The 574375-nt window shown below is 45.0% G+C and overlaps 12 protein-coding genes, 1 long non-coding RNA gene and 1 gene segment (V, D, J or C); 4 read left to right on the forward strand and 10 right to left on the reverse strand.

Annotated features, from left to right (window-relative positions):
* The first annotated feature begins 108727 nt into the window (after nucleotides 1-108727).
* Nucleotides 108728-133758, forward strand: LOC119707668. The segment is given in 3 exon segments: nucleotides 108728-108990; nucleotides 131694-131732; nucleotides 133267-133758. Coding segments are annotated over 3 exon segments (606 nt in total).
* Nucleotides 133759-142508: 8750 nt separating this feature from the next.
* On the reverse strand, nucleotides 142509-149532 carry LOC119707424 (carbonic anhydrase 15-like). Its single transcript, XM_038152410.1, has 8 exons — nucleotides 149229-149532; nucleotides 147612-147647; nucleotides 145468-145638; nucleotides 145108-145268; nucleotides 144342-144434; nucleotides 143993-144059; nucleotides 143615-143781; nucleotides 142509-142961 (listed from the first exon to the last, which is right to left on the reverse strand). Exons 1-8 carry the CDS (start codon nucleotides 149293-149295, stop codon nucleotides 142743-142745), a joined length of 981 nt encoding a protein of 326 aa, XP_038008338.1. The 5' UTR covers nucleotides 149296-149532; the 3' UTR covers nucleotides 142509-142742.
* A 3486-nt stretch (nucleotides 149533-153018) lies between these two features.
* DGCR2 (DiGeorge syndrome critical region gene 2) lies at nucleotides 153019-198162 on the reverse strand. The gene is made up of 10 exons (XM_038152077.1): nucleotides 197802-198162; nucleotides 177696-177818; nucleotides 169865-169990; nucleotides 168491-168701; nucleotides 167435-167511; nucleotides 165418-165594; nucleotides 163915-164118; nucleotides 159420-159572; nucleotides 158742-158978; nucleotides 153019-157938 (listed from the first exon to the last, which is right to left on the reverse strand). The coding sequence occupies exons 1-10, from the start codon at nucleotides 197878-197880 to the stop codon at nucleotides 157697-157699; spliced, it is 1629 nt and encodes a 542-aa protein (XP_038008005.1). The 5' UTR covers nucleotides 197881-198162; the 3' UTR covers nucleotides 153019-157696.
* ESS2 (ess-2 splicing factor homolog) lies at nucleotides 177710-210639 on the reverse strand. Of its 3 annotated transcripts, XM_038152080.1 has the most exons (11): nucleotides 210437-210639; nucleotides 209940-210108; nucleotides 208925-209020; nucleotides 208442-208608; nucleotides 207144-207261; nucleotides 206589-206722; nucleotides 206342-206444; nucleotides 205214-205323; nucleotides 204206-204321; nucleotides 203334-203639; nucleotides 177710-177818 (listed from the first exon to the last, which is right to left on the reverse strand). In XM_038152080.1, the coding sequence occupies exons 1-10, from the start codon at nucleotides 210581-210583 to the stop codon at nucleotides 203354-203356; spliced, it is 1446 nt and encodes a 481-aa protein (XP_038008008.1). In that variant the 5' UTR covers nucleotides 210584-210639; the 3' UTR covers nucleotides 177710-177818; nucleotides 203334-203353. The 3 variants fall into 3 exon arrangements, with proteins under 3 accessions (XP_038008008.1, XP_038008007.1, XP_038008009.1); XM_038152079.1 differs by lacking the exon at nucleotides 177710-177818 and having other exon boundaries at nucleotides 202186-203639; XM_038152081.1 differs by lacking the exon at nucleotides 177710-177818 and having other exon boundaries at nucleotides 202186-203639; nucleotides 209940-210126; nucleotides 210437-210554.
* A 222-nt stretch (nucleotides 210640-210861) lies between these two features.
* On the reverse strand, nucleotides 210862-217520 carry GSC2 (goosecoid homeobox 2). 3 transcript variants are annotated; one of them, XM_038152493.1, is made up of 4 exons: nucleotides 217151-217520; nucleotides 213180-213502; nucleotides 212126-212373; nucleotides 210862-211574 (listed from the first exon to the last, which is right to left on the reverse strand). In XM_038152493.1, exons 2-4 carry the CDS (start codon nucleotides 213478-213480, stop codon nucleotides 211473-211475), a joined length of 651 nt encoding a protein of 216 aa, XP_038008421.1. In that variant the 5' UTR covers nucleotides 213481-213502; nucleotides 217151-217520; the 3' UTR covers nucleotides 210862-211472. The 3 variants fall into 3 exon arrangements, with proteins under 3 accessions (XP_038008421.1, XP_038008420.1, XP_038008419.1); XM_038152492.1 differs by having other exon boundaries at nucleotides 213180-213569; XM_038152491.1 differs by having other exon boundaries at nucleotides 213180-217520.
* A 96-nt stretch (nucleotides 217521-217616) lies between these two features.
* LOC119707326 (thyroid adenoma-associated protein homolog) lies at nucleotides 217617-230823 on the forward strand. Its single transcript, XM_038152089.1, is given in 31 exon segments — nucleotides 217617-217832; nucleotides 218264-218441; nucleotides 218613-218699; nucleotides 218984-219011; nucleotides 219324-219472; nucleotides 219654-219776; nucleotides 220001-220121; nucleotides 220364-220518; nucleotides 221006-221090; nucleotides 221337-221473; nucleotides 221768-221965; nucleotides 222332-223028; nucleotides 223116-223268; nucleotides 223360-223526; nucleotides 223528-223766; nucleotides 223995-224161; nucleotides 224436-224621; nucleotides 225087-225238; nucleotides 225590-225733; nucleotides 226012-226116; nucleotides 226280-226480; nucleotides 226742-226892; nucleotides 227010-227244; nucleotides 227376-227615; nucleotides 227732-227957; nucleotides 228079-228285; nucleotides 228453-228691; nucleotides 228893-229075; nucleotides 229511-229777; nucleotides 229870-230075; nucleotides 230188-230823. Coding segments are annotated over 31 exon segments (5823 nt in total). The 5' UTR covers nucleotides 217617-217728; the 3' UTR covers nucleotides 230481-230823.
* Nucleotides 230824-230958: 135 nt separating this feature from the next.
* Nucleotides 230959-233993, reverse strand: LOC119707327 (somatomedin-B and thrombospondin type-1 domain-containing protein-like). The gene is given in 5 exon segments (XM_038152090.1): nucleotides 230959-231745; nucleotides 232096-232273; nucleotides 232677-232782; nucleotides 232871-233053; nucleotides 233786-233993. Coding segments are annotated over 5 exon segments (798 nt in total). The 5' UTR covers nucleotides 233988-233993; the 3' UTR covers nucleotides 230959-231616.
* A 380-nt stretch (nucleotides 233994-234373) lies between these two features.
* SLC25A1 (solute carrier family 25 member 1) lies at nucleotides 234374-248219 on the reverse strand. Of its 2 annotated transcripts, XM_038152098.1 has the most exons (9): nucleotides 248042-248219; nucleotides 238114-238221; nucleotides 237888-237987; nucleotides 237525-237663; nucleotides 236957-237041; nucleotides 236693-236797; nucleotides 236200-236315; nucleotides 235814-235887; nucleotides 234374-235716 (listed from the first exon to the last, which is right to left on the reverse strand). In XM_038152098.1, exons 1-9 carry the CDS (start codon nucleotides 248130-248132, stop codon nucleotides 235602-235604), a joined length of 933 nt encoding a protein of 310 aa, XP_038008026.1. In that variant the 5' UTR covers nucleotides 248133-248219; the 3' UTR covers nucleotides 234374-235601. The 2 variants fall into 2 exon arrangements, with proteins under 2 accessions (XP_038008026.1, XP_038008027.1); XM_038152099.1 differs by lacking the exons at nucleotides 237888-237987; nucleotides 248042-248219.
* A 137-nt stretch (nucleotides 248220-248356) lies between these two features.
* Nucleotides 248357-249183, forward strand: LOC119707330. Of its 2 annotated transcripts, none has more exons than XR_005258748.1 (2): nucleotides 248357-248763; nucleotides 249035-249183. It is a non-coding gene; the product is annotated as an uncharacterized LOC119707330 (long non-coding RNA). The 2 variants fall into 2 exon arrangements; XR_005258747.1 differs by having other exon boundaries at nucleotides 248357-248727.
* Nucleotides 249184-254634: 5451 nt separating this feature from the next.
* CLTCL1 (clathrin heavy chain like 1) lies at nucleotides 254635-289630 on the reverse strand. Of its 6 annotated transcripts, none has more exons than XM_038152097.1 (34): nucleotides 289199-289630; nucleotides 280777-280984; nucleotides 276476-276744; nucleotides 276046-276207; nucleotides 275484-275597; nucleotides 274148-274321; nucleotides 273675-273872; nucleotides 273097-273297; nucleotides 272821-272973; nucleotides 272178-272300; nucleotides 271232-271369; nucleotides 270858-271022; nucleotides 270272-270452; nucleotides 269742-269905; nucleotides 269464-269589; nucleotides 269049-269191; nucleotides 268211-268445; nucleotides 266302-266424; nucleotides 265733-265878; nucleotides 265159-265342; nucleotides 264785-264977; nucleotides 264132-264289; nucleotides 263872-264036; nucleotides 263629-263736; nucleotides 263149-263316; nucleotides 262917-263066; nucleotides 261963-262094; nucleotides 261510-261620; nucleotides 260794-260964; nucleotides 260014-260235; nucleotides 259276-259296; nucleotides 256981-257056; nucleotides 256488-256571; nucleotides 254635-255973 (listed from the first exon to the last, which is right to left on the reverse strand). In XM_038152097.1, exons 1-34 carry the CDS (start codon nucleotides 289238-289240, stop codon nucleotides 255858-255860), a joined length of 5124 nt encoding a protein of 1707 aa, XP_038008025.1. In that variant the 5' UTR covers nucleotides 289241-289630; the 3' UTR covers nucleotides 254635-255857. The 6 variants fall into 6 exon arrangements, with proteins under 6 accessions (XP_038008025.1, XP_038008020.1, XP_038008021.1 ...); XM_038152092.1 differs by lacking the exon at nucleotides 256488-256571 and adding an exon at nucleotides 280127-280129 and having other exon boundaries at nucleotides 289199-289628; XM_038152093.1 differs by lacking the exon at nucleotides 256488-256571 and having other exon boundaries at nucleotides 289199-289627.
* A 15878-nt stretch (nucleotides 289631-305508) lies between these two features.
* On the reverse strand, nucleotides 305509-311433 carry SNAP29 (synaptosome associated protein 29). The gene is made up of 5 exons (XM_038152901.1): nucleotides 311045-311433; nucleotides 309014-309210; nucleotides 308648-308733; nucleotides 307567-307671; nucleotides 305509-306524 (listed from the first exon to the last, which is right to left on the reverse strand). The coding sequence occupies exons 1-5, from the start codon at nucleotides 311255-311257 to the stop codon at nucleotides 306367-306369; spliced, it is 759 nt and encodes a 252-aa protein (XP_038008829.1). The 5' UTR covers nucleotides 311258-311433; the 3' UTR covers nucleotides 305509-306366.
* A 249-nt stretch (nucleotides 311434-311682) lies between these two features.
* On the forward strand, nucleotides 311683-366488 carry PI4KA (phosphatidylinositol 4-kinase alpha). Of its 2 annotated transcripts, none has more exons than XM_038152231.1 (55): nucleotides 311683-311930; nucleotides 313979-314095; nucleotides 315239-315332; nucleotides 315991-316079; nucleotides 316564-316636; nucleotides 316964-317223; nucleotides 317891-317960; nucleotides 319907-320055; nucleotides 320633-320698; nucleotides 321672-321768; nucleotides 322157-322348; nucleotides 323071-323171; nucleotides 323921-324050; nucleotides 324791-324920; nucleotides 325592-325687; nucleotides 326387-326570; nucleotides 327304-327407; nucleotides 328353-328521; nucleotides 330358-330408; nucleotides 343586-343694; nucleotides 344185-344321; nucleotides 345206-345339; nucleotides 345505-345587; nucleotides 345875-345945; nucleotides 346063-346187; nucleotides 346629-346710; nucleotides 347310-347393; nucleotides 347749-347838; nucleotides 348309-348428; nucleotides 349019-349111; nucleotides 349479-349635; nucleotides 349909-350036; nucleotides 351287-351445; nucleotides 351670-351821; nucleotides 352327-352434; nucleotides 353150-353277; nucleotides 353354-353473; nucleotides 354139-354218; nucleotides 354356-354549; nucleotides 355273-355363; nucleotides 356170-356337; nucleotides 356876-356929; nucleotides 358116-358236; nucleotides 358526-358655; nucleotides 358760-358830; nucleotides 359669-359741; nucleotides 360229-360299; nucleotides 360880-360989; nucleotides 361587-361691; nucleotides 362124-362249; nucleotides 362567-362687; nucleotides 363327-363486; nucleotides 364326-364415; nucleotides 364617-364700; nucleotides 365780-366294. In XM_038152231.1, the coding sequence occupies exons 1-55, from the start codon at nucleotides 311709-311711 to the stop codon at nucleotides 365829-365831; spliced, it is 6375 nt and encodes a 2124-aa protein (XP_038008159.1). In that variant the 5' UTR covers nucleotides 311683-311708; the 3' UTR covers nucleotides 365832-366294. The 2 variants fall into 2 exon arrangements, with proteins under 2 accessions (XP_038008159.1, XP_038008157.1); XM_038152229.1 differs by having other exon boundaries at nucleotides 311709-311930; nucleotides 324788-324920; nucleotides 365780-366488.
* SERPIND1 (serpin family D member 1) lies at nucleotides 333359-342263 on the reverse strand. The gene is made up of 5 exons (XM_038152232.1): nucleotides 342109-342263; nucleotides 339216-340084; nucleotides 335309-335582; nucleotides 334245-334389; nucleotides 333359-333859 (listed from the first exon to the last, which is right to left on the reverse strand). The coding sequence occupies exons 2-5, from the start codon at nucleotides 340066-340068 to the stop codon at nucleotides 333668-333670; spliced, it is 1464 nt and encodes a 487-aa protein (XP_038008160.1). The 5' UTR covers nucleotides 340069-340084; nucleotides 342109-342263; the 3' UTR covers nucleotides 333359-333667.
* Nucleotides 366489-459587: 93099 nt separating the features above from the next.
* HIC2 (HIC ZBTB transcriptional repressor 2) lies at nucleotides 459588-516292 on the reverse strand. Its single transcript, XM_038152076.1, has 3 exons — nucleotides 498279-516292; nucleotides 474984-475127; nucleotides 459588-468725 (listed from the first exon to the last, which is right to left on the reverse strand). Exon 3 carries the CDS (start codon nucleotides 468687-468689, stop codon nucleotides 466977-466979), a length of 1713 nt encoding a protein of 570 aa, XP_038008004.1. The 5' UTR covers nucleotides 468690-468725; nucleotides 474984-475127; nucleotides 498279-516292; the 3' UTR covers nucleotides 459588-466976.
* Between the last annotated feature and the right edge of the window lie 58083 nt (nucleotides 516293-574375).

Raw genomic sequence — 574375 nt, forward strand, 5'->3', positions numbered from 1 at the left:
TGAGTTAGATTAACAAATGAAATTCATTCCCAAAATAATCATGGTCTGGAGAGGGGCCACAGATTATTCTGAGTTGCAAGGGGCCCACAAGGATCATGGAGTCCAACTCTTAAGTCAGCAGCATGCAAGAAGAAGATACTCAGTTTAAAAGAGATAATTCATCATAAATAACGTTTTTACTGTTTGTAATGACCTGTTAATTTGAACCAGTATGAGCAGATTTCGGCTCACCTGCCTGAGTTTCTCCCTGACTGGAGAGTTCCACAGGTGGTAGAAAGCAAATACGGTCCTTAACTGGTGAAGATATTGAGTATTTCAGCTTAAACATTAATACAGAAATGCAGCACATTTTGAATGATGTGATTCAGTGGAAAAAGTTCTCACTCTGTGCTCAATGGCGGTTTTCCTTATCGTGATTTTAATCTCATTTAAGCATCTTTTTTGCAGTTTACTTTTCTTGGCAATAAATTAAGATTAGCATCTCTTGCAATGGCTGACTGGAGTTTGTTTGGATTTACCTCATAGGAACAAATCTCTCCCACAAACCGGCATCACATTTACCTGAATTACGTACACAGAGTGAGAGACAGAATTTAAGCCAAAAGAAAATTTCCACCCAGCTCAGAATTCTTACTCTGTGTGTGTTTCCTCTGACAAATCCATCATCCATCCAATCCCTTCCCTGCCACACCGAGCAGGAATTCTGTCTTGCAAAAACTGAGCCTATGCTCTGAGGAAAAATGTTTTCAAATACAAATTATTCATGTTCATGTAAAATTGTAATTCCTTCAGTCCAAGTGTCACAGTCTTGAAACTGCTTGCTACACCCTGGCACCCGCAATCAGGGAAGTACTTTGGCCCATGCTACTCCCCTTCCTTTTGGCACAAGTCTTATAAACAGAAAACACAATCTGACACTTGTAAATATGTCAAGCACTGTGTATTAACCAACCCCAAACCACATCCTTCCGCATTAAAATAGTACAGCTTTTGTAACTCCACTGCAGCACCACGCACCCGTCCTATCACTACAGGAGGCCCAGGGACAACAAACCATTTGATGAAGCATCCATCCTATTTCTGGAATAAAAGAACATCCATTACCATGAAAAAAAATATTATTTTCTTGTTACAGAAAATATTTTGGAATTGCAAATTGTGTTATTACTTATCCAGATAAATACTGTGCAGGATTGGACACTGCAGAATTCCTGTTCCTTCCATATGCTGCTTAGCCTCCAAATGGTGTTTCCAGTCAGCACCATTCCTCTTATCTGCATCTTTCAAGTAGCGGTGACTTATTATGCTTTATCTTGTCAGAAAAATGTGGGGTCTAACAGACGATTCAGGTCCATTTTCATGAGGAGAAATGTTAACATACTCATACTGTGCTGCTTTGGCCACCTTCCAGTACTCTTATGAATGTTTAATACTTTATACATTAAAAATTGTAAAATCATAGAATGGCCTGGGTTGGGAGGGGCCTTAAAGCCCATCCAGTGCCACCCCCTGCCATGGGCAGGGCCACCTTCCACTATCCCAGGCTGCTCCCAGCCCCATCCAGCCTGGCATTGGACACTTCCAGGCATCCAGGGGCAGCCACAGCTTCTCTGGGCACCCTGTGCCAGGGCCTCCCCATCCTCATCATAAGCAATTTCCTTGTACCATCTAATCTAAATCTCCCCTCCTTTAGTTTTACTAAAAATCATGTAATGTAATTCAATTACCTGTTTTGTGGCAATGTTCTGAAGTAGAGTAGTTGGTTCATGCATTTTGGAATTGGGACTGGTCACACATTTTGACCACAGCCCTGAGCTGCCAAGTCCATTTTGGCTTTAAACTGAAAAAAAGGTAACATTTCTTTTCAAGTACCCTTTGCCAGGTTTGACTTTATATTGTATTCAGTTATCACAGAGAAGGGAAATCATTGCAGTCTAATCCTTCCCTTCCCAGTACCAAATTAGGGAAGTTACCTTGTTGTCTCTGACAGCAGCACCATTTCAAACAGACACTGTTCCCCTTACAGATATCACACACAAGTGACACTTCCTTGTGCATAATTACCTGAGACGGTATGTGGTGGAACGTGTTCCTCTACTCAGGGCATTCCAGTTTAATTCCCTGTTTTCTTTTGCCTCTTTCCAAAAATCAATTCCCATGAACAGTAGCATTGGGGTTTCTACTATAAAAAATAACCACTTTCTGTAGTGGGAAGATACAGTCGTAACTAATGCTGTCAATGGATTAATTTGCAATTCCAAAGTTTAGCCTCTGAAAGTTCCCAAGCTTGTCGAGATCGGTTGGGTCACACTCAGCCTTCAGCACACAGAGCTGGGAATGAGCCAGCCCTCACCTTGACAAAATTACTCCAAACAGTGATAGCCCAGCTTATTCCATTCTAGAACAACTTACCCAGAGCTCAGAGTAATGATGAAACCTGTTCTTCCAGGAGGATGGCTCAGCACTTCCATAGCCTTTGTTTTCACCAGCATGTGCTGCTTAAACTTCAAACCAGACATGGGGGAAGACACAGAGGTGTCACTGGAGGCTCCAGCAAAGATGGAATAGTGAACAGGGGCTTGGCTTTGTTTTGTCCCAAAGTCTGGCCCCTTTGCTGTACATCCAATCCATGGGAGGATTGTTTCCTGGAGGAACACAGCTGGCTGGAGCAGCAGCCTCAGACAGGGCTCTCCTGCCTCTGGGTGTAGAATTTGGCCCTTCTCACACCGGAGCAGAACTGGCCCTTCTCACACCAGAGCAGAACTGGAGTTCAGCCAAGCTTTGTCCATGTCAAAACTCAGCAGAATTGAACATTCCATGACAAAGACAACTCATCTCCAGGTGAAACACATTTTTTACATGTATTTTAGCTGAACCTTATGGTTACCCGCTAGAGCAAAGTCCAGCGGCTGCAGTGCCACTAAGGCTTGTCTTGTGTCTTATTTAATCAAGGGTTATTTTTACTGTTTTCTGTGTTTTCCTCCCCAGTAATGGAAAGAACAGGGAGAGGAGGATGATATGATACCCAAATTATGAATACTACACAAGCAAGTGATCTCCAACTGTTCTATATAGCAAAAAGCAAAAAATATAAAACAATTCTGTTTGCCCCTGCTCTTGGGTTGCCCTTAAATAAATTGTAGTCAAGTGAGCAAGTTCATTGGCAAGGATTAAAAGTCACAGAATTTTAGATTTTGACCATGATTTATGTAATCTCTTTTTGTATGTTCTCGTGAGACAGCACAGCTGAGCAGCCTCACTCCAGGTATGGTCTCAGCGGTCTCATTGTCCAGTCTTTATGGGATTGCATAAATTGCTCAAGTGTTTTTCAATTCATTCAATACTTACATATTTTTTTCAAGTGTTTATAAACAACAACACAAAATTATTTTGTTCTTAAACCAAAAAAATTACTTCCACAAATTGGAGACTTAAGAGGGAAAACATCCAAAACCAAACCAGCCAAACTAATTCACTGGCTTAATTAACAACAGCTGATTTTAACATCAAAATAATTTTAAAATTCACAAAACAAACCAATACCCAATAGTTCTTTTTTTAAACACTGATATGGATTGCCTGTAAACTCACATTTTCATTTTAATTTTATTAAGATACAGGAATAGCTGCATTAGCAAGTTTATTTAATCCTGCTAAAAATAAAAAAGTTCTCTGATTTTTGAAAGAAGATATTGATTTTCTGAAGGGATGGGTACTTCAAGAAGAAAACTAAAAACATCAGTAAAAGGTTTGTTTGTGGAGCAGTTGTCCATAGACCCATAGTTTAGGTCCTGCCAGTGATCAGACCATGGTCTGAATCAGCCAACCTTGTCAAGGGTTCCATATCCCCCTGAGAGTCATACACAGGAAAATTCCCTGAAAATTATTTTATTTGCTTGTCTTGATCCTATACTAACAGAGCCTATTACAGAGCAGTTTGAGGAAAGATTAGTGAACTGGAAAGCCAATTTGGGGAAGTTTTTCCACCTCTAAGATAACGTTGAAAGAAATCTGCAAACAGTTGTAGAGGACTTCCATTAACCGAAGGTCACATCATTAGGAAAGTGAAAAGAGAAAAAGTTCAAATTAATACTCGAGTTCTAATGACAAGAATGAGACCCCTGAGCTGACTCAGGAGCAGTGCTCCCATATTTTTATCAAAAAACAGACAAATTATCTTAGAAGCCGCTTGTTCTCTGGGTTGTAAAAGATAGAAGAGAGGCAGGAAAGGAAGCAGCGGCAGGCAAGGGGAGATAAACAATCTTGTGCTTTCTAGAAAGAGAAAAGATCATCTCTGACTGCTACGGATGGAGGAGCAGCAGGAGCTCAGTGAGAGCAGGGAGAAGTGGGATGGACAGAGAAGGAACAGTGAAAGACAGGAAGGTACCAAAGGTGCCAAACTCATTCTGAAGAGCAATGCTTGTAGCTGGGTGCCTTTACTGATGATGGAAGTGTGAGGCAGCCAGGAAAAAAGGATGGCTAAATTTGTCTGTGTGAAGTTTTAAACTGCCAGCAATGATTCCGAGAAAATCTCTAGAAATGTGGCTGTGGATGAAAGGATAAAAACAGTTCAGGAGCAGAGTAGATTGATTCCTTCCCTACATCACTGTGATATTTAGATGACATTTCAGGTATAACTGGTAGGGAGGAAGCAAGTAGTAAATGCAAACTGTTACTTTCAAGCAAGTGTAATGCTACAAAATAGAAGTTGTTGGAAATACAGATAAGATTTAAAACTCAAGCTTCAGGCAGTCCCATATATGCTGACCCATTTGACAGTCAAAATGTGTCAAAACCTGTGAGCAGGTTTTCACTTGGGTTTTTTTGGTTTTTTTTTTTAAGAAAGAATGAGAATGGCCTGTGTTTCTCAGAGGCTTTGGGAGCTTCAGGTGCAAGTGGGACAGAGAACTGGCCAGAAGACCTTGCAAGGAAGGCAGAGGAAGAAGTTTATTTTCAAGTGGAAGTGAGGAACAGTTTTGTGCTCCAGCTTGTCCTGTTGGTTTCTGTGAGACACCATTGCAACTTGACATTTAAATATTCTGTAGAACCAAAGCAAACGAGCTGCTTGGAAAAACAGAGAGAAGCAAATGACAACTGAAACTACTCAGGAGTAAAAGGGGAGTGTGATATAGGCAGAGCAAAACAGCAAATACTTTTAAATTGTAAATTATTTTTGCACTCAAAAGAGGAAAGAATGGTGATTTGGCAAGGTACCTTGCATTAGGAATAAACATACCTGAGTTTCTGAAGGATTTAATAATCTAACATGAAGCTCCCAGTAGCCCTGCAGGCAGAGGATGGGCCTGTTGGGTCATGGTTTCATACCATCAAAGAGAGAGATTTCATCTTTCAGATGTTGTTGTGCTCGCTTGGTAAGAATTCAGCTTATTAAAAGGTGTTAAATAAGATACAGGACAAAAATACTACAAGAGAAAAAAATAAAATATTTAAGTCTAAAAGGCAAAGTAAATGTGGAAATAACATTTGGCAAACACATTCTGAGAACAAAACTCGGAGTGTATTTGTTGGAATAGGTTGTGGGGTTACTCTGCATGGGTGATGCTGCTTGGTGTGCCATGACCCTGGAATCAGCCAGGCAGGCAACACCCTGTGCTGCACATGTGGAATGTGCAGCTTTTGGCATGGGAGCCCAAATATTAAAATTGGCCCATAAATCTGAGTACAGTTTTCAGGGTGTAAGAATCTTATTTTATCTGGATTAAAGTCCTCTTCCCCTCTGGCATTTGAAGGTGTTTATGACTGTAAAAACAAGAATTGAGAAGTATTGCACTGAAATATCTAAGGACTTCTCCTGACAAACTTACAAGGTTTACTTTGCAGTTTAAAATTAAAATAAACAAAAAATTAATCTGCTAGTATGGCCTTTGTGGACAAAGTGCAGGAAAAGAATGGGCAAATGAAATTCATTGCTCCAAATGTTTTTTTTTAATTCTAAAAATAATTTTCGTTTCCTGTGGTGGGAAAAGATAAGGTGAAGTTTTTCTTTTAAGTCCTAAGAAATCTTTGGGGTTTTTGAAAGTCATGCTCAAATAGTGTTACAAAAAAGATGAATAAAAACTGTGGCTCCTGTCTGTGATCAGTGACCACATAGAGCCTGGATTAATGCAGCTCTTTGCCTTCTGTTATCTTCCAAAAATTCCTCCTTCAAATATCCATAGGCAGAAACAGTTACCACAATCTGGAAAGGTATAAAAAACACTTTCTAGGCAGCAGCTCTGGAGCTTCAGGCCATTGTCAACGACTGTGCAGATTCTTTTGTTCAAATTCAGATCCTTGTAGGCACTATTTAATAGGAATTGCCAATTTCTCCTCTTCTCTTTCCTCTAGATTTATTTTTCTTGTCATTAAAACATATTTTATTGTTGTGCTCTCAAATTTTGTACATCTTGATTTCTGAGAGCACGAGGCCATGTTGTAAACTGAAAAGAGATCAAACCATTCCACACATTTGGGATCTGAAGAGGGGAGAACAGCTGTGCAGTCAGTAAGCATTTACAGGATGGAGAGCAGAGGGTTTGGAGTAGATGTCACTGCCATTGACTTCAACATTTAAAGAGAGATCGAGGTTCAGGTCATACCCCTGAAAAAAATTCATCCACAGACTAAACCAGCTGCTCGGTGCCAGGTGTGCTGACCAAAATGCAAAGGCAATGTCCCTGCATTTCACTCAGGCTCACGCATTGCAATATTTGTAATAATTTCTATATTATTCACATTTAGGTCTGTTCTTCCTTCTGTCTTTGCCTTCTCTCACCTCATTCCGAACTGGAGCCTGCACAACCCAGTGGAGGCTCATCAGTAATAATGAGATTGAATAAGAAATATTCTGTTTTACATTCTGTTACCACTGTGACCTCATTAAGGCCCTTTTGTTCTGGAACCTTGGTATCAGGACTTCCCTTCGGCCATGGAGCTGTCAAGTTCACTCACAGCTCACTTATAAGAAATGTAAATCAAAGCAAATAGTCAGCTCTGGCTAAATTCTGCCTTCAGAACATATATGAACTGTGTTTTTATGGGAAACAAAATATGTAAAAGGCGAAGCTCACTCTGGTAAAGATCCAACCATTAAAATAATTTACTGGATATCTTTGATGTTCATTTTCTTCAGCTGTAAGCATTCAGTGATCCATCAACTGCAGATAAATGTTGTGCTGAAAGCTTTCTCTGAAATTATGAGAAGGAATAAAGGAATTAGAGCCACAAGACTTCCAGAGATGCCTGTGTTGACATCCCTGTTTCCAAGCCCTATTAACTGAAACAATGCATTTTTCTGAGGTTTTAAGGTTGCACATGCCCTAATTTAAAATGGAATTACAGAACAAATCCTATTTTGCTACCACTCCTACTATCAAAAATTTTAAATATTCACCTTACAAGATAATATGCTTGTATACAATAAAATATTTCAACTGCTTTTAATTTAATCAACTGCTTTCTTGATTACTCAAGAAACTATCCATGCCTTGAAATGTTTGTGTAAAGGGAACCTATCTTTCAGCTCAGAGATATCTGTTCAGCCTTCTGTTTTCCTGCAGCCCAGTGAATATTGCTTTTTTTGATTTTTCTGACACTTGTTTCAGGAAGAAACTGAAATGTTTGTCTTTCCTTGACATACAAAGAAAGGAATTACACAGGGATATTTATTATTTTCCTGTGTGGAGCCTGCAGCCTCTTGGCCTTGTTTAAGTCATGCAACAGAACTAATACCTGCATTCCCTCTCAGCCAATAATTTTGGCTGAAAACCCTTTGAGATTTTATGCAGAAGAAAAATTAAAAATTGGAGTGGGTTTTACAAAGGAGATGGAAAGGCTAACACTGCCCCAGTCCTGGCAGGAAAGTATTCCGTGGTCCAAACCAAGGAGCTGTCTGTGCCTTCCCAAGGTTCACCTCCTGATCCAATAGGGAACAGTTCACGAGCCCCTGTATTTTCTGAAATCACAGAGGATCCTGGTCCAGTCTAATCAGAGGTGACCTTCAGTTTTCTGGCACATGGACCTAAAATGGACAAAGACCAGCTCTGCTGATTTAAACAAACCCTCCTCCTCATATTCAGAAACAAGTGCTGTTTGCACTTGCTGATCTGTGGCTTGATGGATACAAACTTATTCTGAAATGTGCTTGTTTTTGCTAAAGAGATTTTTTTAAATGATTGACAAAGCTACAAGTCACAGCTCTCGGCAGAGCCTAAATTCTATTCTACACCTTCAAGCTAATATAGTATTTTGACAAAACACAGTTGGTGTTCCAAGTCCATATTTGGAAGAAATGTGTTTGTGTAAAAATCTAAACTCACATCAGAGCTGCAGAGTTTGAGTAAAAGGAGAAACTTAAGAGTAGCAATTCTACTGAATCTCTAGGTCTCGACATTAAGCCACTAAGATGGACTGGATGAAGGCACACAAATCATTGTTTTGTTGTTGTTTACATTGTAAATACACAAAATCTTTGCTAAGATTCAGCTGGGTGCAGACCGCTGGGTTGCAGGAGGAGCACATTCCCAGTCTACATCCAGGCATTGGAATTATTTGCAGCTGAAGGTCAGACTCACCCCTTGTGCCCCTGTGGTACCTGCCAGGGAGGAGCTCCTCATCCTGTCCCTCAGTGTGAACTATTCCAATCACTTATCAGAATACTGAAAACTTGGACGATGTCGAAATAGAATGAGGGATTTGGAAGCATGAGAGCAGGGTAACAATTCCAGCACAACTCTCAGCTCACTTTGTGGTTTCAGGCAAGACTCCTGGCTGCCTGTCTGTGATACAGGTCAAATATTTTAGGTGCTACTCACAGATGTTAAATGAAGGATTACATTATTACTGTAACAAGTTACTCTAGAATACTATTTTTGAGGTAATTACACCACCTATGAGTCAAAATTCAATTCGTACCCTTAGAGCCAATTCGTCCCTTTGGAGCCAACTGCCATCAATTTTCAGCCCCTGTGTCACAGTGTCACACTTCTGTCCCAAGCTTCTTCTTGAGGTCAAATTCTCCCATCACCGGCGCTGCTTGCTCCCTGTGTGTGCTCTGGCACCATCCTGGGATTAACCAGCTATCTTTCCACCCAGGACAGTCTGAGGATCACTACTCCAGTCCTGCCTCTCAGGCAGGGAGGGTACAATCCATGGGAGTTTCTGGCCTGTGAGCCCTCAGTGTTCCTTCAGAGGTACCACACTCAATGGTGCTCCTTTAAATCCACTTTTCATGTATAGTATGAGCTGTGGTGCTTTGACCTGAACACAAAATTTACATTGTAGCAGTTGGAAAATCCCTCTGGTCCATGTACCCCTTATAATGGAATCTCCAGAAAATGCAGACATATTCCATAGGCTGGAATAAGTGAGGTGATGTTCCACCTGGCCTTAAGAGAACCCTCTTTTGATGAAGCAAAGTTTTCACATTTAATTTAAACAAAGCAGCACAGCCCAAAAGTATGTCTGTGTATCACACCCAGTGCTTGGTGAGCTGCACTCCCTCTCTGGGAGCAGTAGGCAGGGAGCTGGCCAGTGCAGAAATAGCTCCCAAACTCTGCTCTCTGGACTGCTCCTGTCTCTTGTAATTACTTCTACTTGGAGATGTCTGCCAAATTCTTCCCAGTGGACATATGGCCTCAGCAGGTAGGAACAGGCCGAAAGTGCTTTTCTTGCACTGACGTCAGTGGGAGAAGCGTGACTGAATGCAGCTCCCATGAAAATTAAATATTACCTGACTCCTGCCCTTTTATCAAGAGAGCAGCATGGCCTAGTTATTCCTACAGCTTCTTGAGAAATCTTCAGGCTTTTGCTTTCATATAGAAAGTGTCTTTGCACTTAATTAGACGATAATGCCAGTCAGCTTCTGCTAATTATTTGTATTTTTGCTTAACACTTATAAATCTACTTGTTCAGGTATTATTACAAGCTAATATTTGTCTTGTAACACACATTAGTCATTACAATTAGCAAGTAGAAATAGATTAGTCATGCGTAAACAATCTCATAAATGAAGTATTTATGCCCCCTTTGGGGATGGAAAGGAAGGTAATTTGAGTCTTTTATGATTATCAAGGGAAACCTGACTGGTATCTTCTATTCATATTGTTGTTTCAAGATTTCTTTTGTGCAAACTCACTGGCTGGGGGCTTCCTTTAAAGTCCAGTAGCACCATGAGAAGTGTTATGGCTTTAATGAAAACCATCAGGTGTTACCTTATCCTAAACTGCTGGTGTGCATTGTTCAAAACTCATCACTTTTCTTTCCAAAAACTAGTTAATATTTCAGCTTTTCCTGTGGCTGCAGGAAAGCTTCCTTTCCCATCTCTGAATTTAGATATTTTGTGCAGCGAACAAGAACATTTATCCTCAGATTTAGGGCTTCTGTCACCTCTCTCTGAGAAAGACAGACTGGAGATTACAAAACTGTCACCCTAATCCATGTGAGTGTTACCTGTGGCATGGAGAGCTCCCTGCTCAAAGCCAACCCAAGCCATTATCATGAACTTCAAGAGGTACCTTCCAAGATAAATGTTATGTGATGAGTTGATCAAAAATGTGAGTTACCAAGTTTGCTTTGAGCAATTGTAAAAGGAAAGAGTCTGCAGAATTCCATACCTTTTATTCCATTTCCCAGTGGCTTTTCTGTGTCTCTTTTACATGAAAGTTCATCCTATTTCTTTCCAGTGACTCATAGTCACTCTTTGCGTGTGTATATAAAATCTCCTAAAATGTCACTTTTAAAATAATTGGCCTAAGCCAATCCATAAAGCCATTTTAAAATGAAAATTCCAAGTCATTTCATGTAAGTGAATTTAACGGCTGTGGATTGTTTCCCCACTGGTTCCCTGAACTGCTCCAGTTGAAAGCACTGTCCCTGATTGTAACAAACCATCCTATTCCCATTCAGACCTTCCTTTCTCCCTTTGCTCTCTTGAATTTCATCTAATATTTCAATGCAAAATCAAGCAGCTCACAGCTCTTCCTCAAGGAAACATTTTCTCCAACTAAAGAAGTTGTCAAGCTTCCCGAAGGAAGGTGCGAAGAAGGGAATATTTGTTGCTATGTTTAGCACAATTACAGAAATAGGTCACATACTGTTTCTGAAGGAAATGGATCACCAGCATAGAGGCCCCCACAACTCATCCTGGTCTCCCTCCCTCCACCCCCGTACACAGTGCTTGAAGCATTCCAACCTCCTTGCCAAATTCCCTCACAAATACTTTAATTCTTTTCGTGCATGTCTCATTCCATCTGTTCCACATGCTCTTTATGCCATTTACATTCACTGGCAGGGGCTGTGAGATGACACCACACAGTGTAAATTTGCTGGGGTTTGAAGCAATTTTGGGATTGCACAAGGGAAAAGCGGAGGAGCTCCAGGTCTGGGGTTTGCTCCCAGAGCCCAGGGTTCGTCCAGCTCAGGGCAGAGTTGTGGGTGTCACCAGCAGGTTCTCACAGCAGTGTCTCCAGGATCAGGAGGAAACAAACACTCTCCTGCCGAGGATTTGTGATGGGACTGCAGGTGCAGGAGACTTTATGCCCAAATAAACAACAACAACAAGGCAAGTGTGATGTAGAGGAGGAATAAAGGAATGCAGCACTCAATGGGGAAGGTGGAATCACTTAACAAGTGCTTTCTATGTGCTCCTCCACCACAGGAGCAAACCACAGCCTGGGAGCCTTCAGGCTCTGCCTTTGGGAAGTATCCATTGGCTTTGGGGTTTGGCCGTGTGGTCACCCCGTGTCAGAGCCAGCTGTAAAGTCTGGAATGTACAGAGAGGCCACTGCAAATGTTTGTGGGACACAGATTTCAGTGCATTTTCCAGGATAAGAATAGGGAAAAACCCACAGCTCTTCAGGTTTCACTACAGGGACATTCACACCACAAACCCACAGATCAGCTGTGCGTGCTTGGCCCAGGCCTTCAGCTCCTTGAACCAATTATATGACAGCCTCAAGCCCCGAAATTTCGATTTTGCCACGAGTGCTAAACACCAAACCCGGTCACCAAACCTTTTCTTTCACCTCCATAAGAAAACCTCAGATGAAAGAAATATGCGCTTAAGGGACGTGTAGGAGTCGAACAGAGATTCCAGGAAAAAACACCAAAACTGTGAGGCATGGGCACAGCCTGCCTTGTGGAAGGCACCTGCAGCAGCCCCCCAGGACCCCCAGTGTACCCAGTACAAGGAGTTTGGCGTCCTGGCAGTGACAGCACAGCTGGAGTGCTGGAATGTGTTACAAGTATCCATTTCCCAGACTATTATGCAATACAACTACTTTACTGCTCCTATGAAGAGGTTGTGAAAGTACATGCTAGATTTAATCAGAGGTCAGTCAACAGTTCTAACCTTCCCTTTTCCCAAAGTGAGACAGCTCAGCTTGCTTACCTGGCAAAACAGATTTCTCAATCTTTACCTCTCCATTTTTCCACATTCCTTTCCTCATCTTAATTTTCCTGCTCAGCTTGTGTGCTCTACCCCATACCCTGTTATCTTCTACCCCATCTCTCTCTTTGCTCCCTGCCTGTTATTGCTACACTGTCTTTAATGTTTGCCTGCTCCCTTTTTCTGCCAAGCTCCTGTTTTCAAATGCTGTGAAAACGTTTGATTCACACAGTTCATTGTTTCTTCTTCAAAGGAATCGTCCTCCAAAATAACCTGCATATGCTGGAGCAAAGGCAGGGAAGGGAAGCCTGGCATTCCCTGCTGACTCTCAGTTTGAAGGCTTGCAGGCAACTGCCCAGCAAATGAGGAAAATAAGGAAAATAACAGCCACTGTCCTGGAGGGGAAGGGAATTGAGTCTTTGCAGCACAGCATCGGATTTTTGATCCAGACTTTCTCAGGCAAAGGAAAAAAAAAAAAACAACTAGATTCTCCATTGTCCAAACTCTCTGTCCTTTACACATGTCCCAAATTAACCTGGAATAGTACATCTTGGATTCCTGATCACTTCTTACCTGCCTGATAAATTGTAGCAAAGGGTCAAGAGTTTGAGGTGATGGCATGAACCTGACAGTTGGTTTGGTCTGAGGCTGAGAGCTCCCAGAGATGTTAATCTGTCTGGAAAAGAGCTGAGGGAGAGCTTGCAGTGGAGCCAGGCTTGTGCATCACTCTGCCCAAGGGAAGGCACAGCTCTCTCGGGATTTCCTCAGTGCACATGTTCATGGGGAAAGTTTGGTTCCTCAGCAGATGGACACAGAGAAAAAATGCCAGTGGAAACCCTGAAGGGAGGCAGGTGTTTGGAGTGTTTTCCTCCAGCAAGGTTTAAACCTTGTGGTCCTCAGGTACAAAGTGCTGACCTCCGTGGCCATCTCTGCTCACCTCCCACAGAACTGGAGCTCCATCCAAGGTAATTTCCCTCGAGTTTAGGTACCTGAAGGGATCCTTTTTGAAACATGCTCTGCAGACACTGGGGCAATGTTCCCTGTCACTCCAGTAGCAGGGACATCTCCCTAAGGAGGTTCAAGCCCACATCTCCCATGGAAATGACCTCAGTACTAAATTATAGGGTGTTTGTTCCAGGTGGAGCATTCCCCACCCTTGCTTTGATGATAGCCCAGTGTGCAGCACGGTGAGAGATACATTGGGTAAAAGAGAAGAATTATTAAAGCCTAATGAGTAAAGCATAGACTTATTTTGCCTTCTTTTGCCACTGACTGCTTTACCTAATGACAGGTAAGGCCTTGTGCAAACACATCTCTTTGAACCTCAGAACCACTGAAACCATGGGGAGTAGGCTCCATCCCATGAATTCCACTCACCAGCAAGGATATTTTCCTTCAAAGGTTGTTAGTGAACCTTTTAGATTTTTCTTCTCTTTTTAGGTGTCTGTTGTCTTTGCTAATTACTGCATTATCTTTACCTTTGGACATTTCATCCTTAGCATGTGCTGCTTGCAGAATTGTAGAGAGAAAGAAATCCCATTGTCAGCTCATTTAGTGTCCTGTTGGGGGGCAGAAAACCAGGAGGGTGGGATTCCATAAATGTTCAGTAGAACCATCCAGGTAAGTGTGTCCCACTGGCTCCATTTCACCAAATTTAAGTGATTCTACAAGTGACTTCCCTATTTTACCTCTTGTCTCCTTCCCAGACAGATTTGAAATTTTCACTTCTTCTCATCATAAAGTATCACAGCACCATGTGTTATACACAGTATATATAATTTATAGTTTCTTATACTATTTTTGTGACCTTATAGTTGGAAGCCAGCACCACTTGAGAATGACAACTATGAGAAATATTTCTTATTCTCCACCTGGGTTGCCAAGTACAAAACCAGAAAGATAGGTGAGAAAAGTTCCTGATACAAATATGTCCATAAAATCATCTGTGTCCTTAGCAAAATAATTCTCATTAAGAAATAAGTATGGAATAAAATCACCACCCAGATAATTTACAAGTGAAGTATCAGGAACAAGGACACTGGAACAGCAAGGCCACTTATTGTTTAGGGTAGAGTTCAGTGTCTCCTGTGGTTTAGGTACAAAAAAGTCTTCCGAGTGGAGGGGGGGAACTTTTCAAGTGCAGAATAAGTAGAGGAGAAACAAGAGTAACCAGTTAAGGCATGAAGAGAAGCTCCAGCCTTTGGAAAATGCAGTGTGTGTTCACACCAAGCACCAGGCACAGAGTGAATTGAATAAAATAGTTCTGAGTAGTTATCCCAGTGGGACTTGGGCCAAAGGGTGAAAGGAAGGGAACACATTGGAGTTGTGATTCAAGATGTCCTGGAATCCTTCCTGACCCGCTGGGTTGGAATTTCTGACTCGACACCCTGCCTTTACTCAGAATAGGAAACTGGATCCTAACTGCAGGTTTCTTTTTATAGAGCAAACTTTATTGCCAACTTCCTTTGGAGCACAAGTTTATCCCTCTTGGTCTTTAGGCACTACACCACTCACGAGACACAAGTGCAAGAGAACGTGAGCTCTGTTCCCCAGCATGACCCAGCCATTCACCAGAAAGCAAACAAGAGGCCCAGAGCTTGTCTTTATTCCCCATGTAGGGAATACAGAATGCACTGAAGGGTTTAAAACCAGCTGGCTCATCTTCGGCCTCCTCCTTCTCCCCCTCTAAACTTGGCCAACATGAAAGGACAGCAACGTGGGCCAAGAAATGCTTGCCAGGATTAGAGGCTAAATTGGAGATTTCTTGTGTAATGCAGTAACAGGCAGGGGATGGGAACTCATGCTATGGGAGAGACCTTGATCACGAGGATTTTCACTGAATTTCTTCCACAGGACACAGTCTGTCCTGGAGGATCAGACAAGACCTCTCTGAGTTGGTTTGGGCTTCTGCAGCTGATAAGTTTGCACACCACAGCCTGGGGTGTGTTCTAGCTCTGGTGTTGATTACAACTTAGAAACAGAAAGCTTTGAAATAATTGTGGTCCCTTTCGTATTATTCTACAATTGAAAAGGAGAACTTTATCCCTTCATTTCCACTGAATGGCAAAGATCAATACTGGGTTTAAAGTAAATGAATCATGTAAGCAAAGCAAAACCTCTCAGAACCTTTTTTGATGTTGAGACAGCACCTCCTCTTTTAAAACCATCCATGTACTTAAATCAATATTGATCATTTATTCCTATTGTATCTCACATGAAATTTTTGGAGTTAATTAACCCCAGAACACATGATATTAATTAATCTTGCAATTTCCTTCTTATTGAGGCAACTCCTCGAGTCTGTGACGAAGGCAGACTTAGCAGGCAGGTTCCAGCTCTTGGCACCCAGTTTGGGTTTGAATGAAATGCAGGTATTAAGTGACTTGCCCAAGGTTATGAAAAAAATTATAGAGGAGCAACCCAACACAGAAACCACAGAACCAAGTGAGGCACTTAAACAGAAAGGCCTCTTGTCTCATCCAAGAAATTTAAAAATAACATCTCTATAAAGAACAAAATTCCAGACAAAGGTGTATGTGATACCATATTTAACATTTTCTGTCCTATAAAGGAAATTCATTTTAAGAAGTCAGACTGAAATGTAAGTAGTAAGCCAGTAATAAGATGCAAAGAAAGTCTCCCTATTCTCCCCATAGAACCCAAACTCTATGGATTTATGTTATAATATGTTTTCCAGAGGTAAGACCTTGGTTTTGGAAAACTGGAAGGAACTGCACCAGAACCATTTTCAGCCAATTCCCTCCATGGCTTTAGCCCCTTCTGTTTGCAGTGCAGGAAGAGTTTGAATGTCAGGGATGTGTTTCATGAGCTCCCCTGGACTGACTTCAGTCCTTGCACCAGGAAAAATAACATTTCAAAACTACTAAAATAACAGTTTCTAAAACTACTAATGTGTCCAGGCCCTACTCATTTTTAGCAGGATGTCTCTGATCTCATTAAAAAAAATTTTTTTTCAAAATTTCCCCCTGTATATTCAATTATTCAAATCTGGGGCAGAAACCCGGACTAGGTGATTTTCTTCTCCCTCTTTTTCACAAATACAATGATTTAGGGAGAAGAAGAAAATGGATTCCAACATGGCTGAACAAATATTTCTGCTGGAAATTTCTACCAAAATAAATTTCCACTAGTGTCTGTGACTTTTTGGTTTTTCACACTTTCCCAGACATAGATGTTAATATACAAATTCATTTGCATGACTTTATAGCAAAAAAAAACAACTGAAAAATTCAAACTACATCTAGGTGAGATTTGGGGGGGTTATTTCAATTAATATTCACTGTTGCTATTTCATTAGATTTATTCATTCTAATTAGCAGTGTTTTAAAGAGAAAATCCTGCTTTCATTGCCTCGAGGCACACAGAGGCAGCAAGTGGGGCTGGCTTTAACACATTCTTCCTCCACAGGGGAAGGGACCTTCCCCAGTACAAATACCGAAAGGATTCAGATCCACTTCAGCCCGAGGGCTACTCCCCGTAGGACTTTTCCATGTTATCTTAGGCATGTGACAGATGGGATGTGTTGAGGGGACAGTGGTAGGATGGAAGGACACAAGGAACTTTAGGGCAGCATTGTGGGGAAATTAATTCTTCCTGTGCACAACACAGACTGCTAGGACTTGGGTTTGATGGCAAATTTTCACTCGTAGGTTTGCAGAGCTGTCACCTCGATTCAGGAAGGGAAACCACTCACAGACTTGTGCAAAGCCTCACCAAAATCCCAGCTTCTCCACCAGATCTTGCTCAGTTATTCCAAGAAAATCTGATTGCAGAAGAACCAGCTTAAAATGGCTCCTCCCAGCATGAATTCATTCTTTGTCCTGATTTGGTTCTGGACGTGGGAGGTACATCAGGGGAATATTCTCCCCTGTGGCCCATTCCATGGAGCTCCCATGGAGGTCAGGGAAGTTTTCTGCATGAGTTGAATGCAGGAAGGCACTGGGAATCTGCTCTGTGGTGACGGCATCTGCATTGCAGATTGGAGAGGGGAATTTCACCCTAAGTGCCAAATCTCATATTTTAGAGCAAAACTATCTTTGTTTTGTACAAGTGCAGAAAATTATCATCTGGGTGATACAGAACTGAGGAGTTTAGAAGTGAAAATCCAAGTAACTGCCCTGCCATTTGCTAAGTAATTAAAAATTCTTTTTTCTAAGTTTTTTTTTAATATATATTTTTGTTCCCACACATTTCTAAGACTAGCAGTGGTGACACAGGACATATATATCTATTTTGTTGCTAATTTTCAAAACTACTTGGGAAGCTTGACCTAATGTGTAGCGATAACTCTTCGCTATTGATGTGGTTAAAAGCCAGCATCATTCAGGAGCAAACTACAATCAAAAAAGTTAGCAGAGATTTTAATCTGATAGGAACAGTGTCCAGTCATATCAGCACAACATTTCCTGTCAGTTTAGAACAAGAAGAGAATACAACATAAAATTCAAATGCTGAAATTACAGCAAGAATTAAGTTGTGGGTACACACATTCTCTCTCACTCAGGGAGATAATTTTGGGATAAATTTCGGAATTAACACATTTGGTCAAGACTAGCATAAGAACCATGGAACATTCCATTCCACCTTTACAGCAACAGACAGTGTTTGAAAAATAAAACCCTTCCTTTTTCTTTATTCCTACTCCAGACAGTGCTTTGTCCTCCTCTCCCCCAGCACCTCCTTAATGAATAACCCAACATGTAATTTTCTGCCATTTCAAAGCCCAGTTTAAGTATGGGTTTAACAAACACTGACAAGGAGTAGGTACATTTACTGATACACCTGATGATCTGAAAAATAGCTACTTCTGCTTCCCCAGGAAGGGTGGTGGAAGCTTTGTGTTGTGTTTCAGCTGGAAATTAATTTCTTCAGTACAAATGTGTTTTGTAGCAATGGCTTGGAGTGAGGAGGTGATGGAGCAGTAAGAGGGGCAGCTTTGGCAGTGTCAGTGACCACAGAACTCATAAAGAATTTGCTCTGGCATACAAACTGCCTTTGAAAATTGAGTACAGTGAGTCTAGTGAGCCTCTGCAAGAGGCTTTAGCCTCAAGTGCACTATCAAACAATCTGTGGGGAGAGTGGCAAAGGACAGTCTGGACAACACTTGGAGGGGTCCTGCTCCTCCTTTTCCATTGGTTTGAAGATGGTGATTCCTTTAACCTGCACCAGTGATAAATGATATTGTTCATATATTTGTAAAACCCTGTGTGTGAGCAGCCATCTCTGACCTGCTCCCCCCTGCCTGACCTCAAGAAATCTCAACAGATTTTTATGTGGGCACTTGAGTCTGTGAATTGCAACTTATCCTGGCATCCACTGAGCAAACCAGCATGGCCAGCAAAGAGGTGAACAAGGCCACAGACCCAGATAATTCTGCTCCATATCAGGGCTCAAAGATGTGTTTCACCACTGGGTTTTTCTTTCTCTGTTGGTAGAGATGCCCTTTAGGCTGCCACTTGTCCTAACAACCCCTGTATTAATCCAGACTCTCTGTGGCTTGGATGAAGTGGATAATGACTTAATCTGAGATTTGATGTAACAGCAAATAAAATTTAGCCCTGACACCAAAAGCATCTGAGGGAAGGGATAGTCTTAATAATTGCCTGTAGACAATCCATCAGTCCCCCTGAAAAAAGGCTTTTACACTGTTTTCAGTGTCCAATTTCACAAGATGGCATTCTGTGATGTGTTCTGTATGAAGTGGCTCTTCCTCATCCCTCTTATACAGACCCTGAACTGTCAATTAATGAGCAAAGAAGTAAAACCCACCTATCCACTAGGCACTGCCTGCACTTTCCTATCAGAGAAACAATTACCTCACTCTGCCTCAGAAAATGAAAACAGGGGAAGAAGGAACTCTTCCTGACATACTTGTTTTGAACACGGTGTGCATTTCTCCCATCCTGTATCAATACAGTTAGATCATGTTCTGTTTTCATCAGGTTACAGAACATTTCACTCTGTCAGCATGAGATAATTTGCAAGCGAGGTGATAGATCTCCCTCGCTGAAATAAAGGATCTTGTCATGCTACTTAACAAAGCTCTGATTCTAATCACGTCTATCACTATTTGGTTCTGAAATTTGCTGGAGTATTTACATTAAGGAAAACAAAGTGATCTGCACAGACAATCTGAAAGGGAAAAAGAGGCTTTCAAGATTAAAAAAATGCGCTACAGACAAACTGTTCAGAAGAGAAGCCGGTAGGACTTTGAAAGTTGCCATTTAAACTCTTGTAGTAATCTCTCTTTCTAAGATTTAGCAAGGAAAAAAGGGTTTTGAAAGAGACAAATCATAATTTAATTATGCTAAAATTACTTAAGAAATACTACACACTTCTCCTTTCATTTGGTACAGGAATGATGGATGTCTTGCAAGAGCAGTGAGTCATGAGGCAGGCGATGAGTAAGATGTGGGAAACTCTTCTTTCAGCTAATACTGATCAGTTCTGAATGGGCTCACTCTGTGCCTTTCTTACTTGCAAATATTTGTATTTCAGAGCAAAGAGAATTTTGGGCATGCATCCTGGGAATCATGCACATGACCAAATTTGCAGACGTTGATGTCTCTAATTGATACCTGTATTTTGTAAGAAAATCCATTTGTGGATGAGAATGACCAAACTATGCTCAAGCCATCTGTATTCATCCCTGTGAATTAATTTATAAGCAGCCTTTGTAATGCTACAATAACAGCTTTTCTGTGTAATAGTCCTTAAATTCTTTACAAGCACCAATTATGGTGTGAGGAGTGTTGCCCTCATTTCACATGCACACAAATGGAAGAGCAAAGCCAGGCAAGGACTCTGCATCAGTGACAAAATCTGGACTAACTCATTATTTTCAGCTCAGAGAAGAGAAAATGAAGACAGAGATGTAAATCCCAAGTGCCATGGATAGAATGGATGAAATATTATTATTTGCTGTTTCTCACATTACAATGATTAAGGAGCCATGGTGAAGAAATCTGATAAATCCGTTTTAAACCACACAAAAGATGTGTTTTTCTTCATAATTGAAACTGTGGGATTCACTGATGCAGGATGTTGTGAAGGCACTAGGATCTGAAAGGACTTAAGCTATTTCATGGAGGAGTGATCCAGTGACAGTTATTAAACACGATGGTTTATGTGCATCCCTCCTGTAAGGACACACATAAACCACCACCTGTCAGGGGTGAAGAGGATTCAGCAGTAGGATCTTATGCTATGCAGAGCCCTCCCACAGCTCAAGTATTCCCATTTACTGGGTTTATGTCATTTGTGTGCCATAGACACCGAGGTCAGAGGGGAGTCCTGGTGTTCTCAGGGAGTTTTTTTCAAAGAGTTTCTGCTTTGAAAGGAGTAGAGAAGACATGGAGCTGTTGGAGTGAATCCAGATGGAGCATCTCTCCTACAAGGAACGGCTGAAACAATTGGAATTGTTCAGCCTGGGAAAGAGAAGCTTTGGAGTGACCTGATTGTGGCCTTTTAGTGCCTGAAGGGACCAACAAGCAACATGGAAACCATCTACAAGGGCTTGGAAAGGCAGGACACAGGGAATGGCTTCCCACTGCCAGTGGGCAGGGAAGAAACCCTTCTCTGTGAGGGTGGTGAGGCCCTGGCACAGGATGCCAGGGAAGCTGTGGCTGCCCCTTTCCTGTAAGTGTCCAAGGCCAGATTGGACAGGGCTTGGAGCAACCTGGGATAGTGGAAGGTGTCCCTGCCCACGGCAGGGGGTTTGGAAATAGATGATTTTTAAAGGTCATTCCAACCCAACCATTCCATGATTCTGATTCTATAATCAAGGATACAAATGCCTATATCAAAACATCAGAAAGACAGCTGGATTTGAATCAAGTCCACAGGACAGATTTGGATTCTATGTCCTGGCCCAGGGGAAGGAGCAGACAAAATATCACAGGAATATCCCACTTGAAATTTGAAGACAATTTAACCTGTAAGTAAAAAAAAAAGGAGTTAAAAACATTTACACCCACAGCTTCTAACCGCAAATTCATCTTAAACTTGACCTTCATCCAATTTTCTCCTTTTCTCCTCATCCTGTGTATAAATTCTTTAACTGGGAATGAGCAAACCATCACAGAGCTGTCCGAAGCCTAGATATATTTCCAGTATGTAGGACTTGCACATCTGAATATAGAGACCTTACAAGTTTTTTCTGCCCACTCTGCTCCAGAGAGCTTCAGAGAGGAAGGAAGACACCAAGTTCCTGGGAAGAAATGGTTCTGTAAATTTTGCATTTTTTTAATTGAACCCAGCTGATGGCTATCTCCCACTTAGGAGAAATCATCCTTCCACAGCCCCTCAGAGAGAGCACCTCATGTCCAGTACTCAGGCAGAAGAAACTCTCTGCATTCCCCATCTCCCTCTGAATTTTTGACCCCATTGTATACTGGAACCAGCAGGATTATTTCCACGACCTACTTTCTAATGTTTTCCTGCCGCAGAGTGGCATGGCCCGAGTGCTACTCTATGCTGGGGTTTTAACGTGGCAGGAGCTGCTCAAGTGCCACTGCTCAGGCTCCCCAGGGAATGGGCACGGTCCCAAGGCTGCCAGAGCTCTAGGAGCATTTGGAAGATGCTCCCAAGCACAGGATGGGATTGCCAAGGGTTGGACTCAATGATGCTTTGGATCCCTTCAAGCTCAGCATATTATGTGATTCTTTTAAAGCTGTATGGAATGGCACAGTGCTAGTGAACCCTATACACATTCACAGATGCACAACTATTATTTCCTACAAAAGGGCCATTAAAAAGCATGTTCTCTGCTGCTGGAAGGTCCCAAGACATTGCAGCAAACAGATTCTGTGTAGTCCTCTGTTCCTCAGCCTCATCAACCCTGAAGTCAGAAAAGCAAGAGAAAAGCCAGACAGAATTTTCCTCATGGCTTTATTAATTAAACAGCTGCTCCTGTGGGATTAGCATGTGCACGTCCTCCTCCAGAGGCAAATGTGTGCTCTGCCCTTGAAGCACAGCAAGGTATTGGCTGTACCACATGCAGCTGCCAGAAGAATGACTATGGTAAAGTGTCTTCTGTCCTACCTGGTTCAGGGATGAACTCTGATCCTTCCCATTGTCTATGGGTACACTTTTGCAAAGTAGGCTATCCTCAGATTGCCCTGGGCTCTGATGTTCATTGTTCCAGACACCCCAAACACTCCAAGGAGTGGTGCTATTCCCTGGGGCCCTGCCTTTGGCCATGCAGAGCAATGGGACAGGTGAGTTGGCTCCTTGGAAGGCTGAACTTTCCCAGTAAGATACACTATAGGAAAGGTGGGAGTTTAACCCTTCTGCAGTGCTTTAATTCTGCCAGCCTCGCTCTTGAATCCATTTCACACACCAGGCTGTAGGTAATAGATTGTATCAAAATTCCCAGATAAGGATTAGAGAAACCTCTTGTGATTCAGACAAGGACTAGAGACACCTCACAGCAGATGCCTTTGCCACACACGACGCAGGCAGAGAACAGAGGACCTGTGCTCCTGTACAAGTTTGGTGCTCGAGCCAAGAGCATTCCTGTTGAAATCAGGGAATTAACCAGTGGTGGGATGGAAAGATCAGCCATATACTGCTTTATCTGAGGGCTGGCTTTGGTTACCTTGTGCAATGAGTGGATTCTCCTGGTCATAGCCATGTCTTTATTGGACATTTTAATAGGTCTGTAAGTCAAGCAGGAGCTGACCCAGCATTGCTGTTTGACTGACATGTTTGAACTGACTTCTCTTCTATTTTAAGTTCCTTTTTGAGATCAGAATAGCTGAGTTTTTCCTTGTAATTGTCAGTATAGCTTTAATTACTGTCTGAACAGCTCCCAGCAGCTTCTCTACATTACTGCTGCTTGACAGGACTGTAAAAGCAGATATATACCCAAGAGCAGGAGGTCCCTGCCTTTGTGCCCATTGGCCTCAACATTTAACAGGAGGGAAAAGAGAACAAATCCCAAGCACCCAGCCAGGCTGAAGCCTTCCCTGGGCTTCAGTCACACAGTTTCCATCTTGTTTCATGTGATGCTTCTTTGTTCCCCAGACATTTCTCCAGTCTCTAATATTACACAGCCCCTGTATTTCCTGATGGAGTCCTGAGTCCTTCTGGAGTCCCCTGATCCCAGTCTGAGCCCAGCCACTGTTGTTTAGCCCATGCTCTTTCCCTGTGCTTTCTTCTGCCACAGTTCCAACAGGCACAGTTCCACTTACATTCAGTCCCTGCAATTCCCATCCCTCCACTGCCACCACTGCTCTCCATCTCTTTGTCCTCTCAGCGCCACAAAAAGTCTACACTGCTCTTCATGTGAGAAAGAAGTCATCCTAGCATCTCCAAAAATGGCAAATGTCATGTAGGGATGCCCCCAAAAATAATCAGATGTACATTTTAAAAGCTATTATAAATTATTAAAATACTTGGTTTATCCACGGGCAGTAATTTTTTTTGTTCCTTTGTGGTTTATGCTGAATAAATGCTCAAGGAACTCAAGAGTTATGTAAACCTAAAGGAATAATCTACACAACTTTTTTCAAGAGAAGCCAAAAAGCAAGGACAAGCCATACAAGAAATCCCTGCATAAGGCAAACATCTTGAGGTTATAATAAAACCAAGAATTGCCATCAAGTGAAATTCATCCCCAAGTTTACACTGAGTTTTTTGCATCATTTAAGCACAAGGAGATTCATTCCAACCCCGGAATGTACAACACAACCCCAACACTCCTACTCCAAAGAATAGGTAGGGAAGTTGTCAGGGTGAGAATTATTAAGCTTGGAAAACACCTCCGAGGTCATCACATCCAACCTTTGACCCCCACACTCACTAAAACACATCATGAAGAGCCCACAAGTCTCCACTTACTTTTTGAGTAGTTCCAGGGATGCTGACTCCACCCCTGCCCTGTAGAGTCTGTTCTAATGTTTAACCACTCTTCCAGCGAAGAAAGTTTTCCTGATATCCAGCCTGAACAACCCCTGGTGCAACTTGAGACCATTTCCCAATGCTGGGGATTTGAGGGTGGCTGTGTCCTGAAGAAAGATTTCCCAGGCTTTGTCTGAACCAGAGAATGAAATAGTTGGAACTATTCTGAAGCTTAATACTGGTTTACATTCAAAGACTTGTGTGTTTGCAGAGGCTAAAGCACTTCCAAGCCTGGCTCATCTCCACATTCAGGCCTTTTTGGAGTGAGTTAGGAGCCTCCTGTGCACCCCTGCTGGACCTCCTGGCCGAGGCTGAGGAAGAGCACCCCTTGGAAAACATGGGAATCCAGGGGGGAACAGGTGAGCTGTTTTAGCTACTTACATAATTGCAAATAGAGCAGGATAAAACTACAGCCAGAAAGTGAAACTACTCTGAAAAATCTGAGGCAACACTGTGAACAGTTCAGAGCACTTCTGTAGAGCACAAGGAAACCTGGTAGCAGGATGTGTTTGTTCTTCTCTGGTAAATTTCTCTCCTGTGGAAATCCATAACAAACACTGTTTAAAGAGTTATAGCCCTGAGTAATCTCGATGGCACCCAGCCAGTATCACTGATTCTGTAGGAGGCCTTGCTGGAGACATATTTGGAACTAGTCTTGACTGACACTTATCCTTCTCCCTCCTGCTATAAAAAGAGTGCATTTGCCTGTGTTGTTTTTAAATGAACTATTCCTGTTCATGATATGGAGGAAAACCCAACGTACACATCATTAATGAGCCACTGAAAATAAGACAGTGGGACTGGAGGACCTACATTTCAAGTTTTTCATAACCCAAAGGGAAACACTAAAGTGATTGGTTTATTGACATGTAGAAAATACCAGAATTCATCACCAACTTTTGACTTGTGTTGTTCTTTCCAAAATAGATGAGAAAAAAGAATTCACAGATGTTTTCTAGAGGCAGAGCACAGACTGAGCACAGACCCCAAACTACAGGAGAGGTTGCCTTGGCAGGGTGAAATGTGTGGGGGAGATCCGTGCCTCAGGATTAGGCAGTGAATTGCCCTTCTTCAAATTCTTACCTCTCTAACCCTGCTTTTCCAAACCTTCCATCACCAAATATCCACATAAGGTTTCTCCCTTGTTTGTGAAGTGGAAAAATCAAAACTTTCTTGGAGTATCAGCTTTGTGATTCTTTTCATACTCCGTAACAGGAGCATTTTCAGCACCCAGAAACCAGCAAATCTGGTCACAAATTAAATGTGTTTAGGCTTAAAATATTTTAAAACACTCACTCCCTATAAAGCTATTGTATAGTAGAATTTTATGGTATATAGAATTAACTTACATTGTAAGTTCATTGAATGTTTTAATAAACATGGCATTTTGCTGGGCTTTCTCCTTCTGCTCCAGCTCCAATGCAGCTCCAAAGTAGCCATTCCTACACAAAGGGATTTGAAATGTTCAGAGTCTGGGGCTGCAGGTGCATCAGAGAACACTGTGGGAATCACAGTGCAGAGAAATTGCTGTTTTGTTCAGAGATCTGTCATGGCTCCAAACCCAATGCTCGGAGGAAGAACTGCCAAGCAGGAGTGGGTAGAGAAGAACGGTGAGTAGGAACTCTGAGCTAGAGTAGAAATCCTGGAGCGACATAACCAGGGTTGTCAGTCCTTACAGTTTCAGTAAAACAGACACAAAATTTGTCTCCTTGAAACTCACTTTGTATTGCTGGGCTGTAAATAAATTATTTTTCTCACAACATGATTTTGCTTACTGAATGTGAAGGGACAGGGGATTCCCTCTGCTCCCCACTATACTGGGGCTTTCTCAGCATTACCTCTACTGGTGCTGGAGGACTCAAGAGCAGGAGATCCAAAACAAGGATGGCAGGGGATAGAGAGCCACATGCACCTCTCTTGGAGAAGAACTCGCTTACAAACCAACAGTCTCAAGGGAATTTGCTTTTCCATCTATGTTGCTACTTTCAGGCCTGAAAATCATAACTTTATAAGGAGACTGGCCTGAAAAGACTGAGAGATTTAGGACCACCTGAGTCAAATTCTTACTCAAAATTCAAACAATAAAAGTAATAAAACCCCGAAACAATCATGGTTTTGCTCTACCCTCTTCCATTACCCTAGGAATAAGAAATCCATCCCTAAGTTCCCTTCTCTAAGCTGCTGATGCCAGGTTTTTCTCCTCTTACTTGATTCTACTGGCATTTCCATCATTCAAGAGCAGTTAATTTATGGCCCTCGAGTTTCCTTTCTTTCAGAGCCAATAATTTCAGCAGGGAAGGTTCAGCACCAGGTACTGCTGCCATCATTGCCATTGGTCTGTGCTGACCTTTGGCAAGTTATTTAATCTCCCAATGTCTCCACTTGCCAGCCTGATGAATGGTGATGAAAACCACCTCACAATAATGCACTTCAAAAAAAAAAGTTTTAAAATACTTTGCAATTTCTGGATAAAGATGATTATTAGCTCTTTAACACAGCTCCATCTCCTAGTAGATATTCAAAGTAGCTTTTGTCCATGCTCGGTGCCTAGCCACTTTTGAAGTGACAAGTTAATTTTCGCAGGAGAACAACACCTTGTGCACATCTCAGTTGCCTGTCCTCCTTTCCCAGACACACAGCCTCTGCTGCACTTCTTTCTCAAGCACAGTGAAATACACACAGCCCTTGTTTTTAGGTCAGCTAACCATGACAGCTTATTTGAAATGTGAATAAAACAAAACATGGGTGGACTTAATTTTTTAATGTATCTGTGTTCCATTCATTCCTCTTTTTACTTATCATTCACCTCCAAGAATCATCTTTGACTTCACTTGCTCTTGTGTAATGCTCAAATTACCAACAGCTGGTCAAATAGCAGTTTCTAAGCAGTGACCCCAAATTCCTGGAGAACCACAGAAGACACAGAAATGTGACCTGACCTGCTTAACCCTGTCTGACCTCCCTGGCCATGCAGCCTGACCTGACCTCACTCCTTTTATTCCTCACAACATGCTTTAATAGATTCCACCAGAGGAAAGCAGTGGGGGGAGGGAGAAGGAGTCAATCTGCCTTAATGTCTTATTTCAGAGAAGTGTTTCCTTAGCTAAACATCATAACTCTCAACAGTGATTTCCAAATTGCTGGAACATTACCTCCCACCTTGCCACTGCAATCACTGCTTTGCCTGGGATATTCAGGAGTATTTCAGGGCCACAGTGCCTTTGGCAGCAGCACCTTAGAGAAAACACAACATATTCCTCATCAAGGATTTCTTGCTATCACAGAAAACTTCTTGTTCTGCAGAAAAGAGTGTTTGGGAATTTTGTCCATCAGTCTGATAGACACTGCCACTTCTGCTTGGATTTGTTGGGAGAGTTCAGGGAGGTTTCAGTTTGCTGCCAGATAATCCCCATCATAACGTAATAATAAACAATCCCAGAGAGTTGCAAGAGCAAACTGTCCTTCATAAGACAGAGCCAGGATTAGCATTGACCACACCTCTGGATTTCAGCCAGTGGCTCCTCATCACTTACTCCCTGTTTCCAGAGCATGGAGATCCTCCTGTCTTTCCAGGAGACCTGTACTTGCAGGCAGGCTTGGAAACTCAAAGACATAACAGATGTCTCCCTCCCCTTTAAATTTCTGCTTTTTCTCCACTTACATAATGCTAATTAATTTGGGCTGAAATCTCTCTGATTCCTTGCTTGCACAGCACACATTCCAGACTTGATGCTCTCATAGGCAGTCTGAGCAGCATTACACTGAATGTCCCTGCCAAATTCACTGTGCTCTTGTAACTAAACCCCAGGTCTTCTCTTGTCTCCAGAATATTAAATATCCCTGGTTTTCAGTAAGGAAGTAGTGTAGCATAGTCATTTCCACTGAGAGGTAAATGCTGTTTTCCAGAAAAATCATTCAAAAGCATTTCTTAATTACTATAAAAAAAAGTATTCTATTATCCCAAGGAGAAAGATCTTTAAAATTAGGTGCACACACAAGGGAAATAAAACCAATGAAATAGAAGGAATCCATGCCAAGGAGATCCTATGTATGGAAATTCCATCACCCAATGAAGTTCTACTGAAGGGTAGAGAGAAACTCATGGGAATGTCAAACATTTAATCTGAGAAAATGGGTTATCCCATGTCACTCTGCTGATCAGGATGATTCTATAATTTTGGCACCTCAAGATGTGTGGGAAGAGCTGGCAACATGAAGCTCTTCTGCTCTTCAGGCTCAGCTGGCAGCAGCCAGGCCATGTCTGAAGGGCAAAATGGATGCTGGAAAATCCCAGTACAAGATGACCAGAGACTTCAGCACATCCAGAGAGACAGAGTTGGGCTAAGGGAATCCAGCACCCAATGCTACTGTCAGCACTGTGGAAACTCATGTTATTTTTTAAGTGGGCCCCCAAGGGAGGTTTGGAAAACAATGCAGCCCTTCCAGCAATTAGAAGCAGACTTCTTTAAAAGAATACGAGAAAGCAAACCAGCTAGCCAAAAGATGGCTTCCAATGCCAAAGACTTTTATAAAATTTGTCCCAGTAGTCCAGTAATAGAAGGGAAAAAAGTCATGGCATTGGGTTGGATATCTGATTTTGAAATTCCCAATGCCCATAGCATCATATTTGCCTTGCAACAGTTCTAAGCCCAAGGTAATGAACAAATCCCTATGATCAGCAAGAGTCTGAACATCTGTTTGACTGCTGAACTTGTGCACTGGGCTTCCCTTTATTTTGTACATCCATTTGCTTCATGTTGGAAATCTTCCAAGACAGCTTGGTTTCTTGTTTGGAAAGCACAGCGCACAGGAATAGTGTCTTACTCCCATCAAGCCTTTTTTCTGTGAAGAAAATCAATTTTACCCCAGTCAAAACACGTATCCAGCCCTAAGGAACAAATTCCCACAGCCTCTTTTTTCCTGAAGAGCCTGTTCTTACTGATCCATGGGCTGTTGTTCACTCAGAGCCTCTAGACCTTTAGAATCTCCTCACAAGTGCCTAGTTCTTCACATTAAATAGACATAGGCTGAAATTAAAATTATACTTCCTGAATCATTTAATAATTTGATATCAAAACTGTAGAGACAACCTCCCTCCTTAAGAGTCTTTCCAAAGCTGGCAGCAGGGCACAAATGCATCTTTCTAATCACTCAATCGTTGGTGGAAAATCATTTCTTGTTTGGAACTGATATGATCCTTGCTTCAAAAGGGCAGGCTTGCCCTCAGATTCCAGGCAGAGCTAGTGTGGGAGAAGAGGAGGATATGTTTTCCTTCTCCACCACCCATTGTTTACACATGTGTACACTCAGAGAGGGCTTTACTGCTGCAGTGCATCCCTTTTTGAACAGGTGAAACAGCTGCTGTATCTCTGTTAACAATTGGATAGGGATATCCCAAGAGATCATCAGTCCAGCTCCTGGCCCTGCACAGACACCCCAACAATCCCACCCTGTCTCTGGGAGCATTGTCCAAACGCTCCTGGAGCTCTGGCACCCTCAGGGCTGTGCCCATTCCCTTGGGAGCCTGGGCAGTGCCCAGCACCCTCTAGGGGGAGAGCCTTTTCTTGATATCCAACCTAAATCTCCCTGACACAGTCTTTCCCTGTGTCCTGCTCCTGAGCAGAGATTGGAGCTGCCTTGGGAAAAAGTTACAGACTGATTTGAGATCTCCCCTCAGTCTCCCCTTCCCCAGGATAATGAGAGTTGGGAACTCTATGTCCCTGAAACTGCAGAGGGAATCTCAGCAGGCAAAATATAACTTACTGCAGGCTGGAATATGGCCAGCTACCAAATTTCTCATCCCTTGCAGAAAGTGCTAACGTACAATGGGAGGTCAGAGCTCCAGTCTTAAGTCTCATTAGGAAAAAATGGCCCTGTCAGCAGCATGGGACCCTGTAACTCAGCAGTGACCTGTCTGGTTCCATCAGATGTTTCTTTCCTTTGCTGTGGCTTTGCCACCATAACTCCCATACTGAACAGCACAGCCTGCTGGCACCAGCTGAGTTCAGATCTCCCCTTCCTGGGCTCCTATGGCTTTTCCAGCACAGAGGCAAAGGCTTAAAGAGCACTGCTGGAGCAGTCAGGCTCAGTTTGTCGGGAGGAATAGGCTGTTCCCAATCCACCCTGCGCAAATCAGATGAATAATTACAGCAAAGGGCTTCAGGCAGTTCACAAAGAACCTGGTGTGTAAGGCTTTGTTCAGAGATGAAATTTCCTCCTTACCAAAGCTCATAAATATCTTTCAAACCTTAAGCAAATAAATTTGCCATTTTTTTCATCATACAGAACCAGTTTTTCTCAGGGTGAAGTAACGGTGGCTCAGTTCATACAGAGATGTGGGGTTTGTACTGTTCCAGCTCAGGGGTTATCAATGGGGAGAGAGGAGGAGAACACACAGCATTCCATGTTGGCCTATCTGCTTCACTTGCTTTGTGCCTGTAGTTACTCTGGCACTGCAGAACAGTTTAGGTCTCTGAGACTCCTCCCCAAACACACTGAAGGGCAGTGTCCTTTTCAGGCCTGTAAGAGAGTCATGGAATGGTTTGGGTGGGATTAGTCCCTAAAGTCCATCTTGTTCCCCACCCTGCCATGGGTGGGGACATTTCCCACTAGTCCAGGTTGCTCCAAGCCCCATCAAACCTGGCCTCAGACACAATTCCAGGGATGGGTGCCACAGCTTCTCTGGGCAATCTGTGCCAGGGCTTCTCCACCCTCACAGGGAAAAATTTTTTCCTAACAGCCAACCTAACCCCACCTTCTGTCAGGAGAAAGCCATTCCCCTTTGCCCTGGCACCCCAGGCCCTTGTCCCAAGCTTCTCTTCTTTCACGGAACAATCCCTGTCCCAGCCTTTCCTCCCAGCAAAGCTGCTCCATCCCTCTGAGCATCCTGGTGCCTCCTCTAGATTTGCCCCAGCAGCTCCAGGTCCTCTCCGTGCTGGGCCCCGGGGTTGGGGCAGCTCTGCAGGTGGGGTCTCACCTGAGGGGGCTGACGGGCAGAAAGGGAGGTACCAAAGCTGCTCAGCAGTAACACCACAGCTGCTTTCACACAGGCATTGAGCAGAAACTCGGGATATTTCTAGGCACTGCCAGCCATCCAGGAAGATTGTATTGGGGCTGGACCTGTTCCTGGCTCACACTGCAGTCTCCAGCAGCAGCCAGACCATCCTTCTCCCACTTCCCACAAAACACTTACTGTATACTCACAAAATAAATTTTAAAATATGAATAATTAAAAAGCAAAATATGTCTTAGAGTTTAACAGCTATGAGGGAGAACGTTCAGCCACAAAAGGTATGGTTTTAATAATTAATTGCTGCTTTGTTTAGCACAGAAGCAAATGTCTTAGATCAGAATTAAAGCCTTGTGAGTTCCTTGAAAATGGCCATGCAAAAAGCGGGATAAAAACTTAGTCACAAAAAGCAAAAGAAGAAGGAGGAAAGAGTTCTACAAAAGCCTAAACTGAACAAAATTTCAAAAAGGCTTGTTTTAAAAAAAAACAAAAAACACATGAACATTTTCTTTTCAGTTCCAACAAATGGATGCAACCCTCATGAATTTATCCCACTTATGCTCCTGTTTCCATCGCCCTGCTGGAATGCCATTTCCTGGGCAGGCAGCACTGCAGGAACACAAAGCCTTGCCTGCCAGGACCCCCTGAGGTGAGCACAGAGCCCAGGCTGTGCCCACCCTGGTCCTCCCCAGCCCTTCCTCTCCCTCATCCAGCCATGCCTCTACCACCACCAAGTTTTGCTGGAAAAAAGGAGCTTTTGGGGCTGGAAGGAGACAAGGCAGCAGAAAGTCCCTCACCGCAGGAAGCTGCAGGGAGGAGAATGGGGCAGAGCACACAATAAATAGCACAGAAAGAGGAAGAACATTTATTTTTCTTGATTACTTTCCAGTACATTAATAAAACCTGCTTACTTCATGTACCCCTGAGAACAGTAGCATCTCAGATGTGTTTGCAACCCAGTTACCACAACACTGAGTTAATGCATGGGACTGAGAAAGAGAAAATGTGTTTAAAAACCCCTAATCCTGCTTTCTAGCTCCCTTAAACACTTCACAGGCTAAACTACACAAGTGTAGAGAAGAGAAACATCAGTAGCTACCAGCTTGTAGCTCTAATTTATTTTGTCTAACAATTTGCAGCATGGCTACAAATTTTCACTGTTTATTTCTGTGTTTTTAGTTTCTAAGACTGAGCATGGAAGCACAATAACCTTTTTGTTTCGAGGATTCCTGCAAACTAGTGGAGGAGATGCCTTTTCCACTGCAGTCTATTCATAGCTAAAATGTAAAATATGTTCTGCAAGACCCCCAAAATTAAAAGGAAAGATGAAAAATATGAATGTACTTTTAGGACTGGATTCTCCCACTTCTGAGCTTCATGTGAAAGGATGTTCAAGCAGGAACGGAGTCACAAATTGGAACCACAGTCCAGCCTAGGGACATCATTTTCAAACTGCAGTTTCACCTAAGCATTCATGGAAATAGTTTTATGGTATTTCTGTGTAACTTTATTTGCTTAAACAATCTTCAGAATTTTATTTTGAGTTGTCTTTTCTCCTACATTTTGAATTATCATGTAGTCATCACTGCACATCATTTGCTGCACTCTCAAAACCAATTCATAAGTCAATATAGACAGTAATCAAGTGGAAAAAAGTATTGGAAAAACAAAGATATTCCTTAACAGAGGAGAACTGAAGGCCTATAACAATGCTTCTGTTTATATATATATATATATATATATATATAATTACTATATTACTATATATTACTATATTACTATATATCATTACTATATATCATTACTATATGTTATAGTATATAATATATACATATAGTATATATTAATGCCTTAATGTTAAGAAAACATAGAACTGGCTGCTTCATCCCTGTTTTGCTGTTTCTCAGGAGAAGCTTTGTGGCTGATGCAAAAGGCAAGTTGCAAATCCAGCTCCAGGTGCACATGACTGAGGTGGGACTGGAATAACAGGGATATCCCAGTCTCAGGCTCAGAGAGAAAAGCAGGAGCTGTATGAGAACCACAAGATGGGATTATAAGGGATTGAAATCTCTCTGCAGAGTCGCAGGCAGCATTGCATGCAGGATTAGGACTTGGGAAGAGAGATTTCCAGACTTCAGACCAGCAAGGAGAATGAGTTGAGTTTGAATGCGCTGTCTTCCAGGAGTTCACAGTGAGCAGGAGATCCTTAAGCTTTTTCCTTGACTGGTCACCTCGTTTGTGGCAGCTGGAAAATAAGAGACAGGGACTGGTTGCAAAGGGGAGGAGTTTTCCTTATGAGATAATTCTGCTCATGAGAAATAAATTAGAAACATTTGGAAAACAGGGTGTGTAAGTTATTACTGCCTGAGGGCAGCAGGAAATTATGAGAATAATAGTGTATGCATGTCTTTGGCTATTATTTACCTTGGCATTCAGTAAGCCATGGGGAGTTGCCAGAGCAGCTTCTACACCAATGGTACAAAAGCTCCATGAACGTTATTTCTCCATCACAGAGACACCTACACCCACACACCCCAAAAAATTGAAATGACAGGGTGATTTTGAGAAGGAAACCTGGAAGAGGCAGCCTCAGGAAGATCTTCTTTTGCTGGAGTACATAAATGACTTCAAGGAATTCCTTTGGCTGAAAAAATGTTCACTTCCAACCCAATTGTGAATGCTGTAAGTGCCTTCAGCTGGAGCCTGAGAATGGCCATGGTGCCACAGAATATCTGCATTATCACACACTTTTAACAAATATTTTCCATCAGTAACTTTTCACAAGTAAATCCTAGACTGTATACTGATCCTCAGTAAATCCTATTTCAATCAGACATCTCCTCTATCCTCTGCTTTCAGCCAATGATGACTCAAATTTTTCAAAGTCCAAACCAGAAAAGATATTGAAAATCATGATCATGAAAAGGGGGAAAGCTCAGCAGCCAAGGACAGGGACAGAACTGAACTGAGCAGCCCCTGATTTACACTCCACTGCAGGCACCAAAGGGCCTGGCATCTCCACCTTAAAGGTCACACGTGGTTATTAACTTGATTTAGGAACCAAAGGGCTGAAGGGAGACTTGGAACTTGATCTATATTTCATTAATTTATTTTGAAAATTTATGGACAAGTAAAATATAAGGATTTAGACAGGACACCCTACCCAAACTTAGATCCTTGGAGATTTTGAGGGTGCTCCTGCAAACTGCTTTTGCAGGACAAAGCCACTCAGCAGAGGAACTTTGGATAAAAACAAAAAAGCAGGAAAAGGTATTAAAAATTAAGTGGGAGGCAAAAGAAGGCCAAAAGGAAAAAGAGACAACAAAAGTTGTTGCTGAAGATGGAACAGTTTTACATCTAACAATTCAGTAGGGGTTGAGGTGGTGTTAGGAAAAGTAAATGCCCTAAGCTGTGGATGGGTTTATGATTGTGGACTCAATATCCAGCAATCCCCAGCGGGTGTTTCCTGCAGTGCCAAAGGATGCTCACAACTGCAGTGCTGCAGCCCCTCCAGCATTCCCTGAGCTGTGGGTGAGCACAAAGGACAAACATGCAGACAGAGGCTTGGGACAAAGAGCCCAGCCTCAGACTCCAAACCTGAAATGCCAGGGAGATGAATTTTATTTCCAAGCCTCACTGCACTGGGCTGGGTAAAGAAGTGTGTGGTGGGGAGGGACACCAGGGCAGTCCAGCAAAGAGGAAGAGAAGAACAAATCCCATGTCTGCAGCGGCTGTGTGGTGCCAGCACCTCCCAGAAAACATGCACCAGCTGGATACAGCTGGGATGGATCTGAAATATTGCAAATTTACAACCAACGGACAAAATCATCTTCCTTTTCATTTGTTAATGATACCACACAGCAAAGATGTCCTTCAAATTATGTTACTGAGTCTAAGAAAAACATTTCGATTCTGGGCAGAAAAAGGGATGCAATGTAAAGATGAGCAAGAGTCCAGTGAAAGAGATAAATCAGTTATTACCAAATTTTCATTAATTTTTCTCATACACGGTGAAGCTCACTTTCCCCAGACTCTCCGAACTTTATTTCTCATTTTGTGTTTGACCTTAGGATCTCAATCCAGTTTGGAAAAAATACAAGTCAGAAAGCAGATGGAGGACATTAATACAAATAAATAACTTGGGGGGCTTTTTCATTTGAGGTTGGTTTGTTGTTTTTGGTTTTTTTTTTTTTTTGGTTGCACTGTGGGTTTTTTTTTAATTTTCTCCCGAGCACTCACCATGTGTGGTATTTGAGGTTTTTGTTTTTCTTGTTGCCTACCACAAGAGTTGTTCCAGGGGGGTGAGTGCTTTGTCCACTCTCAAGGTCTTGTAATGAATCTCTGTTTTATAATGTTTTCTTTAAGCTCTAGTTTCTGTGGCCACACAACTGGAACTTTCCTTTTAGAAAAATTAAAAGCAAATTTATTAGATTTTTTCCTTCTGTTCTGGATAGTGGATAGAAAAGGGGGAAAAAACCACCAAAGAATCACAGTTTCAATAATCCCATGGTGGGTTTGAATTAATTTTTTGAACATCCTTGCCATAATCCAGTTTAAAAAGTAGCACTCAGTGGGCAGATGTTTATGAAAGACTAGCACAAGATCAGTGTTCCAAACCTGAACTGACAATGAGGTCAATGTAGGCAGCCAAATGAAGTGCAATATGAAAACAAATTAATATTTCACAAAATATGCCAATGAAGGGAGAGAGATGCAATAGGAGGAATTAATTTTCTAGGGAGAGACAAAGCTCCAGGAAACAAGTCCATGAGCTGAGGAGGTTTCATCTAAGAAATACTGAGCACAAAAGACTGTCACTCACTGCTGCTCAGTGAAACCAGGACTCAAAAAAAGGACTCAAAATTCTTCCCTTGGTCTGTGAGCTGGGAAATTCAGCACCACAAAGGTGACCTCAAACATCCTTGAAGCCTTAACTTCCCTGCAAAAGAGGTAGGATGTCTTTCCTGGTGGACTGGGCTCTTCAGATATGCAACAGTTGTCAGATGGAAGAACAGAAATGAGATTGCACAGGCACCTTTGTCCCTCACCTGCGCACAGGTAAGCAGTCCCCCGGGCTGTACCAGAGTCTGTTTGCTACAGATAAACCAATCTGTGACTTTGTTTCTTCCCTCGTGAAGATGGTAAATATTGATTTCACTGGATTCCTAGCATATTCCTACATCAGTCCTGAGATCTTCTCTGTCCCAAGACTTCAGCCTCACTCTCTTACTTTCCAGAATGGATATTTTATCCCAGAGTGGGGCACGTTGAGCCTTGTTCTGAGCCCCTCATGACAAGGAGGACCTTGAGGGGCTGGAGCGTGTCCAGGGAAGGAAACAGAGCTGGGGAAGGGGCTGGAGCCCCAGTAGTGGCTGAGGGAGCTGGGAAAGGGGCTCAGCCGGGAGAAAAGGAGGCTCAGGAGGGACCTTCTGGCTCTGCACAACTCCTGACAGGAGGGGACAGCCAGGGTTGGGGGGGGGGGGGGGGGGGTGTCGGGCACTCTCAGGGAACAGGGACAGGAGGAGAGGGAACGGCCTCAGGCTGTGCTGGGCAGGGATGGGGGAAATGGTGGGTGGGTTAGGTTGGATATTCTAAAAATTTCTTCATGGAAGGATTGGTCAGGGTGGCACAGCTTCCCAGGGCAGTGCTGCAGTCCCCATCTCTGGGGGATTTACCAGCCCTGTGGACATAGCACTTGGGCACATGGGTCAGTGGTGTCCTTGGCATTGTTGGGGAATGGTTGGAGTCCAGATCTCAGAGGGTTTTCCATCCTTAATGATTCCATGACTCTGACATGCTGCTGGCTCTTCCCAGTCTGGGGGAACCCAGTATGACTTCTGTGCTCTCCGAGATAGAAATTACCCTCTTTGCACTGTGCAAAATCAATGAAAATGCTGCAGGGGACTATGGCCACCAGCTGGGAAGCACTCAGGAGTGCTATTTACTGACAGAAAAGGGACTGCCTCTACCCGGCAGCTAAGGAGACGTGCAGGGCTGCTGGCTCAGCCATGCCTGGAGGAGTGGCAGTGCAAGGGGAGGGAGCCTAAAATCAACTGCTGAGCCCTTGGAACCTCCTGGAACACAAGAGGTATGAGTTCATCTGCACAACTCCTGCTAAAAGCAAGGGAGGAAGGAACAGGTCATGTAAAAAAATGGACTTGATGCTCATCTCAAATGGCAATTGCACCTTTAAAGGCAATTGCCAAATTATTCCTGTTCAAATCAAGAGAGATCAAGACTGGGAGCTAAGTGGAGGCAGCAGCTGGAGAGCTCTGGTTGGCTGAGGGTGGAATTCAGCATCAGCCTGGCAATTATTTTTTCTCTTGCACATATTGCAAAGCTTCTGAGAAGATATCTGGAAAACACCCACAAAAGGAAGGATTCATTATTTGATGGAGACAATTTTTAGGCTGAGGCAAAAATCCAGTGTTGCCCAGTGGGTTGAACTGAATGTGATGCACCTGGTTGCAGTCAAATCCAAATTTCTAAAGCACCATGTCTGGGAAGGCATTCTCTCACTGGCTTTCCTGTTTTACCCGTGTACACACTGAGAAAGACCCATGTTTTATCTTTCAGAGCAGGATTTAGGGGTCACAGGCATTACAGAACTGTGAGGGGTACACACTGGCAAGCTGCCCACAGACTCCTGCTTTGATCCACAATCCTGTACTCTGTCCTGGAAATCCTGGCATTCACAGGATTCACTCCTCCCCTTTCACAGGAGAAGAGAAGTATAAGATAGGAGATGAAATGTCAAAACTAATATTACCCAAATTAATTCTAAGGGAAGACTCACATAGTACTGTCCTTGTGTTTTCCTCCCTAGCCCTATGTCACCCTGCTTACTCTCGGGGGAAAAAATATTATTTTGAATGTGTAAAAGCCAGACAGTGGTGAAGAATTTAATCAAGATTTACTGCAACCATGATGGTCATAACTCAAACATCACATTTTTGGGGGGAGCTGGACTTGCAGTAGTTTTTACATTTTGTATTTCTCACAAAGACACAGCTCCTGGAATTAATAAATTACTTACCAGTCTTCACTGTCAACTGCAAGATTGTAGAAAAGTGTAGAAAACTGAATCCTAAAGGCCATCCAGAAAGTAAAATCCTGAACTCTGTTTATGGAATCTGCTTTATGACTTTGGTACACTTTGAATGGTCTGTAGTCATATAAAAAAATAAGTTGGAGTTTTTCCTCTTCTTTAAAAATCTGGTTTATAAATAATACTGAAGGAATGAAACTGTAATGTTCTAGGTTTTTCCTGTAGAAGTGTTAAGCTAAAAGACTCAGCACATTCCAGAAATGATTCCTGCATGCAGACAGGGTCCCTCAAACTCCTTTCTATTTCTACGCACTCTTCTGAGTTCAGATTCTCAGCTGATAATCTAAAACCACCAAAGTTTAGTCAATAATAATGTATTTTTATTTCATCAGAGATCTAAGACAGAGATAGCCCAACTCTGACAAGTCCATCAAGTACCACTGGGAAGGGTGTGGCCAAACATCCCTGTGTTAGTGTAGAAAGGACCATAGAAATTAAAAATCATAATATTCCCACAAAAACACAGCAAGAAGCAATAGCATTAGGAGGTAATAATTTAGATGAGTTCACCATGAAATTTCCTAGGATTAAGGAGAACAAAAACAGGAATTGAAAACAATGCCAGCACTGCTTTTTTGTGAGAATTCCTTTGTTCCTCACCCCATCTGAAGCACTCCATGTGGCAGAACCCCCTGTCCTCTGACAGGATTCCTTCAGTATGGCTCCAGCCCATAAATCCATTGTGTCCCATCTCTCCCTGTGTGTCTGGCTGTAATCTCCAGGCTGTAATCTCTTATCCTTGCACCCACACTCAGAGTGGTTCTCTTCTCTGTAACCAGCAATCCAATACAGGATCCAAGGGATGCACGTTCATGGTTAAAAAAACCCAAACGCAACCTTCTCAAAAATACAAACACAACCCTTCTCAAAAGAACCAATTATGTTCGTGCTGGTCATGAAGCATCAGGAAATCAGGGCCAGCCACAGGGCCCAGAGTGCCTGAATCACCCCAGCTGTTCCCTGACTCCAAGATGAAAGTTTTAAAATCTTTCCCTTTTTAGAACAGTGGCAAAATTGATGGCTCACAGCCAGAGCAGAGAACAGCTGCCCCACCCCAGAGATGCAAAACAGGAACATTTACCTCCAGCTTCCTTCTTCATAAGATCTTTGTGGGGAATGGAGGGAATTGAAAATTCAAGTTCCTTCAGGTATCCCTGTCCTTTGAACTGCAGGGAGCCCAATCTGCAGCGAATGCATAGGCATGTGGGACATACCAGTGACTCCCACACCACACCATTTACCCTTCCCATTTCTTGAAATTAAGTTTTAGCTTTAATTCTTTTCTAAGTGAATTTTCACAAATTTTCAGCTGACCAATGTACTCCTGTTTGGAGAAAAGAGGGGCTGACTTCAGCAAAGGGATGTGGTATGGAAAGGTGACCAGAAGCTCTTGTATCTGACACTGATACAAAGCTGAGGGGCAGACACATGGCTGCTTACAATGTGAAATGCTGGGATGAACTGATGTATTCCATGGGAGTCATTCTTGTTTCTCCTGTTACTCATCTTTACATTTAATTCTGACATTTAAACTGCCACCAGTTCTGGCTACATCCTGCCAGTAATTTTGTACAATATCAGCACCTCAGTGGATCAAAGTAAGCACTAAATTCAGCCCTGGAATTCTGCTTTGGACTAGGTTTAGCCTGGCTCCAGGCACAGAGCAGCCCAGCTGTGTGTTTGGTTTAGGAGGAACTGCAAAAGCGATCCTTGGTTTGGGTCTTTACATCCCAGCTGGAGGTTGTGCTACTCCTAAAGCACGTTTTGTGTTTAAGTGCCTCCAAAATAAACTGATTCAATGCATTCTAAACCCACTCCAATGCAGAGAAAGCAGAACTGATGAGGGGACTCCCTTCAAAAGCGCACTCTTGCTCCAAATCAAAATACTAATTCAGGTAAAGCTCCTTTCAGCTGCAAAGTAATCACAGAGGCAGGGGCTTAGTAAGTGGTGTTTGATAGGGGTTCATTATCATAGCCACAGCCATTCCAGGGAATCCCAGCAGCTCTGCACCTTCTCACATGTTACCATCCTTAATTTCCTTGAGTCCCTTGCAAATCTTTCCCCAAACACAAGAAAGCCTCAGATTACACAGAATGGAAAGAGGGATGGTTTGTGGTAAGCTGATGTCTGAACACACCATATCCCTTCCCTGAACAACAGAAAGAGGAGGGACTATTTAAGGAAGTACTTGGATATGTTCCCCTTGCTATGCATGGGATATGAGGACTCCAAAATATTACAGTCTAGGCTGTGGATGAGAACCATCATATTTAGGAATCTCCACCATATCAAGTGTGGATGCAACCCCAAACTGTCACAAAAGCAGGGATTATCCACTGAAAAGATGACAAGATATGGAGGTAGAGCAGATCTGTAGTTCTTCCTCCATTAATTCTGGTGGATCAAGGAGTTTCCTCTGCTTCTACAGCACAAAAGAACAGAATTTCCCATGGGTTCCAATGCAGCAGTGGTCACAGGAATCGTCCACAGTCAATACCTTTAGTCCCAAACCTGGTATGTAACTGCCCCAGGGCAATATAAGGAGCTGAACCCCCCAACAGAGGCCCCAAAACCCAAGCCCCAACTCAGAATCCACTCAGCAAAGGTGCCACGTGCATGGCAAGGCTGGTACAACTGAGTCTTCACTGGCTTTGTTTCCTCAGCAACTCACTTGCTGGTTTTTGAACAAATGTGCATATTTGTATTGTACAAGACACTACTGGGGGAGCCCCAACACGAAACCTTTCCTTGGCAAAACCTTTGAGCTTCTAAAAAACTGTCTATGTGAAGAGCAGATTTGGTATTAACATTTTGCACCATAAGAAGACAAAGCCTTACATATTAAAATAAAAAATTATTTATCTACAATATGATCCCTGTCTCTAAAAGCACCCACTGCCAGCTGGACAGCATACCCTACACACTTCAGGCTGTCTCAGTGATCCTCGAGGATTCTGTTCTGCTGAACATTCTCCCTCCAGCAGCAGCTCTCAAACCACCGAAGGGCAATGCTCTGCTTTAGCACTGGCCTTCAGTGTCTGCGCTTGTCAGCCATCCCCCACTTGGATGGAAAGAGATAAGACCCCAGATAAGAGCCTTTCAGGACAAGGCTCTTATCCCTTCCCCTCACCCTCCTTCCCTGCCTACAGACCTGCCTTCAGCAAAGAACTTCTCAGTATTTCTCCTGTCCAACCCAATCAGACACTCCGAGTTCAATGCTCTCTTTTTATCCTTCCACATGACAGGGAAATGGGGAAAAGAGCTGAGGGGGCAAAGGAATGAGAATCCTGATGTTTTTGTGTGCAGTTAAAATGAAAGGGAAGAGAGGATGTTCTGCTACTCTATGCTATTTTTATTAAACCCCTTCATAAACCTTAGCTTGTTTTCCCAACTAATTTAAGAGCCTTTCTTTCACCCATCAGAAACTCCCAAATACTGTAACCTGTTATTTCTGGTGCATCCTAGTATTCCACACAAAATACTCCGCAGGTCTGAACTCGATTTCTTCACTGACACTACCCACTGGTGCAACAAAAAAAGATCCCTTTCTTTCAGGGCAGACATTCACTGCTTTACTGTTTTTGGTTTTTTTTTTGTTTGTTTGTTTGTTTGTTTTTCCCTAAGAAGATCCCAAATGTGCTTCTTTCATGCATCCTTCAATTGCTGATTAACAGCTAACTACTTCCACTCTGGAATATCAGCCTATGTATTCCTTGCATGTTGTACATCAGGCTGAGACTGTAAATTCCTCCAGGCAGGCATCTGCTTAACCTACGTGTTTGAAAAAAAGGGAGATTGGGTCAGACTGATTTTTCTTAGCTGACAAGGGGGAGCCAGGCAGAAATAAAGAAAGAAAATAACCATGAGGGCAAAAAGGGTAAACAGAGAATGGGGAATGAAGGTAAGGAAGGAAAAATGAAAATAAAAGGATTGCTGGAGAGTGGGAATAGAGACTGAGCTAATATATTTGATGAAAATGCAACATTAGCAAGCACAGTGTGATTTGACAAGTGTGAACAAGCCTCCACCAATGTTAAAAAGCACTACATCTGGCAATGTGTCAATGTTTAAGCAGCACTTTCCTTCTCCTTCCCATGCTGGGATTCTGCATCCTTGATATTCCCTCAGATCCATGTCTAAGCTCCTTAGGTCTACAGGAATACATTTGCAGAGGTGGATTGGACAGAGAGCAGATATAAATTTGAAGTAATTACAGTCACTATCATTCACTCTCTCCCCAGGTAACCTCGTTACAAAGGAAAGGATCAGCAAAATATTGTGAAATGCTGATATCCATCCAAAGATGGGGAATCATTTAAAACAGGAACGTTGGGGTTAACCATATGGCATTTAACCTACCTATCCTCTTGTGCATATTCCTTTTACTCCAGCAAATATATGGCAATGAGATCACTTGTCTTTCAAAATACAGCAACAGTGCTGGGGCACTGAATTCAGCAGCTGCAGAATCTTAACCAGGGCAGGATACAAATGTGAAAAGAATTTTAAAATTTCCTCCAACAACCTTCTCTCAGAACCCGAGTTGATATTTTCCTTAAGGAAAACTGGGCTGTGTGTAGATACACATTCAGAATGGATTGTAGGACTTGGCAGTACATGTTACCAGTGAGCTCATACACCACACACTTGCTATTTTTATTAATCTAAAACTACCAGATTTGCTCCATGTTAACTGTTAGTTTTTAGCAGGTTGATCCCGTGTCATTGTCACTGGGGTTTGAACATTATTCTACATTTTAACCATGCTTAATCACAGCATTTTGTTCTTTCTTACCTATGGATCCACTGGATCCATCATTCCTGCAGGTCTCAGTACAAATTATAGAGCTCTACATTTAATAACACGAACTATGATATGTGTCATGAAATTCGATTTTGGAGGTGTTATGGAAGCAAAATATGAATCCTCAATACTTCATTCTGCTCATTATACTTCATCAATTTAAAGCAACCAAGCCCACAGCAACACAAACTTCCTGTTACTTGCTCCTGCAAAGCTTATATGAGCAGCTTGCTGCTCTCCTCATATGCTATAGCATTTGGAAGTTATCAGTCTTTTGAAGGGGGAGACAAGAAAGGAAATTCCCAAGATTTTGCATGTAGGGAAAAATTCACTCCCTGATTAACAGGTGCAAGAGTTTTGTTTCTGCCAGATTTATTTTTGCTTCTAGCAGGACAGAGCTGAAAAATCATGGGTCTTATAAAGCAGATTTATCATCTAGATAAAAATAGATAAAATAGATAAAAATAGATAAAAATGCACTCTGTGTCCCGTGCTGCTAAGGAACTCTTCAAAATTCTTTTGTTTTTGACAATAAAATGGTTCCCATGGCAACACCATCTGATGTCACAGGAACAACACACGTGAAGTCATAAATCCTTCAGGAGAAAAAATAAAATCACAAAGGAGGCTCAAAATTTTACATATCTGTGATTTGAGCTTGATATTGCCTTCTTTGTTCTGTACAGCTTGGTTTCACTCTCTTGCCCTTCTTTTTTTTTTTTTTCCTAAATATTTTAGTAAAGAAAAAAAAGTGGAAAGATTTGTCCCAGGAATTTCCTGTTGGCTGTTGTTCAGAAAGCAGAGAATACCAGCAATAATGTGAACAATGCAAATTTCTCCTAGGCCTGCCTGGAGCTCAATTCCAAACCCTTCTCGAAGTTGGCTGAGATTTGACAGTGCTTTGGAGAGGCTACTGGGCTCTGTAGCCAGAGGTCTGTACAGAAACATTTCTCTCTCTCCCGCTCCTTCCCCCTTCTCCAGGCTCCAAGTTACAGGAATCCAACAGTTCATGTTGTGGAAAATAAACATCCTACTACTGCACAGTGAGGAATCCTGTAAGCAAATGGATTCACAAGGGAAAAATACAAGCTTGGATGGGGGATGTGACGAAACTCAGGCCATGGCCAGTGTAGGGGAGGGGAGTGGATGAGGTGAGACCATCAGCCAAGTATTGTGTCAGCGGTCAGTTCCAGGAGTTTAAATCCAAGAAAACCTGCAGAAAGTCAGTAGTTGGGAAATAATTTACTCACCGTTTTTTCCCTGCTCAGTGCTTCCCATGCTTCCTGAAAGCTCTGTGCTGGAACTACAGGCACACACAGACTTTTTCCTCCCTTTCCCTGCCATTTTTCTCTCTCAACTATTCCCGTTCCTCTCTGCTCCTAAGAACCAGGCAGCTCTGAAGGCGTTTGTAGAGTTAAAGTAAGAAATTAGGCAGCTCCTGAAGAATCTGCCTTCAAGAGTCAAAAGAAACATCAGCAGATTTTCAGGTCACATGATGAAGATTTTAAGGGCTGAATTTTTAATGTGCTTTATACATTAATGCATATTTAAGAGGACAGATGTGTTTTTCACAGTTTCTATCCAAAGATCTCAAAACATTTTTAAATAGGTTTCTAGTTTAATCTTCACTCTTTTATGAGGCAATGGAAAGGATGTTCTACCAGTGAGGGAGGGATATCCAAGTTCCCAAGTAGATCATGGCAGCAAAAATAAACAAACAATACCTTGTTATCAAGTGCAAACATTCAGAACTTATCAGTCATGCTTAAGTAAGAGACTTTGTTAAAAAGAATATACCTTTAAATTACATGTTTTTCCCCAGTCTTACAGTGCACTGAGTTGCTACTTCAGACTTTTCTCCAGCTGAGAAAACCAGAAGTGTGCCCTTTATGTAATGAAATAGAGTTCACATATTTGCATTGCTTCAGGAGCTGGGACTTTTTAAAAATACAGCTATCCTGAGACTCCATAAAATCACAAGAGCTGGCAGCCCTAAGATTCGGACAGAAAGTAATGAATGGCAATGCTTTCACTCAGAACTCCAGGGATAGGTAGAGCACAATTACTAAAGTATGAATTTACACCAGGCTGTGCTTAAATATGCTCCCTGAAAAAGAAATATCTCTAATTACCAGAAGAGGCCAAAGTTACCAGGTGTGTAATACATCATTATCAACAAATAGCTCATACTTCAGTGTCTCCTGGAGCTATGCAGGAGCTACAGGTCAGAACTGGCTTCAGGAATACTTTCTACTCTGCCTTTGCTTCCTGCAATGTTTGGCATTCACCTGTGAAAACACTGACTCAGAGCAGGGCAGCTAAAGAGATAACAGGATCCCAGCCCAGCCTCTGTGGCTGTTGCACTGGACGGATGGGAACACAGTCATGGAATACAGACATGGAATGTATCTCTGCTGGAGTGAGCAGTGCAGATACAACCCCGTGGCAGCCCCTGATGAATGGTGGAAGTTAAATGCAGTGTAACACAGAGTTGTGCCTACAGGTGTAATTTTCCATAACACTTTTCCATAACAACCAAACTTCCGCAGGAGGTGACAGTGGATGGTGCTGAAGTGCTTGGCTGTGGATGTCAGAGAGCTTTGTCTGAGGTGTAGAATTCCAGTTGCCATCCTTTGGATGTCAGCAGCAGAGGGTAATTACCTGTGATGACCTAAGAGTGCTATATATACTTATACCATATATGTGGTGATGGGAACCATCACAAAACTGCTATATTTTCAAACCCATGATATAGATTTCCAACTATTATATAAAGTGGCTTTCTATTTCACTGCTAGGGTGCACTAGCCTCTTTCTATATCATTCCCAGCATAGTTACTATAGTAACTAATGCATTGCAAAAGAGAGGAAGAAGCTAAAAAAAAAAAAAAAAAAAAAGAAGAGAGAGAAACTTTACAAATTATAAAAACCAAATATGAGGATTGTCTTTACAAAACCTAAAAACACACTGTGAAGATTGCAGGCACAGTTGTGTGGCCATTTGTTTGGAACTGCCAGCTCCATTTCACTCAGGATCTTGTCACTTGATTCACATAAAATGTTCAGCCCAACAGTACTGTGGCCCTGAGCACTGCAGTACCAGCCAGCCCTGGACTGTACGAAAAAAAGATTTTATTCCCTTCATCAACGTGCAGAACTGCAAAAAGAATTTCCTCCATACTCCAATTAATACTGCAAAGCTTTCAGATCCAGGAACATTTCCATAGCTTGCATCAAATGATCATCTTTAGAAGGAATGAGTGTCTGAAATCCATGAAGAGTTTAAAATTTCACATTTTCAAGTTTCATGTGCAAATGTCTTTGGCTTTAGCAGAGCAGTGTGGGAGTGACAGATCGACACACAAAGTAACAGAAACTGTTACATAATAGTACATACCACTGACAAGAAACCTCAACGGAACACAGGGCTGTCTAAAGTCAGGCATTAAAGAACTTCTAAGCATCACTTCACCTGTGTGCATGTGTATATTCATAGAGTACAGTCTGGTTTTCACTACCACATGCAAATCTTCATGTAAAATACCATTATCTCAGCCCCAGATTCACCCTGTTGCCATTCCACAGCTACAAAAAGCAAACCAGTCATGGGACAGTAAAACCAAACACAAGAATAGAAATTCAAGATCTTCAACCTCATCAACATTCTCTTGCCTAAGGATATTCCTGATAAAACCTACAGCTCACTCTCTCTGTCAGCAGTTCTCTTTCCTCAACCTTCTCTGATATTGTCTTCTTAACAGCAAAGCCATCATCTGGTTGTTTTGTTTTTGTTTGAGTTTCTGTTTGTTTATTTTTCTTTTTGTTTGGTTTGGTTTTGTGGTTGTTTTTCTGGGTTTTTTTGGTCTAAATATTATCCCGTTCTCTGGAGTCTCCGTGACGCTGTCAGGAAAAGCCACTCTCTCCATCGTGTCCTGGAGAGTCATTTCAGGGATGATTTCTTCAACTGACATTTCCCAAACACTTTTGAGAGAATGTGAAAAGCAGTAAAAATGGTTTCCACTAAATCTCTTGGGGCTGGATAGGTTGATCCATCAGCTATTCAAAGGCTCTGGCAGCTGCTCCGAAGTCGCGTGGCAGCCACACAAGTGAACCCGTTTGGCTCCAAAGCAGACAAAGAACACATGGAAAACTGCCAGCACAATCAATTCAAGAATAAAAACATAGCAAACCAGTTGGAAATTTTTTTTAAGACCTTCTTTCATTTTGCAAATATTTTACAAACCTCAAAATAACACGGGAAGCTCAAAAATAAAGGGTTTGCCACTGGTTGTTTGGGTTGGCTGCAGGAAATGTGGCAATAAAGCTCAGCTTCAGCCTGCTCTAGGTATCAAACCTCACAGAGAAGAGAAGAGAATAGAATCTTACTGAAATAATGGCTATACAAATAAACCTGGAACAACTGGGGAGGGAAGAAAGAACTACACAGAAACTTGACTCTTATCCCCTTGTCTAGAAACTCACAGGAAGATCTCAGAATTTTAGAATGCAAAACCAAAGAAATTGCATTTCCTAATCAGCCAAATTACAGCACATAAAGAGCATCTAACAAAGAGTTCTAAGCTTTTCCCAGTGAACCTGAATTGACAAGTTCACCTGTATTTCTCATTCCTTTTGATTTTCCTCTTTCCCTCAACACAGAGAAAAGATAGCACATACTCTTCAGACAGTCTAATATTTTTTTAATCAAAAGGAAATTAAAGAAGAGGCAATGATGTACATTCCTTCTGGGGAAAGTAGAAGCCTCATTCCTATCCTGTCTTAAAATAGCCTGATTGAACTACAATATTTGCATTACAATTCTGGGTCAGCTGCACCATGGGATTAGGCTGCAGATCAGAGGGTTGTTATGTTTTTATTTTCAGCCTTGTAGATTTTTCACATTATACCCATTCTCCTGCACATTCCTCCTGATATTGTATATTGATGCAGTTTGGAACAATTGGAGAGATTTACTCCCTGGATATTTGGAGGAAGAAACAAGCCTAGGGCAGTTTTATTCATTGGAAGTAGAAATCTTTGCTGCAGAGTATCAGGTGTCAAAGTAGACAAAAGAGCCTTTGATTCTTTTCAAACATTGATTCAGATTCTGATATTCTCTAGTTCTGGTCAAAATGCAGCAGTCTTCACTCCAGTACTCTGGATTTCACCTGGACTATATAAAATGAGGACCAAATAATGCTTATGAGGTGTCATCTGGGATAAAACCCCTTCTGTCAAGAACACTTGAACAAATGTCTACCACAGCTCAGCACAAATTCCCAAATAATTTCACTTTCTTCACACATTGTACGTTAAATTTTTGAACATATTTTTACCAAAACAATGAAAACTTACTCACTGGCAGGTTTTGATGGCCAGTTCACGTGCAGAGTTGAGGCTGAGGTGTTTGGTTACCCAGACCAGGTGTTTTCCCGTTTCTCTTTAGGTAGCACTGACTCAACGGTGCCCAGACCTTGGAAAGGCCCATCCCTACAGAGCTGCACTTCCCACTCCTCTCCTATCACCTGTGTGAGCAAGGAGCACAGCATTTGTTGATTACAAAGGGAATTTGAAGCATCAATTAAGGCTCTTTAAAATCATTTGCTGAAAGCAGCTGCAAGAATATGAAATAGTATCTTCTATGTAGTGAAGTAGTGAACAAATCTTTGAGATTGAAGAGTGTCTTTGGTCCCTAATCCTGAGCAGAGCAGCAATTAAAGTATTCTAGGAATGATACTCAGTCCTCGTCACTGGCTGTACTTCTATCATATTTCTTAGAAATGCGCTCCTCTGTGTGCTGACTCAGTCAAGAACAAATTTCATCATCTCTTTTTACCTCGAGAAATTATACTCTTTTGTATCATCTTTAATGGATTTTCCCCAGAGTCTTTTCCTTTGGGTTTTATGTTGCATGTTCTGGGTTTTCTTTTGCAACCTCACGGCATTTGTGACCTTATGAAACATTTTACACTATCAGACCATTTCTCTCTTACATTTCTCTACCAAGTTGTACATAAAAAAAACTCTTTTGATTTGCCTTATGAGTCAAACCTCCAGATATTTCATGCTTCAAGTTGATGCTGATTTTTCCCTGCTTTGCAAAAATCTTTTCTTAGACTAGAACTTACACACAGATTATAATGCATACATTTTTAGAGAGAAAATCACTGGACAGGATCTGACTGGAGTAAGGAACAACTTTTCCAAGGAAAAGTTAATGTTCCTCACTGTACCACAGAAAAAGATGTTTTATTTTCATCAGATAGTTTATCCTTATCACTCCACTATAACTTCAAAGTGACCTGATCGTGAATCTTCTGGTTCTGAGCAGTGAAAACACTTGGATTTATTTTGATGGCAAAAATATTTCCCTTTATTAGCATAAAGAAATGGCCTAGACAAGGCCAAGTGGTTGATGAGATGTAATTACTTTCATGATTGATTAATAATCCAAGTGCATGTCCTGTTATTTTTGTTATTCCTTTGCTATCATTCCTGATACACTGGTATCCAGGAACCTCAGTCTGATTTCTGTACCAGTGTGATCTGTCATGGAAACAGAGGAGTGAAAAAGGGCCATCCAGTTTCAATTCTGTAGAAGATGTTTGATTTTCTGGATAGGAAATTCTGATGAAAAAGCCAAAACATGACACATACCAATTTGGTTAAGAGCTGGCTGACAAGCCTGAAAATTTACCAATTTGGAAAAAAGCTCCCCTTCTCACCCTGCTTGACATGAGCCTCTGCTTTGAGTGTCTCCTAGATATGTAATATATATTCTACAAGAACAGAAAAGACTGGGTTTTTTTAACTACCTACACATGGACACAAACCAACACTCTCTCCCACTTCCCCTTCCCTTTCTCTTTGTCTCTTCCATTTTCACACACACAGCTCAGACCTGAGATGGAAAAGCCCCAGTTACCTCCTCAACAGAAAACAGGAACAGCATTTCATGTATATTAATGAAGATGCATTAAACATCTTTCGCTGTGACTGAGCAAAACCGTGATTGAAACCCAGAAGTTATTGAGAGGGGGAGAGAAAGAGAGCAACATAGAAACAAACACAACAGTCTGAACATGCCAAGGGCAAAGCACAGATTTTCACCTCCTTCCTGGGAGCATTTGTAATGGAGAGAGCACATCCCAAGTCTCATCAGGTTCTAATGCTCGCTCGGAATACGACACTCCTGAGTACTTTTTTATGGTTTAATTTTGTTTAATGTTATTGTTGCTAATATCCACTTAGAAGCACGGAACTACAATGGGTTTTGTTACTACTACCACCATATTTTTCTGTTTGGTGGGCTGATTATTTAGCCCTCCTTCCTAATGGGACCTGAAAGGAATATGATGCTTAGTACTTTTGTGCCCCAGGTTTTTTCCTGGGGGTCTCCATCCCGCATTGCCCAGGGATGTTCAGTGTTACCTCACACTGCTGGCTCTCAGGCACTGGAGCTAAGAGACTGTTTTGGTTAGATCCTACAAGCCCCAGATGTGTTTATTATTAGTTTTATATAAAAAACAATAGTAGTATTTAAAGGAAATTCTTGCTAGGACCATTCAGTCTTCCTTCCAAGAGACCCTTCAGGGGATCTCACCAGCCATGGAGACAACCCAAGTCCAGCAGCCAAACAGGGAACACTTCAACTGCCAGTCTCAAATTAGATGTCTCAGAATCCTATACAACCAGATTTTCCCAGAGAAGTACATTAGACACAGCTATCAGTCACAACTATGAAAAACTTTAGGAGAAAATCAACAAGCCATCACTTTAAAGAGATAAATATGAAAGATGGATGATAAGCAAATGGATAGCGTGCAGAAGGAGGAGCCTAATTAATCCTCAGGATAGCAAGGGGAGCTCAAATTGGAAGATTCAGCCCTGCATGCCTATAAAAATATGTTGCCAACACCAAACATGATTCCTGGTGATAATACGACCCTCTTATCTCATCACTCATAGCTCTTTTCTGTAATAATTGTGGAATTAGTGCACAAGAACCTGGAACACTCTCAACCATTTTGCAGCATTGTGCAAGAACCACCTCACTATCTGCATCTCAGGTCTTTTTCAACCTTCCAGCTGGCCCTTCTGCCCTTTCATCAGCACAGTTGACACAGCTGACAAGTTTATCTATCTTGACTGTGCCCTCCCTAGCTCAGCAATAATTGCTGACAAGTATCTCTGCTTTCAAAACAAGCTGAACACTGGGTTCGCTGCAAAATCATGTCCGGAGCAATGAAAGGGTCCTGTATTCACCTGGAATATCTTTTCCAAGAGTCTAGGTTGATTTCACCTACTCTTCATGATCCTCTCCAGAACTGCTGTCTCCAACAGTGAGACAATTCCTCCCAGGCTGAGGAGGATTCCCCCCAGTTCCTCCTCCCTGCAAAGGAGCCTGGGAATCTGCTGACAGGACTATGCAAGAAGCACCAGTCTTCCATCTCACCTTCTATTGGGACCCTCCTAATAGTCTGAAGAGACCAACAACTCACTTCTGAGTTTGTCAGACCAGTATCTCAACAGTGAAACAAAAGACTCTGGACCAAGAGATCTGAGTAGAATCCTGCTACAATATTCTCTTGTATCTACAGCAAAATGTACAGACAACCAAGTGGATATCAGAGGGGAGAGAAAGGTCAAACAGAAATACAATAAATTAACACTTTCTCATCACTTGGAACTCATACCTGCTTCTTCTAGTGGTCTGTTTCCCAATGGCAGGGTGCAGAGATGGGAAGAGTAGAAATGGTTCAGTCCCACTGGAAGAGTGGCCACCACTGGCTCAGGTATTGGCGAGAAGGAAAAAGCTGCCAGGAGCTGCAGAACCTGAGTGCCACAAAGCCATGGCCAGAGATAAAGGTCATGGGAATGACAAACAGACCTAATGCATCCTGCTCAGGGCACAGGTCTTACTGGGAAAGAAGAAGGAATTGTCACCTCTCAGGCCTGAGAAGCAAATTTACTATTATATTTTCCAAGTTTTATTTCAGCAGAGCCAAAGATGTTTCTGGTACTGTGACTTCCATCCCTGCTGTTCCAGCTGTTCCCTCAGCTGGTGCCAAAGTGTAAGGTAGCTGAAGACTTTGTGGTGTCTGGGATGGAGGCTTTGTATTCTCCAAAATTCTGTAGTTTGCTGCAAATAAATTGGACATGTGTGAACTGGCAGATCCTCTGTCTTCTCTGAGGTGGAAAAGATCAGACACCACAGTTGTGAAGATCCCGAAGGTCAGCTCAGGTCTGTGTTACTGTACAGTGCAAAGCCCACAGGGAAATAAAACATGGGCAGCCGGGAAATATCTCCTCCGTTCCAAGCTCCATTTTATTCAGTCATTCCAATCAGTGCATGTTGCATCTTTGTTCCAGCAGAAGTAACTCTAATGAAGAAACTATTTCAGTTAATGATTCTTCTTTTTCAATACTGTATTTATGCTGAAGACTCAAAAATACCACACAAATGAGAAATGAGAAACAGGACTGCAGTGACTGATGGCAGGTCTGGCACACAACTTCAGCAGAAAAGACAGGAAAACGTGTGAGGACCAAATCAGTCAATGTCTCAAGAAAAGTCCAACTGCACATTTTCAGGCTGGCCAGTCTGATCTAGTACTTTGGTTTGTGAACCAACACTCTTCATGTGAATTCTTCCAAACTCTGGAACTGGTGAACTAGACACTTAATCTTTTTAGAACCACACCAGAGAAATAAAGGGTTAACATTTAAAGGTTTAAGGTTTAACTAAGTTAAAGGCAGAACACTGGAATTCCCAGTCTGACAGAAAATTGAAGGCAGGAATTATGTCCCGCAATCTGCCCAAAATAAAACAAAAATCAGACTAATGCTGATGAACTGAGCCCAGCGCTCTGTGCCCGCGGTGATCCTTGAGCACAGAGCCTGCGAGTGCGGGGAGGGCCGGCGCTCTCCATGCAGTGCATTAGTGCTCCATCACCTCTGCCAAAGTGAGCCATTACTTACTTAAAGTGCGCTCCTGACAGGCCCCTTCTGGGGCAGACAACCTAGCGCTTTCGCTTTCGGAATGGGAGTTCGGAGGATTCTTCCATTTTTGTTGGGCAGTCCCCTGGGTTTCCAAACCTCATGCATTATGGACAGGATCTTAATGGAGCCTAAGCTCTGCCTGCTGAGCCTCTCAGATCAAGACAGTCACTGCTGCTCTGCACTTTCTGCTTCTCCTTCCATCTTATGCAAACACAGATTTTATTTCTGTTCTATGTCTGTGAACCCCATTAAAAACCAATTCTGCTTATTACCAACAGCTTTCTTTAAGCTCCTTTCCCTCTAAGGATTTTCCTGGGGTCAGGACGAATCAATCTGCCATGACCTGGCCTGTTGCCATCTCTGGCTGCTTGGACCGGTCCCCCAGTTTGCACTGGGAGAGCGCCTCCAGCTCACTGTCACCTCCATGGCACTATGCAACCGGCCACCGTGTTGTCCCTCTGTGCCCATCCTCATCAAAAATGACAGTTCTTGGACATAAATGCCCTCAAATTGCATCTCTCTCCTGTAACACAACACCACAATATTCTCTGTAGTACTTGCCCACAGGCTGTAGCTCTATTAGTGGTCTCTCATTGGCAAATGCACCAGTGATCTGACTTCAGGCAGAAGAGAACTCGCTTATGAAATATTTGTATCAATAGACAATTAATACCCAATAACATCTTAATGAAGAGTCTCTGATTATAATGCAGCTTTGTAGCTATGTCCTAATCTTCTTTAGCTAAGAAACTTGGCATGTTTTATGAAGACTGTGAAACATGGTTAGATTTAGAGGAATGTGAGTGGATTCATGTCTTCTCTTACAGAAAAGAGCAAAAGAGAAATATTTTTCTTCCACACTAAAAATCTCAATTTTCTATGAAAAGAAAAAGCTTCAAGAGGGTGCAGTGAGGCTCCTCTTCTGATTTTTCCCTATTGACGATTACAGCTGTTAAAAGCAGAAAGACGATGTTTTGAAAACTATGTCAGAGTAGCTAGATAATAGACAATAAAACTGTCCCCCCTCCACAAGCAGAGCATCTGCTGCCTTATCCTTGATGGTTACCTGTGCCTGGGCTTTCCCACAAATGCATATGAACACTCTTTTACTACAGGCAGCACAGTTTTACAAACAGTTGGAGTCAGGAGATACTCCAGATCTGGAGGAGACTCTACAATGAAAATTTTGGAAATCCGTTTGAGTAATTCTTGAACCCCTGTCCATCAATGTTGAGGCTGTTTCCAGAGACAATGAGGACTGATGCAAACATGAGCACTCCTCCACCCGAAGACCTCTGTTGGGAAAAGGCTGATTCCTTGTTGGAGCTGGAGGAACCAGGGGCTTTGTGCAATGATCTCAGCTGGAAGTGGGTTTGCTGACATACTATCTGCTGAGGAGTAGAGTTTATTCATAATATTCTTTGTCTTCCTTCTTTTAACGTGTTCTCCCCTGAAGATTTCTACATGGAGGGAATTACCTATTAATCATCCCCATGTAACAGCAGTAGAAATGTTTCAGGCTGTTAAACAGAAACAACATCCAGCCTTCCCTGAGCTGCTCTGCCTTTACTATCTGGAATCTATCCATGAAGAAAGAACGGAATCAGACTAAAGTGACCAAAAAGCCATAACAGAGATATAGGAAGTAATTAAAACTTATTTTGTAGTTAGAAATATGAGCTTATTGGAGCAAAAATATGTCTAGATATTTTAAGAACTGTAGGGGGTCCTTGTTGAGCTTTATAACTGACTAGCACATACAGACAAGAGCTGGCACTAAATATAATGGTATTTTATAAAGTGTGTATACAAAATGGTAACAAGATAAACTGTAAAAAGAGACAATAAATCATATTTTTCACTTAACCCTGACTACATCACTTGTGTTCTGTATGTAACCCTTCTCTCCAGCGATTTATTTTATTCTAGACTCCAGGAACAGTTAGAAAGACCACTGTTATTTATAATATAGAATGGGGAAAATGGCCATGGCCTGGTTTCCACTGATTTCTCTTCCTCTAGTTACACAGGCCCAGAGTGCAAGATGGATAATAGTCCTTCTTGTTTTAATGTTAAGATAAAAGGTCTATAGCTTTAATCCTCAAGAACTGGATCTGGATGCCATAACCCACTTGTCCCACTGCTGACAAGTCCAGGGAAAGGCATAATTCCTGAGAAAGGAGACATGCAGCAATCCCAAGGCTTTTCCTTTCAGCCTCGGGTTCCAGCTAACACAAACTTCCTGCTCACATAATGATGAAGACACGTGGGGCCTTTGCTTTTCCCACAGGTGAACAATAAAACTTGGGTTTGACTGTGGCTGCAGCCTCTGGGCATCAGAAGAGTTCATGTGAGTTCAAAAGAAGGTAGGAAGTTGTATTTACTTTGGGGAAATCCTGAGTAAAAATAACATGTTTTTGTGCTCCTGACACATGCACAGTAAGCTTAACAGCTATGAGGGGTGCTAGATCCTCCTTTGTATCTTGCTTGCAGCAAGCTTGTTTGCAGCTTGCTTGCTTGCAGCTCTGTTCTGACCCTGCTGCTGAACTGCTCAAACTGCAGATGAATGGGAAAAATCCTCAAATACCACCCAAAAAATATAATTTTGGAGGGGAAAAAAAGACGACCTAGTCAAGATAACACACATATATGGGTTGTCTTAAGATGAGGGGATAATACACCATTTTCTCCTTAGCTTAGGCAAGGTCAAATACAAGATTCCTTGGAGTAACAGAATTTTTCTTTCTTATTTCCCTTCACTGGCCACCAGTGTTCCTTCCTTAAAGCTTTCAGCACTTGAAGAGCTCATATCCTCAAGGATAAGCATGACACAGACTTACTGCTGTAATAATATTACTCCCCAGGTGAATGTTTTTACACAGGAATAAGCATATCCATATGGTGAGATGAGCTGGAGTGGATGGAGCATTGGAATTGCACCTCTGGTCAGTCAGTGGAAGTTTCTCTGTGGACAAGGCCAGGAAGGTCCAATCCATCATCCAGTCTAACAAAACCAGGTAACTCACTCTTCTCTGAAGATCCTGTAGCAAAGGCAGCCTTCCAGTGTTGTCTGCTTTTAAAATCATTAAGGAGCATAATTATGTAATCTTTTGTCCAGAGAAGCTGTGGCTGCCCCTGGATCCCTGGAAGTGTCCAAGGCCAAGTTGGATGGGGTTTGGAGCAACCTGGGGGAGTGGAAGGTGTCCCTGCCCATGGGAACCAGATCACCTTTAAGGTTCTTTCCAACCCAAATCATCCCATGATTCTGTTATGTCTCCCTGTTCTACACCCCATATGACCACCATCAACACAGAGTCAACCAATTTCTGATGAACTCCAAACCACTGGTTTCCAGGTCTGACCTAATTTTAAATGGCATCCTGATGATAAGACACAAAGACACTTTGGAAATCATGTAAATGAAGGTGCTTTCAAACAGTACAGTGTATTATTATTCCCTGGCACGGTAGGTGGGTGATACTGGAATGAAGAGACTGACAGAAGAGCTGGACAGTACAGTTTTCCCTGCCTTGGGAAGTTCTGTAGGCTCAAAAGGCAATCAGTAAAGTCAAGCGGATAGGTGAAAACAGGAACCAAAGCAGAAAGAGGGGAAAATGAAGTTCCTTGAGCAACACTCACACATTTCCAAGGTCTCATTGCAAACCAGGACAGTTAGTTTCTTGCAGAGGGAGATGAATTATACAACACTGAGCCGTATCACTGCACACACAAAGCTGCAGTAAATGAATCGACTGATGAGTAAATCAGACATCAAGAGCTACTGAGCACTGCCCAGGAACTCCTGCTGCTCTATCCTTCCTATGGACACACAGATGACATAACATTGTTTGGAGTAGTCAGAACCCAACCTTATCACATGTGAACACCACAGTCCCTTTATAGCAAAATGCCAGCACAGATTTCTTTTTTAGCCCAACAATGAAGAAGAGCCTCTGCTTTTGGATCAGGACAGTTCAAACTCTATCTCCAGTTGACCACAAAGCCCCAAGTGGCTCTTACATGCAGTAGTGACATCTCTACACAGCTTCAGAGGCCACAGATAGTTTCCATATTCTAATTACTCATTCCAGTGAAGGAAAATTACTTCTATTTTTGAGTCACAGATGCAAAAGGAAGATCTTGTGGTTAAAGTAAAAGGATTCACAGAATCCAGAGGCCTTAATTTTTTCTCCTTCCAACTCTATTGCAGATTCCTAATGCAATAACATTCAGTTTCTTCCACTGAGTGTTGGAAAACTTAACAAATCTGTGCTCATGAGCATTTTGAGGTGCTAATTTAAATGCCTTGCACTGTCACAAAATACATAAAATAGCTTACAAGAAGAATTTTTATTATCACAGATTAGAAAGTTTGCAAAGAAGAGACACTAAATTGATTCTGTAGGGCTGATTCTTGTGTTAACTTTATTTTTAGAACATTGAGCAATTAGCGGATACTATACAGTGTTTGAATTTCCAAAAATGTAATCCTCGATTAAATCATGGTTATTTGAAAGAAGTCTGTAGAAGGTAATGTTCAATTCATGCAGTTCTGGTAACCTCCCAGCCTCTCTAAGGCATCAAAGCAGCCTGTAAATCACAAACTTTGGTTCAGCCAGAAAAGAAATGTGACTGGTTTGATCAACCAAACCATCATGGGTTTTCAACCCAGTGCCACATTCTTCTAATTATTGATATTTAAATTTAACCCAGAAATAAACTGGGTACTTTTACTGACAGGAAACTGTGATTCTTTAACAACACTTCCAAGCTGCAGCATCTTCTTTGGAAACCTGGGTTTCATGTGAATACTTGGCCACAGCTGGCATGATAAGGCATGTATGCCTGTGTCCAAAACACTGTGGGTGTGATACCAGGAACAAGGTCAAGGGACATGTCCTTTTCAGCCTGGCTACCAGCTAGGAAGTGCTCCCAGGTGCAGGAGAGCTTACTTGGAGAGACACAGCAGAACTCTTTGGAAAGACTTTTCCATACCACATTACTCTGGAAGTCACTGATGGACTGTCAAGAAGGTAATGAGATTTACTCAGAGTTTTTAAAGCCACAAAAATCACAAAGTGTGACTCTCCCACTGAACTTCTGGAGACAGAATCCAAAGTACTGTGAGAAAACCCCGGGTGATGCTTTGTGGAACATAATCAAATTAATTTAGAGGACGCTTCATGCCCAGTCCTATCAAACGCACTCCATGTGATACAGGAGTTCTGCAGAACTGTGACCCACCAGCTGCAAACAGAGGGGTTTCCCTGTTCTGAAAATTCAGCCTCTTTCTGCTGTGGTGGGGGATCTCCACAGGGTGAGTCACCCTCAGTGAGCCACCACTTCTGGCCTAAGGAACTTAAGAACTGGCCTAACTTGTTCTTGTCAGCCACAGACACACCGCCAGCACTCCAGGGGTTCATCCCTCTTCAATCCACACTAATCCCTCCTCAAACAGAGCTCACACTGATGTTCTGTAAAGCACAGTTAACTGCAAAGAGAGGGATGTTATGGCAGTGACACCAGAGCTCTGCAACATGAACACTCCAGCAGAAACAAAAGGCAGAAACTACGCCCCTGCCTCCTGAGCTTCAGCAGCGCCTGAAAAGAGCAAAGGTAGAATTGCTTTGCTTATGGTCAAAAATGAATTCTGTGAGGAAGGGGCTGGAGGGCATTTTAGATTTCACGTTAAAGAAACAAAGCACAAATTGACTTTTTATAAAGGTCAAATGAAAAATTTGGTATCTTAAGGCTGCAGAGAGTTTCTGCTCTTGCTCAGTTATGTTTACATTTATTAAAAAAAGGAGAAAAATATTGTCATGTCCAACTTAACAGATGATCTGGCTGGGACAAAGAAAAGAAAAATAAAAAGAACTGCATTTGCAACAAAGTCTGGAATTTTAAATAATACTGTTTCTAGTAATGTTCCTCGATGGAAGCTATTATGTTGCCTGTTCACAAACCATTAAGACAGGAATAAAATCAGTTCAGTTTGTACATAACCTGAAGGTTCCAGCATTTTACCATATGCTTGAGAATTAGTGCGTTATGTGCTGAAACAGGTATTTAGGATATATAATTCATCCTCTAGGCTAAAAATACATAATGTAACAAATAATACCCATACTGAAAATTATATTTTACATTCCTTTCACATGGACTAAACTGTGTCCCATGTGAACTGACTACACAGCTTTGTAGAAATTAAAAACTATTTTTTAAATCCTGATTCTGATGTTTTCACCTGAACTAGTTTTAATCATTATGCACCAGGTGAATTTGACACACCTGTAGTGTGCTTTGTTCATGCCATTGCCAGATTCCTTGCTGGCTCAGTGCTCTGTGGTTCACCTCCTACATGGGACATGAACATTAAGCCAAAGGACACCACAGCTGGGAAGGGAAGGGAAGGGAAGGGAAGGGAAGGGAAGGGAAGGGAAGGGAAGGGAAGGGAAGGGAAGGGAAGGGAAGGGAAGGGAAGGGAAGGGAAGGGAAGGGAAGGGAAGGGAAGGGAAGGGAAGGGGGCAGACCTGGGGGAAGAGGAGCAGCACTAATGGGAACAACAAAAATTGGCATGATTGAAACACACAAACACAAAAAGCTTGGGCTGCCTCCTTCCCCTCAGTCCTTCCTCGTCCCTGCCACAGATACCGGGAATTTAGTGTGTTTGCTGGGAGGGAGGTTATTCCCTGCCCAGGGATCACAACCATATTTCACACAGGGCTGAACAAGTTCTTCAGAATAGGAGTTCATCCCCCTCCATCTGCACAAGCCCTTCCTTCCAGTCCCCTTTAAATTTCCTGCTCAGGGAGCCCAGAGTTGTTGGGTCTTTAATCTCCTCCTCACAGTTTCACATACAAACCTTGGCTTCAATATTTGGATATATTTCCTGTCTCTTTTTTTTTTTTTTTTTTAATACTTTTTTGAAGCCAAGTCGCTGAGTGAATCGTAAAGGGGGAGAATTCCAAGAGCCTTAGTTTCTCTGCTGTTCCCAGGGCCAGTCTGGGCCAAAATAAACCCCTGCTGTGCCAGCAGCAGTTACTTACAGTCAAAGCTAGGCAGCATAGCCCTGCAGCTTCCCAGTCCGGGCCATCTCCCATTTCCCTTCAGAGATAAAGCCTCCACTGAGATTTTTCACTTCTTCAACTGCATCCCTTCCCCTGTTTTTCTTAAGTCACAGAATAACCATTAGAAAAGAAAATGGTGAGAAGGTAAATATTCCGTCTTGGATTCAGGGAGTCTCTGTCCAGAACATATCCGGCTTTGCTACAAACCTTTTCCATTCTCACCCTCATTTCTCCTTCTTGGGAAAGGGTTTGTTCCCAGTTTCAGAAACCAGTGGTTTGCACTGTGCCTTCCCCTCCACCACTTCTGTTCTCATAGAAAACTTGGATGCCTCAATCAAATTCCTGCAAAATATTTCAAGGAACAAATGGCCACTGATCACAGAATTTCAGTGGGACAGGACTGATTTTTAACATCTGAGCAGAACAGTCTCAGTAGGAGATATGTTCACAGTCAGTTGTTACACAAAAAGAATGGAATTATTTTTACCCTCTGGAATGAAGCTTAATCTTGGTGTCTCAGGCACATCACGTAATCTGTTTCAACCACTATTTGATCAAATATAAGTTATTACATCTTGAAAGATTTTTATAATAATTTTAAGAATTTTCACCATGTTTACTTCATTCTTCTACCCCATTTAGAGGAATTTGCACCAGTTGTGTTCACATCCATCTTACACAAGCGTTTACATCACAAATTCTGATGACTATTATGCTTGCAGAGAATTAATTTTGAATGTTTATGGGCAAAGGTCTATAGAGAATCTGTCTGAGCAATTTGATCAAGCAGTAAATATAAACAATATTGTGGCAATTAAAGTTTGGGCGATTGTCTTAATGCCATAAAACGGTCTATAAGCAAGTCTGAGAGAAATTAAGTTTCCCAAACTTTTGGGGGAAAAAATTGTGATCATTCATACTGCAAAGGCAACATGTTACACAAATAAACCTGGATATATTAAAATGGCAAATTATTCCCATAGTTGCTTAGTCAGCTTGAGTACAGAGGGTGGATATTAGAGCGTGGGGCTTCCCCAGAGGTACGCCTGTAAATACTTCTGTCCTTCTAATCAGAGACACCTTTTCCATAACTTTTTCCTAACTTTTTTTTTTTTTTTTTTTATCACTCCTGTCCAAGAGCAATCATTTTCTCCCTGGAAAGGCCGGTCTGAGAAACAAAAGACCTGAGCTGGTCTAGGCTGCTGTCCCCCTTAGGAGAGAACCGTCATTCCAATCACTTGGATTCTGAAGCAGCACCACTGCGCATCACAGCCCTTTACATCCCTCAGGAATCAGGGCATGCCTTTTCTCCTGGTTACAGTCCCCTCTCACTTCCACTGTGGCCCTTTTTTCTATTCTCTTCCTTCTGTATTTCTCTGTGAACCCGACTTCCCATTTCCCTTGCTCATGTTCCAGATCTTTCCCTTTCTCCCTGTGTCTCGCTGTGGGGCTGGAACATGCAGCAGGAATATGATGGATGATCACCTGTCACAGCTTGTTTATTATAATTCAGACAATCAATTACACATCCCTAATGCCGCTTGTCCCGCTGGAAATTTACATGCTCAGCACAGACCAATGTGAAAATGGAATCTCATTTGCCAAATGTCTTTCTGTGGGTACAGCACGATGATTACAGCCTGGTTGTTTCAACAGTTGTGTGTGTCTGACAATGTCATCACTTACTGCTTGCCACGGGTCACATTGCTCCAAGGCATTATTTATTGTGCTGTGCAGGCTCAGGCTTTCAGAGGACAAAGATGTTGTTAAAGCCACAGGCTCAAGGCAAGGTGGATCACACAGGAGGGGCAGCCCCAGCACCTGGCACCTGCCTTTGTTCCCACTGGTGGGAATCTTTTTACCCTCTCCACCTTTTTTCTTTCAAGGGTGACTTGTACTAAAGGGCTCAGGAGCTCCTGCATAGACAGACAGGGCTGTTAAGAAGAAGTGCTGCTCCTGCAGTTAAATAATCCCAGGACAGCCAGTGATTTAATGAGAAGCAAAGAATTGTGGAAAAATGAGACAAGGGGGAAAGCAAAAAGGGCTCCTGAGCACTTGGCCAAAAGGCTGTGCAGCAGTAGGTACTGATCACAGTGAACCCACAGAAGGGTTAAGTGCATTTTACTGATAGAATAGTTCTTCCATCTAGGTAGATTGGATGTAGAAGATAGGGTCCTACAGCAAAGACGTCGTAGAGTATGGACTGAGCAGCCCATCCTGGGTTTCATTTTGAAAACTGGATTTGATCTGAAGTAGCCAGAACTTCAGGAAGAGGAGGGAGGATACATAAGATGACAAGGAATTTTCTTCTACCTCAACAGGGGAAAGGCAGGGAAAGGAAGATATATTTCCTTACTAGGAGCCAAATTTCTAACACCTTCCTGTTAATTGGAAAGAAGGAACAGGAATAGCCCCATCAAACCATGCTGCTGACTTAGGCTTGCTGTTTTCTCACACACCAGTCAGGTGCTTCCCTCCACCTCTTTCTGTACAACCCAGCCAGACTGGTTTGGGATTTGTACCTACCCTGCCTGTTCTCTCGAGCACCCACCAAACAAGTCATTCCTGGAAGACTCAGGTGGAGGATGGTGAGTAAACTTAACCAGACTGATTTTCTCATTGCCAGTCTCAGTTGTGGAGCTGGTTGAACAATATAGCCAGATTAACCACTTCACTTAGTTAAAATTATTTTAAAGCATTCAACATCTAAATGGTTAATTTAAAGGTCTGTGAGAACAAAAACATTAGCATAACCTGCAGAAAAGCCATGATATTTATTACACATAAGAGAAAAACCTAGATTAAATAGCAGGTTTCCACTCCTTCAATAAACAGGACTGACCTTGAAGAGGGATGGCTGTTTATCACAGTAGTTATCAAGGCTGAGGGAAGGCAGGGAAGTAGTGTAGTGCTGATAACACTTTTTAGGATCTTATGAGCCACCTACAAGTGTTTTGTCAGTCCTGTGTGCACATGAGGGCAGAGAAGAGGCCCTTTATTCTCCCTCACAAAACAAGGGCAAAATACGGTATTTAGTTTTCAGACGGGGGCTGTGTTCCCTGTGTGAACAGAGGCATGAGATGGAGCTGCCTGTGATGCCAGAAAACTGGACAGATGAAATGGGAAGACTCTCTGAAACCTTCCTTTGTAATGACACTATTCATATATCCATGGGGCAGGGTTCAGCAAGTCAGCCAGCCTGTACGGAGCAGATCATGTTGGTTATTTATTCATACATTAAAATCTCTGTCTCAGCAGCCCTGTGAGAACTAATATTGGTTGCAAATCCCTCTGAGGCAACCAGAATCATGACAAAGTGCTCTCACTCTCTCTGCACACACATATATGTGTCACACACACATAAGCTCACACACATGTATGGATAGACTAGGGTGGTTTCCCTTTTAAAGAACCTGTTTTTCAGCAGAGGATCAGCACAGTTAGTACTGAGGCTACATGTGCATCTAATTTCAAAAATGACACAAGGGCATGTGAAAGGGCTCAAGTCTCTCTTACATAGCAAAAGGCTTCCTGTGCTGCTGTGAGTTCTGTATGAGTTGGCATTAAAAAGTCTGTTGAGGGGGAAGGGAGGAAATGGAGCAATCAAGTGTGTAAGGAGTCACTGCTGTCCATGGAAGCAAAGTCTGAAGCTGGCTGAAGTGAGTAATATTGAAGCCTCAAACTTGTTCCTCTGGGTTTTTTTTTTCTTTTTTTTTCCTAGTACTGTCTTCAAAAAGATGCCTTTGTTACAATTTTAAAATAAGTAAACAAGTAGTAGCTCTTGTTGCTATGAAATCCTAATTGTACCATGCAGACTGTCTGAAAGAAGGAAGGCCTCCTCTGGTGCCTTGTATGGGGGGTGTGCTGCTGTGCTAAAGCTTTCTGAGGGAGGGCTGTGTCATCACCACTGCCTGACCAGGTGTAAGGCTGTGAGGAGCAAAACAGTGTGGCCTGTGTGCAGGGGTTTGTGGAGCAAGATCTCCAGATGGGCTCTGTACAACAAGGTGTGTTCTAATGAGGATACAGCACTTCCCAGACCTGGTGAAAAGTGCAGCTTGGCTTAGACAGCTGTGACTTCTGTGCCTGGTTCTGAGGCAGGATAAGGAAAGATCCTCACCAGAGTCAGTGCTTGCATTCGGACACATGACAGTCCTTTTGTGCCAAATCCATAACTCAGTCTGTTCTGTTTGGGATGAGAAGTACACCCTGCCTCTACCACAGGCACAATACCCAAAGACATACACAGCTACATGGCCCAGGGAAGGCATATATGCTCCCAGAGGAGAAAAAGAGTTTTCTTGCTCTTCTCCATCGAACTACAAACTTGAGAGCTTCCACAACACTCAATTCCAATCAGATATGCTGCCAGAAAATCATATTAGTTAAAGAACCTTTCTTCCTATACAGGAAAATGATAAAACTGTCACCCTGTGAAACAGAATAATTCCCATGCTTACAGGGAAAGTTCCTTTCCTGCTGCCCCCAACAACCTCACAGTAACTGGAATTTTACTTTTGTTGTTGGTTTTTGTTGTGTTTTTTGTTTTTTTTTTACAGTGGACTCAAATTACATCAGACATTTAATTCCTCCTCATTCTTGCTGGCATTTTGCTGTTCATGCAAGTTGCTCTGTGTTTTACTGAACAGATTGATTTTTACATTATTTTTCTTACAAATCTGTAGCATAATAGTCCCAAAAAGTTCTCCTCAAGCTGTTTTAAGCTGTTAGACACTATACAATCACATGTAGAGGGACCACATTTATATCAAAAATTACAGTCAAAAGACACAATGGAGGCGCAGGACAGAACCTGAGAGGCACACACAGTTCACTTGCCTCAACCTGGTAACACAATCTTCATATTCCTACTCCACTACTCAAACTACCAGGTAAATCTATCTTTCCAGCCTCCTCCCTCACCAGTCCTTATCTGCCCTCAAAACCCCACAAAATCCTGCAGCATGCAAGCATCCTACAAATTCAGTAACACACGTGGAGTGGTCAGATGCTGCCCCATTCCAAGTGTGTGATGAACCTTTCTGGAAAATGAGACTCAAGACACTTGTGAGACACTACATGTTGTCGTAGGACTGAAGCATGGAAATAGCTTGGAGTGTTCTGTAGGGCTGATCTGGCAAGGACCAAATCCTGGAAGAGGGTCTTATTCGTTACAGAGTACCATCCTTGTGTCAGGTTCTTTGAACATCATTGTGTACTTTTACAGACAGTAAAACACGTTTACATGCTTTACCGTTTACAGGTTACACACGTTCACAGTTTTGAAATAAAGATCAAATAAAGACCACACATTTGTCCTATCTTTGGGCACACTCTTCAGAGTGAGTGATTCCTGTCACTCCAAACACCTCTATCTGTGTGACTGAGCATGTCTATCCACTGGCTGTGAGAGGCAGAGAAGGGGACCCCCTGCTTTGCCCACAGCACTCCCAGTCCTGCTCGAGTGCGTTTGGGAAGTGCTGAGGCTGGAGATGTGCTGAGTCAGGCAGCTCTGCCAGCTGCCCACCGGAAGCACAACTGTTAGGCAAAAATAACCACGGGGGCCAGGACTCACACTTTTCTAAAGAAAAAAGAAAGATAAGCACATTGACCCACTAACTCAACAACAGCCTCTTGGAGCTACTTGATTAGAGGAAACCCCTCTTCCTGCATTCTCCACTCCTGGGCCTGAGGCTGTACTGAGTTCTGTGCTGCTCACTGTGGGCTGGACCTGGATGACAGGACAGGGGCCAGGGCCATCTCCTGTCCTGAACCCCAGAGGGAAATGTGAGCTCACTGCTGGATCAGGAAAGGCCAGGAGAGGTGTCAGGAAGGTGGACAGCTCATAAGCACAAGCCCCTACAGCAGCTTGTGGCCTGTGTCCGGCTGTGGAGCAGTATCAGTGCTGCACAAGACGCTGCTTTCTTGTGCTTATGTCCAGCCATCCCCAGTTGTGCAGTGGCACCTGTTCCTCTCCATTTGAGCACAAGCTGTTCCTAGTGCTCCAGCACAGAGGAGTCACAACTCCCAGATTCAGCAGCTACTTGGATAATGCCCCAGCTTCTTAAAGGGCTCCAACCTCATTGCTGCTGGTTCACATGGCGACACCCCACACAGAAACAAACAAAACACATCTCCAACACAAAATAACGGGAGAAGGCAAAATGCAATGTGGGGGAAGCTGAGGGCTCACAAAAAAGGAACTGCATTATTTTTTAGCAAAGAACTGCAAGGGTTTTGATGATCCTGAATGTGACCTGCATTGAGACATGGCAGCATTTATCAAGGTTCCCTAGGATGCAAAAAGGGTAGCAATTCCCAAGGAAGTGCACAGCCCACTCATCTATCAGCTGGGCAAGGGGATAGAAGGACAGTGGCTCCCAGCTTCGTTCCTTGAAAACCAGAGCAGGCAGTGCCCACAGTGTGGTTCCCACAAAGTAGATACTGGGGATGCACTAAACCCTTGGAGCATCCTGGGATCCAGGCCATCAATCTGCAGAGCCACCACTCCAGCCCTTGGCCCAGAGCTCTCCTTGGCTCTGAAATGGCCCATAAAGGTCAGTCCTGAACAACCTTAATCGCATTTCCCCTCTCCCAGCTACTGAGACATGAGCAGCTCTTTCCCTCACCATAAGGCCAGGCTGCCACCTGGGGAATTTCACTTCACAGTTCCATACCTTAATTAATTAACAGATTAATCCAGAGAGGCCCAAACTGACAGACAAACACTGAATGTCCTGTGACAAGCCCCAGAACGCATCATGTTAATGACCCCAGAAATCAAAAGGAAGAGGATAATTGAATATAGGCTCAGGAGGAGGGAGAAGACAGGAGGCAAAAAAGGAGAAAAATGTAGTGGTCAGACCCCAAAAAGGCAGAGAGCAGATATCAATTTGCATGATAGTTCTGAGAAGAACAATGAGTGCCTAGAAATTCTATTTAAAGATTGTAATATTAATTTAATGGGGAAAATATCTAATACAATTCCCAGAGAATTTTTCAATTGAATTAATATGATGGGCTTTAATGGATATCTTAAGCAGAGAGTGCGATTAACAGAAATACTGCATGAATTATACTTATATGTTTTATAAAACTGGCACACAGCCTTGTCATGCTATGAACCTTATTCTAAACTCTGGCAGCCAGTTGTAATTCTGAACAGAATTTCCCTGCTCAGACATGAATCATTTCCTCTTGGGATTTTTATCCTTCCTGTAGTCTGGACTAGTAGCAATGTGATGAACCAGAAATAAGTGAATATAGGAACCCTTGGGGTGTTTTTTTCCCTGTTTGTACAGTGTTTAGGGAAACTGTTCTGTTCCTTTTCACAGCTGAACTCTGGGGAGTCCTATAGTCACACAAAACCCAACAGTGGGGCAAGGATGAATTTTACTGCCCATGCCACTGTAGCCTCAGCACCATGAACATGAACACCAAGGAATAAGGATGGTAGAAAATTACTCCCAGCTTGTCTTGACTTCCAGACAAGCTCCCCAGGTTGCAGAGTTGCAAACAAGCCCTGAGCTGTGAGGAAATCAGCTGCTACATCAATAACCCATCTCCACTCATACCATGCATTCTCATTCTCAGTGGTAACTACCCCCCAGTACCATCCAGAGCCCATACATTTGCACCCTCATAGCGAACAGCAGCCTTGATGCCCAGCACTCTGAAGAGTTCCAAACACTGATGCTTTAATACAGCACTGCTGAGGTATTCCTAAAAATCACACTGTATTTCTTCCACCTGCTTTTCCCCCCTGGGCATAACAGGAAACAACACAGAGATGTCTAGCTGCAAATGTGACTGTGAAGTGACTTTTAATTGGGGCAAGAATTGCCCCAGCAGATGAAGTCTGCGTGCAGTGTGATGGGCACTGCACACAGGCAGTGGGACTCCTCAGAAGCCACTCTGTGGTGCGCCAGGAGAGCCATTTGCTCTTGTGATTCCAGCTGGCTCAACGCTGTATTAATTAGGGACTGCTGGCAGATAACTCTATTACAGACTTTTAAATTCAGAATGCAGTGGAGGGAAGAATTTTGGTGAAAGCTCCAAGCATTAGGTGTTGCAGTAGAGCCACTTTTAGAAGCTGGGTATGTCATACATCAGATGAGCTCAACACAGTTGTACCCTTGATCTAACGTTTTTTTAGATTATACCCACACAGCGAGCTAAATTCTATCAGAGATACCACACATACATTTCATACTTCCTCCCACAGAATCCACACAGAGAAGTATTCAACCAGCCTCATAAATATTTGAATGAGAAGAGGATCCTGCAAATAAAATAGCTCTTAGTTTTATTCTCAGCCTGACTACTATACTGTTGTCCCTTTAAGCAATTACTAGACAGATTTTCTGCAGCAACATCTTCACAGCTGGTTCTTAATTTTGGGAAACTGTTGGCCCAACTCTTCAATTTCTTCACATTTAACCCCTTCTGAAGAAAGTGGGAACCTATCTGCTCTGAACATCAGGACCCAGTTCCCTCAAATTAAGCCTTGAAAAACGCGGACATTTTGAATCAGTGGCACTTTTGAGTATTAGAGAGACAACAATCAGCTTTTCTTGTGAACCCAGGTCAATAAAATGTTACCAATTTCATAGTCATGAATCCTAATAAATATTTCTCCAAAGCAGTCTAAGATCACTGGACAGCAGGTGTTAGTGAATGCTAGATGTTATTATTTTTCTTGTGAAAATCCTATCAGCAACTCCATGCTGTGATATCCGGAAGAGCAGCTTCCAATGAAGAAAAATTGCTTGTCACTTGCTGCCACAAGATGCGAGATAGTTCAAGTTAAGCAGAAGCCATATTGTTGTGTTTTCTATTTCTTTCATAAAACACCAATAAAGTACCCTGTGGAAATATGTGAGCTGAAGTGACAGGCATCTCTTGAATGCTTTTAATTGCTGCCAAAAATAGTCTGAAGCTTTCACCAAAGTTAACACAGACAAAATTTCCATGGAAGGCATCAGTTCCATGTGAAAAAAAATTAGCTTTTGAATCAGTTAAAATAAAAATAGCAATTACCCAGTTTATCTCTTCTGAAAATTCCATTTTACCTTACAACAGAGATGCAGATAAAGCTGTGCTCACATCAGTGGAGAATACAAGAAGCTCAGAATGCCATCTTCCTTCTATTGCTGTATAGTAACATCAACCCCTGCCACTAGTAGGCAGATTCTAATCATCTTCTTTTCATTATTGTTACAATAGTGCCTAATAATGTCAGTCAAGGACTAGAATCTCATTTGCTAAACTCAGCATAAAGACAAAATGCTCCCAGCACGTTCAACAACAGACATCTCTAAAATCATACACTCAGAGCTTCTAAACTTTCTCCCATTAATAAAAATTCAAGCTGAGTTAGCAGATTTGCTCCCCAGTCACAAAAAAATTAATCTTCTCTCATTATAAGTGTAATCATTGAAGGCTCCCAGGCAGACAGGGCTCTCTCCCTGGCTGTTTGCAGTCCCGTGCAACACAGCCATGGACAAAGCTCTGGCCAAAAACCTCAGTACTGGGAGAAGATCCCAGAGAGCATCTCCTGCTGCAGCACAAAACATCGCACAAAACTTGCAATTACCTTTCTCTTCCTCTCCTCATTTATCATCAGCTCTCAAAGGATTCATTTTTTATTGCTTCCCACTCTTTCCATAACACAGAAAAGGACTAAGATATCCAGGTACTCAAAGCACTCATGTGGAAAATTGTCACTGGTTGTTTCAGACCTGCAACCTGACTGAGATCTTTACCAGCACAGGTGACTTCTCCCAGCACGAGGCTACATCATTATCAGGTAATACACTGGGACAGGTCTCTCTTGTTTAAGCAAGAACGGTCTGACCTGAGGGACTACCCTGACAGTGTTTCCTAACCACATTCTTGACAAAGACATGCCATTAACGGGTTTTTCTGAAACAAAATGTTTAAAATGTTTAAAAACCTAAGCAACATCCTGAGCAGCTGTAGCCCAAACCCTGCATTTCCTGAACACTGTCAACTTCCAGTCAAGTTGATGAATTCACAAGATGGACAAGATGCAGGATCAAGCTCCTTGTAGTTAAAATTACTTTTTTTTTTTACAGTTTTCTTTATTTAAGTTTTACTTTCCCAGTATCCAGAGAAAACATACATCAGCATGAAAAGAACCCATTAATATGTCTAATGCTTTTCCCCTGAAACTACTATGATCTCACTACTTCCAAAGCCCAAAGAAAATTAAAGCACAGCTCTAGAGCTTGACACTGAGGGATACAACTTACAACCCAAAGAAAGTTGGGAAATTTCTGTGCAAAGGCTGCAAATCTGAGCTTGGAAAGGAAAGAAGCTTACAGTGAGCTGTAATAAAATTATTCCAGTCTGTAACCTGAAAAGAGAAAGCCTGCCATTCAGCAAACAGGAAATCCCAGAATTTATAGATGACCCTGTTACAAAGCAAATGTTTTGGAACAAATGGTTCTCTCCCTGGCGCCTGTTTTCCACTGGTTTCTCTCCTGCACTTTCCCCCATAATCCCAGGGCCAGAGCAGCACCGTCTGGCTGTCGTTGGTAGCAGCACTCCCAGCTTCACCCGCAATCACGGACTGGAGGGAGTGACCTAATAAGAGGTCAGAGCCTGAAAGCACGTCTGGCTTTTTACAACAATATCAGTTAGCACACTCTCCCTACTAACCTTGCATTTTTTTATTCTATTTATGCACCATTATGACTGCAGCACAAATACTTTTCTACTAAAAAAATGAAATTTAGAAAAGCTTGTGTGTATTTAGAAAAAAAATGAAATTTAGAAAAGCTTGTGATGTGCAGAACTTCTGTCCTCAGCCAATATTAAGTTTCACATGGTCCTTGTATATACGACAAAGACACTGCACCAAGGGGGAAAAAAAGGAAAAATCCCCACAATTACAACAGCTTTTTCAGCTTCCCTACTTTTCTTGTGCTTCTTGTGTTTCAAAGACTCAAAAGCAGCAGATGTAAAAGGGGGACTCTCACCACAGTAATTGGGTGGTCAGGGAGGAGCAGCGCAGATGGGTGCCAGTGTGACCCAGACCAGGAAAGGAGCATATCTGCCCTCTTAGGTCCTACACACCCCTGCTCACTCCTTTGGGAGAGACACACCAAGTCAGGAAACGCCAGTAAGAGCCATGAAGCGCATCCCACCCAACCCTTGGTGTTCCCATCCCCACTCCAGTGAGCTCAGCATCACCCCTATGTTCCCTGGAGCGGCACTCAGGCGCTGCAAACGGCCCACAGAGCCTGCCTGGGAGCGCTCCCCTGCTCCGTGCTCCGAAGCCGGCAGCTGGCAGGGCAGACACAGCTTCCCCGCTGACTCAGCGAGCATCTGCCGGCACTTGCCCCAAGCAGCATGGTCATGCAGCGGAGCCTTGCTGCGGGAGCTCCGGGTTACAAAGGAATGGGTGTGCCAAGGAGGGCTGGGCTGAACCCCATACACCAAAGCGAGGGCTCTAAAGGACAGTGCTCGCTGCTCAGCGTGACCTAAGGATTTACATCCTCGCAATATGGAAACCATCCATCACTGAGAACCTCTTTCCTGTTCCTTTTCTTTCTCTCACCCTATCCCAGCATCATTAAAGTAACAAATATGAATTTTTAAAAAAATCCTTTTTCCTCCACAGCTATCAGATTGTCTAGATTGCTACACACACACACTTTAAAAAACAGATATTGAATATCTCTCTCCTCAGCAAATCTACTCTGTAGCATAAAGAATTCCCCACAGGAAGTCTGTGAGGCTCAATCGCTATGACACAGTCAAGGGAAATTTAGACAGTCAAGGAAAATTTAGTCTGATGTTTGAGAAGCCAGGACAAAAAGGATCAGCCCTTCTCGGGATGAAGAAAAGGTGCCTGAGCTAAGTGGGGCTGGCAGACCAGCGCTGAAATACTCTTCAGATATGCAATTACAGCTATCCCTAGGGGTTTTGCTTTTGTGTTGTTGTTTTTTAAAACCCTTCTCCAGAGTCAACAATTTGCCTGAATCGCTTCTTATTCATTTCATCTTCATGACTTCTGAAGGCATCTAATGAGGTACTTTGAAGTTTGCCTGAAAACAAAACAGAACCAAGGAAAAAAAAAAGCAACCACCCTGAGGTGACATTAAATCTTACTCCTGAAACTATAATCTTCAGGATTACAGCTCAGCTCTGTTTTGTTGTAACACTGTGCTATATTTGGATTAATGGGCTTTGTCCTTACTGTGTTAAAGTATCTTGGGAACCAAAATCCAAAATGTGGCACCTATGATACATTTTTGCAGGCTTATGCACTGTGTGTGAAGTCAGGGCAGAGTCTAAAATGTAAAATTTGAGGTAGGCATTTTGTTTTTTCAGGTTCTGTTCAGAACAATGTCTTTGCCTACTTAGTTCTCAAAACACCGCAGGTGGGATTGTGAGTAAATTTTCTGTAAAAACAGTGAGAAAAGTCTGGAGTCACTCATGGTTTTCAGCACAAAGCTTTGCATTTACAGTACTTTAAGTGTATTATCTGACCTCACATCTCTTAGCCAAGCCCACATATAAAGACTCATAAAACTACAGAAGAAAACACAATAAAAACATTATTTATCTTGATTCCCTGACGGCCTCTTGAACAGCCCTCCAGAAATATACATACTTTTGAATATTTTTTAAAGAAGAAATCAAAGAAGTAGGAGATTTGTGGAGATGTGGCCAGTCTGTGCTGAGGCTGCAATTTGCCAGATCAATCAGCTTTGTGATTGTTGCCAACAGTTGAAGGATTTCTTCCTCCTTCCTTCAAGGTAGCTGGCCTGCACAGAGGGAATCCATGAAATCCTGATGACCACATGGTATTGTGATACCAGCACCTGTGTTGTAAGAGAGCTTTGGTTTTTTCACTCTGTATTTTGCTACAGCCAAATCCTGGGAAGGAACTGAGTCTAGGCACTGACCAGGTCCATGTTGTTTCAAAATATGGGCAGGATGGTAACAACTTATCTCACTATTTGCCAACATTTTATTTTTTGCACCCACACACAGAAGATAAGTGTGTACATTTCTTTGAGAATAACAGGTTCTGCTGCGTTGACTGATTGAAGGCCAATGGAAGGAAGAGCAGCGCTGCTGCTGGTGGGACACTCTCCCATGCAGCACCTCCAAGTGTGTCCTGTCAGACATGTGGATGGGATTAAACTTGATTTAGGTTCCTACAGCTGACACTTCTACCCTTACTTCTACAAAGCCTGAGTTTCAAAGGATCCCTCTCTGGCAGCATCTTTTCTTCTTGTTGCTTTAGATCAAAATTTCTGGATTCTTGTACAGCACTTCCTAACTCAAAAAAGGAAGGTCCACTTTAGAATAGCCTTGTACACAAGATGACAGTGAGTTTGCCAGCAGCTGGGAGCTGGAGTCAGTGCTGTGTGGTTTTTGTGAGCAGCTTTGATGTAAGCAGTAACACACATAGCTCCTGAGTCACATAATGAACCTTCAGTGCTTGAAGGCAAGGAGGGCAGAGCAAGCCACACCTTTGACATTTTGCCCATACACCAGCTCCTCACAACAAAACGTCTCTGGCTGTGCAGTCGCTGCTTGGAAAGGTTTTCAAAACTTCCTGATGCAGCCACAGAGTATTTGAGACAGGCTCTACCTAGACAGCACATTCCCTTCATTCCCGATGGCAAATTCAAAGTGATTCACCTTCAAGCTTCTCTCCAAATTTTTCAACTCTGAGGAAGCTACACAGCATTAGGTAAAAATCCTACTGTAATTAAAATATGTCTCAAGATAAATAGGCCATATTACTGAGAGATGGAATAGGGACAAATAAAAAAAAAAGGAAAAAAGTAATTGTCTGAAAATGTGAACAGAAGAGAAGATGCCTTATGACAGCTCTCTCTTACCTGAAAGTAATATTTTCAGGAAACAAAAGTTCTTTCTTCAAGGCCTTGCTGTTCAAACACAGAAGTATAACTTACTGATTCATTATTCTGAGTCTGATCAGTAAGAAAGCAACTTACCAGTTTATTGATGTGCTTTAGAAAGCTAATTTTGCTCCAAAAGTCTGTTAGAGAAATAGTTATTTCATTTTCACAGCTGTTTGAGCTCACTCTAAGACATACATATGCTGAACTCTCTATTTAACCTTAGATTAGAAGGAAGGTTTTAACAAGCATTTCTGAACTAAAACCATGTGTCTGTCCTTCACATATTTAAAATACAGCAACTGATGATCAACACTCACTATGCTGAAAAGCAACTTCAGCAAAGAACAGCTGCTCCAGCACTCCTAGAAAAGAGCACAATACTAAATTCTAATTGAAGAAACCACAGAATAATATTTTCTCTCTTGGGTAAAGACTATTCTGAGTGCTATTTAGATCCCAAGTGGATGATAGGGTTTGGTGGCCAAGTTTCACAGGGCTGTTGGTAGTTCTACTTTCAAGGGGGTTAAAATGTAAAAGAAAATAGGCATGTAGCAGACATTTGTCACACTTGCAAAGTAGCAATATTTTAACCACCTACCCTAGTTAGGAACAGCTGAATAACACTATTTAGAGCCAAGGAACTAAATAATTCATAGATGAAATTCATATTCCAGTGGAGTTATTGCAATAAATTTAAAAAATGGAAACTCAAGAAGCTGGAGGCTGACTGTACTGTGAAAATCCAAGCCAGAGATAAGACACAAGCTGCTATGAGTGGATAAGGGTCAAAACCCTCCTTTGTATGTTGATTTCAGCTCTAGAAACAGCAGGTGTATTGACTTGAAGAATAAAAACAGAAGCCTGATTGAGTTCTGTTACGAAGATACACTTAACTACTTTTTCCTTTTACAGCATTTCCAGTGATGCCTCTTCAATTCAGTACCTCTGCTGCTACATTGTACATTCAATGAAGCAGCAAAAGAATCCCAGATATCAGGCTAAAAAAGAGTTGGTAACCAAAAGTATCCTCTGTCAATATAAGTAAGTCTGGATCTGCATAAAATCATGGCCTTCAAACATTTTCTCTGGTAAAAGATAAATTAAGATAGTCATACTTCCCTCAGGCCCATTTTAATCAAGCCAGAATCTGCAAGGATAATGAACAAAACTAGCTCAGTTTGGAGCTGTTTTAACTACATAGTGAACTTCACTGATAGGTGGGAGTTACACCAAGAGAGACACTTCCAGAGGGAATCCGGGCGAGGGGTGAGATCACAGGGTGGTCAGAAGAGGTTCTTGAGACCTTGAAAGAGATTCATATAGTCCTGAAGTACATTTCAAGTGAAAATCTATCCTCAAACATCACAAGATACACATGCCAGCAGAACCTGATTTTTAGATGCTACTCTATATCCCAGAAAGAAAAAGGGAGGGAGACTCCCAGATGTACAGCTGCATGGTAGCTACAATTTTCTTAGACTGAACATAGGCAAACTGTGACATATAAAGTGCTCTTCAAGGAGACTTAACATAAATACAAATGCACACAACAATGACATCCTTAATTCCATGGTATTCAAGAATCAACTCCACTTGCATCTCTGTGCCTGTAACTGAGAACTTGCAGATACATTAATCATGAAAAATGCACGATTCTTTTTTCATGCATTTTGTTGGCATGGTCTTCATGAGTAACTGAATGCATTTGGCCTTATTTTCAACCACAGCTGCACTGATTTAAGTAAAGATTGACTTCAAACCCATTTAGTCAAATGCTGGCAAAAGCCTGTAAGATATGTTTATTTTGGTTTAGCTAAAATGGACTGGGAATACACAATAAACCAAAGCTAAGCATGAGTAAGACCCTCTTACATTGAAATAAAGTTGTCTGCATTGTGAATTCTTAAGTTATTAGAATCCTGCTCCAGTTGAACCAGCCTCACTTTCCCCTCTAGATAAGGCCCCTGTTTCCAAGGTGTTTCTTTTTGCCTCCTGAGTATAAAGTTCTGTGGGTTGATAAAAATTCTGATGACCCATTCTGAGGTCATCATAGGCCATGAGATGGGGAAAAGATCTTTTAAGTACCACCCCAAAAAAAAATATATATAAAGAAACTAACCTTTGTGTTCTGTTTAAAAGAAAAACAGTTTCTAAACTGTAGATGAACCTCTTATCTGGTAAATCTCAAAATCCATTAAATGGCTTGGAAAACAGCAGTGCAGGGGAGGAAGGTGTTATAAATCATCTAGAAAAAGAAATATAGACCCCCAAGTCCATCTCGTCTAGGCTGGCCAGAGCACATACAAGTTTTTCTGTCTATTGAGAAACGCTTTTTTCCTTTTTTTAAACTTTTATACAGGCAATCATCACTGTATGCACTTTATCAGCCCAGTATCACCAGAGGGGAGTTGCAAGGGAAGAAGGGGGGCAGAGGGAGAAAGAAAGAGCTGCCAGCACTGGGCTGCAGCTCAGCCAATGCTTGATTGCAGGTATAAACATTACACGCTGCATCAGCAAAGCTGTGGAGAGTGAGCCATAAACCTCCCAGGAGGGGCTTTACAGGGAAGGCTGACAATGCAAGTTCAGAGTCACTGCATTATTTGGAGACATCCTGAGCAGCTAAAAATACATTGCAGCCTTTAGGAAGAAAGCAAAGGGGAAATATCTTTCTCCTTCCAGTGCAAAGGGGTGGGGGCAAAGGAAGGAGAGAAAAGGTTATGAAAACCCCCATGGAAGGTGTAGCTTGGGGAAATCCAACACGTGTGGAAGCAAGCAGGTAAACCACCTGTGCTGCCAGTTGTAACAGTGAGATCCTGATGCTTGAAATGCTTTTAAATGCAGGAAAGATTGTAGCCAGGGGCTTGGTCTAATCATCATTGTACTATCACCTCTAATAACTTGTCTCTGCCTGAGCAGATCCAGTGCTCACATAGCAGCTATTAAAACTGAATTGCCGTCATTAATAGAATTTCCACATTCCTTCTGTGCATGTATCCCAGTGTCCTCTATCAACAAACACTGAGCTTTACTGTTAGAGCTGACGGCAGGAAAATATCCCCATTTAATGTGGTGTGACAAATGCAAAGAACTCATGAAGTTCAGGCTCAAACAAGTCATCTAGAACTGTCCGGTCTAAGACCTCAGTCACTCTGGGAACTCAGGTCAGGACTCCGAAGAGTGGTGGGTTTTCCTGTCACCTGAATGAGAAGTACTCTCCTCGGCAGAGAGGTGCTCCGCTCAGTAAAGTCAGGGGAGATGTCACAGGTGGCATTTCATATTCAGGGTGTGTGAATACCTCAGAATATTACTGTGAGAATAGACCTTGATTATACCTATCAAGTGAGATTATGCAAATTCAGACTAAATTATTTGCATTATTTTAAACAGCTCTGTGGTGGAGGATGAAGATACTGAATAGGCTACAAACATAAGCAAGAAAATGGTGTTGGTAATTCCCCTGAGCAGACATTCTGCAATGCCACAACCGCTACAGAGGGATGAACTGGATCTTTATATAAAACATAATTCAGAATGCAGCAGCTCACGTTGGAACGTTGTCCTGGAAATAAGTTCAGAGCAGTTCCGAGTGCCAGGAGGAGTTGCTGCCTCTGCCATAGATGTTATGTGACCCTGAATAAATTAATCAGACTTCCATTTTATCAGACTTTGCCATAAGGATGACACACATTTCAAAGGTGTTTAAAGAATTAACTCCTTAATATTTGTAGAATGATTTGTGAGCCCTCTCCAGGCGGTGCTGTGAAGGGCAGACTGCAGACATCGTGGCTTTCAGATTTTAACTATGATAAGGAATGCTCCTACAGGAATGTGCTGCTAGAAAACTTAATACAGCTGTTAATCCCCAAAGGCTCTGATTTGCAGAATCAAGTCCAGAATGTGTAAACAGTTTGGTTGTGAATAAAAATGACACATACTCTCAAGCTTTCACTACTGGAAAACTATGGAGCATCACACATATTTCAAGTACACTAGGAAATCATGCTCCCACATGGCCAGCAGGCTCAAAAATGAGGCAAAAGGAATTCTAATAAAGCAAAAAGAAGGCTAACTGGCAAGCAGGACCCAGATTTTGGAGTGTAGAGGTCTCTGCGCTACAAGACTGGGATGCCTTTGCAGAAGAAGTGCAATAGCAAGCACAAGGTGAGAGGCCTCCATTTGCAGAAGCAATAAATTTAATGAAGATCCAAACTGACAATCTAAGTACACATCTAGCTTTGTCTTTTCTCCTTCCTGCCTGTATCATTTCCTTGGGGGAGATTTCAGTTCTTGTTCACCTCTGTTGTGATTCCCTTGAAGTCTCAGCTGTTCCAGGGAAAGTAAATAGGGTTTAAAATTAATTATCAATTAAAATGAGGTTAATCAGCACTGGGCTTGTCATCTATTATCCTTGTAAGTGAGACAATCCTGTCCTCCTGCAAAACCCCTACAAGGAACAAGGCCAATAAGACTCAGCAACAAAGCCTGGTCCCCTGTGACCTTTGCTATGTTTAGGAAGAACAGCTAAAATAAGCTCTAATCCTCAGCCAGGCCAAACACTGCTGAGAACAACTATCTTTAACCCTTTTGGTACCTTGTATGTGTAAAGTGTCTGGACAGCAGGACGTGTTTTTTATCCCAAACTGCTTGTTGCTATGTCAGTTATTACATATTCCCTGGACATGGCCTTCCACCATCTAAGCAGGGAAGCACTTAATTTCTCCAGAACCTTTGCTTCTCCACCAGAACATCTCATAGTCTGGGGTTTTTTGGTTGGTTGGGTTTTTTTGGTTTTGTTTTGTTTTGTTTTGTTGCTGTTCTAATGGGATGTACTGGTTTTTACAATCATTTTCTCAAGGCCTTTGTTTCAAATGCCTTCCAGGGCCTTATTGTGGTGATGTCTCCATTAATGAACACAGGACTGCATAGATAACTTGCAGGAAATCCTGGCTCTGAATACACTCACCTGTGATATTGAATTGTAAGAGAAGGAAGAAATCTCACCATTGATGCATGGAATCTAAGAAACATAACACTTCCCCAGGTACAAAATAGATACAGAGCATGCCTGAACTCTGGCCTGTGCAAATGACTTAGCTGTCTTTATATCCAAAAAATCTGCCTAGGAACCACCAAATTTTTACCTATCACTTCCCATATCCATAAAGTGGGAAAGAATGTAACAAGATAAAAAAAAAAACCTCACTAAAGAGAAAATACCTCTGAATGCAGGATACACCTACATTTCAGGTTTCACACTTACAGACATTTCTGTTAACCTGGGGATAGGCACAGATGTGTGACAGGATGTGTTGTGCCAGTGCTGCTCCAGAAGCATCTTTGTCTAATAATTGCTGAGTCCTACAAGTGTTTTCTAGAATTTTATTGCTATGACAAACATGGAGAAGGAGACTTCCAGAGGCACAAGTAAGAATAAAAAGAATTCAAATCCTACCAAGCTGAAAAGAAGACATGAGCACTTTGCTCCCCTTTGCATGTTTGAATTCTCCCAGAATCAGTTTTAGACTTCAGACCTTTAACACTGGGTTAGAAAACAACACTAATTTTTCTGAATCTGGGCATCGCCTGCTCTTCCTTGAATTCAAAATCAAACAGAAGAGAAAGAAATTTATGCCTTCTCTAGGATCTCTTTGACCTCTATTTTCATCTAGGTTTTTTCTTTTCCTATTTTAAAATAATTCAGTAGTGAGCATGTGTGTGCAGGAACTAAACTTTATGCTCAAAATATGTGTTTTTTAAAAAATTAACTAATCACAAGTACAATTGTTTCAATCTTCTTCTGCAAGTTATTAAGGGAGAAGCTCAGCTGGTGCTGCCCTAATGGGCTTTATGTTAAGAGTTTCCTGCCAAGAAGTGCCACAGAGGTCCAGCCTTTGCCTTTGCTAAGGCTTGCTGGGCCTCCAGAAATAAGTGGAGTTGAACTGTATGATCTGGAGAATTGCATAACAGAACTGCAAAAGCTTCTCTTCTAGAAGAATAAGGTGTGGAAATAGGTCCACATTGGAGCATAGTCTGCTCAATATCAGCAGACATTCATTTCCTTCAGGGCACCCAAAAGTGAGCCTTAAAATCTGCCTTCACAGGCAGAACCATATTAGCTCTTTCTAAAGATCTCAGCTGAACACCACTGCTCTGGGAAACACAAGGGCTGGGAGGCAGATGTGCACTCTTGGAATCCCACTGTGACTTGGATTTCTGTATCCAGTTACTGTCTCAACAAAGACATTTGTAAAATGAAGCTGTCTTCACCCTCCCCCTTCTCTCTTGCTGTATTAGTGATATCTATTTTTGGTTGGGCTTTTTTTAAGTGTTCTGCTTCGAACATTTCTCTGTGTTCTTTGCCACAGTGCTTGAGACCTCTGTGCTCAGGATGCAGCGCCTTGATCCTGAGCTGGAATCAGAAAGGGGTTCTCCTCAACTCACAAATTCCACTCTTTTCAGTTCTAGTAAACTGAGTAAATGCTGACCAGGCTGCTTTTATTCCATGTCATCTGTTTTAGAGACCAAATATTGTATTGCTTTATTTATTTTATTCTAATTAAAATGGTAACACTCCTGCCCTCCAACACATGTGTACATGGACATAAATCTCATTCCATTGGTATAATACTGAAAAATTATACCCACAACTGTTTCTGAAGAGAAACAGAAACAGTCTGTAACAGAACAATATTTGCAGTGCAGACTGGATATAATATGAGCAATTTATAAGGAAAATCTGCACCCTTATCAATCAGTTTTATCTATAGAAAATCTCTATGCAGACAAAGCCAGGGAGCAGAACAGAGCTGAGGGACTCCACTGGGCTGCTCCTCCACTGACCCTGGATCACTGTCTGCTGTGGCTGGGATGAGGTATGGAATGCCCTCTAGTGATGCCATGTTCCTATCTTTGGAAACACATTTTTGCTTCCAGCCTGGCTTTTGAGGTCTCTGGACAAAAGAGCAGCTTGTAGCCTCAGCAAGTCAAAGCAGTTCAAAGCAATAGGGATGACACCACCAACTCCTCAGCCTTAGGGACAAGAGGCACTGTGCCCATGTCACCTGGCTGCTGTACATCGTGCTTTGCTGACAGGGTTGCAGGCTGCAGGAGCCTCACACAGAGCACACCTCAGAAGGAATATTTCTGTGACAGGTACTTAACCGGAAGAAGGGAGGCTGAGGGAAAGATGGACTGAGTCCTCTGACCATCTCTGCCAAACAGTCTTCTCTGGGAAGGCAGATTTTAAAAATGGGACTCTAATGGGCAAGAATGGAAGCGCGGGAGAAAGAGGCATGGGTAAGAAGGCTGTGGATGATATGACAAGAAAGAAAGCAGTGACTCAGTGCTTCAGTGGTCAGTGGAGCACAGCATCTAACTCCAAGTCTGCCTTAATCTTTGGGGAATATACTCACATAATGCTGTGATTTCTACCTGTTTAGCACACCTCTAACTTCCATTAAATAAGTGAGATTTCCATGCACTGAAACCTGCCAATGTAAGGACTTGGCTCATGTACAAACCCATTTACATACTCCTCATGTACCCTGTGAGCAGAGCCTCCATCTGAGCCAGGAAAAGCAGCAGCATTTAGGACAAGGCTCTCACCATCCTGCAGCACAGAACACAAACAACATTGATATATTATGGAAAGCGAGTAGGAAGCATTTCCCAGCAGCTAGGCAGGCATACCTGCTAGGTAGGCAGGCATCCTTCAGCAGACTTGCCTAAGGATACTCAGGCACTCCAAAACTGAGCTGTGGCTGTCAGTACAAACTTTAGTAAATACTGATTTCTTCTAATTGTTAAGGCTCACAGGGCACTTGCCATAGTGGAAGTGTGGGAAACCAGGCCAAATTAGGGGCAGCCATACCTATCTTCATTCTCAGCTGAATATTTTCTTTCTAAGAGGTTTTAGAACAGCTTCGAAGAGCCAGGGCCAAAGGGGATGGAGCATGCCCTTGTCTGACTGGCCTGGCTCCATGGCAATTACTGGATTCCACAAGAGGTCAGTGACAATCTGTGCCCTGTGCCAGGATGCAGCTGTGCAGCTGCTGCCTCCACTTTGGCACCAGAAGAAGGATGGTTGTGCCAGGCACAGAGCATAAGACAACTTCCTGAAAGGCAAGCTACAGCCAAGTGTCCAGCTGCACTGCCTTCAAAATGCATGGAAAACATGGAGCACTGCAAAAGCACTGTGGAGGATCGCAATTAAAGCTCATCTACACTCTAACTAGGATGAAGTCTGTTTTAAGACACTAGGGTCAGAGAAGATATGTATGTGCAGGCTTGCATTGAAATAATTATCAGAAGAAATCAATATAGATTTTTTAAAATTTAGTTCAAAGTGCAAGTAGACAAGCCCTTGCTTTTGGAAACACAGTAGAAGAAACAGATTAAACTTGCCTGCAATGAAGACAAGAGGTAAATATTTGGATGTGCTCAGGATCCTACTAAACTAGAAGGATCTGATGGATCTGAAATCCATCAAACAGAATCTCTTACATCATACAAATAAAGGCAAAAATCTTGATGACATCCATCATTTGCCTTTGAAATGTTAAACAAGAGCCTAAGACTGATAGCCCAGCAACACTGCTGCTGCTGTCAGCAACTCTTCTAATAAATGGAGATGTTAATCCTTATAATGTCCTGGACTCTATTTAATTTTGATTACATCATTGTTTTTCCTCAGTCAAATTGTACGCTGCTCAGGTTTACAAATAAGTGCTTTCTGTTTGACATTGTCTTTCTCCACCTTGAATCTTCTTCTGCCACTTACACTTTTGCTTGGCTTGTAAATTATGTGGCTGAGATTTGAGAAGCTGAAGCCCCGTCTGCTCTGACACTGAAGATCCACTGGTACATTTAATTTTCAATAGCTGCTTGCCCCAGACGCCTGGTTAAGATTCTGCCCATGGATAATGTTCACAGCATGGCTGTTCCATCATCACCTTCTTTCCCCTAGACATTGATGCATTCCAGTGACACTATCAAATATGAAATACTACTATTCTTGACACATCTGCTATTCTAGTTCTTTTAGGTCTAAAATTTACATGGCTTCTTTACTTAAACACTAATAACCAAGCTGAACTGCAGTGCAAGTCAATACGGAAAATAGCTCTAGTCCTTGTATAGAAAGAAAAAAAATAAATTATTTGGTATCTGAGCTCTTCAGCAGCCTGTATGAAAGCAAACACAACAATGTCCCTCATTATTTGAAGCACAGCAGGCAATTCCTTTCAGAAGACAAGAAGCGAGTTCTTGCTAGTGAAATGATAACTATTCTTTAAGGGTCAGCAGCTCTTCTAGGACCCTGCCCAGCCCTCTCCACCTGCCATGAAATGGATTTTAAAATGGAAGATATAAAAATCCCTTAATTTGTCTGGCTTGTATGAGTAAATTTATCCTCCAACATAAACAAATGAGTATGCTAAATACAAGCTGAATGTGGCCAGAAGGAATGAAAAACACAGAAAAAAATAAAATAAGAGCAAATGGCAAAATGGAAAAACTAGCAAATACAACATTTAAAATAGCTCCTGTGGTGATTGCAAGTATTGAAAACCACTTGAATACAGCCAGCATGTTTATCACCTCTGAAGAAGCAATCTGCGAAAACCAGGTCTGGTACGTTTTTAATAGCAAATTGATGAGTGGTTTAAATATCAGTTCAGTAATTAAAAGTCCAGTTGTTGTACATAAGAGCAGATTAAGAGCATTTCCGTACTTGCTGCTTTGCTTCTAAAGCCAGAAGGGTGACAGCACCATCAAAACCAGGTGCTATTGCAACAACCTTCCTAGATTTCACTTGGACTTAAAAATTTATATCTGTTTATGTTAATATTATGTTAATAATTTCTTGGTTTTGCTAAAGACACATAAAATTTATATGTGATTTCCCAATACACAAGAACATGTGGAAATGGTCCCATGGCTGAAATTCTGTCTAATTGCCTTTGCGGCAGAGTTCATCCTTCTTACTCAGGTCCTATAACTAATTTATTATGTCTTATGTCTGAGCTTGTCAGCATTTTAATTGTATCCTAGAGAACCCACTCATCTGTCCTGGCAAACCACTGCTGTTCGTGCTGCTGGTATCAGGACACAGAACACTTGTAGCTTGACAGTATAAAATCAGCTAGACCAGGACAAATGAGCCTGGGATGGGCTGCAGCTTTCTGTAAGTCAGGGCTGTGCCATCCAAATGGAGCAGGAGCTCTGGTCTCTGCAACCTCCTTCAGCATTCTGGAAAAACTTGGGACCTGAGCCTTCAGCTTAGGCAATGGCTCAGCCAGCCAGGAAAAGTCACTCCTGGCCATCAACCTGAGCACTGTACTCAAAATGTTTGAAACATTCAGGCTCACCAGAATTCATGTAGTGTGGGCAGAGAGAAAGGCTCAAGAGGGACTGTGCAAGGGCAAGCAGTGCCACGACAATGGGGATTGGCTTTAAGCTGTCAGAGGGTAGTTTAGATGGGATATTGGGGAGAAATTGTTCTCTGTGAGGGTGGTGAGGCCCTGGCACAGGTCACCCAGGGAAGTTGAAACTGCCCCATCCCTGGAAGTGTCCAAGGCCAGGCTGGATGGGGCTTGGAGCAACCTGGGATAGTGGAAGGTGTCCCTGCCCATGGCAGAGGGTGGAATGAGATGAGCTTTAAGCTTTAAGCTTTAAGCTCCCTTCCATCCCAAACCATTCCACGTCAGTTTGAGTCTGGTATATTCCTTTAAGTATCTTTATATGATCTTTTAGTATCAGGCAGTTATAATTCAGCCACTCAGATTTGATCGCAGTAACTTGTATTTGCCTAAAGTTTGTAATTTAGGTTCATAACAAAGGGCAGCTTTGGGATCTGGAAAACCCATACAAGGCAATTTCATTTGAATAAAGTTAAATTTTTCAGTGGCTTCAACAGCACGGTTTAAATAATAAATGTTACTTTGAAGAATTATTCTTGTTTGGGTTTTTTTTAATTTTTCAGCAGTATTTTACTTCACTTTTGACAGTTTCATACTGTATGCAGAGATAGGGTCAATTTACAGTTTATTACAGTTCAGTTCATATTAGACAGAGTAGAGCACTCAGTCCAGGGCAGCAATACTTAAATTATTGCTAAATATATTATTTGGTATTCACCCTGTCTTTTAAGCAATTAGTAATTTAGTTTCTAACAGTGTCATGTCACTGCTGCTACGGACTTGTCTATTTTCAGAATAAACAGACTCACAGTTTGCTCAAAGAGTTGCACCCACACATTTTCTTGCCCCTCTCTTCCATGGAAGCATTGAGAGTGTAGAGAGGATCTGTATATTTGGGTTTGGATGATGTGATCTACTGGAGAAAAAGGAAGTGGGCATTCCTCCTTCGTGTGGAATTCTCTAGGCAGGCAATTGCATGCAGGAACAGACTCAAGGATGTGCTCTGTCACAGAAACTTCCATAGACACAGAAGCATGGGAGCTTTGAACAATTTGAACAGCTCTCACAGTGTGAGAGTGGCTTAGAGAAAGCAGTTCTGGAGAGCTCAATGCCTATGCCAATAAAGCCACTGGTAGAGCTGGTCTTTTTAATGCTTTGTGTGCCTTGGAACACGCTTTTACTGCATGAAGGAGTGCATCTTTGAAGGTAGCAAAGCTTTTGGATTGGCACAGTTACAGTGCTGGGTGAATTGTAACATCCTGGAAAATCCCTTTTAAATGCCAGACAAGGACTTGGATCATATCCAAGCATTTGCAGCAGGCACAGCACAACAGCTTTTGGAATTTAGCAGACACTTAAAACAGTACAGACACGTTCAGTAAAGTTTAGAGCACTTGAAGCCGAGCAGCACAAAATAAACCAGGACACTGGATTAAGTGTAGCAAGATTCCTATGGGGAAATTACGTGCTTGCTGCTGGGTGAACAGGGGAGGGGGAGACTGCTGAGGAAGCTGAGCCTCAGGTTCATGATAAACACACTTACAGCAATATCAGTTCATCCACAGTGGCTGAACAGGGATTTCTAGGAAGACTCCTTAACTAGGAGACATTCCAGCTGTTTGCAGGGAATAATGCCCCAAGTATCTCAAGTGCTAATTGATAATGAGAGCAGATCTCATGCCCTCCTTTCTGGCTGCTGTCAGATGGCTGCTCACAGAGGAGCTGCTTCAGCTTCAGGCTGCCAGCTGGTAGGAAACTTTGGGATGGGGATGATCCTCTGCCATCAGGCACGGCCTGAGAAGGATCTCCTACAGCTATGAACTCATTTGGGATCTTTCCCAAAATCAATAAGCGTGTAGCTAAACCTGCAGCTGCAGATCTGCAGATTCCTAAACCACATCTGGCTGGCTAAGCAGCTATAAAACTTCCAGCCAAGACCCTCAATTACTTTCCTGAATTTAGCCTATTTACAGAAACTGAAATTAAAATTAATCCTATTTTATATTATATTTCTGGGTTCTGCAAATCAATGGTCAAATTGTGAGCAATGCAAAGCAAGCTGGGTTTTTAGTTACATACTTTAAAGCAGTCTTTGCCTTAGAAATGCCTCACCCTTGCTGTTACATACTGTGTTAAGCCATCGTTAGCTGCCTCAGTGTTTTAAAGGGATAGTGTCTGATGCACTTGGGCAACATTGTCAGGTTTTACTGGGGTCTTGCATGCAGTTTTAGAAGTATTTCTGAAAGCGAGTGATTGAAGATGTCTTTCTAAGTGCTAAGGTATGGGTTTGTAACAAATAGTGAGTCTGAAGTTATGGGACTGTACAGCCCTGCTTATTGCAGGGCCAGTTTGGCAATAAGGATGGCTGCTCTGGTTTCAGACTCCTTCCTGACACTCTGGTGTCCCCTCTATTTAATATTGTTGCATCTTGCAAAGATAACATCCAGCAGTATCCACATCCTTTCCTTTTCTTTCCACCATTTACTCCCCAATGGATACAATAATGTCTTTAGGCACCTGCCAAACACTCCTCTCACGTTTCTTTTGTGACCTTTTGGATATTATAGATGGTTTTCAAAGTGACTATAGGAAAACTTGCATTTCTTCTCTTTTTTGATTAGACTGAAAAATGCTAGCAAGGCCTAGAAATATTTCAGAGGGTTTGCTTCTCTAGACAGCACAGATCATGGATTTTTGGTGCTCTGAGCCCTTCTCATGCTTACAACTTTAGTACAGCTACGGGGGCACTGCTGCTGCTGCTTACCTGAGATACTGCCAAAAAAGCCAGACTGCTTTAAGCCAGGGTGCACAAACTAAAGGAAATGAAGAAGCCACAAACTCTTTTTTTGTTTTGAATTTTGAGAATTTTTCTTAATACTTTTTCACAAGTAGTAGTAGATCACTAATTATGAAGCCTCAGTTATTTGTGATATTGGTACACAAACACATTTTCAAAACATATATTTCATAATCTGTGATAAAGTAATCAAAGAATAACACCACGGAAAAAATGAAAGGACACTTCTGTGTTCCCAGAAGATTTACACAAACTGTCTATGGAAGCTCTAATATGATGCTGGATTATATTTAATGAAGTGTTAACTGATTTTGGGTTGTCTTTCATGCAACTCTCACGTCCCTAAAAGGCTAAAATCCCAGCATTTCTGCAGCATGTAAGGGAAAGAGAAAAGCAAGTGTAGATGAGTAACTGATGCCAAAGTGAGCAATGCAAACCATTTTTTTACTGTTTTATAAAAAACTGAAAGCTCAGAATCATCATCTCAGCAGGAACAAATCTGGTTTTCCCCAGCTTCTGGGAAAGGTTGGTTTCCCATATAATTCCAGAATGGCCCCATGTCACTGGGACAGTGAGATGCTGTGGTCCTATAAAGGTGATGACCAGTAGCCAAGGCAGGATATAAAATGTACTGAATATGAGGAAAAGACCTCAAGCTGGGAAATCAACCTAATGAGGCAGAGCCGTGCTGTGCTGGTAGGAAAACAGTTGCTTTTTATGCACAAGGCAGGAACTAAAGGCCACAAATGCAAGTGTCAAACCTCCATTTGCTGTGATACATCCCTTTGCCCATTTACAACTTAAATTTCTGTGGCATTTACGGCTACACAGGTGCCAAAAGCTCTGGCAGTGTAAAAGAGAGGGTAGGCTGAGCAACAGTACTGTAATATATGGGTTGAATAAGAAATAAATGCCAGGCTTATGGGAAATCTTAGGTCACAGAATATTAAAATAAACATTCATTGTGGCAGTACCCCTGTTCTCTCTCCCCCCTGGCGCAGGTACAATGTTACAAGATGTCCCAGTTGTTCTGCTATGGCTTCTGCTCATTGGGAGGACATTTTTTGAATTAAATATTTACACAGACTGCTCAATATTTCCTTAGAGGATATGGAAAGCTTGAAGTCCACCAGCATGTTACCAAGAAAATGCCTTATTTTGGCCTGCACATAGCACTTGACATGTAGCCAAGTGAAAATTCATCTACTGTAATAATGATTGTCTGAGTGACTTACTTATCTTTGTACAGACATTACAAGCTCCATAGCTTTTAACCACAAATTTTGAAAGCTTATGGTCTATTTTTTCCAGGTCATTAATAAATTTAGGATGTCAGCCTCAACAGCAAACTCTGGAATACTCAATTACTGTTTTTGTTTCACTGTGAGGTACAGCCATTCTTAACAACTCTTTTCCTTAATGCTGCAATTTGCGATGAAACCACACAATTAACCTCCTCTTCTAAATGCTATCATATAGGTGTTATTTTTGTGTCAAAACAGTGGATATTCCCGACAATGTGTAAATTCATATTATAGAGGCCTCCTCAGTATTTGTTGAGTTTCTAGTTCCAAGAGGTCATCTGAAGATGTGCTCACAAAAAACATACTTTTGGTTCAACTTGGCAATCATTTAAGAAAAAGAAAACCCTGATATACTGGAAGTTTTATCTAGCAAAGGAGGATTAGCAGGAAATTTTCTGTGGAAAATAATATCTTGAGGGGTCTGCTGTAGCATTATTTCCTCAGAGTGTCTTGAGGGTTGTGGTTAGAAATAGGATGTTTGCAATTGCTAATGTGACATGAAGACTCTAAACAGCCCTCAGGTCTGCTGAACATTCCCTCCAAAACATGTGAGGGAGTCCCGAACTGAGTGTTCCAGGGGTCAGTCCACGCTGTCAAGTCAGAACTGTGTCCGTGGAAGGGACAACCTTCCTGATGGCCGTCTCTCTTGGCCTTCTGCCACTATGCAGCCAGTAGACAAAATTACTTTATGAGACTTGGGGCTCAAATTGGAAGCCTTTAGTTTTGAACTAAGATTAACAAAAGCTTCCAGAGTTTTTCCCCTTTCCCTCCTAAAGAGGATTTTTTAGGCCTTGACTAGCATATACCAACAAAAAATGATTGATGAGAATATTCATCCTCTGCTGCTTGTTTCATTTAGTAAGCACTTGGGAATCAGAGAAAAAATGTAAACCAAAACCAGTTCCTAATACTTCATGTGTGAGAGGAAAGTCTTTCTGTAAAATACTCTGATAGTCCTATAAAAATGTTATATCTGGAAAGTAACAGCATTTCTTTGGGAAGGGAATTTGTTGTTGAGCTGACTGACTTCCCAAATCCTTCCTCAGAGTTCATGATTCTTATCCGTAAACCCTCAGTCAGAACCTGGAGGTACTCTGACAACTCATTCTGTTTCTAGCACAGCACTAGCAGGGCATCACCAAGATGTGTCACCGGGCACCCTGTGGCTGCTGATGGCAGAGGTTGGCACAAGCTGACACACAGCGCTTCTCTTCAATCGCATCACTTAGGGAAGTATTCCTGCTGAGAAACTCTTGATACCATGAATATACAAGTAAAAGGTTAATTTTTATAACAAAAAAATCAATCTCTTTCCCTTAAGCTCCATTATCCTAAGCAGCCAATATTTCTCCATGTAGAGGTGCTCTATTAACACCCACTCACACAGAGGAGCAGCACCTAAGGTAGCTTTTGTGATGGACAGTGTTAACTGCCTCAGCAATGGGATGGAATTAAAACTTATTTATGCCAAGTACTGTGTCATTCTCAAAGATGCAATCCTGTTTACTTACTGCACTGGCAGCCAAGCCTTGACTGCCCCAGATGGATCAGATTAATTCTGATGCATTCCTTCTCTCTGAATGTCATCCACTGATTGTGGCTCTGTAGCCCAAAAGCTTCACTTGTAACTCCATGAAGTGTCAGAAATCACGGTATTTATTAAATCTCATTCTACATTTGAGATTGGTGGTAGCTTAAAGAATAGGGTTGTATATATCACAACGTCAGAGTGAATCATAAAACAACACACTAAGGCTGGCTGTGGTCATCTTCAATCACATATCACAGCAGGAAAGTGTCTCCCAGAAGGGAAGAGCAAAGCAAGTGCAGGGATGGCAGAGCTGGAAAGACCACTGCAAAACAAGCATATTCCATTTTCCCTTCAGAGGCCTCCCATCTGGAATAGCACAGGAAGAGGAGCAGTTCCTATTGTCTGTGGCCCATGGCTGGCAGCACTGCCATCTGCTGATCCACACAGCTGTGTTGGAGCCGTGACGGTAAGGCAGCCATCCATCTCTGCCCACAGCCTGCTCTGACTTCAGCACTGCTGCAGGAGAGTCTGAAATGCAGGGTCTGCTCAGCTCTGCTACACTCCAGCTGGAGCCAAAGCCAAAACCACGGGATACCAAAGCACAGCTGACCATTGCATTAGTTTCTTGGATCTCTGCCAAAAGCTGTTCCCCAGAATTACAGCTTGAACTGTGGCAAAGGAAAAAAAAAAAGACTGTCTGCCCTAAAGTAGCTTCCTGCAACCAACAGCAAGTGGTTCTTGATACAGTCCAGCAAATTGCTGCCTGAGGGCTGCCCAAGGAGCTCTCAGTCCAGCCCAGTTAACCCCTTCCTCCGGAGCAGGCAGCCCCTACATTTGTGCTGGGCAATTGCTCACCTCCCTCTGACAGAGCCAGCATTCTTCCAGGAATTCTGCCTGTGCTGGGTACTGGGAGACCATGTGGCAACTCCAATCGCTGCGTGTGGCCAGCTGTACAGTTCCATTATGCAAATGACAATACTGATAATTAAAAGTGTTTATCAAGTAACCACAGAGGAATGGGGCTCTCCTCCATGACCAAGCTGCACTCCTCATTGTGCTAGGACTGTTTAATGTGACTATCTGTTATCTTTGCTACAACTGCCTCAGGAGTTATCCAAGACACCAGCACACAGTCACTATTTGTCTAGGATATGACTGACCTTCATAGAATATTGACAAAATAAGGTGTCTGGCATTTGCAATTTGGCATTTAACACCTGTAAATTAGCTCTGCAAATTTAACCTGTTTTCCCCTCCTTTTCTAAAAAAAAAATTAATTAACTTTTGAAATATGAGAGTTTCAGCTAGAAAAACAGAAGAGAAAGTCTGGCCAGGTCATATGCAGAAGAGAAGCTCCTATGGGGCCTGCTGTAATGCTGGTGTTCTCTCAGATCTGTTTCAAGAGAAAACAAAGCCCAAAACCTCACAAAAATGAGAGAGTATCCACCAGCAATGCAAAGTTAAAAAGGTGGAAGAATTGCATGACGTATTAGGACAACTATGAAATGGGTTGATTTTCCCACAGGAATATATCACACCGCAGATTTTTCACTCACAGCTACTGCTATAAATGGACTTCAAGGGCAAAATTATGTGGAATTCATTTGAAAGTAACAATTGGAGGAAAAAAAGTGGAAGTGAGTTCAGAAATTTTAGAGCAAAGAAACCAAAGCTGGTCACCAAGCAGAGAAGGCCTGAGAGAGAGAGACCAACTGTGGTCACCCGGACAACTTGTATCCTGACCAGTGTCACCATTCATTCCACCAACAGAGTGACTTAATCTCACACTGGACTAACCCAGACATCTTTGGAAGGAGGTGATGTTTTACTTTACAGGACTCTGAGGAACTAATTCATTTCTCTGATTAGCCTTGAGGTTCCTAGCTGGGATTCAAACAGCTGTTTCCTGAGGAATAAGACTGTAACCTTTGAAGTGACTGTCAAGCACACCAAAAGGCTTTAAGAGCGTACAACTTATTATTTGTGACTTGGACTGCCAAAATTATTTCTGCAAAAATGTCAAAACCAATTAACAATTTGACAAAACCAAAACAAATGTAATCTTTTGATGACCTTGATAAGACTTTTCAAGACAATTTTCCAGATATCCTGTCTCCCAGTTGCTAGCTATGAAAAATAACAGTGTTCTATAATTTTTTTTTATTGTAATTAAATAATTTTACTCCTTTCTTGCCACAAATATGATCCACTATTTCCTACATTCATTCTGAATTTTTAGGGAGTAAGAACAATGACATCAGCACAACAACAAAGTTCTGCACTTCTGAAGGAAAGACAAAATGGCACAACTGTTTGTTAAATGTAAGTAAATTTATGAAGTCACTGTGCGACCTTGATACCTGATGTCTAAACCCTACAACATGGATTCATTTGGCTGCATAAAAACACCTGATGGTTATTCTAAACAGACACACCATGATTCTGAAATTTGATCCCAGGCAACTCTGAACTTTTGTATGGTTCCATGGGGATCTTGGAGAGCTTCACTGGATAATCCTGTAAGGGTTGGGATTCCTCAAGTATAAGCAGCATGGGAGGAAATCCAATTTTCATACCCGTATAAAGGTACTTCACTAGGGCTGACAGTTGTTAATTGCCACCTCTGTTATTTTTTCTCTCCCATTGGAAAACATGGTCATCAATAGAATCAAGTCAGAATTTATTGTATAAAATTTTGAGGAGAGAAAGAGAAAAAGGTGATAGAGAATATTGCATTTACTTGCAACTGTTAAAATGTGTCTTGCTGGCAGTTTCATTTGAAGAAAAAAATATAATCTCCAGTAAAAGGTGATTTATCACAATGACATCTCAACACCAGTCTCAGCAAGAGCCACTTAATACACACAAAAATGAGAATGAGAGGCAGAACACAGAAGAGAATAAAACCCTTGCATTTCTGATACCTTCAGAAATGACAGTCCTCTTCTCCTTCATTCCCCACATAAAGGTAGCTTTCTCACCAGGCTACCAATCCTACACTCTGGCACATTATCCACTAATCTGAGTTGCTTTCATTGAAAGGGACTTAATTTTATGCTTGTTTTTTATTACGTTAAAAAAAATTGTATCATACAAGAATTTTAAGAAAAAAACCCAAATATTTTCAAGATTTAGGTTTTTCATTAAAATCAATTGAATTGGTGACCACCGTGAGATAGCTCTGTTGGTTACAGCAAGGTTCTAATGACATCAGGTACAGTGGTTTGGTGCCTGTATGGGCCATTCACTTAAGAGTTGGGCTTGATGATCCTTGTGGGTCCCTTCCAACTCAGAATATTCTGTGATTCTGTCAAACATCTGGCTACCATTTTTCCCCCCCAAAGAAATTAATACTCTTAAATCAAAAGTTACTTTTTCATTTCATCAAAAAGCAATTTTTCTGAGACAAAAGGATAGAAGGCCTTTGCCAAGATATTTTTACATAAACCAAATGAATTAGTAAGTCCTTACAAACTTAAGGGGCTGGTTAATACTCCATTTGTCATGCGAGCAGTAACAGAATTTTGGTCTGTTTTGAGAACACAAGCTTTGCTCTCCTGCACAATAGCCAATTTTCCTGAGGTGTGAGCAGAGGAGAAGCAGACCCAGCTGAAGGAGTCTGACAGGGCACAGGGCTCTGCTCTCCCTGGCCACTGTCTGCAGGTCACACTGTCCCAGTCCAAAGGCAGTGAGGTAACGATGTACAGGAATTACTGACTTTGTCCCTCCTCAGTGCCTCGCACACAGAGAGTACAGCCCTTCCTTATGACACTGCCTGAGCTCACAATGCTCACAAAAGATGACATTCCTGGTTTAGAGGGCAGCACAGCAATTCTGTGACCTGTTCAGCCACAGACAGCACTCATTAGAGTGCTAAAATGAACTGCAAGTGTGAAATGAAAACACAGACACAGCTCCTTTCCCCTTTCTGAAAGAATTCATTGCAATATTTTTCAATGCAAGATGAAAACTAGCCAGATGACAACTCTGATTTAAGTCATCAGGTAGTGTCAAGGCTTCTTAAGAAGGAAAAAAAGAGAAGAAAAACCACAGGTGTAGCACTTACAAGCTCAGCATCTTGTCAGCTACAGGATTCCCTAGCATCCAAATATCTGCTCAAGAACGGCTCCATTCACTCACCTGCAGCACAGAACTTACAACAAGGCCACTTATTCAGTCTTGTGCCTCAGCACAATACTACAAAGGAAGGCAGTTTTATTTGGCGTGGGTTGCTGTGGATATCAGTGTATCTTGCTTTTAAATTAGCTTAGGTGTGGTTTAAACCGTAGAAATAAGGGACATTGAGGAATTTCAGAAAGCCTGAGGATGCAGTTCCCTGCAGTGATCATATTTAAAGATGTTATATTCAAAAGCATTTCAAAAAAAATAATTCCTCAATAGGCACAAACTCTATTACAAGTTGCATTGGGATAAAATTACAGTAATATCACTAGTTTAAAAGTTCTTCTCAATTTAAATCACCAAAAAGATAGATACTTAAGCAGCTTGGTTCCAGATTTTCACTTCTGTCAAAAAAAGACTGGGGAAAGAATAAAAATAGCAGCAAAGTTATGCAGTGAACACTGTCTTGTCTACTACTGTAGTATAAAACAACAGAACCAGCAATAAGCAATCAGAGCAGTGGAGTGGGAATAAGTAAAACAATGCACCTATGAAACAAGGGAATCAGCATAGTATCTGGAAATTATGTTATTTCTTTTAATATTGTAATACAAATTTGTTTCCTCAATTGAATCATAAGTGACCAATAGAAGAAAAAAAGATCAATGAAGACCCTAATGCTAAGCAATTGAAAATGATTGCAGCTGTATCTTTTGCAGCCTTGTATACAAAATACCCAAAGAAATGCCCAACAGATGCAAAAATAAACAAACTAACAAATGATGAAACAGCTCCCTGGCTGGTCTTTGTCTGCCAAATCTCTGCCTGGAGAGGACTTTTATGTCCATGTAATGAACCCTCAAAATTATGGACTTACAAAGGAAACAGCTGCTTAGCCATAATGGTAATTACCCTGGTCAGACTGAGAGCACCCAACCTTGAGGCTGCAGCTCAGGCTGGTGCAACACAGGACACAGAGCTGGGACTGAACCGGTGCCGCTGCCCAGAGCTCGGCGCTGACTCATCTGGGCTGTTTGTCACAGGGCAGCCTGAGGACCAGGTCAGTGCGTCTGGCTGGCTGTGACTGGTCCTCCAAGGGAGGACTAATGGCTGAGTGTGCTTGATACAGGGCATGGGGCACCACCAGGAGGTGGTGAGATATCAGAAGTGACCCATTGTGGCCTAACTTACACATCCTGTACAGCTTGTGGGAGCTTTTAGCTCACACTGAGGGGTAGTGGGGGCCAAGTCCTTCTCCACCAGCCTCTGAAGGTGACCCCCAAACCCACACTGAAGACACCATCTTGGGCTCCACAAGCAGAGAGGTACTCCCCAGTACCTGCAGTATTACAGCTGAAATTATCATTATTGCATTTTTGTCATCCAAATGGCCTATGGACCTTAAAGCACCTCTGGGTGCACAGCTGTTCATCTCACTGATGAGCCTCCTTGCTCTCCACAGAAGGTGGCCCTGGCCCATCTGCTTCCATAGCACCAGCTGTTTGAAGGGAGAAGAGAGAGTGTCCTGTCCTAAGTACAGTACGTCCTCCTCCAACAAACATTATATTTGGGGCAAACCCAGATAAAAACCAGTCAAGTGTCTTTCTCATGGTCATTTGGCAACCTGGGTGTGGTCAAGCCTAGAAAGCAGGAATCTTCACTCTCAGCTTCCTATTGCCAGAAAAAAACCACTGCTTCCCACAAGTGCTACTTCCCATATTTATCTTGATTGCCTATATAACTATAAATAGTCACAAATAACACACTCCCTAAATTCTTCTGCCCATATTATCCAGCAGATGGAATCTGAGATTCCCGTTACCACAGATGCTGTTCTAAATGGTGGAAGTACCAAACTGAAATGGACAAGTGCTCTGGCTTGTACAGAGCTTATCATTTTGGTACCTATTTACCTGAGATGAAATCATCTAGTCTTTATTCAGCAGCTGACAAAGGGGACCACTTGCTAACAACATCTGCCCTGTAATTCCATACTGGCACAACAATTTTTTGGCTCGGAATCCGCAGTGCTAACTGCACAGCATCACCTTGGAAGTGCAGAAATGTTCACACATAAACTGCTCCTTGCAGCTAAAAGGGCACTCCGGCTGTAAAAGTTGCTCCAGTACTGCCATGCGCGATAGGGTGCTTTTAAACATGTCATCTGCCAAATACATTTTCTGACAGAAAGTGATCCCTGGGATGATACTGGATCATATCTGTATGAATGGAGTTAAGCATGGTTTGTAAGGGACCAAGACAGCAATATTTCAAGAAGCAGACAACAGATTACAGACAAGTGACAAGGCTGATCTCGGCAGCTGCAATTAACTGTCTTTCCTTCAGGATCTCCTGCACAGTTGTAAGAAGGGACGCGTTTTCCTCCTGCTGATGAAGGTTGATTAGCAGTCAGGTGGGGAGAGGCTCTGGGGAAGGCATGATGCATTAATTAAATCACTTCTACCAGCTAAGTGATGACACTTTGATTTATAGCAGAGCTCATTCAACCAGACACTGGTATTTCTTGGGTACCAAGATGAGGAAAAGCCAAGCTGGGAAGCAGGTGGGAGAAGAGGAGATGTGCATATAAAGGAAAAAGAACAAATTGTGAAGTAAATACCTGCAACTGGTGGACTATTTTTGAAAAAGAATGCTGCAGGATCAGTGGGAATGACCACGAAACATGAGCTGAAAATTAGTTAATTCATGTTGCTTGTTCATTTAATCTGCATCTGTAAGAAAAGCTGCTTTAGGATAGTCTTGTAAAATCCTCTCAAACTAAACATAGTGCATACTATTATTCCATAAGGCACATTTCCACCTGACACACTCAGTTTGTGGCTCCAGACATGAGTCAGTTCTATTGTGCTTCAGGCAGAACAGCAGCAAGCTCAGAAAGAGAAGGCAGAAATCTCCAAAAGGCAGAGCAGGACAGTGATCCAGGGACCAGTTTCAGATGCGGTGCCCCAGCCCACCCCTGCTGCACCGTCTGACGAGACCGATGTCTCCTAAACACTGTGTTACAATTTCTCCTCTGCCAAAGGGCGATAATGTTATTTCATCAACCTTTGTAGAGGGCTACCTTTATCCAACTTAATCTATTTTGTTTAGGATTTTGACATTTGAAAAGGCTAACTTAAACAGCCTTCCTCTTAGACAGCTTTTCTTCTGGTGACAAGTCTAGATATTCTTCCTTGTAAACTTCATTTTCAAAATCACAAGACTTCACAAGAGAGAAAACATTTCTAAAACCCAGAATCCAAAATAGGTCAAAATGTGATTATCAGTACAGTCATATTTCACTACCTTTTCTGAGTCAATCATGCTTTGCTAATTCTTGAATTACTTTTTTCCTTGAAAGCCTAAGGAAGCATTTTAGAACACTTAGTACTTAAAATATTACACTTACTGTACTGACCAGTGGTATTTTCTAGTAAAACATAACTTTGTCTTTTTGAACACAAAGGCTTGTTTGCTCACAATATTGTATAGAGTGAACATTCTTCTTTTACATTGTCCTAAAGACATGCAAATGCTTAGCAAGAATAATATTAGCCCTGTTCCACCACACCAGGCCCAGGCTAGTTTTATATATGAAGAGGTAAAATTTAAGGAAAACATCAAACAGTTAGATTGACTCCAAAGCTGCATTCCTTTCACTCTATATCCTTCTAGGTAACCTGTATTGCTGGAGCAGGCAGTGACCTCAGACAGAACTAAAGCCACGTCACAGGAGCTGCTTGTAAGAAGATTTAATAAAAGGTGAATTCTTATTCCCTAACCTTAACTAACAAGTAAACAAAGGAAAACACAAACAAACTCTCTCTACTCATATGGCTTCCCAAGCAGTGGCTAGTGGCAAAAGGACTGCTCTTATTGTAAATCCAAATTCTGATCAGTAAAAGACCTCTTGAACGCCCTTACTTGGCACATGTAGCATGTACATTTATCTCATGAACTTTGCTTATCTAAATTACATTTCTTCTTTAGGCTTAAAGCCCTGCTGTGTTTCTATAGACAATTTCTACCTCTCAATGCTTCATCTTGTTTAAAAGTGTGATTACTGTTACCCTTGATAATATCCTGAACTTTCCTAGCGCACCCCTTAGAACCTCCAAGAATTTCATGGCTAATTTACAGTGAGAATCAGATATGAGAAAACTCTTTCCTGAAGCAGTAGGAACAAAGAAATTTGGGTCATAAAGGAGCTCTATAGCAGACCAATACATAAATCAGTGCTCAACCAATCACATTTTTCCTTGTTAATGTTGTATAATGTATTTGGCTTCTTTTGCATCATCAGCTCTTAATAACAAAAGACTTTATTAAACACTGAATTTGGTAGGTATCTAGGTGGGGGTGGGGAAAAAAGCTGGCTTGCTTTCAAATAGATCCACATGCATCTTCTTTTCATCATTAGAATAAATTTCCGGAGAGGTGAGCAGAGGTTTAGCTGCAAGACTCTCATTAATGTTAACTTTATTTCAGTAATGAGGTGAAAGTACAATCACTGGAGCTAATATAATCAGAGTGATGAGACAAAAGTCTGCTGCTGTAAATACTGCTGAGGAATATGACATTGACAATGCTGATAGGCAAGCAAAAATAGGTGTCAGGAGCAAAATGATGCAGTGAGGGTAAAGACCATGCCTTTAGGTAAAATAGTACAGCTGAAAACTGCCAGGAGCTGTTGCAGTGATGTGAACACCCTGACACTGGTCACAGGTCCATCTGCAAGGGACTGAGCACAACAATCCTCAGTCTTACTTATTCCCAGAAAAAACTGAGGAAGCAGGGGGCAAAAAGTCCCATGCCATTAAAAGTCATTTAGGAAGGATAAGGATAACTAAATAGTAGTAAAAAAAGGAATGCTGAGATAAAACAAAACAGCAGGTATGGGAAATCAAAAGCTATTGTGACAGCCCCAGAATACAATCCCAGTAATATATTGCACCAGAAAGACCTCAGACAATGAAAAGTGAGAGCACCATTGTGCCACTGCACTCCATTACTTTAGCTAATAGAATGATCTGAACTGAACAAGGCCGGGAAGATTTTTATAGTAATTAGCAAACCTGTTAGTGCCCATTTTTCTTCTGCACAACACGTGAACAAAAGAAAAGCAGATGCAGCTATTAGGTGGAAAGTAACAGGGGAAAAAAAAAGAGAAGACAGGTAATGAGTTGGGTAACTCCGCAGAAATAAAAATAGTAATTACATATTTTTATTACAAAACCAGTACACAAGAATTTTTAGCTTTGCAATAAAAAATGCACTGTAATACTCTAATAAATATACAGCACATAATCATCCACATCCAAGTCCTACTAGTAGAGCAGGAACAGAGGAAACATAATGTATACATTCACTCCAAATAATTCTTGCAACATTCATTACCTCTGTAAGCAGCTCTGTATGACTTAGCCAGATACCATAAACAAAGGATTGTTTATTTTTTTCTTTAAATCATGTGGAACTTATGCACTGCAAGCTGTTTGTACTGAATCTATGAATTTAACTTATAGCCACAAATGAAGTGCATCTATAATGATGTGAACAAGATGTGCCCTTTTCACTTGATTTCAGTGTCTTACTGACCCTCTGGAGTGGAATTACTTTGAACCTGCTGATGCCCAGCAGCAGATCTTGGTGGTATGAACTCACGCTTTTTGGGGTAAGACAAAGCATATCTGGGTTTGCCATCCTGGCTTGCTGCATTGTCCTAGTCATTGTTATTGCAGAAATCCAACCAGAGCCAAAAGAACCCTGATCAATATGTCTTTGTTGTGTAGCCCTGAATTAACTACATCTCACTTTCCTTTGACAGCGACACAGATCACAGGCAGCTGCTGCTTCCCCTATGAGAAACACGGATTCTGGAAAGCATATTCATTATCGGGCTGTTAAAAGCAATGGAGCATGCAAGCCTCACCCTGCCTGGGCTACCTGAGACATCAACAGCTCCCTTTGATTAAGTGACTGCCAGCTAGTCACCTTCTCACTCTAACCTTGATGTGGCAGCACTGTGACAAGTGCATACAGTGTAACATCACAAAATGCTCACAAATAGATAGCTTAATTTGTTTTAATAGCCTGGTCCCTTGCAGCATTTCAGCAGCAAACTCTGGGTTTGAGGACAGAATATATCAGCTCTTTATATGGAACTTACCTGCAAGCCAGCTGGCAGGAAGCCAAGGAGAATCCTGACAGGTCCAAAGCTGTCAGTCTTTACCCAGCTTACAGCACTTAATAAATTCACAAGGAATTCCACCCACCCTCAACTGCAGCATTTTTAAGTTGCAGGACTCAGGATCTGAAATACTGATTTTAAAAAATTACAGCTTCTTAATACATCCCCTGTAGCTGAGTATTACTTGTGTACCAAAAACACCCTCAAACCTGAATACATTTCCATTTCATAATCAGAAACAACTAAGACACCACAGGTTGAGGTTTGATTTTTATTTCACTTGTCTTGCAGTTGCTGTCAGTCGCCATCTCCCACAATGTTTTCATGGGTCTGAGAACATTTGTGGCTTTTTCTTTTTTTTTTTTTTGGAGCTGCTGGAGTAAGATAGTTATGTAGTTTTTACACAAGAAAGAAGAATTCAACCTCTGCAATTGTAAAGAGGAACTCAGAACTTTGAGACTTCATTGGTCCATCTTCAGATGATAAACAAGCACCTTCTCAGTTATTTTTAAATTTAGTATGAGTGGACCTGGCACACAATTGCTGAATACCTAATGTTAGAACTCTGAACATTTGGCATTGCTGTTTAAGTTCATGTATCACCTGTAAATCTTTTCACTTCCAACTGCCAAGCTTTTAAAAACAGGAATATACAAGACACAGGGAGAACCCAGCCTGAATTTGAAAAATAGCAGGACAGGATAAAAGCCTGTTGAGCACTGAGAAGTAGTCTTCCCAGATATAATTACTTTTCAGCATAGGGCTGGGTTTCCATGCATCAAGATGAAGGTTCATGAGCACAACTTACCTGGGCTCATTTAGAGATAATAGCAAAATTTTAAGTACCTACTAAGAAAAAAAAAAAAAAGCTTAACTGATGCTGATGCTATTTTGATATTATAAAAGGTTCTAAATATAAACTTATCACAGTAAAGATTCAGATCAGATAGCTTGTACACCTTTCCATAAATAATTTATCTCCTGCAAGCAAACCTCATCTGCTGCTGGCAGCAGGCTGGGATATTGGAATGAGGACAAATGCTTTCTTTAGCAACATAAGGATTTTCAGTAACTTTCAAGCAGGTTTACAGCTCCTATGGCTGAAAAAATAAATGCATGTTTATCAAAGCAAAATCCATATTTTTGAGATGGTTTTGCTCAGTGGGATCCAGGTCCAAGATCTGAGTCATTAGGGACAAATGTAACATAAATGGGAAAATTCATACTCTGTTTCACAGCCCAGTGGATGGGACAGGTGTGAAGAAAAAAGTTTTCTCTCCTGAAACTTTGGATGGGTGTGCCTTTAATACAGATTGCACCATGACAGTATGAAATTATGCAAAAATATACAAAATAAAGGTGGGCTGAGACAATGGAAAGACACAGGTAGCACCAGATCCATGTGGAGGTGAAGAGAAATTGAGGAGGGGAAAAAAAGGAGAGATGCCCTGTTTTATCAAAAACAAGGAGTGCTTTTCTTTAAAAAACAACATTATCACTAAGAGGGAGAATTCCCACTATCCTGTTTCAGCCTTCAGTAACTACAGCTGAGACAGAGCTAAGGCAAAGCAGGGGAAGAGAGAACAGACAGAGGGGCTTGAGGAAAGGAGAAAAGAAAAAGAGAAACAAAAGCATTCAATGAGCTGAGTGGATAAAAATGAAAGCAGGTTTTGGGGTGGCAGGAGGTTTAGAAGCAAATTCACATCAATGAGGGGCTGGGAAAAGTAAAGTCAAGCTGAGGGGCTGGGCCAGTCCCACAGGGCAGGGCCAGTTCTGAGTCCCACATGGAGATTAACACTTAAATACATGTTAAAATATGGCCTTTAAACAAACACGAACCTGTAGCAAGCTTGTTGGGCTGCAGGCAGTGAGGGGAAGTGTAAGCAAAGCTACAGCTGGGGCAGGGACAAGGCAGCGCTTCAACATGGCATGGCCGCCACCTCCCTCAGCCTCACCTCGGCACCTCCTGGTGGACATGGGCCGCTTCAGTCCCTGGCCACAGTCCGGGCATGGTCGTGGAATTCTGCGAACCACAGGACACCGCTCTGAGGGTGACACTCCGTCCTGTCTGACAGCCTCATCCCACGATGAGTTTGTCACAGCAGCCCCACACCAGGCGGGTCATGGGGGCTGTGGGTGCATGAGGGGAAAAAGGTGGGAAACAGACCCAGGGATAAAGGGGGGATAAAGGTGGGAAATGGGGGCCAGGAGTGCGTGAGGGAGAAAAGGCAGGAAACTAGTTTGACTGGGGATGCATGATAGGAAAAAAGATGGGAGACAGGGCTGGGGTTGCATGAGGGGAAAAAAGGCGGGAAACAGGAGCTGGGGTTGCATGAGGGGAAAAAGGCGGGAAACAGGAGCTGGGGTTGCATGAATGAAAATAAGGTGGGAAATACAACCAGGAGTGTGTGAGGAGAAAAAAGGCGGGAAGGTCTCCTAGTACCCTCAGAGTGCACTGCAGTGCCCCATCAGGTGTGGGGAGAGCTTCCATCGCAGCCCAGACAGCAGCTGCTGGGCAAATCTACCCAATTCATACCCCTACTGTGAGGGTCAGGGTTATTATAGTAATTATTATTACAACTATTCTTGTTCAACAATTAGGGAAGAGATCACCCAGTCCCCCCCTGCCCAGGCAGGGTCACTTGGAGCAGGTGACACAAGAAGGTGTCCACGTGGGATTGGAATGTCTCCAGAGAGGCAGGCTCCAGGCCCTCCCTGGGCAGCTGTTCCAGTGCTTTGCCACCTTCTGTGGAAAGAACTCCTTCTTCATGTTGAGATGGAACCTCTTGTGTTTCATTTTATGGCCATTGCTTCTTTTCCTATTACTCTGCACCACTGAAAAGAGTCTGGCACCAACCTCTGACATCCCTTGGAGACATTTATATGCATTAATGAGATCCCCTCTTAGTCTTCGGTAGACTAAACAGGCTCAGCTCCCTCAGCGTCTCCTCATAAGGAAGTTGCTTCAGACCTCTCTTCATCTTTGTGGCCTCCTCTGGACCCTCTCCAGCAGCTCCTTGTCTTTCTTGAGCTGTGGAGACCAGGATAGAACACAATACTCCAGATACAGCTTAACTTGGGCCAAGATGATGATATTTATTATTATTATTATTATTACTATTACTATTATTATTACTCAGGTATCAATGAGGCTACCTCTCTGTCATGTCTCTTTTCTCACATTAGCACACAGGATCACCCAAGAGGTTTAAAACCCAGGCAGTCCTCACAGAGAAGCTTATTTTGTAGGTTATTTTAGGTAGCCAGGCCAAAGGTGCAGGAGGAATTCCACACACTCCATGTTTTTTCCTGGAGCAATCCAATGACTCGTGTCCTGTAGTCATAGGTTTGCCTGCCTTTCACCTTAGGGAATCCAGCTCCAGGGGCCATGTGCCAGCCCAGCTCCATGGAGAGGGACCAGCCTTTCTCCAAAGGCTGTGGTAACCTCTGCTGGCAGCTCCTGGCTGCTACACCGGCTAGGATATTATTAGAGGTGAGCTTGTACTTAAGCAGAAAAAAAAGACATCAGAAGAATTTCACATTTGCTTACTCATACTTTTGTATGCATTTGCTACTACAGAGGATCAGAACTTTTTATTTGAAGGTGTATTTTTAAAGCATCGGTGATTTAAATAAATTAGGACCCTGTTCATCCAAGTATGAACATGTTCATTTCCTCAGACAGTGCAGCTTTTATTACCAAGCAGATCTGTAACTGTAGTTTGCAGCTAATCTACATTATTCTGTTTGAAGATGTGGATACACCATCAAGTGTCATCTGACATACCTGAGGGATACATTTTATGCATAGGATAATGTCAATAATGCTACTTTTTCTTCAAACAAACAGGTCACACTTGTGACTTATATCCAACCCTGTCCCACTTCTTCAAATGGTGATGTTTCATATCTGTGTAAAACAGGTACTATTCACATCAATAGGTACATTAAAGGCTCCAGGTGAGGCCATGGTCATAAGTTGTAGGAACTACAAATGTTGTCTTTTTGCTCTGAGAAGTTTAAAATCTAAACAGATTTTGGGCAGGACAGGAACAAAATGCAGGCAATGGATATAGGATTCTGATTTACTTGGATTCCTATTAGTGTGCCTTACTCTGGAGGTGCATGGAGAGAGATGGAATACATATGGGATAAAAGAGAGCTGGGTTTTACTGGAAGCTTCTATTACATTGGCAAGGAATCAAGTGGTAGTCTTCATTTCAACTATTACCAATAGAAACAGATTGTCATCTCATCCATGGAAAACCTAACACTTGTCTTCCATTCTATTTGCAACTATAGTTTGTGGTCTTCTATCGCCTTAATCGAAATACTTAAAAGAAAAGCTTCTATGAGGCAAGATTTCAGCAGAGTTAATTTCATTTTCTCTACTCTGCAGGTTTCTGTTATTTTACCACAGCTGAAACAGCAGTCCACAACAACAAACATGCTTCAATCTGAAGGCATCCTTAGAATTCCTGCTTAAGATATATACTTCTATTCTACCAAAACCATGATTTCTAAGAAAAATCTGTGGCCACATAACTGCCTCAAAATGGAAAACATCATGTAGACAATGTGCATGTTGCTACAAGTCAGACCTTAATTGACCAAAAATATTAGATAGAGCTGTCTGTTTAATTAGACACGGATCAAAAATGAAGAACTAAGTACTTTTCCATCATTCCCTTCAGGTTTTGAAGTTGGCATTTCCCCCCTCTGCATATAGTTAGTTGTTTGCCTCGGGATGCAAAGAAATGCAGAGGGCTGTTATTAAAGCACTGATAATTTGCTGAACTCCATCTTTTGTGGAACTTGCTGAGTTAGAAAATTCCTTTTCACCTCCTCCCCCACCCCTCCTTGACTAGAATTGAACTGAAGAACAAATAGCACATTTTGGTGCCAGGTAAAAGGATCAACTGTGTTTGCAGTTAAGTGACTAGCACAAGACAGAACAAATCCTACAGCTCAAACCTGTCCAGCTAAATGATGAGGGAAATAAAAAAGCATTTGCTTTTTTAAAGAATTTCAGAACAAAGACTCATGTTTAGGATTTGCTGTGCTTTAGTTCTTTATATTCAGAAATTGACTCCCAGTATAGTTTGTTAGAAAGTTTTACAAGCCTGGAGGTAATGAATTGCTGCTGCAATGAGAGAGATTCTGAGAATGCAGAAAACACAAGGCCAGCTCATCAACTGTTCAGTGGTGGGCCCAACTCAGAGGTCTGCATTTCATTACTCCAGCCCCTGACAGGAAGGATTTTTATCCAGTTCTCCATGTAGCATCCTAGTGAAGTAGTAGTGGGTTCTTTCAAGGCCAGTGGCTCAAGTTAAAATTCAGCAAAGCTGGCAGTTAGAACCTTCCACTTCTGCCACAGATAGCTGTTTCCAAATTGGTACAGATAAATTCTGTATCTGTTTCTCATTACATGTCAACTGCTGCTATTTTTCACTAGCATTAGTATTCTTGTAAACTACAGAAATCGGGCAGTATAGAACCCATCCAATTATCCCCAGCACTGACCTCAGTGTAGATAAGCAGAGCTACTTCTCCATCAGGTGCTCTCATTAAATCTGCTGCCATCAACCAGCCCAGTGTCTCAGCTGACAAATAGAAAGGAGATGTCAGCCACCCACAGAATCACCAGGCTTTTTGCAAGAGGCATGAACATCACTTAAACCACATAGGAGTATTATCAGGAAGCACAGACTTTTCTCATCTTATCTTCCCAACATGCAGCAATCATTTGCATTCTTTTCCCTGCTTGATCCACTTTTGCAAAGGGTCTGATCTTTCTGTTAATCATTGATGGAAGCATGCTCTTGTCTTATATTAAAATGAAATAGATTTTCTGTTTGTCTCTACTTGCTTGCCTTTTTTACACATATTCAAGTCCTTCTCTGCTCCATGGCATTCTTCAAATTTACTTTTTGATACAGCTGCTTTGTAGTTCAAAGAAAGACACGAGAAGATGCAATATTTTGGAACACAAATTTTCAATGATTTAACATGTACAGAGACTGGTTGAACAGCACTACCAAGGAAGGAGGATGCAGCTTCTGTCCCATTGAATGAACAAAGGTCACAATGCACTTCTGAACACATCCTGTTTTTCTATGAGAGAAAGGGCCAGGAATTCCCACAAAGTTGTCCAAATCACATTGGTTCTAATGACTTCTTACAATTACTGCTTCATGCAGTGGTATCACCTGCTAAGGAATTAATACCAAGTTGGAAAAAAAAAGCAAGAGCAAGCCATCAGCATCGTGACCTCATCAGCCATGGTGCAAACACATGAAGTGCTGGAATATGTCTCATCGGGAATGATATGATAGACCAAGCTGATGGCCCTCCCTCGGGAAAATTATTATGACGTGCTGGAAAGGGGTGAAGAATCTGTTTAACACTGAAAAGAGAAGCAACCTCTGCTACCCTCTGAAGACAGCATTTCACACTGCATCCTCACCCTGCCGCAGCAGTCTGCTGCAGCAAGTTGCCATAAGATGGCAGCAAAGGGGAGACAGATTTTCAGTTGGAGAAACTGCTAAGGCTAAAGCTCTCAAGCTTTTGGAAAAACAAGATTTCCAAGACAATCTGCTGATGGAACCATTATTTCACTTGATGACTTCTGGTAAATAACAAAGAAAATAATGCAAGAGGATTTTATCTGATGACTGGTACTACTTGTTTATATCATTTGTGATTGCAATAGGATTCTACAGATCTTTTGCAGCAGGATATTCCACAACTGTTTGTTTTTTATGGTTTTTATCTTCAACACCTCTGTGGACTGACTTTCATCTATATTTTTATTTAATTTTTATTTTATGCAGGTTAGGCAAGCATACACAAAGTCAAAACTATGGGGGAGATGAATGGGATGAAACCAAGAGAAATGAGGCTCTGCATATAGACAGGAACAGCACTGTTTAGTCTGGGGGAGCAGAAATTTAGTCAACATTTTACAAGTCCTCTACCCACTTTTTCTGTGTTGTATGGTCTTTAGAGGGAGGGAGTTGAAATTGCAGCTTTAGAGAGCTAGGAGCTACTGTGGGAGAACCAAAGCTATTGTAGTCATTCTGATCAGGCCTCAATTCCAGAGTATGTCAAGTATGACCAACAGCAAATCAAAAGCATCATGACTTTAGCTGAGTTCATGCAAGACAGCTGACCTCAAAGGAGGGCTTGCATCATGTTCTGATGTTCTAATTACTTCATGCACAAGGACATCATTAAACAGGTGTGTGGAGCTGGCCAGGCTGGGCACTTGCACTTGTGCTCCAGGGGCTTCAGGATGCAGAGCCTTTCTGTTCCCTGTGGTGCTGCTGACAAGGGGGAGAGTCACTGGTGCTGGGGCAGTGCCTGCAGTGGGGGTCTTGTGGCACCTCAGCCCTGGTGGGGGGCCGTGGGCTTGGCTGGGCCAGCTGCAGGTGCAGAGCCCTGCACAGAAGCTCCTGCATGAGAAGAGAGTGGCTGCAAAAGCTGAGCTGCCTCAGGGGATGTGCTGTGGGTGGGTGACACCAGGGTCTCAGGCTTGGTGAAGGTGGCAGCAGAGGATACATTAGCAAGGTAGGGTAGAAAATGTTCCTGCTACCCCTTAACATAGAACTTGGCTAAGGTTGAGGGGCCTTTGCCCACACACCTCAATCCAGCTGAACATAGTCCTGTGGCTCCTGAAGCACATCGGCTTCTGGTGTCCTGGCTTGGAGCAGGACCTGTTTTTCCCAGCTGAGTGCCTAAGGGAGCAGGTGGCCTAGAGTTATCTTGCTGCATTGGTGGGCAAGAAAGAGAGGAAGCAGTGGGACAGAAGCTGTCAGGAGATGTTGGGGGACACATTTCTATGGAGGGCCTGTGTCGGGTAGGCAGGCACATAAGAGGGTGCTGGGTGCCACAGCACAGCCCCATCAGTGTGAGGACATGGAGCTGGTGGGATCACACTGTGGCCTGGGCCCCTCCTCTCCTCGCAGTGCTCACCACACCACAGGTGCCATGGCCAGACTTGCTGAGCCAGAATGGGGCCTTTGGGCACAAGGACCCCATCCTGCTGCCCAGGCAGGCCTGTGCTCCTGGGACACTGACTGACCCCTGTCTTCTCCCCTCTCTTCTTTCCCTCTCCAGGTTCCCTGGTCCAGGCAGTGCTGACTCAGCAGCCATCCTCACTGTCAGCCAAGTGAGAGAGATGGGAGACACTGTCAGGATCACCTGCTCTGGGCTTAGCAGCAGCTATGCTTATGCTGGCTGGTACCAGCAGAAGGTCCCTGGCAGTGGCCCTGTCACTGTGATCTATGCTGATGACAAAAGACCCTCGGGCATCCCTTCGCGATTCTCCGGATCCTTGTCTGGCTCCACGAACACGTTAACCATCACTGGGGTCCAAGCTGAGGACGAGGCTGTCTATTTCTGTGGTAATGCTGACAGCAGCAGTGGCAGCTATAGTGTATTGCGACAATGAGTACCAGGAAGTCAGACAGATTCCAAAACCAGAGGAAAAATTTTGGTCCTTCTCCATCTTGGCTAGACAGGCAGATGAGGCATATTCCTGTCCCTTCTGCATGGCCACAGCACAGAATGTCCTCTCTTTGGTGTTGCGGAGATCAGGAAGTTACTGTGCAGCCGGGACCCATTGTCCTGTTCCCTACAAATATCATGGTGTAGCTGTGTCCCCCACAGCTTCTTGATACTGATTACCATCTCCTCCTGTGCTGCAAGAACTTCTGTGCAGCCATTCTTCAATGGGCTCCTCAAATGTGCCTGTGACCTTGTCTCTGTCTATTCTGTCCTTGACTGTTGCATTCCCTGTAGCCTTGTCCAGAAAGGCCTGTGCTCCTGGGAGACTGGCTGATCCTCCTCTACCATCTCCCTCTCCACATTCCCTCGTCCAGGCAACAGTTGTGAATCATCCTCGGTGTCAGACATCATGGGAGACACCATCAGGATCACCACCTCTTGCAGCAGCGGCAACTGGTATGGCTGGTATCAGCAGAAGGTCCCTGGCACTGCCCCGTCACTGTGATCTACAACAGCAACAGCAGACCCTCGGGCATCCCTTCGCGATTCTCCGGATCCCAGTCCGGCTCCACGGGCACGTTAACCATCACTGGGGTCCAAGCCGAGGACGAGGCTGTCTATTTCTGTGGTGGTGCTGACAGCAGCAGTGATGCTGCACAGTGACACTGAAAAATGGGGAAGTGATACAAAACCCTCCCGCCTCAGCTGTCTCTGAGGAGTCCTATGACTGTGCCCTTCTCCTGTCATTTGAGGAAGGGATGATCTCCTTGCAGCCCTGTCCCTGCATACTGTGCCAGCGCTAAGGACTCCCTGTGCTCCTCAGTTGGTGCCAAGGGTCCTGCTGGATGCCTCCCTGCCCAGCTGTGCCAGGATCCCCCCAACATCATCCAAGGGGGTGGATCCACATCCTTGTGGCCCCAGCACCGAGTGCCAGGGAGCTGGGCCAAAGCTTTACCTTCAAAGCCTAGGAAGGGATATTTCCCATGGGTGCTGGAGCTCTGGGATCATGCATGAGGCTACCAGGGCAGATCGGGGCTGGTCAGGGTTGTGTTCAAGAAGAGCTGCTGGGCTAAGGCTGCATTGGCTGTGTGTACTCAGTGCCAGCCCACTGGGCTCACTTTCAGCCTGCACAGGAGCCCCCAAGCACCTCTGGCCCTCAGGAAAGCCCCTGGCCAAGGACAACATCCCACTATGACCCCACAACAGCAAGGAGCCTGAACCCATCCCCATCCTGTGAGATCTGAGCAGCTGGCACCTGCCTGACCTTGTCCCCCTCCTCGCCACATTATTCATCCCTGGTGCAGATATCCTGGCCAGACTCAGTGTGACCAGCTGGGGACTTTGAGCACGGGGCTCCAATCATTGTCCCACTGCCTGGAGACATCTGTGCTCCCAGGTCACTGACTCATCCCCTCTCCTCCCCTTTGTCCTCTCCCTCTCCAGGTTCCCTGGTCCAGGCACCATCACTGAGTCAGCCATCCTCGGTGTCAGCCACTATGGGAGAGACCATCAACATCACCTGCTCTGGGAGTAGCTACAGCAACTATGGCTGGTTCCAGCAGAAGGTCCCTGGCACTGCCCCTGTCACTGTGATCTACCAGAATGACAAGAGACCCTCAGGCATTCCTTTGTGATTTTCTGGGTCCAAGTCCGACTCCACGGGCACGTTAACCATCACTGGGGTCCAAGCCGAGGACGAGGCTGTCTATTTCTGTGGTGGCCAGGACAGCAGTGGTGCTGGTTATAGTGACAAAGAGATTTTCAAGTGATGTACAGAAGAAGTAAGAATGGAGATTTTCTGTCATTCTCATAACCAAGCAGAGTTGTGGATGCGGGACTGGGGCAGGTTTTTGTCTCCTCTGCACTACCATAGCTCTTCATTTTGCCCATTTTGTGTCCTAAAGAGTAGAAGGTACCTTTGGGACTGGGGATCATTGTTCTGCCCCCTACAAAACTAATGTCTTTGTCTCCTACTCCACTAAGACTCACAATAATGACCATGTCATCCTACTGCTGCCTCTCTGCTGAGAGACCTGGAGCTGAGCTCTGATCCCCAGTTGTGCCTGTGGCCATTTTCCATGGCTCTTTTCCTTTGACTGTTGCATTCCCCATAACCTTATCTGGGCAAGCCTGTGCTCCTGGGACACTGACTGGCCCCCGTCCTTCTCCCCTCTCTCCTCTCCCTCTCCAGGTTCCCTGGTCCAGGCAGCAGCAGTGACTCAGCCATCCTCGGTATCAGCCAATGCGAGAGACACCATCAGGATCACCTGCTCCGGGAGTAGCGGCAGCTATGGCTGGCATCAGCAGAAGGTCCCTGGCAGTGGCCCTGTCACTGTGATCTACTGGAATGACAAGAGACCCTCAGGCATCCCTTCGCAATTCTACTGATCCCAGTCTGGTACCTCGAACACATTAACCATCACTGGGGCCCAAGCTGAGGACGAGGCTGTCTATTTCTGTGGTAACCATGACGGCAGCAGTGGTGGTCAGCTCCGTGGAGACACCAACTCCAGCATTCTCTTTCCTCTTGCTACTGCCATTTCTCCCTGCAGAACCTTCATGCCTTGTATTCTGTCAGCAGCTCTGGGCCCCTCCATTACATCTTGGGGCCTTTGGGCACAGGGGCACCACCCTGCTGCCCAGTCTGTGCTCCTTGAATGCTGACTGACTCCCCCCTTTTCCCCTCTCCAGCACTGAGGCAGCCACCTGAGATGTCAGCCAAAGTGGCAGACATGGTCAGGACCACCTGCACTGGGGTTAGCAGCATTTTAGGCTTTGGCTGGTTCCAGCAGAAGATTCTTGGCAGTGCCCCTGTCACTGTGATCTATAATGACAACAAGAGACCCTCGGGCATCCCTTCACGATTCTCTGAATCCACATCCAGCTCCAAAAACACCTTAATCATCACTGGAGTCCAAGCCAAGGACGAGACAGTCTATTTCTGTGGTAGCAATGGTGGCAGCAATGCTGGTCAGCTCGGTGGAGGCACCCTCATGCTCTGTGTTCTGTGTGTGTCTCTAGGCCATTTCATGGTATCTTTGAGGCCTTTGGGCACAGGGTCTCCATCCTGCTGCCACGCAGGTTTGTGCACCTGGGACACTCCCTGACCCCTGTCTTCTCCCCTCTCTTCTCTCCCTCTCCAGGTTCCCTGGTCCAGGCAGCAGTGACTCAGCCACCCGAGATGTCAGCCAAGGTGGGAGACACCGTCAGGATCACCTGCTCTGGTAGCAGCAACAGCTACTATGGCTGGTACCAGCAGAAAGTCCCTGGCAGTGGCCCTGTCACTGTGATCTACAACAATGACAAGAGGCCTTGGACAGCCCTTCGTGATTCTCCGGCTCTGGGGGCACGTTAACCATCACTGGGGTCCAAGCCGAGGACAAGGCTGTCTATTTCTGTGGTAGCATAGACAGCAGCTATGTTGGTGCAACGAAAATGACAGATTTTCAAAGGATGTACAGAGGAAATAAAAATGCCATTTTTCTGTTCTTCTTATTGCAAAGCAGAGTGATGAATATGAGGCTGGGGCAGGTTTTTGTCTCCTCTGCATGACCATGGCTACAAATGTCCCCCCTTTTGTGTCCTTGCGCGAACTGGAAGCAAACTTGGGGCTGGGGATCACTGTCCTGGTGCCTACAATACTCATGGTGTGGCTCTTTCCCCCATCCCACTGCCTCTTGCTACTGATGACCACATTCTCCTGCTATTGCCAGAGGTGCCTCTGTGCTGGGATGCCTTGGGGTACATTTGGCTTGGCTCTGCTCCCCAGATTCACTAGTGGCTGTGGTTGCACCCATTCTCCTTTGAGTGTGGTATTCCCCACCCCCCGCCCAGGAGATGTTCCTGGAACACTGGGTGAAACCCTACTACTCCCCTCTCTTGTCCTTCTCCACAGTCCCTGGCCCAGGCAGCATCTCTGAGTCAGCCATCCTCAGTGTCAGCCAGTCTGGGAGAAACCATCCAGACCTCCTGGTCCAGAGATAGCAGTGGCTGTGCCTGGTTCCAGCAGAAGGCCTCTGATGGTGTCCTTGTGATCTATGATGGCTCGAGGAGACCTTCAGTGGTGCTGGAGGACATTGAAATGACATGGCTCCTGGAAGTAAAGATCTGTAGTGGGGCTTCTAGTCCCTGCCCTCAAAATGTCCTGTCCTATGGTTGTTCACAAGAGCTGGGACAATCCCTGTCATGATCACTGGACATTCTGGTAACCTGCCAGTTCCTGCCAGTTCAGGGCTGATGCACACCCATCTCTGGCGACAGCAGCTGTGCCAAAGGACCCTGTGTCTGTGTGAGAGGCTCTCCCCCTGTGAGCACAGACTGCCATGGGCACGGTGCCATGGAGAAACCCTGATGGTTGTGGCCAGGGCTGGAGGAATCTCTGGACCTGGTGGAAGCCGTGGCAGGGGTGAGAGGCAGCAAGGGCAGAGTCCTGTGGCAGGCTCTGCTCTCAGTTCCTGCAGTGCTGTCCCTGAGGCCCTTCTTGTCCCCACACGGTGTCAGTGTGGCTCCACTGCACAGGCAGGAGGCTCACGGGGCAGGCAAGAGGCAAAGGGGCTGTGGCCAGCCAGATGCCAGCGAGGTTCAGAGCAGCCCCGCCGGCTCCTTTGGCGGCTGCCGTGGGCCGTGCTGTGCGCAAGAGGCAGAGGGGCTGCCCCTGGGCGCCCGTGATTCTCCTTAGTGTTGTTGAGCCTGGAAGCCCCTGGTCTTGGTGTGGTTCCCATTCCCTCTCAAAGCCCCATTTCTCTGCTCTGCACTTCTCTTGTGGCAATTCAGAGAGGCCCAGGGTAGCACCCTCAGTTGAAGCAGGATGTGGTTTTCCCAGCTGCTCTGCCCCTGCTGCTGATTAGCACCCAGGGAGCACAGTGCCCTTGGGAGCAGGAGGCACCAACCAGCCTTGGGTGCTCCAGGGCAGGTGGATGTGTCCGCATGGCCAGTTGGTGCTGTCCCCTGCTGTGTGCACAGAACTCCCAGTGCACAGAGGTCATGGTCCTACTGGGCAGGAACAGGCTCAGGGTGGTCCCCAGTGGATCTGAGAGTGCATCAGCCATACTGGGGAAGGAGCAGGCAACCCAGAGAGATCTTTGGTGCCTGCAGCCTGAGGGGGTGGCTCTAGGACAGGACCTCTAGTGGACACTGGGCATCACATATCCATGGAGAGCCTGTGCCTGGGTAGGTCAGAGCTTAAAAGCGGGTCAAGGCCCATAGCACAGCCCTATCCCTGTGAGGACATGGAGCTGGTGGGATCACACTGTGGCCTGGGCCCTTCTCCTCACAGTGCTTGCCCACAGCTCAGGTGCCATGGCCAGACTTGCTGTGCCTGAGCAGGGCCTAACCCCTGTCTTCTCTCTTCTATCCCTCTCCAGGTTCCCTAGTCCAGGCAGTGATGACTCAGCAGCCATCCTCACTGTCAGCCATCATAGGAGACACCGTCAGGATCACCTGCTCTGGGGTTAACAGCAGGAGCTATGCTGGCTGGTATCAACAGAAGGTCCCTGGCACTGCCCCTGTCACTGTGATCTACAACAGCAACAGCAGACCCTCGGGCATCCCTTCACGATTCTCCGGATCCTTGTCCGGCTCGACGGCCACGTTAACCATCACTGGGGTCCAAGCCGAGGACGAGGCTGTCTATTTCTGTGGTGGCAGGGACAGCAGCAGTGATGCTGAACTGTGACACTGAACAATGGGGAAGTGATACAAAACCCTCCCGCCTCAGCTGTCTCTGAGGAGTCTTATGACTGTGCCCTTCTCCTGTCATTTGAGGAAGGGATGATCTCCTTGCAGCCCTGTCCCTGCATACTGTGCCAGCGCTAAGGACTCCCTGTGCTCCTCAGTTGGTGCCAAGGGCCCTGCTGGATGCCTCCCTGCCCAGCTGTGCCAGGATCCCCCCAACATCATCCAAGGGGGTGGATCCACATCCTTGTGGCCCCAGCACCGAGTGCCAGGGAGCTGGGCCAAAGCTTTACCTTCAAAGCCTAGGAAGGGATATTTCCCATGGGTGCTGGAGCTCTGGGATCATGCATGAGGCTGCCAGGGCAGATCGGGGCTGGTCAGGGTTGTGTTCAAGAAGAGCTGCTGGGCTAAGGCTGCATTGGCTGTGTGTACTCAGTGCCAGCCCACTGGGCTCACTTTCAGCCTGCACAGGAGCCCCCAAGCACCTCTGGCCCTCAGGAAAGCCCCTGGCCAAGGACAACATCCCACTATGACCCCACAACAGCAAGGAGCCTGAACCCATCCCCATCCTGTGAGATCTGAGCAGCTGGCACCTGCCTGACCTTGTCCCCCTCCTCGCCACATTATTCATCCCTGGTGCAGATATCCTGGCCAGACTCAGTGTGACCAGCTGGGGACTTTGAGCACGGGGCTCCAATCATTGTCCCACTGCCTGGAGACATCTGTGCTCCCAGGTCACTGACTCATCCCCTCTCCTCCCCTTTGTCCTCTCCCTCTCCAGGTTCCCTGGTCCAGGCACCATCACTGAGTCAGCCATCCTCGGTGTCAGCCACTATGGGAGAGACCATCAACATCACCTGCTCTGGGAGTAGCTACAGCAACTATGGCTGGTTCCAGCAGAAGGTCCCTGGCACTGCCCCTGTCACTGTGATCTACCAGAATGACAAGAGACCCTCAGGCATTCCTTCGTGATTCTCTGGGTCCAAGTCCGACTCCACGGGCACGTTAACCATCACTGGGGTCCAAGCCGAGGACGAGGCTGTCTATTTCTGTGGTGGCCAGGACAGCAGTGGTGCTGGTTATAGTGACAAAGAGATTTTCAAGTGATGTACAGAAGAAGTAAGAATGGAGATTTTCTGTCATTCTCATAACCAAGCAGAGTTGTGGATGCGGGACTGGGGCAGGTTTTTGTCTCCTCTGCACTACCATAGCTCTTCATTTTGCCCATTTTGTGTCCTAAAGAGTAGAAGGTACCTTTGGGACTGGGGATCATTGTTCTGCCCCCTACAAAACTAATGTCTTTGTCTCCTACTCCACTAAGACTCACAATAATGACCATGTCATCCTACTGCTGCCTCTCTGCTGAGAGACCTGGAGCTGAGCTCTGATCCCCAGTTGTGCCTGTGGCCATTTTCCATGGCTCTTTTCCTTTGACTGTTGCATTCCCCATAACCTTATCTGGGCAAGCCTGTGCTCCTGGGACACTGACTGGCCCCCGTCCTTCTCCCCTCTCTCCTCTCCCTCTCCAGGTTCCCTGGTCCAGGCAGCAGCAGTGACTCAGCCATCCTCGGTATCAGCCATTCTTGATGTCAGCAAACATGTGAGAGACTGTCAGGATCACCTGCTCTGGGGGTAGCAGCAGCTGGTATGGCTGGTATCAACAGAAGGTCCCTGGCAGTGGCCCTGTCACTCTGATCAATGACAATGACAAGAGACCCTCGGGCATCCCTTCGCGATTCTCCGGATCCGGGTCTGGTTCCTCGAACACGTTAACCATCACTGGGGTCCAAGCCGAGGACGAGGCTGTCTATTTCTGTGGTAATTATGACGGCAGCAGTGATGCTGCTACAGTTTTACAGCGGATTGTTGATGTGACACAAAACCTGCCATGGTTCTGTGAGGATTCCCTACATTCCAGTGTCAAGCATCCGGGTAGAGCAGCCTGCATTTCTGAACCTCTCTTTTCCTGTCTCCTTCTCCAGCTCCCCAGGTCCAGGCAGTATTGCTAAGTCTGCCAGCCTTGCTTTCAGCTAATCTTAGAGAAACCACAAAGATCAGTTGCTCTGGGCTTAGAGGTAGCTAGATTTATTCTGGCTGGTCCAGGAGAGGGTCCCTGGCAGTGCCCCTGTCACTAGAGCAACACCATACCCTCGAGCATCCCTTTTCAACTTTCCTTGTCTGCCTCCACAGCCAAAGGAGCAGCATGGAAAGGCAGAGGCAGGTCTGGGAAGGGTGGTGTGGAGAGGTCTGTGCAGGTGTGTGGAGCTGGCCAGGCTGGGCACTTCCCTTGTGCTCCAGGGGCTTCAGGATGCAGAACTCTTCTGTTCCCTGTGGTGCTGCTGACAAGGGGGAGAGTCACTGGTGCTGGGGCAGTGCCTGCAGTGGGGGTCTTGTGGCACCTCAGCCCTGGTGGGGGACCATGGGCTTGGCTGGGGCAGCTGCAGGTGCAGAGCCCTGCACAGAAGCCCCTGTAAGGGAAGAGAGTAGCTGGAAGAGCTGATCTTTGCTAGGACTGAGGGGCCTTTGCCCACACACCTCAATCCAGCTGAGCATAGTCCTGTGGCTCCTGAAGCACGCCAGCTTCTAAAATACACCATCTGTGCTTGACCTGTTTTTCCCAGCTGAGTGCCTAAGGGAGCAGGTGGCCTAGAGTTATCTTGCTGCATTGGTGAGCAAGAAAGAGAGGAAACAGTGGGACAGAAGCTGTCAGGAGATGTTGGGGGACACATTTCTATGGAGGGCCTGTGCCTGGGTAGGCAGGCTCATAAGAGGGTGCTGGGTGCCACAGCACAGCCCCATCAGTGTGAGGACATGGAGCTGGTGGGATCACACTGTGGCCTGGGCCCCTCCTCTCCTCGGAGTGCTCACCACAGCTCAGGTGCCATGGCCAGACTTGCTGAGCCAGAATGGGGCCTTTGGGCACAAGGACCCCATCCTGCTGCCCAGGCAGGCCTGTGCTCCTGGGACACTGACTGACCCCTGTCTTCTCCCCTCTCTTCTTTCCCTCTCCAGGTTCCCTGGTCCAGGCAGCAGCAGTGACTCAGCCACCTGAGGTGTCAGCCAAGGTGGGAGACAGCTTGGATAACAGTCAGGATCACCTGCTCTGGGCTTAGCAGCAGCTATGCTTATGCTGGCTGGTACCAGCAGAAGGTCCCTGGCAGTGGCCCTGTCACTGTGATCTATGCTAATGACAAGAGACCCTCGGGCATCCCTTCGCGATTCTCCGGATCTGGGTCTGGTTCCTCGAACACGTTAACCATCACTGGGGTCCAAGCCGAGGACGAGGCTGTCTATTTCTGTGGTAACCAGGACAGCAGCGGTACTGGTGGGGGTGATGAATCCAGTGAGTAATGGGGAAATGAGACACAGAACCCAGTGGCAAGAGAAGACCTTTTTCAGCCATTTTTTCTCATGAACAAAGCTGCGATAGTGGAGTTGAGGCAGGTTCCTGCCTAAGGACATGAAATGTGCATGACAAGGCACAGGAGAGGACTCTTGCCCCTGTCCCCATAATAGGAATGGTCCTGCCTCATCCTCAGCCCTGTTGCCTTTTGCTTCAGGCTGCTCCCTCCTGCTGCTGCAGCTGCTGCAGCTGCTGCTGCTGAAGCTGCTTCTCCTGCATTGCCCTGGGGCAGGCTGGGCCCTGATTCCCCCATGTTTCTGTAGCCATGACCAGGTCCCTTTCCCTCAGAGGGTGATGTTCTACTGCTCTGCTGCTGCCAGCTCTCCTTCCAGGTCCATGAGTCTCTAATCCTCCTCTCTGTCTTGAGGCTGTTTGTCCCACTGTGGCACCAGAACCACTGGCCACAGGGGACTGTCACACAGCCTGGGCAGGGACTGTGCTCCTGAGGAGAAATAACTGACCCTTCTAGTATTACCCCTCCCTGGCCTTGGCAAAATCACTACGTCAGCCATACTCAGTGCAACTAAACATGGGTGCAGCCGTGAAGATCGCCTGCTCTGGTAGCAGCAACAACTATGGCTGGTTCCAGCAGAAGGTCCCCGGCACTGCCCCTGTCACTATGATCTATCTTAATGATAAGAGACCCTCGGGCATCCCTTCACAGTTCTCTGGATACATATCTGGCGCCACAGGCACATTAACCATCACTGGGGTCCAAGCCGAGGATGAGGCTGTCTATTTCTGTGGTGCCTTGGACAGCAGCAGCTCTCCTGGTCAAGGTCCATGGCACAGCCACATAAGTGTAAGGTCGTGGAACTGGTGGGATTGCACCATAGCCTGGGCCACTCCCCCTCTGCAGTGCTCACCCACAGCTCAGGTGCTATGGCCAGAGTCATTGTGCCTGGAGGGCAGAGGGGCTACATTTCCCTGCCCAGGCCTATCTGTGCTCCTGGGACACTGACTGACCCCTGTCTTCTCCCCTCTCCCCCCTCTCCAGGTTCCCCAGTCCAGGCAGCGCTGACTCAGCCATCCTCGCAGTCAGCCAAAGTGGGAGACACCGTCAGGATCACCTGCTCTGGGGGTAGCAGCAGCAGTGACTATGCCTGGTATCAGCAGAAGGTCCCTGGCAGTGGCCCTGTCACTGTGATCTATTGGGATAGCAGCAGACCCTCGGGCATCCCTTCGCGATTCTCCGGATCCAAGTCCGGCTCCACGGGCACGTTAACCATCACTGGGGTCCAAGCCGAGGACGAGGCTGTCTATTTCTGTGGGAGCTACAAAGGCAGCAGCAGCAGCAGCAACTATGGTGTGATGTAGCAGTGAGTAACAGAAAGTGACAGAGACTCAAAAAACAGGGGAAAAACTTTGGCCTTCTCCCTCCTGGCAGCTGATGGTGTAGCTGTGTCCCCCACAGCCTCTTGGTACTGATGGCCATGCCTTTCTTTGCTGCCAAAGCTGCTTCTGTGCAGCCATTCAGCAATTGGCTGGGCTCTGCTTCTCAAATGTGTCTGTGACCATGTCCATGTCTGCCTGCAGGATTCCCTGTAATCTTGTCCAGGCAGGTCTGTGTACCTGGGATGCTAACGGAGCTCTTCTTCTCCCCTCTCTTTTCTCCCTCTTCAGGTTCCCTGGTCCAGGCACCATCACTGAATCAGCCATCCTTGGTGTCAGACAAATTGGGAGATACTGTGAAGATCAACTGCTCTGAAGGCAATCCAAAAAGATACCTTGCAGAAGTAAGAATCCCAAAAGTACCAGCAGAAGGTCCCTGGCACTGCCCCTGTCACTGTGATATATCAGGATAGCAGCAGACCCTCGGGCATCCCTTCGCGATTCTCCGGTTCCGCATCCGGCTCCACGGCCACGTTAACCATCACTGGGGTCCAAGCCGAGGACGAGGCTGTCTATTTCTGTGGTGGCCAGGACAGCAGCAGCTATGTTGGTGAAGGGACAAAGACAGAGGAATTAAAAGCATTGATTTTCAGTCCTTCTCATGGCCAAGCACAGTTGTGGATGTGAGACTGGGGCAGGTTTATGTCTCCTCTGCATGACCATAGCTATGAATACCATTTTTTGTCCCAGAGAACAGAATTTTGTGACTGGGGACCATTGTCCTTGTCCCTACAAAACTCATGGTATAGCTGTGTTCCACACCTCACTGCCCCTTGCTTCTGATAACCATTTCCACCTTCATCTGCCAGAGCTGACTCTCTGCTGAGATGCCTTGGCCTGGGTTCTACTCCTCCTGCTGGTGACTCTGTCTGGGTTCATTCTCCTCTGACTGTGGCATTCCCTGTAAACCTGCTCCCCAGGCAGGTCTGTTCTCCTGGGACACTGACTGACCCCCTCTCCTCCCCTCTCTTTTCTCCTTCTCCAGGTTCCCTGGTCCAGGCAGCAGTGACTCAGCCATCCTCGATGTCAGCCAATGTGGGAGACACCGTCAGGATCACCTGCTCTGGGGTTAGCTATGGCAGCTATGGCTGGCATCAGCAGAAGGTCCCTGGCAGTGGCCCTGTCACTGTGATCTACAGCAATAACCAGAGACCCTCGGGCATCCCTTCGCGATTCTCCAGATCCCAGTCCGGCTCCACAGCCACATTAACCATCACTGGGGTCCAAGCCGAGGACGAGGCTGTCTATTTCTGTGGTAGCTGGGACAGCAGCAGTGGTAGCTGGTATGGTGATAAAGAGAGATATGGAAATGAGGTACAGAGAAGTTAAAGATGGAGTTTCTCTGCCCTCTCTCTCAGGGCTGAGCTGGGCTGTGGGCTTAATGCAGCTTCATGTCCCCCCTCCATGACCACTGGCACTGAATGGCCTCCTGCTTGCCTCATACTGTGCACGAGGAGGCCCTGGGGCTCTGCAGTGCCTGGCATTGTCCTCAGCCCCACCACCTCATTCTGCTGCCAACCACATCCTCTTGCTCTGCCAGGTCTCTTCATGGGGCCCTGGCCTTGAGCTCAGGCCCTGGGCTCTGTCTGAGACAGTGACCCCTCAGTTCCATCAGGACTTTTTGGCACAGGAGCCATGTCCTGCAGGTCAGAGAGGGCTGTCCTGGGGCATTGACTGACATCCCTCTTCTCCCCTCTCTACATTCCCTGGTCCAAGCAGCACCTCTGAGTCAGCCATCCGAGGTGTCAGCCGGCCTGGGAGAGACTTTCAAGATCAGCAGCAGTGGCTATGCCTGGTCCCAGCAGAAGTCCCTGTCACTGTGATCTATGATAGCAGCAGGAGATCGACAGTGGTGCTGGTCCCTGCCAGTTCAGGGCTGATGCACACCCATCTCTGGCGACAGCAGCTGTGCCAAAGGACCCTGTGTCTGTGTAAGAGGCTCTCCCCCTGTGAGCACAGGCTGCCATGGGCACGGTGCCATGGAGAAACCCTGATGGTTGTGGCCAGGGCTGGAGGAATCTCTGGACCTGGTGGAAGCCGTGGCAGGGGTGAGAGGCAGCAAGGGCAGAGTCCTGTGGCAGGCTCTGCTCTCAATTCCTGCAGTGCTGTCCCTGAGGCCCTTCTTGTCCCCACACGGTGTCAGTGTGGCTCCACTGCACAGGCAGGAGGCTCACGGGGCAGGCAGGAGGCAAAGGGGCTGTGGCCAGCCAGATGCCAGCGAGGTTCAGAGCAGCCCCGCCGGCTCCTTTGGCGGCTGCCGTGGGCCGTGCTGTGCGCAAGAGGCAGAGGGGCTGCCCCTGGGCGCCCGTGATTCTCCTTAGTGTTGCTGAGCCTGGAAGCTCCTGGTCTTGGTGTGGTTCCCATTCCCTCTCAAAGCCCCATTTCTCTGCTCTGCACTTCTCTTGTGGCAGTTCAGAGAGGCCCAGGGTGGCACCCTCAGCTGAAGCAGAATGTGTGCAGCAAGGCCATGGTCCTACCAGGCAGAAATAGGCTCAGGGTGGTCCCTGGCTGATCTGAGAGCTCAGCAGTCATGGTGAGGAAGGAGCAGGCAACTCAGACCAAACCCACTGCCTTTTGGTGGGCCAGAGGTGCCTGCAGTGGGTGGAGGGAGCAGTGGGACAGGAGCTCTAGGGAACATTGGGTGCTACATATCCATGGAGAGCCTGTGCCTGGGTAGGCAGGAGCTTAAAAGTGGATCAGGGCCCACAGCACAGCCCCATCACTGTGAGGACATGGAGCTGGTGAGGTTACACCGTAGCCTGGGCCCCTCCTCCTTGTGCTCACCCACAGCGCAGGTGCCATGGCCAGACTTGCTGTGCCTGCACTGGGCCTTTGGGCACAGGGACCCCATCCTGCTGCCCAGGCAGGCCTGTGCTCCTGGGACACTGACTGACCCCTGTCTTCTCCCCTCTCTTCTCTCCCTCTCCAGGTTCCCTGGTCCAGGCAGCAGTGACTCAGCAGATATCGGCCAAGGTGGGAGACACCGTCAGGATCACCTGCTCTGGTAGCAGCTACAGCTATAGCTGGCATCAGCAGAAGATCCTTGGCACTGCCCCTGTCACTGTGATCTACTACAATGACAAGAGACCCTCGGGCATCCCTTCGCGATTCTCCGGATCCAAGTCCGGCTCCACGGGCACGTTAACCATCACTGGGGTCCAAGCCGAGGACGAGGCTGTCTATTTCTGTGGTGGCTATGACAGCAGCAGTAGCAGCTATGGTGTGTGGTGACCATGAGTAACAGAAAGTGACAGAGACTCAAAATGCAGAGGAAAGATTTTGGCCCTTCTCCCTCCTGGCAGCTCATGGTGTAGCTGTGTCCCCCACAGCCTCTTGCTACAGATGGCCATGTGCTCCTATACTGCCCAAGCTGCTTCTTTTGCAGCTGTTTGCAATGGGCTGGGCTCTGCTCCTGGAATGTGCTTATGACCATGTCCCTGTCTGTTCTGTCCATGACTGTTGTATTCCCTGTAACCTTGTCCAGGTGGGTCTCTGCTCCTGGGACACTGACTGGCTCCACTGTTCTCTCCTCTCTTCTCTTCTCTTCCACATTCTCTGGTCCAGGCAGCACTGAGTCAGCAGCCATCCTTGCTGCCAGCCAGCGTGGAAGTCTGTCAGGATCTCCTGCTCTGGGGGTAGCAGCAGCTATGGCTATGGCTGGTACCAGCAGAAGGTCCCTGGCAGTGGCCCTGTCACTGTGATCTATGACAATGACAAGAGACCCTCGGGCATCCCTTCGCGATTCTCCGGCTCTGGGGGCACGTTAACCATCACTGGGGTCCAAGCCGAGGACGAGGCTGTCTATTTCTGTGGTGGCTGGGACAGCAGTGCTAGTCAAGATTGAGGTCCCCTGCAGGATGGTTGTTGTTGACCATGGATACTGGGGGATGCTCTTTCTGAGGAATGACTGTGGTTTGAGAACTGCAGTTTACAGGAGTTGTTTTGCAGATTGATAGTGCACCAGAGGCTCTTGGCTTTAGGGATCCCTAGTGGGACCAACACCCTGTTCTGCCATTTGGACATTTGGCCATCACCATGTCAGGTGTAACTCATCATAAATCTGGCAGTTTTTCTTCGCAGTTGAAATGTGGTATGGGAAGTATGCCAATGAGGGAGCTGAGGGGGAGATGGGGAAAGATGTACTGGCAGGTTCCTGCCTTGTGAATGGAGTCTTAATTTCATGGAGGAGCCATGGCCCAGACATATGGTGGCTTAAAAGCCAGACAAGGACCAGAACACAGCCCAAACCAGGGTGAGGACATGGAGGTGGTGGGATTGCGCCATGGCCTGGGCCTCTCCCCTCCTCACAGTGTTCACCTGCAGCTCAGGTACCATGGCCAAACTCACTGTGCCTGGATAGGGCTTCTGTATGCAGGGCACATCCTGCTGCTCTGGGAAAGCCGTGTTCCTGGGGCGCAGATTGATCTCCTTCTTCTGCCTTCTCTTCCCTCCCTCTCCAGGTCCTCTGGTCCAGGCAGCGCTGACTCAGCAGCCACACGAGATGTCAGCCAAGGTGGGAGACACCGTCAGGATCACCTGCTCTGGGGGTAGCAGCAGCTACTATGGCTGGTTCCAGCAGAAGGTCCCTGGCACTGCCCCTGTCACTGTGATCTATCGGGATAGCAGCAGACCCTCGGGCATCCCTTCGCGATTCTCCGGTTCTGCATCCGGCTCCACGGCCACGTTAACCATCACTGGGGTCCAAGCCGAGGACGAGGCTGTCTATTTCTGTGGTGGCCAGGACAGCAGCAGCTATGCTGGTGAAGGGACAAAGACAGAGGAATTAAAAGCATTGATTTTCAGTCCTTCTCATGGCCAAGCACAGTTGTGGATGTGAGACTGGGGCAGGTTTATGTCTCCTCTGCATGACCATAGCTATGAATACCATTTTTTGTCCCAGAGAACAGAATTTTGTGACTGGGGACCATTGTCCTTGTCCCTACAAAACTCATGGTATAGCTGTGTTCCACACCTCACTGCCCCTTGCTACTGATAACTGTGTCCACCTTCATCTGCCAGAGCTGACTCTCTGCTGAGATGCCTTGGCCTGGGTTCTACTCCTCCTGCTGGTGACTATGTCTGGGTTCATTCTCCTTGGACTGTGGCATTCCCTGTAAACCTGCTCCCCAGGCAGGTCTGTTCTCCTGGGACACTGACTGACCCCCTCTCCTCCTCTTTCTCCTCTCCTCCTGGTCCAGGCAGCATCGCTGAGTAGCCATCCTCACTGTCAGCCATCATAGGAGACACCGTCAGGATCACCTGCTCTGGGGCTAGCAGCAACTGGTATGGCTGGCATCAGCAGAAGGTCCCTGGCACTGCCCCTGTCACTGTGATCTATGAAAACAGCAAGAGACCCTCGGGCATCCCTTCGCGATTCTCCGGATCCCAGTCCGGCTCCACAGCCACGTTAACCATCACTGGGGTCCAAGCCGAGGACGAGGCTGTCTATTTCTGTGGTAGTGATGACAGCAGCAGTGGTGGCTATGGTGTATAGTGACAACAAGAAGTAGGAAGGGAGAATTCCAAGGATTTCCAGACTCCAAAACTAAAGAAAATATTTCAGCCCTCCTCCCTTTTGTCTGGCTGTGGGGTAGGTTCCTGTCCCCTCTGTACAGCAAGGGCAATGAATGTCCTTCTTTCGCTGTCCCACAGAACTGGAGGTTTTCTTGTTCTCTACCATGTTTGAAGGTCATTGTCCTTGTCCCTACAAAGATCAGTGTGGCTTTGTCCCCCAACCCATCACATCTTGCTACAGATGACAATGTCCTCCTCCTGCTGCCTCTGTGTTGGGGTGCCTTGGGCTGTGTCACTCTGATCTATGGCAGCAACAACAGACCCTCGGGCATCCCTTCATGATTCCTCAGATCCTAGTCCAGCTCCACGGGCACATTAACCATCACTGGGGTCCAAGCCGAGGATGAGGCTGTCTATTTCTGTGGTAACTGGGACAGCAGCAGTACTGGTGGGGGCGATGAATCCAGTGAGTAATGGGGAAATGAGACACAGAACCCAGTGGCAAGAGAAGACCTTTTTCAGCCATTTTTTCTCATGAACAAACAAAGCTGTGATAGTGGAGTTGAGGCAGGTTCCTGTGCCCTGCCTAAGGACATGAATGTGCATGACAAGGCACAGGAGAGGACTCTTGCCCCTGTCCCCATAATAGGAATGGTCCTGCCTCATCCTCAGCCCTGTTGCCTTTTGCTTCAGGCTGCTCCCTCCTGCTGCTGCAGCTGCTGCAGCTGCTGCTGCTGAAGCTGCTTCTCCTGCATTGCCCTGGGGCAGGCTGGGCCCTGATTCCCCCATGTTTCTGTAGCCATGACCAGGTCCCTTTCCCTCAGAGGGTGATGTTCTACTGCTCTGCTGCTGCCAGCTCTCCTTCCAGGTCCATGAGTCTCTAATCCTCCTCTCTGTCTTGAGGCTGTTTGTCCCACTGTGGCATGAGGACCATGGGCACAGGAGGTCTATCTTACTGCCTGGGCAGGGATGTGCTCCCAGGGCAATGGCTCACACCATCTTATTGCCTTTCACCTCTCCCTCTCCAGGCTTTCCTGGTCAAGTCAGTCATCCTTGGTGCCAGCCAACTTGGGACAAACTGTCTGGGCTGTATGCTCTGGGAGCAACAATGACTATGGCTGGTTCCAGCAGAAGGTCCCTGGCAGTGCCTCTGTCACTGTGATCTACTGGGATGACATAAGACCTGCGGACATTCCTTCACGATTCTCTGGTTTTGTGTCTGGCTCCAGAGGGTCACTGGTGTTCAAGCTGAGGGCAAGGCTGTCTACTACTGTGGTAGCTTTGACAGCAGCAGTGCTGATCTCATGGTGACACTGTCCCACAGGCAAGCTCTATCTTGAGTGTCAAAAAGGCTAGGTTTGGTGCCTCATTCCACTCCACCAGGCATGACCTCCTCACCAGCTTTGGGACTTTTCCATTCCCTTCCCTGTGTGTTCCAGGTCTCAGGCCTGTGACTCTGAGCATGATGTGGCACTGGAGCTGGTTTCCCAGAGAAATTGTAGATGACCCATCCCTGAAAGTGTTCAAGGCAAGGTTGGATGAGGCTTTCAGCAACCTGATCTAGTGAAAGGTGTCCCTGCCCAAGACAGGAGTGTTGATGGTATTTAATGTCCCTTCCAACTCAAACCACTCCATGATTCTATGACTATGTTCCCAATGGCTGGGCCCTGATGCTGCAGAAGCCCTGATCTGGGCTCATCCTCACTGCCCAATACTCATGTGAGGGTCAGAGGAGCCTGGGACAATGCTAGGAGCTGCAGCCAGTGGAGCTGCCCAAGAATACCTTTGCCACATACCTGCTCCACAATCTGAGTCCTGCCCAAGGCCTGGCAGCATTGCAGCCACCCTGGCAGCTCAGCGTTGGGCATGTGGGCATTTGTCAAGACATGGGATCCCTTGTTGCTCTGGCTGGGCATGGAGAGCTTCTGCCACAGCCCACAGCTCTCACATGGCTCTGGCTTAGCCATCCCCAGTGTCCATGTCTCTGCAAAATACCTTGATCTGCTGCAGGGACAGCAACAATGCTTATGGCTGGTATCAGCAGAAGGTCCCTGGCACTGCCCCTGTCACTGTGATCTATGCTGATAACAAAAGACCCTCGGGCATCCCTTCGCGATTCTCCGCATCCACATCTGGCTCCTCGAACACGTTAACCATCACTGGGGTCCAAGCCGAGGACGAGGCTGTCTATTTCTGTGGTGGTGAGGACAGCAACAATGATGCTTCCACAGTGGCGTGCAGCAATTGGGGAAGTGATGCAAGAACCTCCTGCTATTGCAGATATCAGTCGGGAGTCTCTGCTGTGCCTACATGATGGGGGGTCAGGCCCCCACCATGGCCCTGCCCTTGCTGCCCTGCACTGAATGTGACTGTGCCTGGTGTCTCAGCCTGGCACTCCCTTACAGCCCCAGGTCCCTGCCCATCCCTGGCACTTTGGGAGGGGACATGTAGCACTTGGACTCCATGGCCACATTACCCATGGCTGAGTCCAAGCAGAGGAGGAGGAGAAGCAGGAGGAGGCTCTCACTCTTCTGGCTGGGACACCAGTGGTGATCAGGGCCATGGTAACTCCCAGCAAAGGAAAAGGGAGACACAGGTCCACTGTTGCCCCAGTGGGGCACCCTCGGGTGCTGCCTGCAGCTGCCCAGGCACAACATGGAGCAGCATCTGTGCCTCTGTGGCAGTTCCTGCTGTGGAACACATGCTGTGCTCCAGCAGGTCTCCTCCGTGCTGCTCACCAGGAGATAACCCTGCAGCCCTGCCCTGCCCATGCTAGCCAGGCTCCTGGTGCCCTGGTCACCCTGGGGACAGCATATTCGGGGACAGGGAGAGTCCTGGGGGAGAGGGAATTTTCTGTGATTCAGCCACTCTTTTTCTGGGTTGGGACTGCCAAAGACAGCCATGATCCCTGTGCCCTGAGTTGGAGCAGGACTTACCAGGAGCTGCCCCAGCTCTGGCTGCTGAGCACCAGCACACTGGGCTCATGATCAGCTAATGGAGAGGCACTGCTGGACCCCGGGGCTCAGTGCAGGCCCGCTCCCATTGTTCTGAGGTGTAAATGCCTGGGAAGAGCGAACGTCTCAGTCTTGAGTGGTGGATCTCAGCTGTCAGAGGAAGAGCCAGTGCCCAAAAGCAGGAGAGCAAGGGGGTACTTTACAGGCCTGGAACACCCATGGGGGGGAAATTCCAAAAATGAGTTGTGGAATGGTGGAGTTTGGCATCGTTCCAGTCCCATCACTGGGAGCTGCAGGTACTCCTGTATGCCCTTGCCACAGTGCCCAGCTCTCCCTTCTCCTTAGGCACTGCAGCCACTCAGCCTGGTGTGGAGAGAGGGGGGTCAATGCTGGTGGGTTTCAGGCTCAGAGTCGGGGGGTGTCTCTGCTTTGTGTCTGGGGACAAGTCCTGCTGCATCTGGGGTGGTGGGGCTGGGTGTGGAGTGGGGAGGGATGTGCGGAGAGAGGCGCGGGCAGGATCTGGCCGTGACCGCAGGGTCGGATTTGCATGAAGGGGACGTGTCCTGGGCAGGCGGGGGCTTAAAAGGGAGTCAGGGTCCATGGCACAGCCCCATCATTCTGGGGACGCTGAGCTGGTGGGACTGAACCATGGCCTGGGCCCCTCTTCTCTTCGTGGTGCTCGCCCACAGCACAGGTGCCATGGCACAAGGACCCCATCCTGCTGCCCAGGCAGGCCTGTGCTCCTGGGACACTGACTGACCCCTGTCTTCTCCCCTCTCTTCTCTCCCTCTCCAGGTTCCCTGGTCCAGGCAGCGCTGACTCAGCCACCCGAGATGACGGCCAAGGTGGGCGACACGGTCAGGATCACCTGCTCTGGTAGCAGCTACAGCTATGGCTGGTATCAGCAGAAGGTCCCTGGCACTGCCCCTGTCACTGTGATCTACTACAATGACAAGAGACCCTCGGGCATCCCTTCGCGATTCTCCGGATCCAAGTCCGGCTCCACAGGCACATTAACCATCACTGGGGTCCAAGCCGAGGACGAGGCTGTCTATTTCTGTGGTAGCTATGACAGCAGCAGTACTGCTGCACAGTGACACAGAGCAATGGGGAAGTGGTACAAAAACCTCCTGCCTCAAGCTTACCCTTGGAGCCCCAAGACTCTGCCCATCCTCTGTCATTTGAGGAAGTTATGACCTCCCAGCAATGCTGCCATGGCCCAGGGTATCCCATGTGTGTGCCTGGAGGCACATTTGTCCTTTCACTGTTCCCTTGATCAGAAAGGGCCATGCTCCAGGTCACTGGCTGACCCTCATCTTCTTTTCTCCCTCCTCTCTCTCTCCATGTTCCCTGGTCCAGGCAGTGCTCTGTCAGCTCTACTCAGTGTCAGCATTGTGGGACAAACCATCAAAGTCATCTGCTCTGGGATGGCAGCAGCTGTGACCGGTACCAGCCTAAGTTTCCTGGCTGTGCCCTGTCGTTGGGATCTACTACAATGACTTGGGACCCCAGACATCCCTTTGGGATTCTTCAGATGCCAGCCCGGCTCCATGAGCACAGTAACCATCTCTGGGGTCCAAGCCCAGGACAAGGCTGTCTGTTAATGTGGTGGCTACCAAAATGGCAGTGATGGTGTTACCATGGTGAAATGGAGCAACGGCAAAGGGATACAAAGTCTTCCTGCCATGGCAGGGGCCTGTTAGGAGCCTCTGCTGTCCCTGTCTGGTGGGGCAGGTCCCTGGCACAACCCTGCCTTTTTCTGCCCTATGGTGAACGTGACTGTTCCCAGTGACACAGCTCCAGCCTTACAGCCCTTTCCTTGTCATTTGTGGATGAGAGCAGAGAGGATAGAACTGAACAGACCATTTCAGATGGAAGAGGCCTTCAATGATCACACAGTCCAACTGTGTGGCCACTTCAGGGACAACAAAAATGTAGGGCATTGTCCAAGTGCCTGTATAACACTTGCAGGCCTGGGATATCATCCCATCAGCTCTCTAGGAAACCTGCCCAGTGTTTGCCCACATTCTCAATAAGGAAATGCTGGGAAAACCTGCTGTGCCTGCCTGTGCTCCAGAGCCAATATTCTCCTAATCTCCCTGGCTGGTGCCCAGGGCCTGCTGATGCTTCCCAGCCCACCTGTGCCAGGAGCCCCTGGACCATCACAGGGAGCATAGGAAACAAAGGAGTTAAAGACAGAGTTTCTCTGCCCTCTCTCTCAGGGCTGAGCCAGGCTGTGGGCTTAATGCAGCTTCATGTCCCCCCTCCATGACCACTGGCTCTGAATGGCTTCCTGCTTGCCTCATGCTGTGCACGAGGAGGCCCTGGGGCTCTGCAGTGCCTGGCATTGTCCTCAGCCCCACCACCTCATTCAGCTGCCAACCACATCCTCTTGCTCTGCCAGGTCTCTTCATGGGGCCCTGGCCTTGAGCTCAGGCCCTGGGCTCTGTCTGAGACAGTGACCCCTCAGTTCCATCAGGACTTTTTGGCACAGGAGCCATGTCCTGTCCCCCAAGAGAGGGCTGTCCTGGGGCACTGACTGACATCCCTCTTCCCCCCTCTCTCCCTCTCTACATCCCCTGGTCCAGGCAGCATCTCTCAGTCAGTCATCCAAGGTGTCAGCCGGCCTAGGAGAGACTTTTGCGATCTCCTGCTCCGGTGGCAATGCCAAAAGCTACTTCAGCAGCACCCTGCTGCATCCAGCACAGCCTCTGTCCTCCTTCGTGCCTCTCTCCAAGGAGAGCCGGACTGAAGAGCTGAGCATTGTCCCACTCTTGTCATCCCACAAAATGAAACCAAAACCCCATGGAAGCCTGAGAAATGCTCAGAAAATGATCATTCACAATAGAGGGCAGTGGCTTCAGCTAAATCCTTTGCATAGACAATTTCAGTGATGTTTTTTCTTTTTTGGATCATGTCAGACTTTGCACAAAAGCTTAAACCTTCCCAGAGGCAAAGCAAACCTCTGAAAGTGTCTCAAACCACAAAATCTTCGAAGTTACCTGTTTTACAATGAACTATTTATAGATTTCCTGTGACTCAGGAAGTTCCCCTGTTTTACAATGAACTATTCATAGATTTCCTGTGACTCAGAAAGTTCACTGGCTCTGCCTCTTTCTATAACTACTTGGACAAACCACATAATTTGAAAATCTGTGGGTTCAATTTACATTGCTGCTGTTGGCATTCAGTGGTCCAAGCTGAGCACTAAATCTGCCGTTCTGTGGGATTGGCACCACACTGGGAAAACACTTTCCAAAGAAGCAGCTGAGCCTTATACAGGGAAATTTCAAGTTAATTTGTTTTAGCTGAAACCCTTTCTGGCTCACTCCTTTCTTGGCTATCTCAGCTCTACGTAGGCATCTCCACCTCTTGCCTTTCTATATTTTTATGGCAAATATTAATAAAAATAAGTTGCCTGCAGAGACCTTCAGCTGTTAGCTCCATTGCTGGTGGTGGGAGCTGCACTGAGAGAGCTCAGCCAGGACCAAAACTCCACAGGTACAGCTGTGCCTACATCTTCATGCTGCTGTGTCCATCAGGGCATCTCCACTCCATTTTCTTCGTTCCACTGCACCCATTGGGATACTTCCAGACCATCCTCTCCACCCTCCCACATCCACGGGGTCCAGGACTGCTCTGCCATGAAGCAGGAGGTTTTTGTGTGGCCCTGTGTCACTGTGTGGTGTATTCGGGGCCGGGACGATGTTGACCGTCGAAGGTGAGTTGCCGACTTCCCCTCGGTCTTTTCTTTCCCACCACGGAATTTTGGCATTTTGTCGATTTTTGGCAATTTGGGGTTTTTTCTCGGACTTGGCGCCAGGCTGGGGTCTGCCGCCCGTTTGGGGCCGGGCACTAAGCCCGGCCTTGGGGGCTCTGTCTCATCCCTGCAGACTCTGACGACTCTGTGTGCACCACGGAGAATTGGGGCGTATTTTCTTTATCAAAAAGTCTTAAAATATGTCCAGGAAATGTGTCTGAGGTCTCAGGGGGAAGGAAACTCAAGTTTAGGTCCCTAAAAAATGTGATATTTGTCTTTGTCAAAGAAATTTGTCACTCTAAAATCTAAGTCCTCAACTCTTAGTCCTGAGGACTAAGCCTGTCACCCCTGGTGAGGGACAGGGGCTCTTCTGCGGAGTCCTGTGGCCAGGGGTGCAGGTGCTGTGAAAGGACAGCCTGTCCTTGGCTGTGAGCAGCCACAGTCATCCTGACTTTGTGTTAAAACGTCCCTGGAATCTTAGAAAAAAGATTCCAGGGGTATCTTAGACAAAAGATTCCAGGGGTATCTGAAAGAGCCCATTGTCCAGGTAAGACATGTCAAAAATGGAGATTATTGGGCTGAAAATGCTGCCGGAAATGTCGTTTGTCTGTCTTTGTCTGTAATTTTTAAAATAATTTGGTGAAAAATCCCAATTTGAACCAAATTATGCAGGGCTAAGACCAAGAAAAATGTTCTTTGGGCATTTCTTCATCAAAAAGTATTTAATGGAGTCATCCTAGTTTTTAAATTGAGATAGAGATAGAAATAGGGGTGAAGATAGAAATAGAAACACTGCACATTGGAGGAGGAAGGAGAACCACACCAGAAAGACCAAACATCTTTTTTCCATCTTCCTTTGGGTGATCTTTAGTGGTAGTTTTTCAGAGACAAGAAAATGTCTGAAAGCAGAACTTGGCAGAAAACAGGATGGTTTGTCTGTGAAATTTTGGGTTTAAAAAAAAAATGCCTTGCAAAAGGAAAGAAATGGCTTTATGGCAAAGAAATTAAGATTTAATTATATATGTATATAATGTATATATACATTATATACATATATAAAATGGCTTATTATATATATAAAATATATATATAATAAACCATTTTAGATATATATGAGACATGGAAATGTATAAATATTCATTTTAAATGCATTTTTTAGAATTATACATCTATTCATATGATATGGACTTCATATGCATGTATATTGTACACTTTATGTATGTTATGTATATTAGCTGCATATATCTATCATATGTAAAACATATATGCACATATATGTGCATATAGTGTATATGAAACGTATATACAAGCATATATGAGATGGAAGTGTATGTGTATTGCACACACACGTATATGCAGATATACATATGAGTTTTGAGTGATAACCTGGCTGTGGGGAAAGTGGGGAGTTTCTGGGTAGTGCCAGCAGGGCAGGCCGGGGCTGTGGTGGGGGACAGGGCCCTCTCTGACCCCGTTCCACTCTCGTCCCTCACAGGCCAGCCCCAGGTCGCTCCCACCGTCCACCTCTTCGCGCCATCCTCTGAGGAGATGGAGTCACTGGGCAAAGCCACCCTGGTGTGCCTGATGGAGGACTTCTACCCAGGCCGTGTGACGGTTGAATGGGTGGCTGATGGCAACACCATCTCCACTGGCGTGGAGACCAGCCAGGCCCAGCGGCAGAGCAACGACAAATACATGGCCAGCAGTTACCTGTCGATGGATGCCACCAAGTGGCAGAGTTACAATTCTGTCTCGTGCAAGGTCAGGCACGTGGCTGGAAACGTGGAGAAGACCGTGAACAGATCCGAGTGCTTCTAACCCACCCCGCCGGCCCTTTGCTGGCTCCCTCCCTCCTCCCGACTTCTGAGAACAGCGGCTCCCCCAGCTGCAGATGTCTCTGCCCATGTCCGCCCATCCCCTGCTCCTGTGCCCCCACTGTGAGTGTCACACAAATAAACACCGACACTGAACTAGCGCTGGCTCAGCATCCCTGTCTCTGTGTCCTTCCAATGCGCCCGCTCCCCACTTGCGGCCTGGCATCAGCCCAGTGGCACCAGAGGGAGGGTGGGATGGGAACACTTATGTGCACACACACATTCATATTGCAGGGGCTCTGCGAAGCTTCTGCTCGACCCTGGGGGCCTCAATGAAACCCCCTGGCACTACCAAGACAGGGAATGAGCAGCCTGGGGCACAGCCTGCACTAAGCCACCGTGCACTCATTGAACACAGGGCCCTGGCTCTGCCACCCTCGGCCGTTGCTCCTGTGCCTCTGGGTGCCAGCTGCCTTGCAGGCACATGTGGCCTGTGGTGGAGGCACAGCCAGCCATGTCCCTTTGCTGCCAGGCCTGGCTCTGTCCCCATTTCATTGTCACCCCTGTGCTTCCCAGGGTGTCCCAGTGTAGCTGCCAGTTAAACGCAAACACCAGCGTGTCTATCACACCCTGTGCCACGACAACTGGGACTCCTGCATGCCACATGCCCTGTCCCCATCCCCAGCACAGCCCTGGGGAAGTTTCCCTGCAGCCCTGCCCATGGAAGGGCTGACAGCCATTGCTATGCTGAAAGCACCAGCACTCTGCTGTTGTCACCCCATCAGGGCAGCCAGAAGCCACTCCAGGGACAGGGGCTGGCAGCACCCGGACACATCATGTGCAGTTCTGGGGGAGGTGTCCCTCACCAGCCTCTTGGGAAAGGGGGGATGGCCCCAGCACATCCCCCTCCCCAGGCTGTGCTAGTGGAATGCCTTGCTCCAGGCTTTGGGTTGCCACATGTCCCTGCAAGTTACTTCTGGGGACGCAGAATCATAGAACTCTAGAATGGGGTTGGGTTGGAAGGGACCTTTAAAAGTCATCCAGTCCAAGCTCCCTGGAATGAACAGGGACATTAAACAGATCAAGTTCCTCAGAGCCCCTTTCAGCCTGATCTTGAATCTTTTCAGGGATGGGACATCACAGCTTCCCTCAGCTACCTGTTTCAACACCTCACCACTCTCATAGTAAAAAATTTCTCTAATTCTACCTAGCCTAAATTGACCTTTCTTTAGTTAAGAAACATTATCTCGTGTCCTATTGCATCAGGGCCTGCTAAAAGGCTGTTTTTATCTTTCCTATAAGCCCCCTTCAAGCACTGAAAGGCTGCTATAAGGTCTTGCCAGAGCCTTCTCTCCAGGCTGAACAGCCCCAAGTCTCCTATCTTTTCCTCTCAGCAGAGGTGCTCCAGTGCTCTAAGATCTTTGTGGCCTTCTCTAGACTAACCCAAACAGATCCATGTCCTTTTGATATGTGGGATCCAGAGCTGGACATGGCACTGCAGGGGCCTCACCAGAGCAGAGTACAGGGGAAGAATCCCCTGCCTCAAACCACTGCCCTCACTGGTTTTGGTGCAGCCCAAGATATGTCTGGCTTTCTGGGCTGCAGGTACACATTGCCAGGTCATTATCCGCTGATTGCCTCAAATCCTTTGTCGCAGGACTGTTGTCGATTCCCAGCCCAGCCTGTATTGATATGAGAGCACAGTGCCCCTTCTCTCCTTCTTTTTGTCAGGGAGCTGGCAGTGGGCCCTGACCCCACCTGAGCTGCCAAAAAGCACCTCATGCTCCAAAACAACTTCACTGGCTTTAATCCTGCTTTATCCTCCTCAGCTGGGCAGAGGAGGCCTTACCATGGAACAGCCCCATGCACAGGGGAAAGCCCCCTTTCCACACCCTGCTCAGGGAGTCAGTCACGATGTCCCTTCCCATGTGTGGGGTAACAAGCTCATGATTTCACAGGAAATCCCAAATCCCATGGCTACAGAGCAAACCCATGTGCAGGCCAGACCCCTGGGCTGCTGCGGGCCTCAAGGAAGGAGCCAGCAGCACGATGCTCAGCCTGCACCAGAGCCAGGGAAAAGAAGGAAAGGCAGATGATGGAGATATCTGTCTAACTGTGTTTCAAGATAAGCTTCTTTAACAGAGTTTCCTGAGCAGAGAGGGCCCATTGTGGCAGAGGTGCAGGGCCAGCTCCTGGGGGCACTGGGCTATGGCCAGTGGTGCTGAAGGTGAGGGTCCCTGCAGCACAGTCACATCTGGGCATGCATCCATCCATTCCAGCTCAGTGCTGGGGAATGTGAGCCCCGAGATGGCAGCAGCTCCTCCACACTGCCACTTGTCCCCTTCCTAGCTCAAGCAGGGTTATTCCCTGGCAATCCCCTGCCTCTGGCATCTCCTCCCCAGCCTTGTGGTGCTGCCAGGAGAGCTGGTGCCTGAGACTCTGCCAGCCAGAAATGCCCCAATGACCCAGACCTGCTGCCAGGAAGGATGTTCACTTCTTTTCTGCTGCAAAGATCAAGCCTCAATAATTACCAATTCCAGCAGTTGTTGAATTATCTTAGTAGTGGTTGAGGCTGCAGTGAATGACCGGTAACACAGGGCCCCCATCCCAGCTGTGCTGCCAGGTTTTATCCTGAGAAATGCCACATTTCTGGGCAGGGGCACTGGGGGAGGGTGGCAGGGCAATGCTTTCCCGGGGTTCTGAGATTCATCTTGGCATTTCCTGAGTAAAGCCCATTCCTTGGTCACAGGACACTAGCCCCAGCTTTTATGGGCTCAATTTGGGGCATGAGCTGGGGTCTCGCTTCAGCTCAGGTCTCTGTGGGCAGGGCACAGGCACATCTCTGGCTCAGGGGGCGGGAAACCTCACTAATTATTGATTAAAAGATTTTTCTAAATCTTTTCCATAAGCAACAACTGTCAAGAAAAAGCCTGATTAATTATAGATCAGTGGCCCTGGCCGCTCCAGGGCTCTCATCCTCCCCCGCTGCCTGCAACTTGGCAAATTCCCAGCCAGAGTTTTACCCTTAACAAACCTTCAAGAGGGCCAGAGAGCCTCAGCTGGGAATCACAGGGGGATGCAGGGCCTGATCCATCCCCTGGCAGGGAGGGAAGCAGTGCCTGGGAAGAGCAATCTGGATCCGCTCTTGCACCACCCTTGCTGGGGGTGTCTGGTGAAAAAATGTGCTGAGCAGAACTGAAACCTCCCTCCCCAGCTGCAGCTCCTGCTCTCACTCTGCCTGCTTCTGCACTGCAATTTTAACAGTCATTTATTTTCTCATTTTCCCAGCTTGCCAGTAATTTTAAAATGAGGGGGATCTAATTTAGTAAATGAGATGCTTCAGGAAGGCTTTAATTAGCTGCAAAGAGAAGCAGTAGATCCCATGAAGGGTTTAAGCATGGTGAGAACTGCTCTCTCAAGCTGAGGCTCCCAGGTGAGGGCTTAACAAGATTTTCAGGGGCCTTTTGATAAACCCTGGGGGTTTGAACATCATGGGCTTGGAGGGGTCCCACAGCTGAGAACAGAGTGAAGGATGCAGGAATGTTGGCAAAGGAATGTGGGACCATAGGAGCTCTTGCAACCCTTGTTCCTAAACCACTGCCACAAGCCTCGAGCATAAAGCTCTGCTCTGGTCCCCAAACCCTCCTTGGGTCCCCTCCATGGTGGCCACCTCTGGCCACATTTGTGCCCCAATAAACAGCCCTGACCTGCTTTTTTTTTATTGTACATCACTGGGTGATTTCCCCAGGCCAGGCAAGCCTCAACCTCTCATACTAGGAGGAGGTGGGGTCTCTTGTTGTGGGGACGTGGCAGGAGCAGAGAGAGTGCACCTGGAGCTGATGAAACACCTCGTCTGGAGAGGCACGGGCGGCGTGGCACCGCCGGAGAGGAGGGGATGGGTCCCGCCTGCCCCCAGCGCAGCTGCAGCCACACTAACAGCCGCGTTCCTGGAGGCAGCCGGGCTGAAACTCGAAAGCAAGAGCAAGGTCCCAGAATAGCCCCAGCCCAGGCCGGGGAGAGTGGGGCAGAGCCAGAGACACCGGGACAGCAGTAGGAGGATGGCACAAGTGCCCTCGCTTTGGTGCTATAGCTGTGCCAAGCCCGGGTGACACCCATGGCCTCTGCCTTGCCTGAGCCAGGGAGCTGCAGCCCCCGAGCACAGGGAGAGTGCTGCTGGCTCCTGCACCCCATCCTGGCACACCCTGCATTCACACCGCTGTCTTCTCTGAAGGGCTTGGGGAAAAGCTGTGCAGAGCCCACATTGTGCCACGCCAGCACTGGCCCTTGTTTTCCCCCAGCCAGCCCCTCCGTGCAGCTGTGCAGCAGTGGGGCATCCCCTGGCTAAATTTACTCCTCACCCACTACAGTCCCCAATCAGAAATTCAAAAGGGCTCCCCAAAAAAGGAAGTGAAACTGTCTCCAGTGGGTGCTGACGTGTGAAGGCAAGCGAGCGCCACGCGGCCGAGCCTGAGTCGGCTCAGCCCTGAGGTGGTGGCCAGCTCTGTGTCCCCAGGGCTCTCACCCTGGGGGGTCATCATCTTGTGGGGGACATCAGCCCTGAGATAGGGGAAAGGTCTTGGGGTGGTATGATGCTGCCCAAAATTGGCAGGGTGCGTGGTGCTGAACAGGGACCCACTGGGGCTGGTGCCAAGGCTGTGCCAAGACTCTGTGCCATAGCAGGGTGCGTGTCCCCCCAGGCCAGGGTCACCCTTCCTGTCCCCTGGAGGGTCCCTGACAGGGTGCCCAGTGGGGTCTTGCCTGACAGGGTGGTCCCTGCACCGGTAGGATGTCCCAGCTGCTGTCCACATGTACACACACGTGTGTGCACACACATTGCACACATGTGTGCAGGTATGTGCACACACCCCCTCTTCAGTGACCCCAGGGCATCCAGCCCCGGGCTGGGCATGACTGACCCCACACCTATGGGATTTGAGGCCAGGAGAGACCCTGACACTGACACTGTGGCCTTGTCTCTCTGTGCCACCACCACAGGGGGACCAGCCTGGACAGCTTCCTGCTGCTACCCTGCTGTCAGGTCACCCTGAATTTATTCACTTATTTATTGAATTAGACTAATCAGTCCCTGCCTGCTGCCAAGGCAGCCCCTTCTCTGGGGTCATCCCTCAGTCTGACCCGTTGCAGAGTACAGGAGCAGCCTCCAGGTTCACAAAATACGGGGCAGGTTTCCCCAAGTCTGGGAAATAAAACATAGGTTATAAATTAATAAAATACAAGATACAAATTATAAAGTACAAGTCATGAATGACAAAATACTATCAAAAACCCCTGGGCAGCCCTGGGTCAAAGCCCCAGCTGGAGACAACCAGAGAGTGCAAGACCAAGGTTTATTTCCCTGCAATTGGAAGAGAATTAAATGAAATAAATAAATGTTTCAGACTGGTGTGGTCGAAAACACAACCTGAGCATTCAAGCCCATTTGTGAAGACAAAAGCAATCATTTGCATAACTGTGTCAAAACAGCAACTGCCAGGGCACGCAGCTGGCAGGAAGGTACCCCCTAGCTGGGGGTTATTTAGATGTGTATGAAACCACACCAGAGCCTGGGGGAGAGCCCAGTAAACAGCCCCAAAGATAAGTGCCCGGGCTTGTAAGCAGATTGTAAACAAGCTGAACCGACTCAAAAATAAACACCTTTCAGCTGCTTCAAAATATTTATTATTTCAATTTTATTGTGGTAGTAGAATGTAATTCCCAGGAGAGCTTCAGCCTGGTCTGGGGACTCAGCAAACCCTTGTTTTCTCTCAGATTTGAGGTAAACAGGTGCTGATCCCCAGTCAGCTGTGCTGATAAAGATTTGATCACAGGGCTGGTTCTCCCTGTCTGGAGAAACATGGTCATTGAATTGCAGACTTTGTTATGACTCCCTGGCTGGGATTTTTTAGTGTAATGTTAAGAAATTTCTAGGTAGGGAACGTTGGTGGCATGGTGATTAAGGTGGTGGCAGTGGTGGCTGAGGGGTGTGATGGGGGTGGCTGCCAGGGTCCACACCAGGCCCTCGGGGTTAGGCTCACCCAGTTAGGGAGGACTTCTAGCCAAATTTGCCTTTTTCCCTCTCCACAGCCTGGGTGGGCAGAGCAGACAGCATGATGGGGAGTGGAGGAGAACATTGGGTGCACCCTGGGGCTGGACCCTGCACCCTGTAGATGTGGTGTTCAGGGACATGGCTGGAGCTGGCAGTATCAGTATGGTCTTAGACAGCTTTTTCATCCAGAAGGATCCTGGGTTCCTACCCCAGCCAGTGACACCCTCACCAACAGCTCCCCACCCTGTGCACATGCTGCCGGCCCCACGCCAGAGCCACAGCCCTTTCCCCTTCCTCTGCAGCCATTGCAGGGAAAAAACACCAGGTTTAAACATTTCTGCCATGTTTTGGGGCACTTTTGGCCAGACCCCCCAGGCTGGCTGTGGGCAGGGGTGCTGATGCACATCACAGCCCCCCAGCTGAGCCAGGCACCTTCACAGGCAGCTGTTTGACCGCAGCCCCGCAGCTTGGAAACAGCCCTTGCTAAAATTACAGCCCGCCAAAACCAAGAGCCTGCTTTGGCCAAACATCAGCTGGGAGCCAGGAATAGCCCAGGCGCCGCCACGCTCCGCTGCCCTGGCACAAACTTCCCTGCACGTGGCACCCGAGCACCTCTGCCTGGCCGTGCTGGGGCAGGGCAAAAGCGGGAAAAGCTGGGGTTTGGCCCCAATTCAGTAATGGCTCATGGGAGGGGGGCATTGCCATGTTCCTTCCCAGGCAGCCCAGCATTCCCAGCAGAGGCACAGCGCTCCCCCGGATTTCAGGTCCCAGCAGGGCTGACCAGTGTGTGCCAAGCCTTTGAGGCAGTTTTAGTGTCCAGCTGTACAGAGGGTCTCTGCTGCCAGACCCTGCCTGGTGCCACTGCTGTTCTCTGCTGGGGACCCCACAGCCAGCCAGGATAGGTCCCCCAGGTGATGGGGACCCTGTGGAGTGCTACTCCCAGAGCTCCCAGTGCTACTCCCAGAGCTACTGCCCAACATTTTGGTCCCCAATGCCTTTGGGAGCCACAGCCTGTGCCCTCCATGATCCCCCTGGGCAGGGCACCTGGTCCCACTGCCTGGGTGCCCCTCACACCCTGGCCTGGCGCTGGGGTGGACTGGGGGGCTGCAGCCACTCGGCGCTCACCATGGCCGACTGGGCCCCCCTTTCTCACTGCTGGGACTGAGCCCACCCTGGGCTGGACCTGGGCATATCCGTGGGGCAGCTGCCCTGTAGCCTTTGGGCACAAGGGCCTGGAGCTGGACAGTGCAGCTGGGAATGGTGGACATGGGTGGACATGAGGGAACGGGCAGAATAGAGCACATGGGAACACAGAGGGGCAGGGAACACAGGGAGGACATAATGGGACATGAGAGGAAGAGAGGGCACAGCAGGGAGGGTGGTAGGGCAGAGGGAGCAGTGAAACACTGAGGCCAGGGACATGATGACACAGGGCACAATGGCATCCAGACATGGGGGACAGGCGCAAGAGGCCATGGGAACCAGTGGCACAGGGGACACGGGGACACAGGGGCATGGAGACACAAAGAATGGTTGTATGAAGACAGAAGGAACAGCAGCAGGAGAACATGGGGCATAGGGCCATGGGGACACAGGGGACAAGAACATATGGAACAGGTGCAAAGGGGAAAAGTGAATGACACGAAGGGATAGGGGCCCAGGAGTCAGGGGACAGGGGCCAAAGGACACAAAGGAAAGGGCCCCAAGGACATGTGGAACAGGGACAGGAGGACACAGGCGGCAGTGGCAGGACACAGAGTCATAGGCACACGGACGCATGACACAGGTGGCAGAGATGGAGACACAAGAGCGAGGGACACAGGGACATGAGGCACAGCCACACGAGGCAGAGGTGGCAGTGTCGGGGCTGGGGACAGAAGCACACGGGGCACAGGTGGCGGTGTCGGGGCTGGGGACAGAAGCACACGGGGCACAGGTGGCGGTGTCGGGGCTGGGGACAGAAGCACACGGGGCACAGGTGGCGGTGTCGGGGCTGGGGACAGAAGCACACGGGACACAGGTGGCGGTGTCGGGGCCGTGCGGGTGCCCGCGGCCGTGCGGATGGCGCCCCCTGGCGGCCGCCAAGCAGCGGCGGGCGCCTCCCCGTGCGCGTGCCCGTGGCGCCCCCGCGCGTCCGGCGTGTCCCCGTGTCCCGCGGCTCCAGCCCGCAGCTCCGGGGGATCACAGAGCCACCTCCCCCCGGCGCTGGCTTCGGGTATCTGCGACGGGGCCCCTCCACCCGCGGAGAGCCTCGTGCAGCGAGGGCTTCCCCCAGGAGCCTCCCGCGGGGGAATGCTCGGGGGGATGCTCAGGACCCACGGGTGGGGCGGCCACCACTGGGGCTGGGGGCTGGAGCCCGGCACTGGCAGTGGATCCCTCCAGAAATGATGAAAAACCTCAGCCTGCCCCCTCTTCTCCCGGATAACGGCCTGTGCTCTTCACCCATAATTCAGGAGAAGATGGGAACATGCCTGGAACTCCAGCACATTAATTATGAACCACACACAGTCCTGCCCCATCAGCGCCAGCAGCTGCAGTTATTCTTGCCAGCACAAAATGAGATCCGTGGAAAGATCCCTGTGTCCTGCACAAGGGCACTGCAGGTGCTGTGTTCCCAGTGACACCCCCATCCCCCCAACAGCCAGTCCCAACCCTGGGGAGAGCGACAGGGCAGCGTCTGAGCGCAGGGACTGCATGCATGCCGAGCCAGGGCCAGGATTTGGCTCTGTCCTCCCTGCCTGCGCCACCACGCAGGGGATATCCCTGAATATCCCAGATGCCACCCCCAGCTCTCTCCCCACTGGCCTCACAGTGCCATGCCGAGCACCTGCCCCAGATGGTGAAGGGACACAGAGCCAGCAAAAACGAGGCAGCAACCCACTGACAGGACCTCGGCTTTATTCCAGTCAATACAACGTCCCCCTCCCAGCAGCTCCCGCCGCCCATCTACAGGGGCATCCCAGGGCAGATCCAGGCTCGCAGAGATTCACCTCTGCAGAAACGCAGGTTCACAAAATCTTCACCCAGCCAAGGTTTCAATGTGCTTTTTTTTCCCTTGTTTCCCATGAACAAGATGCATTGCCTCCGTCTCCACTGCAGCAGGGCCAGACCCTACAGGGCTGGTGAGAAGAGGCTGAGCAGGGCCAGGAGGAGCAGGAGTGAGAGGAGCTGGTGGTGGTCCCCGCGCAGGGACCCGCCGCTGGCTGTGGCCCCCCGGGAGGCAAAGATCTTCCGGCTGTGGAGGGGCTGCGGCGGGCGGAAGTTGTTGATCATTTTTAGGAGCATGGATCCCTCGAGTGGGAAGTGCAGGGTGCTGACAAATGCCTTCAGCTGCACAGGGAGAGAGGGAGAGTGGGCAGCTGCATTGCCAGGCACCCCAGTCCCCTGCCCACTGTCAGCCCACCTCAGACTGCCCCAATGGCAGGACCCGTGGCATGGCCCCACAGCAGTGGGTGTCCTCCCACCACCCCCCACTGCTCTGCTGAAGCCAAACCCATGGGTAAGCACAGAGGCAGGTCCTTACAAGGATCAGGTCTTGAGTTTTAAAGGAGCTAATTGTGTTTTTGTGCCAACAGTGGGCACTTAGAGAGTGGCTGACCCATGACTCCCTCAAGAAAATACATCTACTAAAATGCTTGAGCAGCAGAGGAGAACTCCTTCTTTCCTTCCATGCATCCATCCATGCATCCATCCATCGCCTTGGAGCCTCTACTGAGTTTCAATGGATTCACTCCCATTTCTCTTTCTGAATGCCAAGGCTGGGCAGGAGTGCAGTATGGATGGGATTTCTCCCCTCTGGCAGGTGGCCACATCTCCATTACTTAACCTTCATAAAACTAATTAATTGCCAACTTGCCAGGAGCATTATTATAGAGATGACTTTCCCTGTGCTCTTGCTCAAGGGTCAGGAAGGACAAGGAGAGAGGTCACCCTGGGGATCCAGCCTGTCGGATGCTGGCACGTGGGGCTGTACATGCCAGTACCTGCTCCCAGCCAATCTCCACTGGCTCCTCAAACACAGTCCAGACGACAGCCTCGCTGCAGTCGGGGGTGGTCAGGGAGCCCTGGTAGCGGTAGTAGCCGGAGAGCCGGGTGGCACGTGGCAGCAGCGTGCTCAGGCGGAACGTGGAAGCCAAATCCACAGAGTCCCCTGTGGGGCAAGACAGGGGCGCTCAGCCTGTCCCCTGCCAGGGATGTGGTAGGGACAGCAGGGCCACCCCCATCAATTTCTCCTCAGCAGATGAACCCAGATGAGCTCAGGGACTGGCAGGTTCCCCCATCCAACCCACTGGGGTGCACCCCTGCCCTCCCACAGCAGGGTCTCCCCTTTCCTGCCCTGCCCTGATGAGGAGGTGACTCACCAGCATGGGAGACATTCCTGAGCCCTGCCACGATGGTGTTGTAGTTGGTGTTAGTGGTTTCAGAGACCTGTGTCCAGGCAGAATAAGTGGTTGAAGTCAGGCAGAGCCTGAGCAGGGCAGAGCTGGGTCATCCTGTCCTGCCAAGCAATCACAGGCAGAGCCAGCCTCCCCTGTTGCAGAGCAGTGGGGAAGGTTCCCAGCCAGGTTCTCTTGCAGTCAGTGGGTTACCCAGCCTCTCCTGGCTTGGACCCAGCCTTCCTGCCCCTTCCCACTCCTTCAAGACATCCAGATAACTCTTGCCCTGCTGCACCACCAGCAGCCGGTTTCCAGGGGGCCCCTGCAGACCCACCTGGAAGAAGAAGCCGAGGACAGCCAGCCCATTGGGATGCCCCTTGGCCTCCGCCAGCGTCTGGTACTTGGCATTCATGTGGACGATGTGCATCTGAGGAAAGTACAGAGGAGGCAGGTGTGCACAGCGGCCCCCAGCCAACACCCTGGCAGCAGGACATTCTGCTACGGATCCTTCCAGCCATCTTGGGATGGCCAGACTCTGAGCCAACCTCTCCCAGTAAAGCCCTTCTGGTCCTGTTGGCACTTCTGTGGGGTGGGTGCTTGGAGAATCAAAGCACCCCAATGAAGCAAGCATCCTTTGAAGGGTGTGCAAAAGGGGGCCAGCAGTCCCAGAGTGCTCGCCAGATGCAGAACATAAATTCTGCTTTCCTCTGGCAGATAATGAATATTTTAGAGGCACAGAGCCTCTTTCATCCAGAAGGATCCCAATATGCTTAGCACAGCATGCTCCTGCTCGCTCTCACTTGCATTCACTAGCTCAGTGTGTGGTCCCAGCAGGGCACAGAGCCCCCCAAACCCCACTGAGTGCCTTGGACAAAGTAGCTTGGCCCATGCATGGTAAAGAAACACCTCAAGTCTCTCGTCAGCTGCTTTTTCACCAGCCAGGTGCCTGTGCAGGAGCACTGTTGAGGAGCTCCACCAGCGCAGTCGCAGAGCCCAGTCACCTGCTGCATGACAGCCTTGGGTTGCCCCAGCATCTCCCCTTCCCACCACACCAAGGGCTTGGGCAACCCAGGACGTGCTGGGGGCCTTTTCTCACGTACCTCCATGGGGAGCTGGCGCCCATCGAGGGTGTGCTCGGAACCATTTCCAGCCGGGCTGCCCCAGTGGAAGTGGAGCTGGACGGCGCGGTACCTGCCGGGGAGGCCCCCGCCGCTGATGGTGATGTGCTCAGAGGCCGACTCACTCGCCAGGCTCAGCATCACTGCAAGGGCAGCAGGGCAGGGTGAGGGGAGGCTCAGGGAACAGCCCTGGCACAGCTCCTTCTCCCCCGGCTTCACCCCAGCACTAACATTCATCTGCAGGGGATCCTGCAGCACCAGGAGTGGCACCAGAGCCAGGCCCCAGTCAGGATGGTGACTAGGGAACTGGGACAGGGGACGGTGCCCAGCTTCAGCACGCACCTGTGTGCCCGTTGTTTGTCAGCCTCCACTTGCCAGGGGGAGCCTGGTCGTAACCCTCGAAGAGGATGTCCCCGAGGCCACCGTCCCGCTGCAGCCGGCGCCTGTCGATGTTCACAGGGGACTGCCTGTTGCCTCCACACGTGGCTTTCAGCTCCTTCCAGTGGCTGGGCCCTGCAGAGGAGGAGCAGAAGCACCACGGGCAGCCACCAAACCACTGCTGCCCCCAGAGGGGGACACAAGGCCACGGGTGGCTGTGTCCCCAACCAGCCCTGCTGTCCCCACCAGCCTGGTCTTGCATCCCATGGGAACTGCTCTCCTGCCCGGCTAAGTTTCCTTCCTATTGATGAGCAGGGGCTTATTGCAGCCTCATCCATAATTCAGCAGGATTTCCTCGAGGGACCGGGGGCTATATTTAGGCTGGCAGCAGCCCAGATTGACACTGGTGAAGGGCAGGCTTTTCTCCCTGCCCCTTCTGCCCGTTGCCGGGTTTTACCATGTTCAACCTACTCACACTGGTTCTGTCCAGCTGTGACAGGTGACAATGCAACCTGGCCACACAACTCATCCTGGGGAAAATCCCACACAGGTTCCAGAGTGACCACACGATGCCCATCAGCAGCTCCTGGGGTGGGGGGGTCACCATGGCAGGAGCTGGGTGAGGACACAGCAGTGCTGGCAGCCAACTGCACCCACTGCAAACCCCCAGTGCTGCCAGGGGGCTGTGAGCAGGGTCCCCATGGCTGCCACCACGGCCAGACCATACAACCAACCCAATATATGTGGCTGGCCCCCATGGCCCCAGCATCATCTCTTCTTGCAGCCCTTGTGGCAGCCCACAGCTGTCGGATGTAGCCAGCCAGCCACTCGGCTGTTCACTGCTCCAGTGTGGCTGCCATGGCACGCCACTCCTCCTCCCGGTGCAGCCCAGGATAGAGGTGTCAGCCCTGGGCACCGCCACTATCTGGTCTCAGTCCCAGCTGGGGAACAGGAGCTCCCTCAGTGTTTCCAGCCCTGTCCTCCCGGGGCATCTCCATTCCCAGGGGAGCTCAGCACACCCCAGCAGGCACTGTTGGCTCTTCTCACACACATATCATGGCTTTGCCTTCAGCCAGGGTTTGGGGAACTGTTCTCCCAGCAGTGCCTCAATGTTCAGCTCTGACGTTTACCTTCCTCTTGGGCAGACAAAACCACAGATGCTTGTGGGCTGTATCCCACCTCCTGCCCCCTCTGGGCTCAGCCCTTACCCTTTATGTTCTCCTCTCATTACTTCAGGCAACTTTTTGCCTGGAAGCCCTGGGAGTTGCAGCCTGGCCATGCCACCATCCCACCAGTTCCTGGCACGGTGTAACTGGATGGCCCCACAGATCACCAGAGGCCTTCAATAAGGGGAGGGCATTCCCCAAGGCTCTGCTGCAGGCACACAGCCGGCTCCGCGTTGCTCCAGCCGCTTCCCACCGGCCCCTCTGCCCTGCCAAAACCTGCCCTCGCTGCCAGCCCAGCAACGTTGAACCGGGTAAGACCGAGCCTCGCCCCGACAGGGATGAGCGGAGCCCAGCAATCCAGGCTCACCAGCCACAGGGCATGTAAACCCAACAGCTATAAAACAGTTGGGCCGTAACAGCTGATTAAATGCTTGATGATCTTTAATTAACCTTTTACAAGCTATTTGTATTTGTGTGTTTTGAGACAAAGTGCCCCCAGCCATGCTTCCTTCCCCGTCCAGGCAGGGCTGCTGCCTGCTCAAAGGGAGCTGTCCCTCCCCAGTCAAGCCCCTGGACCCCCAGGCCCCTTGCTGCCTACACCGCATGGGGTTTCTAATAGAGTATTTCAAAACTTGGACTTAATTTGTTTCAGGTGGAAAGGGGAAAGCTGGTGCTGCCCCAGGAGCACCTGGACCTGGCTGAGGTGAGGGGTGGGACTGAGTTGCTCCAAGGGGCTCAGATGTTTGTCAAGTCTTTACAACCACACCCCTGAAAGTGAAGCTCCTCTAACCATTCCCATGGGGGGATTTACCCATTTCCATGCCACACTCCCCACTGGCCCTTGCTGATGCTGCCCAGGGTGCTCTCAGCTGGACACTGTGAGGAGACACGAGGGTCTGAGCCCTGCACAGCCCCAACACACCCACACTTGGCACCACTCACCGCATCGGGGGTCCTGTGAGTCGTAACACCACTGCCCTGTGGGAGAAATGAGAGCTCAGAGCAGGTGATGGAGACAGGCACCCTTTCCCAAACCCACCTATGGCCGTGCCCAACCCCCCGACAATGAGGACATCCCCCAGTGCGGCCCGGGGTCCCGCCAACACTTATGTTCATCACGGTTATTTTTGGTGCTAGTGTTTTCACACCCTCCCTGCCTCCCCCACACGCTTCACTGGGAAACATCCCTCAGTATCACTGCTCCAAGGCAGCCAAACCTCCCTGCTCACTGTGCTCCTTCCCCAGCTCTCGTGGGGCCACCCCCCTTTTCCATCCTGGGGAGCCAAGGCTCACCCCACAGCAGTGGCCCCCAGCAGCCGTGGGCAAGCGGGAGCCGAGAGGAGCACCCGCAGCCGTGCCCGTGTCCCCACCGTGCCCACTGTCCCCACCGTGCCCGCGTCCCCACTGTGCCCACGTCCCCACCGTGCCCGCTGTCCCCGCGGCTGCCGCGGGTGGGCTGGCAGCGGCAGCAGGCGGGCGGTGGGCAGGCCCGAGCCCACGCTGTGGGGATGGTGCTCAGCCCCGTCACTCAGGGCCACCTCAGCCAGAGCTGCCGAGCTCCCACCAGCGCTCGGGTGGCTCTGGGTACCAAGGGCTCGATGACAAGAGCTGGCGCAGCAGGTGCAGGGACACCGAGGAGATGCCGAGAAGCTCCTGCCCTGCTGGCTGCACATCCACGCGGGGCCATCGGCTCTGCAGAGCGAGCTGGGCAGTGCACCCCTTCCCTCCTCAGCTCCCCGTTCTACGCCTGGCAGGAGGCACAGAACAAGCCGGTGCAGCCCGGGCCCAGCCCACGGGAAGGGTCCCCGCTGATGGCCGAGGGGCCATGCCAGCAGGCCGGCTGCAGGCGAGCCAAGCCACGCTCTCGTGCCAGCCACAGCCTCTCGGAGCAGCAGGACAAAGGGAGCCCTGCCAGCCTCCACCTGTGATGCCTAAGGCCCCAGCCTGCAGCACTGCATCCACAGCCTCACTACAGCGGTACGGGGAGGCACCAGCCCCAGAGAACTGCGAGTGGGACAGAGCAGGCAGGATTCTGACAGTTCCCAGAGCAGGGATCTTGGGGTCCAGGGGCGAGCAGAACTCCTGGAAAATCCTCAGACCTGCAAGCACCAGCCCTCGAGCATCCCCCGGCAGGAGCCAAGGCACCGCAGGGCGCCCCCAGCCTGGCCCGGACGCAGGTGAGCACCCAGCGCCCCGGCCCGGCAGCGCCCAGCTCCGAGATTTCGTCCTCGTTGGTGCTTCCCGGTGGTGCAGGTCTGTGGGGTGGATAGGCTGAAGCCCAAAACCCCACTGTCCCAAGGGGGCCCTGGCCCCACCACCTCGAGCCCCCCGAGGCCGGCAGCACTCTGGGCCATCCAGCTGGGGCTGGTGGGAGGGCAGGAGAGGGCTCCTGGGACCGACTGGGTCCCCCAGTCTCTGTTGCCAACCCCTCAGTCCGCATCACCCCTGGACACGTGGGAAGGGAATGGAAAAAGCGGCGCCCCCCGAGCCCCCCAACCCCGCGCCCCCGTCCTCTCCGCCCGCGGGACCCCCGGCCCCGCCGCCCCGGGCGCAGCTCACCTCCCGCGGCCGCTCGCACGACGAGGGGCAGTGTCAGGAAAGTTACGCCGAGCCCGATGGGGCCCATGGCGACGCGGGGCAGCGGGGGGACCCCCGCACCTCCTCGTCCCGTCCCGTCCCTCCGCAGTGCGCCCGGTGCTAGCCTGGGGCGGGCGGCAGCGCTGGCAGCGCCCGCAGCCCGGGAGATGCTCGGCTCCAGCCTGGGCTCTGCTCTTACATATTCATCACCCGGGCTGAGTTTTTAACTCCTCGGCTGCTAGGAGGGAGCGGGGAGAGCCCGGCCCCCGGCCAGCCCCTCGCGCCCGCCGGGTCCCTGCCCGCGGTGACAGGGACAAGCGGGGAGCGGGGGCTGGCGGAGCCCACGGGTGCTGCGCTCCCCGCTCCGCTCCCCGCCCGGTACCATCCCGCTCCCCATCCCCGCAGCTGGAGGTCGGCAGCATCCCCGCTGTGCCCCGGCCCGCCCCCTCACAGTGTGTGGGACTACAGATGGATTTCGGGGGCCTGCCAGGAGGCAGGACGGGCTGGGGACAGCAGCTTTGGCCCATCCCCTCCCCATTCCTTGCAGACAGGCTGTGGGACATACCCTACCCCCAGCTTTGGGAACTCCCCAGCCCGCAGCGGGTCCTGCATCTCCAATGTCTGAGCATGGTGGTTCCCACCTGATGAGGGGCAGGCAGTGCCATGGGGACCCGCAGACCAAACCCGACTCCTGCCAGCAAGCACAGGCCCCTCTCTGGACCAGCCCAGCCAGCACCTCCTGGAAGCCCCATCCGCGGGGCCCAGGCGGCCTTGACAGCCACGCTATAGGGGACCCTGAGTCCCTGCAGTCACCAAGGAGCTGCACAGTGCCGGGGCAGGATTCAGCCCTTTCCTCTCCGGTGGGCACAAGGCTGAAGTGGCTCACGTCCTCACAGCCATGGGGCACTGGCTGGCCAGTGCAGGGGGCAGTGCTGGGGCACAAGCCTTGCACACCCATCTGAGTAGCACCGGAGCAGTGCAGGCATCCCGTGCTGGTGGAGGCAGCTGTTCAGCTCCTCAGCACAGAGTGAGCATATGCCATCCCTTGCACCTGTCCAGGCAGGTCCCACAGGAGCCAGGACCTCAGCAGGTAGGTAGGAAGGGGGTGAGAACACAAGAGTATGGTGTGATCACATTCTCCTTAAATATCCGTGCCATCCTCACGCAGCAGAGGAAAGGAGGCCGGGGGCCCAGCCCGCAGCTCCCCTCACCGGTGCTTGGCCCTGGCCGGGAGCACTGGCGAGTCACTGCCAGGATGAGCAAACCCGGCAGCAGCGCCCGGCCAGCGGGAAGCAGCCCCTGCTGCCGGCTTGGCCAGGGATGGGCTCTGGCTCAGCAAAGCTGCTTGGCTGCCAATGCTACACCGGGCTCATTCTCAGCAGGGATTCTTTGGGGCACCTTCTTCCCCTCCCCCCGAGGCAGCACCAGCCCTGAGCCACGCTTGGGCCCTGGTGCAGGGCGCAGAGGAGGGTGGCAGCACAGGTGTCCCCCGGGCTGGGCTGGATCTGTGCCGTGGCTGACACTTGGCCCCTGCTCCAGGGATGAGGTAGTCTGCAGAGGGCTGCGGTCATCCTTCCGGAGAGAGCCGCAAGGGGCGGGCAGGTGCGGCAGAGGGTCGCACCAGCTCCGCAGCCTGCTGCCGATTGTTGCCGGGAAAGAGGGGAGCTGCTCCAGCACTCATGGTATCAACACCTCCCTTGGAAACATGAGCCCACCAAGTGATCCCTCTTCCAACACGCCCACAGCAGGACAGCCCATATTGCCAGGAGTGGGGGAGAAGCCCAAAACTCCTGGGGTCAGAAGATGAAACTCATTGCCCCATGGACACTTTTTTAGGTTTTCAGACTTCTCTAGTAGTGATTTTTAGCAAGAGGGGCAAGAGCAGGGTGTGGAGCTCAGCACAGCCCCCACAAGAAGCAGGAGCAGAGTGAGGAAGCAGTGGGATCTACAAGGCATGTGAAAGGCAGTGGCAGCCCTGCAGCACTGTGCCATACCCTGCTCCCACCCATCCCCGCTGCACTGCTCCCTAGGGTGCATGGCTGGCTGCTGGCACTCATGGCAGGCAGGAGCAACTTCCAGTTTCTACAGGAACCAGATCAAGCCTTGAAACTGGTGGCCTTGCTGACGTGGTGGTGGTGGTGGTGGTGAGCTCACAACTGATCCTGAAATTTTTTGTCCTCGTCGTAGGGCAACACCACGTCCATCATCCTGCTGCCACCAAGGCAGGAGGTGGCGAGGTCCCTGCAGACACGCGTAGTCACAGCACCAAGGGTGAGAGCCGTGATAAGGGGAAAAGTACCACTGAAAGATAAAAAGTTACTTAAGCTGCAACCATCGATTGGTCGTGGGCACAGTGCCACCCTGGTGGGAACCCCCACCACGTGCACCATCAGCAAGCCGGTGCCAGCACACAGCAGGGGTGCCAGCAGCTCCTGGAGGTAAATCCTTCACTGACACCCGGGAGCCTGGCCGGGGATCTGGGCAGACAGGGACAATGACAAGACCAAGGCTTGAGCCTCCAGAGTGTGGTTCCCATCACACAGGGATGGGTGCACGAAGAGAGGCGGGCATCCAGAGAGGCAAAGTTCACAGGCAGTAAATACTCTGATCTTTGATCCCCATAATAAGCTGGTACCTGCCCGGGAAGAAAGCCGGGAGCGGGGCAGGGAGCACAGCAGGGGCCGGCTGCGGCCCCGGCACAAAGCAGGCACTGAGGCCGGCAGATGCGCTCTGTGACGCGGCTGCACAGCCCCGTCATTCATGCCACGCTCCCGCCGCCGCCGGGGTCAGCGACCTCTCCCCCGGGCCTGGCACCCCCGGCTCGCTGCCGGCCCGGCCCCGCGTCTGACACGCTCCCCGCCCTGGCGCTCTCCCAGCGCCCGACACGCCGTGTGAGCACAGCTGCTCATCGCTCGCTCAGAAAAACCCCTTTTCAGCTGCTAAGAGCTTACAGCAGGAGGCTGCCACAGCAGCCGAGGGTCAGCACAGACAGCGCCTCTGGACACGGGTACCCCCGGGGCAGGGCGGGGAGCCCCGAGAGCCGTGGCTGGGCTTCGGACAATCCATGCTGCTCCCCACAGAGCTGTCCTGTCCCCAGGCAAGGGGCAGGAGGCAAGGGCAGGGTGTACCCGACTGAGCCCCCTCCCAGAGGGGCTGATGCGGCAGCTGCTGCGGAGAGAGGCGGGTGCCCAGGAGCAGCAGCGGGGCAAGGGCTGCGCCCCATCGCCCCCAGCTGAGGCAGCAGCGCCCGGCTGGAGCCGACACGGAGCTCTTAGAGCTGTGCTGCTCAGGGCCACGGAGCGGCTGCGGTGGCAGCTGCCTTCTGCAGGCACAGGGACGGGGGAGCGGAGCCCGCCCTGGCCCCACGGCGACGGCGCCCGCTGGACGCCTTTCGGCAGCTGCAAACACTGCGAGCCCGGCGGCTCGTGGAAAAACAGGGAGCTGGGAGTCTGGACCAGCCTCGCCATTCTGCAGAACCCCCCGCCCCTGGACTCAGCAGCATCCCATGGGTTTGGGAAGGACAGCAGGAATACGCTGCACTTCATTTTCTTGGGTGTAAACTCAAGACCGTCCTAAAATTACACTAATACAGGTGAGTCCCGCTGGAATGTGTACACATAGGAACTCTGGCAGACTACGTGCTCAAAGTTAAATGCATTTATTGATGTTTTTGCAAGATCACAGCTCAGAAGAGTGGTTTAACAAAACCCTCCTTCACAACGCTGGGCAACCACATCGACGCAGAAATCAGGAGACATTGGAACACAACATCTCTCTTACAGAACACAATTTATTTGGCATTTGGATGAAATGTTTCTCACAGCATCTTGAAAAAAAAAAGATATTAGTGCCAACCCCAAAGAAGTTAAAACAAAAACCAGTGTCACAGGGACTCAATTATTATAGTATCAAATTTAAATTCTACATGGTATTTCACAGAATATCAAAATCTTTTATACACTGCCACAGTTAAGTCCAGTCACAAACCAACTACACAGGAGAAGCCTGCAAGTGCAGCGCTGGCTAAAATTATTTTCCAGAGGAAGGTACAAAGCAGTGTCTCATTCTCTCGCAGCCTCCCAGGCACCCTCAGCCCAACACACAGGGACGGTGCAGCACAGCCACCTCTGCTGGCAGCAACCCTGACCCACTCAACATTCGAGGGGCACATACTAGAAAATTAAAGCTATGTGGTACCCTAGCAGGCAGGCAATGCTGACTGTTATTAGGGGGAAGCACATCTTCATCACTGAAAGCATCTATTCCAAGGAAACACCTCTTTCACTTGAGACTGGGGAACATGAGAAGCAAACATGAACTTTGATTCACCTCCTCTACACTCAACTGCCCTAATTTTACGGTCCAGCTCCCAACTTGCAAGGGAAACTTAAAAGAAATTTCTGCATATTACACGTTCCTTAGCTAGAGAGAAAAAAGATGTTTCAGCAAGTGAAAAAAGGAGATACACATTATGGATTGTTCGAGGCAACATTAAAACATCAGTGTTTTGCCACTGAGAAGTCACATCTGAAAGATAAAAACATCTTTAAGTACCAGGTTCAAATTCATTTAACATGAGATGGGAAAAGAATGGTAATAATTACTGGTCACAAAAAACATTTTCTTCCCAAGTACTGAAACAGGCCATCACCCCATGGCACCTGTGGAGGCAGAGCACCCACCAACTGCAGGATTCAGCCTTCAGAAAAAAATGTCCACCTACTTAATTTTTCATCTAGATCAGTGTCCTGCTGTGCATGGCTAAAGGAACAGTCTGAGGCTCAAACCAAACTGGACTGAACACTACACAGACAAGCTCCTTGCACACCAGAGTGACAATGCTGATCCTGCACAACAGAACCCACCACCACTGTAACATTTTAACTCTGAACTCTCCCAGTACAGAGCCAGAGGCTGCTGTGGGACTGTGGATGGGCATCACTGACAAACCAGGGTGTCTGGGACTGCTCTGGGAACAGCAGAGGCCTCAATATGGCACCACAGTACAGGGAAGCTGAGGAGCAGCTCTGTATGAGGCCACAGTGGGACAAGACTAGCCCGGCACAGAACCAAGTGCTGGGACTTGACAACAACTGCAGTCAAGGGCATCCCAAGAAAAACACACCCTGGGCTCGCACAGGCTGCTGGAAACCATGTGGCAATGCCATCTCCCTGCTGGGGCTGCAGGGACATTCAGGATGCACCAGCTGTTAAGAACATCCAGAGATGTGAACGGCAGTAGGGAAAAAATCAATGCAGAAAGTAACTCCTAAGAGCTCATCAACTGAATGGCAATCAAAGCAGAGAGGGTTTCCTTGGGCTAGCACCAACTCTTTGTCATCAGCCCTTGGGACAAAGTGCCCACCAGTCACCTTGCCAAGGGCAAGGAAGGTTTGCTGAGGAGTCCACTGTCGTCAAAAAAACTTAACTCTTCCCCAGTTGGTCCAGCAGTCTGAGTAGTTGGGACATTTCCTGCTACAAAGGCTGTTACTCCAATAGAAAGTACTCAATGTGAAAAAGCTACAGTAAAAGAGGGGGGGAATGACAATTTTATTGCCAAATTAGAAGCTCACCGAGAGGTAAATGAGCTGTACTTAGTGGGCTGCTCCATTCAAGGCAAAATTTGCCTTGTTTACATTTAAGATGAAGAAGGATAGGGGAAAACAGAGAAAATAGCAGCCTCCTGCCAATATACAAGTGAAAAAGGCTTAGAAGCAATGGGGAAAATATCACATTGAGGCTTCTACAAAGAAGCCTCCATTTGGAATAGCTACAACCAGGAGCCACAATGAAGTTGCCAGTTGTAACAGAGCTTATTTGCAAATAAAATTCACCACAGAACCAAAAGTAAAATACAAAAATATCGAACAGATTCCCGCAGTGTTAGCAGAAGTGTGAGGTAAGGTATCTGTTCACCTCAGCCACAAAATACAGCCTCAGAGACTGAACCAAGCCAAAAGGCTTTTTGTTATTGCGCTAGGATACTACAAAGAACAAATATTCCATCTGGCTTCAAAAGAAATTGGAAATTTTCTACTTTGCACTGCTAACAAAGTATTTTTCAGGAACAGATTGTAGTAGCATAGACTTTGCATCCTACATAAGTGTACACTATCACAGCCTGTCCTACAAGAGAGTATAGCCAGCTCAAGAGAAGTATTAACCCTAGAGCCTAATTTCTATCTCAGCTTCACCTAGCTGGAGGCAGCACAAAGGTTACTGTCTACAGTATGTATAGAGATATATATATATATGTGTGTATATATATATATCACCACCCAGAAACACGCACACGCACACACGCATTCGTACCTATAAAACTAAAGAAAAATCAGTACATACAATGTATAAAACGTATGAATGTGCTCAAAAATGCACAAAACCCGCTTTATTTTCATACTTCAGAAATGCTTAATAATTTGTATGCATGGTTCTGACTACTGCTATCCATCCACTTCATTAGACCAGGACTTGGAACTCGGAGGAGGACTCGGGTCAGAGATTCCCACAGGGTGGAGAACTGCTCCTCTCGTTTCATACCACTGCTGCTGGAGCCAGGCACAGCAGAGAGCAGGATGGGGTGGTGGAACAGCTCCAGGCAGAGAGGCTTCCTCCCACTCGTGTGCCAGCAGCGCTCCCAGAACTGTGATTCACGCTCTCCGGTGGAGTCAGGGCTGTTTGCAGTGTCTGCATGTCGAGACACCAGATACGACCTCGGTAACCAAACTCACAGTTTTCTGTGCAAAACGAGTTGAACTGTCAAGACCAATCCCCAAGTACAGTATAAGCCTATGGGCAAGACAGGGAATAGAAAGTAGCAGCATATTCCATGGGGAAAGAGTCAGCTGCACTGGGAAACCACAACATTGGGTTAGGATTTGTCATACAAGTTTGATTTCTCATCATTACTAGAAAAATAGATAACATACACACCCCCATGCAGTGCTTTCTTCCTGTCCCTCTAGGCTTGTACCCTTCATAAGGTAACAGGAGACCATTCACAAGAGGCATTCTTTACAAATTCCTTAAAATTCATCTCATCTGCTGACTGTTACAGTAAGTCAAGGAGAAGCAGAGGCAATGGGAGTATGGGAGAAAAGGGTAAACTATTTGTACACTGAAATCCAAACTTAAATTTAAAATTGCCTGTAAAGATTATTTTATACTCATTATCAAAACCAACAGTGCTTGACTTTGGGTATCGTGAGGGATTGAATGAATCTTTGCCATCTGTAAATTAACTTAGCTTAAAGAGTTCAATACAAGGGGGAAATTTAAGTTGACATATCAGACTGAAGCAAACTGCTTTATTGATTTAAGTACACTAACCTCATTATAACCCCTTGTGGTACCTGGAGGGGCACAGGGGAAATCTCTAGAACAGGGTTGGCTATTTATGGGACTGAGATAAGGAACAGGTGTCCAATTAGAATTAAACATCACCTATAGTACATGTTGATCACCATTTTTAAGTGGTATTTGGAGAACTGTAAAGAAGTGAAATGAAGGGGAGGGAACACACATGCTAAATATAGCATGCAATAAGAAAAGCAAGAACAGTGGTCTTGTGTCCAGGCCAGTTTTGTGTAACTGTTCACTGTAAAGAAGTTAAACCAGAAAGAAAATACTCCAATCTTACTTATGGGATTAGAACAAACAGGGGCTTCACACAGTGAACTCAGGCTACATCAAAGTTAATTGCTCCCCATCTCTTCCCTAAAATACTTCCTAACACACGTGAGGGTTCTACTAAAGGGACATCACACAGACCCAGTTTTCTTCATGGGTCAGAAGTTTATCCAACAATATGAGGATCTGCAGCTACCCACAACAAATAACTGTAACTGCAAATCCCAGTTTTCTCAGTACCCATTTGTCACATATTGCGTAGACCATTCCTGCTCCAGCTCCTCTGGTGTTCTGATCAAGGCACTGTGTTTTACACAGTGTAACTCTTGATGGCATGTGTCCCACTCCATACAATAGGCCCCCAGCCCCTTCCCTTGCAGCTCCATCTCCTCTGCTTGAACAGTGATTGCTCCCACCCTTCTTTCCCATTGTCTGTTTCCTGGGTCCAGTGACATCCAGCCAAATCCAAGCAGGTTTTTTTTCTGATGTAGATTTTGATTCCTCTCAGGTTAAGGAAAAGAAAAAAAACCAACCCAGACTACCCATACTTCTCACCTCCTCAGAAGTCAAAGGAATTCTCTGCTCTCCTTTCCACAGCCCGTGGAAAAAAAGAGCAGTTGTGCAATCCATATTTACAGGACAAATTGATTAGTGAATGAATAACGACAGCCAAAAAACGAGAGGCATGATCCTAATCTAGAACATAAAAGCAGTGTTTGAAAAACAACGTGGAGATTCCTTCTGGAGTTCAAGCCTCGGATTAGTGTTTGTCTGTGCAAACAGTTGCTAAAACTCTGAGCGGTGCTGGGCGTTTCACTCCTTTATACAATGGTGTTGAGGGAACAGTGGCTGTGGCGGCTGCCTGTCAAAGTTTCTGCTGGGGTGTTTTCATTTATGGGTGTGTCAGGAGGGACAAGAAAGGTGCTGCTGTCAGCAGAGTCTTCCAGTTCCACTGGAGAAGGACCAACTGAGGGAGGAAGTGATCCCTCTGTCAGCTGTGGGGATACATCACAGTTTCCTAGTGATGGAGGACTGCTTTGCACAGCCTGAGAAAGAACTCCATCTGCAAAGGACAAAAAACCAAGCAGAATCAGAACGTGAAGTTTACCATTTCACGTTCCCAAACAGATTTATGATCCGTATTTCTGGGAGCTCTGAGTTTTTCCTGGTTTTGAGCTAATGCGCAACAAGATGAGACTGCAAAGGAGGAAAATTGTGTAACAAAAATAAAACTTTGACATATAAATAAGATGCTTGCACTAATCAGGCTCACTTATCTTGTGAAATATGCTGCTATGAAATCCCAAATTGGAATGATTTCTACAGTATGTGAATATCACAGCTGCAAAACTGAAGAGCACTGGGTGAATCATTAGACAGTGGTATTTTTGGTCAGTTTTTGGGGGCTGTGGGTGGGGGAAGCAGGGAGGAGAGAAGAGGCTGGATACATTTTATCCAGAATCTCTTGCATTTGACATTTGTTCTACTTCTTAATACCAAACTCTATCGACCTATCTTCAAAAGGCCAAAAATGGTAGCAGCATGGTAGAAAAAAGGTAACCAGCTAATCCATCCAAGGTTAGGCTCAGAAATAGGTAAGGTTTAAGAGGGTAAACTGTTTTGGTTTAAGAGGGTAAACAGATTGGATTCCACTGCTAATTTAGGTGATTCAAAAATCTTTGAGAAAAACCAAGCTTAATGATACATTTTAACAAAAGACTTTTCCATCACAGAAATTGCACATTTTTTGGTAAAATGTCTTTTCCCATCACAATTGCTAAAACACATGATTATAGTTTAAAAAAAAAATCCATCCTCTAGCCAAAACGAAAAAGTGGGAGAAAAGAGAAATGATTGCCTACATACCTGGAGTGGAACAAAGGATGCTGTCTGGATCGACAGAAGCCTCATAAGGAGGAGGTGGGTCATCAGGATGTTGAATATCTGGGTATTTGTAAGCAGTATAGGGTGGAGGGGGATCATGAAAATGAAATGCTCCACCTTCCCCATCGTCTGAAAGATGCAGTGGAGTAAGGCCAGTTCCAAAACCATCGGGACCATAATCAAAACCAGGCATCCTGCGGCCCAAGTTGAAATGGTGCACTATTTCAAGAGAAGGAAAAGGAGTAAGTGACTTTATCTCGTGCTGTCTTCTTCAGTTTAAGTCAGATCTCAACACTTTTTTCCACTTTTCACACCCCAAGAACTCAGGTCTCCTGAAGACCTAGAAAAGTCTACATAACCCATCCAAGTCAACTTGCTGCAATTACACAATACCCAGGCCCACCTGCTCGCAGTCTGTTTGTCCTGCATCACATCTAAATTTGACTCTAACCTCTTCAAACTGCAGACTATTGTTCACACAGAAGTTATTTCAGATTTGGAGCACACACAAACAAAATTATTCTTCCATTATCCACTACAAAAGTTCAAGTTTGAAGATCCCACCAAGACACAGGCACAGTCAAGCAAGAGGATGCCATTTCTCCCCTTTACATACCCCAGTGTGTCAACATCCAGCACAAGGAGAGAGATGATACTCACAATTAGCTCCAATCAAAGACTCGATGCGCTCTCTCCGCCTCTGGCGCAGCCGGTGCACCATGAAGAGCAGCAGAGAGAGGATGAGGAAGGAGGAGATGCAGCTCACGATCAGGCGCATTCCACTGGCCATTGAGTCAAACAGGCTGTTGCCATCTGTTCATCAAACATATAAAAACAGCTTGTTATTTTTGTTCAAGATTCATTTTTCTTGATGTTCTTCTGTCAGTAACGGAGAGATAAATGTAGAGTGGAGATTCATTAGCCTGGTTTAGCACTTCTCCGTATTTCAAATATATAAGAAAATCATGAATCATCAAGGGATTTATCTTTTTACTGCAAGAAGATCTGAAAGTTTCTAAGAATATCTTCCTCAGGAAAAGGGGCAAAACATTGAAGGCTTTGGGCCTCCGAAAATTGGAAAAAACAAAGGTTAATGGCATTTTGCACATCCACTTGTTTCCCTTGCATGGCTGATCATATTATACTAAAGAGGAAAAGGCTTGAGAACTAGCATATCTATACACTACATAACTTCTGAACATCCTAACCCTTCCATTTCCACTAAAAAAATCTCTGAACATTGTCACCCAGATGTGGCTGTCTAAATTCCACGTGTCACCAGTACACTGGTTAGCACCACTAAGAGATAGGAACATGGTAATCAGTACTCAGGACCTGAAGAGATTAAGGTGAATGGGAATTAAACCTTTTCCTAGAGTCATATCAAAAGCAAGTGGCAGAACAAGAAACAGACCCAGGAGCTCCGAACTTGGAGAGCTCTATCCCATTGTTAACCAGACCCACGCGGGGAAGGCTCGTGTGAACAAATTACCACTGCACTCCCAGCACCAGGCACAAGAGGCATCAATTTCTCACAAGTCAACTAATCCCACTTGCTCATGTCTAAGCAGCACACGCACCCACAGGTCCTCTACACAAACTAAAATGACCTGAAGATGATGTACTGTGTTCTTTGCACTAACTCCCCATTAAAGAATTCTGAACGACAAAACACACCCAGGTTAGGGGTGGGTAAGAAACAGATGAGGTGGCCACACAACGTGGTCACCTGCTGCTGCAGGACACAAACACTAGCAGGGATGGCTCCTCTTCCCAGCAACTGCAGGGTCACTTCCCAGAGGAACCAGCCAGATCCTGGCCACCTCTCCTTTCCCACACCCACTCGAGTTGCAAGAGCTCCCTCCATACTTTTCACTAACAGCAACTGAAGTGTTATCAAAGATTCCTTATAAAAGAAGGCTAAAAGCCTCACAAAAATTTTAAGTATTAGTTTGTTACACATGCTAGTAACAGAAAAATCCACCCAATTTGTATCACTCCAGTACATGGCTAACAGGCTGGCATTTATTATGTAACGCCTTCTTGGCAAGAAGAAATTCATTTAATAGTGCACTATGAATAAAGCTCGAACATTACACCCTCTCAGATCCGGCTGTGCAGCACAAAAGCCTGGGTGCTGTCAAACCCTTTAGCAACTACCACTGACAGAGCTTCAACTGCTGCAGTCACACACCTCCCAACCAGCACAGCCTCCTGAATCCCACACACCTGCCCCTGCTCCTCCTCCACCTTATGGCCATACCGACTCCATGGTCACTGCAGAATATTCAAGGCTGTCAGTAACACTGAAGTGCCTTTAGTAAAATATACACATAAGTGCGGAGGCCCAGAGAAGCTGATTTTAGTCAGGGATGGATTCTGGTGGTGCATCTCCCCTCTGCAGGCTGCACTATGATCTGAGAAATGCTCATTAGACCTCAGCCTTGATGAGCTGCACTTGGACTAAGCCCTCTTGAGCTTATCAGAAACCTTGTCTGCTCCCAGGAACTAACAGGTGTCTAAAGAACATCTGTTTTTTAATGAACAGCCTTGGAAGCTTATTTTTCTTGTCTGAATAACAATCCACTTGGAGTGGTATTTTTGTTATTGCACCTTCAAAGAAAGTTACACACTCAAACTGTAGCCAGGATGGAAAATTACTCCAACTAGAGCCCATTCTCTTGTGAAACAGGAGCCCAAAGTGGGATCCTTTTGATCTCTCAATTCCCAGATAAGGGGCTCATGTGTATGTCTCAAACCCCAACAATCAGATGGCTGTGGAGCCAGCCAAGGACTGTTAGTAATAACAGACGAGAATTGTTGTTAATAAGCAAGGACTATTGGTATGAACATGCCATGAGAAAGAACAGGATTTGTCTGGAGAAGGGGAGCCTGGTGGAGATAGGGCAGCACTTCTGTGAGGAAGAACCACACCACAGTACAGTGCAGGTGCAAGAATGTGTGGCAGGAAGTGGGCATGGACTCTGGAATGGGACTGAGATCACCAAAGACACCTGAAGCCCACATAAATACAAAACTAATTCAGAAAACTTGTTTTTACCCTCAGTATAGTAGCGCCCTACAACTGCACCAGTTCAGTCACTAGAAAAGTTTCAGCACATCAGTTCTTTCCAAGTATTTTATTTCTTCTACTACTTTTTCACAGTTGCAGGTCTGTCTAAACAAGAGCCACAACAGAAAAATTATTTTCTACCTCAACATGGAACAGCAATAGACAGACTACCTTGGTTTCAAAATCTTCCTCTGCTATTTATCTTTGGCTAAATGAGAAGCATCTTTTAAGTGACTATAGCTGTGATTGCTCAGCTTACTCCTACCACTGAAAAATCCCCCTACTACCAAGTCCTTGAGTAATATTTGTTACCACTTGTAATCATTGCTCACCCACTCACACTGCAAGAGCTGATTACCTGCCAACCCAACAGCAGGATTTATTTCCCCCAGGTCTCTCCTTGGGTGATTAATTCACTTACTGTTGATTAGTAAACTGTTTTCTTTCCTTTGCAACAGAGCTTAGGGAAGATACATGAAAGAATCGGACAAAGATAAATACATACTGATTAAAGAAAGTAATTCATTAATTTTTGTCATCTGGAATAGTCATTTATAACCACCCAGAAGGAAAACAGAAATGTTTAATTTAAAATGTTTAATTTAAAATTTTCAGCTAGTGTTTATCACTTGCTGAAGTAACTTCATGATGAAAGAAGTTGGATGACTGCTTGATAATTCCTCTCTAAAAAACTAAGTTACGAAAAAATCCACCAGAACACTTCAACCAAGAGTATAATGAAAGAATCTCATTTAGCATCAATACAGAAGAAGAGCTTAAGGATGAGAAAGGATGTGGTAAGATACACTCTTCAAATCAGTATTCATGAAATAGTGAAGACCCACAGCAATAAGCAAGGATTAAAGAACATGCCACGAGGTTATCCCAGGTCATCTTATCCTGTCTGCTGGATGATGCTTTGCTGACACTGTTCCTGCAGATAAAACAAGTGAAGCCTAAGTCTTAACTCAGCTGATAAGAATGGGAGGAAGACTCCTGCTTTTTCCCCACTCTTTCACTGCAGACCTGCCACACTAGCTGCAAACATCTGTTAAGCTTAACCCTCAGAACAAATGTGACACGAGGAGAGACAGTGGCCTTTAATGATTCATCTCTCTAGTTAGGACCAGTAAGACTGCAAATTTGGAACCAAATAAACACCCCTTTATTTGTAACATATTGAAATAGAAGCCTCTGATGGAAGAGTTGATGTTCTGTGTTTTCCACAGGAGTTTAGAAAAATAGTTTCATAATGCACTCAGATAAGATGAGGTTCTTTTAAAATACCAAAAAACCCAGCATCACAGAATGGCTGAGGTTAAAGGGAACATCCTGAGATCATCTAGGCCAACCCCTGTTCAAGCAGCATCAGCTAGAGCAGGCTGTGCAGGACAGAGTCCAATCAGGCACTGAATATCTGCACAGAAGGCAGTTCCACAATCTGCTCCAGTATCTGACCACCCTCACAGTAAACTCCAAGCAAGCTACATTTCTTTTCCATACAGAAAAATAACCTCCCCAAAATCTGAGCCCCAAAACAGTGACTGACAAACAGTTCAAAGTCAACTTCATTGACTTAATCAATCCAAAACAAAAACCTGCACTGATATGCCAAATCCAATAACCAAGGTCGTAGGTCCTGATTATTATTGAAACTCTATATAATTTAAAAACTCTGCTTCCCACATGATCCCTGCATGAAAACTTCCACACACATAAATATGCTCATGACCAGAAAAAGATGCTTAATTAGTGCTCAAGAGAAAAGTGTTTTGTTTTCATGACAACTAAACATGACAAAGGAAATGTAACAGATGCTCTACTAAAAACCCACAGCATTATCCCCCTCCAAACTGAAAATAAACTACTGCTTCTTCCTAAGTAGCATCAGGGATAATTCATTTTTACCAGCCATAGCCTGAAGTGTTTCCCATGGTTTGAGACCTTCCCCACAGGGTGGTTGTACCCAGCAATGGAGAGGCACTGCAAGATGTGTTGTTTCAAAGAAAGCTATACCCAAAGATAACCAAGTTGAGCACTCAACTAATTTCTACTGTCACAACTGCAGCCACAGAGTCTTACCTGGGTCTAAGCAGGTAAATTTGCAGCACTCCTTGGGGTCCTTGCGATACTGCTGACAGCCCTGGGGCCGCTCGCACAGGGCAGCCACGCACATCTCGGGCTCACCGTTGTGACACGTGCAGCTCAAACAGGGATCATTCCCCTTGGGAGTGAAGTAGTAGCCTTCATCCACAATGTTGTCTTTGATATCAACACAGGTCTGGCCTAGAACAGACAGGCACAGCAATATCCATGGAATCCAGCTTCGTTTGTTAAGGGATTTGTAAACATAAGCAGACCACCAGTTAAAATCCAGGTCTTCACATTAAAGGACTTTGAAAAGGGGTCTCCAGGATAATGGATGGTCTCCAGGGACACAGAGATGATTTTCAGCTCATTGACAAAGGGAGTTTTAGGTATTTAATGGAACGGACACATTTCCAAGCATCCCCTCCCAAGACAGAGGAAAGCAAGTGGTCTGAGAAGCTTAACCTTCACTGTCAAAGCCTGCCCTGCTGCAGCTCCCTTCCTCTTCCCTGGTATTAGGAAAAGCTGGATCTTTTCTAAACCAAATCTGAAGGCCTTTTAACAGGCCAGGACTTAAAAAGGGAGCCAAGCCATAGTACTTCCACTGTCCTAGCAGCATCCTAATCCCTGCCCAGCAGGGGAAGCTTGGCTGCCTTTTGCCCACTGACCAAAAAGCAGGTGCCAAAACCAGAGAGAGGAAACAGTGCTGGAGCTGGAATGACTGCTCAGGGAGGATGGCCTGTCCCCTGCACCCTATGCATCAGCTGCTGGGGTCCACTGGGAGGGACCTGAGGAGGCCTGCAGCTCAACCTCTGATCAAAGCAGGGTCAGCCATGACATCCCAATGGGTTGCTCAGGGTTTTATCTAATCTGGTCATAAAAGCCTCTGAGGACAGAGGCTGCACAGATTCCCGGGCAGTCAGTTGCACCCTGTATAACCCTCAAGTCAAACAACTCTTCTCCTTGCAAAGCACCATCTAGATCAGGTAATGTTTAAGATTACCTGATAATACTGCAAATACCTCTGCTGGTATCAAGACTTTTGAAATACAGGAATGTAAGATACAGAACAAAAGCCTTTTTTTTTTCCACTTTTAAGTCAGTGAGCTCCACTTGTCTTTCCCTTCTAGGTCTAATAATTAGCTGGAAAGAATTTAGTAGAATTTGCTATACTCTAAAATGTTTCCTCATTTTAATATGAAATTAGTAACTTAAGAGCAATGTTTACTAACAAGGCTTTTAAGAAAAAAACTTTTTTTTTGCCCAAGTTTATTTTGGGGCTGATACTGCTGCCTAATGATTTTTAATAAAACTCTGTACTGTGTGACAGCCCCACATTTTGATGCTCTTATTTATTAAAATCAAACAGAAATATAACTCCACCCTTTTTTTCCTAATTCACTGGGCAAAAATTAGAAAGGGTAATGAAACAATTTCCAGCTACTAATTATACACATATTTAAACATACAACACACACTGAACTGAACCCAACTTACTCCTTTTGCAGAGGAATGAAGATTTCTCATAGCAGTTTTCAGCAAACCAGCTGTGTAAACCGTGGTGCCGGAGGGTTGGAAAATAGAAATACTGGAGCTGGGCACAAAAAACGTTTTCCTTTTCAGACATAGCCGTCCCAAAGATAGGGTCAGGGGGTAAAAACACCTCTGAAGAGCCTGGAACAAGATACACTGGCATTAGCAGCCTGTGGGTATGTAAAGCTTTAGAGAGGCTCTGTAACATCACTCATTTCATGCACACCAACTCTAAGACAAAGAGTCCTCCAGCAGCAGCTCCCATTAGCAACAGTGCTCCGGGGGAAGCAAACAGCTGGGAGGAAAGGGGTGACTCACACAGAAAAGAGGCTGCTGTTTTCGAAGCACTGGGTAATTCTGTCACTCTGAACCAGAAGTGATACTCCAACATCTCCACAAGTGCTGCTTCACAGAGCCCCATGAGGCTTGCCTGACAATAGTTACACACCTCCTCAAACAACGCTGAGTTTGGTCACAGTTGTTACCAGCGGAGCAAGAGCCCACACAGCCATCTTGTGCCTGGCATTCCACGCACCCACCAGAGCTTCCAAAGATGTGCATCCACCCGTGCAGCCCTCGCAGAGCTGCTCCACATCTGGGGGGATGCACTAGGGCATCCACAGTTTGGTTCTTTCAACTCATGGAACAGCATCCTGATGGGCTCCAAACAGTGCAAAAGATGCTGAGGGCCTTTTCTGGAGGGCTTATGTTCCACACGTCACAACAATAAATTAAAAATTTCAAGCTTTAGAACCCTAAATCACTTTTCAAACAGGTATTAAAAATTCAGAGTCTGTGTCAATAAAAGCCTAAGAAAAGTTTTTCACAAACTACTGAATATTACTATGTACTTGTTAAATATAAAGCTTGAAAACAGAAGATTATGTTATTGAGAAAGTTTAAAATCATATCATGCATCAAATTAAATAAAACTTATGATAAAGTTATGATGATTTTTCTGTAATTCATGCCTCCCTGTTGCAACCACTCTGTCAGCAGATGGCAGTACAGTCAGCTTTCCAAAGAGCAAAGAAAGGTGCTTTTAAGGAGAATCTTTGTATTCATGTGTCAAAGGAAGTATTTTTCAAGACCAAACTGTTTGAAAATTCTGATCATTATTATGTGTCTGTACCTAAAAGAGAGTTTTCCTTCCAGATTATCCATGGATACTGGAAACTATGCATGAGAAAAACCTATTCAGATTAGTTTTCAAATGCTACACTGGAATTCACCGTGCTGATGCTTAAAAAACAACACCTTTGTTATAAATTTTCCATTACCTAAATCAGTACAGGAATTAAACAGGCAATTGTACACATAAGAGTCTGTATTATGACTTTAATCTCACTACTGAATTAGCTAATAATAAATGGTGTAGAAACATAGCTTTGTATTTTCAGCAGAGGGAGCTGCTTGTTTTGCAATTGAAAGGGTTTAGCCAGTGACATCCATCAAATTAGTGTTCAGTTTTTCATATAAAATGAGATGTATTTCTGGAATCACACAAATTCTGACATGGTTTAAGTAAACTACCTGAAATACTTTAAAAAGAAAAAAAATCTGCGTAAATTCCGCAAAACTCAAGTGTGTTGTTTTAGTATACAAAATTCTACCAAATTTTTAAAAAGCTAAAACCTCCAAACACGCTACACTAGTCAGCAAATACTAGAACCAGGAATCAGCAGTTCATCTAAGCATTCACCACAAAAAAAGAGAAATTACAGAGTAGTTTCCTTTCTCTCATTTAATCAAGGGGAAAGCCCAAATAAACTGACACATGTTCTTTCTATGCCAGTGTGAAAACCCATAAAACGTAACCTTTAAAACAAGATGTGTGTTCAGTATTAAACTCTAGCACTCCTGCCCTGTGAAGTGAAGCAGTTCACCTATACTATTTCAACACTACCAGTGAAAGAAGTCATGTTGTTCTTTCAAATCATATTCATGGGCACTGAACTAAGCAGCAATTTGAGAGACCCACCTCTGTAAGCGACTTCCCAGTGACCTTCCAGAGAGTCATTTCGGTTGGTGATCACATACTGATACCCCACCCAGAACCTGCAAAACAAATTAAGTTACTTTTTAAAGATACAGGCCAAAAACACAGTAACAAATTAAATTACACAGAACCTTCTAATGTCTTCATATGTAATAGCTAATTTTCAAAATATTCTGATGACTTTTTTCCTTATCTTTCTGGCCCATACATTGGCAATGTAGAGAGACTACAGCTGAGGAACAGAGGAAAATACTTGATAAAATACTTAGTAGTTTTCAAGGTTTACAAATTATAACTGACTGTGTCCTTTATTTCTATTCATAAGCAGCACCTTATTCTGTTGTCATGGCAGCACTTCAGTATCTCAAACCCAAAAATCACACAGCAGCATCCAGAAGTCAAGTATTTCTGAACACAAACAACTTAGGTCAGACTGTTCTGGATCAAACCATTTTCCTCTCCAGAGACAGAAGCACACCATTACTCAGCCACTCCTGGTGATCTGTCACGGCAGCCCATGAGTGACAAAAAACCCATACACAGAAAAAGAAGGGTTTGTTGTGAACTAACAGAATGAAATACCTAAAACCACCCAAACACAGTAGTTGCAACGCAAAATGCCTTTTTACTTCTTTCCTATCTCAAAGCTGCTCTTTGTTAGAGCTACAGGTACTTCATGGAAATCAAAATCTTGTTGAAAATTTTAAATAATTATTTCTATACAAGGCAGTGCAGCAGCATTCATTGTTAAATCCACCTTCCCTGATGCAGTTCAAGAATACCTGTACCTTGCTAAGACAACCTGAAGATAAGAAGACTCTGCTGATAAAAAGGCTCTGCTGAATTGAATTATCTGTTAATATTAATTAAAACATAAACTGCAGATGGGGCACTGCCAAACAGCACGTTCATACTGGCTTATTCACCTGATGTGAATTTTACTATTAGATTTTCTACACAAACTGAACCACCAGCATTTGTAGCACACAGAAACCATTCTCTGTAACATGAGATCTTTGTCCTTTTCTTCCCACTCACCTACGCTGGTCCTTCCTTACAAATGCTTTTTCTTCCAAGTCCCACTCCTGTGCCAGGATGAACCTCAGCTCCTGGTCTGCAGTGAAGGTGGCGAGGGATCCGTTCACCCGCTGACATGTCTGCACAGCGTCCCAGTAGTTCTCCCCATTTAAATACACCCTGTAACAGCTGGCTGTGCCCTCATAGTGGTGCCATCCTGTTGGGCACTTTCCTAGGAAACATGAAGAATAGAAGGGAAACCATTCCCCCCAAATTAGGATCTTTAAGATAATGCATCCTAATCAATTATCACTGGGACACGTACACACAACAGTGCGTACACTTCACCTCCACAGAAGGAGGTGCACACATTACAGATCCCTGAAGAGTTACTTTACTACAGTTTCTGACAAATGTTGATTTTTTCACGTTTTTAAAAAGATTAAGCAGACTAAGCTCCTAGTAAAGTCCCATCACATTGTCACAGCCTTTAAAATCTTTTAATTAAGACTGACCATCTACTGTGGAAGACATTTCCCTGCACATCTTTATAAAACCAATAAATTTGATCAATCCAAGCAAAAATAAGCAGCACAAAAACCCTGGAGGTGGCCAATTTAATGACTGTGCCTTTCTATTAGGTGATTAGCAATACATTCAACTTGCTGTGAAGTTTTCAGCCTGTTCTTACAGTTACAATAGTATTCATATAAACCTGCCTCCAGAGTGAATCACTGAAGATGACAGAAGTTCTGGGGAAATTCTTGGTTGCTTTGTAAAAACCACTACTGTATGGCAGATCTTTAGGAAATAAGAAGGTGATGGTGTGAACTGCTGTCTCTGCTTACTCTCAATTAACTCAGCTGAGGGAACCTGACACAAAAGCCTTGAGGCATTTCTGGACAAAACAGGTCCATGGGCTTTTGACCAACATTCTTGGAGAGAATCACAGGACAGGAGGATGACATTTAAGCCTGCATCTGCACTATTAATTTTGCATTGCCTAAGAAACTTAAAATTCAGAAACTGTTTTCTGCTCATTGCCATTCACAGTCCTGTTCTCAAGACTCTTTATTCTGTTTTGTTTCTTTTGCTTTTTTTATCCTTTTTTATTCTGTTACAACTCTGCAATGAGTTGTAACAGAAAATTGCAATTCTGGTTTCACAAAGAGAGGATTAATAGACACAGCATTCTTTGCATGTACTGGGCTGCTATATAAATGATGCAGGACATATATAAAAGAAATGCACAAACACCTGAAATAGCATTGCATGTCAAAGTTCGGTCAAAAAGCTATGAAACAGAAAAGACTATTACTTTTTAATTCAAAAATAGAATAAATTTGTAAATTAATTAGCAGAGAGATGGCCCATATTTCCCAGTCTGCAACTTACTGCTGAAGCGGACGGGCTGCGCCACGTTGACGGTGTGGAAGCGGGTGGTCTCCCCTCCTCTCCCCCGACTGTGCCTCGAGTCCACATTCTCCTTCCCATGGTAAGTTCGCTGGTCCCCTGTCAAGCCTGGGGACCAGGAGGAATAGTTAGTACTGGTGAAAGATGCACGCAAAGGCAGATTTCGTTTTATTAAAGTTTCTCTGGGTTTTAATTCAAGACATATGTGATACCTGACTCAAGTAAGCAAAGATGACAGGTCCCTGCAGTAACAGCTTGGCCATTTTACTCAGCAGGTAACTGAAATACCTTCAATTGAAAACAACCAACAAGCCGTTACATTGAGTCGTGCAGGGTAAACGAAATATTCTGGCAGATTCTCACCAGCCTGCAATTGCACACGGGACTTGCTGCTCATCATTTCAACTGCTGCACCAAATGCATCATCCCCAGCACATTGTATCTGTTCCTGTTTACAGAACTATCCACTCCCCAGCTGGTTTGTTCCTCGGCTGTGTGTTCAAGGACATAAGACAACTCCTCCAGTACATTTTCCAACACATGCTCTGAGATGTAGGATGTAATTAAAACCAGGAAAGGAGACTGATCGTCATCCAGAAGAACGAGGCTTTTTTTTTGTTCACTCTCAAGCTTCTAAAGGAAAACTTAGTTGATGACTTCTGAAATAAACCCCCATACCCCCTCATCTCGATGTCAGGGTTAACAGGTGTACATGACCACCAGATTCAGTAGCTTAGGAAGAACAGGGTGTACAATGTTATTCAAGAAAAGGGGCTGGAGGGCTCCACGTGCCTACCAGGAGTAAATAAGGAACACCCAGTTCAGCTGGAGGCAGGGTGGGCCATAGCCAGCACAACTAGCAGGTTTCTAAGCAGGAAGGCTGGCACAGTGGTAGGAAGAAACCTTAGAGAAAGATGGAGGTGGGCACCAAGAACGATTAAAGTGGCAACCAGAGATGAACCTTTAAAAGAGAGAAATTAAAAACCCAACAATATAAGCATTATAAATATCTGCTTGTACGTTACTTAATACTACTAGATGTTATTGAAGGTAATAGGGTTTAACCAGCACAGTGTTTTGTAGACATTCATTTCTATATTAAAAGATCTGCTTATTTTCCTTTCAAGCTGATTAGCTCCATTTAGCCTCGATAAACCAAACAAAGTCATGATCCCAAATAAAGAGAAGCTACACAGTCTTCTTCAACAGGTTTAACTACATCTGCTTGAAATATATATGAAACCACATCAATAAAACTTTCTCTTTTTGGACGATCTTCGAAAAGCAAGAGGTCCACAGCAATATCATGGTAATTTAAACCCAGAGCTGCAGGCTGTTCACCTGGGGGAAAGACTTCCACGAGACCTAACATCAAACAGTGCACTCCATGGAACAAATGTAGGCACTGATGAGCAAAACAAATCCCTAGCTGGAGCCCAGGAACAGCAAAGTCGCTTTGCATTCATCTGTCTCTAGCATACTGAGTTTGCCCTGGGTTAATTGGATAAGCAAGGGCTATTTAATTATCACGTTATCCTAGGAATTACATGTCTACAGAGATCACCCATTAAGGAATGGCTCTGCATAATAGACTCACACGGCTTTACAGGAATAAAGCAAAAATTCTGGTGTTCAGTATTAGAATGCACTATCTATCACAGGCAAGAAGTCAGTGCCAAGAAACTCAGACAGTGTACATTTCAAAGGACACAAAATGGGGAAATTATTTGGCAGTGAAGATTACTGATTTTTTATTACTTTAAAGGCTATTCTATTTTTAGTTTTAGAATCTGTTTTTAATCCTAATGGTTCAGTAGCACTATTTACACTATGATTTTCAGAGCGATACTGAGACACTGAAAAAGCAAATCTTCAATTATAGCAAGACTTTAAAAATAACACTAACTAATGTAGAATGCTTTGTCAAATTCTACTGAGCTCAGCATAGGGAGCTCTATTTTCCCATGGCATTAAATGGTAACAGCTAAACCCAAAGAACCAGTCAGAACCAAACATATGAAGAATCAGTTCCCTCTCAGAAGTGAGAGCAGATGCAGCACCATATGGCTGACCCTCCACAGCTAAACAGAACGCCCACGAGGACTTAACAATTTATCTCCCCCAGGAATAAAACAAAAGTTCACAGGTTTTAACATGCAAGGTTAAGGAAGGGTTACACAGGCTAACATCCTAAATTAACAGAATTTATGCCAGATGCTTTGAAATAGCTACACAGATCCCACACAGAGTTCCATCAGTCCGTACCCAGGAAGGGGAACTCATTCCTTCCTCAGCATATGCCTTTGTCAGCAGATTCACTGCTGAAACCAGGACTGAAGTGGCACAAAGCAGCCACCACAAGCCACTTCTTCAAGCCCAATGCTGTCAGCTGCTTAATAAACTGGTGCTCTTCAAATATTAAATTGCTTCTATTTGATCTGAATATCTGTCTCCCAAGAAAAGCAACGATAACAACTTTTTCCAGAGCAATAAAGAGATGCTAACAAGCCTCTAAGTCACTTGACTGCCATGAAAAGCTGTTGCAGATTCTGGTGGCAAAGGTGTAATTGGACTGGATTTCTATTCCACTTTTGCAACTGCGGAAGAATTTTACGTGCTGTTCCTACTTCCTTTTTACAAATAATTTTATCTTTAAAAATAAATTAGAGCGCCATGAACTCATCTTTAGATAACAACTTAACTCAGCAGATCAGAACCTAACCCTATTTGAGTGTTTCACAAAGGAAAAACCATCATTTTCAGTGCTTACATGCACACTTCATATCCTGAAAGCAATGAAATTCTGGAAGATCAGTTATTTTCCAAGATCTTTATTCTTCTAAATACCACAACCACAGGCAATAGCAGCAATAGTGGTATTTTTACTAGCCAAGACAGACCTAGATCTTTGACTTTATATATAATTACTCTACAAATGTCATTTGCTGGCTAGTTGATGCAGAAAATGAAAAAATGGGTTCAAGGAAAAATCCACAGGGCACTATTTCTTTTCACCCTTTGAATATTAAGAGTGGTGAACACAAGCATCCTCCAATGTGTTTCCCAATGGATCAAGTCATGATTAACATTCACCCAGCTCCTTCCAATTTACAGTTGCTATCTAATTCACCCCAGCACAATTATAGTCTAAGGCTATCCATCAAGAGATAGTTGTTCAACAGTGGTGATTCTGTGGCTATTTTCAGTTGTTTAAAACTTGAAGCTACCAATTCAGAATAGAAGTCTGCCATGCTGATGGCTCCTTCTACCTTTTGGAAAACTGTGTCAGAGATACCAAGTCACTCAAGCAAAACCCTTCATAAGGATGGATGTACTATGTCAAATGATGTCAAAATTAAACTGGCTGTGAAGCAACCAGGTTCTGCCATATCTTATTAATTCCAAGATTTGAGTTGCTCCTGTTTAAACACACAGATTCTCAAAAATTTACATAAAAGCTGCCTTGTACCCGAAGCATCAAATTTTCTGTCCAGCATATTACCTACTGAAAGCTTAGAAAGCTTCTAATTCCATCTGGTAATTTGAGAGGTGAAAGAACTTCAAGATTAAGTCCAGTTTTGTGCCTCAGTATTTGGAAATACAGTTCAGAAGCTCCTAGAGAGGAGTGATTCTTCTCAGATCAAGCAGCTCCATGCTGTGTGTTATCAACTGTATTGTGTAAGGACATCAATGCCAAGCAAGAACAGCATCCTGCTGTGCTGAGTGCTATTCAAGGTAGTGGACTGGCAGAAAACAGCTTATAAATTAAACACCAAGAGGTAGGGTAAAAAAAAATAGGAGTTCAGCAAGGGCTCAGGAAAGGTGTGGAAATGTTCAGAGGTTTTTACCATTAATACCTAGGTTTTAAAAAAGAGATGTACTAAAAAGTGCATAAATGTCAAGAGTCACTTCAACCATACAAAACAGCCTCGGTGAAACAAAACACAAAGCTGTTTTTGATCACTTCAAAACAGGTTGCTGCAGATGCTGCTTCATCAGAAGGGAAAGATGTAAAACTGATATGGATAGGATTTATGAAGGGCACTTGAATTTAAGACATCCATTTTCATTCACAGGCAACAGAAAAAAACATCAAGCCTGCAGTTTGGGAGGAAAACACAGAGCTATACTAAACCCTGCTCTGCTCAGCCTCCTGAAAATGAGTTACACCAGAAGGTCTGCAAAGAAGGCAGGATATCTGCAGAAGCTGAGCTGATATTCTGGTAGAAGAAAAGCTGGAAATCCAGTAAGCAATAAAAGGCAAACTGCAGATCCCTTCCCTCTCATGGGTTTCAATACAGAACTTCTATAAAGGTGAAAAAGTTATGTTTCTACTTTGATTGCTTGTTTAGAAACATGAGAGAAAGTGATTAGAAAGAATAAATTCCCATTTGTAAAAGTTCTTGTTTAAGACATTAATGCTTGTTTCTACCATTTCATAAAATACACCACTTTGGGATAAACTATTTTCAGGATCAATTACTGTTGACATGGAAGAGTCCACAAATTTCTTGAAGCTCCACTGCTTAAGCAGAAGTGAGTCACAGGCACATGCTACATAATAAACCCTCCCAGCAATTTTTAGTATTGCTCACAAGAGCAGGCAGACACTGGTTTTAGTCTGTCAGAGAGATGAATTGAGGGTAATCACTGCTGCAGATTCCACTGACACATGGGTGCCTAGTGGGAAGGGCAGGGGGAACAGGGGGAACTTTGCACATGAACAATTTGTGACTGAGAGGAATTCCATGTTTTAAAGGAAAATGGTCATTATGATAAGAGACAGTGACAATAAAAACAGCTATAATGACAATCTTCAGAGAAATATAGCAAAAAATAGGCATCTCACACGCTTATTCAGATTGTCAGTAAATTAAATGTCTTACTTAATTGTGTTCTGAAAAAAAATGCCAGAAGAAATTCAAACAAAAATCTTACAATTTGGAATGTTTCTTGCACTTCAGCCAATATATGATTACCAAACTAATTTATTAATTACGGATCCTCTTCTTTTAATAGGACCTTTGTTACTAACACAAATGAAATTAGGCCTAAAAAAGGTGAACCAACAGTGGCAAACAACTTACAATGGCTTTGTAATAAACCTTTCAAAACACCAACATGCATTGAAACACACTTTTTACACCACCACAAAACCCTAACTCACTGACATTGGTTGATCTGTTCTGAGTTGCTCATGTTGGAGAGTGCCATTAGTGGCTCAAAGGCTGAAGATTAACAAGTTTCACAACCAGATTCAGGGCCCTTTCTTGCATACTTTCTTTTCATGCTTCAGAGAGTTTTCATACCTTTTAATTTAAAGGTGTTACAATTCTCCAAGTTTCACAAGTCCAGGTGGCTTCACTAACTATCTCTTTTAGTCTTCAGACTGCCTTTATTGAAGGGAAGAACTTTTTAATTAAAGTATTTACATTTAGCTGAATCATCACACAACTGCTCATCTAATCCAAAGGTATTTTCTACATTTAAAGCTGCATCATTTCTTGTTAATTCAGTAGCCAAAGAAGAAAGTTGCCACTCCTGAGTATGACTATGTTACTATTATTAGTAGCATTAGCTCCCCAGCCAATGTCCCAAGACAGTCTCTCCTGTGACTCCTCACATCTGTACTGCTTTCCTCCACACAAGCATACTGTGCTCTTCCAAACTGATTCTGCCCTCAGGTTTACTTTCATTGATGTTACTCCTCTTGTGCTCCAGCACAGCATTCCCATGCACACCAACCTCTTCTATTCTTGACAGCTCTGAATAACACCTGCTCTTCAACACTCATTGCAGGTCACGCTGCAATCCCACCAAGTTTATTGTGACAGGTATAATAGTTTTTACATCCTACATGAGTAGTTCTTGTTCCTCTGGTTTGCTGGCTGCACTCCTCACATTACTGTGCAAATATCTCAGCTCTTTCACAAACACCACACCTGCTTTCTGGCTGTTTTACTGAGCACAGCCTTTTCACCAATTACTTATCTAATTATTCCTCTCATCAAGTGGAATACTTTCCCCTCTCTACTGTCCAGCATTTTCCCCTCTAGTATTTACAGATGTTATTCTTCTCTTCCTGCACACAGACACGGTGGTGAATCAAGTCTCTCCCACATTTCATTTCTTTAATCTTCAAGTTCTTCTTATCATGTCAGGCTAGACAGTCTAGTGAGACCTACAACCCAAACACAACACCAGAACCTATGTATTGAGAAATGTTACTCCCATAAAATCCTCCTCTTATCCATACACCAAACATTCTTTGGAACTCCAGTCCTTAGTCAGCACCATCCTGCTGCATACTCCAGGCAATAACTTAAGTTGCTGACTAACACATAAGGAACAGGAGAAGATAAAAATAGTTTTCTATTAATGTGGAACTTCAAATGTTCCCACAAGCAAAGTCTTCAGTGCTGTTTGAGTAAATCCAAACACTAACATGACTCTGCCCCCCCCAACCACTGATTTCTGTTATACTCCAGAATTTTATTAGGTCCATAGCTTTTTTACATTTGGCTAAAGCTAGCTAAAAAGGAAGAATAATAGCACAGCTATAAAAGCAATTTTCTTTAGGACATCCACATTGTAAAGAATATCCTTAAATAGACTATCAATGGCACAGCTTAATTTTCAGTGTCAGAAGAAACTACCAACTGTTTTTCCCCTCTACTGCACATTCACATACAAACACTAACAAAAGTTTTCTTAAAAGAGCACTGACATTCTTTCAATTGTTTGTCCATAGTACACACTGGGGAGATGGCTAACTCTAGCACAGTTTCAAAGTTTGAATGTTAGATTTATTTCTCTAATTCCTTTAGATAATATGAATATTTAAAAGAATTTGCTGCTGTAAAACATCAATGTTACTATTTTGTAGCACCTCTTGAAAATAGCTGAGAACTCAGAATGATGAATGCTGTTATGGCAATGCCACGGAGTTCACCTGATTCTCTGCCAAGAGAATGAAGTAGTTCACTGGAAAAGAACTTCTTAAAACAGTTTTTGAATGTAATTTAGTCATGCTGTAAAGACAAAAAGTTTTCTATTGTGCCACAATTGAATCTATGCTTTCAGATACCTGCCTCATTGTTCTTAACTGAAAAAAAAATTACAGGTCACTTCACTTTTAAGATACCCAGAAAGAGCTGCACTAGCCTGTTTTTCAAGAACAACTGAAAATGTTCAAAATTGTGATTGTACAGTCACAATACTTCTTTGCTTGTTTTTAAGGACAGCTCAGTATCCAGTAGCTTTAGCAGAGATCCACTGCTGGTGACAGGCTCCTCAAAGCATATAGTCAGTTATAGGAGCTTATGAAGTGCAAATACACCAGCTTGTCTGGCAGAACAAAGTTCTCCACTTCAGCACAGGAAGCATAATCAGAACAGGGAGCAATAAAACAACCTCTCTACTCGAGTCCAGCAATGTCACCCAGCACTGTCTGAAAAATATACAACCAAATCAGTAATTCCAAATTTAACCACAGGCCTATGTGTCATTTCAGTTTAACTGCAACATTTTTTCCTTGTCAGGAATGTCTCTCTTTAGACTACAAACTCTCCTCATCTTCAGAATAACTGCTCTGACCATAAGAACGGAAGGATAATTCAGACAAGTAAAAAACTGTTTGTGATATTAGCTGCTCAAAATGAAGAGAAGCCAACTCAGTCTTTGTTAATAATGGGTACAGTTCTACCAAACAATCACCAATTTCAAATAAAAAGAACCAAACAACCTGAAGGAGTCAAAGTACTGCTGCAAAGTAAGCTGGTACAGGGCTGAGCACTCTCTTAGATTTACTTACCTGGACAGTCAACTTCATCGCTCTCATCCTCACAGGTGGGCCATCCATCACACTGCCAACTTGAAGGGATGCACTGAATGGTCCCACTCCGACACGCAAACTGCCCTGGGGTGCAGCGGAGCTCTGGGAAAGAGGAAAAAAAAATGGTGCTTTGATTGAAAGGTTATTTATTCTTGCAAATTTATACATATATTAATCATCTGACATGTCATGGATCACTGAAGCGTAACGAACAAAATCTCTGGTTAAGTCAGCCTGTTAAAAACTCCTTCAGTTCAGATCACCTCGTGTCCTAAACTGCACGTTTGTGGTTTTAACAGACAGGAGGGTATGGGAAATAATTCTCTCAAGACATCCGTGGTAAAACCTTCCTGATAAAGACAGCCTGTGAGCAGCTATTACCACAGCATTATCCATTTACATCTTGTGGGGCACTGAGGAGTGCTTGTTCAATTTTCCCAGAGCTGAAGTTTAACAAAAATATGCTTCGATAGGTAAGCGCTGCATTATGCAACAGCCTCAGAATCCATTTCCATTCCAATCACCGTGTATGCCAGAACCCACTAGGCTGCACAAATGCCCAATCTGATTCAGAGACATTGCACAGAACTACTTGTAACACAATATCTATATCCATGAACTGTTTTCACTTTCTAGCTTCAGCTCTTTTGTAGAATTTCTCCACGTGAACATATCAATTACTAGAAACTGTCACTATCTGCAAACATGTTGCTCCTGCTTCTGTGAGTTCACTGTCTACTTGCCATCACTACACTGTCACATCTAATTAGCATTATAAAAAGTACAACTTTTTTAAAACATTTTTTTTCCAATTCCATCTATCAAATGCCAGAACCTAATAACTCAGCTTCATTTTATGTCCCTCAAAATATTTTGCAGGGAATAAAAAGGTCTGTCTACAAAAGTGAGCAATTCTAAGCTTGTTCACAGCCAGTCTGCCAGTGCCAACACCATCCACAGGCTCACTTTTGCACTAACCATCACTGTCCATCTTTCTTCTAGACAGCAGTTGTCAATTTTCCAACTATTGTTTTTGAGCAATTTAGCACATTTTCCTCTCACTGAGCTACACTAATCCCAGGTAATTTTATGTCTAGAGAATGAGCACCTTTTTAAACAGAAAAAAAAAAATGTATATATGTAAAACATACTGATTTTGAATGGATCCAGTAGGAACTGTCTTGCAAAAGGAAATCACTAAAAGAGAATTTAAAATACAGGTACGCATTCTCTCATCCACAGTTTACAACATAAGAGCAGACTGTAATTGCAGTTGTTACTTCTTGAAACACATGCCTAAGCTGAATCAAGACAGAGGTCACATTTAAGTGTTCAAACAACATGACTGGGCATAATAAACCCAGTCACCAGGCACTCTCAATAAATGCTGTACACATACACCTGGTAATTGGTATAACATATTGATAGCAGGCTTCTAATTCAATGTTAGACTAAAATCCAGTCCTACTACTGGTTTCTCTATAAAGAACAAACCTGCTCTTCTAGAAAAATAAAAGCAGGCACATCCTCTTAGCAACCACCTACTCAGAGCAAACATTCAGGTCACAAGATGCTAAGAACTCACACAGGCCTGCCAGACTACTGAGGGCAACAACAGACCTTACAGCACATCAAGTGCTCTCACCCATTTAGAGCTTTACTCAGCCCAAACAGAAAAAATAAAATTAACAGTCTTAATGACTTCCCCCTCAGAAAAAAAAAAAAAAATCACATAATTTATTTAGCCTGAAGAGGGAAAGACAAATTAAAGGGGGGGGGGGGGGGGGTGTGTGTGTAAAAAATAGAGGAAAAGCTTCACTTACCCAATATACCAAGAGAGAAAATTTTAAATCTATCTTTAAGCTAAATAATTTAAAATCTAATATTTATGAGTTAATTAAATCTCCTTCTAACTTAGGGGGAAAAACCCAACAACACACAAACCACCAAATCAAACAAATACAAAACCTCGAGCTGAAATTGAAAGCACTCAGATTTCAAGCCCACAGAAGAGCATCATTGGGTAAATGATTGCAGCTTCCTTGGCAACTTTTGCACAAGGTCAGGACGCAGTGGGAGGTTCCTTAGAAAGTCTTGCTACTACAGTTTCAAGCACAAAATTTACACTGGGCCTGTGGTAGATCTTTTAACACACCAAAGACTATTCTACTATTCTCAGCCCAGCTCCAGGTTTGCACTGCATCCACCAATAGTTATGGCAAAATCCAGTACTTTAAAATAAACTTGATTTTTTCTGTTACTGCTTATTTTCAATGGAATTCACACATACACCCTGTGAACAAAGTTATTCTGCAGTCTTCTGGCTTCACGGGCAGCATCCACCAGAAATGCTGGAAAAAGAGGAAAAGGGGAAAAACAGTCCAGAATACTTCTGTCTGCAATTTCATAAATGCTATTTCTATTTTACGTACAATTACGTATGACTGGCTCAGATAAAAGGATGACTCCATCTCAGCATTATGGGCATTAAAAAAATGACAGCTACATGCTGTAATATCATGACTTCCTGTGTTAGAGACACTCCTCTCTGAAGAATGTGGATACATGGAAGAGCACAAAACATTTCAAGTAAAACACCTTTCAGACCAGCTGTACCATCGTTCCCAATGGAGATCATACTGTCAGATGCACTAATTATTTCAGACCAAGGAACATGAACTGCTACACAATTCTGCTGCGCGGGGGGGAAATGTGACACAAAAATACTGTGAAATTAAAATCTCTGTCAATAAGCCCTCCTAAGCCATCCCAACCCAGAGCCATCAGCAGTAAGATACAGACATAAAAATAGATGGAAGTCTATAACCAAGCTGTAAGATACTTAGCCCAGGAATGGAGATATTTGGGAGAGGCAAGGATGCACAGGGTATGTGCTGGTCTCCAGAACCCTGTGAAACACTTCATGTCAGTAGCCTATTTTTAAGTTAAAACAGCAGATAAATGAAAACATCTCAAGCCCATCTCCACCACAGAAAAGGCAAGTCACACTGCCAGCAGCAGGACAAGAGTCAGGAAGATGTATGAGCAGTACTGAATAGTACAACATTATGTGACCATCCATCTTTCCTGGAATGCAAGTAATCACTTAACACATGGTCAGACTTTGTACTTTCCAGGAGTGTGGTAAATAAAAACTGTTTCTTCACCCATATATTTTCAGTTCTTTTGAAGAATAGCAAAGATTTCAAAAACATCAGTACATTTCTGTCCTTAAAGCTAGTTATCCCTCACAGTTCACAGCTGCTGATGGTAACTCACAGCAAGAAAGGATGAAGAATGTACCTTAAACTATCACCTCCACACAGCACTAGAACCATACTTTCTATCAACTGTTAATGCAGAAACATTTCATATTTTCAAAATCATTAGTAAATATGTAACGGCACAAGTTCAGCTACGAGCAAGCAGCTGCTGGAGCAGAAGCACAAGACAGCAATAAAGCCAAGGGCATCAACAATTGACTCAAAGTGAAAATGTGGAAATGCAACCTCCCCCAGCATTCATGTACGATATGATGAGTGACATCAGCAGTATTATGATTCACATGTGCAATTCTAACATAAAAGGTTTCTTTTTCTTTTCAGCATCAGATGCAGTCTTTGCTATGCTACAAGATGAAATTTAGTACACTGAAATCTTTTGCAGAGCAATTAAATTTATCTGGCATTTGCTGGGAAGAAAGGAGACGACTAAAACACTGAAAATAGCAGCAACTGTAGTTTTTGCACTATACAGAGTATAAACTTAAAAAACATCACAAAGTTCAGGCAGGGTGAGAACATGAAAACACTTGAAGCAGCGAGGTGCTACGATAGTGAAATGAAGAGACTATCTCAGAGCACTTCTACAACATTAACCCTCAACAATCTTACCAACCAGTGCATCCTCATGCCACAGTTACAAGGAAGTACAGAACAATTCAACAGCTTGCCAAAGGCTACAGACAAGATGAACCTACAGGAAGCCTGCTGGCTCTATGCTTTCATGATGACACTGTGTTTATTCCCTAGACCCCAAGCAACCTGCTCGTTCACCAGCACACCAGCACCTGAACAAATGTCTGTCAGAAATATCAAGTAACAACAGTGAGTTCTCTGGTAACACTTCACCTGTTTCTCTGCTATAAATTGGATACAAAAACCCAAGAAATTCCTTAATATAAAAAGAGCAGAAAAACTGAAATCAGATTCAGACCATGAATTCTATAAGCTAAATATATAACACAAGAAAAAACTTACTGTCACGTGAAGGCCAAAAAAACACTAATACCAATTTGCTTGGATATGTTATTAGATATAAGTCACAAGTCACTCATATGAATAAGAAGTCTTACCAGGGCTAGTTGTGCACTTGGAATTTGAAATTTAAAAGAAAACTTACAAAACAGTTGGAAATTTATTTCATCAAACCAGAAATGACAAGATTATAAATCAATTTAAGCACTGCCATACAAACAAGAGGCCTTCATCTGTTTTAGCTGTCACCTATTTTTCTAAGCTAGCCAACAGCAAAACCAACAAGATTTTTGACTAACAGAAAAACTGAGGTTTCATACAGGAAAAACCAAATCTTTCAAGGTGGTTGCTTACATGCTCACAGAGAGCTTTTGCTCTGAAGATTTTGCCCCACTGCATGTTGAATGCTAGGTGTTTCATAGAATTCATTGTGTATTTCAACACAGGGGTCAACCAGCTTTTTGAATTTTCTTTATAGCAGGATAGTCTCCTGATTTTCTGCGAAGTACTCAAAAAATCCCCATTTACGAGAAGCATTATCCACAGGAAGGACTTCATGATAGATGAATAAAACACACACGCACACATGCTCACTCTAATTTCCAGCTAGCTTCATGTGTTTCACAAAACAAACAGACTCTGGCCACTATAGAATGATCCAGGAAGCCCTTTCAGGTTTAACAACTTTGTGTACTGCCTCTGTGTAATTGAGAACATTTTCCTCCTGGAGCTCAAGCACTGAGAAACTGCAGTGCATCCTTCCTGGGCAGATGCACACTGGTTACTGAGCTGCCCTGAGCATTACCTTTCCTGAAACCTGAATTTTCTGCATAATTTTTAAAGACTTTTTGAAGTCCATTTGGACTAAGAGACTTCCTACTCACATCTAAACTGCAGCTAATTTTTTATTAATCTTTCCCCGTTTTATGCAAGACATAAGGGATAAATGGTTACTCAAAACAATTGTTTTATTTTAAAGAAAGGTAGGGACGATCCACATCCAGTATGTGAAACTACTTTTCCAATGCAGTACATCTCATTTTAGAGCTTCCAATACCAAAGCAAGGCTGTAACAGACACATGAGACAAAATGTTGATTCTAAACAAGTTCACCTTGCTGGTTCAGTTTCCTAAATGAATGTGATCAGTTGTCTTTGAAACAGCAAGCTTTACATCAAATTAGCTACTGTCTGTCCACATTAAGTCAGATTAGCTCTGGTTTGTCCCCTTGCAACCAGAAAGATTGCATGCTCCAGCTAATTCAGCAGAAATATGGCTGTACAAATCCAGTATCCATTAATGTGGAATTGGGGCATCGTAACCAAAGACAGAACACCTACTAACGTGTCTGTTGTTTTAAATATTTGTTCTAACAGCAAACATTTAAACAGTTGGGACCTTCACCTCCACAGCATCAGAAAAGCCTGGAGTGAGGACCAGGGTCACAGCTCTGAGGCACAAAAGGCTGGTCCCAGGTCACACACCACTGGGGTGACACAAGGAGCAGGGGTGGAAACAGCTGGTGGCAATGAGCAAAAGCCAGCAGCTGTAAACACTTCCTGTAAAGATAAGCCGCTGGGTAAATGAGAAAACTTTGATACTGTTTTTGCAGGATTATCTATCCTGGTTCAATTGAAGACAGAGATACAGAAGCAATTCAGCTGGAAGAAATGTTACATCCAATAAAGATGACGAGGCCCTATCTCAGGCACCTGTAGTAATAAACATCTACTGAAAAGCCATTAGGTGAACACATTAAAGTTCTCAAAATCTAAATTTCAACCTTATATTTTCAAGACACCAAAGATTAACACTACAGAAACCTGTGGGAAAAGGAGCAATAGATCCTAAAGTAGAAATTTATCCCTGACAAAGAGAACACTCTCCTCACCTATGTTCCTAGCCCTAAAACATAAACTCTCCAGCAGTATAAAAACCTTGGTAACACAGCAATTCACAAATTCAGAGGTACAGATGAGGACCCAGAGGCTGAAACTAAAGCCTCCAAAATATAACTCTCAATTCAGCAAAGTGCTTTGATACAGAAATGAAACTCGGTGACTACAATCACTGATTGTGAAAGTTTGGGTTCTTCTGGCTGCAACTGCTGAACTTTTCTTTATTAAAGGATTCACTAGTTAGTAAAGTGTGATACATTAAGAGAGTATTTTACTAGCTAAGACTACAGATGCACTAGGTGCTAGTGTTTACACAGCAAGTATAGATTTTAATCTATTTCAGTTTTTAACACAAATAAATGTATTTTTTTATTTGCTATACTAATTGTTCTTGTCTGCTGAGTTTAATTTGTATGGAAATTGAGATTTGCTTAAATGTACACCCAGCATTTAATATTATTTCAATTATAAGCTCTTAACTCTGAAATTCATGTACTGGAAGAGATAAGCTTGAAGTACATGGTTTGGTTTTAAACATAAGCTTTTAATGAACAATGCCAGGTTTTTGTGTACATGAAACTTACTTTGCTTATTTTGATCACATTTCTCAAGGTTGGACATGGTAGATCCTCTGGCATCATTTTTATTTACAGACCAAAAGAAAACAAAGGACAAAAATACTTCCTCCTTTCTCAGTGTAAGTCACTCATTGTCCCAGACCAGATGAACCAACCTGTAAGGGAATACTCTGTTCAAATTTCAAGAGGCAATTACAGTCATCAAAAGCTGATTAAGCATTAACAAAAACTCTTAACTACAAGTGCTTAGACCAGTAACTCTTCTTATTCAGATTTTAACTCGTCCAACAGGTCTTTCTTATGTTTTGTAATAGTCAACCACATATTGAGACCTGTACCTACATGTTGCATTATCCTTTCATATTTTAACCCATTTAGGAACAAGTTTACTAAAATTGAAAATTGTTTTTTTCTTAAATCACTGTTTCTATATAACCTGAGCCATGCTACACTGCATGAGTATGATCAGATGCCAGTCCCTGCCAGCAAAAAGCCCAGCTCCCTAAGTCCTTCACTCCTGGAGATTCTGCTGAACACCAGTGCTCACCAAATGGCTACAAACAAGCACCAGAAACAAAACAGCAGAAGAAACACCACACCCACCACCATCAAACAAACACACACCACTCTATATCTAATATTTATGCTCAAGAGGAAGTGTAACACAATCAATATTGCTCTAGACTGGTATTTACTGCAGTAACATAAACTTTAAAACACTCTTAATACTTCCAACACAACAATACAATGATGGTTATCATAATGTAGTCCTCAGCAGATATGTGAAAAACTGTCCTTAAGGCAATCATCTGTACTTAAAAAGCAGTTTCCCTAACTTGGATGTCTCCCAAGTCCACAGGTGAAGGTCACTGCAGCAGGTACAGTGTACATCTCACAAAATTCCTGAAAATCTGCCAGCCTGGAAAGAGCAGGGCCGTCCTGCCCTGCCTCTGGTCGCAGTGGCCAACGCCAGCTGCTGCTGAAAAACCCTCAGCTCTTGGGGACAGAGCAACTCAGTACAAACTGCACCTCAGGATGTTTTCATTCAGTCTCAAACAGGTTTTCTTGTTTTTAACCTGTCTTTGAGGTACCCCTATCCCATATAAGGGCTCTGCTCTAAGGGAAGAGAAGCCATACCTAAATGGTTTTTCCCTCAGCTCCAGATCTCAGAGAAGTCTCCACTAACCATTCACTTCCCAGCAGGTCTTTGTGTCACTGGTGAATCTGACGCCCATTACATATTTTTGAGTTTATCATTATATCACCCACTGCTGCATTCAGTGTAGCAGAATAAATAAATACAGCACTTTATAACAAAGTCACAGTAGGAGGAAGTAGGAGGAAAGCAAACTAAAACACTGATCTTTTCCACAGAAGAAAACTATCTGTGAAGCTCATGTGTCACCATCAGTTATCCATTTCATAGACAGTTTATCAGTTTCTCAATAAAACTGGTTCTATTTACTGTTCTTCAAATTAAAAGCCTATAGAATAATTAAAATGAAAAACCTTCAGAAGAAATAAAAGCTAGAGAAAAACAGCATTCCATTTTCATGTCCAATTACACAGAAGATAAAATGCTTGGTGGTTCACCCGTGATACTGAAAATGTGCTTAGGAAGTACCCTTAGAGCACGTAGCTTTCGTTCATCACGGCCTGAGCATGTGCAGGAGAGTATGAAAGCACAACAGCACCTAACAGCAGAGCCTGGGGGGGAAAAAGGCCATGATATGGCCTTTTTTGGCTGGTATGCTCACAGCCAAAACACAGCCCAGACTTATTCTCAAGTCTAATTCCAGCTCCTGAAAATTGAAGATTCTGAAGTTATAATCCCATCTAATAGGATTGCATCAGTTCCAAAAATAAATAAATACATATTAGTGGCATTGGCATTTTCTTCATAACCTCAGCATGCTGTTTCATGAAGTAATTAAAATTGTGACAGCATTCCAGCTGAAAACTGTAAATCCTTAATGAGTAACACTCATCAACGTTCAGTATTACTCAGTGTTCTGTCATAGTAAGTTATGCTGGGTCACCTCAACATCCATCAAAAGATTTTACAGCACAGTAAGGAACGGTAGCAGTCTCCTCCCCCTCATATTTGTTCTCCAGGTACCCACGCCCCAGAGCTGGAAGGCAGGGACAGGGAGCAGAACGAAGCCCCCATAATCGAAGGGGAGCTGTTCAGTGACCTGCTGTGGCCACTCAGACACACACAAGTCTGTGGGGCTGGACATGATCCACCCAAGGATCCTGAGGGAGGTGGTGGAAGCGCCCACTGAGCCACTTTCTATCATTTACCAGCAGTCCTGGCCAGCTCAGCTGGTCCCAGCTGACTGGAAATCAGCAAGAATGCCAGCCAGCTGCTGTAAGAAGGGTCATAAGGTGGATGTGGGGAATTTCAGGCTGCTCAGTCTGACCTCAGCGCCAGGGAAGGCTGTGGAGCAGATCATCCTCCATGAATGGCACGCACAGGACAAGCAAGTGATCGGGCCCAGCCAGCGTGGGTTTGTGAAAGGCAAGTCCTGCCTGACTAACCTGATCTCCTCCTAGGACAAGGTGACCCACTTAGTGGTCCAGGGAAAGGTTGTGGATGTCATTTACCTGGCAGATTTTAGTAAATCTTTAACACCCCTTGCTGCAGCACTCTCCTGGATGAACTGGCTGCTCATGGTTCAGAGGGTAAACTCTTCACTCGGTAAAAAACCTTCAGACAGCGGGGCCCAGAAGAGACCTCACCACCCTCTACAACCATCTGGAAGCAGGCGACAGCAAGGTGGGGGTCAGACTCTTCTCCCAAGTAACAAGCAACAGGACAAGAGGAATTGGCCTTAAATTGCATCAGAGGAGGTTTAGATAGGACATTAGGAAAAATTTATTCACCAAGAAGGTTGTCAAGCATTAGAACAGGCTGCCCAGAGAAATGGGGTCACAGTCTCTAGAGGTATGTAAAAGAGGTGTCGATGCGGCACTTTGGGACATGTTTTGCTAGTGGACTTGGCTGTGCTGGGTTAATGGTTGGACTAGATAGTCTCAAAGGTCTTTTCCAACTGAAATGATCCTAAGATTCTATATTTATTATACCTACACCCTGCACGAGCTTGGAACTGACCCAGTTTTTCCTTGCTCACAAGTGTCATTCACTGCAATTCATTGTCTGCTCTTTGTCTGGAGGGCAAACTCAAGGCCAGGAAGGAAGGAAAAGAGAAAGAGAAATCAAAATAACCACAAAAAAAAAAAAAAAAAAAAAAGCAAAGGCAGGGAACAGACACAGCATTCAGCCAAAGCATCAACATTAGAGCTTCTTGAATGGGAATCCTGGCTATAATTTTTTAAGACTTAGAAAATACAGACTTTGATCTTCATGAAAGTGGGAACTTATTCCTAAGACTGAAACAGAAAAAATTAACTTCCTAATTCTCCAGCATTGCTAAAACCAAAGAGAAAACAAAACTTGCCACTTGAACTAAGCTGAAAGAATACTGTGAATGAGGCAATGCAGCATTCCAGACTGAAAACCAGTTTATTTTCATAGTGAGAATACCAGGCTAAGCAACAGTCTTGCGCTTCTTCCCCCCAAGAAACTGTTATATTATGATAATAAGTAAAGAGGCAGAAGTGAAAAGCAAAATACAGCACAGGCACAAAGAGCAGTCAGTACAAACAAAACCAAAGCCACTGGTACTCAAGAAGCCTCTAATATGGCTCGAAATTCAAGCCTGTTGTCTCTCCACACTAACAACCTTGCTCAGGACCTCAAGTGTTTTGTATTTTGGTGTTTTAGTACAACAGTGACGAGTGACTTACACCTGTGCAGAACCAAAGTTTTAACCCTTCCCGTAAAGAAAGCTGATCAGTGAAAGTGCCAATCACACCTCACAAATTCACTAAACAATTTAAAGCAAGCTTAAGAGAAGTAAAAACCAGGAAAAGACAGCATATGTCTTTTGAAAGCTTGCACAAGGGAAGAAAATTATGACCTTCTTGAGCTTCAGAGGGCAGGAAACCCCCAGATGGCTTGCACTGCTCAGCAGGTGCCAGCCTGCCAGCACACCTGGGTGTCACACTGTCACCACCGGGGGGTGGTTTCCCAGCCAGCAGCAGCTGAGCTGGGGTAACTGAAGCTTTGCAAGAGACCCTGCAGGACCCCCAGCTTTTTCACACCAGGGAACATACTGTGGGATAGGCAGAGGGACACAGGCAAGATATGGCCTTGTTAAATCAGTGCCAAGAAAGGGTGCTATAGCAGAGGAGGTACAGGGACAGTGACAAACCCACTGGAGTGCAGGCTCCATTAAGCCCCACTGCTTCTGAAACATGCTCACAGGAAATAGTGCTAAGTAAACAACATTATTCCTCACACAGAATTTAAATACAGCCACACACACAACATACTAATTCTCCCAAGAAATTAAGCAACAAAAAAAAAGTCCATTAAGAAGAACATCAGCAGTGATATACTCAGCAAGTCATCAATTGTGTCCAGAAAAGGGTACCATCAAAAACAGTGCTTTCTCCCTCCATATACCAGGTCAGGGCAGATGGATTATCCCACACACACCACAAATCCTTCAACTACCTGGGTTCCACAGCTCAAAATACTTCTATATCTAAAGCTTTTACCTGGCAGCTGCCCACCCAGAACTACTCCCAAAAAAATCCAGGCATGTGAAATGGTACCTCTCCTCTTCCTGCATCCTCAAGATTAATACATCCCACCAAGACAGTCTGGATCAGTATTTGTTCATATACAAAACAGTTTCACTAAGAATCAGCAGAGGAAGAGGCCCTTTGACCAAATGAACTATAGGTGTACAAACAAAAAACTCCCCAAACAAATAAACAAAACCAACACAAACCCCAAGCCCACAAAAAAAAAAAAAAAAAAAAACAAAAACACCAACAACGACAAAACAAAAACCACCAAACAACTAAATAATCTACAGAAACTCATTTTCCTCAGAGGAAAAATTCAAATCCAAAATTTTACATGAACTGAATTTGTATTTTCTTTAGATCACGTTTCAACAAGAAGAGTACCCAGAAACGGGATAACAGCAATTCAAGAACTGTCAGAGCAATCAAGGCTAATTTGTAGCCACCATTTAAATTGAAAGTAGGAATTGCCAGATTTCAGCAGAATTACTTAGCAAGACAACACATGTTCCTTCTTTGCAGGAAAACAAAAGAAGTGCCTATCTTTTTTTTTTTTCTTTTTTTTAGTACACGATTCAGCAGTATTTAAGCATATTCCTTAAACTTTCACCACATGAGCAATCCTAACAAATCAAACGAAAATATACAACTTAAAGCTAAGTATGTACTTTAAAAACTTTGCTGAACTAAAACATGAGGAATTGCAGTAGTCTTCAATGCAAATAGGTGACAAAGTTCAACCTATGAAATCAGGTGTTTTTAACTACACCACTCTCCAAAAACTAACATCATTTTTTAATTTTAAAACGAAATGAACATGGAAGAAGTTCTCTACAGGGTCCTAAGAAAGTTAAAGGTCTTAAACAAGAATCTAACAATTCAGGGAGACAGGAAAGCTGTGCCTGAGCACTATTCAAATGCAGGTCACACTAAAAAAAGCTTTTGCTCCTGTTTCACTTTTGTTCACATCTTGTACAAGACTCGATGAGCAAGCACCTAGAACACTTCAGAGCAAAAATGCAATACACAGAAATATTATGACCTCAAATACAGAAATGCAGTTTTACCCTTTGCACAGGAGCTGGTGCAGTGGCTGTAGTGTACTGGAGCAAATGGCTCATGCTTTGAATAGCATTCCCCTGCTCCACTGAAGCCCAACACAGCAGGAATGTGGCCAATGTCAGCCACAGCTCTGCCTGTCCATACTGGGCGAGATCCTGTGTGTCCCTCTTCCCCAGCAAAACAAATACCTGAGGAGAAATTCCACGCATCGAACTCCTAAGTTTAATAGTTCCAGCAAAAGTGAGCAAATAGAGATCCAACCCAGCTGTAAAAAGGCACAGAACCCTCTCAGAGTAGTTTTCTCATCCCCCACACCTTCTAACAGCTCAAGTACTGCCAGGACTCTTCAACATCTATTATGCCCGTGTGTCAGGTACTATGCCACAAAACGATCTTTGCCATTTTTTAGCTGCCACCTCAACAGAAAAATTACATTCAATTCCTTTAGTGCTCAGAAGGACAAAGATGGGCACTACAGCATTCTTGAATCATCTCCTGCAACCAGCTTACTGCCAGAATTGAGGTGGCACGATGCTTCTACCTAAGTCTCTGATCTCCCTCCTGCAAGATTCGCAACATTTCATGCAGATTTTCCCAGATCTCATTAACAGGGTACTCTTATGTCACTGATTTTAACCAGGGAAGAGTAATTTAAGCGTATCAAATTTCCACAAATCCAACAGAGAGAACACACAAACGCAGTTTTAACCATCCCTAGATTAAAACGGGCTCCAATAAGTTTTAGAGGTTTAACAAAGCAAAATGCCACTTGTGCACAAACTCAAACCCAGCAGGTGTTAGAAGCAGGGTTGTTTTCTTCTAAAGCGTATAAAAGATGGTAAATTTCTTTTAAGTCAGAATAAATATTTTTATTTATGTTGCTAAAGAAATATTAACACAGACCAAACATAGAAATGCTAAGGGACAACATCAACACAATTTTGCAGCCAGCCCAGAACACTCAGCATCCTTCTACTACAAATGGCACTTAATCCCATTTTTCTATTAGCTTTGATTTTCAAGTAATTCCATTGGGCACCCCAAGTAACTGGTCCTAGAGTGGGAAAGGCATGAGGAAGCACAACAGAAGCAGTGCGTGAAAGAGAAGACAACACAAGAAAAAAGAGTTACACAAATGAAAATATGACAACGAAAAATCACTTAAAGGACAAAAGAGCAGGGAATATCCCTGCAGCCACCAAAAACTACTTCTACATTTCTAGCCCCTGAGCTGGCTGATAATTCTCAAGCACAAGAATCAATAAACAGAACAGAAGCTAAATATAATGTCAGACCAACCAATTTTAATTAAGTGGGAAGTTGAATGCTATTTAGTTTAGTTATAGATAATAAAGTAACTATCAACTGCCATTAAAACTAAAACCATATTACTAAATTCTCTGAAAGACAGGAAAACACTACTAATAACTTCCTTAGGAGATCCATTTAGCAAATACCATTAAAACACTGTTCATGAAACCCAGAATTAGCAGGCTGACCCTTTAAAACAAAGAAAATTTTAAAGTTTCACAGGAAACCGCAAGATGCCAGAGGATTTCACAGTTCAGGGAATATGGATTAAAGGTTAATCCCAAACTCATGTTTTTAAGCAACTAAATTGCTCGAGTCCTGCTGCAGCAAATCAATGACTTTGCCACCCCATCCACATTTCCTCCTAGACCCTCCACAAAACCACCTCTGAACTGCAGGGCACACATGTGAGCCTGCCATGCAAGGATCCAGCATGAAACAGAAACCCTTCCATAGAGTGGAGAGCCAGGAAGGATTGGGCACAGGCAGGCACCCACCACACTTAGTGCTGCAGAAAAACTGGCACCCAAACTGTCCTGGAAAACTGTGAATCTGTTCTTTAGAGCTGCAGCTTATGAGGGACCCGTGCATTAGACTGCATTTATACAAATAATAAAATATAACTGCAGAACAAACAGACTGGTCACTAGAGTTACCAAAAGAATCTGGTGTTTGGAGTTTATCACAGGAAATAATTGACAATATGCTTGACAAACACCTTCAGGAGTTGCCTGGGTTTGCCAGATATTCTTTTGGGACAGGAGGACAGATGACCCCGTCTCTTATACTCCTCCTAGCCATAACTTTCTATCAGTCTACACAGAATAAAAGATTAGCAAGGCTCTTTCCATCACAGGTTAGCCCTTCCGATCACACAGGCAAAGATGTGCAGAGCCTCTCATTGAGCCTGCCATTAGCTGTGCTCTGTTCCCTTTTTATCTGAGCTCTTCCTTGTCCAGACTATCACTGCAAGAACCCAATGCACATGTGCACTTCAAAATACAGAACAACCCTGAGCACACTAAGGCTTGAAGGGCAGGAGCTGTGATTCTACCCAGCTCCTTCTAGGTTCTGCTCCAGACAGAATTTTCAGGTATCAGAAGCTCCACTTGGGGTACACAGGTCTGCACTGCACAATGGGAAGTTCTGCTAATCACAAAAGAAGTTATTCATATGCACCTCATAGCATCAAACAAGAATTTATAAAAGTTGTGAGAAATCACCACGTAAAAACCCAGAGACCCAGGCATTACTCAAAGATGGACCACAGAGGCAGCTACTACTCTTACATTACAATCCAATACCAACACGAGCCCTAACAAAGGTAATGCCAGGGAACAGAATGATTCATCAAAGTCTTGACTGGTTTTCTGACATTCACCAGGGGATTTTACATCTTTCATACTTGGTATCTAAAATTCCTCTCTCTTCAGTCTAGCTCTGCCTTTCCCCTCACATACCAAGAAAGAAGCACAGCTGCATCCTCCTGCTGCAGAGAGAGGCTGCCACAGTGCTTTATCCTCCACCACTTCTGCTCTCCTGGACCAACCTTCCCCTGCCCCCAGAGCTACTACAGGGACACAGAAGTCAAGTGTGTGCAAACCCCCAAGGTGCCCCCTGTGGTTTATTACTTCTCAAAGCCAAAGCAATGCAAACAGCCCTGCCTACTGACTCCTTTTTTTCTCCTTTACTTTGTAGCCACGGCTAGTAGCAAATCCACTTGCACCTCAAAAATTTTGCTTTATAATTAACATCAGGAATTACCAGTCTTAAAGTATCAGACCTGCTAATAAGGTCTGATACCTTCAGCTTTGTCTCTCTGCTACACTGAGATCAGCCACAAAAAAAGGTTTTTTTGCATCCGTCAGCCTCGCTCTCTGCAGCTGTAAAAACAACAAACAGCGGAGCAAGGAACATCAGAACAAAACTCAGTAACAGGTAACAGCAGGAAGAAAAATAAAAATTAAAACCAGTAGATTAAGAAGCAAAAGGATGAGGGGGAAATAACCAGACTGGAAGACAGGCCAAGCCCTACTTTCAGCAAAATTAACTGAGGAGGTGTGATAAAAACCCTTCTACCCCTCACTCCCAGAACCTTCCTCTTGAGAATTCACCTGAATACACAGACTGCAGCTAGCAACGACACGAACCTGAATAAATATCACTCACCACAGCTCTCACTGAGGTGGAGACAGTGAAAATAGCAAAATAAGAGTTCATGTCTGCCTACCAACAAAGACTCTCCAGAGCAGAGAACATTGGCCAGAGCAAATTTTATGACTCATATATTTGAGTCTCCATTTGAATTAATCAATACACTTCAACTGGACAAAACCAGACCCATCCACTCACAGCACACCTGTGGATCACCTTGAAACTGCGCTGATCGTGGGTTTCTTAGACCTCTACTCTGATGAGTTCTGCCTTGCACGTACGACCAACACCTCTTGACTAAAAGACAAGGAAGAGTTAGCAATCTGAACACAGCTGTATTGTGTCAAAACACCAACACCTCACCTGTAAGAGCACAACCACAGCTGCCAGCAAGCTCCAAAGTGTATGGGAAGTTCCAGCTGGGAGCTGGATGTGGGGTTTTAACCAGACCACTTGCACTGGCAAGTCTTTCTAAGCATTGCAGATTAAGTACATTGTGCAATATTTTTTTGAAACAGAACTTGGGTAATGAAATTACTTCCTCTGGCTAGCTTTGAAGTGGAGAAAAAACGCTGGAAGAACAAGAACTCAATTGGCTTTTAGCTGCCTGGCAAATGCTCTAATAAGAAAGCCCAATGACCTACATTCACAAGGCTCTGTACTAAACCACTATTACAAAATCCAATATAAAGCCTGACCATGTTTAAGTGTTTTCCATTAGCAAGCAGCAGTATCTTGTTAGAGAAATATGAAAACATGTTATTGTCTTTAGTGATGATGATCTTAATTAATCCTCTAAATAGTATTCTGAAACATGTCAGCGTGGTCATTCCAGACTGCTTAAGCTCTCAACGCTACAGAAAGACACCAAAACCTCTGTTTCTCAGTGGGGTGTTAACAGAGAAAGAAACTTTTTAAATATTCTCAAACTGTGAAAGACCAAATTTATAAAAACTTACATCCCTGATGCTCTTCCAACAACCAACAGAAATGCACTGGTTCAGAAACTCAGGCAAAATCTAAGCTAGCACCAGAAGAGCTTACTGCAACTCAGTTAACACACCACTGAAATATTCCTCACACAAAGACATCAGCTCTCTCAGCCAGCTGGTCAGATAACCTGAGGCAGATGGGTTTGAGTTGTCCTGGAAAAGACTGTATTAAATTAAACCCTACTGTGGTAAATATCCCCAAAAAGCAACAGACAGAGTAAAATCGGCAAGTGTTTAAAGGAAATATTAAGTTAGTCCTTGACTCTACACCCATATAGTTGGAAGAGTTTGATACATTCAGCTTCAATTCACATTAGCAGATTCCAAAAACAGTGAGTAACACAACTCAAGGAGAAATGCCCTACTTTAAAAAAAAAAAAAGAACGCTTTCAAAAATGCACTGTAAAGCAGGCAACTAGTCAAATCAAGGGTATGCTCAAAACAGAATGGGAAAGATGGAAACACTGGGACAAAAAAAATTGAAGTGGCAATTCTCAGAGGCTCAAAATTACCATTACAAGTTCTGCCTTCAGGAACCCAGATCTGCACAGCTGGGGCCAATATCATGGTATGCTGAAAGTACCTTGTGCTGTTAGTGATGGCAGTAGCACAAAACAGACTCATGTAACCAAGACAGAAAAAAATGAGAAAAAAAAATTAATTAATTTCTTCCTAATTTACTAAAGCCCCCCTCACCCTAAATGCAGAAAAAAAATAGATCCATGTAAAATCACTGCCTCTCAGATTGCATGAAAAGATACTACAGTTGAGGAGGCTTAAAAGAAGGTTTTATTTGTCTGAAGAGCACAGCAAGAACATGGATACAAAGCCAGTGTCAAATTAACATGGAAATACAAAGAGATGCCTGATCTGCCGAGACTGAATCGTGAAGGGACTACACATTCATCTCCAAGTACATAAAACCTCCCAGGGCCCTGCAGCACTCATCTGATAGTTCCAAGTAGAGATTTAAGCTAAGCAAGCTGCAGGCATCCTTCCTAAACCAAAGAGACAGTTGCTACAACACACAGGTTTAAAGCAGCAAAAAGTAAAGCAAACACCACCTGGGAAATAAATTCTAAATCCAAGTTCTCTTCTCTTTCTTCTGTCTCTCCCCAGAGGAGACTAGGGAGACTTCTTCACCACTGATTCAAGTGGTACATTTGGTTCTGTGTGTCCTCTGTACTCGCATGAGCCAGGTTTTCCCTACTTGCACCTCATGTTTCAGGATCAAACCGTGTGCTCCTAATCTATCAAATGGGTGATTTGTCTGAAACAGCAAATTCAAGATACTAAATGAAGCAAAGAAGCCGAGTGACATCGGCAGAGAGCTGTGAAGCCACCCAGAAGTGCCTCCTCTGAGGAGGAGGCATCACCATGGACAGCTCAGCCACCGTGCTCAACCGGAGCCACCACGTAAACAGGATGGATGAGTGTATTCCAAATGGAACTCAGAAACTCCTCACACAGCAAGGAATTCCAGCTGCAACACTACATCCACATGCATCACCCTGGGTTCAGGAATACATATGGTTTGAGCAAAATTCATGGAATGCTTATGGAGCTGCCACAGGGGAATTCTAACACTACAAGTTTCAAAGCCAGTGGTGTAGAACCTCAGCAGATCAGTAAAGGTTTGCTCACAAGGACATTTCTGCCAGTGAGGCTACAGCACCACAAATCTCTAAAGCAGGTACATTACAGGAACAGCATCAGTGGAAAAATATAATTCATCTTAACAAAGTAAATCTAAGTGAAAAGTTGTGTTCATCCACCAAGCATCAGCTGTTGACAGAGGTACAATATCAAACTGGAGTGACAAATGTGACACAATATGAAAAAGGCCATTTTTGAATTTCTAGGAGGCTACAATGCTTAACACCAGCAGAGTTCAGGGTCAAGCCTACCCACCTATAAAAGCATAAAGACAGCTCTGAATAAGCTGAACATTTTCAGCCAGCAATCCAGCAGCCTGTAGCACTTAGTGCCAGCAAAAAGGAGCTGCTTGAAATCAGTTTTACATAGTACCTTCCCAGCCATAAAAGCCTCTAGCTGTAATAATACCAGGCTACCAACACAACGGGGCTTTTTGGCTACTTAAGTGCATATCATAAGCCCTGTACATACACTGCGCTGCCATAAAAGCAAGCTAAAACAAAACAAGGCCAACACAGAGACGTTTCAACACCCAAGTTAGTTATTTCAATAACTCTGCCTACACTGACCCAATTGTGTTTCAGCTCTGCTGGGAACTCACTTAGACGCAGTTCATTAATACTGTTACGTTTTATTAGTCTGGGTCATAAAAGTTATTTTGAAGAGAAAGAACAAGGGGGTTTCAAAGTACACCATAGTTCTTACTCTCATCTTTACTAGGAGCACGTATCACCCAGGAACAGTCTCTCGGTGCGATGGGAGGGCGATTCCCAAACCTGCAAAGCCACCCCAGGCAGCCTCACGTTTTGGCTACTGATGCTCTTTAGCAAGAGTTGCCCATGATACCCGAGGGCTCCGCCAAGGTCCAAGAGAGTTCAATACCCAAAAAGAAACTCCAGCTGAGCGATATACCTAGAAAAACCGTAGTTTTCTACCCGCAAACACCACCCATTTCTGCGAAGTTAATCATCTTAAGACTTTAAGCACTATGCCTAGCAGCTAGCACACAAACTACATCGCTGAATTATTTCCCTAAAAGAAGCACAAACAGAACCAGAAAGACGAACCAGGTGCGGCAGTTTTTTTTCTCTCTTCCTGGCAGGATTAAATGGCACTTCGAAAGCAAGCATTTTGTCTGGCCATGTAGGCACCAAGGCCCACAGCATAAAAGCAGGTAAGCAACAAGCACCCGAAAACTTCGTCACCACATTTTCTGCGCTCATTACCCTTAGGGTTACGTAGATTTCTAGCCAAGCTTTCACACTTTAACACGAACGTTTAACCCCGACTCCCAGGGTAAATGCAGGCTCTCTCGGATGCAGGCAGCCGGCAGAGGGGACCGATGCTCGGCCGCGTCCTGGCTCTGTTCAAACGCACAAAGCAGCGGCAAAGCCCGCAGCTCCCCGGCGGGGCCGGCTCCGGCCACTCCGCCCCCCGAGCGGGGCTGTCCCCGGCGACCCCGGGAGCTCACCCTGCCGGCCGCCCGGGCCCGCACCCCCGGCCCCGCCGCCGCCCCTACCTGGCCGCAGCGGCTCGGTGATGCTCAGCACCAGGAGGAAGAGGAGGAGGAAGGTGCCGCTGTCCGCCTTGGGCACCATTTATCCTCCGTTCATCCTCCCCCGGCACAGCGCCACAAACCCGCGGGGAGGGACGCGCGGAGCGGCGGGAGGAGGGGCCGCCGCCGGGCCAGCGGGGGGTCCCGGTCCGCACCGAGCTTTTCCCCTGCCCTCCCTCCGCCGTTCGCCGCCGCCCCGAGCGGAGCCGGCGGCCCTGGCTGCGGCGGGAGCGGCGCGGGTCGGGCGGCCGCGCTGGGGCGGCTCGCAGGGCTCCGCCGGCGCACAAGATGGCGGCCGCGCCTCCCCGCCGCCGTGCCCGCGCCGCCACGCCCCCTCCCGCCGCGCGCCGCCCGCCCAATCGGCACCCAGGGGGCGGGGCCGAGCGCGCGGATCAGCGCACGCCCCGCCCGCTTACGGCGGTGGGCGGGGCCGGGCGGGGCCGCCGGCAGGGGGCGGGGGCGGGGCGGCCCCGAGCGCCTCACGACCCCCGGGACTGCGGCCCGGCCCCTCGCTCCCCCCGGGATGGCCGCTACGATCCCCCCAGCCTCCATCAGCCCCCTCAGTCCTCACCGGAATGGAAGCCCCATTACCCCCAGGAAAGCCTTGCTCAGTTGGCTCTACCTCCCCAGGGCAGCCTCTATCAGTCCCCTCTTCTCAGCAGAACAGCATTTCCCCGGCCCCAGCTGGACTGTCCTTTCCAGCTCCATCACTCCCTGACAGACTTTCCCATTCCCACTGGCACAGCCCCAACCAGCTTCCTCTGTACCCCGGGACAGCCTTTCCGGGTGCCCTCCATCTCTGCTGCCATGGCCTTTCCCTGCCTCTGCAGGGACTTCCCAATGCCACCACCTTGCCTGCACCGCAGCAGAGGCACAAAGCTCTGGCCTTTCCCAGCCCCAGCATGCTCCCAGGTTGATCATCTTTTCCTTCTTCATTACTCGGGTCACCCCTGCCCATAGCAGGATGAGACAGTCCCTGTTCTTATGTCTGCAGGGTGACAAGGACAAGCAGCAACCAGGGCTGGGACATTCCCACAGCCAGCACCCCACAGTGCCAGAGCCAGGCAGCTGTTTCCATAGCTCCTGGAAACATTGCCTTCCCAGTTCCCGGGCCCACACGGAGAGGAAATGCATAAAGAGAACTAATTGTGTGGCTCAGGTCATTGCTAGTGGCCCTGTAAGTGACAGGTGCCTGTAGGAATTTGACCCTGGGTGGTGTCAGCCAGGCAGGGTGGTGGCTGTCCCTGGCTGGAGACAGTGGCCCAGCACCACAACTGGTGCTGGATGGAGGTCAGCCCAGGTGGCATTTGGGATCAAAAAGCAGTTTTAGCATAAGATCCACTTCCAAAATTCATCTGGAATTTCCACTGACAAGGGGAGGTGTTTGGGCAGCACCAGGACATAGGCTCAGCCAGGCACAATGGCTGACCCGCTAGAGCTGTCACTTTCCTCTGCAGGGAATTCCAGCTTTTTAGTACAACCTATTCAAAGTCAAAACCTGGGAAGGTGCCTTGGAAGTGCTTATATATTTTTAATTATTCACAATTAGGTGTTTTCTACTCTTTTGCTACAACTTGCTGTTCTCAAATAAAACATTGCAATTCCAGTAAGGACCATTTTGATCCTATTTTACCCACTCTCTGTTTCCCAGTTAATACAAATTACTCACTATACCCAGCCACAAACTTTTCTCAAGGGTTTTCCAAATGGATGTAGAGCTACTTCTCCTTTCATGGCTCCTGCTCCCCCTCAGTCACTGACTGCCCCATGGGTCAGCTGCCAAGCTGCAGGCAGGGAACAGGGCCTTCTGTGGGATTTCTTGAGCACTCACTGCCTCTGTCCCCCCAGGAGCTCAGGTCAGTAGCCCCATGGAGGTGCTTCTTTCAAACCTAAATGTGCAGTTTAACATGGGAAGGGAAATTGGTGCCTGGCCAGAGCTCCTCAGAGCCGGGGGAGCAGCAAGAATGAGCTTGGAGCTCTGAGCCCTGGGGCTCAGGAGCACTGTGTGCCCAGGAACGTGCGTGGGGACCCGCTGGAGTGCGTCACAAGCAGCAGGGCGCTGCCTGAAGATTTAGGCCAAAATCCACTTTCCCAGCTCTCATGTGCTGCCAAATACTGCCATGATCCAAGAGTCTGTGGGGACCTTAAGTATGACAACATCCTCCAGCACAAAGTGTGAGCATCAAACTTCCCAGCTTTGCTCCTCCCATGGGATGCTGTGGGGACATTCTGTTCTGAGCCTGGCTTCCTGCAGCACACCCTCACAGGCCTGAGCCAGGGTATCCTTATCCACCCCAGGGCCAGGGCATTACACCACACTGGGTGATGCATAAATAAATATCCTGTGATGCCTCCACCATGAGAGCAGGGTGCTGATCCCTGGCTCTTGTCCCAAGGCAAGGCAGTCCTCGTTTTCCCCATGCCACGTCCCACAGCAGCTCAGCTCTGAAGAGAGGGGGGCCCCGAGCACACCCGTGTGCCCAGCAGCCCCTCAGCACCCCTGAGCAATCAGGCCATGGACCAATGGCCCAGCAGCACCAAAGGGAAGGGTGAGAGGTGCCCAGTGCCCCAGATTGTGCCAGGACAGCTGCTGGGGTAGGGAGAGGCGGGGGAAGGGGCTCATGGTGAGGGTGGCTGAACCCATCCCTGGCCCTGGCCTGACCCTGAGCTGGGGCCTGTAACCAGCTGCTCTAAGGCCAGCAGCCGTGAGCTGGGATCTGGGATTGAGGTAACGTGCAAATATGAGGAACTGAGAATTGCTCCATTTCCCTGTCCCCTGAGTGAGTGGACCCATTTCCTTTATTTTTGCAGCGAAATAGCCCAATCCTCTGAAACAACCAAGTATCTCCAACCACAGCTTCCCTTTTGACCTAAAGAACCAGTTCCCTTACTGGAACCTGCTTTTGGAAGGGTGAAAAGCTGCAGTCCCTGCACCAGGGCAGAGCTGGTTACCCCTGGGCCAGAGAGAGCTCCTGGCCCTGAAGGTGAAGGGCTCAGAGAACCAGCTTGGGGCTCAGGGATTAGACTTACAAGAACAAGAATCTCCTGTGGTCTCCCATTTTCTTTCCTGTCTGGGGCAAGGAGCCAAGGCCCAGGCTGCACCCAGCAAGCCCCAACAACCTCTGGATGTGATGGCGTTTATGCCACACGGACACAGGTCTACCATGACTTCCAAGAATCCAGTAGCACACCACAGCCAGACTGGCCACCCAGGAGAGGCCTGGGGCCAGCACTACTCACAGCCAGCTACTTCTGGAGCATCAGGAGAGCTCCACATGCTATTATGGCTGAGGGAGCGAGTGTGCTTAGGCCTTGCACACAGGAAACCGCAGATACATCGCAACAGCAAAAGAAAAAAAATGTACTGAAAACTGAAGGAAAAGAAATCACCAGTCATCAAGAACCAAGATGTTTTTTCACACTGGATTTGGTCCTGTAAGGCACTTCATCTGCCACTGCTACAGCAGCAAAAATATCTGGCAATGAAGAATTTACTGATTTGCTAATTACAGATAGCAGGGGCTGAACTGCAGCAGGAAGCAGAAAACAGACTATCTATTACAGCAGGCATTACAGGAACTGCCAATCTGAAGAGCACTACAGCCCTTTCAACAGATCCAGTTTTACAGCATGTAACTGAAAATAAGTTCCATTTCCAACAAACATGTGAAGGTCCATCAGTGGCAGAATCAAGACTGTGATTTTAGTGTGGCTGTCTAGGTTAATTCACTTGAGGGCAAACACAAAACCAACAGCCTCCACAGAATATTTAATGGAGTCTGCTTTTAAGCATGAACTGCACAATGTGGAACTAACCACGCTCAGGTATCATTCCCCTGTTATTCCAGCTACTCCTTGGTATGAGCACAGCCAGTTTGAAATGCTGTGACAGAGAGATGCCACATCCCACTCCTGATCCATGTGTCAGGAGTCCCATGTGCAGTCCCTCGAATGCTGCTCAGCCTTCCTGTGCATCCCACACTCAGAGGAGCTTCTGCACCCACAAATGGGCAGGAATCCCACACCCCTGCTCTGCTCAGTGACCCAAACCGCAGGCCAGGGTCTGACCTCCTGCCTGTGTACCTAGCAGAGAGATCCTATGCTTCATGGAGACAAGCATTTCACTATGAAATAAATAAACAGTATTTGAAATTACCTAAGAACTTGGTTCATATTTAGTCAGTTCAGTCCTTAAAGAACAATTCTGAAAGCATGAAAACTTTAGTAAATACACTCCTTTTACATTAATTCATGAGTACCTGAGAATAATTTTTTTGCTTAAAGAAAAAAACATAGCCTTCAAGTATTTCTGGACTAAAAAGGTAAAAATTACTAATTTTGAGTCCTAGCAATGCTTGATACATTTATTTTTACAAGGTGCACTATAAAAACTGAGTCCCTCTGAAGGGTTTTTCACAGTCAGGGACACGAGTCTTGGATGTGGCAGAGGAAATAACACAAAAGGAAGCTCTCCACCAAGACAAACACAGCACCCAATGCCCCAGACCTCAGAGAACGCTGCAGACACTCCTCAGATTGCTGGGTAAGACTTTCCATGGATGTTCCCTCAGCAAAACATCACCTGACTACAGCAAATGCCAACACTGCCAAGTGATACACAGGCTGTCTCGTACTCAGGTGTGGTGCAAGAAACAAAAACATCTGGCTACACCTGCTTCCTCCTGAAGAGTGCACAGTGCTTCTCCAGGCTGGATCACACCACACAAGGGCTCATCCCACACACAAATGTCAGCTCACGTGCAGCAACCACAGCAATGAGTGCAGGTTATGTATGGTTAGAATTACTTTTCCTTTTTTACGCCAATTATAAAAACTAAAGCCAAAAGTTTCAAAGAATGGGAGAAAAACACCAAACAAAAGTCCCAGTGTGGCTATCAAAAGTAACATTTCTGTCCTTCAGAATGGCACTGTCATCCTTTTGGGTCACACAGGACTGTCTCTGGCCCCTGCCTCATGATATCAACTCTCTGGAGTCACACACAGAGCAGCTATAAAACAAATCTGATCCCTTCCCTCTGCCAGCTGCAGAACAGGACAAGCCCAAAACCTGCAGAAGTCTGAGCAAAAGCAGGAAGGCAAATCCCATACTGCAAAGTGCAAGCAGTGAAGGAGGAAATGGGGTCCTCTTAAGGAATGCTGGTTTTAACAAGATCACCAAGTCAGTCAAACTTGTGAACTGCATCAGTTTAAACTCAAGTTAAAGAGAACCTTTCTAAAATTCTGTGTCATTCCTCAGTATACACATGGTTGTGCCCCCTCTTCTGCAAACTCAAACAAGTTTGACAAGCTGGAGCCAAGTCCAGTTCAGCCTTTAAGAAAGGCTTACCGCACTTAATAAAGACATAGTTGTACAGAAATTAACTTAAATGCACAGCTCTCTTAAAAACAGAAATATATCTTTAAAAAATTATCTCCATTTCCCCAGTTTCCAGTAACCAGTCCACAGTTCACTGAGCACAGCCAGATCACTATCACCTTGGTGGTGACTGGAATGTTTAGGAGAAATCAGATGCCTTTCTTCTTTTGGGAAGCTGCAGCAAATTGTCTGTGATGGATGTAGTATCCTGAGATACTGGTGTCTGAGATACTGTCCTAGACTGCGGGGTGCTCTGGGGGGTTTGAGGTCCACTGGCCGGGGTCTTGTAACCAGGAGTTCCCGTGTGGGCTGGGGAGGGAGTGTAGCTGGCTCGCAAGGCTTTGTCGGTGTATTTACTTGCAGTCCTGTTTACAAGTCTTTGCAAAGCTGGTGACATTGCTGGGCTTAGTCCTTTTGGAGTAAGGCTGAAACAGAATAAACAGTTTTAAGAGATTTTACAGTAAAAAAATCTGCCTTTATCAGGAAAAGCAATATTGCCTCCCGACGTGAGTTCCCCCACAGAGCAGACCCGCTGCCTACAGAAGTCATTCTGCCTGCAGGTAAATGCAGCCTGTCTCTCTAGAGAAACAAGTAACAGCAAAATCTCCTACATCCCTCCCAAACCTGAGTGGCACTGCCTGACTTTTCCTTTGAGCCCATTCTGCCCTTCCTGTGACCCCCACAAGCAACTCTTATCACGCCTCCTCTTCACAATGAGGCAAGACTCTGATCCAGAGGCTTTGCTGGGTGGCTGCAGGGCAGAGTAGTAATGCTGATAAAGAGCGTCAGGGACAGCCACCAGCCACTTTCCCTCAGGAATTAAGTTTTTTAATTTCTAAATTTTCAGTTTCTAAAAACTTTCAGCTCAAATCTACCTCTTCCTGCTTCCAGTATCCTTCCTTACCATCATTCCTCCCTTCCTACATGGGCTGATTTAAATCTCATCAGATAATACCCACCCCCAGTTCTGCTGTCAAAACAGAAGTCTCACCTGGCCAGGTTTTCTGTCACTTTTCGAAGTGCCTCCTGCTTCTTTGCTCGGTTTTTAGCTGCCACTTCATTGGCCATCTTAAGTCCTAACCTTTCACGGCGTCCGGGCTCCAGGATCTATAAATGCAACACACAGCTCACTTGCCAAGGCACTCAAGAGTGCTGAAAAAATGAGTCAAAGCACCTTCAAAGCTGGATTCCAATGTACAGGGATCTAAAGCAGGGAGAAGTGGGGTCAGCCCACACCTCTTTGCTGCTGCATAAAAGCCAGAGAGGACACAGAGACCTTCAACCTGCCTTAGCAAGTAACAAAAACTGTAAAACCAGTCCAGTCAAGGAAGCAGCCATTACCTCTGGCATTTTCTCCTGCTGTTTCTCCTAGACAAACAATGTCACCTGTGTCTTGCCTGGCCCGTAGCCAGCCAGCTCTCAGGCATACACAGGCATTGTTAAACAGCAGGAGAACCAGCCTTTGGAGTCTGACAAAACATAGGTACATACAGCAAATTACACCTTTCTTAAACTAAGAGTCTCAGACATCTCGCATTCAAAGACACCAGCAGGAGACAAGTAGCATGCAGGGTTAGGTGCCATTAGCAAAGCCAGTGTCTTTTCTACTCTCAACTGATACTTCTGTCTCAGGCTGCAACAGCCAGAAGATAAAGACAGAGGGAAATGCTAAAATTTCCACCTATTCAAACATTAAAATCAGAAAAAGTGAGCATGTCTTCAGCATCCTCTGAAAGCCCCTCTGTCTGGGCCCACTACCAAATGCAGAATCTCATTCTCCTGCCAGCAGTGTGTGTTCCACCTCAGGTAGCTCCACCAAGAAGATTCCATGTGGATCCATGCTCACCTCCACCCTCCAAGCGCAAACTAGATTATTAGTTTCAAGGACTGGGAACACCACCCAGAGATGTGTCACACTCCATGTTAATCTATTACTCACTTGCCTTTCCATTCTTGGTTCTTCCCCCCCAGAAAAGAATGTCATGCTGACATGAAATACCTTGAAAGCTGGGCCAGGTGTTCTGTCCACATATGGTCTTTCTGACCCTTCCAGACGTAAAGGGGTGCTTTCAATTTCACCCCATGTCATAAAAGGTGACTCATTCACACCTAAAAACAAACCCAACAAGTGATGCCCATGCAAGACACTTGACTATTAATTCATCACAAAAAAAAAAAAAAAAAAAAAAAAAAAAAAAAAAAAAAAGAAGAGAGAGAGAGAGAGAGAAGCAAAGCAAGTCAGGAAATGCAGCAAATTCATCAACAAAGGAGCCTCTCCACTGCAGAGGAAACCACAGCCAATGTGAATAGTAAAATAGTAACATGTGGCTCCCATTAAAAGGGACTGCCTGTAGCTGTGTCACCCTCTCAGTTACAACCAAGCACCACCCTTTCCATGTCTTCATTTTTCCATTTGCTACGCTTTTGATTAGTGACACTTTCATTTTCCCCTCTGCAATACTAGCCCTCCCCTCTGCTCCTGTATGAAAACTCCTTGAACACAGGAAACTCTTTGAAAGTAAGAAAACAGGCAGAGGATTTAAGGACATGTAATAGCCAAATGTAACCCCCAATCACCTCAGAGGCAGCCTGCACCAAACAGTGACTACACCTTGTCTAACAGGTGTAGAATGGATTTTCAGAGTCCAATTAAGTCTCTGGCTGGAAAATCCCACTGTCCAGGGTCTGGAGGAGGCGTTTACGATGGAGAAAGAAGGTGCTGCAAACGCCACCTACAGGTTCCCCAGAGGGAAAGCCCCAGTATGTTCAGGGGTTGGCATAACCACAAAAAGCTCAGAGAAACAGCATGGCTGGTGCAGAACAGCTACAAAGTCAGATATCACGTTTCAACTCGAAGAAAAATAATCAGTTTGTTCTAACTGAAAGTACCCCACACCTAGATGATTCCTGAGCAATGGCACTGCAACTTCAGAGTCTCTTGGTGCAGCGTGACTTCTCTGACCAGCGTACTGGACTAGGATTTAAACCCTGCATCCACCTGACACATACAGCACAAGACTTTACCTCCTCATCTAACCCTGTAATGACACCCTAGTGTTGAACAGAGCACCCAAGAAAGTGCAATAATAGTCCTGTTAAGGCAGAAGAAATAAGAAAACCCTCTTACCCGGGGCAGGAGAGGGGGTAGCGACAAATCCATACCCATTCACTTTTGGAGACTCTTGGGGTATCAGTTCTTTCCCGTCGGGTCCCACTTTGCCCTGTTTGTACTGAAATAAAAAAAGACAATGTTGTTCATGTGGAGAACGGTGAGAGTCAGCTGCACCCAGCACACACACACACAGTTCTGGGGGATAAAGCACACCAGAGGGCAAAGCCTAACTAGATTTGAGTCAGAAGTAAAATTATCCAACCTGAGCATTGAGAGCTGCAGCCTGTTGGAGCTGTGATTTGCTCACAGCTTGGCTAAAAGGGTCCTTCACAAAACGTGTGTTTCGATGCACAACTTCCCTGGGCTTCTTAAAAACTTCACTCTCATCAGGTACACCTTGAAAAGCAAAATGCCTTTTAAAAAAGAGCTCTTTACTTCACTGGTTCACATAAATTATCAACTGCACATTTACAGCCAAAAAAGAAAAGTACATTCACAAAAATATGTCTTTTTCTATAGCAAGAAACAGACTAACAAGTCCAAGGAGGACTCCTTGAGCAGAAGCAAACAATGAATGAAGATGACAAGTGCTCATAAAGAAGACAGGACAGGAAAGAGCTTTGGCTGCTGAAAACAAGTACTTCTGTAACACAGATGAGCTTTTCAGTAGCAAATAGAACAGGATCAAACTTTGGAATCAGAGGCCAAGAAAAAAAGGAAAAACAGCCTTACAGAAGAAAAAGCACGGCATTACCTGTAAGAGCTGCTCAGCCACATACAGAAATGCTGCAAGCACTGTTTGGAGCCATTGCCTCACCTGTAGGATAATACATGAGGGTGTTTCGAGCTGTGTATTCCCAGGTATCCAGCCCAGCTTTCACATTCTCCAGAGCTTGCTGCTCAGCTGAAGGGAGTGCCAGGTTTTCATTTTGTCGCTGAAAGGGCGATGGAAAAAAATTTAAAAGGTAAAAAAATAAAAATCTAAAGCAGCCTCCTGCCATCTTTTATTCAGGCAGACACAACTTGGAGAGCTCAGTCACAAGCTCAGCCACCTGCCCTAGAACACTTTGCATAAGGTATGCAACAGACTGTAAAGGACAGTTGGGATAAAATAAATAATACTCCCTCAAAGGACAGCAGCAAACTATTACCGTGGGTCTTCAGGGCAGTTAGGACTTGCTGAAGGGAAGGAGAGATCTTGACTCCATTTCAGAAGGTTGGTTTATTATATTATGATATATATTACATTAAAAAGACTACACTATAACTATATTACAAAGAACAGTGAGAAAGATTGATCAGAAGGCGAGACAGGAATAGAAAGGAATGAATAACAAAGTTTTGTGACTCCCAGAGAGTCCGAGAGCTGCTGCCTCCTCAATTGACCACCAAGTAGAAACATCCCACACTGACCAATGGAGGAAGCACCTGCTGCATTCCACAGCAGCAGATAACAAATTGTTCACACTTGAAGCTGAGGCCTTCTCAGCTTCTCAGGAGAAGAAAATCCTAGCAAAGGGATTTTCACAAAACATCACAACTACATCAAACACCCACATGTCAGTGCCAAACTTCATGAAAAGGCATTGCATCCCACATCCATCAGTGTGCCAGTTGCTCCCTGCTGGTGGTTAAAGACTGCCAAGGCAGGCCCAGAGCTGCACTTGCACCTCCCCTGCAGGCAGCACAGGAGGGCAGCACAGCCAGCCATGCCCATGCAGTTCCGTGCTGCAGCAGCTGAGTGGGTTACTACTGACAACAGAAACTGACAACTGAAATAACACAGACAAACTGCAAATAATGAGAGGCTGATGGACAAACAGCAGGAACTGTGCTCAGCTGCTCTCCCTGGTGTTGCTGCTTACAGAAGAGACTGCCAAGGGCAGCAATACACTCTGTGCAGCACTTTGCAGTCTCAAAGCTTTCAGAAGAGACAAAGCCTCAGCAACTAAGTCAGCACTGTTCTCGTGTGACAGAAAGGGAAAAAACAGGACTGCACAAGGAAGCCAAGAGCAGTCAGAGCAGGAAACTGAGCCTCGGCAGAAGCACAGTGAAGTGGTATTTCCCTGCTGTGTCCCCCTGGAAAAGCAGAGGCAGAGCAGAGGCATTCCCTACCCGGGTGTACTCCTCCTCTGCGCTGTACAGCCAGGCGTGCTTGACCTTCTCCTTCTCTTTGGCCACTTCCATGATCTGCTCAAAGGAAGCATTATCCTCACTCGTGTGCTTTGCCAAGAACGTGTCCAGGCTGGGAAGAGCATCCTTATCATCCTTCTCTGCTTCTCCTACCAAGAGAAGGGAAGAAGCCTGAGGAAGGTCAATGCCTCCCTTTCTAGGGGAGCACTGTGTGTACCTCTTAACCATCCTGGCAGCAAGCCTCCCACAGACACGCCAATAGCTACCATCAAGCCTGGCCAAGACACAGATCCACACAGAGTGGTGCAGTAATGAATCAGGTTGGAACACATATAAGCAGCTTTCAATTAACCCTTTTATGGCATTTATAGCAATTTATTTTAAAGGTGAAATGTACAAGTGGCCAGGTGCTGGTAGACAATTTATTTTTGGAAGAATTCAGCTAGAGAAACATAATTCTCCTACCCTCCTCTGCAGTCTTGATGCCAGTTTTAGATTTATTTCCCACTGGAAGGCCACCTGGATGCACTTCTGGGGTTTCAAACGTGGCTGGGGTAACATCTGCCACCAAAAAAAAAAAAAATTCACCTGGTTACTGGAGCACACTACAGGATTTTCTGTAAGGATGATGTACCAAACAAGTCACAGAAGGCATATCAAGAGAATAAAAATTAAATTAAAAACTTGTGAAAAGAACTCCACAGTGCTCTATTCAGTTCTGTCTCAACCTCCAAACAAGATTTCGGCCTCATCTAAGACATTTTCTCCTGCTGGGAGAAATTCCCAGGAGAGTCACAGCCCAGTGTATTTGTCACCCTACACCCTGCTTTTGCCAGCAAAAGCAGCAGCAGATCAAACTGAGCCCAGGCCAGGGCCAGCACCTGCAGCAGGGCAGGAAGGGACACCATCTGGTGACACGTGCCCTTTGTCACAGGAAAGCCACCTATCCAAACCCCACTGGAAGAGCTCAGCCAGGCTGGGCTTTAAGAAACACCTGAACTGGAAGGGAAAGAAATCATAAAACAGAACACTGGATACCTGCTGCAGGAACCTCTGAAAACCACGAGCTTCCCACACCTTCTGTCCCTAACACCTGAAAATCTCAAATGTCTGTAGATGCAACAAGAAGCCTTAAAACTACAAACTAAAATAAGGATTCCAAACATAGCCTAGCATTTCTCATGGTATAGAGCACGTAACCTTCCCTAGGGAGCAGGAACTTGGCGAAAGATGCCTATAAGGAATGGTTATTAAAAGGCTGCTTTTTCCAAACCCCTTCCCTCAAGGAGTTATCAGACACCATCAAAGAGAAATTCAGCATGAGCCACCAGACACTGGCTGCTGCCCAAACTGGTACACTTAGCTCTCATGCAGCATCAACTTTGAATCTTTAAGATGAGCATTGCCTGCACAAAGTTAGATAAAGAAGAGCAGCAATATCAGATACAAGCCCCTCATGCCCCACAGAGCCAGTTCTTACAAGGTGCAGGTGTGTCCCTCGACGATTTGTTCAAGGAAGAGCCAAACTTGATAGCAATTTGTCTCATTTTCTCCAAGTCGCCGTTTTCCTCGGCCTCCAGATAGTCCTTCTGTGCTCGCAGCTTCTCCACGTCAGGAAAAAAGTCTCGCTGGATGATTTTCTCTAAGCTCTACAAAGACAGAGACAACTGCAACGCCCCGCTGGGACACCTGCATTACCGGCCCAGCTCGGGAGCAGCAGTGCAAGGCCACGGGCAGGCCGAGCGGCCCGGGGCCAGCACCGGCGGCAGGGCGCGGACAGCTGCGGCCGCAAGAGGGGCGGGAGCCCGAGGGGCGGCCCCGGCGCTACTTCCACCCGAGCCGCGGTCGCAGCGGGCAGCGGCCGCGGGCCGACCCTGCCGGGCGGACCCCAGGCGAGCCCCGCCGCGCTGGAAGCGCTCGGCCCAAGCACCGGCGGGGCGGAGGCTCCGGGGCTTGGGCCCGAGCCCGCCGCCTTACCTCGATATAGGCCTCCTCATCCAGGATCTTCTTCGGATGCCTCGCGGCCGGCGACACCACCTCCTTCCCCGTCACGGCGACGGGGCCCGCGGCGAAAGCCGGCACCAGAGCGGCGGGAGAGACCGGGGGCTCCGGCACCGCCTCCATGGCGTCGGAGCCGCTCCGCTCCTGCTCCTGCGCCACCGCGAACGCGACGGGCCCTGACGTCATATGTCCGCGACGCGGGAATCGGAGGGCGCGCCCCCGCCCCTGGAGGTGCACGCGCGCCCCCTGCCGGGCCGGAGGACCCGGGCGGTCCCGGGCCGTGGCAGCGGCGACACCGGGTCGGGATGGGAACCGGGGTGGGAACCGGGATACACACGGGATGGGCGCCGGGCGATCCCCCTAACGCCCCCACGGTCTCTTCAGAGCTCCTCAGAAACACCCCGGGCTGCGGGAGCGGGACCCCGGCTGGCTGCCCGGGCGGGGTTTCTCCTCGGCCCCCCCGGGAACTCGGACGCGGCTCCTGTGCCAGCCACTGGCCGGCAGCAGGGGTGAAGGCGAGCGCTGCCTGGGCCAGCCCCCTCACCACAGCACGTTCATCATCTCTCCCCAGGGCTGTGGGGAGAAACCCGCGTTTCTTTGTTATGAAACAAATCGCTTGTCCGGCAAGTTCCACCCCTAAAGCAACTCTAGATGCCACTGAGGTGCTGCAAACAGGAAACATTCATTTGCGGGATATTTTGCAAATCTACATCAATAAAACAAGCACAAATGCAACGTGCACAGAGCAAAGACAAGAAGGGGAGTTTCTCCTTCTCTTAAAGCACACACAACAGCGGTACAGCTCTGTCCCCTGCGCATCCTGCCTGCGCAGTCATTTGCCATGGGAACTAGGTTTGGAAGAGGCATGTGACGCTGCCATGTCTGCTTGTACCTGTCCCGCTGCTGTGTGAACCACAGAGGTTCCCTTTTGCTGCATTAGCCCCCTCGGGTTCCCCCCGAGCCGGTCAGCGACGGGCAGGGGGTGCTTGGTGCTCTCTGCAGCCTGTGGGCACTAACAGCTCTCCTCGGGGGGCTGCTTGGCCTGGGGGGTCAGTGCTGAGGCAGTCGCCCTCTTCTGATGCCGCCACTTCGCCCGACGATTTTTAAACCAAACCTAGAAAGTACAAAACAAGAAAAGGGCTTCTGCATGTCAAGTGTCACTGGGAGGGGGACAGGCAGTGGCGCTCCTGGGCTGCACTGTATGGGCTGTAAGGTGCTGTAATAGAAAGCTTGATACAAAATGTAATCAGCCCCTCTGTTGCTATCTTGCTCAGGTACACGTGAGGGGCACAAGGGAGTTGGGACCCCCCCATGACAAATTCAGAAGTCATGCAGATGACTTAGGTAAGGAACACACCCTTAGGTGCAGGGGATGAGCAGCAGAGCTGGGCATGTCTGTGTGTGACAGGTGATTCTGGGAGAGAGGCATCACGTGAGTCTGTGGGACTGGATGCCAGGACAAATTAGCCCAGCTGAAATGGTTAATATTCTTCCATTGCTCACCAAACTTAAACTCTCTATTGTCAAATGCACAAGGATGGATTTTAAAATGAGGCCATGGGTCTGCAGCTCCCCCAAAAAAAGACAGCACAATGCCCCGGTCTGCGTTCCTGGGGGACTGCAGGAACACAGGAACTCTGCCCTCAGCAAGTGGCAGGATCTCACCTCCACCCGCTCCTCCTTCAGGTGGATGCGGTTTGCCAGGTGCTCGCGGGTGACCACGTCCGGGTACTGGTTCTGGTGGAACAGTGTCTCCAGCGCCTGCAGCTGCTCCTCGGTGAAGATGGTGCGGTGCCGGCGCGTGCGGCGCTGCATCTGCTGCAGGCTCTGCAGCTCGCTGGGCTTCTCCTGGGAGCTCCTACAGACCCTGAGCGCTGGCCGGAGGAGCCGCATGGGCCAGGGGAGCCGGGCATCTGCGAGGGGACAGGGACAGTGGCACGGTTAGAGGGTGGGGCTCAAACACGTGCCGTGCTCGAGGCAGCTCAGGCACGAGTTGTATCCCTGCTACTGTCTGGAAGGAGGCAGCCAGTCACCTGAAGGTGAGTGGTCACTATGGAAGTGGGAGAAGAGTTTAGGGCATGACTCTGGGAGAAGGATGCAGGTGGTGAGCACTGGCTGGGTTTTCTTAGTTCACTTACCACTTGCACTATGGCCAGCTCCAGAAAATAACTGCAAACTCACGGCCCATGCAAAGATCTGTGTTTCAGCCCTGACACAAGGGAATTCTGAACTTTCAAGATGCTCTTGAGCTGCATTTTTAAGGGTTTGCTACTTTTTATTTTCCACAATAATTTTCCTAGACATAGCCAAAACTCTTTTCCTTAAAGGATAAGTGGGGCTCCCCAGGGCTGGTGATGTCAGGAGGCACAGCACAGCTCCGCACATGGGCAGCATGGTCGTGGGGCCCCACGCTCCATAGAGAGCCTGCACCCCTAGAAGCATCATTCTCTCAAGGGTTTCACACTAACCAGTAATATCCAATAACAGTCAGCACCCTCTGCTTTTCAAGCCCTGGCAGCATTTCAGGTGAAAGTTTCCACTCTTAGGAGGCCCTGCTGGGAGCAGCTCAGACTGCTGGGCCTCAGGCCCAAGACCACTGTGGCCAGATGCCATACTGCCACTTCACACCCAGGTTTTCCCCTGCCCACAGCACTGGCACCAGCCCCCTGTGAGCCCCACACCAGAACCATACCCAACACTCACCCAGCCCAACACTCACCCAGCCAAGCCGGCAGGTCCTGCAGAGAACGGGCACTTGAGTGAGAACAGCAGCAGCAGCTGCAGCCTGCTCCTTCCAGCTCTTCCTCCTCTTCCTCCTCCTGCAGGGAGCTGGCTGGGATGGTCTCCAGCTCACAGAGCCTCTGGGGTGTGCAGTCCAAGATGCTCCGTAGGCACAGTGGCACCAAGACCTGGGGGCTCTTCTGCGCGGGGCTGGAGAGGATGTCCTCGATGCTGAACGAACGTGGCTTCTTCAGGCCTCTCCTGCTGGCCTCGGCGCCCGGCGCCGGCTCTGCAGACATCCTGTGCCAGCAGCAGCAGCAGCTGGGGACACAGGCAGCCCAGCTGGGGGGCTTTGCTTTCCCTTCTCTGGCTCCCTAGTAGGGTTTTGCTAGGGAAAGGACAGCTCATGCGGTTTTTAAAATGGACTGGCAAAGCCATCCAGAACCATGGCTTTGTCTTGGTGTTTCAAGTGACTGTCATTCTTGCAGCTGAGTTTTTATTTTATACACACACACTCTTTTCCTCCCTCTGACCTAGCTGTGTTATGACTGAAGCCACTCTAAATACATATATATATAGAGGGAGAGAGATATAATCCCTTTGGAAAGAAAACCGTAAACCCCCCTGCAAATAAAATAAATTCTAACTAATCTTGGCAGCTTTGTGAAGGGTTAGTGTGGATCTAAGATTTAGCTAATCCCACAAAAATGACTGGAGAAGGAAATCTGATTTCTCCATCTCGGGTGTAGATTTGAGGTGGTTATGATCTCCATTGTGCTGCAGCCTCCTATCCAGAGAAGGGGGAGGATAGCTGTTCCCAGCCCGGAAATGGACCAGAGGATTAACTCCTTAAAAGAAGCAAATTATCCCTTTCTCTGGCCAAATGAAAGCTTTCCCATCAAAAGAGAGCTGTCATATCATACAATATGAGAGAAGAGAGAGTTCAGCTTAATAAAAAAAATCATTTTTAATGACAGCACAGCCTTTGGCTTTGCCAGAATTCTCTGTGAAAGTTGATTTATTTTCTGCTGAAAGCAGAGAAATTGTATTTTCCCTCCTTCCCCTTTCCTCCATCTCTGTTGCCCTAATCACTGTAATAATGCAGATGCTTTGCATGTATCCAACATACTCTTTGCAAGGATTCAAAGCCCTTAATAAATTAGATTACGAGCTGCTTGCAGCAGCTCTGCACTGCAGCTTAGTGGCATGTAGCTCAGCCTCCCATGGAGCTGAGCCGTGCTCTGTGAGAAGAAGGGAAGGGGAGGATTGTTGCTGCTGGTGCCTCTGTGTGCTCTCAGTGAGGTCCCACAGCCATTCAGGTCGGAGTGTGTCCCACAGCCAACTTTCCCAAAGGCAGTTCAATCCCCAGCTCCTGCCAAGCAAAGAAACTGGGGAGAGACCATGGCCAAGACAGGAAGGGAAGCCTGGCTCTGCCCCTCCCAAGGGCAAACAGCAAGGCCTGGCAGCTGCGATCCACAGGAGGAGAGAGAACATCTTGGATCCTGTGTTTTGAACTGACTGAGTAGCTGAGGATAGAATAGAGAAGGTGTGCTTGAGATCAGGTTGCTTAGCAAAGTTTAAACCCAAGTTCCCTTGCCCCCGGTGCAGTTTAAGCCAAGGTGAGGCCTCAGGAGCTCCCGAGAGGAGCACTCACACCTGGTGCTTCCTTGCAGTCCCACTCATGGTACACACCAAGGAGACACACAGGTGGGTGCTGTGAAAGCCCTGCACACCAAAGATCCTCGTGCTGGACAGCCCGGCAGCGCCTCCAGCATCCTCCTACAAACCTTACAGCCAGTCTCCAGGAGAGCCTCTCTTGGCTCCCCTCTTCTCCCCTCATCCCTGCTCACTGCCTGCCCTCCCTCGCTTGCAGGTCCTTCAGTGCTGGGAAGAGATGCCCCGTAGCTGTTCTACTTGTGACTCACTTCAAATCAAACTGCTGCTTTTCCTTCCATCTCTTTCTTTGCCTCTCCTTCAGCTGTTCCAGTGGTGTAACTTGGATTATAACTGAGCTCTGCAAATCTTTACCTTTTGGGAGGAAGACACCTTTGTAGCTGCTCAGTCTGCCCTGCCAAGGTGTTGGTGCTCCAGAGAGGCCCTGGGGATGCCCTAATTCCAGAGATCACTGAAATTGCTCCCAGCTTTTATGTATGTACCCAAACACTGACACAAGGGGGTGGATGTGGGGCCAGGTTCTGCTTCTCACTCTGTGCTGGTCCAGAGGGGCCATAGGACCAGTGAGCTGGGACGTGCCACGGGCAGGTGCAGGATCTGGCCAGCTCTGTTCAGATGCCTGAAGAGGATTATTAATTCTCCTTCCCCATCCTTAACAAAGGATGCCTTTCCCTGGGCATCCTGTCCCAGCCCTGCCTTCCCACCACACATGCACTTAGCCTATTAGGATCTCTGCTGATTGCTTTCTTTCATTCCTCCCATACCTTTCACTACAGAAAAATGGACTGGTAATGCTTCTTTTATCAAAGAATTATGGGATTTAGGACCCAGATTGTACAAAGAGACTTTTGATAGCTGCTGGTAATCAAATCCCAATCGGCAGACACTTCTCTGCACCCTGTTACCAGAGAGGAATAAAGGAAAGGGATTTCTGATGTACTGTTTACTGAGCCTCGGGGAGATAGGATCGCTGGGCTATTTCATATTAGAAAAGGAAAGGAAAATAAAACAAGAAAGAAAAAAAAAGCAGACAAGAGAGGACAATATAGATATAGATAAAATGAAAAGAAACAGGTTCTTATAATTTTCTTATTGGTTAAGGAGATTCCAAAGCTATTATAGAGGATTAGCAAAAAGGTTAATCTGCTTTAGTTGTTCACTTGTCAAAAGTGAATTTATAGGGTTTGAAAATCCTTCCTATGGTGAAACAAGAAAAAATCCCCCTTTCCCTCCTCTGCCCCTCCCTTCTGCAGGCAGCACAAGGGGATGGGAACAGGAACACTGGAAACCCTGCAGCATGGCAGCAGCCTCCTCTGCCTTGCCCCTGCCTTTGTGCTGGCACCTGTGGGAGCTCTCCTTTGGCAGTGCTTCTCCCCACTCCCTATCACCAGTGTGGGGTGGCTGTGATGCTGAGGAAATGAAGGATCAGATCTAAGGGATGTGACCATCCTGCTGCACTCCTCTGCCTTACTGGGACAAATCCTGGGCTCTTTCACTCATCGATATTGACAGCAGTCAGGGCAAATCGGGACCCCTGGCTGCATTTGGGCTTCCAGGCTGATTTCTAAAGCAGAACAGAGATGGAGGCTGCTGACAAATGTTGCCAAAAACTAGAGTCTGGGGACTTTCCATCCCCAAGGGAAGTGCTCAGCCCGGGATCCACATCTCAGTGCCTTCCTGGCCACCCAGTGGAGCCACTGGTGCATGCCAGCTGTGTTTTCCTGGGCTGCCCGTGCCACGACTCATCCAAGCAAAGGATGCTCATCACTCACTCCAGAGCCACTGTGAGAAAGAACCCAGGGTAAAAACAATCCTTCAAGATCAAAAACAAGAAGCATTTTCTGTGTAGCTGAAATTCAGTGGGATGTGTTAGTCAGGTGTTAAAAGTATGTTTAATAAAAATCCAGAAGCTGTAAAATCATTGGTTGGCTTGGATTGAAAGGGGCCTTCAAAGATGATCTTAAAATCGTGCCAATTAAAATCGTTCAACCCTGTGCCAACTAACATTAAGGGCTCTAATAAACTCATTTTGATTTGATGATAATTACAATAAACCTGTCTCTCTCCCCAAAGGCCATTTCACTCCACAGGAAGAATCTCTCCACTGGGTAGTAGTGCTATTAGTGACACTGGTAGTAGGGATGCTACCAATAGTGGTGCTGGCTACCAGAGATGGTGTCCGTGGTGGAGCAGAAGGACCGTGGGTACCAAACCCCCTCTTCTGCAACGAACCACGATGGAATCAGACAACTGCTTCACCCTGAAGCATTCCAATTGACTTTTCAGAGATCTTACACTGCCTCATGCTGCCCAAATCCCTCTGTGCTCGGCAGGCAGCACCCGGTTTTCGGAACTTCTGGGTTGTCTCGCTTTTCCCCGACTACGGAAACAGCTCGAGATGATGATGTTTTTTAACTCCAGCCCTGCAGCCGGCGCGGGTCCCAGTCGGGGCGAAGGAAGGAGGGACCGTGGGTGCCGGCCGGGGCTAAGGAAGGAAGGAAGGACGGAGGGAGCGCGGGTGCCGGCCGGGGCGAAGGAAGGGAGGAAGGAAGGAGCGCGGGTCCCGGCCGGGGCCAAGGGAGGAAGGAAGGAAGGAGTGCGGGTCCCGTCCGGGGCCAAGAAGGAAGGAAGAAGCGCGCGTCCCGGCCGGGGCCAAGGAAGGAAGGAAGGAAGGAGTGCGGGTCCCGGCCGGGGCCAAGGAAGGAAGGAAGGAAGGACCGCGGTCCCGGCCGGGGCCAAGGAAGGGAGGAAGGGAGGGAGGAGGGAGCGCGGGTGCCGGGCGGCGCCGCTGCGGGCGGTGCTGCGCGGGGGCAGCGCCAGGGGGCGCCGCCGAGCGCCGAGCGGGCCCGGCCCGGCCGTGTGGCGCGGCCGCCATGGGCGCCGAGCGGGAGGCGCGGGCCTGCGCCGCCTTCTACGGCACTCGGGGCCTCGCCCCCGCCGTGCTCTCCTGCCTGCGCTGCCTGCGGCGCTTCGCGGGGTAAGCGGGCGGGCCCGGGAAGGGAGCTGCCGGGTGGTGGCCGCATCGGGAAAGCCCCGGTGTGTAGCGCCGGTGCATCCCGCGGGCGCGGGTCGGGAGGGAAGAAGGGAGGGTGGGAAGGTCGATACCCAGCGAGGCGTTCGAGCTACGCTCAGGGTGCTCCCCATTCTCTTCTAGCCCGCTCAGCAGCAGCGGCAGTTTTTAGGATTTTCGTGGTTTGCAATGAGCTTTGAGGATTCCGTGTCGCTCCCCCCGCTCTCCCCGCCGCCGTCCCTCCGTTCCTCGCTCCAGTGCAATGCTGAGCGCAGCTGGGAGACAGAGCACCGCAGGCTGGGGCACCCCAAGCCCAGATCCCCCTGAGTCGGGCTATTGCCCCGCTACAAACTTCACCGAGCCAGGGTATCCTCACCCCTGTCCTTGTCCTGTTCCAGGAGCACTACCAAGAGATGCAAAGAGAAGCACCTGGAGGAGGCTCTGCAGCTGACACGAGTGCTGAGCGAGGGTCTGCAGGCGTTGGGTGAGGCAGAGGCACGACCCCTGCTCCGCTGTGTCCTGGCTTTCCAGATGGAGGCAACCAGCAGCTGCAGCTCCTTCCAGAAACTGGAACAGGTCTGTAAGGCAATCGCTGGCTTTGCCCTCTCCTGGCACAGCTCTGGAGCTTTCTGGCATCCTTACCAGCAAAGGGGCTCAGAGGTGGTGCAGGCTCCCCCAGTGGCACTTGGCAGCTGGTGTCTCCCAGGGGTCTGGGCAGAGCAGCTGACTTGGGGTGCCTCTTGGCAGATGGTGACCCAGCTGGCAGTGGGGAAGGAAGCCCTGTTGGCCCAGGAGGTGGACACACTGCTGACTGGCTTGGCACTGCAGAGAGAGGTGAGAGAACCCTGGCTGTGCAGTGTCACTGGCTTTCATGGGCACTTGTCTGGACACCATTTGTCATGGGGACCTCCTGGTTTGGGCTGCCTCCAGTCCTTCCCTTCACTTCCCATGATTCTGGGGATTTGCCCTTGCTCGCAGCTGGCAGCATGTGGCTGCCTATCACACTAGCCCTTTGCTCATCCCTGGGGCAGCTTCTGCCACTGGCAGAACCCTCCTGCCCAAGGCACTGAGCGCCAGTGTGTTGTCACACAGGACAAACTATCCTTCTGTCCCTGCAGGTGCTGTCTCCTGAGGACCTTCAGTCAGGTCAGCCTCTGTTCCTTACCTTCCGGGGTTTTCTCCCAGCTCACACCATGGGTGCACAGAACATTTCCTGCCAAGCCAAACTGGGCCCTCTGTGCTCATGGGAGGGGAGCGGGGATCAGCCAGATCCATGTGATCTCTGCAGAGGTCCCAGCAGCATCCAGCTCTGCCCACCCGCAGCTGGAAACCAGACAAGCTGAAGCATCCCCTGCATCTCAGCCCCGTTCTTACCTCACTCACCAACGTCCTTGGCTGAACTGGGAGCAGGGCTGGCTGCAGGAGGGCCGGGGGCTGATGCTGTCCCCTTGCCCACAGTGTCCATGTTCCTGGAGGAGAGCAGCCTGGGCCGGCAGCACTGGCGGCAGAACCTGGCCCCGCTGCTGCAGCGCCTGGCCAGCACCCTGTGCTGGGTGCTGCAGGGCCAGCCCACACCTGGCAGCACGTGGGGCTACCTGGTCATCAAGGTAAGAGCCACACTGGGCAGCAGGGGAAGGATCAGTACCCGCAAGGACAGGCTGGGCACCGGCAGCAGTGTCCAGAGGGATGTAACCATCGAGCTGCTTTGAATGGCCATTCCTGGGACATTGCTGCTTTTCCAGAGGTAAGGAATACTGACCATCCCTGTGGCACCTCCTGCTCCTCCAGGCCTGCCTCCAGGTCTTCCAGATGCTGCCAAAGGACGTGGCTCCCCTGGTGTGGAGCACATCAGGAAAGAGTGAGACCCTGCAGAGCCTCTTGGGACTGCTGCTGCAGGTGGCTTGGGGGAAGGTGCGTACAGCCGTGGGAGGGGTGGAGCTGCCTGTCCCAAGGAACAGAGCAGTGCTGTCCTTCCTGGGTGTTTTCCCCATTCCCCTCCTCAAGGCAAGCCTGCAGAGACAGCCCAGTGTCTTGCATGTCTGAGGGACCCCATGTAGCTGCTTGCAGGGGCAACTAAATGTGGTTGGGGTTTAAATGGTGTTTTGAGTTGTGCCTTTGCCTCCCTGTGAGTCCAGGCCCTGAACAAGGACACGAGGCTGCTGGCAGGCACAGCCCTGAGCATGTTGGTGAACACGGCCCCCCAGCCCCAGTGTGGGGCCAGTGCTGTGCTGACCCTGTTCCAGCTCCCCATCCGAGGTGCGTGCTCCATCCTGAGTTGAGGAGGGCCTCTGGCAAAGGGTGACAGGCCTGTCTGGGTGTGAGGGGACAGAGGCTGGTGCCAAGCTGGACTCTGCTGCTGTGCCTATCTCTCGGGGTCTGGGAGCTCCAGCTGTCTCCAGCCACCTCCCATGGATGTTCCGGAATGAGCCATGGCAGTTGCTCTCAGAGTAGCATTTGGGTTTGCCACCTTCCTTCCATCAAGTGCAGCCACTTTCCAGCAGGCGCTGGGGAGCTGAAGTTTGGGGAGCTGGTGGTGGAAGTGCCCCCTGTCCCGGAACCAGATGGGCTGGAGAAGCTGGTGCTTACCAGAGGTTTGCTGACGTGCTGCAAGATGGACATCCTCTGCTGCCAGCTGGAGGGCCTCCCCCACAAGGTAGGAGAGCTCAAACCTGATGGACAGGGCTTGAAGGAGCCCTTGGAGAGGACTGGCAGCCACCTGTGGTGCCTGCAGTTCCTTGGGAGATGAAGCCAGGCTGCACCCCTCCACACCAGCAGCTCCGTGCATCCGGCTGAGCACAGCTAGTTGGCCAAAGAGCTTTTTCCAAAGACATCCCAGCAGGGATTTCTCTTTCCTGGGGGGCTGGGAAACAAAGAGGTGCCAAAAGCCCCTACACAAGCAAAGCAATGTTCACCCTGTGTTCCCATGGCATGAACTTATGGCTGTTCCTGCAGAGCACAGCCTCATCTCTGCCCAGCTCTAGCCTCTCCCAAGTCCTCACGGGCTAGGGACTGCCAGGCAGGGGGCAGAGGTGTGCTCTGTAAGAGCAGGAGAACCAGGCAGCACTCTCCTTGCCTGTCTCATGGCAGGGTTTTCTCCCTGGAAATTCTGTGCCTGCCCTCTCCCTGCTGTGCCCCTGCAGGCCTGCCTGCTGCTGGACATGGTCTTTCCTGCGGTGTGTGCCCTGACCAGGGAGCAGAAGGACTGCCACTACTACTGCTTCCAAGGTAGGGGACAGTGACCCTGCCATGCAGGGCAGGCTGGAAAGATGCTTTTCTGGGTCTTGGTAGCTGGTTTGGAAACTGCTATTAATTTCTGTTCCTGCCCAATGGACACTTACCCTCTTGGGGTCTTGTGTACCTAATGGAGGAACTGCTGGCCCTGCAGACAGGGTTCTTAAGGCCACAGCCTGTGCTGGCTCCGGTGCAGGTGAGTCTGGGGGAGGGCTGCAGCAGAGCTCTCTGTTTTGGCAGCCTGTTCGCTGTGGCTGCAGCGCCTGCGGGAGAGCCTGGCTGCTCTCTGGCACCTGACAGGGACCCGCATCCTGGCCCAGGACACTGAGCTCCTCCAGGAGGTCACCCAGCTGCTGTGGAACAACGCAGAGACCCCGGTAAGGACACAGTGCCACAGGGCACCAAATGTGGCAGCCAGAAGCAGCTCTTCCTTCAGCTGGCTCAGCTGCTGTTCCCAGCCCATAACACAGCCCTGCCTGTTCAGCTCCATCAGCCAAGTAGATTCCCTTGCCTGCAGCTGCCAGGGCAGGGGCAGTCACACTGCTGAGGTTGTGGCATTTGTCACAGACAGGCTCTAAAGGGCCGTGTCCTGGTGCTTCACCTGCCACAGGACAGCAAGACCTGAGAGGGAGCCCACCCTAACCCCCCTGTTTGTTGTCCTTCTCCCGTAGGTGGAAGGTGTGTCTGAGTTCATCCATAGCTCCTTCCGACTGCTCCTGGAGATCTACCACCTGGAATGCCAGCACTTCCAGGACCAGGAGAGACCCCTCTACCAACAGATGCTGCAGAGGGTGGTCTCGATGCCATGGCAGATCAAAGCAAGATATGTGCCCCTGTGTGCCATCGTCCCCTACATGGGCAGCCAGCAGGTAGGGAAGGAAGGGGTGTGGGGAGCCAGCAGCCGCTGGCTCTGCTGCTGAAGTGGCACAGCCTCTGTCCACTGCCTGTCACCTTCTACCCAGCTTAGCTGTGTGGGCAGGGAACCTTCCCACCCAGAGGGGCTATTTTAACATCCTTGGGGTAGTGAGCTTCAGCAGTGCACCCCTGGGGAGTGCCAGTTGGAAGGGAAGCTTTGCCTGTCAGTGCCCACCAAAAGCTCGCCAAAAGCAGCTTTGAGGTGCCAGAGATGCTCAGTGCCAAGGGGTGACTGCAATGTCACCTGTACCGATCTGTCTTTCCCCCAAATGCAGCTTTCAGCCTGACAGGGAGATGAGGGTCACTTGCCTTTCTCCCAGGTGCTGGATGCCTACCCAGACCTGCCACAGCATCTCCTGAGCTGCCTCTCCACCAACCACCTGTGTCCCGCCGCTGCCGAGGTCTACAAGGTCCTGGTGCAGCAGCAGTGCAGCGAGTGGCGGGATGGGCAGCGGGGTACAGAGGTGGCCCTGGCAGAGCAGTGGGCACTGTGCTGGCTCCCCCTGCTCTCCCAGGCCCTCAGCTCTCCCCTGCCCATCCTGCAGAGCAACAGTGCCAACCACCTCCTCACCTGGACCCTGCGGCAGCTACCGGCCACCCAGGTGCTGCTGGCCACCCGATTTGGTGGCCAGGACACGATGTCACTCCGGGCTTGGGTGTCAGTGCTGAAGGCACAGAAGAGTGTGGCAGGGGCCCTGCCGCTGGGGAGCGAGGCGCTGCAGCGGCTCTCCCGCTGCCTGGCCACCCGCGAGGAGGGCGTTCGGCTGGCAGCGCTGGCTCTGCTCTGCTGCAGCCCCAACACCAACCAGCCCCTCTCGGGCACCGAGGCGCAGCTGCTGCGGGAGTTCCTGCCCCTCAACCTCAACTGCGACTCCTCCTCATTCCGGCAGCTGCTGCAGGCAGCGATGAGGAAGGCGCTGGTCCGGCTGCGGGACAGCTCTCTGGCCCAGCTGCGGGGAAAGGCGCCAAGATGCTCCAGGCCGGCGGAGGGAGCTGAGCAGCTCGCCCAGGCAGTAGGTGAGGCGGCCACTGAGCGTCTTCACCACAGCCCTGGGAGATTCACACGCATTCGGCATCCCTTGCTGCGATGCTCTCTGCCCACAGGCTTTGTGGAATGGCTGCTGCAGCTCAGCATCACCTCACTCCGCCCAGGCTCCAACTACCAGAGGAAAAAGACAGCTCTGCTCCTCCTGGCTGCTGTTTTGGAGACATGCACAGACACCTGGAGCCCCGACAGGAAGAAAGGCCAGCCCCCATGTGAGTACAGGCAAGCTACCTGGAGTATCACCTGCAGCTGTGGGGATACTCCCAGCCAATCCCACCCCGCTGCCCTGTGTCCCCATCACAGGCACCATGGCCACGCTGCTGAGCTACGCCAGGCAGAGCGGCTGCTGGGACTTTTTTTCCCAGCCCAATTTGCTGGCACTGCTGAGCTGCCTGCAGGACAGCACTAACGAGGTGAGCCTTGTAAAGCCACGGGGAGGTCGTAAAGATGCCTGCCTTGGCCTCAAGCAGGTTCAGTCAGAGGAGAAGCCCACCACGGTTCCCATTCTCCCATGTTCCACTTTTCCCCATGTCTTCTCTGTCCTGGCAGATCAGAGACTTGGCCTCGGAGCTGCTTGTCCGCTACTTCCCTACCACATTCCCTGAGCGCATTGCCCTGGCTGTCTTCCAGCTGGCCCAGGACACCCTGGGCAGCCCCCGAGTGCAGGAGGCCGAAGCTGGAGCTGTGCTGATGAAGACCATCCTGCAGAAGTATAAGCTTCTGTCATGCCCCTCCCTTTCCCTGTGGTGGCACAGGACCCTCCAAGAGTGTGTTGGCAGCACTGGTGCTTCACCCCCTCATAGATGGGGGTTTGCAATAGTCTTGCAGTGGGAAGCTGGGGAGGGGTGAGGTGCAGGAGTCTGCACTGGGGGAGGAAGGAGCTGCAGATGGGCAGAAAATTCCCTGGTACTCACAGCAGGGTCTGCCTGTTGCCACAGGTCAGACAGTGGCACCATGAAGAGCCTGTCCCTGGAGGCTGAGGCAGCCCTGACACTGCCCAGCCGAGGGCTGTGCTTTGCTCAGCACCTTCTCCGCATGCTGCAAGCCCAGTACAAGGTGGCATGCCAGGACCTGCTGCGGGCAGCAGCCACCGCACCGATGCATGGTACGGCCCCAGCAGGGCAGGGCAGGGAGCAGCTCCTGCAGCAGCTGCCTGGGACCTGGAGCGGGCCAGAATCATGGCAGGACTCTGGCCACAGCTCATTGCTGGTGTCACATCCTTGCCTTGGTTTCCCTGTTTTGGCACTGCCCCTGCCTTGCACACCCCTCACGCAGGGCCCTGTTGACTCCCCTGCCCTTGAGCCATGTCTGCTGCGGGCTCAGGGGGGAGAGCCAGGGCTGTGCTGACACCGCGGTGAGCAGGGGTGGGTGTCCTGCAGGAGCCGTCGCAGCCCTGCGCAGGTGCCTGCTCCAGGTGCCGGAGGTGGCCGTCTCCATGCAGGCAGCAGAGTTGGTGCAGAGCTGGCAGGAGCTCCTCACCTGCCTCGTGACCACAGTGAGAGACATCACCTCCCTCCTCCTGGGGGCTCTGCAGAGCCAGCAAGGCTCCGGTGCTGCTGAGCAAGGTGAGCGTGTCCCCATGGCAGCAGAACCAGCCCTGGGATCCACCCCTGAGAGCCACTGACTACACCACAGTCATTCCTGGCCCAGCAGCCCTCCTGCCCCAGGGGAATGCACTTGCTTTGGGCTCAGATCCTCTAGCAGGGGACCGTTGTGGGGCTGGGCCTGGCTTTGGGTCCCTTTCTCAACTCCACGGGAGAACAGGAGCACTAGAGGCAAAAGCCTTCCAGGAGCAGTGAGGCACCTGCCAGATGAAAACAGTTGGGAAAGAAGGAGCTGGCAGAGACCTTACGCACCTTGGAAAGTGCAGTGGGAAAAATGCAGGTGCATTCCTGAGTGGGACACATGGCAGGGCAGGAGCCATTGCCATTTGTGTGCTTTCTGACAGGACAGCAGGTCCTCCCAAACCCCAGCAGCATCCCCATCCCACTGCCCTACACCCTGCTCAGACCTGGCTTTTCCTTTTGCAGCTGCTGCCCCATCATTTGCAGAGATGGGGAATGCCATTGGCTCCCTCATCATGCTGGGGAAGGGCCAGGGACAAGAGGAAGAGGAGGGTGACTCAATCCTGCTGTCAGAGGAGCACAGCCTGATCCTGACGTGCTGCTGGGTGTCAGTGAAGGTGGGGACTCCTCCCCATGGCACTGAGAGAGGGGCAGCCCTGCATGGCTCCCGTCCTCCAGCCTACCCCCACTTCATCTCCCCCTGGGGCATTCGCTGGGGATGAACGCGGGACAATCTCTGTCCTTACTTCAGTGCTCTCACAGATGTCCTCACCCCCTTCCAGGAAGGATGCAGCTAGCAGGCTCCCCAAAAACAGCCCCCTCCCTGCCTTATGGAGCCCAGCTTCTCCCCAGACACTGATAGTCCCCTGCTGTGGCAGAGCCAGGCTACCTGGCTTGCAGCCCTCCTGCCACCCATCCCAGCTTCTCCTCCTCCCTGCCAGTCTTGCTGACTTTCCTCTTCTTCCCAGGAGATTGGGCTGCTCCTGGGGGGCCTGGCTGAGCTGCTGCTATCCCCAGCACTGCCTGCTGAAGTGGGTCCCCTCCTGCCGCTCCCCACCCTCCAGATGGCCACCAGGGTGTTCCAGGAAATCCTGCTGCGGTGCCGGCACTGGGTAAGGGCCCTTGGCCATCCCTGCAGCCCTGTCCCTGCTCTGGCATGCTGGGGTGGAGGGAGGGCGAGTGCAGTGGGACAGGGTTTCCTCTCCTGTGGGGCAGGACATGGGGATGGCTGGAAGTCCCCTGGCTGGGATCCCAGCGCCAGACCCTATCACGTCCCCACACCATCATGTCTTCTCACTTGCTCCTCCCCTTCGCAAAGAGTTGTCTGGGCCCATGGGGGGCTGGTGGGTGCAGCCTTTGGGGTGCTCGTGCTGACACTGCTCTGCCCCAGGGAGCAGTGGAGGGCTGCAGCATGGGCTTCACCAAGTTCTGTGCTGCACTGCTGAGCCACCCGGATCCGGAGCTGCAGGCCATCCCACGGGCTGTGCTGGAGCAGGTACAGTACTCATTGTGCCTCTTGTTTCCCGTGCGCCCCAGGGAGCACCAGAGGCATTTCTGCTCTCCCTGGTGCGGAGCTGGTGCCCTCCTGGCAGGGCAGCTGCAGGTTCCGGGTGACAGGTTTCCAGCCACATCTCAGGTGGATTTTGTTTCTCTGTCAGGGCTTGGAAGCACTGAGTGGGCCCCGGAGCAGCTCGATCACGCGCCGTGCTGCCGGCTTCCCCATGCTCTTCCTCTGCATCGTCAGCGGGGAGGCCCCGGCGCAGGCACGGCCGCTCCTGACCCGCTGCATCCAGACACTGCTGACCTTGGCTGCCACGGCACTGCCACAGGACTGGGACCAGACCCTCGACCTCCCGCAGGTCAGTGTGGTGTTCCTGCCTGCTGGAGCCCCTTTGGGGACAGGGTGATCTGTGCTGGGTCCCCTGACCTGTGCCAGGTACCCAGTGACTGTGAGAACTCAGAGTGAGCAAAAACCCACAGCCCTGGTCACACTGTTCAGCCTGGCAGCCTGGGAGCTGATGGCCTTCGGGCTCCCCTGTCTTTTGCCACCCTCTTCCCCTGACATGGTAGCATGAGCCCCCTCCCCACATGGTGTCACTGAGCCCCTGTGCTCTCCCCAGGTGTGTGCCCTCCATGTGCTGCAGACGCTGGTCCGCGGGGCGGGGCTGGGCGGGGCAGTGCTGTGCCATGCCACACCCATGATGGCCCTGGCGCTGCAGGGCCTGGGCTCGCCGTGCTGGGCCATGAGGAACGCAGCCATCCAGCTCTTCAGTGAGTACTGACAGAGAGAAATCCCACAGCCCCCAGGGTTCGGAGCCTGTATGGGGTGAAGTGCAGGGGGTTGGCAGGGTTGGATGGGACCTGACACTGCCTTCTCTGTCCCTGCAGGTGCCCTCACATCCCGGCTGCTGGGACAGCCGTGGAGCCACAGGGACGGCCGCCCATCAGAGGGGCTGAGCCTGCACGCCTTTCTCGGGCAGCACCCAAAGCTGGGTGCTGTGCTGCTCGGAGAGCTCAAGGCGGCCACAGCACCCACATCAGGGGGGCCCCGCCTGCACCCTGCGCTCCATGCCATCCTCACCCTGTTGGCTCAGCTGCAGCCTGCCGCTGACAGTCCTGGCAGGTATGGGGGCAGTGGGGATGCTGTGCCTTAGCCGAGGGCTCCTGCAGTCAGAAGGGCTCCTATGGCCCTGGCTCTTGTGAGACTTTACTCCAGCCAGAGCATCACCACCTGGTGCCCTCTCTGCTCCACAGTCCCTCTGCTCCCTTCCTGGGGCCGCTGCTGGGGCTGGCAGAGAGCCCCATCTACGCTGTACGAGCGATGGCTGCCAAGGCTCTGGTGCCTGTTGTCGCCCCTCCCCAGCGCTGCAGGCTCCTCCTGCAGCTGGCCCGGCAGCTCCCTGCAGCACCGGAACAGATCCGCTTGCACAACGCCGTCCACGGGCACCTGCTGCAGATGCAGGCACTGCTGGGCTCCGCCATGGGCCCCGGGGGGTGAGTGTTCCCTGCTGTCTCCCCAGCCGGGGTCACTCTGTGCCGAACGCAGCCCTTTGGCCACAGAAGGGGCCCATCTCGGCGCTTGCCCGTGGTAAGGCTGTGTCTCCACGCAGGCTGTCGGCCGAGGCGCTGCACCCCGTGGCTCTGCAGCTGGAGGCGCGGGGCTGGCTGCTCACCCCAGCCCAGCGCTGCCCCCTCGTCCGCGCCGCCTTCCTCCAGGTTCTTGCCCTCCTGCCCACATCCTTCAGCCCTGGCTTCGCCCGGTACATCCACGACACCATCAGCACCGAGCTGGGCAGCCTCGTGCAGGGGGGAAAGTCAGGCTGTGCCGAGCCACAGGTACTGCTTCCTGCCAGCAAAGTCATGGCCATGCCTGACTGGCAGTGAGCCTGGGCAGGGACAGGGGGAGCCATTGCTGCAGGCTGAGCACTGGAAGGAGAATCCTGGTTTTTTCCTGCAGGTGGGCTCAGCCGTCCTCCACCAAACCATGGCCCACTTCCTGTGCAGCGAGGCAGCCCGACTGGCAGACAGCGAGCAGATTGCTGCTGTCTGCTCGCTTCTCCAGCAGCCCAGCCCCGACATCCAGCTTGCCATCCTGAGCTGGGTGATTGCTGGGGAGGGAGGATCGTGCAAGGAGGTGGAGAACGCTCTTGGGCTGACATTGCTGGTATGACGGGGCTCAAAAGTCACCAAGTAAAGCAGGGGGGCCCCAGTGTATCCCATTGCTGAGAAGCTTGGTGCTTCCCAGGCTGAGGGTGCATAGGTGCAGGGCACTTGCCTGGTCCTAGTACTGCACTACACTAACCATGTACCTTCTTTCCCATTGTCAACTAGGAGAGCTTGCAGTCGGTGCTGCAAGAGAGAAGGGACAAAGAGTTCCTGAGATTGTACCTTGAGGCTTTGCTGCATCTTTACAGAGATCCCTCGTCATGGTCCCAGGAAGCTTCCAGTAAGCTCCAGGGCTCCTCAAGATCATGCCTGGAGATGCTGCTGCACATGGTGGAGGCTGAGTGTCCTGGGCCTGATCTCCTCTTCCAGTCACTGTGTGCTGCCAGCCTGCTGCTTGCCCACCAGTAGGTCCTTGCTGCTGCTGGAGGGCTGCCCAACTCTTCCAGCAGATCTTCCTTAGTCCTTACTAGAAACAGCCATGACTTCTCTCCCATAAATCACATCATTGCACCTGGCTCCTGCAATGTCAGGCCAGCCAGTGGCCTTTGGTCCCCTAATGGAGCAGCAAGGTGCTTGAATTCGCTCTTCTTCCCTGGCCTGGGCAGGTGTGGGGACGAGGACGTGGCGCTGGTGGAGCGCTGGTGTGCGGCGCTGGAGGAGTGCGGCCAGAGCGCCTGCTGCGAGGTGCTGCGGCTGGCAGCTGCCCGCTCCCTGCGGCTGGCGGGCCCTGACGTGGTGCGGCTGTCCCGGCATGCTGCTCGTCCCTCGCTCGTCCCCGTGGCTCTGCGGTAGGTCACTCAGCCCATCTCTGGGGGTGGCTGTGCTTGCAGCACTGCTCCCTGCAGCCCCAGCCCCAGCCTGCTACAGGTTAATGGACTCTGCAAAAGGTGCCCCCTGCAAAAACTCAAGAGGTGTTGAAGAAAACCCCACTCATTCAAGAATTGGTGGCACTCAAGAGCTCACAGCCTACAAAAAACGTGTGGGTGGCATTGTAATACAAGCAGCCAGTCCATTATGAGCAGCAGATGGCATTGCTGGGTTCCTCAATTCCCAGCACAGCCCCTACCTTCCCAGGCTCTTGGGTGGTGGCTGTGTCTTTCACAGTCCAGGAAAAAAGTCCCTCAGAGAAGCATTCTTCTGAAGTCCCATCCTCCCCTCCAAGCAGGCTGGGATGCTTTGGGGCATGCAGTATGCTTCCCTTCCCTTCTCTTCCCTTTCCTCAGACTGATAAACATGGCCATTCACCTTCTGCAAGATGAGGAACGGGAGGTCCGGCATGAGGTCTCGGGTTTTGCCAGCCTCCTGCAGCAGGGCCCAGGGGAGCTGCTCCAAGATGGCTGCATCTTTGTGCAGGACAATGTGGGGCTCCAGAGCCTCCTAGAGCTCCTTCTGGGAGAGTTCGGGGAGCACCCTGAGACCTTCAACTCACTACTTCAACATATCCCCATCTTAGATCTCAGGAGTGTTGTGGAGGAGCTGCAGGCCAACAAGTGAGTTGCTGGACCTGTGGACTGGCACGAGGGAGTGTGGGGTGCCATGGGGCCAGCCCTTGGCTTCACTCACACCTCTGCTTTCCCCCCAGAGCTGCCAGCCTGTACAAGGAGGATGAACCCAACGTTTTTGCAGAGCCAGCTGTCCTGGCACAGCAGCTGCTCCCTGTCCTGGTGCAGCTCCTGCAGAAGGCTCCCACCGGCAGCCCACTCCATGCCTCGGCTCTGCAGTGGCTGGAAGCCACAGGCCCTGGTGTGCTGAGGGACCTGCAGTACTGCAAACGCTGCTGGAGCCAAGGTATGGCGAGTGTGGAGTGCCTGGGACAAGCAAACAGTGTCCTTGTTCCCCAGGCCAGCTCTGCCCGGGGGACCCTGCCACACTCAAGGCTCCTTCCCCGCTCTCTCCACAGGGACTGCTGTCCGCTGGGGGATGAAGGCGCTGGGCTGTGCCAAACTCCACACAGCCCTGGCCGTGCTGCTGGTGAGGGCCCGGCTGGTGGCACAGGTCCTGCAGGTGCTGGGGGAAGGTGCCACCGCCACGCCAGGCCTGGGCTATGGCTCCCAAGAGTTGGAGCAGGAGCTGGAGCTGGTACAGGGGCTGCTGGCGCAGCAGGGGCTGGCCTCTGTGCCAAAGCAGGACAATGCACCAGGAGAGCTGGGACCATTGTCGGGGACTGACAGTTCCAGGCATGCAGCGGTGTGACACAAAATCCTGCAGCCATCTCCCTCCATTTCCTGGATGCTCTCTCTGACCAGCAGCCAGGCCTGCAGGTTTGGTGGTGTAACTCAGGGGAACCCCACTCACAGTGTGGGACACACTGACTTTTGTTCCCAGTTTCTAACTCTCCGGCTGAGGACTCTAGCACAGCATTGCCTTGGCCCATGTCCATGACTTCCTTGCCCTCAACTCTGGCTGGCAGGAGGGGACCTGTGCTCCAGAACTCTCACACCCCCTCAGGATCAACTCCCACCACCTGTTTTTTAACCAGCACTTTGGTCCTTGGCCGACCTGGGCTTTTATCCCAAATAAAGAAGCCAGGAACATTCCTAGTGTTGAAGATTTTTAATTCTCCTGCCCAGGAGTGTGGTGTGAGAATGAGCTGCAGGAGCCAGACATGTCCTGGGGCAGCAAACAGACAACAGCCACTGCCTGCAGTGGAGCAAGATCCAGCCCTGGCATGTCCCATGCTCCCACCACAGGCTGTGGTAGCACCACCCAAAGCTGGAGCAGGGACCCCACCAGCAAGGTCAGGCTGTGCTGGGTGAGGAGTGGGGAAGGGCAGCAGCACCACCCAGCCCAGTCCCCTTCCTGCCATTGGGGGCTGCTGAACCCCACGGCTGGAACTGGGCACTGGCACCGTCGCCTGTGTGCAGACTTTGGGTGTCTGGTAAATTCCTCTCTGCAAAGCCCAGCAGGGCTGAAGTGCCCTGCATGGCTCACCTGCTACTGCAGTGAGTGAGCTCAGACAAGGTGAGGGATGCTGCCTCCATCCTCACAGTGCTTGCCAGTTGCAGCTCATTGAAAGTATGATGTCATGGCTGAGTGTGACATCATCACACCGCCACATCATCTTCTCACCCAGACTTAACCTCATCATGCTATTCTTCTACCATTAATCACCACACTTCAGCAATTCCCTTATTTTTAGTCTTTATAAGAAGGGTTTTTTCATTCTTTAGCAAAATATTTAATGGAAAACAGGGAGCTGGCACCAAGGGTGAACAGCAAACCTGCAGGAGGGTGAAATTATGAAAGAGACCACATTTTTATTTCATTCCCCACCTCCCCAGCAAGGAGTGGTGCCATGGGGAGGCTCAGTTCACCTTCCAAGGGGGATCCTATGTGAGGATGAGAGCTGGTGGGGAGCAGACACAGCCCTCCTGCAGGCCCTCCTGCACCCACGAGCCCTGGCACCCCACCACAGAAGCAGCCACCCAAAATGTCCTGGAAGGGAAAATCAGTGAGAACTAGGGTGTGCCATTAATGAATACAATTTTTTAAAACCAAATATATTTTTATATATGAGTTTATGTTGCATATATAATAATGGCAGTCAGACTAGATGATCATTGTCTGTCCCTTCCAACAGAGATATTCTGTTCTATTTTAATACGTTTATTTTTATATTATAATCTGTTTATAGGACATATTGATTCATTTAATAATGTGATGGTATATTATAACATTGTGGCATATTTTAACATCATTACAGCTTTGTATACAAACATTATAATTAGAATATAAAAGGAGAATGCCTTAGAGACAGGGAGAGATGTTCCAGGAGAGATCCCATGGTGGGGATGGCACAGATTAGCACCTAGCTGGCTCCTTGCAGCCCACATCCAGTGCAGTGGGGATGGCGGTGGGACAGATCCCCCCAGCATTCCACACACACCTGCGTGTCCCGCTGCAGCCGGCGGCTCCAGGCGCGCTCGCGGCACAGGGGACCCACCTGCATCAGGCAGAAACAGCCGCAGTAGCTGGGGAAGGGGGAGCTGGGGAGGGGGGAACATGGGAGGAGAAAAGAGGGAAAATGGTGGTCGGAAGGTAGGGCAGAGACTGTGGTGGTTTGTTGGTGGATTGGGGTATAAAGGGGATGCAGGTTTGGGGGGTGGCAGAGGGGCCTCGGTTGGGGAGGTGAGAAGGGTAATGGCTCTGGGGAGGGTGCAGAGGGATCCTAGTTTGGAGGGCGGGAAGGATGGTGGTTCTGTGGGGCATGCATGGTTATGTATGGGGATGCAATGGGGCCGTGGTTTGGGGCAAGGAGAAGAGTAATGGCTGGGGGAAGCAAAAAGGGCCTGGGTCTAGGGCTGCAAAGAGGCCACGACTGCAGGGGGTGCAGGAGGGGTCCCGGCTTTGGGGAGGGGGGTTACAGAGGGGCCCCGACTCCACACATACCCAGAGGGTTCCTCCTGCAGTGGCAGCCCAGCTCTTCGCCAGGGATCTCCGAAGCCCTGGCTGAAGGAGTTGGGCAGTATCTTGGCTACCTCTGGCAGAAGAGCAGCTGTGAGGGGCATGGGGATGTTAAAGACACCCCGGGACGGCAGCACACGGGGACGAGCACGCAGGAGAGCAGCGGGCAGCCCAGTTACCTTTGGCGGTCCCGCAGGTCGGGCGCTGCCCCAGGCAGCCGCGGCGCTGCTTGAGGTCAGGACAGGGATCCCCGCCGTGCCGGGGCGGCACAGTGACCTGGCGGCTGCGGGCCCTGCTGCCAATCCCGCACTGGGAGCTGCACCCGCTCCACGGCCCCCAGGGCCCCACAGCACAGCCCACCGCTGCCAGGGATGGAGGACAGGGAAGAGTTTCAGAGCCATGAACAATGGAAAGAGCTGAGCAGGGGAGAAGCAGCACAGGGGACAGGGAGAGGGGAGGAAGGGCAAGGGCCAGAGTGACCCCAGCAGCCCCTCTCTCTCCCCGGACCCCTGCCAGTGCAGGGGCTTTGTGAGCTGCTTCCGCAGGATTTTATCCCCGTGTGCATTGCGCTGAGCTGGGACCCTGCTAATCTCCGCGGAGATTAGGAAGGGCTGACTGCTGCAATTGTCCAGGGGGCCGAGGCCAGCGCCTGCCTACCCGGATTTGGGTCCCCAGGGCAGGCTGGTTCTGCACTCCCCAAGCCCGTGAGCCCTCTTTGGCACCCTCAGTGCAGCCCCCGGTTGCCCTGATCCTGTGCAAGGCACTGCCTGTGACAGTAGCAGAGGTGACACCTGCCGGCTTGTCCACACTGACCGCTCAGGCTTGCAGTGACAGCACTACCATCAGCTGCAGACCAGAGGCCACCCCTTCGAGCTCTCTCATTGCACTGGGGCCAGCCAGACATTCAGCGTGGAGAAAGGGGGACAACTGGGACGATGCTACAAATCCAGCCCAGCCAGCATCCCCAGACACATCCTGTTATCGCTCAAGGCACGGGGCTAACAGGTAACAGCAAACACTCGCCACCGAGCACAGCAGCACAGGCTGGCGTACCGAGCCGCGGTCCGGCCGGTGCCATCCCCTGCGGCACTCACCGGCACGGCGGCACATGGCGAGGTAGTCCTGGCAGCAGTCTCCCGTCCGCTGGCAGTACGAGTCGCAGTAGCAGCGAGCCCGGCCCGGGGCCCAGCAGGCGTTGTTCCTGCCGGGGCAGCAGCGGTGCCGGCAGCTGCCCGTGGCTTCCAGCAGGCAGCCGGTGGCCAGCAGCCAGCCCGCCCAGAGCAGCGGGCCCCGCATGGCACCGGGAGCCGGCGAGCCCCGCGGGACGATGGCTCTGCCCCGCTCCAGCGGGCACCGGAGGAGGAGCGTGGGCTGGGCGGTGGGAGCTCCGGCCGTGCCGCACCGCCCCCGGGTCGGGCGGGGGGACAAAGCCCGATCCCTTCTGCTCCAGCGCCCCTCGGCTCCATGGCAAGGCAAGGACTTCATACAGTTAAGCAGGGTTATTAATAAAGCACCGGGCGTGAGACAACACAACCCTGCCTGGGAGCATCTGTGACTGGGTGCTGCTGGGTAGGAGCTGATGCTCCCCCAGGAGCACCATCTTGGCATGAAGGGGAGCCCCGTCCCCCACCCACAGGGCAGGAGCCACTCGCTGCCCATTCAGCACAGCCCGGACGCACGCAGCTGCTAAAGCCAGACTGATTTTATTCAAATTGCGAATGTAAAACGGAATAACAATAAAAAAAAATAATGCAACCCTCACTGGCTTCAGAGCCAAAAGCCGCAGGTAAACCGTGCCCAGGCTTTCCTCCTTCACCCTCCAGTGTTAAGGCTGAGCTCATCGCTGGCTACAAGAGGGAGGAGGGATGGGTTGAGCCCTGGCTCTTGCACCCCCAGCTCCCTCAGGGAGAAATTTGGCACAAATCCAGTGGGGCCAGCCTGGCGTGGGCAGGGCTGGGCTCCAGCCCCACGGCCATGGGTGTTAGTGAGTCAGCGTGAAGCTCTAAAGCTCCAAAAGCTACGGGATCACCTACGGCACCACAGAAACGCGGCGGGAGGGCAGATGCGGGGAATGTGGCAGAAGAAAGGGGTTTGCACCCCTGGCCGAGGGACCAAGCCTGCGGCCTGGGGCTGCACCTCCGGCCCCGGCTCGCATGCACATCTCGGCTGTAAACGGCAGGTGAGGGGGCACCCGGCTCACCCCAACCCCAGCCCACAATGAGCAGAACTAAAGGCCTGGCTGTATGTGCAATTTTGGGCAACTGCTGCTCAGCAGCCCGGGGCTGAGCAGGATCCCCGGGAATGGGATGGGATGTTGCACGCCGGTGGTCTTGGTGCTGGCAGGGAGGGAGGAGGGAGCTTGGGGTCACACCAGGGGGTCACTGCTCTCCCATCTCAGGGGGTGCAAGGCTGCTGGGCCCCCTCCAAGAGCTGCTGTGACCCTGCCATGGTATCAGGCCCATTGTCAGCTTGTGATGTACAGTTTGGCATTGCACCCACATGGCTCAAGGGGGCTCTCAGCACCCATAAAAGAGCTGCTCCCAAGGCAGTCAAGAGATCCTGGCTGCTGGGAGCCCCAAGGCCACTGTCCAAGGGACATCTCAGCCTGGTTAACCAGTACACATAGCTGACGTGGGGCTGGGGGAAAGTGTCACCAGGAGATTGGGGTGGGCATGACTGGGATGCTGGGGGTTAGGACAGTGGGATGCAGCTCCCTCCCTGCTCCTTTCAGCACTCAACTAGTAATTTAACCTGCTCCAGAGCCTGTTCCTAAAGATAAAGGGGGCCAGGTTTAGGGTGTGCAGGGCAGACCTGGCCCCAGCAGTGCCACAGGTGGGTGTGGGTTTGGTCTCTGCTCTCCAGCTGAAGCCCTGCGGGGCACAGGAGGTGGGGGCTGCCTGGCCCGGCCCCTCAGTCCGTTTTCCACACCTTGTTGAGGAATTTGACCACCTCATCGTAGATGATGAAGACAATGGCCACATCAAGACACACACGGCCCAAGCGAGGCACTGTACCCTTGTAAAACCTGCCAGGAATAGAGAGGGGGGCCGTGGGGCTGGGTCCCCTCACAGCTCCTTCCCCTGCCCATCCTCCCCCCCAGCCACCCCCACAGCAGAGCTTACGCCAGGGGCCCTTCGTGTTTCATGATCTGGTAGGCGCAGTCCCAGGTGTTCTTGTACTTGTGCGCTTCCAGCCCCTGTGGGAAGGGAAAAGCTGGATCAGAGGCCTGAGCCAGGGATGCATCTGGGGGATTTCGGGGGCAAGGCAGAGAGCTGGGGATGTGCCATGAGGAACTGATCTCTCTCCACTGCTGCAGGACAACAGATCCCACAGGGATGTCCCCGCCTCCGTGCAAACCCTCCCCATGGCTCAGGAGCAATCCCAGACATCTCACAAAGCAAACCTAGCGGGCATTGTGTGCCTGCCCCAGGGACTGCAGCTCCCAGGCAGTGGGTGCCCCCAGCCTGCTGCAGGCAGAGCAGTCCCAAACCAGGCCCTGGCACATTACCTGCATCCTGGTCTTCACCACATCCAAGGGGGTGTTGCCGAAGACACTCGCAGCTCCAGCAAGGGCTCCAAAAACCCCTGTTACAAAGGGGTTCATGACCTTGTTGGGATTGTCCCCTGGGAAAGAAGAGAGGGTCAGGGCAGAGTGGTGGTGGGATTCCCGCGTGCATTTCTGAGGGAGCCCACAAGGAAGGTCCCAGGTCTGGCGGCTTGTGGTCAGGGGGTAGTACTGAGCTGTCCAGCAGCACCTGCCCCACAGAGCCCACACCGCACTGTGGGGTTCAGGGTGGGTGTGAAAGTGATGCTCCAGCACTAGGACCCGTCAGCCCCACAAGCTAGTGCCACCCCACCCCAGTATTCATTTCCCTCCGTTCCAAGTGACTGAGCCATGAGAACTAGGGGGTGTGTGGAAGGAAAAACCATCCCAGCTCCCAAGGGTGGCTGGGGAGCCAGAGGCACAGCCAGGGTGGCCTGGGAGACCAAGGGCACCATACCTTTGTACCAGTTCCTGAGGGAGGTCATGACGAAGAAGCGGATGGCCTGGTTTGATCCTTGCTTGAGGACAGTTGCAGTTAAGCCCTGGTAGGTCCCCTTCAGTCCTGCAAGAAGAGGGTGTTGGAGGGGAAACCAGCCTCAAGTGGCAAAGAAAATTCTCCCCAGGCCACCTGTCCCAGGCTGTGCCCATCCACCACCTCTCACCCCATCCCCATAGCATGGCAGTACTCAGGGAGTCAGGGTGCCACTTTCCTGGGACTCACCCTGTTCCCGAACGATCTCCCGGACGCCATGGAAGAAACCACGGTATTTGGGGTTGGGAGAGGTCTGGTCATGGATAAACTTCACCTACAAGGAGATGATGTGCTTGTCCTGGCTGAAGTAATGCAGATGTGATGGCCCCAAAGGCTGGCAGACACCTCCTGCTTTGTTTCAGGGACAGTCCCAAGACCAGAGCCAACCCACGCAGCCAGGCAGCTCTGGGAGAGATCATGGGGGAAGCCTGTGCCCATGGCCAGCAGTGCATTTTGCAGAGGAAAACATGGGAAACTGCTGCTGCAAGCAGCCATGTGGGGCTTACACTCATAAAATTAATGACAAGACGGCTCCGGGGTGTGGGGCTCCTCCCTGGAGTGGGGAAGGGGCCAGGGCCACCTGACTTGACCTCCACAGGGCTTTCCAGCATCAGATCCACCCCTACAAAACTGTCTTGGGCAGATGCATGCAGCCCTCAGGTCCCCAAAAGTTGGGCATCCCTGGGTTTTGCCCCCTCCCAGCCCAGGCCAGCAAGGGGTGCCAAGGCAGGGGACAGTGGCAGCCACACCCACCCACCTTCACAGTCTCCATGGGGCAGACCACGGCCACAGCCTCAGCCACACCAGCCCCTAACCCGCAGATGAGGCCCCGCGTGCTGTCCAGCCGCCCTTGCTCGTCTCTCATCTGGTTGCTGAGGAACTCGAACATCCCGAACCTGCAAAGGAGCCACTGTGCCAACCCCTGGGCACCCAGACAGGGGTCTGCACCCCCCTGCTCCGGGTCCAGGAGCAGCTGCACACCCTGTGAGAGGACCCTCCCTGCCCGGGAGACCACATGGCTTTGGTAAAACACCAACGGAGACACCAAGGGCAAAGCCGACCCCTTGTTTGCTGCTGTTGGGGGTCCCCCCCACTCACCCCTTGCCATGGGGGCACGTACCTGACGGCAGCCTTGGGGATGGAGCCGTACAACAGCGAGCTGAGCCCCCGGTACAGCCCCCGGATGCCATGGTCACGGACAGTCTGCTTCACACAGTCCCCTGCGGCAGAGCACAGCAGTGCCGCTGTCACCCGCCACGCCGACGACCACCTACCACCGCCCTGCCAAAACCCCCAACACCAGCCAGGCTCCCCAGGAGCCCCAAACCCAGAGAGGGGCTGCTCACCAATGCCCTTGTAGCGGGGAGGGTTTGCCTTCTCATCCAGCTGCAGCTGCGTCTTCACATACTCGGTGGGGAACGTGATGCAGATCTCGATCCCTCCAGCCAGGCCACCTGCACGGGAGAGGAAGGGACACTGAGGCAGGAGCAGCATAGTGCCCGTTCACTGCCACATGGCTGCTCCCAGCTCCATGATAGCTGAGCCTGGGACCTCTGGCAGCCAGGTCTGGGCTGGGACACAATATCCCTGTCCCCACCTTAAACCCTGAGGACTCTACGCAGCAGCAGGGCCTTGTGCCAACCTGGTGCCTTGAATGGGCATCACTGGCCTGCCATGGCAAGAGCTGTCAAGGAGACAGGGCAAAGGGGTGGGAAAACAGGGCAAAGCACCCAACCATGGCTGCCTATTTGGTGTCCTGCCCCTCAAAGGCACCTCTCCCTCTCTGGAGCTTCACACCTCCAGGTGAGCTGTCAGCACTGGATGTACAAACCCAGAGGTGCCGCGGCAGGCCCAGCACCACTGCCCACACCAGCAGGAGCCCATCTGCAGCCCTGGCTGTGCCGGCAGGAAGCACAATTATCATCAAGCCTGTCTGGCTGCCCTGGGCTCCCGCAGCGGCGGCTGCTGGGCACTGATTACACCAGCTGCAGCCTTTCCTAATGGCCTGGGCAGCGAGGGATTCTGGCTCTCAGCTCTGTGGCTCCCCTCAGCATGGCTGGAGCCCTTGCAGCTGGACCCAAGTGTGCTGGGGGGGCTGGGCTCAGCCCATCCGGCCACGATAGACCACACAGCATCAAAGTGTGGCCAGGTCCCGCCGAGCAGCAGGAGCCCTTTGTGCCGCCGGCACCAGGAGGAAGCACAGGGCTGAGCTCCCTCAGGTCTCACAGGGCCAGCCCTGCTCCGCGCAGGACAGGGCACAGCGCGCTGCCACTGGGGGCAATGCCACCCTGAGTGCCCCAAGGATCTCCCTGCTCCTTGCCCAGGGAAGGTGAATCGTGCTCCAGCCCACAGGCTGGGGCACAGCGTGTGGTCAGGTCCCAGCTGGGGCTCCCAGTCTCCTGTACAGCCTCCAGTGGTTCCTCCAGCCTGGCCATGTCCTTGGCGTGACTCAGCAGGCCCGTGGCCCCCACTGCCAGGTTTGGAGGCCCACCATGGCCCAGGGGACACCCCAGCAGGGAACACACTGCCTCTGTAGGAGAGGCTGGGACCGGGTGCAGTGGTTGTTATCCTGCTCTGCAGTGAAGCACAGGCTGGTGCCACATGGCACAGTTCTGCTTATCAGCACCCCCCAAGGTACCCCCACGAAGGGATGCTGATAGGGGACACCACGTCCCACGGTTGCTCCCTGTGACAACAGCAGGCAGCACCAACTCCTTGGATCAGCAGACTTTCTCGCAAAGTTGTATTTCTTCTGTGTGGCCTCCACACATGCAAGAGATCTCTCTGGTGTTGCCAGCTCTCCTCTGTCGGTGCCACTGGCAACTAGCATCCTCGGGAGCACTGCTGCCTTCTCTCAGCCCAGTCCTTCTAGAGGGAAGGGAAAAGCAGCCTCCCCACATCCCTTCCAGCAGTGGAGCAGCGCCCATCTTAAAACAGCCTTATGCTGGTTTTTTTTCCCCCAGGCACAAAAAGCACCAGGCTGCACCTCTTACCCAGGGAGCCAAGAAGCCAGTCCAGCCTCAAGTGCCCCTCAGCTGGGGCACTGCAAAGCTCAGCTTCGTGCTCACAGAGCGTCGCACTCCTCCACGGGCACGGCAGGGATGGGGACACCTTATACTGAGTACCCGAGGCAGGACACGCCAGCCCAGCTGGGCAGCATCCCGGCCCCGTGGGGACGGGGCGTGAGGCCAGCCCAGCTCTGCCACAGCAAACAAAGGCTCCTTGTTTTCCACTGTGCTCCTGAGGGGACTGGAGCTGCCCAGCCCAGCCCAGCCCCGGCAGGCGCTTCTCGGAAGGCGGTGCTGGGTGACCGCTGCCAGCCCTGACGCCTCCGCGGCACCCGCTGCTCTGGGGGCATGGGAGGAAACACAGGGCCAGCTCACGGCACTGCAGCCAGCCAGCAGCTCCCCTGGAGTATCACAGGAGGACAGCCACCATCCTCAGGGTCCCTAGCACACCCCTGCTGCCCCCTCAACCCTCTCCTGCCCTTGGCGAGTCCGTCAGAGTGGCAGATGCTGCCGGTCCCATGGCAGGGGGGCTGGCTGAACACTCATTTCTCCTGCAAAGACAAACAGTTCCTGCAGGAGCAGCTGGCAGGCCCCAGAGAGCAGCTCGATAAGGAGCAATGTCCTCCAGCTGGGTGCAACAGTCCCCAAAAAGCTGAGCACCAGCTGGCACCTCTCCACACACCACCATGCCACCGGCCTTGCGCCACCACAGCCACACGAACACCCCGAGTGCTGCCAAGGCCACTTCCCTCCCTCCCACACTGCAGAATTGAAGTGCTGGATGTTTTAAGCACCATAAATATTTGTTCTCTCTTGGTCTGCCAGCACCAGCTCCTCCCCCAGCACACCCAGAAGCCAGACACCAGGGAAGCACCCAAGACAAGCAGCGGTTCAGGGGCAACCAGCACCTCAGCTCATGGCAGCCACACCAAATGCTACAGGGAGAGACGCTGCACCTCCTGCAACCTGCTCACAGCCTCAGCAGGCACACTTGCATGCAGGGGAGGCAGAGGCTCTGCTCAGCATCCCACGGGCAAAGCCAGCCACAGGAGCCCAGCAAAGGAACAGCACATTGTTCCTGGGAACTGGCAGCCTCTGGGGCAATGAGGTTGCCCTAGCCAAGGATGAAGGAACAGGGCACCTATGCTGCCAGGTCCCATCCCTGTTCCCCAGTGTTGTTCTGGCCTAAAATCCCATGGGAAAGTGCACAGAGAGCAGGGACTCTGGATGCACTCCGTGACTTGTGGCAATTTTAATCCATTTTCTTTTGCCCAAAGAGAGACAGGATGGCACAGGCCACCTGCCCTGCAGCCCCCTGGAAGCGAGACCCAACAGAGGTCCTGCTCTGCTGTCATCTCCTCTCCCCACACAGTTTTACCCCAGCAGAAAGCTCATTGTATGCAAATAAATCACCCCACTGCCCACAAGCAGCAGCTTTGTCCAATCCCCTTCCTCTCCAGAGCTGCAGGGACTTTGCAACCTGTTTACCCGGACTTTACACAGCAGCTCCAGCTCTTGCAACACCACGGAGTCAGCAGGAACAGCAGCACTTAGGAGGTGAAAGAGCAGCGGGGCAGCTGAGATGCCGGCCAAGGCTCAGGCTGCTCGCTGGATGCAGCGGAGCCAGAGGACAGGGAACGTCCTTCAGGGAAGGTCGCTCTGCCCGGCCCCAGGGAAGGTGCCCCCGGCAGGGGGACCCCACTCCCAGCACCACGAATGGCTCCCAGCCTGCAGCAAGCCTGCAAGTGCTTCAGCTGCCAGCTATCCTGACATTGCCGGCTCAGCGGGAAGGGAGAGAAGGGAAAAATACCCTGGCAGAGTTTTCCCAGAAAAAGTTTAGCTTTCCCTGGCGGAGAGGCCACAGGAGGCTGTCCTTCGAGGACACGCCTGCAGCCCTTGGGCACGGCTGGGGAGAGCTGGCAGGAGGGAAAAGAGGGTTTTCTAGGGACAGTGAGAGGGTGCTGCCCCTGCAATGCTCACACAACACGTGAGGGCATCAGCACACGCAGGTTCAGCTCCACACGCCCTCCATGAGCAGCTTCTGGGACACCACTGACCAGCCTGACCCAGGGACCCCAGCTCCAGACCCAGGGCAGCGCCGAAGGTGGAGGATGCAGCTGCGATGGGGAAGACAAGCAGAGCCCCAGGACTGACACAAACCAAGGCTGCACAGCCAGGACTGGCACTGTCACCCTCTGCAAACTCCTATCCAGAGGCAAGCCCTGTCTGGGAGCCACAGAGGGACAGGGCGTGGCACTGGCCCCTCTGCCACTCCTGCAAGTGGCTGTGCCTGCAGAAGTATCCTGCTCCTGCAGAGTGATGGAGCAGCAGGTCTCTGTGCAGCTCTGATGAGAAGTGAGCACCTGGGGAGTAATTTCAGTCTCTCCATTTTAAGAGTAATTTCACATGCTGACATACCAGCACCTGATTTCCATATAAAAAGCACCTTTTAACTTCAGATTTGTTAGGATCCTTTCAGGCCAGAGGAAATTATTCCTAAGGGTCTGGAAGCAAAGCAGCAGAGCTCTCCCAAGACCCATGTCTGGAGCTTCTCCTTCTGTTAGCTGGGTGGCTGAAGATGGTGGGAAGGCACAAACAGGCTCTCAGTGCAGGCTGAGCCCTGAGTTCCCCATTTTGGGGGCTCCCAGCCCACGTGCAGAAGATGGAGGTGGATGGGGTGAGCTGAGCAGCTGACACGGGTGACACGGACCACACGCTATGGGCACAGGGTGCAATCCTGCCCAACTCCTGGATGCTGTGCTTACAGTTTCAGCACTCTCACAAGGGGACTTGGTGCCCTTTTAATTAGCAAACATAGCTTTTGGAGCTGGGGAAATAAGGAAGAAAAAACCCCAAGAACCAAAGACCATCAGGCTACGAACCAGGAAGGCAGAAATACCCACCAGCAGCTTGTGACAGGTCTCTGCAGCCCAGACCGCCTCCTGCTCCCCTCACCCAGGGACCAACCCCCCCTGGCAGCCATCCAGGCTGCTCTTCACCCATCCATTGCCGTGGAGCAATCCTGCCCTGCCTGCCTGCAGCGGTGAAACGGGTTTAACAGCTCCACCCTCCCGGCGCTTCCCACCACAGGCCATCTTGGGAAACTGGGGGCTCAGGAGCAGGCAGGCGCCTCGCTGGGGCTGCAGCTCTCCAGGACAGCCGGCTCTCGGCAGAGCTCCAGCACTGTCGTCCTCACCCGGGCACCTCCTCCAGCCACGGACAATCCTTCACCACCCATGCACAGCCACATCCTCGCGGGAAACCACCACGGGGGCAGCTCTGCCTTCAAAAGTCTGACTCAGTGCTGAGATGGGGAAGGCTGCCTCCCCAAACCAGACTGCCAGAAGTTTACCTGTGTTTTGGTTAGAAGGGAAAAAAACACGTCCTGCAACAGGTCAGCAGGCTCAGAGGGTGTCTGTCCCCATGCTGGGGTTAGGGGCAAGGCCAGCGGGGAGCACAGGGGTTCAGCATGCCCAGCAGTAAGCAGACATTCACAGCTGTTTTGGTCATGGGAGCGTGCTACAGTCAGGCTGGCGACAATCTGAGCCCCCCAAAGAAACAGAATGGCAAACATGAGAGGTGCCCCTCTGTACCCTGCGCCACTGTGGGTAAACAGCCCCGTGCAAACAGTGCTGCAGATAATGCTACGGATGGGATGAAACCATTTGTCCTGAATCTTACTGGAACTGTCCTGTTTGAACAGGCTGTCGTTTCACAACTCACTCATTCATCACCTCTTTGCATTTACTTCTCAATAGGACAATTAATCATTACTACAATTTAAACTTCTCAGCTGTGAGTATGATGGCAGAAGCCATTTTCCTATGCTCACAGTCAAAGCATCCTCTGCCTTTGGGGCTGATTCCACATTTGAGGACTGCCAGGTTCTTTGTCCTGCTCAAGTCACCATCTCCCCATTGCCCTGCACACCTCAAGGCCTCAGGTTTGTCACCATGAGCTGCCTCCTGGCCATCCCACCGCTTCAGACATCGACTTTTCAAGTGTCAAAAACTCTCTTAAGATATGCAACAGGGAGCCGATGTCAGAGCCCTGCGCTGTTGCATGACACCCCCAGCACAGCCCCATAGCTGGATGAAGCAGCCACTGCCAGGATTGAGACTTCCCTGGGGACAGGCTCTGATCTCCCAGCCCCCAGCACAGGCGAGTGACTGCTGTACCAAGCACTGGAGCACAGAGAGGGAGAAGAGATGGCCAAAAAAAACAATCCCTGCTGTCAAGAGATGACCTGAGACCTCAGGGCACGAACAGGAGCAGGGAGGCTGCATTGGCATGCACCGCACAGCACCACCAGAGCTGAGAGATGCTGCAACATTCCCAAGCTGTCAGCTCATGGTGCTCATCGTCTCCGGAAGACGGACGACTCCTTCCGATCATTTACATCAACCCAGAGAAAATGGTTGCCTGCAGAATATCAAGCAGAACATCAGCCATGTGAAAACCTCAGAAACTCACATTTCAGAGCCCAGGGTTAACCCCAACTCCTACAGAATCCATTCACACTGAAGGGACATGCCAATATGGTTTCCTGGCCCTGGGGCTGACAGCCTTCTACCACCAGGAGCCTTGGGGCTCATAGGTTTCCACTGCAGCCCGTGAGGGCTCCCAGGCAGGCAGGGACTCACTCAAGGCTAGCATGGTCCTTGTGCCCCACTCCCCAAACAGATGATAGCCACAGGAGGCAACTGTAGGGAGAAGCCACAGCCAGAAGTGATGCACTGAGGGCCAGCAGACCTGGCAGGACTTGCTCCCTGCATGCTCCCAATCTTTCCCCCTGGCTGCGCTTGGCCTCCACCCGACTCAGCATGAAGGGAGAAATATCTTCTACTCTGCTGTGAGCCCTAGGCATCTATCTCAAAACCAGGGAGTGTGCTGGACCACAGCCATTCACAGCAACACAACTTCCCTCACACCCTCTCCTGAGAGCAACGACCCTGGAAATCCAGATGGACTTGGGACTTTTGGGAAAGGAGACCTGCTCCGCAAAAGGCAAGTCTCAGCTTTCACACCCAGTCCCTGACTCCTCTCCTCTGCAGGTACAGCATTTCTTAAGAAAGATAATATCAAGGATTAACAAAGAAGAGGAAACTGAAGCTCCAATTACTGCTTTGTTCCCTTTTGGAACCCTGCTTCATGCCCTACTCTCTCCCTGCAGTCCCCTTCCCCTGCTCATGCTCCCCCTAGGACCCTGGTGCACATCACTGTTATTCGCCAGTGGTACTCAACACCAGGGTAGCAGCCACAACCCCGTAAGCTCTTTCCAAATCCAGCACTGGTAGGACAACATCCAGGCATCCTGCCTCCCTGGCCAGGCAGGATTAGGTGTAGGTAGACACAGCAACTGTGCAACAGCCCCCGGGTGAGCAGAGATACCATGCAGAGAGCAAGGCAGCTGGGAGCTTCTCCGTGGGAGGGAGCAGACCCCAGGCTTCAAAGCTGGCTAGAATAAGAATAAGAAACAGAATAAGGCTGTACTTAACTCTGGCGAGGGCAGGCAAAGCCTTTCATCAAATGAACACTGATAACCAGGAGCAAAGTTCTCAAGAGGAGGGCAGGGGTGCGAGGCTTTGCCTGCAAATGGCAAAGACCATTTGTGCTGGGCTGGAAATAGCCCAGATTGCAGGCTGACTTGAGCTGACCCAACAGCACCAAAACGAGCAAAACCCACGTGAAGGAGCACTCTCAGGATTCCCAGAGGTGACTGATTACTCTGGCACCCGCTCTGCCACCAGCACTCCTGTCTCACCCCTTTATTTCAAGCTCCCCACTGCAGCGTGGCCCTGTGCTGCGAGCATAGCAGACCAGCAGCACCCAGCCCTTCGGGATGCTGGTGGGAGGGACAGGAGTCTGGTGGGCTGTTTGGAAACCACAGCACTAAACAGGAAGGCTGGCTGGGGGAGGCTGGAGACAGAGCTGGGCTCCTGGTCCACCTGCTAACAGGTTGTTATCCAGCAGAAGAGGCCGAGCTGCCTTCATGTGCTCAGGCCACACGTGGCCACACCAGCACCAGCAGTGTTGTCACTGCAAGGTGAAGTGCTGCCTTGGCACACAACAGCTGCTTGGACAAAGGAGGGCCCATTAGCAAATTAATTTTTAACCTTGCATTTTGTCTGTTGCGACAATTGAAGGAGAAGAGCTCTTGGCAGACAGAGCTTTACTTGCATCTCTTCAGAAAAGAGCCAACCCCAGCCTGTTGAGGTCTGGGCAGCTGAGGGAGCTGTGCCTCCCTGGCAGAGGATCCCAATTACCCACAGGGTCTGGGAGCGGATACATACTCAGGGAGGGATGATGGCTTATTTAACTCTACCAGCACAGGCTGATGAAGCACAGCAGGAATGTTCCATCTTAACGCCTCCAGCTCACCAGAACGTGGAGCACACATCCCTGTTGTGCAGACAGATGTCGGATGAGAAACTCTGAGAGCGTCAGCAAACCCCTTAAAGTCAGCAGAGACAGCCACAACCAACACTGCATCCCCCAGTGAGGGGCTGGAGGGCTGAACAGACCAGGGCACAGGGAGTTAACAGCAGCTTTCTCCCATTTCTATGGTTCTCTAATACAATTAGATGCCACAGAGGCTTGGCTGGACTTCTGCCCGTTAACCAATTACGCTGATTACAGCCTGTGAGGAGAAGACCAGCATGTCAATAGGGTCCTTCTTCTACCTCTGCAAGTCTGCTGCAAGCCCTCTCGCAGGAGGCTGATTCTGGTAAGCTGATGATCCTGATTACAGATCTACACAAGACCTATGAAAGTATCCTGGTACATAGGTCCAGGCAGTGACAACCTGATGCTTTCATGGACAGCAAGTTGGGAAAGACTGGGAAGGGTGGGCAAAATGGAAACATCCTGTCCTTCCCATCCATAATTTGATTAAATCCTATTTAAAAGACCTTTAAGTCAAGAGGTCTGAAAAAAAACCAACCCATTTTGAGATGGGGCAGCAGAGACGGGCACAGAGCTCCTGAGGAGCATGGTCTCACGGAAGGGCTCACTTGAGTGAGAAGTCACCCTCTCGTTGGAGGCTGTCTCCTCCTTGTGCCCCAGCCCTTCGGCCAGGCAGCCGAGTGATGGCAAAGTCCCTTCCCGGAGACGTGACACTGGGAGGCTTCAGCACCCTTTGCATGCTCCAGCGGCCGCATCCACCTCCGACCGTTCTACCGGCGCTGCGAGAGAGGCGCCCGGCGGGGCGGGGGCAGGGCCGGTGGGCAGAGCCGGAGCGGCCGCGGCTCCGCTCCCCGTGCGGGCACAGCCCCGCTGCTCCCCGGTCCCGCTACCGGAGGCTGTGGCTTTGCCCTTGGAGGGGAGCAGGGAGTTGGACAGACAAACAAAGACATAATCGTAGGAGGGGGAATTGGCTGGAAAACACAAAAGCTCTAAACATGCCAATCATGTCGAGGCTGCGGTGGCTCATTTCAAAACAAAGACGCTAATCTCCACTTTGGGAATTGTCCTGCGACTGGCAGGAGAAACCAGGGAGCTAATGAACAGCTACAAAGGAGTTTAACAAGCCTGCGACTGTCTTGGACTCCATTCAGCTCCAGAGCTCGAAACAGCCACAAGCACGAGGCAGAGCGTTAACTGTGCAGTTACTGCTGCCCTCGGTGCAGTTACTGTTTTGATCCCATGGAAGTGGTCTGAACCGGACGGAAAAACACGCCCTGATCCAAGAGACTGATGCTCAGGCACAAAGGAGGGACCAAGCAGCCTTTAGAGGAGCTGTATCAGCTCTATCAGCCAGTGGGACGCAGATAGGGCAGGGACAACCGACTGCTGCTGCTTCAGCCCCGTCCCTCAACACCCTCGGGGGAGCATGTGGGGCCCTTGCTGCCACCAGCCTCTCCCATCAGCTCCGCTCCCTCCTGCTGAACACCGCTGAACCCCCGAGTGCCGCTCGCCCCGCGTCATGTCCGAGCCCAGCAGCACCTTCCCGGCTGGACCAGCGGGTGCAGAAAGAGCCTGGCAAGACGCTGGGGTGTCCGCGGATAGCGGGAGCCCGCAGCCAGCGTCCAGGCTCGGGATGCAGCTGCGGGAGCTCCTTGGCTGTGGCTGAAAGGAAACCCCAGCGGGGTCCAGCGGGGTCGCCTTCGGCGGGCAGCGGGAGAGGGGCGGCAGTCCCGAGATGGAGCAGCACCTGCGGGAGCGCCACCGCCCCGGGGCGGGCCCGACAGCCTCCGCCCAGCCGGATGCCCACGCTGGCAGCGACGGGGCGAGCCCCGTCCCCAGGAGAGCCCCGGGAGCCCCTTACCTGCCAGGATGGCCTTGCCGGGGTGCGTGAGCTTGGCCTTCTCGGCGGGGGCGGCGGCCGCCAGGCTGCGGGGCGCGGCGGGGGCGGGCATGGCCGCGCTGCTCCGCGGCTCCGGCTGCCCGGCGGCGGCGGCCGAGCCCTATTTCAGAGCCGCGCCCGCGAGGGGCGGCCCCGGCGGCGTCACATCCTCGCGGGGCGGGGCGGGGGCGGCCCGTGGGGAGCGGCTCCGCGGGGTGCGGGGCAGCGGCTGAACGGCAGCGGAGCGGCGGCGTGGCCCAGCCCGACCTTCGTGCTGCGGGAATGGGGGCTGCTCAACCCGCCCCCAGGAATCCACGGGAAAAGCCTCCGTGTGGGTACGGAGAGATGCCGGCCCGGCTGGAGGGACGCGGGCAGCAGTGCTCCCTCTCCTGAACAGCATCAGCAGCGCCGGGCACGCTTAGGCCAGGACTTGCTCTGAACCGCCCCCAAAGCCCTCGGTCAGCGAGCGTATACAACAGCGTGCTCCTGCGCGGTGATGACCGTCCGAGGGAAGGGAAAGGGGGAAGTTTGCTCACTTCAGGCCCTTGGCTTGAATCCTTTCTGTTTCAGTGAGGAAAGGAGACCAGGAACTCCCGGGTAGGAAGCGCCTGTGAACGCCCAGCGCAGGCGGAAGAGAAACAAAAACATTCTCAAATTAAAAGGCTGCTGTGAGTGCAGTGACACTCCGGGCTCAGCTGTGGTTGGTTGGTGCTTTTGGGGGTGGGTTTTTTTTTATTATTTGTTTGGTTGGTTTTTGTTTTGGTTTGGTTTTTGTTTGTTTGTGTTGGGGTTTTTTTGGGGGGGTGGGTGTATTATCTATTGCTCCTCCATGACTGGGCTGTGCAAATTGCACTAGGGTATTTTTTTTTGCTTTATCTACAGACAGAGGAAGACTGTCCTGCTCTAGTTTATGTCTAAAAGCTGTATTTACAGGATGCAGGGAAAGAAACCAACACTGTTTTCATTTCCATCCAGGATTTCGCAGAAACCAGGGAACACTGGAGCTGTACTCCAGAACTGTGCTCTCCCTTACACCTGGAGCAGCCACATTACTCAAAAGAGCAAACATTTTGTGCAAGAAGTCACCTCCAGCTATGCATAAAACATGCTCCTGTCCAGACTTGCTCTCTGTGTGCTTTGTGACATGGTTTTTGCTTAACGAGACTCAGCAATCTGGCAGCTGCCAGCCTCATCCTAAGGCTCACTCTGCAGCTACACAGCCCTGGCTTCATGGCTGAACCGCCGGCAGAAAAACCCTTTGGGAAACTGAAGCATCTTTATTCTGCCAGGGTTAAAAGCAAACATACTTGCATTGCAAAACTCACCCCCAGGTGAGATCAGAACTGTGTGTGGTTTCACAACAGAGTTAAAATAGGCATAGATTGGTCTCATGCCAAGTCTAAGGCCCCCTTCTTTTAACACATGGCAGTAAAGGAGGGGGAGGAATTACCATATGAAGGGAAGGAAGAAACAGTCATAGTCCTGGTCACAAATGCAGAGCAGCTACTCATGTTCAGGTTAGTATTATTAGAATGGTAAAGATAAGATAAATTCTTTCAAACACGGGAAACAAACAAATGCATTTGGATTTCTGATTAACCTCTGCAACTCCTCATACCTTTCCATCAAATCATCATGGCTTTCACATCTGCCTGCAGACACGTACGCCCTGTGCTGTGAGGCCATGATTACCTTCACAATAAACACTGGCTCTTACAGATTCCCCAATCACCAAGACCAGTGCACAACCTCATCCTGTCCAAGAAAAAACCACACCACATGCTTAATTCACATCAGACTCAATGGGATTCTCAGCAATGCTTACCTTGCTGAACAGGGAAAGGATTATTCATATTTAATCACATGCAGATTGCAAGCCATCTCCTGCAAGGACCTGACCTCCAAGAAGCTGCTAACACCACTTGTCAGCAGAAAGCCTGAAGGAGAAACAGTGAAACAAGATAAACAATCCCTGAAATACCAGTGGCTGCAAGAGGATGTTTTAAATCCCATTAAATGTGAAAATAAATACTTGACCAGGCTCACATAGTCAAGAGCATCTCCAAAGAAATGCATAGTCCAAGCATAGAAGAGCAACATCAAACCCACCATGTTACTGCTATAGCTTCAGGAATTTTCATGGAAACAACCCTGTGACAATCTGAACTCATTTCCCCTGCTGGTGGCTGGTGCTTGTTTCTGTTGGCATACAAAGACTAGTGAAATACTTAGTCAGGTGCTACTGCAGCCTGTGTGCCTCATGGCACCTCTCCAGGCCCTAATAATCAGAATTTAAAAGAGCTACTGAAAATGAAAGCAACTTTCACAATTTATTTTTTCAAACACAAACAGCAATTGGAGACAGAGTTTTCTGGATCCTCAGAAACACATGCTTACATGACGACACTTAGTTCCAACTTATTCCTCCCTTGCCCCTCCCTAAAATTATTATTATTACTTTTATTTAATTGGCACTAGACAGCACACCATGGTTTCAGAGACCATAAGCAGTCAGTATGGGGCACTTAACTTCCTATTATATATCCTGGGATCAAAGAACCTCTTCATTTCACTGAATTAACAGATGTATTATCACAATTGTTACAACTCATCAATTACTACAAACCTTTACATGCATTATTAATCCCCATCACTTGCAGTCTTATGATAAAATAGGAAAACTCATTTTCTCTCAGGTTCCCTATCGAGACAAAACAATTCCTTTATACAAAACAGATCCCACATATAACTGCCTTCAAGAAATGAAAATACTGCAGATTTGAGTCAACATTTCCCCAGCTCTGAAGTGTGTGCTGCAGGAGCTACTGTGATTATAAGCAAGATGATGCTATTCCAAACAATGAACAAGATTCCCACTTGAGCACACATGCAGAAAGAGCTCCTGTTGCTACACAAGATTATTCACTGAGATTACCAGGACTGAGCCTCTCATAAGCACCAAAGAAGTCTCTGTTATGTTCACATCTGCGTGGGCCTGACTCATCTCAGAAGAGAGTAAGCCCATGTGCAGCATGTACCGATTATCATTCTGCTACCCTGCCATGGTCGTGAATCCCTCTCAGCAGGATGTATTACCCAACAAAGCAACTCCAGTTGACAAACTCTATTAGTAGTTGATGAGGCCATTTCCCCACCCCCTAAGTGCTTTCTTTTTTCCCTAAGTGGAAAAAAGAAAGTACCTTACAAAAGGAGAGCAATTCAGAGATTTATTAAGCAGAGTTTCCCACCCAAACTCACTCCTAGCTCCCCATCTGGATAACCAGTGCTTGGGGAATTTGTGCTCTGCATAATATTGGAGAACTTAGTGCTGTGGAAAACAACATACCAGAAGACTTTGTAATTCCTTCCTTTCATAACCACTGGGGGGAAAGGAGAAATGGAGATTTTTAGGCAAACAAATTTTACAATCTTAATTAAAAACAACAGACAAAAAAAAAAAATCTTGAGTCATTGAACCACACAGGAAATGCCTAACTGAATAAGCTCAGAACTTGACTCAGGACTTTTAAATTTTGACACATAGAAGACAGGACTTCACTGACTGTACTTCAAATTAATCTTAAGCTTAAAAGCTGTCAACTTTATATTAGCTTGGAAGAAAATAGATGGATGTTGTTACCTTTTTGAAATATTGCAAAGGCTCCAGACAAACTGAAACACACATCTAGGCTAAGAATTTTGCAGTGTTGTATTAGTAAAACATGAGTCAGGATCTGTCATTACCTTGGGAAAGGTGCCCACAGAAAATACACAATATTGAAAAATGAGAAAGCTAGACTAGTGACAAACTCTCTGGGGGCTGGACACCTGCTGAAATAGATGGTGCACAATAATGGCTCCAGATCCATTAAACTGGACTGGTGCACCTGCAGGTTGCTATAGCAAGACTCATTCACTTGGCAAACCCCAGCCTAATTACACACCAGTGTCACAAAGCACTCCGGTGTTGTCAAGCATTTTCCAGCCTTATGTCCTCATCTGGAAACAAATCAGATTGAAGCAGTCTTGGGGTACTCTGTAAAGCAAAAAAGGAAATACAGTTGGCTTGGAACCAAGTGCAAAGCCAAACCATTTACAGCAGAACAGAAGGGACCCAGAAAGACTGCAAGAAGCTTTACAGATGAGAAATAACACTGTCATAAGGTAATGCATACACTTGATAAAACTGCTTGTTATGAGAATCTGGTACATACTGTGCTACCTGTCCCAAGATTTGCAAGAGTTCTCGCCTCATTTTTTTCCAGCAGATTGAAAAACTGTCATGCTGTTTCAGTCACACTCAGAATTTCTCAGAGGCCAAGTCCTAGCCTGCCAATTAGGATATCACACACCCAAGCATAAGCAGTTGACAGTCAGCTTTGCCAAAGTATTCAAGTTACTCACACTCATTTGAGTAGGCATCTGAGGTTCGTTGATCAGTTTTAGAATTCAATAAATCAAGGAAATTTCTTGGGCTTTTGAATAACAGCTGCTGGATTTGCTAGGGAAAAAAAAAAGAAAAAAAGAAAAAAAAAAAAAGTAATTCCTGGTTTCCCACAGCCCAATTAAGGATCTGGGTAGTGCTGGAAGTGCCAGCTCTCAGCACTGCAGCTTCTAAAAGACTGTTAAATCAGAATTAGGCTTTTGACCCTACAGTTACTACTGTCTTTACTGTATCATGCCTACTATTTGCAAAAACTTCAACGGACTTCATCTGCCTAGAATTTTTATTTTTAAAGGAGCTAAGTTACTCCAGATAACTTCCTTCTGCTACGCTACCATTTAATTATAGAGTCCTAAAAAGAGGGGAAGGGAAATGAAGTCTTGTAAAATACCACACCATTACCTGAACTAAGAAACAGGACTTACCCCAGCAATGCATTCGTCCTGAATTCCCCTTGTGAATTGCTTGTCTTCTCTGATGCCAGATCTGTGTATATGCCCAAAGTTTGACACAGCAGGGAAGATTCCCCTAAGGTCTGACAAATAGCAAGAGCCATTACACAGAAGGAGATCCATACTCTGTCTCTCACAGTGAAAAAAAGAGGCAGTAAAGGCTGTATGTAGTCTCAAGCAAGTTACCCTCTGACATAAGCCTGGAAGTTGGTCTCCAGATGCTGCAGGCTGCAGCAGGTTCTGCATGAGCAGATCAATCTACAACACAGCACCAGCCCTGTGTCACTGGGGTGGGAATTAGCAAGAAGCTTAGTTTTAAAACAGATTCTCAGCCAAACGATCTTATCCAAGCTTTCAAAAACTTGGACATCACAAATTCATTACGTAAATCCTTCACCTAACCCCTAAAAGAGGAGTTATTCCCTGCTGTGAATGATTTCACCTTCAGAGAAGCAGTGAAGTACCTTGGTATAGAGTTTGTTCCAAATTTTAGGTAAAGCTGCACTGTCTTGGCAGGGAGTCTGTTTTGAATGCATGTTAGAATGCAAGACCACAAAATTTATAAAAGCCATTTTACTTAGCAAGAGCTTAAATACCAGGAGAGTAACTAAAGCAAGACTGTTGATCAGAGCTGGCAGCTTTGCTTTCCTTGAGAGCTCAGTCACTGCTGTAATTAGATTTCTAGACCGAGGCTATTAAGAATCCCCAGGCTACCTCAATTCTCTTAACATCAGGAGCTGTTCCAGTACTTGCTCTAGCACTTCACTGTGCTCCACCATTGGCTTGCACTTGCTGCTATGAAGTCAGAGCCCATTTCTAAGGTGATAGGTTGGGAAGTCCTAGTCATAGTAATCCCAGAGCTGGTCAGTTCCAGCTGACTTACTCTAATTTCAACTGACAAGGAACTGGTTACAAAATAGTAGTACTATTTTCCTGGAAAATGGCAAGCTACCTGGCCAATTCCTGCAATGAGTAAGCCGAGACAGAGTCGAGATTTTCCTAAACTCATTAGCTGCTCAGCATTTCAAGCTGAGCTATGAGTGCTGATCAGTACTAAGTTGAGGTTAGTATGTTACAGCAACACTTGGGGGATTCTGGCATCCATCATGAAGGAGGGCTGCATCCCCTTGCCAATGCTGTCATGGTGTGGTGACCAAGGAGACAATACAATCAATTAAAATTAAACACACACAATTAAAATTGTGCCAAAGCACAGTCTGCTGTTACTGATTCCACAACCCTGACAATCTCCACTGGTTTGCAGTAAAAGGTGTTTTGCCTTTTCAAAGTGGGACTCGGTATGAAGAAAGGGTGCAGCTCACCAAACCCACTGCTATGCTGATGTATCTTAGCAGAGAAGACTCTCTCTCATTGCAGCACCTCCCTCCACAGGACTGAAGCTTTCCCAGCCCCGTGAATGAAAGCATGAGAACATGTGACTGCCTCCTGCAGCACGCCCTCCCCATGTGACAGGGTATGCTGATGTGTCTGGTGAAGAGACCACAACTCCCTTTAAGTTACTTACTAGGCCATCCCCATTGCGTGCCTTGGCACAAGTCTCTCTTTTCCTGCCTGGCATCCTCAGTTGTCAGATTAAGAAACCTGATGCTATGAGTGGTAGTGTGTTACTACCAGCCAGTCCCCACACCCAAGATAGTAAGACTAGAACCACACGGTGGATACTGCAGTTTTACATTTATAATTGAACTTTTATAATATTCAAGATTAGCACAAGATTCATAACCATAAATTATACATTGTTATCTAAGTACATAAAACGTTAATGATACATGTATTTGAAGTGGCACAAAATAATAATATATCCCTGTTGGCATTCTCAAAGGAAGAGGTGGGTGATGGACACGCTGTTGATCATACTGCAGCATAGCAGAACCGAGTCAGTGCACCCCGGTCACTCAGTGGTGCTGACTCTGCCCACCAGACAGGGTCAGAACATGGTGTGGCAGGAAGCCAATGCCAGAATCAGTTAAAGGTGCAAATAAAAAGTCAGGATTATGGCCCTCCCTACTGCCTCAATATGGTAGCAGTACGACCCCGTCCCCAACCCTGACGCTGTGCTCTTGCATCTCCAGTGCTTTGGCAGCCCACGCACACTCCCATGTTCTCTTGCCACACACAGCTGAGGTTTGTTTCAGTACCATTTAACGTCAATAAGTAACATGCTCTCTTCTTGTTAAACAAAAAGGATCTGGGAAGTGTTTGCTCTCTGGCATGAGAAGATTTATTTTCTTCAAGTCTCAGATCTACTCCAGAAAATAGAGAACAAACTCCAACAGTATTGAACCCCAACAGCATTGAACTCCAACAGCATTATTGTCCAGAAAAGGAAACTTTCCCAATATTCCTCTAAACATTCAGCGCACAAATATTAGAAAAGCCCATTTTCTTTTGCACGTAAGAATGCAAATAAAATGGGGTGGTCAGATATACACAAGCTTTCAACAATTCATTATTAAGGAGATGTTTCATTGAATTGTTAACAACTCTGCTACTTCAGTAGCTTCAGCTAAAGCTTTAACAACTTGGTGCCAGGCAATTTCCCAGCTGCCTTCAATGGGCTTTTCAAAAGAAAGAAAATTATGCTCTCTTCCCCCTGGCCTCAAGTAGTTATTGCTATATGAGTTAGTGAAATAGTGCCTTAACTTCAGACAAGAGTCTCACAATGTCATTAACAAAAGCTGCCTTTCAGAGGTTGAAATGTAACCGGACAATAATCAATAAATAACAGTAACAGGCATCCTGCTGAAGTCTCCTCACTGAGCTGGGCAGCAAGTGTGTTCAGCCAACAGAAGGTCATCTGTGCCTTGTACACTTCTTGGAGAAGTTAAAAAGGGACGGGAAGAAAGAGAACAGAGACAGTGAAGGTCTGTCAGAGAGCTAGTTACATATTGAAACCATAAACAGGCGGCTGGGTGAATCCTGGTGCTGTGTATCCATATGGGAAGTTTGCCTGGGGAGGTACTGCACTGGGGCCTGCTGTTAACATCAACTGCTGGCCTAGGAAAGTATGAGACAAAAAGAAAGTTAGTTTAAGATGCCAACCTCCCCTAAAGCAAGCTGTACAGTGTGATAGGACTATTAAGCTTTAGCTAAAAATCAGCCCCTGTGCAAGCACACACCAGCAAGTCACACTATTTCCCAACACGTGCCATAGAGAAGGCACCCATACCATCTGCTCTTGCTACCAGGAAGCTACAAAAGAGCAAGGCAGGATGCAGAGGGAAGATGAACATCCACTGATCCTGAGGTCATAATAAACATGGCTTGTTTTGAAGAGACCATACTGAAAGCCAAACTGGTACTATTTAACCCATGCATGGTCAGATCTAGAGAATAAAGCAAGTCAAGCAAATAGGTCTGTTAGGTCTCACAGTCTGGAGGGTGCTGCAAAGGGTCTGAACACACCTTGACAGATTTCCTTTCATCATTAGGCCCACACATGCCTCATGCATCTGTTAAATTCAGGTTAACATTTATATCAGACAGTGAACCAGTCACATCCTTCCCTTACCAGCCACTTCTAGGTGCTTGTTAGCAGAATGCCTCTTCAGAAGGGCTTCTAAAATAACATCACACTTGAAGACAGCCACGGTGGCTGCACATGTCTTAAAATGCATGAGCTAAAAAGACAGTCTGCCTTGCTACTTGGAAGAGCAGAAAGCAGACACATTCCTCAGACAGGAATAAGAAGAGGAATTTTCATGCTCTGTAAGTTATTCCTGGGGTTGGCAACACCCTGAGATCCCCTGTCCTATTACCATACTGAAACACGATTCCTAAAGTAGAGATCTGAGCCATGTAAGAGGAGCAACACTTTAATCTGGAGAGTAGAAGTACTGTAAGAGTGAGAGTCACTCTTCAACAACTTACACAGTTCATTGAGCAGAGACAACCATTTCAATTACTATCTCGTTGAAACCAGTTTTCTTGGATACAACGTAATCATGTAAGCTGCCTCCACAAAGAGAGACCAGAGTGACAACAGGTAATCAATTAAAACCTACCAAATACTATTGGAGTGGGTTCAGCTACTTGTTCCTCTTCTTTTCTTAGGCTTTCAGAAGCATCAAGTTTATCCACCTACATTGAAGTGAACAGGAGATTTATGAAGGCCTTGTCTAGAACTGCACCATTGTGAAGTTTTTCATGCCTAGTACTCAAGTGCTCCTTTTTAGTCCAAGTTGGAGACTACTGAAGTCTGCCTATTCCCAGCAAGCTTTGTTCTAAAACTGACTTCCCAATTCTTTCAGGTGTATTGCAATAAGCAGCAGCTCTCAAATGCAGATGAGGTACTCATTGCCTTCAAAGGAAGCATTTTTGGGGCCTTATTCTAATCACTGCTAACTATGACCCAGAACTCAAACCCAACAGAACGTCCATCATCTCAAATGGGCCTAATCTACATTTACCTATTAACCTGCAATTCCTCTCCCCTTCAGTGACACCTCACAGATATTTGCAAATATTCCAGGCCCATGAAGTTTGATCTCATCTAGGACTACAGTCTAACCTGGCTGCAAGGTGCTGGTTTAACTATATTGGTATTCACAGAGACTTCTTCTAGGGAAAACTCTAGAACCATCATGGAAAGTGGCCTAGTAGTATCAGCTTTATACAGATCTCAGTGCTGTGCCACATAATCTCTGTTCATGCTAAACAAATTTGTGGAAGCACTACAGTAATGCAGGAGCCCTAAACACAACTTTAGACTGTGGGTGTGGAGGGCAATCTGAAGAGCCACAGTACTTTCCTTCTCAGGTTTAACAAGTTGTATCTTCCAGAAGAGAACCACTGAGACTGAAGACTATAAGGCGTAAAAGTCACACAGCTTCACATCCTGGTACAGGTAGTACTAACGTTGTGGGCAAACCTACATTTAGCCCAATGCTGTATTTCAGCTGTTCCTCATCCTCCTTTTCCACTGCAAGGATCACATCTGGTCTGAGAACTGCTTCAAGAGGGATCTCTGTTAAACTTCAGAGATGTTATCCAGATATGGTGTTTAACAGTTTCCTCAATGTTTTGAAGTTTGCAACTCAAATTGACAACCTGAGTGGCACCAGATCTTTTACTGGTTCATTTATAGCTGTCAGCCAAAGAGCTCTCCAGCATAACACTAAATATTGGTGTTAAAAATGCTACCCAAATTACTATGGATCAAAGCAACTGACAGCTACCCATGTTCAACAACCTGTCCTGCTCTATTTATTCCCGGCCTCGGCTCTCTTAGGTTGGCCTCTCCCTGGGGCTGTCCTACAGTGGCTCTGGCCAGCAGCACAGTCCTGCCCTCAGCTGGGCAACCAGCAGAATGCCGAGAGCAGCCGTCCCCAACTAGGGATGAGCAGCTCTGGGAAAGCCAGATCACATTGGCTCTGCTTCCTAGAATAGCTTCAAAAGGTTTCCAGGTGAGTGTCATTATACTCCGTGTGCCTGACTCCTCTGGGACAGAGGCTATTCTGTGCTTCTAACATTTTTATTACGCAGAAAAGACATAGGTTCTGGAAGATGTACACACCCCACCAAAACTAGTCTATTCTTTTGTGCTTTTGAAGTTAGTGACATGACAATTTTAGACATACCACATTTATAAAGCCCATTCTCCAATTTCATGTTTTGCAGTTAATTCAACAGACTAAATTAGTTTCACTGTAAACCACTTTCACCATGCAGATTTTCCTTTTGGCAAGTTATCCCATATTTAGTACACATGATTACTTGTAAATCCAACCAGCAGTTTAAGATAAATGATTTTAGACCTAAATCTCACATGGAAGATTTCAGGTAAACTTGTATGGCAAGTTTCTCCTGAGTGAAATATGAGTAGGAGATGTTTAAGATCTGTGCAAGTACTTTCATCCTATCAACAGGCAAGAAGTTTACAGAAGCTTCATGGCACTATACAAACTCACCATCATGCCTGAATTATTGCACACTATGGTAATTTACAGTGTAAAAAGCAATTTGCCCTTGGAACACATCCTGTTACATGGCAAGTGCTTTTCTTTGTTTATGAACAGCATCCTACCTGCCACAAAATATCTAATACAGTGAAAAGCAACCCAAAGTAAAGCCCTTCTCAAGCACTTGTTTTTATGTCCCATGAAGAGGAGAAGAGTCTGGTTGGATTTTCAAGTTGCTTGTGAATAGTTATCCTTTTAGCATTAGAAAGTGAACAGGAAATGAGTTAGAGCTAAATTACACTGCTCTTCTGGCAGAAGCTACAGCTAGATTCCTGTAAAAGAAACCTAGGATATTGAGGGACACAAATAAACACAAAGAGTTTGAAATCAGAGGGTCACCTTATAGAACAGTCCATCAACCTGTAAGAAAATTCAGAGGGGAATACTTAACATGACTTATTAGAAGCAACCTGAAGCAGTCACTTTTACATTCCTCATTTTAATAAAGTTCTTTACTGCGATGTCCTATGCAATCCTACAGCCTTCCAAGGCAGAATCTTAGCTTAGTATCTTGGAGCTGTTTGAGACAAGCATTTCAGGACCACACATGATCAGAATCTCTTTTCCCTCAGTTGAGGACCAGCTCTTAGTATCAGTATTGTGCAACCAGACTATGAATCTAAAGTTCTGTTTTCCATTAAAAAAAACCAAACACCTTCAGCAGTCTACTCCTATGGCTGATACAGGAAAAATGTGTACTATTACTTACTCAAAAGCCCTATGCTCTTTTTACTCTAGGAAATAAGGGGACTTTACTTTCATAGTTACACAAAGATAAAAGTGATATATGTGTTGTCCTCACCAAGTTTTTAGTGCATCAGCTATGAAGCTGCTGTGAGAAGCACAGTTGCTTATGTCTATTGCTAAGCAGTAGTTTAATTAAACCTCTTCAGATGCTAAGGCATCTATTCATAAACTTTGCTAGCTAGCCTGGAGTGATGAAACCTACAGAACTTCAAGAAGACTTCCTCTATGAGGAATGGTAATATTCCAAATATATGCAAAGAGCTCTGGTTTACATAATGCTAATCATACAGCAGACTAAAGTCTTAGCTTTTTAGCCTATGCAATACTCACTTTGGTAAGGTACTCTCTCATCACTTGGATGAAATAAGGCATTGCAAAGTCCATGATGTTATGTCTCCATGCCAACTCAAGGACTACATCTGGGTGCAGCAAGTCGTAGCATGTGAAAAGGCAGGCTGCAAAGCACTCCTGCTTGCCTTCTTCCAAGAACCACTGGAGCAGCTTCTCAGCCAGCTCTGCATCTTTGGACTCTGCAGCATACTGCATAGCATCCTACAGAAAAGAACTGTTAAGCTGGACCCTTGCCTGTCAACATCTTGCCCTACATCTTACATCCATGATATTGCTAGCCAGATAAGCTGAGTACTTGGCATACCATGAAGTTAGTCTTTAACAACACCAGGCATGTTCTGTAGGAGGCAAGATAGCACACACAACAACTCTGAGGTAAGCCAGATACTTCATTAACATCATCCAACAAGCTTCCTACAGACTATGCACGAATTGGCCTGTGAGAACTCACTACAGGCTAGAAGAGCATAGCAGAGTAATCACATTTCATCTGTACCCTTACAAGAGCCTGTGACTTGAGGCCCATGGAGAATGTTCCATACTGATACAGGTAACTGTACAGATGCCAATGACTGATAGAGACACAACTCCAGATACAGGACAACATTATGAAATTAGATTTAATACGTGCATTTGAAATTGCAACCAATACTGCTTTAAGAGTCTTTCCTTTAAGTGAAAGACTACTAATTAAAACTCCAGATTTGAAACTAACTAACATTCAGTATCCAAGAGATTTATGCAGTGCCATTAACTTACCTTATACAGACGGTCTTTCTTGCACAGCTCCACGCTCTGTTTCCAGCGGTTGTTACCCTTGTACAAGTACGCTGCAATACGCCTAAATTCAATTAGTTCATGCTTTTCCAGACGCTGAGCCAATGTTATATTATCAAAGTTGTCATAGGCATCAATGGAAGCTCTCAAACCCTGTTTGAGAGAGAGTTGTTACACGTGCTTCCAGGTGGCAGTAGAGAGTAGCTCTCCAGGTGAGAGCTAGAGTAGAAAAGCATCTATTCCTAGTGCACAAGCATTTCAGTTCGGCAAGCTGGATGCTGATACTATGGCTACAACTGATTTACCTGAGTGTTTAACGCACCTCTTCAAAGGATACTTTCTAACAAAGCAAGATGTTAACTTGGTCATACCGGCTACCAGACAGAAGAGCCAGTTACCACAATGCACATCTTCCAACGGCCAGAAGCAAATTTATTTACAAGAAGTGCTGTCCCACTGAGTACACACCTGATACTGACCTTTGTGAGGTCTGCTCTGAGAAAAACATCTGTGGCACCTGCTTTTTTGCAAATCATTGATGTCTCAAGACTCCTGCCTGCTAAAGACCTGACTGCACGTCCTCTCTCTGCACTGGAGAAGTGTTATCTTCTACTCAAGGACATTACTGTGTCAGCAGCTTTTTCTTTTTTGTCAGAGGACCATCCCTCAGGCTTAGCAATCTGTTTTTTGGGGCTCACCTGGAAATCTTCCTCTTCTGTTAAAAGGTTGTTTAGAGCTTCATTAACTCCTTTGTTGTTGTGGTTCTGGACTGAACGCAGGTAAGGCTTTACTAGAAATAGCTGATTAACCTGGAAAGAAGATGTTTCCAATATAAGATTAAGTATAGCAATCCTGGCAACGCATTCTCCTGAAACAGGTTCCCATTTGTTATTGCAAAAGTTTGTGCTTATCGTTAAAACCCTTCAGACAAGGTATCTTGTATTGTCAGGAGTAAAATAAAACAGTCTTCAAGGCCAGTTATGCAACTCTTCTGCATTTCCCCTGTCAAGCCAGGACTGGGCTGCTTCTTGGTCCTTTATACTGGTAACAAAGCTACTCAACAGATGTCAACTCTGCTTTCCAGCCAGAGCCTGGAGTATCTTAACTTGAACAAGTGGACTTTCTGTTGACCTATGCTCTCCCAAACTCACCTTTGAGAAAAAATTGACTGTCCTGGTGTGATCCAGTCGTGGAGATAATACAAGCAGGAGATCATTGATCAGCAGAGGTTTGTAGTCTAAGTAGAACTGCAAGGCTTTGTAGTACAGCTCCACATTGGCCACCTGCATGATCAGATACTAGTTAGTACTTTAAACAGAAGTAAGCCTAAGGTGTTTAGTTCAGACCATTTAACTCAGCACAGAGTTTACATCACTCCTACTAAACAACAGCCTAAGTTTCCTTCCAGAGGTCAGAAGTGTCACACTTACACAGAACTCTTCTTCAATCTTATGACTGCTTCTTGTACCATCTGCTTCCAGACAGTGAAATCACAGGCTACGAGGGGCATTATAAACCAATTCTAATCAATCTACTGAAGAGGTCCTGGCACTGGCAGCCACTACAGTTAACATAACCACTTTCTGAAGCCAATGAAGACTGTAGCCTTAAAAATTCTTTTAAATTGTCTCCTTGAAACCCCCAAGAGCAGTAAGAGTGTACTCAGTCTTAAATCTTGTTTAAACTACTTCTCAATTCACTATTCTTTGCTGTATTCATGGGATTGCCCACCGCACTTCTCACACAGAAACAGCTGCAAACATATGCAGAAATCTTCCAAGAACATTAACAGCCTCAGACTGAAACAGCAGTCAGCTCAAAGGTATTAAGGAGGCTTGGCCTCTTGCTTGTGACCTATGATCCTGCGCAGCCACTGAAAACATTCTGTGCTAGCTGCTGCCACTCAACAGAATGGGCTGCACAGCATAAAAGAAATAGTGTAAGACCAGATTCATTCTTTGTGTTAAATTGATTGGAAATTGTTTTAAGTACAGCAGAAAAACTGAGTAGTAGCTTAAGCAAACTGTTTTCTAAACAGCAATTCTGTTGTGCATTTTTGCCTCTGTCCTGAAGGAAGCTTTCAGCACTTTGGTTCAGTTACTTACCTTGGCAATTATGTCTTTAAACTGGCCTTCCTTCCAGGCATCAGTGGGATGATTCATCATAGTAATTATTGCATTGTCATACTCCTCATACTTGTCATACAGGAATACAAGTTCTGCCCAGAGATGAGCCTGTTCTGCAGCTCTGAGCACCTAATAAGAAAAACAAAAAAATGCACCAGGTTTGATTCACTGGCAGCTTCCCACCTTCACTTGCAGCTACCTTACTGCATACCTTTGGAATATTAACTCTGGACCAGAAAAGCTCCAGATGTTCCCTCATTTTCTGAGGCTTGAATTTGGAGTATAAGATGGCAAGTTCAGTAAACATCCCCATGTGAGCACGCTCTAGGCCCAAAGCAGCTTCCAAAAGGGCAATGAGATCTTCAAAGTAGCCACGATCCTGGGTGTTAGGAAAATAAGGATTAATAAAGCTTGCTAAAATGCGTATTTACTTAAATACAACATGCTTTGACTTTCTCTCCATTGAAAGTGCTTAGATTTTTGATTCCAGTGAGGTGAGAGAATTATAAAAGAAGACACAATGGAAACTATTACCTCTCCATTTACTACAGAAAAAATGTATGTCACCATTAAGAAATGAAGAGAGGAAAAATGAATTGAAATATTAGCTTCCAGGGTATCTTTTTTTTCTGTGACCACTTTATTAGCAGATACAAGTATGCTGTACAAGTCTTCCAGAATATTAAATTACCTGATAGTAACTGATCAGCTCCTCAAGTTCATCAGCATGGATGACTATGTGTAAGCCACAGATCTGTGCCAAGCGGAATTCTTTTCCATCCACGCAGGCAAAGCAGACCTGCCGTGACAGTCAGCAAATAATTAACAGGACAAAGCTTCATAAAATTTGAGGTTTACTAAGAGTTCCAAATAGGCATTTCCATAATACTTGTTCTAGAATTAAAATCTACTAAAACCCACAAGTTTAAGTTACCTCCTTCCAAGTCCTTGTGCTATTAGCTTTGCGGCCACTGTCCACTGCTGCCTGATACTCCCCAAGGTGAACCAAGGTAGATGCCAGGCGAGCAAAGTTGGATACGTTGTTATAGAGAAGTTTTGCTGCTTCATACATCCCCTCTTCGTAGCAGCGATCACCAACCTGAATGAGGAGTCCAAGGTAAACAAAGGTAGCAGCAAGAATGAAGAGTCAGCTAAGCAGCAAGTCACACTTGGAAACTGTGGACCAAGACATACCTGTTGTATATGGGCATTATTAGGGCCACTAATAAACTCCTCCAGTTCTGACAGACGATTAGTTTTTGCCAAAGCAAAAATAAGTTCTGTCTCTACGTAAGACTCTCTAGCCTTCTTCCTGGCCATCTGTAAGAACTTGACCAGGTCCTCCCAATTATCTGGAAGAGAGCAGAGATATGTAAGATGCTATGTTTAGTCATTCTGTATAGTTTACCTTGCCCACCTTAGGGACAATTTTCACTAGCAGGCTCAAATCTCTCCCACGATAATAAGCCATTTGCACCTGAGTTACAGAATTCCCTGTCAACACCAAGTCACCTTCAGGTAAGACTGGACTTCTTGTTACCATTCTGCAATCCAACTGGCAAGCAATTCTGCCACATACAGCTAAATAAATAAATACATTATACTTAGTAATAATTTGGACTGTTATCAAAAGTACCTCCACAGAGAGGTCTATGTTTGGTGTAGCAAGACAGACAATCTTGTTGACAAGAATCTCACTTAACATTGACTCATCCATTCCATGTACTGACTGTTCCCATTTTCTCTGAAACGGAATTCCTAAGTCTCAATAGTTTCTGATGCTCAGTGTAAATGCAGTAACCTAGCTCACATCCAAGCAATCTGAAGTTGAAGACGCTTTGCCTTACCATTTCTATTAGCTGCCTGAACGACTTCCATGTAGGCAGATGGATCATCTGCCTTTATATAGGAGTCGATGGCTTCCTTCACCAAGTCCTTCTGGAGCTGTGCTCTGGCCAGTTGGCTCCACACTGCTGGTTCATTACATCTCTCTGCAAATTCATAAGCACGGTCTAAGTTGCCAATGTGCTCAATCAGCACCTGTTTGAAATTGAAGTTCCAAGTTAAAAATCTAAGTTTTGTAACACTGTCCCTTCTAACAGAACTCTTTCTTCAAGTGTATACACTGCTCTGTGTAAGCAATATGAAGCTAACTGCTCTTAGAACAGCCATTTCTGTCCAGGGAAGCATTCTACACCACCATGCAGGAACCACACCTCACCTGAATTGCTGAAGTATTGACATCAAATTTTCTGAATATAGCAAAGGCTTCCTCATATAGCTCATTACTGATGGCAATGTTTGCAATATCTGGGGCATCATAGTTATCCAGCCGATTGATGTATTCCATCACTCGGGTGCGGTCAGCCTTAATGGCAGTCAGGATCAGCAGATTCTGCAGATTCCTGTGGTTAACAGAAGGCATAGGCTATAAGCAGTGCACAGCAGCACCTGCTTAAGTGACATGGATTGTAGACATGAAAAAATAAACCCGCTTATTGTCACTAGAAACAACATTTCATCCCCAGATTGAGAACCACTGACCTTTAGCTTCAAAAAGAATTTGCTTACCAGTATTAATGCTCTCTGGTCTCAACACATCACTGCAAATTACACAGTGAACTAGCTCTGTTCTTCAAGTACAAAAACACTCCAAATTCTAGCTTTTCACCTTATTATAAACACTGAAGAGTGTTTAGGCCTTGCAACCAAGGGGCCCATGATAACCTGAATCTTTCACAACCTAAACAAAGGCACTGAATAGGCTAAACTTGAGGACAAAGCTCTCCTCTTACCTGTGTTCACTGAATACAGAATTATCCAAGACAATTTTTTCCAGTAACTCAATCAGTTCATTTGGCAGATCAGCAGTCATGAAAGCTTTCACAGTTACAGAAACTTCCTCTGGATCCTGTGTCTCTGATAAAGCCGTTTGGACAACCTAGATTCAAAGGCAGGAAACTATTAAGTGTTTTCCCCAAATTAAGTATTTGTCCACTTCAAGTTATTTGTCCAGTGAACGACAAATTAAAGCTTCAGAATTTTGAGAGCATTTTGATAAAGACAGCAAAAAACAGCTATTAGCTGTATTTTATACAGAAGTAAAATCACATCTTACATCTGTATGGGAAACAAATAGAGGAAGGTCATTCTCCAGGACAGAAACTATATCTTACTGGTAGCTAAATCTTCTGACCATGAAGGTCAGAATTAATACCTGCCATTCCAACTCTTACGAACTTCTATATGGTGAGATGGGGCTTTAAGGGACCTTGTAAGGGAAGAATGCTACTTTAATGCTCCGTAATGTTTCTGAGACATCCTGAGGTCTTCACATACTGGAAGTTGAGTGTTTTTGCTGTACCTGGTCAATAAGCTGCCGCCTGAATGGGTTGTTTTCTTCCAGTACGTTTGCCCAGAGCTCAGGGTCCTTCCTCCGCACCAGATAGCGAGCCTCGCTCTTAAACAGGGAGTTCTCATTGCACACCTGAAGGAGAGGTTGCAATTATTGGCATTACTGTTAAGGGTCAGTACTGCAAGACAGGTTTAGCTAGCTATGAACCAGACAGTCTAGAAGACTGACTAGAACTAATTTCTGACCAATGCTAAATGCCACAGACAAGTTCTTACCCAACCTCTGATCTGGAAGGCTCATGGAGAAGGTCTCCAGCAGAATTCCTATAGCTTCTCTTGGTTTTGCCCAACACAAACACTCTGACTCTGGCTTCACAGTAACTATTTGCTTCTGGTTGAAGTGAAGACCTGCAGAAGCCTGAAGAACTTAAGTTTGAAATCTAGAAAGGGGAGCCACTTGCCTGTGCAGTGCTAAGTAGTGAACTGAGGAATGGTGCAGCTGTTTGAAGCTAAAAGTAGGTTATGTATTTGGTGCCATTAGCTTTACACGTGTTTACAAGTGTTCAGAACAGCAAGTGGCTTGGATTTTCTTGTTAAGGTGTTAAGGGTACAAAATAAATGTGAAATTCCTTACAGAAGTGCACCATGGGAGAGTTACAAGTCGTGATCCTATTCATACCACTATAGCTTCAACTTCCAGCTAGAGGAGTAGAAACCTGAAGGCCTAAGTCATTTTACAGCAACAGCTCACATTGCTAGTATCCAAACAAGCCTGTGGAATCTCAATTACTGTGCTGTAAACAAATCAGTACTAGCACAATTTCACTTTATGCTTGACATTTATCAGTTGCAGGAGATGACCCTTCTTCCAGGAGACAACAACGTCTCAAGAATAATTCTTTCAGGAAGAAGATGTTTATTCCACAACCAGAAACACCTTCTCAGAACATCAGTTCAGGGAAGAAACTGGTACAGACAGGCTTTAATGGCTCACTAGAATGGTAAAGTTTGTCCTAGCAAACAACTCAAAGCCACCTTCATACCGTGAAATAAAGGAGACAAATGTAGCCAGCCCTTTAACAGCTACAGTGGAACTATTACTTAAAAATTAAACACTTCAGGCTGGAAAGTCACCCACTTTAATCCAGTAGCAAGCCTGGATTATACTACCATTCTAATGCTCATAGCTGACATTCTCTGCATGTACCAATATGGGAGTGCAGATAGGAGAATGTTTTTCTCAGCAACCACAAGCACTATTGCCTTAATCTGACATTAAGCTCTGGTGTTTTCACACTGAGACCAGAAAGTGTTTGAGAACCCTGAGAATTTCACCTGTCCTTGAAATTCTGAGGGATGTTCTAAGAACAACAAGTTTAAAGATAGGAGAGGAATGCTATTGAGTAAGTCCTTGTAGCTAAACTGTCAACATTTATTTTCCTCATTTCTGGTTAAGTATTGGAGCAAGTCTGTGGGTCGATGACAACAAAGGAAAATTACAAGCCCTGTTTTAGTTTCAGGGAAAATTTTCTTTCACTGTAGGTTCAGGCTAGATGACAGCCTGCTCCTCCTGTTGAGCCTTCAAGGCTCAAAAAAATCAAATTAACAAAGCTTTATTGGTAGGCATATTCATTACCTGGGCCTAATAAACAAATTCATTTCAAGCAGAATCAGTGGATGAAAGACATGGATTATACTTCAAAGTTCCAGTTATACAATTCCAGTTTGGACATATAGCATAAGTCCTTCTCATCAGCATAAAAATTACTGTCTCCACATAGAAGAATCCCACCCGCCTCAACTCCTGAGTGAGACTGCAAGACAGGATTCTGCAAGTGTTAGACTAATAGCCAGACAGGCTACCACTTCAGGCAGCAAGTAGTTCTTTAAAGCATGCTTATAAATGCAGTTTTGCTAACCTTTATGAGTTCCAGATCACACTGCCCCCTCTCATAAGCAACGCAGGCCAGATGAGGGTCCCTCTTTTCACAATATTTGCCGACTACACGGCTGTCATAGTAAGGATTCTCACGAAGGAAGCGCTCTGGATTATTATTACTGTCAATGTAGATTTTGGCCAAAGCATTATGAGTTGCAGGTTCTTCACAGCCTTCATGAATCCTTGATTCAAGCCATGGCAACAGCAACTTAAGCCTTTGAAGAAGCAAACATTTTAGGTTTATAAATTAGACTGAGGTATGTTTTACAGCTACCACTCAGTACCTGGCTTTCCTTTCAAACAAGTCCACTGGTCAAACTTAAAAGCAAACACAGACCAGCCAGTTACATTTAAATTAATCTTAAATGAGTGGAAAACAGATCTGCAGCTTAATATCAGGGAAGGTTGCAGATACCCCCAGTTTTACAATCTCTCAACTCCTGTTGTATTAGCTAGCAGTTCACACTTAAAGCCACTTGTTCATTTTACAGGTAGTTAGAAACTAATTACAGAAGCTGCTGTGGGCATGCAGCTAGACTGTCAAGACAGTTTGACCCAAATTTACTCTTAAGGCACATCCCATGGCTGGCTGTATGGCAGTGTTCAAAAGCCATGTTACACATGATGCAGTGCAGTCAGGCATTCCTACATGACCCAAACAATCAAAAGACCGACCAGCAAATTTGAACTGCTTTTCTATAGAGAAACACAAAACTATATCAATACTTTATCATTTAACAAAACTGCATGCAATTCAATTTGTCTATAGCAGGGTCAGGGAAGACCAACACTAGTGCCTACAGATCCATGTTCATTACCGATTTCTTTTTTCCACTTCAGCCACCAACTCATCTGTGGAGAACTGCCCTCTCACCACCATGATCAAGTTCTTGATGACATCTTCAGAACAATCTACATCAAGAAGCCCTCCAACCACTGCTGGTATACGGCTAGGATTGACCTAGAATAAGCCAGCATCATTGAAATTATTTATCAGCATTACTAATAATGCACCCCGAGTCTTCCACATGTGGAAGTTCTAGTTAACAATTTCAATTATGCTTCAGAGCAGAGAACTCTGAGCAACTAACATTCGTATATACATTCCAGGAATAATGGTTTTGTGATAGACAAAAGGCTTAATGAAGAGCCTCTGCACTGGGAGAGTGAGCAAAAAAGAGGCAGCAGATTATGCTGTAGTTCCTTATAATGAAGTAAAGAGAAAGTCCTAACCTTCTGTACATAGATCTCGATATACTTCTGCAGATTATTGCGATATAAATAGAGCACCAGGTCATGAACAAAGTCAAACCGATCGCAGACAATGATGAGAGGAAGCTGATCTGTGAGCTTTGCCTCCTGTATTTTGTGAAAGAGAAAAGAGCATCGAAAGATTATTCACGGCCATGCCAACTAAACTATCTCATTGTTTCCCCCCATTAGAAAGCTGTAGTTCTGCTGCTAAGCAAAATATACAGAAAACCCTTCAATCCCCTGGGCAGAGTATTTACCTTCAGGAAGTTCTTCACTCGTTCTGGGTTATAGCAGTTACTTTCACGGCAGATTCTTTCCACTTCCTTTATCTGACCAGTCTTGCAAGCCGCCTGGATGTACTTGAAGTGAACATCTGGATCCTGGCTAAAGTTTACAATGGAACCCAAGAAATAGAACAGTCCTGGAAAGAGTCACATGTGTTTAACATTGTTAGAAGTGAAGCAAGTGAAGGCTGTATGGGCCTCAGCTTGTGACTTAGAGTTCAGCCTTGCTGACAGAATAGCTTTCAGTCAACTGCAGGGAGTATCAGAAAGATTCTTTTCCCTTCTTTCAGGTTTCATCTTTCTTTCTGATCCTTACTCAAGAGAGTTAAGAAACTGTCTAGAACAAAACTAGCCCTAGAACTCACTGTGATGAGCTCACTTTCATAAATGTATCCTAAGATCCAGCAATGTGAAAAGTACCTCTCCCATAAAAGCTACAATCCTTACTATTAGCTTCAATCAGTCAGCACTTCCAAGTAAGCTGCTTCCCTCTAATACTGTACCTTCATAGCTTTTGAAAGATTCAAAAAGCTCCACAAGAGACTGGGTGCCAAGCTGTTCATGGTATTTAGAAGCAACTTGCACACAGAGCTGTAGGTTTTGCCGAATGTTGGCTGACAGCATGGCACGCAAACACTCCACAGAGTCTTCAACTGAGAGAGAGCCAAAGAAGTTCACAAGCCACTGCAAAGAGACAAAAATTTTGTCAGTATGTACTTGTATGACAGTATGTCCTTGTATGACAGTAACTCATACAAGGATTTGACTGATAAGATGGGCCAACTGGACAGTTACTACCCCAGCCACTAGACAGAAGTCTTCCATGAACTAAGACTAAAGATATAAAAACAAACACTCACTGTATTTAAAAATCACAAAAGTGCAGTTTGGAAATAATATTTAAAATGCCCACCTGGGAAACTGAGGTCAGATTTAAGCCACTGAAAGTACAGATTACAATTTAATCATTAACTGGACAAATGTTCTAGAATCACAGCTACTCATGCTACTTCAGTACCTACAATCCATTTTACAGCAGCTGCAGAAGTCCTAAAGACTGTTCACATCACTTTCTTACTCTGGACTTACCTCAGGGTTCAAGAGGTGAGTATGAACAACTGCACGTTTAATATCATAGAGATCTGTGTAGTGTTCCAAAGCTCGCTGGAGCAAGCCTGCCTTTTCACACAGCTGGGCAACATGAGCACGATCATAGTGTGTAAACATTTGGTTTCCGAGAATGGCATCTGCAACCTAGGAGGTTACATTTCATATTCACTGTCAAGAAATCAAGATTGTCAAGAGAATCACAGCAGCTTAGCCTACAAGTTGTTGAGAAGTCACAGTAGTGACTTACTTAGTAGACTTTCATGTTACTAAACAACCTATAGATAACAGTATCAGACATCCTATTCTTGTGCAAGTCCAGTACTGTCTCTTTTTTTGGAGGAACTGGGTCGTACCTGCGGGGCATGAATCAAATTCATTTCCAGGAGACGGGTCTGAAGGTGGCCTTCTGCAGGGCGGTTATTTTTCAGGGCATCCAACAAAAAGGATGTACACTGCTGCAGAAGACTGTGCTCCATGAACACATCCACAATCTGTTGAGATTGGACAAGTTACAGAAGAGGGGTCTATAGACACACATGTACATTTCTCTGTGCATACAAAAAGCCTGGCTAGACAGGTGTCCTGGGGTGATAAGATACCGCATCCCCTATTGTCTGCTTTATGCCAAGATCCTAACTTGTCTCAAACTGAGAGAACAGGCTGTCACAGCACCTACCACGTTGCATTCCCTTGTTTTTATAGTATTACTATCATGGTAATAAAGAGACAAGTTTTGCATTTCCTTTTTCCCATAGAGTGGAAAAAGTACATTACTCTGAGCTATTATGCCAGACTTTACCACCCACTCTTATTTAGTTCTAACACAACATGCAAAGCTCATCCCTTCTCCTGCTGGGATAGTTGCTAGAAGAAATGCCAGGACTTTTTTCAAGTAGCCTCATTTATTTAGTAACACAAAACGTTCCCTTATTTCTCCATCCATTTAACAAGTGGCCAATGGCAGCCAGAACTGAACTTAGGTTTATTTGTTCATCTTCCTGTAAATTCTCTGCACAAGGAGATATATGCTCCATTAAAGCCAACAGTAGGATAGTAACACTTTATTGCTTAGGCTAAGATTGTGGTAGGTTTACTATCAATAAAGCAGAAAGCTTCCACAAGAACTTGAGAATACACTTGCCTCTAAAGACTCAATGATAACCAAACTTAACTAGACTATTTAGTCACTCCTCTAATCAAGATGACAAGAGACGTGAACCAGCCTTACCAGTCCCCAGAATGGTATTACACTATTCCCTCTCTCTAGAAAGAGACCAGTACTCTTGTTGTAGGCATCACCTGGTTAATGTTGGCCAGTGGCTCCTCATCCTGTACCAGCATCTGAGAGAACTGCAGGCCTTGTTCTGGACTGACTCTCATTACACTTCTCAGTAGGAAGATCCAGTCTGGGGTATAGCCAACCTAGAGATTTCAGAAACAGTTATACATATTTTTAGGAAGCTTCACACTTCTGTTAAGCATTCAGATTCTTTAGCATAGCAACTATAAACTGTAGTGAGCTTGCAGTGCCCATCTTCCAGGAATTCTCAGACAAAAGCATTTCTTGTCTGATGACACAAAAATTCAGCATTCACCTACTTAGTAACTGAACTTGTGCCAGGGCAATTCTCTGGCTATGTAAGAAAACTGCCTGGAATAAATTTTTCAACAGTCCTAAAGCCCTATTTATCGAGTCCTAAATTTAAATTAGGCAATTTTTCTTTTTTTATGGATTACAAAACTAAGTCTGAGGAATTTAAGAATTTACCTTTATTCTGCAGAATAAACTTAAGCCAGTCCATTAAATTAATACTTCATAAAATTCTGGATGTTTTGAAGTTTATTTTTTGCAGACTTTTTAGACCATAGTAATATACTATGATTTGCACAATGGACACATTAAACATAAGACAGAGCCTGCAGTTTGTAATGAATGATTTACCTTCTTAGCATACAGCACTATTTTCTGGAATTGGCCAGTTTCAGCAAAGCACTGAATCACTTTGTTTGGCACATTAGCTCGAAGGTAGACGCTGAGTGCAAGGGTTGGGTCAGCCGTCTTCACCAAGTCTCCCAGCTCCTCCGAGCACTCCAGCTGAAGTCAGAAGTGGAATTTTGTCAAGCAGAAGAATTCAGAGTTGTAGCATCAACAAAAGTGTTGCTCACATTCAACTGTTAGAAGGCAACAAAAGTAGGCTAATGTCAAGATCGAGCCTACCTTGTCTTCCTTCAGCCACTTCTCCAGAAGCTGTTTGCGGCCCTGCTGCAGGACGGGGCGACAGAGCTCCAGAGATTCAAACTTGTTCAGCTGTCCCTGGTCAAGCAATATTCCAAAGTACTGGAGCAGGGGAGAGGCCTGTCCAGGCTGAGCTGGTACACTCTGGAACTTCCTAATTGTATCACTGGTACGCAGAATTCCCTGAACAGGCACAAGATAGAGAGAAGCAGTGTTTAATTAGTGAAGACTGAATAGCATTAGTAAAAAAAAGCAGGTTGAAGGATAAATTGAAGCATCCACTGCTAAACCTTCAGGGTAGAGACCACCAAATCAACAACTTTCTAGCATGAAACCAGTGGCCACAGGAACTCCAGTCCGGTTAGAAATGGATAGCAGACGCTCCTTTATGGCATACGGGGGAATGTATTAGTCAGAACCACTCTGCAGTCTCCCACAGACTGCAGAGAACTTACACTGCATTTATGTTTTGAATGTCAAGCTCTGAAATGCAAGTGACCTAGGCAATCCACTAAGGCAAGTTTCCATGATTCCTAAGCTTTACCTTTGGAATTACTTACCTTTGGTGCAGATGCAGCTACTTTAGCAGCATCTGCATAGTTTCCTTGAGCAAACAGTGTGTTGAACTTTCTGGCAAATAACTCCTCTGCCCCCGCTAGGTTACTACGTATAGCCATTCGCAGTCCCAAGTCAGGATTCTGGAGAACATTTGTAGCATAGTTCACAATGTTGTCTTCCTCAACACATACAGAAAGCACCTGGAAAGGACAAGAGGCATATTGAAGAGTTCTGTCCTTTCCACAACTACTATGAAATACAACAAAGTGGCTATGCAGCTCATCAGTGAAGGAGTAGATTAGTAAAAAATCAAGTTCTTCTTCAAGTAGTTCTGTACTAGGAGAGATAAAAAACTGATTAATCAAACAGTCACTAGCTCTCTTCCATGACATTTGTTTCATCAAGTCACTCCTCAGGTTTGTTACATTCCATTTGAACTTGAGATGGCTCAGAAACAGAATGGTGGATTTGTTACCTGTCCTTTTTTGTTCACACCAATAATGCCTGAGGTAGGTTCATGAGGAGCTGTGACAAAGATAGTATCAGCACTAATACGGTTCATGTAGATGCACACTCCAGACTCCAAATCATACATGTGGATATATCCATACTTCGTGATCAGATAAATCACACCATGCTTAATTCCAATCTGCCAAAAGACAGGTTTTTATTAGTAAAAACTAGTAAGATTGTAACACTTAAGAGAGCTGCCTTTAGCCTAGTCACAAGAAAGTACTGCAGTGACATGCCTTTGTACTGACGCTAAGAACAAATATAGCTTCAGGCTTCTTCCTTTCAGACTCAAAAGCAATGAACAGCTTTGCTGGCCATTTGCAGGCATAGCTCCAGTGAACAGAGGTTGAAAGGAAATTAAAATTCATCTGCAGCAAAGAACATATTCCTCATCCTAATAAGCCACGCTGAGGAGAAAAGTTTGGGTGTAATTAGCATTCTAGTCTAGATATGTTCAGAAATACTAATGAGATAATCCCATTTTCTTCCAACAAAGCCTACCCAAAGCACCAGCAGAATCTAAACCAAGCTCATCTACTGAGTGCTCCAGTTTATCCAACAAGTCACTGAAACTGGGGAGGCTTTCAAGCCAAAAGGGTCTTCAGACATAGAAGTAGCCTCCCCCTGGAACAAGTTTTTGGATGTTTTGTTAATTAAGCCTTAAGCTGAAGTATAGAGCCACATGAACCCTGCCACACACACAGCTTAGTTATGGGCATCTCTTGGTCTATTTAGGAAGCTGGTCTGTTAGACTTGTCAGCAGCCTTATGCTCCAAGCTAGTCTGATTTTATGACACATTTCTGGTCCTAGAGACATGCTAAGTGAAATTTGGTCTGTGATAGCAACCAGCTCTGTTCTTTCCTAAAGAATCTCCCACTTAATGCCTTTTCTGTGCTGCCACTGCAGGAGGTATGCTAATATTCTTATCTAGAACTTGGAACCTTAGTAGGAAGCTGAATAGCCAAAGTGATGTTGGATACATTCTCCCAGAACACACTCTTGAGGCGGTTTTTTGTGGTCTGTTTCACTGGTTTGAGCTCTTTTTTGGAGAAGTTTTGCTGGGGCGTTTTGTTCATTATTTTTTAAATATATAGACTGTTCCTGTATTTTAAAGTTACTGTTTTAATGTCCATGCTACCTCCCACAAACCTATTAACACCCCTCCCAGAACCATTCAGAAAGAATGACAGCAAAGCACTATAGAAAACAATCTTTGCAACAGATGTCAGCTCCTTGCCAGGCTATAAAGCTCATTTTTTGGGGGGGAGCGGGGGGGGGGGGGGTGTCAAACATTTACCTGCATTGCCACAGGAAAGTCTGTCTGTGCCTCAGGTGGGAAAAACACATCAACAGCTTTCTTAACAAATGGCTGATTTCCAGTAGCTGGCTGACCTACTTCGATTATGTGCAGCTAGGAAGAAAAGAGCTCATGTCACAAGATTGCCTGCAAGTACAGCCACATGAAAGAAGCTCCTTTCCTCAGATATGCTACTGAAGTCATCTTCCACATTTGGCCAACACAGTCTGGGGAGCTGTGCTCCACATATTCAGAATGTTAAATTTTCTGGAACCTGATAAATTAAAACCTGGGAGAAGAATAGAAAAACCCAAAGCAACCACTCTTTGAAAGTGACTATTCCTATTCAAGACAACCCATTCAAGACGTTTTGTGTCACACTTGTCAATTAATCAGTTTTGGAGGACTAGACTAGTAAAGCCAAGGCATTTACTGTGGTGTTACCTCAGCCCAGCACAAACTGCTCAGCAGTTGTAGCATCTTCAATGCTACTGAATTCCACATTCAGGTCGATGCAAACAACCAACCCATGGCACTACAGGAACATAGCTGTAGACTTTACCTTGCCTCCTGCGGGACTCCTCACAGCAAAACAGAAGAGGGTAGAAGGTTTGGCATTTCCCTCTATTTTGAATTCTGCAAAAGCTGCTGCATGGCCTTCTATAGGTTGGGAGACTTTTCTATCAACTGAGTATAGCTGCATTGCACCAACCACACGATTTTGCTAGAAAAAAAGAAAGGCCAGCTTTTAGAAATAAGATTTCAAATGTTTGTAGCAAGACCCTTGGGACAGTAAACTAAAAAGCAGCAAATGCCTCTCATCCTCTCCTCCAACACTTGAACCAAACTAGAAGTCATGCTATTTCTAAATAAAAGATAGTTTTGAATTTTTTATTTACAGAAACCAAAGTTAAACTACAGCAGCTATTAAGTGAAGTGGGGCCAGGGCTCTTCCAATTACCTTCATAACATATTGCTGCCAGGGAACTTACCTGTGCTGAAATTCCTATCAGCAGCAGCCATTTTTGGTGTTCATCTGTCCTGTAATTGATGATTTGGCAGCCTGCAAGACTAGCATGTCTATCAAACATCTTTTGGGGTTGTGATTCTCCCTCCATGCTCCAGTGGTACACTGCTGTCTCCGTCACCAAGGCAACTGTATTCACAGATATCCATTTCCAGAAGATCACTTCCTCTGCCATTGTGTGGGCTTTCATTTTACTTTTCATCTCAATGTTAAAGATCTGAAGTGTTTTCCCGGCTAGTATGACAAAATCCAAGAAACATCACAGATCAATTACCATAATGGCCATCCTGTAGTTTGCCCATTTACAAGCACCCAGTTTAAGCCACTGTTCCAGTGGTGCTACAGACAGGGGTAGTGTCCTGTCACATCTCAGTCTCCTTTGACACTTGACTCTTAACAGAATCCCCACTCCACCCCCTACACTTGTACCATCCCAAAACCAAACAAAATCTCCTTATGGACACTCATATAGACATTCCAACAACTGACAAGCACAGACACTTCAATTTACTGTAAGCTGTAGTACAAGACAGTTTAAGCTACAGAGCTTGTGTAAACTCTTGTGCTGCCAGTTGGCAGCACTGGTATGCTAAGTTACAGATGTCTAGTAGATGTCACTCAGGATAATTAACAGAAAGAATGGCTCCACTTTATGTCAATTTAGTAACTGCTGTAGATGACCTGGACTGAGTCAAACAGCATGAGACTTGAAACAGCTTCAGACAGCCAAAGATCACAGCTCCCATTTTGTTTTCCTGTTGGATGAACTGCACACTGAACTAGATGTGCTTTATACAACAAATATCTACTGAAGAGGACAGTGAAAAGTTCAGAAAGATTATAGGAATGTTTGGAGCTTTAGGTCCAGTAATATTACTTCTTCATGATTTAGGAAACTACACTGCAGATTTAGGCTTGATTTTAGTAGTCCTTTTAAACAACCAGAAGCCCTACCCTGCTAAGTAGGCTTAAGGCCAATGCTAATTGAACCAAAGTATAAAGAATAAGGGAACCCATTCCTTTCAGGAAGTCAAAGTGATGTTTTATTTTATTACAGATGAGACAACTCAGCTCCAGGAATATTCTTTTCTGTTCACAAGACAGCCACTCAGGCCGCTGGAATACTGGCTTGTAATGCCATTATTTCTCTCCCCATTTTAGCAGTGCTAGTAACTGCCAAACTGGAAAATGTTCACTGATAGATAAAGGCTGCTGGCCATGGAGAAATCGTATTCAGGAGTTACTAATCCCAAGTTAATAGGTATCTTGAACTGCTCTATAATGTTTTAGCATAATTTATAAGTAAATTGATCATGTTAGCTTAATGCAGTGCCAAGAGACAATGCAAGACTTAAGAGCTCTCACATGCAGCATTTGCTGCCTGGTATAACAGCACTGTGAACTGCCAACCTGACCAACAGCATCCTGGGAGAGCTTGCTAGCTTCCCTGGGACCAAAGGCAGCCTGCTAACGAACACTTTGCTGTGCTCGTGCACTTACTGCGTTAGACAGATGCAGTAAGCCCAGGCCTGTAAACTGTTAGCTGGAAGCAGTGTATTTACTCACTTGGACAACAATTTGTCCAGCAATGGCCGGTGCTATCAAAAGATGGATTTTGAACTCCCACAGTGTGCAGCCTCACATGCAGCCAGGAGACAAGTAGTTCTGGAAGGGCTTTGGTCACCGTCTAAACCATAATCCCAGTATACACATACAGAAAAACTGCTCTTAAGGACAGACTTCCTGAACAGGAAACAGTAGGTCTTTCCTACATTTAAGAACAGAGGAGGAAGTGACAAACAGCCAAGAGCTCATGCTTGTCTCTTTTCTGGACTAAATTTGACTGTTATGTCACAGTTGGAAATGGCTTCTACAGGCTTCACTAGGCAGCTTAGTCCTGAATGTTGGGAGCTGCAGAAACCACTGCTTTACAACTACCTCAACTACCTTAATGTGACAACACATATTCAGACTTTTTAGTAACTGAACTTCATAGTAACTAAACTATAAAAAAATCTGTTACTTGGATTGAGAAAGCAGGACCTGCTATAAAGTCATAGTGAGGGCAAGTGTGCATTTGAGTCTTATGTCTACCTGAACACTTTATTAGGCCAAGATTCGAGACAAAAAGACTTCAGGTTTTTCTGATCAAACTACCAAACTGGTGAATCTATTTAGACTATACAGGTGTAATCAAGTAAGCAGATTAGATTTTTGAACATCAGCACAAGAACTTACATCACAGTTGACTGGAGCACGACATTTCTCCATTACACAAAGAATGGAAGCACCCTTGAATGCTGCATTCTCCACTTACACCCACTGCTGAGCACTCCCAGTACAGAGCAGTGCAAGAGGACCAAGAACACAAGGACAATGCATAAATCTTGGTACACCAGGAGAATGCCACATGCAATCCAGAAATGAAATTGTGCATACTGTACATCAGCTAAAATCAAGAACCATTTCATTTCTGCTTCTGAGGGTGGATTTCTACATTTATTGCTCAATAATCCTGGGATTAAGAGCAACTCCCCATCATGGCACACTGAATCACAATATGTAACCATTTTGACTATTGAAGCCTCCCTCAATCAGCAGGGAGAAGTCTGGAGTGACAGACTGACTTAATCCATGTCTTCAGGTTATCATGGATAACATATTGGTTAGATAGCTCTATTAACCCTATTTCCTACCCAACCTTCTGATTACTAGATTATTTATAGAAGAGATCATTAAATTTGCAACACTTGACAACACAGCTGTGCATGTCAACATAACATCATTAACTTAACCTTGTTTAGAGGACAGACTTATTCACTCTGAATGAACAGAACAATACTCCTTTTGAATAAGTCTTAACTGGAAAGAATAAAGCTATATTCTTTAAAGCTGATGATAATCCATTTAGTTAGTATATTAGTTTTCAAACCTGATTATGTAGTTTCCTTTTAAGAGATAGAAGAAGCTCTGCTAGTGTAGAGAGGGCACTTGCCAATACAGTCTGTTTAAAGGGGTCCAAGATAAAGGACAGTAAACTCATAACAGATCTGCATTTTTTTTCATTATTACCTTTACCCATACCCAGGGTAAGGCGTCCTTTGCAAGATGCGTAACTATCACTATAAGTGAAGTCAAACATTCACTTTAGTTCTCACCTGGTGTCAGTACAAGCCTGAGATCAAAGAAGAGAAGATAAAGGTTTTGCACCGGTTCTGAGGACAGTTTCTTGGACCCCCAAGTAATTTCACCATGATTTTTCACAATAAAAAACACACTTCGGCAGAAATGAATAGCACACAGGACATGCTAGCAGGTCTCTCATAAAAATATTGCCACTTCATTTTGTCTATCAACTGTACTTCCATCACATATACACACAAACATGAAAAGCACACTCTCCTCCTTCACTCGGTACAGTCAATAGTCAAAACAGCCAAATGGTTAGAAACAAGCCAATGGAGAACATGATCACTGTAACACCAGCTGAGGATTAAGATTCCCCCACCTGGCCATGAGGTGAACTGTCAAATGCTACCTTAAAGTTCAGTACTTTTTATGAGATGGGACCATTCTGTACTACCAAACATACAATGTCAGGACAAAGTTCACTCACCATCTGTTTAGATAAGATGCAGGAAGAAAAGTACATAGTCAGTAACAGTTATTGAGATTAAATACCAGATGTTGGTCACTTGAGAAAAGAGCCAGACATGAATTAAAAATTACTTCTTTGAGCTCAGAGTGCTACTTAAAGGCAGTAACAACACCCCAGGTAGCAGTAAGCAGAGGTCTTCTAGCTGCAAGACCTCATGATCATCAAACTTAACATGTTTGTTATCTTCAGACTTTTACACTTACTGGCAACCCTTATGACATCTTTGTCACTATCTAGTGAAAAATTCAGAGCTACAAGAAAGGGCCAGGACAGGGCAGAAAATATAGCTTTACACCCCTAGTCATTTATACAAATGTCCATTATGTTTACAATACCTGTTTAAAGGGAAAGTATACCAGATGCTGACCTGGTCCTCAATGAGGATAGGAGGCTGCAGTGCCAGGTCCAAGCATCTCACATCCACTTGGAGGCAAATCATCCAAAGATTACTGAAAGATCTACTACCAAAAATACAGCATGCAAGTTCAGGCAAGAATTCTTATCCTCATATACATTCTTCTTAGAAAGTTTACATAAAGTTTAAAAGCACTAATAAGTAGTACAGCTAAACAGTAGTTTTCATACTGCAATCATAGAGGGTGACTCACCTTTGAGCGCTATTACTTTAGAGGCTGGATTCATGATGGCACTTTCTGCAGAAATTGGACGTCTGATGGGTGTTGTTGGATCACTCATGTCAATTATCACTACTTGTGCCTGCTCTCCTACTTTCTCCCTTATGCAGATGAACTTGTCAGATTCCATTGTTAGGGTGCTGAATCCAATGTTTGCTGGATTAATGCCCAAATTTTGGAGCTAGAAAAACAAAAAAAGAGTACTTTATTATCCTTCCCATGCTGAAGGTCTAACTCAAGCCTCCGTGTCTAAAATCTCCTCCAGAAGGAAATGCAAGACTGACAAGTTTCTCTGACTAGAGTGTACACTATTGAACCCTGATTTATCTTCTGAGTCTTTGATCCACAGGCAAAGAACTACACAATTGTCAGTATTCAGGTCCAAAACATCCTGAAGTTGTATTATTGATGCAAACTAAAAGGAGTTTTAACTTATGCATTTATTACTTAATCTGGTTCTAGTAACGTGGTAAGACTACACCAGCAGTAACACCACTGTTCCAGTTTTAGCAAGGCTGGTAAATTTGATGTTCAAAACTTAAGTGTTGAATGTCATTCAGAAGGACAATGTCCAGCATCAGAGGGTAGTGCAGAAAGAATCAATTACCCCTAATGCAACCCACTCCTAGCAACAGTGTAGAAGGAAGTCTACACAGCAGGTCTCAACTGGCCTACAAGTGGACTTGTTCATCTTACTTCACAGAATACCTAATTCTTACCAGTGAAAGGTAAGAAAGATGTGTTAAAGTAAACAATCGTTTCATTTCTCCTTGCCCAAGATGTCATGCCATTAGGCTCAACAACAAAGGCAGGGGTTGTGATGCAGCCCCCTTCCAGCCATACGTTCAGCTCTAAAAACCTAACTTGTGCTCAACCACACAATAGTAAAAACAAAGTAGTTACTCTAAATGTAACCAGGAGTCATTCTAAGCTGCCAAACAGACTCCCCTACAAGACGGCTATGTATGTATATCATTTTCATCCTTTTGTGTTAACTTTATTTCCATTCCCTCTCAATTTCAATTAACAGGAAGAGGGGGTAATGATATCACTGTTCCATTGGTCCACAGTAAATCAGATTTACCTATGCAGCACAGCCTGGTTTGGTACATCTGTAAGCTGCATTTTATGTAACTGTAACTGTGATAAGCCTGAGCACCTGCTTTATGCCCCCCAGCGATGATTTTCAAGCACAGGAACTGCATCAGCTTCACTGAAGCTTCTCAAAGGATTAACCTACACTGCTTTTCAGTGCACTGCAAGTGAAAAATTACTGCCCTCAAGGAGACAGAAGAGAGTCTACCACCAGCATCACCGAGTCATTACTCTCCTTTGATACATACCACCAGGAGCTTCACACAATAGACTAAATCCCTTGGGCAAGAAGTCCCATGATGGCACCACAAACACTGTTTTAGTGTGTTTGAGCTGGCTGATCATGGCGTGTTACAGCTTCTGTAATGCTACTCACTAAATCGTAAATTGGGTATGCAACAGAGATACCTCTAAGTGTGATGTGTCAGGACTGTGCCCAAGAACGCCTCAGGAATTGTTTGTTTTCTGTTGAGCTGACTAATGAAGAGCTATTCAGCTCAGTAATTGCTAATCTCAACAGACTCAAGTTTCAGTAATGTAATATAAGGCAAATGTACGAATGCATAAAAAGACCTTTATTCATTCCTGTAAGTGTTTCTCAGTAGAATTGAGAGCCATTCAGCTAACATCTCACTTCAGGGGTAAATACTTAATACACAACAGTAAACTTCAGCTGGTGCCATTCATTCCAAAAGAGAATCAAAAGTTTAGGCACAAGGTCATCAGATCACACTTGCACCCAGAGTTTTGAAAACAAATCTACCAGGTAAGTGGCTGTTACAGGCTTCTGTGTCAATAAGGAAAGAAGTTTTCATACCAAGACAACTTGAGTACCTTTCATATGTAACACACAATGTTTTAGCCCCCGATAAACATGCAAGCTGTAGCTCCATCAACTTCTGTGACCTTGAACAACAGAAGAATAAATGATAGGCTCTAAATTCCACTGTTCTTACTCGCTTGCTCTACACCAGACAATGTCCACATATTGTCACTAATTACATGCTCACATATTTGACACTTAAGCACTTTGATGTTGAGCATGTCCCGAGTCCATCTGCCAACAGAGTACAGTCCATTATAAGAGACTCATTAAGAGTCACAAGAGTAGTCAAGAGATTTAACTGCAGCACAGCTAAGTTCCTAACTTGACTTAATTAATCCAAATTCAGATGTATTTCCAGAGTATTGAAGCAGAAACACAGCTTTTTCAAGGTCTCTTCTCAATTAGTGTGCTTCAGCCTGACCTACTCTTCAAGAGACAGCCCCTGGCCACTCATTTTGCAAAGTGAGAACCTTGAGGCATTTCCTTGAAGTTCAGCTTAAAACCCACCATTACTCACTTCAAAGTCTGGTCCCTGTTGAAGAAAACATTTTGGGTATCTTCACTAAGACAAGTATGATTTTGCATCAAACTCTGGTATTAAAATTTCCTGCTTTAACATATGATAAATGTAGCAAAGGCTTCAGAGAAGGTAATGCTAAATTCTGCTGAAGTGTCACTGCCATTGTTATTATTAGGGAAACCTGTCACATCTTTTAAAGGCTAAATGCCAGTACTCCCAAAAGGATGGTCACGTGAATACTGCAAGCCTCAGTCAATGACGACAACACTCCACAGTTTAGCAGCCTGAAAACACTGAAGACTGTTCCTACTATTAGAGGAGTGGTATGCATCCTCCTGAGATAGGTGAGGCACTGTAAGAGGCATATTTTTCACTGACTAAACAGAAGAATATGAGCAGGATCCCTCTACCATCAAATAAAGTACATCAGCCAGCATCATTTTTACCCTGGATGGGACAAATCTTCCATGATGATCTGAAAAATGTTGTTCTAAAGCACATTCCCTCGCTTCCTCAAGAATAAAATTAGTATAGCTTCATTATAGGAGGTAGCAAGCACTTAGCTATGGGTCTTAAAAGGCCTCAGGTCAAGATGCTACAGATCATTACTGAGGTTTAAATATATTAATTAGTGATTTTTCAGTTTATTTTCATAAAGGAGTGAACAACAGGCCTCTCAACTACTACTAAATTTTCATTTTTTATTATGTTTCTTAGGCAAGCAGTACTCTCTCTCAAACTAAGGTTGTTTTCTTCTGAAAATAAAGATTCAGCACTACACAGTCATTCCAGAGTTATTTACTATGATTTCCATTATTCCATTTACCATCATTTTCATTATTTCACCCACACTTTACTTTTGGATAATCCATTTAAGCCCTGCCAAGGACCCCCATGTAGGTTACAGCACGCCTCGCTGTAGGGGAAAGGGTGAGATTCTTTTCTAATGTCTCTCCTGCCCTAACACCCATTAGCTACACCCACAGTGTGGAACCATTCTCACTATCAGCCTGAATGAATTAACAAGGATTTTTGCTTCATAGATATCTAGTACTATGACAGAGTGGATGAGATACCGTAAGAACTTAAAGCATTTTAGGGATATTGAGAACTTACTGACATGGTACTGAAATGTATTATTTGTTTCTCAACATGAATGAAGACACAAAGATATTCAGTATGAAAGACCATTATTAATATGATATTTAGTCTCTGTTCTTTACCAGCATTGTACCGTTTGCTAAGAAATGAAGTCAAGATATCTTTTTCACAAGAGCTTTACTAAATATTGAGCTTTCTAATGCATTTCCCTTATTGTGGAGTGCAGCAATCCAGACTGAGCCAGCAGAGATAATTCAGATACTGATACCTCTAGTCTTCGAAATAAGTCTGTTCCTCTAAGGGGAAATAATTAAGCCTTACTGTCTAATACTGACACTCCAGTAATTGGGACCTACCACCAGTTAAATGCTGGAGTCAGAACTGTGAATTTAGTATCTCTCCAGAATTTGGTGTAAGTATCCCATTTCAGCTTCATGCCACATCATTCCAGTATAAATGCTTGTTAGAGGTGATCAACTATTGTTTCTAAGGCCATTAGAAAAGAGTAAGGCTTGGACAGAGGCTGTATGCACCCAAATAAAAACTGCCTGCTAAAAGCTCTGTAAGCACACATCTTTTTAAACATAATACAAAGCAAGAATGCAGTAATAGTTTCCCACAACTCTAACTCATGTAACTACATAAGGCTGTAATCATCCCCAGTAAGAATGTGCATGTAATTGTTGGACATTCCTGCTCCCCATACCTTATCTCCTGTTATAGTTCCCATTTTGACAGCTGAGGGACACCAAGGAAGTATGTAAGACCTAAAACATGCAAGACCACTGGTCTGAGCTGCAGTTGCAATTTCATCTACAGTGACAGTTACTCCCTACACAAAAATCTATTTCTGTATGTTTGTGGTGAGGATTGGATCATCTATCAGTTGAGTTATCACTACCATGTGCAAGGCACTCCTGAATCCAACAAGCAAACTTAGGCTCTTCATCACTGAATAGCTGAATCAAGTAATAATATTTAGCCCTACCTTTTGAATACAAATCTATAAAGTCACTTACAGCTTGCAAATATTCCTGAGTGCCTCTTAAGTGCACATGTCCAGCCAAAGCAAACTTAAGAACACCATCCAGCTCAGTCATGCCTATTGCACAACAGACAGTAATTCTTCATAAGACAAGTCAGACTGTCCAAATAGAAAGTGGTTTTGTCTTGAAAATGATGGCAATCAATCTACATCCTTTATGCTTAAACCAGGATATTTTAGCTTGTCAGTGCTGCACCAAGACGTGCAGCACTTACATATTGACAGCATGTCATGCACACAAGTTTTCTCACAGTAGCTAGCTGTGCTCAAGAGGCTGCATCAGTTACTGAACAGGCAGCAGAACTATGTGTCTGTGTGTCTGTGCATCGAAGAGATGACGGCTCCAGTCTTGGAACCCGAGATCTTGCTTAAGCAACAGTTTTCCCCACAGACAAGCAAAGATTTTTGCTAGTGAGGAAAAAGCTCAAAGAGGCACAAAGAGACAAAAGCAATGACTAAGTGAAGGAGAAGTTTAATTTTAGATCAGGAACACTTTGTACACTGGATTCCAGTAGCACTGCTTCCAGTCTATCTACCAGTATATTTGGTCTTTTACCGTACTTTCATTGTAAACTACAATTCCCTTGGAAGAGTTCAATCTGGTAAATAATTTATAATTCACTGCTCCAAAACAGAAACATTGGAGTTAAGAACCTGATTAAATCACATTAGCTTAAGCAGTATGCACGAGTAACTCACTGCAGCAGGACTTGGCATAGTCTGCACGACTGCAGCTGGGCAGTCACCAGACAGATAAAAACTAAGTCCTTGTCTTATTCCCCTCCCTTGCTATGGAACTTAAACTCAAATATCCTCTGGGGAAAAAAATTAACAAGATGAAAGTTCTTTATGAATTTGTGAAGACTCATAGTGATAGAGTTCATATCTAAATATAACTGTTCAATTGCATTAAATGGAGCTAAACAAACAGACAATTCCTTCCACCACATCAAGACCTGGCTATCTTTTTTTCACTGCAACTATTCTTTATCCTTCAGCTCACACAAGACTTGAACATATAATCTGTAACAACTTCAAATTTAACATGCCCTGTGACTGGCAGTCACTCCTCCTGCACAGGCTTGTAGCTATGACAGTTAGAAGGATGATCAACATAAGACAAAATGAGCTGCACAAATAATGTAAACAGTCTGCTTGATCCCTAGCACTCCTCCAATCTCCACGGACCAAGATCACTGTTTCACTTCACACTACCATTTATCCACTTCCAGCAAGAGAGAGTGGGAGAGAAGAGTTCAGTATTTAGCACTGCAACTTATGTTTAGCTTCTCCGGAGAGCACTTTCTGCACGGTTCAGTTCTTCTTTTAGTAAAGTACACACAACTATCTCGGGAAGACGCTGAACTTAAGGGAAATAATGTTTCATCAGCAACAGGCTGAACTTGGAATTAATTATAGCACTAACTGATATTCTAACCACTTACAGCCGTATTAATTAAAAAGGCTACAGATAGAAACAGTACACAGATTGAATTAAGGCACAGAAAGATTGTACAACTTGGGATCACTGAAACACACAACAATCACATGGAATTTTAACTTTTTTGGCTTTATCATAAAGCAGCACAGTAGATTTACACCATATTAATTTTAAATATTATTAATTTAACCACAGTCAAGACAATTACTTGAAAGGAATGTAAGGGGGGGGGGAGAGATTAATCTGATGAGGCTAAATATGTGTGACAGTGTCGTATTATGAAGAGAAGGCCTAATGTTTTCACCAATTCTCTACCAGACAACAAGCACCATGCAACATTAATTCATGACTTTGGATTCTAGTCTACAACTAGAGTGAGTGAGAGCTGACATAACTGTACTGCAGATATCCAGCCAGAGCAAACACTATGAGTTCCTACATTCCTTCCATTTTCCCTCCCTATTTACCCCGCCATGTAGGGACAACTGCAGAAGCAGCATGAGGAGGTTACTGCATGCCAACCCCCAGCTACTACTGATTTCAGTCTCATTTTAGCAGAGCACTGCTTCAGACCTGGGGGAGAAGCAGCAAAGAGTGAATGCTGAAGATGTTTGTTCCTACACGCTAGCAACGGATATCCCAGGGCTCCCCCTACTCCTCGATGCAACTTTCGCGCTGAGAAAAAGTAACTCAAGCACAGGTTTAGCTTTTTCAGTAAGATCAAATTGCTTAAGAACAAAAAATAGAGTATGACTTCAGTACAAAACCCTTGAAAGCAGGTGGGCAGCCCCCTCACCCAAACCTGAGGTAGCACAATGCTGATAGTGGCAGTGCTGCAAGATGCACAACACTGGTAATCACAGAAACAGTCATTTAACATGCAAAGCAGCACAGGACACCTCTTGCATATTAAGTGTGATGCCCTCTCATTGCTATTGTATAGATCAAACACAATCAGCAGGATTGGATATGCTTGCCAGTTTTCAATGGTAAGAACTATATTCTCTGTAAAAAGAGTCTGACAACAGAATCACTTTGATCCCAAGTTTCATAGACAGCTGTTCCGCAGCTCTTACGAACCTATTTGAGATTACTATAATCACTGCTATAGTGGACACTGGCAGGGTGGGGGTGGTAGAATTCTTCACCCCGTTAAACTCTCCTAACCCATGAAAACTCAGAGGACACAGGTTTGTCTCCTCCCTTGGACAGAGAGATTAGAGTGAATTCCAGAAATATCTAATTACTGGGGTTTTTTTTGGCTAGAGCTCCTTCTAGGGTCACCAGGACAGCTCTTCCAGTTAAGCAAAAAAATACATACCAAAGGGAGCTGGAAGCAGCCATAACCATTTTCCAAGCTGAAATGCCCAGAGTGGCATGCAGTCCACACTGGGGGATGATACCTAGTTTGTATTTTGAAATGGATGCCTGATTTGACAGAAAGGGGCAGCACAGCGACAGAAGGATGACTTGCCAAGTCCACTTCCTGTTCTCTCATTCATTTAGCAAATTCCTTTAATTCCTGCCTCAAACTGCACGTTCAGAGACTGCTGTTCTCTCACTCCATTTACAATCCTCCCTCACCACCAGGTCACAAGGAAACACATAAACCGGTTTGTCTGTGCTGCATCCATTAGCTATGGATCTTTTCCAATGCTGGCGTTATGGTTTTCACAGGATATTAAGAACAGAACCATGTCATTTTGGGGGAGGATTGTTTTTAATATCGTTATGTTTGGAAGGAGGGACAGCGGCTGTGCAGCTTCCAAGTCCAAATGGTTTCTTGCACCTCGTCTCACCAATTTCCTCACAGCAGCACAAAAAGAGGTTCCCAGGAACCTTCGCGATCCAGAGGTTGATGGTCGTTTAGGTGAAAGGGAAAAAAAAATCACAATCCGCCTGCAAGACTGCGGCGTCCACCCAAGCTGAGGCGGGGGAGCGCCCGCGGTGCCCGGGGCGAGCAGCACGGCTCCGGCGCGGCGCCGCCCCCTCCCCGGAGCGGGAGGTCCCTCAGGCGACGAGTGACTCTGCACAAATCGCGGCCGCTCCGCACGCCGCGGGGACGCAGCTCCGCGGATGTAAGGATGGACAGACGGACGGATGGATGAGCAGAAGCAGCAGCCCAGAGTCCGCACCGGGGGCGGGCTCGGCCCCGCACGCCTTCCCGCGGCACCCAGTGGGACGGCAGCCGCGCTCCGCACAGAAACAAGGAGGGGATGCAGAGGGTCCCCCCCGCGGCCTTGCCCCCTCTCCCCGCCCTCAGCGCTCCCCCGGCCCGCCTAGGCCGCGACCCCCCCTCTCCTAAAGACGGGGTCAGAAAAGGGGGACCCCAACCCCGTGCCTTTTCTGCTGCCCCTCTGCGCTCACCTGGAAGTGCTCCTGGAAGCGAATGGGCAGTATCTGGGCCATGGCTGGGGGTGAGCTCCCCGGGGCAGGGGCGCGGGGCAGGGGCGGGCGGTGAAACGGGGCGGCCGCCGGTGCTCTCCTCACGGCGGCGGAAGCGGCGCAGGCGCGGAGCCCTCCCTGGGATGGCGCCCGGCGCGCCCGCCGCCCTCCTCAGCCTCAGCGCGGGGCCGCTCACTTGCCGGGATCACTCCGCACCTCACCAGCCTGCCAGGGTCTCCTCAAATAGTCCCTCCCTGCCGCGCTTCTTCCTCCGCCCATCGCCGCCGCCTCTCGCCCGCCCTTCCCTCCCGCCCGACTCTACCCCGCTATCTCTCGCTCCCTCTGAGGGCACAGGCTGGGCACGGGGCTGTGGGGAGCGGGTGGGTCCCGCCGCGGCTACAGCCAGCGGAGAGGGGCGGGAGGGCTTGTCAGAGTGCAGGTATCCTTCCGCTGCTGCCACACTCGCTCACGTGACGCGGCCCCCTCCCCGGCTCCCTCCGGCGCTGCCCCCGCCGGCCGTCACCGCGGGCCGGGGCTTCTCCTCACCCATTCTCACCGTGATCCCCCGGGGCTGCTCCCTGACTCACCCGATCCCGCGAGGTTCCTCCCGACCCACCCTCACACCGGCCCTTAGGGCTTCTCCCTTGCCTTCCCCGCAGTCGCGCGGGGTACCGGGGCGATGCTCCCCTCAGCGCCCCGGGACTCCCGCTGGAGGTGAGGACTAAAACGGGGAACACCCAGGACCTGCCTAGTGGGCACTGGAAGCCGGGAGCCGCCTGCCTGGCACCTGCCGTAGTGGTTGGCCGTGCCAAAGTGCGACACTTCTCCTCCTCGGCACCCCAGAATCCCCAAAGGCACGGGGTTCTGGCTGGGTCAGATGTTTGCTCTTGGCCCACCACCCACCGACTTACCCTAGCACAATGTGGGCTTTGCTCCCTGCAGTCATGCCCAAAGGCAGATGAGGGGGTTTATGACCAGTTACCAGCTATGAAAACCATCCAGCTGTTCTGCCCTGTTGAATTTCTAAATAGAGATCGGGCTCCTTCCCCAAGAGTTGACAGTGTGAATTGGAAGCTATTCAGTAACTGAGAGGTGAAGGGTCCAACATGGAAGAGATTCATCAGCATCTTTTTTTTCTACTCTCATTCCTAGTCAGCCCATTAGCATTAGATGAGGGAGGTGAAGTTAATGTTAGTGCTATTACACTTCTCCTAAATTACAGTAATCCTTTGAGGTGGGAACAGCTGCAGTGGTGCTGGATCCAGCACTTTTATCCAGAGCATTGTATTGTTCACATTTTCCCAGAGAGCTCAGCTCTGGGAAACACAAGATTATGGGAGAATCTCTAATACAAAGCTGAACAAAGGACCCCCGAAGACTCAAAACCAGAGGCAGATTAAAACAATTCCATATACATTACAATTTAAAACCTCATTATTTTCACTTAACCTCATTCATTTTTTAATACATGGGAATTACCAAAACTGGGTTAAGTTTCCAAAGGGATAATAGACATGGCTTGCTGAGACACCTGTGTTCCTACTGGCACACAGGGTCACAGGCTGCAGCCATGGGGATCCCGTGGTGGAGAATGGTCTGCAGTGGGACTGAAGAAACACTGAACAGCCCATTGAACAGGTAGGTAGGAATGAGATGCTGCTAATGCCCCATCCCTGCAGAAATCTGGGATCTGTAGCTCTCCCCAGAGGACTCAGGATTGGGGTTATGCACCACGGGGTCTGGTCTCTCAAAAGAACAAAGGAAAACTGGAGGTAAAGTGGAGACAACTTTTCTTTATGTGGTCCGAAGGGGTTTGAGTAGCATCTGCTCTGTGGGTTGGTTAGTTGCAGTTTAATTTTGGTCTGTTGCGAGTTTCTAAATGAGGGCAAGTCAGCAGTGCTGCAGAGACAGACTACCAGTGGGACATCAGGACATATCTGTCACCAGCCCATTTTGGTACAGTGAGTGTGTCTGTCAACTTCCCTCCCTCACAATCACTTTATGGGTGCTAATTAATTACATCTAGAGCTCCTATTTTTACTAATTTATTTATTAAAAAAATAAAATAAAACCAAACCACATATTTTCATCACTTATTGTACAAATTAAGTAGTACCTCTCAAGTAGTGTACATAGTTTTAAGATACATATTTTTATATCATTAATATTTTAAAGAAAATTGTGAGAAAGAAGCAACATATTTGTCTCTGAACTATTTTTATTATTAAGAATTACAAGTGCACAAAAGTCACTGTGTACTGTGTGCAATCTTAGTAATCTGGCACTAGGCTGCTGCCGTGAGCTAGAAAGATCACTGGCTAAGGAAACCGAGGCTCTTTTAAAGTGTAATTAAAATTAAAGGTCTGTTATATTTCTTCACTCCAATTTTAATAATATTATCCTTCATGCCCACTCCCAGCTGGCCAAATCCTAATTACAACATCCCGTAATTTCTGTAGTAAAAAAAGTATCTCACTTTATGTAAAAGTGCTTTGCCACACTTCTGTCTGCTGATGTCTTTCTCATTTGTGCCTTCTTTGCACTGCTCTGTGTTCAAATATCTGTCCTTTATAAGACCTGGCTTTGCTGATCCCAAAGGCTGGATTCTTTGCCAGTGTGATTGGTCTGAAGAGCGAGTTGAACACGTTGGACATTTTGGCACAAAACAAAAAAGTAGGAAAAGTATTTTGCCATCTTTTCTCCGCTCTGCAGCCCGCTGAGCTTCCGCAGCTAGAGAAACTGACCTCTGTACTGTCAGCTGTGTGCATGGATGTTTTAACTGAGCCTTTTAACCTTGTTTTCTATATTTAGTTTGGGGTCTCTCAATGAAAAGGCGCTACTGGCCTTATTTAAGGTATTTTTCCTACAGTCTGTAGTCTGATAAAAGGGACTGTAAAAGGTCTCTAATGGTTTGCTGTGTTAGTGCCCCTGTGATTAGCTGACTGCTACTCCCCTCTTCCTTTGTACAAGGCAGAGCCACAGCACTCAGAAGCTGAGAAGGGTGTAATCCCTAGCAATCCTGTAACAATGCAGATGGAAAAGCTCCTGGTAAATGTTTCTCTATTTTTTTCAGAAGTTGCTCTTATCCAAATATTTGGGTTTCTGGCTCATCCTATGGATGGCAGCCTGATGCTCTTTTTCCAGTGTTTGAGAAGAGCTGGATTCTTGTCTTGGAGGGGCTGTTATTTACATGGAAAATTGTTGTATGTATGTTCCCAGTCTTCTTCCCACAGAATCAGCCAAGGAAGTCTCACTGAAAAAGCAATGTGCATTTCTCTTAAATGTTTCTCTCGGGTTCTTGCTCAACATCATCCCTTCAAATCACGGGTTAACTACACCAGTGTTCAATTTCCAAATGTTTGGCCACTTTCCTGTTTTGATTCAAGAAGGTAAAAAAGTCACTGGCACATCTTCTGGCCTGTATGAGAAAGCATCCACTACAGGAGACCTGGTGAGTGGGAACACCCAAACACTTGGAGTGTTCCTCAAATCGCAGCTCCAAGAAACAAGGAATCTGTGGGCTGGACTTGCACATCCTTGTGCATGATCAGTGCAAACTGCTGGAGAGCTGCTGCATGTGGCAAAGCACCGAACGCAGGATGTTGATCCACACGCATTCTCAGCTGAGTGCTGCCTGGCACTGTCAGAGCAGCAATGACAGGGTGTCACAACAACTCATAAAGTTCTGGTTTGGTCTGTCATGGAGAAAATTTGCATTTCATGCATCTCAAGGCTCTCACTGACTGCCCTGTTTGCTTGAGAATCCAGTTTGAAATTGTACTCCTTGTTTTTCAAACCACACCCTCGCTCCTTGGACTTCTTTCCAGCTTGTCTCCTGGAGACGGCGGAGTCTGCCCCTTTCCTTCCCTCTGTCTCTTCTCTCTCCTTCCAGCAAACTTCTTGCTGCTGAGTCAAGAACTGTCTTCTGTCATTGTCTCCCATCCAGAACTGACTCCTTGTACGTGTCCCACAGTCCTTCATTTTACTGCAAAGCTCCATTCAAATAATGCTCTTTTCGCCTGGAATTCAATTATCCTTTTGCATCTGTTCTTACTGAATGCATAACTCTGGGTCATACACAGCACTCTGAGGCTCTGGATGAGTTTCTTCTGTGGTTTTTGTGAGTCATTGTGCAAGCTCCTGAGAGCAAGCTGGTAAAAATTGTAATGTTTTTGAAGAAGTTGCTTGAAATACAAAGATTGTGTTGCAGAGTTGTTTAATATGTAATTATTTAATGTCTAATTCATGATTTGACAGGAGAATGGTGTCATACATGCTTAGCATTTCAAGACAGTCGTGTTATCGTGGATTTTACCTTTGACATGTTCTTGCTAAAGGTCACTTAATTAATTTACTTCAGTATGTGAAACCCCATCCTGTATTCCCTGCATGAGAAAGCTCTGCTGGAGATTATCACCTCCGTCTCTCCATCATCTCCATCAGCAGAGTCTGCTAGCATTTAATGTCAAAATGAACAGGAGTGTCTAAAGCAGTGCAGGCTGCAGGTCTTCAGGTTCCCCACAGAGATTGCCATGGTGATACACAATTTACCTGCAATGTGCAAACAATAGGCTTGTCTTGCCTTCCAGGAGCTTTTCCATTTGAAGGAGCCATTTCTGTTCGTGAACAGAGCACCAGCATCGATGTTCTCTGTGCATTTGTAGAGTTGTTTGCTCCTCCCTGGACACTGGTGTTCTTCAGGCTTTGCAACACAGGTGCTGAATTCCTTGCATGGCAATTTCTTAGCTGAAATTGCAACTCCTCCATCTCAGCCTTGTAAAATCAGGGATGTAATGGGAAGTGATGCAAAGCTGGGTAAAGGGCAGGGGAGTCAACATCTGTCTTCAAAATCCTGACAGATGCATCAGGGCTGCATCCTACATTAACATTTTTAGAAGCTGAATTCCTCCAGAGTGTTTTCTCTAGTGGCTCAATTCATCAAGCAGGTAGAGAGTGAATGTGTTTTTTGAAAGTATGAGCAATGGCCAGAGATGAGGTAGCCCATATAAATGCAGCGTGCATCTCTTGCTAATTTCACTAAATTTGGAACAGACACCAAGCTATGTTTGTATATAGACCAAGTAAAATTTTAGCCTAAAGGATCTGGTCCTTAATTACTATTTAGGAGCAGAACTAGTCAGTGTTCATAAACAGGGGATGAGAAAGGGCTGGAAAGGACCTGGAGGGGTCTTCTGGTTATCATGAGTGTCCTACAGCCAGGCCAATATTGTCCAATTGCAGATTAATAGGGTGACTTGAGAAATGCTGAATATATTGACTGTTAGGGCCTTTTAGCTACTTCCTTTGAAATAGACCCTTGAGAGGGAAAACCTCAGCGTTCATTTTCTTAACATTATTATATTATCCAGGAAAGAGAATGAAGCCAAGAAAAGCAGAAACCGAGTTACATTTGAGAATATACTGGCAAACCATAGGGATGGTATACAGACCTTTTATTTTCTAAAGGGTATTTACAATATATTTCCCATTCTCCTACTCCTGGAAAGAAGTACTCTCTAAATTCATCATCTGTGAATTTCCCCCATCCTCAGAAGGAAGAAGTCTTTATGAGTGTGCTTTTGCTATGTTTGCCTGTTTCCTTTTCCCCACCACAGTCAGTTTTGAGACCATTGGCCAAATTCAGCCATATGTGATAGAGAGGAATGATATCAAAGATACTGGATTCCAGCGAGTTTCATGAAAACAGGCAGCCAGAATGGAGAGACTTTTGTTTAGAAGGAATGGCTGAAATGGGAGTTCAGCTTTTATTGGCAAATTTATGAAGCAGTCAGTGCAAATAATGAAAAAAAAATCTTTGACCGAGGACAGTACCTTCTTGAATTAGTTTTATTGTTTGTGAAATATTTTTGTGCCCTTTCCTTATGGCCAAAATTCTGCTTTTATATGAATCTGTACCTTCACATTAGCTTTAAATACAGGTTCAAAAATCCTGTCCCAAAACCACCATTATTTTCTGAACTGTGTTCTCCCCTTCAAAAACAGGTTTTTGTTAGACTGTGTAATGCTGTTTTATGTAACACAAAGGCCCTGGGTTTTTGGTTTTTTTTTCTATCAGCTTATAGGACTTCAGGATGCTGAAGATAAAAGTCACTCTCATTTTTTTATTCACTCCTGGCTTTCTCTGTCTGGAGTTGTTTATGGAACAGGTTTTAATAGACATTCTCTGCATTTCTTGCTTCTTAATGACATATACAACCTGAATGTAACAGACTGGCTTTTCTGGAACTTCAGTCTTAACTAGAATATTCATGATACAAACACAACATAAAGATATTTCCCAGAGAGGTTGGAAAATCACACATTTTCTACCTTTTAGATTATTGACAACAAGCGAGATGCTGAGCTGCAATAAAATGTAGGCAAGCACAGGCTTACAAGCTGAAAGTCCTCATGATGAAATGTCTACCTAAAAAAAAAATCCTACTAGTGCTCAGTGCCTCCAAGGCAGAAGCAATACATAAGCACTTTGCAACCCTGTCACTAGAGTGAATTTAGATGCCAGAGCTTTCAGTGTAACTCATGCTACTTGTGTGAGGGATGTTGAAAAAAGGGAGAGAACCTGTGCCTTAACAAGCCTTAACAAGCACTAGAGGGAATTTACAATGCTGTCTTTTTAGAGTGTAATTAATCTTTTTAGAAAGATCTTCCTGAATTTAAAGAGTATTTGGTACTTTCTACTTTTCTAAAGGCCTGAGGGATGCCCTGAAACATGAAAAATTACGTCATACTTCTGGCAAACTGTGCTGTTCCAGATATGTAGCGTATCTTAAGCAAAGACAAAAAATGAAAGGGGAAGCATACAAAGTGCTAGCTAAACCATTTATTTAGCATGTTGTTGTCATGTTTCTTTGCAGATTTTTGGTCCTTATCATGGAAAAAATCTGATCTAATAAAGTAATTTAAAAAAGAATATGTGAAGGTTGTTACGGAGTTGCTTTTAGTTGCCTCCTTTCTATACCAAGCCAAACTGCATCCAGGAAGCAAAGGGATGATTTCTACCCCCAGTGCCAGAATTTCCCCTCTTTCATCTTAGCTCTGCACAAGTCATTTGCTCCAACTCAACCAGAGTCTAGTGCTTAAAACTGTGGATGGAGTAAGGCACAAGCTACAGAACACCAAAAGTGAGTCATCTTTGTGTGTTTCTACCCATTTTATGAAGACATGCTAATAATAAGCAGCTCTTCTTTTATTTCTTTGGTCACGCTGGAAGAGGCAAGCTAAAGAATTGAAATAAACAAGTTTCGTGTTAAGAACTAAGCATTTTCACAGGCCCCAAAGATCTTTAAATATGTGCATATTTCTCTTCTAGCTCAGAATGTGACTGAGACAGCACATGATATGTTGCCTGATGCAAGAACTATGTTCATTTAATGCATATTGCCAAGTCTGTGTCTGCAAACGGGAGCTTGATTTGCTATATCTGGGCTGTGACTGCCCTTACTCTTTCACAAAGACAGCAAAATAGCAGATTACACAGTAGAATACAGGGAACTCTTGAGCTTTTTGATCAATTATTCTAGAACAAGGGTCGTCAAACCTAGCCCATAGGATTAAAACACAGCCTGAATCTACTCTTGTTTGTGATATAAACATTTTGGAATGGTCTGTCCTTTCCCAGTCCACCCACTCATGTCAAAAAATGAGGTGGTTGGATGTGCTGAAGATGCCCAGGTCATGGTCAGCTGTGGGCAAGGTCTCTGGTTAGGCAGGGCTTTCTTATGTCCTGCCTAAGCAGAGACCTGTGTGTTAGACCTTTTCACTGGTGTGTTACCTCCTCAGCTGCTGAGGCAGCATCTATTACACTGCTGATCTCAGATATCACTTCCTCTGTCATCTCCATTCATAGTTACAAATGACGTGCAGAATTATTTTCAGCTCTATTTGGCTTGCATGTAATCCAGCTTTGCAGCTCCCCTCTGGGCTCTGTACATACAACAGCAGGAAAAAAACACCTTTTGTCCCTTTGGGCCAGGAGGACATGCCAAACATCCATGTGGATGAAGACCAAACTGCTTTCTGTAAGTCTGCTCAGACTTCATAATCCATCTGTTTTCTGTAAAATGCAGTTATTTACAGCAAAGTTCACTTCACAGTACAGTAGCTGCTGTTTATGTTGCTACATCTGATGAGGCTCAATATTCTCTATTTTTCATTCTATCTCAATGCTGCCTTTAATTGCCTCTTTCCAGCAGATTTATGTATTATCCCTCTTGGCTGTTCACACACAGGTTTCCCCTTACTTGGCAATCTTCCAGTCATTCCATACTACAGAGGTACTAAAACAGCAGAGCAGTTGATGAGAGTTAAAGTAAAACTACATTATGTTGTACTAGATGGCCTGCAGATGACTGAGCAATTGGGCAGCAGAGCGTCCGAGACTCATCAGAAGTTCTCTTCCTTCTCCTGATTTTAATTTTATACTTTTGGGCAGGTACACAAAAAGGTGGTAGAGGCTTAACAAATGCATCTTGAAATATCATCTAATGCCTTTATTTAACACTACTCCAGGGAAGAATATGTTGGAATTAGTGATTCTCTCAAATAACAAATGAAAATTGTTCTCACAGGAATCAGCTTCATAACCCTGACACTTGAGACACATGGGGAAGCGGAGATATTCCCTGGAGATCTACTGGGGCCATTAGCACAGCCAGGCTGACTCAGCAGTACATCTGCATGTGCCCAACTGCAAAGATACAAGGAAGCTTAATGATTTTGATGTGCTACTCAATATAAATACACACCTATTTCCTAAATAAGTCCATTTCTAGTTTAAGACTCCAGTGTCTTGCTGTTTCATGCACCCAGACCCCACTGCTCTGTCTTTGCCAGTAGCTGCTGGTGTCCAGTAACACATGGAAACCAGCAATGTGGGGCTGTGTCCCACAGGAGAGCTGCTGTGCTTGTGCTCTTCACCCTGCCTCACTTAGGCACAGATGAAGCCCTGGGGCTCCTGGCAGGCTGCCACTGTAAACCCAGCACAGCTGGCTTGAGTGGAGAGTAAGGCCTCGATATTGCATTTCAAATACTGATTAGTAAAGCAGGTGATTGGAAAAAAAAAGAAAAGGTGTTTGTTTAGCTTGTGGAGATTGGAAAAGAAAACAGCTCCAGAAATCCAAAGCTGCAAATGCTACAGCAGTCAAGTACATGGGATTCCTCTGAACAAGCTTCCCTCCCTCCACCTTTGGCTGCAAGGATGAAAGTCTTTCTCAGACAAGTGCTCAACAAGCAGCTGAAATCCAGCTCAACAGAAAGCCATTCAAAAGGGTCAAGAGCAAGGATTGATGCAGTAAAAGAAATACCTGGAGATGCAAAAATCTTTCTCCGTTTTTCCTCCCACATGTTTTGGAATTATTGTGCCAGGAAATTATTAAATCACACAAGTGTCAGTAATGAATGTATTGCTTGGATAACATGGAAAATTGGGATATGGCTTAAGGAAAATAACTTTCCAAAGTCAGTGACGAAAGATCAGATAGATGAGCGGGACTACAACTTATACGGACTTCTGAAAATAGTACTGGTATGGGAGGATGTTCTTCAAATTAATCCAAGGGAGCATTAAGAGGAGGCATGTGCATAAGAATCAGAGGGATCTTTGTTCAATATTTTCTGCTGTCATTCAGCACAAAGGCTCCCAGTGATATTTTGGTTTAACAGGTAAGACTGACACCTAATTATAAGATGGACAAATCAGAGCTGCTAAAGCACTTCTGTATCTAGAAGGCCATTTTAAACTTTTGAGAAGAAGGCTACATTTGCAGTGCCAAAAAAGCCAGTTCAGGGTATGCCAGAGTTGTTCTGTGTCTCAATAAGATTGGGGCCTTCATAGGAGGACCCTCACGAGCTTGTTTTTCTCACCTGCACTTTGCTTAATGTTGCAATTCAGTTTTAGGTCATTCAAGAAAAATTGACCCATCACTGAATTATTGCAGCTATGTCATTTAGGAAAAACCACCTTTCTCTCCATATGCAGTATGTACTGATGAGTATTTTCTACCTGTCTCAGTCACACCTGCACAGGGAGCATGTGGAGCAGAGGTGGGAGGTGGCAGTGGCAGTTTGGCTGCAGAAAAGCGGGCTCTGCATTGTCACTGACTGTGCCTGCCTTGCATTCTGAGCACGTGCAGGGAGCATCCCAAAGACACCCACAAACCCTGCTTGCTCCTATCCATGCTGTGTGACTGTGTGGAGCTTTGGGAACAAAAATAAATGACAGAAATGTCAACAGCCTATAACAATAATGTAAAATGAAGCAGATAAAATGACTCACAGGTCTTCTCTGCAGTGCTGTTAGCAGCCTATATATTTTCAGGGCAGAAAATAATCTGGAATTGTCTGCATCTCCATCAAAATCCTGCCTTTTAAGAGTTCTTGGCTTTACTTAAAAGTCAAATTATAAGTAGTAAGTCCTTGAATATGCAGTCCTGGTCATCCTACTTGCATTATTCTAGGAGAAAAAAATACAAGCTGATGTCGTTCCTCACAAAGCTGCCTCCATGGGCAGGTGCATGCAATTGTGTTTCAACCTTTGCTTTATTACATGACCTGTATATATCAAACTGCTGGATTTTTGGCTGCCTTTCTGCCCAGTCTTCACTCAAACAGTAAAGGAACATCCTGTCATCATCATCCAAGAGGATCAGTGGGCCGAGATGTAAACAGGTTGGCCAATCCAGGTGCAAGGAAATGGTGGAGATAGAGCCAAAAAGTTAAGAGTGAAGACCTGAGGTTGGGAGCACTGGTGTGCAGTAACCCACATTGACAGTACCATGGATCTTACTGGGAGCCAAGAGCACACTGCCTCACCAGCCTTTGCAGTTGCTTCACACAAGGCAATCCCTGCAGGGATTTTTCTTCAAAGGCACCCAGTCAGCAAACATTACATGCAAACAAACACCACAGGAATTCTAAGAGAAATTTGGGGCTCAAATTGTCAGGCAAGCAGGTAAGATTTTACTACCTACATAATTCAAACTCAATTAGAACTGGCAAAATCAATACACCAATGAGGGCATACTGGAGAAAAACTCCTCCCTAAGCTATGTCTTTCCCATAGGTGGAGACTGGGTGAATTTAAAGGATGAAAGAGCAAGGAAGAAATTGGGAAAGGCATTGGAAATGTTCAGTGATAACTGATTTAATAACTTGTCTAAATGTAAGGAGAGATTAGAAGTCAGGAATAAAGAAACCAGACTTTACCCAGTTTACAAAATACATAATGTCAGTCAGAAATTTTGTGAAGTAAAATCAAAGGAAGACAAACTGTAATCCTTCCCAACTGCCCTAACATGTTAGATCTGAAATTATACACTTTTTTGGGCAGCGGCTTCCACTCCAGGGCTGTCAGCACCTGATATACCCATTCCTAACTCTCATCTTTCTACACTGGAGGGTTAATGCCCACATAGAGTGGCACATGTGTATGGCCTTGGTGGCACACTCCATACATACTCTTGCTGCCCTCACTGACCCGGGCAGGCTGTGGGACACCCCAGGGCTGGCCAAAGATTTGTTGAAGTGACAGAAATTCAGCAGCTCTTCAGAGCGCTGGCCTGGGGTAGAGCTCAGCGCTGGCCAGTGACTGCTGTCATTAACAGAGAGCAGATTTACAGTTAATGTGGAGGAAAAAGGAGTCCTCTTGCATACACAGGCCAAGAAGGCTCACTGTTTTCCACAAAATAGCCACAGCTAGAGCTGGGGGCCCATTTTCTAGAAGATTCTGCCTTGCCAACAGCAAAGTCACAGTCCATCTAGACTTTTTATAGTGCAGGCAGGGCTGCACAGTCACTGTACTTAGTAAAGTGTGCCTGGCATTCAGGGATCTTCCTGATTTGGCAGCCTGTTTATTCTGGGGCACCTCCCTGCTTGCTTTCAACTAAACCTTACCAATCCTTCAGTTCTAGCCTCAGAGGGGTTGTGCTTCATATTTTCCCAGTTAGGGAACTTGTAATAAATTTATTTGGAAGCAAACAAACCAACCAACCTACCAAAATGAAACGAAAATTGTAGAAAATTCCCTCTTAAAGCCAAACCTCTTTTCAGAAGCAGGGAGAGGGGCAGGCAGAACGATGGGGTCCTTCATTCCAACAGCCCCTGCCCTGCCTGGTGTTACATACTTGGATGAGCATCCTTTACCTCCCCTTCCTCACTCGTTCCCCAGGAGGGCAGGGACTGCATTGTAAGCAAGGAAGTCTTTGAGAGAACACAAAGGGTTGAAATGCCTGACCAGCCATAAACAAACAGCTGTAAACAAACAGTGAGAAATATCCTCAAAATTCTGAAACTGATTGTCATGGCAGCAGAGCAAGCAAACTATTAATATTCCTAGCAGAGATCCAGAACCCACTGCACTGCTCCATTCTCTGTCATCTCCTACTGTGCTCTTTGTACTATCTTGATTTCTCTATATGCAACAATTAAGTGCAGAGATGGAAACACTCTGAATTCCCATTTGTGGAATAACTCTCAGGAAAGAGGCAGCAAACCAAAGTTATCTGAATTTAAAAAATCCCAAAAAACTGTCAGTCTCTCTATTAACTTTCCCTTTTTCAAAGCTTTTGTAATAAACAGCATTTCTGAATCTCTGCATTACAATATCAAACAAAAATTAAACTCTACTGCAAAAAAACCCTCAGAAGCCAAGTTCCTCCCTTCACACTGAAGTAAGAACCTACCTGAAGGTCAAGACATTTACAAGTTTTCTACCATCATCAGATTTGGGACCACACAAATACCACAAGGAATTCTTCAAAAAGGCTTTCATCTTTTTTTTGCCTTACTCCTGTTTCACCTGCCCCCTGTTCATGCATACATCCAGTTATTGGTATTCCCGACAATACCAAACACTATGGCAAGGTTACTTTTTAAGCAACATCTGGAATTATTTTATCATCACAAATAAATTCTTTTGCAAAAATAAATGCTGATTTGCATTCCTCTCTCAGGATCTAAGGGAATCTACTCAAGAGTAACACAGAAATATCATACTCTCTTTTATTCTCAGAAAACAAAACCCACTAGCTGCAAATTATGTCCATGCAAGTACAAACTTAACAGAGTAGGTACCGTGTTTTAACAGATATTATGGGGGAAGAGTATCAATGAAGTTGTAATAAAAAAATCTGGGAAATATATGCAACAACTCTTCATTAACAATCAGCACCTTTATTGACTGTCTTACCATTCAACACTCATTCCATTCAATCTCTTCAACTGCTGAACTACAATCCAGTTTAGCATTTAAATAAAAGATACTGCAATTTGACTTGTACAAAAAGTGTTACACCTGGGTGGCACAGAATTAAAATTCTATTTTAAAAAGCCACAGACACAAATAATCACTACCTGTGATTGGAAAATTAAGTCCTATGTATTTCAAAGTAAAAATTAACACATATCCTCCATATGATGTTATGCTTGTAAAAATGCCTACAAAAATGTTTGTTCAGAAGGCAGACTGGTTGGAAAGTATTTTCTATTTCACCATTTAACAAATGACATCACAAGAACTACTAGGCAGCAAAATATTTCAGGTGAATTTCACACATGAAAAGAACCCCTGACATCATCATGTCACAATGATTTCAGTATGGCCCATACAGCTCAGCACAGCAAAAAAATCTGTGTAGTACAATCTAAATTTCAGCAACAGATCATTTGTTACAAGATTTAATTCAATGCTCAGGAAATTTAAAGATCAAATACACCTAGGAGTCTAGTCTGACTCAGATACTGGTTATTAACATTCTTTTTCCTTGCTGTTTTTAGAATTTTTATGTCTGAGTTATGAAGGGCATATGCTACTTCCTAGTGTTTAAGATCTCTTCAAAATTGATTAGCAAACTTTTTTTGAGAAACTGGAAAATTGCTTTTTATAAAGAATGCTTTAAATGTTTTGGGGTTTTTTGGCCATCTTCTTCTGACCTTATTAAACTTCTACCCAAGCCAATAAAATTAACCAGAGCTATTTTGCTGCAAGAACACCAGCTTATATGTCAACATGAATATGCAGGCAAACTAATTTAGTTTATCAAAAATTAGCACACGAGTGCAAATTAAACTTCATCTGAAAGTCATGGACTCTACAGAGTTTAAATTTTTCAACAGTATCCAAGAAGAAATGAAACTCCATCTGAGGAAACAGTAAGAAAAGCCACTGAAGTAAATCCTTCACTATGCACGCAAAACCAGCATTTCCTGGAAAAGCAAAAATCATGTGGTTATTTTCCTTTAAATTTCCTTTCCCTGTAGGATGGAAAACTATTCCAAGAGATAAAAAAACATCATCACTATTATAAAATAGTGGTGTCTCCTCATGTCAGTTAGACTTAAGTTTGTTACCAGCAAAAATCAATATGAAAGCAGAGACAAGCAATTCAGTTTGTAGCAGAAAGTCTTTTATATCCATGCACCATCTTCTTCCCTCTGCAAATGAAATCCAGTGTGGGAAATGATCCTTTAAAACAAGGCCATTAAAACCAAACAAAAATAATCAACAGAGCAAGAAAACCTAAGCAAATGCAGGCACACATTACTTAGGCAGTGGATGGGATTGTCAGGAGGAGTTAGATCTCTGTATAGGTTCCACATGGCTGAGATCCTGGGTTTCTACTCTGCTTGGATCAGGGCGTTCTCAAAGCACAAATAGGGATTTATTTTTAATTTCCCTTCCCTGCCTGTGTTTTTAAAGGCATCAAAGAGATCCACGATGCATTGATTATTTCATAAGGCCAATACAACTAAACATTTGCTCAAAAACTTGAGTCAATTCTGTGAAGTAATTTAGACTAAAAATGGAATAGCTTACATCAGAAAGGCAGCACAGTTCACCCTTAAATCAAAGATTTTTGCTTGGATTCAAGCTCCAGATTTCTTACTACACATAACAAAACCAAATCTCCCAGTGACATTTTTCCTCCCTTTGCCATAACTTAGTCAAGAAAGTCTCACTCAGTGTCCACCCTTATCAGAGCAAACACCAAGCTGTGACCCAGTTGCTTACAGGTGAAGGCAGATTTCACACTAAAAGGAGTGTTATTTAAACAAAAAAGAAACTAAACCAGGTATAATCAAAATTTTGATCTTCCTTCACTGAGGTACTTAACATATGAACACTATCAACTATATAATTTACAAAATAAATGTGTCAGCTGTCTTGAGACATCAAATTATATAATTAATAAATATTCTAACAGAGTAAGATAATTAATCATGGTATAAACCCAAACAGTAAAATGATATATTAATATTAATAGGCTATTTATAATTCTTTATGTGCATAAATGATACAAACTGGAAAATTAAAAAGCAATTAAAGGTACTCAATTGCTCTTGAAATTTTATGTTGCTCCAAAATAGATGTTTTATGGGGGAGGGGACTGAAACCAATGCCATCAGTAACAAAGCAAACAGATGCTCACCTTAAATCTAACTCACAACTCAACCCTGCCTGTATGCCAGAAATAGTACTTTTTTCCATAATACTATGTCCAATAAGTGTAGCTTTTTTAGTGATTTATTTTTCTACAAGTGAACTTTCTGGAGACACAGTAAAACAAGAAAGGCTCAGTTTCTCTTATCTCCTTAACAACTGGATGCACCTTGTGGCAAGCGAGCTCAAGGTAACACATCCCTTAAAAAGGAATGAGTGGGGTGCGAATGTGACATCTGTGAAGGGGACAAGCGTGACAGCAAAGGCTTTCTTTAATTCATAAGGCAGTGTGGCACTAGTTCAAAAGAAGTAACAATCTCTTCCTAGCCACAGACTGTCACCTGTGATGTTCCAATACTGACACAGGTCCCTTGGCCTCTCCAAACAGGAGCACCTGGCTTGTTTTCAAGACAGACAGCAAGCTCTCACTGTAATGTCTTCAGGCTGGAGCAGAATTGTGATTTTGTTCTACAGTGACCCTTACAAAAGAACAAAACAAAGTGAAAGCCCAAGTTCTGTCTGGAAGACTCAAAAATGGTTTTGGGTTTTTCTTCATTTGCAGGAATTGTTCATACCTGCTAAAAAAACAAAACCAGCAAAAATCAATATGAAAGCAGAGACAAGCAATTCAGTTTGTAGCAGAAAGTCTTTTCTGCTTTCCCAACACCGCAGGTGCATGGGAACCATAGTGGAGTTTCTAAACAGTCACATTCCTTAGCAAAGCGCAGCATCTGCTCCATCTGTAATCACATCTGAAATAAATGCTAAAGAACAGTCTTCTACAATCCGTTTGTGCTATCAGATCAACTCTCCATTTCTAAAATGGAAGCTGTTTTTGCAAATAACCACCTAAATGAATAAGGTGAGAAAGAGCAGAAAATTAAAAACAGATGGTGACCATTTCTGCAAAAGAATCTTTAAGAGCACATACATTTAAGTCTTGATTTTGTTACCCAAACATTTTGGGTCACTGTCAATGAACATTTCTTGCAGACCATAACATACATTTAGAGATCTTTACTGACAAGACTGAAAAGGCAAAAGTATTTAGTTACCCAAACATAAAAACCACAATTTGTGGATGCACCATTTGGGCAAAGTCATCTTAAGAACGGGAACACACACAGGATATTACCATTACTGCATGACACCCTTGATATTTTACAACTTCCACAGAACAGTTCATTCCTAAAGCCCCAGAAATGCTGCAGAACAGTCACTTAAAATATTTTTACAGCTGGAAATCAGCATTTTTTCTGAATTTAACATTTCTGTAGGTAAACAGAATTAGCAACATTTCTTCTGAACAAAGCAGCTCATTCTGTTTCCCCTGCCCCCTCCCCAAAACAGAGGCAAAAACACAGTTCCTTTTCTCCTCACAGCTCCCAGGCCAAGGACACTGCAGCTCTGTGGAGTGCGAATTCCTCCACGTGCACAACACGGTTACACAGCTGAGCGGGGCATCCTGACCCCACGCTGCGGGATTCCACTCCACATGCACTCTTCCCGTGTGGACTAGGAGGAAATGTAAAGTATTGGGCTGACTTAAGGCCATGTAATTTTAATGACAACAGAACCAGTAACAGAGCAGAAAAAAAGAAGAAACAGATACCACCCAAGATTTTTTCTAAGAGATCGGTTGAGATGAGGCATTCAGGATGAACCAACATTGGACAAAAGAAATTCTAAAAATCCTTTAAAGCTGTCGGACTTTCCTATCAGTGTTTTTAATGTTGACATCCAGTGTCTCTACTTTCTTTGTGAGCCGATCCAACATATCATCCTGCTCTTCTATTTCAGTCTGCAGGCCAAGAGCGAGGCTTTTCAGGCGACTCAGCCCAGAAGACATCTCATCTGTCAGGGTAGAGAGGGACCATACGGAATCAAAGTGCTGTAACACAGATCATCTAAATGGACACTATCAGGATTCCTTCTTCTCCAAAAGCCCGGGTTAGAAAATGTTATATACAATTCCTCAAGTCTGAGTGTTCCTCTGAAATAGAGGAAGCACTGGTATGTTCATAGCTGTACTGTTACTACCAGAAATGGTCACTTCCTCCTTTTTTACATTTTACATTTGGTGTTAAGCATTTGCTTGACACCAAATTGGATCTTTATCAAATGACATACCCTCTAATGTAGTTTTTACCTTTTTTAAAAGTGTATCTCATAGAAAATTTGGTACATATTTTCTCTGCTCAGCATACACAGTATGCTCGCTACCTCAATTGTTTTTCTTCAAATTTCACGCAGAGATGATAGCAGTGCACTGAAGATTCAAGCAGTTATTTATCACTGATGAAATACTCCTATTTCTAGATTTTCTAACTGACCAAAAGGTGACAATTTCATTGCATGATTGATTGGTATAAATGCTTCTAGAGGTTAGTAAGTTTTCCACAGCTTGTGAACAGAGAAAATGGCTTCCACTAGCTCTTATGACTGACTATTTCTCTTTGATTTATTCCTTTCTGATTTTTTCCCAATCTCTTCTTTCTAGGTCAGCTACACAGTGACACATGTAAGCAAACAGGCACTTTGTCTATATGCTACAGAACAAAGGAAGGCAAACTCAGCTGAATGGTTTTAAGAAGTAATAAAAGAAATGCAGGAAATCCACAAATTATATATTTAGTGCCTTTCAATTCTTAGCAACTTTTAACAAAACACGTATTTCAAAAGCTGTGCATTGCTTTAAATTATTTGGGTCTAAACTGATGTACCATGTAGTTCTGAAATGCAAATACAAGCAAATGATTTTTTCAATTATCATCAAATTTTACACGTTAACTAAACAAAAAAGCATTGGCAATATATCACTTAATAATTCTATCTGGATTAGGAATCAAAAATTCCCAGTTGTATGACATCAAACAGCTTCAGTTTCCTCACTCACCTAAGTTGGTATCAATTTTCTGGTGGTAAGCTCGCAGTTGCTGGTTCTTTGGGTAGGCATCCCTTTGCACTGAAGAAACTACATCTGCTTTGTTGAAGTCATTGTCTGTTAAAAGTATAGAGTACAGAATATTATATAATGAAAAAAAGCATGTGAGAAGAGGTTTTGAAGTTTTAAAAAATTAGTTTGCACACAGCTGCCAGGTAATCCAATCAAAGTACCAGGAGTAGTCCAAGACCATTGTCTATAGGCCAGCTCTCAAGATGAACACTTAAGCTACATTTATTGTCTTTTGGGCTGCCACCTGTAGCTCTGCCAGGGAGTTGGGAGAGGAAAGCAAACCGAGCCCCCGGCGCACAGCCAGGCGGGACCGAGGGCTGGGACGGTCAGCGGGAGCCGCAGCTGAGGCGGCCGGAGCCGCTGTGCCCTCTGCTGGACTGCAGAGCTCGGCACTGCACGGAGCGGGATGGGACCGAGCCCCCAAAAGCCTTCATTCCATTACTCACACATCATCATCATCATCGATATCCTGCTGCTTTCCCACTGTGTGAAATAACCCAGGCTCACTTGATAAAGAAACAGTTATTTAGTAAGGAAAAGCCCTCACAGAAGTTAACAGATTGAGAGGAGGAGGAATGAGGCCCAACTCCATACACCACTTTCTGAGAATCAAGAAATAGCTTCTGGATGAAGGGTTAGAATCCGTGTCTGAAATAACAAGGACGATGTATCTGAAAACTATGACAAACAATGGTTAAAAGGAGAACCTCTGAGCATGCTACATTTTGGCAAACTTAGGGAAACCCTGTCTGCTCACTGTGTGCATTCTCTGCAAATATAAGCACTGGGTGCTTTTAGCCTCTAGCAGGTATAACATCTTCACTAAGGACATAAAGAGTTCAAGGGAAACAATTCCCTAAAATTCAAAGCATGAAGGCTGGGATACAAATCTCCAGATGTTAGGCAGCAAGGTAAGTCAGCAAGTGGGCAGGCTGAAGGGTCTCTGCCTCCATCACTCTGCAAGTTTACCCCACATAGATGACATGCATTCAGTGTAAAATAAAAAATAAACTTAACAAACCTGAATCATCTAGCTTCCTTAAATTTGGATGGCTTTCCTGGTATTTTGACTCTTGTTCTTTACTAGACATCATTGCTTCTTTTAACCTAGTTAAAAAAAAAAAAAAGAAAAAAGAAAAAAAAGAAAGAAAGCATTACTATTGACCTTGGCATTAAAGAAAAAAGGCAGCTAGACCACCTCAGGAAACAATGGAAACAGTTTCCTAGAATTCAAAGCATGAAGGCCGGGATACAAATCTTCAGGAGATTTGTCAGGAGTTTACCGGAGTTTGAAAGAACCAACAGATGTTTTATTTTCTGATTTTCTGGTGACATTTCAGAAATGCTGTGGGAGACAAGTCCCAAATAAAAATTTTATGTTATTTACCTGCTGTTAGCATAATATTCAGGGGCTCCATTCTGCTCTGGCTTGCTCTCTGGTGGTTTGGCTTTGAAGTAGTTTACCAAGCCCCCCCAAACACTCTTGATGCTGTTGATGTGCCTTTGACTTGTTTTCAAGTCCTGGTCCATTTTATCCACCATCTGCTCCGTGCGCTTCAGAGCCTCTCCCTGCCGGACGAGCTCCTGAGGGGATTGACAGAGAAAACAGATCAGAGGCAGGATAAACTGAGGCACCAACCAATCAACACTAAAGGCGACACTCTGAAGAAAAATCACAGAATCACAGAATTTCTAGGTTGGAAGAGACCTTTAAGATCATCGAGTCCAACCCATGTTCTCAAACCTCAACTAGATCATGGCACCAAGTGCCACATCCAGTCTTTTTTAAACACATCCAGGGATGGTGACTCCACCACCTCCCTGGGCAGATGATTCCAGTATTTGACCACTCTTTCTGTGAAAAACTTCCTCCTTAATTCCAGCCTGTATCTCCCTTGGCGCAGCTTGAGACTGTGTCCTCTTGTTCTGCCTGTTGTTGCCCGGAGAAAGAGACCGACCCCAGCTCAGCACAGCCACCCTTCAGGAACTTGAAGAGAGTGATGAGGTCACCTCTGAGTCTCCTTTTCTCCAGGCTGAACAACCCCAGCTCCCTCAGTCGTTCTTCATACGGTTTGTGTTCCAAATAACAGTGTTCCTTCATCTGTGCAGTTTGTTTCTGAGGGCAAACAGCTTTTTCCCTCACTCCCCTTCCTCCAGGACATTTCCATCAACAGTTGCTTGCCCGCCACTGCATGAAGCAACTGTAAAATCCTCATCCCTGTGACATGCTGGGCTCCTGGCACCTACCATGAACAACCCAGGAGTTTTCTGTACTAGTCTTCTGTCAAGCTGACATTTTCATCTATGGCTGACCACCAGACAGGCGATGTGGTGGAAATGCACAGGTTTATGGCAGGGGAATGAGCAAGCAGGACAATTTCTAGATATGAATGGCACATTCATTAGGAAGGGATTCTGTTTTCACCTTACTGGGATGTTTCTGATAATTTAGAAATAGAATAACCAAAGGAAATAAACACAAACAGAATTTCTTCAGACTTCAGGAATATTTTAGTTAATTTTAGCAGCGCAGGATTTAGGAATTTTTATATATAGAAGTACATTATTTTCCAATTCAGCAGTACAAGCACCATTCCAAAGTAATCCAAGGATGAATGCTGGCAGGAAAGTTGCCTGCAGCTACCCAGTACAAAACAAAGAACTTGTGTTCACATTCTTGCTAAACTCTGGAAAATTTTAGTTGAATATTCTTTTTTCCCCCCCCTCTCAATAAGCACAAACACACAGACTTGAAGTTTTACACAGGCCCTGTGTCAAGCCTGAATTCCTGATTCCTCACTTGTGATTTCCTGGACAAACAAATCACAAGTCTGGAAGTTCACAGAAGTCCCACCAAGAACCCTCCGAGGATAAGGACTGGCTGCAGCTTGGGGATGCTCTGGGGTTAATTTAGGCAACCGCATCACCCAAGGAGCATCCCATTATAGCAGGTGACACAAGGGACAAGACCTGAGCCCGAGCACAAAGCGCTGAAACACAGCCTGAAGAATGAAGGAAATGATTAATCAGGGTGAATTGAAGCACATCACAAACAACTAACAGGGAAGGCCCTTCATCTAACCAAGAGAACTGCTAAAAACGTTTTAGTCAGCTAAAAATCAGTCAGAACTGCTGAAAGCAGCTGAAAACACGGCCCAGCCCCAGCCTCAGCACCGTTCAGACACATAGGCTGTAACCGGGATTTTTCTCTCGAAACCCAAACGCCACCACCCAGAAAACACAGGGAAAGGTTGGCAGGAAAACACCGAATAAAGAGGGACTTTTTAGGAAACTGTCCGGGGGACAGGGAGAACACGACCCCCCTCCCGAGGGGTGAGCGCAGAGGCAGCGCTCGGGCCCTGCGGCCGCTCCTCCCCAGCGGCCCGGGCCCGAAGGCTCGGCTCTCGGCCCGACCCACCTCGGAGGCAGCCACGCCGATGCGCTCGGACTCGTAGAGCAGCGACAGGGAGCGGGTGGTGCTGTCGGCGGTGGCGGCGGTGCGGCGCAGCACCTCCTGCTGCAGGTACCGCTGCCGGTCCGCGCCGCCCGCCCCGCCGGGACCCGCCGGCGCCACATCCTCCTCCTCCTCGTCCTCCGCGAACGGGTTGTAGCTCCTCGGGAGCGCCGACATGGCCCGCCGACCGTGAGAATGTCCGCAGAGAGTCCTCGCCCCTCACGGAACCCCCGAACCCCCGCCTCGGGCCGCGGCCGCTCCGCTGCTTCCGCTGCCCAACAGCGCCGAGCTCCGGGCGGAACGCCGGGGCAGCCACCGACTGCCTTCCCCCCCGCGGGGCGGGGTGAGCGCGCCGCAGCGCCGCTGGTGGACAGGCTGCCGCTGGGCGGAACCACTGCGTTGGAGGGGGGGAGGGGGGGTGCAGGGGGAAATGTGTGGAGGAATGGCTGCGCAGGGAGGAGCGCGGCAGGGAGGAGCGCGGGCAGGGAGGGCGGGCCACCGGGCGGAAGTGAAGCCACACTGGGCGCTGCCATCTTTGTGGCGTGATTGGTAGCGCCGTGCACTCGCGGGAGGCGCTGATCTCGCGGGCGGGGGCGGGGCGGGCTGGCCGGTGCCGTTCCCGCACAACATGGCGGCCGCGGCGGTGGCTGCGGCGGCGGCGGCTGCGGCCACGGCGGCCACGGCGGCGGCGGCCGGGACGGCGGCCGCCACAGCTGGGGCCGCCGCGGCTCCCTCCGCGGGCCCTGCGGGTCGCGGGAGCAGCGCGGCCACCGCGCGCGGCTTCTACTTCAACACGGTGCTGTCGCTGGCGCGGTCGCTGGCGGTGCAGAACCCGGCGCCTCTGGAAAAGGTGAGGGGCGTCTGTGGGGAGCGGCCGTCACGCGTGGGGCGCTGCGTGCGTGCAGCTGCGGGGCTGTCACGCGTGGAAGCCGCGTGTGGCGGGGGGGCCGTGCGGCGGGAGGGGTGGCCCCTGTGTGTACAGGACTCGCGAGCAGCCCGCCCGGCGCCGTTCGCGGCCCCTTCTGTGCTCTGTTCGTGCCGTGTGGGGGTGTCCGGCCGCCCCCTTGGCACTGTCACTCGTGGGCAGCGGGCCAGGGGCAGCGAGCGTTCCCGCGGGCCGGGAGATGCCCGGGGGGTGCGGCTCTGCCTGGGCGGGCTGTCTGTGGGCTCTGAGGGGGTTCTGTCAGCCCAGCTTCGTCCGTCCCCGCGTTCCGGGCAGCTGGACTTCAGGGATGCTCGTGTGGGCCAGCTGGACCCAAAAATTCGGGTCAGCAGCGCTCCCTCGAGGCAAGGAACTGGATCTTGCAGCGTGTCCCCCAAATCTGTAGAACATAGTCTTCTGGGAATAATTAGTCTCAACCTAATTAGGGCTGGCTTTCCTCCACATATCTGGTTAAATCCAGGCGACGCAGTCAGTGCCGGGTGAAATAAAGTTGTGGGTGAGATAAAGCTCTGCTGAGGGGGCACCGCGGGGATCCGTGAGCGGGCAGTGCCCCGGGAGGTTGCCCCGCTCCCGGGCAGGTGCTGCTGCTGCTGCCCGCCGCAGGGATGGACAGCCTGGCGTGCTGGGTCTGGGCACCAAGTGACAGCATGTCCGAATTGTATCAGGCAGCATCGTGACTAAATAGCTGAAAAAATCACCCCTCTGTGCTGATGAAAACTACAGTGCTTGCTCTGGGCCAGCTGTTGCAGCCCTCTTTTCTTATTTCTTGTTCTGGAAATGTTCTACTGGTGTGGCAGCCGACAGTGAATAATTTTTCTGTACCCTGCTGTTGGTTCACAAATATACAGAGATTTTATTTTTTTTTCCAATTTGACAGAATACAGCTGTTCAATGACAGTAACAGCTCCTATCTAGCCAGTTGCTCACTCATGTTATTGCAAACATAACCTGATGTGGAACACATGTATCAGCAGTCATCTTCCAAAGTTCATATTTCCTTTGCTGTTATTTTATAGTGAGTAAGAGGATTATCTGTGTTGTACTACAGGTCTTGAAATTAGGAGGTCCGGCAGTTGAAGGACCAGAACCTTGAATTCCACTGAGCATCCTGTCAGTTATTCTAATCCTCTAGGGATGTTGTTTCTTGCTTTAGAAGTTTTGAGGTGGGATGTTCAGAGAGTTATCTAAATAGGAAGTGACTTGGCATTCAAACATAAGTGAGTCAAACATAGTTATTTATTATGAAGGCCTTTTCTAGATAGTGTTTATTAACATCAAGGAAATTCGTAAAAAGACAACATGCTTGTTGCATTTTCCCATTTGTTAACAATTCTGTTGAAGAACAAAGTATTTGAGAGGTTTGATGCAGTCTTTAAATGTGTGTTTGTTAAGTATGGAGTAAAGTAATAGGTGAATAGTGCGAATATATTAATTCTGAATATGTAATCTTTCAACATAACAATGTGTTATGTTGAAAGGATTTGAGCAGGAGTCATACACAGGTTGGTAACAGTTAATTGTTCAGTGCTGTATGTGTAGGAGGCATCGGTGCAGCTGTAATCAAAGCTCCATCCACCTATTTTTTGTTTGCAGGAATTGAGTAAATATAATAAAAGTGCCTGCTGCGCATTTCCTGCACATCTAAAAGTGAAGTAGTGGAACGAAGGCTTTCTCATACTTCAGCACTTTGATCAAGTATTGAAGAAAACCTTTAAATTGACCCACGTTGTAGTAAAAATGTTTGACATCTACTTGAGATTTTCCTGCCTTTTTCTGGTTTCTGTCATTCCTCACTCTTTTCTGGCCCTTGGGTGTTCTCAGTGAGATTGATGACTGAAGGAGGGTAATGTTGCCAGATGTATTCCAGAAGGTGGAGAGACCACTGTGCACTTCAAAAAAGCTTCAATTTGCTTTCCAATCTTGTTCCATTGTTCTTTCCCTCTGCTGTTTTTCAGGTACAAAAGCTGCTCTGTATGTGTCCAGTGGATTTCCATGGGATTTTCCAGTTGGATGAACGTCGCAGGGATGCTGTTATTGCTTTAGGAATCTTCCTCATTGAATCTGACCTTCAGGTATTTTTCCCACTTAGGCCGCCTATTTACCTTCAAAGATCTTGGATTAATTCAAGTTTAATTGTTCAATGAATGAAAAGTTGGTATTTGCTTTGCATAAAAGTAGATAAAAAGATCAGAGATAAGAGATGGATGCTGTCAGGAGAGGAAGGAAATACTGATAAGTATGACAGGCAGTAGCCATGGCACTGCCACAGCCAAACTGCTGCTGTGTTTTCTGGTCATCATGGCTTAAGCAGAGAAAGGAAAGAGTATTCAGCAGGATGTACTCAAACCAGGTGTGTCATTGAATGTTCTTCCCCACGTGCTCCTGCCTGACAGGGATGCTGCGATGCGCTCCTGAAGGCCAGGTTTGCAGTAGGCCCTTTCATGCCAGGATAAACAGGCAGACAGGGCACACAGGCTGCATTGTACACAAGCATCCCTTCTGTGTCTGCCAGCAGGGCCAGCACAAGCTGGTTCTCTTCCCTTTGCCTGCTGGGGCTGGTATTGTTCTGAGTAGAGGAAGGGAAGTGTAGACAGAGTCCCAGGTCCAATGCTGTTAGACCTCACTTGAAATTCTTTCATATTGCTGAGGTTTGCATCAGGCCTGAATTGCCTCCTATTTAGTACCCATGTGCTATGGTACAGCTTGCATGGCTATTATTGACCTTGTTCTTTTTGCTTTTTGTGTTTGTTTGGGTTTTTTTATAAGGCAGCTGTGCTGTGCTTTGGTTGGCAGGTGAGGGAGCTGAAGTGTTACATGGATGTGTTAAGTGGCTTGTGTATGGCCCCGGGATGCATCACATGTGCTGAATTGGCACTGGCACTCTGAATTTCTAGCTGTCTTAAATTTATTTTGGGAGCTTGCTGTCAATTAATAAAGTGTTTGGGGTTAGGGACTGTTCTGGAACTTTCTTCTCCGGCTTTTACAGAGAATGAACTGTTGCCTGGAGTGAGAGGCTTGGATTTAAGGTGCTGAATTGGGTTACTTTCATTTGCTTGTTTTGAAATCAGTTTTGCAATAGTCAAGAAGCCTGTGGAGTAATCATGAGAAGCAAGTTCTGTGTGTGCTAATGTAATTTTACCGCATCTCTAAAGTATCTTAGAATGATATGGTTCAGCTGTTTTTCTCCATTTTAAATAGAATATTTTCTTCTTTAGCACAAGGATCATGTGGTTCCTTACCTTCTGCGACTCCTGAAGGGCCTTCCCAAAGTCCAGTGGATAGAAGAAAGCAATGCACGGAAAGGCAGAGGTGATGTTTGGATGTTTTGATCTTTGTCATGGAATGCCAGCCAGGAGACAGACATAGCAAAGGTTGTTCAGGACATGGTTCAAGGGGAGGGGAGAAGTCCTGCTGTGTTCTTACTTAGCTCCTGGCTTGATAGCCTTTAATATTGATTTTCTTTAGAAGCCAAAGGAAGTGAAATAGATCCCTGTTTTCCTGCTTTGCTGCTTTTGATGAATTGCACTTTCCAAATAGTTCTGTGTTCAATATATTTTGTTACTAAACTGGAGAAGATTGTGTAGTAGCTGGAGTAGGAGAGTGAACATGAGATTTTTTTGCTCTTCTTTTAGCTTTGATGCTTAGTTGCTGTTTAAACCACTTCATTTTTTGCTCCCTTAATGTAAGAATACTTTTATACAGTTTTATATAATTAAGGTTTATTTCCAATAAGTTGAAAGCCTGGGAAGGTTTTTAATTCTGATTTTTCTTTAAACATTTATGCTGAAATTATGATGGTTAGAGTGCTTCTGAATTTTGTATGTAATACTATTTTTGTCCAGTCTGCCTTAGAACTTCATGATGTGGGAGTCACTTGTGTCTTCTTGCTTTATTATAGTTGGCTCTTTCTATGTTGGTTCTCTCTAACAAGGCTTAAGGGGCTGATTTTCTCTCCATTACTTTGCAGGTTTGCTTCCAGTGGCAGAAAACTTCAGCTTCTGCTTAGTGACCTTGTTATCTGATGTGGCTTACAGGGATGCATCTTTCCGAGAGCAGGTGGAGTTCAGTTTGTGCTGTTGTGTTACCCAGATCTCCAGTGCTGCAATCCTGACCAATGTCTGGGGAACAGCACAGCTGCTCCTTGTCGTCAAGGGGCTGATTGCTTCAGTGTGTGTGCTGATGCTTTGATTTGCCTGTGTTAATAGTCAAGTACCTACTGGATATTCATAGGTCTGCAGTTACTTTTGGGAGTCAGTTGCTGAGCCCAGAGTTTTAAAAATGCCAGTTTTGATACTGAGCTTGGGAGTGCTGCAGTTTCATTGTGTAGTACTTGCAGCTCACTGCAGACTTTACAGGAGAAGCTCTGTAACCTGAGTGAGGGCAGTACAATTACAATCTTTTAGCCGCACAACATTAGGAAATCTTCACAGAGGTGCTTGCGTTAATGTTTACAAGTTTCATTTGTTATAATGATCTGGTGTCAGATAATGCTATCTCTTGACCAAAAGATATTCTTCTATGTCTGTCTTGATGACTTTAGATCTTGGATTCAGTCCTACAAGTAATGCAGTTCCTGTTGGGAATGTGCCAGACACCGCAAATGCACGATAAAGGTAGTGATAAAATTGTTACTGGATTTGTAACTCCTGTCCTCGGAACTTCTCTTGTGTGTGTTTGCTGGTTATCAGGATCAGTCCTGAAAAGTGAATTTTGTCTTTCAGCTTCCCTTTGCACTTCTCTGTTTTGTTTGTTGCTGACTGGAAAATACAGAAGCAGAATTGTAGTAATTTGTGATGCTTTCATGGTTTTTCCTCTGCTTGTACAAAACAGTTGTTGTAAAGCACTTTAGGCTGAAACTGTTTAGTAAAATGGTAGCGAAACCGTGAAGAGGAAGTTTTAAGTTACTGTTATTTGCTGTTACATGTGTTTTTCTTTTCCAGAGTATTTATGCAAGTATGCAGTGCCCTGCCTGATAGGAATTTCTCGAGCCTTTGGTCGCTACAGCAATTCAGAGGAGGCTCTCCTTTCAAAGCTTTTTCCTAAAATTCCTCCACATTCCCTGAGAGTTCCAGAAGAGCTCGAAGGAATTCGCCGTCGATCCTTTAATGATTTCAGATCAATTCTTCCCAGCTCTCTGCTCACTGTTTGCCAGGAAGGAACACTGAAGAGAAAGGCTAGCAGTGTATCCAGCATCACACAGGTTTGTGTGACTTGCTCTGTGTTGCAGTCAGCACTGAGATGATTTCTTGGTCTCAGTGGAGTTAAGACTTCAGCCTGCATATGCAGAGAGTCTCTTAACACATTGTTTGAGCAGATACAAATGTCTTTATTGTGGTTCCACAGCTGAATTTCAAAATAGTTTTGTAGTTTCTGAATTACAGAGCCAGCAGTGACAGTTAAAGTAGCAACTGGACTAGTAAATTTTTACATGGAGCATTTGGCAAATCCCATTCCTTGTGTTATTATCATTATGTGTATCTGTAAAATCGAGAAGCTGCACTTAAAGGCTGAAGCTCTCACAAGAGGATACAGGAGCTCCTCCTTTCACCAGGAGCTGTAGATGTTCATTGTCTTGGGGGAAGACTGGATTCAGATGGTGGTTTGGAACTACAGTTTGTTACTGGCATAGTTTCATACAGTAGAGGAGTCATCACTCTGATCTCTTCCCTTTAGTCAAAAGCACTGAACTGGCATTTTTGAACTTCCCAGTTTTGGCTGGAATTGAGCTGTTAGACCCAGCAGTATGTAGTTCCTGTTAGTTTTGCTTGAAGCTGTGTTTCATTTTAAAGTGTACAATCTATTCCCTGACAGGTTTTTTAATGTTTTATAAATGTTTTCTAAAATGCAGCTTTTATGCAATGTTTCAGGTTAGTCCTGAACGTGGACTTCCCGCTCCCAGCTCTCCTGGAGGACCTGCTGCAATTAATTACTTTGAAGGTAGATTACCTTAAGGAACAGTTTGTGATTTGGGGTTTTGTTGCTATTTATAGGAAATTTAAAACGAAAAACCTTTTGACCCCTTCCTCTGCCTTTTAGAATTCTTGCAGGAATTCAGTGGCACATGCTGGCTAGGGTTTTTTTAAAATTCTGGTTTAAAGGCAGTAGGAAGTAATTATTAACAGCAGTAATTTCCAGGCTCGGTTGTTTTTTACTTGTTTCTTGATTCCCTTCCTGCTAGGCAGTGCCTAGTACTGAAGAGCTTTATTCAACTAGGCAAGAAAGATTTCAGGAGATTAGGCTGAGTAACTTTGAGGAACAAGAGTTAATATTGTGCTTCAGTAGACAACTACATTGTTGATCTAGGGTCTGGGATTTTGAGGCTTGTGTATAAACATTAGACATTGTATAAATCCAAAACAACTGCTCCATTTGGAGTGAGTGTGATGTGGGCCATTGTGGAAGACCCGGTAATTTTCTGAAGCAAGAAATACTAAAGAAGACACTGGAGTGTTCACTAATGTGCATTGGTTACTGTATCATAAAAGGCCAAAACCTGAGAAAGTTTCATGAATTAACATGCAAACTCTTAACTCCTGAGCTGTGATAGAGCTCCATCTGTGAGTTCTAAGTCAAAGGAGGGCTTAAACATAAACTCTCCTTCATGAATCTTGTGGAGCACTAGCTCTGCATCTGAGCTGTTTTGATGTCTCTGGTTTTGTCCGGCCTTTCAGTTTTTTAACAGTTTGGGCTTTCTTTGTTTCAGGGCCATTCTCCTCTCTCAAGCCCTGGCTTAAATTAATTTCTTCCACACTGCTTTTCTTTTTTCTTTACATTGCTATTTCTAGAGGCATCTCCTCCTCAATCATATGATGGGATTGCAGGGTAATTCTTAAATTGCCAAGTAGGAACAGACCTATTTATCTTCTGCCTACTGTGTTGAACCAATGTATTTTTCAATGTTGTGGTCTTCAGGGTTTGAATTTAAAAAAATAAACAAAACCCAAAGGTTGCGAGTTAGAGAGTTATTATTGTAGTAGAACAGAAATAATCTTAAATCTTTAGGTGGACAGCTTTGTAAAATCTTTTGGATTATTTTAGTTGTCTCTCTGGTAGAGTTATGATTATTCCAGTCAGGGTTTTATTTTCAGTACTAACTTCTACCAAATATTTCAGCAACAGTCAGTTCTTGTATTACTTCTGTTGATACAGTTTGTGATAGTCTTGCTTTCTGAAGAAGATGAGTAGTGACCTTTGTTTTATTCTGGCCAAGGCTAACAGCTTAAAAAAAAAGAACTAAGGATCTTTTTTTTTTGTTGTCAATAAATAGTCTTGCTTAAAAGCCTGTTAATCACAAGGACATTACTCTAGCATAGCCAGCTGAGTACTTCAGAAAGGCATGAGATGTAATTTCTCAAGAGGAAACGGAGCCAAGAGCAGTTTGCTGAGCAAGTTGTTTGCTTAATAGAGTACTTGAATCTGAAAAATAATTTGATTCTCTTTGCTTTCAAATTGCTGTGGTGAGTTGGTGCATATTCTAAGATGAACACTGTGCCATGTGTTCATTTCATCTAATACAGGGGAAAACCTTGCAAGATAGTTTTGGCTTAACCTGTTCTTTGCATCTCTGTGCTTCTGATTTAAGGGACATTCACAAATGTTTTCAATAGATGCACATTGGTAGTGTGGAAAGGTTTGTCAGAAGCATCTCTGACATGGACACAAGTTATTGTAATGAATTCTCTGTTGTGACAGTAAACTTCTAATGACAATTGTATCATAGTTTTCTGTCTTAATATACCAGTAGATGAGCTGAAATGCACCTCTGGCAAGTTAAAGACTATGTTAGAAAGAACTCTTTTGTAGTGGCTAAATGTTTCCATTAAAGAAATTTAATATCCTTTCTCTCCTCAAATTTGTATTTCCATTATTTTTTTTCTGATCAGGTTCATATCTTCCTGATGGGGGTGCACTGGATCCTGATTATTATTTCTCCACAGTCAGCTCCAGCTTTTCAGTTTCTCCTCTCTTCAATGGTATTAACAATAAAGAGTTTAACATCCCACTGGAAATGCTCCAACAGCTGTTGAACATGGTATGTGATGGCTTCTTATGAAGATTGCAGTGACACTGTTCTAGATATTTGCTAGAAATAGATGCAGTTTAAGCTTTTAGAATTGCAAGTAAAACAACAGCCTTTGTCTCTCAAGCTTTATGTAATTTTATTTTTATGGCATTTAATGTCATGCTTCAATAGCATTCCAGAATGCTCCCATAATAACCAAGCAGAATTTGGAAAATTAAGTAAGTTTCTGTCACCTGCTTCCTACTTGAGTCTTGCAGACCACTGGTTCGGGTGTAACCTGCATACTGCTAGTTGCTGAAATAGGAGATTGGGTTTTGCTTTGAGAGTGAGACTTCCTGAAGGGTTTGCTGGGGATTCACACAAGTGACAGAAGCTGCAGGCTCTGTCTGCTTCTGGCAGCAGCTGTTCTGGAACAGCAAAGAGGCTCAAATGTTCCTGTTGCAGCCCTAATTTCATCTGAGGCTTCATAGTGAAGTGACTTGTGTTTTCTGTACATAAGCAAAATTTTATTAAATGATATTCTACTCCTATCTAGAGTTACTAACAGGAAACATCCTGCTTTAGTTTGGTTTTTTTTTCTCCGTAGGTAAAGCAGATAGTTGAGGATTCTCTTCTGAAGACCTTAGATGCAGTTATAGCTGAACTTGCAGAGGTATGGTTTTGCCTTCTTCCTTTAATGACTTCAATACTTCATTGTTTGCCTTATTACTTGCAAAATTAGTATTTTAACTATGTAAGGTATTCCTTCACTTTGCAAAATGATACTAATTTCCTTTTTGAACAGTTCTTTCAGTGGTTTAAATCTAGCCTTGGACTGTGTAAAAAGGGTGAAGGGGTGTGATATTTTTCACTAACATAGGAGGAAATAGTTATTTTCCTACATTAGCTCTGTTGTCCTAATAAATTACAGCATTGGTTGCCCAAAACTGGTTTATTGTAGACAAAGGTCTTTCTTGCATATTGCAGGGACATGGTCTTTTTTCACATATATGAAATGCATTGGTTGTTTTCAGTTTGTGGCTTGGAAATCACTGCTGCTCTTTTGGATGCCATTTCTATGAGTTTGTCAGCATTGCAGCTCATGGACTTTCAGAGGTGGCAGATTTGGTTCTTTAGGACTGTGAGTCCTCGTTTCAGAACAAGGGTTTGTTTCTTCTTCTCCCCTCCCCTGGATGCAGTTCTGTCACAGTCTCCACCACATTTTATGGAGTTTGCCTCATTTCCTCAGGGCATAAAGCTGTGGTGAAAGGGGTGTATGCTGAAATGTGTGCAGAAATGACTCTGCTTTGCTCTCAGCCTCCCACTGAGCACTGCCTTGTTCAAAATGTAGGCCTGAGTGGAGACAACTTCAGCCTCTCTTTTTGCCATCTCAGTAAAGTGAGAGCTTCAAGTCCCCATTGTTAGAGAAACAGACGTGCTCTTCAAATCAAACAGTGACTGAATTTTGTTTAATGCATTGAATGGCTGTACTTTTATTAAAAGTAGAGGGGGGAAAGCTGTGAGGTTACTTCTTGTGCCTATTTTATATGCTTGTTTACTTTGTGGGGGTGGAGTGAGATTTACTTATTTGTATAATGGAAAATACTTTCTTTTGAATCTAGCAAATTGCTTCTTTTGTCTTTCAGACATGTTCTGGTACAGATCTCTATTACAAAACCTTCAGTGACCCTCTTTACCTTGCTCAGTTTAAAATGCTGAGAGACACACTGTACTATATGAAAGGTATAGTGTTTATTTATTTTTATTTATCCTTCATTATATTTAGGATCACAAGCACCATCTGCTTTGTATTGAGTGCTTGAGCATTGGGTTTGTATTTCCTGGGAACTCTACTTAAGGTGATAAATTTGTATTTTAAAATGTTTCAATTTTAAAAAGGTGCTATGAAAGTAGAAAAATATATTTTGGCCACCATTAAGACGATTAATAGATGGCATTTGAATTGTCTGTTCAGTAGTGGACTTTGTAATGATATTTATCTTTCAGACAGGACATAAACTTGATTAAATAATATAATTCATAATGTAGCAATGACTGTTATATATGCTGTTATTCTGATACACTGACTTTCATCCTTCCAGTATAATATTGTTTCCTCTTCTTTCTTTAGACCTTCCCAACTCGTTTGTTAAGGAAATCCATGATTTTGTGCTGGAGCAATTCAATAGCAGCCAGTCAGAACTTCAGAAAATCCTCCACGACGTGGATCGACTGCACAATGAACTGAGCCCTTTAAAACTGCGCTGTCAGGCCAATGCTGCCTGTGTGGATCTCATGGTGTGGGCTGTGAAAGATGAGCAAAGTAAAAAAAATGCTCTTTTGGTCTCTGCACTGTCCGTTTGTTCTGTTCTAAGTTGTAGAAATATTTACAGAGTAGGTGGTGCTCAGAGAAATATTAAATTTCAGTGGAATACTTTGTACTTTTAGAATACAAGGGTAAAGCTTTCATCAAAAGCTTGTCAGATTAGCTGGTTGGGTAGTTAGACATCTCTTTATAGAAATGGAAACAGAAACTTCTTATTACTTATCTCTGGGTGATGCCTTAAATGCTGAATTGCATGCAGCTATTTGTTTTCTAGTTTCTGTTTTATTTATTGCTCTTAATGTCATAAATATTTTTCAGTGGTTATTTTAAAGAAAATGCTTTTTCTTCATTGCTAGCAGGACTGGGAAGCTCTCTTACTTTTCCTCTATTTTCTTTCTTGCTGTGTAAATCTTTCATCTGCTGAATATGTGGAGGATTTTTTCCCTTTGGATGTTGCAATATTTAATTTCTGTTCAGTAAGAAGTATGTTCAAAATCAGTTTAAGTACTGTCATTCTTTCAGTCACAGTGTTTGAAAGCTGTTTGGTGCAGGTGCTAAGTTTGTAAAACTGTTTTTGCAGGAGCAGTGCTAAATCTTATACCACAAGATTGAAGCTTATAATTGTCTCCATTATTTTAGAAATTCCAGTAAGGATTGGGTTGTGTGTGGCCTAATAACAAATTAAAAATAATATTTTCTGTTGTATTTTTTTATTTAAGGTGCAGAAAACCTGTGCATCAAATTATCAGAGAAGTTACAGTCAAAAACCTCAAGCAAAATCATAATTGCTCACTTGCCACTGCTAATTTGCTGTTTGCAGGTCTGTCTTTACAGTATTCGTTATTAATTACTGCAGTTACTCACTGTATCAGTGAATGAGAATCTGGGGAGTTTTACAGGTTGCTAGAACATTTTATCTGCTCTTTTTCTTACTTTCCATCACTGTGTTCTATATTTGGATTTCAGAGATCTGGTGTGAAAACTCGGAACTGCTTTTAGAATTTTTTTAGCTCAGCTACTTCTTGAAGAATAATATTCATGAGGGGTTTTTAACCAGGATTTAATTTTTGAACTATTTAGCTTCTTAGTCCATTACACAAATAATTAAAATATTGGGACTGGCAGGTCACTGAGGTTTTAGATTAAACCTTGGTTATTCTAATTTTTGTCATCTTATTGGGCACTTATCCAGTCTTACAAATGTGTTGTTTTCCACCACATATGTTGTAAGTTATCAGGTTCCTCCAAATGCTGGCACTTGTACAGTACCTTTATTTTTGGAGAGTGCAGTTAATTTCATGGAACTCCTGTGAAAACACCCAGGAAGAGAGCAGCAAGGCTTGAGTGGTATATGACACACTCTAGAATAACCTAAAACAGAGGCTTAAAATATCTAGATCTTCTGCTAAAAAATGAGCCTCTCAAAACTGTGTAGGATTTGTTTTGTTTTCTCTTTGTATTGAGCTGGAGTTGCAAGCTTGCAGCTGAAATAAAAATAGTGCTGTTTTATTCTAAAGGTATGTTTTGTTGGTCTTGTCTTGTTTTTTGTTTTTTTCTTTTCCTTTTCAGGGTCTGGGTCGTTTGTGTGAGAGGTTCCCTGTTGTGGTTCATTCTGTCAATCCATCATTGAGAGACTTCCTTGTGATACCTTCCCCAGTGCTTGTGAAACTTTACAAATATCACAGCCAGTATCACACAGGTAAAGAAAAAAGCCTGTGCTCCAGAATGATTGTTTTCCAACTTCTGTGGCTTTTTCATACTTTTTGGTATTTTATGGTGATGCAGTTGTAGGTGGAAATGGAGATGGAATTGTGTAATTTGTTTTTGGAGGTGGGGAGAAGGGAAACAAATGAAATTCTGGTAGAAGTGTATCTAAGTGTAAGCAGCAGAACTGCTGTGTCTCTTCTGTTGACACTGAGCACTTCTGTCTTGAGTGAGACTCTGCAGCCAGAGCCAGTGCATAATTATCCTCACAGTGAGGGAAAAGAATCACATACCCACTTGGAACCTCCCTTGTTTCGAGTTGAGACTGTTGTGTCTAATTCTTCTACAAAGGCTGCTTGTCTGCCCTGTAGCCTACTTTGCAGCTTGGGAGGCAGCCACTGGCTCTGTCCAAAGCTGCTGCTTCTCCAGAGTGAGCGAGGTCACGTTCCTCACACTCCCTGTACCCATCCTCTGCTCCAGCCGTGTGACTGTCTTGGCATTTGGCAGGTTTTTGTTGTTGTTTTTAGATTTTAATATTGAGTGATGATTTCCAGAAGAAAAATGTTCAATTCATATCCCTTGCTGATGCAAAAGCAGTATTGTAATGCTAGAGCAAAACAGTAAAGTAGTAAGTGGCTAAATTTAGGAATAATAATTTAGGAATAGTCAAATGCAATAATGGCTTGTATAGCTCATCAAGTGGTATTGATTTCTGTACTCCTGTGTTCTTAGTAGGTGGGAATGACATTAAGATCAGTGTCACCAACGAGCATTCAGAGTCCACTCTAAATGTAATGTCTGGCAAGAAAGGTCAGCCATCCATGTATGAGCAGCTGCGTGACATTGCCATAGACAACATCTGCAGGTAAGAGGGGGCTGGTGCCATGCTGGACATGTGCTATTTCCCTGGCACCATGCTGGACGTGTGCTGTTTCTCTGGCAGAAACTGTGCCCGTTTAGAAGGTTCTGCTCAATTCTTTGTGCCTTGTTTGGCCGGGACTTTGTTTTCCTTCAGGCATCTCTTGGTTCTGTTTATGTCCTAACTGTAAAATTATTATTCAGTCTTACCGTTTTGCTTCCCATGTCTGCTGGTCACCATTTTCAGTAGATCGGTGTTTTTGTAGTTATTCAATAGGGTTTTTTTGTTTTTAGCTTAGGTTGTCACATTGACTGAGCCTTGTGTAACAGAAGGATTGTCACACACTCATGTGGGCAGTGATTATTCTTCCCTTTTAGACAGCTGCAGAGAGCTAGAGGGAAGATGTAGTTGGTGACTAGAGACAAGGAATTAAAGTTTCAAAGCAGTGGATTCTGAATTTTCCTTATTGTATATTCCCATCATTATTGTTTCTGGAGAAGGCAGAAGTAGAAACTCGGCTCATTTTTTAAAAGGTATCTACAGTGTTCCTTGGCAATCAGTTCTTATTCTTCAGTGTAAACCTGCTTCCCTTATATATAGATGGCATGAATTTACAGTAGTTAGAAGTGGTATGTTTTATTGATGCATTATGTTTCTTCTGTCCATTGTTACTGCAGGTGCTTGAAAGCTGGCTTGACTATAGATTCGGTGATTGTTGAGGCCTTTCTTGCCAGTTTATCCAACCGTCTGTATATCTCTCAGGAGAATGATAAGTAAGTTGTCAATCAGACATAAAACCATTATTTCCTTCACTCAGGGAATCTGAGACTTATTCTAAGATAAAAATACTGGCAGCCTTATTTTAGAATTAAATGTCTCTGAGATTAATAGGCTTGTGCATGGGGTCAAGATCTTCCCATGCCAAGTCTTTGCAGAGCTGAGCCTGTTTTCATATTGAGAGGTATGGATTCAGTTTTAGCTGATTGAATCACCAAATCTTTGGTGAATGGTAGCCAGTTTTGAGTCCTCAGCTGAGTGATGCTTTCTCTTCAAGCTTCAGCTGTCCTTTTTGGCTAGACGCATCTTGTCACTTGTGGCATTTTGCTCTGCTTTTAAGAGCCTCACTAACCCAGAAGTCTCATGGGGGAGGTTCTGTAGTAGCTGGTCTGACTCTGTTAGTGTTTTGCCCATTTTTGCCTCTTCTCACTGTTGTTTTAGAACAGTTTGTTCATGGGTCAATGTGGACTTCCTTAATAATGAGATTGGGAGAGGTTATTTTTTATTTTGAAAATCAGCTTGTGCAAGTATATCCTCTAATGTTGGGGATGTATAGAGTGGCAGTGTTAAAGCTGCTGGTGATGTTTAAATTTAGTATAGGAACTGTTACTTATCTGAAATGTAACTGAGTTCTTAATAACTTGTTGAACAATTACATTTATCAAATTGAGATTTTTGTTTGTTTTCCTTAACAGGGAAGCTCATTTAATTCCTGACCACACAATTCGCGCTCTAGGGCACATTGCAGTGGCCCTGAGGGACACCCCAAAAATGATGGAACCCATCCTGCAGATCTTACAGCAGAAGTTTTGCCAGCCACCTTCTCATCTTGACGTACTCATCATTGATCAGCTTGGCTGTTTGGTCATCACGGGAAATGTAAGGAAAGAATTGGCCAAGAGAATGCCAGTTCATGATTCCTTCCTTTAGTTAAATGGAAATATATTTTCGAAAGTGCCTTTGCAGACAGCTTGTAAGGCTTCTCCTTTCTGCACTACAGGTGGACACTTGTACAGTCTTTGTGATATCAGACAGCAAAAGCTGTGATAATGTGTAAAGTGCTGCTCCTGTAAAGAAGATGAATGCCCATAGAAAATAAGAGTATTTTTAAAAAAGGCTATGAAGCCCACCAAACTCAATGTTTTCAAAAGTTATTAAGTTTTTAAACTTGGCCTATCACAAATAAGTGGAGGGTATTTTCTTTTTGTATCAGTAATTGACTTTCAAAGTCTTGTAGATTCATGCATTTAAAATTATGGAAATTGTCTTCTTTAGTCATATAAAGATTAACTGACTTTTCCCAAATGTTATTTGTGCATCTGAAAAAGCAGTTAATTGCCCGAACTTGGAAGCCTGAAAAAATAGTTTCCACCAGGAAGGCAGAATTAAAGAACACAATAAATTTGCTAGAATTTGATCCATTAAAAACATTCACAAAAGCACTTGTACTGTTTGCTTCATGGAAGCTGAAACCATTGCTCAGGCTGTGGCTGCACACCTATCTGAAGAACTTGGTAATACTTGGAGTGTTTTACAGGGCTCATCTTTAATCTTTAGAGAGATTGTATTCAATAAGCTTTACTTAGGGATTTGGTTTTGTTTTTTTTTGCAGCAATACATTTATAGTGAGGTGTGGAATCTATTTCAGCAAATCAGTGTTAAAGCAAGCTCAGTTGTTTACTCTGCCACAAAAGACTATAAGGACCATGGATACAGGTAACACTTAGCTGTGTCCCTTAAATGTGTGAAAACTATATCAAATGCCCCTTGTGCTGCTTTGGAGTTTTTCACTCTTTCCCACTATCTAGTTTTATTACAAAATAGTAAATTGTACTGTTCTTTGATGTTAAAAAGAAATATGTTAATTTCGAAATAATAGCACTTCAAAATGCAGAGATTCCTGAAAATGCTTTTCACTACAGGTAGCATTGATAACTTTTGGTTCTGTAAGGAGTCAGTGTTTGTGAAAGATAATTGGCATTCATGACTTATGTTATCTGTAATGACAGTAATTAATTACTAAATTACACAAATTAATTACTAAATCTCTTAGTCCAGAAAAGCTGAGAGTGTGGTTTGTTTTATTTTTAATGTGATCCTGGTACTTGTTAGGGATTAAATGCAAACCATTAACAATTTAATTCTTTGTATGTAAGTTATGCATTGTTGTCCTCACTAAAAGTAAAGATTTTCACCGACTCTGTTGGTAATTGGGGTAGGCTGGATACCTTTCAATGCAGAATGGGAGTAGCTGAGAGGACTGGTCCTGTCAGTATATTTTAACAATGCAATCTCAACTTCAACAATTGATATGAGTTGTGATTCTTCTGCTCAAGAGCTTTCCCAAAACGGAAACACTGCTCTTGGCTGCTTTTTGTCTGCTACAGGAAAGTACTTTGAAGTATTTTCCTTGTGGCCATGACAGCATTGTAAATAGAATATCCTCCAAAGGCACAATTTAAAAATAGTTTTTCACTTAAATACCTATTGCATTTAAATTGTCAGTAAAGTGATATGCTGCTCATAAAAACAGCAAGGAAAAAACAGTGTGGAAATATGTCAGTAGCCTTTATTACAAGAGTTACTGTCAGTATTATGAAGAATACATTGACAGTATAAAACCTGAGGAATTGCTTGTTCATAGCTGTTCTTTCTCCCCAGGCACTGCTCCTTAGCAGTCATTAACGCCCTGGCCAACATCGCTGCCAACATCCAGGTGGAGCACCTTGTGGATGAGCTGCTGATGAACCTTCTGGAGCTGTTTGTTCAGCTTGGGCTCGAAGGAAAGAGAGCTAGTGAGAGAGCAAGTGAAAAAGGACCAGCACTGAAGGTCAGATATGCGCTGGTTTTTAATTGTGTGCAGCTGTGCTTTGTGTGGGTGGCACTGCTGAACACACAGGGAAAACTCTTGCTGCACTGAGAGTGCATCCTGGTGATGGAGTGTGAGTGCAGGAGCTGCAAAGAGAAACATGGCATGCTCTGGAGTCAGTGTGGGAGACAAATTGCTGCACTGACTAAAAGCTGTACAACTCTGCAACTGGAGAAATGACAGAATTCAGATGGATTGAGCTAGGAGGCAGTGTTTCTTTAAAGATTCTGAGAGCAGTTCTCACTAGAACATTCTACTCAATGCAGAGTACAAGTTATGAAAGGTATTCTGAAGACTTCATTTTCAAGAAGAGATAAAGAGGGTAAAACAATGCACATGCTGTGCTTCCCAAACAAAAGTTTTTCTTTGTTAGTTTGCCTATGTCTCTTCTTCTGAACACACTAAAATTTGCTTGATAGCCATTAAAATGTTCAGTGATTTTTTTGTTCTATTTTCAACCATTCAAAAGTGATTTCTTTGAGGAGAAGAAAAAATATCTTATTTTTCTTTTGCTGTTGCTGATAGTTGACACGGATGTTCCCTGAGTATGCTCAGGAGTAGAAGTCATTCCATCTTCTTCACCCTCAGTGCCATGTATTATCATGAAGAGGCTGATATTTCATTTTTAAACAAAAAGTGCTACTGGGTTTTCTACAGAAACTGTGTAGTTCTGTTGGGTTCTGGCTATTGCAGTTGGTTTGTGTCTCTGCTCTGACTCTGAAGCAGTGAGTCACATGCAGTGGACAGTCCTGAAGTTAACAAAAACACCATGGTGACTTTTCCCAGTTGTCCCTACCCCTTAGAGTATCTTCTGTGCTATTATTTTATTCCCTTCAAAAATATTTTAAGACCCATCTTTTGTTTGCTTTATCTTGACTCTCCAGGAAAGATAACTGAAATTTGTTTTAGTTGGGTTGTGCTATTATTGTTTCATCTAAAGACTATTTGGCTTTGTTTCTCTATTGCTCTCTTCTTTCCTTCTTTGTTTTTGCTTTTTTAAATTGCTTCCTTTTGGTTTATTCCACTTCATGCAAAGCTGTGTGCTGTTAGGACATCCTCCCCGCCTCATCTGCATGGGGCCAGCAGTCTCTCTCTTGTAAGGAGGGAATTGGAGCATTCCCTCTTTCCCAAATCTATTGTGGAGGGGTATGGGAGGTAGGAAATACTTCAGAGAGATATCTCAGTGTGGTGTTTGTGCCATCACTGTTTGCCTGATCAGAAAAGGGGAGAAATGATGTGCTGTGCTCAGTAAACGTTTTCAGTTTTTTAATACTCTACTTGGCCAAGAGCAAACACACTTGTGTAGCTGCAATTTAAAAAGTCCTAACAAGTCGAAGGAAATAAGTGTTTTCCTTATGCTTCTTATATTTCAATGGAAAAGGCTGCTCCTCCTGCTTAAATAAATTCTTGGAAATTCTGTCTTTTTACAGGCTTGTTATTTTTGGCTTCATTCTGATAATAAAATGAAACTTCTGGTAAACATTTGATACTTGTTTGTGGCCACCCATTTAATGTGATCATTTTTCTAGCAGTTATTGAATATTTGTAGACTGTGTGCTGACAGGGGAAAAAATCCCTTCAGTAGTCCATGAGGAAAACCTGAAAAGCTTTGTTTAAAAATTTCAGGGTGTATTCAGTCCTGTGGATTTCATGGGTGCTCTCCTGACCACCTTGTGCACATCTCTTTGCAAGATGCAGAGTTGTAATTGCAATGTTTGATGCTTGAAATATGTCATCTAGCAAATTCTTTAGAAATGCTTTTGTAGATGTTTTGAGCATTTCTTTTTTTCTTCTCAGGCCTCCAGTAGTGCAGGAAACCTGGGTGTGCTTATTCCTGTCATTGCTGTGGTGAGTATCCAATGGATGAGTTGTTGCAAACAATAATTTTTCTTGCATTTATCAAATACTGGTGCTATTTCAAGCAAAACAGTTTGACTGGTAGTGCAGAGGTTACCATCCAGGAGAAATGTAGTACTACTGTAAAATAGTACACCTGCCTCTAAGGGGGAGGAACATTGATTTAATAATGACAGATCTCTTGAAAATAAAGAATCTTTTGTGATTCAGGGTTAGATTGTTTCAAGCCATGAATTCAGGAGATTCTTAAACTAAATAATACTGCGGGGAATATTACTTTGATTAGTATTTGGCATGCAGTGTAATAAACAGCTCATATCTGTGGCCTGAGGAGAAGTGAAAAACAAAAGCTAGTAGAAACAGAGTGAGAAATAAATATTAGTTTGGCAGCAAAGTGAATTCTGGTTCTTAAAAGGAAAAAAAAAAACTGATAAAGAAGGGGGTAAGTGTCCCCTGTCTTCTAAAATGAGAATTGACTGTCAGGCTGAAAGCGTTTTAGGAATTGTGCAAGAACACTGATGTCCATGGCAGACTCATTTATTCTGAAGCATATCTGTGTTCACTCTTGAAATGTCATTTTTTTCTGGGGAAAAAAACATTTCTTTTAACCAAGTACAAGTGTTAATTCAGGAAAAAATTGTAGATCTAGATCTCCAATGGAAAATTTGATTCGTCCAAGGCTTGTTACCAGGTCAGTAGGTCTATTTGCCTACCTGCTGTAGCTTTTACAGTAAAAAGTCACTACTGAAAGATCCATAGACAAACTTCCTGAAGGACAAAAGGCGTCATGCTGCTTGTTTCCCTCCTGAAGCTGAATTACTCTGTGGAACTTCTGCACAGCTGCTGGGACAAAAGGGAAAAACGTATCCCATGCTTGCAGTATAGGGATGTCTGCTTGTAATTTGTTCATACTGCACATCTGTTAACAGGCAGGAAAAAAGCATTCATTTCATACTCTGCCCCCTCAAACCCCTTCACTGAAGTTTGTCAAAGCAATGAGTCTAAATTAGCACTAGTTAAAGATCAGAGCACTGTTCCTTTCCTTCCCATACCTCTTCCTCTAGTTTCGTACATCAGCCCTCCCCAAATTCAGCAGTGATCACAAGACCAGTTAGACCAAATCCTGAACTAACTTTAAAGAAATGTGTTTATAAATGTCTTGGATCACTGTTATTCAGTAGTTGCTCAGGTTTTGCATGAGCCAGCTAGTCCTGCATTGAGATGCTCTAGTGGGTGGCATTTTTCAGCTGTCAGTGATGCTGATTTGAGTGCAAGCAGGACCATTCCTTGCAGATTGAGAGAAGATTAGTGCTTATTAGAGACTTAATGTGTAAGTTATGGAGGTACTTTTCTGTTTCAAATTTTTATTGATGGTATATTTGTTCTGAATAGCTGGGGATAACTGCATTTTTCTTAACCAATGTGACCTTTAAATGCAGTCAGATAGTGCCAGAATCTGAAGCAAGAGTTAATGGTTACATTATGGTTGTTGAAGCAAATATTTGACTTTCTTGCACAATGTATGAAGATCATGAGTTTTGAGCAGTAGCTGATTTGCTTTTCTGCTTGACCTCTTTGCCTTGAATAATTGTCTTTACTTAAGTCCCCCAAAACCCATATTGCAGATGCTCTAGCTCATTCAGTCGTTGGTAGACTAATTAAACCTAGGGCATGAATATTTAAGCTTTTGCATATGCTTTTCTTTTTTGTACATGCTTTCCTTTTTGAATACAGATAAAACAATAAAATGCGTATATGAATGTTAATTTCTGTTGTGCACTTCTAGTACTGAAAATTATCTATCACCTGATGGACTTAAAAGACAGGAATAGGGGAAAACATCTGAGTTTCCTATTCAGTGTCAGCTCTTCATCATTCATCATCATCTAATACCAGTATTTCACTGGCTGGCAGGTTGAAAAGCTTTGTGTATGGAGCATCTAACTGGAGTAGATGCAAAATTACAAACAGCAGTATATAAAAGCAAAATTAAATCAACAAGTTAAACTTAATATTGGAAAAACACCTTTTTAAGAAAATTCGTAATTCTTAAAATAACGGTTGGTTTAAAGCTTACTTGTGTGTTTTTGCTAACATAAGGCAAACTTATAGTGTATATAGATAGATTAACACAGTATTTGATACTGCAGAAAGTCATAAAAATATTCTCACTGGATTATGAGGCACATTTTTTAAAAGCTGTGGCGTAAAGTAAAGTATGCAGAGGTGAGTATGTTCATTGCCTTTAATAATTTGAATGTGTGGTTCCTTGTACCAGGTAGACAGTGATATTCTACAGAGTGTGGGTAATCTTCTCATTTTCAAATGTGACACATTTGAGCAGAATTTGTGTTGTTACCAGAACAATTCAGAAAGTTTGCAGTGACTTGAAAAGTTTCATCCATTCAATCAAGCATGGAGAGTGCACTGGAATATTAACAATTGCTTTAAATGCCATTTTTTGTAGAGAAGATTAGGTGATACTGAGCCAGTGAAAAGAGCATTTTGCTGACTGCTCTCCCTCTAAAGGGTATTCTGAGGATATTTATATCATTTACCAGGCTGGCCTAATTCTGACACCTCTTGTACCAATGCAGATCAGAGGAAGTATTGAAGCAATACAAGTTAGATCAGGGAAAAGTAGTGGGTCCCTTAGTATTTCCTTCCTCCAAGACATTTCTGTCTCCTCATACTTGATATACTGGTCCATGAGGCTCATTGTGTGCATCAGTCTGAATGTTAATACACATTGTGTGTATTCACTGAACATTAAATGATGCAAGCACAAGAAAGAATGGAAGCATTTGATCTGTTTCAAGTTAGATTGTGTAAAATGCCCAGGAGAGACTTAGATGTCCATGACTGGTCAGGTATTCAGCATTTCCTTAGTCCTATTTATAAACAGACATCCTAGCACAAATTTAGAGCTAGATTTCAAAACTCCAGATAGTCTAAATACTTTATTGATTACATTTTATACACTGTTGCAAAACACAAAGTGTAAGGTACTTTGTGTTTTGTTTTTTTTTTTTGCTAGTAATACACTTGTATCAGTACATGGCACTAATTGCAGACAAATTATCTGCTGCCTTGAGTCCATTCATGAGAAACTACCTGTAGATAATATGTTTTCTTTTTATACCGGTGACTTTCGTATTGGCTAATACGACAATACATTTTCCTTTATGCTACTGGTATTTTAACATACACAGCCCGTGTGTAACAGAGTGTTGGAGGGTCTTCTCTGCTTTTAGGATGTGGCTGGGTTGGCCACTCTGCCCATGAACAGGAGGCAGCTGGTGCGGTGCTCGTAGATCAGGAACAGAAACGGGCGGTCCACGACAAAGCGGATCTGGGTGGAGAGAGGCATGAAGCCCACAGTGGTTATTGTAGCGGCCTCTGTGCCCTCTTCATTCACTGTGATTGTGCCTTGGTGATTGAACTGTTCAGACAAACAAAACAGGAAAACAAATCAGAGAAATTGAGGCTCTCCTCAGTACGTGAATGATGTGCTCACAGCCTTCCCCGCTCTGTGTCCCACACCCCTGTTGGTCACCCTACACAGCACCAAAAACCTTTGGGGTTTGTTCTGTGGAGAGGCCTTTTCCTGACTGACCACAGCAGTCTTGGTGCCTTTGCATCTGATTCAACATGTGCTTCATTATGTGAATAGACAAGGACAAACCCACAACCCTCCCTCCTATGTCCTTCAGAAAAGATGAGGAAAAAAATCTTGTTTTAGCTTACTGTGTAATATTATTACTGAGCTGCCATGTTTTTGGGTGATAAAGTTTAATCAGAGAGGAGGTGAAATGAGGAGTAAATACCCTGTCAATGGTGATCTTCTCATCTGATATACCAGAGTAGTCTCCTTTTCCATTGAACAGTTCTTCTATTCCCATGGATCTCAGATAATCAATCAAGTTATAAGTCTTCTCCAGCTTAAATTTAGGCAGAACCACTTCTCTTGTTCTAGTAAAAATAAACACAAAAAGGAAAAATCATTGAGCAGATATGTGTGTGCATGACTCCTTTGCTCTACAGACCTGTTGTGGTTTGGGTTCTTGGCTGTTTTCAGTAAGCAGGATGCAGATGTACAGGACTGTACTTTTGCTTTCAAAACTTGAGCATCATGACTTTTAAAACTGTGCTTTAACAAATTAATTCCCCTGTGAAAACTGTTTGTCAATTTGATACTTCCTTTATAATGACTTGCATTATTTATGTGTGTAAGGTATGTGACTGAGCAGTTCAGTGCATGCTTCTAACAAGTGTCGAGCTGTCAGATTTTCTGAAGTACTAAACTGGAGCTTTGTCACTTCTTGTGTACAACAGAAATAGATTGAATTCCTGGATAGCGCATCAAGTCATCTCCTTTTATCAAGTCTGAAGACAGATACACACCTAATCTGTCATCTTTCTCAAGGGAGGCTTTATTATTTTTCCTCTCCCATAATTGTGATGTCCTTTGATTATGGAATGTGTTCCTTTACAGCTCTGTTGAAAAGCTCAGTGCTGAATAGAACATAGGCTGCTGTGACCAAGATTCTTGGTTCAGAATAATGTTGTTTTCACAGTCCTGTTTTTCCTTCTCATTGTAAACTTTATCAGTAAGCACATTTTCTCTAAATCTACATCATTAAATAGGCAATAGAAAGAATTTTGAAACTTCATTTCAGTTTTCTACCTCAATCATCCTTGATTTCTTGGCGGTATTTAAATTTTGAGAGATTACCAGTCCTGATTTTTAATTCAATAAATCCATTTTTTGGAGGTTTTGTTTCGTATTTTGTATCAAAATGCATTATCCTCTGCATGCTTTACTTACCCTCATCAGTCTTACCAAGAAAATACATTAAGACTTTACCAAGATGTGCTTTTCAGCAGATACCTGTTTGTCATGCTCTTCTGCCACTTTTCTACCACTTGAGGTGTCATCTGCTTTTCGAGGGCTTTCATGCCAGCCAGTTTGTGTGGGAGCACCACGAGCATGCTGATGTTGCCCACGAAGGGCAGCTGGATGATGCTGCAGTCCAGCTCGGGGTCAGCAGCAGCCAGGAAGGTGCCCTTGGTCTGCATCATCGGCACCTTCACCGTCTGCTTCTCGTTCAGCCGGAAACTTCGCTTCGTGGTCATTTCCACTGGAAACTTGTTCTCCCAAGTTCCTGTTCATACAAGGCAGAAGATAGATAAACCCCTGGGTGGCTGTTTAATGAAATGTTCCCAGAATAGATTTACACCAAGCCTTAAGTCAGCTGGATTGGGATTTACTGTAGGAGAGTGTTGATTTCAGTGAAGCCTGAATTAGAAGACAAGTTTTAAAGTGACTTTGAAATTCCTGGCTTTCTAACTTAACATTTGTCTGATTTGAGTGTTCTGAATTACAAAAGCAGGTGAACACAAACCAGAAATAAGAATTTACTTGGTGTGTATTATTTCTTCCTGTGAGGAACCTAGAAATTTAAACAGATGCAAAATATTTTTTAGGGTTTGCCTCTAGCAGAACAGCTGACCCAGCTGTATTTTCTGAGATGTGATGCTTGAATTCAGTTCTGAAGGCACCTCTTTGGAGAATGTTAGTGGTGTATCAAGCTAAGCAAGGGCTGGATTCATTTTGTATAAAGTTGTAAAAGATGTTATGCTGAAAGCATTATGTTACCATAGACATTTTAGAATGGTTCATTTTCTGTCTTAACCTGAAGAGTTGGGGTGTTGACTGCTTACTTCTGTGGTCCAGTTTGATGGGATAACAGGCTCGTGTAGATGTGCTGAAATCTGACAAGTTTATGCCCAAAAAATGCAGTCCAACACATTTTGCAGCCCAGAAAGCTTTGCTATCAGAGTTTGAAGGTTTTTTTTTGTGGAGATACTCTGGATACCAGAAATATTTACTGACTGTTTGAAAGAGGTTTTTTAAATGCAGTGTTCTATTGGTCTTTTTATAGAACTGTGGCTCTGGAATAAACACCATTTTTCAAGGGGCAGACAAAGCTGGAAAATTATAATGGAAGTAGGGTTACTAGTATTTCCTGTAAAAACTCAGGAATTTAGATCATCACTGGCAAGCAAGTATGTGAGCAATGTGACTGTGGCTGTGTGGAGAGCCTACAATATAACCTTAATTGGCTCCTTAGTCTGATTTACTATGAATAAGAAAAGAAAAGCCTTAAGTCCAGCTTTCATTCTAACAGTTCCTGCACATGTCAGGCTGGTGGGGACCAGTTTGAGAAGTGATCAAACTGTGATTAGTAGTCTGAAAGGTATGGGGTATAAAATGGATTATGCTATTCCCAAACAAAGAGTCTCACTTCTGAGGAAAACCCAATATGTGGCTGTTTTTCAGGGAGCAGAATTCACAGATGAAGGATTCCAGCTGGCCAGTGACATGGGGCTGCTGTGGGCCAGGGAGCTTCAGCAGCTCTGCCATCCACTGAGGAGGGGTTGCAGACATAATCAGCTCTTCCTAGTGAAAGAGAGGAGCTGGGGAACATTTTTCTTGGATTCAGTTTTGCAAATGTGTTTGTCTTGGGTAGAATACTGATCCCCAGCAGGAGCTGTGTGGCCAGCTGAAACCAGCTGGCACTTTATGACTTCTGTGACTTTCTGTTTTGAATCTTCCCCCAAGATGTCTTTTGGATCCATCTGTGATGGCAGATGTTGTCTCCATTGAGTGACTCCTCTTTTGCATTTTTGACTGGAATCTCAGAAGAAATCAGGACATTTTGGACCAGTCAACATTTGTCAGTTACCAAAACTGTCATGGCTAAAATAACCAGGTCCTACTTGGTAGGAAGCTCATAAATGATTACTCAGAGCTGTGCAGAATGGGGAGTAGGCTGGACATCTATACAGGATAAAATGGAAACATAACTAGTTTCCAATAGTTTCTTGATGGTCTTTAATGTAAAAGGAGCTTGAAACCTCACAGTGTTTGTCAAGTATTCTGCTACTCAGTCTCGCTGGTACTGAGCATCTCTGTATATCTGGAAATACTTACAGGTTTCTGAGTTCTCAGGGCTTAGTTCTGAGCTTTTCTGCAGTGGTACAAACAGTGCAAATGGAAAGATATGGACAGAATTTGGCATGTTAGAAGGAGTACTGTGGAAACGAAGAAACCTAGGAGCAGAACTTGCTTTTAAAAAGTTCAATTCTACTCAAAGTAGAATTCCCAGGAGACTGTTGCTGTAAGATAGAAGAATGAGAGCAGTAGAGAATTGATCTGTATTTTGAAGGCTAGAAATTACAGTCTTCAGCAGATGGCACCAAGGTGATTTGGACTAAGAGGACTTCATGAGCAGAAGAAAAACTGTGAAGTCCTTTTGATCTTGATGACTCAAGAGTTCCAATACCATAGCTGTCTAGTTTTGGTGGTGTTTTTGTTATTTTGAGATGGCACAAGTATTTAAAAATTTCAGAATGAAACAAAAGGGTATTTCAAATTTCACCAAATTATGAAAAAATGTATCTGTTTCATTTTCTGTAGTCCTTTTCTTAGGATGGTTTAACAGGTAGTAAAGCCCTGTATTTAGTATGATATGATTATCAGGAATGTAGTCAAGGATACAAGTGAGTGCCTGTTGGATGGTACCTGAGAATAGGAGATTACTGAATTTTATACTGGTGATTGCTTCAGATTCTTTTAGGGGTAAGTGGCATTATTCAAGGAAGTAATTCATTGCAAATGGGTGGGAAAAGGTACATTTATAGGACTGTTGCTTCTATAACCTGCTGAGATGGCAGGTGTAAGAGTGGCCTTTGTTTCCTGGAAGCAGGGACATAACTGGGGAAAAATTAACTCCTTTGTGAATTGTGGAAAGGAGTGCTTTGTACTTGCAAACATTGTTACCCTTTTGGGCTAATTTGTCTTTCCTTACCTGTGTTTTAAGTCACCTGATTTTCATCTTAAAAAGTCAGTAACAGAGTTCCTTTTATCTGCAGTTCTGCCTTCCTTGGCACCTCCCACCTCTTGCTCATTTAATATAATTTTAAAGGTTGGTTGAAAAACTAACAAACTTTTAATCTGAGGCAGATAACTTATTTTGAAAATCTCACCACAGGCTCTTAGTTTAAATGTAAACACATTGAAAATAAGGGTTTATAATAAGAATATATTGTAAAGTCTTTACTTCAAGCCTCTTTAACTGTTTAGCCTTTACTAATACATGAAGGAGCCCATATCAGCGGACCATTCATGCTGCATTAACTGAGATATTCCATGTAGTGAATGTATTTAGTTTTAGTTGTAGAAGAGCAGTGTTTTGGTATCTCTTAGGTCCCCTATATGGACTTGTTGACAAGGATCACGCTCTGATCATATTAAAAAATTGCCACCTTCAAGCTGAAATTCTTTATAGTCATTTGTATGAGTCCTGAATGCTTCAGAGATGTTAAGTGCTTTAACTGAAATCAACCTATAGCATTCCAGTGACACCAAGACTGAATGTGACTAATGACTTGCATATGCATCTGTACCTTCCCATCTGATACTTCTACAAAGCTTATGCTTTTTGGGGCTATTCTGCATTCATATGTTGTTTTTCTGTTTCACTGTGAGTCACTGAGGTTTTGGAAGTAGTAAGCATTTGCTCTATGTATGCAATACCCACTAACTTCAGAGCATCATTGTGCTACAGAAACAGGCAAAAAACGGGCTAATAATACAGATCCCTAATGAGGGAGTCAGTAGGTTTTTTTGTAGTGTACATTAGACTTAAGGTCCGTGGGATTTCTAATGACATATGGCAGTGCATTGCCAACTGAGAAAATCCATCACTAAGACTGAAATAATAGAGTCTTACCTTTAAAGTAAAGACAATTAAGAATCATCATCAGTGTTGTAGGGTTTATATTCACAAGAGCTTCCTTTATTAATCCCTTGGTCAGCTTCAAGATGCGTTCGTTGGTTTTGGCTATGAAGCTGGGATCTGAGAAATCAGCTGGTTGGGCATCAGCAAAGTAGTATGTTTTCATATTGGTTTTGAAATCATTGAGAACAGAAAAGTCTTTATGGATATAAAGGTCATTGACAGACCTCAGCGTGTAGCCAAAGTTGCGCCTGAAGAGCCGATGGGTGAGTTTGCGGAACAGGTTGTGAACGGTCAGGAGCTCGTATTTGCTGCTGGCATTAATGAAGTCTTGAAAGCCAAGAACAGATAACACTTCCTGCTGGGTTTGATCCTTCAGACCCAGGGAAATCATAGCCATTGCAGTGGAAATACCAACAGGAGCCATGATAATATTGTCCGAGGAGCTGGCCTTGTCTGCCACGCTGCGGTAAAGGTTGAAGCCAAAGTTTGCATTGAGGATATTGAGGCGCTGGATTCTGGTTTTGCCTTGGAATAGTTCAAGAATATTTCCTTGTTGAATTTCAGAAACCATGTGTGGGGCAGCATCAATAACATCACTGTAGTCATCTTCACTCAGTAGCTTGTCAAGGTCCAGGTAGTCCTCTTCCTCCTCCTCTTCAGGAATCAAGTCATTAGTGATGGTGTTTTCTCTGTGGAACTCGAGTGGTAGGTTTGGCATGTAAGTCCCGTTTTCATGTGGCTGTGCACCTTTAAGGCTTTCAAAATGCTCGGTGATGTCCTTGACTCCGCAAAATGCGGAGGTTATGATGAGAGCAAGGGCAAGCAATTGAAATAAGAACTTCATTCTGCCTGGTGAAAGCCTGGAAAACAACATAACACAGTTGAGAGAGTCAGTCAAGAGTAATTGAATTTTAGTTATCTGTTCCCTGATTTTAGGCTCATGCTGATTTCTGTCGCAGCAGATCTTTAGTTACCCTATTCCACAGCACTGTATTTTAGTGGAACAGATGTCAATTAGATGGGTAAGTCTGTTTTGCTGGTAATTGGTTTTGCTTACACAATGTCTCCAGCCTGCCAAAGAATTGGTTGACCTCCTCCCATACAAATAGTCATTACTGGCATATTTCAGCAGTTACAAACTCATTACCCTGAATACGTGGGACCCTTTATTTTAAACTGTTGTACTTAAACTGTGCACCAAGTGTGTGAGCAGTGTGTGCTGAAAATACAATGTGAAGTTAAGTTTGAAGATTTGAGCTTGGTAGGAAGAGCAGGGACTCCTGATCCAATCCCCTGCAGAAACATACCAGAAGGCTGAGATGTACTGAAAAATTTGAAAAACAAACATGCTGTAGCTACAACAAAAATGGAAGTTTTGTGGGAGTATTTTGGAAAAGCAAGGCAGCAATCTGGTGAATAAGGGTGATCTAGGCATGTAGAAAGACGTGTATTTGCACTGAGTACCATTAGTGGGACTGCAGTGGGGGGAGCATAAATGTCTGTCCTGGCCTGCTCATGGCCTTACTCGGGTGCGTTACTCAATGTCTGTGCACCCTTTCTGCAGCTCTCTGTCCTCATCTGCCACTTTTGTAATGGATTGGCTTGATTGTGCTTTTGGCTTAGTTTTGTTTTGTTTCACTTTTGTGTTGCATTGCAGAACTCACAGTGCTCTCTGTTTTCTTCAGGGTGTGAAGTCTCTGTGGGCTTCCTTCAGAGCCTTGTTTCTCTAAGAGGGTTACTGTGATCCCAGTTCTAGATTTGTAACCTCACCTTTTTTGTTTGAGAATACATTTAAGTAGAACCTGCATTTTTCTAAGGGAAACTTAATCAGTCTGTTCATCTACTGAGTATTGAACTACTGCATTTTAAAATAATTTTTTAAATCAAGAATTTTCTTCAGTATATATTTGAAGAGAATCCATCAGACTTACTCAGCTGTAAAACCCTCCACCAAGAAGTAGGTCTGAGACACTTTTCACCGTAATATTGCGTGCAGTAATTAAAGTGATCTTAAAAATATATGAAAAAGTGTATTATCCTCCTGTGACAGAGATAGAAATGTAGGTGTTCAATAGATCTGTCAGCAGAAACTGAATGGGTGTCTGAATGTCTGGGGTTTTGCTCAGACTTAACTGTAAAGTTATTTCATGAATTTCTAAAGTTAATCTCAATTGATACACTTTCTTGAGTAAAATACAGTTATTTACAATATAATACAGGACAAAATACTGAATGCAGTTAAAACAAAAATCTTACTAAGGTGTTGATTAAAATGCTTTTTAAATTAGGAAAGAGAATTGTTGTGTAAAGTATAAAGGTTCACATAGCTGTACCTGTTCACTGACCTGTAAATCAGTGAATAAAACCCTGAAGGAAAATATTTTCGAACATGTTGTAACACGATTGATATAACTGAGCTGACAGATTAGTTTTTGAAACTCTCCCCCAGACTAATTTGCTTTAAATCCTAAAACCATTTAAGGTGATCCTCCCATATTTAAGAATACATTGTTTTGCAGAAAGTATCCAAGTAAGTATTCAAATAAGATGCTTATGAATTTGTTTTTCACTGTGACTGACCATCTCGAGTCAGTCTTTTTTTCTTATTGTTTCTCCATAAATTCATTTGTTTTTTCCCGCCCCCAGAAGTCAGGCCCTTAGGGCTGAGATACTCTGTCCAGTAACCATTGATAAACATTTTCTGCTCTTGGCACAGCAGAATTTGCTGTCTGTATTCCCGTCTTCATTCTTACATTCTCGTCTTCACCAAACTTCAGTTATTGCTCAGCTGCACTTAACACAGGCAAAACATCCCCCTTCTCTACAAGATATATGTCTTTGGTGAGATCTACCCAAAATCACGGAAGAGGTAAATGAAGCTTACCTTTAAGCCACTGTACGGGAAGGATGTGTTGAAAAGCTCAAGTAAAGGGAACAGCAGGGCTTAAATCTGAACTTTGACGCTGGTTTTTTGTGTATCTCCCAAAGTAAACATTCTCTAAACCAAACACTGCTAAACTTACTTCGTCAGCCAAAATCCCTCCCTTGCCTAGTGATCTCTGCTGAATTCTCTGTTGTTTGTTGAACTACTTTTATAGCTTTGCAGGTACTTGTTCCCTTTTGAGGATGGTCTTTGAGCAAAAATCAGTGTGTATGTAAAGTTTCAAAGTCAAGCATGCACATAAACTTGACTGTTAATGACAGGAAAAGCCATGAGGCTGCTGTTTTGTGCAGAAATGGGGGACAGGGGGAGCATCTTAGTGCAAATGTGTTTGAGGCCTCTGTGGCTGTGGTGGGGTTTCTTCAGCTGGCGTTATATTGGTGCAAAGATGTCCATTGCACAAACAGCTTTTTACCACAGTGCTGTTCACCCAGCTTAAACTCAGACTGATTTTATTATAGATTATGGATTTTTTCATGCTTTTCCTTTTTAAATGACTAATCTCCCTCATGATTTACAAATGCATCCGGAGTTGGCTTTATGTAAGGTTTCACTGAAGTACTGCTGGCACTCATATCTTGAGAGAATTATTGTGGTTAGAGAAAACTTCTTCAAGCTAGATTAGAATGTAACATTTTGTTAATAAAGTTTACAGTAGTAATATTGAATAAAGCTTGCGGTTTAATGGACAATTTCTTTTACTTTTTATACCCTGCCTGTGCTTTAACTCTTTTTAGGGTAACACACTATGATCTTTGTTATATAAATTTATCTAAAATTGTATATCATGTTGGCTGACAGGATCTACTGCTCCTCCGATGGTAGCAGCTGTTTGTGCAAAAAGTATCAGAGAATTTTAATAAGTGTGTTGAAAATAATGCTCTTTTACTTGCTTGTTTAGTTAGTAAATTCTTCAGAACTGATGTCATCTGTGCGTGGGTGCAAACAATGAAAGATCCCCAATTGGTGCCTCAATGTATTTCCACAAAGCTGATAAACAATGGCAACCAGAAGTGGTTTTGACTAATATTTATTTAGTTTGGAGTTCCTTTACACTGAAGCAAAGCTTCATGGCATTGTCTTCGGGACAGTTTAAAGGACCACGTGGTCTCTTCCTCCCTGCAGTGGATAGTATACTAATATTATGTATTCTCCTCAGAGGTTACTGTATCAGCATGGTGTTATTCCTGTGTAAAACAAAGGAAATTCTTACTTCTGGCATCTTAAAGTTAGCCTTTCAGCTCTCCAAAAAGAACTTAATTCCTACAATATAGCATTATAATGTTAGTTTTCATAGGTGACAAAGACTATTACCTTTGAAAATCGTAGTAAAGAAGGTACATGAATTGATTCCTTAGTGTAGAATTAATTTATTCTAACGCCCACCATTTTCTAATATTAATTTTTATTTCTTTGGTAGCTCACTAGACGCTTGCCACCCATCAAGGAGGCCAAGCCCAGGCTGCAGAAGCTGTTCCGGGATTTCTGGTTGTATTCGGTGCTGATGGGATTTGCTGTGGAAGGATCAGGTACTCTGCATTCTAAGGGGGCAGCATTGCTGCTCACATTTAAACTTGTGATGAATCTAAATACAACTCTCTGCAAACCATTCCCAGTAGCTGGAAGAAAAACTCCAGGCATAGAGAGGCTTCAAAGGAACCAGCTTATATGACAGTTGTCTGGTGGGATTTCTTTAAATCTTTGCAGTTTTGTTCTCAGATTCAGCATGGTACAACTTGTACTTAGTTTTATTCCTAGTAGCCATAGTTAAGAGTTTTGATAGCCAGGTTCCTGAAACAGAAGATAAGACACACGGGGTACAATGGTAATTAAGAAGAAACTTCACCTAAGCATATTTACTACGTTTGGAACATGGATCATGTGTGTTGAGTGTCTGTGCTTAAGAGCATGAAAAATCTGCCCTAGGAGTAGTGCAAAGCTTGGTAATGCAAGTAACTTTGTGAAATTTGATTTTTTTAAATCTCTCATTCCACCTTCCTCTTTCTACTTCTGTTCCAGGTCTTTGGCCAGAAGAATGGTATGAAGGTGTGTGTGAAATTGCCACCAAGTCTCCGTTACTCACATTTCCCAGCAAAGAGCCGCTCCGGTCTGTTCTGCAGTACAATTCTGCCATGAAGAACGACACCGTGACTTCTGTAGGAATTAATTTCTTCTATTACCTCCTTCCATAATGTCTGCCAGTGTTAAATGCCATGGTACCTGTGATATATTGAAATAGCACACCCCTCCAACCTGCCTCCTATTAGTGAAAAGCAGCTATTTTACGCTATTATTCTGACATCAGGGTGCATAAGTGACTTGGGGTCAGTTTTATGGAGTGTTAATACAAGTGTTTAGGGGGGTAGCAACACCACCTTGATTAGGTGTAGAAACCAGGTCTTTGTGGAGATGGAAGCCTCTTAGTGCTTGTTCTTCCATTTTGTACCTGACTAAACTTGCACTGATTTAAAAAAGAAAATCAACAAAGTTTGAAAGGAAACTGCACATTCAGGCTTTCAAAGAAATGTTAAGTTTGCTCTGGCTTGATACTGGTATTCTTCTCTCTCCCTAGAATTTGTAGGATAGATTTTGCAGGACAGATTTTGCCCAAGGGCTCTTTTTGGCTTATGAAATCTCTTTGTCTCCCAAATAATACAGAAATCTGCACTGTGCCTCGATACATTGTTCTGTGACACCAAAGACTGGCACAAGCCCGTGAGGTTTCAGGAGCTGGACATTGCTGATGTTGGTCCATCTTGCATGCATTTAGTGTAGGAATTGTATTTCTTCATTGGAATAACTGCATGAGAATTACAAATTATTTCTGCCAGAAGCTTGATTCCACATTTAGTTCTGTTCTGTATTTGAAGCATTGTGACTTGCTGAGTCAGGGGAGTTTGGTCTGAGTCTGTAGGCAGAAGCATCCTGACATACTGTTTGTGAAAGTTGAAATGTTAACAAATAGGTGGATGAATGTTTGAGGACACAAACTAATACAGTTAGACTCCCACTTCAGATAACTTCATGTATTCATCTCTAGGCTGAATTAAATGAATTACGCAGCACCATCATCAATCTCTTGGATCCTCCTCCAGAAGTGTCAGCGTTGATCAATAAGTTGGATTTTGCCATGTCTACCTATCTCCTTTCTGTTTACCGCCTGGAGTATATGAGGTTTGTGTTTATCTATATTTCGTTTTTTCACTTAAGAAACAGAAAAAAACCCTAAAACAAAACAATCAATAAGGTCCTGAAACAAATAAATTCTGAAATAAACAAAACCTGAAACAAATAAACAAAACCCCAAACATGCCAGCTTACAAAACTCTCCTTCCCTAGGGTGCTGCGTTCAACTGACCAAGATCGCTTCCAAGTCATGTTTTGCTATTTTGAAGATAAAGCAATTCAGAAAGACAAATCTGGTAAGATTTACCTGTCTAGGTTTCCTCTCAACTTGAGGTATGAGGAAATTATCTCCAGGCCTGCAAAGCCTGAGAAGAAAAGAAAGAAACAAATCAAGCAGCTGTATAACAAAATGAATCATGTTCACCAGATTGCTGCTGCTTTTTTCTCTCCAAGAGCACTGGTTTTGTTTTGAAACAAGTTCAATATTGGCTGAGTAAACATAAACACTTTTTACTGTTAAGCCTGGTTTATAAAACAAATGTAATTTTGACAATGACACTTGTCACTTCTCTCTGTTCCTCAGGCATGATGCAGTGTGTGATAGCTGTTGCTGATAAGGTGTTTGAAGCTTTCCTGACAATGATGGCTGATAAAGTAGGTTACCTGGAAACTAAAATTTTGAATTTGTATAAATGTTCTCATTTCAGTTTATGAAAGTGAGTTTGTCTGTTGCTTTAGGAGCTTCATACTTCTCTTTGGCATGTTTTTTAGCCTAAAACTAAGGAGAATGAAGAAGAGCTGGAGCGACATGCTCAATTCTTGCTGGTGAATTTCAACCACATTCACAAGAGGATCAGGAGAGTTGCAGACAAATACTTATCTGGACTGGTAGACAAGTGAGTACAGATTTCATGTTTCTCTTTTCACAACGACTGTTTAGTGGTTGCTTAGGCACTTGGTGGCACTGGTCAAGTGCATTTCTTGGCTGCTCCTTCCGCTGAAACATCTCCTTGAAAAATTACATTCAGTGGTATTTTTAGCCTGAGTTCAGAACCCCCTGGTTAAAACGTGTGTCTGCTTAGTATTCCCCTGGGTGGAGCAGAGCAAGGTGCCCATGACAGAAATGCAATCTCAGCTCCTGTGCAATAGCTCTCCTCAGCTTTTGGCTCTGAGTAAAGCCAGGCTCTTGTGAGCCATGGCTGACTCTGTGGCTTCTGTTGAGTGTGAGCTTACCTAGGGATGTATAAAGCTGGCTTTTTGAGCAGTTTCCTTTATAAAATAATGGCCTTCTTCAGCTCTCCATGGTTGTTGTATTTCTGAATTCTGTTTTGCTCTAGATTTCCTCACTTGCTGTGGAGTGGAACTGTGCTGAAGACTATGCTAGATATTCTGCAGACATTGTCTCTGTCTCTTAGTGCAGTAAGTGCTTTTCTTTCCTAGAACTTTTTTTTTTTTGCTTTGTTCTGCATTTATTTGATATTTAATTGAGTTTGTAATTTGGTTTTCTTTTTACTGAGATTGATAAAATCTTAATTTTAAATTCTGTGAAGCAAGAATCATCTTTGCAACCCTATTTCATAAGTAGTAAAACTAGTGCTAAATGTTGTTGTCAGATGTGGTTTACAATTGTTGAAATGTCTCATTTGAAATAAAATTTCGGTGGTGTTTTTCTGGTTTGTGGTTTGTTTGGTCTTCTATAAATTATGGTTTTTAGATTGAATTCTCTCCAGTCTGTGTGTGTGTATCCATATTTCTTGAATCTGTTGCATACTAGAATTTTTGAAGACAGAAATGCTTTATAGAATACTAAATGTTGAGGAAAGTGCTTTGGATTTTGAAATTATTTATTCTAAAAATCAAACTGGAATACAATCAGTTTCTTTTAGAGATGTTTGAATTGAGAGCAAATATCAGGAAAAAAGGTTTGGTAATCAGGCTTCTTGTTTGCTACCTGCACTGTTAATATCAGGTGATGATTAATTTTGTCTTACTGAGAGTTGATAATTGTTGCTGTTTAGGACATTCACAAGGACCAACCATACTATGACATTCCTGATGCTCCCTACAGAATAACAGTCCCTGACACACATGAAGCCAGAGAGGTGGGTGGCCCTCCTTGATTTATCAAAGAATGAAATAATGCATCGTTTCATAGCTTGGAGATAAATTAGTGAGCTACTCTGAATGGTCATTTTTTAGAAGTACTTCCCTAGGTAAGATTTTTCTAATAGGATATGACACAGTATTTATGTTTTTCTAAATTTAAATTATTTTACTTGACTTCAAGTGTGACAGTTCTTTTCTAATCAAGGCACATTCAACTGTTACAGAAAATTCTAACTGTATCATGTTGCTACAACTTTCTTGCTCACTATGTGGCTGATTACACCCTTAAGACCAGTTCCTCTTGTTAAATGTCCTGTATTTTACTGATTGTGTTGATGCTTTTTATTCTAGAGTATAGTCAAGGACTTTGCTGCACGCTGTGGGATGATTCTGCAAGAGGCAATGAAATGGGCTCCCTCTGTTACAAAATCTCATCTACAGGTAATGGGCCTGCTTCTATGAAAATTTGATTTTTGCACATCTTGGACACTGCAAACTACCTGAGGTTTATATTTCCTTCCCTAAAAAAAGAGCCTCAAGGTATTCTGTCCTTTTGTGAAAGGACAACTAATTACTTTCCCTTCTTCCCTTCCAAAACACTTCACCTCATAAGGGTTTTTTTGTCAGAAGTGATTCTTTTAAGACAAGATCACAGCCTTCAAGCATTTATCTTGGTAACTTTATTCATTTTGAATACAGAAGGAGTCTTAGTCTTTGTGTATTTAGGAGGATATTCAGAAAATCTTATTGCCAGGGGAACAATGCCCAGAAGGGATGAGTGGAGACATTCTTGTCCCAGTTGTGTGTAATTAAGTTTCCCATAGTTTGCAGTGATGAAGCACTTGCTTATGAGCTGTCTTGTTTTGAAGATAATGAAGTATTTTGGAGTTTGGTTTGGTTTTTTTTTTCAGGAGTACCTAAACAAGCACCAGAACTGGGTATCAGGGTTGTCCCAGCACACTGGACTGGCCATGGCTACAGAAAGTGTTTTGCACTTTGCAGGCTACAACAGGCAGAACACCACTCTGGGCGTGAGTATTGTTTGTTCCTTTGTGCACCTGCAGAGAGACCTTGACAAATTAGAGGGCTGAGGAGAGACCTCGTTGCTGCCTACAGCTTCCTCACGAGGGGCAGCAGAGGGGCAGGCGCTGATCTTCTCTCTGGTCACCAGTGGCAGGAGGCACTGTCATGAAGCTGTGGCAGGGGAGGTTTAGGGCTGGGTATTAGGAAAAGGTTCTTTCATTCAGAGGGTGGCTGGGCAGGGGACCCAGGGAAGCGGTCACAGCACCAAGCCTGACAGAGTTCAAGAGGTGTTTGGACAATGTTCCCAATGGTGTGGTGTGATTGTTGGGTTTGTCCTGTGCAGGGCCAGGAGTTGGGCTCGATGATCCCTGTTGGTCCCTTCCAACTCAGGATATTCTATGATCCTGTATCCATGGAAGAAATACACATAATCCTTATTTGATTTTGATCAGTTCTGGTGCTGTTGTATGGAACAGTCCTGATACTACTACGATTATAAGCATAAGGAAATCTAAAACATATGTGAAGGAATAAAAATATAAAGAGACGAATGGTTTGATATGAACAGTATAAACACCTTGTTATGGTCTGGCCATAGGCAACTCAACTAACTGAAAGACCAACTTGTGTGAAGAAGGACTACTCCAACTTCATGGCTTCTCTTAACTTGCGCAACCGTTACGCAGGAGAAGTAAGTACAGGGTTTCTCGTGAATGTGGGGTGTCCAGAAGCTCTGGCATCACTGCTCAGGGAATTATGTCCTTCCAACCTATACTGGTGTATGGTCTATGTTACATGAAACAGAGTCTATAAATCCCTTCAGGATAAAGAGTATAATTTTCCTAGCTTATTAAACAGATCGTTTTAGTGTTAGTCTTGCAGATAAAGCTAAAGATTGGATAAAGCTAAAGATTAGATCTCAGATAAAGCTAAAGATTTGGTAAAGTAGTAACAAAAGATGCCTCTGTTTGTGGAGCTCCCTAATCAGCATGTGACCAATGCTTAACTGGATTCCTAAAAATACTGCTCTTTGTTGAAAACCCCCCTGAATTTTACAGGTTTCTGGAATGATTCAGTTCTCAAATGCCACAGGACGAACATCTGACCTGAATAAACTTATGGTCAAAGACCTGAATGCTGCTCTTGAATCAAGCAATACTGAATTCTACACCCAGGCCATGTTTAAGTTGACTGCACTGCTAATAAGCAGCAAAGGTAATGAAAACCAAATGGAGTTCTGCTTTCTGATGGTGAATGCCAAGAATAATAAACTACAAAAACTATCCATTTACCAACCCAGTATGCATCAACTTGCAGCAAAACTGTGCTTTGAATTTTTCAATTAAACTTATATTGGGGAAAAGCCTCCTTAAACCAAAAGCTGTTTATTATTAGGAAGTAATTATTACCTATGGTGCACACCAATTTCATGCTGATGTGGAAAGCAGTTGTTCTGTTGGAGAAATCTGAGTGAATGTTTGTTTTCAGACTGTGATCCCCAGCTCCTTCATCATCTGTGTTGGGGACCCCTGCGAATGTTCAATGAACATGGCATGGAAACAGCAATTGCTTGCTGGGAGTGGCTGCTTGCTGCCAAGAATGGAATAGAAGTGCCGGTAGGAAGCGATTTGACTACTCATTCTCTGCCCCTGCGAGGGGGAAGAGAGAAGATTTTGGGAGATTCGCAGATATTGTGAATCTGTGTCAAGGATGTTTAAATGCACTGTTAATCACTTTAGCCTGCCAGGAAGTCTCCGTTCCTGTGTTGTTGGAAGTCTGAGCATCCCCACGAAGTGGACTGTGGGAAACAGACCTTTCTCAACGGCATAAATTTTTCAGCAAAAGAAACTTGTTAGAATCCCAGCTGTAGAATTTACTTCACTGATGAGATGCCTGAGCTGTTCATGAATTTACTCTATACTATCACAAACTATAGCATGGTGTTTTGAAACAAAGAGAAATCGGTGTCCCTGCTCATTAATCAGCCTCTGGTATCTGGTATTGCACCATTACAAAAAATATAGGCTTGCAAATGTCCTAATCCTGTAACAGGCTAAACCAGTTGTATTTTGTGTGATGAGGATCAATGAATTAGTAATAAAGCAACTCAGCATGGTGCAGTGATAGTCCATGCAGCTGAGAAAGCTGTCTCTGGTAATTGCTTTGCTTATGGAGCACCAAGCGTTTCACTTGCTGGAGATAAGCATCCATCTCAATTTACTTAGTTGAGTTTACTTGCAGCTTTCAGTGGTTAACTTCTTAAGTATCAGTTTCATTTTTTTCCATTGGGCATTTGGGGAAATGTCTTCATATCTGGTTGAGGAGAAGAGAGAAGCACCCTTGGTTGCTCAGCCACCTTACTACAGAGGATTCTGCTCCTGAGAGCAGGATCAGCAAAACTGAATTATGTGCCATCTTTATGTTGTGCTTGATCAGCCGGAGTGTGTTCGGTGTGCTGAGAGGCCAGACTGTGTCCTGCAGGTCTCGGGAACCTGGCATATGCCTGTCCCTGCTGGGCTCGTGTGGGAGGCAGCAACCTTTAGTGGAGCAGGAGGATGGATGGCGTGGGCTGATACGACAGTTCAGTCTCCTCAACAAAATACAGTGCCTGGCTGCTGCTGCCTTTAGTCTTTCTCCTACTAGCTGAGATTCTGGGGGAGTCTCTCTTCCTTTTGTAATGTAGTATGTGAAAGAAGCATTTTCTTTCAGGTGGGATGTATAGACTTGTCTCTGCCTCTCCGTCAGCACTGCAGTGAATTTTTATTGATGTAGTAGGTTCTTGTGTGTGCTGGGGGGAAATGTTGTGCTTTCCATATAAGAAGATGCTCTTGAAACAAGAAGCACTGTCTCTCCTTCCTTTTCGCAGTTCATGCGGGAAATGGCAGGAGCCTGGCAAATGACAGTGGAGCAGAAAGTTGGGCTGTTTTCTGCAGAGCAGAAAGAAGCAGATCCATTAGCAGCCTCAGAGGAGAGCCAGCCAAAGCCCTGTCCACCAGAGGTGACCCCACATTACATCTGGATAGAGGTGTGTATTTTTTCTGAATGTCCCACCTGTGGCAGTCTGTATTTCCTGTTGCTGTGGTTTGGGAAAGGACTGGAGTCATGCCCTCACAGCCAGGAGAGACACTCTGTTTAGATGAGCATAATCACTGAGGGGGAGAACGGTGTTTGAAACAGAGAAGTTTAGGGGTGGGGTTTGAAATTCAGCAAGGTCGAAGGAGGCATGGTGTGTCTGTCTCTTTTTCTCAGTTTTTGGTGCAGAGGTTTGAAATAGCCAAATACTGCAGTTCTGACCAAATCGAGATCTTCTCCAGCCTGCTGCAGCGGTCCCTGTCCCTGAACATCGGGGGGGCAAAAGGCAGCTTGAACCGGCACGTGGCAGCCATTGGGCCCCGATTTAAGTGAGTGCTCTTGGCTTTTTCCTTCTGGAATCACAGAAATAAGAAATAAGGTTATAGGGAGATGGAAGAAAACAACTAAACACTACATGTTTAACTTGGCTTCAAGTGCTGAGAATTGCTTTAAAAGCCTGCAATGATGCAGTCTAAGCTCTGTTTTCAAAGCAGAAGTTGATCACTTCAGCTTGAAAGTACTTTTGTGGTGTTTCAGGAAGTTTCATGGGATGATTTCATGTAGTGAATTTCATGTAGTGATGTAATTCTAGTAATTAATCTAGTCTTTGCTTCATCAGTTATTTTCACCTTTTGTGACTTGAAGGCTTTCACTTTCTGTGGTTCAGCAGTGACAGCTTTAAAACAGACTGGTGATAATGTGAACAGGTTGCTAAGAGCTCTGAAACAGACCCTTCTCAGTCTACACTTACAGCTGTAGTTGTGGTTTGCATGGTGGAATATTGGTCACCATTTTGGGAGAGCCAACATTTCCATTCTCTGTTTTGCTTATTAGGTTGCTGACTCTGGGTTTGTCTTTGCTGCATGCTGATGTGGTTCCAAATGCAACTATCCGAAATGTTTTGAGAGAAAAGATTTATTCAACTGCCTTCGATTATTTCAGGTACTCTTTTATTTGAAACAACTCACTGAAAATGTGTTTGTGTTTTTCCTGGACCTTCAGTGATACTTCAAAGCAGCAGCTGTTTTTATCTTCTAGCGATTTTTCTTCCTTTCCTTTTTTACCCACATTAACAGAAACTTGTCTTGTGCTTAAGTATGGTCCATAAATTATCTCAAAGAGGCTTAGATATTAGTTTCAGATTTTGTGTGATTTAAAAAGCAGCAATATTTCTGTTCTTTTCCTTTTTTTTTACTTATTTTGAAGTTTATTCAGTGCTCAAAATTGTATCTAGATTTATAAGGTTTAAAGAACTGCTGTTATAGTATACGTGGCTGAAATACAGTTTCATTGTTTTCAAAATACAGACACACTGAATCTGATGATTTCAACATTTGACACAAGCACCAAAGAAAATGTAATTGATAGGAATGTCTGAATGTGAGGAGGTCACTCAATCCTAATCATAACTTTCAAATGAATCCAGGATGCTGACAGACTGCTGCCCTAATTTTCAGTTTTAATTTGAATTTTGTGCTCTTCAGTCAGACATATTAAAGCCATGAGGATAAAATGTAGTGATGTGTGGTCTCATCCTTGTAGATTTCAGTCAGAATAAAAAGTACAATTTGATTAGGCTAGTGAGGGTTTTTGACTGCTGGGAGTTTTTTTCCCCCCAGTGCATTCAATATTGCATTGTTTGTGTGATTTCTTCAAGTTGTCCTTCAAAGTTCCCTACACAAGGAGAAAAGAGGCTCCGTGAGGATATCAGCATATTGATCAAGTTTTGGACAGCAATGTTCTCAGACAAGAAGTATCTGACTGCCAGCCAACTTGTGCCACCTGGTGAGATCCTTTAAGTGCTGTTTTAAAAGTGTCTGGTTTCTTTGGATTCTGCATCAGATCTGTGCTCTGTTCTTAGATAATCAAGACACCAGGAGCAACCTGGATATCAATGTTGGATCTCGGCAACAGGCTACACAAGGATGGATCAATACTTATCCTTTGTCCAGTGGCATGTCAACCATATCTAAAAAATCAGGTATTTTTTTGATTGTAACCAGCTCATTACAGCCAATTTTACAGCATAGTTTATGTTCAGATATTTAAAGTCAATATTTACATTAAACATCAGGCTCATATTCTGGCAGGCTATTTACCTACCAGTGCCAAACTCTGAAAAAGTCTGAAGAAGTCTCACTGGTGACAAGCAGGAAAGTTCTGATATCACCTGAGTTTTTTTGATAGAATGTTCAATTCTGTTGTGCAGGAGAAATAAGACTGGAAGAGATCAAGTTGTATTGAAATCTTGTAAGGAAATTTTTTGCTTCATGGAAACATGCCCCTAGTGCTTTTAGGGGACAGCAGAGTGACATTAGATCATGGACTGTATTTTTGTACAGTTTTAAAGCTACGTGCTCCTTCTTTTTAGAAGACTGTCATGTTCCTAAAGTGAATGCACTGCTGGCTACAATAATCTCTCTATAGCCTGTTGTACTCCATATATTCAAAGAACACCTGCACGATGAGTGGCTGCAGTGCTGTCTTCCTGCTGCCACTCTGAGCTAACTTACAGGTGTCCTGTGGTTATTCAGTTGCTCTGTGTTCATGTGTCCAACTGTGGCCAGTTTTCATGTGGCCAGTTTGAAAGTACAGTTTCACCTACTGAACAAAAGCCACTGAAAACTTTTTAATCCTTTTCTCCAGGAATGTCCAAGAAGACAAACAGAGGGACACAGCTGCACAAGTACTACATGAAGCGCAGGACATTACTGCTCTCATTGCTGGTGAGTCATCAGAAGGATGGGCAAACTGCATGAATTTCTAAGACCATCTTATTGTTGCAGGATGCATAAACTAAAGTATGAGATTGGGGGTGCTTTGCTTCTTCAAGAAAACCCTTTATTTTTCCTGTTTCCTTTAGGCTACTGAGATTGAACGCTTGATCACATGGTACAATCCACTGTCTTCCCCTGAGCTAGAGTTGGATCAAACTGGAGAGAGCAGTGTAGCAAACTGGAGGTCTAAATACATCAGTCTTAGTGAGAAGCAGTGGAAGGATAATGTGAATCTGGCTTGGAGCATTTCTCCTTATCTTGCTGTGCAGCTGCCTACCAGGTGAGATATTTCAAAAGAAACAACTGATGCAATTACTGCTGCCTTAGAAGTTGAGTATTTACAGTGAGTACTGATAGCACTTGCTGCTGGTTGCAGCCTCTTGCATACTGTCACAACTGTTTGAGACCTTTGAAAAGAGCTAGATTACTTAATAGACTCATTTGGCTCAGTCACTAATGAAGTCCACCTGCCTTTCCTGCCATCTGCTCTTTGCCAGCACTTAGACAGTGTTTGATTCAGAAGAAATCAGGTTTGGTTTTTAGTAGCATTCAGCCCATCAGCTAGATAGCATTTAAGCAGTGCTAAAAGTATCTTGGAATGCAGTGTTTTTTGCTAGATACTGGCTTGCACTTTAGTATTACAGGAGAATTAGCATAGTTGGCTCTGGAAGGGAAAGGAAATTCTTTCCCCCTTACAACAGTGATAGTTTTTGCCAAGTAGAATTCTGTGCACTGCTTGCTGTAGAATCCCAGACAGAGTACTTCAGCCAAGAATCCACTAGTGGAAGTGGGCTTAAAAACAACTGGTTTATACAAAAGCACTGGATGAGGACCAGTTGTTTCAGAATCTCCTTTCCACAGCATATTGGGGTATGTTATTTCATAGCTGGACTATGTTTATTGAGTGTATAGTTTTCTGCCTTCTGCTGTTCTCATCTTCACGTAAATAGAAGAAGCCATCAAAATTTGCTAATAATGTTATTGTGTTCCTGGTTGTACTTAGGTTTAAGAACACTGAAGCTATTGGAACAGAAGTGACCCGTCTGGTCCGCTTGGACCCAGGAGCTGTTAGTGATGTTCCTGAGGCAATAAAGGTACCTGTGAATATTTTTTCTCTTACAGGGCCCTAGGAGGCCCATTTCACTCAGATATATTGGAAAATACAGTCTTGACTTACCACAGTGTATGTTCTCGTGCTACTCGTATTTCTGGTAGGAGAGAATGACAGAACAGCTGTGGAAACAGGGTGCTGAGGGGAGAATCACAGCAGTAAGAGAAGGTAGCCAGTTAGTTAATGGTACATTTTGCTTCTGGCTATTCTCACTGTACTCAAAATGGCTCAAAACTCATCACTTGCACTATTTCTGTTCCACCATTTTTGTTCCTTTGGCATAATAAGTGAAAAGATCACTGGACCAAGCCATGATGAGTGCTGCTGCTGAAGTTATTTCAAGCATAAACTTTCCTGTGTATCCAGAGGCCAAGGCCTGGAAGTGAGAAAGGCTCATCATGCTGATCTGCAGTAGAGCACTTTAGTGGGGGGACAGTCTTCTTCCCCCTTGTTCTGTACATCACCTGTAAAATAGATGGCAGGAAAATGGAACCTTTTTAGACCCTTTGGAAATGACTCATCCTTTCTTCTTTCTCCCTGTGCAAGAACTCCTGGATTGTGCTTTTAGTAACTTCATTTGGTGTTCTGGAGGGTGAGGTGATTCCAACAGCTAGGTTTCCATGGAAAAAAATGCATTAGATAAAACAGCCATGGTTTTGTAAAAATGAATGTTCGATATTTCACTTGCCCTGCTGGAGGGAGCTAGATGACAGCATTTCTGTCTGATGTGTAGTACTCCCACATTAGTGAGTGCTACAAACCCCTAATGTGTCTGACCTGCTTTTTCAGTACCTGGTTACCTGGCACACCATCGATGCTGATGCACCTGAGCTCAGCCACGTTCTGTGCTGGGCACCCACAGATCCACCAACTGGCCTGTCCTACTTCTCCAGCATGTATCCACCCCATCCTCTGACAGCCCAGTACGGAGTTAAAGTCCTGAGATCTTTCCCTCCGGTAAGAAGAGTGCCAAGAAAGCCTCAACACTCCAGGGGAAGTTATGGCCCTGGTCTCTGTGGCCACAAGTTCATTTTAATGCCATGGAGAGGGATGTGCTAAATGGGCACAGCACACTGCAGAATGTGCACAGAGTGGGATAGAAACTTGAAGTTGATTGTTGCATGTAAACCTGGCTCATGTATTTGCAGCTTTGTTGTAAATGACACAAAGCTGAATTCTTCAGACTGTCCTTCTCAAATCATCTCTTTTGCCTCTTCTTTCAATGACAAAGTTGTTCTAAGGCAGCAGAAGGCTGGTTTTTGGCACTTGTCAGACTTCTATTAGGACTCTGAAGTACATGATTATATTTTTGAAGGGAGTAACTAAACAGAGTAATACTTAGATTTGAGAGAGTTGCGTACATAGTTTAAAATGAAGAGGCATGGGATTTTGTTTATCACCTAACTGAAAGGAGCTTTTCTCTGTGTACGTGACTCATCTTCCCTTCTGACTACTAAAACAAAACAGTAAAACCCTGCCATCCCTTCTCTTTCAGGATGCCATTTTATTCTACATTCCACAGATTGTTCAGGCACTGCGGTATGACAAGGTGAGATTATGAACCAGCTATATGTGAAGAAAACAGATTTTTAATGCAGCTTTTAGATTTAAAGCAGTGAATAAACCGAAAATTAAGCATAATCTAATGCTGCTTATTATTTTCCTATATTTAATACATAGAAGAAAAATTATTGTCTCTAGAGGCTGGCTGGTTTTGGATACACCTCTTTTATGAACACATAAACTTGAGAAAGGCTTTGTAGCTTATCTGCCAGGAAAAAGATTTTGTTATGGGGAACCCCAGGTGAGGACTGTTTAAATAGAGCATTTGGAGGACTGCATGAGACAACCAGTAATGAAGTTAAATTGTTACCCTTAATCATTTTCCTGTAGAGTTAAGACATCCAGGGGTGTCTTGTGCTCTATTACATGTATGAAATCAGATCTCAGCCTTATCTTGCAGAAGCCAAAGTAAAGCCTGACAACCAAGTTCAGAGTTCATTAATGTGAGCTCATTTTACCTGCCAGCGAGGCAGTGAACTCTGGTCAGTGCTTTATTTTCAGGTGAACATATTCCCATCTCACAGTGTAGGTGACCGACTGTAGTTATTCTTTGAGAACTCTGCAATGCAGAGCACAAACATCAGACACCTGTCTGTTATTATCAGTCAAACACTTCTAGGAACACCTATAGACTATAAAAGTATTTGCAGGTAGAGGAAAGGGAATGTGGCTGCTGGAAGGACACTTCAGCTTTTTAAGTGTCTTCTTACTTTCCAGAATTTCACTGGAACTGTGCCAGCACATGCAGTTCTTGCCACCAAACTGTACACCCTGTGACACTGTGTAGATTTCTGGTATTACAGGAGCATGTAGAGATGCCAGGCAAGACCAGTGTCCCTGTTACACTGTGCTTTGTACACATAGTAGAAGATGCTCTGAGCTCAAAGAGATTTGAAATCCAAAAAGAACAGATGGAAAATGGCCTAGGGTTGGGGAAAGGCTGATTAGAATAACAGAATAGGTCAGTAACAAAGCTGAGAACAGTTTAAGATCAGTTTGCTGCCTTTTTCAATACACTGTCATTCATGTCTTTTTAGCAAAGTGAGAGGGTGCAGAGATCTTCTTTCCATCCATTTAAACTTTCTGGGTTTGAAGAATAGCTGTTAGAAGCAGTAATAGTGAGTCTGAGAGATGTAGAACTTTGATCCTTACTGGTCTGCATGTGGTTGCAGATGGGTTACGTTAGGGAATACATCCTGTGGGCAGCTTCCAAATCTCAGCTCTTGGCTCACCAGTTCATCTGGAACATGAAAACTAATATCTACCTGGATGAAGAAGGACATCAAAAGGATCGTGAGTACTTTAAAATATAATTTGACTTGACTCCTTTCCTTTTCCCAGTCCAGTCTAAATCTTCTTCCTGCTTCTTGCTTGTCAGGAAGAATCCTTTTAGCTGGGAAATTATCTTTTACTTACAGAGGTAGGGCCCATTCTGCATCAGTGCCTGATAGAGAGAGAGGGTGCTGGTTCCCTCAGTACCTTTCTCTGAGTACTATCCAAAGGTTCTGATTTCCATCACCTATATCATTTTACTTTCTGAAATAAGCTTCTGACACAGATGCTTCCTTTTTTTCACATGCAGCTGACATTGGGGAACTTCTGGAGCAGTTAGTGGAGGAGATAACTGGCTCATTGTCTGGCCCAGCCAAGGAGTTCTACCAACGGGAGTTTGATTTCTTTAATAAAATCACCAATGTTTCAGCCATTATCAAGTAAGAAATTGTGCTCTGTTTGTGTAAGTTTGAAACAAAATTGAGGCTAGTGTGTAGAGTAATGTATAATATGCAGATAATGAAAAGATAATTCATCTTTCTAGGCCATTCCCTAAAGGAGATGAAAGAAAAAAAGCTTGCTTGAGTGCTCTGTCTGAGGTGAAAGTGCAGCCTGGTAAGATGAGATTTAGTTGTATAAAATTGTGGGCTTCTGCATTCAAGATGGTTATTTATTTTCTGCAAGTAAATCTTGAAATCCCTACAAGTCGTGGCTTGTAGGGATTTCAGTTTTGGTGCAGGTGGCTGTTCTTGTTTGTTTCTTTCTTGAAAAAAAATATTTTTGCCCATCCAATAATTTCTATATGGTGCATCAAAAGCAAGTTAGATAATGCATATAGTGGATAAAAGTAGAAGTGTGTATCTGAAGAGGAAGGATAAATAGACTCTTTTACTTTCTACCACTTTCTTTTTTAAAAAGGCGTGGTGTTTTTGAGAAGTTTTGTTATCTCAAGAATGAAGCATGTCCAGTTCCTTTAATTCTCCCCTTTCTCCCATCAGGCATTCCCTTGAAATGTCATTATCTGAGGGTCCTTTTAAATCTTGAACATACATTTCCCCAGCCTGAATCTTCTCTTTAAAATGGAGTTTGATGAAAGCTTTTCCTGACCTCTAGCAGGTCTCAGACCTTGTACCATGTGTTGGTGGCTGAGGGCACTGCCCATTGGGGTTGCTGCCACATCTAATTCAGGACTGTTGTAAGAGATGTCCTCTCTGTACCTTTCTGTGGTACAGGTTCTGCAGTATTCGCTCAAAACTGTATTCTATTAGTTTCTGGGACTCTCTAACTAATGCAAAGAATACCACATCCTTCATGGCTCACAGACTATAATCTCCATTTTCTTTCTAACATTAATTCAAAACTATGTACTGAAGTTGTAGACAGAGACATCAGTTATTGTCCAACTTTCATTGTCTCACAGTGGATTTGTTCTCAGCTGTCTGCTATTTTGCAGGCTGTTACTTGCCCAGCAATCCTGAGGCAATCGTTCTGGATATTGATTACAAATCAGGAACTCCTATGCAGAGGTACCATGCTCTTGTTATATTTATTTTTATCTATTTATCTATCTATCTATCTATATCTATATCTATCTATCTATCTATCTATATATCTCTTGTTAAGTTAATTAATGATATTCTGTCATAATATGACACGAAAAGACGACACGGACACTGCTGCTCTCCAGGTGAACAAAAAAGAGGGACCTTTATTTTCTGACTCCAACATTTATAGTTTTCCAGAAGTGACAGTGGATTGGAGGGTGACAGTGCCACCTCTCCAATGACGCTGGACAGACCAAGAGTCCATGAATTCTCTCCTCTTCCGTGAAAGAATGCAAAACATAAGTTGTTTACAGAACTGTGTGTGAGAAAGTTTGTTACAAGAATGCAAACATCAGAAGGCTTAGCAAAGTCTTAGAAAATCAGGGTGACAATATTCAAGATTATTTTTCTCTAAATTTTTGTTTGGCTAATTGCACTCATCATCATCTTTGTTTCTTCTGTAATTCAGTGCAGCAAAAGCACCCTATCTGGCCAAATTCAAAGTGAAACGATGCGGAGTCAGTGAGCTTGAAAAAGAAGGTGAGTAACTGTAACTTTATCATTGATACTACTAATTGGTAGTCAGCAATTCCTTTAAAACTGCCTGCTTTTAGTGACCTGTGCCACTGCAGAAAAATTATTTCTGTGTTGAACTTTATCTGCCATGGTTCAGCTGAGAAATTAAACTGGATCAAAGGAAGAAAGAACAAAATGCTGAAAACTTAATATTTTTTTTGAAGTCCCAAGAAGCAAGCCACATAGGGCTCTTGACATAGTTACTTTAGACTAAAATAGAAATCACTGGCCTTTTCTGGGTTTTTACACAGTAGCAAAATCCAGGTTTTGGCAGATTTTCTCTCGCAAGACATGTTGTGGGAGTCTCCAGCTGACTAGCTCAACGCAATGCAGGCATTTATCAGGTAAATCACAAACACTGGCTTGAGATGTTCTAGTTCCAGTAGACAAAAGGAACTATCTTATGACAATTACCTTATAAGGCAGAAATATCTGTGGTGCACCTGCAGTGGGATGCTGTGGGTTTGAGTGCAGAGGGCTTGTCATGACAGAAAGTTACTAATTAAAGTCCATGTCTGGGTTTTGCTTGGTTCTCTTGTGGCAGGTCTGCGTTGTCGCTCTGACTCCATCAATGAAAGTGAAGAAGAGGATGAGGACAGTCAGAAGGTCTGCTGGCAGGCAGCAATCTTTAAAGTGGGCGATGACTGCAGACAGGTACAAAGCTGTTGGGGCTTGCACTTACAGGAGACAGATTTGTAGGTGATAATGCATAAGAAGGAAATAATTTTAATATAGAAATATTTTCCTTTGGAACTTTGGTAATCTCTGCTAGGTATGGACTGAGAGGGAGAACTGTGTGGTACCCCTAGAGAAATTCTGCTTTGGAAATAAAGGCCATTCTGTCAAGACAGGTTTACCAGTTTTACTTAATTTTTTTTTTTTACAGCATTTATTTTTCAATTGAACTATTGGTAATATAGCTTTAGTTCCTATGATGGGATCTTGTATGTTTAAGTTTGATTGATTAAGAGGGAATGCTGGTTATTATCCCTGGAGTTATTAATAGTCTTTTTATCAAAGGGTGATAGGCACTTCTTAGGTCAGCAGTTAAATCATCAGTGTTGCTTGCTGCCCACTCACACAGCATTTATCAGTTCCCTTTTTGATTTCCCCGACAGTGCATGCACAAGCACACATCTGCACACCTGCTTAACTTAATGTGCACTTCAGAGTTCTTCAGAGCATGTTTATAATCCACTTTATGACCTGTAACCCCTGTAATGTTTGTGTGATTTTTTCCTTGTCTGACAGGACATGTTAGCTTTACAAATCATCGATCTCTTCAAGAACATATTTCAGCTTGTAGGCCTGGATCTTTTTGTGTTTCCATATAGAGTGGTGGCCACAGCTCCTGGGGTAAGTGGGCAGTTAACTGTAGTGCTGTAGAAAATTCAAAAATACTTTCTTCCAGGACATAAAAATTCCATTCTACAAGAAAGTACTGCCCACATCACTTATGCCAAGTATTTGGAGTACCAGCTTTCCTCTCCCGCTTCCTGCTTTTCTAAAGCTTTTGGCTCTGAAATTTTGCTGCTTGCAAATGTTTGTTGTTTGATTTCTGGGACTATGTTGTGCAAAGCAGTGGAAAGTCACAGAGTTTGTCTTAGTTGCATGGAAATCCTAAAAGAGAGGATATACTTTTTTTAAAATTAATAAACTAGAAGTTTTTATTTGGTGATCTTTAGGCTTCCCCACATTTCCCAGAGAATCTGTATGACTGCCAAGAGCCATGAACAAAATATATTTGGGAGCATGCTTTACAAACCTTTTCCTTTTCTTCCCTTCCAGTGTGGTGTTATTGAGTGCATTCCTGACTGCACATCCCGTGACCAGCTGGGCAGGCAGACAGACTTTGGGATGTATGATTATTTTACAAGGCAATATGGAGATGAGTCTACTCTTGCATTCCAGAAGGTAAAATATCAGTGGGCAAGCACAGCAAAATATCAACTGAGAAACATTCTACTTATAAGAAATAATGACAAGTAATTGCAAAATGACTATTATAATGCTGTATCTAGTTCCTGATGCTGATAATCCATTTTTAACTATTATTGAGTTAGCTAAAGAAGTAATTGCAGCTATAGATCTATGGAGAATGTCATTGGACATTGCTTCAAACTAATCATGAATGGAAGAAACAAAGCTTTGTTTGTCTGTCTCATCTCCTGATGGAGAGTTACTAAATTCTGTCAATTGTTCTGATTTGCTTTGACTTCTTGTTTGTACAGGCCCGCTATAATTTCATCCGCAGTATGGCTGCCTATAGCCTGCTCCTGTTCCTGCTCCAGATTAAAGACAGGCACAATGGCAACATCATGCTGGACAAACAGGGACACATCATTCATATTGGTCAGTCATATGCACCTCTGAATGTCAGTTATTACCTTTGTTTTCTGCTCTTAAGTATTGCTGATAACAGACAGCAAGCCATTTCCCCTTTGACATCCATCTGTATACTGGTTTCACTGTTTGTAAACATACAAGGAAGGTTTTCATGCCTTCGTGCCAAGTGTTGTGTGTTTGTGTTGGCTGCTTCTGTGTAAATTTAGCTCTGCAAAGTTTTGTCAGGTTCAAGGAAGTAAATGCATGGATGACAGATGTTTGTGTACTCATGCATGGATACCTGTGTGTATGTGTGTAATTATAGAAACGTGTCTTTGGATTCCTTTCATCACTGCAAGGGTATGAATTAAACTTGACAAGTAAATTTATATAGTTGTGTGAGGCTGTAACCTCTGCTTTAGCTTTGCTTTTCTGGAACTGCACAAATATTTCAGCAGTTTATTTGATATCACCATTCTTACATCTATTCTCATGTCATGGTGATGATGCTTTTGTTGGTATTCTTACACTTCACCAAAGCTTTTTTCCAGTTGGAGTTAAAATGTTTACATTAATACATGCAATCCACATCTCTTGCTTCTGTCAGCTTTAACGGCACACAATTAACTAACAAAGCTTATGAGGCAGTTTATGTTTTGTGCACAGATTTTGGATTCATGTTTGAAAGCTCACCTGGTGGAAACCTGGGCTGGGAGCCTGACATTAAACTGACTGATGAGATGGTGATGATAATGGGAGGGAAAATGGAGGCAACGCCATTCAAATGGTTTATGGAGATGTGTGTCAGAGGTTATCTGGCAGTCAGGTAAGGTGTTCTTAGCTGCTCAAAGTGGAAGTTCTTGCATGCCCAGAGCCAGATGGGAAGATAAATAATAACAAATGTTGATTTTTTGGGAGTCTGAGCCTGGTAGTCTTGCAAACTTTGAAACAATGTAATAATCCTGTTATTTTACTGCATATCTTTGTGGTATTTTTCTGTCCTTGTGTTATATTTTAAAATTTTATATATTCAATATATAAATGTGTTGTTTCACACATTTTCTTACACAATTTAGTGCACTGTTAATACCATAAGAAAATACTGTCTTGGAATCAAAATAATTTTGATTCTTTGGGGGAAAACAGTCTGAACAACGTTCTTGTGGCAAAGCAAATGTGTCACTCAAGGAGCAGAGTAATAGCCTTGTAGATAATAAATGTTCTGAACAAGAGGACAGGAAGGAGAAGGAAAACTGGGCTGATGTAGCAAAGAATTACCCAGAGTAATTAAGATTAAAAGATAGTATGTTCCTGTGTGGTGTTGCTGGTATCAGCCTTTTGTACTGTTTTGGTGCACTGCTTCACCATTCTGATGCCAAAGAAACGTTGTTTGCTAAAGCATTACTTTGCATAATCCTTCTTGAGACTTCATCTTGCGGCATTCTGAGTATCTGACAGTCCTGCATAAAGGAGTGACATTTAATTGAAGTGACAGATTGCAAGCAGTGGTGTAGCTTCACCAGGAAATGTAAGAGGATTATCTGTGTTGATTTAATTACAGAGGAAGGTGGGATCCAGCTCGTTGAATTCCTCAGCTTCTCTGCTTTACCTGCTAAGGCTGCAGGAGTTTGAATGCTCTGACATTTTTGTCCTCTTTTTCTCTAGGCCTTACATGGATGCTGTGGTCTCACTGGTTACACTGATGTTGGATACAGGGCTGCCCTGTTTCCGAGGGCAGACAATCAAGCTGTTGAAGTAAGTCTGCAATATGTGTGAACTGGAAAATGTTTTTTTATTAAAATTTTATGTCATTTGTACCAAGTGGTTTCACAAGAAGTAGGTACTTGCAGGAAGTGAAATCACACCTGGCTGAGCTTGTGCAAAGACACGTTTGTACCATGTTCAAAGGAAACCTCACTAATTTACTCCTATTTGATTGTGATTTTCTGCATATAGACACAGGTTCAGCCCCAACATGACTGAAAGGGAGGCTGCAACTTTCATCATCAAGATCATCCAGAATTGTTTCCTCAGCAACAGGTTTGGCTTCTTTGCATGTCTTGTCCCTATGGCTAAAGGAAGGCCATCAGGCTTTGAGCAGAGCTGAAAAGTAGAGTTTTATCAGTCAGATGCCAAAAATTTTTGAGTCATTGATAGTGCAGGATAGCAGCTTTGTTTCTGAATGTGCTGCATCTCCTCCATTTTTTGCTGGGCAGGAAGACTTAAGTCCAGGATGGTCAAATAGCAAGGCTGTTAGGCTAAAGAATAAATGTAATAGTTAAACAACTTAAGTGCATGTTTTATTATGATAGATAATACAGACTTTGTGGGATATATTGGAGAGTCTAATACAAACTCTTGTGTAGTTCCATATGGGGTCAGCTTGAGACCAGTGCCACTCGCTGGCTCAGAGAGAGCCCCACTAGAATGCGGGTTCCAGTGCTCCCTTGTGCACCTGCTCAGAATCTTAGGTTAATATTGGGGCGTGAAGACAGTGACACTGGTGTGTGAATGGCCAGAACCAGCTTAGTTCTGACAAGCCTGCGCTTTTCTACCTGTGGCATGGGTAATCTGTGACATGAATAAGCTCTACCCATGGATAATTGAGTTATCTGTAACAAGCTGAGATTTGTTTGCTCAGTCACTCATCAGAGATGCTGCTGTTAATGCTGTTATTTCCCCTGCACTTTTATTTTCATTATTAGCATTCTCCTTAATTAACATGACTTTTATTTCCACATAATCCTGTCTCCATGCAGCCCTGATGATCTTGATTCATTCATTATGCATTTCCCTCTCTTAAAACAAACTGCAAATGCCATGTGATGTGCTTATGGCTTATCCAAACACAGGATCTAAGCTGCTGATGCTGTTGCCACACTGGGAAGTGTAGAAATACTTTTTAAAACTAGTTTAAACAAGAGCAGGATGTTTTGTGCTGTCCATAACAGTAACTGGGCCTTCACAATGCCTTCAAAGAATGGAGGGCTAGTTTTGATTAGCAGCTGATTTCCTTCACCCATGTTTTGTCTCTGTGGGATCCTGATGAATGTTTCTTGACAATGGGTGCAGTGTTTTTTTAAACTTTTCCTTACCTCTGGTTTGCTTTTCTTCTCTAGGAGTAGAACATACGACATGATCCAGTACTACCAGAATGACATCCCCTACTAGACACTAGACAGCCACTGCTGAAGTGAAACGTGCAACCCCGTGCCCTCACTCCAAACTTGTGACAAACAGGAGATGCTCGTCACACCTCGCTATCTTCCACTCTCTGTGTATGTGTGTGTACATGTTGGGTACATGTTTCCTGACCATTGCAACAATCAGTTCTGATTCATTCCTTTCTCTATGCCAGGTTATATATATTAGTGTTTTTCCCTGGGTTTTTGGAGTTGGTTTGCAATCACAATAAAAATTGTATTACAGTTGCGAATGTGCGAAAGTGGTAAAGCTTGAGGAGTTCGATAATTTTTCATGCAATGCAAGGATTTTATAATATCTTTAAAAAGTAAATTAAACCCTTTCCTGCACAATCGCACAAAATGCCATGGAAGGGAAGGGTATGGATTTCTCTTTGGAAACAGAAGTGTTAACTTGTTCCAATTTTACTGCAGAAAAAGCTTGATAATCATCCAAGGTGGTGATGTCTGTGTAGCTGTGTTCATATTTTGCACTGTACATGGTCCCTGCTACATGGTCAGTATTTCATATGTACATGAAGAATGTATTTTTTTCCTTTTGTGTGTTTTAAAAAGAGACTCTACTGAAGATATATTTAATCTATAAAATATAATAAAAGACCTTAGACTTTGTGTCTGTTGCAAATGTTTTGCCCTGTGCTGTGTTTAGTGTATATACATCACTCTGCACACTTGTGAACTCTTCATTATATTATGCCCTTTCTTTCTAATAGAGAAATCTAATTTCTTCTTCAGCTGCTTGTCCCTCTCAAGTGACATTTTTTATTCGTAAAATAAATGTTTGGTGCAAGAGCTGGAATGTAGGACCAAGGTAAAGCTCCCCAGTGTTGCTGACTAAGGACCTCTATCCTGGGCTGGGACATAGGTATTTTGGGGTTTTTTTCCCCTATCTACATGCTTGTCCTTCTACATGGGCTCTTCAACACAGGGGCTGTCCCCTCTTTAGGGATTTTTTTCCCCTCTTTAGGGGGATTTTTCCCTTTTGGGTGCTTTTCCCGAGTGTCCGATGGAGCCCTCGGGGAAGGAGGGGAGTGCCCGGCCTGGGCAGGGCCCCGCGGCGCCCCCTGGCGGCCCCCGCCGCTGCGCGAGCGCGCGCACCAGCGCGAGGGGTGGGCGGGCCGGACTCAGCCCTGAGGGACACCGCCCTGAGGGGGACACAGCCCTGAGGGACACACAGCCCTGAGGGGCACACAGCCCTGAGGGGGAGACAGCCCTGAGGGACACCGCCCTGAGGGGAACACAGCCCTGAGGGGCACACCGCCCTGAGGGGGACACAGCCCTGAGGGGGACACCGCCCTGAGGGGGACACAGCCCTGAGGGGGACACCGCCCTGAGGGGCACACAGCCCTGAGGGGGACACCGCCCTGAGGGGCACACAGCCCTGAGGGGGACACCGCCCTGAGGGACACAGCCCTGAGGGACACCGCCCTGAGGGGGACACAGCCCTGAGGGGCACACAGCCCTGAGGGGGACACCGCCCTGAGGGGGACACAGCCCTGAGGGGGACACAGCCCTGAGCGGGACACAGCCCTGAGCGGGACACAGCCCTGAGGGGTACCCCGCCCTGAGGGGCGAGGGCGACACGGGGTATGGCCCCGAGGGCTGAGGGAGACACAGCCCCAGGGGTGAAGGGTGGAGGCGTCGTGAGGGAGAAAGGAGAACGAACCCTGAGGGCTGAAGGAGACGCGACACACTATTCCGAAGAACAAAGGGTGAGCGGGTCACGGGTGTGAGGAGCGCCCAGGTCCATTCACCTGAGGGTCACCTGAGGGTCACGCTTCTGGGACGTAGCTGTGACCCCGAGGGGCATGATTTGGGGCTGTAGCTGCCCAGGCAGGGGGGTTCCTCAGAAGCTGGGCTGTTCCGGCAGGTCGGGGTGGTCTCTATCTGAGGTAATGGTAGGTCGATGAAATGGCTGTGCCCACGCCTTCCCCTTGGGAGTGTGCATTCTGAGCACCTCTAAGTCAGCTTTTAGTCTCCCAGCGTGTCCCTGGGGCCCAGGCAGCAGGAGCTGCTCTGGGGAACCTCTGAAGCCAGGGTGACTGAGGAGGTCCCTGCAGAGAAGGGAGTGTCCCTGAGCTCACAGCTCAGGGATCCTGAGAGGGGGCAGCCAGGGCAACATGTTTTGGCTCTGCCTTCAGGGTGCATCTTGTGCGTGGTGCAGTGGAGGGCCTGTCCCTTTTCCATTGTGGGCTGCATTCAAAATATTCACCTGCTTTTGTCATGGGTGTTAAAGTGGGTCTTGCCTCTTGCCTGTGCAGTGGGTGACTCACAGCGAAGTGGGCTCTGAGCCCCTTTTCTCATTATGGGGAGGTGCCACTGGCTTTCTAAAAAGGTTTGGAGGCTCATCAGGGAGAAGCAGCATGCAAGAACTGCTTTAATTATTGATTTAATTCAGATTTATTATATAACCAACTGGGACATGGAGTAATTTTGGTGCTCTGGGCCTGCGGCTACTTGAACCTATTTATGCTCCATAGGAAAGGAGCTGATTGACACTACAAATGTGGTAAACTTCCTCACACCTTTCCTTTAACGAGGAGCAGGTGGAGTGAGGAGATGTGAAGGCTGCTTCTCAGGGGAGGTGGTGAGGAGTTCTAATATTTTGTTAATTCAAGTCAGTGCTTATGTGCATATACTTTCCTGTACCTCAAAATAAATGTACCGTGTTAAAAATATCTAAGGCTAGAAGTGAGTAATTAGCTGGTGAATAATATCAGAAATAATAAATGGAACTCTGGTAATCAGAAAGTCACTCCTAGTTGCAAATCTCAAACCACGTAGCAATTTGTGTGTATTCTAGCATAGAATGCCCAGAATTTGCTGGAATACAATTAAGGCCATCCAGGGTTTTGTATCAGGAAGTTAATAAGTTTGAGTGTTCTTCACAGTGCTTGCTTGCTTCAGTCAGGCTGTCTGGAGAGCTGATGTGGTCTTAGTTTCTTTCAAGTTTGTTCAGCGAAACAAAAGCGGCTGAAGACAATTGAGTGTAGTTACTGTAAGAACAAGCTCGTTTGCAGTATGGTCCTAAAAACTCAAATGTCTGCATTTGAGATATGGATGCATCATTTTGTACTGCTATGAATCTAGCAGAATGTTGAGAATGTGTTAAATCTCCACGTTAGCAGAAATTATAGGCTCCTGTGACTTGCAGTGTCAGGTGCACACCTGACATCCGCAGATTTCATTTTCTCAAGTTGACTGCACCTTCTTCCCTTCCCCTCCCCTGAGGGCTCCTCCCTGCAGCACAGACATGGGAGAACTCCCCTGTAACTGAGTGTCCACTGAGATACAGAGGGGATCCGGCTGTTTACATTCAATCACGAAAGGCAGTACCCTGAAGACTCCTCCTAAATGGCTTGTGTACTGTATCTTCCTCCAGGGAGACTGGGGACATGAGGATACTGAGACACCCCACAATACTGCAAGTTCTTCTGAGACACTGAATCAATGCAGTTGGAGACACCACAAACTTACCTCACCTTCATCCTCCCACCAGGGAAGGATATGTCCTTGACACATGAAGGCTGGCAGGACTTTCAGAAGTTACTCAGGTAATTAAAACAGATAGAATTAAGACCTACATGAAGGTACTGTGAAGGATTTTGTCTCTGAACTTTATGCCAGAATATGTCCTGATGCCTGTGCAGCCTTGAGAGAAAAGACTAAAAAAAAAAAAAAAAAAAAAAAAAAAAAAAAAAAAAAAAAAAAAAGAAGGGAGGAAACTGCTCATTAAAAAAAAAAAAATTAAAAATCTAGGGAAAGATACTCCTGTGGTTTCTCCACTCTCAGAAATTCCCAGTCGGTGAGAGACAGACTTCCTGGGCCAATACCCGCTGCAGTTCTTTCTGCATTGCTTTCTGCATTGGCCATGCATAGAAGAGCTTTCAAGAGAGGAGCAAAATTTGTAGTGATTCATTTGCATCTGATGGACCCGGGGTTCAGAGCTACTGGTAACTTGATCAGCACTATTCAAATGCTAATCTCATTATGTGTGTTAGAGACTGAAGCTCAGCAATCCACCTCCGTTAGCACAACGTGCCTGTGGGATGTTCTGACTGGTACGCGGGGTCGCGGTACCCCCTGCAGGCACCCAGCACATGCTGCGTAGCGTCAGGGCTGATGTGCGCCGGGAACGGGAGCTCGGTGGAGGAGCCAATGGAATGAGTCAACATAGGAAGAGGAGCTACAGTTCTTTTTGGAAAAATGCTGGAGAGGGGGGGAAGGGATTGTGGCCAACAGAATGGTTTGGATGAGACCTTTCTTTTTCTTTCCTTTGTATCATAAATATATGCATCCTTTCCCTTTGCTTCCACATGAATGCGATCAAAACAAAACAAAACAAAACAAACCCAAGCAAAAAAAACCCAAACAAACCCCACCAAAATAAAAAACTAACAAAAAACCACCAAAAAAACCCCAAAAACCAACCAAAAAACCACCAAAAAACCCAACAAAAAACACCAAACCAACCAAACAAAGAAACAAGGCAGCAAACAAAACAATTTGTCCTGAATGTACATGCAGCTTCAAGCATGACTAATTATTTGACTTTTTGAAAAATACTTTGCCTGTGCTGTTTGATGTTAAGACCTGGCAGTTTTGCTTGTTTCATGTAACAAGGACTAAAATCTGCTGAAATGGCAGCGTGCACAGATATCCTTTCTAGATTAAGGCTCTTTGATAGAACCTTGTTACTGACATGTGCAAAGGATGTAAAGGATCTCTGCCTCACACGGTTACTTGGAGTTTGTGGGTTAGTTTGTTTGAGTTTTTTGGTGCCTCATCTGTTTCTGTGAGGATTTTGCATTTGAGAGGACACAGGGGTTATAGTCCCAAAGAAGAATGATTGGTGAGGTAACATGGTGTAATTATTAGATAAGCTTCTTAGCTGGCAGGAGCAGATGAGCTCTGGTAACTGCAGCCCTGGCACTGGCCGGTTTAGTAACTAGCACAGCCTCCCCAGAAGAACTGGCTTTCTGCTGGGCCCTTGCCACTGCAGCAGCCCTGTGTCAAAAGCTTTGTAGTTATAGGTGATGCCTTTGTGTTTATTTCTGGTACAATATCAGTGGTCTAATAGCAGTGATAGGGTTGCTGGGAGTCATGTTACTCTAACACAGACCTCTCCAGGTCAGCAGAGCCACGGGGAGCCTCAGTGCTTACTGTGGCAGTGAGAAACCTTCCACGTGGCTCTGCTGCCTGACAGGGGAGAGCAGAACAGGAGGGTGACACAATGACACAGATAAGTAATCACAGTAATCACACGGGCGAACAGCGAAGGCTGGCAGTTCACTGAAGGGAGAGGTTACCTGCTTGACTGTATTCAGGTATCTCTTCCCAAGGAAAGCGTGGCAGCCAAAAGGGGAAGGGAATTGGAAGCTATAATAATAAGTGCCTACACAAAGACTGCTACATACCCTGATGCTCTACATACACCTTTTGGAATGAAAAACCCTTCACCTTTTGGAATTAAAAACCCTTCACCTTTTGGAATTAAAAACCCTTCATGGGTAACAGGCAGAGCTAGGATTGTGTCTTGGTCTGTTCTTAAGCAAGTAGTCCCAGTTTTGCAGTGGCAAGCCTGACAAAATAATTTGTGCTCTGCTATTAGACAGGAGAAAATGTCTGAACTGTAGCAAATCTAGGAGACAATTCTAGCTGTATGTATTGATTAGAAGTGAACATGTGGAGTGGTGACTTCTATCCAGATGTAAGAAGGGAAGAGTCATGGAATTCCATCGTTGTAGAAGTACAGGAGAAGTATCTCACAGAACAATCTGACCCTGGATAACAAATAAAGAGGTAAAATCATATATTAATCTCATGTAGTTCTCTTCCCCAGTGCAAGTTACATTTTGACTGCCACATCTCAAAATTTTTAAGATGCTTGCTGTTAGCACAGAGGTGAAGGCTGTATTTGTGCATCCTGGCATGCACACCTGCAAACCATTCCCTTGCTGAGAACTTCACAGGACGCTGGAGCACAGACCAAAGAGCTTTGCAGTACCTGACCTCACTGCACAGGGGATCCTGTACATGCTGCAAAGATATTTCTTGAGCGGGACAGTGCTGAGCCTGTGTGGTAGCTGATTGAACGTGAGTGAGTGATCTAATAAAGATACATATGGGTGTTGTGCTTAAAAGAACTTTATTCAAAGAACTGTATTAACCTAGGTAAGTAGAGAATCTCATTTTCTGGCATTGGGAGTCAGAAACTTCAGTCTTGGTGCCAGTCTGGCAGACTGAACAGAAAGGGGTAAGGGTAGGGTCAGGACTTTTGGAGTTGTGAGGATGATGGAGTGACTAAAGAATTTTGCCTGGTACTATTGGTTGTAAGTTAACAAAACCTTCTAGAATACCTGATATCTTACCACCAAGATAGAAACTCCTTCTGTGCGGTTTTCAGAGGCCTGCTGACCCCCAAAGCGATTCCTGGCTCCCCAGATATTGGACTAGTCAGCTTTCCTATTTTCTTTTGGAGACAGGAGTTACCCATCACTTAGATGAGGTGGGCTGGGTGGAAGTGAAGAGGAAAGCTGCCTCCATGGCTGCAAAGGAAGAATCCCAGCAGTGCCATGCAAGGGGCATATGCTGCTTTTCCTGCCTCAGATCCCAGATGAGAAGAACTGGGCAGGAGCTTTGTGAAGTGTGGGAGATAAGCTGAGGTAGAGCTGAACTGAAAATCAATTGCCTCTGCAGCCCCTTTGCAGTACTTTGTAAACCTTTAGAGCTCAGGCAGTCAGACCCAGATGCCGAACTCAGGGCCCGGCTCTAGCGAAGGCCTCTGATAGGCACGTGAAGCTGAATGGCGCTGACTGCTGTCCGTCCTTAGCCGAGAGCCGCTCACGGTCCCGGCCTCGTTCCCTGCAGGCTCGCAGGTCTGCGGGCTGGGCGGCAGAGGGCACTCCAAAACAAGCCACCGTGCCTGGGACGCAGGACAGAGCAACCCAGCAGGCACAAATCTGCCGCTCCTGTAAAGCGGGCAAGTCTGGCAGGAAAAACCTTGCCGTGACCTTTACTTGTGACATATCTGTCACGGCACGCACTGAGTGGTAGAGCTAGCGAGTATCTGAATATCAGATATGAAATTGCTCAAGAGTCTCGCTCTTTGTATTCCAGCGTATTCTGCTGGGGAGGTTTCTGACCTTCCAAGGGACAAAAAGGAGATGTGTTTTGCTGGCTCTGCATTGTTGTCAGGTGAAGCCTTTAAATATATGGATGTCCTCTGGTATAGCAAGTGTGCAGAAATCCATAGTGCATTTACCAAAAACCCAGAGGTTTACTGTGGTAGCTCTCCTTGTTGCTATCACACTGTATTGGATGAGCAGCAGCTGTAATCAACTCCAGAGGTGGCTGCATTTCCGTGTTGCTGTGCATGCACATTTTTGGAAAGCTCTGGGGTGAAAGGTACTCTATATGCCAGCTCTGATCTAAGTTATCTGTTTTCCTAGGATTGTGTACTTACTAAAAATTAAAACCTGCCCCACATAACAGTAGCTGAGCATTCTCTCTTACCTTTGAGAAACTTGCCTTGGGCTTCACCTTCATGGTAGACCTAGTGGGTAGATGGCACAATGAAGTCTTCAAGCTTCACAGATTAAGTGGAACACAAGTGATAGGATGGGGAAGAAAACAGATCCAAGAGAAGAAAGCACTTTGGTGCAGCTATAAAGAGTTCATGGGTTTTAGATAATTCCTGTGGTCATTCTGCGTCCAGGCAAGTAGTAGTTAAAATACTTCCCTATGCTGTCAGTGACCAAGGTGGAATGGGGTGTGTAGAATCCTCTGCCATGAAGATAGTCCTGGTCTGTGCTTTTACCAGGCTTAAAATTCAGTGTCTCAGGATAGATCCCAAAAGAAACCAGGGTTCTGAAAAAGGCTTTCTCCCTCTTACCCCACATATAAACTGCAATTTGAATGTCATTGTTTTTAGCATCAAGCCTGGCCTTTAGGCTGCAACTATAGACAATAAAGAAAGAAGCAAATCCAGCTGTAGCTATGGTTGTGCCACACATCAGAGCTCAGAGGGACACATAAATATACAGTAATTTCAAGCTCATTAGCTTGCAGACAGAAAGACTAGATCAGAGGGAAGGATTAAGCTCCAGCTAAGAAGACAAACATGCCAAGGAAACACTTGAGCTGGATCCATGATGAAACCTCAGATAGACCTCAGGAACCTGAAAATCCACTTCATTTCCAGGACAGTGCTGAAATTGGCAATTTTTTCTTGCCTCTCTGCTGACACTGTGATCCTTCTTCCAATTTGAACAGAGCTTTCTTTCCTTTGAGATGCAGCTCTTATCAGCTTGTGGGACAAGTGACTCAGTGCAGTGCCTGAGGTTATGGGAACTCAGGGGTTGATGGTGTCTCTGTTCCTACTTACCAGCTGAGCCTGGAAAACCAAGAATGTTTGTGTTCCTACTTTGTTTTAGCTGAAAGGTAAAACTCCTAAGCTTAAATTTCATTGAATTAAAACGAGACTAGGTTTAAGAGCAGGTACATCAGTTCCTAGCTTCACCGAGGAGAAGGAACTCATCTTGCCAGAATTCTCACACAGGATATATGGTGGGTCAAATCCCTCTAGAAATGCTTGAAGTGAGACCTAAGGCACTTGATCTCTTGCAAAAGATGATCTGTGACTTTGGGAGCTGCTTCAGCTGCACTGTTCTTGAGCTTGCCCCCAGTACAACATAAATTTGGAGCCCAGAAATCAGCTGCCCTTTCTTGAGACCTGGGCATGTGTGCCTATGCAAGACAGCTCTCAAAGTACAAATTGAAATTGCAGCCCTTTTTTTCTCTTGTATCTATTGCTATGATTTTTGAGCATTATTACAATGTAGGTATAAAGGGACATTTCAAGAGATGCAACTTCTATACTGAAAATTGCTTTTGAATATAAAACATATTCACAACTGAGTTTGCTGCTGACAGTTGTCCCTCAAAGTTACTGTGGCTTCACCTTTCCCCAGGAGGTTGTCTTCTAGTTGTGTAGAAGCGATGACAAGTTTGCCCTTCACCTTATTTGGGAGTCTTTGCAAAAAGCTCTCCTCGAGGTGCGAATGGCTTTTACTGAAATAATGGAGCTGTTCTGCCTTTGAAAAAGGTAGTTTACTTTGGAAGACCGGATCCGCAATTGCACTACTGTCTGTGGGGATGTTTGTGAAGTGGAGGTGGATACCGTGTGTGTGGCCATACAAGCTGTCACCACTAGATGACACCATGACTCTGGCAACAAGGTCCACATGAACCCTGAAGCCTAGGCCATTTTGCCTGTTTTGGGGGGTTTGTTACAAACCCAGAACACGGCCTGATTTGCAAACCTTGCTGTGAACTGGAGTCAACTTTTCCCTGCAAGCTGAGGTTTGAGCAGAACGGGCTCATTTCTAGACGACAGAGTGGGATTTATGATTTGGGGTGGAAACCATCTGAACATTTGACTTGCAACCAGGCTAATCTTGGCCATGGTTACGCTTGGTGGACCTGTGTGTATTTGAAAAAAAATCTCAGAGCAAGGTTTGGGCAATAGGAGCCTCCTTGAGCCAAAACCAGAAGGGGTTCGCCCAACCCTGTGCAGAACTGCTATAAGAAGGTTTCACGTGATTTCACTGCTTACCCCAAGTAGATCTGGGCATGAACTCCAGAACAGTATCCAGACCTGGTCAGCAGGAGCCCCACTTCTCTTTTAACCCATTTTCTCTGCGGCTGGTAGGTAACTAAAGAGCTGCCAAGGAGCTGGCTGGCACACATTACCATGCTGCTGCCGTACCTGGCTTAACAGTCACCACAGTGTCATGGTGGCTCGGCCACCTTTTGGGCAGCCTTCTTTCCAGGAGCATGTGGCTTTCTGATCATCTGACTGACTACTTTTACCTCCAGCAGAAGGGACCTGTTTCTCCTTGGGTCATCTTTCTGGGCTCTCACCCTAAATTTCAGAGGGTCTAGCAGGTAAATCTCTGCAGCTGGTCATTGAGCTGTGGCTCTTGCTTGCTACCTCATTCTCTATTTTGGCAGAGGAAATGCTTTTTTATTCCGCAGCCTGAAAAAATTTCATTCTGCTGTAATTACTTTCTATGTACATCTGCTCAGGTTATACTTCTGTTGCTCTTTTTTATCCCTTTCCATGAGACTCAGAGTATGTTCACATGAAGCATGTTAATAAACCAACCTGCTTGTCTTATGCCCTTGCAAAGGGCATTTCTGCATACTGAAATTTGGCAACTATCATGTAATTATGTGGCTCCAAGGATAGATTCAGGGAATTGATAATCTAAGAGATGTTTGTACAATGCTTTGTCTCCTTTGAAATTCACGTCTTTCCACTACCACTTCAGGACAATCGTCACATGCAAACTTGTTAAATACTTCATAGCAAGGAGTCAGCAAGACTTAGGGCATTTACCTAATGAGCACATTGTGTGCAAGCTACCCCTAAATCCTGATTGGCATTGTGTCTCTCACTAGTCCTGGCCTAGAGGTGTCCCAGCAGTTTGAGAAATGAGTGGTCTTGTTATAACTATGGCTCCCAATAATGCTTGCTGATTTGGATTCTGTTTTAGTAAACTTGTGGTACATAGACGTTTCCTTATTCGCTTCAAAAAATGATTTTCCCACAGAATGCTCACATGGCTAGCTCAAACAAACTAGCTGTGTTAATAAGGTTGTCTTATGCTAATTTATTATGTGTGTAGAAAACATTTTCAAAATACCATTTGTTAAAGCTTCATTATTATTGTAAGGTTAAGCATCACAGAAAATTCTACTCCAAATGTTTTGGTTTACTGTTTGTTTTTTTATAGACAGAATAGTAGAGTGTTTACCCTGAATCATCCCAAACCTTTGCTGTGATTGGGATATATTTTTTATGGTTATCAGTTTTTATGGAAGGCTGGAATTAAAATTTTTGGTGCATGATGATACTGTCTTTTGATTTATTCACTGATGCAGTCAGAGAATTCTAAAGGTTTTGCCAAGCCTTGGCATTTCTTCTGAAGGACTCTCAGGCCCCTGGCATTGCTTCTGTTTGTTGGCCTGCTGGGATGCCAGTAGGGAAGGATTTTCATCTTCCCTTCTGCAGCTGGGAAAACAGAGGCCTAAAAAGACTTGAGTCAGTGATGTAGACTCCTACATGCCCAGCTGTATCCCAAGAGCTGCTGGTCCCTGTCTTGAAGGGTTTCAAAGCTGAAGAGCATAAACAAGGTACTGAAGCTTTTCTTAAACTTTAATCAAAAGGTTGTGTGGTCATTCAGTGGGGCCCCAACCAGTGAGTAGTCAGTAGGTAATGGCAGTGTCAGTTGGACAAACTTCCCTGATTTTTTATGGGATGAGAGTGTAACCACAGAGAATGAAGTAGTAGGCACAGCTTGAAGTACTGCCTGTAGAAAAGGAGCTCCAGCAAAAGCTGTCACTCTCCCATTTGGTTTTTCTTTCTGTCTCTCATTCTTTCATCTCCCTGTCTGGCCATTTGTGCTCCATGCCTGTTTGTTTGTTGGCTGAGTGCTTGCTGAATTATTTACCAACCTGACTGAATTAAGCAGCAGCAAAAGCAGGCAAGTGAATCCCACCTGAGACTCTTTCAGCAAGAGGAGGGGTTGAGAAGTGGGCTGTGCATATGTGGGTGTTGATACGTAGTGCTTAATTAAATGTACCAGGAAAAACCTTGTGGGAGGAGAAACTCCTCTATTGCCCTGGGACAGGGCTGAGGGGAGCAGAACACATGGCTGACGCACCAGCTCAGGTGGCAGCGTGCCCCGTCTCCAAGCTGGGTGGGAGTTCTGCCTCTGGGAGTTGCCTTCAGCCCTTGCCAGTGTCATCTCATCGTGCTGGGATGTGGCAGGGCTGTCAAGCATCCATTCCCCTTCACCGCATCAGTTGTGCTGTTTGTGATGGTTGTTGTGCTGTGTGGGGTTAATTGGGTTAATGAGCGCATTGTACATTATTAGAGGCTGAATTGACAATTATGCTAATTATTGTGTCTTCGTTACTGAGTTTGTTTAAAAGTACAGGGATTCTTGTACTATACACACTAAAGCAGACCTGAGTACCTGGACTCACTTTACCAAATGGAGGTGTTCCGTGCATTGGATGTCAGGAAATGCCTCCTGGTTGGCATATCCCTTCCAGCAAGAATGTGCAAGCTTAACACACAATCCTTAGCTCATTCAATTCCTTGCCTGACTACATGTCTTGGCTGTTTAGTCTTACAGATGGGAAAATGAGACGTAGATCTTTCTGTGACATATCAGATCTGAGTACTCTCTCACGGAAGCATGCATGCTCCAGTGTGGTTGCTTGCTCCAAACCAGTGCTCCTTACCCCATAGTGGACAGAGCCATTTGACTCTGAAACGTCCTCTCATAACAGTTCTTCAGACCACAGCGGTTGGTTCAGATCCAGACATCTTTCCATGACTCTGTTCTTCCTTTCAAGTTCTGTTTGTGCTGAAAAGCAGCAATCTTCCCAGAGGTGACTATTTGATGAGGTGAAGAAGCAGATTGCAATTTGTAGATATGCTGGTTTGGGCTGCTCTCTAGGTTGCATCACTTTGTCATGCAACTGTTACTGTCATGCCACTGTGGTAATGCCATCCTGACTTTCCTACTGTGCAGTTGTCCCAGTAAAAATAACCCAAGGATGTGTTTGTACCCTAAAACCAGCTATGGAACATTATTTCTGGATACTGAGCAATTGCAAACTATAAAGCAGTATTGGGCTTGAACAGAGTTATCTTCCCTGCTTCCATGGGGCTCACACGTAATGTTCACCAGAATTACTGCTGGCTTCAGTGGGAGCAGATCTAAGGCTGAGATTGGGGGAATGCCCCAGTGTGCTCCAAGTCATCTTTAATGCTGATCCGAAAGGTGTCTATTCAAAGCAGTACAGTACCAGTATATGGGCTGCACAACCTTTCCAAAGTCTGGTTGGTATTTGGTGGCTCACCTGTGCAGGACTGCAATGCCTGTGGTTACTCTTTAGGTGTAGCCATACTTATTTGGAGTAATTATGAACTAGGAATGAATGTAGACTGAAGAATTTATGACATCTGAGGCTTAAACAAGAGCTTTTAAATCTATAGATGTCTATAGCCTTCTCTCTTTCAAGAAAGAGTTCATTTCTCCCAGTTTAGCAGGGAAGGTCATCTGTCCATGAAGTGCCTTGTGAAGCTGGGAGTACTTTTGTGCATGTAGAGCACCTTTGTCTAAAGCCAGCTGATTGAAAACTTGTCCCCATCAGCTCTTTTTTCCTCATATGAATGTACATGCCTGGGTATGTTAGGAGAGATTTAGCCCCTTCAAGTAGCCTGGTTGCACTCACATCTCCTGGACTTCTGACTTCTTAAAGTACCTCTTCCCTTCCAGAATGTGACATTTCAGCAGAGGCAACCAATGCAGACTAGTCCTTATTGTCTGTAGCACTAGTTTACCACGTGAGGTAGAATAATGTCTCCAGAAGGTGGATAAAGAGGGAGCTGAAAATGGCAATGAGAAGAGCACAGCATGATCAAAAGCACATGCCTCATGAATTTATCATGAACTAATTCTGTGGGACTTGCTACATAAATCAATTGATAACTCACCATGTAAAAGATCATCTACAACAATTCAGCACTTCCCTCCCATTTCTGCTACAACCCTCTTTCTGAAATTCACTGTGCTATTGGTGTGAGCGTGCTCACACATTCTGCTCTGTTGCAGAGATGTGTATGTGGCACATCAAGGTAATGGATTTTTCTTGAATACCCTAGCAAGTACTGTCATGTTTTGCATCAACAAAAAGCGATTTCATATAGCATAAAGCAGGGAGTTTAAAAGAGCTGATGACCCTTTTTGGCCTAGTTCCAGATGGGAGTCATGTCTGGGTTACTGCCCAACCTTTTCCAGTAAGTTAATTCCCACTCTTCAAATTGTAATGGCTACATTGAGTTGTGCTCCTCTCCATAATGATTACTTATAGAAAAGAAAAAGTGCTTTTTCACTGAGCTCCAGCATTCTTCCTCATGCCTTGCCAGAATTTTGTGTAGGTGCCCACACTTTATACTTGCTGTGAAAACTGAGGCATCATATCCAAAACTGCTGCTGGCATGAGCATACATGTTGTGTTCTAAGACTCTACAGCAACATTTGAGTCTAGCGGTTCTATACTGTTCACATGTCTACAATTGATTTAATGTATGTCTTTAATAAGAAAGCTTAACTGTCTTGATTCATCAGCAGACATCATCTAGCTAGAATTCAGCAAAGCACTTTGTAAGGTATCACATAGGAATACTGTACTTAGAAAAAACAGGGATTAGCACATGGCTTGTGCAGTAGAAGAGAGGCTAATGACAGGAGGCTGCACAGGAAAGAAAGTCTAAGAGTGGAATTCTTCCAGTAAAAGGTTGATGTATTTGCAAATGTTTGTTCTACTACTCAAGTACAGATTCACCGGACAATATTAGGATTCTGCAGAAGCATCTGTACATACAAGCATATAAGAGGAGTTGGGGGCCCCTTTTCCTTTGCCTTTATATCCACTGAACAGCACTTGCCTGCTCTAGTCTCTGCAAGAGGAAATGACCCTTTCTGCTGCTGCCATCCCCTGCTGTGTTTCAGAGAGATTTACTGCTCTCTGCTCACTGACTGTACTCAGGAGCTGGTATGAAAGCAAATACCTACGGGATGCATACGTCAGCAAAACTTGTTCTTCCTGATTACTCCAGTTAGGCCAAGGATGGCCCTTCTGTTAAAGGAAGGTTTGTAAGTCTGCATCTACTTATTCAGATGAGGTCAGAATTGTCCCCTAAGTCTACTCCTGTCTGCATGTCTGAATGTGGGAGGAGAAGGGGATAGTCCTACCCAGCATGTCAAAGGAGGGACAAAGTTCCTGACTGATGCCAAAGTGGAATGGAAAGCTTCTTTCTGTGACATGTGTGATTGCTGTATGAGAGCATCAGAGTCAGCCTTCCTCAGACTCACAATAATCGGTGCAGCTGCCACTGCTGTACAATGGTGAAGTGAGCCATTTCCCTGTTTGGCAGACTTGGCAGGGAGGTGATGGAAGAGACACACCTGGGAAGCAGGGCTGAACGACTGATGGAGTCCTCTGATGGAGCGATTCAGAGATTACAAGGAAGAAAATACTACATGGGACTGGAAGAGAGGAAGGAACGTATCCAGAATAAAATGAAAACAAAGGGTGGAATATTGTTGGAGGATAGAGAAAGGGACTTACCTTGGCAGAAATCTGGAGAGAATGAGTTTTTTCTCTTTGTCTGTCTCAACCTCTACCTCTTCTCATCCTTCCCACACAGATAACCGTCTTTCACCATGGCAAGTCAGTCCAGCGCACATTCTGTACTGCTCAGCTCACAGTGACTGGTCAATCTGTGCTGGCTGTTTTTGTTGAGATGCTCTTCTCCCTTTTCCCATTTTCCTGTGTGGGGATTTGAAACCAAGAATGAACCTTTCACATCTGTCTCAGTGACAGGAGGTGATGCGTTAACAGGGAGAAGTGAGGGGAGCCATCCATGCCGAGCATTTCGGAGCCTTTCCTGTCCCACTTACAGATGTTTGTTAAAGAGGTATTTTGGTTTAACTGTAGCTTATTGGATTATGTGATTATGGCATTTGAATTCTTTATTAGATCTTTTCTGTCTTGGTCCCTGGGGTTGAGAGGGACTTGTTTTCTGGTCTTTGATGTGTTTGAAAAAGTCAGGCTATTTGTATCACTGCTTCTTTTCTTTGATTCTTTGACTCCTTCTCTGGGGAGCGTTCTGATGTGCAGAGCTCAGCTTTGTGCATCTGCTGCATGGGATGTCTTTGTGGTTTATTTTTGTACTGGGCACAAATCACCCCTCCTGCTCCCTTCTTTGCACATTGTCATGAAAACAGGTTATTGCTGACCAGTTCATTTGGAAAACTTGTGCTTGCTGACAGCTGTACAGAAAATTCTGTATTTTAATGAGAGATGTACTACCTTTGCTTGGAGGGATGGATGGCATTGCAGCAATTGTCCATTTCCCCCTCAGGCCCTTTCTCTTGGAAAAAAAAATCTTATCATTATAATTCATATATCAAAAAAAAATTCTTCACATTCTGCTGTATCTGCTTTCTTGATGATTTTAACAGAGGTACTAGAAGAGGACTCCTCTGAACCCCATAGTGGGAAGTGAGTCGCTTATACTCTGGTTCTCTGCCACAAAGCAGCACCCTGTGAGCAGAATTTCAGAGAAGGGAAATTTGCTTAGCTGGCAAGAAAAGGTCAGGCCCAGCTGGGTAAACCCTGCCAAGAAGGGTCAGTGTGGTGAACCAACTTAGGCTTCATTTGTCACCTGTCAGTGCTGAGCACGATACACTTAATAGCACAGCAGTGGAAAGGACAAAGGGGATTTCTGAGGGGAGAAGTGAGGTAAGCCATAATTAACTTGAATACTGAAGGAAAAACTCCATCTTGGAGCTGCTGAGTTTCTCTTGTGAGCTTAGATGTTTTCACACACACTTCTGAGACACAGCACAGCCCCTCCTGTATGCTCTAACACCTGTCCATGGCCGTGTTCTCCACAGTGTGTCATGTCAGGAAATGGGACCAAATGAAAGGAAGACTGAGTCTTTGTGACAGGTCTTTTGCCCGTTGCCTGGGCACAGGCAATGAATGCAGTACTAAGATCTGCAGTACAGTGCTGAGCTCAGGCTCAGTCTGACTGTTGACCAAGGAAGCAAGCGGAGAGAACTCTCTCACACTTGTGTTAATTCTGGGATTAATGTCCCCACCCCGCATGGGTAAAAACAGAACTTACTGACCCCCAGGAGAACAGTTTTGTTAATTGTCCCTCCAGCAACAAGAAACAAGGGGTTCCCCCACACTCTTTCTTTCCCTACAGAACGAGCTATTGCCTATACCTGTAGTTCCTGGTTTATCTATCACCTCTCCTGCGTTAAATGTTACCACCATATTCTTGCTTTTCCCAACAGAAAGCAGGCATGTTTTCTTCTTTTGTTCCTGAGTAGTTTCCAGCCAGTGTTGTCTCTGTAGATGTATCCTCATGTACCCCACAGCACAGTCTGCTTCAATGTTGAAGCATAAGCTGATTGGAAACAAGCTATTTGGTGGCCTCTTTTTCTCTCCAGGCATAGCTTGGAAATATCTTTGCAAGGGCTGCCAGTGCCCAAGCAGTGATTTGGTTCCCACATCCTGCTCATCCTATGTGAGAGCTGCTCTAGTTTTGCATGGCAACAACTGGCAAAGCAGGCTTGGAACACTGAGTCTGCATTCTGCTTCACCCCCAGAGCTGCAGTGTAAGCGGACCTGGAGTATTTTTAAAGGAAACCATTCAAGTGTCATTAACAACAAAGTCATAATGGTAGCCTCTGACACAGCTGGAAAACATCTGCAAACACTTGGAACAGGTAACAGTTTGATGAGGGCAAAGACTGCACACGGCTTGTGAGGATTAAAAGCCTTAGCTAGTGGGGTCGGCATGACCTCTGGTTTGGCTTGGAAGCTCCTTTTGTTCAGGATATATTGGTAAAACATGGCATCTCCTTGCTTCTGGAGAGTGTCAGCATGTAGAATACCAAACAAAAAGATAATTTACCTGACAAATGTAGCTCTACTCCATGTAAATTTCTTGAATTTGCTCATTTTTCAAAAGTTGAATTTCTGTACCGTTTTGAAGGGTAGGGAATGAGCTTTTTGCTTTGTTGTAGGGTGTCTTTTAAACAGCTGCCTGCACTTGGTAAACTGCAGTCACTGTGGTTAAATGACTAATGTTGTACATTCCGTAAACACTGAAAATAGTTGTGGTGCAGATTTTGCTGGGATTAGTTTTGTTGTTCTTTTTGCAAGTGGCTTTTTGCTGATGTAGACAATCATGGAAAGCGTGAAGCTTCATTATTCACAGAAATTATGGCAAGAGCACAGCAATGACAAAAAGAGCCAAATAAATATTCCTGATGTTTCTTTTGCTGCATTTGCTTGGAGCAGTGTGTGTATGGCCGGGATGTCATGATTTTTGTGTTTATGCTATTTTGCCTTGAGGTCTGTATAGTGATAAATTGTGAGGACCCCACTGTGTTATGAATAGAGAAAAAAAAACAGGGTTGTGTTTTGTATCCTCTCCACCTGCCACCTTAGGATTACCTTTGTCTCAACAGCTTCTATTTTAAAACATTTTATTTGAGATGCCAGGTGAACAAGATTTGGAAATCTAGGTAGTTTTCTGATTGTTGTGGAGCCAGTAAACAGAACTGCAATTGCCCCATACATGATGCTACTATTTAGATGTCAGGAATGCCACAGATAATGCCACAGATGCCTTTTTTTGTCTTCTCAGTTTTCTCTCAGTCTTTTCACCTGAAGCAGGCACACTCTGAGCATGGAGCACCTCCTAAATACAAAAAAACCCCAAACTTACCCATTCTAGTACAAGATAATACCTCACTGACTGATGTTACTCCCTACCCTGGTCATTGCAAGAGCTCCAGGCTAAGCTGAGTGTCTCTTTAAACAGTTTCAGTTGGCAGCCACAGCAAAATTGTTGGCTTTGGAGAAAATTAGGGAGTGCTCACAAGAAGTGTTCCTTTTCCAAACTGGTGGAAACACAGCCCCAGTAAAGACAGAAGAGATGGGAGGAGTAAGTAGCAGGTGTGGGAGGTAAGTGCTGCTTCTGGGTGATGATGGCCGCTGTGCCTTCCGCAGTACCACTGCAGTGATAGCAGAAAACTGACTGCATGTAGACACATCTTTTGTTATTGCTAATAAAGAAAAGTTTCAGCAGATCTTAGATTACTTCTTTACCTCTCATAAAGAAGCAAGTTGGGTAGATACCACTTTTATAGAACTTTTTAAGGTCCTGCCCAGGGTTCTGGGAAATCAGTGACAGTGACAGACCTAGAAACAGAGCGTAGGAGTCCTGGCTCTTTAGCTGTCTTCACTAACATTAGATGATACTAATCATTAGATGATACTTCCTCCAGATGTTTCAATAAGAGGTGCTATAAAAAGTTCTTTGCATTGCTGTTGCAATTCCTTATTTCCAAAGGGCTGCCTGCCTTTGTGTTTTTAATATCATTGCTTTGAAGCACCATAGCTAGAAGTGACAGTGCCAGAAATAATAATAACAATAACAATCTGCATAGCACAACGGGCATTTAACCAGCATGCAGGAAGACAAAGGTCTCTGTGTGTTTTATATTAGCACAGTGAAAAAGTCTTATTGAGTCTATCTGGAATGCATAGGTGGGAACCTTAACCCCTCATATGCTGAGAAGAAAATTATATGCAGACCTGAGAGCTGAAGTAAATTAAAAGGGCAGAGCTTCATTCCTTTGGCAGTGGGAGGTCTTTCTGGACCATATGCCTTGACAGCTTTGTTCAACCTTATGTATTTAATATCCATGTGACACCAGTGTAGTTAATTTACAAGTATTTTTTCCCGTTTTCTTCAGTTGTATATAATTGTTCTTTAATATAGACCAGAAAAGACAGAAAAAAGGCAAAAACCCAATTTTCTTTTTCTCTGCCAATTCAATTCTTATTTCTGCCATGGCCCATGTTCAAAACCCAAACAATAAAACATACAGCTGTGACATAGGGGAATTGTCCAAAAAGGACGATGTCTGAAGGCTTATGATTAGGTTTTATATTCCCTCTGTCTACAGAGCAGCACTTCCTGAATGTTTCTGTGGTGGGAAAAGCATCCCAGCCATTTCCCCTTGTGGATGATGGTGTAATTAGAGCTGTAAAGAAAGAACCCATGACACTAAAAGGCTATAAGTGCTGCAGATTTAGGACAACAGGTTTCTATGGAAACTGAAGTGAAAATAGGACCTTAAATGGGTGAATAACAATAATACAGAGTTCCCAGTTTGGATCAATCTGTAAGTTGCAGGAAAATACAGCCTCCTTTCTGGCAGTTATTTGCATAATCTTTTCCATGGTGCTTTCAATGAAACATTGCCCCTCCAACTCTTAATTTCTATAGAGAAACATTCTTTCCTTAAAAAAGAAAGATGATGCTTTCCCAATGGATGGTATGCACCCATTTATAGATGTTATTAAAATAATTCGAGCTCAATATAGGCAAATAAGCAACATAAGTGATGGCATCTTTCTCATCACTGGTACTACTCATTGGAGTTCTTGGTAGTAGCTGAAATTTCTCCTGCACCAGATGGAATATGAAGTCTTCTTATATTCTTGTTGATGCACTGGAAAGATGAGGCAGTGCCAATGATGTACCTTTGCACATGATACATCTGTCATTCGCTGCGTGCTGTAGTTGCCAGTTCTTGATAACCAATTGTCTCTGAAATTCTGCTGGAGTGTTTTTCAGTCTAAGACTGGGTTTCATGTTTGCAGTGGGAGATCCTTTCCCTCAGCTCTTCAGTTTTTGAGGAATTCAGAACAGTCTCTTACTGGCAGGAAGTCTTTCCAGGATTTTTGGTAGAATATACTGTCTTGCATTTGCTGTGCCTTGCTTTAAGCAACATCTGAAAATGCCACATTTAGAAATGCTCCGGGAAAGAACAAAAGGGGTCTTGGCATTCTTTGCAGTGTTATTTTTTCTTGTTGAGCATTTAACCACAGTGGAAGAAATGAAACTGCAGTGAGGGAAAGATTGAACTGCTAGTGACAGAAATACCCATATGGTCCTGTTTGTTTCTGTAGAAGCAGCCATGCAAACTTTTTATAATAAATACACAAACTTGGGAATATTTGGGTTGTAGAATACAGCTTTCTCTATAATGAATCTGTATAGGCTAAATATGTGGAAATATATATGTAGCATTATTACTAAAATGAGAGGCAGCCAAACTGGGGCACATCTGTGCAATAATTGACCTAACGGCTTATCGTCCCCATGGCACTCTGAGTGGTTCATGGTGCTCTACAGCCTGAAACATGAATTAATTTTGCAAGCTGTGGCTAAAAGTCACATAAGCTGCAGTTTAACTCTTTGCAAACTGTCCCAAAAGAAAAGTCAGCCTCATAATGTGCTCGGTCTCTTCTCCTGCCCTCATTGGTACCAAAACACTATTCCAAGTGGAACCACTTCAAGCAGTCTATTGCCAGTCATTAAGCCCGAGCCAAGATCCTGGTTTGTGGGAGTGTCATCTACAGCAATACCAATGATTTCTGGTCTGAAACTGGCGTTCTACCGTTTGAGTTTTAATTAAATAATGCAGGCTTCCCTGACTCTCCAGCTTTATGTTGCCATAAATGAGGGAGAAGCTGTTTCTCTGTGATGTGTCCAGAATCTCTCTCTGGTCAAGCCAGGCAGATCTATGATTCTGGCTGCTCTGCTTGTGCAGGCTCAGGGCATCATCCAGATGCTGACACACTGGCTCCAGACAGGCTCCCACAGAATAAATCGTGTTAAATTCTTGATCTGATTGGCAGCCCTGGGAATTCAATTCAAGTCCCTGGGGAGAGGCAAGAGAGCATTTCTTTTCTCCATGGCTATTGTAATGAAAATTAATAAATCCTTCTCCCTCCCCCCCATCCTCAGGTTGTCACTGGCCTGGATTAATTTTGTGTATGTTTTTCATATTCTTTCCCTAGCTGTTTCTTGAGGAGGGGATGGCCTAATTCTCTGCTCAAGTTTAAAGCAAAACTGAGCAGCCTGGTAGGTGTTAAACCAGGAAGGGAAGATGAGCGACCCGACCAAAGCCTCTGCAGCCTGCTGGCTCTGTGGCTGCCTGGCGCCCCAGCTGTGGTGCCCCAATAAAGACAGAGGCTCATCTGGGCCGATGGGAGCAAGGCTGGTCACACACTTCCTTTAGCACATCCATTTCATCGTAATTCTCTTCTTGTTAAGATATTACTTGGTGATTTGTCCATGGATTTGCTCATCCTTTTAGGCGAATGGAAGTTATCTGCAGCTGGGCTGGGGCCTGGTGTGCCCCGTTATCCGTGTGATACCAAGCACGGGGCGCTGGCTCCAGCGCAGGCCGGTGAAGGGGCGCGGGTTAGGTCAGGCACAGATGAATTGGAGGGGAACAGCAGCTGGGACCCCGCGCAGGGGCTGCGCTGCAGCTCTCGGCAATTCCCGAGCGCCTTGGGGATGCTGTGCTGCAGACCGCGAGCCAGCCCGCAGCGCCAGAGCAGAGACCGCGGGAAGCTGCCCGAACACGCCGATCCGAGGAAACCCATCCAGCCTTTGTTTCAGCAGAGCATTTCAGCATGGTTAAGCTTCGCGTTTACTGCAGTGCTTGCAGGGGAAAAATGGAAAAAGTAGAATTTTGTGTTGTATTTTTATTAGCTGAAACTTTCTGATCTGTCTCTTCCCTTTTGAAGGCAAAAAATGAAAAAAAATTCCTTTTGGGGGAAAGAAATTTGATAGTTTTGAAAATTCTTTGTTTAAATATCTGATTTATCATCAGTGAAATAAAGTTTTTTAATGGAAATAAAAAACATCCCCAAAATTTTCTTTAGAAAAGGAACCAGTATTTCTCAATCTTATGTGTTTAAAATTACTTACACGTTAAAGTGTCTTGCTGAATCAGAACTTAAGAAGATAAATATTTTCTTATCTTAGCTACAATACCCATTTGAACTTATGTAGGATGTTTAAGTATAACAGTCTTATGCTCTCTCTTTTATCTGATAATTATAGGTCTTTAGAAACCTCTTTTAAAAGTGTGTGTAATTTTATTTTACAGAGCAGAGTTTTTTACCTTTAAATGTCATGTATTTGCATAAAATTTACATATATTAATGCTAATCAGGGACATAGGAAGAGAAACAGAATTTCGTTAAACTTTTTGCTTTGAATTAGGACACCAGTGTCAGAGATTGGGCTGGAAAATACAGATGTTGATACCAGCTGTGTTCCTCAAATCCTTGCACAATGGCAAAATTATCTAATGTCTCTGTTGATCATCATTCTGTCAGGCAGTTTGGGAGTGCTGACACCTGGGTTGCTCTTGCTGCACCGTGCTGTTAACACCTTGTTGAACTGAATGAGAAATTTGCACCTCTTTTTAAGACAATTGATTTAATGATTTATAATCCTCGGTCTGGATGCTCCCAGAGGTTCTTCTGAAAGCGCCAAAAGGAAAGTGAGCCTGATGACACTGTGCTTAGATTTGCTATAAAAAGCCTAGCAAAGCCAAGGGGAATTTTTTTGCATCTGCAACCTGGAAAAGGTTGATAACTGTTGATTTAGAGTGTCAGCAGTCTCAGCAGCCAGAGCTGCTCCTGGTTAAGATCTGGACATTTCCTCTCTAGCCTTCACATGGGGTTCTGGGTCTGTTCTCAGGCATTCTGTGTTCACAAAAGCATTATAAAAATAAAAATGTTCAGGGAGAAATTATTATTCTTAGAAACATGAGGCAGCTTACATGAAAAAAGATTATTTAAGTTGGAGAGGGGGGCAATAATGGAGAATTATTTCAATTTCAGAGAATTTTTTAAAAATTCCAGAAGCATGTGAAATGGACTAGCATGATGATGATAAGGAACCCCCCCTCTCTGCACTTTACAGTAGAAGAGGAAGGAGATAGTGGATTATAAATGTTAATTATAAACCTATGTTTGATAGTTTACATTTTTAAAACAACTAAAAAAGATATGCTAGAGTCACGTGTTGCAGAACATCTTGACTAAATGTAGCACTTGGCAAGGAATTCAGCAGGATCCAAAGAAGGAAAGAGGAGAAGTTTCTAAGGCAGGAAAAACAAGGTTGGCATGGAATCCCCTGTGTAAATCAATTGAATGTTGAAGCTGCATTTGTGGTCTTGATACCTGCTCATCACCTTCAAATGCTGAGAACATCAAGAGCTGGATACAAAAAGGATGATGTGAAATATAATGATAAAGCCACAAGAACCATGTATGTCAAGGCATAAACCTCTGACTTGTGCCTGCTAGGAAGGAGCTTCCCTCTGAGTAGACTGGTCTGTAATTTGCCCACTGTGAAGCTCTACACATCTACATCCTTGTAAGGGATTGGTTAGCAAAAAGGAAAACAAACAAACAAACAAAAATCCAGTTTATGAGGCACTGAAATCCCAGAGTGAATGAAATCCTGAGCTGCTGAACAGAATTTCACTCGTTCAGAAGGGTGGCAAAGGCACCACTCTGCACGCAGGTGGAGCTGTGCTGCACGGTCTGTGGCACTCCCACCTGGCATTCTGACTTGGATTTGGAATGGGAAGGAAAACTGAGAGTACTTGACAGGGAAATTATTTTTCTGAATTTGTTAGAATGTTGATGTTAATTTTTCATGTTTTGTGATAAACACTTGGGTATCTGGAAGCTTTTCTTCTCCAATAGATAATGAAACAGATCTGCACTGACCCAGAGCAGCCCTTCCAGTACCTAAATATCTTAGAGAAGCATTTCTTTCAAAGCACAAGCCTCTTGTATACAAGCTAAATAAACATATTCTCATTTAAGGAGTAATTTATGATGAGTAAGGGCTGAAAAGGTAACTGTTACAATGGAGGCACTGCAGCCAAGTAGTAACAGCATTTAGGTACAGCATTGGTATCTGTAGGCAAATGACAAGAGCATTGTTCGGTCCATCTGTGTGACACGAGAATGGCATATACACAGCTGACTGTAGGAAAGGAAATAGTGCTGTTTTCTTTGAGATCTGCCTTTGTGCTATTTTAAGATGGCATCAGTTTTGAATAGTGATAGTGGCAAGCTTGCTGTGGCTTATAAACCTTTAACTCAGCAGAGGTCCAGGATGAAAAAGGAACCCGCCTACTGCATAAAAGTCATCCCCCTGCATCTTGCCTGCAGTTTGAATACCAGAAAAGCAGGGCTTTTTTAGCCAAATTAATATGTAATAGCTGAGCCATATCCACTTGTGAGATATCTGAGTCAGTTTTAGCATCAGTCTTTGGAATTATGATTTACACCATGTATTCCTTTTTACTGTGGCACACAATGGCTTTAAAGTATGCTCTAGTTGAACACGTGTTGCTGCCATCTTTGTACTGCTATGGGGACAATCAGAAGCCATAGGCATCTAAAGTGGAACTTAGTGTCCTTATTAGAACGTACTTTTTTTTCTTTATGGCTTTGATTTACAATTTTTTCTCTCCTGTGTCACAGTAAAAAGACTGGAATTTTTGATAATTTGTTTTTTTTAGAAAAAGGCAAGAAAGTGTTATGTTTTATTGTGAAAAAAGAAGTTTTGGTACAGATGAAGGCTATGTACACTCAAGGAACATTTCAGAAAGTTTGGTAAATGACATTACTAGAAAGGGACACAAAAGGTGGATGAATGCATTTCACAATTTCCATTTGTGTGCATGATTCCGCAGTCGTGGGTAGCAGTGTGTTCCAGGACAGCTCTGATTGTTCAGCTGGAGAGAAGTGAGGGAATCATCGTGCCCATACCTTAGATGAGACAGGCAGAATCAGGCCCAGTGAGTGCTGAGAGGCAGAACAAAGCCGGTGGTATTGCAGGGACAGGATGTTGCTTTTGATGCTTCTGTTGATATATATGGCTGGTTTGTGCAATATACTGCAGAGGATCTGTGCATGTTGTATTGCTATAGAGAACAGTGCATGCCTTGGCTTAATTGTTGGCACTGCTCAGTGTTAGATCATAATACTAATTTGCTAGGTGCAGAGCAGTTGCTACAGATTACATTGAGGGCATCTGAACAGATTACTAGGACCTGCAGTTTGCTGCAGGGCAGCAACCCATGTGAGAGAGATTAAGTGTCAAATTCTGCTCCCCAGTATACCATTGTAAACATCAATAATCCAATTGATTTTATCAAAGTAACTCTGGATTTAAACTGGTGTAATTAAGAGCATCTGACCTCGTTGTTTTGTTATGTTTGTTAATACACATGATGCTTTACAGCAGAAGTCTTTGTAGTGGGTAGGACAGGAATCTATAAAAGAGATTCCAATACATTGTTAAGATTTTTGAAGGAGTCCAAATAGCTAATGTGAGCCTTTTCTTCACTTTACTTATCCCGTGTTTAAGTGTCTGAACATCTCAGCCATACAGTGTAAAGTGAAAATGATGTTACAATGCAGTTTTATCCAACAATTGAAAGATAATGCCTCCATTTCTGACTGAGTTGTGAACACGATGCAGGATTGCAGAGACAGAAGGATGCACAAGATACATAACGCTGATTATGCAAGATGAATAGGCTGTAGTGAATACAAGTAACATTAGTGGTTACTCACGGATTTAGTACTTGATCTTCCTACCACCAAAGCCTATAACAAATCTTCCCCCAGCTCTAGGGGGAGGAGAGCTGTTTACTGGGAGAGCTCAGCTGGCTTGTGTGTGCTGCAGAGAGAATAGTGCATCGTAATGCAGATTACATTGGTTTGCTGCAGCGTCAGGGAATCTCCCGGTCGTGGGTGCTCTGTAATAGAAATGTCACTCAGCCTGCCTGCTTTAATAAATAAGTGAGGTTATTTTAATACTACTCCTGTTAAGTTTGCAGCTGCTAAAGCAGCTCTGAGTGGCAGGGGTATGCCAGCTTCACCTGCAGCTACTCTGTACATGGCTGCAGGATTTTCATGCTTGTTCATTCAAGGAGGAATGCCAATTTTCTTCTCACACCTGACCTTGCAGTTCTCTTGCATGGCAAATGTTGCAGGGAGGCTCATGGTGAGGGTGTGGAACAGACAGATGTCTCCTTGCAAGAGGGAGCAACCTTTGCCCTGTTGTCTTCCAGCTCTGCTAAGTGCTTTGCCTCCCTGAGTGGAAGGAGCCAGGAACAAGTGCCTCTCTTGGCACTCCCTGGTAGAGTGGGTGGCAGTGTGGGAAGCTGGGGATCACAGAGGAACAAGTAAAGGCCCTGCTAAACCTGTGTCCAGGGTCTTGTCATCTGCCCAGAAGCACTCTTGCACATGGGTTTTGTACCTCTGGCTGCATCCTGCCTTGGGGCTTTTTGCACTGTGGTAGGCGAAGTTGGCCAACAGCCACTGACTAATGATTCTATAATGAATGTGTCAGAATTTAATTGGATGGCTACTGGGCCGTGTATCTGACCCTTCAGGAGACAGTCTTTCTTTGAGCCTTGTGATCTTTTGGTCTTTGGATTTCAGGATTTTATAAGTTGCTGATTCTTTCTGGGAACTTGGTCCTCCCATAGGTGACCAGCTATCGAAACAACAATCACAGACCTGATAATTGATGCTTAATGTTCCCTGGTGCTTCATACAGGAGAGGACTTGCCACCTTTTCCATTTACTAGAGGCATGCAATGCCAAAACACTGGACTGGTTGGAGAAAACAGTGCAGGCAAGCACAATATGATCTTACCCTTGGGGTGTCTTGGCAAAACCCTGAGCCAGAACACAAGAGGCTCAAGCTCTTTTCCAGACATATTTCATTTGTTCTATTGCCTTAACTCCTCAATTGTGTGCCTTGTTGCCTACCTGTCTGGTGAAATGTTAAGATTTCAGAGTCAGACAGTAACAGGATAGTGTGACATCTAATGGAGTAGGTAGGGCTTTAGTCTTTGGAGTTTTTAGGTCAGGTGCAAATGGGACCAGTGTTTGGTGCCCTCTCTGGTTTGTTTTAAAATACCATACCCTGTGAGTCCATATCTCTTGCAGTGCCAAATGTTTCAGCCAGCAGTTCTCTAACATGTCTGCAGGTGTTGTCATACAAATGATGAACAGGTCTCACAGAGGAGCACTGCAGAAAGGATGCTTTAACTCTTGAGATGTAGAGAAATGTGGTAACTGCTTAGAATGCAAAATGTTCTTATTTTATTCATCGTTTGTCTCCTTCTGTTCCACCCACCTGTTGTGCCTGTCATTAAATGAGAGTACATCACTTAGAGCAGTTGTTGTTTGAAAAGCAGACATAAATGTTCATAGAATTTCTGGCATAACAGACAGCATATTACTACTTTTTTTGACAACACTAGCTAAAAGAAGCAACAGAAGTTTTTACTTTCTCTTCTCATCTCTGCATTATCTATGAATCTGGGCTGTACTCTGCTTAAAATTGTGAGCAGATAGATTATAGGGTCTGTCCTCTCTGGCCCGAGTCCCACTGAGAGTGATGGGGTCACAGACTTGTGGTGCCTTAGACTGAAGGATCTTTTATTAATGCAGTTAGAGTCAGAGATGACCATGTGGCTGAGTTTGCCTCACTGACTTGGTCTGAAAACTAACTGTGTTTACACTCTGGTTCTGGAAGACAGCAATGTGGAGCCCAATGCTATTGATTTTAACTGAATAGAAGGAGCCCCCCAATGAAGTGTTAAGTCTTTAACATCACAGGGAGGAAAGCTGTTGTGCAATGGCAGTGATGAGGGTACCAAGGCTGACTTTGCTTGTAGGTCTGAGGAGTTTCTGTTACCAGCTCCTCCATTCATGAAAAGAAAATCCCATTCATCTTTCTCATTCTCAATTCTACACTTTGTAGGCTACAGGAATTTAACCCACAGCATTCACAGTAAGGATTTGGAAGCAGACTCATTTGTTTCCTTGACTGTCCCATTGTTTTACCCTGACTAGCAGCTGTGTACGAGGACTGCTAACCTTCAGTGCGTTAGTTTCTCCCTCGATTTTCTGCTCTCAAGAGCTAGGCTCTGTAATAGGCCAGGGAGGTTAGAATATCTGTGTGAGCATTAAATGGATTTATGCAGCTTTGACACAGCCAGAATGACTGCTGCTCAGCTCTGTCATTGTTACTATAATAACTTAATTATTAGATTTCCAGTTGCTACTGTGTTGTTGTAGACACTGTATAAACATACAGAAACTGATGATGGCCTCTGCCCTGAAGCTCTTGCAGTCTTGCGTACATGAGACAGCAGACTGTTGCAATGAATTAATATTGTTGGACAATTAAAAGTATAAAGCAAGAGTTGGGTTTTAGCCTCAGGTCCTCATAGCTCTCAGCTGCCAGTCTCATGGTTATGTTCAAGGTTGCCTTCTCCAGGATGCAGGGAGCAGAGCTGCTTGGGTATGCGTATCATTTATACAAGTGTACATATGTTGGTTTGTGTTTAAACAATGTAAAACATAGTTTTAGTGCAGAGCTCGAATCAGACAAGAAGCCCAAGATAACTGGTGGGACACTGCCCTGTGCCAGATAGAGCTTAAATTGCTGCTGACAATAGCCACTGATGGATAATTGATAGTTTTCATTGCCCTGACCCAGTTTCACTACATAATCTGAATTATCACAATATCATCCCCATGATATTGCTGGCTTCCTCTGCTGGCTTTCCCTGGTTATTCTGACAATGTCGTTTAGTTCATGGAGATGCTGGGAAAAGGAGACTCTTGCAGATGCTTCCAGGAGTTACAGACATACAGAAATATTCACACTGAACTGGTCAACAGCTACTATGAAGACTGATTTTGGTTCTGGGAGGTTACTAGCTAAGCAGGAACTCCAGAAACATGGTGTACAGATTAGTCACACTGGGCAGATAATAAATTCAACAGAAACCACTCAAAGTTGTGGCAAGTTGTTGGCAAATATTCCAGATAAGTAAGGTATTCCAGGAAATATTGCAAGTATTGTGGTGTGAATTGTGTTTGCATAAATCATCAGATAAGGCTATGTTACACTGTTAAAACAATGATTGGAAGTATCTGTTTCTGGTTATGTTTTGGAGTTTTTTAAAATGGTTTTGACTTTAAGGCCTTGGAATTTTAATGATTTGACTAATTGTGGTCAGGCAATATGACTTTTAGTTGGTATGACTGCAGTGCTAAGAAGTCATAGCACAAAGGCAGGTACAGTGATAATGGTTATTAATAGGATGTATTCCAAGCCAGGCAGAAGGAGGTGAGAATCCTGCCTGAGCTCAAGAAGAGCCAGGAAGAGCTGCCCTGCAGGGAGGCAGGATTTTGCCATCAGCTCCTTCCAACGAGCAGCTGCTCAGCTCCTGCCTCTGGGCTCTGACTTCCTGCAGCTGATGGGTGATGCTTTGCTTCTGTGTTAAACTGCAGCCCCTGTGAGGTCCTTCCAGGCATTCCACATGCAGCTGTCTGACTAAAAAGAGGGGAGGGATGGCATGGCAGTGTTGCAAAGGGGGAAAAAGAAAGGGGAACCTGCCTCTGCATATCACTGTGCTTTAGGCAGTGCTGCAAGCGGTGACTGTCCCGTGTTCCCTAAAGGAATAGGGAAATCTGCATAGAATGCCTTTAAGACCAGGTCTGCTCGGCTGGGGAGGTTTGTAGGTGTCTTGGTATAAGAAAGAAGTGCAGCTCTCCAGCACAGACTGAGCCCCAGGCAAAGTTCCAGGCAGGAGCTGTCATGTTCCTGTTTGACGTGGTGTGACTTGCTTTGAGAGATATGGGGAACCACAAGCTGCTGAGGCTCTTGCTTCCTTCATGATACCTGATGTGCTCTGCATGACACCAATGAACAGGGTTAATAATTTCCATGTAGATCAATACCTCAAGGCAACTAAACTCTGGTGAGAAGAGTTAGTACCAGTACTAAGTTCTGATGCTTGTGTTGGTACCTGCGCTGCAGTCTCACACGTCATGGCTTCATAAACTGGCCTCTCTTATTTTCATGACTTCTTGAAAAATCATTTTTTCTTCCCTTTCTTGCTTTGTTTCATTGCTGATGAAAGCACGGTCTCTTCAATTGCATCATCCTACACTGCATCCAGTGTTTTTGGATATTCTTGATTTCAACAGACTTTGCAGAAGACGTTCTTTATATCGCTGAAGTTTGCAGGATCCGACTTGTCTTCATCCATATGTAACTGATTACTCTTTGATAAATAAAGTTCTACCCAAGTAAGCATATAGAATCCCATCATGTTTGGAGTATGTGTTCCTGCTCCCTGGTTTTGAAATATCAGCAAGAAACAGGGTTTTATTGGTACTTTATTTAACAGACAAAGGAAACAAGGCATAGCACCAATCTCTGATTTAACTTAGCCATAAAAGTCAGTGTTTGTGGGTTTGTTATGTGGAGTTGGAAACAATCACAAAAGCAGTTTTCTCCAGCATTAGAGATCTTTTCTGACACACCAGCCTTTTTGTCTTAATAGACTTTTTTTTGTGATCTTGCTGCTTTCATGTTATTTTCATGAGCCCTCTTTGCTAACCCTAAACTTTTTTATATATTCAGCTCTTGAAGTACTAGCTATTATTTTCCATTTTGTTTTGTCTTCTCTGCTGTTGTTTTCTTATTGACGGTCTCGCAGACTTCTATCCACTGGCTTTTTGTGAACCTTCTCTCTTTCTGAAGCTCCTTCACGAATGATGCGTTATATATTGTGAGATTGCATTTAATGAGGAATCTTTGCCTGCCCAGAGGTTTCTATCTCCATGGGACAAATCTGTGGCTGGGGTTTGCAGGAATGTTATGGATAAGGAGATAGTCAAGAATCCTGGATGTTTGTGCTGCAGTTGCAGGCTTTGGTGGGGAAAACATGAAAGGTGAGTACATGGAAAAGGAGTGTGTGTGTGAAAGCAGGCAGGAAGCTTTTTCTTGTCCTGAGTTGCACGTAACAGTATTTTTAGTTGAAACCAGTGCAGTAGCAAGTGAATTTATACGTGGCATGGGAAAGATGGCAGAACTCGCACCATGATTTTGACAGTAATGGGCTCAAAAAAACCAGCACCGAGCCAAACAAGCCCTAATGGCCATGTCAGGTGACCCTGTGTAGGAGAGACCATGCTTCTCAGAAAAGCTAATTGGTCCAGGCAGAATGCCATCCTGACACAGCTGTATTGCTTCTAGCTCCTCACTAGTGCTGAGCAAGCTTAGCCAGAATTATCTGCCTGGCTCTATGGGGCAGAGATTCATCCTCCTCACTTCCCACTGCTTTGGTTACTTCTCCTTTCAGGAAGAGATGAAATGACTGTGGCTTTGTGCCAGCACAGGTTGCTGGGGCATCTATACTGCTCTTCATCGCTGAGCCACCCGTTTGTGAGCCTGGTGACAATGATGGTCCTTAGCAGAACCTTGGGGCTGCAGCATGTCTTTGGGAAGACTGCTGCTAATACTGAGCACATACTACATCAGCTTGCTAGGAAGGTAAGACTTGGGCTCTGAAAACTTGGATGGGGGCTCAAGAAACACCCTAGCAAATAAATGGTTAACCAATAAGGCAAAGCATAGAAATAGGATGGAGGAGTGTAATTATCATGGGATAAGCAAATGATTAGACTGTTATGATGCTCTAAGTATAGCCCTAGAGTCAGGTGCTTAATTATTAATATTATTATTCATGGATGGGTCTTTATGATGTGGGAAATGAATATTTCTGGCACTGGAAGGAGATGCAAGATACCAGTTTAGTATGCCAAGCAGAGCTTATGAGAGAGCGGTGTGCTTCATATAAATTAAATCTGCCCGTTAGCCACGTGTTTTCCACTGGGGATGGATTCTTCATCTCCTTGCCTCTTAAAGCTGCTCGTACAACGTGAAATTAAAAAAAAAAATCTCCTTTTAATATTTTTGTAAGTAAATCAAAATGTTCAAAATGGAACAAAAATATGAGAGAAGATATGGGTAGCAGCTTTGGGCTCAGGGGAGGCAGGGCTAAGAGCCTGGTCTTGGTGTCCAGGACTATTTTTCAGGTAGCACTGGTTGTATTCTCCTTTCATTTAGGTACCTGTGACCTCACAAATCTATGGCACACGTGTGGTTAGGAGCAAATGTTGGAACAGACACTAAACAACATTGATACAGCTTTTGTGCTGACATGGGCATCAGCTGCAGCATCTCAAGGCCAAGCACACTAACACTTATTTTGGGACTATTGTCAAATCAGATGTTTTGGTGTCTTTATGTTGCATTCCTGTGCTGAACTCCTTCATAGCACAGGCTTGTTTGTCTGGGACTCAGCTGTTCATGACAGTGATTTGGCTGCTGTGTCTGTGGACCACTTTGGAGGCCACTGTGTAAAGGTCTGGATTAGTACAGATGGTTATTTGTACAATGGAATAGACTGGATTCAAATGGGCATCTCAAACACATCCAGAAAAAAACAGCAAATGAGATTACTGTAGTCAAATAAAGGGAAAATGTTGCTTAGTTTGGCCTCCAGTCACTGAGGAACAGTGTCAGCCTTAGCAAACTCTAGGTTCAGGCATTATCTGTTATTAGAGCAAGGAGTTGTGTCACTGGGCAAATAGTATACAATTTAGCAGAGAGAGAAAAAGTGGTATGTAAAGTGTTGTAGGGAAGGGAGACTGTGTGCATGCTGAGCATGCTGCCACCCTTCTAAATGGCTTCTTCCCTGTCAGTATCTGCCTCTTTTTGGCAGTGTGGCTGTTGAAACTGTATTCATCTTTCACTCCAGTCCTAAAATGATGGACCCTTGCAAAGTGCCCCTGTGTGGGGTAGAGCCAAAGAAGAGTGGAAAAGATACCGTCGTCTTCTTTCCCTCCCTCTCTTTTTTTTTCTTTTTTTTTTTTTTTCTGTATTACAATCCTGCCTTCTTGATCTTGCCTCCTGCAATATTATGAGGACTGCAATGGATTGCTATGGCAACTGGCCAACCAGGCCTGCATACTAAAGGAAAACACCTCCATGAGGGCTCACAGGGGAAGGACATGAAAGTGTAAATGAAGCAAACAAACAGAAGAAACTCCAAACAACAGCAGTAGTACCATGTGGATGTGTTATACTGTGAGATGGGATGGAAGAACATAAGGAATAAAGCACAGTACTGCTGGACAGCCTCAGAGCCAGAGCATTTTGTCATGCACCAGCAGGATAGAAAACTCTCATTCTTCTCTGCCCCATCTCTGCAGCCCTCAGCACAAGCAGATAGCCAGCAGACGTGTGTCTGTAAATATGGGAGGACTGCTAATTTGCAGGGACATGGGGAGATGGCTGTGTGAAATTGGGGATGCAAATGTTCAATTATTGCAGGTTGACAGTGATAAATGGAGAAGGGAAGAGGGGCTGCATGGCTGGGTTCATCCTCTGGGTGCTTCTGTTCTGGTTGGTCTGAGCTGCATCGCTGTGCCGATGGCTCTGGGGAGTGCTGGGCAGAAGAGGGGAACATAACAGAAGAAAAATGCCTGTCTGGCATGGGGCAGGGCCAGCTGGCAATAGGATAGGTCTTTTCTGTTCAGTAAAACAGAGTAGAGATGTCGATTCCTAAATATCTGGCAGAGGAGGAAAGGAGGTGGGGAGGATATATAAATTTTCCCCAGCATACTTTCCTTTTATCTCCACCTTCATCTCTGCTATACTGAATGTCCCTCCAGTCTCCCAGCCACAAGCCCATATGGCATTTCCCCCTCCCCACAACTGGAAGGAGCAGGCCTTTTTGCCAGAGAAGGAGGAGGGGTGTGTATGGGGGAGGTTGGTGCTGCTGTTAGGGCCAGATGGCCCTGAAGGGCTCACTCTACACTACCCTCTGCCACAGACCCTTTCAGCTCCTTTATCTCTGTTTTTCTGCTCCCAGCAAATGGGCAATATCTGGTTTATCAAGGACCGCTTGAACCTGGAACTGCCATTAAAAACTCATGGGTACTTTTGTCTTGCTGGTCTGTGGGATGAACTGGGTGAGCCCAGATGTGCCATGTACAGAGGAGTCTCATGGGGGTGTGTATCTAGCTGTAGTCCCAGGCTGAGGCTTTTTGGAGCTTGGCACAGAGAACAGGACAGCCAGTGTCCTCTGAAGAGCTCCAGGAGCCTCTCCCAATTTGCCTGTCTTTCCTATCTGTGCTTCAGTGAACACAGACTCCCACAGGATTGCATTGGTGCACAAACAATGAGAATTTTGCCCTTCACTCAGAAGAGACACTACTGTGTTAAGCCAACACATTTTTATAGGCAGGACAAAGTGCTCAATCACCAGGCAGCATCTTAAAATCAGGTGCAGAGACACAAACCTGATAAAGGAGCAAGTTTCCATGGCATGGAACAGGTGACAGTGGATGCTGGAGAAGGAGGCAGACCTGCTCTGCAATGAAACACAGCTATGTTATAAATTAATGAACCCTGCTGGTCCTCCCACCATCATGTAACCAGGTACTCTTTCACATGGGTATGAGAACACTGAATATTTGCAGAAATGCAACAGAGGAGTGGCATGTGGGGACTAAAGCAGGTGATGGGGTCAGACTCCTGTCTATTCCAGAGGTGGTATTGGTAACACTGTGATAGCAGGAAACATCTCAAATACACGGATTAACAACTACATAAATTTATAACTAGAGTTTCTAACAGTTTCTAACGTGTACTGAGGAGGGCAGACCTGTAACAAGTGTTCTGAATTAACCTTACTGCTGCACACAAGTCCCTTTCAGTGTGGTAGCTGTGTAAAATACTAGATTAGTGTCTAAACCTCTGCAGAGGCTGGGGAATGCTGATCCCAAGGCTTGAGTCTGAGGAACTCTGCAGGAGTCAGTCTTTGATTGCCAACATCATGTTCCCATGAAATTCTGCATCCTCCAGAAGTGGGCTTCAACTCTGTGGCCCTTCTACAAAATATTTTCAGTTGACTTTTCTTTGCTAGTTTCAATGTGTTATTCCATTTGTGAGGCTATACCAGGCTCCCCGTGGTTGGTAATTAAACATGCTGGAAATTCTTGTGCTTTCATTTTTGACCAAAGACCCTAGGCTGGCTGGCACAAAGGGATAAGGTTTGCTGACTTTGGTGTAGGAGGCCCTGAGTTCAGTTTCTCATCCCTTTCTCAGCACTTTTCTCTTTTTAAAGAAAACAATAAAAAGGAGAGAGATGTGATCAGAAAGCACTTTACAAGTACAAAAATACTGGAAATGGGATGTTTGCTGCAAAAAATGGGAAGAAGTTAGAACAGGCTGAGCCTTGAAATGGGCCAAGTTAAATAAACAGCAAGTCCTGATAACTTGGCCCTTTTTTTCCAAGGTTCATACACCCACATATGGGATCTCAAAAGGGTGAGCCAATGTAACCCTAATTGTATCTTATTTATCTTGGCTGTTTAAACATCTCACCGTGCTGTAACTTGGCCCCTTCCACAGTGATTGCATCTTTATACAGTTGACCTTTTCTTCCCCCTCCAGTTTTCTGTATGTGCTACAAGTTTTCATGTCAGATATAATTATCTGAACCCCCGTAGGCTGTGGGGATAAGGTTTCAGCCATTTTTGGCAATGGGGTTCTTTCCCAGGGCTGCAGATGGGTTAGGTGAACCAGATGTACTCAGATAAGTTTGTTGCAATTTCTTTCTGGTTTTTGAGTTGTGCTTCAAAGGATGGCCTCTGCACTTAGGGGTTAGTTGCCTTATAAATTGTAACTTGTATTTTTGCCTTTGTGATGAAGGTACTTTTCATTTCATTGAAACCTGGCTTAAACTATTATGTTCTTGTAGATTCTTTTCTAAAACTTGGGATGTGATAGTTGCATGTGTTTGCTGGTATGTATTTGGAGTGAGGATGAAAAAGAAAATATTAAAATATTTTGGAAATCAGAGGCAGCTCTGCTGCTGTACTATATTACCTTCTGCAAGCTCTGTGTAAGGGTGTGCCCTGTAATGGGATCTAGTTTACCTGAGAGATAAAGGCACTGCCTGGGTGCCAGAGCTGTGTGTGTGTACCACTGCACAGCCAGGCTTCTGCCTTCCCCTGGGCCCCCACAGCCACCCAGCCACTCCCGCAGCTGCATCTTAGTCTGATTCTTAGAGGTTACTGGTGGGCTGGAAAGTAGGCAGATTGGTGAGCTGGTTAATTAATTCTGTTTAATATTGTTATTTATACTGAGAGACTACAAAGAGCTGTCAGAGGTCATGCTGCCCCATTCACTAGGCTCTAGAAAAGCACATGGGCCAGACTTTGATTTGGTTTCTATCTTGCCAGACCAGGGTAGGGAAGAAGGGCATATTGTGACCCTGATTTTGCAGAGAGGGAATGAGGGAGATGCAAAGTAAGCAATTTGGCCAAGGCTGTGCAGTGACGCTGGCTGAGCCAGGAAGTAATACCAGCTTTTCCCTACTCCTGTGCAGGCCATCCTTGGCTCTCATTGAAGCTTTTAATTTAAAAATTTCTCTATCTTAGTGTTTCCATACTGAATTACAACCTCTTTTCTCCACCCATGTCCCCACCTTTCCCGCTTTTTCACTCTCTCACCCCACTCCTTAGACTCAGAGTCACAATACTGGTATTTGCTAGGAACAGCATCATTTTGGAAACAGCACAAAATACATTTCAAGTGATAGCTTGTTCAGATGCACCATTTATTAGGGGTGGAAGGAAAGTGAAAAGAGCTCACTGGCTTCTTTGTGTCAGTGAGTTGGTGGGGCTGTTTCTCCTCTCTGTAGATGCCACACAGGAGCACCTCCTGACTCCTGTTAGAGCCCCGGTCCCTGACAGGGCCATGAGCCATGTGCTAAACTCAGCTGAGCCCCAGCTGCTGACTAAAGGCCGTCAGAGCCCCAGAGTGCTCATACCCCTCAGGAATTGGCTGCAATTTTTTTTTTAATTTCATGTTTTTGTCTGTTTGGGAGGTGACCAGTGGCACTTAATGTGGGTCAAGCCTGGCAAACTGATCTCCATGGCAACCCTTAATGAATGCCATTGGCTCAGTGGTTCCATCCCTGCGTCTCATTAAATTTCAATGACTTTCATGGGGCTCGGACATGTAATTAATATCAAACACATGGTATTCAGCAGGATAAGGTTTAACAGCAGGCAACTTGTGCAGGAGTGGGAGAGTGACATGGGGGGAGAATGTTTGGGCTCTGTCCCCAAACATGACAGGAATAGACAGCCCGTGAAAAAGAAGTGAAAGGCAGAGCCCGGCAGTTGCTGTTCGTGGCCCGGCAGAGGCACTGATGGGCCCTTTAGCCTGTCCGCTGTGGTGGAACTGGGAGGCAGTTCTGTGATCAGAGCTCATGCGAGCTCTCACATTCAAGAGTGGCTCTCGGTTGCTTTGTGACCAGTGGCCATCTTGCTGACAGCAACATAGAACCACTGTAGAAAACTGGGTCATATGTGCTGGCTAAAGGAAGCTCCTCAAATGCCAGGGAGATCAGAGGAAGCAGCACAAGGCAAGAAGAAAACTGCAGTTGCATTTCTTGTTTTTCTTTTCACTGTGTACTGGTACAATCTCTGTGGCACATCACTAACTCTCTCCATCCCCAGCACAGCAGCATTACAGAATAGCTTCCAAAGTCATCACAAGGAGCCGCCATGGACTGGGAAGAATCTTGTACTTATCATTAGGGTTGGGTGAATCATATGACTCTCTTCAAAAACAAACAACAAATTTGAACTGGAGATGCAGCAGTAAGAGCAGCAACCACAGTGTTTGCACAGAGAGCACCTGAGCTTTGCCCCATCCAACTGCACAGTAGGGCCAGGGGAAGCTTGTTCTCAAGTGGAAGGGACAGATGCCGAAATACAGGGGGGAGTGGTGAAGAGTGTTTTGTTGTTTGCCAAAATCAATTTGAATTTCTTAGGGTTTGCCTGCCTCTAGTGAAGATCTCAGTCATTTCAGTTGTATTAAAGTCTTCCAGCATCTTATCTCACATGGATTAATGTTTCCAGACATGAAATGAAACAAAAAGGTGGGGGGAATGGAGGAAATAACTTCTGCTAATTACTAATATGCAAAGTGAGTAACAAGATGAAGAAATAATGTGCTATCAGATATAATCCTGGGGTTTTAAAAACAAATTATTCCATCTTCAACTGCATTGCTGCTATTCCCCAAGGAATATTATACAATTCCCACAAGGATATGATGGTATAATTCAATGGCAGCTCTGGTGAAGTTATATTCAGTTTAATGAACGTTGGTGGGAAGCTAAGATTGAATTATTGCCCGAGTGCTCTGTCAGATTGCCTGCTGTTGTTATGCAAGATATAAAGAAAATTATTATTGACAATACTAAGGAGATTCATTTTGTCTGAGTGAAGGAGGCAAAGGAGGTGTATTGAATCTGTGACGTAGTGGGAGAAGGTTAATCATGACTGTAATGTGGGATGGGGAGATCGATCATGTGTGGATCACAGGGATGGAGATTTAATGTGTGTGTGACGTGGCAGTGGAAGTTTTACTGGCCAGAATGCATGGAAGGGACAGAGTCGGAGGCAGTAACTTACTGTGTGACAAATAAAAATCAGTGTGGGAAGGATGGTATTCAGAGATGCATGTGCTCACTAGAAGGTGCAGCAGCGGGGTAAAAGCGCATGGCATTTCCGGCAGTGTTTGTGTAAATTCAAGGCATCTTCCTGCGTGTGCGAAGAAAAGCCAGGAGAGCCTTTGCCAGCCTGCAAATGGCAGTCAGCGATTTAGGCGGGCGCCGCTCGCCCTCTCTGGCCGTGTGGTGGCAGCATCTTGATGTGCAAAACGAGCATCTGCGGCGCCCTCGCTCCCGGAGGCTCAAAGGCAACGGCGGCGGGCTGGGAGTTCGCACTCACCGCTCATCGCAGCAAGAACACAGCGCCCACGTTCCCGGTTACCGCGTGGTTCTGGCCTCAAGTTGTGCCAGGGGAGGTTCCGATTGGATATCAGGGTAAATTTCTTTGTTATAAGGGCTGTCAAACACTGGAACAGGCTTCCCAGGGCAGCGGTGGAATCACCGTCCCCAGAGGAACTTAAAAGATTTGAAGAAGATGTGGGACTTGAGGATATGGTTTGGTGGTGGACTTGGCAGTGCTCTGCTAATGGTTGGACTTAAAGATCTTTTACAACCTAAATGATTCTGTGCATCTGTGGTGCTGCAAGTGAAATGTAGCAGAAATGAAAACTAAACTGGATGCTCCAGTCACAAATTCTGGGGGGATTTGCTCATAGCTCACTGGCAAAACAGCTAGGGGACAGACCCATCCCTTGGTATTTTCATGGACAATCTGGTCTTGGATCAGAAAAGAGAGATGTATGAACAATGCTAAGTAGTTATGTGCAAAACCATGCAGAATTGGCAAAACCAGTTTTTGGTAAAATCAAATGTAAGTATCTTTGAGATCTCCATATCTGTGAAATTTAGTTGATATTGGCCAATGACTTGTAACTACTCAACAAAATGTCGGGTACGATATTGTAATAAACATTTATAAATCACACAATTATTAATGGGGAGACATGGACAAATATGTACTTAAACATACAGCAAGATTGTGTAACATTTGTTTTCTCAGGAAACCAGCTGATAAGTAATGGATAGTTTGGAAAGAAGGAACTGAACATTGTCAAACTTCCAAAAGATGTTTGCTTAAAGCTAGACATTAGAAATGCTTTAAAAAAAAAATAAAATCAAATATCTTTCTTATCTTGCCCTTCCTACACAGGAAATTCTTCAGGATTCCAGATCACACAATTCTAATCAAGATTTCATTATACCCACTCTGAAGACAGCAGTCATTGATTTGAAGAATTATTTGATCAATCAAACTTTCCATATTGAAAAATGTAACTTCTAACTTTGACTACCATTGGGGTAAAGGGTTGTTTGCATCTGGAGCACTGGACAAGGCCCATCTTCAGTATGGATTCACGGCAGCACCCATTAGAAGGAAATGAATGTATTGAAATCTAGTGCAAACTATTATAAGCAGAGCAGCTGGTGGTCTTGTTTCAGCAAATTCCATTAGCCTGCAAAATGGAAGGAGATCCATCCAAAAATCCCATTCACATTTTTTCTTGTTATCCACAAAAAAAACTTCAAAAGTAGATGAAATTCAGTCTCCTTGGACCTGTCCACCACATTTCACTTTCATGTTTTCTTAGAAAAAAATCCTACAACAAAATATGGAGATGATTGTTTCATTTGCTCAACCTGTCACTCACTGCATTTGATGTGCATGCTCACAGTGCAGCAATTGCAATCAGCATGTTTCCATTACAGACAGGACAAGTGCCCAGGCCACACCATCTGCAGCTTCTCCAGGGCTGGCATTCTGAGCAACATGCGATATTTGATTGGTTTCCATCTGCTGAGGTGACAGGACTGATAGACAGAGAAATACATAAATAAACAAAACCAAATTCTTTAATGGCTAAAACAAAATATATTCTCATAAATCACAGGACACTTTGAGTTAGAGGAAACCACTGAAGGTGGTTTGTCCAGTTTCCTCCTCAAATTCCTCATCAGATATATTTGAATTTTGATATCCTAGACCTCCCTGTCACATTTATAAACATTTTTTTTCCTCAACATTTACCAAAGTCCCATGGGTAGCTTTCTTCTTCTTTCTAAGTGGAGTTCTGCTTAGAGAATCTCACATTCTTGACATTTCTCTTTATTGCATATAGTAAGATATAGTCTTCAAATGCAAACTATGAATTTACATTCAGAATCATAATCACAGGACAGGTCTGTGCTAAGATGGAGCCAAAGTTCACATTGCATGTCAGTAATTTAAAACACTGCAATATACATCATCCCAGAACTGTGCACTAACGTACCAAGGGAATTCAGAATTGAGACGAAAATTTAAAGGAACATAGATAAAGTATTGGAATAAATGACCAGTATTACTGATGGGACGTGCCTTGGCTTGCCTGGCCCTGCGTCTGAACCGAACAACTGAGGTGTTTTCCCTCAGAGACACTTGGCTAGCTGGATGTTGTAGCAGGGCAAGCGAGGACCAGTCCAGGCATGCCGGAGCCCCAGGTAGCACGGGATGGAGTCTTCCTCTGGCAGAGGGTCCGCTCCTCAGGTTCTTACTGATGGAGATGCTTCAAGGTGATGGTGAAGGAAAGAGTGAATTCTGATAGAGGGTTTTAATCCAGAGATTTTATTCTGGGCCGCGTGGCCCCTGAATCTAGCAACAGCTCTAACAGAACTCCTGACCGCGTGGTCTGCTTGCCCTTTTACCGGGGGGAGGGGCGGAGAGGAAACCCAGCAACCAGGTATGGGAGAGGAGGTCTCAGGTGGAAGGGACACCTGGATGTGCCAATGGCCCCCAGGGGCGGAAGGCATCTTTTGAACTCTGCCAATCACTAGACGCCCTTCTGGAATGCCAGGACTGACAGCGCTCAGCAGGGGACACGGTGTGAGGAAAGGAGAGGTGATTGGCACCTGGGGAAGGACCGGGATAACTGAGGCAGGCTATGACATCACACTGCAACAGAAAGGAATAGAAAACCATCCAAAAATACCTAAATCTGCCTTGCAGAGAAACAGATTTGTTCCTATCACAGAGCTCTGATCCAAGCTTCCAGCAGACAGTTGGTGTAGAGCCCTGAGCTGAGTGTCTCTCTTGCCTTGGGTATGGAAGATCCCTTGTTTCCCATTCAGGGGCCCAAAGGCTTGGGAAGGGGAGGAAGCTGTGGTCATTGAAACAACTCAGGAGTTCTGCTTCCCACTTGCTGCTTGCAGCTCCCTGCCAGCGACTCCAGCTGAACTGCTGGTAGTGTGGAATGAAAAGCTGGGAGCTCAAGGTTTCCCAAGGCTCCTGCCCAGTAATTGTTCTGGCAAATGAAGCCTTGTCACAGAAATACACTTCCAGCCTTGTGTCTGGAAAGATGGTAAGGCCTTTTTGCTACATGTGGATCTTTCTCTCTCCCATACTATCCAGTCAGCGTGTTTGGAGGCTCTATATATTAAATAGATTTATGTGTTTAATAGTTACTAGTTTCAAAGATTTACAGTGCCCTGCTGCTGTTTCTGTGACTCTGTCTCCTCAGGAGGTTAAGAAAGTGAAAATCCTTCATCGAGGAAAAGGAAAAAATTAGAAAGTTTAAATTTTCCATCATTTGGAAAATAGGTTGTGGAGAAAATAAAAACACATTCTCTGGATGTTGTGGATTAGGTGAGAGCATGCATATGTCTTGGGGTTGCCCATTACACATGTGTTTAGGAAAGATGTAAGACCTGGATATTTTTATCTCCTCCCCCTTTTCTTTAAAAAAAACCTTCAGACAAGTCAGGGGGCACAACCAGAGAAAGCTTCAGAGCTGCTCTGCCACTGTTTGGTTGTGCAGTGACAATTTAATAGAAAGAAGCAGCCTTCATTTATAAAGAAAAAAAGGAGTGGGATTTACCAAAAAGAAGATACAGCTACTTCTAATACAGCCTCACATTTTTGTTATCTTCACAGCTGACTCTTGCTCTGTGCTTATGTAATTTCCAAAGCTGTCTCCAAGTCCCACTGTGTGAACTGGCCATTTTAATCTTCTTTTCATGTAGAGTGAATAATAGTCACTATAAAAGCTAAAAGGAACCCAAAGGGGAATTTAAAAACTGAAATGCTTGTATGTGAAATTTATTAACATATTCCTATCTGGGTTTGGTGCAAAACCAATGCAGTTTTATTAGACAACAATACTAGAGGCATGAGGAACTTGGAACGCAACTTACAGAAATTGGATTTGAATGACTCATTTTCAAATGAGAGATTTGGAAAGGAAAATAGAACCATTCTGTATTACATATTTATTATCGTGAAAGTCTTAATGAATTTCATGTTAATCCTGATTACCTACAAAAATTGGAGGTTCACAATAGAACTTGAGGAGAAGTAGCATGAAACTGGAAAGTGTGTGATGCTTCTGGGAAAAATGTATATTGTGAAAGTTGAGAATCATACAGCAAGGAATTATGTTTCCAGAGTTCTCTTAGTTCCTAGGCATTTCCAGGGTCCCAGAAGGATGAATAGATGTGTAGAGAACACCCAAGTTCCTACCACAAAACAAGCACTAAATTACAGGTGTAATGAGGTTCTGTGGAAAACCTGAGTAAAGTAGAAAGGCATATTCCCCCTTCTGATAAAGGGAGGTCTTCATTGTGCAGAACACAGCAAAGTGCCCTTTAATTTGAAACCAACACAAGTGTAGAGGACAGTAACTGCCTGGTGAAACAGCAGAGCTCTGAAAGGCAAGCAAGCTTCCTGACATCTGAATGTTGAACTCTGGACATCTACGCACCCCAGCTCTGCAGCTTCCATCGAATCACCAGAAGTCTCTGTCTTCTTCTGAGCCCTGAGCTGGGCTCAGTGGTTCTTTATAGGAGGACCTGAGCTATCTGACCTGGTTTGCACACTGCAGGTTTACTACCAAGCTTGTACTGACATTAAGGAGCCCATGGAAAAGAAGTTTATCTTCAAATTTGGCAGCACAGAGAGGTAGATAATATTTGAATGAAGTTGCCAAAATGCCCTCAGGGTCTTAGCAAATTGCAGCTTTTGAAGCACTAAGCTGCATTTTTTTCTTGTGATCTAATTTTAAGAATCCTTGTGGAAAAAATTCCTTTATATGTGGCCTTGCAACCTTAGGTTGCTAATTCAGATCTGATCAGCACGGTAAGGCAGGCTCCCAAATTTTGGCTCATGAACAGCTGTCTGAAGGACAGGGTAACAAACAGCCTCCAAAGCAGGCCCTTTATGTGGAGGGCTGTTCCTAAACTTGGAGTAAACTGTACTCTCAAAGTTTGCTTTCCTACTGCAGTAGTAGCAACCAGGTCTTTCACTCAGATAACCAACTCAAAGCAAGCTGATACTACTGTACTGCTAGTACCTGACCTAGTCTGCATAATTGCTGAGTGACAAGCCTAATTGCTGAGTGACAAGCCTTCCACTCCACTAGCCTCTTGTGTGTAACTGCAGAGCTATGCAGGACTGCAGAGCCCCTTTCTCCCTTCCATCACCTCATGTAAGTGTCAGTGCCCGGTTCACAAATGAGCTGGACCCCTTCTCGCATGTGTTACATTTTAGCAGCTTTAGGGAGTAAAACATCACACCGCAGAGGGGTGGTCTGGTCTGAAATGGCCATTTGCTAAGCTATGTGTGCAATTCCAAGAACAGGAGAAGGGAAGAGAGGGATTTCTGTTACTGGGAGGAGTGGTATGCATACATGAGGCAGTGAAGATGGATGTGTGCACTAACATGCTTGAAGGTCTTCATTGTTTCTGTTTGAATATTTTTATTTATTATGCTGGAGCTAAGCAGTTGCTTTCTCCTGCTGCTGTTAGCTCTATTTTTTTGCACGCTCATTTCAGTAAACATGCTTGTCCATGTAAATAGTACATAGATATGTTTATGTGCCTACAGCTTTCAGGGCACATATGAGGACAAAGGACTTTTCAGTATTCTACATAGTGCTTGCTGCAGTTGTCTTGTTTTGGGGTTTTTTCCTCTAAGTAAAAAAAAAAAAAAAAAATTGGATTATTTTTTTCCACTGTGATTAGTGCTTATTGGCCAAAGATGTCTCAGCCCTCTGTGATCTGTCTTGTTCATAGCAGATGTGTTCGGGAGAGTGGAGTGGCAGATGCACCATTGCCTTACCATCATTGCAGCCAGAGTGCTGCACTCTGTGTTCCTATCCTGGCTCCCTAATAAGTGGTGGACAGATTGATTTTGATTTCCAAAAGCACTCTGTTACTTAAAATGCTGGGCCAGAGGAGAGGAGATGCTTGCTGGCATGGCATTACTTAGGAAAAGCAGACTTTTGAGTAATCTCCTCTGTTTGTATTTTCTTACTCTCTTTGGCTTCAGTCTGGAGTGCTGTATCTGTTTCAGGTTATTGGTTCCTTGGTAAGTAAAGAGTGGCTTGGATTAGCCCTTGCAGTGACCATCTCCCAGTCGAGTGCCTATTGCCCTGTACCTTTAGAACAGAAGCAGGAGTCATGTTTCCTTAGATGTGGCTGGAAAACGACCAGGATTGTCCGTGTCTCTGGCTCAGCTGTGTGTGATGTGTACAGGACCCAATCTCAATAAGATCTGGATCAAAATTTGGCTCTGTTGAAATCAGTGGGAGTGCTTTATTTGAGTTCATTTCCTAAACTCAACTCTGCCAAATGCTGAAGATTTATAGTAGTCTTTCAGAATATTCTTAATCCATTTGCAACACACTTCTAATACAACTACTGTTTCATTACTGACTGTCTATGGTCAGTGCAATTATTCTACTTTTAAGATAACACAATGTTATGATTTAATACTTTTAAATTTTGAATACTTTTAATTGAGTCAGTTAAAATAGGAGAGTCACAATATTGGCATTATGTCTAATGCTAGGTATGCTTAAAAGCATGTGGTTGCATTTACACATTTCTACAGATGAAATGGAACTTTATTCTTTCAAATAGGGATGTGTAAGGAATATAATGAACAACAACATCCCCTTGTAAGAATGGAGCTCTGTAGTATGTTTTTCAGCAGGCTGTGCTCACTGAGAACCAAGACAGTTGCTGTTTATACAGAAAGTTCATTCACGGAAGCACACAATGAATAGCGAAGGAGAAGAACAGTGATAAACTCTCTGTACCTCTTAGGTGATGCTGAATGAGTTTCTGCATCCTCTGCTGATCTGAGCGCCTGGGATCTCTGGCACTTGCCATTTACAGCACCATCTTGTGTGGTGACCTGGTGACTCCATGATGGAAAAGAGCACTCAGAGGATTTTAAAGGTTTTCTTTCTTACCTTTCTTTGATAGCTTTGCCTAGAAAAATGTAAGTGTACCTGAGGAGTATTAGCTGCTGTGTATCTGCACGTGTTAGTCTTCTGTCACTCTGAAGGGAGAATTGCATGCCAGCAGTTAGCTGAATTTTTCTGCTGGGCAGTTGTGACAGTGTTAAAAGTAGGTCATTTGAATGCATTGCTGATAACAGTAATGGATTCACACATCAACCGGCTCTCCATACACATGTAACCCCTGCCCAATGTCACCTCCACAGTGGTTCACTCCCAGGCACTGGAATGTGCCATTTTGCTAATGCACATATGCAGAGTTTGCATTACAAACTAAGGAAAGCTGAGAGCTTAGAAAATGCCAACCATAACTGTTCTCCGAAAAAAGTGTCTCGGATCTGGGCTCTACATGGCTGGGTTCTATGAAACGGCAGCAGGGTGAAAACTTGCTTAAAAAGTTTTAAGTTGCTTGGAGGATGTTTTATTAAAAACAAACAAACAAAAAACCCATCCCACAACAAAATAACCCTCTAGCTCTTTCTGGGGTGCCCCAGTGCACGTTCAGTAATGTCTGTGAACTGCTCAGTCTCTGCAGCACCCTCTGCAGCGCCCTTTCTGCTTCCCCGCGGCTGCAGCGTGCGCCGCTGATCCGGGCCGTGCGGCTCGCACAGAGCCAGCCCCGCGCTCCGGGCGCGCACTGCCTCGGCTGCCCCGTGCCCAGCGGCTGCGGGCTCTGGAATCAACAGCTCTGCATCGCTTTGCATGCAGAGTTGCTTCTTCCTACTTTCAGGATAGATTGAAACTAAATTCTGAAGATTGAAATCTTAAATAATATATGTACATCATTCTGCTGTCTCCCAAACAACTTAAAGCGATGGCAAAAACCAAAAGCAGCCAGGAGCCATGGGTTACATTTGCGTGTCTTGCTGCAGCTGTTGGTAAGCCCCTGGAAGCAGCAGTAAAGCCTCTGCTGTCCCCAGACCAGCTCCTCAACAAGCAGCACCGAGTTAGGGAGCAGCTGCAGTCAGGCTTGCAGATCAGAACAGCAGTGGCAGGGTCTGGGCTAGAGGATAAGCATCACCATTTGAACAGAACAAGAGCTGTGAGCAGAGAGGAACGGAGACATTTCTAGCCACTGGTGAAGAGTTTTAGTTCCCATGGAGAAGGTAGTTCACTTGTGAAGCAAAATCCATAACTTCTACTTGATGTCACCTAAGACAGCCACAAGAATTTTATATTTGCTATCCAAAATGACATTACCTGTGGAGACATTGGGGAAATAGTTTGCTTTTAAACTGGAAGATGCAGAACAAAGCAAAAGCAAGTCTAATATCAGAACCCACTTGTTCATATAAAAGACCAGGGCTAGGGTGCGTGTACTTTGAAATGCAATTTAGGAAAATAAAAGAGCTAAAAACCTACCAAAATATAATAGAGGCACAAAACACCGAGTTAACTATTTGATAATTGACTGTGCCAAGAAAGGAAGAGAGGATTACTCAGACTGTAGACTGTCTCTTTCAGTAGCAGTACTGGACAGTAGAAAATCTTACTTGATAGGTAAAAGTAGCTTGGTTAAGATCACACACAGTATTTGCCTTCTCCCCTAGATCTGCTACGATCAAGAATCATGTGTCTTTTTGCTACTTAAAAATACGTATTGTTGGATTTGGTTTTCCTGTCTAAAGATTCAGGAATTGCTGATGAGACCAAAACCTGCAGCTTTAGAGAGAATGTATCTGAAGAGTCAGCAGTGATACGCTACCGCAGGCTGTTTCTGTGCATGCCTGTGGTAGGAGGTTTGCTTTTCCAGCACAGCATAATGCAGCAAGTTGATGGAAAGCTGAATGTGATGCAGGCTCGGCTAATTGGAGCACTCCTGGGAGGATGTGAATTGCAGTTTCCATAATGAGTAGACAGAAAAGATAGTTTACATCCCCTAATGTAACAGCATCAGGACAAGATTAATAGCAGAACCAGGGCAGCGGTGTCTATCAAACACTTCATTATTAAAGGAACTGGGTTTCACTAATGGTATTGTGCTGGTGATGGGTGCTGTGAGTCAGTGGGCAAAATCCCTTCCCTGTGTCTCCTCTAACTTTCTTATCACCAAAGCCTAAGATTATAATGGACACAGGGACACAGAGATTTTTCTGTTAGGCGATGCAATTAAATTGTGGTTCACCTTCCAAACTACACTGGAAATGGAGTAATCTGAATGCACAATTGTCCATAGATCTTTTAATTCTTCTGCTGCTTTATAAAAGGTCATATCTGGAATGTTAATGAAGAGTCATTAATTTGAGGTTGAGGAGGTGGACTAGATTTATGTAAACATGCAATTTTTCTTTCATATTTTGAGCACACTATATACTGGCAAGGTTCTCGGTGATATTAAACTGTACCTCAGCCTAGAAACCTGAGCAGCACAAATTTGGAAAACAGTTCCCTTTGCTGGCAATTATTGACCTGGAATGGGATGGCAGAGAGTGTTACAAATCAGCATGTACACATCAGACTTGATTGGGAGGAGAAGGCTTTTGCTCTGAGAGGTACTGAAGGGTTAGAAACCAAAAGAGGTCACTTTGCTGTCATTTCAGACATTTATTAGAATACAAGCTATGGTGTTGTTTACAACCAGAGAGGGGAAAGACCTTTAAGTCTCCACTGCTCTAGGTGAAATATATGCCTTTTGCTGCTGGTTTTGAGGAAAATCACAATCAGCAACTTTTTATGATCTGTGCTGGCAAAAAGGCTATGCATTTTTCACATGCCCTGTTTGGGGGAGGTGCCTTTTTCAGACAAATACTGTTTGGGTTAACACTAGATAAATCTCTAAAATAGATAACACTAGATAAATCTCAGAGCATGTTTGATAAAACCTAATCCTAGACTGCTGAAGTGAAGGTTTTAGTGCAACATCAGATCAGTTCTGTATGTCAATCTGAATCTCCTTCCCATTCGTATGTTAAACCTTCCCCTTTGCTGGACAGATTTGTGTGTCTGTTAGCACAGGCCCCTCAGCTCTCACAGGACATGTTGCTGACTGTCCAGACTCAAGACCCTCCATGATGCTAGAAAGATGTCTACCAATTCCAATGCTTGGTATGGTGATAGCTCCGATAAACTTGGAGGCCCCAGTTTGCTCTGTCCTATCCTGGTATAGAGGCTTGGCATGCTCCAGCCTTGGCTTGGAATGATGCAGAAGGTGAGTCTGAAGTGCAGTTATTATTTCTGAACAAATCCCTGGAGTCAATATCCTGTGTTTACCCAAAGAATGCAATGGCAGTTCAATGTTCTGTCTGGTAACTGAGAGGAGAAACTTCTAAAGTCAAAATTACAAAAAGCCCCGAGTCTGACATAAACAAATATAAGTGCAGTCATCTGAAGAACTTTTCTCTGCAGTTACCATGATTTCCCACTTGAGGAGCAAGGAAATTGAGAGTCTGGGGATACTCTGGGCATGCACACCTCCTTTCTTGTGGCATGTGTGCATCCAAAGGTGGTCACTTAATCACTTGCTTGGCCTGCTCTTCTGAGCTCATTTGCTTCTTACTGTGATTGCCTGGGTCATCTTGGAGTGCTTGTAAACAGAGCATGTTTCCTTCTCTCTCTCTCTCTCTCTCTCTCTCTCTCTATTTTTTTTTTTAATGGAGTTAACCACAGCTCAATATTTGTATCATTCAAGTCAATTAAAAGCACACACAAAAAGTTCATGAACAGTCTGCTTCTAATGGAGAGGATTACTTTCATAACAGCCGCTTTTCAAACATACTTTTAACAGCGAGACAGAAGGATTTACGATGTAAGTGTTTTAGTCATTAGAAAATTGGAATTGTTTCTTTGGAGAAAACAAACAGGCTCTGGGCTCTTCCTAAGAGCAGTACGAACTCAGCGGCTGGCAGCGAGTTAGCCCCCCTGCAGTATGAATTAATGATAAAACTGCTTTCGTTCAGAAGGGAATTTTATTGGGCAGGATGCCGGGTACCAACACAATGAGGTCTCCAGGCACCCCTCCCTCTAGGGGTCTTCAATTACACTTCGTAATGAGCACTGTGTCATTAGTGAGGAAAGCAAAAGTCTGCACTAATTAAAATTAAATTAGGACACACTCAAGTTGTGTCACACAGTGTGCTGAGTTATTAATAAAAAGGAAGCTGCTTTGAACAAGCATGGACCAAAGGGTCAAGTGATAACAATTAAAATATTGGATATGATGTCAATGCTGAATTTTAGCACTCCAGTTTTGGCTTTGTGTATGGAAAGATGATGTCTGGATTGGTTTCTGTAAGTTGGAAGATGCATTGCATCTACATCTGTCAACATAATGTCTGACAGAACATTTTCCTGAAGCTTGCATACTTGCCAGAGTATTTCACAAGAACACATGCCTATGCACATGTGCCTGCAATCTGGTGTTCATGCATGCTGTTGAGCTGACGTGTGAAAATAAGATGTACATTCCACGTGAAAAGCTGCATAGACTCCTGCTGACATGCAAAAGGTGTCTGCTTGAGCACTCGTGTAGCAAAGCAGAGCATCTGCGCTGTTACATATGTATACCATGAGATGAGCACACATTTTCTATGTATCTAGCTCACATGAAGGTGGTTTCTTCTAAGTGGAACAACTGAGCTCCAATCCCAGTCTTTGGCTCCCTTCCTGGGAGCACTAATAGTTCATTTACTTTAACGTGTGATGCTCTTGACAGGGATCCTCAGAGATCTTGTAGATGAGCTTCCCTTAGGTTTAGAGCATAGCTGAGCTTCCTTGCTTGTACACTTTTAAAAACCTGCAGTTTTTCTGCAGATTTTCTGCAGACTTCTTTTGCTGTGCTCTGCCTGGGTGCCTAGTGCTGCTGCTCCTTGTCTGCAGTGTGTGGTGTGCTGCCAGGAGTGCAGTGCAGGCACCCACACGGATCTCGCTCAGAGCCAGCGCCGGTCTGGCAGATCACAGCCACCCCAGATCCAGATCTCCAGCTGCATCTGTCTAAGCCTGTAGCTAATTGTTCAGACTAGTTGTTGTAAGCATTTTTGAGGAAAACTTACTGCCCAATTTAACTGTGTTCAATTAAGTTGGTTCCAAAGGCATTTGCCAAAATATTAAAATATATTTGACCTTCAAAATTGATTAAATAGGCATGATGTTCAGCAAGGCAAATTACAGTGAACATCTGTACATTTTGTGTTTAAATATACACACGTGGAGCTTGCTGAGCTGATGAATGGATATGGATTATTCAGCACATACAGATTCTAATCTAGAAAAGAATCATTATTCTTAGTGAATATATTCTTGTACATGAGTAAAATTGTGGCCAAGGCACCTCACACAGTGGGAATCTGTTTGCCTTGTCATAATTATTTAAGCTTGCAATGGTACAGCAATAGATTTGCATGAGACTTCTTGGGTTGAAAACTGAAGCAAGAAATAGCATCCTGGTGTTACCTAAGGTAACACCTATCCTTGGAGATTCAGGCACCTAACCACCAGCCCACACAAATGTCCATGTCTATACAGCTATTTATCAATGGAGTAGGCCTCATCACTGGAATATTTGTCTTTTTGTGCTTTAAGTCCTCTTTCCTAAGTGTTAAGAGAGTTGGTTCCTTTGAACTTGCTGCTTGCTTATGTACTTGCTGGGTGTTTCCCTTTCTGAGTGTTCCCCATTGTGGCAACTACAAAGAAAGCTCTCCATCCTGTGAGACTGTCCCTGTGCATCCAAGGTAAAACTCACAAACTATTCAAGGCCCAGCTCTGAAAGCTGACTACTTACATTTCCTTAATATGAATTTACAAGAGAGATCATGAAGCCTGTAAATATGTGTCACAATAAAAACACCCCTAATGTGTTACTGAATGCTCTGCCATAACCATTCCACATGGGCTGTTAGTCGCTGAGAGGGCAGCAACCTGTGTTGTAGTAATTTCTTAATGTCTGCCTTAATAAGGGCCCTGACTTCTCTAGGTCATTTATTTACAGTTCTACAGATGCTCTACCTTTTTAGTACAGTCAAAACATGCACTGGTGTATGTTATTGGGGTTTTCTTTCTTTTCTTGTTGTATTTGATTATAATGGCATACATTTATACTGCATTTTCCATCCGGGAGACAGAGATACAGATCAGATAAAAATGTTTATGACTTCACCACCAACACAGAAGTGGAGCAGAGCATCTGATGAATACTGCACACATACCAGTTCAAAGAGTTTTAAGAGATGTTTTAATCCCATGCCCTGCACAGAAAATCTGAGCAAACAATCCAGGGCTGTTGAAATTGAATGTTAAGTCCGCTAAGCAGAGGCTTGGTCATCTAGGAAAAGAGGCAAAGAGGAAAAGAAATCAAATCACCAAAATCCATCCATTAGCACTTCCAGCTTTCCTAGATGCCTTCCATCCTATGAGACATCATTCAGATTAGCTTTGAGGCAGGACAGTCAGTGGCTAATGGATTTGCTCAGTGCTTCAAATTATTATATAGCTTTTCTTAAAATCTGTATATGCTCAGACTCAAGTACCAGCTTCAGTGCTATTCTGCTGAGTCCTGGGATGCAGACAACATCCTGAGGGGAGAGAGCACTCTTCTGGAATACGTTTCCAGTCAGTGCTATTCCTTGTCCTTTCAATCTGCACTTGGAAAGGTGCAAGCAGGCACGCTGGGGATGAGTGAGCAGGCAGTACACCAACATGCACACGCAGCACTATTATGCTGCCATGCCTCGTGCAGGCATTTTCTTGCTAGTTGCTCTTGCTTTTCACTTAAGTTGCTGGAGATGGCAAAGGAACATGCTTCTGTGTTTGCTTACATTGAATCACTGGATGATATAGAGCTTTGTTACATAAGCCTGCCTGGTCCCATTCAGGAGCAGAGATGTTTCTTTTTGTTGTACAGAGGTACTTGCTTTTGCCTGCTGCAGTCGTTTCTTAATGGTAAATGGAGAGTGAGTGTGGGTGTGCATGTGTGTGAGCAAGCTTTACAAATCCCCTCATAGACACCCCTTTGGCAACCTCTTTTATGAAATTTTTATTAGTATGTTCAGCAATGTGCATGTCCTCAGGAATAACAAACAACACGGAGAGAATATATAGCCGCTCAGATGGTCCAGGGGCTTCAGAAGGGAGGTGAACAATGCTACTTTAAATATTGCAGGATGGTTTACAACCCTGAGGGAGGAGGTGTGGGGGAGGAGGGGGGAATAGCAGATGGGCACAGTGTCCATTTAAGGTGGTCTGGCACTGTTGGTCAGCAACAATGTGATTTATATTTGGAGGCTCATTCCAGCCCCTGTTTTTGAGTTTGCATATGTATCTGTCTTTGAAAACATTACCATGGATTTCAGGGGGTTTGGCAGTTAAGCTGTGCCAGTGAGTATGTTTAAAAGATTGACAGAACGTTTCAGTGACCATTTTCTTCAGACCAGATGGGTGTCTGACATGGCTGATGTGCCCTGTGTTAGGGGGTTGACATGGTGGATACTGCTGCCTGCCTCAGCTGCAGTAAGCCAGTCTCAAGTCACAAGAAGATATCATGAGGATCTGCTGAGCTCAAAACCTCTGTCAGGACCCGAAAAACATTCAGAAACATTACTGGCCATTATCCCAGACACCAGACTGGCTCCAGGCTGTGCAACATGGGGAATGAAAAAACTGTGTTATTTTGGGCTTTTGGCTCCAGGAACTTTGAAACTGCATGAGATCCTTCAATTGATGGAAGGTCCTGGTGTCAGAGTAATCCTTAACATAACCATACTCATTCGCCTTGTATTGCAGGGCTCTTAGTATGTGCAGTTTTCCCTCTGGGCAGTGGGAGCTGAGGGTGCTCTTTCATCAGGATTTGAGCTGGGAAGGTTATGTGGATTCTGGCAGACTTGGCTATAGAAGAAATCACCAGACTGTGCTGCTTTTATATTCCCAAATAATATTTGTGAGTTTCTTGCTCCTTTTTGAGTGCAGGAGCTCTGAGGCTTGTGAGCTGTTTCCTTGGGAGAAAAGGCACCTGGTATCTGCAGCAGTGTTGCTATCTGTCTACAATTAGGGCCTAGTTCATCTGCTAAATTTCTTTGAATTGGATTGTTTTTATGTTTGCCAATTCTCCTCCCCAAGTGACCCATTAAATCACGTTAATCCCTCCACTCCGGTCTGTTCTTCTACTAAAATCCATGTCTTCCTGTAATTTGCTTCTCATAATCAGCCCATACACCTGTGAGGTGGAAAACATTTAGGCTGGTGATCAGCAAATGGAGTTTACAGACTAGAAACAGATAGGTGTTCATGCCTCAATTTTCACTCACAATGTGATCCTCTGAGAGACATCCGGCTTTTGCCCCAGTTTCTCCATCTGAAAAATTGTTTATTGCATTGCAAGGTTTAATGCAGTAAGGCCATCAAGACAGCTGATATAGGAAGGCTAAGGAAGAACATTTATACTCACATGAACTTTGATAGTGCCAATAAAATTAGCCTCACTCCCTTGGTTTGCTACCAACAGTAGTATCAGACTCCATCATAAACTAAAACTGCCTGTCTAAGAGTCCTGGTTTATCTGTTTGCACTGGGATTATTCTGTTAATCATCATGCCAGCACGGTGCAATATATCATCTAAGAGCATTACAGGTGAAATGTTTTTTTCTCTTCGAGGTCTTCAGGCATGTGTTTTGTGTATGGAGAGACAGGCAATGATCTTTTAGTGGCATATGGAAGGAACAGGATTTGTATTTCCTTGAGTGAAAGATGGTAATACATTATCATGTATTCAGCTCATCATGATGCCACAGGAACAATATGAAAGAAACAGGGCATCATGCTGAACAGGGACTGAAGTCTTTGGGGCAGGAACCATCACTCTTTAAATGTAGACAGTGTCTCCAGCATGGTAAGTGATGTGTCCCTGAGATTATTAAGCATTCCATCAGAAAAACGTAATTATTTTCACCGAGGTCTTGTGATGAGATTTGCAAAGAAAAGCCTGATTTTTTAGAGTTATACACGCAAAATATCCAACAGTTGGCTGTCTGCTGCTTGGAAACCCATTTTGGTCCTTATGCATTGACTTGCTTCAGTTTTTCAGGGTCCTGAGGCCCATGATAATAAGGGCTTTATGGAAACTTTACTCATTTTTCTGATGTGTGGAGCACACAGACAACAATTAATCCAATGGAGGTTAGGGATACAGCCAGGCATGTACAGTATCCATCCAGTAGAGTAGTCAAAATGGGTGTGACCCAACAGGAGGCTGGAAAACCGCCTGACACACTTGGCAAGTGATGTAATTCTCCATTCTCAGAAGGAAATTCTTTATTGAATCCCTCTAGCAATGAACTTTTGGCCTGAAGCTGGAGTTAGGATTGCACAAGCTCAATAAATATGTAATTATAAATGCCAGAGACACATCGAGCCCCACACCACCCCCCTACAAGTAGAACCTGTTTTAGAAGTTGGGAAGGAGCAATCATCCAGCCCGTAAACCCCAAGCAGGAGCCAGCTGCTCTGATGGAGAGCAGCCTCTGCTCAGGGTGTGGGCCCTGCAGGAGATGGCTCCTGCCCAAGAAAGTGTCATCGGTCATCTTGGGCATTGTTGCAGACAATCAAGCCAGCAAATCCATCAAACATTTAGCCTCCTCCTCAGGTCTTGCTGCTTTGAATTGGCTGCTTGACAAATGTGTGGTAATGCTGCTTTTACCTGAAGTCGTTGCCTAATTTAGAGTTTGTTTGCAGCTTTGCCATTTAGGAGCCAGAGACGGATGGGAAGCCCACGGCTATTGGGCTTCCTCTGATGTGGGAGATGGTATCATGCAGAAAGGGAGAATCTCAGCTTTCATAAAACTTCAGTCTCCAATCATGGTTTTTTCCTTCCTCTCTTCTTAATTTAGAATGACTGCAATATAATGCAGAGATAGAGGGTCCACTTTGATGGTAGAAATATACCTGCAGCAGCTTGAAGTTCAGCACTGGTAGACCCTACGCGGCTCCTCTCACTCCAAAGGAAGGATGCAGAGCTCATGGTCCAATGACACTTCCACACCTGTAGTACAGTGCTTTGAGTGTCAGTGGAAAGCAATGGCAAGGTCACTTACAAGGTGATTTCAGGGCAAACTGTGCTTATAATATTCCAGGCTAATGTATGTGCCCACCAGGTCGAGAATGAACACGCCAATTTTCAGTCGTATGACTCGAACCATTGGTGTTTCTCATACATCTGTGCTGAATGGGGTGAGGCTGAGATAGACAAAAATTGTTTATGTCTTCATTTCAACTACAACAGTGTGGAGTGCTACAGGAAGAGTCATTGCTCTTCTTCCAAAGTTGAAGTTGTTGGTTTTGTGGGGTTACCCCAAACCATGTTAACTATAGCTCTGCCTGCATATAAGGGGTTTTTTTAAAACCTCTGCTGGTTTGCCTGATGGCTTGCTAAGTTTTTATGTGTAGGGTGGATCCAGCACTGAAATAAGCAAATGAAAAGGCTGCTGAAGGAAGGGTTAGGGGTGGAACCCAGAGATAGCATATTTAGTTCTTTCTGAAGGCCAGGAAGACCTGTCCAGCCTGCTCACTGCTGGATATTGGATAACTAGAAGAACTCAGCAGCATTTTGAGAAGTCTGATTTACATCTAACTGCAAATGTTAGAATTGACTGTCATTGAACAAAATCAGGCAGGAGCAAAGTATTGTTAATCTTAGACTGCAGAGTGGAAAAACCAATCCTTGTCCTAAAGCATTCAGGTACCCCTAAGCTGCGATGCACTGTGCAGCAAGGTTGTGTTTGGAAAGCATTAGGATAAAGGGGGGGAGGGGTTGTATGAGTGTGTTTGTACATACACAAGTGCTTTAGGATTAGCAAATGGAAATGTTTTCATTTCTACCTGAATACAAATTTATCCTCCAGCTTTAACACGCCTTCCACCTGTTTAAAAAATTATGAGGGTTATGAAGCACTGCTAGCAACAACTGTTAACCAGGGTACCTGAGTGATGATCTAGGTGTAAACAGCCTTGTCATGGTTCTGTGAGTTTTCTCACCGTTTCTTAAAGCTGCAAAGGGCATTAGAGGAGGTGTAGAATAGCCAGAATGTTCCTTTGCAGGACGCAGCAGATCATAGCATGGCTGCAAGAGTTCTTGCTCTCACAGCAGGGTCAGCAGCGTGGTTCCCTCTCAGAGGGTTATCTAGTTAGAGTGTTCTTCAGGTGTATGTGTATTAAACTAGAGTGACCAAATACCTTGTCACTGCACATGTGCAGTTTGCTGAGTTTGTTAATCCTACATAGGAAAGGCAATTCAAACATTCTTGTGACTATTTCAACCACATTGTTTTATAACACTTGTAACATTATTTTCCTTCAGATTCTGCAAGGTCATTCCCTTTGGTCATTTTTTTTTTCTCTTTCAAGACTGCTGGTTGTATAACCTGCTGGTTCCTTTTGTTTTGCCTATGGATTTCAAATTGGTTTGGCACTTTCTGCAATTGTGAAACCTGAAATTAGGTGAAGATTTTTATAAGTGCTGAATTAGTTGCATTAACTCAGCAAAATATTTGTTTTAGCTGTAATCATAGTACAGTATTATAATATAAAAGTAGGTTATCGTTTATTATGGTGTATTATTGCAGGTAGTAAACAACACTGTCTGGTGCAATTACTATATCAATACAACCGTTTCAAGGATCTACCCATGTTTGTACTAGAAATCTAGATTTCAAGGGTTTATGATTCATCCATTATATATTTCCTGAAGGTGGAACATAACCTGAAGGTGGATAGTATGTATCATTATTGGGGAAATCCCTGTTCCCTTTGTACTATCCACTGGATTGAGGCTAATCATGCTTGGAGAAAGATCTAACCTCCTGGAACTACAGCTGTGGAGGCTTATCTTTATGGGTAGGAATCCGTGCCAATCCCCACAACTGAAGGTAGATATCTACTCTCTCCAGCTCCTAATGAATGTTTCTTCTTTTTCTTTCTTGATTAACTATCCAATTGACTCATTTTACACTTTCAGAGGAAGGAAGTGATAGAGAAAGCAAGCAAGAAATGCTTTAGAGAGAAATTTGTTTCTTTGTCAGCAAAGAGATAAGAGAAAAAAATTCCTGGAGATGAAGTCTCAGTCCCAAGCTGCTAGCTGCTCCCTGACAGTCAGTGTTTATTCTTTATTTTCCAGAGGCAGAGAGATATGATGGACTAGAATTAGTCATACTTCCATTTCCCTAATCTATGGGGAATCTAGGCTGCCTTCTCTCTCCATAATCCAAGGAATCCTAAATGGGATGTCTGGAGGGGAATTTGGAGATTTCTTTACAAATATTGTCCCCCAGGATCTAGGTAGGGGCTCTTTATCTTCTCCTTCTTGCCTGTTCCCGTTTCAGTTCAGGATGACACATTGTCTATATCAACGTCAATCTTCACCTCTTCATAAGGGGCTCCAAACCCTCTGTTCATTCCTTAATCCCTATTGGCATGATAGTATCAGGTACAGGTTTAGGTATTTGCCTATGGATGCAGATATATATTTATTTATTCCTGATGAAATGCTTGCAAAGAGCCAGATGTGAATGCGAGAAGAGATGGTGAGTCACAAAGGACAGGAGCAAGCAACGAGATGCAGGGTGCTGATGTCGGAGCTGTGGATGCCCTGGTCCAAAGGCAGAGCGCTGCGCACACCGAGGAGCTCCTGCTGGAAGGTCCTGTTGGTCCAGGGAGGTGCTGTGGCCGAGTGGCTGCTAAAGGGAGCTACTGTCCATTTGTGCAGAGGCACCAGAGCTGAGGGTTGGGATCCGCTGGATCCAGTGAGTTAGCAGTGGTGTGTCCTGCAAACCTGCTAAGATAGTTGTAGTAATAATAATAATAATGATGATGGTGATACCTGGCAGAGTTCAAAGCGGGAGAATTTCAGGGAGATGTGCTATCAATCTCTTACTCTTGCTACACATTGTGTCTATGTGTTGACATGAAGGTGTGGATAAGTCTAGAGAGCAAATCCAGGCACAAACAATAGAGCCATACTTTTTCCCTACTCCAAAGTGGAACACAACAAGGATGAGGTTCCAGAACGGAAGCAAAAACAAAGGAGCTTTTTTGGCCTGCAAGTGGACTGCGATTGACTTCAACTCTTTGAGTGCAGGAGTAGTGATGGGCTGTATGAGTAGGGTGAGCTGAAACCAGCTCTTCCCAGGATGTTTCAAAGGAATCTTCTCGTGACTCTCCTTTCACCCATCCTCCCTTCCCGCAGCTTCCATGTGCTCCGCAGTCAGAACGTGTCACGGCAGTGGGAACCGGCGAGCCCAGAAACGCTCTGCAATACCGGGAGCAGGTGGCAGGGGGCGCAGGAGAGCCGCTGCTAGCGCGCCCATCCTCAGCCGGGAGGCGCTTGGCTGCCGTGCCAGGAGCAGTCCTTCAGTTTACAGACCGTACAACCAAATGCATTTTAAACAGACGGGGATGTGTTTTAGAGCTTCCTGGGTGACTGACCGTATCTCCTAGAATTCCACCTAATGAGTTGCACTTACCTTCAATTATTTGAGGCTACGTTCTTGTGTAGCGATGCTCTCTCTGTAGGAAGCCACACAGTGTAATGGGTTAACTCAGTTATTTACTCCCTAGACTAATTCAACTGCCTCGGGGATGAAATATGAAAGTTAGTTAACCACTGAGACTTCACAGCAGAGTTTGACAGGGGCACAAAATGCTGAGATTTTATATCAGTTGTCCTAGTGAAATCTGAAATAATTCTGTCAGCTGTCAATGGCATTGTTTGGTTTATACTCCTGTACAAAATCTATCCTCTAAAATGTCTCTAGCAGAGACTACACCAAAATATTAGCAACAATTTGACCAGAAAATGGAAACTAAGGCGATTTCTGCTGGGAATGCAGGTCACAGATGTATTTAAACCAGCTGCAGACTGGCTTAAATGCATCACATATCACATATACATCTCTGTGTTGCACTCACAGGATGGAGGATAGTATGCATGTAAGCTATATTACTACACTGGAAAGTATTATGGAACAGAAAACCAGAAGGACAAAGCCTTCCTATCTCATACTAACATCATGTGAGATTGGCATGTACTCACCCAAGAGGCATTTGCCTTTGCTGGTCTGTCTGGTTTTACCACAAAAGGTTATGGTACCAGCAATTTGATTATGGTGCAAGTGGGGGATTACTAAGGGTTTATGTTTCCTGTGGTAAAATTCTATGATTCCAATTGCAGAATTACTCTGCTATTACTAGAACCATCTACAGAAAATACACTGAAATATTAAAAATTTGGCAACACTTGTTTTTTCCTCTTCTGTAGGAGAAGTTCATCAGTTTGTTGCCAAGGGGCTTGCTGAAGAGCAGTAGTCAGTGTTTCAATTTCTCTGGAAGTTAATTCTTCATTCTGCCAAGTGTATTTTCTCCTTCAAACAACAGTAGTTGAGACAGCACCGTCCACCTTATTCTTCTCTTGCCTTCAGTATGCTAACATGTACCCCTTGCTTCAATAATTACCATGTTGATAGCACTTTGTAGATTTGTCTTCATGTGAATATTTATTCTGTTGCAAAGCACTCTGCATAGCAATAGAGGATTCATTGCTTCCATGAAGCTGTAAGGCACCTCTTCAGCAACTAAAAGGACAATGCTGATCTGAAAACAAAGCTGCCTCATTCAAATATTGAAGCTGGACAAATACAGACCAATGTATGGCAAAAGCAAATGTAAAACCCATTGGATTAATCTGCCCTAAATAAAACTTTAATCTGGTGAAGTGAAGGCTGAGAGAAATTCTATAAATACACAGAACAGGAGAAAAAGGAGAGGTAAATGCCAGGGAGGAAGACAACTGCTTAGACTAAAGGTAATATTGGCACATGAACAGATGGGCATCATCAAGCCACTAGTAATTTTCGCTGGTAATTAGAAGGTTCCTAACCTCAGAAGGGAGAGATTCTGGAGCAGAATTTGCTGTTGGGGCTTTTTTTCCCTACTTCTTGCTGTGAGGCAGAAGTCAGTAAGCTGGCATGAGGGGTTATATTATCTGATGTACTGGCTCTGTTTGCACATGTTCTTTCTCCTGTACCCCTATAGCTCTCAGTCAGCAGAAGGGGCAAAGGAGAGAACAGCCTGGAAGGAAACATCAGCATCTACATAGTAGGAATTAATCTGGAATGTTTTTATCCTTCCTATCCTTGGACTGTGGGAGAAGAAATAGCCCAGAGCTCTCTTTTTTTGTCACTGTGACACAGTCAGTCAGTCTCAGAACAGGGATTCCTGTTGTAAAGGCCTGAAGATCTGAGGTGGGAGGAAAATTCACCCTGGAGAGTCTGTCTCTCTACAAAGGATTGTGGAGAGGTCCTCCCTCATGCTGGAGAGGCATGGGCCAGAAAGTCAGATTGAAACAGCTCCAGGTCCTCTGAACCTGAGGTCTGTAGTATGAGCCTATCTCCAGTGACATCTCATTGAATCTGAATCATTTCTCCAGCTGCTAATGTATAACAGGCAGATGTGTATTCTCACACCTACTGCTCACCTGTGATTCTGTTTTTCTCTTCAGTAATTGTGCAAGTCACCTGATAATTCAGCTAAAAGCTCTTATGAGACATTACATAATGTCCTCCGAGAAACACTGTCTGCTGTAACATTGGAGAGATTATTATGTAAAACTTTCTCTTTTTTTCTCAGTTGTTTGGTTTTGGGTGGGGAGTCAGGCTGGATTTCCACTTGGCTGAATCTAAAAGATTTCAGGTTTACACTGGGTTGTTCCCCTGTTTTATTCATCTCTGGAGACTGTGCTGGAGCTGGCCTTAGCATCACAAGTGAAATGAGTTTGGCAGGGCTCTCTGGATCCAGGGAGCGCACCTGGCTGTGATCTGAGGTGCGATTCAGCTCAAGTGGTAACACTTACTCAAGAAAGCCCCCAGCTCTAATGTGATGATTTAATTAGCATGACTGGAGCAGATCCATTGGATAAAACCTTCCCTCGATATTCCCTCTGGACTGCAGAGCTTTCTATTTGCACAAGTATTGCTGAAGGGATCAGGCATTGCTTGCAAACGTGAACAGGAGAGCTGTGGGCAGGCTTCTGTTGAGGAGGATGAGCACAAAGAATTAGATCCCAGCTCCCACTGAAACCTCTTCCCTGTGTGGCTGTTGAAGGCTTAAGCAGAAGGACTGGCTCATTCACTCTCTCCTTTTTGCTCAAGCGCCTGTTGCCCTGCCTGCTCCAATGAATGTCTCTGGGTGATACTGAGCTCCCACAAAGGTCTGAAGAAAGGTCTGAAGAAACACCCAGAGCAGTGTGATTCACCCAGATGTCCCTCATCATCCCGCTTCTATCAGCATCTTGGAAAGTCTCCATCCCCAGCTGTAGGGTGGAGGGGAGCAAGCAGAACTCTGCTGGCAGTTTCCCCTGGCCGAAGGGTAACCGGCCATTCCCAGCACCACCTCGCTGAGCGAGCGTTGCAGAAGCTGATCTCCAGCCCTGCTGTGCACTCCTGCACCAGCCTCCCATCCTGTCTGTGTCCTGCCTGGCATCCAGCACAGTTCATCATCTGCCCAAGCACAGAGCCCAGGAGCTCCTCAGGGCTGTGGTTTAGGCAGCACTTTTTAAAAGGGGTGGGTGGGAGAGCAGGATGAGAGCCTTGAGCTGATGTCATGGGCAGAGGACGTGCAGGGGCTCTCTTCCCTGAGCACCCAGAAGCAGAAGGGGAAACTGCACCAAAGCTCAGGTCAATTGCTCTTATCAAGAACTGTTTTCCTTCCTGTCCAGAAGTTCTGAATGGAAATGCACTTTCTGAAATACTGCTTTTGGCTGCATATTTCAAAGCAGCATGAAAAATTTCATTTCAGCCAGAAGTGTTCTCTTTGAATTGAGGTTTTGAGAGAACTTTTTCTTCTTGAAAGCTGAGATTAAAGAAAGTCATCAGCTGCAGAATTTCAGCTAGGAAATCTAGACAAAAGTGCAAAATAGTAATTTTTTTAAACTGCCCTATTGAGGGATAGAAAAAACCCCAATGATTTGTAACAGCTATGTTTTTCAAAAGGAATTTTTTTCCATTCAGAAAAATATCAAACAGCTCCATCAAATTTGTGTTTCCTTCTGCTTGTTCACATCTCCCTTTCTTTTTTTGTTTTATTTTTCCCCCTTACTTGGGACACCAACAACTGAGAATACAGAAAGCCTTTTTTTCCCCAATGGTCTGCAAACCTTCTTGATGAACAAGCTTCAGGCTTGTCATGAAACCTGAACCCAAGGAAGGTTTCCTGGCTTCAGCTTTCAGTCTGATCTTGCACATGGCTCTGGCTCAGAGGATTGCTTTAGTATTGTAGCAGGGATGGGAAATCCACTTGTGCAGAGGGAAAAAAGATGGAACGTGTATGGGCTGCAATGTGGAAAATCCAGCTGCAGGGCAGCCTCTCTGCCCCTGCTCCTAAAGCCCAGGCTGGTGCTATGCTGCAGTTCTCACCAGCTTTGGCAGCTGAACTGGACTGCTGTGGACCACCTTAAATGTTTTCCATGCCAGCTGAGCACAGAAAGCTGCTGCAATGGGTCTCTGCTGTGCAGTGCACTCTCTCTTTGCAATGCCCTCATGGTGACTCAGTCCCATTCCCCGCTTCTTTTAACCCACAGCAGGTCAAGAGTTTAACAAAGTGACTGGGGCTGGGAGCCAAGTCCCCAGAGCTGCAATCTGCAGCCAGCATGCCAGCATCTGGAAAGCGTTTGTGACCAATAAAAAATGAATGTGCAGACTCCGCCAAAGCAGCAATCATTTGGCATCTCAAGCCCAGATCTTTACAAGATGATTCTTCTGAGGCTTGGAAAGGCTTGCCTTAGTGTTTTCTAATAAAAACAGTTCTGGGCTGGGCCAATAGTCGGGTGAATAGTGCTGTGTGTCACCACATGGGAGACAGCCAGCCGGGAATGGGAAGGCATTGCTGGAGTCGAGCCTCTGAGGCTGGGGCTGGCTGCCTCATGGCAGTGATGCTGGCACTCGAGCTGGGGCCAGGGCACTGCCAGTGCTCCAGCAGCTGCACTGAGAGCACACCCTGACCCTGGGCTGTTTAACCTGCTGCAGACACACGGATGAGCAGCGGGTACAGAATACCCTACTGTTAGGGCACAAAGCTCCTGGTCAGTTTGACAGGAGCTGCCTTACACCAACCCCGTGGATAAAGCAGTTTCCAGTATTCAGCAGTCACTTTTCCAGCTGGTGTAGGTTAACCCTGCCAGGCTGTCTCTGCAGGGTACATTTGCCACGTTTTTGTTAGTTCCTGACTGGAGAGATCCGCGGCTGTCAGGAGCTGCTCCCAGGCCTTCTCAAATACAGGAACAGCACAGGTCCATGGCCAACCTTGAAGAGGCTGAAGAGAAGAGGTTTAGCGTATATAAGGTCTTGGTATTTTGGAGTGGTACAAGCCTGATAGGGGCATTCAAAATGGGAAAAAGCAGCATAATGTGAATGCTGCCATCGATAGCCCTTGCCAGCAGCCAGCTCATACTGCTGTTGTTGACAGCATCCAAGAGACCTTCTCATTGCTTCCAAGCTCTGTCCCTCAGCATGTGTTGAACTCAGCACGCTGCTCCTCCTTGCAATCCTCAGTGGGATGGGTTTGACTGTATGCATGTTCCTTCCCTCAGCTGGATTCCTTCCTTTCTGTTGCCTTCTCCCTCCTCTCTGGAGTGACCATGACTGGCAGTACCTCCCATACAAGCCTCTAGGGCTGTTTGGACTCCAACCACCACATACCCTGAATTCCACTGTGAGGAAAAAAACTAAAATGAGTGGAAGTTTAGTAATTATCTTGTAAGTTGCCAGAATACTTCTGCTGGAGCTAGATGGATGTTGTTCCTCTGGTGTCATCCTTTCTACCATAGAATCAGTACAGCGCTATGGCTAAAGCAGTGCAGCTGGCATGCAAGAAACCCCACACCTAATCCCCTCTTTTAGTTCTGAAGATAGCAAAAACAAACACACATTTGGTTGTTCCCCTGATTCTGAGCATGATTTGCAGAGGCACTGCCACCACAGAAGAGGAACCTGGCATCTAAACTGCAGGATTCAAACACAGATACATTCCAGACACTCCATCATCTTGAATTTGATCTTGTCCTTGAGGGAATCAAATCTGATGATCCTGAGGAAGCTAGGAGGATGAGAAATCCTGTAAGTTGAAGGAATTTTCTTTCATTCATTTACACTTCAAACTGCAGATATTTGAAGTGGGTCCTCTGGGACTACCAGGGCTGTGCATAATACTGCCATTTTACAGAGTTTGGGTATGACTCGGCATGATCTCACCTCAGCCCTGCTTACAGTAGAAGAATGACCCAGAGTTAGCAGTGTCAGCTGCTGTATGTGCTTTTCCATATATTCACAAAGGACAGGCTAGAGTGGCTGACCCAGGGTAGGTAATAACAGAATAACTTGAAGAGATGTGACTGGTCTGGGTCAACCTAAAGTTTTGCTACAATCCTCCCTTGTTTTGCCAGTCTTGGTAGAATTAAAAAAAAAAACAACCTACCCTCCCCACACACAACACCTTTTGCTTTGCATTTGTGTCATGCATGCAAAATTCCTCCAAAGAATCTACTTTATTTCCCTTGGTTTAGAAACTTCAAATTGGTCAAAGTTGGCTTTGAAAGCTGAGTGACTCTTGGTCAAAATCATCCTGATTCAAATTTTAGACCAAAGAAAAATCCAGAGACATATTTAGTTTTGCTTTGGGACATTTCTTGGAACCCTGAAGTTATGTGCACTTACTCCTGTAATCAGGTTAAAATTAGTACTTATGAGATGGCTGATTCTGATTAGCTATGTTCTATTAGCTAGAAATGCCAATTCTTTTTCCTTTTGTTACTTTTAATGATTTTTGGGGTTGCTGTTGGGTTTTGTTTGTTTGTTTGGGGTTTTGGTGGGTGTTTGTTTGTTTTTGTGTTTGTTTGGGGGGGGGGTTGGGGGTTTTTTTTTTGTGAGAGATGCCCTATTAGCCCTAGTAAGAGGTTATTTAGAGCTTGCAAAATACTATGTAGCACTTTCTGTGCATCCCTGAATGCTGTTCATGTTTCCTCTAGATGGAGATGGCCTGGTCTCTTTGCTTCTGTCATCCATGCAGCAGTTTCTTCACAGGATTAAAAATGTTCCCCTTCCTACAGATGCTTAGATATGCAGGACAAGTGTTGTGTCCCAGCAGTCCTGCTACATCGATGGGGCCTGCTGAGCCTCTCAGTGATAAAAAGCTGCTTTGTTACTGCCCTGGGCACCCCGGGAGGTAGCAGGGTGCTACACAGGCAGATCCATAATAAAAGGGGAAGGAGTTATAGGGCCGTGGCATGTCCTGGGCAGTGCAGCTAGCATTGGCTTGGACGTTTCATCTGTGGGATGGCAGGTGGAAGGCTGGAGCAGATGGCAGTCCAGCCAGCAGTGGGATACAGGATAGCTGTATGGGAATGCTGAACATGCATCTCAGGAGGTGGGTACTGGGCACGATGGTGAGCAACAAGCAGGTACTGTGTGCACATCACAAGGTGACAATGACATGTGAATGAGGTGGCTCTTCCTGTGATGATCCTGGAGCTAGAAATATTTCACCATTTTGATTTCTGTTGGCTTATGATCATTAACCCTTTTGCACACAGCTGTCCAAGTGATCACAAAATACTTCATTAAACATGTTCCAGTAAAGGCTGCTGCATTGTATCTAAGCATTCTCCATGGTTGTTGCCCTGTTTTTCTCTGTCCTGTCTCTCTAGCAGTGAAGGGTTAAATCCCCCTTTTTTCCACGTGTCTGCTGATGATCTCTAAATATGCAGCTAGGACCTTTTCCACGCATATGTCCCTTTCCATAATCCAATCTTCTCCACTGGAGGGTCTTCTGCAGGCAGCTCTGCTGCCACGGGATAAGAAGCAGTAGGATGATTTACATAATCACATATGCAAATAAGCTAAATCGTGGTCCTTTCATTCAGCTTTGGTTTTAAGGGGACTCTTTCCATGGGTTGAGAGCAAAGAGGTTTGAAATGATGGTTTTCTTCTCTGGACCTCTTGTGATACAGAGCACCCCCTCAGAACAGTTCTGCTGTTGCCAGCCGTGTACAGCCCGGTGGGTGCAAGTGATTAATTGTGCAAACCCACCTGATAGCCCATCCCATGCAAATGCACCCCTACCCTCCAGGCCTACATCATCTGTTCCCTCTACTGGAAGTGTGGACTGCATCCTTATGCAGGAAATGAAAGAAACTCCATCTCCAAGGAACAAAGGGAATTCATCTTTTCATCTGGTGGAACACTTAAAAGATGTTAAGAGCAGCAACAGCCTCACACCTGTGGCATACCAGATGAGACACGTGGGGAGGTCATTTCAATGTGTGCCCTTAGAAAGGCTCCAGAGAATAAATCACAGCACGGCACTGTCTGTCAGCACTTGGAGCAAGGACTCCAAACGTTCGTGCTCCTACTTGGTTCAGTTTTCCTTGGTCCTGCCATGCTGGCTAGCCTGGTGTGGGCTTCTGGAAAGCTCCAGGAAGTGGTTTGAGACATCCATGACAAACTCATTGATCAGTTTAATGATCCTGTTTCCAACAGTGTCCCTTGTAGGGGTCCAAAGAGAATGAGGCAAATGAGGTACCTGGTAGGGCAGCACCTGTTCTGGACTTGTTAGGCTCAGACAGGTACCAGCAACATCACAGATTTGAGCCTGGCTGATGGAGTTCTCTAAAGATCTAACAATCAAGAGAGGAAATGTTTAATCAAACTTCTTTAATCCTTTAAAAAAACACCTAAAATTACTAAGCTAATTATCTCTCTTGCAACAGTGGGAGTAGAAGTAAATTGAATGTGTTAATTTAACATTGAATAAAAAATGACGACGTTTTGTCAGTTTTAAGTGCTTTGCCTTTGGAATTCCAATGACTTTAAGAGAATGCTGTTCTGCCCGAGTGATCAACTCCTACTTGAACATACATGGAACTTTCCAATTTGTTTTAAAGCTTGAGATGAGAAAATATGAAAATATGAATGAAAGCTTTAGATGAGAAAATATGAAAATAGGTGCTCTAGCTAAATGCCACGCTTTAAGGGAAAAGATCAAACCCAAGAGATACAGTAGCTGGGTTGAGATCCAGCTGTTGACTCTTGTCCATTACAAATTATGATGCTAGGAGGCTTAACAGTAGACATTCAGAGATAGGTAAAGTTGTGCTTTTAGCTTTAGGCAATCTCCTCAGTGCAGAAAATTATTTTTGATCTAAGTCTGTGAAGCAGCTTCATCATCCTGGAGTTCAGAGCTGCAGACTCCAGGCTGTTCTAGGGGTGCAGTGAGCCATGTCAACCCTGCTACGAAAAGTTGGCAGAGCTCTGTAAACTGCTACTGGCACATCCACTATGCCAAGGGCAGGCAGAGGGAATGAAAAAATGCTGACTTGAATCGCTTTGGTGGCATTTGGAGATTCCCTCTGACATCTAGCTAAGTCACCTCTGCAGTCTCTTTACCCCTGGAGCAACACAAAGTTGCCATAGATAGGATCAGAGCTGGCTCATTAGGGGTGTGTGAGCTGTCCCTGCCCAGCTCTGCCTGCTGTGCGCACTCTGTTGCATCCAGCGTGCCTCTCAGCTCTCCTAAACCAGTGTCTACTGCCAAGTACCAACAGCATCACCTACACTAGCAGGACATCTCAGAAGAGAAAAGATATTGTGGTTCTTCTAAGAATTAGATAGCACTGAAGAGAAATACAGCTTCTCTGCATTTTTGAGAACTGTTGACACAGATAGTGTCCATCTCTTGAAATTATAATGCTCATAGAATAGTTGTGCAGAAGCTGAACACAGTGTTTCTGGTAGGAAACAGTGCTACTGTTAGAACCTGATCTGAGTTCATCCTCTGATGCCCAAGAGGTTGGTCCTTACTGCTGAGATGAGTTGTATTTGTAGAGACTTTTGCAGTACCAGTGCACACCGGGTAGAACTAATTAAGTCAGGCAGTGCTTTGCTTGAATTGGTGCATCACAGACAAGAAACTATTACAGTTTCTTCTTGACTCCCCATTGATAAACTCAGGTGGTTTCAGGTGCCTCAGCTGACACTTGAGGCAGGAAGAGTAGCGGACTAAGGGAGGAGCCAGTGGCTTTTTTTCTTGAAAGGTGAGCTTTTGAAAGTTAAGCTGAGTTTGCACGTCAGACAGAAACTGGGTATGCCTGACACTGTGGTCTCATGGAGAGTCTGGGTCTGTAAGGCAGGGGCTGCAGCAGCTTTTGAAAGTGCTCATCCATGTAATTTGATTCCGTGTTTTGCTTCTACAGCCAGTGAGGAAGGATGTCTCTGCTATCTCTTGATCCTGATACTGACAATAGGCCTGACCTGGACTGCAGGTGTCACCCAGCATCCAGTTTCCTAGTTCTGACTGAACCTCCTTTGAGTGGATGGGAGGAACACTGACCAGCTCTGCTTTTACACACACAAGTATTTGCCATAGTAGTGGATCTTGCAAGTGTGTGTGTATTTATAGGGAGGCAGATGTAAACCACATTTGTCCCGTGTTTCTGGCAAAGAGAGAGCGTGAAATATTTGTGACCCGAGTCATTGGCTTTCCTGCCATTTGTATAAAAATTTCCAGATGTGATTGTTGATGCCTCACCTGGGACCAATTAAAGAAAGAAGGGATATCCAGAACCAACTGTGTTCATGTGGATACTTGACTTGTTTGTGTGTGCGTATGCGCATCTCTGTTGTAATGTGTGTGTTTTAAAGTCAAGCAGAATTTCAGTTCAAAGAACTTGTGTTCTCTCCTAGGACCTTCCTTTTGTCTGTTATCCTTTCCTCTTCAGATTTTCCCTGTCCCACAAACCAGCATCAATTTGTATTTCTTGGATCTTTTCTCTCCTCATATCATCCTTAGATATTTTCACACCTTTTCTGTTCTACCTCCCACTAACTGCTTGTGGCTCACCTTGGTCACTGTGCTCTTCCATTCAGGCACAGCAAGTTCCCTGGAGGAGATTCCTGAATACTGTAAGCTTCCAGGAAGCCAATGTGAACTCTCCAGTTACACAACAGCAACTAGCCAAAACAGGGTCCAGCACGGCATTTGGACCACTCACCTCCATGTGAGCTTATTCTCTGGTCTGTCTCTCTGCCCTTGCTTTTCTCACCTATTACTTCAGTCTGGCAGTCTGCTGGGTCCATATTAATTGACTGTGCCTGGAGATGCCTGAAGATTAAACTCCTGGCTCTCCTTCCTTCCAGGCTGTGTCCACAAAAACTGCCTCCCGATCACCTGTTTGGTCTCCATTTTCTTCACTCTACTAATGACTGGAAACTTCTATCAATCTTGTTTATTTTCTGTTGAGTTTCTCCATATGTTTTTGTCCCACCTCAGAGTCCTGACTGAGTGTATTTACCAAGCTACCTCCCTGCCTTAGTCATACTCTGCTGGAAAGTAAATCTGAAGCCATCCAATGTTCTTCCCTTCTTTTATTGTTGTTTCTTCAAGGTGAGTTCAAACAAACAAATACACCCTACCTCCCCCCAATATCTGGTGCCTTTCAGGAGCCTTAAATGCATGGCCTGAATGAGTACGTGGAATGAAAGGCAGGATGGTAATCCAGCTAACTTGCAAAAACTAGGCACAGACCCAAAGGAACAGACTTTTTCTAATTTGAAGTATCCAAGAACAAAGTTTGTACTTCCATGCTTACCAGTCATCCCCTTTATCTATGATCAAAAATCCATTTCTGTGCTTCCCTCCATACCTGCTGGTGTCACCCACTTTGCTATGTGGGCACAAGGCCTTCCCTGCACAAGCATTTATTCTAAAAGAGAAAGAATGCAGGGTCCTGTCTGCAGCAGGATTCATTGGACAAAAGCTCTGGAACCAGTTCTGTGTAACTTCAAACTCAGGGTGGCAAGTATCAGGTCCAAAGTGAATTTTCTTCTGTCTCAATTTTTAGCACTGACCAAGTGGATTTGGATATGTTTATGCTTCTTTTCAACACAGAGGAAAATTAAAATATAATTGTCAATGCCTAGCATATGTTTTACACAGTCATTTGTTCATTAACAAATGTTTCAGGATAGTCATGTTTTAGCTCTAGACTTTCAGCTAGGATTTTATTCCTCCAGCAACAGATTTTCATAGCTAGACTGATATTGACAGTCTTAGTAGATGACATGCTAAAACAGGACTACAACTCAAGTGTAGATTTATGTTTTCTTTGTTCGTTGGGAAGAGAGATACACACATTCTAACCAGCTGATTATAGCCTTTCTAAAAGGGTTATTTTTGTTTCCATGGACTATAGCAAAGGGAAATTATTTGGTGTATGGCTGTGCCCTGAAAAGTCTCTAACAGTTAAAACTGTTCTGCTTCATTTTTTTAAATAGAAAAGGGGCAAACACGCTCAGAAAACAAGGACATGACTAGCACTTGCTCAGTGAAGCTTTTAGATGTCTGTATGTATTTGAAGTGGCACTGCTCTGTTTCAAAGTTCTGGCTGGCTCTCAGACTTTGTCCATCAGTGTACGCTGGCACCACCAACCCTTGCCGACAACTTTCTGCACTGTGGAAAGGTGCATTTTAATTCCATTCTGATACTGTGTCAGGTGCTGCAGCTGCCTAATATTGAGTCTCTCACTATCCTTTTGTGGTGCAAGCAAGTAAGAAAATAAATGCAGTGATAGAACATTCCCCTATCTGCTCTGTCTGCTGCAGACTTTCTGGCTACCCAGGGCTTTATGCCACACTGCACCATGGAGTGAGCTACACGCAGCTAGTTCAGAGAGGAAGGGTAGAGATAAACTGAAGCAGTGAGTTTAGCAATGCATCAGCCAGGTCTTCTCGGCTTCCTGCAGGTGCCAAAATTTCCCTGAGTTGGCTCTTTGATACTTGGCCTCTTTGTCTTTAACCTAGGAAGGCCGGAGTGGTGGTTTTCACCCTTCCACGTGCTATCAGACTTTCAAAGGAGAAGGTGGGACAACAGTGCCCAAAGGGCAAGTGAGGAAGGAATGAGGCTGGGCAGCTGGGAGCCAGGGGGAGGGGACACCGGTGGCTCTGGGAGAATGCTGTGATGGCCCCAGGGCAGTGAAGGAAGACTGGGGCTATAGAGAGGCTGTGTAAAACTGATCAAATGGAAGATAGAAGTGCATGAAGAAGATTCATGACTGTATTAGAGCAGGGGAGTGGAGTGCTAATATACTGGTGGCACGATCAGGTATCTGGCAGCGTTTCTTTGCAGTCAGGCCAAGCTGAATATTCTGCTGCATAAATGATTCCTTGCTTTGTGGGGGAATTTCTGCCAAGTCCCTTCCTCTTCTGGCTCCCAGTTCTGGGTGTCTTGCTCAAGTCATGGGGCTTCCAACCAGTTTCCTAGCCACTGCAGACAAAGGTGGTGCCAGTACTTCTAAAAACAGCCTCTGCTCTCTCCTCCTCTTCACTTTGGTGAATTCCTGCCTCCTCCCTTTCACGCAATGCTTATTCAGCCTTCCTTGCTTGACTCTCGCCCACTCTGGAGCATACTGAGTCCTGACCTGGGGAATGGAGTAGATAATGCAGGAGGGACAATTTCAGGAAATTTTCGGCCTTCCTCGCTATGATGAGACAGGTGTGGCTGCTTTGAGCTGCTTTCTACCTTCAGCAGTTACTTGATTGTCCCAGCAATGTTTAAATGCATTATTATAAAGCTTTGTGTTTTGTTTTTTTTCACCTATCTGAAGGAACACTTGTGTTGTTGAGGATCTAGCCCAGCTCCTGTGTACTTTAATCAACACTCAACTGTGCTTTAAGTTAAAAGGGCGGGGAGGGGTCGGGGGGTAAGACTCCTCCAAGTACATGGGGGCAGTCATGGAGGTTCTAAGGAAAAGGCAACCTCAGTTGTGGCTGCAAGCAGGCAGTGCTCGTGCCCCACTGCAGCAGGGTCGGGGGCTGCCTTTCCCCACACATGAGCAGAGCCACTCCATCAGTGCAGCGAAGGTCCAGGCCGCTGGTGCGAGAGCGCTCACCTCACCCTCTCGGGCCGCGGGAGCTGTGGGGTGGTGCCTGCCCGACCGGAGGGGGTAAGGGTCGGCAGGGATGGGCCCGTGGGCTGGCCGGAGCTCTTCAAGCAAGGAAGCGCCCTGTGTGTCGGGGGGGAGGAGATCTGTGGGTGAGGAGCAGATGAGGGGGCTGCCTAAGGCAAGTGTCCGTCCGCGTTGTCTTGTGTGTCAGACTTGATTAGATTTGGCTGGGGCAAGGCCTCCACGCTGCGAGGGGTGGGGTCTGGCCGGAGGGGCAGAGCCAGATCTTCCTTTTATGTGCTGCTGAAAAGTGTCCTTTGTTGTGGGGTTGGCTGTCTTTGTCCCTTTAGGGAAGCAGTGGCCCTTTCTCCGGACTTCAGCCCCGGAGAGAGGTGAGCAACCCGGTCCTTTTGTGTCAAATCTGAGCTCTGCCTTGTGCCAGTGCTTGGGTGTTGCACTGACCCCCCCAGGGGTCGGGAGAAGCACTTTTCCTGCTGTTTTGGAGATGTTAATTTGAAACTGTATTCGGCAAGAATCCAGCAAGGTGTTAAGCTACTATAAATCGGGACTTCTCCCCCAAGACCCTCCCCTGTTTCCTCAGCCCTTTGTGAAAGGTTTAGAAGAACAACTGGAAACAGAAACTCAAATAAAATCTGCTCTTCTAGGCCTTTCTGCAGACATGTCCCCCACAGACTGAATGATCTACATTCAGCAATTTCCCATATGAAAATTAAGGCTTTGTTATTACAGTATTAATTTTGAGGAACATAAGAGACTGGGAATAAACAGCACTTAGTTGACTTTATGAACCCCTGATGTCAGGGTCTGGTAATTGCCCACCCCCTACAAACTGCATACTCAAATCTTCCTGTATTGGAGAGCTGCAAGATGTATACTCCACAAGGCAAAGAGCTCAGTGGGTGTGAAGGCAAAAGGTGGGTGTTCCAGAGAGCAGTTTTCAGACCATGGATCCCATGGCTTCTGTCTCTCTACCACGGGACAGACCTGGACGTAATGTGCATCTGTGTCGCAGGACAGTGCGGCTGGCAGTGCTGCATCGTTTCCCCGTCCTGAAGGCTTGACTTGTCCGGCTGTGTGTTTGCCACCCTCTTGCCCATTTCATCTGCAACATATTGATCCCTATGCCATGCTCTTCAAAGGGTTGTCATGTATTATTTTAGCTTGTCCAAGGTCAGGTGACAGGACAATGAAACAATTTTCAGGTGACAGCTAGGTTTATATTTACTGTGTATATTTATTGCTTTGATTAAAATAATTTTAAGAGTACAGTAGCTGGAGGGCTGGCTATCTTGTTCTTAATATGACCCATGCCTCCCGTGTTGCCTTTGGCAATAGGAGAACGATGACTGATCTACAGATGCCTCCTCTGCAGACTAATACTGTCATTGCCCTGGGCATGCATAAAGGTTTGGCACTGCAGGGGTTAAATAGCTCAAGAACGGTGGAAGATTCTTCAGCCAAACCCAAACTGATTGCACCTGGTTTGCTCAACCTGTGTGTAAATGACACCGTGGTCTTCCCACCCCCACCCCAGCAAATGCCACAGGGGCTGCCAAGGTCTACGTGCAGGTAGGGCTGTGTGAGCAGGTGTGGGGCCTGCAGCGCTGGGAGGCTCCCGGCCCTGCCGCGGGAGCAGCCTGGCCGTGCCAGTCACACGCACACGGCAGCCTTGGAAACTGCACTCACCCTCAGCCGCCTGAATTTGTAGCCTCCTGTTAAACATACACATCAGCTACTGAGAGACCTCAGCACGGTCTGGCCTTTTGAGCGGAGAAAGCGCAGGTTTTGGTAACCATGCGTCAGGCAGCCTGCTCAGCCCGTGGGAGCTCTGACTGCTCTGTCTTTGTGCAGTGATGTGGCTCTGAGTTCCCAAGGCTGGGCAAGGCCCGCTCCTGTCTTTGCTCAGCTGTGCTTCTGGGACAGTGCTGGCTGAATGTACAGAGAGCTGAATGTAAAGAGGTTGCTCACACATGTGAATATTGCTTAGCTGTCCTCAGGGAAGTAATGAAGGGTTTAGGTCCATAGACTTGGGACTTGGAATTTAGTCTTTGGGAATTTAAAGGAATTTAGAGTCTTAGGGAATTGCTAATGAGGCAATGAATTTCTTATAGGAAACTAGTCTGGAAGTGTGTTCAGTAAATTATGCTTCTTTAACTGTGGGTGCCTTGTGCAGCAGTGAAAATGATCACTATCATGCAGTAGAGGGGCTGAAATTATTCACATTTATTCACTCTTCCTCCACCCTGACTCCAGGTTAAGCCAGTCCTTCCTTTTCCAATTCATGGTTACAAAGACAATTGTCACTGGGTCATCCTGCTCTGTGGAGCCCGTGATTTTTATGTATTAACCAAGATATCATTCATTTCTCACTCTGTGTCCACTATTTAGACCAAGCATATATCTGTGGGTGTAAACAAGACTCTTCTGCTGAATGTAAAGTTCTGCTCAGCTCTAGTGGAGGGAGTCTGGCCCAGAGCTCCCAAAGGCTGACCTGCATATGGGTTTTCTTTGGCATTGTATAAAGACACTGAGGTGAGTGGTAAGGGCTGGGGAGATTCCATGTTGTGGCCCAGCTGGCGTGTGCAGCCACAAATAATAATTAATTGGCTCTTTAAGAAGTCTTGCAAACTCTTTTTTTTGTCTGTCTGTCTTAAGCTCCTTTTAATTAACTTCAGTCATGTCCCAACACATCATCTTGGCTGAATCATAGACCTCACTGTGCCAGTTTTTTGCATTCCTGAAATACACAGGCCGCCAGTGTTGCAAATGCAGCTTGCAGGCAGCGGCTCAGAGGAAGTCGGGCAGCTCTCCTGGAACTCTGAGATTTTCAGGAACTGTTGTGACATCGAGAGACAAAGCAGACCAGCCTCTGCTTCAAACTCCCGTGCTGCCCAATTCCCAACAGTGTTGCTGGCTTGCACTTTACCCGCTGAGTGAAGGAGCAGGCACCTGTGTACAAGCAGCTTTGTTCCTTCAGAAAGCCCCTTATTCGGGTTACAGTGCTTGGGGCATAGAGCCTTTTTTCCCCATTCAAGAGCTTGTTTCTTTGTCACACTTCTTATTGCAAAGGGTCAGCTTTCAAGATTGTGGGGCATGTTAACAAGATACTCAGGCATACTTAGTCACCAAACAAAGTCTGTGTGGCAGCAGGACAAACTTTATGTCTCTTCACTGGAAAGCTTCAGGCCTGGTCCAAGGACCGTTTCCTTCTTTCAAGAAAATTGGGGTTCAGGAATGTCTATTGTAGTGTAACCTGTCTGTGCTCTCACCAATGCTGGTAGAAATAATGCCAATGTTTCCATTGACTCAAAGCTCTGCCAGTAGCTTTTGTCCCTTGATCTAGGTGTTTGAAGCTGGGGGCTTCTGCATTTGATAACTCAGAGTCAATCTTAGCACTCCGTTTAACAATATGTTTAATTTACTGAAAATAAGGGAGGTTTTTTTGTGGTCTCTAGGTACGTGTTCAATGAGTGTAGTTTTGATCATGGAGTTGTCCAACTAGGGCAAAAAAAAGAGTGTTAACCTTCAGTGGTTAACAGCAGCTTTTAAAGAATGGGGGTACAGCATTACAGTGGTGAGGATCTTTATCCATTTGAATAACGTATGCTACTGTATTCTTCATTCCAAAGCATTTCTTGAACGGAGTTTGGAAGCAGTCTCCAAATAAAATTATCTTATTAAAAAAAGGGAATTTATTCAGGATACTTCTATGATCTGTGCTGAGGAATAAAGAATTGCAATTTACCTTCTGCCCTAATGAGATAGGAGACAAGGCATTATGATAGCAGCTTCAGGTGGTGTGCCCCAGGCTGCAGGTGAGGAACCATGAGTTGCCAGAAAACTTTTCCAGCAATTCTTCTGTTTCCATAGCAGCTCCAGGAATGACTGCTCAAAGACTGTTGCTGTGTTGCACACTGGACTGTTTTGGTGGCAGATTTTTAAATTTGTGAGGGAAAACACATATGATAGCTGAGAAAAAGCAAAGAGGGAAAAATTTTGGGAAAAGCATAGGAAAACCACAAAAGCGAATTTCCAGCAAGCGTAAGGTTGGAGCATGGGAGCAACGTGTGGATTGCTGAGGGCTGTACAGAAGCACTAAAGACACAGGCACGTTGCAAATTGATAAGAAGCAGGAGCAGCATTCAATAATGAGCAAGAAAGTAAAACAAAACTGAAAATGCTGGAAAATGCCTCATCAGTCCCGTGGAACTCAAGCCAATTCCTTCTGCATCTGGTGCATGACGTGTCACTGTGTGTACAGACTCTGACCCAGCTGCACCAGCTCTAAGGTGATGTACAAGTTGCTTCTGTTGAAAAGAAAACTTGCTAGAAGTCAAATAGCAAAATACACTGACAGCAAACATAAGAGAGCGAGAACTTAATGAACTGTTAGGGGGGGACACTCAAATCTGTTGCCTGTTCAGGAATTAAGAGTCTGCTGAGACAAAAAGGATTTGGGTCTTTTCAGTTGTAGCCTTAAGGAAAGACCAGGTATGCTGCAGTGGGTAAGTTCAGGAGTATATTTCCTCTGACATACTTTAGAACCAACGACTTGTTTTTAAGGAGCACGTTAGTCACTGCTTCCCAGGGAGAACATTGCCCTGGATCTGGATGCTACCAGACCCGAGGGAACGTTCACTCCAGGTGCACAGAAAATTGCAGCCCTAGAATGGGTTGGACCCCAGAAGAGGTGCATTTCAGATGGCTGCCATACCAAAAGCACATGACTTTAACAAGAGGGTTATAAAGAACTCCTGTCATGGATGTTATGATAGTATTTTTCCTGAAATTCTTCCTCTCATGAATAGTAAACACTGGTTTCTGAAGCACTACTGGGCACCTGTCCCACAAGTAGTGCTGGAACAGCAAAGTTGAAGTGTGCTGTCAGAGAGAGAAGGCTGGACTTGGCCTTGAGCCATTGAGAGCCTGTTTAATTCACTCAGTGAGGTGCAGGAGGAGAAAAGGAAAACTGAGTCACTGGTTGTTTGAAATGATGAAAACAAATACCAGGACTTGCTCACAAAGAGCCATTGGTAGGTAATGTGCCTTTTCTGTGTAGGGGCCAGGCGATAGATCATCAGCAAGTGTCATTAAACAAATCATACTGTGATTTGTTTGGGTTTTTGTTTGTTTGTTGGGGTTTTTTTAATATTTTCACATATTTTCAGCTATGATTTTCTTCCAACAGATCACTTAAGCCTAGGAAAACTATGAATCAAGTGTTGTTTATCCTGAGGATCTGGTGTCATACATGTGTTTATAACCAAAAATATATGCATTTTTGGAAGTGAAGGAGTTAAAAGAGCTCTCTTTCATACTAGGTGAAGAAGTGAAGAACCCGTGCCACTCACTGATCCAGGAAGATAAGAAGATCCTTGTATTGAAGTTTGGGATTGCATAATGCAAAAAGTAACCAGTGGTAGGGGAAAAAAGAAAGCAGATAGCTCTCAGAACAGCGTGTGCTGACCAGCCAGCAGCTGCCTTCAGAGAGCTGACTGGGCAGCCACAGGCTTGCTGACTTCTTCCAGCATGGCTCTTCCATAAAACAGTTACTGGCTCTGCTTCCTTGTGCTCCCCATGGCCCCCACAGGGATCCCTTGTGTGTTCATGATGTGACTCACAGTACAGAAAAGGCTGCTTCCCTGTTTTTCTGTCTGCTTGCACCTGGGAGGGGTTCTCAGATGTTCTGTATGGTTGTGTACCAGGCAGTTTCAGCCTGTTTCCATTTCCAAGGGACTTCAAAAGAGGAAGGTACTCCCATTAATGTTTTGCATGATAACAAGTTAGGCAAGCATCATTTTTGGATGCAGTTGATGGAAGACTGGTTACTGCCACTGCCAAGTGGGAGTCTAAGTTGAAACTATCAAATGATGTCTGTTGTATTAAATGCTTTTTTATATTTACGGCTTGGAAAATTATGCATGTGTCAGACAGAGTTTTCTGTGCTGGCATTAAAGCAGTCTTGGCACCCAGTGGAAACTGTTTACTTTAAAAGCTTAATTTTAAATATAGTTTTGGAACACACTTGGAAATGTCTGCAAATCAACAGTACCAGACAGGAGACTAAAGCACTGTTTCCTTAATTCCCGTGTCCTTTGAAACACCTTAATCTGCTTTGCTTTGTGTGAGCTGCTTCTGGTTTGTGCGTGATTTATTCACACATTGTTTCTTCCTGAATTGGACAGTAGCTGAAAGATAGGTAGGAGCCAACAGCACAAAAGAACATAATGCACAGAAACCATTGAAAGTGTTTTTAGTATTTTTTAACCCTTTTTTGTGATATATGACTGTGGAAGGAGAACATGTTCCACCTTGCCGAGCAGTCAACAGAGACAGCCTGTGTTGGGATCCTGAAGGGCACTCTGCAGTCTGCTGCAAAGCCAGTGGACATGCCAACATGCAGTGCCATTAATTTCCAGCTAGCAGAAAAGTTCTTTAGAATGCCAAGCATGACGGCAGAATACAAAACACTTCATTCATCAAAGCCATAAGTAAGAAATTCTGTGTTTTTGGTTTTAGAAGTAACTTTTGTACATTTATGACTTTTTCCACATTAAACATCATTTATGGTTTGGAAATTGTTCAGGCAAGAGGCATGTGGTTTCTGCTCCTGAATATCAGCAGCAGTTTTGCTAGGTTCAGTCTCTATTTTTTGTTGACATTTTTTTGGCTTTTCATTTATCTTTTGGGTGGACCTTTTTGGAGCAAACTGCATCAAGGAGAGCCCATAACCTTCTTTCTAAATGAAGACTAAGTGATCTGCATAAGGTGAAGAAGATTACTTTGGTATAGGGAATTTATGGGTTCAGAGCCATACTTTTGCAAAGTACCTGGTGAAGAAATACTTTTTCTGGGATGTTTCCTCATCAGAGCAGCTGCTGGAACAAACTGAGAAGTAGAAATTTTACACCTGCACTTTGAGACATAAGTTGATAGATTTTTCCATAGGAAATGTGAGAAGTTATGGAGTAGCTGTTAAATTTTCAGTTAATTCTATTTGTGCTGAATGAATGGTAAAGGGCTAACTCAAAATCTTGTTTTGTGATCTAGGAAATTTATAAATTACAAATTTTACAGAGATTTCAAGACCCTCCTATTTCAGGCCTTTCTATGCATAATTGCCACATTTCAAGGGGCAGTGGATGAAATTACATAAATACGTTCTCTGTGTGCATCAAAGCAGAGGTGACTGCATAGATTGGATGTGCTTTTGTTCCTGCAGCAATTCGGATTCTGGTGCTAATTCTTTCTTTAGCTGACCAGGAAGGACAGAATTTAGAAACGAATGCTTGTTTTTGCCTTTCTGTATTCAAAGCTCTGTCCAAAAGAGCAACGTGTAAATGCTCTGTGGGGGTCCAGTCCTGCTCCTTGCTGAGTCCAGTTACTCCACTGACTCATGACAAACAAATGCTGTGGGGTGTCTGGATGCAGTGACAGGTACTACAGTGCACAAACTCCCAGAGCTGCTGCAAGCTCGAAATCAATGCCTTTGTGATTCTGGGGTTTATAAGAATCTAAAAATTGCTATGCTGGGCCACACCACTGGGCTGCTTCCATTTAGCCACAGGTTTTGTCTCTAGAAAGGGCAGCAGGAGATGCTATTTAGAGGCAGCTTTCAAACCTGGCCCCTGTCTGGGCTACACTCACACTTCTCAGGTGCTGACTTGTGTCTGTCCAGAGAAGCTCCTCTTGTCCTCTTCCCAGAATCTCTGCTCTGGCGCTTTGTGTTGCAATTGCCCCTGAGGATTAGAGACCCCTTTTATGCCATCATGTGGGATAGCAGTCAGAGGGAGTCCCTGCTGTCTTTTCCTGAGGTGTACTATCAAAAAAAAAAGGGCCCTGAATAGAGGTCTTATTTTATTTCCCTGCTCCTGCCTGAATGAGGAATGAATAAAGACATACCCTATGATATATTAAAGGAGTTTTCTTTACTCTTCAGCCCTTTGCATCATGGCCCAGTGACTTCTAGTGCTGAGTGCCTCTGTCTCTGTTCTGGTGCAGTGATCTTTGAGACTGAAGTTTGTGAAAGCTCCCTCTAGCAATAGCCCATGTGAAGTTGTCTAGAGCATACAGCAAATGATGCCTAGAACCTCTGGCATCTGGGATAGAAGCCTGCTTGGAGGGAAAGAATGTTGCACTTATATTTTTAAAATTGCTTCTTCCTTAGTGTTTGCCTGTATTCTTCCATTTCCTGACCATGGGTATCCATCTGTCTGTTTTGGGCAAAGAACAGTGCTAAACTTCAAGGAGAGACAGCGTATTTTTAAAGAAATTCTTCAGATTGTTTTCCTCACTTGCCTGAACTTTTTGCATGTGCCTACTTTGTATCCCAGCTGCTTCTGCAAGTCTAATATGCCACTGTTTCCAAATCTAGCTTCTTCCTGGTGCCCTGGGCTAGGGGCTTGGAGCATTCCTCTCCGGCCTCCCATAGCAGAACAGCTGTAACAGCGGGGTTTCATTCCCGTCCTCCCAGGTCAGGACCACAAGCCTACACGTGGTGGTGCAAGCTCTCCTAGTTCAGTCTCCAGCTTGATTTTTGATGGTTTCCCAATAATGGGAAGAGATTATGAAATCAAAGAGAGGTGCACAGATGGAGAAAGATATCTCAGGGCTGCCAGGGCAGCTGTTTGAGATCTCTGAATCAGATGGAGACAGAACTCCACCACCCTCAGCTTCCCCACCCTCATCCACCCTCATCCAGGACATCTCCCTTGTGCAAAGCAAAACCAGCCCCACCCCAGCCATGCCATTTTAGCTAATGGCCTAGTTAATAAATGGCAAATTCCAAGGGTAATCCTGTCAAAGCCTTCCTGACATCCTCAATTGATAATATTAACCACAAAGTGCCCCCCTGCTCATCTGATTAATGCCAGAAGAATTCTACTTGATTAGATTATTACTGAGGGGAAGTGTAGGAAAGATAAATATTCCTGGGAAAAATGAGGCTTTAGACAAGGGGGAAGTCCAAAATGTCCATGGTTTGTAAAGATTTTCACCCTGTGGGGAGAGGTTTGTGATTATCTTCTGCTCCCCAACAACCCTTGCAAAGGACTCATGTCCCAGCCCTGCTTTGCCTGTAGCTCATTCGTATCATGTTGATGTGAGCAGTGTAAGCCAGGCCAGTGCCTGCATCTTTGAAGAGCTGCAGACTTTAAATGTAAAGGCATAATGGCAGAAACCAATGTAATTGTTCCCTTGAAAAGCCTGGCAAGGTCAGGTGCAATTAGTGCAATTTTTGGGGGCCTTGCCACAGAACTGAGAGTGGAGGGAGGGGCAGAGGGGTTTTTTTCCATCTTGTCCCTACCATAGTCCTTCCCTGGAAAAGCTGGCATAGTAGTTTGGAAGCTGGGTAAGAAATACAGTAGTTTGGGAAAGATACTGGGCTGCTGCCCTCTTACCCTTTCCCACCCTGTCCAGAATTGTGGTTCTTAGTTATCTTCTGCTGATATGTCAGCTAGTCACACTTCTCAAACCACCTGCAGATTCAGACAGGCAGCACAAGATTCCTTACACATGGCTTTTTAAATATTTATCATCCAGCAGGCTTCTAGAAATGGTGGGGGGACGGGGAGTCTTTTTAAATGGATGTCAAAATTGTGATACAGAAAATGAGTAGAGCAGTTCTTCATCCCTCTTTTCTGATGCTGCCTTTGATTGCTCTGCTGCCTGCATCCTTGCTGCTTTGTTACTGGGAAGTACAATAAGGTTTGCTCATATAGATACGACCAGAACAGGAGCAAATACTTGGACACACCTGAGTGGTTGTTTGCTGTGTGTTTCCCTGGCAGCTCTCTAAAGCTGGAATCTGCTTTGCTGATCAGAGCAGGCATTAATGGGAAAAAGACATGGGGAGGAGATAAAAAGGGTTTTGGAGTTGGATATGATTAGCTGATGTGTATAAATAGTTGATGGGAGGAATAAAGAGGACAGAGACAGACTCTTAGTGATTTCTATTGTAAGGGTGTTTCAACATAGGAACTGGTTGCCAGCGAGGCTGTGGAGTCTCCATCCTCAGAGATGATCCAAAGTCCAACTGGACTGTTCTCAACACTCTGTAGTTGAACCTGTCATGAGCAAAGTGGGGTGGACTAGATGATCTTCAGAGCTGCCTCCAGTCACAGCAATTCTGTGATCCTGTAAGCACACTTGCAAAATACATGTCAGAGGGTAGTTGGGATAAGCTGACTTGGGAGGTGAAACTAGCTTTGGAAGTTCTCACAGATCCCTGGAAATCAGCTTTCCATATTTTGGGTTTTTTTCCAGGCCATTTGAAGCATAGCCTGCAGACTAATTGATAATCTCATCTGGGGAGATGAGTGAACTGTAGTACTGCAGCAAAGTCTCTGGAGAGAGGAAAATTTTAAGCTGCCTCAGTTATTTTAGACAATTTTGAATGTAGCTACACTTCAGCCCCTGCCCCAAAAAGTATGGGGCTGTGCCTTTCTCCCTCACATAGCAAGCTTGGCATTTGCCTGGAGATATGAGAAGAGCATCTAGGAGGTTTAGAAGGGGAGAACTGAGAGAGCCCAAGGCTTTTAAACAAGAAGACAAAGGAGAAATGTGAACATCATGGAGTAGTAAAGGGCTGGAGAGACAATACAGGTAATACAAGGAGAATGGGTATAATTTATTCTCCATGTCCAGGGCATATAGGACAAAATTTTGAGATTTTTAACTACAGCAAGGCTTTTGGAAAAAAAAAAAAAAAACAACTTTATAGCAGTAAATCTATTGAAACCCTGGAATAAAGTGCAAAGATTGCTGTGAGGGTCTATGAAGGAGATATTTAAAACACAGTATAAAAATTTCAGTCAAGGATGGCAGACTGAGCTGACCTGCCTTGGGGCAAGCAGATGGATAGACCAGAAAGTCCCTCTGTCCTCAGCTTCTGTGACTCCCTAAACAGTGGGAGTTCATATGCAGCAGAGAGCTTGCCTGCAGGAAGAGGTTTCTCTTAATGTCCCCCACTCTAGTTTCTAACTCTTAAAAAGCAAGAGAAATTCATTTTACCTTGTAGTTTTCTGACCCTTGGACTGTCTCAGAAGGTAAGATGCACCATCTTTTGTGGCTTTTCACATCTGATGATGTCACCAAGTTCAGAGTTAGTCCTGGGTCCAGCCCTGCCCTTTGCAGGGAAGCTCAATAGCAGAATTGGCCTTTTTGTTGTTATTGTATTCGTGGTTGTTCTTCTCCCTTGTCAATAGCCTGTCTAGAAGACCTGTGCCCTGCAATTGTATAACTTGCTGCCAACATCAACATTTGTAAAAATGTCATTGCATTCTACAGTGGCTCCTGACATGGAGCAATTCCTTAGGAGAGAGGGTGTGGTGGAAAGGCAAGCAATCTCCCTGGAGTGAGAGAGGCAGCCCCTGCTTGTTAACTGGTCTTGTGGAAGGAAGGGAAATAAGCTGATAAAAATAATAAAAGGTCATAATGCAGAATAATTTGGGCATCAATTCCTGTCCAATAAACCTTTGTAATCCACTGAAAGACTTTAAATCCTGATCCAACACATCCATAGAGAATTCCCCACCAAATATGTCTTATTCCCTTCCTACCTGCACCCTTCCACACCCTATCCCAGACCACAGATAGCATTTTTAGGCATGCTCTGAGTAAGCAAGAGGGAATAGATCGCACTGGTAAAGCAGGCAGCTGGGGAGATGAAGTTTCTTGCGTTAAAACATCTTCTCCAGAACCTTTCTGGCTTCAAAATCAGCTTTGGGAATTCACTAGCAGCTGAGCAGGGATTTTTAGGCCTTTGCTGAGTTCTAAGATGTGAAACCAAAATCCCTGAGGAAAAGAGGTTTGCCAAGTCTTCCTCAGCCTCCAGGTCATAGCACCTTTTCAGCCCATCTCTCATTTGCTCCTTCAGAGGAAGGCACTGGCCTCAGCAGTCTCCTGCTTCCTGCAGCCTGTGCTTTAGAGGCCCCTTCTCAAGTGTGGGTGAGCCTCACACTGCCCTGGAGAGCCAAAGCCTGTAACGTGCTGAGAGAGCAGACTCTCTGCTCCTGGCATTTCTTTATATTCCAGCCCACAGCCATTCCCTTTCTGAGAAACCTAACCACTCTGTGTTCTTTGTTTCCTCCCTCCCAGCTCCCTGGACGCATCTACTGCCATGAGATGTCTCAGCCAAGGATTTGGAGCCAAGATATGAAGGAAATGCTTTAACCAGATGTGTGCCCATGCCTGTGACACTGAACTTTCAGATGCTGGTATTTAAAAAGATTGCCATCTCTCCTGCCTCCCAGCAGCAAGGTGAGTAATGGGTGGGACAGCAGCATATCCAGAAAAACACCTCTTTTTCAAATGGAAGCAGAGGAGGTTATAATTCGACTGCAAAAATTTGCTCCAGGCTGAAAACTTGGCAAACAAAAGCTTAGCTTAGGAGTGATCTAAAAGGAAACAACAAAAAAGCATAAAATAAATCAGGGCAGTCATTTTGGGTGGAGATGAGGGTCCAGAGCTTAAAGATCATTCTTTAGTGGGGGAGGAGAAGGAACAGCTCAAGAGAGAGTTGCATTTGGCTCTCAGCCCTGCTATAAGGGGCTGAGAAGCCAGGAGAATAGACTTAATATAAGTCCAGTCGCTAACCCTTTTGTCAGAGGAAAGCAAGGCCCCCTGTACTCTTTAAGGCAGAGTGGAAGCAGATATGATGGCATTAGCTGAATTCTCCCTATTTTTAAATATGGATTTCCCTGTACCTGAAATTATAAAAGCACATGAAGTTATTAAGACTCATTTTGCCCAAGAGGCAAAGAGGGGCAGCCCTTGCCTTCAGCATTATGACTCTCCTCAGGCCCTCTCTCACTCTATGCCATACCATGCCTTCTGCTCAGCATCCATGCCCTGCTTTTGCCTTCAGCTTTGCCCAAAGCCACTCCATAACCAGCTGGGGACCTGAAAAAGAGGATGATTGCTCCTTGCAGCTCTTACGTGGGGCTTGTTCACAATCCCAGGCTGACAAAGCTAAGGAAGAGGAAGAGGTGGCTAGCTGCATAGCAGCAGAGACCAGAATACTCTAGAGGGAAGGTTTGTCCAGACCATTATCTAATGTCTGAAAGGAGGAGAAAGAAGCTGATAAAAACATGCACGGCAAACATGGTTGGCAGCACACTGGACACAGGCCTTGAGAGACAAAGACAAGGCCCAGCCAGTTCCCCTGCCTTTTGTCATCTCCAGACCCCTGGGTCCCTGCAGCCTGTGTGCCCCTGCATAATTGCATTGCAGACTCCCTTTGTAGTGCTCTGACTGGGAAATTTTCCTGATGGTCTGGAGCCTCCACACATCATGTTAGGGAGAAAAGTGTAATGGTGGCATTCTAGACAAACTCCTCAACCTACAGAAAAGGACTTCACAGTGGAGTGGGTTAAACACTGGAACAGGTAGGCCAGCAAGTGTATGAAAGCTCCATCTTCGCAGATTTTCAGAACTCCATTGGATAAGGACTAGAGCTACCTGACATGGCTTTGCTACCTCTCCTCTGACATGGCTTTGCTACCTCTCCTTAGTGCTATGCACACTTCTAAAACAGCCGTCCCTTTGGCTGCCTGATGGAGTGCTTTGGCTGTAACAGGTACCAAAGAAAAATGGGCTAAATGAATGATCAAAGGCTCTCTCCCACTGCATGGTTTCTCTCCTGTGTTTGATTCCATCAGCTTAAAGTGACACAGGCAGTCAAAGTGACACAGGGAGTCATGATTTAGATGGGATGCTACTTAATTTTGCTCAGAAGAATCCTTCTTTGAAGGGCAGCACAACTTAAACCTCTCTGGTTTTGTAACAGGCTTCATAGTTTGCTCACAAATATTTTGTATGTGTTCACAGATCCTCCCTTCAAGCATCTCAAGGCTGTCTGAAGAACTTGTGCTTTCCAGCAGCTGACAGTGCCTTGTTTTGCTTCATATAAAAGAAATGCACTTTAATTCTGTCCTTTCTCCAGGCTTAATGAGGCAGGGAGAACCAGCCACTACAGAAACTTTTAGAAATAGGTCTGTTTGTTCAGAAGGCCTGGAGAAACTCTGTGCTTTGCTTTGTGCCTCTTGCAGTATTAAGAGATCTCTAACCTTTACTGCTATACTGTATGATTTTAGATCAGGTTTCCAAAGCATCACCTTTCTGAATATCTCAATAGAGTAAACTCACTGAGATGTCGAGGAAGGCTGTTCAAGATGCTGATGCTTTCATGTATTGCCATTTCTAGGGAAAACTGAAGCCAGAGAATTCCATAGAGCATGGAATCCAGCCCTTCTTCTAACTACCCAAGGGCAGTAGAAACACCTACAGCTGCTCTGGAGCACTGGAACTTCCAGTTGCATATGTTTTCAGGGCACAAGCCACCTCAGGAAAGCTGCTTTTCAAAAGGTATGTCATCTCTTGTTTAGACTAGAAAACTGAAAAGGGAAAAAAAGAAAAACATTTAGCTTTGGCATCAAAACAAAGCAAATCTTTCTTTTTCCTAAGCTTCTTTAATTGTGCTTCATGCAAAAGAAAATGACACTGTAAAAATGAATGGGGATGAAGGCAAAGGCAAGGTACTGGCATTGGAGATAAGGTTAAATCAGAGCCCAGCAGAAAGAATATGGCAGTGGAAGAAGTTTAACAAGTTCATTTTATGTGCCACTGTGTCATGCTTCCCTTTGTTGCTCAAGAATGTTGCTTCACTGGTTCCTAGAGGTGTGAAAGGGCCATGCTGCTGGGATGAGAGTGACCCACAGAGTGACCCACAGACTGTGTGAGCTACTACTGGGCTACCTTTTTGTCTGAAAATTGTTGTTTTACTTGTATGACCATTTTGCTATGGACCAGGAACCGATCTGGGCTTTGTAGTCAGAGGTCTTCTGTAGTATGCCAGCTGGTGGAGCAGTACTGTGCAGGGCAAAAGTGCAATGAGAGCAGGTGGGCACTCCAGCTGAGTCAAGGGAAGTCAGTGTGCGTCTGTAGAAAGCATTCACTGTGGTCAGCAGGTTTGAAAGGTACCCATCTTGTAAGGAGCTCAGAAGTATAAGTAAATGCTCTTTAAAATAATGGAGATCCCTCTGACCTTTGCTTTCAAAGGGAGGAAGCAGGACGATGCTCACAGGCTGTATTGTGTGCACACATATACAAAGGGCAGGAGGAACCTCACACCCCTTGTCAGGAGGGGTAGTTTGTGACAAGCCCCTCCCCACTGTGAGCAAAGCTGTGCGGCCAGGCTAGGGCAGAGCCTACGCCAAGGGCTGGCATCTCTCCCTCCAGCCAGTGTTTGTACACATCCTAAACTGCTACTGCATAGTCTACTGTGAGTCCTGAGACTGGAAGAGCCAGCTGGTAGGTCTGCAATGCACTGCTAGAGGTCTTTAGGCCTGCTTGCTTTCCTTCCCCTCCTCCAGTTCCCACTGCACCCCCAGTCCTGGGACAAAGACTCCCACTGAAAAGCAAAGAAGCAGCTCTAGTGAAAGATTCCCAGGTTGCTGCCCACGTCAGCTGCTGCTGCTCCTGCTGGCTGTGGCTCATGTGATGGCAGCAAGGATTCAATTCCACGATTTTTGAATCCTTCCTCTTATGGCACTAAATCCTTTGTGTGGACACTCTTAAACCAGTTAGAGTGGCCAGGAACTGATCAATGTATATAAAAGAAATGTATATAATGTATATAAAAGAAATGGAGGTGGAACTCTGCTTCCCTTCTATTTTTCTATGTTTCCTCTACCTAGAGGCACAGACCTAACTGGTTGTTAGCTCAACCCTACATGGAAAAAAATAAGTTTAAAAAAGTGGTCAGCCTCCTCCATAATTTTTTCTGCCCTTCATGATCACAAAGCCTGTTCTGAAGCACCTCTGTGTGAGCTCCAAGTAAATCCATTGTAACTTCTCCTTCTACCCCTTCCAGCTTAAAGGACACTTTATAGGCCTTTGCTCTACAGGACCACACTTCACATGTGAAGGACTCAGAAAAGGCAAGGTAGGACTCTCGTAACAGCTGTAACTCAGATGTTTTTGCACACATATTATTTTTAGTTAATATAGATGGTGTTAACATTAATGCCTTAACCCTTGAGGAAGCTAGCTAATTTCCAGGTCGATATGGCCAGGGAGCTGGCTAATTTCCAGTGTTTTGGGGAGAGAGCCAAGAAGTGCAATGCCAGGGTGTTTCTGGCTGTTGGTGTTCCTGAGTGGACCACATCCGGGTCTGCATTTCATCCTGGGTTTCCAGTCACTGTCTGCCACCCCACCACCCTTTGTGTCCGCCACAGGCTGAAGTGTCTTTAACAGCAGGGCTGCCATTACCAAGCTGCAGCTGCGTGTTCTGATACCGTCACCCAAAATGCCAAGGAGGGAACAAACTGGCAGCTTATTAACTGAGCTGTATGAGGCTGGCAGCTTAGGAACAACAGCCACCGTGGTCTAGGAGTTCAGTGTGAGTAAGATGTAGCAAAACAGTGACAACATCACCCATACATGTTGTTACTGAAACATGGGTCTAACCAGGAAAAGGCTGTGGCAAGCAGGCAGGAGAGGAAAAGGGAGGGGGGATTTCAAACACTACAGCCCAGAGAAAGAAAACCTTGCGTTCATGCTTACGTCAGTAGCCTGTCTGTGTGCTGACCCCAGGCTCACCTGAGCCTTGGCAAAGCTCCCCTTTGTTCTGTGTTGGCGTTCAGAATCCAGAGTTATCCACCACTTCGTGACCCATTCTGCCCAGACAGCCTGCCCATGATTGCTTCATAAAGCAAGACCAGGAATCAAAAACAGGGCATGTTTCCTGAGCAGAGATGGAAAACAGCTGTGCTGGAAAAAAGGAGGGGTTTTCTGGCTGAGCAGTGGAAAATAGAGATCAAGGCCTGGTTGTGCAATCTTCTCTGGCTGGCCTTTGGCTGCTATTGTGGTAAGGGGACCAGCTGGACTTGGCAGGAGGCTGCTGCCTGGTCATGGGGGTAGCAAGAGCCTCTGGTGACAAGGCTAGAAACCCAGAGCTTAGTTCTGCACGTTTTACAGATGCTTGGGAGGCTGAGAACTGACATCTGGTGATGCTGCTCTCGCCACTGTCCTGCAGTCAGATCTGTCTGGCCAGTCCCAAATGGTGTTTGAATGGCTAGGCCTGTTACTGCAAAGGCACAGAGCTCTGTAGGGCTACAGAACAGCAGCATCTACCCAAGTATGATGCTCAGTTCTGCCTAGTGCTCATAAAGTACTCCCTGTGCAGCCCAGAGCCAGGGGATGTGGTTGTGTCATCTGGCCAGGTTCCTGCGTCTGAATCCCCAGTGCCTGACTGGGGACTGTGAAGGGAGACTGACCAAAAGATCTTAGAGCTGGAATCTCCTGTACCACTGCTGTCCTCTGAAATCAAGGGAAAGCTATATCTTAATTTTACTAGCCTAAAATGCTGCTTGCTTCTGGATGCATGCATGGCTTCTGGAAGAGTTCTCGATTTTTATCAAATTCAAAATCTCTAATGAAAAGTAAAGGAACCAGCTGAGTAAAGAACCATTAGAGATTCAAAATCTCTAATGAAAAGTAAAGGAACCAGCTGGATCCAGAGACAAGGGGTGCGGGATTCTGTCTGGTTTTTTAAAATCGAATTACTGTGTACAAGAAGGAGAGAATGGGCAAGAACAGAGAGGGAGAATTAGGCCTTTGCTTCAGAGCCACATTATCCCAAAAAATTACCCTCTTCTGCTGAGAGCACCCTGCAACAACATCTCTCCTTACTAGAAAGAAAGGGGCAAAATGATGAGAAGGCAGAAGCAAAGGAAGTAGGCAGGACCATGAGTCACCTCCCGGGCTGATACATGCCACCTACATTGGTCTCTCTTCTCAGCACCTGGAACAGCAGAAGACAGTGTGATGGATGTTCTTTACTCTGCAGTGTTGGAGCTCTGGATGCACTGTAACTGCAGGGAGATCGTGCTTTCTTACAACTGGCTCAGCTACTGAGCTGAAACATATGGATCCAAACCTTGCTCTGCAGCAGCTTCCAACAGTGTTCATCACTAAGACAGCACAAGTGCAGGGCAAAAAAGCAAACCCAAAACTGATCACTGCTACAGAGCCATGAAGGGAAGGAAGGAAGATGTGATATGGTGACCTGTAGCAGGGAGGAAACTGCAGAATTTAGACAAGAGCAGTGCTCAGAGGAGATGCAGAGGGAAGCGATTTTGGTCCAAATACTCCAAACTTTGGAGTATTTATGGTTCTGAGTTGGGAGTTGAACATGAGCATAAACACAGCCCGTGGAAGGGGTGAGTGACTTAAGGCTCTGCTGAGAGCAGCCAACCTCTCCGGTGGGAGATCCAGTTTGATTCTTCAGGTGCAGCTTACAGGGGGCTGCAGGAGCTGCCTCCCACAGCATAAGAAAACAAGACAAAGAACAATGCATTTGGCTATGGCAGTGCACCTGCTTTAGCTATTACTGGTTTTAAACCAGGTCACACTAAACTTGGTACACAACAGGCTTTGCACAAGTGCACACAAAATCAATTTGCTGAAACCTGGACAACTTTGTAAGACATCCAGACAAACAAAACTCAAGTGCTTCAGCAGTCTTAGGCCTTTTGAAAATGTAGCATTACTTGCAGATGAAATCTCTAGTGCTTCAGTTTATCTTCAATACAAAGCAGGATGAAGGCATATTTTAGAAATAATTTGCAAAGTGAGATGCTAGTCTTTCGGCCTTCACTGACCTGAAATTATTCTTTACTAAAAAATTGTCCTTCCTTTTTAACTTCTTAATGTGGTACCAGTCATGATGATTCCTATGAAACAAACAAATATTCTCCATCTGTATCAACTCAGCAGAGTCCAAATGGGACCTTAACAGTGGCTGAAACAAAATCTCATTAAAAAAAAATTTGTTCCCATGGAAAAGTTCCAATTTTGATGAAATATTTCCTGCAAGAGAGCAAAAACCAAACCTATCGTTCAAAGGTTTGACCCAATGTCTGCTCTTCAAGAGGGAGAAGGGTAGTGGAGAGGAAGCAAGTGAGTGTGGGTTTGGGAGAAAATAAATCCTACCAATAAATGGGGGTAATGAAAGCAGAGGGAAGAAACTACAAATTCCCAGGCATTCCAGACATATCTGGTATCCTTTACATCCTGCACTCTGCACTTCAGTTGTACATATTTCAGTGTTCCACTGCAAAGGCAGCTGCATTTCAGTTGGAAGTTACTGTATGAAGAGTTTTGTATAGTTGTTACAGGATCTTATGAGATGAAAAGGAGCTGACCGCAGCAAAGAAAGTAAAATAGAACATGCAATCTTTTAACTATGCTAGGAACCACTTGTGCCACAGAGAATCGGGTGCCAGGAAGCAAAAACTTCCAGAAGAAATTAGAAATAAAAGGGAAAAACCAGAAAAAAATCACTGGTAGCTGGGAAAAGACTGCAGGCTCATTACCACATCCGAGATGCTGAAAAACAGCCTCTGGTTTTCTGTAGCTCTTCATCTGTTTTTCTGTTCATTTTTGTCCTTCTCTTTAACCTTGCTGGGTAAAACACATCTCCAAGGACAAATAAAAATTATTTTCTTGCCAGTGCTGCTGACTTTGCAGCCTGTCAGAAAACTGACTAAACTTGAAGCTCCTTCAGTCAGTCATTTTAAAATATAGTCAGCATTGTGTTTAAAGAAAAAATGAACTGTATGAACTCAACACCAGGGTTACTGTGCTGTACATTACAGCATTCTCCCGTGCTCTGGAAGAAACGGCACAACTGAGCTGATGAGTAGCGTTACAAAGGAAGCGCTGTAAAATGTTAGGCTTGGCTCTTGCAGTGCAGTGAAGATGTTTTATTTGTTTCAATTAAACAGGTATTTTATTGAAGAATTCTTAGATCCAAAAACCTGGCTTGGGAACCTGAAAAAATACCATTTAGAACCCAGGCTCAGGAAATGTGAATTAATTTTGCTTGGGTCACATTTAACCTTGCCAAGGAAAAATGACTGAATTGTAACATGGGAAGGGTTGTAATCTGCAGTGGGTGCTTCTGTCATCAATTACATTAATCTTCCCTGGAAGCATTTGCTCCTTTTACCTGCACCATGGGTGGGTGGAGAAGTATAATTTCTTTTAGGAAACTTTTCTGCCTCAGCTTCCTCACTGCTCCTCATAGTTACATTTAAGAGCCCAAATAGTCTGGAGGGATTTATGGATTTGCAGGTCCACCTACCATCTACAGTCTCTGGCAAACACTGCTTTCAGACTGTGGTTAGGACAAAACAGGGGTAACTTTTCAAAATCAGCCTTATCTTCCTCAGGGTCATAACAAAAAAAGGGCAATTATGATTGGTTCATTATCCATTGCCTGCACTGTTTCTGTGTGCCCACCTTGCCCACACAATTCATCCTTTCTTATATTCTAACAAGTGTCAGATTTTGGCTTATGACCCAAGTGAAGAGGTGCATAAAATGTGAGGTTGAGTGCCTTTTTTAGGCTGTGTATGTGGGGAGGGGGGTCTCTTTGTGAAGCAGCTGTTTCAAATCCCTGGGCAAGAATAAATGAAGAGAAAACATGGAAGAGAGTCAGCTACAGGAGCAAGGTGAACTATAGAGCAAGAGATGTAATTTTTCAATCAAGCTTTTAATGAAAAGATCATAAAATAACAGTTTCTCATCACTGTACATTAAGACTGCAAATTTCTGAATGCTGAGATCATATTATAATTTCTGTATCTTTTTATATGACACTTGAGTTGAAGCCACAACTATTGTGGCTCTGACCTGAATTCAAGCTCGTGAAGGAAATGAACAGAACATTGCAGCAGGAATGCTGGCCTTTCCCTTGACCTTCCCTCCTTTCCCCCTCCCCAGGAAACATCCAGGGCTTCCAGACTGACTGATAGTTAAGGCTTAAAATGAAAAAAAAAAACCCAAACAAACAAAAACCAAAAGGGGTGATGCAACATCCCTTTTTCAGTTGTATCGAAAATATTAAAATAAAATGGGGAAAAATATCCAGCCAGCCAGAACAAGATCCTCTCCTCATAAAAAAAGTTATCCCCAGCCAGTCAAAAGTCCTGTGGAAGGTCAGAGGAAGAGCTGTACTGAAAGTGCTTCGATTGGTAACTTGTGACAGAGGAAGTGCAAACCAGTCCCACTCCTCAGGGGAAGCAGCGCTAAGAGTGGGTCCCTAATTGCCAACAAATGCCACATCAAGTGTGGTGGTTCAGACCTGCCCCACCACATGCCACAGGGGCTGCTCTGTTCCAAAAACACTGATTCCCTGATCCCTGTGTTCAACACTGGCCTTCAAAATGTTCAGGAAAATTAGGGAAGGAAGGAAAGAAGATGGTGGCAATAGGAGACAATGGAACAAAAATGCATTTCTCTCTTTAAACTTACGTTTCAGGATCTTTGAGTTGTTAGTTAAAACAAGGAAAGCAGAATAAACAGCAGTTTTGATGTGGCAGGAAAGATGAACCAGGGCTGAAACAAAGGAGTCTCCCTGACTTGGAGGACCAGCTAGGAACCTTACAGCAGAGCTGGAACTGCCTCACAAGGGTTCCCAAATATTTTTCTTTTGCAAGGAAAGCAGCAAATTTAGTGAGTCTAATAGCAAGTAATCAAAGGTGAAATTTCTTACCCTATTCTGAAAAAATGCAAAATATGAGGAGTGGAAAGGAGCTGAGAAACAGCTTTTCTTTTTGCCTGCTTGTCTCCTGCACTAAAATCAGGATCATAAAGTACCATGGGATTTAAAACACTGCAAAAGGCTACTTTCAACTATTGAAAGCAACCCCTAAATTTTCTTTGTCAAGAATATGGCCAGTTCTGGAGTGCAAGAATAAGCTTATAAAAAGAAAGGATTTTACAGTAAATGGAGACTTTACTGATGTTGAGCAAATAATTATTTAAACAAAAACTAAGACAAAAATGCCCTAAGTCTCTTTAATTATTCCAGAATTACAGCTCTGGGTTCATTTAGATTTTAAATTCTTGCTTAAACAAATGTTTATCCAGACATGCCATCTCAATGATGAGCATTTCTGCTGTCTGGGGACAGCTCAATGTTTGCTACCTAGAGCCTCTTAAACCAAATTAAAATGTAGGGAGGTTTTGTTTCTTTGTTTTTTATTTGCTTTTCCCTTCACTTCAGTACTGCTGATTGGAAAGGTTTCAGAATTTGGCAAATATCCAGGAATCAGCAAACATCCTTTCTTCGTGCTAATTTGTAAGGCTGCAGCAGGTGCTGACTCCACCAATACTGGAACAAGAGGCTTTGGAAAGCACAGCCTCTCCCAGGGGCTCGAGCCCCCTGTGCTGTGGCGAACCTGATGCTTCAGTATCCTCTGCAAGGCCCACCATGGGATGGCACAGAGGCTGTGGGGTTTGGCACGGAGCTCCCTCTGCCCATCCCAGGCCTCGACTCCCCACTTCTGAGATCCTTATTGCTACCACAGTAAACAGTAAGTGAGGGATGAGGGATGCTTTAAAAAGGAGCTACATGCTGTCCTTCAGGCAGGACAACAGACTTGTCTCAGTCACAAGCTGCAATCAGAAGCACACAGCTATTCCTCAAGTGACTTTTACCTTCTCGGGATTTTGCCAGCAGTCACCTCAGATTTCATTTTGTTTCACTAAGTGTACTGGATGTTTCTCTGGTCAAGACCCATATTCCTGCTTTTCAGAACTGAAGCAACGTGGTAAAATACTGCTAACCCGGACTTTGAACCTGCAGTGCTTGAAAACAATGCTTTCCACACACAAGAGAGAGAGGAAAACAAAAACAAAAACCAAAACAGGAATCTTAAAAGAGTGACACTGTAAATTGAAACATTTAAATACAGCAAAACATAAATTCCTCTTCTATGCAAAGCTACAAAAGTCCAGTCTTTGTATTGTCTTCACAGGTTATGGTTTATGGCTATGCTGAGTCTCTGAGATTCCTTTTTTCTTTTTTTTTTCTTTTTTTTTTAATATATTTTTTTCTTTTTTTTTTTTTGAAATCCTGTAGAGAAGACCCTGCGGACACATCTTTGTGTTTGCAACTTTCTGAATTACATTGCAAAACTGTGCATACAGAATCTGAGAAATAAATACATTCATTACTGCACATACATATTGATACAAAAACAACACTGTCAAATAGTGTTTGCACCATCTTTGTTAGATATTAAGACCAGGCAAAATTAATATTTCATTTTCCATCAGCCCCTCCTCAAATGTTTGAGGTGGCTTTGGTGTAGAAGGTAAAAGCTACAAAGGGTCAAGACTAATGACGGGGAGCTTTCTTAAACCTTTTTGGTTTTGGCTTCAGCGTTATTTTAGCAAACCATCCTCATTGGTCATCTTCAAACTGTTCTACCGCGCAGATCGGCTTAGGTTTCCACCTAGGCAGTCTTAGGAGTTTTGGTCGGGCTCTTTGTGCAGGACTGTAAGGTCTGGAGTGAATCAATCCAGCGGTTCCATTGGGGGGCCCAGAGGTCCCGGACAGCCCAGGCCAGCTCGCACAGGACGGGGCCGCTCGGTGCCCCCGGGGGCAGGGCCGGCAGCGCCGCAAAGCCTCACAGAAGCTGCGTGTCAATAGCTCTTTGGTGTCTTCTGTGAGCTTTGTGGCTCCCGCTAACAGCCCCAAGTGCGCAGAGCTGGGCCTTTGGGGATTTTTTGCCAGGAATTTGTTTTTGGAAGTTTTGCAGTAAAGGACTGGAAAACAGCCCGGCTCCCCATGGCTAAAGTTAAGGAGATGTGCTGGGTACAGCAGCTCCCAACATCTTCTAACATCCTTTCTCATCTCTAGAGCTTCCTGCATCTCCCTTTGCTCTCTCGGTTCCCTCAGACTCCTCTGAGGAAGAGGGAGGCCGAAATGCCTCTACAATAGTGCCTGGGTCTCACTCCCAGCAACATCTCTCATGGATTGAAGAAAAAAAAATTCTACATGCCATATTTCTAATTGCCCACCCTCTCCCCACCCTCCCGGAGCAGTGCTGGAATGCAAGCTGGGACACAGATTCCCCCTGCTAAGCTGGGGAACACTGCATAGCCTTCAGAGACAAACCAATGGAAAAAGCAAAGATTAATTTTGACTGGCCCCTAGATCTGTTGAGGTCTGAAACTGTAAAAGTTTATGTAAACAATGAGATAAATATATTAGTACTTTTCTGAGCCAAGTGAGGTTCCATACTCATTCAAATGTGCTTTGGTTTAAAAAATAGTTTTGTGAATTTGGGTATGAGCTTCTTATTCTTTTATACAACTTTTGCTATTTTATCTTTTTTTTCCTGTTATTCCGAAAACATTCTGGAACTAAGTGACTAAAGCATATACTTAAGCTGCCTGGCCTCTTTTTTTTTCTTTTTTTTTTTTTGTTTCCTTTTAAATTGTTTTTTTCCTCTTGAGGCTCTTTGTGTATTTTAAAAAAATTCAAAATAAAATTTAAAAAACAAAAAACGCAGCTCCCTCCCCCCCACCCTAAAACTCTTAAGTCTTAAATATGAAACTAGTGTTCTGCTTTCTCATTAAAATACAGAAAAATGTTGATACAATACTATGTCGTACAAATGCAGTTGAGTGTTTAGGCCCCAAGCAGGCCTGAAACAGTCCCTGAAGTTTTGAGTATTATTAGTTATTCATTATTACTGTCACAATTTGGAAAACGTTGTTTATGCTCAGTCTATGGAACACAACTTTACACAGCTATTTGAAAAAAGAACGTAATTTCCTTTTGTACAATACTCTTGCTGTACACAGACTTTATGTCGTACTGTTTAAGTGCTGGGGAGGGGATTAAAAAAAAAAAGGATGCTCCAAAAATTACTTTTTAAAAAATAGCATTAGGTCCTGAAAGTTCAACGTAATTCTCAAGGCTTAAGAAACAAATGAAAGGGGGCCTGGGGCAGGGGGAGAAGCCACATCACCCACACACATGAAAAAATGGAATTAGGAGAGGGGAGCAGGGGTTTGCCGGCTGAGGAGCTCCGGGCCGCTGCTGCCTCGTGCCCGGGGCTGCTCCCGGGCTCGGCTCCCCTGTCCCAGCGACAGCCGCGGCCCCAAGGTGACTTCGGGCAGCTCCAGCCTGCCGTCCCCAGCGCCACTGCAGGGCCAGAGCCGCGTCCCGACCCCGCAGCGCGGACAGGGCCCATCCCGGCCGCATCCCTCGCTGAGGGAGCTGAGCCCCGCTCTGGAAGCGGGCCTTGGCTCCAAGGGGAGCCGCAGCGGGACCAGCTCCGCCGTGCGTGGCTGGAGGGGAGGTAAAGGCAGGCTGAAAGTGTCGGAACTCATCTTGCACAGCTGTCCCTGGGCTCTGCTCAGATTCCCTCTGAGAGCAAGGTAGATGGCACGTCCTTCCCTGTCCTTCCCAAAGTCTATTTTGGGGACTTTTTTTTTTTTTTTTGGGGGGGGGGGGCGTTGACAAAGAATCAAGGAGAAAATAATTCAATATATATTCAAAAATGTGGAAGTGCTAAAGACGCTAAAAGCCCACTTAACCCCCGAAAAGAAAACAGCGCGTCTCAGCACAATTCGACAAAATCAAAAGTCCATGCACCCCTCCCGCGCTCCAGGGCTGGCAGGCGTCCGGGAGCGAGCGGACAATGGCACTGGGAGAAGCACACGGGAGCGGCTGCAGAGGGGCGAGTGTTCCCTGTAACGTGACACCAGGCCAAGGCTCAGCGCCTTTGGGTTGTCTATTGCTTGGAGCCTGGATTCCAGTTTCCTCAGTTCAGTCAATTGACCCAAAAACTTCTCATGGACTAGTTCTACCTTAAAAAAAACCCAAATAACAAAAAATGAAACAAAACAAACAAACAAAAAAAAAGCCAAAAAACCCCCAATAGAAAATGAAGCTTATATTTCTTTGTTTTAGTCAAACATGCTCATTTTTTTCTTTTTTTTTTTTCTTTTTTGGTCAAAACTTTAAAAAATTGTTCATTTTGTTTTTTGTTTTTTGTTTTTTTTAAAAAAAGACAAAACGTGAGGTTTGGTAAAACTTACGCATAGAGACTATACTGGTTTGAGTGGGGAAAAAAAAAAAAAAAACACGAAAAACCAACAAATGAAAAAATGCAAGTGTAAACCTTAGTCATTTCAGAAGGGATGATTCTACTGGCTGTGAATTTTTACCACCACAGTCATGGGAGGCTTGAAATAAGCCATAGCTTTCCACAAGGTCACGCCAACAAAGTCAAGGGGGCCAAGAATCAGTGGGCAAAGTTCTCTGTCTTCTCTCTGAAACCAATAGCAGCTGTTGGCTGTGATGTCTTAGGCAGATGTTGCAAGAACATTTTGTTTCTTTTCCTTTTCATTTTTTCTTTTTTTTTTTTCTTTTTTTTTTTTTTTTTTTTTTGTGTGCGTGTGTTAAATTGTCTAAAAGGGAGGATATGAAACACTTTGGTTTGCTTTCTCCTCCTCTCCCCCACCTTATTGCACTCTGGATTCTAGTAAATTATAGGCTGCTATGCCCTCACCCTCTGTCCTGCCAGGTGTTTACAGACTGACCCAGATGTGCTGGGGGAGTGGAAGATGAGGGGGACATTTTCCCCTCCCCATAGTATCCAGACTCAATAAACAAAGCTGGAAAGGGCCCAAAAAGCTCAGAGAAGTTTTCTGCTTTTAGATAAAAGTGACTACAGATAGCCAAGAGACTGCAAATTGAGCCAGTCCAAGCAGCCAGCACAGCCTCTAGCTCAGTGTATTTTTTTGCTTTGTCTTTGGCCAAGCTTTGCTTTAACATTTCTCTAATTGACTTTTGATGGAAGGACGGGGTGGTAAAAATCCCTTAACTTTAATTTAGCTTCTACTTTTATACATTTAATTACTTACAATTAAAAAAAATGCCTAATCTTTCACTAACCATCTTATTGTTCTCATGAATTCAAGAGGTAGCAAAGGTAACAAGTCTGTCCACACAGACTTGCTCTTTAGTGAGGGAGGAAAGCTAAAAACATACACACACACAAAAAATAAAATAAAAAAATAATAAAAAAGTACCTATGGAACTTGTAGCAAGTCCAGCCTACATCAAACCCCCTCCCCGCCCACCCACCCTAGAATTAACCTCAGACCTTCCAGTTCAAACATTCACATAAACATTACAATGGTTTTTCCTTTAATAAAACAAGTACCTCTAAGCAAAGAATATTCATACGAAACTACTAGAAAAGTAAAGACGACCCCCTGCTCACTGAAAGAAATTCCCAGGGCATCCAGTCCCTGTTCAGTCATGGGTAAGGCAAAAGAGGTTTGCGTGTTTTATGGGAGAAGGTGGCACGTGGTTATGTGTGCCAAGGACAAAGATCAAAACCAAAATGGGGAGGGATGGTAAGGGAGGCTTCGCCATTTGTATAAATGAAGTACTGGGACTGGTGCAGCCCTGAGAGCTGCTCCCCACACCATTGCCATTCCAGGGGGACAGGGGTGGGCTCCACCACTGCTGTGGCTTTCCCACAGTCTCTGGAAGGGCTGCCAACCCTGTGAGATGGTCCACAGACACAGCTTCTGCACTTGAGAATGCTGTTATTTCACAGCTACTTAGGCCACTGAAAAGGTGTATTTTGTTTTGTTTTTTTTTAATGGCAAGAAATACCTCTACTGAGTTTGGTTTTAAGAGAGGAGGTGAGTACAGTGACAGGAACAAAGAAAGAGACAGGGAGGGGGAGCCAGCAGAGGCTGAAAGTTCCCCAAGGTCCCCCTACCTGCTCCAGATAAACAATATGGCAATGAAGCCGATGTGTGCAAAAAGAAGAGGCGTTTCTTGCCAGGTCATCAAAATTTGAAGGGAGACTGGGACTAAATGCATCAGCTTGGCTGTGGACCTTTCTTTTTATAAAAAAAGGGAAAAAATGAACTTTTTTTTTTAAAATGTTAAAGCTACATTTGTTTAGGCCTCTCATGACTGAACAGAGTATGGGGAGTTGCCCCCTTTTTTTTTTTTTTCTTCTTTTTTTTTTAAGCAGCAAGTCTACAGAAAGGTAAATCACTGCGGATGGGCTTGAAGCTCATTCTGGAGTCTTTGGCTTATGTGGGAGAGGTATGCATTCGCAGGTGGCTGATCAGATTGCGCTGCTGGGTGAATTTCCCACCACACAGTTGACATTCGTAAGGTTTTTCTCCTGAGTGGACACGCATATGCTCTGTTAGTCGGTACTGCCGGGTAAAGCGCATCCCACATTCCTCGCAAGCGAAGGGCTTGAGCCCCAAGTGGCTGCGCATGTGCCGTGTCATGGTGCCACGCTGCGTGAACATCTTGCCGCAGATGTTGCAAGGGAAGGGCCGCGTCAGCCAGTGAGTCTTCTCGTGCTGCCGCAGCGTGGCTGGATCCTTGTAGCTCTTCTCACACACTGAACACTTGAAGGGCCGGGACTCCGCAGCATAGGACTGATTTGGGTTGGACAAATCCTCAGCTTCATCCTTGCTTCCGTATGTGCCTTCCTCCTTGATGTAAAGGTCTTCCTCGGTGTGCGTTTCCACGTGGGCATTGAGCTGCTCAGAGCTCGGGAAGCCTTTGCCACAGGGGATACAGACATACAGGTTGTCACCATAGGCCACTGGCTCAAATCCCTCCTGCCGGTAGACATAGTTGGCACTGGTATGGCCGCCACTCTCACTCTCACTCTGGCCACTGTCGTCACTGTTCTCCTTACCGTTTTCTACCTCCTCCTTACATGGGTAGGGCAGGTCTGCCCCGTAGGCCCCAGCCAGACTCCTTTCCACAGACTTGGACAAGGGCCCCAGTAGGATACCATTAGGCAGCCCTTCACCCTCGTCCCTGTCTTTGCCCCCTTCCTTTCGGTCAAAAGCGTTGTCTTTCTTGATCCACTCCTTCTTGCGGGACGAGTGCCGGAGGCCCTTGCGCTGGCTGCTCTCTGTCAGTGAATGGTGGCACTCCTCGCTCAGATCCATCTCCATGGGGTCGCTGCTGTCCGCCATGCTGTGGGGGGCTCCGACACCAGATTCATCGAACGATGAGGCACTGTTGGCTGCAGGGGCTGAGGCAGATTGGGGAGAGCCATGCTGGCTTTCACTGTGCTGCGTATCATCGTGGGAGGCTGCGACAGGGAGCGAGGGGCTTTTTTTGGACAGGTCAAGGCCTAGCTCCTGGTCACCGGTGCTCCCATTCGCACTGCTGCTCCCACCGCCATTCTTGCTGGTTCCCCTGCTTAAGGAGTGACAGTTCTCTTGGTTGGAGCTGCTGATGAAGACCTCGTCATCAGAGAGCTTTCCCTTTGACAGCTCCTTTGAGTGCGAGCCCTTCAACCCCTCACTTGACCCTGAATAGCGAGCTTGGATGACTGAAGCAGTGGAAAGTCTCTGACTCCTGGCAGATCTCCCAACACCAAGGCCACCGGCCTTGCCAGCAAAGGACTTGCCGTTCCGCTTCAGCTTCTTTCTGCAGAGAGCTGCCAGGTCGTGCAGTTGGAGGTAGCTTGCTGCGGTGAGGAGAGCATTAAAGTTCTGTTCACCAGGCTGGTCAGTTGTTAAGAGCTTGCCAGTATAAATAAAGTCCAAGATCTGCCGGAACACAGTGGGGTTCACCATGTCCGTGTCTAAGTTTATCAGGTTGTCATGCAGGACAAGGGATTTGAAATACATGCTGCTGGCTGCCAGGATGTTCTTATGGGCACGAAACAGGGCATTTTCTACCACAATGATCACATCACAGAGGAAACCTTTGGCTCGTTGCTGGTTCAGCTGCAGTAGCAGTTGTTTGGCATGATTTGGCAGTTCCATCTCCACCTTCTCGTCCTGTCACCTTCACCTTACCACCTGAAAAACAGGAGGATGAGAGGTGTGAGCTTGCTGTCTCTACTAGAAAAGGTTGCATTTAATAGACTGGTTTAACACAGTGCAGGCTATGTTAGGCTTGACACTGACTAGGGAGATCTGAGTACATTGAGCCCTGCAAGCTGTGATCCTGCTGAGAATACAGAGAGAAATATTTTTCACGCTAAGACTTGATTCAAGTCTTTCAAAAATCAGATTTGTAATTATCTTTTTACAAAAGCAATCGTCCTTGGCTGGAATCACTACTCAAAAGATACCAGCATGAAAACAATAGGTACAGGGGAAAGCTCTTCTCTCCTGACACAAACTTGAAGGGAGGATGAGAAGTGAGAAAAAGAGGAAGAAAAGAGAAGCATCTACTTCACTGTCATTTGCATATCTGAGCATGTAAAATAATTAGCATAAACTGCAGCTTCCCTGCTTTAATATGTAGTTTGTTTCTTGGCTGTTACATGTTGAAATCTTATAACACCCAGCTGCTCTGGGATTGAGAAAATGACATGTAGCAACTAAATCCATTGAAGACGGAATTACCCACATTGAGGTGTGAATGGGAAGCCTCCTTAAGAGTACAAAAAGCTGCTTTAAAAACCACTCCCCTGGCTATGTCCATATTCCAGTCCATTAACACACAGGGTTAGAATCAACCCTCAACTGGCTGAAATTCAGGATGCTGAGGTAGATAAATGTCACCAAATGTCTTCATAAATCTGAAACATTTTTCTCAAGTTAATTTTGTTGTGTCTTTAATTTTGGAAGAATTTTGGTTTAAAATAATAGAGTCAAGTAGCATATCTCAAGTCACAGTTTCTCTATCCTGAAATACTGTAAAGAGAGGAAAATTGTGGTTACCTGCATATAGTTAATGCATTTCACAAAGTCATGATGTCTTTTAGTTCAGATATTTATATTGGCCTTCCCAGTAGTATGGAAACACACAGTTTGAGATATGTCAGAACTAACTGCAGTTGCACATTTGGTAGATATTACAATCCATTAAACCCAGAATTCAATCTGGGACTGCATTTGGGAATCCAAGATCAATTCTAATTTTTTCCCTTGGTTTTTTGGGGTTTTTTTGTGTGTGTGTGTATTTATTTGCTTGCTTGAAAGTGCCAACTACTACTTGCATTTATCCGTTAAAGCTGATTTTAAATTGTTCCTGAGTTTCAAAAGGAGGAATTAAATACCAAATTAACAACCACCATTTAGCCTTCTACTTCCTTTCTTCCTTTCCCAGTTCATCATACTATTGAAACATTTCTCTTATTGAAGGAGAAACAAGCCATAAATACAGAGAAATTAAGAGCTTAAGTTCTCTCTTAAAATGATCAGATAATTTTTTTATTGTTTGTGAGTTCCACTACCACACTCTGTCCCATCAGAGTTCAAATGATGAAGCACTAGACTGCATTAGGTTCCCTCTGTGCCAAGTATAGGTACACAACAAAAAGAAATGAGGAATGATGCAGTTAGTATAAAAAATTGCTTTCCTCAAACCTGATTCTTACTATGTGATGATAAATAGAAAGATTGCATTTGGCAGAAAGGGGGTAAATTTACTACATCCATTTCTGCACAACAGAGAAGTTTTGCTTTATGAAAAAAAGCTACCAAAAAGTAAACAAATTAAATACTTCCTCCAGCATTGTTGCTTGACTACCTTGGTACTTTTCCCAACAGATCTGCCAAGCAGGTGCCTCCCTTCTTCCACAGAACACAGCTCTTCACTTGTTTGCTGGTCAGCCTGGTGCTTGCTTATGCTTTTGGTGGAATTTCTTGATGGCTCTTCAGTGCAGCAGCACCTAATTTAGCATCCACACAGATCCCTCTGGCTCATCACACTGACCCACAGCTAAAAAGGCTGCTCGGCTTTCCCATTCAATTTAGTTTCAGCAATGGATGGCAACCCAAGAAGATGGTGGATTCACCGTGGTGCCTTTGTGTACATGGATGTTGTTCCCAGAGCTCGATGGTTCAAGAAAGGCTGGCAGCCAAAATGAGGAAGTACAGGCTTGCCACGGTGCTAGTTCCACCTATAATGTTTCTGTAATAGAAACTCACCCTGCAGAATCAGAAAAATGTGATAGGACAGGGGCTCCTGTCCTCCACTGAGCAGTGCTGAGCATTTAAAAACCAAGTTTTGATGTAATTAGTCACATCAGAGTTGCAGGATGGGGGTTCTAGTTGCAGCGTGTCTGGTTCTAGTGGACTGCTTCCAGAGTTGCTGATTAAGGGGAAGAAGCAGCAGCACAGAGGCACAAAATACCCACTTTTGTCTAGCCAGGCCAGTAAGAGCCCTTACTTCTGGGTCCCTGAGATACATCGATAGGGGAGGACAAAAACACAGCTTGCAACTTAACAGCATCTTGCTATATAAATGCATCCTGCATTTATAGCAAGATACAGCCTAGTACTACAGATAGCAAGAAACAGCCTAGTACTACAATTTCACTGCAAACATCATGGTGCTTTTCCATGCATGTAACACACAAAATCCCTGGGTATGATTTTTAAATGTTCCATAAAGGACAAATATGGGAAAGGAAGGGAAACAGTACAGCCAATATTTTCTGCCTAAACAAAGTAGTAGTAGTAGTAGTAGTAGTAGTAGTAGTAATAATAATTGTATGATGTTACTGAAGTTAAAGTGGGCTTATTTCCCATTGATGTAGCACTTAAAGCAGAGGTCTAGAAATCACTGTATTCAAGTTGTCTAAGCCTTAAGGCTTAAAACAGCTATTAATGCAGAATATTTTTAGTGGTTTACTTTTTTTGTTTTATTTTTTTCTTTCTGCCTTAAATGATATTGAAACCAGGTAATGAGCCAGCAGAGAAAGCCCTGGAAACAGAGTTAGAATTCTAATTCTGCTATTGACCTTCATGAGAAAGATCATGTTATTATTACTGAGTATGTTCTGCAGCATAAAAACTAGCATAGTCCAAGTTGTTTAAATTACCTCCATTTATCTCACATGTTAAATTTTACAGGACTGTTCATGTTCAGTAGGACATATGTATAAGGTAGGCTATTATTTTCAGTAGACTTCAAAAGCAGTGTTCTGGTGTAAGCAGTATAACCCTGCCTATCAAATTTGAATTTGTTAGCTGAAGTCTAACATGGATTTAACAACCCCAAAAAAATGAATATAATGAATCAAGGCAGCAAAGCCTTCAACCAAGCTTAGAGCATTGTGTTTAAAATGTTGTCAGAATTGCCCACCAAGGGCTTAGACTAGGACTGGAGTATGGCTCAGAGAACACTCCTTTAGCTGATGTCCCTTTGTTGATGAAAGCATTATAGCAACCTGCCTTGTGTATCTTATGCAGTCCTCAACAAAAATAAATCCAGTCCAGTCCAGATATTTCATAGAGGTGCCTAGTTACAAACCCTTCTTTGACTATGATGCATTTCAGAGGTGGAAGAGGAAAGGTGTGTTGGAAAAGTTGTTAGCAAAAGAGAAGCAGGCATTATTGCTTAACTTATGGCATTCCTAGAATCTCACTTCCAGCTGAAAGCATGGAACCAAGGACAACTGTGAGTTTAAATCCTGTTTAAAAGTTATCTGCCCAAACAAATGGCAGGTGCAGCCTTAGAAAGGCTGCTATCCATTAGTTTGCAGAGAGAGTCTCTTAACAAACCCTAACATTTGAATAACATCACCACAACCCCCCAAAGCCCTAAAAAATCACAGTGGGTTTATACTTCTTGTATTTCAGTATCATTTTTAATAACCCTTCCTTTTCTGTTTTCTGGAAAGAAAAAAAAAAAAACAAAACACAACAAAAAAACCCAAAAACCCAAAAACCAAAACCCACCAGAAAAAATATACTCCCAGTTCAGAGGAGCCCTGGTTCAGAAAAGGCTCAGGTGCATTTCTAGTAAAAAACCCAACTCCCCAGACCTCAAGAGTACATAAATGTCTCACTGGGGCCACAGTCTTTAAACATTGAATGTGGTGTGCAAAATTTCACCCCTTTGCCTTTAAAAGAGGATGACAGAAGGCTCTGGACAAAGAGCAGCAGAGATGGTCTTTTCCCAGATTCAGCTTGGTTTTCTCACATTCAAGACACTTTTTTCACAGCAACAAACCTGCTCAAATACTCCCACACTAGAAGGGAATAAAATAAGTCTAAGGCTCTCCACTACCTCCACCACATCCATGACACTGAGACACAGCACATGCAAAGACATGAGAAGTACAGGACACAAATCACAGAATACAGTAATGCTGCAAGCAGATGCCACACATCAAACAAAGCTTTGCAAGCTAAGAGCCGACAGCACCTTAATAGGCAATATTGCCCCAGGAGCTGGCTAACTTCGAGCTGCTGTGCCCAGCCTGGGGCACACTGTGACCCCGTGGGCAGCAAGGCTCTGCACAGCACACAGGCTGCTCCTGGAGCTGTGCTGCTCTCACTACACAGCCGGAAAAATTTTGCTCTCAATTTGCACAAAGACTCTAGACACCACAGAAAATGAAATTGCTAAACAGAGGAGAAATCCCTTCACCACTTTCAGCAGTATAAAATCTACATATTCACTACAGGCTTCATTCTCTTTAATATCACTAAATGTCTACCTAAAAGTAATTGCTGAATGAATGCTAAATGTGTTATTTTAGCAACCTCTGGCAGGAGATGCTATTTGATTTCATCTCTGAGTTATAGATTGCAGCACATGAATATTGTTTACCTTTTAAGAAGCAACACCAGTGAAGCAAAGAATCAATCATAAACAGATCTAAGGAATCACTCATTTCACGTAGAGGATTTGTGGCTGGATGAGAAGGCTAGACACCAAGCACCTGAACAGTGAGTTAACAGTACTGCAGATAAAAACCAACAAACAGATTAGATGTGATGTATCAAATTAGATGCTGTTAAAACATCAGCCTATTGTGCATGTTATAATAGACCCAGGAAAAGACAGTGGCCTGCTTACTTATATCTCCACCTTCCCAAGCAGATGAGCTGCACTGAGCAGACACTGCAGCAGTGAGCATGGAGAACAAGAAGACAAAATGAAATCTGTTTCCTACATTGCTCTCTCCCACCAATTTATGATATTAAAAATGCTGTGCCCAGCTGCTACTGGAACCGAGTGAAACAGATGACTTCTGCACCCTTCAGTTTCAGATGAACCAACCTTTTTCTCAGCACTTAATAACCCCACTGGGAAGAGAGCTTTCCTGTTCGCCACTGGCTCATCTGATCTTCCTTTCCCCACATCCCAACAGAACCAGGACCCTCAGAGGTGTCAGTGTAGTGGGTGGTTCACAGCCACTAACCTGCCCCCAGGAGTTGCACTTGGCAGGTCATTAGCCCATGACTTTTAAAGATATTCACATTCTAGAGCAGCAGGAGCATGGGAAGAAGTGCTGGAACTGTGTTAGTCCAAATGGTTCCCTATCCCCAGCCCCCTGGAGCAGTCAGACAGCAGAATTCAGAAGCTGAGGCACAAACATGCATCTTTATCACTGGCAGTGGAGCAGCAAAAGCTCTGTGAAAAAGGCTCAAGCAGAAAACAGGATGCAGCACCCTTGTTTTTCTCACACAAATATTTAGCACTTTAAAATAGCTAAGACCAAAATGTGAAGTTACTCAGGCAGAGGTCTGCAGAGCTGGGGGAGGGAGAGAAAACATGCAGGACAGATCAGGATGTGCAGCTGATTTTGCAGGTGTGGGCATGGAAAAGAGAAGGGAAATGGAGGATGGAGGATCATTTTGCAGAGGATACCACATCAGCAAACGAAGTGGCCCTTGTTTAATTTGTTACATTCCAATTAGTGCCAGGCCGAACTGCCCTCCTGGCTCCCAGAGGCAGCTCTTGCAGGAATGGCACAGCTTTGCTTACGGACATGAGCACCTGTCTAGTACCTCTGTGCGGCAACATTTGGATATTTGGGATGTGGGCAATACCTGCTCAACTGCTACCAGCTCCTGGCCCAAAAAGGAGAGAAAAAAAAGAGTGAGATGATTTCCCAGTCCCTCTCTCGTGTTCTAGAACAACAAGGAGAGCCTCTCAAGGCCCTTCTCTACTGCATGGCAAGCTTCCCAGGGAAGGGGAATCTCCGTGGGTGAAAAGGGTAGGGGCTCTGTGTGCACGAAAGCACTAAAATCAGGAGAGCAAAGTGATTTCCAGTCAGTGCAAGGCTGCAGCAAAGCAGGAACACCTTGCTATACAAGCTGAAACTGTGAGCAGTAGAATGCAGATGTAACCACTTGGTTGCCGCTTACCATGCCAGGTACATTGGGCTAAAGGCACCTCCATCCAGTGCTGCCCGACGTGCCAGGTACATCCCATGATGTTCCATTGAAATCACAACAGGCCATCAATAGAACGTGGCTGCACGGATGCAGAATGGAGAACCAGCAGGGACGCTGTTAAATGCAATTAAAATACTGCAATCAAAATTGAAACGTACATTTTAAAACAGCCACCTGCCTTAAATATGTAACTGCTAGAACAACCTCCCCTCCACCCGTCTCCCCACAGCTGTTCAACTGCGACGGAAGCAGAACAGAAGGACTCTGCAAGTTTCTTACTGATGCTCCCTGGCCACTTACATTCATGACTCCCAATAGCACTGAGCTTCATGGGGACCAGTTCACATGTATCCAAAACCAGCAGATCCCAGGATGTCTGCACCAACTTCCTTCTGCCCAGAAATTCAGGCAATGAAATATCATCACCATGTAGAAATGCCTCTATGACAAGAACAGCCAGAGCTTTATGGTCTCATTCCCGACACAGTACAGGCAGCAGAAGAAACACTTCAAACCTGATCCGCTGTGTTGGCCCCGTTTCCCTGTCCCACTTCCCAAGCCTTTGAAAATATCTTCTAGAGATGTTCTGGCATTGGACCAGGCTGGATACTTTGGTGCAAGGTGGGAGAAGACAACACTGTATACCCTCTCCTATTTATAATGATGCTTCACTGATAATTTAATCTCCATTCTTGGAGACTGGGGATCGAGTTGATTCATGGTGAACTGCAGCTTGTATGAGCGTCGCAAAACTTAAGATCTATAATTCCACTCTCCCTTGCCCAAAGGAAAAAGCAACATTGTATTTTCCACATCAGGGAAAGGCACATAGCACAGGTACCCTAGGTTTGATAAGCTGGTTGTATCCTCTGCAGTGCATATCCTTCCCACAGAGTTCCTCTAATCAGCTCCAGTGGGATTATGGGTCTCAGGGTAGATGCTAAGAACAGGTTCCTTTCTACGAGTGGTGATACTGCCCCAGTGAAAACAAACAAACAAAGCCCAAACCCACCAAAAACCAGTACAGAAATAAGCCTGCAGCCTGGCAGGGATTTAACATGGGTTTTTAGACCCTCATGGTAAAGTGAAACATGCACAGCTCTTATCACATTGATAGCTTCATGTCTCGAAGCTGTGTTTCTGGAGATAGAAATCTTACATTTAAAAAGTGAGAATACTATTGATTATCAGCCTTAAAAGATAAAAGGCCAAATTAAAAAGACCTATAATACTTAATGTTGAATGAGAGAGAACATAAAGGAGGACACAGGCCTGAGAAATGGAATGGGTTGTCATGAAAAGGGCAGAGTATAAGAAGATAGTTAATTCTTCCTCAACATCTGCTGGGCTTAGGCCCAGGACAGTGTTCCCATCATTCCCACCTGCATACTTATCCCCACAACTCTGTAACCAAACCCCTTTCACACTGAAATAATAGATCTTTTGTATTCAGATCACCCTGTTTTGACTGCTGTAGGCTGAAGATTTTTAAATCTTGTCAATACAATGAAGAAGTGAAATGTAAGCAACTGTTTGCCTACTGACCTGGGCTGTGCTCAGCCAAGAGCATTTGCTGAACTAGTCTGAACAGACCACTGCCAGCATGAACAGGCCAACCCACAGTTAACTATCATGCTTGAAGTATCCTGGGCCAGAGCCCCAGGAATTTGGAGCTCCCCTCTCTCCAGAAGATCCTGCTCTGCACAGCATTAGAGCAGCCTGAACTCTGGCTGCATCTCCCAGCATCACAACTCTGCAAAACCCTCAGCAATACCAGCAATTCTCAGTTTAACACAGGCTGAATGCTGCATAAAGGTATTTCTTGAACAGCAGCTCAAACATGAGGTTTTTTCCCCATCCAGATTACATCAATTTGCTTCTTGCCGCTGTGGAGCAAGAGCTTTTCTCCATAGTTGTATTCCCCTCTAGTGCAGAGTTTAGCAGAGAACTGCTTCAACCAAAGGTGTTTCCTAGTGTTAGAACATCTCCCTGCAGTCAGAAATGAATGTTCCTGCCAACTCCTAAAGAGAGTGCTTGTATATTATACATTTATTGTCACTGCTGACACATAGGAGACTATGACTACCCAAACTCTACTGGGAGGAGAAGGGGAGAGGCATGGACATTGCAGATCTTGTCAGCCAGAGTCTGGCATTAAAAATTCCTGCATATCTGCAGAGCACAGTTGATCTCAGGAGCAGAGGCACAAAACAAAGCTTCAGAAGCTCATGACCACTTAGTAACCAGCAGTAGACTGGGCTCTTCTTCTCATCCTACAACTGAGCAAACTCAGTTTTAGTTGTACCTGCATTGCAAGTAGTAAAGGCAGATCCAATGTCCAATGCTAATTCATTTATTTACTCCCTATTGCACAAAAATAACAACAACATATTGAATGAAGTACCTCAAAGGTCCCTTTGGTATGCAAAATTTCTGTCTGCCAGCCACCTCTGAGCCTGTACAGAACTCTCCCTTTACAGTGCAAGAATTTAGGACATGACTAAAGGATCGTTGCTACCTCCCGGTTAATGCTAGAGAGTGTCAGTCTTGGGCCCTGTCCTTAAGCAAGGTAGGCTACTTGGCAGGGGGTGCATGGGGTGGTAGCCTCATGCTGAGCATTGCTCTGAGGGCAGGAGCACACCCAGCACTGTGGAGACGGAGGAATTTCATGACCCTCTTCCAACCAAGACTGTCCTACAGGACACTCCCAGCTGCAGCACTGCTTTAGGGCTCTGAGTCACCACAGGTACAAGCTGATAGCAGGTTGTGAAATGCAGTAATACTGGAGCAAATGCGTGACCCTTTCAACTGTCCCTGAAGCTGGGGAGGGGTCTCCAGGACAGGGATGAGGCAGGCAGCTAGAACTAGTGACTGTGACTCAGACTCCTTAGTTACCCGATTTGTTAGAGCAAACAAAGCCTCACAGTACTAGGAAAAATGGGAACAGGTTTGATAAAGATCCTCCCAATCGGCCTGTTTATTTTCATTTCTTGTGTGGACTCAGCAAACGTTTCTGCAGAGAGAAGCAGTCTGGACAGGAGCATCTGCACACTCAATATGGCTGATATCAGGAGCTTGCAATAGTTAACAGCAAGTTTCCATGCTGGGGGTGTAGTAACTGTCTTGGACGAAAATGTCATCTCTCTCACCATAAGCCAGAGCAGTGCTGAGCACAGTGCACACAAAACAAGCATTGCTGTCTTGTTTATTTCCAATAAGAAAAAAATCTCATTCCCTTTACCCATATCTATAGATCCAGCAACAGTTCTTAACATGAATGATACCTTAAATGTATCACTTATATAATTTATCCACTTTTTTTTTTTTCCCTTTGCTTTTCCCCAAAAACTGACCATACACAGGCCTGTACTTAGCAAAGAAATCTTTGGTTTTAAGTTTCACTTTGGTGAAGTCTTTCAATCAAACCACTATAAGAATTGGTCCCAGTAGTATTAGGACTGTACTGCCCACCAAACATCCCTCCAAGTCAGATGCTTAACCCATCACCCTGAATCCTTTGTATTTGATTCTTTGCAGCCACCAAGAAGTCTCAGCACATCTCAGCCTGGCAAATGAGAGGAGGCCAGAAAGCCACTATTGCTTGTAAAAAGCAGGAGGCCTAAAAGACTCAAAGTTCTGCAAACTGCCTGTATTGCATCCAAATCGCTCCAAGCTGAAGATGACATAATGGGAAAGCAGAGTTTACTCACTTTCAGAATTCTTCATTTCTTTGGCTGCTTTTCCTCAACCCCTACTTCTTATTTTGACTGTTTTATTCTTCTGTCTTCTTCACTTGAGACTTGAAGTATTATTTAAACTCAGCTCACAGACTGCAGGGAGGTCACTCTATATTTCCAAAATCCACCTCTTCCCAGCAAGGGTCCCATCCTGCTGGCTTTGTCCTGCAGCCCTGCACAGCACTGGTCCAGGGCTGGAGATACCTCGGACACATTTGGCCAGCTCTCCCTGACAGACAGCTTCTCAGCCTGGGGGATTACAGCCCCAGGCACGTTATGAAAGGCAGCCCAGCAAGGTCATGGGGTGTTGAAAACTTTGCTACAGTCCAAAGCACAGGATCTTCCTCCTTTCCTTCCCTACACGCTATTCTTGTCACGGCCAAGGATTTCCTGGCAGTCCTCAAAGTACACAAATTACAGGCTTTTGTCATGAATTAAGACTTAAAACTTCTCTTCATTTTAAGAAAGTAGGAGGGGTGGAGCAAAACAGGAGGAAAGGTACTTTCGCCTAAGATTTGGTTTTCAAAAGGGGATTGACAGCCTATGTATGTGCTTTACCCTGTAATCTGAAAGCTCCTCAGGACAGGACCCTTAAAAGTATTTTCTGCTGAACCATATACAGAGCAAGAGAACCGGCAGCTCCCTGCACCCGTTCCAGTCTGCTCAGCCTCTCCTAAATCAACACTGCCAGAAGGCAAGACAGCACTATAACAAATTAGCACCGCTCACAATTTGTTGAAGTTGCTGTTGCATTGTTTGTTTATTTAAAACACACGCAAGCACACACACACACAAACCTCCGGAGCCTGCTCTCTGCTGCCATCCCCCAAACTCCAGATCTGTAGTCTCAGAGAGGCAAGCAAAGGCTGTGGATTAAACCCATGCAGAGCCAGAGCCACTGTGCTGGTACTCTGCTTGGGTTTGGCTCTTTCACTATAAGCAAAACCAAAGAATGCCTACATTATTCCAGCCTGGAACATCATACTGCAGAAATCCTTATTTCAGCACCTGACTAGGGAAGTGTTGTTAAGAAAGAGCCACAGGCTTGAAAGGACCCAGTGCTAATAAAACTCTTAGTGCTAATGCTATTTATGAACATCCAAGGGATAATCTGCACCCCTTATCAGCCCACAAGATTATAAGATCTTTAAAATAGGAAACATGTCTTAATTCATAAAGCACTGTATAAATTTACAAAGCACAATATTAGTGGTAATAAATAATCGTCAAAGTCGAGCCCAGAGGTGACTGTAAAACCTGAAGCAGCATCACTGTTCCCATTTCATTCTGAGCTCTGTGTAGTAGCACTGTACATTCTTGCCTAAGAATGTACAGTGCTACTTGTATAGCACAGTGCATGCTTGTGCTGACTTGGTCTCTCATGCACCAATCTGGTTTGATTTTAAGAGATGATTTGTGAAATGTGCTATGCTTTTACTCACAGTGGAGAAAGTAATGTTTGATCATGAGGTGATCACAATGAGGGATTTTAAAGAGCTGTAGTAGATTCTTATCCTTCCACCAAACAGTTTTGTTTGCCAGCCTGTGCCGGTGTGCCAGCAATGATTCCTCTACACGGCATTTCTATCTGTAGGCAACTACCACACACAGAGCACCCTGCTATTGGAGCAATTGCTCACCAATTCCATCATGCAGCCTATAGAGACAGCTTCCCTTTTATTTCTCTTGGTTTATATGACAATAAGCTCTGGGCTGCTGCAGGCATAGTTTAGAGGACAGTAAAGTCAGCATCATCCACTCAAACACTTACATGCTTTCATTCAGTTGTTTCTTTTTTCATTTTAGAGAAGTTTTTTTCTGTCTTATGAATGCTCTTAATGTTTTCATTTCTGGCTGCTGACAGATAACTGCATCACCCAAAGCATCTCTGCTCGCCTGGGTTGAGCATGGCTTTGGTATCTGGACAGATGAATGCCACAGATATCACAGCTATCTACCAGTTTAACAACAACTAAAGAAATCAGGAGATTTTTCTATTCAGATTGAAACCTTTGCATTGAATTCTGCTGGTGCCAAAACATCATAATTTTATTCTTCAGATAATCCATGATTTATCAAATGTTTAAATACTCAAGCTTAAGTATTTCAGAAGCTACTCACTTTATATTTGTCACCTAAAGAAATTACTAAGCAATTTGTGCAATTTTTTTCCCTGCCAGAAAAAAAATGCCTCAAAGAGCAGAGCAGAATGCATCACCCTCCTTCTTTCAGCATAATTAAAACCATCTCACTGGTAATTATTGTCCTCAAGGTGGGTGTGGGGGAGTGAAAATGTGTAACAGATTCTATTTTTAGAAGATAACCTTGAGAAAAACAGGAGGTACCAGAGAAACAGGCATGAGGGGTGAAGTTATGACAGTACTGAAACTAGCAGGAGACACAGGTGTACCAGGTGTCTGTGCCAGAGAGCTGTGAGAACACAAATGTGGCCACACCTCCTGCAAGATTTAGGCTTGGCTGGCAGGTTTCAGAGGCACTCAGAATTCACAGAGACAATTCACATATTTAAAAGTTTGAGCAAGAGTTTAAAAAAAAAACAAAACCAAAACCAAACCCACATTAAAAGGTTATTTTAAAACTTTGCTGGGTCACTTCCCATGGAGTTCTCCCCTCTCAGCAAGGAAAGTGGTTAAAGGAAGGAGAAAACAAACCAAAAAGCCAAGCAGAACCAAACCCTAAAAACAGCCAGAGAGGCTGGAACTTCCCTAACACAGATGGAACAACGCAGCAGTTTTATACCTACAGAAACAGAATCAGAATGTCGCCCAAGGAGTAATGCACGTACCAACTTCTGCTCACAGCCACAACAAACACTGATACCACACCTCAGAGTGGAAGGAAAAAGTAAAATTCGTCCATCATTACCACTTCCAGCAGAGCCCAGTGATGTAACAGCATCAAGAGACACCCAGAGGATGCAGGAAGTTCTCTTAGTGAGGATGCATTTGGACTAAAGCCTCTCTCTTGGCAATGTGCATTCCCAAACACCTGTATCTAGGATCCAGCTGCTTTCAGCCCCTGGCTGCACATTATTCAGCCACACGCAGTTCTGTCACAGAGAAGGGCTGAATAAATTGTGGCATTGTTGCACCACAGTGAGGTGCTCAGAAACACACACATCCTGAGGCTCGTGCCTCCCCAGCCATAGGGATGTTCTGATGCCATCCAGCTTTCCCTGACCCAACTCAGTCCACCTTGGCTTAATCTATTCCCTTCTCCAGGCATTTCCTTGGCAGGCACTTCACTCAAAAAACATGTTTTAACAGCAGGAAAACCACCTCAAAATCCCAAACCAATCAAGTCAACACCTCTGAAGAACCTGAGTAAGTCACATCCCTCTTATCACAAGGTATCCTCCATCACAGATGCTAACATGGCTCTCACACTGCTGCTTTCTTTGGAACCTCATGTAAGAAGCCTGACAGTAATGCCAAATCCCCAGACCCTTCCAGGAGCAGTCATTGCACACCCAGACCTACTCCAGGCAATCAAAGTCTCTTATAAGAGAGTATGTAATGTGAAAGTTTAATCTTGTGCAGGCAAGAAACAGCCGGGACTTGCCTATTGAAAAATAAGGAGGTATATAGTAATTAATCAAATTGATTTAAAAGAGCCAGCTGCCTGTGTGAATGCTGGCCCTGGCAGAGACAATCCCAACCCTACACATTTGCTTACCAATAGGCAAGGTGCTTTGGCACAGCTACTGAATCCTTTGGAAAAGTTGGTTTTGACATGTTGGAAAAGGACTTGGATTTTTCAGCTGCTCTCTAAGCAGGAGGCAATTGAGACAACACACCCAAGAACTGCAGCAGACACCACTTTAAAATTTGTCTTCATTATGTTCTCATTTTTACACAACTTTCTAACATTAGCAATAGCCAGATGAAATTTTTCATGTTACTAAAAACAGAGGAGAGGTTAGGAAAACACCGTTACACATCATTTGTTCTTTCTCTAGTGATAGTCAGAGTCCAGAGTCCTGGCCCAGGGTTTCTACTTATATTTTCCCTCTGATTCTTAAGCCAACAAACCAAATAGAGTTAGTTGTCAGGTTTGGTGGGTTTCAAAACAAAATGTGTATTAGAAGGGGGATTTTTTTATTATCATATTATTTAAAGGATTTAGTGAGGAGTCTAAAAATCTGTGGAAGGATTTGTTGGAGTGGGATTAGAAAGAGAAGAGCCTTATAAAAACAACCTGATCACAGGGTTTATTCCTCTTCTCCACATAAAATCACAGAATCACTTAGGCGGGAGAAGACCCCTAAAATCAAATCCAGCCATTCATCCATCACTGCCAAGTCCACCTCTAAACTGTGTCCCCAAGTGCCCCATCTACACATCCTTTGGATAATCTCCAAGGATGGCAATTCCACCATTTCCTTGAGCAGCCTGTTCCAATGCTTGATGACCCCTTCCTTGAATTTTTCCTTCATATCCAAGCTAAATCTCCCCTGGTGCAACTTGAGGCCATTTGCTCTTGCCCTATTGCTTGTTACCTGGGAGAAGAGACCAACCCCCATCTGGCTACAACATCCTTTCAACCTTGTTGAACCTCACCCAAGTGGCCTCAGCCCATGGATCCAGCCTGTCCAGATCCCTCTGCAGAGCCTTCCTGCCCTCCAGCAGATCAACACTCCCACCCAGCCCAGTGCCACCTGTGAGCTCACTGAAAGTGCCCTCAACTCCCTTGTCCAGATTTCTGATAAGGCCATGCACACTAAAGCCTGCCTTCCATTAGGGAAACAAATCCAAAAGACCTGGAAAATACTGCACTGAGACACATGGTGGGGAGGTTCTGGGAAGCAAAGCAGCAGCTGAAGTTCTATGGAAATAACAACAACATTCACAGAAGTTCCCCTTGGATACATGTCAGCATGTGGGAATGAAGGATTAAGATTGAGTATTTGCATTTCCCAGTCAGATGCCAAGATAGCAAAGCTGGCAGGCTGAGGTGTTGTGGCATTCCTTGAAGGAAGTCTCCAGCCATGAACACTGTGTGTACAGAGCTCTTCTGCTTGCAAGTGTCTCTCTCTCTCTCTCTAATAGTGAGTATTTTGAATTTTTTAAAATGTGCTCTAGGTTAGTGCTTATAAAAGTAAAGCATTAACAGCTCCAGCAGAGCACAGGCAGCTGGGCAAGCTCTGCTGCCAGACCCTTGCCAACACAACCCCACATTAATCCTGTGCTGTGCTCCCAACCCACACACAGCAAGCAGGTAGTACCATGGTGCCAACTGCTTTAGTCAGCACGTAAGAGCAAAGTGCCATGTTATTAACTCTTCTAAAGGCCACAGCAGAGCATTTTGATTCCTGCATACAACAGACACCTGAATAATTAGAGTGCAGGGCTGAATCCTCTGGCAGATATGGCTTTTAAAATAAGACATAGCACTTCTGCATCATGGCCCTCTACCACAGATCTCAGTGCTTTTATGGTACTTTTTTAAAGGCCAGCATTAACATTGCCAATGATACAACGATACCAGGTGGAAAAAAAATTCCAAACAAAACCACACAAAAATACAGCCATCATTACAGAGGATGAGGCATCATGATCTGTTTTAGGGCATCCAAGTCAGAGCCACCATCTGAAAGGCCAGGCCTTGCCCTCTTTCTGTATCAGTCCTGGTCTGGTCTGGCTCAGCCTTACAAACCCTGTGGTCTTCAGAGCAGCACAACAGAGCAGGCAGCAAAGCACAGTCAAGGATCAGGAACACTCTCAAACAAAGCTGGCTGTAAAGCCAAATCCTACGTGTCAGAGGTCACAGCAGTAACTGAGGATTGTGCTTCAACCCCCAAAACATCCAGGAAGTACCCAGGAAGTACCCAGGAAGGCTGCTGGCAATAGGTGAAATATGGTTGTGAGACAGAGGAGCAATGAAGAAAAGGTTCTTGGAATTGTTGTTGACACTGCGTGGTGCATGCACAGTGAGAAGGCAGAGCAGAGGAGCACTGGGACCAGGAAGAGCTTCAAGGGAATATTCCCTTGGGGAATTCCCTTGGGCCTTTGGGCCTGAAATTCTCCTCTCCAACACCCCAGCCTCCACAGTCAGAAGTGAGATGAATACCTAACTACACAAGATGCTTCCACTTTGTAATGACCTTCTTTTCTAGGTGATTAATTGTTGTTGACTTCCTCCTTTGGAACTTTGTAGCAGCCCAGCAAGAATGAAAGTCTGGACATTCTCCCCAAAGTCCCAAAAATGCATCAGAAACTGGAATCTGCTGCAGGGCTGCAGTACCTTGTCTCAGCAGATTCAGTCGGTAACGAGGTCTTCTGAAACAAAGTGTAATCAGTGTTTCTGCCTGGACTTGCCAAAAGACGTTAATGCAAACAGAACTGCAGGAAAATTAGGGTGGACTCTAGTGGCTGCCTCCCCCTCAGGGTTTTGGGTTTTCTGTTGGTTTTGTTTTTTTTTTTCTTCAATCCTGATGAAATTCATTACAGTTGCATTTAAACTGAGGTTGTGATTTAAATTTTCCAAAGCAGGCAGGACAGGTTTGAAAGCCTGATATATCAGAGTGTGTGTGCTTCCTGAGAACCAAGGCAGTTGCAGAGCCTTCCCCAAGGGGTGCGTGGTTGGTCCCCTCACCCCCTTGACACGTTTGCTGTCACACAGGCCAGTGGATTCCTGGCAAATTGAGCAGGCTTGCTCCTTACAGCCAAGCAGCCCCACATTCAAACATGCCACTACGTTCCTTGAAGGTATTTACAGTTTACTTTTTAGTGCTACTTTAAGTTCAAAGGGGCTAGTAAAGCCTCATTAAGCCATTTACATCAAACTGGTTAGTTAATTATCCTGTTGCAGGCTTTAAATTAGCAATTTATAACCCTTTCCCTGGAGATGCCAGTATTTGGAAACAACTCAGCCAGGACATTTTGCAGGGTGCAGTTAAGGAACAAAAAACACCACTAAACCAAACCACCCCTTCCACCCCCACTCCCCAAAAAAAATCCCAAAACAGCCCAGAATAAATATCTTCCATCTTTGATTGCACAGATATTAATTTGGGAGAGCCCAGTAGAACAGAGGTGAGGGAAAGCCCACTTTTACCAGCTAGCAGGGGTGTCTGCCTTAGGCTATGCAGCAAAATGTGATTTGCAGAGGCCCAAAGCCAGCCTGGGAGGCACCACTCTTTTCTTACAACAAGATATTCTGCTTCTCAGTAGCACTATCAAAGGTATTTTTACATCCATATGTACAAAAATGTGTCTGCCCACAAGGAAGGAAAACTATTTGAGGGTTTAGATCTGGTCTGAACACCAGCATACAACTACAGTCCTCTTTCAGGTTAGGATTAAAAAGATATTTATTTATACCCCCTGGTCATAGGGGTCAATGACCCCATGGCCAAGTGAGGCTGGAGCTGAGGGGTCTCCATTCCCAGGATCTCCTCCCCTGCCAACAACCTCTGGTATCTGAGAAGGAGAGTCTGTCATCCACTCAGGGACTGGTTATTCCAGACCACGACACTCAGAGTGCAAAGCTGTTACAGAAGAGAATTACCACCTTCCCCCAAAACTGCCCAAACTAACCAGGGCTTAGAGCACAACCCTCCTCCTTATTTCCACCAGCCCTTACTTCAGTTCTGCAAACAACTGACACACGGGATGTTTACCTGAAAAACTTATTTAAAATAAAGACGGGAGGGAAAGACTGCCCAGTGGCTACTATTTCCACACAACAATCTATCAAATGTAGGAGAAGCCTTGGCCCCAGTTCTGGGAGCTGTCCCAAACCAACAAGCACTTAACACCTCACCAAGTGCAGGAATCCATGGAAAGAAGGGCCATGTAGAACGAGATTAAGGCAAACTAGGAGATTTCACATTAACATCAAAAAAAGGCACATCAAATTCGAGAGAAGAATTCCGTTCTACTTGCAAGACATGACAGACAGATGGAATCAAGTCATATGACAGACCCTGCAATTTCTTTTTTATTCATCTTAATACATCCCCTTTTCAATAGCAAAAAAATTATCCTCTGCCAAACAAGTGTCAGATAAACTTCAAAAAGAGAGATAAAAATCTAAGCATTTTAATTCTTTATGCTATGCAATCATGAGATTTAGTTTGTATTTACTTGCTGCTTTTTATGGAGACTAACCATGTCACAGTAATTCTTGGGATGGGGACAGATGGAAGGAAGAGAGAGAAATACACTCAGATTTCAAAGTGACAAAATATTTTTGTACAAAATTTGTAAGATGGTATGAATTTCGTGTGATTTACTGCTCTACATTGCAAGACAGAGGCCTTATAATAAAAATACTGGTCAACACAACACAAAATCTGAATTATCTAAAGGACCGAAAAACCCAACCCCACACATAGATGACATTCTCCAAATTCTCTGCCCTTTCTTGGGAGCAGTTACACCCAAACCATCACTCAGAGCAGAGGCTGTTCTCTCCTGCAAACACCAGCCTGCCCTTTGAAATAGCCCGGTGCTAACAGGCTACAGGGCCGCCTAATGTTAGGGAATTATAAAATAATGTGCAACTGGGGAGAAAGAAAAAAGCAAAGCCCTCCTGAGGATAAAATGAGAGTCTTCCCCGCTCCACCAAAACCTTCCATTTCCAAGGCATGCAATAGCCAGCCTGTGCCTAGAACAGGTGTGTCTCCTTAAATACCTCGCATGTCACACTTGTGTCTCATGGCCGCAGTCCTGCGGGATTATATTAGTGCCAGTGCATACCAGCCGGAGCTACCCCCGCCGGTGTACTGTGACTCCCGGCACGGGGGGAGCCGCTCTGGCCGCAGGCACGGCCCCTTTGCCACATGATCCCAGAGACAGACAGACAGCGACCCTGCCACTGCTGCTTCCGAGCACTTGTGCTCTAGGGGCCGACCCGGCGCAGGGACAAGCAGAGACCTCCTCCAGAGCAGGAAGGGGGCACTGCCGGGAGACAGTGAGCGCAGGCTCCAAGTATCCTTTTCTTTCCCTCCCCTGCGCTTTTTACCGGCAAATTCTCAACCAATTTATGCCAAACAGACACGCTGAAGACCTCCTTTAAATAAAAAAAAGATGCATGGCTAACAGCAAAGTCCACTCAGCCATTCCCGAGCAGAAAATGCTGACAGGGCACAATGCAGGTATGGCTAAAGCAGGATGGAGGAAGAACAAAGGAGAGCGAGCCTCATACATCTTCAAGTCAGTACAGAAAGACACCCTTGGCAAATTCAACCTAATTCATCACTAACCTTGGAGCTGGCCTAAGCAGCTGAAAGAGACACTAAGAAAATTTTTATGGCAGCAAACACATTAGTGACGTTTTTTGTGTCACGAGTGGCACAGATAATACAACAGGAAGAGCTACTTGGTTTTAGCTATAGCTCTGCATCACAATTCAAAGGAATTCTTCAGCGTGAAGAGCTGCCCCAATGTCATCCATCATGAAAGAGATCTTGTAGTACTGATCAGGGAGCCAGAGAACCAACAGATGTGAGAAGCTGCTGAGCCGCACACATGGGCTAAGAGGTGGAGCCCTGTAGGGCCCTCCTTAGTCCTCTTAGCAGCATAAGTGCTTTCATTTTCCAGAGAACAATTCTTGCAACAGCTTTTAGGAGACAGAGCATGTGAGTAAAAATGAATGGACCAATCTTAGTGAAAATCCTAACTTATAAGGAATCTTATCACAGCCATTAAATATTACACTGTTTAATTAATTCCAGTTTCCAGGTTCAAGTACACATCAGGTTTATCTGCTCATGCCTACAGTAAGTGGCTGCAGGCATCACAGTCAGCTGTTGGGGATGAAGGCTCTGCTAAGCTGAACGTTCTTCTCAAGTGCTTTTTCCACCTCTGCTTTATAACCCCTCAAGGACTGGGTGAAACAGGGGGTTCAATGAACCCAGCTCATCAGTCCAGTGCTAGCTGGAAGCAAAGGGAAATTCTGACATACTTGACATCCCATTCATCTGTTCATCTCACTGGCCATTTCTGTTCAAATAAATCTAGAATAAGTGCATTCCATTATACTTCTCAAACATGTGAGCAGGACCTCAAAGCCCCCCAAATCCATCTACCCCTACAAACACCTTATTACTGCCATTACTCAGTTTCAAGAGGCCTCAAGTCCATAGCCATAAAATTCAGCATTAACTACCAGGTGAACTCTTACTACTTAGCTAATTATTTGTTATGCAGGGTCCTTCACTACCAGACAAACATCAGTTGCAAATGCCCCACCATGTTCTCAGACATCAGGACTTGAAATGCTGAACAGCCTCCCATAACCATCTTTATGTTTTCTTTATTCTTTGCCAGCCACAGTGTTAGGGACTTCCAGGCCAGTTAGCAGCCAGCCTGGTAAGAGCTCTGAACTTCACACATTTGTCAGGAAATCTTAGAATACAGACTGTTCTGTACTTCTCAAGCAACTCGAAACCAAGTTGACAGAGCAGGTCTGGGTCCCCAAACAGACAAATGGAGGCCCAGATGTAATTCATAACTGTGCCACATAGAAAATATGCACTTCCAGGAACCTTGAGACTTGGTGACACACCTAATGCAGAAATGATTGCTTAAGCCATATTTAAAAATCCCCACATTTAGCACAGGAGCACAATGATTCACTTCATTATTCCACAAGGAAAAATTTTTCAGACTTTGGGAAAACCAGGCTTTCTTATGAGCAACCCCTCCGCATAGCCAGGGCTGTGTGTTCCCATATGGAAAGTCTGAATTTCTAGGTGAGACCAAAACAAAACAACTCCTTAAGTAGGAGTAGCTGAGAACAGAGCTGTCCACGTGCCTCTGTGCAGGCCTCCATCCAAATTATCAACTCCCACTCCTGTCAGTACTTGCAAGCCTTTAATCCAACTGAGGTTCCTCACCAACCTCCAGCTATTTCATGATGTGCCTGTCTTGAGGCATAAAATCCTAGAGAGTGTCCCCATAAATCAAGTACATTTGTTAAATAATTGAAAAAGTTTTAAAGGAGAAAATAAAAAAAAATCCTGTTGTTATTAAGAAGAAAATTAATGATCTAGAGCACAGCAGTGATTAGCCAGATAGCTATTCTGTTTTATTGAACAACCAGACTCATAATTAAGGTGTTTTTTTCTTAAAATAATACATAAATAAACTACTGGAAAGTTTTACACAACTTTAACTGGTGGAATTTCAGAGTTCAAATAAATTACAAGCTATTTCACTGTTGGACTCTCTGTCTCTAAGGCCATAATTAATTTTAATGTTCAAATTTGCAGTGAAAAAACACGTGACCAGTAATAATATAGGAAAAACCTCTTTGAGGCTCTTTTGCAGTTTGTATCAACAATACAGAATACAGGAAAATAGGAGGCCGGGTGCACTTATGTTCAACAATATCTTCAGTCTTACATACTTTGAGAAGTTTTTAAAACACAAGAAATTCAAAATTTGCTTGCCCCCCTTTGGGGGGAGGATAATGGAGATGAGAGAGAGGAAGGGGAGGGGAAAAAAGAGATCAACTGCTCCATTAGAGACTTCATATGTGAACACACAGAGGGAGTTTCCTTTACTGTGTATCAAACCATTGCAAATACAAGAAAAGCCAGGGCAATTCCAGCAACTAAATGTGCTTTTACTTACTTATTTATTTATTCAGAGAGTATTCAGTGGTAGAGGAGACTGGATTTAAATACAAGTAATTGAAAGCTACCAATTTTAGTTTTGTTTTATATTTACACTCTAGGTCATGAAGGATGATCAGTGGCTGGTAACTACTAAGCCATATTGATTTAAAACCAAATATAACCTGCTCTCAATTTGGTCTTATTTTCTGCTAACCAGAGCTGCACTATCTCCAGCTGAAACATTTATTCCATTTCACAGGTGTTTATGCAGCTGACATTTTTCTTATTTTTATAAATTTATTAAACAGCCAATTACTTTCATTAGACATTTTCTCATTTGAATCATAATGCCTGAAAATTCAAAAAGTCATGATCCATTGAGAATTTTTTACTTCATTATTGTACCTACCATACTAAGCAATTAAGTCCAAACATGGTGAACATTTAAAACAAACCCTTTCAAAATGAAAAGTAAGCTGTAGCTGATGATTGAAAACTGAATTCACATTGCCTTGTCCTTCAAAATCTAGAGCTACCAGATGTTGGCCTCCCATTAGATCTAGTTCTTACTCACCAGCTTAGAAAAGGAGAACAAGCATCCTGAATTTCTTAAGCTTTCCCTGTTTTCTCAACTGAAATATTTTACTGACTAAATTTTTTTTTAAATCTGCAAAAACAGCCTAAAGGTTGCCTTGCAAAGGCAGCTTCATCAGCCAGAATAAACTCTTGCTCCTCATGTACTGGGACAGACTTTCTGCAATTGAGCATTCTGTCTTTCCTTAAACCTTTGGCAGAACACAAGCAGTGCCTACATAAAGACAGATCTAAGCTCATTAAGATCTGTGAAAATTGCTTAAGGCAGCCATTGTAATTTCAAGTTTCTCTTCCTAGTTATTAAAAAGATTGTTCAATTCAGTAGCTCTCAGTTGTTACATCTACAGTGCACTTGATTTTTGTGCAATACCCCACAAACTGCCATCAAAGACCACTAAAACCAACAAAAGCAAGAGGTGATGCATCCATTTCCTACCATACACATCTGCTTCACTTTTCTTGGCCTATGTACTGAGAGGCTGTGATTGCTTCTGCCCACATTTTGTTTAGCAATTTATATTAAAGAAAAATCTTATTTTCAAGAAAAATCTTAATACACATGCCAAAATAACAAGGTAAAGCTTAATTTGCTATCAGGAAGATGGCAGAGAAACAGAAGAGAGACCTTCTCCTGATCATACACAATGTTATGTGCAAAGTCCAGAAGAAACAGGTTTTCATGGAACCTTCCCATGCTACTTTCAAATTCATTTGTGCCTTCATAATCCATCATCTTTCTCAAGCCACTTCTGCACTAAGTTCCTTCTTTTTTACTCCTCCCCACAACAGCACTTCCATTTATAAAATTCACACTTTTGTTTGCACAGACCTGTCAGGCTAAGGAAACCTGAAATTAAATCTTTCCTTTTGCCAGCTGTATGGTGGAAGATGCTGTTCAAGCTCACCCGTGGCCACATGTTCATCATCCAGCAATCTGGCTGAGGTGATAAAGCAGGAACACTAGCACTGTATTGGACACGGTGCCCTGGTCCTGCATCATGCTGGACCACTCTCATGTGTGCAGCTTGGACATTGTCTCAATCTCCCTGGATAATTCACCAGGACTGCTGGTTTCAAGCTGCGGCTAGAGAGCAGATGCACAGAATTCATTGTTCTGTTCTTACGGATTTTTGACAAAATACACTCTGGATGCACTGAAAGAATAAAACCAAAAAACCTTTGCTCCTTATTATAAACAGTGATTTGCTGGTGTGGAGGGGGAATAAAACTGCACATCCCTTTTTTAAAAGAAAGATGAACTGTAACTTGGAAAGAGTCTGATGCGAACGCTATTTCCCTTCCCTAATGAAGTTCCTTGTCCAGTATTAAAGGAAAGTAGTCTTTCAGTAGCATTTCAGCCACCTCAAAGGGCTATTTAAAAAATAACATGAGGTTGTGATGTTTAAACAAGCTTTTCCACCGATTACTTAATAGCATCCAGAGGCTTCAAGTAAGAAACAGGACCCTTCATACCAAGCAATTTATAGTAGCAATACAGAATGAGGCAGAGGACTTGAAGGGAAGGAAAATGTTGGGGGCAAGGAGAGGTAGAAACCACAAGTAAGATTACTAAGTATATCCAAAGACTAAAAACTGGAGCAAAAGCCAATGCCATGCACCAAAACCCTCTGGAAACAAAAATATTAAAAAAAAAAAAAAAAAAAAAGGTAATTTTTTCCTTGTTCACCCCATCAGATCAGATCCAGAGATCCAGCAGACCACTCTGGAGAGCTCCAGCCCTTTGCTACCCCTCTGGTAGCCTTGTGCCCTGGAGCACTCCTGTGTGGCAGGCAATGACAGCTGACAGGTACAAACTCATTTGCCCCAGGACTGCCTGGCATGTGAACTCACAAGGGCTCTGTGAGCTGGAAGAGAAATCTCCCAAGAGAAGAAAGGAACTCTTGCTATTTTGCCTAGAAAAGCCTCCTCCAGAGAGCAGAGCCGTGCTGGAAGGTGGCGAGCGATGCCTGCGCTGCAGCCGCTGTCCTCCTGGGGCACGGGAATGCCACGCTGCAGTGAGCTCAGCTCGCTGCTCCCAGGTTCTCATGGAAGCATTCCAAGCTACTCAGCTCCTGACAGCTCTCCAACTGCTCTTCCACGCAGTATTGCTTTACATTACATTGCTTTCCCTGCCAGGAGGCACTGCTGTATTACAGTACAGTCGTCTAGCAAAACGTAAAACTGATTCTTTCCCCTCCCAAATATCAAACGACTCTTGCTGCTGCACTCACGGCTACAAGCCCTCTGAGTTACACCTTTCTGCTTTGGTGCATATACAAGGGATTTTAGTATCTTCTCTTCAGCCTCCTTCCCAACTTTCTGCTTCCTCCCAGTCCTTTCTGTGGAGGGCAGCCATCCTCAGCTTCCAACCCAAGGTGTCACTGCTAGGGGAGTTAAAAATGCCCAAGTCGTTAGGTGCATTATCAGTGACTGTAGCAACGAGAGGAGAAAGTGTGAAAAGTAACTGGAAACATTGTAGTTACTTATACTTCATTAACAAGCTCAGCTTCCTGTTAACTCAAAAATTTAAAAAAGATGCCAGCTACATAGGCATTTTATAACACATCTACATTTTCAGGCATTTGACTCCTAATGCTCTTCATTTTAGTGTGCTTTACATTACCTGTGGGCTGCAAGACAAAACTAGTTCCCTGCACTGCAGGGTAGCTGACTTCCTTTCTAGTTTTGACCTATAAAAATAGCCAAGTTATAAGAGCAAAGGTCTGTCTGTCTCTCTCTATTCTTCAGCAGTAGCCAGAATAGGGCCAAAAAGAAAAAAAAAAAGTGAGGGATGGCAGAGAGGGAGGAAAAGTAATGACATAGAATACAGGCAGTCTTTTTCCTTCTTACACCCTGTGCAATTGTTAAAGATCTCCTGATCCAGAGGTTGCATCCAGGCCATCACTTTTAATAAGAACTTATCTGTCCTTCATCGATTTTTCAATCTGTTTAGACTTCTGCTATCCATAACACCCTGCGGCAATGAATTTCTCGTGGTAACTGCTGCTTGACAGAGTGCCTCCTCTTTGCCTCCTTTGAATCAATTTAGCAAACACAGGAACTGTGAAGGATCACTCCCTACTCCCCTTCCCATTCATGACAATACAACGCATCTGCAATTTCTGTAATATGTCATCTCTTCTCTATGGCAAAGAGAAATCATAGGGATTGACTTCTTTCTCTGGACCTTCCCTAGCCTCCACTACCTTTGAAGGTGGTGATAAAAATTGCACAGTGCCTAAGACACTGGCACACCACAGATTTAGCCAGCAGCACACCGATGGTTTCTGTTTGGTTTCCCAGCTTGGGTAAACATCCAGAGTTTGTTGTTTCTTCAGGGAGTACAGCATTTCCTCCTGGCTGCCCATTTGTCTCTCTGCAAGAATTTTCTGGGGACTCACTTCAGAGTGCTCTTAAGTAATCTGCTGAGGTAACAGGTGACATTTTTCTTCTCCCAACAACTGCTGCCAAAGTTCTCTCAAATTCTTTACCCATTTCAAGTCAGTCAAAATCTCAGCTTTCAAATCCCTGCCATTTTTCTAAGTCTTCCCAAAAGCACAGCAGTTTTCAGTCACTCAAAGCTCATGGCTACTTTCTTTCACCTGTACACCCAGCAAGAAAGTCCACAAAGCAGAGAAGCAGAAAGGATGTGGTTCTCTCCAGCAAGCAGGGGAAGCATTGTTGCATTAAAGTCTATACTGACACACCAAGGAAACTTTCTGAGTCTTGTCCCAGTCAATATCCCAGTCTTAAGAAATTTCCCAGGAGGCCTCACGTAACAGTGACTGTCCCGAAGGATCAGTCAGACTTGGCAGTGCAATGCACAAATCAGTACCCTGCCTCATGAGCCCCTGCTAATCCCAAAAGATGTGCTTCACCAAACAGAGCTGCTTCATGTAATTGCTTGGCTTATCTCTCCTCTCTTAGCTGAGCTACCATGGTTCCTAGAGGCCTTAAAATTAATGACAGATATGCTTGCAGGTTAAAACTCCTTTACCTGTGCAGTGCTGTGTGCATCACTTGTTCACACAGCATTGCCATTTACAGTCCTCAACTGCGGTTTCTCTGTGCTTCTTATAAACAGCTCAAGTGCTGCTGAATTAGCAAACACTGGGAGGAAACATCAGAGCACTTTGTTTGACCACAGTTTCAGAATTTCTGGCAGGCAGTTGTAACACATCAGGAGAAAAATAACAAAAAAACAAAGTTATAAACTGAAATACTGAAACTCAGCAAACCCAACCAGAAAACCGAGCAGGTCATTTGAGCAAACAGACTCTTATGAACACGCAGTTAGCTCAAAACAGATGAACAAAATAATAGCACAGACACATTTTACTTCCACAGTTACAAACCTCTGCATTTGAATGACGTAACTATAGAAATAATAACCTTTGTACATTGACAAAAATCTACAACTACCCACGAGCATAAGACAGTGTGCAAAAGCTGGGGGAATAAAGTAATCCAGTTCAGCAGATTGAAACATTCCTTTTGGAGATCTCATTTACTGAATATTTTGCACATAGCGCCTGCAAAAATACACTGGGCGTGTTAAGATCTGTGAAGGATCCCTTTCCTTCAGTTTCTTAAGGAAACTATGTGGGATAGAACATCCTTTTACTCAATAGGATGAGAAATTGCACCAAATCTCTTGTTGGAGTTCTGACATAAAGGCAGTTCAGAAAGTCAGCCAGAGACCTGCCCACACCCATCACCATGACTTTCCAAGACTGGAATGAGAAAAAGTTGTGTTTAAGTTTTGCACTCAGCTTCAAATGTCAGTCATCTCTATTTTCTCCTTTGAAATATACACACAATATACGCACACATTCATACATACATGTACACCTCCCTTCTGATATCTTTTCTGAAATCCCTACTCTGACACTTCTCGTGGTGCTGAATCTGAGAGATGGTTCCCCAGTTAATTAACCCCCTGTATTATAAAATGCTGCCATGCCATGAGGGATCGGAACCAGCCAGGAGCTTGAGCACAGAGAACACAACAGCCTGCTCACAGTAAGCAGAAAAGTCATCACTGTAAAGCAGTTTGCAAAGAGTGCCTTAAACACTATGACAAGAAAGTGGCAGTTTGTTCAGAGCTACACCAAGCTGGGAAAAAAGTTTGAGTCACTTGAGTCACAGAACTAGTTCTTTGCTGTTCTCCAGAAGGGAGTGCACAAACAGGTGAGGAAGCTGATCATATCTCCAGCCTTACACCTGGACACCTGTCAAAGCTTTGAGCTACAAAAAGTCAGCATGTACTGTTTGTTCACATCTCCTTTCTTTGGTAACCAACTGAGAAGCTGCATTCTTCTCAGCATGAAAGCATCCAGCTCCAGCTGAACTTGTTTCATAGAATATCTGACTGACAAGAATGAGGGAATGAGGATGCCCTCCTGGAGATAAATGTTCTGGCCTCTTGTGGGCATAACTCTCCCAGCAGGAATTGACAACTGATAATGTTATCACAGAAAATGCATTTAAGCTCAGTTCTGTTAATAAGGTCCTCTCCTAGTTGAAACTAAAGGATCTCTGTTCACCTGGTATCTTCCACGTTTATCTTGCCATTGCTCCAGAAGCAGAACTACTACTAGTGAGGAAAAGTCACCCATAGTAAGGGAATGGACTCTACTTTCAAGCCTCAGAAAAGGGACAGGGGATGAATTGCCTTTGCAATTTGAGAAGGGTACTTCTTATCATCTAGGACATTTGCATGAACCAGCTTCTCCAGCTCATGGTTTAATGAATAAAGGAATCAAATCTTTCAATACATGTTGTAAATAACCACAAAGATTTGCCATCTGAAACAGCTATATATGGCTCTCTTTCCATATCCACCATTTACAAATAAAGATTTCTCATCAGTTGGGAGAGCTGAAGTGAGGAGAGCTCAATGTGTAGCCAAATTGAATCATCAAGGAAAAATCTGAACAACACAATGGTGAAAGTCTTAGAGAAAGTTTGCAGTGGCTTCACCATGTGCTGTTTTTCCCTAAACAAATGTTTTTCTAGCAAGCTGGTAATTTTCCTATTGTATCAAATTCCTTGATACGTACTTGGGAGAAAATTTAGTTGATCCATGAACATTTGCATGGCTTATTTTAGCTGTGAAAAAAAATTCAAGTGAAGAGATAAGAAACTTGCCTGGTGTGAAAATGGCAATTGCAGAGCTAAGGAGGGACCCCCATCCTCACTCCCCATCTTGTTGCCATTCTGCAGCTACAGGAAAGCACAGGCAAGAGGCCCTCAGCTGAAGGACAATAGTGGAGTGATCTTGCTACAACTGCCTGAGCTCAACCTGCTGCTCCCAGTCAGTAGCAGAATCATCACATCCATCCCTTCTCAGGGAGCCCAGAGCTGCCCAGCAGGCCCAGGGGAGAGCTACACCCCCGGATCTATCCACGGGCTTAGGCAGAAAGTAGTATCCAAGGTACCTATCATGGTAACATCTAAATGCGAGTATCAGAGCACTTTACAGACAAAAAGGGCTTTCCCCCAGGCTGTTTAAAATTTGCATGCTCCTGTGTTGCACTGAAGACAGCAGCAATGGTGATTCATTAAGATAATGATTTAAGTAGGAGACTTAAGAAAGCCAGGGTGGATTAACATCCAGAGGGCCACAGTTGGAGCGTCTCCACTCCAGGCTGCCACTTCCCTTTTAAGGGAATGGAGGAATTCCAAAAGTCAAGAGAACTACTAATTAACAGAAGCTCTATCACAACTACAATGTACTGAAGCACTGAAGCACAAGAGCACCACCTCTGCTCCAGCCCATCCTCCTTGGCAAGGACAAGCACAAAATTTTATGCTGCGGGAAAATTTGCATGGCATTTAAAATTATTAGCAATTATAAATCACTGGATTTCCCTTACCTTGATTAATTTGTTAGTGTAGGTTCTCCTCAAAAGAAAGGGATTGTGTGAATTTCTTTTAAACCAATTTTCTATCCACCTTAAAAACAATACACATTTTCTTCCCACCAATTGTCTTTCCCCACTATTGAATAATCAGATGGGTTTGATAAATTGATTGCTCCCACATAATGATGTAAATATACACATTGGGAAAAAGCACACAAGTCCTTTCCACATCCCAACATTTAATCAAATTGTGATCAGTTACGGGTTGAGACATGCATTCTGTCCGTAACACCAGGCTAACGCTCAGACAGTAACAGGCAGCTCAGACTTCATCCCTGCTAAGACAGAGGCCTTTGTACCACGATTTTCATATTTACTTTCAATTGCCTTTTAGAGAGATGGACAGACAACCAGTTAGGCTATTCTGCTGCCCACTTGGAATGGCTGCAGTAGGGCATCCCGGTGTGTATTGCCCACTCACCGCTAGCTGAGCTTGGTCTGAACGTCTTCTAGGCACTCTATCCCATGCTGATTCAGAACAGAATAGCTTCCTGGAATGCAATTACAGAAACAGTGAGGGTTTGTCTTAAAAAGGGATTATTCCAGAACAGCTATTCCTCATTAACTATTCCAAATGGCCTCTTCATTAGGATGATGAAGTTAACTGAGAATAGCTCCTCCATTCAATTTGTAACTTACCTTGGTCTCAGTCAATGATCCTGTTTAGATGAGCCCGTGGTGCAGCATCACACACTCCTAACACTGGCTTCACCAACAGAAACAGACTCACAGTTGCAATGAAAGTAGAGCTGCTGCATGGACACATCTCAGCTGAGTTTGTTTTAAGTTGGGGAGATAACAGGATCAGGAAATATGTTTAAAAAATAGTTGTTTCAATTACAGATCTCATCAGTACTGCCTGTGACACTTGGTACTTTACAAGTCTGAGGATCTGTTTTGTTCAAACTTGGTTTATTGCTTAGATATAGGGAGACCTTAACAGCAGGGAAGTTTTGAGTTCTGGAAATTCTTTGTTTATTAAGTTCTTAGCTTGCAAGATTTCTCATCCAAAAGGGCTGAGAAAGTACCTGGCACATCTTCGATGCTTATTGAATACATTAAATAAATCAAACGTTTTATGATAAAATTCCACTCCCCCACACCAAACAGATGTAAGTGCAAGTCAAGGAGTCTTGAAAAATTGCACTAAAATTGATTTTGCTCCAGTTTTCCCCAAAGGAAAGAATTTGAGTATGGGTTGAGACAAAAATATGGAAAATTTAAGCTATCATGAACAACTGAAAAAAGAAATGGAGAAAAGACAGAAGCCAAAACTAAACTTCATATTCAGCATGCATAATTTATATTCTCTCCAGTGTTCTACATGAGAGGCATTCCTGGACTCACATGTAAAGTGGGAGTCTTTTTTTCTTGGGCACACCATACTTCTAGAGAAAGATGCAAGATACCTTAATGCTGGTATCTCCTGCCTACTCAGGGGGAATCACAAACCACAGAGGTTCTGAGAGGATAGAAAAGACCCAACACAGCTGAGGATGTCAGTACCAAAGGGATCCTGTGTCAAAAAACAGGTGATCCAGTCTGCCATAACTTGATCACAATATCAATATTTCAGCCTTCTTGTGCATACAGGCAATCTTAGTCCATGTACATGTGGTTCATGTGTGCAAAACCAACACAGTGCCTAATATTTTATAAGCAGCTTTTATGGGTTCTTTTTCCCATAGCAGAGAAAGTTAAGAGAGACGTGATAGAAAGGGGTAAGGGCAAATATAAATATTTGCAAATCAAACCAGGGGAAAAAAAAAGCTGAAAGAAACTGAAACCACTTCCAGTCTCTCCCTCCAATAAATTCCACACTCTCATGGTCTCTGGCACCACTTCACAGTAACCCCAAAAGATATTCACCTGCTCCCACAGCACTAAGAAACAAACAGTGAGACATGAACAAAGAAGCTCCCACCTAGGATGACCAATGTAATCCCCTGAGAGCACATTTCGAGGGGAAAACCTTATCGTGAAAGCAGAAGAAAAACAAACACACACATGCACACACACAGCTCCACTGCTGTGCACCATTAGCATCCTCCCCACTTTCTATACACATCCAGGATCAGGAGATTTATATTCAGGCCAAAAGCTCATGCTGGCAGGAGAGGAAAGTAGTTTGGAGAGGAGAGGGGAAGGGGAAAAAAGCCTACAGTTTCTTGGCTTGTGATCAGCAGGCTGGATGCATTCTGTGGAACTAGGCCAAAGCATTGGTTATTATATTCAAGAGAACATCTGAATCCCAGCTCAAGGGAGCAGAGTCTGCGGCTCTCATTTATGCTGTATATCAATTGAATATCAAACCACATTTTCCGCCTTCTGAATAATAAAGCTTAATAGTTTGGGACTCCCATATGGTCTATTGTTAAAATATTTCCAAACACTGGCTGCTGTTTTATTTCTGAAGGAAAGATTTCTCTTTCCTCTTTAAGCTTTACTTGTTTAAAAGATGCTTGTAGCAAAAGCTAAATATATTAATCTTTTAAATATTTCCAGAGTTTGAACTAGGGCTAAAAAATGAGGGGATAAGGAAAAGAAAATACGTTTTGAAACTAGCTTTTTTCTTTTTAATGTCACATGCAAATGTTTGTTCCAGGCAGAAGCAGCTGGTGCCACCAGGCTCTGCTGTTCAGAACAGGGGGTGCAGAAGCTTTCAGAAGCCATGAGTTGCTCTAACAAAGGAGGGACCACACAGACTCAAGCCATTCACAAAAGGACCCAGGCCGATTATTTGACTATTACTTACAAGGAAGCTTGGCCAGTAACTTAGGCAATAAATACTGGAGAAACCTGTTCTGTGCATAACCCAGGTTTGTCTTTTCACAAGTCCTGCTCTCTAATTAGCTACTCATTCCTCGAGGACACTGCTGATGGATGGAGTGTATCAATTTGGTTTACTTTTAAAAGTCAAGAAACTTGCTAAATAATAAATACTCTGCAGTGTTAGGAACAGTCACTAGCGCTCCTTCCTAGTCCCACTGGAGAAGGGCATTCCCATGTTTTCTACTTTGCAGAAAAAGACTCAGGAGCAGAGAGTCTGTAACTCGCAAGGGATGCATTGCCCTGCTCAGAGCCGGGATGAGGACTCAAAAGCGCTCAGCTTTTGATCCTGCATTCACCCCGTCCCATTTACACAGAAGGGCTCAACTGCTCTGCAAGCAGAAGTGAAAACCCTGCAGCACTGCCTGGCTGTGCACTGCTGTGACCCCCCAGCTCCACCTCACCCAGCCCCTGACCTCTCCAAGGAGCTCCTCCTGTGCTCTGGGACAGGAGCTCTGGGAGTGGCACCTTCCCACACATCTGCTGGACACTCAGCCAAGCACAGGGTGCCGAGCCAGGCATGACCAGCAGTGTAATAGCACAGAACAGAGCTGTTCTACAGACCGGGCAGCCCAGTAGAAACTTCTGCTCTCTGCTCCTTATCTTTTGTTCTAGCCCTCATTGCTGTTTCTCATTCCTGTCTCCTACTTCCCTCCTTCTGCCTCTGTGCTCCCCTCCCCTCCATGGCCTATCTGCCCCTCCATCGCCTGCTCTGCTCCAGTGTACAGGGCTTCAGAGTCAGCTGTCCCAACCCTGAAACTGGTTGCTCTTACTCACCAGCTGCCTCCTCCCCAGAAAGGAAGAAATTCCAGTATTTCAACATTTGCTCTCATCCCAATTTGAGCAGAAAAACTGAAATTAGAGACTATGTAGAATGGAAGTTCACAAGTTTAAAAAGAAAGAAACAAAAAAAGGAAACCTATTTGTGAACACCAGTGCATTTTGTGTCATTTGAAATGGAATATTTTACATTACTGAAACCAAAGTTAGTTCATTTTGGTTTGGTGACCTGACCTGAGAAATTTTGTTCTGAGTCAGTACAGTGTTGAGCTGCTCTTCTTCCCACAGTGTTGCACTGCCCCAGCCAGTGCAGCTTGGCAACCCTGGCTCCACTTCTGGGTGAGACTCCCGTGCTGGAAGGCATTTCCCAAAGCACACACTGAGGTCTCCTGTGGCACAGCTTGGCTCTTGGGAGACCTGTGCTGCCACAGGGCAAGGCCAGGGCCCTTGGAGTCCAACAGAATAGGTACCTCAGTCAACAGCTCTCTGAGCAGTCAAGGATGACCTGGAATCCAATGCAATGTTTTGAACCCATCCCAAGTGAAGCCTTTTAGATCAGTTAGAGAAAAGCAAAACAAAGAGGCGTTCCCATTCCGGCAGCATAGACAGGTCAATGTAACATTTCTGGTAAATGCTAGTTTGTTAATTTTACTGGTGATCAGAAATCTAGCATTGTGCTTTTCTAGGAGAAAAACAATGTTTCCACTTTAAAGAAACTACTCTGTTCCCTGAAAAAGCCACTCCAAGGAAAATTCGGATCAGTCTCCTACTGACCACAGCAGCATTCTTACAAACTGGTTTAAAAATAATACCATGAACAAATCTCACTCCTGCAGAAACTTCCTCAGCAGGGAACTTAAATTATAGCAATATCAGCACCCTTCTGCCTCCTGCACAGCTCCTGGCATGATCTAAGGACTGTAGGATTTAGTTCATCAGCCGAGTTTAACAACTAGTTTAGAGTCTGACAAGTATTGAACCAGGGGGTTTGCAACAGATGCCTGACCAGTCGATACCTTGCTGCTTCAAGCCAAGGCACGGCACAGCTTTTATGAGCAGTTGGTAAAAACAACTGCTGGTGGAGCTGCTGAAGGCTCCGAGTTCTACCCCAAATGTTAGGGGTGCCACCAACTCATGCTCAGCAAACAGTTCTTAAAACAAGTGGAGAGGACCCAGAGGAAAGATTAGTATGCATTCACAGAAAGCTGTTTTAGTAGTTTTCCTGTAGACTCCCTAACGCAGCTCTTGCAGTGTGTGTTCTTCCCCCAGGTCTGTATATCTGAGAAGGCAGAGTGTGTGTCTGTATGGATGGATTTGATTTGTTCTTGAAAAAAAAAAGAAAAGGAGAGACACTTAGCCTGTAGTTTCAGGGTTGGAAACTACAATAAACCTCTCTTTTTAAACCCCATAACCTTGTGACTGTTTTATAGTTATAAGGAATCATAACCAGAGAAAGATTTAGCCTAACAGTGATCTGCCCTCAAAGACATTAACCTGTCACATCTGATAGAAGGGGAATAAGGAGACGAACCTTTCCTCTAAGTAATTTAAACAGATGGTGTATGGCTATGGTGGGAACTTACTGTAAGTTGCCCCTGTAACAAGGGTAAATTTGGCAATGCTGCACACCCAAAGCTGCTATTTACGAGTCAGTGTGAGAAATATCTCTGCACAATTTCCTTGTGTTTTAAAACTTGAACTCTCTACAACCATATCTCACCACTTTTGTGGTTGACACATTCAACCAGCTTTCCACCCACTTTTTCACCCCCGTTTTGCCAGCAAGATTTAGTCTCTCATATTTGCAATTTTTAACTCTTCTCAAAGTAATTTTTTACTTTTGAGGGACCAACAGAAGATAATTAAGTCATCATGCCAACATGTTAAAGCAGTTTTCTACCAGTATTTCAAATAAAATTTTCTTTGTCTGGGTTTATAGTAGGTTCTTACCCTACAAAGCACACCAAAGTTTTCAGTTTAGTTTCTCTTTCTTTCGTTCTTCATACCCTCTATAGAAAATAAAAGCTTTATTTTCTCTCCTTCTCTCTTCCCCCACCCCCAACCTCAACCCCCAATTTCTCATTTCTAGTTTTATCATACAACTGCTCTTCCCTCAGAAGCATGAAGTTGCTTCTCCAGACTCACAGTAAGAAGCATTACTTGATCACCTTGCTCTGGGTTCCTGCCTCTCCTCTAGAGGAGCAACAATTGGCTCCTGGGACACTTTGCTCTGTTTCCTCTCTTGGAAGATAGCCAAGGCTTACTCAATTCTCTCTTCCTCAGGTCTGCCACTCAGCCCACTAACCTATCCCTATTTTCCACCCACACTGAACAAGACATAAGGTTTCCAAACTTATCTGGAGAGCTTAGTCCCAAATTCAACTCCTTGTCCTGTAAGTGACCAGACATGAAACCAATTCCAGAGCTTAAGAGTTCCCATGATATCTCAAAGCAGGTGAAGACCATTATTGTCAGATTCCTAGCATGCAACAAGGCTGATAGGGAGCACTGAAAGATATGGGGTAGCAAGAGACCAAATTCACTTGCAGTGGCAGTCCAGGGGAGTATACTGAATTCAAAGGAGCAGTAAACTGAGACACTGGCTTTCCAGACTGGTCAGGGGAGGATTGGTCTTAGAAGACCTGAGGGTAATCCCCAGATTACCCTTCCCCACGCTCACAGGGAGCAAATGTCACTTTGCATGGTGAAGCATGCCAGCTTGGGAGCATGCTCTATGTTTCATGTTAATGAGTATTTGTGTGGAACCCAGCTTCCTTCCCCTCCCTAATTTTTATGTAATTAAGCATCAAAACGAGCATTTTGTTTCAGTCTACAACAGTGACGGACAACAGCACTATAGAATAACAGCAAAGGGAGAGAATTAAGTAAAAAAATGCAGGTGGTAGACACTGCTTTGGCCACTGCGTGAAATGAAGGCTTGAGTGCACATTTTTGCCTGATTGCATAGCTGTTTCTGCTGCCCATCTAATCTGCTTAGAAAACTGGTTTTGAAGGATATGGTTCAGACATACCACTCGCATGGGGAGGGGGGAATGATGAGGGGAGAAAAAAAAAGTGCTGCAGCTGCAAAAGATAAAATAGAGACAACTAATTTTCTCAGAGCTTGCAACACAACCTCTCCCCCTCCTCCACATGCAGTCACTGCACTGGCAGGATAAGCTGGAGATTCTCCAGCGTAAGCAAAGAAGGCACAATAAGGTGTGCAGGCCCTTCTCCGCCCCGCTCCCCACAGGCCTGAGGGGTACCACAGAGGCTGACAGCCCCGCTCGCAGGGAGGGGGACATTCCTCCGCCCGCTCCTTTCCATTGCATGCCCGTTTTTCAGAGGGGACGTGAGAAACACACAGTGCTGGATGTTATGCTGAGACAATAATGAGCGTAAGAGAGCTGCAGACTCCTGCTGTACCAATTGGTGGCTGGGTTCTGAACTCTCATTGTGTGATCCGATTTCTCCTGTCATTCAAGCCATTTTGCAAACTCCAAGCATACGTTCATTTAAGCCATGTGTCCTGAAAGCTAAACAGCTGAAGGGGACAGGGAGAGAGGGGTAGGGAGAGAGGAGAGCCACTGGATTTCTGGTGACAGTGTCTAAAATACACATTTGCACAAGGAAATCTCACTTTAGATCGTCACTTAGCAGAACAACTACAGCTGCTGACAGGCAAGAGGTACAGTTTCAAGTGACCATCAGACATAAAATAGGCCAAATAAATTACTGCAGTCTAAAGGGAGTGGGTGTGTGTGCTCTCACAAATGTAACAGAGATAACAAATGGATTACCACTGAGTGACCCAATGTCAAGATTAGCAGCCCCAGTTCTCATTTCAGTTACACCGTAGCAATGACATTACCCAAGATCTAGCAGAAGCGAAACTGAAATCAGAGTCCAACCCAGGATGTCAGGGAGGCAGCTGCTTTAGTTTTTTAATGCCTAGAATTTCAACCCAGTTTGCTTTGTTTCAAGAGCCTAAACTGCCTCTGGCAGAAGGGGCAGCAGTCTTTGCCAGCTGCCACGTGATCTGCAAAGATGTTTTCTAAATGGAATTTTTTTTTTTTTTGGACACGGCATTAGGGGAGAGGAAGTAGGGGTTGTTAGTGACAGAGGCAGGCAGCAATAGAAGTATTTTGGCATGTTTTGTCACCTTCCTCAAAGGTATTTTGTCCCTTTATTTCCATTCTGTGCCCATACATAGAGTTACCCTCTCCTCTGCACTCTCCTACACATACACCCCTGTTTTCTTTGAAAGAATCAAGAAGGCCAGTTCTGGCCTTTGTGGGGTCTTTGAGGAAACATAGTGTGAGTGGTTACTCCATCACTGAAGTAAAATATAAGGGGGTTTTAAATATATAAAAATAATTTTAAGCTTTCCAAATATTAAGTGCTTATGGAAATTAAACATCTGCTAACAATAAACTCCCAAACAAATGAGAAGATAGTTTCAGTCTGACTGAAATGCTTTCCCTTGCTAATTGCTAAGAATACAATTTTCCTGTCTTTTACAATAGCAATATCATTAGTTCCCCAATTATCCCAGTATTTCAATCCTTTTTCTTTCACAACAGAATGAAAAAGGTCTGATTCCCATCTCCGACGCAACTTTCAGAGTCCTGCAAAACCAAGAGAGAAACTGGCAATTATGACGAGCCGCAGAAAGCCCTGAGGGCAGAGACTGACTACGTGGGTTGCAGAGTCCACCTGCACACCTTTTCTTACACCACATCGCCCACAGCCCCCTCCGAGTCTGCCGAGTTTTCACAAGTATCTACTACAGACTACACCCCACTGCGGCGATAACCCACGCGAATGCTTAGAATAGCATATGCCAGGGGGAGAGAAGGGGGCCACCAGCTGAATTTGCATCACACAAGGAAATAAGTCAGTTGGGCAAAAGCCCCTTATGTCTGCTTGGGAATGTGGAGCTAAAAGGGCTTTCACTGCTTGGAGAACTGCAGATCTCCTCCAGCTTCTCATCTCACCCCTCTGCAACTTGGTGCAGAAGTACACAGAAAAGATTTCAAAACCTCATGGTACTTTGTACTATACAAGAAAAGCAACTAGTCCTTTGCATGAGTACGTTTTCTGCATTTAAGAATCAAAAAGAACTTAACTACTACAGTACTTGCCCTCTATCCACTTAAGGGATGAAAGACCCAGCCTAGTTTGCTCGAGGTCAAACAGCAAGTTCAGCAGCAAGAGATGACAAGGGCTCAGGTACATCCAAATCCCATTCAACTGTTGTACCCCTTAGACTGAAGGGATGTTAAACATCCTCATGGCATCAGGAATGACTAATGCCCTCCCAGGTCAGCTTGCGATACAGAACTGGGAACTCACACATCTCCTTCCTCTTGCCTCCCACTCCAGTATTGTTGCATAGCCCATGTGAGGAGATTTTCCTAATCAGCAATTAAATAGTTAATGCTTCCATTACAGCAGATGGAACAGGAGTTGCTGCAGGGAAGGTATGCAGAGGGAAGGAGGAGAAAAGACACAGCAAGGAGGAAAAAACAGAGAAACAGTCCTAAAGGAAAAGCAGTTTTCCCACTAAAAGGAGTGATTAGTTGACTAGACAACATAACCCTTAAGACTTTGTCTAGACTAGGATAAAATGCTACATTGTTGAAGGTGTTTGAGTGGTATAAGGTAGGTAAGGCTCGTGGCCTTTGAGGATGTGGTAGCCAAGGAAGAGACTAATTAGGACATGTTCACTAACATGTCTTAATGTTCCATGCTTAAATCCTTGCCCAAGAACTCAAGGCTATGCAAAGCAAAGGTCTCATTCTGTTCTAATGACTGTAAAACCAAAGCTATGACACAGTGCAAAAAAATCAGAACGGTGAGGAATTGCTGAAGTCTCACATCCCCCATTTCTCTTATGTTCATTGAATGACTAGGAACATTTGCATCTTAAAATATTCACCAGCATTTTACCAGACAATCTACTATGACATTTTTCCTCTAAAAATTGAATCAAAAGCCTAAATGCCAATAGTAAAAGAGACCACAGGCTAACAGCCTAAACTCCTACAAAACTTATCCTTTTGCTCCAGTGTTTGCACAGGCAGATTTTGGAAGGAGGGCGTGAGAGAAATAGACAGGACTATGAAGAGTGTGCCCAAGGCTTCAGCAAAACCATCATTTTGATAATCCATTACCAGGTTTGTAATTAAAATCAAGTCCCACCTCGCTAAGACAGCCAGATGCATCCACAGAGACCTTGTTCTGAGAGTTGTTACACTAAATACTAGGAGAATCACAAATGCTGTAGCTTCTTCTTAACCCTTCCAGCAGTATTTCAGGAACCACCTGTCAGTCTGAAAATCTGATCGCTTTTCTCCCAGCTTGTTGCAGGCTCTAGGTGTGCCCCTAACCAAATAGGCTTACCACTTAAAAGCTTAATTACACCTGTGGCTTAAACCTTATCCCAGACAGCACTCGGGAGCATTTGGATTTGGGTGTTTCAGGTGTGAGACTGGGGCCTGCATTCACAAACACAGCTAGGCAAGTCAGAGTAGGAGCCCCTGGTAAAATAAGCAGTACACTGGGGAGCAGGGGATAAAGAAGAAAGAAGTGCTTTTTCCATTTTGATCACATGTAACTATATTTACATTTCCACAGTTGGGCTTGAGTAATGTCCACCCCCTTGTTTGTGACTGAGGGCAGGTACTAGAGCCTCAAATTTCTTCTCCACAACAAAAAGATCAAAGTTTGAGCCACTTGTGCAACTTAGGTGTTTACAGTGAACTGGTCTAATCGCATGGCAAGCCCTTCCTCCCGTTATCAGTCTCACACTGAGCCAGCTCCTTCATTCCATAAGCACCAGGGAGGACTGAGAGGAGAGGGCCCACATCTGGTGTGGATTATAACCCACCATCTCTTCTATCTACTCTAACATGGGAACTAAATGAGAGTGTGCAAGGGTAAGGTTTAACATATTCAAGTAAATACTCACTTGGGATGTGGTCTGCAGGGCTGACAAAGCATCTGCAGGTTGTATTTTTAAAAATAAAAAGCAAGCAAGTACTGTGTGAAGAACCAGAATGAAAGACAAGGCTCCCTTCACTGCTCTTCTCAGTACTGCCGAGGTAGCACAGGCTCATGGTGCATCTTAATGTCAAAGGAAACCTGTGCTGCTTTGTCCAAAGTTACTGGCAAAAGAAAGATAAAGAAGTAGAGCACAGTAGAAGTCCATGCAGACAAGCTTCCACATTCCTAATCTCGTTTTGTCTCATGCAAAGGACACACAAACTTTCTTGGTCTTCGTTTTGTAAGCTATGAAATGGAGCTAAATTTTAGGGTGTTGTGAAATGGTTTTTAATTAATAATTGCAAAGCACACATCTTCAGATGAAAGGTATCATATAAATATTAATGAGCTCAGACTACTGGCAGTATGCGTGTCTCTTAGGAATCGTAAGCACCATGGATGGATCAAAGAGGACATGTAGCTCTAAGAGACAGTGGTGGGAGTAGTCTCTGTCTTTAACTGTATTTTAAAGTAGATCCTCAAGACTGTTGTGGATATGCCCTATCAAGTTACAGCAGCTTTCAATTAAAATGACATTTTATCCTTAGGCAAAATTCCACCGTGCACCTTTTTATAGTAGCAGGGCACATTTTCCTTCATACAGATATTTCTTCTACATACATGCATTACCAGATCTTTGTAAATAGGGGTCAAACCAACTGGGAAATAGGAATTTTACCTTCATTTTCATCAAAATAAATACCCCTTACCTAGTTACATTGCTGAAAAACTCCCAGCTCTACTGCAGTGCCGTGACAAGAAGCAGGATGAGGATGTGGCAGTTGTTTGCTTCGCAGTGCTCTTAGCTCAGCCTGGCAGCACTTCAGACATGGAGCTGTCCTTTGAACGAACGTGGCAGAAAATGCCGCATGGTGAAGGTGCTGCTTCTGTTCCCCTGAGCAGGGGCAGCACGAATGGTGGCTACGGACACGGCGGGGAGAGGAGCGAGCCCCTCCGCGGGCCGTGCGCGGGCATGTCGCTGCGGCGAGGGAGCAGCAGAGCGGCCTGCGCAGCGCTGCCCTGCTGGGCAGGCACGCCGGGGAGGAGGCTCGCAGCCGCCTCAGGAATGCGGGATGGCCGCAGGCCTCAGCAGTGTTTTCCAAAGAGGTGCTCAGGTTTGTTTCTCTTAGGGTCCAGCAAGTCTGTACTATTTTGTTATTGGGGGCGGCGGTGGGGAATGAGGGAGGATTGCCTTTTTGGGGTTTTTAAAAATACATTACAAGGCAACAGGGAGCAAAGATATTTCTTTGCCTGAGGAAAATTCAGTTTTAGCAGCTGCCTTCCTACCTTTTTCCAGCTGCAAGACACCATGGACAGCTTTCTGCCTACTTCTCTGCAGCCAGGCGTCCTAAATGCTTTGTGAGCCTGACACGTGGCCAGCCAGGCGGTCTAGAGCAACTTGCCTGCAGTCGGGGGCTGCATTTCATTTCCTCAGCGGAGTCACACCAGTGGCCCTCTGTCCTGCTCACCTCGGGCACGTTTCCGTAAGCTCTGCTCTCTGCAGTTGCTGCTAAGGCAGTGCTGTAGCTGCCTCTGGTTTCTTCCACACTGGAGCAACTGGGACTGATCGCTTAGTGCTGGTATTAAGAACAAAAATGGGATGGTGTAGGCACGCTCAGTGCTTGTAATTGTGTCCCCGAGCTGCTCAGAGGGAGCACAGCAAAGAGATGGCATTAAGAGGCCTTACCACTTCTTTGGCAAAAGAGACTGAAATTTGGATGATGCTCAGAATAAACAACACCTTGATCGTTCAGAAAAAAAATTCCCCAGAAATTAATTTCCTCCCGTATTGCCAATATAACATGGGGTGTTCACAATGCAGTGAGTTGTGTCCAAAACAATGGTCCAAGAATAACCTGGATCTACTTGCTGTGCTCAGTGCTAAAAGATATGATAGAAAATATAACTGTATTTTGATACCAAATAACATAAATTTGGACACCATGCCAACAATTTTTAGAGAAGGAACCATGAACTCTAACCAGAAAGACTGGGAGGTTAATTTCTTCCCCGGCCACACCAGGGAATTTTACACCTCTGTATGAATAATGTTTTCATAGCAAACCCAGGCATCAGTCCTAGCAAATACCTCTCTGTAAACTCTAGCCCAAAAGAATCACTTTGGAAAAGGTCATACCACCTCCTGTTCCCAGAATTAAGTTAATTAGCACTTGTCCCTCTCTGTATAAGGTCAGGGATCCTCCTACAAAGAAGGTACACAACCAGATTGTTAAAAGATGTACACATGCTCTCTTAAGCAAACAGGCTTCTCTGTGGTATCACTAAGAAACCCTCTGGTCATCCCTGTAGAATTCCCAGTTGGAAGGGAAGCAGGCTGGGAGATCAGTGTAACCAGTGCTTTGCCAGGTACGAGGAGCACAGTGCATGCCAATAGGAGTGCTGATATTTTAGTACTAGGCAGTGATCTCTCTCCATCTGGATGATTTTTATTAGGTTCAGCATCAGCCTTCATGTAGAATGAAATATCTGAACTATGGGAATGTTTTCTCATTGAAGTTAAAAGATTTGCAATGCATTTTCCTCTACAACACACTTTATTCTTATTTCTTCTTATTCCATCCAGGTATTTGTGATATATATATATATATATATTAGGGAAGTATTCCACTTCTCCATGTGACCACCTACATGCATCGACAGAAAGCAAATCCAGGTAAGACCTGCTATCAGTTATATCTGGTTGCAACTGAAGTTTGATCAGCAATGAAGGTCAACACACTGTTCTGTATTTTCTGTCCACAAAAATGTTACACAGTGCACTTACTGAAAGTGGTTTAAAAATAGCCTAGCCCATACGGTTCTTGGGCACAGAAATTTTGTCAAAGGTTGCCTGCCACAGAACCCACTTGCTGATTTACAGCAGTAGTTTAGGAACAGAAACCCAGACCCAAGTGTTTAATTACCACCATTCCCATTCTAATCTAACACAGCACCAACCGTGTAGGATGCTAAACCCCCCTTCTGTCAGCCAGCCATGGCTGCTTGCTCTGAGCACAGCCTCGAACCTGCTAAGCAAGAAAGGATTACACCAAGGACAACAGGCTCCAATTCCCCAGAGAGAACACTCCTTTGCAGGCCCATAAAAAAAGGGTTCAGAGACTATTTGTGTCAACTCCCTAAACCACAGACCACAACTAGCCCTCCCTCTGAAGCACTTGCATGCAGCTCCTTGCAAAGCTGGAGCAAGATATGTTGGCATCCAGATCACCGCCTTTGGGGGCCCACCCATCCCTCTTGGTCTCTTCCATCCCTTATCGCAGACTTGCAGACCCTCTCCTGGGGCAGCAGCAGAAACTGGGGTGTATTTGCCTCCAGGTTTGGCACTCTTCTGTTTCACCATCTCCCTGTTCTCCTGACCCAGGGTGCAGCCTGCCCACCCTGCTGGGTCCTCTGATACCAAGAGGGACATAACACGTCCCTCACAAGTAAGAAATGTGAACCTGGCAACTCTGGTAATTGAAACAAAAGGGGATTTAGGAAGCACTTGGCATTTCAGCTTTAAAGTTTAAGATAAACAAGGCAAAACTGAACCGTAGAAAAGGAATGGCTTATGGGCAGCTCAGACTTGTCCTAGACTTTCAAGCCAGTCATTTCCCATAAATACTCATAATTTCAAACATAAGAAAGGGGGAGAGGAGACAAAACAAACTGAGTCAACCTTTTACTGCCTTTCTGATTCAGACGCCTCAGCAGATATAGGACAGAAATTATTCTAGGAAAAAGTTCCTTTTTATGTATCTGGGACAGCCCCCAAAATTTTTACCAGAGGGGAAGAAGAGGACAAGAACTAAACTGCGGACCTGTCTACACCCTAGCAGGAATTCACCCATTTTTCACCTCCCACAGGTATCATTAGCATGCTACTGAGAGCAGAAAAAAAAGCAGCTAAGATCAAACACAAGCTAGTAACAAAGCTCTTCCTCTTGTCATCCTTCGATGGGCCAGAATTTCTGGCTGCAGCTTGTCTTTCCCTGAAAGGCTGGGCTAGTTCAGAGTCCCTTTTAAAAGAAGTGCCACGCTATGGACGTGCTACAGCTGCGACACAGAAAGTGCAGAAGGCAGGAAGTCTGACGTTCACACCAACCTCAGCCCCTTCACTCACACCTCTTTTCAAATAGCTTTAGCACATGGAGCCCACATTTTCACGTTCTCAGAACTAGCTTTATCTATCACACTGCAAGTTTATGAGAAATTTTTGAAATAAGTCTCTTTTTCCACACTCAAAGACTCACTCAGCTGGGGGCAACTTTTAAATTGTTTCTGTAAACTGTTCTCCTCTCTGATTTTTACACTAAGTTGCCACACTCCCTTTTAAAATAGTATATATAATTTTTAAAAAATAAAATACGGATTGAAACACCATACCAACTGTTGTCACAGTCCAAAAATGTCTGGATTTTCAAACTTAAGTCCACCACTGTGTAAAAAGGCCACACACATGTAAGTGTCAATCAGGCTCAGTGGCAAAACAGAGGGACCCAGGCTGAGCCTGCAGAATGGCACAAACTTTCCTGGACAGAAAAACAGTGCCAGTTCTCACCCATCTGGAAAAATCTCTTCATTTTTCAATGCAGACTTTTGGAATTTGACCTCAAGAAGCCAGGTGCTTGATTTCTGCATCTCCGGCTTTGCTGTGTTTTGTGACAGAAGAGGAGGAGAGAGAAATAGGAAAAGTGTATTATTTTCAAGGTTACACCTTAATTACACCTAATATTACCATAGTGACTGTTTTTTCAGGCAATTCAAGTGGCCTCTTCTGTGCCCAAAAATTCTGTAGCTGATCCTATGCATTTTTAACAGAAACACTTATCTCCATTCCCCTCCTCACAGCATCAGGATTAAAATTAAGTAGCATTCAAAGTATTTGTGGGAAATGGCAAACAAATGGGAAGTAAAGCCTGGAAGTTGCTTGGCAGCAGAAATCAGCTATGGCAAGTAGCTCAGTGAGGGCAACAAAACCCAGAGTTGTCCAGCATTTGAACACTCAGCAAAAGACTGATGGGTGAGGGGAAAGGGCCAACCCCACATGATACTGCCAGGTCTCAAGTACTATTTTGAATCAGGTAAACTAATATCTCCTGTACCTATTCCAAACCACAGAGTAATACATGGTCTCTGTCTACAAAGTCTGCTGGCTGCCCCCTTTGGAAGTAGCATCTATCTTGGTGAAGATCTTGTATTTTCTCTTGGTCTCTGGAAAAGGATCCCAAACAAGTGGCAGGGACACAGGGGTTTGGAAGCCTTTGCATGTTTATCTTTACTGATAAGGCTGCAATCCTTGCTGCAAGCACATCAGCCTGTGTCTGCAGCAAAACCTTATTCCAATGGATGCCTGCCTTGAAACAGGCTTCCTTGGGACTGGGCAATGCCTTTAACCCCTTAATGCCCCATCTAAAGAAGCCTTAGTGTAGATTTCTTTTTCTTGCTTGAAGATGCATCATGTTTTCATACAACTTAAAAAACAAGCATGTAAGTCAGACCTGCTTTAAGACAGCAGCAGTGCAGATTATATAGATTATATACCTCCAGAGATACTATCAGGGCAATTTACCCTCAGAGAGTTTCATCTCCCCAAACCTTCTCTGGTTCTGTGCAGATCAAAAGAATTGTCCATTCAAAATAAAAGGATGCAGCTATCCAAACTGTGGGTGGAACACATAAAAATTCATTAAGAGGACTTCTTGAAATTATTTTGTCAAATTGATTGGAGACCTTCAGCCAGAGCTGTATGGATTCTTAGAACTGGAGAATCAACTATGATTCCCAGCCATCTGATCTTTTTCTAACAGGTTAACTAACCTTGTTCGTGCAGCTTTGTTAATGAAACCTCAGATCACTCACAAACACGCATGCCAAGGGCAAATATCCAGAAAGTCACCAGGGATCTCCCACAGCTCACATGCCAAGAGCTTGGACAGCCTGAAAATAACAAACAAGTGGCTTTTCTCTGACAGCAGGTTTCATTTATGTGCTCCCACTTGCTCTTTCCCCATCTTCTTCCTACACCACTGAGTCAACCTTGACCAGACAGGTTTCAGTTAAACATGTGCTTTGCCAAAGGTGTTTTTAAATTATGTTTTTTAAAGTTTATTTATAGTACACACGCACAGTGCATGATGCTTTCAGGACTTCTGGGAGACTTCGGCATGTCAGGCAGAACTTCACCAGGTAGAAGGAACTTGAATTCATCAGCTGGACCATGGAAAACCACCTCCTCCTCACTGGTCTATCCAACTCAAAGATGAAGTGCTATAAAATAACTTTTACTCTGTTATCTCCTACCCATTATTCATAACATCTATGATCAACATTCTAGAAATTCCAGTTGAAAAAATGTAGAGAAATCCAAGTGATCCCCTCTGATCACTGAGCTGATCTCTTACCAAAACCAGCAGCTCGTGCAACAATGCAAATATTCTGTAAACAATTTCCCATTAGGGCAGGGGTTGGAAAACAAACTTTATAGAAAGTGAACTGGGTAAAACTTGCAGTGAGAGTTACGTGGTCCAGCACTCCTTGCATGTGGCAAACAGTAAGTTTCATTTAGAGGTTTGTCCTAAATGGTTGTATTTGACCCATGTGACCAGTTTCTCTTTTCATAAGAAAAATGTAACATGACCACAAGATCATTTCGAAGCAGAAAGGCAAATATTTTCAGGAGCAAGCCTCTCAGCTAAGTTTTGACCCTAAAAGACAGTTGTTCTCATGGTTTAGCTTCCAAATTATATGCAGCACAAGTCTGGATTTACTGCACAAACCTTTGCTATGCACAAGAGATCCCCCATCCTGCTCCCTGCTCTGTACCTGGCCTGGGCAGGGAGCATCCACTGGACAGGCCCTTCAGATCAAAGGCTGTGCTCATGACTGGTTTCGGGACAAGTTTAACTTTCCCTGCTCCAAAATGATACAAGTTGCTGAAATATTGTTTCCTCAGCTGCACAGTAAATACAACCAGAGTAAGTTACTCAGAGTAATGGCTCAGAAACCACAATTTTAGGAGGTGGCACAGAAGCGTTCTGAGAGGAGAAGAAAAGGATGCGGTAGACAATTTGCTAATGCCCAGAAACTCTCTGTCTCGGAACAAGCGAGCTGCACGCCAGAATGCCTCGGGACAGGGCTGAGCCCAGTGCTCTTTCCACAACAGCAGCTTTTTCTAAATAAAGATGTCTTTACACGCAGGACTTGGGAAACTTAATTCAGATTAACTAAAATTGTGAATTTAAAGTGAATTAGCTAAACCACACTGTATCTCTGTACAGACACCCTCATTCCATGTTAAAAGGAACTTTATTTCATTTATCTCATTCTACTAAATTAAGAGCGTTTTAATTGTAAGAATGCCCATGCAGGGATTAGTAGGTTGCACAAATGATGAAGTTACATGCTATGCTGGAGCTGAATGTGGCATAGCAAGTCTCCCCACTTCCATGCTAAAAAATGCTCATTTCCCACCACTTAAAAATAAGCTTACTAAAATTATAAATTTTACTTTTCTAATTACTCATGTCTACAAATCTAAAGCTGCATTTAGAAAAACTTGCCTCTGGCTCTGCATCTTTTGTTTCAATCTATCAGACCATATGCATTGTTTAAAAATTAAAGTATCAGAAGAAAAAAGAATATTGATATAATAAAAAACTGGAAAAGACAACAGCACATAAGAGATATTCACAGCATTTCTTTAAAAAAAAAGCCAGACATCAGACCCAAGCCACATCAGCTGCAGTCTGCCAATGGACCTGGATCTAGACCATTCCCTGAGCTACTGATTTAGGTAGCTACTGACTACCTAACAGAGAGGACAACTCTCAAGTTTTAGAATTGAGATTGTTGTTTGTTAGCAACTATCTGTATTTCCAGCTCACTAAGTAGTGGGGACCTCTTACAGCTTCATCATGGGTCTTAAAACACCACAACTCAGACAGTGGCTCGGAGAGAACATTTCTTCATCAAAAGGCTCAGCAAAAATCACTTCACAGAGGAGACATGGCAGGTAATGGTCAATCCACAGCTGCCACTTGGGAACAGACTCAACCTCTCTGCTTCAGTTTACCTGGGACTGCTGGGAGAGCTTGCAGCAAATCAGAACCATAGACTATAGAAGTCCAGGTAGAAAAAGGGAGACTGACCAACTACTTGTAGTGAGAACAGTCTGGTAACTGTGGTTACCAAATAGGCTGAACCTGAAAGATCTTCCCTATGGAATACGTGCTACTTTCCATGCCACCCCTTTTCGAGCTGGAGAGGAAACAAAATAAGGATAAAGAATTTTTATTATAGATCTTAGGTAAACAACACTCTGGCTCCAATGCAATCTTCCACAAGAAAGAAAAACAACTTCTCAAGCAAGTTCAGATTGTTAAACAGGAGACAGATGAAAGCATTGCCTCAGAATGCAAGGAAATCCCAGGCTGGCTGGTTGGGAAAGAATTAGCAATACATAATTTAAAAAAGCACTCTCCCCTTCCTCATCCCTGAGGTGAGTACAGGTCCTGCATATTACTGGCTTCTACATCAGCACCAGACAATGAAGCCATCGCTTGAGGTCTTTCTTCTTCCTCCCCAGGCCTCTCTCCCTCATGCTTTCAGTTGCTGAAGGCTGTTTCACAGCAGTTCCTGCAAAGGTCCCTGTGTGGCAGGACATGCTGTTTGCATGTGCAGCTTGTGATGAAAGATTTGGCCACTGGAGAACACCAGGAGGGAGGAAGCCAGGTAGCAGTGCTTATCGTGACTCAAGAGAGAGGTTCAGTGGTCCCCTATGGTGGCCTTGATTGAGCACTAACGGAGCCAGCTGTCCTGCTCTTGTGTCCAGAAGACAGGAGTAGGGCAGAGCTCAGATCACACTTTACTGAACAGAGTAAATCCTGTCATTTGGTAATACTGCCTGGAACACAGCCTCTTGGCATCCTCTGCAGACATTGATATCAGCGACACGCTATGGGAGCTCAGACCCCTTGCTACAGAAGTTGGGGACTGAGGACCACACCAGCACAGTGCAGTGATTTATGTGCTGAGCTCTGCTGTTCCTTGGCACCCAATTCCAGAGGCAGGGAGTGGCTTGAGTGCAAGTCTGTCATACATGAAGAGAATACCCAGCTACACACTCATGTAAAGGCTAGAAACTCCCTAACCTCAGGGTATAAACCAACCACCAACTTCCTCTATGCACAAGTTATACCATATTTGTTTGTTTTAGGAGTTCTTGTACCTTTCCCTCAAGCATCTAGTGTTTGCCTTTCTTAGAAAAGGGATGCCAGGCTAGACAGACAGATCATGGCTTCTTTCTGGTATGGCAATTATTGCATTCCAGCTTGGAAGGGGGAGAACACACTGGGGAAAGAGAGGAATGTTAGGTGGCAAGTTCCAATAACACATGGCCCCATTAAACAGCCTTCCCTCCCTGTCTGGCCCTGCACAGTCATGCCAGCAGCACACCAGGAGCACACAGCAGCACAACTTGGCCCTTTGGAAGCTCAAAGAGTCCTGTGTTCCACCACAGAATTTGGGAACAAAGCTGAGCAGGGCTCAGCCCTCAACCTGGAAGTCCACACATGTGCAAGAAGCAGGATGTTTCCATGCAAATAAATGTGTTACAAAACAAGGGGACAGAGCAGAATTGTGGTCTGCAGCACAAGTTAATACAATATATAAAAACAACAGATCTCACAAGACACTGTAGTCCCTTAACATCAAGTTGGATCAGTCATTGTCCTATAGGATCTATGCCTTTAGACCCCCCCCCCCCAAAAAAAAAACCACAACCAGGAAACAAAACTCATCAAAGGTTACCTACCAAACCAATTTATACAAACTTCAAGTAAGTCAACCCACTTCCAGCAGAATATTAAATAACTGTATCAGTCTATGAACTAGGGGCTTGAGAGAGCATTTATATTTGAAATGGGCATTTGGCAAAGCCTCTTTCTTCCTGCTCTGGAGCCAGAAGGCTCCCAAGCTCCCCAAGACAACTGTAATTTGGGAAACTCAGACCTGCCTTTCTACCTAAAAATTCTTCTCTCTGTTGACTTTGGCTCTGTGCTAGTTTAGCCATCAATTCCAGGTCTCCTGATCTGTGTGTCAGCAGAAATTGCCAGTAGATATCTGTCCAGATTGGCTGCCTGGACACCACCTCACTAGTGGCCTGCTCATTGATACCCTTCTTGAAAGCAGCTGCTGCTGCTGCATTTATCCACGGGAGCCCTCATTTCCTCAGTGCCCATCTGCCACAGGGGAGGCAGAGCCACACGGACAAGACACAAATAACTGACAGGGAAGACCTTGCCACGCCAAACAATAAAGACCAGGAAATTCAAAGCCTGCAACTGCCTCATGAATTTGTGCTGGTTTTTAAAAGCAGAAGAAGAATGTGGATAAGCAAACAGAGATACGGTTGAATGACTTATCTAAGTTTAGACAAGCGGTATCTAAATAATGCTGGTTTATCTTATTACTGTAACAAATATGAGAATTGATTTAATAACCTAATGTTGGTTTTGGACAGTAGAGGTCTGCATCAATGGACCAAGACACTAATTATATTATCTTAGCAAATCAGTGTATAATAATAGAACTTCTCAATGCATTGATGGACCTAGGTTTAGCTCTGCACGAGAAAATAATCCCTGAAAGACAGGGAATGAAACAGTATTTAGCAGAAACTCCTTGTGCATAGTTGTTATTTTCTTTCCCTTTCAAAATATTATTATCTTCAAGGTATCACATGATGAGAAATTTCCTCGATAATCTTTATTGCTTGTTATTTAACCTCCCTCTATGTTTCTGAGAGGTAGTCAATGTAATTTTCCAAAAGACTTAAGTAAAAGGGAAAGAACTACTGGTGCATATGCAGATCAATTCATTGTAAACTGACAATAAAGCTTTTTTCATCAAGGTACAAGCAAAATGACTTGCTGACATTAACTGGCAAGTACTTTGCATTCATATGATATCTTTCATCTACAGACTTCAAAGCATCTGACAGGAGGCAGGCAGGCCTTGTTTCGTCATCCATCCAAGAGAGAAGCTGCTGCACAGAGTGGCAAGGCTTCCCCAGAAGGTAAAACCACTAGCAGAAATCTAAATGAAGTGATTCCCGGTCCTTAAAAATGAACTACTCTGCCCCAGCACAAATTACACGTGCCCCAGAGAGAAGAGCCACCATTCACCCACACCCCTCTGAGCACTGCTCAGAATTCTTGAAGAATGGGGATTCACAAATTTAATTCATGAGAAACTAAACAAACACAGAACACAGGAATACTCTTCTACACACAGGGAAATGATGGGGATCTGAAGCCAATCCAGATCTGAAGCTCTATAGTGCTCCAAGGAGAAGCACTCCTTGAGTGAACCTGCAGAAGCAAAGGTTTTCATTCATGAGGAGAGGAAGGGAAATCCTCATACATACTCTAGCAAGTGTTTAAATAAACCTGTTCAGAGGAAGATCTCTCCAGAGAAAAACTAGGACCATAAGAAAGGTTATGGAAGTAATTTTTTAAATGCCATTTTAGAGAGAGTAAACCTTCTTTCAGCTCTTCACCTTTTTCACAAAGCTGAAGAATGCTGACTGCCTAGAGCACTCAAATGGCCAGCAGAAACTCTTTTTAACATAAATAGGAAAGAAAAATGCCTGCACAGTGCTATTTTAAAAGAAGCATATGGATTCCTCTAAGTTTGGAAACAGCAAACAAAAAATTATGCCGAGGCAATCTCTGGAGCAAGCAGTCTTTCAGTACTGGTCAAAGAGACTGCAGTAGAAATATTTTAAAACCTACTCTCTAGTTATGAGATCTCTCATGGCCTATGGAGGCGGACAATATTAGAGGCCACTAAATCCTGAAGTTTATTTTTCTAAAAGTTTTCACTTCAAATAAAGCTTTGTTTTAATATGTATGGGGCCAACTGTTAGAGCATTGAGGTCCTGGTTATAAGCCAGCTAGAGCTCATGAATTATGTTTAGTGAGAAGTTTATTGGCTCAGTAAACACCATTCCAGTTCCCCTCACTCCTGAATCGTGGAAGCCAAACCAAGAGATATTCAATGCCATATTACCACTAGCACCAGAGCAACCATTATCTGATTACACACATTTTATTTTTGGTAAGGAATTTGCTACTGCATCATTTAATACATGGAAGTCTTTAAATTTACCAAGGCAACACACAAAGAGTAAGTAACTGTTTGGTCCTGTTTATCATATTCTGGAGAATATTTGTTTCCATCTCATAGCTTTCCAAATCCAGGCATTACAGAAATGCAGTCCCTTTGTAAGGGAGAAGCTTGGTAAGGAATTTTTAACACTAGCAAGGTGCCCATGAAGATCTGAAGTGGAGCCAGAGCAGCCTGAGGTGGTGTTGGCGCTACCTGGCCTCACCCCATGTGAGCTGGCACCAGGAACCTGTAGACCAAAATGCAAGGTAGGCATCTCTACAACAAGCAGGGCTGATGAGTAGCTGTGCAAATTCAGAAGCAACTGCTACTTGTGTGGCTGGCTTTGTCCTTGGTTCTAACTGGTTACCTCTCAGTGCCATGAGCTAAAGCCCCAAGAACAGAGAGTAAGCAATGATCAGTCAATGTGCAGTGACTTGTTTATATGCCTGTTGTTCCAGTTCTCTGGAATAGCTAAGATAGCCAGAAGACTGTACAGGGACTGTGTCAGTCCTTGAGGCAAGGAAAGTTAATTTAGTTGGAAGAGTAAGGATGAAAAAAGAGTGTTATAATAATAGTAGCCTATTCTGGCAGCAAAGTAAACTGTAACTGAAGGTGTTTAGTTTCTCCTCCTAGTTGTCTACATCTGTCACACTGCCTTGGCCGAATAATGCATTTGTTTGTGTCTCTGCTTCCTCTCTCCCCTTTAGCTGTACTATCTACTATCTACTATTATCTACTATTACTATCTAGTATTATCTACTATCTACTACCATCTACTATTTAGACTGGAACATTCTTCAGGGAAGAGATTGTGCTGGTACAGCCCAGTGACAGCCTTAGGGTTCTGCAGTCCCTAAGCCAAACATAGTCCAATTTACATAACACCAACTATGAAATCATGTATTCTCATGTAAATGCTTCTTCTGATGTCCTGAATCTGTCCATATGACAATGAAGAAACTCAGCAGTACAGCTCCTTAATGTCCAACCTATCCCACAAGGACATATCATCACACAAAGCACCTCTGGGGAACAGGCAGAGTTAAAATCTTTCCACCCCAGTAGTGGTGAAAGACAAGATACCCTTCTCTTTAAATTTAACCCTGTCCCTTCCAAAGAATGCCTGGAATTTGTACTATTTCCCAGCAGAGAGTAGAAGGCAAAGACTTGGCATGGGGCAAGACAGATAAGAGCAGTTGCCTTCTCTAGGTCTTGTGAACTCTGCATAATTGCTTAGGGCATGTAATGGTTAGGGAGAGACACATCTGCCAGAGACAGACTACAAATCACTAGGATGATTCCAAGCAAACAAAATCTAGTTTACAATGTGGTTGTGGTATATATAACACCTCTGTAAAACTACAGTACAATTCAACTGCTGCAGTTTCATTTACAAAGCAAGGATACAGTTTTCTCTCTCAAAGACTGGCATTTAGGATCACTCTGACATTGAATAAAGTCTTGGCGGTCCTCCGGGGCACAGGGTGAAGATTGATTGTTGTTGGAAGTTTCTCTAAGCAAGCCACATTTAAATACCATGTTTTGCAAAAGGGCCCATACTGCCTTGCCTGTGAATTCAGGTTCCTTGACTCGTTTAAAATCTGGGCCAAAGCAATTTGCTTACATTTGGAGTCCTTTCCCAAAATTAATGGTGCATGGTATTTGGAGCTGCAGATACAAGACAACTGGATACTCTGCTGTTATCTGCTCTGCATCATGCATCTACCATCTACAGTTTTCCTGCTAATCTTTGTTCACACGGACAGCCCACTCCTGCTGCAGTTGCACACTCAGCATCCTAATGATATTATTCTTGGCCATCCTGTTAAACTCACAGTGTAAGGTAGATGCACAGGAGTGAGCCCTGCTGGATTCTCAGCAGTTTTTAGATGGCTTACGATTACAGCTGGCCATGGGTGGAAGTTTTCATAAGCAGTGATGAAGTTCAGAGCTTTTGTATTCAAATAGGATGTTGACTACTGCTGTCTCTTATCCCTTTCACTTCTGTGGTGATAATTAGGTTACCCAAATGTACTGGGCTCGCATCAGACCACTTGGAATATCCAGTTAGTGCTACGTACAGCTGCCAAATTGCTTAGCTAAATTTCACACAGGGATCACACACAACAACGGTGACAGTTGATGATGCTTGTTTCACTTTGCCATTCAAGGAGGTACCTTTGGATTACTAATTTCTTTATGACTTGGGTGATGCCTAGTTCAGAGATTATTTTGTTGTATCCTGACAGAGTGTTGTTAGCTGGACCCTGAGCCCTCAGCACACACATTTAAAATCTCTCTGCTCTGGAAATCTGGGTGGCATATCTGCTCAGGAGTCCCACCCAAAGTAAGGATCCTGCCCATGTTTATTTCAGTGTTCTTGAAAGAGGAAAGAAAGAAAGGAAGGGAATAAGAAAGAACCCCAAAACCACAACACAAATTTGCCACTTAAGCTTACTGACAGAACTGATCTGCAAAGTACAAACAGTAACAGAGAGTTATGATATTCACACTTTCTCATAGTACTACTCCAGGTACAATATATAATGTTTCCTTAATACAAACCACTTTGGAGTAACAATCAATGAAATACATTAAAATACAATAAAAATACAATAAGAATACTGCGTTTAGGATAAAAATGTGGTTCCAACCTATGGGCTTGTAAAGGAAAAGTCAGCAGAGCCTTACTCCTCTTGTAGGTAAATTCTGAAGTTTCATCCCCTTGTTCACAAGCCAGGCGGAATAAAAATATCCACCTACACTAAACCAAAGGGAGCCACTCATAACCCAGACACAACCACAACAGACATTCTCGACAGTCCTTGGCTTAATAGAACACTGCTTTGTGGTTATACCCACCACTAGGATTTCATCTTGCAAGTGCTAGCACGTTTAATTTATCCCAGGTCATACATCAAACATAATATTAAAATTTAAGATGGCATTTGAGATTCAGACTTTCTTTTGCAGTTTGAGTAGAGAGAACACAGCTAGGACAGTGGGTGCACGAGCATATTAATACATAAACACAAACCTGCAGCCATCACTCAAGAAAAACAATTGGTCTTTAAGAGGGGAAAAAAGTTGTAAAAAGAATCAATTCCATTAAATAGCTCTATAAATCAATTCCACCAAAAATCAATGGGAAACTACATCCACCGTGTGCCAAGTAACTCCCACACATCAGGTGCAACTGTCCGTGACAGCGGCCACGCAGCAGCTCTGCCTGGCGGGAATCCAGGCAGCCAAGGGCTGAAGCAAGAACCCCATTGCCCATGCTGCCCTGCTGAGAGCCCCAGCACTGCCCACACTGCTCTTCTGCGAGCCCTGGCACTGCCCAGGCTGCCCTCCTGCTCCTTCCATGGCGCCTTAGCCCTGCTGGCTCAGGGGGAGCTGCAGCCCAGGTCTCCAGAAAGGAGCTGCTCCCTGCCAAGGCCAGCACATCTGCCCCCAGAGCCCGTGCTGGGACCAGCCCCGTGCTCACAGAGCCATGCAGCCCCACCTCCAGACACCATGGTAGCAGTCCCACCTAGAAATCAGTGGAGGAAAGCTCAGGTTTTTTTGTGAGAGCCAGGCATTTCACATGCCCAGGTCTGAAATGAAGCCTGACTTCAGGATTTTCCAGCAGATTTTGTGCCACATCAAGCATCCCCAAAGGGGAGCTGACTTAGGCACAGGTAGAGGGAAGGTGGGAGGGGAACATTAGGGATGTGGGGCCCACGAGCCAGCAGCATGCAGTAAGTCACATACTGCTCAAACAAATTACTCGTTTAAGCAGGAGTTCAGGAGTTCCACACTGTGTCAGTCTTGCTAGTTCAGTGACTCTCACAGTGACTGTGCCAGGCCACTGCCCTCTCACTTTCAAAGTGCAGCTCAGTTGCATTTTCACATTTATAGGTGGTGGGTGCCCCTTCAATGACTGGAGAAACCCTTGGGGCTTTCATTTTGTGCTGGCAGCTCTCAAATGACTTTAGAAACAAAACCCCTGGGGCTTTTGTTCTGTGTGGCAGAGCAGAGAGGGCATGGAAGATTCTGGCTTTGTTAAAACCTGTAGAAAAATTCATGTCTTGTGTCTTCCCCTTCATGTGCTTCACATGTGCTGTCATGTCTCTGGGGCATTAGAGACACACTGCTCAAGAAATTCAGAGCTAGCATTTTTGCAACAGAAAAACTTGATGAGTTGGCCTCTGCTATTCAGCACAAAGTACCAAAACCCATTTTTTCCTGATGTAACCGAATGTCAAGTGTACCTTGACAGCTACTGCACACAGAAAGACTCATGTCTGGTATTATGCATGTATATTTTAAACAGAGAAGGAATGCACATATGTGTATAACAAATACTGAGCAATTTAATGAGAGGGCTCAGGACTGTCCCTGGCAGGGAAAGAAACTATCTACTGCATCTCTCCAAGGCTCTGTGACCCAGCTGCAGGAGGGATATCATCTCTAAATTGCATTGTTGATCTTGGGCCTGATCTTAGCAATCAGCACGCTCAGCTTACTGATTTCAGTGGGATTTGAGAGCATTTGATATCAAACCTCCCATCAGTCACGAGTTTCCCCTGGATGTAAGGACATACAGTTCTAGAAAGCAAGACTTTGACATAGGCTGGAGGTTTGATGTCAAGAGTAAGTGGGAATTGTACAATCAGGGGCTTCAATCTAACCACTGGTATTTGGCAAGACAAAGCAGCAATACATTGAAGTCTGCCTCTTTTGAATTATTCCTTAAAACTCTGTCATATGACTCTTCTGCTCCAGAAGAATTAATCAAATATTAAAAAGTATACTAAGGGAAGTTGAAGGCCATTGTCAAGAGAACAGCCAGATTTTCCTGCAGTTAACAGTTGAAGATCCTCATTTTCCCTGTTCCTGAATGCATCTGTGGTGATACTTCATTTACTGGGATTTCAGTTTCATACAAGTCAGGGAAAAAAATTTGTGGCAAGTGACCTTGAAGTATTATAATAAGGAAGAACATTTGCAGAGAGTTTTGAAAGACAGATCCTGTTCTAAAAAGAGTCTCCATGCAAAAACAGATGCCACACCAGCACTTGCATGGATGTAACTTGCAACTATTTAGTGGCTCTCTAAAGTCCTGCAGCAGCTTATAGTCAAGAAATTACTGTGGTATTTATGAAGGACAGCCCAAAGCATGGTGTAAAATTTGTGTGGAAAGAGACAGAGAAAACAGATAGGAATAAACACAGCCCAAGAAACAAGGAGATTACAGTGATACAACAAATATGTAGGAATGGTTGGAAAAAGCAAGTATGTACACAACTGGGGAAGAAGAAAAGAATCCCACTGGTTAGACAACCAAAGCATAAATTTCAGTGAGCAGACACTATGGACTGGGAGTTGAAGCCAGCATAGGGATCTGAAGTGTGAACTTATATTTAAAGAGTATCATAGTTAAAATCATAAGCCAAATTGCCTAATAGGCAAATGAGATGAATTGAAAGATTAAGCTGTGGAAATTGACTCAGAGAGAGGATTGTAAGGATCTTTTCTTTTTAAATCCTGCTCCCGAACTCTTTTTTACTCAAAGGAAAAAAATAAACCTTAAATCCCATTTCCTGCCAGTATAGGGCTAAAATGTTAACACCGTATTTCGTAACAGTTAACATGAAACAGGATTACTGTGCTGACTTGTTCTTGAAGAGCAAATACACTCTCCAAACTAGATTGGGAAGGAGGTAGATTTCTTTCTGACAAATCCGCTGACAAGAAGCAGAACAGAGAAAACATATTTTTCTCTATGACTTCTGGAGATGAACAGAATTTAGAAGTCTGTTGTCCTCAGTAGCATTAATGTACTCTTCCAGTTGGACTTTTTTGTGTTCAGTTATTCACTGTAGAGACTGACTTACTATGAATAACTATGCTTTTCTTTCCTACTCAGGTGAAGTGCTTACACTCTTTTCGATAAACACAAACGAAATGCCTTGTTAACCTAAGTTTAAAATAAGCCAGAAAGATCTTACAAAGATCTAATGACCCATCAGAAGGAATAACTTCTTAATACCAGCCAGGCAACTGCCTCCTAAGAAAAATAAAGATTCAAACCCCTACCCAAGCAGACTTGCCAGCCAGAGCCTTCTCTGACACCGCAGTGTATCTGGGACTTCCCTGTGTCAGAGCCTTTTACACGGAGAGCGCTTAGGCAGGAGTGTGTGACACATCCAGCGAGGCTCGTAATGTCCTGCCTGTTTTCTCTTGAGCCTCTGAACTGTAACCTCAAAGCAAATGAATCTGAGAAGAAAATACATTAATCAGGCATTCGCTCAGGCAGGCTCTGGGTTTTTAAAGCAGGGATCTGAATCAGCTATATCGCCTCCCACTTCTTTCCTGATACAATTAGTCAGCATCGGCCTGGGCAGCCAACCCGCTGCCTCTCAGAGCAGGGGACAAGAAGCTGCCACTCCCTTGCCCACTGCTACTTCCAAGCAGGCTGCAGAACCACGGAGAACAGCTTCTGAGTTCTGGCTGGTGAAGGTTAGCATCCCTTCCCTGTGCTCAGGGGAATGAGAGGAGCTGAGAACAGCCACCACTTACAGCCTCTTCGATTCCCTGCTCCAGCCCAAGCGCAGGTTCAGACGTGTCCCAGCCACACCTCTCCCACCCTGGGCCAAGGCCATGCCAGCTCCACACACCTGTTGGAGGCTTCCCCACATTTTAAGGGAATCCCCAGAAGGGGATTTGCAGGTGCTGCACTCCCTTCAAAGAGTGCAAGCAACAAATCATCTTGGGAAATTGGACCCATAGCATTCAACGTGGCCCTCTGATCTTTTCCAAAATGTTGTCGGCCCACCAGGCTGGCAGGACTGAACTTTACAGCTAAGTGTTTTGAAAGAAGCATGTGCTTTTAAAATCCAGTTGAATTTTTGCTAGGGGAACTTTGCAAAGGCATCATTAGTGTATCCACAGGAGTTTTGCAATTTTAGGTTACAGGTGATTACAGCAAATAAACAGGCATGCAAGTCAGGGTCGGAAGCGGGCTTCTACTTAGAGCCTGCCTCACCAGGCACTTGGAAAATAAATAAACCCCCCAAGCAGTTCTGTTTTACCCAACAGCTTTAAGGCTCCAGCCCCACTCCTAGGGCTGGATTGTGCAAGCTCTTACTCCAGCAGTCACACCGAGTTCAAGCAAAGTGCCTGAGTAAGCATTTGCAGAATCTGACCCCCCCAGCCAGTTATCTATACAGCACCTATTTGGGCCTTGCACTGCAAGCTCTTTAGCTGGGCACATGGTCTGGAAGTATATTGTCAGCTGCAATGGGCTTTATCTCCATTTATAGCAATAAATCTAATTTTTGGTGCCAAGTGCAGCATTAGCCTTACAATGACATCTATTAAAGACATTTTCCCCTGAAGACTGTGATCTGACCAACAACCAGTTTGCACTGTTCATATTTTTATTTTATTACAAAACCACTATGTTCATATTATCTTTCCACTTCTATAATTTCAAGCTTTTTCTTAAAATACAGTACAACAGGCACTGAATTGCAGAAATCCCACACTCCGGCATTACACGAACTTCACTTGAGATGCTGCCATCCTTCCTTCCCTGAAGTTAAAATTAAAGCAACAAACTTGACTGGTTAGTCTCCAGTAATGTGTAAGTTTAGCAGAGGCAGACTTGTTTCCTCTGTGCTATCAGAAGCATTCCTGATGGCCACCCAGCCCCTTCCCCCCGGCCAAGACACAGAGGAGGCAGGGGACAGCAGCCTGGCTCAGCATGGAGCAGTTCTTATGGGAAAAAAAATTGCAAGTTCCCCTGAAATGCTGCATCCTGCATGCCTCAAAGGACAGCTGCTACCTTCTCACTTAGAAAAATGTGACCCCAGCCAGTCAATCTACAGCACTAACACTGTCAGACACCCTCCCACTCACCACTTTTGATGGTCAAAGCCATTGAAATGCAGTGACTTCCCCTCCGCCTCAAAAGGGGATGTGCTTTGCTTTTGCTCCAGGAAGTTTTAGGGAGGGTGCTTTGGGTTTTTCAGTTTTTGGTGAGGGTACAACCCAAGCTGTTTTAGATAAACACAGAGGTAGCAGGAGTCCATGTGTAACCACAGAGGAAGCGAGCACAAATAGGCAAATGTTCTGCATAATGGCAATGCAGATGCATATGGAAACTTGCTTGAACTCACTTGGACTCCTTTCCCCCTTTCTTGTCCAACCAGTTAAAGGATAGGGAACATCCCAAGCCTCTGGCATATGGTATTGGATGCTCTGGGCATTAGGTAGAAAACTGATAAGTCTTTTGAAATGTACTAGTTGGTGTCATGTAGCAAAGGTCCCACTTCATATTAATTCTCAAAATTTGGAAAGGAGAAGGAAGTTTTATTTATTACAAGTGAAACAGAGAAACTGAGGTGCTCAATCAGTCATTTGCCTCTAATGGGAGTGGAAGTTGCTTTGCTGGGCTATGGCCATGGCTTCTGTTCCGTTAAGGAAGAACTCTTCTGCAGCTTTCAGAAAGCCATATAAACATCTCAGAAAAGGTTACATGAATATGCCACAGAAACAACTGTAAGTCACAGATTACTAATTATGAAAGCATTGTGAGATCTTTAAGTTGAAAGGATGTCTTTTCTGGATAGGCAAATATTTTAATTCCATACTCCAATGATCAGTGTTTCAGCAGGACCCTTAAAATATATTTTCTTTCCATGACTGTCCTCTATGGTTAGTTACACCTCCATGCATGGTTTCAAGTACTACAGCTCTATCAAAAGTACTAGTTTTCTCTGCATTTGGTTCCACTTGCAAGACTCTGAATTATAAGTACGACATACAGCTTGAAATCCTCTTGCACATCTAACAGGGTGAAATATTAGAAAATAGCAGTTACTATTGTTATTTTTTGTTCATTACATGTTAGTGGAAATTCAGCCCATCTTCAAAATACCATGGCTTTACACAAGCAGAGGTGAAGAGGTACAGACACATGATATTATTTTTCCAGATTCAAACAACCTCTCAGTGGCAAACAAGTTCTCACACTCAGTTCTGTTTTAGCCACCAAAATAAAGATTGTCAGAATGATGCTGATGGTCCTGTCTCTGTACTCAGGTCACTTTCTCCCTCACTCGGGAGCTGAGGAATATCAATACAACAATTAAACCCATCACCTTACAAGCAGCAACCAGAAACTGGGAGACCCAGCCTGACTGGAATAAACCAGCTGACTACAGCTGCTAAAAAGAGGTCCACACTTGGGCAAATACTCAAGACATTCTTTCTCCAAGGCACCACCCATAATAACAGGCCAACAGTCTCAAACACCTCTGCATTTGGATGGATATGCAGAACCGCATACATTAAACTGCTTTTCTTGGAGTTCATTTAAGAATGCTGCCAGCTTGTAAACAGCAGAGTCAGTTTTGCTGCCAACACAATTTCTACCTAGAGCAAACGGAAGTGCTTTTCCAAGAATTTCCAAGACTGTTGCGTCACGCCGTGCACTGGCATTGCACCATGCAATCCGGGGAGGGAAGACACAAAAATACAAGCTGCTGCTTGGTGCATCCTGAAGGGAATTATTTAGAGGCATTTACTTATTTTCAGGAAGAGACTGACAGTGCAGAACAGATCTTCCAAAAACTCCCAGTGTTCACTGCAGGGGAATACAGTCTTATTAATACTTTCAGTGCTGTAGCAAAAAGAGAGTTATTTTTATTGCTGGCGTGTTTCAATTCTCATTACAATTTTGAAAGCCTTGTTTGATAAGGTACTGTGGAGACTAAGAAATGTAGCATTTCTGAAGGACTAGAGAGACTTCTTCTCTAGCCTCCCTCCCTCATCACGGGTTTTGCATAATCCTAAAGCATTAGTCCTTTGGCAACTTTACCATTTTGAAGCTTTACTAGAATTATGTGTATGATGACAGCATTTACAGAGTGTTGCTAAGGTCAGGGTCCCATTATGCAAACTTGTAAATATGATGAGCATTTATAAGATAAATACACAAAACAAACCAAGGACATAATATTCTCCATACTTTAAAGATGAAGAAAACTGAACTTGCTTAACTTCCTTCATGACCATAGCATGGAAGGTTACATCAGGGATGGAAGAAGAGTTCCTTGGACCACAAGCCCACACAGAAGAACTAAATGTGGGCAAATATTCAACCACTGCATCAATTAATAAAAGCAAATTCTTATAACCAAGATTTCTGGGTAAAACTTTTCGAGTCATACTTTACATTACTTTTAAAAAACACTCAGCCAAATATCGCTCTGCGGACATCTGAAGAACTTCAAGACAACTCTCACTCTCATGCCAAAATTCCCTTTATTGAGCATTCTGGTACAATGGTTCTGGCTATGTACACTTCATAGCTGTGCACACAAATTTATAATTTCTAGTGGATTCCTTGCCATCTACAACTTTGGTGGATATTCTCCCTGCCTAGAAGGACATCCATGTTTTTCTTTGAAGACTGGGCATAATCATGTCATTAATATCACATTATCAAAGAACATTTGAGCTGCCTAGAAAAGAACAAGAGCTTTTTTCAAGGACTTGAGGAGTTTGATGCAAAAAGTTCCACATGAGGACTGTTCTGGATACTTTATAAGGGTAAACAGAAACTAGGGATAACAAAGCACCTCACCCTTCCAGGGATAGGGGAAACAACATTAAATAAAACCAGCACAAGTTTAAGTCTCACTGTCATAATTTCACACCTTCTTTTAAACAGGTCTTGTTTCAAAAAAGCATTCTTCAATTGAATGTCTTTCCTAGTGAAGTTTTGAGGACAATTTGTCCCTCCACAGAAAAAGCCACTACTTTACTGCTCCATCCACTCTGGGCAGTTAACTAACCCTTCACACCAGGAGCCTCTTGCAAAGGGACAGGCAGGCTGTTTTTTTCAGTTCAGTTCAATAACCACTTCTTTCAGACTGCAGAAAGCAACTGAGACTTGAGGAGGGGCAGAAGGGCAGGAAAGCTGACTTCTCTCCAAATTAAAACTAGGCGTTAGAAACTAGTATCTGCTAGTTCCAAACTCAGAAAAGAGCAACAAAAATAGAAAATAATCCGTTCACTTTTGCTCAAAGAACACTTCCTTTGCTTTGCATTTAAATTGGAACTGAATAAAAATCACAGAATAAGTCATACAAGAAGAGACCTCAGGAGATCATCAGAAAGTATTTTGACAAGAAAGTATTTTACAAATATTTTTATTTAACACTTCAAAATCTTCCAGTTTCACATTTCATTGAATTTAATGCTATATAAGAAGTTTCTTGAGTCACTTCTCAGAAACAATAACATAGTAAATTAATTTTGTTTCTGATTTGCATGTTGAATCATAGCCTGAATGTGCTAACCCTATCCTTCTGCTTAACATGAAATTTACTTTAAAGTTATCTTAGTTGCACATCAACATCTTTTAATAGGTACAGCCCAGCAAGATCCAGTCTTTCTGCTGGAGAGTAACTGCTACATAGACAAACAAGCAAGCTTTAAAATAAGGTTTCTTGTTAGCTGATTTCAATTCTCAGTTAAAACTGGCAATGGAAATTACTTTATTCTGGTCTTTATTGAACAAGAGAAAAGATTTCCAAACTGTCAAACTAGCTGGTGGCATCTTGACAGCAGATGGAAATGCAGTAAGAGCATGGCAGTGTCTACTGCCACTACATGGCAGTGTCTTTATGTGACTCCAAGAAAACCGAATCCTCTCACTGAATGGCTCTTTATACAACAGGAAATGAGCACACATTTAGGGGAAGGAATCTGCTCTACACCCCTGTCATCTTAAACGGGTCCAGGAATGAATGGGACTAGCCCACCATGAAGAGCAGTCACGTTGTTTACCGTGAGGCCCCTCCCCAGTCACTCCATCGTGTATCTCTTTCTACACTCATGGCAAAGGACTGATTTGAAGACAATTTTATCTTGCACGGTGTTTGGTTCAGCGGGGGAAGGGCAAACTGTGGATAGGGCAAACTGCTATATTATGGAAAGCCATCCCCTCTTCCTTTACCCAGGGGAGGGAAGGACAGCAAATACCTCAGGCCAGCATACTGACATGAAATGTTTCCTACCTCCCATCCAGAACCTGGGTGAGGACAACACTGACATATTTTTCCATCCAGCATCTAAAGCTGGAACAACAAGAGGAGTTGTTCCTAACTCCTGCACAGATCTCTCAGAACACCTAGCAAAAGAGGCAAGAAGTTTGCCCTGTGTTCAGGGATACTTTTATTGGGAGGGTTCTCTGGTGACTGTTTTGAGCAGAAAACCAATCCCTGCACTCCTTTAAACTCTTCTTACTGCCAGTGGAAGACTTCAGACCCTTCTTCTCCCAGCTTAGCTGTCAGTGCATGTCTTCTGACAGTTTCTGCAGGACAGCTCAGTTTGTCTTTTCTCCATTAGAGAGAGTAAGTGAAGGAAGCTTCCTACAATTGGTCCATTTCCAAATGCCCGCTTGAGGTTTTTAGTTGAAAAGATCACTCTTTAGCCCTTTCAAATCCACAGGGTGCACATCCGAAAATGTGATATAATACATATGTAATCCTGGATAAACTCCATTCCCCACCCCTTTCCATTAAGTAAAATCAGTAACTAGAATACCTGTTTAGGATTTGTGATTACAAGGATCACAGTCTGCCCTACCCTGGTCAAACAATACAGGCTCTAGGAAAGCATGAGAGCCATCATTTCAATAAAGCAAAACCCTGTTGCTTCCACTCCAGAACAGCTGACTTGAAGTGCATGCTAGGCTGTGCTTATTAACAAAATGAGAAATCTGATACATAGAAAGAAAACACTATGTGAGGATTAATCCTGGATTGCAGTTTGTGGCCAGCACTGGGCCATCATCCAAACACAGATGAAAAAGAACAGAATTTCTCCCACCTGTCACTTACAGCAGGTACAGCTATTGCTGTGTAGTAGCCTCATCCTTTACAGCTATTGTAAAAACTCATTTTGTATCAGCTTAAAATTCCGGATTGACCTCACTGTTTTGTTTCTTCCTTGTTTTTTGGGAGCCAGCACTGGAGGGTGAATTTTCTTTCCAGGAATTACAAACAAGCGTGAGTAATTTACAAGTTTGGACAGCTAGCACAATACACGTATGCTTCAAGGAAAGAAACCCAGCTTATAACCAGCTGGAACCTGGAGACATTAACTGAACAAGAAAATACAACTCTCAGGAACATCTTTTTAACATTGTCCTGCTGCTTTTGAGAGAAGTAAGCACACTGGCACTGCTGATTGCAAGAGACCTGAACAAACCAATGCAGTTTCTTTGCCAATGAGCTACTGCACAGCAGAGTGAAATCCCTATTGCAACACATTGTCCTTGCTCCCAATGATAGTACAGCAAGACAAAAACCAATACAAGAAGGCCTAATGGCTCAGTCACTGGTGTTCAATACACACCAAACCAAAGAAGTCATCTTTATTTTGTTTTAAATATATTCTCCTGCTTATGGTTGGGTTGACACTGTTGTTGCAATGCCACAGCTGAGCCCTGTTAATTTTTCTCCAAGCCCAGCAGGGAAGGCATGTCTGCTGATGCTGAAATGGGCCCTTCCCATTGAGCTTCGCCTGTCACAATGCAGCCAATATAATGGCTATGGCACAAATGTGATTCTGCTTTCTTCCACTCCCAACACCAAATCTGCTGCAGCGCTGAAATGTCCCTTTGTGGCAATGTTCTTCCCTGGCTGTTGGCAGAAGCTGCAGCGTTGTTCGTGCACTTTATCAGTCAGATTTGGTTAGGGTATGGGAAACCTGGTTTTCTGTAGAGAAAACATGGCAACCTCTTCCTACCAATACCTCTGGCTGTCAAGCTGCAATATGTTCATCAGACTGGATGACAGGGTTAAATGCTGCAGTCAGCACAAACGGTTCTGATAGGAAGGCAAATGCACCTCGGTTTTCAAACATCATCCCATTTCCCTACATCTATCATCAAAGAAGGCAGCAGGAGCTCAAAGAATAGCCACATACTATTTTCTGCAAGGTCAGAGGAATGCACAACATACACTGTATGTTTGGCAGCTCTTAATTACTATGAGCTGTAAAAATGCTAGAAAACGACAACTCTCATTGCACGATCTGCTGTTCACAACTTCAGATTTCATGCTGTGATCACCAATTTTGGGCTGTGGTGGCTGTTTTAGAGAGTTTAAATCCATTACAAAGCCAAACTGCTTAACATTATGTTGTTTTCTAGTTATTTTAAACAACTAATCAAAACCAATTTTACGTGTACCCTTCTGGAACAAGGCCTCTCACCTTCTCTTTCTCTCCTCTCTCCCCCCACCCCTTGTCACACATCGGCTTCTGCCAAACAATTCAGCACTGACACTACAGAGCATCACGTGATACCAAGTGCTTCAAGCATCTTGCAATACTTATTACTATCTACACATCCATAAGTCATTCCTCCCAGAAACGTATGTGAATACTAACGTGAGCTATTTCCTTATGCATTAAAGATTTAGAGCTCTCCCAGATCCTTGGAAGAAGCTTGTCCCCTCAAATACTGAAAAATCATCCCTTTTATGTGTGTGTCTCATCTGCATTTCACATAGATCAGGAAGCATGACATAAGGAAAACCTGCCATATCCTCATACTCTCCCATTCCTCCTGCTTACGTTCCTGCGGCCACACAAGTCTGTCGTGATTAAGCAATGGATTTTAGATGTCAAAGAACAAGGCACTTACACAGGGTGCCCTTGCCCATGTTAGAATGGAAAGTAACAAATGTAAGAAGTTGCTTATTCTTAATGCTGATCTCCTCCCGAGCTAAAATGATATGTCAGTAGCAGGTGTCAAGTTTGAAGACCCCCCCACTCCCCTCCTCTTTTTTTTTTTTTAAGAAATATAACAAAGGGCACACAGATTTGACCTAATGGGTCAACCATCAAAAGTTAAACTGATTTAAATAATTAGACCTAGAATGTCAGGCACCACTGCAAATAATTGCTCCTAATGCTTTTAGGATTAGATTGCTAATGAAAAGGCGCAAAAAGGAGGCCATTTGCAGTTGTGGAAATAAGTCAATTTTCTTTCCATATATCATTTTCCTCATGTAGATTTGCTGTGAAATCTTAAGGAGTCATTTACAGCTTTCTCTCCAGAGCCACTGTAATATATACAATAGTTCTGAGTAATAAAAAATAGCAATAAGTCATCTTGAAATATTAGTTGTTTATACACTGTATTTATCAAGAATAGCAAACATCTGCTCATAGTTCTGACATTTTCCAATTAAAGTGACTATTGCATATTGTTTTCCCCTTATTTTCTGGAAAAACATGGGAGCTATTCAAATATAAACAGCATTCCACAACAAATTTTGACCAGTTTTGGTCAAAGGACAGTTCATTAGCAGAATGTAATTCTGATGCTCTTAACTGGTTTCTGGCTGCTCTCTCGGATGTATTCTAACAACTAAGTAATACCCTGAGTGATTTCGGTAACCGTCTGCTAAAACACTGGGTTCCATATATAATTCACTAATTCTGTGTAAAGGTGCGCGTACCCCCGCCCCACTCGCAGATTCTAACGCCAAGTTACCCGTCTCTGAAAGCGCCCGGGCCACCCGAGTTCTCAAAGGTTGCGGATTTCGCAGCAGAAAGATTCGAGCGCCCAGACCCCGTGTGCACATCCGCGTTCCCCGGGCGGCGGCGGGGCCGGGCGCAGTGTCCGGCGGCCGCGGAGCCCCCGAGAGGAGCGCGGCTGGCGGCCCCGATAACGGGGGGCGCGCCGAGAGCCGCCCGCCGCCGCCGTGCCCACTTCCACCTGGGACCCGGCCAAGCAGAAGTCAATAATTGACTTCCCCGCCGGCTCTCGCCCCGTACCAAAGGGGCCGGGCGCGGGCTGGGCGCTGCGGGCGCTGCGGGGCTCCCCGAGCCGCGCACCGCGCAGGGGGCCGGCACGCAACCTCCCCCGCCCCCACTCCCCCCGCCGGCTTCGCTTCGCTTTTAAATGCAACCAGAAAAACACAAAAAGCGCGGCTCCCCCCACCGCCGAGCCGGCACCGGCACCGGCGCGCCGGGAGATGCAGAGCCCGGTCCGGCTCCGCGGCGCCGTGCTCCCGGGACCGGGCTGCCGCGGGCACCAACCAGCCCTCTCGGTTCCCTCAAATGCGATGTCGAGCACCTCGGCAATAATATTGCCAGCCTGGAAGTAATTTTTTTTTTTTTTTTTCCAAACAGGGTGGACAGCTCTGCGCTGGCTAGCGCGGCCGGGGAACGTGCATTTCCTGCGGGGCACAAAGCCGGCGGGCAGGGTCCGGGGAGCCCCTGGCCGCGGGAGGGTGCGCGATCCTGCTCCGTCCATTGCGTCCGAGATGGGGCCGTAACAAAAGCCAGAGACCCGCAGCGACGGGCAGAGCGAGCGGGGCCGGCGGGTCCTTCCCTCCGCGATCCCGAGCGGCCGAGGGGGGCGGCAGGGAAGGGGGGAGGCAGGGCAAAAGTTCACCGCGGTCCCGGTAGGGCAGGGGGTGCTCGGTGGGGCTGGGGCCGGCGCTGGGGTTGGGGGATGCCGGCCTGGCTCGTCGCCTCGCAGCCCGGCGGATGGACCGCGGGGGGCGGGAAGGAGGCGATGCAAGTCCCGGGAGCCCCTTTCCTGCCCTCTCCTCCACAATGCGGCCAGATCCCCGGCACAAACACGCCCCCCGGCACCCCGGGGCTCCGCTCCCTCCTTTCGGGGGAAAAATAAAATCAAATAAAATACAATACGGCTCGCTTGAAGGGACGAGTGGGAACGGGGAGCAGGCGGCTGCTCCGGGGCCGCCTGCGCGCCCCGCCGGTCAGCCCCACGCCGGCCGGCCCCGAGGGGCAGCAGCTGCGGCCCCCCGCCTCGACCCCACTGCCGCCGGGGAAGGGGCAGCGCACACCCGTGCGCACACACACAAATGGCACGGGAGGAGGGGAAAGTTTCCAGCCGCCTCAACCAAATAACCAATATTTGCGAGCTCCAGACAGGCACGGTGGCCAGCACACCGATGCACGCCCCGGCCCCCGGAGCCACGGGGCAGCGCGCCCGGAGAGCGAGGGGAGGGGGCCCGGGCCACGGAGAGAGAGGGGCAAGAGCAGAGAAACCATCTCGGGTTTTTTCAATGGAAGTACCGCCGGTGCCGGGCACGGTTGATGCAGGGCAGGGAACAAGGGGGCACCCCCGCCACCCCGGCGACTCTCCCGAGCAGACCCGTGCAGATGGGCAAATCGCCGGGGCTGCAAATAAAGAGCGGGGGAGCGGGGCTGGGCTGCACCGCGGAGCCCGGCAGCGCCCGACCGCCCCGCGGGACCCGCGCCCGCGCCCCGCGCCGCGTTACCTTCTTATTGCATCTGGAGCAGCAGCTTTTCTTCCCCTTCCCCTCTCCTCCTCTCCCTCTCCTGTCCTCTCGGTTTATACCAGCCTGTTCCTCATCTCACAGCCTTCCTCCCAGCGCCATCTTGCAAGCTTGTGACGTTGGGAGCCGCTCACCCCTGACCCACATTTGAATAGAAGCCAAAATGAAAAAAAGAAGAGGAGAGAGCGAGGGAGAGAGGAGAGAAAGAGGGGAAAGAAGAAGAAGAAAGAGCGGAACAAGGAGAGGCAAGGAAAGCAGCAGCTAAGCAAGTGCTGTGCCAGTGTGGAACAGCATCGGCTCTGCTCCCTTGCCAGCTAGTTTAGTAATAAGCAATTTCCTGCTTTTGCAATAAATGTTGCCGCGGCGGGGCTGGGAAAGGGACGGGGATCTGAGTAATTCCCACCGAGGGACCAGGGCTTCCCCCACCCCGAGCCGCCCCCCTTCCCTGCCACCCACACCCCGAAACCTAGCCCGGAGCCTGACCACTGCCTCCCGGCAACCCAAATACTGCTGCTTCCTCCCAGGTTTTGAGCAATGAAAAAGGCATTTATTAAGATTATTTCTTCCATCACTGATGAGCTCTTAAGTGTGTGTTAAGTGAAATTATATAGATTATAGCTTGTACATGTGCTGGAATCTGAAATGAGTTTTACACACAAATTTAGGAAACATCATGCATAGCACTATTTGCATATTAGTTTTTTGTCACTCATATCTGTGTGTTAAGGACTGTCACTGCATTGTGCATCATTCAGGGCACAGATACAGACATGGCCTTTGCACCCACAGAATCTGAAGTTTTAGGTTGTGCATTTCTTTTTTTAGTTATTTACCTATGGAAGTATATTGGAGGGAAAAGTTGTTTGTGTTACATGTCCCTGGTCCTGCAACATTTCCATGCACACTTAACTAAAAGCACATCAGTGATCACACTGAGTTTGAAGGGCTACTCAGATGCTTACACTGAGTGTGCCCAGCCTGCAAACTCAACCTATTACTTTGTAAAATGTTAAGTTCACTTAACATTTTACATGTTAATCTTACTGACCACTGCCACAAAGTACAACTGTGCAGAAATCTGAATTATCCCTTTGTAACACTCTCTCCCTTCCATAGCTAATTCATCTGTAATAACTGGAGAAATGCACATAAACATTTCTATTGTAATCATGCGCAGGAGTATTTCCACTATCCCATGTAGGAATCACTGTATTATCTCCAAGTATGAGATGATATTTCCTTTCCTTCTGTGCCCTCACAGCCACCCATAACCAAAATTCTCTGTAGCTTCAGCAAGGCGATTCATTAGTGAAGCTAAGCCTACATTTAACACATGTCTAATAATTCCCTAATAGCCACAACGCCAGTGACTCTCTCAGCCACTTCCTGTGCAGATCCCTGCAGTCTGCATGCCCTTCAGCTGGATCCCAGCTGCAGCCTGAGCTCTCCATCCCTGATAATAAAGATATTTTCTAGTTGCTCATCCAGAGTTCAAAGTTTTTGCAGGACACGGTTTCTTCAGCTTTACCAAAGTGGCTTGGGAGCAAATAAAGATAAGGCAAATCACAACAGCCATATCAGAAGGGTCTGGACTGGTGGTTTGTTCACAGTACACCCAATAAAGAGCAGAACACTAACAGTGGTGAGAACAGCAAACCTGACTGTCAGCACAAGACCCAGTGAAGTAGATAAGGATCAATTCAAGACTCTTCCCCCACCAGGAAAGTTAATTTAAGATTGGTGGTGCTGCTCTGAGCTGTATTTTAAAGCTAAGTGGCCTTGCAAATAGCTAGGGAGGTGTTTCACGCCATTTGTTTCATGCTGCGCCAGAGGAATTGGTAGGCAAATACACAGAAGTCCTTGCACTACCTAAACAGGGGCTACATGCATCATAGATTTTTTTTTTCAGATAAGTTTAGACATTTGGGTTTAGAAAAACCCACTTTTGTGAATCTTTGTGTGGCATTTCAAGACCTCAACAATGCCACCATCTGCCCTCATCTCCCTTCCTTCCGCTGAAGTTTTCCACCCCAGCACAATCTGTGTGCCCTTGCCAGTTCACAAACCAACATCTTTGTTCAAACCCGCTTTCATCAGACATTTGAACAAAGGTGCCAGGTTTTTCACAGGAATGGCTTGAGGCACAAGCATTTCAGCCTGTCTGCCAACTTTGCTAGGCAGGTGTTAACTTTTGAGAGTGAAGGGGAGAAAGAAGGTTGGGAAGATGGACAGAAACATCCTAAAATATGACCACAAGGTTTAGTCTAAAAGGCTTTACTTGTATTTGAATCTTCTCTAGGTTTGGAAACGATCATTTTGCAGCATCCCTCAGGAAACTGAGAGATGGACACATTTTCAGTACAGAGGAGACAAAAAAAAAAAAAAAAGAATAGAAATTAGGTGTCTGGCACCTGGAAATGATATGGTATGATATAGCACTGCATTCAGCTTCATATATAGGTGATAATTATAAGGTTGGAAAAGAACTAATGAGAAAGTTAGACCTGGCACTGGCACTGGAACCAGGGACATCTGTGGAGAATCTGATGAGCCAAGTTGAAGTATGGCCACACCTACCTGGAAAACATCTACAGGCATGCAAGGCAGATACCATGATACCTGTAATGTCTCCAAGCAACCACAGCCAGAGAATTTGCCATCCAAACAGAGGGTACACCCTCAAGTTCTGAGAAATCACACCCACTGTGGGCACATCTGGCACTGGTAAAACGTGCCCCTGTGTGTGAAAAGCAAACGGGTTGCTCAGGTGCAGAGAGCTGCATGCTCAGATGAAAGACTGGATTAGAAGGGTGATGGTGACACTCTGCTTGCAGACACTGTGGCACACTGGGCATGTTCCGGAGGATGATTTGGGCTTGTGAATATTTTGAAGAAGGAGGCTCTTCTATTTCCAGCTGGACACTTGTCATTAACTTTGTTTTCTAGTTTTGTTTGACTCTGAGGTTTTTAGCACTTTACTGAAAAGAGCATGGAGAGGATGGCAGCAGTGAATTGTGCTGGGTGCTCTGCAGGCACAGTTGAAAGCTTCAACTTCCTCCTTGCAGTGTTGATGAGTATATTGAATGCAACACATCCAAGGTAGCTATGACAAACAGATTTTTGCCCTAACAATATACAAGGAATTTGGAACAGAATCCAAAGAACAAGCAGATTGCACACTATTCTTGTATCTTAGTCCTTAGTGTCTATTCACAATAGCTCTGTGATGCTGTTTTCAAGCAGACAAGTTTAATTAATTGTATCACCCCCCAATAAGTTATTGCTTGCAAAATACTTAGACTCAAGTCAGTGACTGAAACACAGAGAAACTTCAGGGCTTTGGTTTTATTTCAGTTTTCAACAAACTGATGGGTTCAGAAGCAGCTTCAGCCCTTTGTAGCAATGCTAATAGCAAGTTTATACTCATCCTAGAACAGGAAGAGGACACGGATGGAATTATTGTAGTGGCAAGCGAGTGCTCTGGGTGAGGAGTGAAGTAATCTGAGCAAAGAAAATGCCATTGCAGAAAGTAAACAGAATAACGACCAAAGGGTGGCCATGTGCCCTGACGGCTCTTCAGTGCCACCTGCCTTCAGTCCCAGCGCTGGTGGATGGCCAGTGCCATCTAGCAGGCAAACTGTTGTTTACAGTAGCGAACCGATGGGTAAAGCTGGGCAGAAAAGCTCACATGAAAAGGAAAAAACTGCAATTCAAGGAACGGAGCAAAATATACAGGTCAGAGAATGCCAGTTTAGGGCTTATGTCTGAAAGCAAGGTTAAAGCAAGGAGTAATCAGCCTGCTCCTCAAGAATAGATAATGTTTTACCTCTAAAATTAAATTGAGACTAAATTTCCAAGCAGAGGTTTGCACTCATGGTCTCTGCAGTGGGGTAGTCCTGACAGCTCCTTGAAAAATGCTGAGGGCCAGAATGTTGGTCTGGAACAGAAAGAGGCATCGTGTAAGGCATTGCAATGACCCAGGAAACTGTGCTTGAAAAGTATCAGAACAGCCAGGGATAGCTCATGAAATGGAAGTTATTTCACTGTCCTCTCCATAGAAATATTCCTCTACAGTCAGATACATATGTCTGGAAGGTCTTGTCCAACAGACTCACAAGTGCCCATGGAGGAGATTCCCATTTTATGCTAAGATGGGTTTGGAAAATCTTTTCTCTCTTACCTGCCAGTGTGCTGTGCTTGAGTGTACATCCTCAGTAAAGCCCCTCCATCATTCACTGGATTAGTTGGGTTCCCCACTCTGCTACTTCTGGTCTTTGACTGCAGTCGGTGGATGAGGCACAGAGCATTACATTATGACTTTTGTGTAATTATATCTTAATTTATCCTATGTGTTCCTGGTTTTACTAATGCAGAACTTGATAGAACACAAATTTGAGAAGCAATTTTTCCACATCTGAAAAGGGAAAGAAAATATTTTTGGAAATTCATTTGTAATGAAGGCAAATTAGAAACAGTAGACATAACCTGAATCCTTAGTTTCAAAAATTGCCACAAAGGTCCCCACTTCAGAGATAATTTATGCTGTGGTTGGTCACAGGTTCCCTCAGCTCTGCACTGTTTTGCCTTGTGAGAGTTCTGCTCAAAATGATGAGCTTAGAACCCAATAGCAAAAACAAGCAAACAAACAAACCACAAGAGAAAGTAGCAGTTTGAAAATCTAGGCTAATGGTTTAATGCTTGTACAAGGTACTATTTTGTCCACTTCTGCCTCTGTTCATTCTGATAGAAGTTGTTATTTCCTTGGAAGAGAAGAAACTTGCACTATTTTTATTGCTAGAAGCTGAAGCTTTCTGGCATAGGCAGGGCTGAGGCAAGGGGTTTTGCAACTCTAATCAGATAAAAACACTCCTACCATTATAACAAGATCTTTGATTTCTGTTGGCCTGTGAATTTCATTGCAAATATGTTCATTCTGTGCCTATCTCCAAAACATCTGTATTAAACTGTGTCTACCCTGCTAGTTAATATAGTCTGTGCAACAGCATCACTCCACTGGGCTGTGGGAGAGTAATAAGAGTAAGGAAAACAAGTGATGAACAAATCCACCACCTGTGAGTGTTCAGAGTGAAGAGAGATTTGCTGAAAATAAGTCTGAAATAGATGTCAAAGGAGATTAAAACAAAAAAGAAACATTTCTTCAGCCATGTATAAACAGGGAACAAGAAAAGAACTGTTGCTACTTTGAAGAGTGGACAAGCAAAATATTAAAAGTACTTTTGTACCCAAGATCTAAATGAAATTTTGCCATAGCTTTTAAGAGAAACAGTGGATTTGAAGAAGGGAGTAAAACCAACATGATTAGCTGGAATGAGGGGAAGACAATGTTATCACAATAAAAGTGAAAGCAAATCTAAAATATCTTAACATTTTCAAGTGAAGGAGACCGGTAATTTTCATCCCAGAACTCCAAAGGAACTAGTACCAGATTGATAGCAACCATTTGAAATAAATCTTTGAGTTGGAGGTTGTTCTTGCATGATTTGAAAATAGTAGATATAATGCTTTTATTTTTAAAAGGATTAGAAAGCTTTCTAAGAAGTCACCGAGTTCATTGATTTTGAGACCACCTCAGACTTTCAGGAGAGTTTTGAAGAAAAATATATTTAACATGTTTAATTTATTTATTTATTTATTTAAAAGATGCTAAGAGAAGATAAACAGGATAAAATGCAACCACGATGCTGATTTTGCTGAGTGTCCTGGACACTTTGTCTTTGCAGAGATAACTGATTGTCTAAGCAAGGGGAAATGCAATAGATCTAATCTATATGGATTTTACTCAAGCACTTGATATGATGCCACATGGGAAGTTATTCATTAAGATGGAGAAGATGGGGATTAGTACAAGAGCAGTAAAATGTGTAAGAATTTGTACTGAAGGAGAGATGCCAATAGATTGCTATTGGGATAGAGATTTCTAGTAATTCAAGATTGAACTTTTTTAATATTCACTCTAATGATCTGTTGTCATTTAAGATGGAGAATGGCAAAGAAATGTTCTGATGAAAGAGTCAAGAGGCACCATCATTAACAGCATCAGATGGTTGTGGCTGGTGAGGCAGAAGATGGTGAAAGTGATGGAAATGGGATGCAGTTCCCTACAAAAACAAACACACATTTGGGATGCACTTCACAATTAACAATTGAAAATTAAGCATCTTCTTCAAGCTAATCTAATCCAGGGCTTCTTCTGCAGGCACTGAAAAGAGGAAGATTCCCTGAGAGTGGAAGGCTATCTTGCCTCTTTTGGGTTCTTGATTTAGGATAAGAGGGACTGTTGTGTGCACATGTCAGTCTCTCTGTCAAGTATGGAGAACTTTATGCAGAAGAATAAAGAAAAGTAGATTCTCTTTAAGGAAGAAAACTGACTGCAGTATTTTAAAAAAAATAAAGAAAACAAATCTCTGTATTAGTTTGTCAGTGGATGACTCCGAGCCATCAGTGCACGAGGCAGTGAGGAAATGACAAATGTGATCCTAGACAAGATTCTTGCAGCAGCAATGGGAAGGCACTGCTGACATTGCACAGGGCACTGCTGGACCATCATGACTGCTGCAGGATCTTGTCACACGTGTTAACACAGATATCAGTCTGTCAGGATGCTCCATGTAATCATAAGAGACTTGAGCTTTCCAACACGAGGAGAGGGCTTAAAACTGTGCTCTACAGATGCAGAGCCGGGGTGTGAGGGATGTACAATACCTTGCTGCTGGTGGCTGGGAACTTCTGAGGTGCCAGGATGTCTTCCAGTCTTATCTTTCTAATGTTACAGATACGAAAGGGTTAACCATCAAAAACATGTGTATGTTTTTGACCAGCTTTTTCTTGGTCACGTTTTTGTGGAGGCTTTTTTGGTTGTTTTTTTGTGGGTTTTGTTGTTGTTGTTGTTGTTGTTTTGGGGGTTTTTTGTGGGTTGGTTTTTTTTGGTTGGTTGGTTGGTTTGGTTTTTTTGTTTATATATAAGTACATATATGTGTGTGTACACACATCCATCCATAAATACATATTTAAGCGAAGATTTCTTTCCATTCTTTATTGGGAAGCATAGAAACACAGAGGTATATTTTGTGTTTTCTGTAATAACCCACAGAGCCAGCCAGTATTTGTTGATATGCTGCATTTCTGAGTATTTCTGGTGATGACTTTCAGGTCATAGAAATCTCTTCTTGTCCTCACATTAGGTAAAAATAGTAGGAAAACCACCACCAAATTCAGCTGTACATAAAATCTTTTGGCTTTCCTCATGTGTATGTACTTAGAGAGGCAGTGTGTATAGTATGCATAAGTAATTAATGTTGCAAGCTGGAAGAATGAATTATTGTCAGATGGAGGTAAAGCATGCAATATGGTCAAGTAAGCAGTTCCAATAATAGCTGTGCTTATAGAAGCAAAATGTAATAGAGGGCAAACTCTACAGGTTGCCAGAGTGGTGTCAGTGTGGAGCTGTGTTGCCAGTTGGTGACCAGGGGACAGCTAGAAGGATTGGTTTTAGCTGAGTGCTTTTAAGCTTACGTGTTACCACACATAATGAGATTGCTTCTCAAGCAGTGGCACTTAAGCAAAGGGCAGACATAATTTTAGCTTGATTTAGTTGGTGGAGGTCTAACTAAAAAGCACCTTTTTCTCTCTCCTAGCTTGGCATTCTCTCAGTGAGTGAGAACGTGTTCTAGATGAACATCAGCCATGTCCTGTTGTTGCTGGGACAGCTGGATCAGGGTGACACGTGCCTCTCCACCTGGGAATTTAGCTGAAAAAATCTGAACTGTGGTAGAGCAACTGGGCAGTGCAAACTCCCCAAAAGCTGGCACTGCCCAGGGTAAAGTACAAACCCAGGGAGCACTCTGGTTTTGGACAGGTCACAGCAGTGTTTTTAATTAGCATGGCAGGGAAGATAATCACAATAACTACAAAAAGACTCTTTTCCATCCAAAGTGGACACCAGAATACTGGGTATGTTGTAGCCCAGCTGAAGGCAGCCCTTTAAATCCAGCAGCCATGCAAATACCACTTTCATATTGTATAAGAGAAAGAAACTACAGAGCCCTTGAACAGATGCACACAGACATTGGTGTGCATTAGCTGAGTATCAGGGTCCTCAGAGTCAGTGCCACACACTCAGGCACACACAGGACATGCAGGCACACGCTGACAGGGCAGAGTCCCCAGAGGGTTTGCTCCCTCCCCTCTCCACCTCTTCACAAACAGGGAGAGTTCAATTCCAGACTGCCCAGCATACAAAGCAGATAAAGACTGGCATGGAAGAGCCCATGGGCAGATTGGCAGCCTCAGTAGTTACTGATATCAAAGGTCACTGAATGCTAAAAAATAAATATGTTACAGTGCCAGCAGGGCACTGGTGACCCAAGATAATAGGTTCTCTACCACTAGAGCTATATTTTCAAGTTTGTTACCTATATGAACTGTATTTATTATGATTTTTCAAGTGTTCATGAAAATATACAGGGAGGAAACATGTTTTGCTTAATGCTGGCACAGGTATCTGCTTCAGAGGCCAGACCCTCTCACTCAAGTATATACTGTGCTGTTTTCATGGCAGTTTTCTGAGCTGCAAAGCAAAGACATTCACTGTTTGTGATACTTCTGATATTTCTCATTCTTTTTATTCTTCAGAAGTGTGGTTGGATTTTTCTGTCCTAAAAGCAGTTTTCCGTTTGAGTCTGACTTCACTGGTGCTGGGGTAAGTCTGAAATTACTGCAGCAAAGCCACTGGAATGATATCGGTGAAAGGGAGAGAGACTCCAGCCCACTGCCTGACATTGTTAAACAAGGTTATAAACACCATTGGTCAGTTCATATTCATCTTCTGTGATTAGTGCCAGCGGCAATGGAAAGGCTGGCCAGTCATTCCCTACCGTGTAATGCAAGGTGACTATAGTTCAGGGGACAAAGAGCACGAGATTGGGGTTCTTTCAGGGACAGACAGAGGGCTGGTTATGAATGTTTGGGGCACTTCAGTTTCATTGTTGTCTGTATCAGCACCGAGGGCTGAGTGGCGCTTTCTTGCAGATCTCCAGTACTAGTTCAGAGCTTGTGCATGGGAATGGGGAGCTCTCTGCTCACCAGCTCACTGCTGTTCCCTCTTTTCAGTATTTGCATTGGTTTTTTTCTTTCTGTTTCTCTTGGAGGCACAAATCTCCATCAGTATTCTTGTTTCAGCTTAAGGACAATGGGAGTAAAAAAGCAACATACTAGAAACCCAGTTGAAGGTGGAATTCCTGGTGCTCCTCTTTTGCCCTTGGGCCAGTGCATCATTTACAGCAACTTTTAGCCTGCTCTAACCAGTGATGGGTGACAGGATGGTGCAGGGATGGGCAACTGCAGATATTGACTGGGAACACAAAGGACACCGAAGTGGTCACCTAGTACCACCTGGTGTTCACAGGCTAAGAGCATCCCTAGCAGGACTCTGGACTGAATCAGAGGAAAATATTTTCAACTTTTGCTTAAATTCTGGTGACAAATTCAATGTTCTAAACCGTAATAATGACCCTACTCCTTGGTATAAGATTTGCCAAGTAACAGTCTACTTACCCAAAATGTGCACTGAAGATCAACCTTGACATAGAGAGTAAAACAATAGACATCATCAACACTATTTGCTGAAAAATATCTTTACCTTGTCAGTAAAAATGTAGCATTTTTCAGTGGCTTTACAAACACTGGAAAAGGATGCAGAGCAAGAAATGTTGCACTCACAATTGTACAAATAAAGAAACAAAGGAGTAAATATTTGTTTCAAGTGCTCAGAAAAACAAGGGCTGGAGGAAGATTCTGGTGTGATGAAGGACCAGAATTGTGTAGTTGTGAAACCAGTGAACAACAGCAACCCTGTCCTTTGCATCCTGCACAACAGATACACTGCACTGGCTCTCCCAGAGGCTCCTGAAAGCAATCACTGCACCTTCATGCACAGCAGGTACTCACTGGTTATTAGGGGCTGAATTAGGGGAGACCTAGATACACAGGAGAAAAAAGACTGGAACAGCTGGGCCCTTCTGCAAGCTCTTTCCCTCCTCCTGGAACTTTTAACAGCACATCTAAAAAGGCTTTGGCTTTGCTTTGAGATTTGGGGACTTGCACAGAGGCTGAGAAACAACCTGGCGTGCCTTGGGCCGCAGAATTCCACATCGGAAACTGGTTAGAGCACAGGCATTTCTGCATCCCACTCCTCTGCTTAGATGAGCAACCCACGCCTCTATAAATCACCCAGGAGGCACTCAAGTTCCTCCAGCTTTGTGTGCGTGCAGTAAATCACAGAGCTGTGCTGAGGGAGACCCATCTTCCTGCTGGCTGCCAGGGCATTAAGCAGGGCTGATGCTGCTGCTGGTGACTGAGCTGCCACCATGCCCTTGCTGGTTTTGAACAGGTCTTGAGTCTTCTGGTACAAAACAGAGTTGATTTTTCCTTGTCTATTCTTAAACATGCATTCCAGCTATCTTTCCATCTGTTATGAAACACTCAGGATAAGATCACTGAGGAACCTGTAGCAAGACAACTCTGACAATTTCTGGATGCTGCAGATCTTTTGGCACTTATCTCTTCAATTACTGTCTTGAATATGCAATAGAAACTACATTTTCCCACTCCCCTGTAGTTACTACACTCTCCTTGGTGGGTGTTCCCAGCCCCTGAAACTCCTGTCTCCTTCATTATCAAGCATTCCGATGTGCTGCTGACTGCTCTGTTCTTTATCCTCTCAGCCCTTTTTGACCCCCTTGGTTCTCTATGGAATAGCCAAGGTGGTGGCTTCAGTAAGGAGTCAGCCCCTGTTTCTGACAGTTTGCTGCTGGAGCAAATCGAGTGCAACATCTCACAAGAAATTGATCTCACTAAGTGTCTCCACTTGCATTGGAACTGAGAATATTGTTTTATTCTCTGTAACCACAGATGCTTCGAGACTTGCCTAACTGAGATGCTACAGCTCCTTTTCTGCAGGGATTTTAGCAATGGAAATCACCAGAGGCAATCTTGACTTAAGGCAGGCATGTTTTCTCTCTTCTTCGGAAATTGCTTTGTCCAAAAGGGCCCAGATTTTTTGGCTTTCAGGAAGCGGAGGCATGAGCAGTGAGAGAGATCTCAGTGACAGAGTGAGGAATTTGTTTGTTTTGTTGCTGTGATTGCATGGCTGGATTTTTATTAGTTGCAATGTCTTGCCTGGCACTGCATGGAACAAAGTATTAGTTGTATGGGACAAAAATGCTTCCGGGGCACTGGAGCATAATTATAAGATGCATATGGTCATCTTATAATTAAACATAGTTAATCTATTATTTCATTTAATTTCATTTCATCTTTTATTTTTCTTCTAAAAAAAAAAGAATGAAATAAAATATTAGAGCAGGAAAACATACTTTTTAAGACAAGCTGATAAACTGTTAAAAATGTGTGTACTTATATTGATGTTGCTGCTCTTTCTGCTTTAAACAACTGGCTACATTTTGTTCTTAATTATGAATTAAAGGATTTATATGCACATGTCTACATTGGAGACCCCCAAGTGATTCTGAGATGAGGGTGAGCTGAGGTTTTTTCAGCCAGTTGAATTGAAATTACTTACCACTTGAATAGCATCTGCAACAGCGTAAGGCACGGAAGCAATTTTTCTTTTGTAAGAAGATGAAAAAGAAATAAAGAAGGAGTCAAAGAGTAAGCGGGCTGAATGGGCCATTAGCACCAAACTCTAAAGATGTAGAAGTCAAATAGGATAGAAAAGCCCCATAAATTTTTACAACTCCTCAGAGAAAAACACTGTGATTATTAAAACATGAAACCTTGCTTTTCTAAAATGCTTAAAAGATTAATATAGAAATGTCATACTGTGGCTGCTGGAGGGATTATCCTTAATGGGAGTGTTAGAAGTTATTTTAATGTAAAGCAAACATAGCCACCAAAGAAAGATCAAAAGTGGAACAAATTCAAGGCTCTTAGTTTCAGGAAAATGAAGATTGTCAAGAAACTATTTCTACTCTGTTAATTAGAATGAGTAAATTCTCCATAAATACTGTCTATATATGACATAGAAAGTGCTGACCTCATCTAATTAGTCATTACCTAATCCAATCGCTAGCACAAGAACAAGTCCTGGGTCTCTTTTATGAAAAATTTTGTTCCCTTTTTGGCTTGAGAAAAAGTATATTTTTGCTAGTGCTCATTTTTGTGAGGTCATGTGCATATGCCCAAATAGCTTTGATGATAATCTACCATCCATGGGCAGGGGAAGGTCGGTCACATGGCACAGTGAGCTCCCAGAGTTTGTGGTCTTTTCCATGCAAGAGCAAATTCACTGACTTCTTGTTTTCTTTTCAATCTAGCATTGTTACTTTTTAAAAAATTTAAACTGACCACAGAGCAACACACTGCTTTGGTCTCTATGTAAGCCTTTGAAGTCCAAATAAAACTACAGTGTTGCTAATTTAGAGGGAAAAAAAAAAAAAAAAGAAAAAGAAAAAGTCATGTTTCCTTTGCTGCTCAGGACGGCACTTAATTTGCTGTCTGTCCCAGTTTGGGCAGTGCTGCCATCAAACACCTGATTCCGTTAGACCCAGTTAGCAGTGCCAGACTATCAATTCCAGGAGCAGTAATTGCTTTACAAATTGTGCCTCCATCGACTTGTTTTTTCCGCCAACACGAGGCACAAAACCACACTACAGCACACAGCAGTGCTCACACATTGCTGTCCTTGTTCCCCTGTAAAAGGGTTGGACTTGCAAAACACAGTTTCTTTTAACAGTTATTTCTAAAAAGATCCATCATGCCAGTTCTCAGCCCCAGCCTGCTGGCTTTGCTAAAAAAACCTTCCCAGAAAGTAAGAAAGTGCTAAATCATTCCATGCAGTGTGAAAATTCACTTGTTCAAATGTTTAGTGTCATATATGACAGCAAGGTTTTACTTGGGTGATAAGAATTATTTTGTTAAATAATTGCCAATATTTATAGGGAAGTTTTTTTTTTCAAACCTGCTGTCTCTTTCCCTTGTCTCATCCTGGACATAGAAATAAATATCACAGAAATTAATGTTATTTTTTTACTTGCTTGCAGCTCTGCAAGCAGCTAGCCCTCATTTTGCTGCTCAGACAAGGTACCACCACCATGTGCAGGTGACCAATTACCAGCTAACAGAAATTTTGCTTCAAGCTGGAATCCATTTTTTAAGAGCGCTGCAAGCGCCAGAGAGCCCTGACAGGAAGGTGCTGCAGTGCCTGAGGTCTGCCGAGGACTCAGTGCATGGGAGGAAGGTCTTAGTTGAAATACAGGATTTATTTAATTGTCAGGATTTACCAAACTCCTAGCAGTTTTTGTTGGAAGATTCTACAATGTGTCCCAGAATATCAATTGTAGACGTGTTGAAACAGGAGTCAGAATTTAGAGAACCAAATATTTTATTTATAACATAAGACAAATTTACATTAGTTATGCACCAGAATTGTACCTAGCAACTCCTCTTAGAATAATTTTCACTTTCTTGCAATTCTTTCTAAGATATGAGAGTGTAGTTGGTATCTAGCAGCTTTTCTCCAAATAGTCTCAGGAAATGTGCCGTTCAGATAAAATGAAAATGCCATAACTTCCTAATGTACACTCACTTTAAGCTACCAAATCCATTCATATTTTCCTCACCCATATGGTGCCACAGTGACAAAAGCAATCCATCTATTTTTTTTGTTACAAGCCATAGGCTACAAAGCACATCGTCCAAATGAAGTGGCTGTGACAAAACACTCAAGCTGTATTGAGCAAGTGTGCACCATCCTGAAACACAGGGCTGTAATTCTTGCTTCCCTGGTGTCCCTTTAATTTGCAGCCATGTAGAATAGCAGAAGAAAAACAATTAGCATGTTCTACTCCCTCATTAAAATATGATTACTTGATGATGATATCAAATGCAGGGTAAGAGCCATTGCACAGAAGCTCAGCATTTGCAGCCTTGCCTTGCAGAGCTTGTGCTCATTCTTACACATCAGTGCTCAACGCCAAACGCACAGCTACAGCAGCAGGTTGGACAGAGAACTTGATGTACAGGGTTGTGGGGTCCTACCTGTGGACATCCTCCTTCTTCAGTTGCATTCAGTGTTCACCACTCATTAACTTCCTGCCTCTCTCTCCCACACTGTTTCCAAAAGCACTCATTTTCCTGACTGACTTGCTAGCTGGGCACTGGGCTGACAAAGCTGAATGAAGACATTTTCTAGTTCCAAGGGGCCAAATGCAGAGTGACAATGCAGGGATCCCGTGCTGCCCCACTGATGAGCTGCAAGCCTGATGGAGAGGGTAGGCATAGAGGGGACAGGACAGGGCTGCAGTTTGTTCAGAAAGAATCATCATTCTGTTCAAGTCAGTTCTAGCAGGGGAGCTCCACGAGTGGCAGCCATGGAACCTGTGTTCCACTCTCTTACCTGCTTAAACCTTGTCCAATCTGCTGACACTGCCAGAAAGACAAAGTGCCATCTGTCCACCTTTTTTTTTATGTGAACATGAACTTGGTGGGTTTCATGTCATTTCATACAGTGACTCCAAATCTGTGGAATGAAAACTTCCAGTCACTTCCAAACGGAACATTTCAATGTTTAATGTGTGCAAACGCCCTGTGTGTATGATGGTACCTGTGTTTTGTACCTGGCACTCATTTCTGCATTCTGCCTCAACACCCATGGCACTGAATCTTCTTGAAACTGGAGCACGACACACTGAGGGCTGTGTTGTATTTCTTGATGTCCCTCTGGCAAATGAGCTAGCACCTTAACAATGTTGATATTCTTTTTTTTTTTCTGCTGTCTTCTGATTTTCTTAGCTCTTAGCATGACACCCAAGACCTGGATGTGCAGATGCCACTTAATATCAAAAAGGGAGCTACACTGTATCAATTTATTATACAGAAACGCAGGAACTTGGATACAGGAGCAAAATAAGGTGTTGAACAGGATGGGATTCCTGCTGGTCCAGAGCTGAGCGTAGCAGCAAGGAGAATCAGAAAGCCATTTTTCATATATTAATAGCAGTACAGGACAATGGCAGAGCTTTTAAAATGTGCTTTTCACAACTACTTGAAAACGTAACCCAAGGAGAAGTGGTGGTATGGCACAGGTGATGCAGTGCTGAGCAAACAGTGAGTCCCTTGCTGCACAAACTCCTGAGCAGAACACCAGGTTTCACAAGGATGGTCAGACACAGCACCTTCAGCTTTACAGCAGTTTCCAGGCTCTCAGTGGCCCTGGTTCATCTCTCATGGCACCACTGATGCTGGCATGCGGCGCAGGTTAGCAGCTCTCACCACAGTCAATGGAGAGCGGCTGGTGAGGAGTGGTGCAACCATTTGGGAAATCAGGCAGGCATAACATATTCTAGGAAGTGTCTTCAGCTTGGAGTTGCTTCAGCTGCTTTTGCAGCACTTTCCGTGTAGGGCACTACAGTTTCTAGTGCAGAAAAAATAAGGGACTGACACTTCCCTGCATGTAGGTGACTTGTGTTTCTGTTTACACCTTCACACAGAGTGATCAGAGTCACCAATTCAGCTGGCTGATACCTTACAGCCAAAGCAAGGGTATGAAAACAACAATAAAGTACTGGGCCCTGAAATTTCCAGTTTAATTTGTGAATTGTGCAGATCTTGGCCACACGTATCCTCTGTGCATGGCAGCTTTGCACTTGGAAAAACTACTCCATAAAAGAGTTTCATTCTGCAAGTATAGGCAAGTAAGTGGCAGCGTGTTGGTGTAAGAGGGAGAGGGATGCAGCAGGACACCATTTGGGGATTGATCTGACAGTGGCAACAAAATGGGAGTCACTTGGACAGTGCTCTATCAATCCATGAGATAGATATTCATTAGGAACCACACTGGACCTGAAGGAATATTTTAAAGAAATTAAATTAGATTAAATTTCCCAGCAATCGTGTACACCCCAAATACCACCTGCTGGAACTGGATCTCATGGATTTGCCATTGATGCTTTAGAAACACACATGGCTGTGCTCCGGCTGCTTGACATGCAAAAACTGGTGCAGGGGTGTACTGTAATTGTGGGAAGAGGATTTATTCCACCAGCAGGATTTGTGCACAACACACAGTTAGTGTCTGGTGATCAGAGTATTCACGAGCAGAGTGCATGCAGCGAGAATGAAATGCATCTTACAGCCATCCCTTTATATTAAAGCTGTAACACACTGCGTTTGGATGCAAGCCCAGGCACGGTTCTGTGTAAGATCTTGTTTACCCTTTCATCGTGAGCGTTCCTGCAAACTGCTGCTTTCTCACTTTGTACTCGTTTTCAGTTTTACATGGGGATGGTGAGACAGGTTTCTGAAAACACAGTGGCAAATCAGTGACCTCACAGTGTGCTGTAAATGCCAGGAACCCTGTGGAGAATACAAACACAATTAACCATGTAAAGTGAGATATAAGAGAGGAACCTGCATGTAGATATACAGCAAGGGAGTCGGCAAGCTGTAAAATAGGGACTTGGGAAAAGCCATGAAAAAGGAGAAAATCCTCGTTTTCTTGCTCACATCTTTTCATCAAGAAGCAGAGTGGCATGGTTAGGATGCAGAATAGCACAGAGGGCTGAAAAATGATGGCAGGAGCTTCCAGGCTGTTCCCAGGTCTCAGTGCAGAATGCCTTGACCAGGCAGTGCAACAGTGCAACAGGGCAGCTCAGCACATCAAAGCACAGCACAGCACAGTTCAGTGTTAGTACAGCACAGCACAGTATTAGCACAGCACAGCTCAGCTCAGTGTTAGCACAGCACAGCCCAGCACACCTCAGTGTTAGCACAGCACAGCTCAGCTCAGTGTTAGCACAGCACAGCACAGCTCAGCTCAGTGTTAGCACAGCACAGCTCAGTGTTAGCACAGCACAGCACAGCTCAGCACAGCACAGCACAGCTCAGTGTTAGCACAGCACAGCTCAGCTCAGTGTTAGCACAGCACAGCACAGCTCAGCTCAGTGTTAGCACAGCACAGCCCAGCACAGCTCCGTGTTAGCACAGCACAGCACAGCTCAGCACAGCACAGCACAGCTCAGCAGAGTGTTAGCATAGCTGTAGCACAGCACAGCACAGCACAGCTCAGCACAGCACGGCACAGCACAGCACAGCTCAGTGTTAGCATAGCTGTAGCTCAGCTCAGCTCAGCTCAGTGTTATCATAGCTGTAGCACAGCTCAGTACAGCTCAGCACAGCACAGCTCAGCTCAGTGTTAGCATAGCTGTAGCACAGCACAGCACATCTGTAGGACAGCACAGCTCAGCACAGCACGGCACAGCACAGCACAGCTCAGTGTTAGTATAGCTGTAGCACAGCACAGCTCAGCTCAGTGTTAGTATAGCTGTAGCACAGCACAGCACAGCTCAGTGTTAGCACAGCACAGCACAGCTCAGCTCAGCACAGCACAGCTCAGCACAGCACAGCACAGCACAGCACAGTGTTAGCATAGCTGTAGCTCAGCTCAGCTCAGTGTTAGCATAGCTGTAGCACAGCTCAGCACAGCACAGCACATCTGTAGCACAGCACAGCACAGCTCAGCACAGCACGGCACAGCACAGCTCAGCACAGCAGTCTCCTGACATCTTGTGGCTTGGCCGCAGAGCACAGCCATCCCTTCCCCCACATCCCCAGGCACGGGTGTCAGCTGGAGCTGACCTTGGCATTAACTGCAGCCACTGGAAAGCCTTATATATCCCTGCATTCCTCTCTCAAATACAGGGCCACTGCTTTTCTCTCCTGGGCTAGAATGAAGGAGTTGGGTGAGGCTGTTTTCCCCACCACTTGTGCATGAGGGTTACTCAGATTTACACCAAAGAGGCACCTAAATCGGCATCTAACACAGATGAAGTCTACCTAGACTGGATCCCAGATTCTACATCTGTCATTAACTGATGGAACAAAACCCAAATCTGAACATCCCAATTTTCGTACAATCTCCCCAGCTTGACCAGCTCACTGATGCAATCAGGGTCTGCTGATTGGAATTTTCATTTCTTTTGGTTGCAGTGACCCAGCTTCAATGCCAGTCATGCATGGTCTCTACAGGGAAGGATAGGAATTTTAAGTATTTAATAAGGTGCGTTTATTTTTAGATACTGATTACATTTTTAAAAAAGCATGGGTATCCAGAATGTTAAATTGATACACATCCAGAAACCCTCACAATGCAGCCCTAGCCTCCATTGTCTAAAAATTTAGCTGGCTCTGGAAATATTAATGGTAAAGTCTTTTGTCTCCTCTAAGGAGCTGAGACTGACTCTGGTATTTGCCAGTTACTCCGTTTCAGAACTGGCAAAATGATGAATACACTGAATTGTGTAAGCAGAGAAATCAAGTCATTTTCCTGGTGTTGGTCCCAGTGAATCTCCTCTGGGTTACTCATTACACCAGGCTCTTACTCTGGGCTTGATTTGCAGTGGGAGGGCAGAGGACAGCCAGAGCTGGGGCTGGAGCTTTTGAACACCAGGGCTGGGACTGGTGAAAGCTCAAGCTGGAGTTATAGAGCTGTTGAGTGATGAAGAAGGAGAAGGAGGAAATTAACTTCTTAGCTATTATTTGCAAGTGTATTTCACACATTTTATTCTGCAGATTGGCAGAATATGGTGCCAAGGAAAAGACACATGGCCCGTACTGACCATTGGCAGCCCTGTATGGAGGAGTTGCTTCCCCACCCTGCTCCCTTCCCTCCTCTAGGAAGCACAGTTCAAAGAGGGAAGGAAATGACATGGAAAAGGGAGAGAGGGCTATGCTGATGTGGAGCCCTGGGGGGAAACCTGTGGCCAGCATTAGGACTTGAGAAAGATTATCAGCACTTTCCAAGATGCTTAGCAGGAAATACATGGAGAAAGTAATATGGTCAGTTTGTAAGAATTCATCCCCATTCCCATTCTCCTCCCATTCTTTTACAGGTTGGAAGTTAACCTCTGAGTTAACATCCTGAGTACAGAGATGGCAGCAGAAGAAGACAGAGCAGTGTGGCTGGGAAGCACTGTGAGAAGCTGAAATTTCCTTTTCCCTCATGTCTGTGGGATTTCCAGCACATCTGCGTCGTAGGGAGGTAGGAACACCTGTTTGCATACCACTGCAGCCTCTCCTTCAACATTTGGATACACACAATTCCAGTCAGGGCTCTTATGGGAAAGCCAAGGAGTTAAAAAAGCTTTAGCTGGCCGGTTTGAGTTTGAGAAAGTGTGGAAGGAAGGAAGTGACACTGACTCAAGAGGTTTCTCCCAATACTTTCTATTTTCCAATGTACTTAAAGATTGTAATTTAAGAAAGATCCAAAGGAGTAAGCTTTCACACACTTCATACAATGCCTTTGAATGTGTCACAGTCTTGGTTGAAAACAGAAACTGAGCTAATGGGCAGATGCTGTGCTCTGTGATGAAAGTTGCACTAAGGTTTTATAGGATAAACTGCCCCTGACTTCATGTTACCCACACGACAATTATGGTTACTGCAGCAGTGACAGCAGGACAGACAGACCATGTCCAGTTCAGCTCTATCAGTCCCTTTGTAAAAGGCTGCTGCAAGTAGACAATTGGCTATTTGTGGCTCCTCTCTCAAGAGAAATTATGAACTGAAAGTGATACCAAGTGTTATACAAGGGGGACACAATGCGCAAAAATTGAAGGAATTAAAATGATTTTTAAAAATACCTACTAAAAAAATGTAATTATTTAAAATGTGTGTGTATCCACACACCCACATGCAAAGCCACACATATGTGAAAGCATGTTTCATTGAAATCACCAAAGAAATTACATTTTTGAAAATATATAGTCAATGTTCCATTGCTGCAAACCAAAGTCATCTGTTTATCTTGACAGCTAAAGAGGGTGAAGGCAGCTGCAATTGGAGCTTCTCTGCACTGGCCAGCTGGTAGCTTAGAGCCAGCAAACCGGAAGGGGGAGGTGAATTATCCCCACTGGCTGGGCTTAGAAGTGGTCACTGTACAGGATAGTTTTGAAATTCTGAGGGTTATGATTCTCCTAGGAACTGTTGGGCTAATAAAGGCCAAATGGTGCCTGGAAGCTCAGCATCAGGCAACCTCCAGCACCACACACTGGCTCAGGGCCACCACTACAGAAACAAATGCATCACTTGCTTTTTCCATACTTGCCATTTGTTTCTCTCAGTTGTCTTTGAATCACTGTAACGACAATTACACGCTGTGCGTGGCATTCACTTACAAACACCAGGAGTACGGGATCACTACAAGAAACTAGAAACACCAAGCAGATCAGGTCCACCTCCTCAGAGTGTCTTTAGAGGATGCCCTACTCTTGATGTGTATCTGGGAGAGAGGAGTGTTCCCTCGCTTCAGCAGCCGCCTGCGCAGAGCTGGCACAATGGTGTGGACAAGGGGCTTATTTGAATGGGCAGCAAGAAGAAAGAAGGAAGGGGAGGATGTGATTTATATCCATTTCATTATTTTCAGTGACAAAATGCTGCAAATAAGCTGGTTACAGCTGGATTTCTTGGGTGAGCCCAAAGCCCAGTGTGTGTGTGGCTCCCAGATCACCCCATGTGATACCTGGGGGTGAGAGCCCTCACATCAGCACACTTTTACAGCAACATGCAGCCTGTTTGTCACCACTCTGAATTGGCTGGAGCGGTTTCTTTATTCATCCTTTTTCTGCACACAGGTTTTGTGATTTCCAAATCACAATGTAAAATCTCTTAACAAGCCACGTGGAAAGCAATGTTGAATATATAAGCATGCAGTTCGTCTGGAAGCATTGCCATATTTTTCTCTGAAGAATTTGTTTAGGTTACATAAAATAAATAGACAGGAACCCTTGGGCTTTCATTTGGTGGTTCTCCCTCTGTTCTGCTTGGCTTCTCAGCTTTCAATAGATCCCAAGGTCAGGCTGTTATTTGTTGCTAGGCCAAAGTGGCAACCTCCCACCCTAACAATGCTGCTATCTTCATATCATCTGAGCTATGGGGGCCACATTGTGATGCTTTGGCAGTGTTGCTAGGGAGGTTGCTAGGTTAGACTGATGTCACTATGTGGGTTATAAATTGCCTTTACCCTGCTGGCCTTAACTTGGCCCCTAACACAATGATCTAGTAGATGGCATCAAAGTGCTCAGAAGAGACATTAGAGCAACATCTTCGGATCCTGAACTTGGCAACAAACACATGTTGGAGCCATTCGGTAATCTAGAGAAGAAACTAAACAGTTGTATGAAATGCATTCCTTCGTGTCCAGAAATTAACAACATTCATGCAAAAGCCCAGTTTCTACCCACATGCATGTGCTAAACCCTTTACCTTAATGCAGGCTGTGCTAAGAAGAGAAAAGAAGTGTTATGATGACAAAAGGGAGACCTGAGGAAATGAGGTAGGGGAGCTGAGTATTTCCCAGCTTTGAGTACTGTATGTCACAATTGCAACTCTACTAAAATGTGCCACCAATGCCTTTAATAGCACAAAAATGCCATTTCACATTGTCGGGTTATTTACATGTTCCTAGTTTGTGACCTCAAGGGATGTTTTAATCTTGCTTGTTACAAAAAATAACAATAGCTGAAGAATCATTTTAATTGACTTTTCAACATATTAACATATCAAATTTAAAAATTCTATGTTCTGCAGAATATAGGTGTGTGTATGCACACCTGTGTACTCATTTGAACAAACTTCATTTGTTTTGAAAAGGAATAAATAGAATTAGATAAACATGCATGCCCTTCAGAGCTGTTCCGGTTTAATAAGTAAATACATAATTAGACAGGCTTTTCTTTATGCATGATGTCTTGATATGCAGGGCTTTAACTGCACACCTCTCATCAGCCTTAATGAAATTTATGTGGAAAAATCCCCATGCATTGTGTTGAATATACACCTTAGTATATTTGTAATTAATTTTTAAAGACTGCAGACCAGAACACAGCTCCTACAGTGCCGTGTGAATCCATAGGGTGTATACATATTTATAAATATTTTAAAAATGCATATTATATTTCACCCACAGAGCATAACATCTCTGCTGGCTGGAAACATGTATTAAAGAAGGTAACAAAAATCCAGAGGAAATGTCTTTGAAAAATAGTTAATACACATGGGCTACAGCTGCCTTTTAAAGATTAATTTCTTGGCCATTTACAATGTGGTTTTTATTAGCAAAAGCCAATGGACCATATTACCAAAATCTTGCTTTGTAAATTCCTTTTGTGCTTCTTGGGCCTGTTCTGTTCCAGAGAATTTGGTCCTTTCCTTGGCAGACTGACACCGTTGTTCACTCAGAACTGGGCCTGGGGTGTCCCAGCTTAGTGCATGTCACTTGGTGTCACTGGAGGAAGCAGCATTCCTTGTGTGTTCCTGAACAGTTAAGGGGAGGAAAAAGATGGAGAACTGAGCCTTTGTTTAAAATGCGGTTTGCAAGGCTGCAAACATAACTTTGCAGAGTCATACACATGGGTGTAGATATTTGCATGCATTAAATATGTGGAAGAGTTTAGAGAGCTGGAATCATACTTTTAAAAATGTGGTCTTATTGAAGCTGCACTAGTTCTAACTGGATTATTATAATTTCTTTCAGTTGTTGATTCCCTATAGCATTTGAAAATGAACTAAAAACTGTATCAAAAACACTTACTGCTTATTCTCTATCTTCTTTTTCCTTTTTCTGGCCTTCCTCTTTTTTTCTCTCAAAACTTCCAGAGTTTAGCTTAGTGCCATGTAGTCCTCCCTTTCAATATGGAGCTGGACAGAAAGTAAAAGCACACATCTCTGTGTATGCAGCAAATCCTGCCCTGTCTCTGTTTCAGCCTCCACACAGCAATGTTTCTTATATGCAAATAATTCAGGCTCTCTACACTTCCTCAGACCCAAAATCAGACCTTTTCAGGCTCCTCTTAGACCCATAAAAAACAAGGGTGGGAGTGGAGAGGGAGAATGAAGCCAGTAACTGTTAAATCCTGCCAAGCAGTAGTCCAGGGAAGAGAAAAGAAACTGCAGGCTCAGAGTTCTATGAAGCACAATAAATTGTCCTTACCCCTTAGCAAGCCATGAGAGGATGGACAGTGTGCTGGGGTGGGTCCCAGACATGGGCCAGCGCCTTTCCCAGAGCACAGGCTTGTTCTCCGTGACCTTGGGCAAATCATTTAACCTCGCTCCATATCATTGTTCTGTTTCTGAAATGAAAATAAACGGCAGTAATGCACCAGGAAAGCTAAATGTGCTGGTGACTACAAGGGCTCAGATGAGGATGAAGGTGAGATAAATACTTTAGACAGATTTTAAAAAATTCTTCCTCAACTCCAGTGAAATCTTCAAACATTAAACTCAGCTTCTTGGTACGACAGACAGGATGTATCCCTCAATAAACAGGATGGCTTGCACTTTATCATTGCAGTGTAAGTAGATGAGGTTTTTCCAGGGCACTTTTGTTCTTATTCCTCTGGTGGCACTCAGAGTGAAATTTCCATATTTGCAGCACTGGTCTGCAGGGCACTCCAAGGTGACTTATTTCAGTAGAGAATCCCCTCCCTGACTGGACCCATTTGTTTAGGTCTTTGTCTGGTCACACAGTGTCTGCGTTAACACTGAAGTATTCATTTCTTGGAAAGTGTTAAAATCTAATACGTAAATGTTGATTTTTATTTTTTTTAATGTGCTCCTGGGGTTTTTTAATCTCTGCCAGAATTAAGTGCAAAGGGAATTTTTACAGTCGACTTGTAAATTCCTGACAAGAGGAGTTTATAATAGCCGTGTTGACATAACCCTACCTACAGTGACAACTGAAGCAGGTTTGTTAGGGAAGCAGCAAATAATTTCCTTGTAGAAAGGCAGGAGTTGGGCATAGAAGGTGAGGCAGCTAATTTTTTTTTTCCCTGAGAATCCCCGGAGGCTGTTGTGTGAGACAGCACGTGAAATGAAGCTGAAGCAAATCGCATAGCAGGCAGAAGAAACACTCTGGAATTTGCTCATTTTCATGAAGAAGGTGCAGTTATCCTCTTATAATTTTTTTACAAGCTGTGTTTCTCCCCTCAGAGGTAATCATGAAGGTCTTGCAGCATGTCAATGCTTGCTTTTAGCCTTACAGCTCTCTCTTACTTCTTTCTTTCTCCCTGAACACCTAAGGCAGTCAGGAATGAACTCTGGTGCCTCAACTCCATGCCTTCAACAGGAGCAGGAACCAGCCCTTTGTTTGCAATCCGTCTGTCTCTTAAAAGTAATAATTTTTTTAAAAGCCACTAAATCTTATTTCCTTGAGTCACCTGCAAGAATTCAAAACCTGAGAATTTACCCACCCAGCAATAGATGGACAAGCCTTTGTGCAGCCAGACTGAGCCACAATAAACATTGCTGTCACTTAAACAAGAACCAAACCTACTGATAGAAAGAGGTGATTTTAACTTAAACCTGAAGCCAAAGGAGCGTATTTGGCGTTGATTCTTAGTGCCTTTATTTCCCCAAAGTCAGCGGAGTATTTTTTAATACCTGTCACTTCTCCTCTGGACAAGGGGAAGAGAAGATTTTTAACTCTTCTTGCAGGTATAAAATCAGGCTGCATTTAGAAGTAAAAGTGCCTCTCCTCTACTTTCCTACACCCCTCTGCTGGCTGCAAGTCTCCCTGAATCTTTGGGTTTAACCTCTAAATGGTATCCTATTTCCCAAAAGGTTTAACAAAATCTTTCTTACACCTTTGCTGTGACGGTTTTGTGCGGAGGCAGTGCCCACTGGCAAGTGGCAGCAAGATTTACTGTGAGCTGGCACACCACAGAGCCTGAGTGCTGGGAAGAAGGGGCAATGCCTGACTTCCTCCCTGCTCAGCCTCTGCCCTACCCTGGCATGTTTGGCAAAATCCTGAAGTAACTTTCCTGGAAAGGTGAAAGGTCAAGGGACAGAGCATTCAACATAGACTAAATAAAATAAGCAGTTGAAAGCGGAGAGAAGGACAGCTCTGAAATGGGAAAGCCAGAACTAAACCCCCTCAGTATTTCCTAATTATCCTGGGACATTTGTGGCCCTCAGAGTGTGCAATCAAAGCACAGGAGCTGCTGCTGCAGGCAGGGGGACTGAGCAGCACTGCTCAATGCATTCTGTGAGTGCTGATGGATTTTTAAACCTCCTTTCACTGCAGTGTGGTTGGAAGGGCAACATGAGCTGGTCTGGCAGTATGGCAGCGACAGGGGAAGATTAACCAGTAAGCGACCAGTTTGCACAAAATGTAAAGAAAAGTAAAGACTGCAGATTGTGCATTTGCCTTCTCCCTTCCCATTAAAACAATATCTTTTTGCCCCTCCCGATATTCTTTTGTTTTAATACATGCTGAAATACAACTCCTAGCTCTTAGACACCGCCAGAAAAGCTGACGGAAATACCGTGCTCGGAGCTACAGCCATGAGCTGGAGGATATGGAAAACTATCACTTTTTCCCCTGGCAAACCAAACTCTCATCGGGGAAGCAAGGCGCCAGCGAATGTCTCTGCTTTTTCCCCCAGAAAGTTCAGGATTTTCTGTCAGGATTTCCGCTCTGGATGCCCCCGTGTGTGTGAAAGGCGAGCCGGCCAGCCCTCGAACCACGCTGCAGCGCGATCCCGAAGCGGCTTTGCCCGGCAGAGCCTCTCCGGGCGCCGGTTCACGAGTGCCCTCTGCTGGCTCCGGCCCGGGCCGCGGCGCTCGGCGGCCGCAGGGCGAGCCCCGGGCGAGGCCACAGTGGCCCTGTGCTCGGGCCCTGTGCTCGGCCGTGTGCTCGGCCCTGTGCTCGGGCCGTGTGCTCGGCCGTGTGCTCGGCCCTGTGCTCGGCCCTGTGCTCGGTCCAGTGCTCGGCCCTGTGCTCGGCCCGGTGCTCGGCCCTGTGCTCGGTCCAGTGCTCGGCCCTGTGCTCGGCCCTGTGCTCGGCCCTGTGCTCGGCCGTGTGCTCGGCCGTGTGCTCGGCCCTGTGCTCAGCCCTGTGCTCGGCCCTGTGCTCGGTCCAGTGCTCGGCCGTGTGCTCGGCCCTGTGCTCGGCCGTGTGCTCGGCCCTGTGCTCGGCCCTGTGCTCGGCCCTGTGCTCGGCCGGGTGCTCGGCCCTGTGCTCGGCCCTGTGCTCGGCCGGGTGCTCGGCCCCGTGCTCGGCCCTGTGCTCGGCCGGGTGCTCGGCCCCGTGCTCGGCCCTGTGCTTGGCCGGGTGCTCGGCCCCGTGCTCGGCCGGGTGCTCGGCCCTGTGCTCGGCCCTGTGCTTGGCCGGGTGCTCGGCCCCGTGCTCGGCCCGGTGCTCGGCCCTGTGCCCTCACCCCCCGCGCTTCAGAGCGGGCAACGCTGCCCCGGCCGCGTTCAGGCTGAGCGCTGCCTCTGGGTGATATTCATACACGCGTAGCCCCAGGTCCCTCGCTCTCACGAAAGGATATGGCGTGTAGAGCAGATTTATACCAGAAATGAAATGAACAAGGGGCAGAGGCTATTGGAGATAAGTAGGTATTAGGACTGTGTTTTCCGTCTCATGTTCCTAAATGAGGGTAGTGACACAAAGCGCTGTCAGCAACAAATCGGCAACATCCAGCGCTGCTGTGTTTTCTGTGCTTATGGCACTATTGGGACTGATTTCTCCAAATAGTCTTTTAAATTTTGAAAGGATCTGCCTCTATAGACAGCTGCTGTGTTATCTGTATCAGGATACAGAGCTGACATTGCCACTGTTACCCAGAAGTATTTTCCTTTTTCTATTTTCCTTCTTTTTTTACTTTCCCCTAAAACTGTCTTCCATACCAAGCTGATGTGACAGCAGTGTGTGAAGGAAAAGCTTAGGTGGCAGTTCTGGGTTGGTCAGGGGGTGATGAGGCATCCCCTTGCTAGAGGCTTTCCAGATGAGATAAAGACTCAAAAATCATTCACTAAAGAAAATGTAGATGTTTTAGCATAGCTCAGAGCAGGATGGGCAACTACACATCTTTCAGATGTTTGTTATGAGGCATAAGAAGTTTTTATGGTAAAGGCTTTAATCTACTGTCCAGACACTCACTTTCATGAAACATGTGGGAACTTAATGGCTTTGAAACATTTTCCTAGAAATTTGCCATCTAATTGAAACATAACTGGGACAAGGAACAGGAAGACAAAATGACTGTACAGTCCTGATTTTTCTTGGAAGCTAAATACTGTGGGATTGTTGCAGGTTTGATTTAAATAAGGACAGGAACTCTGCAGTCTTGTGGCTGTGAGTGTGTCATACGCTTTGGCATGTTGTACCTGTTGGTGAAAGGGAGGAGGGTGTCTGAAATGTTCCTGGCATTTCCTGGTAATTCTGTGTTAAATTCTTTCATGAGAGTTTTCATAAGCTTCAGTTTATGGTAAGGCCAGCACAGGCTGGGTCTTCTTCTTCAGCCTTTTTTCCTTTCCCACAAATCAAACCTGTCTCCAATTCTTCTTCCACCTCTGCACATGTGTTCACTCTTTCTGCGACCCCAAAGCCGCTGGGAAGGAAGTGATGGGAACACTGACCTGGAGAACAGAGTGGCAATGGGGGCCTGGGAAGGCATGCAGGTGATGTCACGAGTGTGTGAAGAGATGGAATTAGGAAAAAGATGGGAAGGAGGAGGGAGAATGAAGGAATGCTAAAGAAATTAATGAAAACCATTGTTTGTGGAACTGGCATTTGACTGGAAGGATCAGGCACCAAGGTCTGTAGAGAAGGTAGCTCCAAGAGCTGAGCAGCTCTGTCAGAGGCCGTGCTCTTTGGTTATACAGAGGAAAAAAGAAGGCTGAGTTCTGCCCAGATTTGATCACCAATCCCCTTTTGGTTCTTGGCAAGCTACTTCAGCCTCTCCACATCTCTTCATTGTGTAAAATGAAGACAGTGCAGCTACACAGATAGGAATGAGAGCAGAGTCTTTTCCAGAGTGATGACAAATCATGGAACCATAAGGCTGGCAGAGACCCTGAGAGATTGTCTAGTCTGGCAGTCATCAAGTTTTTTAATCAAAAGACTGCCCTGGAATTTTTTTTAAACTGTTCCATTGCACAGTGCCAGCAATGGTTTGAATCTAAAAGTAACCAAAAATTGTATTTTATTCTCTAAATTGAAGAAAGGCCCATGTTGAGCAAAAGTTTTCAAAAAAGCAATTAAAGCCAGATCCTCTTATACTTTAAAATAGGCACAAGTCCCTTTGTTCTGATTAGTTTTATCCTGACATCACTTATTTTCATAGATGCTTATAAATGTTTTCTTTGCTAGTTAGTCCAGCTTTGTTGAAGTGTAGTGGAACCAGCGCACAAACTGGAAGTGCTCAGTGTAGCTCTCAGGCTGCAGAAACGCTGCTGCAGTGGGGTTACTTAGAGATCTCCCAGCAACATTGCCAACTCCATCCTGATTCCAAACACTGCCCCCCTTATTAATCACCCAAAATGTCCTCATGTTAGAATAATTATTTTCATCCATTTACTTGGAAGGTCATAGAAGTTCCTCCATCTGACCAACCTGAAGTGCAAATATTAATAGCAATTATCACTCTGTGCTTGAAACCCTAATGCTGTTACTGGGAGGAATAGTCAGAATGAAGTCATGTTAAGTCAGGGATGTAATTACACAAGAAAATACCAATCAAAAATCACACCTTTTCATAATTAACTCCTGTGTGCCTGAGGAGAGACTTGCATCCATCTCTCTCCCTTTGCTCAGTCTGTTGACATGTGCAGGGTAACACACCATCACAGCTGCTCTGCAGGCAGCAGAGCACTAACCCAGCTCAGTCATGAGGATGCTATGTGGTCATCTTCTTCACATTATGTGATTCATATCCTGTACATCCAGGAAGCACTGAGCGCTTTATTAGAGCTGATGAATGTACTTTAACCACTCAAAACCAGTATATTCACAAGTGCACGTGGTTCTGTGGTTTCACTCTGCTGGAGAGAACTGCGCAAGGCAAAGGAGTAAATAGACACTACCATTGTAAATAAGCAGTTTCTGCAATCCTAGATGCTGGTAAAAGGTCTGTCTTTAAAGCAAGAAATAACTAGAGCTTTCTTTTGAAAGGATAAGACTGGATCTTCCTTTGGGAAAATAAAAAGTTCTGTGAGCTTGTCAAGTAAGCAAGTAGTTCACGAAGTTATCAAGTAGTTGGTAATGTTCAAGGTTCTAATCTGTATTTTAATCCTACTGAAACTTTAACTTGGTAGTCTGGGACTGGCCAAGAAAAGTGACACTTTCTGAGTTACAGAGCATAAAACAAAACCTGAACTGTTAGTTCAATTTAGTCCCGAGCTTCTTCCTGATGTGCCTCTCTCTTTCACAGCTGGAAGGACCATACTTCTTTTGAAACATGACTCACAAGGATGTTCAATTTGTGACACAAAGGGAGAGTATTGCAATTTAGATCACAAATGTTGTAAGATACACCTCCTCTGGAAACATAGGACAAGAGTCCTTGTGCTTTCAGCTGTACAGTATTAGGTCTTACTGACCAGTAGGATAATGCAGTGATTTAAGTTTGTAGCAAAAGGATACAACAAGTCTTAAGTGACAGAAAATTCCTGTAATTCAGGAAATGCCATTTTATCACAGAGTAATAGAAATTGAGAGAAGTTACTGAAACTGTGGCACACATATATATGTATATTCTCTGTCTGAACATTTCCCCCATGAGCACAGCAGAATACACATCCTCTATGGAAACCATTCATTCCTTCCTGGGCTTATTCCTATGAAAACTGTAAGATCCAAAGCCCTGAATATGGAAATGAGTTGTGAATTGTCTCTCATTTCTATGGTGTACATGAAAATTGGGGGAGATTTTACCTCTTCACAAGCCAGCTGCCAGGAGGGAGGGCTGGCTGGACAGAGAAATCTTGAGTTAGTGGGAAGTTGAGTGGTCCTTATGTCCTACATGCCAGAATTCTGAACCTCATTCAGTTACACAGAAAAATCACCTTCTAACTATTTTTTTACTATTAGTTTGCTTTTCTCCTTGAAATGTACACTTGATTCCCCACGCTGCCTTCTAATTCTATATCACAGAGAAGAAAACAATAATGTTTTGTCCATACAAACCAGCAACCAATTCCTTCTTGAAAGCTTAAATTAAGGATCAAGTATCTTAAGTGCTTCTTAAATCCACTGCCCTAGCTAAAAAAAAAAAAAAATTAAAAAAAAATTACACCAAGTTCACAGATATAATTTATCTCAAAAAAAAAAAGTATTAAAAACCTAAGCATGTCAAATGTGCATGTAAGCCAAGCCTCCCTTTGTGTGCTCCCAGAGGGTTCCCCCCCACGTGCACACTCACCCCCCTGCTGAAAGAGATCCATTTTATAGATTCAAGGACAGCTCTCTCCACAAGAAGAAGGGACGTTGCCAAGATACCAGATGCGGTCCCATTCAAGACCACTCATAGGAGCAATTCAAGATGAAATCAAATTAGATGTGTTGGTTATACATAGTGCAGCCTGCTTGGGATACTAAATGACAGAGTTTGCCAATAATTAAGTGAAATCTCAGAGATGATGAGTCCCCAGAGCTCTCTAGGTTATGTCGGTCTAATTCTAAGTGTCATCATTATAGCAGCAGAGCAAAATACTCTGCATAGGCTACAGAGCTGGAATTTTACTGTGGATATTAGCTTCTCACAGCCAGTGCTATGGGGCAGTACTGAGCTTCATTACATGTCTTCTGCTATTACACTTCCTTAACCTTTCCCTGATATAAAGCTCCTGAAACCTGACTCCCACTTAATAATTGATAGTTAGCACTTACTATCCATAGCAATATTCATATTCAAAGCACTTTACAAAGAGCTCATTAATCTCTCTGAACCCCCCCTCCCTCTTGAGGTGTCCATTACAATTACCCTAACTTTGCAGAAAGGGAAACTGAGGCAGAAAGGTTGTGCCTTATCCTGGGGCTGGAGGACAGTGTGACAGCCAGCCCTGGTGCTCAGGATCCTCCCTGTGAAAGAGCTGGCTTAACTTCTGATGGTAGGAAGCAGGTTGTTCTCAAATTTTATGTGAGAACAGAGGTGCAAGGAGGGTTTCTCCAGCCCTGGAGAACCTCCACAGGGAATTGCTGAGCATTCCCATTGCCTGCAGGTAGTGAGGAGCCAGAGTAGCCTGCTGCTGGGTGCTGTATCCTTCAAGAAATCCTCTTCAGATCTGCCTGGGTGGATCCTGCCCTGAGAAGAGGTTGGAAGACTATGGACAGGTGAAAAGAGTGCCATCTCTGAGTATATTGTGGCAAAGAAACTTGAGCTCCCTTGGCAGGCCTCCCTGGAGACCATGGGGACAGACCCTCTGAGCACTGCTCGCATCCTTCCCAGCCCCATCCTCACAGGCCTGCCCAGGCACCACAGTGGGCACACATTGTATACGGGCTCAGAGCATGAGACAGGCCAGGATCAGACTCCCGTGTGTCCAAAACATGCTGCCAAGAAAACCATCCTCCTCAGCCCTCTCACAGCAGTACTGAGCCCTGACAGAATCACCTTACCAGGAGTTTTAGTGTTTTGATGGAGCCCATTTCACTGTTAGCCCGTGCTCTGCTGCCAGAAAACTGAACATCACAACTGAGTTCAGAAGAGGAATGACTATTTCCAGCTTGGCAGGCATTCACTTCCGATCGCTTAAGAGTTGAAATCATGTGGCACTGAATTTGTGATTCCGAAAGGTTGAACAGAAACCCTCCCGAAGAACAGGACCTGATTTAAATAGAAATAACCAAAATATTAAAAATAAAGACGTTAATGGTGGGCAGATATGAAAAAGTCAGTCGGAAGCTAAGACTCTCAAGAAGGGCTTGTTTCTAATTTAACATTTGCTATGTACAAAGGTTTTGCAGTATGTTTTCTTTAGTTTTACTGTTCAATTTGTGATTTTGCAATCCCCTTATGTTGTCTCCCCCCTGCCTTTAAGAGTGGCACAGGTTCCCCACTTTGTATCTTATGTTCCTAAAATTAGACGCATTCCCTCATTGTTATTCAGTTCGGTTAGGTGTCAACCTTTTTGTTTGTCACCCAGCCACTCCTTACCAAGTTTTAAACCCCCACCTTCCCAGTTGTCAATCCCTCCTATCCCTCCCCTTTTTCCCCAAAATCCTCCTTGCTCCCCCCTCCCACTGGGTGTCAATCCTCCCCCGAACCTGCCCTCTCTTCTGGAGAATTCCCTGTCTATTCTGTGTCCTTTAGAACCCTATTCGTTTACCCAAGTTATTCCCCTCCCTAGTGTTCCTTTATTAGTTCAAGTGTAAAATACCCCGCCCTCAACCCCAACCATACCCTATTGGTTTGCTCCCCTAAACCCCTCCTCCCGAGCGATGTTACAAAAGCTCTTGTTAGCCCCAAATCTGGGTTTTGGGTGCCGGTCATGAAATAGGGGTGCTCTGGTTGGGCCCTAAGCCCCGTGCCTGTTGTTCCTGCGCCGAGCCACCGCTGGTAGCTGGAATTAGCCGAGCTTGTGAGGGGGTCTGTCGCGCCCTCGTTGCCGTCACCTGGCCGGGACATAGTCCTCACTATGCCACGAAGGAAGGGAAAAGGCTTTGGGACCGTGGCATCAATGTGGCTATAGCCACTGGCAGCGCACAGGAAGATAAAATCTGCACCCTGTTAGCCCGTGGCTGTAGTAACAGAGGTGGCAGGGATGGTACAGGGATGTCCAGTGCTGTGGTACTTGCCCTGGCCCCATTCAGCCCCAGTTGCAGACACTGCCCTGCTGGCCCTGCTGTCCCTTCTGCCCCTGCCGCCTGGGCCACCCTCCCGCCAGCCCCTCACTGTTGTCCAGGGGCTGCGGGGAGCTCAGCCTGCCCTCGGCTCTGCGCCTTGCTCCGGAGGCAGGGACAGTGCAAGGGGACCTGGCTTCATCCACAATGGAAAACAGCATCTCCAGGATGATTAGGAGGAAGTTACAATATTTACAGAAGGTTCTGATAACGATCTTCGATAAATATGTTCATATTGCTAAAAGATTCAAACTTAAGAGGTTTTTAATTAAAGACTGGGGCACTCAGAGCTAACTTACCAAGGAGGCAATAAAATTATTGACTAAGTCTCTAGCAAAGGCAACTGAAGCAAGGAGTTTAAATGATTTCCAGAGACTGTTGTCCAAGTGAAGGTTATAGTGAGGGAGCCAGCAGTGCAATTAAACCAAATGAGGTCAAGCATGTTGGTCCTTAAGGGCTCTGCCTGCTCCTCAGATTTCTTTTGTTCTTCTAATTCAATTACAAAGACCCCCCCGCAAGAACCATTTAACTGTCTCATAAACCAGTTTGTAAACTTTTTTATTTTTCTGTAAATTGTCTCCTAAAAGTGGCTTTCAGTACTTCAGGCAGCATGGAGCGTACATGGGTTTCACAGTGCTTTTTGTTCTCATTTGAGCATCACATGCCCATGGTTGCTCATCCAGCCAGGGCTCTCCCAAAGCATCCCATGCAAAGCTGGAGGTGGTCATGGATAAAAACGATGTGATGAGGAGCTGGAACAACTGTCATCATTCTGCCTCTCATTCCCTCTTTCTCCAACCTCTTCCCCCTCCAGCAGCTTTTCTTTATCCTGTTTCTGTGTGAGTCAGAAAGAGGGTAAGTTGTATGTGTGCCTAATTTCCTGCCCACTAGGTCATGTATCCCAACCCTTAACATCATAAATGAGGGAAGTCTTCTGGCCAGCAGATGCCTGTGTAGATCCACTGTTGTAGAACCAAATATCTTTAAGGTATAGGGACTTTTTTCTTTTTACTTTTTTTTTTTTTCAGTTATTTTTGGGTAGAAATATAAGTGTAGAGTAGGGTTAGATGGAAGTTAGGGAGTATCCAAATGCAAGACTTTTGCAGACTGCAATTCTGCTGTTGACAGTGTCCACTGACCAGAAGGGAAGCTCACATAACTTGGAGATCTCATGGGGTTGTGTCTCATGATGCAACTTTTCCTGTTTAAAGAGGCAAAACCCGGTTACTTACTCCTTTCAAGGAAGAGAGCATTTAAAGTATGAAACCATTCCTTATTCACCCATGGGAAGATTATAGAAGTCCTGAAGTGAGTACAAATTCTTCTGAGCAATTTAAGCAAAAAACTTTTGTTCAGATCATGGCTTTAGAGGGTCAAGGGTCTTGGCTTTCTGTCTGCATCATGAGGAGCTTTCATGCCTTTGTAAATCAAGCCCAGGGTAGCTGTCTTTAAATGAGACACGAGCATAAACCTCATACCTACAAGTGTTCCCTTGTAAAAATTCGTATCCACAAGTGGCAGCATTCTTTCTGTCCTGTGAAATTCCGAGTGGCAGATCTCTGTTTGGAGATGAATTGAATGCTAGAAGTGACTGTTGTAGTAGGGAGAGAAATATTCCTCCTCTCTATTTCTATTAAATTACAGCTAAGACAGCTGGGTTAAGACATTGGAAGTAGCACTGACAGCTCTGCTTTCTCAGGAAGGTCCTGCAGAGATGGTGTGGTCTGTTCCCTCACTGCATATCAGCAGGAGCTGGGCAGCTCAGTGGTCTGAAATCTGTCAGCCTTCTGTCCGTGGGTCCTCACAGATTGGCCAGCCTCTGTTCCCAAAACTGTACAAAAGTGGAGTTTAGTGGGGTGACTGCTCATCTCCTGGAGAGAGGAGCACTGACCCTGTTAGCAGCAATTCTCAAATGACCACGGGTGATAGAAATTAACTTGGAACCCACTCTGTGACTCTGATCCTTCCTACAAGGTTAACATCTTCTTTCTGAGTTCATTAAAATCTTATGCCTCCTTCCCCAACGGAAAGAAATGTCAATACATGAGAGAAGAAGATAAGTTAATGCTACATTCAGGTTGCAGAGCTAGAGATTTTGGAACTGCTGAGGTAAGATGCCTGTGTCGTTGCTAACTCAGCCACATTGCACACAGACTGTACAGCAGTCTTGTTTCACTGGTCATGAGCACGGATTAATGCAATTACCTTTATCAGAATATATCCCAAAGTAATGCCTCTTGCTAACCTGTCACACTGTAGATGGGGTCAGTGTTTGTACCATGGTCAAATGGTCAATGCCCAGGACTGCAGCTCCCTTCACTCCTGGGACATGGATTTACTGAGCAGGAGTCTGGAGCAGCTGCAAGCCCAGTGGCACTTCCTGGATGGCAAGGGAGATTTTAGCTGAGAAAGTGCTTTTATTATTGTAAAAAATTAATGCAAAATGTCAAATATTTCACACCCAAGCCGATACTGGCAAAATGCCAGAAATATTTAGGTTTCGCTTGGGGTGTGAATATAGTTGATCATCTGTAATTCAAAAGTTTTTATTTCAAAGGAGAGAGACAGTGTGTTGCAATAGACTTTGTAGTGATAAATATCAACTGTGCCACTTCTCTCCCAAAAGGGATTTCCCACAGTTCTATAGTAATACACAGTTCAAAAGGCCACACTGAGATTTATAGAGCTATACATTCAAAAACTGGCATCCGAGGCGCTTTGCTCAGCTAAAGTGGATTTGACTTGCAGCCTTCACAGTTCTGCACAACTCAGAAAGCAGCCACAGGTGCAGGGTGCCAGCAGGCCTGAGTGATTGGTGAATGTGTGGTGGTTGGGTCACTCAAATCTGTACAGGCAGTTAATCCAAAGAGTCCTCGGTTTGTGACCAGATACTCTGGAAGCTTTCAAATGTACTTGGCCAGCACATCTGGTCAGATTGGAGTAAATGGACAGAAATGAATTAAAATCAAGAGAGTTAGAGCAACTGCTGGCAGCAGTGAATTTAGCCCTCTCCATGCATGTATTACAAAATGATCTATTTTTCTTCTTTTCTATTCTATTCCTGTTTGTTCTATCATCTTTCTCTTTAAAGCCCCACCCTCTTCCTAATCCACTTGCATAGCAATAGTTTTTGCTTATGAATGTCCACTGAATGCCCCAAAACACTTTCTATGAAGACATAGAAAAATTAGAGAAAACTACAAAGAAAAACCACTTTATATGCTTGCTTGAATTCTCAACTTCATATAATGAATATACACTGACCCATTAGTGTTCTGCATATCTTCCATTGTTTAAAGATTTACAGATAAATGGAGTATCTGTCTACACTATTTACAGACTTCCCATCTAATTTTAACTGTGTGTCCTGAAGGACCTTGAGGTGTGGGAATTTGGGAGCCATGTGGAAATGTTGGATTTGTTCAACGGATGGGCAGTAGCTTTCAGTGGCAAATATGTGAAGTCAAGCCTCTGTAAACAAAAGCACCTAGATTTTCAGTCTGTAGATTTTCAGACATTGGAACAACACGTAGAAAAGCAATAGGAGTTTTGTTATTGAAGAACTTCACAAGAATTTCATACATAAAAAACAAGATATAAACCAGGACTGCATAACATCGGACTGAGAGCTTGTGTTGCCTGCCAGGGACTTTCTTTGACCCATCATGATGCTCTAGCAAACAGCCCTCT

Source organism: Motacilla alba, chromosome 15 (genome assembly GCF_015832195.1).
Source record: "Motacilla alba alba isolate MOTALB_02 chromosome 15, Motacilla_alba_V1.0_pri, whole genome shotgun sequence".
Taxonomy (NCBI): Eukaryota; Metazoa; Chordata; class Aves; order Passeriformes; family Motacillidae; genus Motacilla; species Motacilla alba.

Excerpts from the sequence above, each read along its gene's own strand:
- LOC119707424 (XM_038152410.1), bottom strand. The coding sequence starts at position 149,295 with ATGGGCCCCATCGGGCTCGGCGTAACTTTCCTGACACTGCCCCTCGTC. Across the intron at positions 144,435-145,107 it reads GGCGCCAGCTCCCCATGGAG|ATGCACATCGTCCACATGAA; the intron begins GTACGTGAGAAA and ends TACTTTCCTCAG. Across the intron at positions 143,782-143,992 it reads CAGGAATGTCTCCCATGCTG|GGGACTCTGTGGATTTGGCT; the intron begins GTGAGTCACCTC and ends CTTGCCCCACAG.
- DGCR2 (XM_038152077.1), bottom strand. The coding sequence starts at position 197,880 with ATGGTGCCCAAGGCGGACAGCGGCACCTTCCTCCTCCTCTTCCTCCTG. Across the intron at positions 165,595-167,434 it reads CTGGGAAGTCGCTTACAGAG|GCTCTTCAGAGGTGTTTTTA; the intron begins GTGGGTCTCTCA and ends ATCTTGTTCCAG. Across the intron at positions 157,939-158,741 it reads CATCCTTTGTTCCACTCCAG|ATGGAGTTCTTTCTCAGGCT; the intron begins GTATGTAGGCAA and ends TGTCCTTTGCAG.
- ESS2 (XM_038152080.1), bottom strand. The coding sequence starts at position 210,583 with ATGGAGGCGGTGCCGGAGCCCCCGGTCTCTCCCGCCGCTCTGGTGCCG. Across the intron at positions 209,021-209,939 it reads GAGGGACACACCTGCACCTT|ATGTTACCCCAGCCACGTTT; the intron begins GTAAGAACTGGC and ends TTTTGGTGGCAG. Across the intron at positions 206,445-206,588 it reads CTGCAGCTCTCAATGCTCAG|TACAAACAGGGCAAAGTGGG; the intron begins GTTGGATAATTT and ends TTTTTATTTCAG.
- GSC2 (XM_038152493.1), bottom strand. The coding sequence starts at position 213,480 with ATGTCTGCAGAGCCGGCGCCGGGCGCCGAGGCCAGCAGGAGAGGCCTG. Across the intron at positions 212,374-213,179 it reads GGACCTGCCGGCTTGGCTGG|ATGCCCGGCTCCCCTGGCCC; the intron begins GTGAGTGTTGGG and ends GTCCCCTCGCAG. Across the intron at positions 211,575-212,125 it reads TGAAGGAGGAGCGGGTGGAG|GTTTGGTTTAAAAATCGTCG; the intron begins GTGAGATCCTGC and ends TGTACTTTCTAG.
- SLC25A1 (XM_038152098.1), bottom strand. The coding sequence starts at position 248,132 with ATGCCCGCCCCCGCCGCGCCCCGCAGCCTGGCGGCCGCCGCCCCCGCC. Across the intron at positions 235,888-236,199 it reads TGGTGAAGACCAGGATGCAG|GGGCTGGAAGCGCACAAGTA; the intron begins GTAATGTGCCAG and ends CCCTTCCCACAG. Across the intron at positions 235,717-235,813 it reads AAACACGAAGGGCCCCTGGC|GTTTTACAAGGGTACAGTGC; the intron begins GTAAGCTCTGCT and ends TATTCCTGGCAG.
- CLTCL1 (XM_038152097.1), bottom strand. The coding sequence starts at position 289,240 with ATGGCCCAGATACTGCCCATTCGCTTCCAGGAGCACTTCCAG. Across the intron at positions 271,370-272,177 it reads CACTGGCCAACATTAACCAG|ATTGTGGATGTGTTCATGGA; the intron begins GTGATGCCTACA and ends CAATCTCAACAG. Across the intron at positions 264,978-265,158 it reads TCAATACTTCAGCAATTCAG|GTGCTGATTGAGCACATTGG; the intron begins GTGAGGTGTGGT and ends AATTTCAAACAG.
- SNAP29 (XM_038152901.1), bottom strand. The coding sequence starts at position 311,257 with ATGTCGGCGCTCCCGAGGAGCTACAACCCGTTCGCGGAGGACGAGGAG. Across the intron at positions 308,734-309,013 it reads GAATATTATGCTAACAGCAG|GTTAAAAGAAGCAATGATGT; the intron begins GTAAATAACATA and ends TTTTTTAACTAG. Across the intron at positions 306,525-307,566 it reads GAAAATTGATACCAACTTAG|ATGAGATGTCTTCTGGGCTG; the intron begins GTGAGTGAGGAA and ends CTACCCTGACAG.
- PI4KA (XM_038152229.1), top strand. The coding sequence starts at position 311,709 with ATGGCGGCCGCGGCGGTGGCTGCGGCGGCGGCGGCTGCGGCCACGGCG. Across the intron at positions 324,051-324,787 it reads TCACAGCCAGTATCACACAG|TAGGTGGGAATGACATTAAG; the intron begins GTAAAGAAAAAA and ends CTGTGTTCTTAG. Across the intron at positions 355,364-356,169 it reads ATGTTCCTGAGGCAATAAAG|TACCTGGTTACCTGGCACAC; the intron begins GTACCTGTGAAT and ends CTGCTTTTTCAG.
- SERPIND1 (XM_038152232.1), bottom strand. The coding sequence starts at position 340,068 with ATGAAGTTCTTATTTCAATTGCTTGCCCTTGCTCTCATCATAACCTCC. Across the intron at positions 334,390-335,308 it reads CAGAAGAGCATGACAAACAG|AACAAGAGAAGTGGTTCTGC; the intron begins GTATCTGCTGAA and ends TATTTTTACTAG. Across the intron at positions 333,860-334,244 it reads AGAAGATCACCATTGACAGG|TTCAATCACCAAGGCACAAT; the intron begins GTATTTACTCCT and ends TTGTCTGAACAG.
- HIC2 (XM_038152076.1), bottom strand. The coding sequence starts at position 468,689 with ATGGAACTGCCAAATCATGCCAAACAACTGCTACTGCAGCTGAACCAG.